General features: G+C 40.2%; 3 protein-coding genes and 1 long non-coding RNA gene across 5 annotated transcripts; 2 read left to right on the top strand and 2 right to left on the bottom strand.

Moving 5' to 3' along the window:
* Positions 1 to 38,446: 38,446 nt before the first annotated feature.
* SP4 (Sp4 transcription factor) lies at positions 38,447 to 120,717 on the top strand. Its single transcript, XM_070369753.1, has 6 exons — positions 38,447 to 38,603; positions 39,012 to 39,127; positions 39,644 to 41,195; positions 81,323 to 81,551; positions 91,525 to 91,724; positions 117,283 to 120,717. The coding sequence occupies exons 1-6, from the start codon at positions 38,597 to 38,599 to the stop codon at positions 117,528 to 117,530; spliced, it is 2,352 nt and encodes a 783-aa protein (XP_070225854.1). The 5' UTR covers positions 38,447 to 38,596; the 3' UTR covers positions 117,531 to 120,717.
* Positions 120,718 to 137,741: 17,024 nt separating this feature from the next.
* Positions 137,742 to 509,077, top strand: DNAH11 (dynein axonemal heavy chain 11). 2 transcript variants are annotated; one of them, XM_070369750.1, is made up of 83 exons: positions 137,742 to 138,332; positions 139,608 to 139,751; positions 148,090 to 148,286; positions 148,502 to 148,700; positions 149,444 to 149,543; positions 152,471 to 152,682; positions 159,660 to 159,893; positions 161,713 to 161,880; positions 175,386 to 175,502; positions 183,618 to 183,755; positions 184,070 to 184,194; positions 184,731 to 184,926; positions 190,354 to 190,458; positions 190,610 to 191,002; positions 198,001 to 198,333; positions 199,185 to 199,439; positions 199,524 to 199,693; positions 199,925 to 200,147; positions 204,718 to 204,834; positions 204,945 to 205,031; positions 211,271 to 211,429; positions 212,319 to 212,402; positions 213,793 to 213,951; positions 216,615 to 216,737; positions 217,444 to 217,566; positions 219,920 to 220,144; positions 223,086 to 223,177; positions 224,806 to 224,932; positions 242,309 to 242,458; positions 245,574 to 245,807; positions 274,380 to 274,511; positions 276,308 to 276,468; positions 280,005 to 280,161; positions 280,278 to 280,423; positions 285,426 to 285,542; positions 291,830 to 291,968; positions 296,845 to 296,937; positions 298,206 to 298,400; positions 299,226 to 299,303; positions 301,945 to 302,077; positions 304,595 to 304,722; positions 305,185 to 305,333; positions 316,722 to 316,872; positions 320,522 to 320,653; positions 328,252 to 328,425; positions 332,401 to 332,605; positions 335,496 to 335,661; positions 336,307 to 336,409; positions 339,514 to 339,753; positions 341,865 to 342,026; positions 342,281 to 342,474; positions 346,995 to 347,157; positions 348,259 to 348,382; positions 348,802 to 348,944; positions 361,926 to 362,087; positions 373,627 to 373,860; positions 377,727 to 377,873; positions 386,423 to 386,536; positions 388,896 to 389,039; positions 389,942 to 390,124; positions 391,663 to 391,764; positions 399,532 to 399,666; positions 404,217 to 404,387; positions 422,650 to 422,885; positions 424,170 to 424,292; positions 424,802 to 424,864; positions 454,654 to 454,858; positions 455,916 to 456,080; positions 459,302 to 459,442; positions 466,308 to 466,478; positions 469,489 to 469,611; positions 471,045 to 471,238; positions 472,414 to 472,562; positions 473,423 to 473,550; positions 479,972 to 480,199; positions 485,382 to 485,573; positions 489,133 to 489,252; positions 497,209 to 497,451; positions 501,628 to 501,810; positions 501,890 to 502,005; positions 507,150 to 507,262; positions 507,739 to 507,879; positions 508,830 to 509,077. In XM_070369750.1, exons 1-83 carry the CDS (start codon positions 137,997 to 137,999, stop codon positions 509,075 to 509,077), a joined length of 13,584 nt encoding a protein of 4,527 aa, XP_070225851.1. In that variant the 5' UTR covers positions 137,742 to 137,996. The 2 variants fall into 2 exon arrangements, with proteins under 2 accessions (XP_070225851.1, XP_070225852.1); XM_070369751.1 differs by lacking the exon at positions 424,802 to 424,864 and having other exon boundaries at positions 137,743 to 138,332.
* LOC138987643 (uncharacterized) lies at positions 280,412 to 291,385 on the bottom strand. Its single transcript, XR_011464031.1, has 3 exons — positions 291,307 to 291,385; positions 290,927 to 291,036; positions 280,412 to 280,518 (listed from the first exon to the last, which is right to left on the bottom strand). It is a non-coding gene; the product is annotated as an uncharacterized lncRNA (long non-coding RNA).
* CDCA7L (cell division cycle associated 7 like) lies at positions 508,767 to 551,780 on the bottom strand. The gene is made up of 10 exons (XM_005901244.3): positions 551,623 to 551,780; positions 522,408 to 522,548; positions 518,291 to 518,422; positions 515,040 to 515,414; positions 513,680 to 513,751; positions 513,371 to 513,532; positions 512,516 to 512,641; positions 511,458 to 511,607; positions 510,495 to 510,631; positions 508,767 to 510,081 (listed from the first exon to the last, which is right to left on the bottom strand). Exons 1-10 carry the CDS (start codon positions 551,644 to 551,646, stop codon positions 510,051 to 510,053), a joined length of 1,350 nt encoding a protein of 449 aa, XP_005901306.2. The 5' UTR covers positions 551,647 to 551,780; the 3' UTR covers positions 508,767 to 510,050.
* Positions 551,781 to 576,716: the final 24,936 nt, after the last annotated feature.

The following is a 576,716-nucleotide window of genomic DNA, read 5'->3' as shown; positions in this document are numbered from 1 at the left end:
TATGATCCAGCATATGTTGGCAATTTGATCTCTTTTTCCTCTGCCTTTTCTAAACCTGCTTGTACATCTGGAAGTCCCTGGTTCACATACTGTTGAAGCCTAGCTTGAAGGATTTTGAGCATTACTTTGCTAGCATGTGAAATGAGTGCTGTGTGCCATTTTTAGAAAATGGCATGGAACAAAGACAGAACAATTAGCAACATGGTAGATTTTAACTTAACTGTGTCAATACTTTACAAGTAAATAGTCTAAACACAGAGAGTGTAGATCAGACAAAAGAAGAAACTCATTTTAAATATAAAGATGTCTGGTTTAAAGACACACCATTCAAATAGTAGTCAAAATATTTTTATTTTTAAACAAAGTTCAGCACCCTTTAGTGGTAAAATTATTTAATGTTTTGGGAATATAGCCTGATTTATGTATATTAAATTAAGAAGTGAAAAAATGTCCCTTAAACATGTAGCTTTCTTTCCAAAGTTATTGTTTAAAGATGCCCTTCACCTTTGTCTTCCTGATACAAGGTAGCACTTCAAAAGAGAGCCAAAGCTAATAATAACTTGGTAGTTTCCTAATGAAAATTGCTCCACATATAGCCCTGGACTCAATCAGTTGGGTTGTCACTTTTCCTTCATGAAAATAGGAATAGGTGACTATTCTTATATTAATGTTAATGCAAATACTTATTTACAAGACTCCATAAAACTGAGTATATTCAACACTTAATATTAAGTTTCTCTGTGTTTCTTGTACAATTTTGCTCCCTGATTATACTGCTGTATGTTCTTATCATCAGCTACCTCTCATCTTTCTTGTAGAATTGAAACTTGCTAATGGGTAATCTGTTTGTTATTCTACAAGCTTTCTTTTTTTTAACTTGTATATATTTCCTATGCAGGGCTCAATAACATAAAGTCAATTTTTAAAACACTTTGATTCTGTCATATCAAGATATTTCCTATAAAATAATTCATCTGAGGATCCTTTCTAAAACATGAAAACCAAACTGCCTCTCCTTTTGAGGAATCTCCAACCACACACAAAAAAATGCCAATTTATTTTTGGCATTTTGGCAATTATCTTCAGAGCTAAAAACTGTGAATTAGAATGTTTAAAATTTAGATTTGAACCCTGATAACATCTCAGGATAGGTAATTTAAGCAACAAAGAAGAGATGGTGCCTCTAATTTATGTTTAATAACTTAAATTGTAACAAATTGAAATATTTGTCTTTGGTAAAGTCCTTGACAATGGAAATCCTGGGTTTAGGGGGAAATATTACAAATCTAGTTAATCTCCTTATTTAATTGCTTTTTCTTAAAGTCATTACTTGTTTTTTTTAAAGGCACACAAATATAAAGCAAACAGATTTCTGTCTGTTTTCATAATCTTAAAGCATAACAAATAATAATCAAAAAGTGAAAGAAGATGAGATGAGTTAAGGATTGCTTACATATAATAAAAATTATGTGAAGAGTGAACTTTAAAAAGCTACTAAGAAAATTAATTGATATCCTGAATTCATTAGTTGAAGTCTTTACAAGCATTTTTAACTGGAGTGGATTCTTTTGCTTATGGAAGGAAGCCTTGTCGGATGAACAGCAGCTCAATGGAGAGGAAACTTGTAACAAGACATGGGACATTTTATTTTTGAGATTGATTTGTCTCATGAAGGCTAATAGTGACCAGACAGCTGCCATCTTATTATTGTGCAGTTGCTTATGGGAAATAGATCAGCATTGTTTAGTTTCTAATAGAAGTATTTTCCATACATCATAAATTGCTAGCCCAGTTAATGCCCTTGTTACAATAAAGTGTTAGTAAATTGAATGCATCTGAGAGTTGTATAGGAGGAGGATCCCTTTAGGGCTGATCCATTTTAAGGTTGCTGTTTTTTGTTATTTTTACAGAGACAGAATTTCATTCCCATTAAAAAATAAGTTCAATAGCAAGGCTTTTGTATACTACTGTTCTTTATCCTGCAGTATCATCATATTCCTTTCTGAGGAAAAATTAACCCTGATTATGCCTTACTAAATGTTTTTTAGGGATGCTGTATAACCTATACTAGAAATTTGAAAGAATGGTATAGATATTTATTTGTAAAAGTTATAAATTTAAATACCATGTTGTCTAAAAATTGATGGATAAATTGAGTGATTAGTCTTTCAAAAAAAAACTTAATAGCTTAATTAAGCACTTACATACATTTGGTCCCTGTCTGTCAGTGCAGATAAACATAAAAAAGTGTAAACAATGCATAACTGAATGAATCAGTGGTATTTTCAGTCGTATTCATATCTGTCCTATCTATAGTCTTCTGTATCTGTCATATCTATAGTCTTCTATACTAAAAAGGAATGATCTTAAAGAGACACTTTACCTTAAAAGCATCTATTTTATGTTTGGGAACTAATCTCACACAAAGGGGTAGACCTGTTGTTTCCAAATTACTTTAAGGCATTAGATTTCACCCTAGGATCTTTATATTGGTTCTTTTGGAAGTTTAAATCACCTAGAATTAACTAGAAGTTATTAGTCATAATGTTTTATCTTGTGAGTGAAAGTCACTCAGTCATGTCTGACTCTTTGCAGCCCTGTGGACTATACAGTCCATGGAATTCTTCAGGCCAGAATACTGCAGTGGGTAGCTGTCCCCTTCTCCAGGGGATCTTCCTGACCCTGGAACTGAACCAAGGTCTCCTGCATTGCATTCTCCTAAAAGTTGCTAATTAGTGTATGTCTTAGACTATGTGACTTCCCTGTTGGCTTAGACGATAAGGAGTCTGCCTGCAATGCAGGAGACCCAGGTTTGATCCCTGGGTTGGGACAATTCCCAGGAGAAGGAAATGGCAACCCACATCAGTATTATTTCCTGGAAAATCCCATGGACTGAGGAGCTTGGCAGGCTACAGTCCATGGGGTCAAAAAGAGTCAGACACAACTGAGTGGCTTCACTTTCACCTAAGCATCTTATGCAGTTAAAGTTAGCAAAATACCTTACAGTTATGATAAACAGGTCCAAGTCAATAACATGACAAATAGTTGGGCTTCCCTGATAGCTCAGCTGGTGAAGAATCTGCCTGCAATGCAGGAGACCCCGGTTTGAATCTTGGATCAGGAAGATCTGCTGGAGAAGGGATAGGCTACCCATTCCAGTATTCTTGGGCTTCCCTGGTGGCTCAGCTGGTAAAGAATCCACCGGCAATGCAGGAAACCTGGGTTCAATCCCTGGGTTGGGAAGATCCCCTGGAGAAGGGAAAGGCTACCCACTCCAGTATTCTGACCTGGAGAATTCTATGGACTGTATAGTCCATGAGGTCACAAAGAGTTGGTCACAACTGAACAACTTTCACTTTTATATTATAGTATTAAATTAATCTTGAAATCTCAGGTTTAGACTTGATATTCACATGGAAGTCTCATCAACTTATTAGCTTATTATCTTTTTGAAATCCAGTAGTTTTAGATACCAATCTCACTGTAACCATTTTTCTGGGTTTTCTGTTAACCTTTTATTTATAGTTTTTGCAATTTTTTTCAATAAACTATATATTTTTTAGATTTTCATGTATTCTTCTGCAGCTTGCTTTTTTGATTGAACATTTTCTTTTTAGGTTCATTCATGACAATTCATGTCACTGTAGTTCAGTTCTTTTCACTGCCATTTAGTGACATTTCATTGTATGAATATTCTCAATTTATCTATTCTGTTATTAAAGAATATTTGAGATGTTTCTAATTTTTGGTCCCTGGAAACAGTTGCTACTATGAATATTTCTATCTGTGTAAGAATTTAAGGTTTAGAAGGGGAATTACTGGGAGGGTAATTGCTAGGAGGGGAATTGCTGATAATGTGTATTGTTTTCTAAAGTGATTCATACCTCTCACCAGCAGTGGATGAGAATTGCTATTACCATCACTTACAGTGTTCCATGTGGATAGGTTTTTAACTCTCATCAGTCTGATTTGTATAAAACTGTATCTTAGAGGTTTCTTGGCCGTTTTCCTGATTTCTTATAAAATTGAACATATTTTCCTAAAAAAAAATGATTTAAAATGTTACGATCAAGTTATATAATTAGTTATGGGGGGAGTATCTAACTGAAATATGGTGGAAGTCGGGGCATCTCGAGGCAGCTGTTTGACTGAGACGTCAGTTTTTACCTGTATCTTGTATAAAGGAATCAGCCGAGGAAAATCAGATTTGGGAGAAAGGCAGAAGGATGCTGGAGGGAATAGTGTGTGCAAAAGCAGTGATGGCATAGAATATCAAGAATCACAGATGTCAGAAGTTCATTATGTTCGTGTTGAGAAAGTGACAAAGAAGTAGACCAAGGCCAGATCATGATGAAACTTCCATGTGGTGTTACGGACTTTGATTTTTCCTGAAAACAGTGTGAAGCTCTTGAAGGACTTTAAGTAGAGATAAGACATAATAATCTTTGCGTTTTAAAAAAGATTGCCCTGTATTCAAAATTGAACATAAATTGGAGAAGAATAAGAAGGCTAGCCCAATATCAAAAGGACTGCAGTACAGCAGGAAATTACACAATCCTAGAAAAGCAGTATCAGTAAGATGGAGAGAAAAGGTCAGGTTCAATATACTTAGAGGATAAACTGACAAATATGGCAGATGATTGTAAGAGAAGTATGAAGGAAAAGGAAGAATTTCTAAGTAATTCTCAATTTTCTGAATAGTTGCCAGAAACAAATCGGCTGAGCATGTTTAGGACATTGAAATTTCTGGTGCAGTTATGAGATTCGTTCACATATCACCATCCAAAAGGAGATGTACAGAAAGATACACTCCTAATCAAGGGAGAGATTGAAATAGATATTTGGAAATTATGACCCCTGAATGGAATTGGAAACTATAGGTCAGATTTTTATCTAGAACAGAGTTTCTTAAAGTGTAATCATGATACCTCTACTTGACTCACATGGTTTGCAACTTGTCTGTCCATATGAAAGGAAAAATAGAAGAAAACTCTATTATGTATAAGGTTAATTATATAAAATATTTATTTATGATATTATCAATATATATAGGAAACCCTGAAGACTCCTCCGCAGAAAAACTATTAGAACTGGTAAATGAATTCAGCAAGAGAGAAGGATACAAGATTAACATATAGAAATCAGTTGTATTTCTTTACACTGACAATGAAAAATCAGGATGGGAATGTCAAAAACAATGCCTTTTAAAATTGAACCGCCCAAAATAAAATATTTAGGGATAAACCTGACCAAGGGGTGAAAGACTTATATGCTGAGAACTATAAAACATTAATAAAACTGAAGGTAATTCAAAGAAATGAAAAGATATCCTGTGCCCTTGGGTTAGAAGAAATAATACTGTCAAAATGGCCATACTACTCAAAGCAGTCTACAGATTTAATGTGAACCCTATCAAATTATCCAGAATACTTTTCACAGAACTAGAACAAATAATCATAAAATTTATATGGAAACATAAAAGCCCAGAATTGCCAAATCAATCCTGAAGAAAAAGAACAAATCAGGAGTCATAACCCTTCCAGACCTCAGACAATACTGAAAATCTACAGTAATCAAAATGGCATGGTATTGGCATAAAGACAGACATATGCATCGATGAAACAGAATAAAGAGCCAAGAGATAAACCCACACATCTACAGTCAGTTAATCCTTGGCCAAAGAGACAAGAATGTACTGTGGGAAAAAGACAATCTCTTCAGCAACTGGTGTCGGGAAAGTTGAATAGCTGCATGAAGTCAGAACACACCTTCCCAACATACAAAAAACAAACTCAAAAACTTAAAAACTTAAACATAAAACATGACTCCTAAACATAAATCTCCTAAAAGAGATTATAGGCAAAACATTCTGTGATGTAAACTGTACCAATAGTTTCTTAAGTTAGTCTCCCAAGGTAATAGAAATAGAAACAAAAATAAACAAATGGGACCTAATCAAACTTACAGGCTTCTGCACAGCAAAGGAAACCACTGACAAAATGGAATGACAGTCTGTGAAAAAACAGTAAATATTGGCAAATGATATGACCGATAAGGGTTTGCTGCTGCTGCTGCTGCTAAGTCGCTTCAGTCGTGTCCGACTCTGTGCGACCCCAGAGACGGCAGCCCACCAGGCTCCCCCGTCCCTGAGATTCTCCAGGTAAGAACACCGGAGTGGGTTGCCATTTCCTTCTCCAGTGCATGAAAGTGAAAAGTGAAAGTGAACTCACTCAGTCATGTCCGACTCTTCTCGACCCCATGGACTGCAGCCTACCAGGCTCCTCCGCCCATGGGATTTTCCAGGCAAGGGTACTGGAGTGGGGTGCCATTGCCTTCTCCAAATAAGGGTTTAACATATAACATATATAAAGAGCTGATACAACTCAGCATCAAAAATAAATAAACAATCCAATGGGGCGGGGGGCGGGGGAGGGGGGAAAGGCAAAAGTCCTGAATAGACAGTTTTTCAAATAATACATACAGATGGCCAAACGGCACGTGAAAAGATGCTCAACATAGTTAATAATCAGAGAAATGGAAATCAAAACCACAATGAGATATCTCCTCACATCTGTCATCAAAGAGGCTACAAATAATAAACATTGGTGAGGATGTGGAGAAAGAGGAACTTTTTAACCCTGTTCTGGGAATGGAAATTACTGCAGCCACTATGGAAAACAGTATTGAGTTTCCTCAAAAAGCTAAAATACAAAAAATTTGATCCAGCAATTCCATTCCTAGTTATTTCTTCAGATGAAGAAAAAGAAAACACAAATTTGAAAAGATACACATACCCTAATGTTCATAGCAGCATTATTTGTATTTGCCAAGATATGGAAGCGACCTAAGTATGCTCCAACAGATGAATTTACAAAGAAGTGGTGTATACGCACACATGCACACACAAATGGAATACTGCTGCTGCTGCTGCTGCTGAGTCGCTTCAGTCGTGTCCGACTCTGTGAGACCCCATAGACGGCAGCCCACCAGGCTCCCCCGTCCCTGGGATTCTCCAGGCAAGAACACTGGAGTGGGTTGCCATTTCCTTCTCCAATGCATGAAAGTGAAAAGTGAAAGTGAAGCTGCTCAGTCGTGTCCGACTCTTAGCGACCCCAGACCCCATAGACGGCAGCCTACCAGGCTCCTCTGCCCATGAGATTTTCCGGGCAAGAGTACTGGAGTGGGTTGCCATTGCCTTCTCAGCAATAAAAAATAGTTAAAATTTGACATTTGCAACAATACAGATGGACTTGGAGGTTATTATGCTTATTGAAGTAATTCAGACAGAGAAAGGCAAATACTGTATGTTATCACTTATATGTGGGACCTATTAAAAAGTAAATGAATGTAACAAAATAGTAACAGACTCACAGCACAAACTAGAGGTTACTGGTGGGGAGAGGGAAGGAGGAACAGGAAAGGGTAAGGTTATGGTAGGGGATTAAGAGGTACAAACTGTGTATATAAAATGATAAGCTACAAAAGTATGTTATATAACACAGAATACAGCCAATGTTTTATAATAATGCTGAATGTAATAAAGTCTATGAAAGTTTAAATCACTATGTGGTAAAGCTGAAACTAATGTAATATTATAAATCAAACCTCCTTAAAAAATTATGCTGTTTATGTTGGACAATATCCATTAGTGTCATTTGGCAAAGATTTTTGCCAAAATTTGTTTTGTTGCTGAGAAAAATGTATATTGTTAATTTTTATGACTAGTTTTACCAGCCTGTTAGGAATAGTATGACTTGTGCCTGTTTTTGCTGTGAAGTCTTCAATGTTGAAGAAGATCTTATTAGTTTTGGTTTAAGTAATATAAATTACCAATTTTATGTTGGAAAATATTATTCAGTTCTGGAGAAACTAAATTGGCTTAATTTTTAGCTTTTGAGGAAAACTGTACTTTTTTTGAATTCAGGAAAACTGAATTCATGTTATTTTTTGACAAGCTTCATTAGAGAGGATGAGGTAAATGGACTGCCTGGACAGTAAAATGCAGCCTTCAGTTATCCATAATGGCACTTGCCATGTGCACTTTTCCTTTGCAGTTCCTTATGTGAAATCAGTCCACTCTATATTCATTTCCTCTGCCCAGAAAGACTCACATTTAGATTTTACTGAAAGGCTGTGTTACTCACCTTTCGTTATTACTTTCTTCTGTGTTGTTGGGATTGTTGTTATTGCCATCTTACTTTTATGCTTCAGTGAGGCACTACTGGCTCATTTTTGAGACTTGGGGGTAAAGCACCATGGCACTAAATAAAATGCAAAACATGTGCTGTGCTATGCTAAATCACTTCAGTCATGTCTGACTCTGTGATCCTATGGACTGTAGCCCACCAGGCTCCTCTGTCCATGGGATTCTCCAAGCAAGGGTACTAGAGTGGCTTGCCATGCCTTCCTCCAAGGGATCTTCCCAATGCAGGGATCAAACCGGGATCTCCTGCACTGCAGGCAGGTTCTTTACCATCTGAGCCAGCAGAGAAGCCCCCAAAATGCAAAATAATAGATATTAAAAACTAACATGAAAATATTTTCAGAGATACACTTACTAATGCAGTTTTTAGAAAATATGCAAAAGCAGCAATTATTAAACAGGTCATGGAATTTCTGTGAGAATAATGCTCAATCTTTAAAGAAATATTTTCTTTTTATTGAAGTATACTTAATTTACAATGTTGTGCTAATTTCTGCTGTATAGCAAAGTGATTCAGTTATACATACATACACATTTTTTAATGTTATTTTCCATTATTTATCATAGGGTACTGAATATAGTTTCCTGTGCTATAGAGTAGGACCTAGTTGTTTACCTATTTTATACATAATAGCTTACGTCTACTAACCCAGCCTCCCTCTCCATTCCTCCCCCAACCCCTCTTCTCCTTGACAACTATAAGCCTGTTCTCTATATCTGTGAGTCTGTTCTCTTTCATAGATAGGTTTATCTGTGTCATATTTTAGATTCCACATTTAAGTGATATCATATGGTATTTGTCTTTCTCTTTCTTACTTGCATCACTTAGTATGATAATCTCTAGTTGCACCCATGGTTTTGTTCTTTATTATGACTGAGTAGTATTTCGTTGTATATGTTCAACACATCTTCTTTATCCGTTCACCTGTCTGTGGACATTGAGATAGCTTCTGTGTCTTGACTATTGTGAGTAGTGCTGCTATGAACATAGGACTCCATATATCTTCTTTCTTTCTTTCTTTTTCTCTGAGCTGAGTCTCCATTGCATTGGGCAGGCTTTCTCTAGCTGGGGCAAGCGGGAGCTACTCTTCTTCGGCTTGCGGGCTTCTCCTTGCAGCGGCTTCTCCTGTGGTGGAGCAGGAGCTCTAGGCATACAGGTGGCGGTAGTTGCAGCACACAGGCTCACTGGTTGTGACTCACAGCACGTGGGCTTGCAGACTGCAGTAGCTGTGGCACGCGGGCTCAGTAGTTGCAGCTCGTGGGCTCTAGAGTGTTGGCTCAGTAGTTGTGGCACACCTGCTTAGTTGCTTCACAGCATGTGGAATCTTCCCAGCCCAGGGATCCAACCCTTGTCCCCTGCGTTGGCAGATGGATTCATATCCATTGCGCTGCCAGGAAAATCCCATGTATCTTTTTGAATTAGAGTTTTTGTCTGGATGTATGCCCAGGAGTGGGATTGCTGGATCATAAAATAATTCTAAATTTTAGTTTTCAGAGGAACCTCCATACTGTTTTCCATAATGGCTGCACCATCTTATATTCCTACCAGTGGTATAGGAGGGTTCCCTTTTCTCCACACCCTCTACAGCATTTGTTATTTGTAGACTTTCTAATGATGGCCATTCTAACAGGTGAGAGGTGATAGCTCATTATTTTAATTTGAATTTCTATAATAATAGTAATGTTGAGCATCTTTTCATGTGTCTATTGGCTATCTGTATGTCTTCTTTGAAGAAATGTCTATTTAAGTCTTCTGCCCATTTTTCAATTGGGTTATTCATTTTTTCCTTGTTGAGTTGTATGAGCTGTTTTTATTTTGGAAATTAAGCTCTTGTTTGTTGTATCATTTGCAAATATTTTCTCCCATTCTGTAGGCTGCCAGATCCCCTAGCTCACAATGCTAATGGAAAAGAGAGCTTTGTTTTGTTTTATTTTAATTATTTATTTGAAAACCATGATATGAATTGGAAAGTGTCATATGTACCCATGACATGTGGAACAAGAAAGGATGTCAGTACATAAATAAAAGGAAGTTCACCCCAAGTGCCAATCCTCCTCAGGCTCCTTTCTCAGTAAAGAAGAGCAGGAAGATAAAAATATGTCTATAGATATTAATTCATAATTTAGGGAAGTTGTGAAAATTGTGAATGGGATCAAAGTATGCTGATCCTATTTTCAGCATGCTGAGCAAAGAGATGAATAGCAATTCAAGGTTCTGATTTTTCACATTTAAGTATACTGGCTTTTGAGAGGACATGAGAAATAAGATAATAACCTTTCCTCATCACTTGACAAAACAAGTATTAGGTTGGTGCAAACATAATGGTGTTTTTAGTGAATTTTAAATCATTATAACTAAGCTCAAACACATCTTCATTAATCAAAATAGGAACCATTACAATCAACACATTTTTGCTAATGTGAAATAAGTTTTTAATCCCTGTAATGTAAAAATCCATGCTTCAGGATTTGACAAACTCTTAGATATTATTTGCTGAATCCTGCTAGTTGTGGAAGCATTTTCCCTGCAACAAGTTATCGAGATGCTTGAAGAAGTGGTAGTTGGTTGGCAAGGGGTCAGGTGAATATGGCATATGAGGCAAAACTTTGTAGCCAAATTTGTTCAACTTTTGAAGCATCGATTGTGTGACCTATGGTTGGGCATTGTCACGAAGAAGAGAATTGCGCCCTTTCTGTTGACCAACGTTGGCTGCAGGCATTGTGGTTTTCAGCGTATCTCATCTGTTTGCTGAACATACTTCTCAGATGTAATGGTCTCACCAGGATTCAGAAAGCTGTAGTTGATCATATGAACAGCAGACCACCAAACAGTGACCATGACCTTTTTTGAGTGCAAGTTTGGCTTAGGGAAGAACTTTGGATCTTCTTCTTAGTCCAGCCACTGAGCTGCTTATTACCGGTTGTTGTATAAAATCTACTTTCCATTGCACGTCACAATCTAATCGCGAGATGTTTTTCTTGTTGCCTAGAATAAAAGAAGACACCACTTAAAAATTTACAGTCAGTCAATGAGGTGCACACTTATCGAACTGTTTCACCTTCGTAGAAGGGTCGATGTTGAGTTCTTCAGAAATTTCTTGTGTGTTTGTAAGAGGATCATCTTCAAGAGTGGCTTTAAATTCATAGTTGTCAACTTCGATGGCTATCCACTGAGCTTCTTATCTTCAAGGGCTCTCACTTCCTTTGCAAAACTTTTGGAACCACTGCTGCACTGTATGTTCTACATACTGCTGTTCTACAGCAGTTTCTAATGTTGCGAGTTGTCTCCCCTGCTTTACTACCCATTTTAAACTTGAATAAGAAAATTGCTAAAATTCGCTTTTGGTCTAATATCATTTCCATAATCTAAAATAAATATAAAATAAACATCAAGTAATAAGTCATTAGCAAAAAAGTGTAAAGCGAGAAGCTCACATTAAAATCATGTATAATATAACCATGGAGAAGGAAACGGCAACCCATTCCAGTATTTTTGCCTGGAAAATCCCACGGACAGAGGAGCCTAGCAGGCTACAGTCCATAGGGTCACAAGAGTTGGGCACAACTTAGTGACTGAACAACCACAACATAATCACATTTATTTAAGAATGTATTCCAATATCAAGGGTTATGGGCTTCCCTGGTAGCTCAGATGATAAAGAATCTACCTGCAATATGGGAGACCTGGGTTCAACCCTTGGCTTGGGAAGGTCCCCTGGAGAAGGGAATGCCAGCCCACTCCAGTATTCTTACCTGGAGAATTCCATGGACAGAGGAACCTGATAGGCTACAGTCTATGAGGCCACAAAGAATCAGATGCAACTAAGCAGCTAACACTTGCAACTTTCCAACGTTAAAATGACAAATTTCAACAATGCGAAACCAAAATTACTTTTGCTCTAATCTAATAAAGCTCATTTCTATGGTTTTGTTCAAGTGGTGGTTGTTCAGTCGCTCAGTAATGTCCAGCTCTATGTGACTCAATGGACTGCAGCATGCCAGGCTTCCCTGCCCTTCACTATCTCCCAGAGTTTGCTCAAACTTCTATCCATTGAGTCAGCGATGCCGTACAGTCATCTCATCCTCTGTCACCCTCTTCTCCTCCTGCCCTCAATCTTTTCCAGCATCAAGAGCTTTTCCAAGAATTGGCTTCTTGCATCAGGTAGCCAAAGTGTTGGAGCTTCAGCTTTAGCATTAGTCCTTCCAACAAATATTCAGGACTGATTTCCTTTAAGATTGACTGGTTTTAGTGTCCAAGGGACTCTCTCAAGAGTCTTCTCTAACACCACAGTTCAAAAACATCAATTCTTTGGCACTCAGCCTTCTTTATGGTCCAGCTCTCACATTCGTACATGACTATAGGAAAAACGATAGCTTTGACTAGACAGGCCTTTGTTGACAAAGTGGTATCTCTGCTTTTTAATACACTGTCTAGGTTTGTCGTAACTTTTCTTCGAAAGAGCAAGCATCTTTTCATTTCATGGCTGCAGTTACTGTCCACAGTGATTTTGGAATCCAAGAAAATAAGGTCTGTAGTTGTTTCCATTTTTTCCCCCATTTATTTGCCATGAAGTGATGCCATGATCTTAGTTTATTGAATGTTGAGTTTTAAGCCAGCTTTTTACTCTCTGTTTTCACCTTCCTCAAGAGGCTCTTTAGTTCCTCTTCACTTTCTGCCATTAGGGTGGTATCATCTGCATATCTGAGGTTTTTTATATTTCTACCAGCAGTCTTGATTCCAGCTTGTGATTCATCCAGCCCTGCATTTCACATAATGTACTCTGCGTATAAGTTAAATAAGCAGGGTGACAGTAAACAGCCTTGATGTACTCCTTTCCCAATTTGGAACCAGTCCGTTGTTCCATGTCTGGTTCTAACTCTTGCTTCTCAACCTGTGTACAGGTTTCTCAGGAGGCAGGTAAGGTGGTCTGATATTCCCATCTCTTTAAGAGTTTTCCACAGTTTGTTGTGATCCACACAGTCAAAGGCCTTAGCATAGTCAATGAAGCAGAAGTAGATGTTTTTCTGGAATTCTCTTGCTTTTTCTATGATCCAGCAGATGTTGGCAATTTGATCTCTGGTTTCTCTGCCTTTTCTAAATTCAGCTTGAACATTTGGTAGTTCTCAGTTCATGTACTGTTGAAGCCCAGCTTGCAGGATTTTAAGCATTACCTTGCTATCATGTGAAATGAGCACAATTGTGTGGTAGTTTGAACATTCTTTGGCATTCCCCTTCTTTGGGATTAGAATGAAAACTGACCCTTTCCAGTCCTGTGGCCAGTGCTGAGTTTTCCAAGTTTGCTGGCATATTGAGTTCAGCACTTTAACAGCATCATCTTTTAGCATTTGAAATAGCTCAGTTAGAATTCTATCACCTCTACTAGCTGTGTTCATAGTAATGCTTCCTAAGGCCCTCTTGATTTTGAATTCCAGGATGTCTGGTTTTAGATGAGTGATCACACCATCGTGATTACCTGGGTCACGAAGACCTTTTTTGTACAATTCTTCTGTGTATTCTTGCCATCTCTACTTATATTCTTCTGCTTCTGTCCTTACCGTTTCTGTCCTTTATTATGCACCTCTTTGCATGAAATGTTCCCTTAGTATCTGTAATTTTCTTGAAGAGATGTCTAGTGGGTCAAGTGATATAACTCTGCAACTTGTTTTCAATTTTTTTTCAACAATACTATTATTATAATTAATTTGAGAAAGCCATCATAGTAAAATATTAACAATTGGTTAATCTAGGTGAAGTAAAATGGTTATTGTACTATACTTGTGACTTTCACATATCTTTTAAGTTTTTAATTTAAAAAGTTAAAAAATAACTCATGAGACCAAAACAATTAGTGTCTGTGAAACATCCCTAATTAAGGTTCTACAATGTTTTATTCTTTGACTTAATCGTGTTTCCATTGAGGGAACTTTGTGTATTAAAACTTGCTAATTTGGTGCACTTTGTGATTGGGAGGTACTGTAGGATGGGGCAGGAACCGCTTACTGTGTACCCTGATTACTTTTTAAGAATGGATCCTGGTTTTAATAGAAAATTATAATTGTACTTTTGTTAGTACAAAAACTATAGATTATTTTTGCCCTTCTTTTCAGAAAACACAAAATTTCAAGCACAGTGTACATAATTAGGTCAAATAAAGTATAGGCAGTTTTTATGAGGCTTGAGGCTTATCTAATTTGTGGAGAGGGGAGGGGCATTTTAGGAAAAGGTTTGCAAATTTATATATGAATGTAAATATTTAGCATGAAAAACTAAATATTACATTACATTACAAATTATATTACAAATTTTATTATGCCAAGGGATAACACAAATATTTCTAAATCTAAAAATATTATAATATTTTGATCAAGTGCTGATCTTAGTTTGCCTGATCTTCATTAAAATACCACAAAGTGGGTAGTTTGTGAAAAGCAGAAATTATTTCTCACAGTTTTAGAGAAGTGGGAAGTCCATAATCAGGTGGGAAGTCCATGATCAAAATATCAGCATGGGGGACTCCTGGTGAGAGCCCTCTTACTGGTTTATAGCCAGCACTTTCTGGTTGTATCCTTACATACTAGACGGGGCTAGAGAACTTTGTAGGGTTTCTTTTTTTTTAGGAATTTTAATCCACACATAGAGGCTCCACCGTCATGACATAATCACCACCCAAAGGTCCCACCTCTTAATACCATGACAGTGGACATTAGGATTTAAATATATGAATTTGGAGGAGATGCAAATATTCAGACTGTACCCAGGGTCTCATACGTTTCTAACTTACATAGATACATACAGAAGTAATTGTCAGCCTTATAAATATATAAACAATGATACACACCAAATGTGTCCCCAACTCAACTTGCTTTTAGCAAGTTCCCCAAAAATGCTCACAACCATTTGAAAAAATACATGATAAAGCAGGAAGTGTGAAGGAGGGAAGTACGGGTGGAAAGAGCCATATTTACCAATTATAATTAAAATAATTTCTAGATATTTATGCAAATGGTTGTTGGGAGCAATTGAATGCCAGTAGTTACATCAATGATAATTCATCCCGTAAGAGAATTTTATAGTGAAAGTAGAATGGAAATAGGAGTTCATAGAAAATAAGAAACAATGTAAAATTTCTGGCTACTAAAGAAAACCTGTTCATGTATTTTAAATGGACAATGATGCTATCAAATCTGTGTGGTGTTTAAATGATCCATAAATGTGCTTTTAAATATGGTGTTAAAGCTTTAATTTTAAAATACCATAGATAAGTATGCTAAAAATTATATCCTTTAAAAATTTTTTAAACTTGTCATAGAAATTCTTAGATATTAGTTTTTAAATGTTTAAAGGGCATATGATTTTTCCAAATTATTTTAGGATGTACATGAATAAAAATGTCTAAGGACCAGTACCCTAGTTTCTCTAAGCTTTTTGCCTGTACAAAACAATTCACTGGTAATCTGTCAACCTGGATAAAACTAATTCCTCCCAAAATTTCCTGGAGCCACAAGTCAACATTTTATGCAGTTCATTAGTGGGATTAAGATTTTAGTGGAATAAAATTGTCCTCACCTTAAGAAACACTTTTGAATGGCTTTTATTATGCCAGTCAAGATCTGATGGACTATATACCTCCCAAGTACAAGGTAGAGAAGTTTGTTCATCTTAATACAGAGGTATGACCCCATAGCACATCACAATTTTATTTTCCACTGGCTCTTCCCAAAGTGCAGGGTCAAATTTAGCACTGAATTTATATAGTTTTCATTATACCGTGTTTCCTAGCACCTAATTGTCTTGTTGGCCACCTCAGTTGTTACTTACATTGCACCTGCTTTATTTATCTTAATGATTTTATGGTTTTATTGTACCTATGAGTGAATGGATTGTTTTCTTTCTTTGACCTTTAACTCACCCACTTGTTAAACACAAAGTACCTTGGATAAATTCAATTTGAACTAAGCAAATCATCAGAGAATCAAAATATTCAGTTTAGATGGTGGTATTATTGACAGCTAGAAATAGTCATAGAGAGAAGGCAATGGCACCCCACTCCAGTACTCTTGCCTGGAAAATCCCATGGATGGAGGAGCCTTGGAAGGCTGCAGTCCATGGGGTCGCTACGAGTCAGACATGACTGAGCGACTTCACTGTCACTTTTCACTTTCATTCATTGGAGAAGGAAATGGCAACCCACTCTAGTGTTCTTGCCTGGAGAATCCCAGGGATGGGGGAGCCTGGTGGGTTGCCGTCTATGGGGTCGGACAGAGTCGGACACAACTGAAGCGACTTAGCAGCAGCAGGAGCAGGAATAGTCATAAGAGTACCAAATTAGCATTGTATTTATTAAATAGAAACTTAAATGACTAAAATCATTGCATTTTTCTTTTCCAATTGATAATTCAATTAATTATTCTTGTTTTGTGGCCCAAAATTAAGGGTTTAGGATTAAGACAAACGGGAAAATTACCAATGTTATCAAAAGGCAAACAGTAGCTACTAGACATATATTATGATTTTTAAATTAATAACAATAAGCCAAAATTATAGTTAGCAGCCCAGTCTTAGTAAATGCAAGAAAAAAAATTACCCAGGAAGTAGCTATATCATAAAATAGCAGATGGTAATGGCAACCCACTCCAGTACTCTTGCCTGGCAAATCCCATGGACGGAGGAGCCCGGTAGGCTGCAGTCCATGGGGTCACTAGGAGTCGGACACGACTGAGCGACTTCACTTTCACTTTTCACTTTCATGCATTGGAGAAGGAAATGGCAACCCACTCCAGTGTTCTTGCCTGGAGAATCCCAGGGACGGGGGAGCCTGGTGAGCTGCTGTCCCTGGGGTCGCACAGAGTCAGACACAACTGAAGCGACTTAGCAGTAGCAGCTTAGCAGCTATATCATAAAATAGCAGATGGTATTAAGTTCTAAAGTATTTTGCAGAGCTACTTAAAATAATTAAATATAATCAGTGTTATATGTACAAAACATCACAGAGGCTCCTTCAGTTAAGGAAGTGAATACTGTTTGTGATAAACCCTTCAAATGTAATACTGCATGTAATGAATTGATTCTTTTATTTAAATTATTTATTTAAATATGTATATGTGAAAGAAAAAGAATTTGCACAATAAACTCTATTGAAATATTTAATAAAGGAAGAAATTAAGTTGAGGGAATACCAGTGATGATTTCATATAGAAATTATCATCCCCATCTATAGTTTACTTGAGAATTTCAATAAGGTCTTAGTGATTCTTTACAATCACAACAATATAACAATCAAACACCACTTTAGTTACTCTTCTGTACCCTCACTGTGGCAACGTGTAAGTAAAAAATATTAAATTTTCTTCTAGAAGGTCCATTTTTATCAATGTCTTAAGTAACTCTCAGTCTAGTGTATAAGATATTTTGGGCTGATCAAGGCATTTCCTGACCTGCTGTAGGGAGTGCTTCTCCTCAGGAATCACACAGTACTTACAGAGAAGTTCCTATTCAGGGGTGTAAATATTCCATTTGATCTTTTGTTTTTAATGAAGTATTCACCATGAAAATTTTTATGCCCTTCTTGCTGCTGCTGCTGCTGCTAAGTCGCTTCGGTCGTGTCCGACTCTGTGGGACCCCATAGATGGCAGCCTACCAGGCTTCCCTGTCCCTGGGATTCTCCAGGCAAGAACACTGGAGTGGGTTGCCGTTTCCTTCTCCAATGCATGAAAGTGAAAAGTGAAAATGAAGTCGCTCAGTCGTGCCCGAGTCTTAGTGAACCCATGGACTGCAGCCTACCAGGCTCCTCGGTCCATGGGATTTTCCAGGCAAGAGTACTGGAGTGGGGTGCCATTGCCTTCTCCCATGCCCTTCTTATTCCCTCGCAAAAATAATTTAAAATGTTAACTGAAAGGAGAGTTCCTTGTAACTTATTTTAGCTCCCTGTGCTGTGCTGTGCTGTGCTTAGTCGCTCAGTCATGTCCAACTCTTTGTGACCCCATGGACTGTAGTCTGCCAGGCTCCTCTGTCCATGGGGATTCTCCAGGCAAGAATACTGGAGTGGGTTGCCATGCCCTCCTCCAAGGGATCTTCCCAACCCAAGGATCAAAACCAGGTATCCTGCATTGCAGGCAGATTCTTTACCATCTGAGCCACCAGGAAGCCCATATACTCAGCCATAATAAAAGAAAAATTTTGCCATTTGTGACAACATGAATGGATCTGGAGGGTATTATGCTAAGTGAAATAAGTCAGACATAGGAACACAAATAGTGTATGCTATCACTTACATGTGGAATCTTATTAAAAATAAAATAAAGTAGTGAATATAACAAAAGAAACAGTCTTACAGATACAGGAATCAAATTGGTGGTTACCAGTCCAGGGAGGGGTAAGATAGGGATAGGGGATTAAAAGTACAAAATTATTATATATGAAATAAATAAGCTACAAAGATACACTCTGCAGCACAGGGAAAATAGCTAATATTTGCTAATAACTACATGGAATATAAGCTTTAAAAATTCTTAAATCACTGTATTATACCCTATACTTATATATATTATATATCGGCTCTATTTCAATTATTTAAAAAAAAGAATTCTGGAATGCTGAACATATGGAAGGTACTGGACAGGTGGTTTGCTTGGATAGACCATAGGAGTTTCATGTCTTGCTAAAAAGAGAATCAGAGCAGGACAGTAAGTTAAAGCAGTAAAATAGATTTTATTCAAAAAACTATTGCATATGTATGTCTTTGTCAATCCCAGTCTCCCAATTTATCACACTACTATGTATAAAATAGATAATAAGAACCTACAGGGCTTCCCTGGTGGCTCAGATGGTAAAGAATCTGCCTGCAGTTCAGGAGACCCAGGTTTGATCCCCAGTTTGCAAAGATATCCTGGAGAAGGAAATGACAACCCACTCCAGTATTCTTACCTAGAAGATTCCATGGACAGAGGAGCCTGGCAGGCTATAGTCCAGAGGGTCTCAAAGAGTCAGACACCACTGAGTGACTAACACTACTACTACTACTACAAACCTACAGTGTAGCACAGGGAACTCTACTCAATACTCTTTTCCTGTATGGGAAAAGAATCTAAAAAAGAGTGGATGTATGTACAGCTGATTCACTGTGCTGTTCAGTAGAAACTAACACAATATTTTAAGTCAACTATACTCCAGTAAAATTAATTTTAAATAAATAATAATAATACATTTTTAAAAAATATTACAGTAGGGACAGAGAGATTACAGAATAGAGCTAGAATCAATTCCAAATACAACCAGAACAAGTATAGATTTATAACCAAGCAGTAAGTTTGGGTGGGATATCAGTAGATGGAAAATTACTACAAGGAGACAAGTCTGGGGAAGTCTGACTGAAATGAGTAACAGGATTCTTGCTGAGGGCAGCCAGGCTGATCAGATACACCTGGGGGGAGGTGGCAAAAATGAGAAGTTTGATGGGATATTAAAGGTGGGAATTCTTGCTAAACTGATTTAGCAGGATTCTTACTGAAACTGGATTCTGCAAGGAAATACAAGGATGGGCCTCGATGGAGAGTTTAGGGGAGCCTGATTGAAATTTGGCCTGGGAAAGCATCTTTTAACCCCTTCCCCTATACTTTGCCCTGTGCATCTCTTGCATCAGGATGTTCATCTGTAGCCTTTGAAGTATCTTTTGTTAAAATAAACAATGGTAAGTACACTGTTTCTCAGAGTTCTGTGGGCCATTCTAGGAAATAATTGAACCTGAAGAGTAGGTCATGGAAACCTCAGAGTTATAGCCAGTCAGAAGGTCAGATGCCCAGATGACAACCTGGCTTTGTGTTTGATATCTAAAGTGGGATTAGAAACAGTATTGTGGGACTAAAGCCATAATCTGTGGGATTTTATGGTATCTCCAGGTAGACAGTGTCAGTTTAATTGTGAGATGGTGTCTGGAGAACCAGAGAATTGCTTAATATGGGAGAGAAATACACATACATTTGGTGAATGGAAGAGTCAAAAGTAAACTATTCCATGATTAGAGCACTGAATTGAGAGTAGAGGAGAAATACCGAATTTTTTTTTTTCCTATAGAGTTGTTAACTTCAGGAATAATGTAATTGGGACTTTTTAGTAATGATAGGAACCTAAATTAAACTAGCTAACTTAAAATAGAAATCTGTCAGCTCAAATAATTGAGAAAGACTAGGATATTTCTGTTATTGGACATGACTTAATCCTTAAACATGTTATCAGGTTCTCTTCTCTTGGTTCTACTTCTCTTTGTATGTATCTCTTTGTATGTTCATGTTGCAGAGATAATACTTTGATTTATACTTTTCCATACTGTGTATCCATATGCAAGATAAACTTGCCCCACAGATTTTTGCTTGAGGTGGTTCTAACAGCAACCCCAAAGCATAACCAAGGGAATTGTCCAAGTCTCACACACACACCTACCTCTGCTGGCAGACTAAAATAAAACCAACTATTGAACGAGGGCAAAAGAAGGACAACTTGCTAGTCACTCAGAATGTTCGTATGATAGGGAACAGAAAGCAAATTATAATCATCATCAAACTCACTGAAATGACTGAATTTAGGAGTGTACATAGTAGACCTGTAACATGAAGAAGGCCTAATTGGGCAGGGGTGGGACACTAATTATTACATGGTCTGTTCTATTAGAGGAGAATAAGTCAAACAAAACCAGCTTGACCAAGCACATAATTAGACTGCAGGAAAATCCTATGGTCTGGACTCAAGAGTTAGCAGGTCCTCCAAGGGCCTGAAGCTTTCCTAGAAATTAGAAAGTGTTATCCCCACCCCAAATCATTGCTACCCTCAACCCCCTGCAGTTTTTCAAATGGTTACATCTTTATGTAGAAGTCCAAAAGATTTTTGAGATGTCTGGAGTGTCATGGGATCTCTAGGGAGCTCCAGTAGAGTTGATGGAATTTGGAAGACCCATGAAATTCCCTGGATTCTGACCAGCTTAGAAATGTAGACTCTATATCCTCGATGCATATTAATTATGTACTGGAACATGTACTCAAAGCATGGAGTCAACCAGCAGCATCAGCAACCTTTAGGCACTTTATAGAACTGGAGCTTCTTAGATCCCACCCCATGATGACTGAGGCAGAAACTCTGGGGAGAGTCCCAGCATCAAGTAATTCTCACACAACTGAAGTTTGAAAACTGCTAATCCAGAGATGACTAGAAATGAAGTTCACTAGCCAGACTCTTGAAATATCCTGTATGATGGTTCATATTATTGATCTGTCAGAAGAAAATGGAATTGTTTCTCAGAGTAATTCCCAAAAGAACTTTAGATAACTCCCAACCAAGTTCATGAAGAATTACCATAGCTTTAGTGTAGATTACACTGTTAACTGGTCATTTATTCTGTGAATAAATAGATTGTATAATTATATGGAAGCAAAGTGTTTTGGTGGATTTTTCCTTTTTCATCTATTCCGTATAAATAGTCTGTTGTTATTATCCAAATTAATAGTTGTAATACATTGTGATTTATATAATGCAATATAAAATTGCCATAATTACATTTTGTGAAAAACACAGCTTGTATGGTAATGCCAAAATGATCAATATAATATGACATCCTGCATAACACAAATATAGGAATGCACCCAAAAGTTAGATCTTAGAAAGTATGAATCACAATTTTAGATAATGGAATGTACATTAAACAGTACAATTGTGATTATATAGTATTAGAAATAAATAACGTGAAAGTCAATTATACCCTTGCTCTAATATAGAAGTGAAGGTAAAAACACAGAAATGTTTTAAGATGTAGGTGAGTAAACACTGAGAAGCTCCCATCAATGGTCTCTAACAGTTAACATTTATAGAGCACTTATAGGTGCCAGACATTATGTTAGGAGCTTGGACAAACACTAATTGATTGGAGCCTAAAAATTTCCTTATGGCATAGATTGCTTTTACCAACTCATTCCACTTTAGGGAAGAGGAAACAAGGCTTGAAAAAGTTGAATACAGTTTACCTAAGGTTAGACAACTGCTAAATGGGAACTCATGGCTCAAATCCAGTGCTTCAGCACTTTAAAGTAGGTGTTCCTAAGTACCAAAATATGATAGTAAAACAACTCATAAGAGAAGACAAGAGTAATCTTCATGACCTCAGATTAGATAATGATTTTTTAAATGTGACATGAAAAGCACAAGCAACCAAAAAAAATAGATAAATTGGACTTTATAGAAATTGAAAAATTTTGTGCTTCAAAGAACATCATCAAGAAAGTGAAAAAAAACAAATGAATGGGAGAAAATATTTTAAAATCATATATCTGATAAAAGGGACATGTATCTTCCAAAGAAGATGTATAGATGGCCAACAAATACATGAAAGATGTTCAATATCATTAATCATCTTAGAAATAAAAATCACAATGAGGTACCTCTTCATGTATACTTTTGTTGTTATTTAGTCGCTAAGTCATATCTGACTCCTTTGTGACCCCATGGACTGTAGCCCACCAGGCTCCTCTGTCCGTGGGATTTTCCAGGCAAGAATACTGGAGTGGGTTCCATTTCATTCTTGAGGGGATCTTTCCGACACAGCAATCAAACTCGCATCTCCTGCATTGCCAGGCAGATTCTTTACAACTGAACCACTTCATCTACCAGGCTTCTCTGTCCATGGGATTCTCCAGGCAAGAATACTAGAGAGGGTTGCCATGCCCTCCTCCAGGGGATCTTCCTGACGCAGAGATTGAACCCTCGTCTCCCCATTAGCAGGTGGCTTCTTTAGAACTAGTGCCACCTGGGAAGCCCACTCATATATACTACGATGTCTAAAATCAAAAAGACAGAAAACAGGAGTTGGCAAGGATATAGAGAACTGGAACCCTCATATCCTATACTGTTGGTGAGAATTTAAGATAGGGCAATCACTTTGACAAATAGTCTGGCAGTTCCTCAAATGATTAAACATGGAGTTAACGAATAACCTTGAAATTCCACTTAGGTATATGCCCAAGAGAAATAAAACACATGTCCACACAAAAGCTTATACACAAATGTTCATGGCAGCATTATTGACAATAGCCAAAAGATAGAAACACCCAAATGTCTATCAGCTGATAAATGGATTTAAAACTGTAGTATGTTCACACAGTGGAGCATTTTTCAGATATATATCTTCATAAAAGGAATCAAGTTCTGATTCCTACTATGAAGTGGATGAATTTTGAAAACATTACACTAAGTGAAAGAAGCCTGTCACAAAACCCACATATTATCTAGTTCCATTTATGTGTAATGTTCCGAACAGGCAAGTTTATAGAGATAGAAAATAGATCATTGGTTTTTTAGGACTGGAGTGCTAGTGAATGGGTTTGTGTGGTGATGGTTCAAGGGTACAGTATTTCTTCTGGGAGTTAGAAAATGTTCTAACATGGATTCTGGTGACAGTTGTACAACTTTGTGAATACATGTTTTTAATATTGAATTATAGCAACCCACTCCAGTATCCTTGCCTGGAGGATCCCAGGGACGGGGGAGCCTGGTGGGCTGCCGTCTATGGGGTCGCACAGAGTTGGACACGACTGAAGCGACTTAGCAGCAGCAGCAGCAGCATACACTTTAAATGGGTGAATTGAATGGTTATATCTCAATAAAGCTGTTGCTCAAAAAAAAAAGAGTGAGAGTAGAGAATGTGAAGAAGGCTGAGCGCTGAAGAATTAATGCTTTTGAACTGAGGTGTTGGAGAAGACTCTTCAGAGTCCCTTGGACTGCAAGGAGATCCAACCAGTCCATTCTGAAGGAGATCAGCCCTGGGATTTCTTTGGAAGGAATGATGCTAAAGCTGAAACTCCAGTACTTTGGCCACCTCATGAGAAGAGTTGACTCATTGGAAAAGACTCTCTGATGCTGGGAGGGATTGGGGGCAGGAGGAGAAGGGGATGACAGAGGATGAGATGGCTGGATGGCATCACTGACTCAATGGATGTGAGTCTGAGTGAACTCCGGGGGTTGGTGATGGACAGAGAGGCCTGGCGTGCTGTGATTCATGGGGTCACAAAGAGTCGGACATGACTGAGCGACTGAACTGAACTGAACTGAGAGAATGATTAGAGTCCTTGGGAAGGTGATGGTTTAGGATAGCTGTTGGAGTAAATATGGTAGCAACTGGCCGAAGATAACAAACCATTTCTGTCAAGTGGTGAAAAGATGATTAAAATTGGATTGTGAGCATATACAGAAGTATAAGCCTACAGGAGCAGAAATCTTCAGCTCAAAGTCTAGAGTGGACAGGCTGGAGGACTTGCACACAAGGACTGAAGATCAGGGTGTAGACCTTGGTCGCCATAGGTTCTTCCTGGGCTTCTTTGTTCTCTGACCATTCCTGCACTGTCTTCTTTCTTTCACCGTCCTTCTTCCATTGTCCGCCCATCAGGTGTCTATGTCCTCAGGTGCTCCACATGCCAGCCCTCTACTCTTCTTGTGCTGCATGCTGTCTCTTGGAGAGTGCACACTCTCTCATGTTTCAGCTGCCATGTAGGTATATTCTGCTGAAACCAAAATACATATTCACAGCTCAGTCCTTGCCTGAGCACCAACCCATTCTTCAGCTGCTCACTGGACATATCTACATAATTGTCCCACACATGTCCCAAACTCAGCTGTCCAACATCATTCCTTCTCCATCCAGCTTATCATCCTCTATCCCTATCTTGGAAAATGAAAAAAAAAAATCCTTTGATAGTTTAATTTTGCATACAGTAGAACAGTGGTTTCCTGGAGCCCAATGAAATGAGAAGGTTTATAAATGCAAAAAGAACTGGGAAATGGAAGAGACTCTTACAAATTACCCTCCTGACCAAGTCACACCTTTGGTTGACAACTTTCAATTATCTTTAGAGTGCAAAGATGAAAACCCAGATTCTACATGCCATTACTCATAATTCAGCTTTCTCTGTAAATTTAATTAAAAAGAGTATATACTGAGAAGTTGTGATATAAACATAGACCTTGACCTCAAATGGTTATGATCTAGCAAAGGGGGCTCATGGGTGAACAAGAAACTTCCAAACATGTGGTAAATGTAAATAAAGATTAAGCACAAGATACTCTGCTGACATGTAGGGCAACTTCTTCAGTAATTTAGGGATAGGAGGTTAGACTGTGTTCAAAATAGCTTTCCTGAGGCCAGAACAGTTTCTGAAACAAACAGGATGAGTAGAAGTGTAGTGGAGACAATAGTATCCCAGGTATGAGTTTGGCCTACCTGTGCCTCTGTAAGGTTGGCTGCAGAGAGACAAGGACTGGAAAGGGAATCTGGTGGATGCAGAGATTTGAGTAAGGTGGAGCCACCTTAAATGATGGCTGAAGAAGTGGACACGAAAAGAGATAGAACACTTTCCCCATAAACTTGGCTGTCAAGAGGGAGAGAAAGACAAGGCAAGACGCTGAGAGGGGGTGTATACTGGGGGAAGTGTATAGGCTTGTTACATGTGTGTGTTTCCAAAATAAGAGAGATGTGAGCAAATTTAAACAGTGAAGGGAAGAAGCCAGAGCCAGGATTGGTTGGAAAGATGAGCTATGGAATTAGATGTCTAATGTGGGAAAGACTGAGAAGGTGAACAAGGTGAAGGTTTTAGCCTCATTCTGTGGGATTAGAAGGAAGAAGAAGCAAAGATGGGTGTGAAGGAGAGGTTGGCAGGAATTTGATGGGTTTCATTTTCAAATTCAATGACAGGGCAAATAGGAGGATAGATGGTTTGCAGATTATAAACAATGTTAGAAATAGCCATAATGACTGTAGAAGGACTGAACAGCAGACAGACTGGTATTTTCCATGAATTTGAGACCAGCTCATTGGGTCGCAAAGAGTCGGACACGACTGAGCAACTGAACTGAACAACTAGGTATAAATAACAAAGTTGTAAAGATAGGAAACTGAGATTTGAGCACAGAATGTGCTATTTTGTGATTTCAGAAGCAAATCAAGCCCAGGTGATGATAAGATTGAGACCTAGCCATGGGACTGAGCGACTAATTAGGAAAATGAAGTTAATTTTACCTTTGAATCAAGGGAGTCAGTGAACTGAGAAGCCAGTGAATGAATGGAGCATCCACGTGTGTACTAAATTCCCCTAGTTGATGCCACGTCTTATGGAGACCATTCAGAAGAACGGAAGATTGCTCTGGAACCTGTCTCCCTGATTCTGTTGTCTATTCTTCACATAATGGCTGGGTTAATTTTTTTTTAATGTATTTCTTATTTTTGTTATTCTCTTCAAAACCCTCCCCTGTCTTCCCACCTCCCTCTGATTAATTCCAGTATTTATACCCTGGTCTTCCCTACCTGGCCTGCCTACCTTTCCGCTTTGAGTCCCTGTCTTGCCACTGAACTGTTTGTTCCCAGCCACACCGGCTCTTGACTGTGCCCAGCATGACCTAACTTGCCCCTGCCTCTGGGTCTTTGCCCTTTGCTTTGCTGTGCCTGGAGAGCTCTTCCCCTGTGGCCTCCCTCATCTTCTTCCAATCTCTGCTTAACCTTCCTCATCTTCTTCTGTGCCTTTTCCTATAGGAGTCCCTGTTCTCCACCTCTGCTTCATTTCTTAAATGGCATTCATCACCATCTAACTATACATATGTTTCCTTTTTCCCCCCTTAGAAATCCCCTCCCAAGAATAGAAGCTACCTGAAGGTAGAATTTTGGGCCATTGCTCACTGCTATATTCTATAGGAGGCATAGGTTAAAAAAAAAAAAAAGTTGTTTTTTTTTTTTTTTGCATGAACGCAGTAGCAGTAGCATAGCAGTGGGTTTTGAGAAAGACCTTGATCGTAACCATGTGGAGCTTGTGAGCAACTGCAGGGAAAGGGAGAGAGAGGGAAGAGTGTGCACAGGTTGAGGAGTTGTTGACAGGCAATGACATTCCAGTGGGCACTCAGAGGTATTGCTGGAACACTAGGCATAGGTCATTGGTAAGAAGCCCAAAACAGTCTGGAGACATGACAGCAAGGGTGGATGATTGAAAGAAGTCACTTTTGGAAGTCTCCAAAGACAATGGCAGGGGTGGGAGGTGTGGTAACATTTGCTGGCTTTAAAGTTTCCAAAAACTTAGAGCTGACATCCCTTGGATTGTACTTTTGGATTTATTATACTTCTGAAGGACTCCCCATGAGAGATAATAGCAGTCATGGGTGTGCAAGGAACACAAAACTTGCTGGAAGCAGTTGCCCATCCTATGGGTGGATGAATGTGCCACACACATGGATCCTTGGATACCGGTCAGTGCTGGGGCACTTTACCTCCAGTTCTCCACAGCAATAGCCCTGAGGGGTGAGGGGCAAGTCCTGTCAGACTTCATGTTTACTGTCTTTGCTCCAAAGGTGCTCTTGCAGCATTTTCTTGCCTCCATACCTACGCTCACACTGTTCCCTCTGCTTGGAATCTGAAATACCCTTCCCTCCCCAGAACTCTTCCTATTTTGGCATTCTTTAAGATCCAGCTATATCCTCCACAAACTTTTCCTTTACAGCCCCAGCCTGGAGGGGTTTTTCCTTGCTTTGAACTCCTATTGCAGTAGTTGACTGTAGATTCACTGCCCTGTTCAGTGACTGCACTGAACTCGTATTTATACCTTCTGGGTTATATATAACATGTGTGTGATGGTGCCTTGCTGTCTCTCTAGCTTCCCTGTAGGCTTCGTGAAGGCAGGGGCAGGCTTGGTTGTCTTTGGAGCTCCCACATTACCTGACACAGACCCTTACCCAGAGAAGCTATTCATATAAATTGATATAGTTTAATTTGTTAATCATTAATATTCTATGCCGACACCCAGATGATAGTTCTGTTTACCTTCTAATGATTATTTAATATAATGAAAGTGCTATAATATTGTATACTTTCCCTTTTCTATTCACAGATTCTTCTAAACACTGATATGTTGGGTTCTCTGTTGAATAATTCAATTTTACTTTTTTAGCAGAGGCCAGAGAAGTTGGTGGATGAACAAACAGCTTCTGGAATCAGATGTCTGGGTTTGGATACAAGCTCTGCCACTTCTAGGAAGTGAATCTGAGTAAGATCTGTAAAAATCTTCCACACTCAGTTTCTTTATCTGCAAAATGGGGATTGTAGTAACCTGCTTCTCACTGATTTGTCGTGGAGACTAAATAAATTATACCATGTGACATTCTTAGGTCAGCTCTGGGTGAATGATAAAGCCCTCAGTGTCTGCTCACTGCTATTTCTGAGTGACCAGAAGTTTCGAGACTTACAGTATGAGGTTTTCAGAACGCTTTTCACTCTACTCCGGTCACTGAGGAACAGAGAGCAAGCAGTGAGGCTACGGCGTTCTGCTACCTATGTCAGGAGACCAGGCTGCAGGCTAAACTCCCCCACTTAGTTTATGTGTTATTTCAGGCAAGACACTCGACTCTTTGGGGCGCTGTAAAGATCAGGGAGTAAGCATCTGTGAAAGCACTTTGTAAACAGCATGCTTGTTTTACCCAAAGCAAGGGGAACTGTGGTTGAGAACAGGAAACAAATGTATTGGCTTGGTTTTGAAAATCTTACCCTTAGAAAATTCACTTCAGGAAAAAGTAACTCTTTGTCTCGCTTTGATTGGATTATCTATTTATCTTATGTGGCCTTTTTTTTTTTTTTTTTTAATTCCTAGTGCTATGGAAAGTCTTCTTGAGCCCAGGATATGCTTCCTTTTCTCATTTGTAAATCTGGTTGGTCTACTAAACAAGCAACCGCAGTCAGACATGATTTTGTGGTTTAAAGTCTGTTGCTGGGCTTTGACAAAGGAGCTCTGTAGGGAGTGGTAATGCGATTAGAAGGGTAACTGGCTGGGGGAGTGGGGACACCCAAGCCAGACACACACCCCTCCCTACAGGGTTCTTGAAGAAATGTGTCAGAGGCAGGTTAAGAGCAACGTCTCTGGTGGGAGTGGCCTGGATACGAACCCCAGCTTTACCACTTATTTTCTGGGCAAATTACTTCCCGGCTCTGAGTGCTGCTGATTCCACATCTGTAAAATAAGAATGGCTATAGTACCTACTTTATAAGGTTACCTGGGGCTTAAATGAGTTGATACATGTAAAATGCTTACACCAAGCATTGTTGTTGTTGTTCAGTCTCCCAGTCATGTCTGGCTCTTTGTGACCCCGTGGACAGCAGCATGCCAGACCTCTCTGTCCCTCACCATCTCCCAAAGTTTGCCCAAGTTCATGTCCATTGCATCGGTGATGCCATCCAGCCATCTCATCCTCTGATGCCCTCTTTTCCTTCTGCCCTCAGTCTTTCCCAGCATCAGGGACTTTTCCAATGAGTCACCTGTTCGCATCAAATGACCAAAATACTGGAGTTTCAGCTTCAGCATCAGTCCTTCCAATGAGTATTCAGGGTTGATTTCCCTTGAGATTGACTGGTTTGATCCCCTTGATTTCCAAGGGACTCTCAGGAGTCTTCTCCAGCACCACAGTTCAAATACATTAATTCTTTGATGCTCCGCCTTCTTTACAGTCCAGCTGTCACAACCATACATGACCACTGGCAAGACCATTGCCTTGACTATATGGACCTTTGTCAGCAGAGTAATGTCTGCTTTTTAACACATTGTCTAGGTTTGTCATAGCTCTCCTGCCAAGAAGCAAATGTCTTCTGATTTCATGGCTGCAGTCACCATCCACAGTGATTTTAGACCCCAAGAGGAAATCTGTCACTACTTCCACCTTTCCTGCCCTCTATTTGCCATGAAGCAGTGGGGCCGGATGCCATGATCTTAGTTTTTAAAATATTATTTTTAAGCCGGCTCTTTGACTCTCCTCCTTCACCCTCATCAAGAGGCTCTTTAGTTCTCCTTCACTTTCTGCCATTCACATATCTGAGGTCATTGATGTTTCTCCTGCCTATCTTGATTCCAGTTTGTAACTCATCCAGTCTGGCACTTCTCATGATGTGCTCAGCATACAGATTACACAAACAGGGTAACAGCAGACAGCCCTGTCATACTCCTTTCTCAATCTTGAGCCAGTCAGTTGTTCCATACTGGGTTCTAACTGTTGTTTCTTGACCCGCATACAGGTTTCTCAGGAGACAGGTAAGATAGTCTGGTATCCCCATCTCTTTAAGAGCTTTTCACAGTTTGTTATGATCCACACAGTCAAAGGCTTTGGCCTAGTTGATGAAACAGAGGTAGATGTCTCTCTGGAATTCCCTAGCTTTCTCTGTGATCCAGCAAATGTTGGCAATTTGAGCTCTGGTTCCTCTTTCTTGTCTAAATCCAGCTTGGACATCTGGAGGTTCTTAGTTTGCATAATGCAGAAGCCTAGCATGCAAGATGTTAAGCATGACCTTACTAGCATGGGAGATGAGAGCAATTGTCTGATGGTTAGCACATTCTTTAGTGCTACCCTTCTTGGGAATCCAGATGAGGATTGACCTTTTTCAGTCCTGTGGCCACTGCTAGGTCTTTCAGATTTGCTTATACAATAAATGCAACGCCTTGATGGCATCATCCTTTAGAGTTTTAAACAGTTCTACTGGAATTCCGTTACATCCACAAGCTTTTTTAACAGCAGTGTTTCCTAAGGCCCACTTTGCTCTCCAGAATGTCTGGCTCTGGGTGGCTGATGACACCATCATAGCAATCCAGTCTAGTCCATTTAGATCTTTTTTATGCAGTTTTTTCCATGTATTCTTTCCATTTCTTCTTTATCTCTTCAATGTCCACTAGGTCTCTACCATTTATATCCTTTATTTTGCCCATCTTTGGGAAAAGTGTTCCCTTGGCATCTCAAATTTTCCTGATGAGATCTCTAGTCTTTCAGAGTGCTAAATAATTACTTTCTATTAATATATGCATAGAATCATTGCCAGCAAAGCCATGTCATTAGGTACTAGATAAACTTCCCAAAAGCCAGTGCATCTCTGAGATGGATGGAGACTCATTTTGTCTAGGCTAGAGATTTAAAAGTAATATAGGCCTAATAGGTTTCTCCTCTTTACCCTTTTCTGTAAGGGCTTCCCTAGTGGCTCACATGGTAAAGAATCTGCCTGCCAATGCAGAAGATGTGGGTTTGATCCCTGGGTCAGGAAGATAGATCCCCTCGAGAAGGGAATTGTAACCTACTTTAGTAATCTTGCCTGGAGAATTCTGCGGACAGTGGAGGTTGGTGGGCTGCAGTCTGTAGGGTCCCAGAGTCAGAAAGAGTCAGACATGACTGAGCAACTAAAACTTTCATTTTTTCAAACTTTCATTTTTTCACTTCAATAGATTTCTCCTCCTCTTTACCCTTTTCTGTAAAGCCACAGTCAAGGCTAGGAAAGGTGGATTCTGAACATACCAATCAGATAGAAAAAAATGCAAAGAGTGAGTCCCAATGCTGGTTGGGCCTGGATCTCCCTAGTGCTAGAGGAGACATTCCCATAGAATTAGCCCCTTGGTGTATTTTGTACATCAAATAGAGAAGAGGGATGGGAAGACAAGGGCAGACAGGAGGAGAAGGGAAGGAGGAGGGAGAGAAGTGGTTTAGAGAGAACTTGGCCTCTCTCTGAAGTGCAATACAACCCCTGGTCCCATCTTTTGTCTTCCACCTCTTAGGAAGAGATGGGGCAGTTGGAGAAAGATGGCCGGACCTTTTGCCAGGTTTAACTTGCCTCAAATTTGAAGTGTCCTCATGAGTTACATGATAGGAAAAGAAGCCAGAGAATGAAAGATCAATGAGAATTAGGTGGACTGGGCCCTCTCTCAAGGAGTAGCAGACAGATCCCTCATTCTTTACCTTTCTCATAAAAGAAAATGCATCCCAAGAGCCCAAAGGAAAGAACCTCAACTGCAGGGCACCATGTGGGAAAGTGAGTTACACTGTAATCTGATCAGCATTTCTCAAGCTTTGCTGTGCATCAAATGACCCAGTAATCTTGTTAAAATACAAGGGTAGGTCTGGGATTCTGCATTTCTAACAAGCTATCTGGCTATCCCATTGCTGCTGGCTAGGACCTCACTTAGAGAAGCAAGAATCTTCTAGATGATTGGTGACCGGGAGTTGTGTGATGCACAGGAATTCTGCTAAGTTACTCCCCTGTCAACCATGTAGTCCATCTCTATACACTTAAACTTGGCCAGTCTGCTTCTTGGAAGTGGGGTGACAAGAAATGTCCTAGTCCTTGATTCTGACCTCAAACTTTGTGTAAGTGAAATGGGGGTTAGGAGGATAAAGGTGTTTATCTTGGTCAGTTAGTTCTATGGGAGACTTTTCCTATCTGTTCATAAGCAAGAAGTGTTTGAAATAAACCTAATGTGAATATTGCAAACATTTCATGAACCTTGTTGCCTTATGCCTTAAATTAGGGATTGTGGAACAACGTCATTTATTATCTTCAGATAATGACAGATAACACCATATGACATTTTAAAAACCTTTTCCTTTTGATTACTCAAATTTTATTAGTCCTTCAAATTAGCTGTCATTAAGTATACAACTTCTGTATACCAGTGCTTTATATACATTTTCATTTAGATTTTCCCTAACAATATAGAGATCATCACCTCCATTTTACAGATGAAGGAATTAGGACTCAAAGAAGTTAAGTAATTTGTCCAAGGTTACCCAGCTATGAAAACAGAGGCTAGCTAGGAACCCATGTGAATCTAATCTCACTTCTCTCTTCCTACTCCCTCCATGTTGTGCCATACATAACAGAATGACCATTTTTAAAATTAGAAAAAGTATTCGTTATTTAAAAACAAATTCAAATCTCACATTTATCTGATATCAACTGACTCCCTTGCCATGTATTTATGACACAGCTAATGAAGCCTAAGTTTTAGAGGATTTCTTATTTATAAATGTGCCTTCCAAAGGCACTCTGATTCATAATTTTGTATTCTTTGTTCTTAAAAGGACCTCCCCAAATTTGAAAACTTTAGGCTTTGCAAAATCTAGATCTGCTTCTGTTGCTTTCAGGTATGTAAACCCTTTTTTCCAATGTTCCCAATGAGGAGTAGTTCAGCCTGTGCTTGAAAATCTCCACTTAAGAAGAGCTCACCACCCCACAGGGAGTTTGTTTCATGTCAGACAGTTCTAATTCTTCAGAAGTTCTTTTTAGACTGTGCCAAAATCTACCTCCTAACAACATGCACTTATTGATTAAAGTTCAGCCCTCTGAAACCGCATAAAGTAAACCTAATCCCTCTTCCTCCAACAGGTCTGAAAGTATTTGAAGGCTGTTACAGGACCTTTTCCCAAATCATCACAATGCTTATGACCATTCCTCAGCTCTTCCATCCTGGATCACCTTCTCCTCTAGTTGTGGATATCCTTCTTAAATAGTATTCCATGTTTGACTTGACTGACAGAGAGCAAAACAACTCATTTGCTCTATTTATTTGTTGAGGACTTTGCATTTATTTATCATTGTGGGAAATGATTGTTGCTATTATATTTAACTCACTGTTGCAGCCTGCCCAATCATATTGTGCTCATATTTTTCCTGCCCCAGACTTCAGTGTCCTGAGAGATGCCCTCTACTCTTCATGTGATGATGTCATGCACATCAAATGATCTGTTAGGAGGTGGATTTGTCAAGACTTAGCAAGAAGGCTTCCTACACATTGCAGACAAGTGCCATAGGAAGACAGCTCATCTGCAGCTATCCTTATATATAACACACCACCATGTCTACACCCCCTGGTGGGCATTACTCCCTCCATGATCACACTCTTAATCTAAGTTTTCTCAAGACACTTAAAACATTTGGAAAAAAATCTTCATGGGAAGAGCTCATTGAACAGGATAATTATTATGTTTTTTCTTTGTTTCATCGCATTTGCTATTTATACTCTTTTCTACATGAATGTCCTCTCAATCCTTTTGCTTTGTCTTTGTTTTCCCTAGTATTCCCTTTGTCCTGTCTAAAAGCTCATCATGTTCTCCAGCAATGTAGAGATAGAGAAACACCCCAAAGCTCATGCCTCTGCTATGCTAAAGGAGCGTATCCCCTTTGGAAAGAAGACAGACAGTGTTTTCCCTGCAGGTTTCAGACTTGTTACTCTCTGTGCCCTGCCTCTCCCCATACTCATCTTCCACATTGCCTTGTATCTACCAAAGAGACCCTCACATCTCCATTATGTCCTTTCCCTGTGTTGGGCAAACTCTTCATTCAGTCCCATAGGTAGTGTGGCGGGGGAGGTACACGCATACTCATACACTCAGTCACTTCAGTTCAGTCACTCAATCGTGTCCAACTCTTTGTGACTCCATGGACTATAGCCTGCCAGGCTCCTCTGCTCATGGGGATGCTCCAGGAAAGAATACTGAAGTGGATTATCATGCTCTCCTCCAGGAGATCTTCCTAACCCAGGGATCGAACCCAGGTCTCCTGCATTGCAAGCAGATTCTTCACCATCTGAGCCAACAGGGAAAACCAAGAATACTGGAGTGGGTAGCCTATCCCTTCTCTAGGGGAACTTCCCGACCCAGGAATCGAACAGGGGTCTCTGGCATTGCAAGTGGATTCTTTACCAGCTGAGATACCAGGGATGCTATAGTTTCATACCAGAGAATGTTCTAGTTTCACTATATTACATGTAGCCGTCCATTTTTCCCAACACCACTTACTGAAGCAAATGTCTTTTCTCCATTGTATATTCTTGTCTCCATTGTTGTAGATTAATTGACCATAAGTGCATGGGTTTATTTCTAGGCTCCCTATCCTGTTCCACTGACCTATGTGTCTGTTTTTGTGCCAGTTTCATAGTGTTTTGATGATGGTAAATTTGTATTATAGTATAGAATAGTCTGAAATCAGGGAATGTAATTCCTCCAGTTCTGTTCTTCTTTCTCAAAATTGTTTTGGCTATTGCTGTCTCCTTTGTTTCCATACAAATTTTAAAGTTTTTTGTTTCAGTTCTATAAAAAATGCCCTTGGTATTTTGATAGGGATTACATTGAATCTGTAGATTGCCGTGGACAGTATGGCCATTTTAACAATATTTATTCTCCCAACCCAAGAACTTGGTTTATACTGTATTTTTAAACTTTGAATTCACTGTTAGATAAACTGGCCATTTGTTCCCCTGAGCCCTGTTTGGCTAGTAGACTCAGGATTTGGTGTTACCACAAAAGAGAGTAGCTTTAGCAGATAATTGCTTCAATATTAGAAAGAAGGAAACTAAATCTAAAAACTAAAATCTTTGGCATTGACAGAAATTCTTAGATATCTGGTTTTGAGTTGATTCATTTAGTTATCTTAAGGTTGTTAGCATGATTGTTTTAAATGTCCAAGGGACCCTTATTGACATTTTGGAACAACGAATGTACAGATTTTTGGAATTTCAGTTAACATTCAGTTAATTAAACTCACAATTTTTTTTCATCAAGCCTTCAAATCCATTTTTCAGATCTCCATGGTCAGTTTTTAATTCTCAAATTATTTGAATATAATAAGAAAATTAATTTTACTTGATCTTTACTCCTTGGAAGGAAAGTTATGACCAACCTAGATAGCATATTCAAAGCAGAGACATTACTTTGCCAACAAAGGTCTATCTAGTCAAGGCTGTGGTTTTTCCTGTGGTCATGTATGGATATCAAAGTTGGACTGTGAAGAAGGCTGAGCACCGAAGAATTGATGCTTTTGAACTGTGTTGTTGGAGAAGATTCTTGAGAGTCCCTTGGACTGCAAGGAGATCCAACCAGTCCATTCTGAAGGAGATCAGCCCTGGGATTTCTTTGGAAGGAATGATGCTAAAGCTGAAACTCCAGTACTTTGGCCACCTCATGCAAAGAGCTGACTGATTGGAAAAGACTCTGATGCTGGGAGGGATTGGGGGCAGGAGGAGAAGGGGACGACAGAGGATGAGATGGCTGGATGGCATCACTGACTCAATGGACGTGAGTCTGAGTGAACTCCAGGAGTTGGTGATGGACAGGGAGGCCTGGCGTGCTGCGATTCATGGGGTCGCAAAGAGTCAGACACGACTGAGCGACTGAACTCAACTGAACTGATCTCACATGTTTACTTGAGGCATACATGTTAATAACAATGTTTTTCTCTTGTTAATCTTTTACTTGGGGCGGGGGTTGTGTTTCAGCTACGAAAACAAGGGTGGGGGAAAATGATTTTTCTTCCCCTACACGACGTTTCATGAATTACCATTACCACTTATCTAATTAGGCACAGAATATTTAGGACACTTTTTAGATCTATACTGAATGGATAAACAATTATTTAACTCATATTTAAAGCCAGTGACATTGCCCCTCTGAGGCAGGTTTTGCAAGGTAAGAAAAACTACCAGGAATGCCCTAATTCATAAGATTACAAAATGTCTTCCTTCATTCATCTCAGTGAATTGGGGGAAAAAAAGACTGAAGGATAGACGATGTATCTGTAAATGCGAGAAGCACTTTTGTGCTTTCTAAATTGTATATGGTGGGGGAAAGGCAGGTGATTTAAGGATCTTAGGCTCATTTTTAGGAAGAGGTAGACAATACTATTTAATTCTTTACTCGAATTCTTTGTCTTGTTGCACTGCTGGCTTTGTCATCAGCCAGTTTTGCAATAACTTTAACAAGCAAAGGAAATGCCAGTCAAGTGAAGCACCTGGGATCTCCTCACTCTTGTGACACGTCAAGCCTCAGGCAGGAGACAAAAATGCTCTAGGCTGTGTGTGAAGCCCAGGTAAAGAGGGAGTGGGTGGCTGTGAGTCTAGGTATGTAAGGGCGCCTAGTCCCAAGGCCAGTGTTTATATTAGCGATTCACTTCCACCTTTGGTACATTTAATCAGGCATTATTCCAATGCATGGCATCATCTTGACTTCAGGACTTTGGAGGAAAGCTGGGTCAGGAGGCTGTTCAAGTTAATTTAACAAGATGCTTTGTGCAGCCAGATACGAATTTCACCTGCCCAGAAGCTTATGCAGAACCGTGACCAGGGCTGACCCAATGAGCTGCGCTTTTCTTCCACTCGAGAATCTTTTGAGACTCACAGAGTGAGAAGTCCGACAACCACGCGTACTATTCGGCAAGACGCAACGCAACCTTAAAGGGAGGGTCTTTGCTTTGCTCCAGCAACCAGCCAGAGACAACAAAATGGAAGATCTTTCTCCGAGGGAAAGCAGGCCTCGGATCTGACTCGCGGGGCCTGAGTTAGGGAGGTGACCAAAGAAAGGAAAGGCGAAGGCGCAGCTCCAAGAAGCCGGGTTCATTCAAACCCGGAGGACAGCAAACCCCGCCTCCCCACGCCGCCGCCCGCTCAATCGCCGAGCGCTCCGGGTGTGAGCTCGCCCCGCGGGGAGCGGCTTGAAGCCGAGGAGGCGGCGGCAGAGGTGGTTTGGGCAGCCCTTCGCGGCGGATAGGCCCAGGCAAACAACACCCCTTCCCCCTCCCCCTCGCTCAGTTCAACTCCCACTCGGCCCCGGCCACGCCCTGCTGCCACCGCCCCCTCGGGCAGCTTTCCGCTCCGCGGCCCGGCCTCAGTCGGGGGCGGGAAGGAAGGCGGTGTCTTGGAGGGGCCGTCGCGGCCACCGGAAACTACAAGGGCCGACAGCCTTTGCGGTAGTGCCCCGCCCCACTTCTCCCACCACTCAGCGCGCGTCACCCAGCCGCTCAACCAATGGGGACCGAGCCAGGGAAAAAGGGCGCCCGGGTCCGGATGCGCCTCAGGAAAGCCATGCTCCCTGCGCGGGGGCAGCGGGCAGTTCACCCGTTGTGCCTAGACTTCGGTGGCTCGCGCGCCCCATTGTCCGCTCTTCTCGCCTTTCTTGAATGAGAGCCTTACTTTTTTTCTTTAGTGACAATTCCGAAGGATGCTGCAGCCGGCTTTTGAGGGGAGGGCGCTGGGAAATGAGTAGGGGGCGGGATATCCTGAGACAACAAGTTTGGCTGTATGAAAGGCCTACCGGCAGTGCGCCTGAGCTAGAACGCCGAGAGAACAAGCACCAGAAGAGCCACGGAAGGAAAAGAAACGCTGCTGAAAGAATAACCCCCAGAAAGGGGGTGGAGAGAAGGCGGCCCCAACGCCCCGGCCCCCGGCAGGTCGGCGGCCAATCCGCTGGGGGAAGGGGTGGAGAGTCGGCGGCTCTGGCAGAGAGAGGCCGAGGGGGGTGGGGAGTCGGCCCTGCTTGCGCCGCCCTGGCCCCGCCCCCGGCCCGCACCGCCGCCCGCGCCGTGCGCCGCCGCTGTCAATCAAGGGCGAGTCAGCAGGGCTCGGGCGGAGAGAGGAGCTGCTACGCCACAGCCCAGCGGCGGCCATTCGCGGAAAAAGAGGCAGAGCCTGTGCCAGCTACAGCCTCCTCCGAGCCACCGCGGGCGGGCGGGACCGGCCTCTCCTCCCGCCTCGCCCCCACCCCCACCCACCTCTATCCCAGTGTCTCCGTCTGAGGGTTTGTCCTGTTAATGCGGGATGAGCGGTACGTATTCTCCACCCCCCTCGGTCTCCTTCACCACCTCCCTCCCTCCCTCCCTCCCCAGACCCTGCTCGGTTCTCCCCCCTCCCCCGGGGCCGCTGAGATGCTTTAAGGGGAGGAGGAGAGGGAGGGAGGGAATCAAGGGGAGGGAAGGAGGGTTGTGTTTTGTCTTAATGTCTAAGAGAGAACAACCTTCTGGGTGTTGCTCTGGAGCCGATGGGTCGGGTTTCAAACCACGTTTTGTGATATCCCCCACCTCCCTTCCCTCCTTCTCCCCCACCCCCTGCCGGTGTGCGTGGATCGCGGGTTTATGGAGATTAATGTTCGGGGGGAGGGGGAGGAGAGGGGAAGGGGAAGACGAATAATAATAATCCTAATAACCTGTTGTCGTGTACGGGGGGTTTGTTGCAGATCAGAAGAAGGAGGAGGAGGAGGAGGCGGCACAGGCAGCGGCGATGGCTACAGAAGGAGGGAAAACCTCTGAGCCAGAGAATAACAATAAAAAACCCAAAACCTCAGGCTCCCAGGTAAAGGCAAACATTAAAAAAAAAAAAAAAGGGCATCACGAAACGTACGGGGAAAGAGGGAGTTATGCCCTTTAAATGCCCAGAAGTGAAGAACAGAACAAAAATGTTTGTCCACTCAAAGCATCTTTCTGAGAGTAAGGAAGTTAAATTGTAGATTCATACGGATTTCACGTGTTTGGGATATCGTGGTTAAAATTCCACCAGGAACTCAGACTATAAGAGAAAGGTGTGTGTTTTCCCAAGGGCGTTTTGAGTTTAGTAAAATAACACTTCAAGAAAGTTTGTTAGAAATTTCTTGTTATTTATAGTTTATATTGTGGGACCTGCTTCCTTATTCCTGTATCTTATTGCTTTTGTTAATATTTAGATTTCTTCCTTTTCCTGAGTAAGTTCTGAAATGTAGAGCTGTCAAAATAAATAAATAAATAAATAAACAAACCCCTCCCAACTACTGGCCTTCACTAAATCCTCCCACTTTTTTTTCCCCTCTCCCTTTTACTATCCCATTTTGGGTAGGACTCTCAGCCCTCTCCTCTGGCTTTACTGGCAGCTACTTGCAGCAAAATAGGGACTCCTGGTGAAAATCAAGCAACTGGACAACAACAAATTATTATAGATCCAAGCCAAGGATTGGTGCAGCTTCAAAATCAACCACAACAGCTAGAACTGGTAACAACACAACTTGCTGGGAATGCTTGGCAACTTGTTGCCTCCACTCCTCCTGCTTCAAAAGAAAATAACATTTCTCAACCAGCTTCTAGTTCATCTAGTTCTTCCACCAGTAATAATGGGAGTGCATCTCCCACAAAAACTAAATCAGGTAATTCTTCTTCCCCTGGTCAGTTTCAAGTCATACAAGTACAAAATCCAAGTGGTAGTGTACAGTACCAAGTGATTCCACAACTTCAAACAGTGGAAGGTCAGCAAATTCAAATCAATCCAACTAGTAGTTCATCTCTACAGGATTTGCAGGGTCAAATTCAGCTTATTTCTGCAGGTAATAATCAAGCTATACTCACAGCTGCTAACAGGACAGCTTCTGGGAATATTCTTGCTCAAAACCTGGCAAATCAGACAGTTCCAGTCCAAATTAGACCTGGTGTTTCAATACCACTGCAGTTACAGACCCTTCCTGGTACTCAGGCTCAAGTTGTAACAACCCTACCAATTAACATTGGAGGAGTGACTTTAGCTTTGCCAGTGATAAACAGTGTGGCTGCTGGAGGAGGAACTGCACAGGTTGGCCAGCCTGCTACTACTACTGAGAGTGGGACTTCCAATGGGAGTCAGTTAACTTCCACACCTACCACCACCACTGCTTCTGCCAGTATGCCGGAATCTCCCTCCTCCTCCACTACCTGTACAACCACTGCATCAACATCTCTGACCAGCAGTGACACGTTAGTAAGTTCAGCAGATACGGGCCAGTATGCAAGCACATCAGCCAGTAGTTCTGAACGCACCATTGAAGATTCTCAGACACCTGCTGCTACAGAGTCTGAAGCCCAGAGCTCCAGTCAGCTTCAGTCTAATGGAATACAGAATACACAGGATCAATCAAATTCTCTTCAGCAGGTGCAAATTGTAGGCCAGCCTATCTTGCAACAGATCCAGATCCAGCAGCCTCAGCAACAGATAATTCAAGCTATTCCACCCCAGTCTTTTCAGCTCCAGTCAGGGCAGACGATTCAGACCATCCAGCAGCAGCCTTTGCAGAATGTTCAACTTCAAGCAGTAAATCCGACTCAGGTGCTTATCAGGGCTCCAACTTTAACACCTTCAGGGCAAATCAGCTGGCAAACTGTACAGGTTCAGAATATTCAGAGTCTTTCAAATTTGCAAGTTCAGAATGCTGGGTTATCCCAGCAATTAACCATCACCCCAGTGTCTTCAAGTGGTGGCACAACCCTTGCTCAGATTGCTCCTGTGGCTGTTGCTGGTGCCCCAATAACTTTGAATACTGCCCAGCTTGCATCAGTGCCTAACCTTCAGACAGTGAGTGTTGCCAACCTGGGTGCTGCGGGCGTTCAAGTGCAAGGAGTTCCAGTTACAATCACCAGTGTGGCAGGTAAGTTACTATACAGTCTTTATCTTTAAAGATCCTCTTATACTGTTTTTAGTAACAAGTTACTGCTTTCCTTTGCTGACTCTTAGATTTGATGTAAACCTGTAAGTAAGCAGATGATCATAAAGAAGCTAAAGTACACAGGAATATTAGACTCACTACCATCAATATGACCCATTTATGTTTACAGTATTTAGCGTTAGGTTTTATGTGTTAAGTTTTCTAAACTTTGTTTTCTGCAGAGCACTTTTGGATAAGATTATCTTTTTTTTTTTTTTGTAATTTAGAGATCAAATTTATGTATACTTGAGCTTTTCTGAAAGAACCCTAGTCAAAGTGATGTTTATGTCTTATTTAAGGGAAAGTTGATTTAAAGCTGAAATAATACAGTGACAGATCTGCTGCAGTTTGAATTCTGTTACTCACGCTTCTGCATCTTGTTGCCCGTGCTTGTGCATTTTATTATACAAAACTAGATGTTCGTGCAGTTGAGAGATATTATTTTGAGTTGCAAATTGTTTCATTAACTTTTTTGTCTACTTTTCTGCAAAAACCAAGATTTGCTCAGGACTTTTAAGTGAATAGTCCCCTATAAAATTACCTTTAAGTAAAATCTACGGTGGTTAAATTATTTATAGGAGTTTTTAGTGTGAAATTGGTGGAAAGCAATTAAAACTATAGACAGTAAAATGTCACTAATTTGAATTTGTTGTAAGGTCATTTTAGAACCAGTTATAAAGTAGTTATTTGTTACATATGTGAATAGAAACTTTTGAAGTAGTTGGAATACCAGTCTTATTAAGTGTTTCAATCTTTTGGGATCAGTCTTTTTCACCTAATGCCTTTTGTTTTCTAGTAATTAAACACTTTTCATTTGATTATGAAAACCTAGTTGTGGTTTTGGTGTCTGATACTTAAGACGTCTTTAGTTAAATTATTTATATTTTGAGAATCAGAAATGAATAAACATACCACTTTTGAATAACTTTTCTTGAAACAAGTTGCAGATAAATTATGCTAGGGTTCTTGTTTTACAGTCACTATCTAAAGTAGAATTATATATTTAAAGTTTAGAAGTTGTCAGATAGGGCTCTCTGATTCAGGAGAATGGAGGTTACATGTTTTATTTAGATACCCTTTAACTCTAAGCCAGAGTTATCCAAGAGAATTTTCTGTAACGAGGGAAATGTTCTATATCTCTTCTATCCAGTATTTAGCCACTAGCCACATATGGCTATTGAGTATTTATATTATGACTAATGCGGTAGAAGAATTTTTAATTTTACTTGACTTTATTTAATTTTAATTTAAGTAGTAACACATGACTAGTGGCTTTTATATTGACAGAACAGTAACTAATCACAGAGTGTTTTGAGTGTGGTATGTTTCCCCCTAAAACTACCACAGCACAATTTCATGCCTGTTTCTGTGGATTACAGTCCTCAGCTTCCTTTGTTTCTACTCTTTTTCTGAACATTGACAATACATTATTTCAGAAAAATGTTTGTTTTGGGTGGGTTGAATAACAATTTGTATTGTCAAAGCAAAGGTTGTTTCAGTTATATTTCATCTTGCCTATTAAGCATATAGTTAGTGAATTATGCTTAATTAAGAGAATTGAATAATTTTTAGTTCTGGCTAGAAATGTTCAGTTTTTCTCTTCCCTCATTGATACCAATTAGGACCCAGAGTTTTTTCTTTGCCTCTTGTGAAGGTAAACCAGCATAACTGAGAGTAGGATCTTCTGACCGCCTCAGATTCACTTGCTGTGCTGTGCTTAGTCACTCAGTCTTGTCTACTCTTTGCAACCCAATGGTCTGTAGCCTACCAGGTTCCTCTATCCATGGGGATTCTCCAGGCAAGAATACTGAAGTGGGTTGCCATGCCCTCTTCCAGGGGATCATTCCCAACCCAGGGATCGAACCCAGGTTTCCTGCATTGCAGGCACATTCTTTACCATCTGAGCCACCAGGGAAGCCCACTTGAATGATACATTATTGTAAATGCAGAATGTGTTTTCTGGAACTGTAATTTTTAGGGAGTATGATCAAGGATTTCAAACAAACTTTCCAGGTGGTTGTAAATCTCATTAAAGTTTGAGAACCAGGGATCAAGTTGTCAGCCGTGAACTACTGATAAGGCAAAATATGGAGGAGATGGGTTTCGAGCCTAGTTCATAAGTGGCTCAGAGAATAGATTTCTGTGGCAAGTACAATTCATAATTTTTATTCCACAAACATTAACTAGCTCTGTGTTGAGCACTCTTAGTAGGTGTGTTTAATCTTGCATTTTCTGGGGTAATTTTTTTATTTAAAGAGTTTATATGATTTGAGGGACATTTATCTGTATGAGAAAATTTGAGCTTTATGTAGTTGGATTTTTTTCTCCTAAAATCAAGTATCTTAAATTTTGTTAATTTTTAATAGTTATGCTGTGTTGTTCTAAGATAGCCATACTATAAAGACCAGAAATGTATGCTGATTTTTAACAAGTCTGTGCAGTTAATCTGAGTCTTGTTTGCAGATTTTGCTTTACTTCCTAGCATAATAGGTGTTTGACAGACGTTTGCTGAATTAAGGTATAAATGGTGATAGAGAAGATAGCAATTTAGAATTGGGAGTGGCACCCTGGAGTGGCTTCATTTTTTATTTTCTTTATAATTTTATTTATTTTTAACTCTGCTGCGTCTTCGTTGCTGCAAGCAGGCCTCTCTGGTGGGGGTGGGAGGTGCTCTCTAGTTAGAGTGCTCTGGCTTCTCATTGCGGTAGCTTCTCTCATGGTGGAGCATGGGCTCTGGGCTCGCAGACTTCAGTAGCGGAGGCCCCTGGGCTCTAGACTGCGGGTGCAGTAGTTGCTCTGTAGCACGTGGGATTCTCCCGGTCCAGGGATTGAACCCGTGTCTCCTACATCGCAGGCGGATTCTTTACTGCTTAACCACTAGGGAAGCCCTGGAGTGGTTTTAATGAAGCTAAGGAATTGGCTGTTTTCATTCGTTTTGACTTGGAGCATTTAAGACATTAAGAGTGGTACACCAGGTACTTTCCTGTCTCTGGAAAGGGGAGAATGAGCAGCAAGAACCTGATATTTCCCCGTCTATAAATGAGTCCTGAAAGTTCAGATTTTTACTTTGTGTTCTCATTTGCTTTTTAGTACTTTTTGATTATTTCATGCCCCTCCCCCCTCCAGTGGTATTGTTTAATTTATGGGAAATTTTTGTTCTTAATATTCATAACAGCTATTACCAGGACTTGAAAAAATGATTTAGCTTTGACAGAATGTATTGGCTAGCTCGAGACAAGGGGCTAAGAGTTCTCCACCATCCATCCTGATGTTCTTCAGAAAGTATAGGAAAGGTTCTGGATGATATGACAGAAAAATTTTAAAAAACATTATTCAAGATAAATCAAATGAAACTAGTATTTGAAGCTGAGGAGCTTCATACTTGATTTTATGAAATAGCAATGTTAATGATACCCTACAGGAGCTTCTTTCCTTGATAATTATTCAGTTTGTGTTTCTGTGATTTGGTCTCAGCTTGAATCCTGAATTCCAGGTTGAGCATCTAGCTAGAATTGCAGTAGGAACTAAATATTTGTGCTCCTACTATGAACCGTATTGTTTCCTTGTTAGAGTTTGGAGTTTGAAGAAGATGAGAAATCCTCTTAAAAAAGTTAAGAGCAAATATAATAACTAATCATGGGATCCTCAGGCTCAATGGTAAAGAATCCGCCTGCCAACACAGGAGACGTGGGTTCAGTCCTTGGGTTGGGAATATCACCTGGAGAAGGAAATGGCAACCCACTCTAGTCTTCTTGCTGGGGGAGTCCCATGAACATAGGAGTCTGGTGGGCTGCAGTCCATGGGATCGCAGAGTGGGACACAGCTTAGCAACTAAAACAACAGTAAGAACTAGTTATGCTGCTGGCTTAAGAATATCCTTTGTTTTAACTAAGTGAGGATAATGGATGATGTTTTCCTCAAAAAAGAACTACCTGCTTTGCAGTGTGTTCTGGTAGCCAAAGTGTCCTGATAAAATGAACTTCAGGAGTTATTTCTCTTTAAGTAATTTAGAACATGTAGGGATCATTGATTTCATTAGTAATTAACTTGCACTGGCCAGCAATTTGATTTATTTTTGGCCCTGATCATACATGGTAATAGATCATGCTTTTGCTTGATAGATGGATATTTCTTTGTCAGTTTTAGTAGAAATTAAAATTTCTGTGCATATTCTTGCATAAAGGGAGTTCAGACAGGAAATGCTGTCACTTCAGGAACTCTCTTTCTTTATCTTCCTTTACTTCTTTGGAGATTTAAAATAAAAAACCTTGGGATTAACAGAACCTGAAATGGAAGAGTCAGTTTTGGTGAAAATAGAGTCATTGTTGGTGAAAATAGAGGCCAAACAAAATAGTTGACATTTATATTTAATTCAAAGACCTAGTTTAATCCAGTAGAATCAACTTCTTACACCAAACCTTTTTCCAGAGCTAGTAAAAGTAGAAAATTGACTAGACATTTAATACAAATATGGTTTTCCTCTGCCATATGATATATTAGTTTGGATTTCCCTAGTAGGCATCTTAAATAATGTATACACATATGTTATGCACATATACACACATATGTATATGTACATATATAAACATATATGTATCTATTTGTATGCATATGTCTCCTGTGTTTAGTTATTTCCTTTTTCAGAGAAGTCATATTTATTCCTGTAATTTTCTTTTTGTAAAATCTTCTAATACTCTTTGTTATAGATTGGCATTCATTAAGAAACTTACATCTTGTGCCCTGTACAAGTGATTTGGATTCTGAACTACCAAGTTGGTTTTACCCATTATAAGATGTATAGCATGACCTTTAAGATCTGTTGATGATGACATAACAATATCGTTGCGTATTTTTAAGTTTTTCATGGAAGATAAAATACTCGTGTAGAGCCACATTAATTTTTTAAAAGGGCATCTTTGGGAGGGATTTCAAGACAATAGAGTGAGGGAAAATAGAGTGTTAATCATCTGCTTTTCAGATCTAAATCAGGGAATATATAACAAGTAATACTTAAATATTGGAGCTGGCATAAAAGCAAGTTGAAGAGAAAGAAAGGAAGCTTGATTAAGCAAAAAGATGGGGAAAAGTTGTACAAATAACACAGATTTGCAAATGATAAACTTTTAGCTTGAAATGGTCTTTAAGATTATTGCTCACCAGCTGCCCTTTCATTTTTGCTGTTAAAGTCTATTTATAAAGGAATTCTGTGTTTTTACTGTTATAAGTGAAAGCAGAAACATGGGTCAGAGATTTTGCAGTGCTATGTTGCATACTTTTAGGGATGACGTAGTAAGAATTGACAGTAAAAGGGGCAACCTGGCCTGATACCAGACCATATCCAGATGTCCATGTGGGCTCTCCTGTACTCTTCTGATCTAGGGATGAGTAAGATTGAATACTCCTTATGCTTGTCATTTTGTTACCTAGTGAATGAGCAAGTTGTGGCAAAGGAAACCTGTTGCTAGTGTAAGTATGTGTGGTGAGATAAAGCCGTACTAAAGCTGTAGTTAACACAGATAACCTAAAGATAACTGAGCGTTCTTCCTCCTCCCGCATCCCCTAGCGGTATTTTAGAACAAAAGAGCCTGAAGTTTAGAAAGCTTAAGTGATTTTCTTGTATTTTGTGGCAAAGTGAGGACTAGAACCTTGGCTTCTGTTTGAGTTGTCTTTCTCCTGTATTTCTGCCTTCTCCTGTATTTCTGCCTTTGTTAACCGAATCTTTTGGTTGCTGCTGCTGCTAAGTCGCTTCAGTCGTGTCTGACTCTGTGCGACCCCATAGACGGAAGCCCACCAGGCTCCCCCGACCCTGGGATTCTCCAGGCAAGAACACTGGAGTGGGTTGCCATTTCCTCCTCCAATGCATGAAAGTGAAAAGTGAAAGGGAAGTTGCTCAGTCGTGTCCGACTCTTAGCGACCCTGTGGACTACAGCCTACCAGGCTCCTCCATCCATGGGATTTTCCAGGCAAGAGTACTGGAGTGGGGTGCCATTGCCTTCTCCAGAATCTTTTGCTTGGTAATGAGTAAATGCAACTGAGGTTTAGGGACCATAAAGGGAGAGTATCCAGCTTGCCTTGTCTTCTTCTACATAGACTGTGTCTATTATCCCTGATATTCAGTGTTAATATATTGAATGCAGCATTGGTGAAAAACACAATTCTCTGTCTCTTTGTTGTTGTTTTTAATGGTGAAACCTCAGTAGTAATTTTTTGTCCCTTCTTGGAAGAGCAATTTCAGAACTAAAGAGATTAGTAAATGCTATATGTAGATAAGAAAGTTCTAACTCTAGTTAGAATTTTTTTTTTTGAAATGAGATTTGAGGAGGGAAACAAACATTGTTTTCCTAGTATGTGATAGATGCTAGGTATTTATATTATATCAGTATATCCCACAGTATTGTTGAGATTATTGTGCTTATTTTACAGATAATCTCATATGGAATCTGAAAGACAGTACAAATGATGTGGAAAAGAAACGTATGGCTACCATGGGGTAAAGTGGGGGAAGGATAAATTGGGAGCTTGGAATTGACATATACATACAGATATATATGAAATAGTATATATAAAAGAGATAACTGATGATAACCTGCTGTGTAGCACACAGTCGTTGCTTGACCAAACTGGTGTAATAAGCAGAGGCAGAGCTTCTCCATCCACCTGGCTTCTGTTAACCAGTGAGGAAAATGCAGTTCCAGTGGAAATGACTAGAGCTGTAAGTCACTCTGAGATATTTATTCAAGGTAAGTGAGGAGATAGGAGACGTTTAGTTTCTCTTTGGAAATCCGTATGATCCAGAGGAATGCTATCCTAAGGTCAGAAGGAACTTTCAGGCTTCATCTCAGGCCATATCAATAACTTAAAAGTTACACATCATGGAAACGTTGAGCATGAATAAGCGCCTCACTTTTTGAAAACACCCCACACAATAGACAGATGAGCTTGATAACTGCCCATAACAGAGTCCTTTAATGAATTATGGAATAGTTGCTTTCTGAATATTGAAAAGAATTCAGAAATCATTGGGAGCCAGTATGGGTTCGCCAAAGAACTAGGTTCACAAATTCGTGCTTTAGGATTTCTGGATGAGTATACAAAGGAAATAACATCAACACAGTGTATCTTGATTTCAGCATTGATAGTCATGATTTCTTTAAAGGCTTGTACCTGATTATTATGTGAAAAAATGTTGGCTGTGTTCCTCAGTAAAGGTCTCTGGTATTGTGGCATAGGATTCTATACTTGATACAGTCCTGTTGAACTTTTTTTTTTCAAATTTCATACCTAAGGATTACTGAATTCAGAGATGAGACCAAGCTAGGGGGTATTGCTAATAATTATGAGAGGGCATAGAATGGAGATGCCAAGTGATCTTCAGATCAGTTCAGTTGCTCAGTTGTGTCCGACTCTTTGCAACCCCATGGACTCCAGCACGCCAGGCTTATCTGTCCATCACCAACACCTGGAGTTTACTCAAACTCATGTCCATTGAGTCAGTGATGCTATCCACTCATCTCATCCTCTGTTGTCCCCTTTTCCTGCCCTCAATCTTTCACAGCATCAGGGTCTTTCCAAATGAGTCAGTTCTTCACATCAGGTGGCCAAAGTATTGGAGTTTCAGCTTCAGCATCAGTCCTTCCAGTGAATATTCAGGACTGATTTCCTTTAAGATGGTGCTCTTACTAGACCAGAATGCTGGACCAGAATGCTGAACCAGAACTAGCAACGAAAATGTAACAGTTCAGTTCAGTCGCTCAGTAGTGTCCGACTCTTTGCGACCCCATGAGTCGCAGCACACCAGGCCTCCCTGTCCATCACCAACCCCCACAGTTCACCCAAACTCATGTCCATTGAGTTGCTGATGCCATCCAGCCATCTCATCATCTGTCGTCCCCTTCTCCTTCTGCCCCCAGTCCCTCCCAGCATCAGGGTCTTTTCCAATTAGAACTCTTCCCATGAGGTGGCCAAAGTACTGGAGTTTCAGCTTCAGCATCAGTCCTTCCAATGAACACCCAGGACTGATCTCCTTTAGGATGGACTGGTTGGATCTCCTTGCAGTCCAAGGGACTCTCAAGAGTCTTCTCCAACACTACAGTTGAAAGCATCAATTCTTCAGCACTCAGCTTTCTTCACAGTCCAACTCTCACATCCGTACATGACCATTGGAACAACCATAGCCTTTACTAGACGGACCTTTGTTGGCAAAGTAATGTCTCTGCTTTTGAATATGCTATCTAGGTTGGTCATGACTTTTCCTTCCAAGGAGTAAGCGTCTTTTAATTGCATGGCTGAAATCACCATCTTTAGTGATTTCGGAGCCCAAAAACATGAAGTCTGACACTGTTTTCCCATCTATTTCCCATGAAGTGATGGGACCAGATGTCATGATCTTAGTTTTCTGAATGCTGAGTTTTAAGCCAACTTTTCCACTCTCCTCTTTCACTCTCATCAAGAGGCTTTTTAGTTCCTCTTCACTTTCTGCCATAAGGGTGGTATCCTCTGCATATCTGAGGTTATTGATATTTCTCCTGGCAATCTTGATTCCAGCTTTGCTTCTTCCAGCCCAGCGTTTCTCATGATGTACTCTGCATAGAAGTGAAATAAGCAGGGTGACAATATACAGCCTAGACGTACTCCTTTTCCTATTTGGAACCAGTCTGTTGTTCCATGTCCAGTTCTAACTGTTGCTTCCTGACCTGCATATAGGTTTCTCAAGAGGCGGGTCAGGTGGTCTGGTGTTCCCATCTCTTGAAGAATTTTCCACAGTTTATTGTGATCCACACAGTCAAAGGCTTTGGCATAGTCAATAAAGCAGAAATAGATGTTTTTCTGGAACGCTTTTTTATGATGATCCAGTAGATGTTGGCAATTTGATCTCTGGTTCCTCTGCCTTTCCTAAAACCAGCTTGAACATCTGGAAGTTCACGATTCACGTGTTGCTGAAGCCTGGCTTGGAGAATTTTGAGCATTGCTTTACTAGCGTGTGAGATGAGTGCAATTGTGCGGTCGTTAGAGCATTCTTTGGCATTGCCTTTTCTTTGGGCTTGGAATGAAAACTGACCTTTTCCAGTCCTATGGCCACTGCTGAGTTTTCCAAATTTGCTGGCATATTGAGTGCAGCACTTTCACAGCATCATCTTTCAAAGAATAGAAAGGAGAGATAAGAAAGCCTTCCTCAGTGATCAATGCAAAGAAATAGAGGAAAACAACAGAATGGGAAAGACTAGAGATCTCGTCAAGAAAATTAGAGATACCAAGGGAACATTTCATGCAAAGTTGGGCTCAATAAAGGACAGAAATGGTAGGGACCTAACAGAAGTAGAAGATATTAAGAAGAGGTGGCAAGAATACACAGAAGAACTGTACAAAAAAGATTTTCACGACCCAGATAATCACTGTGGTGTGATCACTCACCTAGAGCCAGACATTCTGGAATGTGAGTCAAGGGGGCCTTAGAAAGCATCAGTACGAACAAAGCTAGTGGAGATGATGGAATTCCAGTTGAGCTATTTCAAATCCTGAAAGATGATACTGTGAAAGTGCTGCCCTCAATATGCCAGCAAATTTGGAAATGTAACAGTTAGGATCCTCTATTTAAAGTTGACGGGTGGGGGGCATGATTTTATACCTACAAGGTGGAAAAGTGGTGTGGTAGCAGGACATATGGAGATGACTTATCGGCTTACCACAAACTAAGAGTTAGTGAAGCTCCTGTATTTTGTCCTTATCAGACCATATGCGATGTTGGATGTGGCACATTTTAAATGGGACAGTGACAAACTGGCAAGCATATCAAGAAGGTTCCCAGGTTGAAAAGTGTGGAAAGCATTTCATACTAACAATAATCAGAGAGGGAGGATTATTATTAAATGAAAAGAGAAAGTGTGACACCTTCTTTAGATACGTGAAGAGCGTTTTTAATTGTGTTCTGTTATGTTCTGTCCCTGGGACACCAGTAGAATCAGTATATGTATATACACATACCCGCCTGCAGTGCAGGAGACTGGGTTCCATCCCTGGGTTGGGAAGATCCCCTGGAGAAGGGAAATGCTACCCATTTCAGTATACCTGCCTGGAGAATTTCATGGACTGTATAGTCCATGGAGTAACAAACAGTCAGACATGACTGAGTGACTTTCACACATAACACAACCCTGTGTGGTAATGGAATAGTTTGTTTCATGAAGTGGTGATCTTCCTAGTGTTAGAGGCTGGGTGCCCATCTATCAGAGACCCTAAAATATAGAAGAATTTCTTATATTGTATAGAAAGTTTGACTAGATAATCTGTGAGTTTTCTAATTCTAAAATTTAGGATTCTATGAATATTTGAGTACATAGTCTATTCTGGGTACTTAGATCCAGCATGTGGTGAGAGCTCTCTATAAGTCTTGTTAAGCTTACGTGATTGATTAAGTAGGGATTTCGTTGGGGGAGGTAGGGGTTGAGAGTCACGTTTACCATTTTTCTTATTACAAAGGCAGTGTGATTAAGATGATTCCTATTAAGTAATGTAATGCTTTAGTTCATAAATTAATAGTTTTCTGTTCTTCATTATTTGTTAGACTTAATGCTTGTGGCCTTAGATGCCATTTTCCTGTTATTTGTACTTCTGTTAGGTGACCACCAAAGCATTAGGGTTTTAAGCATACACTGACGTGCCCAACATTGAATTTATAGTTAGGATATTTTATCTCAGTACTTTAACCATAGTCATATATCTGATAATGTCACTTTAGTATGAACAGTGGGATTACTTTTTCTTGAGTGGACTTGGAGAGCAGTTGGAAAATCTAGGATCCTGATATAGTTTAAACTGTGGGAAGTACTTAGAACTTCCAGTCTGTTAATGTGCTCTGTGTAGTGAGCAAACCCAGTAGGTCTTTCTTTCTGGCTTAGAATATTTAGCTCAAAGGTGCTTAAAAACCACTTGAGGCCCTAGACCCTTTGGAATAGAAAAAGCAGTAATTGAGATAGATGAAGGTTCTCTTTGCCTTAGGCGTGGTAGTAAAGTTAGGTGTGTTGTTAGTCACTGAGTTGTGTCCGACTCTTTGCATCCCCATGGACTGGTGCCTCTATCCATGGGATTTTCCAGGCAAGAATACTGGAGTGGGTAGCCATTCCCTTCTCTGGGGGAATCTTCCCGAACAAGGGATAGAACCCAGGTCTCCCTCTCTGCAGGCGGTTTCTTTACCAGCTGAGCCACAAGGGAAGCCCAAGAACACTGGAGGGGTAGCCATTCCCTTCTCCAGGGGATCTTCCCAACCAAGTAATAGAACCCAAGTCTTGCATGTTGCAGGCAGACTCTTTACTGTCTGTGCCACCATGGAAGCCCCAATAAAGTTATAAGTGGAGACTATCTGGACTTGATCAGAGGTGTAGTTCAGGTAGTAGGTTTATTGTTACTGCAGATACATGTACTGAGAGGCTTCCTAGATCACAGGTATTTTGTTCTTTTAGGCGATCATCAGTCATTTGCAGCCAGAAGAGGCACAAGAGAGGCCCAGGGAAAAAAGTTTATTATACACACAGGTCCTAGAGAAACAGTCAGTGTGCACTGAGAAAGAGTCACATGGGAGGTGATGTCAAGGAAGCTGGCTCAAACTAGGAGGTGGGGAGCAGAGAGGACAAGAACCCATAGGCAGATGCCTTTATTGGGGGATCAGGGTGTGAGGGGATTTCATTGGTGTGGTTAAATGTTGCTCAGTCACAGGGGAAGGTAGGGGGGAACCACATGGCAGTAGCCACCCTTATCCCATTGGTACACCTGACTGCCTGGGTGCGGTGCTCACAGCCTACTTGTGGGGATGTTCAGGCAGCAGTAGAAAATGATATTTTAAAACATATAATACAACAGAATTGGGAAGTAGAACTTTTTTATTGGTGGGCACTGCTCTCTGTTAGCTGTTCCATCCAGGGCAAACATGTTATAATTGGAGCATTAATCCTTTTTTTCATTTGTAAAATAGTGTAATTAATTCCTTCCCTTTTTACGTCATAGATGTGCAAAGATCAGATCAGATAAAGTGTATAAGAAGGGTTTGGATATTGTAAAGAAAACCGTGTATGGAAGTTGGTAGCCTAGTAAAAAACCAATACATAGCAACTCTCACCCACCAGAAGAATATGAGATAGTAAAGTTGGAAAATAAGTAGTTTTCAATATGGATATTAGCTTGAATTAAAGATTAGAAGTAGATAACCAATGGGAATTTGCTGTATGACTCAGGGACCTCAAACTGGAGCTCTGTAATAAACTAGAGGTGTGGGAATGGACGGGAGGTAGAAGGGAGATTCAAGAGGGAGGGGGCATATGTACACCTATGGCTAATTCATATTGATTTATGACAGAAATCAAACCAATATTATAAAGCAATCTTCAATCAATTAAAAAATATTTTAAAAAGGTCAGAATTAAAAGAGAGATATGTATAAAAGGGGTATCTGAAAGCCATGGTGAAGTGCAACTAAGGATATGGGGAAGGGTGTATGTGCAGGTGGAAAAGAAGCAGTGTATTTCAGTGTAGTAAGAACTAAATGTGTGCTGCATGCTGTCTCTGCAAGCTCTGAAAGTACTTGTCTTAAAGGGTACTTATGTTAGGGAGATAAGGCTTAGATACATGAAACTATTATATGACTGCTGCAGTTGTATATGAGAGTTTACCCTTAACTGCTGGGTTTTGAGGTAAGGGGAACGACTGGGAGAGTTCAGAGACAAGTGAGATTAGAGGTTTGCAGTAAACAAGGAATGCTTTCTGTGGTGAAGATTGGTTTAGGAAGTAAGTATTTGAAACTTCGAGGGTAGAAAGGTGAAGAGAGAGGATGTGTTAAGCCAGCTGAACTTGGAATGAAAAGGGGAAAGTCCTCACAGGGAAGCTTACAGCTAACAGAGAGAGTTGTGTTCTCTCATCTGCGTGCTTCATAGAGGCACAGTGGCCTCCCAGAACAGCTCAGGCACGCCCAGTGCACAGCCTGCCACCCCTGCTGCAGCCAGAGAAGTTCTGTGTGTTTTTGGATTGTGTACTTAACATTTTGTTTGAAGAAGAGATTCTGCCAAAGTAATAATAATTTTGAAAAACATGAACCTAGTGGATAGAAGGCATTGAATGGAAAGTTTTGCAAATGATGCTGTTAGAGCATTTCTCTATAGATAAAAGTGTGGAGAAGTTAGAAATTAGGAGCCTAGAAGAAAGGATGTTATTGGGGTAATTTAACAGTGAATTCACAATGGTGTTGATAAAGGCTATGGCAATGAACTTGCTTAATAGAAAAGATAGTTTGTTGAACCTCTCTTTAATACACAGAATGGTGACATGAAATAAGTGTGAAGGGATTACGTAAAAACATCAGGTTTGCTGGTTTCTTTTTTCTATTTTGTATTAAGTACGGTAATAGACATTGAGACACCAAAGATGAAGTGAGAAATTTGCCTCCCTAACAGTATATTCCCTATTGTGGAACCTTCCGAATCACTTTGTTTCGAAGACGTGATTTTTTTTTTTAACAATTTAACATCTTGGAAATTGAAATGCACCTCATAATCAAAGGCATGTCATAGTTTAATTAGCAAAATTGTTTTTCTTTCTTATCATTTGCATCTCAGACTGAATGGAATATGATGAATATATAGTTTATTAAAGTACAGCGTGGTTTGTAAAGGCTGTCGATGAGGTATTCCGGAAGCCCAGAGGAAGGAAAGACTTGCTTGTATAGTTCTGGGAGTGTTTTCATGGAGAGGGTTAACAACTGAGCAGGACCTTAAAAGGAAAGTTTGCAAGGTTGGGATGAGGACTGTCATTTCAAGTTATGTTGGATTTTTCATGTTGGAAATGCAGTTAAAGAGTCTTCTATAAACAATGCAGAATTTAGGCTTAGCTAAAGGAACATTATTATACATTAAAGTTGAATTGTAAACCTTCTGTAAAAACCACAGGAGCTATGATTTTTTTCTGTTTCACACATCAGGGAACATTGCTCCGTACATACAATCCTGATACTGAACTCAGGGAAGGCATACAGGTGGAGGAAAGCTTTGATTTCATAGAATAATGGGATGGATAGATCCTTGGGATGAGAGTCAGGATGCATACTTGAAAAGGAATGAGTTTATGATTATAAAAGAAAAAGTGCTTAGTAAAACGAAATAAAGAGGAACTTGCATATCTAATTGTTTCATTCATCTAATTCTTTTGAGAGACAGTTGCAGATGAGAATCTTAGTAAGGAAAGTTTTAAGGCCAAGTCAAAGATATTTAAAGTCTCAGGGTTGCTTCTGTCCCTCAGAAGTTATCATGTAGGTGCTTCATAATGTGGCCCGAGAGAGTTTAGTCCAGTTGTGTAAATAATGAGTCAAGTCACCACAGCTTTTTGTTCACAGAAGCGGAGCTGCTTTTGCACAGAAGTATAGGAACCAGATAGTGATCTGTGCTGTGGTAAGTGGGTGCCTCCTGTGCCTGGTGTGGGATTGGGCGGGAGGGTGGGAAATCCTTGTTACAGTTGAGGGTGTCTAGGTCAGGGACCTGAGGGAGAAGAAGAAAGGGGAAGAGATTAGATACATATGATGACATGTACTAACAGAATTTATATAGGATAAACAATTACACTTAAAGTGGTTTATAAATCTTACCCATTTTCCCATATAGTTAAATCTACATTTAAATTTGAAACTCTGACATTTGACGGATATTTGTCATAAATACTATGAACTATGACAGTATGCTTATTGAAGGAATAATTTATTTTATAAATAATCCTATTGATTACTTGTTTTATAGTTTTATAAAGTTAAAGTACATTGTGTTTTTATTTCTAGAATTTCACCTTTTGTCCTCATTGGTAGGATGTCAGTAGTTAAATTGATTTTAATGATAGGGCAGTAAATGGTTTTAGTAACCTCTTGATAGACTTTCATCCATTTCGTGGACTCCCTGCTGGCAGACTGCATCCATAAATTCAGTCAGCAAATATGTAGCCAGTGTCCGTATTATGAGGCTTGATACCTTGCTTATGAGATTGAATGATATATGGGGCTGAACTTCCACTTTTATACTGTTCTAATAGGAAAAGAAATAATTGTTTCCTTTCATGAATGAAACAAGAAGTAAAAGTGTTCTTTAAGCCTTATTGTTTGTTTTATATTTAAACTCACATTTACTGCATGTTTAAGAGTATCCCAGATACTGTATGCAGCACTTGACATATTAACTCATTTATTCTTTAGAACACCCTATAAAGTTAAGTATTGTCAGGTGTAAGAACTGAGGCCTAGAGTGGTAAACAATTTGCTCAAGGTCATCTAATCTCCATACCCATTTTGTCTCTAGAACCCTGGCACTGTAACCATTACACTTGTCTCTCACCACAGACTCCCCATGTACTGTGCAGTGTATTTCCTGTAATCAGTTGTGGAAACAATTCATTGTCTCAAAGTGTCAGATACTGTGCTTAAGCATTATATGTATGTTAACTCATTTGATTTTGGCAGTCCTCTGAAGCAGATAATGATGGTGACCTCAGTTTTTAGCACAGGAAACCAAGGCTATCAGAGGTTAGTGTCTTGGCCAAGGGCATACAGCCAGTATGTTAGGCAGCTAGTGAGTGAAATACTTCGTAAGGCTGTTCTAGGTGAACAGGACTGTCTTTACAGCTAAGCAGTATGATTTTAAGTTATGTTACTGTAATTGTTACAGTATGTTCGATACGCCGCTGATGCCTCTATCTCTAGGTGAGCCCTCTACTGTTTATCGACCTTTGGGGCACAGGAAATATGTGCCATGGAAAGAATTAGAATTTTAAAAAATGTATTGCTTTACGGTATTTGGTGTTGATAGGGAATTTGAAACTAATAAGAACATTTCCTTTAGTAAATATATGTGTACCGTAAACTGATTTTGAATGAATTTTGAAAAACAGATTCTAAGAATATAAGCTATAGAGGAGTCTTATTTCATTTTCATTAATATTTGTAAACTATTACTATTAGTATTTAATATGTTAGTTTTATATTAAGCAATATTATTAAATACGGGTTAGGCCAAAATTTCATTTGGTCTTTTTTATACAGTGTTATTGGAGAAGGTTGGCACCCCACTCCAGTACTCTTGCCTGGAAAATCCCATGGACGGGGGAGCCTGATGGGCTGCCGTCCATGGGGTCGCAAAGAGTCGGACATGACTGAAGCGACTTAGCAGCAGCAGCAGCATACAGTGTTACGGGAAAACTCGAATGAACTTTTTGACCAACCCAATATCAGCATATATTGATAATTAATGTCTGTTATATTAATTTATACACACTGATATTTAATTATATTAATACAAAATTAGTAACAGTTATCAAGCATACTGAAAGGTATACCATAAGGCCTATATTTCATGACTTGCTTCTTGATCAGGATGTGACATGTCAGTATAGATACAAGTTTATCTACTTTCTGAAGTAAGTATCATTAAAAAATAACTTTAAAAAACCCAGAGATCATAGGAATTATATGTATAGAATGTGTATTGTTCAGATAATTCTGCATGTCATTTTTATGTAGCATTAACTCATTTGACAAGAGTGATGCTATAAATTTATTATGGTTGTTTAGTGGATAAATAATAAACAAGATAACTTGGAGTATCTGCCTCCATGTACTGCACGTTGTTCTAGGTGCTGGGGAAACAAAACAGACATATTCTTCTCTTCTGATGGAACCTATACTTTGTGCGACATGAGGTTTGTTTTGTATCAATCTTAGGTTATAGCTTTTTTTAGAGATGAGAAAAATTAAGGCTTAGAAATGGTAAAGAACTTGCCCAGTGTTGCAGAATTAACATGGGGATTTGGGGGAAAGAATTCAGATTCCACCTAGACTCAAAATTACTGTTTGATTGTTAATCATATTTAAGTCCTTAGGGACAAGGAAGCTGTTACCATGAAAAAGTTTTAAAAGTGCCCCCCCACCTCAGTTTTAAAGAAACAAAGTACCAAAGAGAATTAAATGCTAATTTACATTTTATAAGAGTTTGATATACCAGAGTAAATTTGTAGTATATGAGAATGGAGTAAATTTAGTGTGTATTTTCAAAAGATGTGATTGAGTTCATTTTGTCTGTCTTTGAGTTTGTGTATGTACAATTTATATATACACATTTACATAAGGGGATTATATTCTATACCTGTGGACCTGTTCATCACCTTCCTTGTTTCCCTAACTCTACCCTGTAATTAAGGATACCAACCCATTTGGGGGTAATCCTAAAAAATTAGCAGACCTCCTCATACTCCACCCTCAAACCAAGTCACAAAGAAAACTTAATTGTTGAAATGAAAGTATTCAGACAGCTCTCAGTGCTTTTTAAAAGGATTCTTTGGCAGCTATCTGAGCTGGCAGTGATAACTGTGTATAATTTTCAAACTGTAAGGCAAACATGTTTCATCCCATAAGCAGTTTGTGATGAGTAGAGGTAACTATGATATATTTAAGAAATCTTTTTTCCTTTTGTTACAATTAAATATATGTATATATATGTATTTTGTAAAATGAAATATATGAGGTATTTTTGTTTAGTATTAAAATTCTATCATTTTAAACACAAATGTATGGAAACAAATTTGCACTTAAATTTTATTTCAGTGAACCAAGAGGAAAATTCAGGAAAAATATCATTTAACAATATTTCTAGTTTTTAAATCAAATTAATTACTTTTTGGAGTAAAACTCTGAATATGTCAGTATGTCAAAATGTCAGAGTTTGTTCTTGTTTTGGCAAATCTTTGAAATCAAATCTAATATTGAATCTATGCTATTGCCCTTTAAAGAAGGTCATTTATCAAAGTTTGAGTCATTACTAAGGATTTGCAGATTTTTTTTAGAAAATGATTTGCTGCCGTCTTTTTAAATAAGACACATGCCTAGCCATCAGCAACAGCAGAGATGAGGGCCAGGCCCCTAAACCCTGGGGCATTCATACTGCCATCTGGGACCTCCTATGACTACTCAGAATGCCCTTGCTAGTAGATACAGACATTGAAGATGCCTGGTCAGAGACCAGCTGCCCTTTAAGACAGGAAGTGTGCTTGCCTGGACCTGAGCTTCTCAATAGCTGACAAGCAGCAAGATAGCCTTGTGAGAATAAATACTGGTGAGAACCCTCTTAGGTGGTGTTACCTCCTAACCTTTCAGAAACTAGTTCCTGATGTTCAAGCCAGAGATTTTACTGTCGTTTTTGCTCCCTTCCTGATTTCTAACTTTACAGTAACCATCCCGACAGACCTGACTGTTTTATTACCTTAGCACCTCATGCCTTAGGTTTCTAGTCAGCCTGCCCCATGGAAAATAGTGTAAAATCTACAAATTTAAAAGTAGAAGAATTAGGTGGATCTTTTTTGTCTCAGTTTCAAAGGAGAAAATGTCTTACTTCTTATGCTAGAAGGTGAAGAATATGACATCTGATTTGTAGTCCACAAAGAGATCTCACAGGACCACTTGTATTTTCATCTGCTTGAACTTTAGAATTTTCTGCTTGGGATATTAAAGTAGGAAGAACTCCATTTTCAGCCTCACAACTATTGGCAAGTGAGTGAAGTCGCTCAATCGTGTCCGACTCTTCGCGACCCCATGGACTGTAGCCTACCACGCTCCTTTGTCCATGGGATTTTCCAGGCGAGAGTACTAGAGTGGGTTGCCATTTCCTTCTCCAGAGGATCTTCCTAACCCAGGGATCGAACCTGGGTCTTCCCGCATTGTAGGCAGATGCTTTACCGTCTGAGCCACTAGGGTAGTAAAGGGGAGTTTAATTTAGAATCCAGATGCTACCTTGGGAAGAAAGTGCTTCTTTAAATGGTGGGTTGTGCTGATGTCAGGATGCATTTGTAGAATGACTTCTATGAGGGATTTTTAAAATTAAATAATATATAACGAGACAGGATTTTTAAAACAAATGCATTTAAAAAATTTTAATATAATATTTGCTTGGATTTCATTTGGTAAAAAGTTAATTTGAATTTGTAGAAACACTTTTAAAAGTTTATATTCCACATGATTACTGAGAAACTAAAGAGTTGTTTTGGTAATCAGTAATCAAGTCTTTAAAGGTTGTAGAAAGTCTGGCACTCAGCTATTATACCAAAGTTAAAAAAAAAAAAATTGTACCTTTAAATATGACTTAAAAGCACCACTAGTAAAAGATTTATTTATTTATTTATTTATTTTATGTTCTTAAGAATCCTACATGCTTTTCAGTATGTTAGCCCAGTTGTTATAGTAAAGGCCATCGAGCAGTCAATCCTCATTGTTTAGGCATAGTTAACTATTCCTTTCTGCATAAGAATACTATAGGTTTAACTTAAAATGAAGGAGATGTGGTGCAGGTGAAACAGACAGGAGTCAAGACCTGCCCTCAGTACCCTGGTCTGCCAGGTATTGTCTGTGACATGACAATGCTAAAGGATGGCTTTTAGCATTCTTAAGCCATAGTTGTAATCACCTGTAAAATGAAGATAACAAAATGCTTACTACACTGGGTTTTTCTGAGAATTAAATGCAGTAACATGTAAAAATGTTTGGTAAATACCAAAACATTTGTATTTGTCACAAAATATTTGGTAAATACCAAAAATTTGGATGTGAATTATTATTATAAATTTATCCTTAATGCTTTTCTTCTAAATCAATATGTATGTGTTTAGCATTTTGCAGTCTCATTTTCTATTACATGTTCATTTTTGTTTCTGCACCATAAACCACAGTTCTGGTAATACAGTAAGTATTCAATAAATACCCAGTAGAAAGAAGTGACAGAGAAGTCAATGGCACCCCACTCCAGTAGTCTTGCCTGGAGGATACCATAGACCGAGGAGCCTGGTAGGCTGCAGTCCATGGGGTCACTAAGAGTCGGCCACAACTAAGCGACTTCACTTTCACTTTTCACTTTCATGCATTGGAGAAGGAAATGGCAACCCACTCCAATGTTCTTGCCTGGAGAATCCCAGGGACGGGGAAGCCTGGTGGGCTGCCATCTCTGGGATCGCACAGAGTCGGACACGACTGAAGCAACTTAGCAGCAGCCAGAAAGAAGTGAGACTGCTCTGTTAGCTTAAGTGGGTTGTGTAAACTGTGGGTTTTATTTTCTGTTTTTTGATGCTTTGACATCTGGGGCCTCACTGATCCTGAAGGAACTGCCCTTTCCAGGGTTAAGAAGTTCCTGGAGATAGAAAGCAACTCCACCTTGAGTGTGCTTTTCAAATACAAACCACTGCAGAGCCTACTCCCAACCAACCACAATCTTTGTGGCCCTCATGCTTCAGGCTACTGTCTACCTACTCTAGTCACAGGGCCAGGTACCACACAATAAAGGACAGCCCTTATGCCCCAGAGCCATTTGAAATTATTCAAACTGGCCAATCCCAAGCCTGTTCCCCTGCCTCTGTTTCTCCTAACTCACACCTTTTCCTTTTTGTGGAAACCACAATAAAGGCCCTTGTCCACATTTCCTCTCTGTCCCTCTGCCTCCTCACCCACTCTGGGCTTCCCTGTGTGGCCTTCTGGTGCATGGTGTGCCCCTTTCTCTTGGTAACTGAGTAACTGTCTTTTCAATGACAGTCTTCTCGTCTGACTATACCTTGAATTTTCTATTTATAAATTATATTTGAAAATAGTTCTATAAAAATAAACTAATGATTTATTTTTTTTAATTCTTAACGCTACAAGTCTGATTACCAAGAAATAGTATTTAATACAAAGTTTTAAAGTTTTCTTTAGAACTAACTAAAACAGAGATTCGGACTGGTATCAAGATATGTATGTGTGCAGGTGGATATATACATATGTTCATGTGTATAAAAAAATTTTTTTAACCATATTGGAAGATTACAGAAATTCTGATATGTAAGTGACCTTTACAGATCATCTTTTTGTTTATAAGAGGAAAAACTAAGACCCAAAGGGATATGTAAATTTACCCAAATCACATCTTTAGTTACTGGCAAAGTCAGGATAACCCATGTCTAACTCCCTGAGGCTTAAATAGACTAATGCAGGTGTCATAAGCATTTTTATTAGGAAGAAAATTGTTGGCAAGTTTTTCTTGCTTCTTCCCTTTCTCAAAGGAATAAGGTCTTAAAGTTAATTTTATTTTCTCCTGTCCCAAGAGGCAGTGGTTTGGTTGCTAAGTAATAGTTCGAATTGTTACAATTTTTTCATTTAGCAGAACTAAAATTGAATATAGTTATTCAATTTTAGTTCTGCTAAATGAAAAAATTTATAACAGTTTATGAAGTAAAATATCAATTTTACTTCATAAACTGTTTTAAATTCTAGAATCCAGATATTTGTGTCTAAAATTCACTCATTCTGTATCAGAGTTCCTCTTCTCTTGTCTTACTTTTTGTTAAGATCGTCAGACTTAGAAACTTGAAACAGCTGTTGTGCTAGATACATTGTTGTAAACATTTTTCTAAAGTATTTATACTTTTATGACAAATTTGACTGGGCCAAATAATCATTTCATGAACTGAGATAATATGAGGAGAAATTGTGACATCAGTAAATTTATAATGGACAAAAAATGAGTTAGAAGTTTTGGTGAGTGTTCTAAGTCCCACCCCCCACCCCCCGCCACCTTGGCTAACCAGGCAAGAGGTAAATATACAAGATGTGGGGTGAAATAGCTTTCTGCAGTGTTCTGTATTGCTGGGTCTTGATGTAAATATTGAATCAAGTTTGGCTTTTTCACATTTGAAATAGAAAGGAGGTGTTTTTTTTTTAATTTAATTTTTACTTTGTATTAAGAGTATGCTTCATCCACAATGTTGTGTTAGTTTTAGGTGTACAGCAAAGTTATTAGGTTATATACACACATATATCCATTGTTTTTCAGATTCTTTTCCCATGTAGTTTATTATGGAATATTGAATAGAATTCCCTATGTTATACAGTAGGTTCTTGTTATCTATTTTATATATAGTGGTGTGTATATGTTAATGTGAAAGAGAAAAGTATTAGTCACTCAGTTGTGTCTGACACTTTGCAATTCCATGGACAGTAGTTGCCAGGCTCCTCCATCCATGGGATTCTCCAGGCAAGAATACTAGCGTGGGTTGCCATTTCCTTCTCCAGGGGATCTTCCCTACCCAGGGATTGAACCTGGGTCTTCTGCATTGTAGGCATGTTCTTTACCTTCTGAGCCACTAGGGAAGCCTACATATATTAATACCAAACTCCTAATTTATTCCTTCCCCTACCTTTCCCCTTTGGTAATAAGGTTGTTTTTGAAGTCTGTGAGTCTTTTTCTGTTTTGTAAACATGTAAATGATATTTTTTTTTTACTTTGCCTAGTATGATAATTTCCAGGTCCAGCCATGTTGCTGCAAATGGCAAAATTTCATTACTTTTTCTAATATTCCATTGTGTGTGCGTGTGTGTGTGTGTGTGTGTGTGATGTATTTAACCACATCTTTCTTATCCATTCCTCTGTTGATGGACATGTAGGTTTCTTCCATGTTTTGGTTATTGTAATATATATAGTGCTGCAGTGAATATTGAGGTGCATGTATAATTTCAAATTGTGATCTTCTGCAAATATATGCCCAAGAGTGGAATTACTGGATAGTTTTATGTTTAGCTTTGTAAGGAACCACCTCCATAACTGTTTTCCATAATGATGGTACCACTTTTAGATTCTCACCAACAGTGTAGGATGGTTCCCTTTTCTCTGTACCCTCTACAGCATTTACTATTTGTAGACTCTTTAATGATGGGCATTCTGACTGGTGCGAGGTGATAACCTCCTTGTAGTTTTGGTTTGCATCTAACAATTAGCATGTTGAGCATCTTTTCATGTGCCTTTTGGTCATCTGTATGTCTTTTTTGGAAAAATGTCTGTTTAGATCTTCTGCCCATTTTTTTAAAATTTAAATTTATTTGTTTTAATTAGAGGCTAATTACTTTACAATATTGTATTGGTTTTGCCATACATCAACATGAATCCGCCACGGGTGTACACGTGTTCCCAATCCTGAACCCCCCTCCCACCTCCCTCCCCATACCATCCCTATGGGTCATCCCAGTGCACCAGCCCCAAGCATCCTGTATCCTGCATCAAACTTGGACTGGCGATTCTTTTCTTATATGATATTATACATGTTTCAATGCCATTCTCCCAAATCATCCCCCACCTCCACCGAGTCCAAAAGACTGTTCTATACATCTCTTGTCTCTTTTGCTGTCTCACATACAGGGTTATTGTTACCATCTTTCTAAATTCCATATATATGTGTTAGTATACTGTATTGGTGTTTTTCTTTCTGGCTTACTTCACTCTGTATAATAGGCTCCAGTTTGATCCACCTCATTAGAACTGATTCAAATGTATTCTTTTTAATGGCTGAGTAGTACTTCATTGTGTATATGTAACACAGCTTTCTTATCCATTCCTCTGCTGATGGACATCTAGGTTACTTCCACGTCCTGGCTATTAGAAACAGTGCTGCGATGAACATTGGGGTACACGTGTCTCTTTCAATTCTGGTTTCCTCGGTGTGTATGCCCAGCAGTGGGATTGCTGGGTCATATGGCAGTTCCATTTCCAGTTTTTTAAGGAATCTCCACACTGTTCTCCATAGTGGCTATACTAGTTTGCATTCCCACCAGCAGTGTAAGAGGGTTCCCTTTTCTCCACATCCTCTCCAGCATTTATTACTTGTAGACTTTTGGATCGCAGCCATTCTGACTGGTGTGAAATGGTACCTGATTGTGGTTTTGATTTGCATTTCTCTGATAATGAGTGATGTTAAGCATCTTTTCATGTGTTTGTTAGCCATCTGTATGTCTTCTTTGGAGAAATGTCTTAGTTCTTTGGCCCATTTTTTTTGATTGAGTCGTTTATTTTTCTGGAATTGAGCTGTAGGAGTTGCTTGTATATTTTTGAGATTAGTTTTTTGTCAGTTGCTTCATTTACTATTATTTTCTCCCATTCTGAAGCCTGTCTTTTCACCTTGCTTATAGTTTCTTTTGTTGTGCAGAAGCTTTTAAGTTTAATTAGATTCCATTTGTTTATTTTTGCTTTTATTTCCAATATTCTGGGAGGTGGGTCATTAGAGGATCCTGCTGTGATGTATGTTGGAGAGTGTTTTGCCTATGTTCTCCTCTAAGAGTTTTATAGTTTCTGGTCTTATGTTTAGATCTTTAATCCATTTTGAGTTTATTTTGTGTATGGTGTTAGAAAGTGTTCTAGTTTCATTCTTTTACAAGTGGTTGAGCAGTTTTCCCAGCACCACTTGGTAAAGAGATTGTCTTCTCCATTGTATATTCTTGCCTCCTTTGTCAAAGATAAGCTGTCCATAGGTCATGGGTTTATCTCTGGGCTTTCTATTTTGTTCCACTGATCTGTATTTCTGTCTTTGTGCCAGTACCATACTGTCTTGATGACTGTGGCTTTGTAATAGAGCCTGCAGTCAGGCAGGTTGATTTCTCCAGTTCCATTCTTCTTTCTCAAGATTGCTTTGGCTATTCAGGGCTTTTTTGTATTTCCATACCAATTGTGAAATTATTTGTTCTAGCTCTGTGAAAAATACCGTTGGTAGCTTGATAGGGATTGCATTGAATCTGTAGATTGCTTTGGGTAGTATACTTATTTTCACTATATTGATTCTTCTGATCCATGAACATGGTATATTTCTCCATCTATTAGAGTCCTCTTTGATTTCTTTCACCAGTGTTTTATAGTTTTCTATATATAGGTCTTATTGGGCTGTTTGTTTTGTTTTGATATTGAGGTACATGAGCTCTTTGTATATTTTGGAGATTAATCACTTGTTGGTCATTTCATTTGCAAATATTTTCTCCCATTCTGTGGATTGTCTTTTCATTTTGTTTATGGTTTACTTTGCTGTTCAACAGCTTTGAGGTTTAGTTTGGGTCCATTTGCTTATTTTTGTTTTTATTTTCTTTAGGAAGTAAATCCCAAAAGATATTGCTGCAATTGATATCAAAAAGTGTCCTGCCTGTGTTTCCCTCTAAGAGTTTTATAATATCCAGTCTTTAATCGATGTTTGGTTTATTTTTGTGTATGGTGTTAACAGAATGTTCTACTTTCATTCTTTACTTGTAGCTGTCCAGTTTTCCCAGCACCACTTACAGAACAGACTGTCTTTTCTCCCTTTTATAGTCTTGCCTCCTTTGTTGCCGATTAGTTGACTGTTAGTGAATGGGTTTATTTCTGGGTGCTCTATCCTGTTCCATTGATCTCTGTGTGTTTGGTGAAAATATCATACTGTTTTGATGACTGTAGTTTTGTAATATAGTTTGAAGTCCTCCAGCTTTGTTGTTCTTTCTCAGGACTGCTTTAGCTGTTTGGAGTCTTCTGTGTTTCCATACAAATTTTACAATTTTTTGTTTTAGTTCTGTGAAAAAATGCCATTTGATTTGATAGGGATTGCATTGAATCTATAGATTGCCTCAGGTAGTATAGTTTTGACATTTTGACAGTACTGATTCTTCCAATCCAAGAACATGATATGTCATTATCTGTTTGTGGTATCTTCGATTTCTTTCATCAGTGTCTAACAGATTTCAAAGTACAGGTCTTTTGTGTCTTTAGGTAAGTTTATTCCTATGATTTTATTCTTTTTGATGCAGTGTTAAGTGGGGTGGTTTCCTTAATTTCTCTTTTTGATCTCTCATTGTTAGTGTGTAGAAATACAAGCGATTTCTGTGTATTAATTTTATATCCTGCAACCTTACTGAATTAATTGATGAGCTCTAGTAATTCTCTGGTAGTGTCTTTAGGATTAGAAAGGAGAGGTGGCTTTAAGTTGGTCCTCCATACGGACAGTAGTGGTAGTTCTCCATTTCCTCAGTAAACTGAACTAAATGTGATGTAATTAGATTGAAAGGAAAAATTTAGCTTAAACTAAAGAAATGCATTTGTAATAATGTAAATGATTAAATAGGGCACAACTTATTGAGGGAGGATTTAAACCTCTGCCCTTCAGAAGTTTTTATGTATTAACTACCTGTCAGATTGGAGAAGGAAATGGCAAACCATTCACTATTCTTGCCAGGAGAATCCCATGGACAAAGAAACCTGGTGGGCTATATTTCACGGGGTCGCAAAGAGTCGGACACGACTGAAGTGACTTAGCACACACGCACCTGTCAGATTGTTCTAGAATTGCATGTCAGCTGCTCCCCAGGGATCCTATTTTCTAAAGTAAGAAATATTAAATTTTTTGATCATAGAATAAAGCACTTAGCAACATCTATATACTGCAACCTTAAATCATGGAGGAATGATATTGAATAATAACCTGATACATTTGGGGAACTCGTGGACTTAAATTTTTTTCCCACTTCATACCAGATTTCCCATCTCCTTTTTTCTTGCCAGCTCTTGCACCTGATCTGCTAGAGGTTCTGAAACGCTGTTATTGCTGTAGCATTCAGCTTTTGTAATTGAAAATGTGGCTGTAAGTTGGAGCTAAGTAATGGTTCCCTGTACTGCTTCTAACAGTAACCTGGTTATCTTTGCTTCCTCCTCTGTGCATAGACAGTGCCTTGCATATAGTTACAGCCTGAGATGTCCACTTACTGTTAGTCGCTCAGTAGTGTCTGACTGACTCTTTGCAACCCCCAAGTACTGTAGCCTGCCAGGCTCCTCTGTCCATGTGATTTTCCAGGCAAGAAAATTGGAGTAGATAGCCATTTCCTTCTCTAGGGAATCTTCCTGACTGAAGGATCAAACTCATATCTGCTTTGCAGACAGATTCTTTACCATTGAGTCACCAGAGAAGTCCCTGCTTATAGTTGGTGCTTAATAAATATTTGACTCAGTAGATGCAGCTCTGTTTTTTTTTTTAATTGTATTTAAAATACTTGATTCTGTTTTTTATATAGTATGTGGTCATTTTTCAAAATCTGTCAACTGTTTCAAGGACTGATACTCATTTTAACTGTAATAAAAATAAGCTTATAGAAACTTTGGATTTCACCTTTTAGAATGCTTTGCCTTTTTTGTTAACTGAATAAAATACTTTATTATGTCATGGTAGTGTGAAAATCTCATTCTGTATTGCTGTAAAATCTTTTGATTTTATTTAATGACATTCTATATTGAGTTTTGTATTTATTGTAATTGCTAATAAAAGTTACCTTAAACAGTTTTTTCTTGTGTTTTAGTATTATAGTTCCTTTTTGTACTGAAATGTGAGATAAACGTTGGACAGCCATAGTCCAGATAAGATAAATCTGGCCAAATTTTACACTTTGTTGTTTAGGATATTAAATTCACTCATAATTCTTTGTTTATTAATTAAAACTAAAAATTTTAAGTGATACAAAACTACTAGTGGCCTTTGGAAGAATATAACTAAATGCAGTTTTGGTTCCAAGCTGTCTTTGTTTTTAGAGGATTTACTAGGTCTAGAAATAAGAACACTTGCATGTTCCTTTCCTTTTCAAAATCAGAAGTAAGCAGTCAGGAGTATTCCTTAGTAATGAATAGATCATTATCTGCCCAAGCTGATAAAGCACGTTGAATTTTTCCAAGGGACAGCAGAGTAGAAATAGAAAATAATAATTAAACTCCCTAATGTGACAAAGGGGATAGGAATATGAAATCCACTGGGTTTTTTAAAATTAGTTCTTTCTTTAACTTTATATAATTTATTTCATAGTTATTTCTGTATATCATGGTTAAGTGTAGAAATTATCTTGATACACCTTAGCTGTGAATATTTAAATGAAATACAGGTATCTTATAAATTCATGCATGGCCTTTTGGAGCTTTATTGTGGTGAAGAAATTAAAAGGACAATATAAACTTAATTCTTAGAACTATTTTGAAGAGGAAATGTAGAGATCAGTTGTTAAGAATTAGGCTTTGATTATAATTTTACAGTGGAGCTCATTCATTTCCTTGTCTGCACACATCTTTAAATTATTTAAGTTAGTCTCTTCCATCAAATGAGCAAACAGTTCTGTCTTTTAAGGTTTATTTCTGTAAATGAGTTTTCAAGTTAATCATACTCTGAATTTTTATAAGTGAACAGAATCTTTTCTTTGCCTATGTTCTAATTCCCCCACAAATATGCCAAATGTTATTTCAGTTCAAGAAAGTCAATATAGTTTTAAAAATTCTCCCCCTACTCCTCCGAAGGTGTGCTCATATTCATCTCATCTTAATTGGAAGTGAAAAGAGGTGACTAGTACAGAATTGCCCTCAACTGAAGATGGGGCTGGATTACATTTCAGAGGATGTAGGATGGCTCTTACATGGTTAGAATGATCCTCTCTATGGTTTTAGAGAAAATTTGTGGCAGGTTTATGTATACTTGGAAGTAGACAGCTAGTCTTTCCTGGTTGCTCAGTTTCCTATTAGAGATAAATCTTAGAATAGCTGTCTATATGGGATTAGGCTGATTCGTGACAGCCTAACAGTGCTGGCCTAGCCTCTTTTGGCCCTGAACTACACAACTATTTTAAGCCATGAGCCTAGGAACTGACAGAGCATACTGTACCCTCGTAGCACTGAGTGCCACTTCTGTATTTCCCAGCCTGGACAGGTCAACTGTAAACTTCAGTGCATTTAAGGCTCTCATTCAAGGGACTTTCCTAGTAGTACAGTGGCTAAGACTCCATGCTGCCCTCACAGGGGCCTCAGGTTCAATTCATTGTCCAAGAACTGGATCTCACTTGGCACAACTAAGACCTAGCACAGCCAATAAGGAAAAAAAACTTTTTTTTTAAAGACTTGCCATTCTAAAGTTTTAGGAATCCATACCAACTCTACACAGGCTAGTTTGCTTTAACATACCACATTTTATTAAAATACATATCATTGGTGGGGGAAGATAATTAAAATCCAAACCTTATATTTTATTAATACCTGTTTATTGCTTGTTTGGGTAAACTGCCTATAAAACAGAAAAATTCCATAATTTGATGATCATTGTTACAAAATTTTGCTGTGTTCAGATGCCAGTGCATTGAATTGGCACACCAGCGCCAATCCCTGATTCTGTGATTGCCTTTGCACATGTTCTGCACTCTCATGTCAGATTACTTTTTTTTCCTGTTTCCTATCACTGAGTTGTTAGCATTCCTGGTTGTTGATTTCTCTTTTCCTTATTATTATCTCTCAACTACATCTCTTTTGTGTGAGTAGTCCTTAAGTTCCTACTAAGTGTAGCCACAGGGCTAAATTCCTAGAACATCAAAGATGGTAAAAGACATAGTCCCTGCCTTCAGAAAAAGCTTCTGTTTTATGAGGAGACAGAATATTTATTAAAATTATAGATGGTGCATAGAAATAATACATAGTGGCACATAGTAAAAGTAAGCTAAATGATGAGAGGTGTTACATTGAAATTAAAAGTTGGAGGATGTCACTGAGAGACAAGATGGAAATAAAGGTTTTCCAAGGAAAGTTTTCATGCAAAGGTGGGCACAGTAAAGGACAGAAATGGTATGGACCTAACAGAAGCAAAAGATAAGAAGAAGAGGTGGCAAGAATACACAGAAGAACTGTACAAAAAAATCTTCACGACCCAGATAATCACGATGATGTGATCATTCACCTAGAGCCAGACATCCTGGAATGTGAGGTCATGTGGGCCTTAGGAAGCATCACTATGAACAAAGCTAGTGGAGGTGATGGAATTCCAGTTGAGCTATTTCAAATCCTGAAAGATGATGCTGTGAAAGTGCTGCACTCAATATGCCAGCAAATTTGGAAAACAGTAGTGGCCACAGGACTGGAAAAGGTCCGTTTTCATTCCAATCCCAAAGAAAGGCAAAGCCAAAGAATGCTCTAACTCCCACACAATTGCACTCATCTCACACGCTAGTAAAGTAATGCTCAAAATTCTCCAAGCCAGGCTTCAACAATACGTGAACCGTGAACTTCCAGATGTTCGAGCTGGCTTTAGAAAAGGCAGAGGAACCAGAGATCAAATCACCAACATCCACTGGATCATTGAAAAAGCAAGAGAGTTCCAGAAAAACATCTATTTCTGCTTTATTGACTATGCCAAAGCCTTTGAGTGTGTGGATCACCACAAACTGTGGAAAATTCTTCAAGAGATGGGAATACCAGACCACCTGACCTGCCTCTTGAGAAATCTGTATGCAGGTCAGGAAGCAACAGTTAGAACTGGACATGGAACAACAGACTGGTTCCAAATAGGAAAAGGAGTACGTCAAGGCTGTATATTGTTACCCTGCTTATTTAACTTCTGTGCAGAGTACATCATGAGAAACGCTGGGCTGGAAAAAGCACAAGCTGGAATCAAGATTGCCAGGAGAAATATCAATAACCTCAGATATGCAGATGATACCACCCTATGGCAGAAAGTGAAGAAGAACTAAAGAGCCTCTTGATGAAAGTGAAAGTGGAGAGTGAAAAAGTTGGCTTAAAGCTCAACATTCAGAAAACAAAGATCATGGCATCTGGTTCCAGCACTTCATGGCAAATAGATGGGAAAACAGTGGCTGACTTTATTTTGGGGGGCTCCAAAATCACTGCAGATGGTGACTGCAGCCATGAAATTAAAAAACGCTTACTCTTTGGAAGAACAGCTATGACCAACCTAGACAGCATATTAAAAAGCAGAGACTTACTTTGCCAACAAAAGTCTGTCTAGTCAAAGCTATGGCTTTTCCAGTAGTCATGTATGGATGTGAGAGTTGGACTATAAAAAAAGCTGAGCACCAAAGAATTGATGCTTTCAAACTGTGGTACTGGAGTACACTCTTGAGAGTCCCTTGGACTGCAAGGAGATCCAACCAGTCCATCCTAAAGGAGATCAGTCCTGGGTGTTCACTGGAAGGACTGATGTTGAAGCTGAAACTCCAGTACTTCGGCCACGTTATGGGACGAGCTGACTCATCTGAAAAGACCCTGATGCTGGGAATATTTGAAGGCAGGAGAAGAAGGGGACAACCGAGGATGAGATAATTGGATGGCATCACCGACTTAATGAATATGAGTTTGGGTAAACTCCGGAAGTTGATGAAGACAAGGAGGCCTGGTGTGCTGCAGTCCATGGGGTCACAAAGAGTCAGACACAACTGAGCAACTGAACTGAACTGAACTGAAGCCTAGGAACCTTGAACTGTTTCTTGAAGGAAGGGAAAGTCCTCCCAAAAGTGTGAAGTAAGAAGGAATGCATTATTGGCCAAAGAAACATCCGGGGCAGAAGAGAAGAAGTGGAAATGTAATTTACCTATTTAAGACAAAATTGGTAAAGCCTTTTAGTGGAGATTTTGAGGAAAATGGTAGAAGGTGCACTTGGCAGGATTGGTAGAAGTTTGGTTATAGACTGAGAATGTCAGACCAAAGTCTGACTGGGGACAAATCACTGAAACAGTGTGTGAATGTGTTAATTTTTGGAGGGATAGAGGAAGTTTCATTTATGAAGAGTTATTTTAGTTTTATTATCTAGCAGATACTGGAAAAACTGGAAAGCCAATTTTGGGACCATATAGTTAGTTCTGATATCAGTGATGGGAGATCTGAACTTGGGTGTAAAATGTGATTCAAGAGACTTGAAGAGAACAATTGACAGGATGTAATGCATGAATATAGAGAATAAATAATAAGTTTAAGGTAATTCTTAAGAGTTTGAGCCCAGGTGACCATGAAAATGATTGTACCATTAAAAGAAAGTGACGTTGAGAAAAACAAAGTGATGAACTTGAGTTTTGTTAATTGTTAAGGTTGTTAAAAGTACAGTATTCCGTTGGAGATGTCCAGTTTATATTTGGAGGTTGGATCTGAGAAGAGGGATCATAGTTGTCATTCTGAATTTGAGGAGAGTCTTCCACATAGAGATGGTAGTTGAAGTTATGGCAGTATGTGAGATTGATGAGGGAAACAGTTTTGAGTTTGAAGTGCAGTAGAATGAGAACTAGCCTTAGGGTTACACTCAGTCTTCTGGGGACAAAGAAGAGAGTTGAGTCGAGAAGTGAGATCAGTCAGGGAGATAGGAAGAGGACAAGATTGTATGTCAGCAACTAAGAGGAATCTCAGAATGTTGAATATTGAAAAGATGACTTGGAGAGTGAGTGTTGATATAAGTTCATTGGATTTTGTGTTTGAAAGTTTTAAAACTTTTTTATTTTGGCCGTGCTCGGTCTTCATTGCTGCTCATGCTTTTAATTGCGGTGAGCAGGGGCTACTCTTTGTTGCAGTGCTTGGGCTCCTCCTTGCAGTATCTTTTCTTATTGTGGAGCATCCCCTGCAGATAATGTACTGTATAATCCAACGAGAGAATTTGCAAGAAATGTTTCTCAAGGAAGTGATATAGGATGACAAAAAATTAGCCAGGTTAGCAAAGAAAGGATATTCCAGGCAAAAGGTCAGAGTCATGTAATAGCATGATGTGATCAGGAAATCACAGGTGGTTTTTCATGTGTTCATACCAAGAGTTTATGTGCAGTAGTCATGGTGGCAAATTCCAGGACATGGAGATTCTTCCCTTGTCATGATACAGCATTTAAAAGCTTGGAGGAGCTTTCAGGGGACCTTAAGAAGAATATCGTGGTCAAATACACATTTCAGGTTGCACAGTATGGACTTGGATGGGAGAAGACTAATCTGATTTCAAGGAGATTGGTTCACTAGAAATATAGAACTAGTGGAGAGGAAAAGCCTGGAGAGAGAGAAGAGAAGATGATTTCTGAGGCAGTAGAAAACACCAGATTGTTTTCAGAGGTATTTCTGACGGGAATTACCAACAGACATGACAAGTTCGAAGAAGCAAGAGATAATTGGCAAAGGATGCCAAATGAAGCCAGAAGAGGTTGCTGAATTTTCCAGTGTGTTTCCAGTCAGATTACTAGAAAACAAGGTGAAGATGAGGATGAAGTTCACAATTGGGGGAGTGAAAACGGCAGGTTAATTGATGAGAGAAGAGGCATATGGAACTTGACTTGGAAAGCAGTTCTGATTGATGATAGAGTTGGAGCTGAGGTTCTGCTTGTAGGAGATACTTCGAGCATAGAACTGATTTTACTTTCCTGACCTGCTTCCCTCCTTGATTCCTTTATCTCAGTTGATGGGCTCATTCTCTTATTTGTGACCCAGACCAGGATTCTTAAGGACTGACCTGATCTTAGCCAGAGTTTGTAGTGATGTAGTCTGGCTAAAATCACTAAGGTTTGTAGCTTTATGCCTGAACTTTGGAATTAGACAGACTTTGATTCACATTTTGGTTTTACCACCTAGATGCCACTCAAGTGTTTTTCTGGGTATGATGTCCACATCTGTAAAATGGTAATAATCATGTTATTTTAATGAGATAATAAATATAAAGTGGTTTGCACAGCACTTAGAGAGAGCACAGTGCTTAGGCTTCCCTAGTGGCTCAGTTGGTAAAGAGTCTGCCTGCAATGTGGGAGACCTGGGTTCGATCCCTGGCTCGGGAAGATCCCTTGGAGAAGGAAATGGCAGCCCACTCCAATATTCTTGCCTGGAAAATCCCATGGATGGAGGAGTCTGGCAGGATACAGTCCATGGGGTTGCAAAGAGTCGGACACAACTGAGCGACTAACACTTTAGAGCACAGGAGAGTTTTCACTAAGTGATAGCAACCATTTTTTGTTACTATTTTTAATAATATTTTATATTTTGTATATATAAGTTTTTATATTTTATAATTATTTTTCTTATATTGAGTTCTTTCTATGTTCTATTCATTTTCAGGACCTCATCATCTAGAAGGTAAAATAGGTTCTTCTTAACTGGCTTCTCTGCCTCTAGCTTCTCTGTCACATACTTGACATTCCAGAGTTTTCCCGAAACTCAGATTTGATTGTGCATTCTTTTTCCCATCCTCAAAGGTTTCCAATTGCAGGTTTTTCAAGTTATTAAGACTAAAACGTTTTGTTTTCAGGAGGTGAGAGCCTAACGTGGGATAAAGTTAGTGATAGAGATCCTATCAGTTCAGGCCTACCTGTAGTGACTCTGTTACCTCTGAAGAACTGAAAAAAGTTTTACATCTTTAAAAACTATTAACATTCCATATAGAAGTAGTCCAGTTTTCCTTTGACTTTTTCCACCACCCTCTTAAATTAGTATGGTTCAATAAAGAATGAGTGGAATGAGGGAAAATGAGAATTTTTCTTAAAGAAATAGATTCTGTTTAAAGAAAATACTCAGTTCCTTCTGGGGTCAGTTGCTTGCTTACTGGGAAAGGTTTCTACAGCATAAACGTTTCCTTATACAGACAAGGAGTTGAAAGAGTGGTCCTGTTAGTCTAGATAAGGGACAGGATACATAGAAATAACTAACAGTTAAAGACAAATGTATTTATTATTAATGAATTACTGAAGTATGTATATATAATTATTTAAGATGGTTTAGTAGTTTTCCTCTTTTAGGGTAGGACTTCCTAAAGTGTTCTTTGATAGAAAAATAGATCTATGACGTAGCTTATAGCTTTGCAATTTCAGGAGGGTTTTCAGGTTCTGATTCTAGAGAATTTGATGTGTAAACTTAGGATACACAGGAGACTGACTTATAAACTCAAATACTGTTTTGTTTTGGTTTCAAGTATACGCTAAGAGATAAATCTTTCCAGTTACTAGAATACTCTTAATCTTCTTTTCCTGGTGTCAGTTCAGTTTAGTTGCTCAGTTGTGTCCGACTCTTTGCAACCCCATGAACTGCAGCACGCCAGGCCTCCCTGTCCATCACCAACTCCCAGAGTTTACCCAAACCCATGTCCATTGAGTCAGTGATGCCGTCCAGCCATCTCATCCTCTGTTCTCCCCTTCTCCTCCTGCCCTCAAGCTTTCCCAGCATCAGGGTCTTTTCAGATGAGTCAGCTCTTCGCATCAGGTGTTCAAAGTATTGGAGTTTCAGCTTCAACATCAGTCCTTCCAGTGAACACCCAGGACTGATCTCCTTTAGGATGGACTGGTTGGATCTCCTTGCAGTCCAAGGGGCTCTCAAGAGTCTTCTCCAACACCACAGTTCAAAAGCATCAATTCTTTGGTGCTCAGCTTTCTTTATAGTCCAACTCTCACATCCATACATGACCACTGGAAAAACCATAGCCTTGACGAGACAGACCTTTGTTGACAAATCAATGTCTCTGCTTTTTAATATGCTGTCTAGGTTGGTCGTAACTTTTTTTGCTCTTGGCAAAACTCTGTTAGCCTTTGCCCTGCTTCATTTCGTACTCCAAGGCCAAATATGCCTATTACTCCAGGTATCTCTTGACTTCCTGCTTTTGCATTCCAGTCCCCTATGATGAAAAGGACCTTTTTTTGGTGTTCTATAAGGTCTTATAGGTCATCATAGAACCCTTCAACCACTTCAGCCTCTTTGGCATTAGTGGTTGGGGCATAGACTTGGATTACTGTGATACTGTTGGAAACCAACAGATATTATTCTGTTATTTTTGAGATTCCACCCAATTACTGCATTTTGAACTCTTATTGACTGTGAGGACTACTACATTTCTTCTAAGGGATCCTTGCCTACAGTAGTAGATATAATGGTCATCTGAGTTAAATTCGCCCATTCCAGTCCATTTTAGTTTACTGATGCCTAGAATGTTGATGTTCTTTCTTGCCATCTCCTGTTTGACCACTTCCAATTTACCTTGATTCATGGATGTAACACTCCAGGTTCCTAAGCAATATTGTCTTTACTGCACTGGACTTAACTTCCATCATCAATCACATCTACAACTGGGTGTTATTTTCACTTTGGCTCCGTCTCTTCATTCTTTCTGGAATTATTTTTCCACTCTTCTCCAATAGCATAGTGGGCACCTTCCAACCTTCATCTTTCAGTGTCATATCTTTTTGCCTTTTCATACTGTTCATGGGGTTTGCAAGGCAAGAATACTGAAGTGGTTTGCCATTCCCTTCTTCAGTGGACCATATTTTGTCAGAACTCTCCACCATGACCCATCTGTCTTGGGTGGACCTACATGGCATGGCTTATAGTTTTATTGAGTTAGACAAGGCTGTGATCAGTTTAGTTAGTTTTCTGTGATTGTGGTTTTCATTCTGCCTTCTGATGGATAAGGATAAGAGGCATGTTGAAGCTTCCTGATGGGAGAGATATCTAAAAATATCTTTTGACGTTACCAAATATCCCCTGTAAGATAAAAATACCCCCAAGTGAGAATCAACTAGTTTAAAGAGACTTATAACTAACAATATTAGAATTTTTAATTTTTTAACAGCTTTATTGATGTTTGATTCATATATCCTGTAGTACAGCCATCTAAAGTTTACATTCAGTGGCTTTTAGTGTGTGTATTCAAAGAACTACATCCATCACCGTGATATAATTTTAGACATTTTCACAACCTCATAAAGAAACCCTGACACAATAGCAGTCACTTCCCATTTCTTTCTCCATCTCTACCCCACCTCCTCAACCATAGACATACCTGGTTATCTTTTTATGTTTGGGAATGCACAGCCTTGTCTGTTTTATTATTATAAACCCTGTTTCAGAGTGTAGTTGCTGAAAATTATTTGCATCAATGTAAGGAGACATACCTTCTTTCCTTCAGAGGCTTTTGTTTAGATGGACTGTAAGTTTAATTTGTAGAGAAAATAAGCCAAAATAGGCTGATTTAAGAAACCTTTTTGAAGTTATTCAGAACAGTAAGAAGTCCATCTAGCCCTCCACAGCAAGCTTTATAGTACAGAAATCAACAATTTTTATTTTTCCTGATTAATTCTAGTAGCTAATCTTATATCCTAGACTATATGTAAAAACATAGTTATGAGACACATGTATTTAAAATAGTATTTTGAACCTGCTTCATTATTATTAAATTATTGACTGCTATTAAATAGATCATTTTCAGTGTATTGGTAGTTGGGTTAATTTTTTTTACAGATAATTGGGACTTCTTTTATTTTTCAAAAATATAGGTCTATTTTACCTACACAGTAATGTTACCTATCACTCACTGTAAAAAAAAAAACAAAAGTTGACAAATTATTTTTCCCATAAGGAGAAATAAGGACCAGTTAGATTATATTCTCATTTATAAAACAAAAATATTATCTGCCCTCTTTCCCTTGAAGGGGTGGTATGAAATACTAAAAGAATCAAATCAGTACAGTCCAAAGAAATGGGCAATAAGGTTGTACCTCATCTTTTATCATTTCTACATTCCCCCTTGTGTTCCCATTGTGTTTAAATGTTGTGAAGGCATCAGTGATTTTTAAAGTGTCATTTATAGCTGACTTCACAAGGCTTGACCAAGCCTTATGTCCTTTGTTTTTAATGTGTGTGGTTAAATTTTATACATCATAGAAAATATTTTAAGCAAAACAAAGCCTTTATTAAGGAGCTACACAAAAGAAAAAAAACTAAGCCATAGTAGATAAATGGCAAAGGATAGGAACACCCAATTCAGAAAGGATATTCAAATGGCCAATATGTATTTGAAAAACATGTTCAGTTCTATTGGGAATCAAATAAATGCAGATTAAAGCAATAATGAAGTTCCAGATTGGGTCTGTTAATTGCTAGCAGGATTTTTCCTTTTAAAATTAGTCTTTAATATGTTAGAAATATATGGAAACATTTTCTTTGTTTAAAAAAAAGTGCACCTAGTTTAAGTAACACTAGCACTCCTGCTAACTACACTCCAATCTTAGATGCCCTTTTAGAAGTAAGCACTCTTAATCAATTTGTTATATATCCTTTCAGACTTTTCCCAATTTATTTGTGAGTGTAAAAATCAGTGTAGGAAATAAAGAGTCGGATACAACTGAGCAACTGAACTGAATGTAAAAATCAAGTAACTTCCTTTAATTCAGCTATATATTTTAGAGGTTTATTTGGGTTAGTACATAAAGATTTCTTTCATTCTTTTTGACTATTACAGAGTATTCCTATTACAATGAATGGTTCTTCTGGAAACTGTGTTAAGAATGCACTTATAGACGACAGTGGTGGTAAGGAGAGAAATTAGGAAGCTATTGTAATAAGCAAGAGAAAATGGTAGATTGGACCACCATTTTTGTGGGATAATCTGTCTCATTCCTAGAAAGATTGCCTCTGAAAAATCTGGGTGGAAATGTTCCCTGGCAGATAACAAGAAGATTATGATACTCATGAGAGGTATTTGAGCATAAACGTACAGTTTTGGGAGACATCAGCTTGTAGATAGTAGTAAAAGTTATGAAAGTGGGTAAGTAACGAGAGGAGCAAGTTAGAATGAGAAGTCGGAATTATGTGGAAATGGTTAGAGAAGTCGGAGGAACACCAGTGGTGAGTAGAATCAGAGAAGCACGAGGAGAGCATTTCAAAAAGAGGGTGGGATTAGCAGCTGCAGGTGCTCCAGTGGTGAAATAAGAACAAAGGGAAGAGTATTTTGGGGTTTACCGTCAGAGAAATTGTTTGTTCTGTCATCATTTTAGTAGAGCAGTGGGTCAGACACCTAATTTCAGTAGTTTAAGAAGAGAATGGGCAATGAGGAATAAAGGAGTATAGGTAAATCTGATAAGAATGTGATGTCAGTTTAGGTTTAAGTGCTGATAGGGAGAGCTAACAAAGAGGACAAGCTTCTGAGGATGTAGGGACTTAGCTCCAACAGCCAAGTTTTAAGGACGGCGTGGTCAGTGGTGTAATGTGCAGCAGTGCAGTCTTACGTGCATTGAGATGATGCACTTTGGATTTGGCCATTAGGAGGAAATTAGTGAGTCAGGAGCCAAGTCCCTGTGGTAGAGTCCTTTGAATGGCAGACTTTGGTCAGTGGGGAATAAATGAAAGTTTTATTGAGCATGGAAGTGATATGATCACAATGGCATTAAAATGTTTTCTTCTTTTAAACTCTTTTTCGTTAAGCTTATGTTATTGAGTGGCTTATGTTAAATTGACTAGTATTTTGGTCATCTGATGCAAATAGCTGACTCATTGGAAAAGTCCCTGATGCTGGGAAAGATTGAGGGCAGTAGAAGGGGAGGACAGGATGAGATGGCTGGATGGCATCACTGATGGAATAGACAGGAACCTGGGCAAACTCGGGGAGACGGTCAGGGACAGAGAGGCCTGGCGTGCTGCAGTCCATGGGGTCACAAAGAGTCGGACACAACTGGGGGACTGAACAACAACTACAGTTGAGTGGCTGCTGTGTGCTGGGCTCTGTTCTACATCTGAGGATGCAACAGTGAACATAACAGGCAGGATTTCTGTTCCTGTGACCTGTGACATCCAGGAGTGAGGTGAAGACAGAAAAAATAATAAAAGACACAATAATTTAAATAAGACAAAACTTGATGATGAAACAGACTGAGGGGAAACTATTTTAGATGTTGTGGTCAGGAAGGGCATTTTCTAAAGAGGAGAGATTTGAACTATGATCAGACTGTTACTAAGGAGTCAATTGAGCAAAGATCTGGGTGCAGAGGCATCTTGGCCCAGACTGGAGAGTGTGTGCAAAGGCCCTAAGAAGGGAATGAGCTCAATTTGTTTGAGCACCAGAGAAAAACGTCTGTTCTGTGGTTTTAGTGACAGAATCTAATAATCATGCATGGTTTTGCATTTAGTTAATAACTACTTAATAAAATAAAAGACTCATCAATAAAGAATTGTTTGCCTAATTTAAAGTATTTAGGAATGAGAAATGTCCATAAAACTAAATCCTTTGTTCAGTTACTTTTTACTCTTGTGATTTCATGGAGTGAATAAGGTATGTTGCTGACTGTGAAAATGGTAATAATAATACTTTCTATTTATGTAATATCTTTCATCCAAGGATCTTAAATAGTGTCTTCCAGATCCTCACAACAGTTCTGTGAGGTAGGTAAGTTGCAAGGATCATTAGTCTTCATTTTATAGATGGAGAAATTAAGCCCCAAGAGGATTTAATGATTTATGTATGGTCCCATCAACCAGATATGGAGGCAGCCTGAGCTGCTAAGGTTAGAATATTATATTTTAGGGGGATCAACATAGTATAAATCATTAACACTTTTGCTTTTGTACTTTACACAGATTATCTGTTAAAATAAATATCCTAGTTTTTAAGTGTCCATATGGAAGTCTTTTTAATCCTTTTTTTAGGAATATAAAACATTGTAATACTCTTTTTCCCCCTCTCATTTTTAGGTCAGCAGCAAGGACAAGATGGAGTGAAAGTCCAACAAGCTACCATAGCTCCTGTAACTGTAGCAGTTGGAGGAATTGCTAATGCAACGATAGGTGCTGTTAGTCCTGACCAACTCACACAAGTGCATTTGCAGCAAGGCCAGCAGGCTTCTGATCAAGAAGTGCAGCCTGGCAAGAGGCTTCGAAGAGTTGCCTGTTCCTGTCCTAATTGTAGGGAAGGAGAAGGAAGGTAAATGCTCTGTTGCCACCACCCAACTCTGTGCAGGCTAGTATAATAATAATTAACATGTAATGAACAGTTAGATGTAATGAAGGCACATAGGATGTTCATTAAAACCAAGCCATTGGCTGAGAGCTTTGACTGTTGGAACATCACTAGCTTTGTAACCCAAGAGTTGAGATATAATATTGTTATGAAAGGAATTGAACAGAGCTAGTCTAGGAATGGGATTTCGGTGGTTCTTTACCATGTATCTTATACTTTCTCTTAATGGTTTTCTTTTTTCATTTATTTTGTAAAATTTTAAAACAACTATATTGATATAAAACTCACATGCCATACGATTCACTCATTTAAGCTGTACATTTCAGTGGTTTTTAATGTATTCACCGAGTTGTACATCCATCACCACAATTTTAGAACAGTTTTATTCCCCTGAAAACAAATTCTGTATTTTTTAGCCATCACTCCCTCATCCCTCCCAGCTCAAGGCAACCACTGAACTAATTTCTGTCTACAGTTTTGCCTATTCTAGACATTTATATAAAGGGAAGCACATAATATGTGGTTTTTGTGACTAATTTCATCCACTTTGTGTGTTTTCAAAGTTTATCTGTACTATTGCATATGTCAGTATTTCATTCTTTTTACTGAACAAAATAATATTCCATTTTATAGATAATACAGGATTTTACTTATCCATTCATCAGTTGGTGGACATTTGGAATTTTTCCATCTGTTGGCTATTATGCTGCTATAAATATTCTTACATATATATGTTATGTATGGGCTTCCTCAATGGCTCAGCAGCTGTAAAGAATCTGCCTGAAGTACAGGAGACACAGGTTTGATTCCTGGATCAGGAAGATCCCCTGGAGTTATGAAATGGCATCCCACTCCAGTATTCTTGCCTGGAAAATCCCCTGGACAGAGAAGCCTGGCTGGCTACAGTCATTGGGGCCACAAAGAATCAGACACAACTTAGCAACTAAGCATGCACACACACAAATACTTATACAAGTTTTTGTTTTTGATTTGCATTTCCATGATGACAAATAATGTAGCATATGCTTTTGTGTGTGTACTCTTGGCCATCTGTGTGTCTTCTTCAGAGAATTATCTATTAAGATCTCATGCTCATTTTAATTATTTGTGTTTTTATTATTGAATTATAATATGAGTAGTTCTTTATATATTCTTGATACAGGTTCTTTATCAGAGATATGATTTGAAATAATTTTTTTTTCAGTTTGTGAGTTGTCTTTTCACTTTCTTTTTTAGTATCTTTTGAAGCAGAAAAGTGTTTAATTGTGGAGTCCAGTCTTGTTTTTGGATGCTTCTGCTTTTGGTGTCATATCTAAGAATCCATTGCTGTATCTGTTGTCTCAAATCTGATGTTTTCCTAGAAGAGTTTTATAGTTTTTGTTGTTACATTTAGGTCTTTTGTCCATTTGGAGGTTAATTTTTGTAAATGATGTTAGGTAAGGGTTCATCCAACACCATTTGTTAAAAAACTATTCCTTCCCCATTCATTGAATAGTTTTGGCACCCTTGTCAAAAATCAGTTGATCATAGACATGTAGATTTATTTCTAGACTCTCAGTTCTATTTCAGTGAGCTGTATGTCTGTCTCTATACCAATACCACACTGTGTTGATGACTTTGGCTTTGTGGTAACTTTTAACATTTGGGCATATGAGTCTTCCAGCTCACCCAGTATGAAAGCATTTTTGATTGTGTCAGATGCTTTTCTTCATCTGTTGAGATGATCATGTAGTTTTGTTTTTTTATTATATCAGTATATTATATGACATTAACTGATTGTCAGATGTTAAAGTACTTTTGCATTTACAGGATAAATACAACTTGGTCATGCTATGTAATTCTGTTATATGTTCCTGGATTTGGTTTTTCACTATTTTGTTGGGGATTTTTACATCTGTGTCCATGAGTGATATCAGTTTGTGGTTTTCTTATCTTGCCTGGAAAATCCCATGGACAGAGGAGCCTGATAGGCTACAATCCATGGGGTCGCAAAGAGTCGGACTCGACTGAGCAACTCCACTTTATATTGTCTTTGGTTTTGGCAAGGGTATTATTGGCTTCTTGAAATGAGTTGGGAAGTTTTCTTGTCCAGTTTTAATTTTTTAAAGAGTTTGTGGTGATGTTCAGTCACTAAGTCATGTCTGACTCTTTGCGACCCTGTGAACTGCAGCATGCCAGACTCCTCTGTCCTTCACATCTCCTGGAGTTTGCTCAAATTCATGTCCATTGAGCCCGTGATAGTATCTCAACAGAGATCGTCCTCTGCTGCCACCTTCTCCTTTTTGCCTTCAGTCTGTCCCAGTATCAGGGTCTTTCCAAAAGTCAGCTTTTTGCATCCGATGGCCAAAGTTTTGGAGCTTCAGCATCAGTCCTCCCGTTGAATATTCAGAGTTGATTTCCTTGGGGATTGACATGAAGTCAGCCCCAGATATTCATTGGAAGGATATTCACTGGGAAGAATATTCATTGGGAAGTCTTCTCTCCAGTTTGATTTTTTTTGAAAGAGTGTGAAGAACTGGTATTAATTTTTAAAAGTGTTTATGAACCTGTGAAGCTCACTGATCCTGGGCTTTTCTTGTGAATACTTTTTTGACTGCTAATTCATCCTGTTTACTTGTTTTGAATTGTATCTTGTTCTTGAGTCAGCTTTGGTACTTTTTATATTTCTAAGAATTTGTTCATCTGATAGTTTTTAAGTAATTGGCATACACTTGTTCTTGGTATCCCCATATAATCATTTTTATTTCTGTGAGGTTGGTAGTGATGTTCCCTTTTTCATTTCTGATTCTAGTAATTTGAGTCTTCTCTTTTTTTTTTTCTTTGTTAATCTCCTTAACAGCTGTAAGTTTAGTTGACCTTTTCAAAGAATTAGCTTTTGGTTCCATTCGTTTTCTCTTTGCTTACTGTTTTTGTATTCTCTAATTCATTAGTTTCTGCTCTTTTATTATTTTCTTTCTTTTATTATTTTCTTTCTTCTGCTTGCTTTATTTTAGATTTAATTTGCTCTGTTTTCATTGTCTTAAGGTGAAAAGTTAGGTTATTTATGATCTTTTTTCCTTCCAGTTTTGCTGAGATATAATTGACATACAGCACTGTATAAATGTAAAGTGTACAGCATAATAATATGACTTAATATGTCATGAAAAGGTTATCATAAGTTGAGTGAACATCATCTTGTATAGCTGTAAAATTAAATAGGAAGAAAAATTTCCTTGCAATGAGGATTCTTAGGATTTACTGTCTTAACAATTTTCATATATAACATGTAGCAGTGTTAATTATATTTATCATGTATTACATCCCTAGTACTCAGTTATCTTAGAACTGGAAGTTTATACCTTCTGACTGCTTTGATCCATTTCCCCATCCTCTGGTAACCACAAATTTGGTCTCTTTTTTCCTGTGAGTTTGTTAGTTCCTGTTTTACGATATAGTGAATCAAGGTCTGTATAGTCAAAGCTATGGTTTTTCCTGTAGTCATGTTTGGATACGAGAGTTGGACCATAAAGAAGTCCGAGTGCCGAAGAATTGATGCTTTCTAAATGTGGTTGTGCCTTGGACTGCAAGGAGATTAGACCATTCAATCCTAAAGTTAATCAACCCTGAATATTCATTGAAAGGATTGATGCTGGTGCACCAGTACTTTGTCCACCTGATGTGAAGAGCTGACTCACTGGAAAAGACCCTGATGCTGGGAAAAATTGAGGGTAGGAAGAGAAGAGGGTGACAGAGGAGGAGATGGTTGGATGACATCACTGATTGAGTGGACATGAGTTTGAGTAAATTCCGGGTAATGGTGAAGGACAGGGAAGCCTGGTGTGCACAGTCCATAGGGTTGCAGAGAGCCAGACAAGGCTTAGCAACTGAACAGTTTCTGTACGTTTCACAGTAATCACAATTCTATGATATATCACTGTACAAAATTATTGCATAGCTATTGACCATATTCCTCACATTGAATATTTCATCCCCTTGACTCATTTACTTTTTTAACTGGAAGCTTGTGCCTCTCAGTTTCCCTTGCCTTATTTTCCCCTCTCCCACTCTGGCAGCCACCCCTTTGTTCTCTATGACTATGTTTGTATTTCGTTATGTTTGTTAATTTGTTTACTTTTTTTGATTCCACATATAAGTAAAAGCATTCAGTATTTGTCTTTTTCTGACTTGTTTCATTGGAGGTCCATCCGCATTGTCACAAATGGCAAGATTCCATTCCTTTTGATGACTGAGTAATACTATATTGTGTGTGTGTGTATACACACATTCATATATATATGTATATTTTTTTTATCCACTCATTTATTGATGGGCGTTTTGGTGGCTTCTGTATTTTGGCTACTGTGAATAATGATACAGTTAACACAGGGTGTTTGTATCTTTTCTAATTAGTGTTTCATTCTCTTTGGTTAAATACCTAGGAGTGGCATTCCGGGGCTTAGGGTCATTCTATTTTTAAGTTTTTGAGGAGTATCCACACTGTTTTCCATCGCAGCTATACAAATTTACATTCCCAACAACAGTGCATGAAGGCTCCCTTTTCTCCACTTTTGTTATTTGTTATTGTCTTTTGGATGATAGCCATTCTGACATGTTTGAGGTAAGATCTTTTTAAATATAGGTATTTACAGCTATAAGTTTCCCTCTGAGCATCAGTTTATGTGTATGGTCTAAGTTTTGGTATGTTGTGTTTTTGTTTTCCTTCATCTCAGTGTCTTTTGATTTCTTCTTTGACCCACTGATTATTTAGGAGTATACTGTTTAATTTCCAGGTATTTATGAATTTCCCAGTTTACTCCTATATAGTGATTTCTTGTTTCAGTTCATTGTGGTCAGAAAATTTTGTTATTTCTGTCTTTTTAAATTTATTGAAATTTGTTTCACATTGTAGCATCTGATCTATCATGAAGAGTATCCATGTGCACTTGAGAAGAGTGCTCTTATTGGATGAAGTGTTCTCTGGATGTCTGTTAGGTCTAATTCATTTATAGTGTTATTCAGGTCTTTTACTTCCTTACTGATTTTCTTCCTAGTTGTTTTGTGGAAATATTGAAGATAATTGAAACTTGGAATTATTAGCATTGAATTATCTGTTTCTCCTTTCATTTTCTGTCAATTTTTACTTCTCTTTTGGCCCTCTCTTGTTTCTATTGTTTAAGTGAATGTATGTTTATAATAGATAGGGAAACAGTGGAAACAGTGTCAAACTTTATTTTTCTGGGCTCCAAAATCACTACAGATGGTGACTGCAGCCATGAAATTAAAAGACACTTACTCCTTGGGAGGAAAGTTATGACCAACCTAGATAGCATATTGAGAAGCAGAGACATTACTTTGCCAACAAAGGTCCGTCTAGTCAAGGCTATGGTTTTTCCTATGGTCATGTATGGATGTGAGAGTTGGACTGTGAAGAAGGCTGAACGCCAAAGAATTGATGCTTTTGAACTGTGGTGTTGGAGAAGACTCTTGAGAGTCCCTGGGACTGCAAGGAGATCCAACCAGTCCATTCTGAAGGAGATCAGCCCTGGGATTTCTTTGGAAGGAATGATGCTAAAGCTGAAACTCCAGTACTTAGGCCACCTCATGCGAAAAGTTGACTCATTGGAAAAGACTCTGATGCTGGGAGGGATTGGGGGCAGGAGGAGAAGGGGATGACAGAGGATGAGATGGCTGGATGGCATCACTGACTCGATGGACGTGAGTCTGGGTGAACTCCGGGAGTTGGTGATGGACAGGGAGGCCTGGCGTGCTGCGATTCATGGGGTCGCAAAGAGTCAGACACGACTGAGCGACTGATCTGATCTGATCTGATCTGATGTTTATAATTATTATACCTTCCTAGTGGATTAACTCATTTATCCTTAACAAATTTCTCTATTTCTAATAGCGTCTTTTGTTTTAAAGATAACTTTGTCTGATATTAGTATAGTCACTCCAGCTTTCTTGTGGTAGTTGTTTGCATGAGACCTTTTCCACCTTTTTACTTTGAATTTCTTTGTATTTTTGTATCTTTAAATGTAAAGTGTGTCAGCTAGAGACATTGCATAATGGCTCTTGTATTGTTTTAAATGTAATCTGACAGAACCTACCTTTTGATGAGTATATATATAATCCATTCACATTTTATGTTATTGATATAATAAATTTATGCCTGCCATTTTACATTTTGTTTTCTGTCTCATGTCCTTTATCCCTCCTTTACTGCTTTCTTTTGAATTAAATTAATAATATATCATCTTAATTTGTAATACAGCATTTTAATTTCATTAATGATTTTTTTCACTGTCCTTACATATTTATTTAATGGTTGCTGTAGGCCTTACCATGTATAGCTTAATTTATCATAGTCAGTTTTAAGATTTATAGTAACTTAATTCCAGTGAGTTATAGAAATTTTCCCCCTATGTAGATCTGTGCTTCTCTTTGTGGTATTTTTATTATACATAGATATTGCAAGTGTTACATACCCCACAATACATTGTTATAATTATTGATTTATATAAATTTATCTTTTAAAGAAGTCGAGGAAAATGAGCATGTATATATTGCTTTTGCTATGTTAACTTTATCATTTCTGGTTCTCTTTATTTATTCCCTTGAATTTGAGGTCATTTCCTTATAGCTCAATATGGCTTTGCTCCCGCCCACCTCCTTTGTGCTGTGTTTGGCAACTATGTTGCATATGTTGTGTTTCTCAATAGGCTTGACAATACATTTCATATATACTGTTTATTTATAAAATTGCTTTTTAAATCAAGTGAGAAGAAACATACACTTACACTGTCCTTTATAATTACATAATTACCTTTGCTAGAGCACTTTTGTTTCTTTATATATATTTGAATTATTTGTTGGTTTCACTTGCTTTCAGCTTAAGGAACTTTTAATATTTCTTGCAAAGCAAGTCTGTTGGTAACAAATTCTCTTAGTTTTTGGTTTGTCTGGGAATATCTTTATTTCACCTTCATTTTTGAAAGATAACTTTGCTGGATATAGAATTCTAGTTTGAGGCTTTCTGGTTTTATGTGTGTGTTTGTTTTTTGTACTTTGACAATGTTTTCTCACTACCTTCTGACTTCCATTGTTTCTGCTGAGAAGCCAGCATTTAATCTTTCTTGCTGTTCAAGATTTTGTCCTTGTCTTCAGGTTTCAGTGCTTTTAGTGTACAATGTCTATTTGTGGATCTCTACCTTTATCCTACCTGCAGTTTGTTGAGCTTCCTGAAAGTACGCTGCTGCTGCTAAGTCGCTTCAGTCGTGTCCAACTCTGTGCGACCCCAGAGACAGCAGCCCACCAGCCTCCCCATCCCTGGGATTCTCCAGGCAAGAACACTGGAGTGGGTTGCTATTTTCTTCTCCAATGCATGAAAGTGAAAAGTGAAAGAGAAGTCGCTCAGTCGTGTCCGACTCTGAGGGACCCCATGGACTGCAGCCTACCAGGCTCCTCCGTCCATGGGATTTTCCAGGCAAGAGTACTGGAGTGGGGTGCTGTTGCCTTCTCTGTTCTGAAAGTATAGATTAATGTTTTTCATAAGTTTTCAGCTGTTATCTCTTTTAATATTTTTTCTGCTTCATCACCTATTCCACTTTCTCCTCTTCTCTCCTCAAAAAAAATGACATATTTGTCATTCATATGTTGGTGTCTCTCATTTCTCTGACATTGTTTATTCTTTGTTCTGTCTCTTGTCTGTTTTTCAGATTGATTACATAATCCCTATGAACTGCCTTCAGTTTCACTATTTCTTCCTTCTCTTGAGTCCCTCTTGTGAATTTTTCATTTCAGTTTTACCTTTTATCTCAAGAATTTCTCATTGGTTCTTTAAAAAATAGTTTCTAGCTCTTTATTGATATTCTCTGTTTGATGTGAAATTGTCATTATACCTTGCTTTTCTGCTTTAATCGTAATATTCTTTACTTCTTTGAACATACTCATAATGGCTACTTCGAAGTCTTATTAAATTTGGTGTCTCTCACAGGCACTTTCTCTTGCCTGCTTTTTTGCTCATGTAAAGGTCATGTTTTCTTTCTTTGTGACTTTTGGAGTCTCATAATTTTTGTTGGAAACTTAAAGTTGAAATAATATATTGTAGCAACTTTTAGTACTGCCCTCTGTCCTCCTCCTGCCCCTGGCTTGTTATTGTTGTTTGATTGTTTCTTTAGTGACTCGGAGAAGGCAGTGGCACCCCACTCCAGTACTCTTGCCTGAAAATCCATGGACAGAGGAGCCTGGTGGGCTGCAGTCCATGGGGTCGCTAAGAGTCGGACACGACTGAGCGACTTCACTTTCACTTTTCTCTTTCATGCATTGGAGAAGGAAATGGCAACCCACTCCAGTATTCTTGCATGGAGAATCCCAGGGATGGGGGAGCCTGGTGGGCTGCCGTCTATAGGGTCACACAGAGTCGGACACTACTGAAGCAACTTAGCATTAGTGACTAGCTGAATTATTCTTGTGAAACACTCCCCCCCGCAAAATATGAATCATCTTGTTCCTTAGTTACCCTGGAATGACAGCGGTTTGGGTATGGGTCTTTTGGGGTGTCTCCTTCCCTGACCGCACCCAACTGTTCAGCTCCACTGATTGTTGTTTTTAATAATGCCCTGAAGCATATATTGCTACACAGACTGATCCAGTCAAAGTTTAAAAGGGCAAGCATTAGGTCTGTATCTGAAATTTATTTTGATCTGTAGGGCTTCTTCCAGCTACCTCTATTCCTCAGTTTTTCCTGGCAGCATAACAGTCTGCAGTTTAGCTTACTTCACCAACATGCCTATTAGTTTCCTCCCTGTCTTTTCTGTTTTTAAGAGCATCTTTAGACCTTTCCACACTCAGTTGTAAATGAAATCAGTTTCTTGGGAAGAGATTTGGAGCCTGATGTTTTATGGTATGCTCTCCTTCTGGCCAAAATCTGTGTCATGGTTGTTGAACTGCGGTAGTGGGACAGTGGCACATTTCTCCCTATGCATTCCATGCACCAAGAGATGAGCACTTGGGAACAGGGAGATCAGTAGTAGCCTCAGATTTTATATCTTGCCAGGCTTGGAACCTCTGATTTATGAACTACATATGAACTGGGTCTAGTGTAATCTGGACTTCAGTGTTTTCATCGCGCTTTATCCAAGGTCCAGCCTGTGTCTCAGGAATTGAAATTGGGTGGAAGAAGGTTGTTCCTCATCTGTTAGCCACACTCACCTGAAACTTAGCCTCAGCAGCAGGTAGATAGAGGAATACTGATGACCTGCCTGTGTTGAGGTGATAACCCACCAACTGGAAGGTGGGAGCAGAGGGAATAATAGTGTTGTTGATTGCACCGGTCTATAGTGTTTCTCTGTCAAGGCAGGTGGAAGGAGGAGGGAGGGACAGCATGAGTATTGGTTCAGATACAACAGACTCTCACTCTTCTTACCAAATTCTATTTGGTTTTTGTGAATCAATGTTTCTTTATTTGTTGTATACTCATAGGGCCATTTCCAGAGATTGTAAATAGTATTTGCTTTGTTTGTTATCATTTTCACTAGTTTCACTGGGTAATAGGTCCACGGAGCTCTTCACGCTGTTTTTATTGGAAGTGAAACTCTGAACCTACACTTTTAAATGAGGATTACCATATCTTGCTGTTTTAGAGAAGAATGTTCACATGTCTTGAAAAGCTTAAAGATTTTTTCCCAGGGGAGGAAGCTACTCGGAAATGAACAGGAATTCCGTGGCAGAACATAGAATTCTCTAAAATTAACATGTTTTCATTGCACTTTCGAGTTTATTCCACAACCTTTTTTCTTTAATTGAAATTTTTCTGATTTTTAACAGTAGTTGTGACATCGTGATTTAAAAAACCCATTTAGAAAGCATCATTTAATTACCTTGATTCCCTTTTATTTTTCCTTAATTATAAGCATGACATTTGGAAGTGTAATTAATGTTTGTTTTTTGTTTTTGATAGAGGCAGTAATGAACCAGGAAAAAAGAAACAGCATATCTGTCATATTGAAGGATGTGGAAAAGTTTATGGCAAAACCTCTCACCTACGAGCACATCTTCGCTGGCATACTGGAGAAAGACCTTTTATATGCAACTGGATGTTTTGTGGCAAAAGATTCACAAGGAGTGATGAGCTTCAGAGACATAGAAGAACTCATACAGGTTAGTTGGTTTATTTTAGGTCTTGTTACTTCTTTCCTCAATGCTTAGATGAAACTTTTAGTGACAGTGAGCTATGAAATTGAAAATACAAAAATTAAAGAGAGATCATTCATTTTAGTGATTAAATGAAAGATGTTTAAGATCAAAACTTTTTACCTTATTTCTGAGATATATTTTATGCTATTTCTTGTAAGGTTTATCAGGATAATTTAAAGGACTTGGAATTTATTCCATTTATCTTTTTTTTCTTAGTCGAACTGACACATATTACTTATTGTCAGTTTAAATTAAAAGAGAGTTGAATTACCATCTTATTGGTGATCTTAATTAGTTTTTTTATAATCCAGATAATTGAGTGAAGCATCAAGACCCATATGACAAATACCTACTTAAACTCTTTCAAAAGTGACAGCTATTAACATGTTGTTTTTTAACAAAACAAGTCATATAAAGTTAACATCATCTCTGTCCTACCTCCCAAAGACAACAGCTACCATGAATTTAAAGTGTAAGTTTTTAGTATAGTTTTAATACTCTTACGTATTTTGTTCATGGATATATATATATATATATATATATATATGAAATACTGTTTTGTGTGTTCTGTAAAACTTTATGTAAATGATATATTACTGTATCATAATTTCACTTACGTTTTGTAATCTGTCCAAGTTCATATCAAACACAAATACATGTATGTGTTTGAATACATGTCTGTTTGTTTTAACTGCTGTGTAGTATTGTATCACAACTTCACTACACTGTGTAGTCCAGTCCCCACACTCTTTGGATGACTTCGAGTTTGTTTTTTGCTGTCACGGACTTTACTGCTTTGAACATACAGTGGCCATGTACAAGAAGTAGAATTACTGGATCTTAGAGAATGTGTATATTTGATTTTGCTAGATAAACACTGGAGTCTCCAAAGTAGCTATTGCCATCTCTGTTACTCTCTAGGGATTGATCAAGAGTTTTCACTGTGCTGTGTATTCACCAGTACTCAGTAGCTTCAGGTTTTGAAAGCTTTTGAATGATTTTGTATTTTTTATTTATTTATTTTTTTAAATTTTATTTTATTTTTAAACTTTACATAAGCATTTTGATATTTGGCAAAACTGAATGATTTTTTAAATTGGCATTCTTCCTGATTATAGTGAGATGAAGCATCTCTTCATATGTTTATTGGTCATTTATCTTTTGTTTTCTGCTCTTTTTTATTGTTTTCCTTTTTCTTACTGATTTATATTTTGCAAAAGGCTTTCACATACTGCTAGTTATTATCTTGGTGCCATCTTTTGTCATATGAAAGTTTTACATTTTTATTTAGTCAAATATAGCAATATGTAAATGTATCCCTTTTACTTTTTTTATGAAATTTTCTTATATCCCAAGATCATAAAGTTTTTAAAAACATTTTCTTCTTATTGGCTTTAAGGTTTTCTTTTCATAAATTTGATCTTTTATTAGCCTAGAATATTTTTGATGATTTCCTAAAAAGGAAATATAATTCTATTTTTATTCTATGTGGAAAGCCATTTTTTGAATAATTCAGTTCTTTCTTCATTGATTTGTAATGGAATTTCTCTCATATATTGATGTTCCATTTAAGAATGGCTCAGTTTCTGGATCCTCTGTTTTATCTATTTGTCTCTTCCTATAGCAATACTATACTGTTTTAATAGAAGCTTGTATTAAGTCATGATATGTTGGTTAGTTTTCCCTTTTTGGGGGCATGTAACAGTGATATGCTGTATTTAGAACATGTATAGTTTTATTTTTGGGACTCTATTTAATTATTGAAAAAAGCAATGATTTGGTTAGGTTTTTTTCAATTAGATGTTAACAGTTAACTTGAATCAAGGTATATAAAGGACGAAAGGGGAACTGGAACTGACATTTATTGATCAGCTACTGAATATCAAATGTTTCAAAAAAATCATCTCATTTGATTCTAACAAAAGCGTTGTAAGCTAGAAGTTGGCTCTGTTTTATATATCAGAATATAATCTCAGAGAAGAAATAATGATTGCTAGATTTCTTTGAAGTGATAAGTAAAAATTACTTAGTTTGATATGCACACAAGTTAGTAATACAGATGAGTCTTAGTGTAATGGCTCAATCACTGAGTTAGCATTATATTAAAAATAAGACTTTTAATTAAAGTTTTAAAAGCTTTCTGTAGTATATTGCACTGGGGTTTCTAATGCCACCTCACCTTTCATATTGGCAAATGTATTGTGATTAAAAATTTAAACTGATAGCAATATTGATATCTGTATAGAAAAATACTCTGCCAGAATTACTGGATGTAGTATTTCCACCCTGGCTTAGCAATGGGACAGATTAAAGAAGCTGAGAAACTTTGGAACCTTTCACATTGTGATTTCATCATTTTTGAGAAACAAGGATTTTCTCAAGTTCCTTTCTATTGTACATCCATACGCATACAGATTATACAAGATTAATTTATTGAAGAATTTAAATATTTACTTCAAAAGATTTAATGATTTGTAGGCATAATTTCTTTCTTTTTTTTTTTCCTACTTCTTTGGAGGCATAATTTCTTTTTTTAAATGGTTCCTATCATTATCATCTTCTAATAACTTGAACAATTCAGAATTTAATGTACTTAAAGTTTATTTTCAGTATTTCAAACATCTTGAATACATCATTCATGGAATTTTTTATTTAAACATGTTATTTTGAAAAATGTTTGACTTAGCATCAGATACTTACTATTTTTAAGGACATAATATCAGTAATTTTTACTCTGTTTATTAAAGTTGTTGAAAAGAATATGAAACGATATCTTTTGAAATAAATTAGTATTGATTAAGCATTCAACGTGTTAAGCTAAAAACCTTGGTTTTTCATAGCAAGAACAGTGTTTTATTTAATACCCAGCCAGTGCACTAAGTAGAAACTCAGTCATCACCTTACTGTAAATGAATAAATTGAGTTATCTGTTTTCACTGCCGAGAAATAATGAATTTTTTTTTTTGCTTTCTGTAAAATTAAAAATTTTCCAAATGATTCATACATATGGAATTTTAAAAAATCAGATCGTTGGGGTAGAATGGATACGTGTGTATGTATAGCTGAGTCCCTTTGCTGTTCACCTGAAAGTTAATTGGCTATATCAATACAAAAAAAAACCTTGAAAAAAATGGGTTCATGTAGAAAAGCTTCAGTTGTTAATCCAAGTCTCTCCCCACCACCCCATTCTGCTCCCTGGAGTAAATCATGTGTTTTAACTGTTTCTGCATTCTTTTTTATTAATCCTATGATGGCTCAATGTATCTATAAATATGCTTATACTATTATTTATTGATATATCAATATTAAACACTACTGACTTCGTGCAGTGAGAGTTAAGAATTTACCTCACAGATGGCCAGTAGGCACATAAAAAACTGCTCAATGTTGCTGATCATCAGGGAAATGCAAATCAAAACCACCTCACTGTGAGAATGGCTATCATTAAAAAGAACACAAGGAAAAACATGTTGGTGAGGATGTGGAGAAAAGGGAACCCTTTTGTGTACTCTTGGTGGCAATGTAAATTGGTACAGCCACTCTGGAAAATAGCATGGAGGTTTCAAAAAACTAGAAATAGAATTGCCATGCGATTCAGCAATTCCACTCCTGGGTATATATGTTCTGGGGAAAAGAAACAACACTAATTTGAAAAGATGCATGCACCCCAGTGTTCATATCAGCATGATTTACACTTACCTAGAAATGGAAGCAACCTAACTGTCTATCAATACGTGGCGTGAAATAAAGATCAATACTGTATGATATCACTTATAAGTGGAATGTAAAATATACAACAAGTGAATATTTTTTTAAAAAAGAAACAGACTCACAGGTATAGAGAACAAACTAGTGGTTAAGAATAGGGAAAGGGAAGGGGGTAGATACAATTTAGGGGTAGGAGATTAAGAGGTACAAACTATTAGGTATAAAATAAGTTACAGGAATATACCATACAACACAAGAAGTATCACCAATATTTTGTAATAACTATAAATGAAGTGTAACCTTAACAATAGTGAATCACTGTATTATGCTCCTATATAACTTATATAATATTGTACATCAATATACTTCTATTTTAAAAAAGGGACACTAAGTTACAAACTGTCAGAAATCAACACTCCTCCCAAAATAATTTACCTCACCTTATACCATCAGTGACTTTGAATCTTTTCTTCAATTGCGTGTAGGCCAAATGTTGTATCATGACACACCACTCTGTAATAGCGTGTTGCCATGCCTCTCCTTCAGTTTCTGTCTCTTCCACCTTTTAACTTCTCTCACCTAAACTTTTACTCTCTCGTCTTTCTCTTGATGTTAAAATGCTTACATTTTCTTTAATATCCACTGCCTGTTTTATATAGCTTAGTTCTTAACATTGAAAATTAATAATTATGGTTATGTAATGGACTGTGATTATACGGGTTACATGTTGTTTCCTGTGTATTTTTTTTTTTTTGCCAAGATTCACATTGCCTTCTTCCCCCTTGCATTGGTTAACTTTATCACCTCCTCTTGTTATTTTAACTTTTCAAGAGATATCAACTCCATCCAGTTTCTCCTTATTCGTGGAGGTCTCCAACTTTCTGATCAAACACTGATTGATTTCTCTCTAGGACTGCTGCACAGCTATAATCCTGAAACCTTTCTTCCCTGCTCTGTTGGTTTGGATCTAGTATTCTCAAGATCTTACATACTCAGTTTTCTCAGTTTATTCCCTTTGTTCCTGGAAAACATTCTGAAATGCTTCTTATAAAAAAGCATCAGTTCAGTTCAGTTCAGTCACTCAGTCGTGTCCTACTCTTTGTGACCCCATGAATTGCAACACGCCAGGCCTCCCTGTCCGTCACCAACTCCAAGAGTTCACTCAGACTCACGTCCATCGAGTCAGTGATGCCATCCAGCCATGTCATCCTCTGTCGTCCCCTTCTCCTCCTGCCCCCACTCCCTCCCAGCATCAGAGTCTTGAACAATGAGTCAGCTCTTCACGTGAGGTGGCCAAAGTACTGGACTTTCAGCTTCAGGATCATTCCCTCCAAAGAAATCCCAGGGCTGATCTCCTTCAGAATGGACTGGTTGGAGCTCCTTGCGGTCCAAGGGACTCTCAAGAGTCTTCTCCAACACCACAGTTCAAAAGCATCCATTCTTAGGCCCTCAGCCTTCTTCACAATCCAACTCTCACATCCATACATGACCACAGGAAAAACCATAGCCTTGACTAGATGAACCTTTGTTGACAAAGTAATGTCTCTGCTTTTCAATATGTTGTCTAGGTTGGTCATAACTTTCCTCCCAGGGAGTAAGCGTCTTTTAATTTCATGGCTGCAATCACCATCTGCAGTGATTTTGGAGCCCAAAAACATAAAGTCTGACATTGTTTCCACTGTTTCCCCATCTATTTCCCATGAAGTGATGGGACCAGATGCCATGATCTTCGTTTTCTGAATGTTGAGCTTTAAGCCAACTTTTTCACTCTTCACTTTCATCAAGAGGCTCTTTAGTTCGTCTTCACTTTCTGCCATAAGGGTGGTGTCATCTGCATATCTGAGGTTATTGATATTTCTCCCGGCAATCTTGATTCCAGCTTGTGCTTCTTCCAGCCCAGTGTTTCTCATGATGTACTCTGCATAGAAGTTAAATAAGCAGGGTGACAATATACAGCCTTGACATACTCCTTTTCCTATTTGGAACCAGTCTGTTGTTCCATGTCCAGTTCTAACTCTTGCTTCCTGACCTGCATACAGGTTTCTCAAGAGGCAGGTCAGGTGGTCTGGTATTCCCATCTCTTGAAGAATTTTCCACAGTTATTGTGATCCACACAGTCAAAGGCTTTGGCATAGGCAATAAAGCAGAAATAGATGTTCTTCTGGAACTCTCTTGCTTTTTCCATGATTCATCAGATGTTGGCAATTTGATCTCTGGTTCCTCTGCCTTTTCTAAAACCAGCTTGAACATCTGAAAGTTCACAGTTCACATATTGCTGAAGCCTGGCTTGGAGAATTTTGAGCATTGCTTTACTAGCGTGTGAGATGAGTGCATTTATGCGGTAGTTTGAGCATTCTTTGGCATTACCTTTCTTTGGGATTGGAATGAAAACTGACCTTTTCCAGTCCTGTGGCCACTGCTGAGTTTTCCAAATTTGCTGGCATATTGAGGGCAGCACTTTCACGGCATCGTCTTTCAGGATTTGAAATAGCTCAACTGGAATTCCATCACCTCCACTAGCTTTGTTCGTACTGATGTTTTCTAAGGCCCACTTGATTTCACATTCCAGGATGTCTGGCTCTAGGTGAGTGAGCACACCATCGTGATTATCTGAGTTGTGAAGATCTTTTTTGTACAGTTCTTCTGTGTATCCTTGCTACCTCTTCTTAATATCTTCTGCTTCTGTTAGGTCCATACCATTTCTGTCCTTTATCGAGCCCATCTTTGCATGAAATGTTCCCTTGGTATCTCTAATTTTCTTGACAAGATCTCTAGTCTTTCCCATTCTGTTGTTTTCCTCTATTTCTTTGCATTGATCATTGAGGAAGGCTTTCTTATCTCTTCTTGCTATTCTTTGGAACTCTGCATTCATATGCTTATATCTTTCCTTTTCTCCTTTGCTTTTCGCTTCTCTTCTTTTCACAGCTATTTGTAAGGCCTCCTCAGACAGCCATTTTGCTTTTTTGCATTTCTTTTCCATGCAGATGGTCTTGATCCCTGTCTGCTGTACAGTGTTACGAACCTCCGTCCATAGATCATCAGGCACTCTATCTATCAGCTCTAGTCCCTTAAATCTACTTCTCACTTCCACTGTATAATCATAAGGCATTTGATTTAAGTCATACCTGAATGGTCTAGTGGTTTTCCCTACTTTCTTCAATTTTAAGTCTGAATTTGGTAATAAGGAGTTCATGATCTGAACCACAGTCAGCTCCTGGTCTTGTTTTTGTTGACTGTATAGAGTTTCTCCCTCTTTGGCTGCAAAGAATATAATCAATCTGATTTCGGTGTTGACTATCTGGTGATGTCCATGTGTAGAGTCTGGTGATGTCCATGTGTAGAGTCTTCTTTTGTGTTGTTGGAAGAGGGTGTTTGCTATGACCAGTGCATTTTCTTGGCAAAACTCTACTAGTCTTTGCCCTGCTTCATTCCGTATTCCAAGGCCAAATTTGCCTGTTACTCCAGGTATTTCTTGACTTCCTACTTTTGCATTCCAGTCCCCTGTAATGAAAAGGACATCTTTTTTGGGTGTTAGTACTAAAAGGTCTTGTAGGTCTTCATAGAACCATTCAGCTTCAGCTTCTTCAGCATTAGTGGTTGGGGCATAGACTTGGATTACTGTGATTGAATGGTTTGCCTTGGAAATGAACAGAGATCATTCTGTTGTTTTTGAGACTGCATCCAAGTACTGCATTTGGGACTCTTTTGTTGACCATGATGACTACTCCATGGTCTGACACACTGTGGTCCACTGGAGAAGGGAATGGCAAACCACTTTAGTATTCTTGCCTTGAGAACCCCATGAACAGTATGAAAAGGCAAAATGATGGGATACTGAAAGAGGAACTCCCCAGGTCAGTAGGTGCCCAATATGCTTCTGGAAATCAGTGGAGAAATAACTCCAGAAAGAATGAAGGGATGGAACCAAAGCAAAAACAATACCCAGTTGTGGATGTGGCTGGTGATAGAAGCAAAGTCTGATGCTATAAAGAGCAATATTGCATAGGATCCTGGAATGTCATGTCCTTGAATCAAGGCAAATTGGAAGTGGTCAAACAGGAGATGGTAAGAGTGAACGTCGACATTTTAGGAATCAGCGAATAAAATGGACTGGAATGGGTGAGTTTAACTCAGATGACCATTATATCTACTAATGCGGGCAGGAATCCCTTAGAAGAAACAGAGTAGCCATCATGGTCAACAAAAAGGCATAGGGAAGTAAATTTGTTTGAAAATGCCTTTACTTTTGCTTTTCAACTTAATTGATAGTTTGGCTAACACAGAATTCTAGGCTGAAAACTGTATTTTCTTGAAGCATTAATGGCACTGCTGTATTGTCTTCTTGCAACTGTTTTACTAATAATAAGTTACTGTTACTCATATTTTTTGGTAGGTGACCTAATTTTTCCCCACTAGCTTTTAAGAGCTTAAACTTTTTATTTTTAAATAATTCTGTATTTACAGAGGAGTTGCAAAAATAGTAGAGAGAATTCGCAAATACCCTTCATCTCATTTCAGTTCAGTTCAGTTGCTCAGTCATGTCCGACTCTTTGCGACCCCGTGAATTGCATCACGCCAGGCCTCCCTGTCCATCAACAACTCCCGGAGTTCATACAAACTCACGTCCATCGAGTAGGTGATGCCATCCAGCCATCTCATCCTCTGTCGTCGCCTTCTCCTCCTGTCCCCAATCCCTCCCAGCATCAGGGTCTTTTCCAGTGAGTTAACTCTTCGCGTGAGGTGGCCAAAGTATTTAAGTTTCAGCCTCAGCATCATCTAGCTTCCTTTATTGCTAACGCCTACCGTAATACAGTGTTAAGAAATTAACGTTGGTACAGGTCTACCAATTAAACTACAGGCTTCCCCAGAAATATACTTTTTCTCTTGCAGGAGTCAGTCCAGAGTACCACATTGCATTTATTGTCACAGACCTTTACTCCTGAAGTCTGTGAAATTTCTTTTATTTTTCCCCTGGTCTTTTTCTTACCTTGACATTTTAAAGTAAATTGAGGTGTCTTGTAGAATGTCCCTCAATTTGGGTTTGCCTGATATTTTCTCATGATTAGACTGAAGTTATGAATTGTCTGTGCCTAATTGCATCATATTAGGGAATACATGATGTCAATATGTCTTATTATTGGTGATGTTAATATTAATGAGTTAGTTAAGATAGAACTTGCTAGGTATATCCACTGTAAAGTTTTTCTTTTTTCCTTTCCACGTTTTGTTTATTAGAAGCAAGTGACTAAGTCCATTCAGTATTCAGGGGGAAAATCTATTAAGCTCCATAACCTAGAGGGAAGCACATCAAAGAATTTGTGGACTTAACCATAGTAGTTAGTAAATATGTTGGAGACTATTCTTTGAGTCTACACAAATGTCCTGTTTTTTTTTCTTTAAAAAAAAATACTATTTTCACTTTTAGCATTCCTCATTGTATCTTGCCTGAAGATACAATGTAATGTTCTGTGTGATGTTACTGTGATGTGCTAAAGATCATTTTCTATTCCCCTCACTGTTCCTATAATTTTTAGTTGTGCCTCTTGTGTAATGAAAATTTATACTTTCTTCCCCAATGATTTGTTTATTCCATCATTTATTTTTACCACTTTGGTATGGGTGGAAGTTCATGACATTGTACAGGAGACAGGGAGCAAGACCATCCCCAAGAAAAAGAAATGCAAACAAACAAAATGGCTGGCTAAGCAGGCCTTCCAAAATATGTGAAAAGAAGAGAAGCAAAAAGCAAAGGAGAAAAGGAAAGATACATCCATTTGAATGCAAAGTTCCAAAGAATAGTAAGAAGAGATAAGAAAGCCTTCCTCAGTAATCAGTGCAAAGAAATAGAGGAAAACAATAGAATGGGAAAGACTAGAGATCTCTTCAAGGAAATTAAAGATACCAAGGGAACATTTTATGCAGAAATTAAAGATACCAAGGGAACATTTTATGCAAAAATGGGCTCAATAAAGTACAGAAATGGTATGGACCTCACAGAAGCAGAGGATATTAAGAAGAGGTGGGAAGAATACACAGAAGAACTGTACAAAAAAGATCACGGTGGTGTGCTCACTCACCTAGAGCCAGAGATCCTAGAATGTGAAGTCAAATGGGCCTCAGGAACCATCTCTGCGAACAAAGCTAGTGGAGCTGATGGAATTCCAGGTATCCTAAAGATGATGCTGTGAAAGTGCTTCACTCAATATGCCAGCAAATTTGGAAAACTCAGCAGTGGCCACAGGACTGGGAAAGGTCCATTTTCATTCCAATCCCAAAGAAAGGCAATGCCAAAGAATGCTCAAACTACTACACAATTACACTCATTTCACATACTAGTAAAGTAAAATTCTCCATCCAGGCTTCAACAGTATGTGAACAGTGAACTTCCATATGTTCAAGCTGGTTTTAGAAAAGGCAGAAGAACCAGAGATCAAATGGCCAACATCTGCTGGATCATCAAAAAAGCAACAGAGTTCTAGAAAGACATCTATTCTGCTTTGTTGACTATGCCAAAGGCTTTATCTGTGTGGGTCACCACAAACTATGGAAGATTCTCAGAGATGGAAATACCAGGCCCCCTGACCTGCCTCTTGAGAAACCTGTATGCAGGTCAGGAAGCAACAGTTAGAACTGGACATGGAACAACAGACTGGTTCCAAATAGGAAAAGGAGTTCGTCAAGGCTGTATATTGTCACCCTGCTTATTTAACTTCTATGCAGAATCAATCATGAGAACCGCTGGGCTGGAGGAAGCACAAGCTGGAATCAAGATTGCCGGGAGAAATATCAATAACCTCAGATATGCAGATGACACCACCCTTATGGCAGAAAGTGAAGACGAACTAAAGAGCCTCTTGATGAAAGTGAAGAGTGAAAAAGTTGGCTTAAAGCTCAACATTCAGAAAACTAAGATCATGACATCTGGTCCCATCACTTCATGGGAAATTGATGGGCAAACAGTGGAAACAGTGGCTGACTTTATTTTGAGGTGCTCCAAAATCACTGCAGATGGTGACTGCAGCCATGAAATTAAAAGATGCTTACTCCTTGGAAGGAAAGTTACGACCAACCTAGACAGCACATTAAAAAGCAGAGACATTACTTTGCCAACAAATGTCCGTCTAATCAAAGCTTTGGTTTTTCCTGTAGTCATGTATGGATGTGAGAGTTGGACTATAAAGAAAGCTGAGCGTCAAAGAATGGATGCCTTTGAACTGTGGTATTGGAGAAGACTCTTGAGAGTCCCTTGGACTGCAAGGAGATCCAACCAGTCCATCCTAAAGGAAATCAGTCCTGTGTGTTCATTGGAAGGATTGATGTTGAAGTTGAAACTCCAGTCCTTTGGCCACCTGATGCAAAGAGCTGACTCATTTGAAAAGACCCTGATGCTGGGGAAGATTGAGGGCAGGAGGAGAAGGGGACGACAGAGAATGAGTTGGTTGGATGGCATCACCGACTCAATGGACATGGGTTTGGGTCGTCTCCGGGAGTTGGTGATGGACAGGGAGGCCTGGCGTGCTGCAGTTCATGGGGTTGGAAAGAGTCGGACATGGCTGAGCGATTGAACTGATGAAAGTGAAAGAGGAGAGTGAAAAAACTGGCTTAAAGCTCAGCATTCAGAAACTAAGATCATGGCATCTGGTCCCATCACTTCATGGCAAATAGATGGGGAAACAATGAGAGGCCTTATTTTCTTGGGCTCCAAAATTGCTCTTGATAGTGACTGCAGCCATGAAATTAAAAGACGCATACTCCTTGAAAGAAAAGTTACGACCAGCCTAGACAGCATATTAAAAAGCAGTGACGTTACTTTGCCAACAAAGGTCCGTCTCGTCAAGGCTATGGTTTTTTCCAGCAGTCATGTGTGATGTTGGACTATAAAGAAAGCTGAGCGCTGAAGATGATGCTTTTGAACTGTGGTGTTGGTGAAGACTCTTGAGAGTCCCTTGGACTGCAAGGAGATCCAAACAGTCTATCTGAAAGGAAATCAGTCCTGAATATTCATTGGAAGGACTGATGTTGAAACTGAAACTCCCAACACTTTGGCCATCTGATGTGCAGAACTGACTCTTGAAAAGACCCTGATGCTGAGAAAGATTGAAGGCCAGAAGAGGAGGGGACAACAGAGGATGAGATGGTTGGATGGCATCACCAACTCTGGACATGAGTTTGAGTAAACTCCAGGAGTTGGTGATAGACAGGGGGGCCTGGCACACTGCAGTCCATGGGGTCCCAAAGAGTCGAACACAAATGAGCAGCTGAACTGAACTGATGATATTTGTTCATGAATATTTGGTTTTTGAGTTATCATCCAATTACATCATTACAAGCACATCTCAGAGATAGTCCCAGTTTGGTTCCAGACGACCTCAGTGAAGAATGAATATCTCAGTAAAGCCAACCACAGTACTTTTTTGGTCTCGCAGTGCATGTGAAAGTTATGTTTACATAATACTATAGTCTATTTAAGCATACAGAAGTGTTACATCTTGGAGAAGGAAGTGGCAACCCACTTCAGTATTCTTGCCTGGGAAATTATGAACAGAGAAGCATGGTGGGCTATAGTCCCTATAGTTGCAAAATGAGTCAGACACAGCTTAGCAACTGACAACAGCAGCATTCTAAAAAAACAATGTACATACCTTAATTTTAAAATGCTTTATTGCTGGAAAAAAAAAAAACATCAACTGTCATTTGAGCCTTCAGTGAGTTGTGACATCAAAGATCCGTGATCACATATCAGCCTAACAAATATAAAGTAATGCAAAAATGTGAAATATTGCAGTTACCAAAATGTTACTCAAAGATATGAAGTGAGCAGATACTGTTGGAAAAATGGTGCTGATAGACTTGCTGGATACAGGTTATCACTAACATTCAATTTTTTTTAAAAAGTTATTTGCAAAGCACAATAAAGCAAAGTGTGATAAAACCAGGTATTCCTGTGTTCATTATCTTCCTCACTTTGTTCTATTTTTGGCCATTGAAAGTTGTTTCAGATTGACTCCTCTATCCTTTTGATATGCCCTCATCCTGAGCTTTCTTTTAATCTTTAGTATTCTGTTAATTTCATAATTATGTATGTAAGCATAGGTTTTCATTTATGGTATAGTTCTGGATGGAATTTTCAACTCTGGGTCCTCCCCCACCACCCTACATCCACCCATTCACCCTTTTTTATTTTTTGCTCATTTTGAACTCTTAATGGATGTACGTTGGACTCCCTATATTTTTTTTTTTTTTTTTTTTTGCACCTTTTCTTTTACTTGTCTTTTTACCTTTTCTTATATTTTCAATGAAATTCCTTAACTTTAGCTTCAGGTATTTTTGTTGAATTGTTTTTTAATTTCCAAGAGTGATTTTTGTTTCTTTTTTTATTGCATCTTGTTCTTACTGTATAAATACAGTAGCTTACCGGAAGTCTCATGTTTCCTCCAGGGTTATATTTTTTTGTCTGTATTTCGCTTTTTCTGAGGTAGGCTTATGTGCATTGTCCAGTGATCCCAGGCTTTTGTTTAAATAGATGGTGATGATGATCATCATGATGATGATGAAGGTGACTGACAAATATGTTTACGTGAAAGATTGTGAAATCATTGTTAACTGGTGGCCTTCTTTTTAGGAAATTGGGTAGGGCCACTGTGTGTTATATTGAAAGGGACCTAATTATCAACATGTAGTATTACAGTGTGGGACCATATTTCTTTAAATAGAAATTCTCAAATATTTTGCCCCAATTTTTTAACAGTAGGGCTAATATTCCATGTATAGGCTTCAGTTTACTGTTTTATACTCCATATCTCCCTCTCATTATTTTAGTTCCATACTTCTACAGAGCTCTACAAAAGACGAATTGGCTCTTTTCTAGAATATATCCTCTTCCTTGATAATCTCTATTCTTATTTGCAGAAATGTGATCCAGTTAAACTTACATAACAATGCATAATAGAAGCGAGTTTCACAGGACTTGTTTTCTTTTTGTTCTACCAGCTTTGGCCCTGTGGGCCCTGAATAGCAGGTATAAACATCAAACACTGTAGGAGAAACCATGTATATCTGGCAAGAGAACTGAGAAAAGGGGCGCTTGACTCCAAGTCCAGCCTGTTTGTGGGTTGCACTGAAGTACTCTTGCCTGGAAAATCCCATGGACGGAGGCGCCTGCTAGGCTACAGTCCATGGGGCCGCTAAAAGTTGGACACGACTGAGCGACTTCACTTTCACTTTTCACTTTCATGCATTGGAGGAGGAAATGGCAACCCACTCCAGTGTTCTTGCCTGGAGAATCCCAGGGACGGGGGAGCCTGGTGGGCTGCCGTCTCTGGGGTCGCACAGAGCTGGACACGACTGATGGGACTTAGCAGCAGCAGCAGCATTGTCTGCATAAGCAGCTAAAATATTGAGAAAATACCTTTATCTTTTGTTAGAGGAATCAGGAAATATTGGGCCCTTGTTTTTCAGTGAATATGAGGGGAATTACTTTTTCTTTTCTTTGTCATTTCACTCTGAAGGTAATGCCAACCATGATTATGTGCAGGACAATGAAGGAACACCCCCCTCCTCCCCGGATACTGGCTTTCTGGCCACAGAAACCAGAAAAAAAGGACACTTGGGGGTTGGAGAGTATGAGGATAAGTTTGTAGAGATCTGTAAAAGGTGATCCCCTATTTTCTGTACGGAATAAAGTAAGTTCTGGACTCAACTCTGTACTGCACATGCACAGAACAATCCCCAAGAACCATAGCAGAGGCCTCAAAGCCTGAAATAAACCACCACCTAATTTCTGACATGTGCTAGGCATACTCAGAGAGCATAATAAAATCTTTAAATTAATATTGAAATTACTGATCAAAGAAGGCAAGCTGTCACTTTTAGTATGAATCTAAAGGGGTTGTTTTGCTAAAATAGAACTGTTCTCTAGAGGATTCGTAATAGAACCCAGAATCACCATAACATAATATAAAAAATGTCCAGGATGCAATCCAAAATTACTCAGCATACTATGTATCCACCATGTCAAGATGATCCACATGTTAGAATTATTAGATGAAGACTTGCTAAGAATTGTCAAAGGATCTAGACACTTCACTAAAGAGAATATACATGTGACAGATAAGCACATGAAAAGATGTTCAGCATCATCTTTTATTTGGGGGAATGCAAATTAATCCTGCCACAAGATACCTGTCACCTATTAGAATGGCTAAAATAAAAAATAAGAACATCAAAATCCTGACAATTAGAAGTACTGACAAAATTGCAGAGCTGGAACTTCATTGCTGGTGGGAATACAAAATGACACAGCACTTTTGAAAAACATTTTGGAATTTTCTTACAAAAGTTAAACATACACTAAACCATATCCACTCCCAAGTATTCATCCTAGCTTTGAATATACATGACATTTATTTATAATCACCTAAACTGTATACAATCCTAATATCCTTCAGCTGGTAAATGAATGAAATGTTGTGGTATATCCATATGTTGGAGTACTACTCCACAGAGTAGAGGAATGAATTATTAATACACAAAACCACATGGATGAAATTTAGATGCATTATGCTGAGTGAAAGCATCCAGCTTCAAAAAGGCTACCAATTGAATGATTCCATTTACATGATGTAATAGAAAAATCAAAACTGTACAAATGGAGAACAGATCAGTATTTCCTAATGTGTGATGGAGGAGAGTTTGTGAAAAAGCATCAAGAAGAAATTTTTTTAAGTGAAAGCAGTTCTTCTATATTGGAATTTTGGTGATAGCTACGTGACTTAATGTGTTTATCAAAACTCATAGAACTATGTAGAACTGTATGCAAATTGAAACATTTTCAAAAACATGAGACAATACTTAATCTTTGAGAAATTACAGTCTAAAAATTGAGGGAGATTTTCTAGTTAATTTTTATTTTAACAGTCCCAAGGAATTTCTTGCTCAGCTTCACACATATGCCTCATGCAATGTGTCTAGAGCCAAAGGGACTCCTGAAAACAATTTTGTGCAATTCTACCATTTTATAAAGAAAGACTAAACGTAAGTCTTAAGAGGTTAATTGACTTCTTTATCAAGGCTTGAAACTTAGTTCCTTGAAGCAAGTTGAGTTATGTAGTGATGAGTTAGAATGAGCCATGGAAGCAATAAATTCAGACAGGCAGTAACAGTCAGTAGTAGTTAACGTATCTGATCTCCTTCAGTGTGCTGGGTTTCTGAATGCTTTTTAAAATACAGTTTCTCATTTCATCCTTTGAACAGTGATATAAAATAGATATTTCTGCTCTTCCCAGTTAAAAATGAAAAAACAAAATTGGAGAGAGAAGTTGCCAGGAATTACATGATTGGTCGGTGGAGCAGAGTCAGGATTTTTATCTTGAACTAGAAGCTAACTTATACAAGAAGATATGATGTCAGGATATACAAGCAGTTCAGTATTTGGGAACCATGATGTTTGTGACAATAGATTTTTAAAAAGTAGGCAGAGATCAATAGGATGTTACATATATTTGATTTTTTTTTTCCTGCAACTATAGGAAATGAGGAAGCATTGGAAGTTTTTAGCTAATAATCAGATGGTCACTTTTTCATTTTCAACCATTTGATATTTGTATGGAGGACAGATTTCTAGGGAATAATTTTGAGACCAGTTAGCAAAGACAGTAGGAACTTTTGGTAAGATCCTAATAAAACAGAATTTGTAAGGTGTACTTGGGACCAGTTTAAGAGATGTCTGTGTAATAAAATTAACAGTATTTGGTGACTGATTAAATGTGAGAAAAGAGATGAAAGGTATCAATGATGACTACTGCAGTTGAAATGGAGAATTTAGGAAAAGGATTGGTATAGTGTGGAACGTCTGTCTCCCTTCCCTTCTGTTGATTTTGCTTCTTGTGGTTTGGAGCTCTTTTGGTAGGTACTTACATGTTTCTAAGTGTTACAGCTTCTTGGTGGAGTGATACTTTTATTATTATAAAGTACCCTTCCTTATCTCTAGTAGTAATTTTTATCTTACCAGTCTAGTATTAGTATAGCTATTCTAACTCTCTGTTTGCACAGTATATCTGTTTTCCATCCTCTTAGCCTCAAGTCTTTGAATTTAAAGATAGCTCCTCTTAGATTTTTTAAAATCCATTTTTTAAAATCCATCCTGTCAATTTTCTGCCTTTTGGAGACTTCAATTCATATTTAATGCAATTATTGATAAAGACTTCTGCCATTTTAATATTTGTTTTCTATTTGTCTTCATGTCTTCTTTTTTGTTCCTGAGTTTCTCCATTGTTGACATTTTGTGTTAAACACTGCTCATGTGTTATTTTAATTACTTTGTAATTTTTTTGATATATGTAAGTATAGGTATATATACTATATATATTAGTGTGTATATATTAATATATATGTGTAGTTTTCTTAGTGGCTCCTGCTTTGGATATTATAGTTCACATCTTTTAACAGTCTAATTTGGATTAATACCAACTTTATTTCAGTAACATGCAAAAACTTTCTCCTACATAGTTCTGCCTCCACTTATGCTGTTATTTTCACTAATTACATCTTTGTATATGGTGTACCCCTCAACACAGATTTATAAGTATTATGCAGTCTTGTTTGAAACTAGATGGGGGGAAATGAGTAGACAATGCATTTATACTGTCTTTTGTATTTGTCTGTATAGTTACTTCACCTGGCATTCTTTATTTTTTCATATGTATTCTAGTTATCATTTAGTATCTTTTCATTACAGCCTGAAGGACCCCCCCCCCACCCGCCTTTAACAGTTCTTACAGGTGTGACAGATTCCTTCAGTTTTTTATCAGTCTGGAAGCATCTTAGTTTCTCCCTAGTTTTGAAAGATATTTTTGCTGTATATAGAATTCTTGGTTTATAGGTTTTTTCTTTCACCTCATTGAATATATCATCCCATTGCTTTCAGACCTCCATGATCTCTGATGAAAAACAAATCAGCTGATTTTCTTTATAATGATCCTTTGTAGATCATACGGAGAAGGCAATGGCAAGCCACTCCAGTACTCTTGCCTAGAAAATCCCATGGATGGAGGAGCCTGGTAGGCTGCAGGCCATGGGGTCCAACAGAGTTGGACACGACTGAAGTGACTTAGCAGCAGCAGCAGTAGATCATAAGTCACTTCTCTCTTGCTGTTTTCTAGATTCTTTTTTTTTAACTTCAAACAGTTTGATTATTATATGTCTCAGTGTGAATTTCTTTTCATTTAACTTACTTAAAGTTAGTTGCGGTTCTTCCATGTGTATATTAATGTTTTTCATCAAAATTGGGGAATTTTCAGACCATTTAATCTCTCCGTCTTTTCTGAGAGGCTTTGTGTGCATGTTGGGGCACCCTCAGCTCTCAGCCAGACAATGCTCGTTCTCTTTTCTCTTGGGGAGCCTCAAAGGATAGGTAGGCCTTACAAGTGAGAGTTTGGTTCATCTCAACCCTTCTCCTGAGTATGTTCACAGCCCTAAGCATGTATGTGGCTTCTACATTCCAAGGAGTATGTCAGAACTTTATAGAGCCCCTATGGCTATCTCATACCTCTGAGCTTTTTAAGTTTTTTGTTTATCTGTTTATTATTTGGCCCAAGTATTAGTCATTGTTTCAGGTATCCATGAAGTTAAAATACTTGTCTTTAATTGTTTTAGATAAACACATGCTCTTCTCTATTCCTGGAGGAAGACTTTTTGCATTGGAGCACTTCCAAGGAATGTTCACTGCAATATTGTTTTAAGTCCTCCAAAGAAGCAATGATGATTCTTGGGGAAAGAAGTTTTGAAAGGGCTTTCACTCTGTTCTGCTCCCTCTGGTGGCTACCAGGCTGCTGGGAAATGTAAATGGAACTAGCAAGTTAAAACACCACAAAACTTGCTGTTTTTATCAAGATTTAGCCATTTTCCTTATAAAACACTCCCTGAGTTACAGGAACCCTTGATTAATTTACAGTCTAAATGAGTTGATTTGATTGTTTATTTTTCCCCCAGTTTTCTGAGTCTTTTCACAGAGGAGTTAAGTTTTGGTCACTGTCTTTACTAATATTGTCTCTTTCATATTTTGGGGAGGAATTCCCCTTTTATTTCTGAGATATAAGGATAGGAAAGTTAATGAGTTTTTTTTGTGACATCTTGAATGATGCTTTCTATGGCACATCTGGGAGATCAAATTCCTATTTTAGGACTCTGTTTCCTGATGTAGCCATCAATTTATAGATGATAGTTAAAACCATTAGAGTAGATAAGATTGCCTTTTTAAAAAGTATTAATAAGAAAATGACCAAAAGGGCTTCTCTGTTTGAGCTGATAATTGCTGAAGGAGGAAATGAAAAAATTCTCATGATGTAGATTGATGTCTACGAATTTTATGGTCTCAAATCTCAACCAGTCTCTCAGAACAGCCAATCAATCTTACTTTTTTTCAGCTTTCACATTGCCTTAGTAATTATCTAAACCTTCTCGAGTCTTTTTTTTTTTTTAGCACATTATTTAACAGTTTTATTTTAAAAATAAAGTCATTACATTCAGCATCAATAATAATGATAACAGCCATGTGACACATAGTTTTCTTAATATTTTCATTCTCATACTTTAGCACCCTCAAGTCTTCTTATTTCTTGTTACTCCCACTTAACTTTCCTTTATCTGTCTTCTACTTTGAGAAAACTTAAGCCACATAACTTCTCTCAAATTATCATTTCTCCCTCTTTTAATTTACTTTTATCCCCAGGTAATGATAGGGGAGAATTAAGTGTACTCATGAAGAGGTGTCCAGGAGGGACTGATAAGACCATCCCAATAGGCATTGGAGGGATCCAGGGACTACAGGTTTCTAAGTTTGAGTAATTAGGTTTTTAAGAACAAATCAAAATATAATTTCTATAAAGTGAGTTATATATAAAAGTCTGGCAAGAAATTGTATAGATGCTGCAAATGGATGTTTGATTGAAGTTATCCGTTGAGCAAAGGGTGTGTTTTTTGCTTGCCTATAACAAATGCCATACATTTAAAAATGTCCCTGTAGTGGGTTGAATTGTGTCTCCCAGAAAGAGAGACAGTTCCTACTCCATAGAATTTGTGAATGTGACCTTATTGGGAGATAGTTCTTTGCAGATGAGATGCGTTAAGAGGAATTTGTAACTATGCCTGGTGCCTAGCATTTATGATCTAGTGGACGTTAAATCCAATGACGGCAGATGTATAGAACAGTCTTTTGGACTCTGTGGGAGAGGGAGAGGGTGGAATGATTTGGGAGAATGGCATGGAAACATGTGTAATATCATATATGAAACGAATCACCAGTCCAGGTTCAATACGTGATACTGGATGCTTGGGGCTGGTGCGCTGAGATGACCCAGAGGGATGGTATGGGGAGGAAGGTGGGAGAGGGGTTCAGCATGAGGAACACGTGTATACCCATGGTGGATTCATGTTGATGTATGGCAAAACCAGTACAATATTGGAAAGTAAAAAATAAATAAGTCCAGTGACAGATATCCGTATAATAAAGAGATGATACACAGAGGGCAAGGCCATGTGAAGGCAGAGGGAAACATTGGAGAGCTGCACCTACAAGCCAACCAATGCCAAGGATTGCCAGAAGTCACCCGCAGCTAGGAAGAGGCAAGGAAGGATTCTTCTCTAGAGCCTTTGATGGGAGAATTGTGCTGCTGACATCTTGATTTTTGGCATCTAGTTCCATAACTGTGAGAGAGTGAATATCTGTTGTCTTTAAGCCACACAGTTTGTGGATTTTTGTTTTTGTTTTGTTTTCTATAGTAGCCCTTGGAAACTAATAAAATCTCTTAGGTCACTCTGGAAATTATTTTAATTGGTAAATATGCAGATATGTTATCAAATGGCAGGCTTTGAAAAATATTCATAAAATGTGTTTTTTACATTGTATTAGCTTAGGTTTAAGGGTAACATGAAAATGAAATTATAGGTAGGACTCTGACAGCTAGATAATTGGCTCTTGATGGATTGATTACCTCAAATAAATAAAAATTTAAAGATGTTTTATTCCATTCATCCCTTCAAATCTATGATTCCATTTGAAAATCTCAGCTAATTTTTTTCTGAGAGAAACGCTGTTATATCATGTTAGGAAATAATCTGCATAATTTCTAAGTTTGCATCTTCTACTTATATCCTTTTTATATGTGTAAATATATATAGTACATATAAATACTACTATATTTGAATAATCGTGTCATACAGCGTGGCATTTTATTAATAATCTAGATAAAATATGCAGTTTTTTTATATTCAGTTTATTAAACCAAAGTTGTTTTGGTTACATCCTTTAGATTTTCTTAGAGAAAAAAAATTGAAATTTCTTCTTGACATGTTTTTGAAACTTGAAGATATTTTTCAGATCTTGATCCATATTATAGATCACCTGTAATTTACTTTTTGAATTATGCTTTACCTTTTTCAAGATGATATCTTTATTAGTTTGCTACTGCTCCCAAGACAAGTTATCACAAATTTAGCAGCTTAAAACACACTTTTTTATATAGCTATTTAAGTCCGAAGTCTTAGTAGGCTCAGCCTGAGTCCTCTGCTTAACATCTCACAAGTTGAAATCAGGGTGTTGACTGGGTCATGTTCCCACCTGAAGTCTCTGGGGAAGCATCTGCTTCCAGATATATTCACACTGACAATCAAATTCAGTGTTCGCTGTTGTAGGATGTTGGTCCTTGTTTCCTTCCTGTCTGTCAATGGGGGCTAATGTTTGCTCCTGGAGGTGACCCACATTCCTTCTCATACCTTCCATGTGGAAACCACCCCCACTCCCAACCAGCAGCAACAGGTCAAGTTCTTCTCACACTTCTAATTTTTCCTGCTGGATTTTTCTGACTCCAGCTGAAGAAAGCTGTCTGCTTTTAAGAACTCATGTGATTAGATTGGGCCCACCCAGATAATTAAGAACAGTCTGTCTATATTAACCTTTTTAAACTTAGTCACATCCCTTTTGCCATGTGATAAAATGTATACACAATTCCAGGGATTGGGACACAGGCATCTTTGTAGGGGATTCAAGAGGGAGAGGACATATGTATACCTATGGCTGATTCATGTTGAGGTTTGACAGAAAACAACAAAATTCTGTAAAGCAATTATCCTACAATTAAAAAAATAAAAGTACACACAATTCCAGGGGTAGGGACACAGGCATCTTTTTAGGGAGTTGGGGCATTTTGCCCACTGTAAGTATTAATAACTAATATCAACAGTTTTGATAGCTAGTTGCATTAAGTATAAAAAGTGTTAACCCTACTAAAATAATTATTGAAATAATTCTAAATATAAATACAAAAAAAGATACTGTAGGATATATAGTTAGTATAAGAACTCTCTGCCTCCTTATAATTTATATTTTATAAAGTATAATGATAATGTTTGCCAAAGAGGTAGGAAATTAGGAAATTGTCTTCTTACACCACAGAAGACACACTTCTCCGTGGAAAAAGGTTAATGAACTGAAATGTCATTCCCCTAATGATAGTTTAATTGTACAACATAATTTACTTATTTTGCGATTCTAGCCAACTTTTATTGCTTGAAATTAATTGGATAGCCACACCACTTGGGAGTAGACTAGAAAGTCCACACAAAAGCCATGTCCCCATCATTTCTCATTTATCTTAGAGTTTGGTACTGAGTAGCTGGGGACGTGAATTCCTTTCTCTTTTCGTACCAGTAGTTTCATGTGGTTAACAAAGGACTCTCTCAAGATAATGGATGCTTCTTAAAGTCGGAGACTCTGACTTGTTCATTTTTGTATCACCAATACCGGTCATACTGCAGTTGTTCCAAATATTGTGTTGGAGCAACACAAATATTAGGTAGGTACAAACATATTTGTGGTTTCAGACCATGAATTTTAAATCATTATAACTAGGCTCAAACACATCTTTTTTATACAAAATTGGAACCATTACAGTCAACACATTATTGCCAATGAGAAGTAAGTTTGTTTATTCCTGTAGCATAAAAATCCATGCTTCGGGATTTGACAAAAAGTATTGTGCCTCCTGTTGGTTGTGGAGGCATTATCCCTGCAAAAAGTTGTTGAGATGCTTGAAGAAGTATCAGTTGGTGAGCGTTCAGGTGAAAATGGCAGATAAGGCAAAACTTTGTAGCCCAGTTTGCTCAAGTTCTGAAGCATTGTTTGTGCAACATGCAGTCAGTCAGGCATTGTCTTGGAGAAGAATTGGGCCCATTCTGTTGACCAGTTCTGGCTGCAGGCATTGCAGTGTTCAGTGCATCTGACAGATTTGCTGAGCATATTTCTCAGATGTAATGGTTTTGCCGGGATTCAGAAAGCTGTAGTGGGTCAGACTAACAGCAGACCACAAAACAGTGACCATGGCCTTTTTTTGGTGCAGATTTGGCTTTGGGAGATACTTTCGGAGCATCTCAGTCCAGCTTAGTGGACTAAGACCAAAAAAAAAAATCCATTTTTTGTTGCATGTCACAGTCCTATCAAGAAATGGTTCCTTGTTGTTGTGTAAAATAAGAAAAGTAAAGTGAAAGTTATACAGTCCATGGAATTCTCCAGGGTGGAATACTTGAGTGGGTAGCTGTTCCCTTCTCCAGGGGATCTTCCCAACCCAGGGATGGAACCCAGGTCTCCCCCATTGCAAGCAGATTCTTTACCAGCTGAGCCACCAGGGAAGCCCAACAATACTGGAGTGGGTAACCTACCCTTCTCCAGGGGATCTTCTTCACCCAGGAATCAAACCAGGGTCACCTGCATTGCAGGCACTTCAGAGTGACAATTTTTTTCATTTCCTGTTAGCTCATGAAGCACCCACTTATCGAGCTTTTTCCTTTTTCCTTTCCAGTTTGTTTCAAACGTCAACTTTGAGTCCTTTGGCAACTTCTCATGTAGTTGTAAGAGCTTGATGATTACTCTTAATTGGTCGTTGTCAATTTCCGATGGTGGCCACTGCACCCCTCATCTTCAAGGCTCCCTTCTGCTTTACAAAACTTGGAACCACCAATGCACTATGTGTTCATTAGCAGTTCCTGGGCCAGACACGTTGTTAATGTTATGAGTTGTCTCGGATGCTTTACTACCCATTTAAACTAGAATAAGAAAATCGTTCAAATTTGCTTTTTGTCAAACATCATTTGTCTAGTCTAAAATATAAACTGTAAGTAATAAGACATTAGCAAAAAGAAAACAAAGCGAGAAATGCACATTAAAATGATGCATAATGTCACTACGTTTATTTAAGAATGTATTCTAGTATCAAATGGCAACGTTCAACAGTGCAAAACCACAATTACTTTTGCACCAATCTAATACTGAAAAATAACTGAGTTTGTGAATAAATACCACAGCTAACAAATGTTTATTAAACAGCCAGTGTGTACAAGTTGGTCACCCATTGATTCAGTGTTTAGTGAATAAAGCTCATGCCTTCAAGCCATCACTACGTGATATATCTTTCTGATTATTCTTGGTTATCATTGCTATAAAAGAACAGAGATCTCTACTACAGGTGATTTAATACATAATACCTGAATTAGAAATCAGGTGTCTTGAATTCTGCTCTTTTATCAATTAATTGGATAACTGGGGGATTCCCAAGCAAATTAATTTCTGAGGCTCAACTTACCTATAAAATGAAAATGTAAAATAAGATCCTTTAGATTTCTTCCAGCTTTTAAATTTGTACACTTTGAATTTTTCTTTTGAAATAAAATGGGAAGCCTGAAAGATAAAGGAGTTCAAGATTGATCCTAAACATAAACCCTCATCTAATTGTTTTTTTTGTCCTTGCCTCAGTGTTAACATTCATAAAATGCAAGTCATTTTGCCTTAAAACTTAACTGGCTTTATTTATACCTTAAGGATTTTATCCATTCATTTAATTTTTCTATGAAAAGAGGAAATTTCAGTGAATCACATTCAATTCTTTTTTAAATAAAAGCAAACAGATAAAGAAGAGGGGATATCTGACACTTGAACCTATAGATTTTTCTATTAGTCAATCAAAAGGAGGGCCAGGTAAAAGAAGCCAAATTGAATTTTTTTAATTTTCTTAAGTTCTGTTATCAGGAAAATAGTGCTTCTTTCCTCTAAATAATAATTGTAAGGAGAGAAATAAAGCTAATAGTTTATCCATTATAAATGTGATATGTCAATTAACTAAATTTTTATGTGCCCCTGCCTATTATACATAAAAACAAAATCGTTTTTTTCTAAAATAAAGAAGTAGTTACTTCCAATAGAACTATCTTATAAATTAAAGAGAGAATATTTAAGGATCACTCTGTCTACCAGAAACTAACATTCTAATTCTGCAAGATCTAAAAACTATTAAATTTGAAATGTAGTGTTTACCCCACTCTCATTTTTTACCTTGTAAAGAAACTCAATACACTGTAAAATTATTAACTGATTTTATTTGAAGTAGTTTCAAGGTATTTCCTGCCTCTAGTCATTATGTCCAAAATTTTGACAACAGTTTTTACGGAAGAGTGGATATGAGCTTTGATATTATGCAGAGTTATAACTGGAGGAGACTTTTGAGATCATGTGTCAGGAACCTTCTTATTTTGTAGATAGGGAAGCTGAGGAAACAGTTTTATTTTCAGTTTTTAGCAGAATCAGGACTTTAACACAGTTCTTTTATTCCCAGTCACGTGGTGTTTCTCCTATACTGCACTGTGTGTTTGTTGGCATTTTGAAATAGAAACAAAGTATTTTGCAACTGTTGAAAAAGAAGAGAAATTATTTTAAATGATAATTTCATTTAGATAAAGTGAATTGCTGTTTATTTACTATTTTTCTGTTTAGGTGAAAAGAGATTTGAATGTCCAGAATGTTCTAAAAGATTTATGCGGAGTGATCATCTCTCCAAACATGTCAAAACGCACCAGAATAAAAAAGGTGGTGGGACAGCTCTTGCCATTGTTACCTCCGGAGAACTGGACTCATCTGTTACAGAGGTGCTTGGCTCCCCAAGAATTGTCACAGTTGCAGCCATTTCTCAAGATTCAAACCCAGCAACTCCCAATGTTTCAACCAATATGGAAGAATTCTGAAGTTATTTATAATAGAGACCTCTAGTGCTGCACTTAAGTTTACACACCTTTGAAAATCTGGAAATGGGCTGGTCAAGTGGATTACAGAGTAGGAAATCATGTTTTCATTCTTGGCTTCTTTAAGTATTCCAAGATTTTGGGTCAGCACATGAAGTGTTGAATTTTTAAAAATACAAAAGCAAACTGATATACTGGAAACGGATAGAAAAGTATTTCCTCCATATTATGTACGTTGTAGTTATTTGGAGATATATCACATAATCTTTAAACTGAATCTTCCCCTCTCTTAACATCATGTGTTAACATGTTTAAAAAGACAGACCTCAGTAGTTTGCAGACTGGACCTTAATTGGACTTGTTTTCTTTGAAAGTACTTTGTTATAAATTCAGTCAGTAATATTTATGTGGATTTTTCCCCCATTATCACAGAAAACAGATAGTTAACTGATGATAGAGATAATGCTTTATTTCCTTAGCTTGATTTTTGGAAAATCAATTGAAAATAGTTTTGGCCGTCTTTTCTAAATATTAGAAATTCTTCAACAGTTAAATTAGGTAAGTTCCAAAAACAGAATCTGAGAGGCATCTCAGATCTTTATTACCACTACATTGTAGTAGTGGGTATGCAGACAATCAGTGAGATCCAATTACTTTCTCCATTTGGAGACGCAGAAGGAACTTAGAGCTAAACCTTAGGTTAAATTTTAGATTGAAACCGTAGGAAAATACTGGGGGGAAAATGGTTAAAACAAAACTCACAATAGCTTCAGAAAAATAAAATGAGGCAACTTAACAGGTATGGTTTTGAAGTTAGGATTGATTATATTCCTAACACTAGGTTGAACCACAAAGTTCATTTTAAATGTTTATATTGGAAATATTTGCATAGAGTTTAAATCACCCTGTAGTTTCATAGTCTGTAAATATGAGTTATGTTGACAATGTGCAAAATTCTTTATGCTTTGACTTGGTAGCCAAAGAAAGAATTATCACACTTTTTTTAAGGCCAGCAGAAAATTATCTTTTAACTACATTATAATTTCTGTTTTCCTCTTTGCTAAAAATTAGCCAATCCCATTTTATTTCTAGCACTGTTTTAGAGGCTGATTAAGGATTTATAACACAGTAATGTCTTTGTGTTATACCAGAAACTGAATTTTCCTTAAGAAGACATCCTAACAAATGTATAACAGATGTGATGCTATGAAACAAAAAGTATTTTTTAAAAATATCAGTCAGTTATAAGTGATTAAAGAAATAAATGTATTTCATTATTTGTACAAGCATCTTAATAGGAAAGATGGCCAAAAGTTTCCTATAAAAAAATCTGAAGTATGCCAGTAGCTTAAATATTAGTAAGATATTTCATATTTAAAAATATATTTACAGTGAATTATAATGCAGTTGGAATTCACCATTTGAAAACTGAAGTTTTTAACTACTTGGTTAATTAACACCATTAGTTTGGGGACTGTTTGAGTATAGGTGTATGTTATTTTCTTGTACATTCTCTATTATTTCAGGAAAAGTACTACTCATGCGAATTCTCTTCTGAAATTGTGATGTTTCTTGTATTTTTGATGAAGGAGAAATACTGTAATGATCACTGTTTACACTATGTACACTTTAGGCCAGCCCTTTGTAGCGTTATATAAAACTGAAGGTCTTTTGTGCTTTCAGTTTGTATAAAAAAGCTTTGAGATTAAAGGAAAAAAAATTTTTACACTGTGGTTATAAATTTCAAGTTTCTTAAAGCTTTTGTAGACTTGTAACAAAGTCTTTAAATTTTAGTTGGATTTTGTAAATTGTTTTGTATATTTTATTTAATGTACTCTTAACAACTGATGTATCTGGCTTTAAAACATCAGAATCAGTTTGTTGTTTTGTTTGGTACAGAGAAGCATTTGGTAGTGTTAATTTTAATTTTATTATATAGGAGCTGAAACATCAAATATATATTTTATCTATCATTATGCTACACAATCAGTGCTATAAATTTTTTTATGCAAAGAAACTTTCCTAATGTTTGAATCATGTTTCCTCAGAGTGACACTTTTTGTTGTTGTTAATACTGAGTGTGAGCTCTCTGCACCATTATTCTATGAACCATTTTTAATGCATACCTATGTATGCGCCTCAGAAATGGAAGTTATTTTTTAATCAACAATGAGGCCTATTATAAATTTAACAAACTGAATCTGGATAGCTTTATAGCATATAAAGTATATTAATTTGTGTTAGCAGGTGCACATTTCACCACTGAAATTAGAAATATTTTGACAGTCTGTTCTGCAAACCATTCTGAATCCACTCTTCTGTCTTATAAGAATCGTAAATTTCAATGTCCTTTATTTGACTCAGTGGGATATAGCTGTTATAAGTAATAGGGCACAGATGTGCAGTAGAGTCTTGTTTAATGACATTTCACTGTTCATTCCCTTTGCCACTGTTATAAAACTTTTCTTTATTGTAATTATCAGTGCAAAGCTATGTATTTATCATGGTAGAACTCCAGTGTTAGAATAGTTTTTTCTTACAGTATACTTTCTTTGGTTAGGTTTGTGTATGTGTTGCTGATTACATTAGAACTTGATGTTAAGTCATTATTTATCACACTCTCATGAGAGCAGTAATAAAAGTGTGTAATCTAGGAGAAAAAGTTAATTTGTCAAACTTAGATAAGCATGATGTTTAGGTCCTATTTTTCAATTTTATAACTGTTTTATTGCAACAATATTTGTATTTAAGTCTTCATTTTAATGCCTTGTGGTGTTTTTTTATGCATGTCACTAAGTTGTCATCCCACATAAATTGATGTGCAGCATAGGGTATTAAATCTACATAATGATTTTAAAACAGAAATAGTTGATGGTAAAATGTAAATGTTTTGCAAAAATTCCTTATAAAAAGTTTTGTAGTAACATTTCACTTGTAAATTTTTTTTTTTTTTTTTTAAAAAAAAAAAGAAAAAAAAAAAAAAAGATGAATCCAGAAAAGAACTTGTTTCCCATATCCTAGAATTTAGACAATTATTCTGCCAGCAAAGCCTCTGGGGCTGTAATTGACATTTTTACAGTGCTGATTTGTATAAAATTTGTTTTTTGTGGATTTGGAAATAAAATCATGTACAAGTTGTTGCCTGCAATAACAATTGCAAGTAACCTATTAAAAATTCCCTTGAGTTTAACATGTTTCTTCATTTAATTATGTATACTATAAAGCAGCAATAAATTGTTTGAACTATCAACCTTCCTATAACGATGAACACTGGAAAGTAATGTTCTCACTAGAAAATGTATTGGCAGCTCTTCATAATTCCTAGTATTAAGATATGGTCACCATTTCTCTGAAGATATCACCAAAGAACACCAATTCAAATTTCATGTTAATTTGTAGCCATTGCTCTAGACATTTATGGAAATTAAAATTTGATTTAGGTACATTTTTTACTTAGATATTTTTAAGCAGTAAATGTTAGGAAATTGTAGGAAGAGCTGAAAATGAAAACATAATTAAAATATTATTTAAGCTTACAGAAGCAGGAAGAAGCAATGCATGCCATGTAGATGCCACAGTCTAAAAGCAAAAGCTATTTGCTTTTCCTCTTGGGAGACCTCTGCAAATCTCATACAGAACCTTAACTGACATAATAAATGTACTGCTATAACAACTTTAGTTACCAGATTTCCAAACCCAGGCTATATTACATATCATCATGTGAGGAGCAGAGGATTTTAGGCAGCAGGTAAGTAGTAATACTTTGGTCCACAGGATGCCAAAAATTCTTTTTACATCTGTATTAATCAGGGCCTACATTGTGTTTGGGTAGATGCCTTCTATAGTAAAACTGTACAGTAAAGACATGGCTAGTGTAATAATATATGTTCATTAACAGTTCCTGAATCAAAAAACAGGTTTTTTTTTACGCTGCCAAATGACCAGTAAAGAGGTCTTACTAAACTTTTCAAAATATTTGTATCAAACTAGAAATGTATTTCAATTATTTGAAAAATTCACATTTGGAAGCATCAGAATGACATTGTATAAAAGGGATAACACAAGTAGTAAACTTCTTATGAGGTAGTACTAGTTTGATTCTTGGACTTCTAGGAGCTTCAGTCTCATCCAGGAACCAGGAACCTAGACTGAATCAAAGAAAACACCAAAAAAGTGAGGCTTTTTACCTTATCCTACATAAAACTGTTGATAATAATAAGTTAGGAAAGTTGAAGCAGTTCTAAGTGTAACACTGTATAATATGGTATAGTTTATAATGCTATTCATGATAACTTCAAAATATAAAGAAAGAATTGTATAGCTTGCTTTTTTTAATTTAAAACTTCAGATGCTTAAAAGAGTGCAGAGACTTCAGATATGTACAAAACATATGAAATACTTTATTCTTCAGTACATCTGACTTTCGTTTCTGTATTTATTGCCCAAGTGCTAATGTCTAGTTCACACACAGCCAACTTGTAATTATGTAGCAGGGTTTTTTAGACGCCATATTCAATGGCGTCAATCCTAAAAGTTGCTAATTAGTGTATGTCTTAGGCTATATTCTTCTTCCTTGAAGGTCACAATGAATTTATTTTTGGATGCCTGAAGCTGATCTCAAGTGCAAATAGTAAGAAAGGAAGGAAGGAAGATCGTACAAATCTTTGTTTTTGTCTAAGGTAATAGTTTGGCAAATGCTAGGATAATTTCTCCTGGAGGAAAATGTTCCAATTAATAGGGTTTCTGGATTTCAGAATTTTAGTAATCAAGTTTTCCTGTATAAAAAGAAAGGAATCAATATGCTATTTATAGTACTTTAGCCCAGAAAAGCAGTTTATGTGTGTACATATATATAACAGCTTTTACAATAAGCATTTAATTTAGCAAATGAGTTAGCAAATTACATATATTGTATTGGACTGTACTGACATGAAATCTTTTTTTTTTTAACTAGGGAAGGTATTTTCATGATAAATCATGCATCACTGTGCTGCCCACAGCTAGGTACAAATGCCCAAGCCTTAAGTACATTGTACATTCTCTTGTGAATTCAACCAGGAAAATTTGGTGACAGTTAAGCAAAATTTTCAGATGAGCTTGCAGTGTTTGAAACATTTCATTAAAAAATATTGTACCACAGTGAAACAGTAGATGCATTTCCAATTAACAATAATCCCTTTGCATAATTGTGGCATTGTTTAAAATTTTTGTGCAGTGAAAACATAATCCATGGGATTTTTGTTTCCTGTATGCATTTTAATAAAATTAGGTGCACATATAGAGAAAATACAATTTTATACTAATATATAACATTTGGGTTGGGTTAGGAAGTTCAAACTTCCACATAAAACTATTTTGTCTTTAAAGTTGCTGAAAGACTACAAGAAATACAGATAGGCATAAATATACACACATTTCCTAAAATTCTGTATAAAAGATTTGTACCAACAGACTGGTTCCAGATTGGGGAAGGATTACATTAAAGCTGTATATTGTCACCCTGCTTATTTAACTTATATGCAGAAATGCCAGGTTGGATGAAGCACAAGCTGGAAGTAAGGTTGACGGGAGAAATAATAGCCTCAGATGTGCAGATAACACCACCCTTACGGCAGAAAGTGAAGAAGAACTAAAGAGCCTCTTGAAAGAGGAGAGTAAAAAAGCTGGCTTAAAACTCAACATTAAAAAAACTAAGATCATGGCATCTGGTCCCGTCCCTTCATGGCAAATAGATGGAGAAACCGTGGCAACAGTGAGAGACTTTATTTTTGGGGGCTCCCAAGTCTCTGCAGATGGTGACTGCAACCATGAAATTAAAAGATGCTTGCTCCTTGGAAGAAAAGCTATGACCAACCTCGACAGCATATTAAAAAGCAGAGACGTTACTTTGCCCACAAAGGTCCATCTAGTCAAGGCTATGGTTTTTCCAGTAGTCATGTATGGATGTGAGAGTTGGACTATGAAGAAAGCTGAGCACCAAAGAACTGATGCTTTTGAACTGTGGTGTTTTAGAAGACTCTTGAGAGTCCTTTGGACTGCAAGGAGATCCAACCAGTCCATCCTCAAGGAAATCAGTCCTGAATATTTATTGGAAGGACTGATGCTGAAACTGAAGCTCCAGTACTTTAGCCACCTAATGGGAAAAACTGACTTAACTGGAAAGACCCTGATGCTGGGAAAGATTGAAGGCAGGAGGAGAATGGGACAACAGAGGATAAGATGGTTAGATGGCATCACCGACTCAACGGACATGAGTTTGAGCACGCTGTCGGAGTTGGTGATCGACAGGGAACCCTGGCATGCTGCAGTCCATGGGGTCACAAAGAGTTGGACATGACCGAGCAACTGAACTGAACTGAACCAATAGTTTCCATAAAACTACATGTTTATCTAGCTCTCCTACTTCTGGATGTTAATTTGCTTCAGGACTTAATGATAGCCATGAATGATAGGCTTGTATTTTGAGTCTCCACTCATTGGAAGAGTACTGAGGGTCTGTTTTATACCAGGTGCTAATCCGAGTGTCAGACCAAGAATAAGACAAAGAGCCCTATCCCCTGCCTTCGCAGAGTTCACGCACATTTGAAAATGCTAAGGGCAAGGGGGACAAGTAAGCTAGAGGTGAGGCGTGCTGGGGCTGTGATTATAATCAGGGGGTTCAGGAAGCCTCCTGAAGTGATATCTGAGCAAAACAAAGTAAAGAAGCCAGTTTTGCCAGTCAGTATCAGGAGAAACTGAGGGAAGAGGAATCAGTGAAAGGGATGAACCTGACTGGACCAGGGCTGAAGCACACTAGCATGGAGGGACCAAAAACGAGGACTGCAGCAGAGAGGTAAGAGTTGGCGGTGCATCCTTGCCATGGGGGTAAAGGCTTGCTTGCAATGCAGAGGATCAAGCACCCTGATGAAAGCAAAGCTTGTAACACAGAGATATCCACTGGAGGCCGAGAAGTGTGAGCTTGATTCCTGGTTCTGCCACTTACTACACAACCCTGGGCAAATTACCATTTCTGCACCCTCTTTTCGTCTTGTGCAAAATGGAAATAATGTCTCACAGGTCTGTTAAGAGGATTAACTAAGGTAACTCTCAAGCCCCTGACACAATGGTGTTCAATAGATAGAAGTTACTATTAATTTTAGGTTAACCCAAAAGGGGGCAGGGAGGATGGAGAAGTTCCCAGTTGAGGGACCAATAGGTTGAAAAGTTAATGCTCAATATCCCATCAAGAAATTTCAGTGAGAATTTAAGTGTACATTTTTTTTCCCAGACTACCTATGAAGCTGGTTTCTGTCTGAGTATTTTATGATGGTCATCTTTTCCAAATGCTAAGCAAAGTTAAAGTTTCAAATCTTAGTTATTTTCTAATTTTAAAATGTTAATTTTGACTACTTACATACCTAAGTGACAGCAGACAACCAAACAAGAAAGAAACCAACTACTAAACAGAAATGGCTTCTCATGTGTTGTTCAATAACTTTTGGGGGGACATGTGTGTGGATAATTTTATATATCTGAAATCTCCTGTGTTTAGAGATACACTTGGTAAGAGGGAGGGGTCATTTGTTTACCTATGGCCGATGCATGTTGATACACAGCAGAAACCAACACAATATTAAAAAGCAATTATCTTCCAATTAAAAATTTAACAAAAGAGAGATACACTAAAATAAAATGAACCTGAACTTACAGGGCAAAAAGTACTATGTGTTCAGCTCCCTGTAAAGTTGGGGCCATGAACAGAAAATAGTGCATTTTGTGTCCAAAACTTTTCTTATCCTAGACAACTTCTTGTCAGACTTGGTTCAGAAAAGAATAAGGTGCTCTACATTAATGAGCTCTAAGCTACTCTCACTTAACTTTTCAAATTCTTTGTAGAATAAGACATAAACAAACAAATTGTCCAAACTGCCATCATTCCTTTCAAGGCTCAGAGGCCCCTCCACTGGCTTCTGCCCTCCACTTTCAGCACCTCATGCATTTTTTACTGCTTTAACTGGGCTACAGACCCTGTTCTTAATTCTGACTTGCCCCTTTCATTCCCAAGCTAATCTATAGAGCTACTTTTTCCAATTGATTAGTACATTTACCACCCACTGTGTTAACCAGGTTCAGGCACAAGGGTGATGTTCCTCTTTTCTGTAGTAACCCTGCCTCCCTGCATCTCTTCCTTGGCTGGATTTCTTGAGCACCTCAAGACCCCCTTCCCCCACTCCTAAGATGGGCCAGCCAGCACTTGCAGAGATGGGAGTGCAGTAAACCCACATGTATGGGAAAGAGCCAAGGCTCAGATCATGTTGGGCCAGGTTAAGATAAGTCTAAAGATGGAGTCAGAGAGCCAAGAAGTCAGACCCTGGGAGCTAAGATCAGACCAAAGCAAATTGCAGGTTAAGAGGAGGAAGTTAAACTTGAGCAGTTGTCTCATATACTCATTCTTCTTTGAATCATGTCTTTCTAGATGGTTAGCTTGGCTCAAATTGTGTTATTTATTATCTTGCTATGAAATGTGGTTTAATAAATATTTTATTGATGGTAGTATTATTTTTGAGATGTGGAAGCTGTAATAAAGTTATATTTTCTGCTGGCAAAATCGTTCCTAGCTTGTATAATTTTATGTTGGAATTAAACACATCAGTGATTCATGGTGCTATGTAAAGGGCAACATGGCTTTGAAGTATCTGGGTACCATAACAAGTTTGGAAAACCACTGTTGAAGAAAACAGTATAAAGGCAAAGAGGAAGCTAACTGAATAACGATGCTAGTGCAATTCAACAATATTGTAAATAGTTACAGTTTTACCTTTTTTATGTCTTTAAAGCTTTTATGTTAGCTATGCTTTATCAGATTTTTATAGTATATGTGGTGAGTATGTGTGTGCATGTTTGGTGAAGCATCATATTAATATATAATATTTCTAATTACAGTTTATAAGTCAGAATCAAGTTTATAAGTTACTGTGGTTTTGTATTAGAGTTGCTTCCTCTCACTTTCTATAATTATATAGAAAGATAGTATTGTTAGAAAATTAAGCCCTATTCTGATGATGATATATAACCTTTAATTCTCATCTTTATGGAGTAAATCATGATTAGTACAGGTTGTGGGTCCTATGGAAAGAGCTTCAGGTTTTCATTTATTTTCCGGTTTTGTTTTTCAAAATACCAATTTGTATTGGTATTGGTAATACCAATATTGGTACTAATTGTAATTACCAATTACAGTTGGTAATACCAATTGTACTGGGGACATCAGTTTGTATTAAAAATCTTTGTAAGCACTGATCTTTCTTTACATATAGAAATATCAAATTAGTGTGTTGTGCATACAGAACTAACATAGTGTTGTAGGTCATGTATGCTTAAAAATATTTATCAGACAAGCTAATAAAACAAAAGGGGAGCTTCTGGTTCAAGATGGCAGAGTAGAAGGACGTGCACTCATCTCTTCCTGTGAGAACACCAAAACTGCAACTAGCTGTTGAACAATGATTGACAGGAGGATGCTGGAACTCACCAAAAAAAAAAAAAGGTGCCCCATGTCCAAAGACAAGAAGCCGCAGTGAGATGGTAGGAGGGGATGCCATCACGATGAATCAAATCCCATACCCAGCAGGTGGGTGACCTACAGACTGGAGAACAGTAATACCAAAGAAGTTCTCACACTCTTGTGAAGGTTCTGAACCCCACATCAGGCTTCCCAGTCTGTGGATCCAACAAAAGGACTGGAAATTCCCAAGGAATCTGGCTTTGAGGACCAGAAGGATTTGATTATAGGCTTTCCAGAGAAGGAAACTGAGACTCCAGTTTTAGAGGGCACATACAAAATTTTGCACACACCAAGACCCAGAGGAGGGGAGCAGTGACCCCACAGGAGACTGAACCAAAACTACCTGCTAGTGGAGGGCCTGCTGTGGAGGTGTGGGTTGGTGGGGGGCAGGGAGCACTGGAAGGTTTCCCTTGATGTAAACCCTCTTGGAATTCACCATTAATCCTACCATAAAGCTTGTAGACCCCAGGGCTGGGTCACCTCAGGCCAAACAACTACCAGGCAGAGAGTACAACCTCACCCATCAGCAGATAATTGGATTAAAGCTTTACTGAACAAGACTCTGCCCACTAGAGCAAGACTCAATTTTTCCCATCAACAGTCCCATCAGGGGACAGACAAAAGAAACGAGACACAGTCTCACAGTGGTTAAAACAAAAACCATATTACAGAAAGTTAATTAGGATGACAAAGCAGAAAGTTATGTCCCAGATGATGGGACAAGATAAAAATCCAAGAAAAACAACAAAATGAAGTGGAGATAGGCAACCTTCCAGAAAAATAATTCAAAATAATGATAGTGAAAATGTCCCAGAATCATGGGAAAAGAATGGAGGCAAGGATTGAGAAGATGCAAGAAATGTTTACTGAAGACCTAGAAGAACTAAAGAACAAAGAAACAGAGATGAATAATATACTAGAAGGAATCAATAGCAGAATAACTGAGGCAGAAGAACAGCTAAATGACCTGGAGGGCAGAATGGTGGAAATAACTGCCACAAAATAGAATATAGAAAAAAGAATGAAGAGAGCCTAAGAGACCTCTGGAACAACATTAAGCACACCAACATTTGCATTATAGGAGTCCCAGAAGGAGAAGAGAGAAAGGACCTGAGAAAATATTTGAAGAGATAATACCTGAAAACTTCCCAAACATGGGAAAGGAAATAGTCAACCAAGTCCAGGAAGCACAGAGAGTCCCAGGCAGGATAAACCCAAGGAGGAGCACAACAAGACACACAGAAATCAAACCGACAAAAATTAAAGACAGATAAAATATTAAAAGCAACAAGAGAAAAGTGACAAATAACTTACAAGGAAACTCCCATCAGGCTATCAGCTGATTTCTCAACAGAAACTCTATAAGCCAGAGGGGAATGGCATAATATATTTAAAGTGATGAAAGGGAAGGACCTACAACCAAGAATACTCTACCCAGCAAGACTCTCCAGATTTGATGGAGAAATCAAAAGCTTTCCAGACAAGCAGAAGTTAAGAGAATTCAGCACACCAAACAAGCTTTGCAACAAATGCTAAAGGAACTTCTTCAGGCAAGGAACACAAGAAAAGGAAAAGACCTACAGAAAATAAAACAATTAAGAAAACAGTAGTAGGATCATATGTATCTGTCACGCGAGTGTATATTCCTCGGTTCTTTGTCTCGTCACAACAAAGATTTGGAGCGACGGACATTAAAGCCCTCGGCGCTTCACAGCTCTTGGGTCTTGGACAAACTGTGCTACAGCTCTTAGGCAAATCAGTGTTACAGCTCTATTTTACTTAGAAGATAGGAGAGAGAGAGAGAGAAAAGAGCGCACGCACGCAGGAGACAGAGTCCGAGAGAAAGCGCTTTGGCTCATCCTTTTATATGTTTTTTTCCCTCCACCTGGGCCTGCCCTATGCAAATTGGGCTTAGCCAGGAGTGCTGTTTATTCTGTTTGTTCTGCCTGAAGTCTTCACTCTGTCCTTGGACCTTCCTTGTCCTTTAGCCACTGCCATTTTGGACTCCTTTTCTCTATTCTACCTACCTAACATATCCATAGTTACCTTAAATGTAAATGGATTAAATGTACCAACCAAAAGACAGAGACTAACTGGGTGGATGAAAACATGTGCATGTGTGCACTTCCTCTCGTCATATCACTCTGCTTGACCCCCCTAAAATTGTATGTAATTATTTTATATTATTAGTCATGTTCCCACTATGACTTGCAGTTGTAATGATCTTTTGTTTTTTGTCTGGCTATTGATTGTGAAAACTGATAAACATCTTTTACTATTGTGATTAGGTAACTATTACTTAATACCATTGTCTCATGATTGGTCAACAGAAAAATAATAGAACCTCTATACTACCGAAAGTGTTAGTCACTCAGTTGTGTCTGACTCTCTGTGACCCTATGGGCTATCGTAGACCACCAGACCCCTCTGTCCATGGAATTCAGGCAAGAATGGAGTGGGTTGCCATTCCCTTCTCCAGGGGATCTTCCCCACCCAGGAATCAAACCTGGGTTTCCTGAATTTCAGGTGATTTCTTTACCAACTGAAGCACTAGAGAAGCCCAAACTATCAAAATATCACCAATATCAAAATATCACCCAAACCAGGATCTAATAGAAAAACCTGTTATCACTTTTTAAAATCAGATGAATGTCAGAAGTATTTTGAAATGTTTTGAGAACTACAAATGCTCAGATATTGCTTTTTTCCTCCAGAACTCCAGATGTTTCTAATGAGTAGTCATGTTTAAAAACAACTGGACTATATGATAGTCTTGTACTTTATCCAGTTTGGTTCACCCTATTTTATATTCAGTGCTCCCATTCCATTTAGTTTATGTTGTCCAATTTCTCTTTTTTTTTTTTATGTTCTTTCTCAAGCCTTCATCAAGTGTAGTAGAAAAGCTTTTGTATACATATATATATGTATAATATATAAATATTTTAGAAAACATGAATTTTTCCTTAACTAAAAAAAATTATGACATTTTGATCCCACTAGTTTGACTTAGTAGGAATAGAACCCTAGATTTCTAATTAAAAAATAGATATGCAGCAAGCAACAAAGGTTTACTGTATAGCACAGGGAACTAGAGTCAATATCTTGTGATAACTTATGATGGATAATATTTTCAAAAATAATATATGTGTATCTGTATAGCTGAATCATTTTGCTGTGCACCTGAAGCATTTAAGTCAACTATATTTCAATAAAATATATATATTTAAAGTAATAATATAAAGAGGGAAAAAATAGTCTCTGTAAATGTGTCCAATTAGATAAGTAATTGGGAATATTTTTATTCTTGGGTCCAATTGTTATGTAGACTTTGACATAAAATAGGAAAAGAGAAAGGGTGAAACTGCCTAGAGAATTTTATTAAACTGATCATTTTGCACATCTAAGATATATTGTTCTATATTTTTAGGAAAAATATACCTTGTTTACAAAAAGGTTTTAAAATATTTTCTTTTAAGTGTTATCCTTATTAAAATCCATGATTATAACAAATTCTCTGAAGAATTGATGCAGTGAGAAAAGATGTGGTAATCACTAGTGAATACATTTAAATAAAATATCTGCCTTCAATTTATACATTTTGTTCTAATAGAAATACTGATTAGAATTGTGATTTGAATATTTATGCTTCTTACTAAATATAAAATGTCTTTTAACTCTGGCATTGTTCAGAATACCCTCAAAGTAATTGTGGTCTCTCTAAAAATATCAAATAACTCTCTGTTGTTTTTGTTTTTGTTTTCCTTTTTGTTTTGTACGTGAGCTGTCAGTTCAGTTCAGTTCAGTCGCTCAGTCGTGTCTGACTCTTTGCGACCCCATGGACTGTAGCACGCTGGGCCTCCCTGTCCATCACCAACTCCCAGAGCTTGCTCAAACTCACGTCCATCGAGTTGGTGATGCCATCCAACCATCTCATCCTCTGTCATCCCCTTGTCCTCCCACCTTCAATCTTTCCCAGTATCAGGGTCTTTTAAAATGAGGCAGTTCTTTACATCAGGTGACCAAAGTATTGGAGTTTCAGCTTCAGCATCAGTCCTTCCAATGAATATTCAGTATTGATTTCCTTGAGAATGGACTGGTTGGATCTCCATGCAGTCCAAGGCACTCTCAAGAGACTTCTCCAATACGACGTTCAAAAGCATCAGTTCTTCGGTGCTCAGCTTTCTCTATAGTCCAACTCTCACATCCATACATGACTACTGGAAAAACCATAGCTTTGACTAGACGGACCTTTGTTGGCAAAGTAATGTCTCTGCTTTTTAAAATGCTGTTGAAGTTGGTCATAGCTTTTCTTCCAAGGAGCAAGCATCTTTTAATTTCATGGCTGCAGTCACCATCTGCAGTGATTTTGGAGTCCAAAAAAAATAAAGTCAGCCAATGTTTCCATTGTTTCCCCATCTATTCGCCATGAAGTGATGGGGCTGGATGCCATGATCTTCATTTTCTGAATGTTGAGTTTTAAACCAACTTTTTCACTCTCCTCTTTCACTTTTATCAAAAGGCTCTTTAGTTCTTCTTCGCTTTCTGCCATAACGGTGGTATCATCTGCATGTCTGAGGTTATTGATATTTCTCCTGGCAATCTTGATTCCAGCTTGTGCTTCTTCCAGTCCAGCGTTTCTCATGATGTACTCTGCATAGAAGTTAAATAAGCAGGGTGACAATATACAGCCTTGACGTACTCCTTTTCCTATTTGGAACCAGTCTGTTGTTCCATGTCCAGTTCTAACTGTTGCTTCCTGACCTGCATACAGATTTCTCAAGAAGCAGGTCAAGTGGTCTGGTATTCCCATCTCTTGAATTTTCCAGTTTGTTGTGGTCCACAGAGTCAAAGGCTTTGGTGTTGTCAATAAAGCAGAAGTAGATATTTTTCTGGAACCCTCTTGCTTTTTCTTTTTTTTTTTTTTTTTTTTTTTTTTTTTTTTTTTATTTTTTTCTCTAATTTTATTTTATTTTTAAACTTTACATAATTGTATTAGTTTTGCCAAATATCAAAATGAATCCGCCACAGGTATACATGTGTTCCCCATCCCGAACCCTACTCCCTCCTCCCTCCCCATACCATCCCTCTGGGCCGTCCCAGTGCACCAGCCCCAAGCATCCAGCATCATGCATCGAACCTGGACTGGCAACTCGTTTCCTACATGATATTTTACACGTTTCATTGCCATTCTCCCAAATCTTCCCACCCTCTCCCTCTCCCACAGAGTCCATAAGACTGTTCTATACATCAGTGTCTCTTTTGCTGTCTCGTACACCGGGTTATTGTTACCATCTTTCTAAATTCCATATATATGCGTTAGTATACTGTATTTATGTTTTTCCTTCTGGCTTACTTCACTCTGTATAATAGGCTCCAGTTTCATCCACCTCATTAGAACTGATTCAAATGTATTCTTTTTAATGGCTGAGTAATACTCCATTTGATCCAACAGATGTTGGCAATTTGATCTCTGGTTCCTCTGCCTTTTCTAAATCCACCTTGAACATCTGGAAGTTCACAGTCATGTACTATGGAAGCCTGGCTTGGAGAATTTTGAGCATTTCTTTGCTAGCATGTGAGATGAGTGCAATTGTGCAGTAGTTTGAGCATTCTTTGGCATTGCCTTTCTTTGGGATTGGAATGAAATTGACCTTTTCCTGTCCTGTGGCCCCTGCTGGGTTTTCCAAATTTGCTGGCATATTGAGTGCAACAGTTTCACAGCATCATCTTTTAGAATTTGAAACAGCTCAACTGGCATTCCATCACCTCCAACAGCTTTGTTCATAGTGATACCTCCTAAAGCCCGCTTGACTTCACATTCCAGGATGTCTGGCTCTGGGTGAGCTATAACTTGGTCTAAAATACTCCAAGATTGTGAATCCACAGGACATTGCTTTGTTCTCGAGAATCCACAACACCCAATCAAAATTTAGACATATTTAGATATCAAACTAAGAGTTACCCTATTCCAAGTTCAGTTCATTCCACTTAAACAGTGTAAGAATAACTAGTTTCTTATTATTATACAGAGATGACAGTCAGACATTTTAATAACAGACACAGCACAGCACCCATCAGTCAGAAGGGATGCTAGACATAGTATTGGAGGAACATCCCAGAGTCCCTCCTTGTTTCTCCATTCCACACCCCACCCCCCTCCACCCCAACTCCCTGGCATTACCCCTTCAGTTGCTGGATGCTGGGGAGTAGGGGGATGGGAAATCAGAGTGGCTATTTGCCTTCCAGCGTGGAATTGGTATTTTAATAACCAGTGTGGCTATAATGGTGTCCTAACTGGATATGAACACTGGACAGGAAGATTTCTACTGTGACATGAAGAGTATTAAGGACGTAGCATTTCTTCAAAGAATGGTTTCCTGTTATCTCCAGGAATTTCTTCTGTGCTGACAGTATTCCATTGTGCAAGTCTTGTTGCAGATGTATGGGCAATAGTAACAACAACTGATACAGCTTTTGGCAGACACAAATGTAAGATGGACTCCAACTGCGTAGATGTTAAAATGTGGGAAAAGGTGCATCACATAATGTATGAACTACGCTTCAAGATTTGTTTTATTTCCTTTCTGCTTCCATCAATCCCCTCTTTTCCCTAACACCTTGATTTTGCCAATTGTAGTTTTGTTGACCCTTTTAGGACCAAACTGTTGAAGTTCCCAGGAGATGATTTGTATCCTCTGTTTACATGAGAAGCTAAGGGTTTGGATGGCCACAGGTAAAGAACTGTCGGTGTGCATTCGAAGGATGTTTTATTAATTCTAACCTTTCCCAGCCCAAGCAACCACAGAGTGCCCTCTTTGTAAGGGGCTGGGACTGCTGGGAAAGCGGTAGGGGCTTCTTGGTGCTGATAGAATTGGGACATAAAATTAGGGTATGTTAATCTTTGGAAATTTGGGGATAATTACCAGTTATATGTGATATTCTACGTCCTGGAACAACTCACTTCTAGCATATTAGGACTACAGACACGTATTTGGGATGAAAAGCAAGAATGCAAACAGCACTTACTGGTTTAGGAAGAAAGCTTTAGCAGCGTTACAGTGGGTACATCCACAATGTAAATAGAAAAGTTAAGAGGGGGATTTACCTGATATAAACCCACTGTTGTCCTCCTCAAATCTCTCTCCACTAAATATCACCCATAAAAGGGCTTTGTAAACTGTGGAGCACTAGACAAATGTAAGGCTATGTGTGTGCTCCCTCCAAAAGGGAGGGATCACCAACTCTCATTTAATCCCCACCTATGCCCAACTCTGAGCACTTTCTTTGAGCTTTCTCTTCATTTCTGATTTCAAAGAAAGGTTTAACAAACAGGAATAGAAATAATAATGTGTTTGATATGATATAGGAATTATTTAGAAATAATTGTGCTTATACTCCCTCCAACTTAACTCTCATATTCTTTTGTTGAATTTATTTAATCTCTATATCCTCTTCCTTCTAGGGAACTAGGGTTCCCAGAAAACTTCTTTCTTGTTCCTTTAATTAAATGAATCAATGAATCTCTTTTTTTACAAATTCATTTTTCCCTTCTCCCATCAGAGGCTCTCACCTTTTACCTGAGTGAAATTGTTTGGGTTACAGAAGTCCTTCCCTTGCTGGCATTTTATTTTGAAGTGCTTATTTCAATTCAACAAATATTTGAACAATGGAATTGCTGGAGGTTCTATGCTAGACGCTACAGGGGGTAAAATAGATAAATGTCACAGTCCCTGATAGCACCTACCTTCAAAGGGCTTAGTTGCTAATAAGGAAAACTAAGAAAACTGCACAAATAACCATAAGGCAAGGTAGAGTACCTTATGCAGGTACTGGAAGAGATCACACTTCAGTCTGGCAAGAATTTCCTCTCAAGAATGCTCTGTGGTTCTCGTTTGCTTGCTTACTTCTGTCAGTCATTTCTTGTACACCTCAGAATTTTAGATGTTACAAAATTATTCTTTCCTGCAAATCCTCTGGTTTTCTACTACATTTGCCTGTTGAACTCCTAAATTCATGCTTGGACTTTGCAAAGATGCTTTAGGCTTTTTGTTTGTTTGTTTTATTTTTAATTGAAGGATAATTGCTTTACAGTATTGTGTTGGTTTCTACCAAACATCAACATGTATCAGCCATAGGTTAACCCATGTCCCCTCCCACTTGAACATCCCTCCCACCTCCCTCCCTACCCCGCCCTTTTCAATCAAAAGGAACAATGGTAAGAAACTGTAACTTAACTAGTGGGTTGTTTTTTTTTTTTTTTTTTTTTATGTTTTGAATGGCCTTGACCTTATGAGTTGATATTCCTGTCTGTGATTTGCATGTCTCTTCTCTGCCCCCACCCTTGAACATGGCACATATCCGACGGCCTCAACAGCGGCTCCCCGTTATATTTGTCCTTTACTCACCTGTTTCTGTCTTGATATCTCTGAAAATCCAGACAGTAAAATTCCTCAAGTCACATAGTTTTCTCAATTTTTACCCTGTTTTCCTTTATCCCCTTCCAAAATCTCAAGTTGCCCTAAGTCATGGGCTTCTCCTAGAATAAAGTTCTTTTAATGTTTAGCCACAGTTAGGGGGCAAAAAAAAGTAAAGTCTTCATAATTTTTGGGGAATTGTGTTAGTGTAAAGTGATACTTCCAATAATTTATACGTATATAGGGGCATCTGAGGAAAAAAGGACATCCATTCCTGTCTTGGTTGACTACCAAATGGACATTTTTTTTCTCTCTTTCTTCACTAGCAGAATCCAGATTTTGCTCAGGCTCCTCCTAGTGGACATATCCTTAAGAGGAGGCTGGAGGTGGATCTTGATGGGACAAACACAAAGTTTAGATACAGACATAATGAAATACTGGCAAATCAGATGAAAGAGAACATCTTCTGAATGGCTTCAGAAAGTTTTCTTTACTCAAAAATGAAGACGCTCTCTTTTCTTGCATCGTCACCTACAAGGAATGCTAGAAACCATCACTACCACTTAGCATTCGTGACAGGAGAATAACTGGAGACCACAGAAAAGAGAGACAACAGTTTCATCCCAGTCATTTTGTTAACCAACCCATGGCTTTTCTGCAACTAGACTTCTTGGGTGAGGTTATAAATATTTTTATTGTTTGCCACTATTACTTGGGCTTTCTGTTAATCACAGTTAACCACAGATTTTTTTTTCATTACAGATGTAAATTATTTTTGAAATATACAAATTATTTTGTTAAAAGCCTAAGATAAAAGTCATGATTATATTGCTCTGTAGGACAGTAAGGAGTACTGTATCTAATCTAACAACCTTATTTCAACAGTCTCTGCTGCCTGTGAATCTTTTTTTCTTTGATTCTCCTGGAACCAACTTTACCATTTTTTCAATTTTCTCATTAATAAGTTAAGACATCTTTGATGTGTTTTCATTCTGTAAGTTACACTTGTACCTTTTTGAAAAGTGTAGTTAAATAGCATTATGAGTTCAAATTTTCTACTGAATTTTAAAGTGGTTTTCCACTTGAATTTAATTCAACTCTTTTATTTACAGAATTCCTGTTTCCCTGTGGTAGAGGATGCAAAGGTAGAAGAACATAGGGATGAGAGGAAAGACTAAGAAGCATCATACAATATTTTCAGTAATTTCTAGGCTTTCTTAGTAGCTACTGGGTACCCTAAGGATTGCCCTGGCCAGTAGAAAGCAGCTGTGAAGTTTGAAGTCATTGTAAAGACTTTCCAGGAGCCTGTGTGCATTCAAGATTCTGATGATACAACTAGAAAAACCTACAGTGGTTATCAGACACAGCAGATATCCTGAAGAAGAAAAAAAAAAAACCGTTGAGGCACCAAGTCTGGCTGGAAACAACCTATTTATCAATGGATTATTAAGAGCAACATTCACTCATATTTCCTTGGGAAACACGAAGTTTGAAGTTTTTATTTTGAAATGAACAATTAACAAATGGAAAGGACTAAAAAAGGTTTAACTCAAGGACTGCCTCTCAAAATTCTGGCTCCTTCACTCTTAACAAATGTCATTAACAAACTGTACTGAAATCCCATTTCAACATCAGGGAGACTGCTACTAATCTGGAACTTTTCTCCTGTGACCTTTTACTCTTGGACTGAATAATAATTATATATTTCAGAGCACTTTGACATTTCCAAAGAGCGTCATTCATTCTTTCACTGTGTGTATTAACATCCCTGTAAGTGGCAGGTGAAGTTTGGAATCAGGATTTTGAATACCTAGATCTTGGGATTCCCACAACTAAGAAAGCTGAATTGCATGTTGGTTCTTTTCTGGAATCACCTAACCACTGAGGGCAAGGTGAATTTAAAGCCCTGGGCTCAAGACATGAATCCATCATCTCCTTGTTGCTTAGTCACTTTGAGACTTATTTCTTTGCTCATTAGATAAGCTGACCAATTGAAGCCCTGCCTTTCCAGGTATTAAAATAATCAAGAGGATGGACTTAGCATGGTGTTCAGCACACGGCAGCATTGCTCAAAACACAGCAATTAATCAATACTGGACTCCCTCCCTGGGAGCCCCCACGGAGATGTCCTGTATGCCAGGGAGCCAGAAGGCAGCGGAGAGGCCACCGAGTGGCTCACACCGGTGGAGGGCAAGCCCCTCCCCTGCGGAAAGCCGCTCTGCTTGGTGCTCTCTCCGCCCTCAGCGGGCCGGGGCGGGGACGCCGTTCCCTTGGAAACGGGACGCACTGCTAAAGACCCTCCAGAACTCCGTCCCGCTGCGCTGTAGCTCCGAGAGCAGACGCGGGAGGCCAAGTGGGAGCAGGTGTGGGACAAGCGGCCGCGCTCGCAGTGATCGCTGGAGGAGGTGGGCGCCTCCCGGGGCGCGCGTGTGGAGGTGGCCCAGCCTACCCGGGGCTGGGGAGGGACGCGCACGACGAGCCGGCCGGTCCCGCGCCTACTCGACATACTGGATGGCAGCCCAGGTGGCAGCCCGAGAAGCTCCGATTCTTCGCCTCGCCCCGGGCGCCGGCCCGGAGGCGGCGGGCCTGGTGGAATTGGAGGAGGAAGACGAAGACGAGGAGGTGGCGGCGGCCAGGAGAGCGCGGAGTTTTGCCCAGGACGCGCGGGTGCGCTTCGTCGGCTGCCGCCTGGAGCAGTTACTGGGCCTCCCGGAAGAGAAATGGAGCCAGCATTTGGAGAGTGAAGACAACCGGCAGGTTCTGGGGGAGTTTCTGGAGAGCCCCAGCCCAGCCTGCTGCCTTCTGTTCAGCGTCACCACTGAGGGGCAGCTCGAGGCGTCCCAACAGGTAAGTGGTGAGGGGACCCGGCCACACCTCGCGTCCTGCCTGACGGACACCCGGACGGGACTGGCCAGTCGCACCTCCTTGGGTTCCTTCGGGACATGTATTAGGGCTCTTTAAAATAAATAACTTATATCAAGTGCCTGCCCCCGGAGTCCACAGAATCCCCCAGGTGCGTCCACTCTGCTGTTGAGCGGCTGTTGGTTAGTTTTCTAGAAGGTCAGCCTTTGAGCCTGCAAAAACCGCGCGTTCTTTAGCTGCCTGGTTGTTAGGCGCAAGGTGAATTCTCTCTGCCAGATAACTTTACTTTAAATCGTTCTTGGATCACTCTGGAGCCACAAGTGGTGTTTGGTAGAGCCCAAAAAGCTTGTCATGGCTCAGGCTGCCTGTCAACCACACTTCATCTCAGGGAATAATATTGATACTTAGTCTTAAAAAAAAAAAAAAGAATTGCCAGCAGTCTGCGCTCAGGACAGTGCTTCTTTTCCCTATTTCAATTTGACTTCTAGTACACTTGAACGTTAACGAGTTCAGTATTTGTACTTCTACGAATACAGCATTTGTACTTCTAGAGTACAAATTGGAGCCAGATTTATAGTCTTGAGATGCTTTGCTGTTAACGTAATGTGGTACCATCATCGCTAGATGTGGTCGATTATAATGGAATCCCAGAGAAGAAAAAAATAACTGGAGTTTTACCTTAGAGTTTTACGAGTTCCGAATTTTGTTTGTTTTGCTACTCTCCTGGTTTAGTTTTTAAAAGTGTCAGAGTAGACAAAGAGAACGCTGTAGTATTAGGTTAAATAGTCATGATACCTGAAGAAATGACTTGGTAGTCATGAAAATGCTAGAATATCTTGATTAAACACGTCTGTTTTTTTGCTCTGAGGATAGTAATCAAATGTAACCTCTTGGTCTTTATCTCAGTTGGGCTTATTTGTAACAGGAAAAGGTTATACAAAAGAATAACCTTTGCTCAGATGGAAACATTTCTAATTTCTCCCTGTATTTGTTGTTAATTTTGAGACTTTATAGTATATAAGGATCTTCTGAAAGGTGATATTCCACACCAATAATACTGTGAAATTAGCTTTATAAAAGAACAAAGAAAACTGTATACACTTTACAGAGCAGTGGAACAATCTTGTTTATAAAGGTAGGCAGGATGCCAGATTTCTTTCTCATGCTTGCAATCCAGTTACAAGTTAGATGTAGTACATCTTGCTTGTTAACATGGAAACTACATTGTAGACTTAAAATAATTATTTGCTCTTGTTTCAGATTCCAAGAGATGTAAAACATAAACTTGTTTATATTGCCAAGAAGACTACTGAAAACATTGGAGTAAATGACTTCTGTCAGATAGTTTTATTTGGAGAGTTACCTGCCTCATCTCTTGGACACGTAACTGCTTTCCTAGACGAGGTACTGGTCTAGCCTTAATATTTTAATATTTAATTTATCTTCATGACACTTGAAATTAATTCAGGATAACTGGCTATTAAAAAGAATGTAGCAGCTGGTCATCTCATTAGCCAGGTGGATGGAAAATGATAGCATTTAGACTGTTCCTGAAATGAGCTGATACTGATGCTGACATTCAACAGGTGGTAATTTGTAGGATCATCCTTTACCTCTTTCTTTCTAAATAATGAAAGGAAATTAAAAAGCATCTGAAATAGGCTTCTGCACTTAGCTAAAGTATTAAACTTCCTGTTCAGAGTAAAGATAGATATACACTTTGAAAAAGTGTGTTATCAGTTTTTAAGATTCCTGTTTGTTTCTAAGTGCACTCGTGTGAGATAATGGAAAAAAATAACAGAAACAAAGTATTAGGAATGAGTGCCTTGAAATTCCTTTTCTCTCCCCTTCAACCAGAGAACTCCTCTCCAAACCCATGTTACTGGCGCTCTAATGTTCCTAAGAACCATTTAGGGATTTTGGTAAAGGCAAACTGATGCGGTAGGTCTGTAGTGGAGCTGATGCTGTTTGTTCACAAACCAGCTTTGAGGAATAAGATACAAAATGACTGAATTTGGAAGAGCCAGAGCAGTGGTTTTCAAAGTTTGCTGGATTAGCATCACCTGGGGAGCTAATGTAACTCTGCCCAGGTGACACATAATACCAATTAAATAAGAATGTCTTGGGTGGGAGCCAGGCTGCAGTAGTGGTAAAAGATTCTCAGGTGATTCTGTGTCTGTGTGGGGTTGTGTTAATCACTCAGTCGTGTTCAACTCTTTTCGAGCCCCCATGGACTGTAAAAGGCTCCTTTGTCCATGGAATTCTCCAGGCAAGAATATTGGAGTAGGTTGTCATTCCCTTCTCCAGGGGATTTTCCCGACTGAGGAATCCAACCCAGGTTGCCGGCATTGCCGGTGGATTCCGGCGGATTCTTTACCATCTGAGCTACCGGGGAAGTCCAGGTGATTCTAATGCACACCAAACTGGGGGGAAACTGGGTTAGTATCATTAAACTAGGTCTCAGTAATCAAAACAGTCTTGCCAAGACCGATATTTAATGTAGGAGTAATTGCCAACGTACGTATTTATTACTGAAGATTTATCAGCCTCCGTCTTTCACACCTCTTCTACTTCCTGAGGCTCTTCTGCTTTCTTCTTGAGAAGTATTTTCTTTCCGTCTCTGGATTAGCTAGGGCTTCTCTCCCCCAACTTTACTTCTACCATGGTTTCTCTCTATTGAGTTTCTATAGTGTTAGTTGATTTCCAGAAGACACTAGGAAGAGAGTTTTCTATCTTAAGCACTTGAGACAGTTTTTGTTATGTCACAGGTGTTCAGGAGATTTTTACTGAACTGAATCTGATGAAAGGGTTTCACATGGAGTGTAAATAACCTTTGGTCATGGGAATCCAGGCTGCCATCAACTGGACTTAGAAGTGCAAAGCTAAAAAAAAAAAAAAAGTGCAAAGCTGCACTCCTTATTGGAATGCTTTCTCTACCATCTATGACAAAAGATATAAAACCCTTTCCAGTTTCTCTGACCTTTCTCTGCATAGCCCTCTGAGAAGTTCAAGTGAAAGAGTAAACTGTCCGTGAGTATATCTATAGAAAACAAAAAACATTCAGAACCTCATGGGTGTAGCTGGTTTGGGAAGATTCTAATTTATTTAAATATGCTTGAGGATATGAGCATTGGGACGAAAAAAGTGAGGACTTCACACTTGTCCCTTGGGTTTCTTTGTGGACAAAACTTAAATTCGGAATGAAGGGGCCCTAAGGCCTGACCAGAGTCCAAATTCTCTGTGGTCTGACCTCCCTGTGACCTCTCGACTCATTTCAATTGCTAACTCCTGGCCTCCTTGGGGTGGTTCCTTAATTATTTCAGGCACACTGTTGCCCTGGGGCCTTTGCTCTTGCTGTTTCTTCCTCTTCCCCAGAATCCACTCAGCCAACCCATTCATGTCTTAAGTCTTTTTGCTCAAATATCTCTTGTTTATGAAGCCGCCCTCCAGCTAAACAAGGATCTTTGAAGGGCCTGGACCTAGGGTCAGGCAAGTGAGGCCCCCAGCTCAAGAGGAGAACTTCCAGGGAGGTGAGGAGAAACAAAAACAACTCATTAATCAAGATGAATAATAGTTTAAGGCAGTTTTTGTGTGTTTTGTTTTTTTCTTTGGCTGCACCACAAGACTTAAAAAATCTTAGTTCCCTGAGCAGGGATTGAACTCAGGTGCTAGCAGTGAAAGCATGGAGTCTTAACCACTGAGTACCGGGGGATTCCCTAAGGCAATGTTTTAAAAAATCAAAATTAACGCAAGTAAATAACTTTAAAAATAGGATCACTAACAGTGCCGTGCCAAGTCATGTTGGAGCCTAAGGCAAAACGTCAGTAACACTCGTCTTTATTAAAAAATGTCTATTTTGTTTATCAGTTTTGGATTAATTTTTATTTAAAATTTTAAAATATGATTCATCTTATTGAGCTGTTGAGCTTTCCTGGTAACTCAGGGGTGAAGAATCCACCTGGAATGTAGGAGACTAAGGTTCTATCCCTGGGTTGGGAAGATCCCCTGGAGAAGGAAATGGCAACCCTTTCCAGTATTCTTGCCTGGAAAACCCCATGAAAAAGAGGAGGCTGGCAGGCTCTAGTCCATGAGGTCGCAGATTCGGACACAATTTAGTGACTAAACAACAAATCAAGTTGTTGCTGTTTGTGGGGTTCTTTTGTGGCCTCTTATTTTTTGTTCCATGGTGACTGCCTTACTTGCCTTACCCTCATCGCAGCTCTTAATCTTTCCTCACTGTGTGCTTGTGTACTCAGGCATATCTAAGTCTCTGCGAGCCCATGGGCCATAGCCTGCCAGGCTCCTATTCTCCAGGCAAGAATACTGGAGTGGGTTGCCATTTCTTTCTCTAGGGAATCTTCCCAACCCAGGAACTGAACCCACGAGTCTTGTGTCTTCTGTATTGGCAGGCTGGTTCTTTACCAGTTGAGCCACCAGGGATGAGTCCCAAACCCCCAAGTTCTGCTTGACACATAGTAACAGTTAAGTAAGTACTTGCTAAATGAACAAAAGTTAAATAAGGGCTAAAGATATCCTCTTCTAAGAGACAAAACAATGGAGCTTCAAGGTATTTTTATAGAGGAAAAGCATTTGGTGTATGACCTCTGATCAGATCAGATCAGATCGGTCGCTCAGTTGTGTCCGACTCTTTGCAACCCCATGAATCGCAGCACGCCAGGCCTCCCTGTCCATCACCAACTCCCGGAGTTCATGTCCATTGAGTCAGTGATGCCATCCAGCCATCTCATCCTCTGTCGTCCCCTTCTCCTCCTGCCCCCAATCCCTCCCAGCATCAGAGTCTTTTCCAATGAGTCAACTCTTCACATGAGGTGGCCAAAGTACTGGAGTTTCAGCTTTAGCATCATTCCCTCCAAAGAAATCCCAGGGCTGATCTCCTTCAGAATGGACTGGTTGGATCTCCTTGCAGTCCAAGGGACTGTCAAGAGTCTTCTCCAACACCATAGTTCAAAAGCATCAATTCTTCGGCGCTCAGCCTTCTTCACAGTCCAACTCTCACATCCATACATGACCACAGGAAAAACCATAGCCTTGACTAGACGGACCTTTGTTGGCAAAGTAATGTCTCTGCTTTTGAATATGCTATCCAAGTTGGTCATAACTTTCCTTCCAAGGAGTAAGCGTCTTTTAATTTCATGGCTGCAGTCACCATCTGCAATGATTTTGGAGCCCAGAAAAATAAAGTCTGACACTGTTTCCACTGTTTCCCCATCTATTTCCCATGAAGTGATGGGACCGGATGCCATGATCTTTGTTTTCTGAATGTTGAGCTTTAAGCCAACTTTTTCACTCTCCACTTTCACTTTCATCAAGAGGCTTTTGAGTTCCTCTTCACTTTCTGCCATAAGAGTGGTATCATCTCCGTATCTGAGGTTATTGATATTTCTCCTGGCAATCTTGATTCTAGCTTGTGTTTCTTCCAGTCCAGTGTTTCTCATGATGTACTCTGCATATAAGTTAAATAAACAGGAATCTTCCATTTGAATTTTTTTGACATTTATGACAACCGTGGGCCTATTACCATACAAATTCCCAAGTGTCCCTTTGGGCTTTTCACTTGGAATTTGTATGCTAACAAGCCCACAGTTGTCATTTGTTCCTTTAGTCAATACTTGTTTAATATCTACTTGGTACCACTGACAGGACATACCTGGCAGTTAGTGATGACATTTCTGCCCTCAGAAAGCATGCAGTCTAACTAGGGAGGCAGACAGCTGAACAAACAGGGATACAGCGTGGTGGGCATTGTGGTTTCAGCAGGATGCTGCATCATCTTACAGAGTTGTCAGGGAAGGTAGGAAGTCTCAATAGGTTACAGGTCTTGATTTGCCTGAGTTGGTTCCAGTCTCCTCTGTTATAGATCGTATGACATCTGCTAATTCTTATTGTTTTTACTCTCAAAAGCATCCACGGTTGTATGGTAAATTATTTATTGAAGGTAAATCATTGTAAATTATTTGATAAATTGTTTGTTGAAGGACAAGGAGCAGTAACTAGGTATGGAGAAGGGAGGAAGTAAGAAGCAGTGCAAAGGCCCAAAGGTGAGGAAATGGAGATTGCATTTTTAAAAACAAAGTACATTACTGCAGTTAGATTGGGGAAGAGCTGGAGGGTGGTGAGGAATAAAGCTGGAAAGGCTGATTAGAAAACTTAACACCCTGCAACTTTTTCATCCAGGTGTTGCCACCAAGGCCAGTTGTCAAACCCGCATCCATGTATTTATTTTTGAAAGATGATGGTGGTTATGCGTGTTCTCTGAAGGTTTTTATTAGGACAGATTTCATTTAAAAGTTTGAAATCAAATGGGCCATTGCATTCTAAACTAATTAACTACTGTCTTTCTGGGTACTTTCTGGTACACAAGAAGAAAAACATTTAATGAAAGGATTGGTGAATTGGTGACTCAATCAAGGACCAAAGAGGGACTATGTTACTGAAGTAGTGATTGGATTGAAAAGTGTTGAGGGAATTTTCCAGTGTTGTTGTTCTTACACTGGAGTAAAATAAAGGGATGGACCAGGTGTTTAAACAGGAGATGAGAAAAAGTCATTTATGACTTCATATTTATTTTTTTCTCATTTCATGACCTAATATACTCTCATTTATGTTCAATGTTGTATAGTCTTTGAAGTTCGACACAGATATACACTGATAAACAGTAATTTATGTTGATATGCTAGGCTCTCCCAGAATTCTCTTCCCAGCCCTGATCTCTCTCCTGAACTTTAACCTTGGACTTCCACTGCCCACGTTAGATCTGAAATGTCTATTACACTTGCTGTGAAATAGACATCTCAGATCTAATGTGTGCAAAATTTTACTCCTGATCTACTGTTCAATATTATCATGTGTCCCTATATGCTATTATTTTAACTATATTATATAATTTAGCAAAAGTATTAAAAATGTCATGCAGTTATTTCTTTAAGTATTATGTTGACCCATATCTTGAAAGAAACAATAACTGTAAATGTTTCTCAAGCCAGAATGAAAAGTATGATTTGGTTCTTGCAATCAGTATCTGGACCACATTCCTATATATTTCAATTTAAGAAGTCTAGCAGAGGCCTAGGCTTCTGTATTTTGAAATTATTGACCAGGTAATACTCTCTACTGATTTAAGAACTGTTGTTAAAAGGAAGATGCCATGTTTCAAAAAAGGACAAAGTGAGTAAAGAGAATGCTGCTGCTGCTAAGTTGCCTCAGTCGTGTCTGACTCTGTGTGACCCCATAGACGGCAGCCCACCAGGCTCCGCTGTCCTGGGATTCTCCAGGCAAGAACACTGGAGTGGGTTGCCATTTCCTTCTCCAGTACATGAAAGTGAAAAGTGAAAGTGAAGTCGCTCAGTCATGTCCAACTCTTCACTACCCCATGGACTGCAGCCCACCAGGCTCCTCCGTCCATGGGATTTGCCAGGCAAGAGTAAAGGAGTGGGTTGCCATTGAGAATGCCAGCAGAGACTTTTTTACATGTATTGTATATCCGCTAGTAAACACGTCCAAATTATTTTGGTTCAGAGAAAGTTTGGGGATTTTTCTTATAAAGCATAAAACCTAGACAAAAAACTTCCAGCTAAAAACAAAACCCCAGATTAATTGAATTCCTTTGTATATGCTTGTTGCTAACGAGGTTTATTTTCACTACAGAGCACATCCCAGGTCAACTTGTTTGAAATGATGTTCATGGAGATACTCGAGCCCTCTGCTTAACTGCTCTACAAAGCATGTGGCTCAGAATTGCGTAACAGTTTTATCTATAGCTTATGACACAAATACTTAATTTTAAAAGAAGTTGGTCTTGTCACAGAACAGTAAATAGAGTGAAAGTTTGAAACAGTAAACTGGAAATGTTGAAGAACCAGAATTATCCCTATCCCTGACTTTTAGAAAAGCTGTTGATACTGGGAATTTAATCTAGAAAGCAGTTGTTCAGTGGGTCAGTGCATGGGCAGCCCAGCAAGCCTAAGTCTTCAGTCTCGTTTCCAAAGCTCTTCATGCCCCGCCCCTGCTTTCCTCACAGGGCCTCTCCTTAGGGGTGCTGGCTCCAGTTTCAGGCAGGCCAGACTGGAACTTTCTCAGAAGCCATGTACTCCTTTAGCCTTCAGTGGTTTTGCATCCGTGTTCAGCCCTACTCGTTCATCTTTAAGATTTAAACCAAGTATCAACTTTCCTGGCGAGTCTTCCCTAATACCCCTCCCAGTCAGAGATGGGTGTTTTTCCCGTGTTTTCCACACGACAGGAAAATGTGCCTCTCATGGCAGTTCTGACCGACAGAGCTCAACACACTAGTATTTTTTTTGTTTTTATTGAAGTATAGTTGATTTATAGTGTTGTATTAGTTTCTGCTATAGAGCAAATTCAGATATATAGAGAGAGCAAGATTCAGATATATACATTCTTTCCCATTATGGTTTATCTCAGGATATTGAGTGTAGTTCCCTGTGCTGTACAGTAGGACTTAATTGCTTATGCATCCTTTATGTAATAGTTGACATCTGCTGGTCTCTGGCTCCCAGTACCTTCTTCCCCAGCCCTCCTCCCCCTTGGCAACCACAAGTCTGTTCTCTGCCTGGGAGTCTATTTCTGTTTCATACATAAGTTGGTTTGCCTTGTATTTTGGATTCCACATATAAGTAATACTATATGGCATTTGTCTTTCTCTTTCTGACTTAATTCACTTAGTATGATAATCTCTAGGTCCATTCATGTTGCAAATGGCTTTATTTCATTCTTTTCTATGGCTGAGTAGCATTCCATTGTATATACACATCTTCTTTATCCATTCATCTGTGGATGGGCATTTAGATTGTTGCCACTGAAAGACACACTATTTCTTACTAATCTCCTAGCTCAAGAAGTGGTGGGTACAAAGCAGGAAAATATAATACAATTTGGAAATATTTGTTTTATCCCCATTGGAAAATGAAATGAATTTTCAGTTTGTTTGTAGTTAACTAGAAGATTGTGTTCTCAAAATCAACTTTAAAAAGGAAGGGTGTTTTCTAAGCATTTTAGCTAATGGAAAATTTATGGTTAACACTGAAAGTCTAGACAGATTGTGTCAGAAAAAAATGTTTACAATTAGTACATATTGGAAAAGAGTGAGGAAGCAAGAGACTAACTTCACTAACTCAACAAACTATAATTACTTAACATATGCTGTACTTTGGGAACACAAAAAATAATTTTGGAGGTTTCCCACACATATAGTTTCATTGATATTCCCACCTTAATGGTGGAAGGAGTTCCAAAAAAGGTTCATATAATTTAATAAATATCTTTCTATTAAAATTTAATCCACTGGGATGGCCCTCAGAGTTGGACAAGATGAATTTGCTTTTGCCATGTGATTCAAGAAGATTTTTTCCATTAGTACACCTGCCAATGTGTTCAATTTGCATTAAGAAAGCAGTTTACTTACTTGACATGATTTTGCTTATTTCATACAGGATCTGAGTTACTGGGAGCCTCCATAAATGTTTGATAAATATGTAAATGAATGAGCAAGCAGTATAGTACTTCCACTTTGAAAGAATTTGTCTAATTGATTAAGTCTAAATGGTCACTGACTTTGTCATCTGTAGATTTGATGTCACAGGAGGACATTATGAAGTTGAAATTGAGTGGTTTAGTTTCTGATCTTGTGTAACAAGAAAATCTTTGAAGGAATACGTTGTCTGTAAATTAATTAATTTTTCTGCTTAAAATGTTTTTCTTTCTCTAGATTTTAGTGCCAATTATTTCTAATAAGAACAACCATAAATCCTGGTCATGCTTTATTTCACAAGACATGGAACATCATATAGAAGTCTTGAAAAGTAAAATGCATATTTTTAGGGGCAAAATGTTGAGAAGAACTCTTCTACCAATTCCCACTATTGCAGGAAACATTGACCTGGATCAGAAATATTCAGAGACCAAGTACGTAATGATACAGTTTACACAAGATGTCAAAATGGAGACGTGATATACCTACTTAATATCACACCCCTGTAACACCCCCGTGTTAGCAATATTTTTAAAATATTATTGTAATGACAGCATATTTTAAAAATAAAAAAAACATTAAAATACTAAGTCCTGTCCTTAGTCGGATGAAATGATTCATTTTTGTATTATATTATTAATCATTTCAGTGTTTGCAGACTGGAGCCAAATGAAAGGAGAGTACTCCACGCAATTGAATCAGTGGTTATTAAATGGTCACATCAAATCCAAGAAATCATAGAGAAAGATTCAGTGCAGCCTTTGCTAAATGGTCTTCACTCAAATCCTCAAACTGAACTGGATTTCTGGATGATGAGAAGAGAGAACCTATCATGCATTTATGATCAAGTAAGTAGAGAGCCCTAGAAATTGCTTGTCAATTGAATTAGCAAAGTCACTTGTTGAATTTGATGCCCCAAACCAGTGATTTCCAATAACTTTAAAGGTTTAACACACTGTCTTTGAATGACTTACTCAATTCTTACTGCAAAATTCTCTATAGTATGCATTCTTAAAATTAATGGGTATTAAAGGTGAACTTGCCTTTTTGAAAATATTTTGACAGCATGTGAGTAATTGGAAACACTTTGTGGCATAGGAAGTGTAGTTCCCAAGGGAAATGTTGAAGATTTTTGTGATTTAATTAATCTAGTTGATATAATTGATTTGGGAAAGGAGTAGGCTTTGCTTAGTGGAGAGATGCAACTTTGGAAGAACTAACTGGTTCCTCTGCTAGTGTTTGCCTTAGAAGTTTATTCAGTTTAATGTTCTAAAAACTAAGACATTCATTCACTTGTTCACCTATCTCTTAGAGATTTTTTGGAAACAGATTTTATATGAAAATTTATCTTACATATATAATAAAATGTAATTTAGGTTTTTAAAAAAGTCAAAGACCTATAAATGTAAAATAAAATACAAGCTTAAGGAAAAAATGTTAATTTTAAAAATTATTTTCAACGTGAAACCAGGTACATCTTTGAGTATTAAATACTGTGTGTATTGTGCATTAATGGAATATAATTTAAATATTTTTTGCAGAATGCATTTATTTAGTCATTAATCTAGGTATTATATATATTTCAATTTAGCTTCAGACTCCTATTGTCCTCAAAATGGTTAAGATCCTGAAAAATAAGCAAAGCAGCTATTTTCCAACATTGAAAGACATTTTCATGGCTGTGAAAAATGGTAAGACTTGTGTTCCTTGGCCTGGATCAGTGGTCCCTCCTGATCTGACTCCTGCCTGTTTGCTCAGCCTCCTACCCTTAGTATGCTCATGAAATGATTGCACTTGACTCTCCTAATGGTAAATCCATCTTAATCGTCTGCGGTTTATTCTTCAGCTCTTAGTAAACCATTTAAGTACTTACTAAAGAGGATCTAGAGTGAACTTTCAGTGAGAGTGCCTGTGTGGAGGGGAAAGGCTTTTGGTATTTATCAGCAAGTCATTGAATGCCCAGCATGGAGATTTTCTAATCAACAGTTGGGTTGCAATTAGTCCAGTTATTCATCAGTAGAATCTCCGAATTTGCTTAAGTTCCACCATTTATTTAACTCCTAAGAATGCAAAATCATCATTGAAGATTTAACACACAGAGAGGAGGGTTTGTTTGTTGAGTTTCCAACAGATAATACAAGCACATTGTTTAAAGCCAGAAATTAAAAGATGGTATTTATAATTTAAAATATAAAAGTGCAAATTCTCCTTATCTTTTCAGTACCCAGTTTCAGTCTCAACCAGTAACCCTCTCCATAGTTTTTTTTATTTCTGTTCATGTTTCTTTAGGCATGTGTAAGCAAATATGGATATGACCCATGATTCTAAAGTTTTAAATGATAAAATTGTAAGATAGCATGGCTCAATAGCTGGGTTTTGTTTTGTTTTTTTGGCTATGTGCACATCTTGTGGGATGTTAGTTCCCAGACCAGAGACTGAATCCGGACCCCCGGCAGTGAAAGCACAGAGTCCTAACCTCCAGACCACCAGGGAACTCCTGATTTTGTTTCTGACATTAGAAAATTATTTTTAAATTTTTAATGTGTAATACATGGAAGGTTAGAAAATACTTAACATTTACTTTGAGAAAGTTATGCTAACTCTTTAGGCTTTTCTCCATAAACTGTTGTCTTAAGGCCTCTTTTCAAACAGGGAGTTAGATCTGAGTTTCTGCCCCAGATTCACTCAGTACAGCTTTTTGCTGAGTCTCTGGTTTCCATTGGCCAAATTGGCATATTAAAACTTTGTTTGCAAATTGTTGCAAAGATTGAAACACTGTTTTGCAACCTTGTCACCACTGACACTTTGGGGAGGATAATTCTTTGTTGTGGGGAACCGCCCTAAGCATTGCAGCCTATTTAGCAGCATTGCTGGAGTCTACCCACTACCCCCATGCCCATTATGACAAAAAAACGTAAGACATTGCTAGATGACCTTCAGTGGGGAAGACCTCCCCTGGCTGAGAACCACTGGACTGAAGATTTAATACATAGTGTACAAAGTACCAGGCTTCCCTGGTGGCTCAGTGGTAAAGTGTCCGCCTGCCAATGCAGGAAATACAGGGGACATGGGTTCGATTCCTGGTTTGGAAAGATCTCCCGGGAAAGGATATGGCAATCCAGTATTCCTGCCTGGGAGATCCCATGGACAGAGGAGCCTGGGTGGGCTACAGTCCATGGGGCGGTTAAAGAGTCTGACATGACTTAGCAACTAAACAAGTACAAAGTACTAGGCACACAGTAAGTGTACCCTCCATTAATAGAAGCTGCTGCTGGTGTTTTCTGTTAGTAAGATTTAACATTTTCTTTGGATACAAGGTCTGCAGGAATAAATCCCAGGGATCCTTGGAGCCTTATGAGTATACAGCCTAGAGATTCAGGGGAAAAAACACTTTGAGTACAGCAAGTGGCCCAAAGCCATTGTTAGTTAGAGTTAGAAGATTTACTGGAGGCTCTGTAAAGTCACTAGATAGGCTTATCACATTTTAAGGGCACTTTACCTATTACATGCAGTTATTTGATTTTGAAATTAATATTGAAAACACATTCATTTCAGAACATAAGTGCAACTGGGACAAAAATGGTTCCTGGACCCTCTCTTTCTTCCCAGGTCTTTATTATTAGATGGACAGATATATGAGTTACTTGTCAAGTAGAGTAGTACGGGTGGGTAGATATCTGATTCTGACAGCCAAAAAAAAAAAAAAAAAGTGTAGCAGGTTATTTTGTTTTTAATCTCTTACAGGAGTATTTTGTACTGTAAGAAAACAAGAATTTAGTTTCCTTCATATCCTACTTTCATAGGAGATGCCTTTCAGTTAAGCAAAAGTATTTGTAGCCTCAGGAGTAAAATGGAGTCTGATGGAAATCTATTTAGGGCCGTCAGAAGGGCCAGTTTTAAGAGAAAATTTGAATTAGATTAAGCAGTAATTAATAATAGTTAACTATTTAAATTTTTTTCATATAGCTTTAAAAAATATACCTTATTCCTACCATGCTTAACAATTTTTTAAAATTTATTTTTAATTGAAGGATAATTGCTTTACAGTGTTTTGTTGGTTTCTACCAAACATCAATATGATACGTTTAACAATTTTAAATTTGAGATAAAATTCACATAACATTTTTAAAGAGTGCAGTTCAGTGGCATTTAGTGTATTCACAGTATCCTGTAACTATTGCCTCTGTGTCTAGAATATTTTCATCACCCATGCTTAAAAATTTCAATAGTTACATTTTGAATAATAATGTGATAGAAAAATTTTCAGTCCTTGTATAAGTTACTCTCATAGGATAAAAGAATGAAACAATAAATGATTAAATTGTGCTGGTAGCAAGTACCTAGGAGGAATTAACATTCTGCTGATGAAGCTTGTGAGTCTTCAGTCACAATTTACTTGTGCTGTAAGGGTGAATATGCCCGGGCTCTTTTGAAGGGTTCTTACAGCCAGACAATATGTGAAGCTTTTCCTAACCTGTCATGTGTCAATTGTAGGATAAATAATCTAAAAAGAGGCAACATTTAAGTATAACCATGTTGTTTTGCATTGTTGTCTTGAACTTGTGAAGTGAATTTAGATAGAAGAGACTGCCTCACATTAATGGTGGTTTCTTTTCAGCTCTGCTCGAAGCCCAAGATGTGGAACTTTACCTGAGACCCCTGAGGAGACACATTCAGTGTCTGCAGGAGACGGAATTCCCACAGACCGGTGTATTAATTGCCCCGTTATTTCATACCATCTGTCTGATCTGGAGTCATTCCAAGTTTTATAATACCCCTGCTCGGGTCATAGTTTTATTGCAAGAGTTTTGTAATCTCTTCATTGACCAGGTATGTAGCATGAAAAAATAGAGTCAATGAGAATTATTGCCATGTGGTAGGTTTTATTGGGGTTTCTCTGGTGGCTCTCTGCCTGCAATGCAGGAGACCCGGATTTGATCCCTGGGTTGGGAAGATCCCCTGGAGAAGGGAATGGCAACCCACTCCAGTGTTCTTGCCTGGAGAATCCCATGGACAGAGGAGCCTGGCAGGCTATAGTCCATGGGGTTGCAAAGAGTCAGACACAACTGAGCAAAACTATCGCTTTCACTTTTCAAGTTTTATTAGATCAATGAGGAATGAATAAATCCAGTTAGAGATAAATTTATTCCTCTTTTTTCAGAGAGGACTTTTATGGTAACAAAGGCCAGGTGATTTTCTATCCTAAATGGCAAAGGAGCTCTAGAAATAACTTAAATACGATCACAGGACAGGTTGTTAGTGGATTCTGTTTTGTTTAATACCCTCCTTTTCTTCAGAGATTTAAGATAGCTTCTAATACAAGGTGCACATGTGTAGTACTTTCTTTGTATCTTACCTTTTGGTTTCCATGGAAACGCAGGCTGAGGGAGGACTTTTGGAAAGTAGAGAACTGGGTAGAAGCAAGAATGATCCTCAAAAAAAGTAGTCAAATTAAAAAAATAGTAGTCGAATTAAAAATTTGATTCATGGGTAATCTTTAAAAATCTCTTGCTTATAATTGTTTCTCTACTCTTTACATTATAAAATACTTTAAAAAATTAGACTGCTTCCTCATCCAGTGGAAAGTGGTAATTCCTCTTGTGTCCATAGTATCAGAGAGCATTTCGTAATTTCAGAGCTAAAAGATACTAGAAGGGTATATCCTAGTGATTCTCTAAGGGGTGTGTGTGTGTGTGTGTGTGTGTGTGTGTGCGCGCGCGCGCGCGCCTGCTTTAATTGCTATAACAGAATCCCACAGGTTGGGTGGCTTCATTTTCAGAAATTGCTTTCTCACAGTTTTGGGGGCTGGGAGACCAGTCCAGGTTCCTGCATTTGTGTATTCTGGCCAGTGTTCTTTCTGGCTTGCAGATAGCTGCCTTCTCTCTGTGCCCTCATGTGGTGGAGAGAAAGATCTTCCTCCTCCTCTTACAAAACCACAGTCCTATCAGATAGGGGTCCACCCTCCTGTCCTCATTTAACCTGAATTACCTGCTGAAGACTCCATCTCTGGGTAGTCACATTGGTGGTTAGGGCTCCAACACAGGCACTGTTTCAGAGGGGACGGCACAGTTCAGTCCACAGCAGGGTCTGTATCAGGGTGTGGGTCTGAACCCCTAAGGGGTTTTTGTAAAATGGATGCCAGAGAATCAGAATCTGTGCATGTGGCTTAGCCTTTGTGTTGCTAAGACCGCCCCTTATGAGAGTCGCATCACTTCTACCTGTAACTGGCAAACTGGAACAGAAAGAAGGGCCTAAGTTCACATTAACTGGAAAGTCTAAGTGTGCAAAGACTTGGGGATTAGCATTCTCCAGGAGAATCAGATGATAATTTCAAAACTCTACTTTGTTCATGTGTGTTAGATTGACTTGATCCTTAGTCTCTCATCCATGTAAATAAGGTGGCTTTTGGTAGCACTAGAGGGATATTCTGCTACTAGAAGAACTTCCCTGGAAAGAGACTGACTTTGTTTTTAGTTCTGGACCGATGGGTTTTATGATGGACAGGGAATCCTGGCGTGCTGCAGTCCACTGGCTCACAAAGAGCTGGACACGACTGAGTGACTGAACTGAACTGAAAGCATTTTATTTTCTCTCCTGGAGCAATCCTGTGGCCAGGAAGATAGGATATTTTAGACAGATCTGGATCACTAGCTCAGGGAAGGGTGGACAACTATGATTGACCTAAATAAATCCCCAATCTAGTTTAATGCTTCTCACGTCATGACTCATATTGAAAATTAAAAAATTTTGTTGCACAGTGGGGTAAATTGGAGGAAATTGGGAACCCTGAGAATCTGCTCATGGTCAAGGCAAGCAGCTCAGAGCTTCTGCTGCCCCAGGCCCCAGCTCTTTGCTGTCCTAAGCATCCAAGAGAGGGATGTTGTAGGAGAAACTGGCTGGGGAACTGGGTTCCCTTCCAATCGCTGATAACTTTTTCAGATGAATTAACTGAAACTTGAAAGATATCATTTGCTCAATTTCCTTGAGAGTTTAGGGGGACAAATTAAAGTACAGGTCTTCTGACCTGCAGTTTAGAGTTTTGGGAGTATAAGATTGAGTTAGGGGTGTGGGTTCTTCTCTCTGCTTCTGACGAGATAGAATATATGCAAAGTGCTTTGGACTCAGACCAACAAAGATTCAAATTTAATTGAACCATTTTAGAGGAGAAGGGAATGCTACCCATTCCAGTTTTCTTGCCTGGAGAATTCCAGGGACAGAGGAGCCTGGCAGGCTATATAGTCCAGGGGGTCGCAGAAGAGTCAGACATGACTGAGCACACGGTGGAGTTAAATCACTTCTCTGAGCCTCAGTTTCTGCCCTTGTAAGTGCCTAGTTCATGGGCTGTTGTAAGGATCCAAGGAGAGAACCTAAATGAAATGCTCAGTGCAACATGTAATAGAAATCAGTAAAAGTTCCACTAGTTGCAGCTCTTGATTGGAGATGATGGGTCACTTCCTCGCTATATTTTAGTGTCTCCTCTGGCTTCATTCTATTTCTGATTCTCTGTTGTGCAAACTCCGTTTTGCCCTTTTGTTAAGTGAGTGCACTGGGCCCTAATGGACATAGCTCATGTGAAAGGCTTTGATCCCTACTGTGGTTTTAACAACCATGATCACAGCTTCTCCCAAACCCCTTTTGAGGATCCTCATCTCATTTTGAGAATGATCCAAACTTTTACTGCAAAGCCCTGTTAGTGTAGAAACCTCAAAGATTGTCCTTCATTTTTATAGATGGCTTGCAGAGAGCCCTGGTTACCTGTAAGCCTGTTAACCTATTATCCCTGGCCCCTGGTCAGTGTCCGTGGTCAAAGTTTGCCAAACTCCTGAGGAAATAACCTTGCTTCCCTTGTTCCTTAGTTACTCTTCCTGGCTTATGTCCAAAGGTTTAGTTGACCCAATTTCCTAGATTCTCCAAGTAGACTTTGTAGTAAATCTGTCCCAACATGTAAGGAATCAAAAGTGGGCAGTGAGTAAACTTTCATGCCTGGGTTCTCTGAAGAGCTAACCTCTGCAGTGCCCATTACCACCTCCAGTTGTTTGTTGTCCAGCTGATTTTTAATGCCTTTTTAATGCACAGTGTGTATGTGCACAGCCGGTCAGCCGTGTGCGACTTTCTGCAACCCCATGGACTGTAGCCCATAGGCTCCTCTGTCCGCGACATTTCCCAGGCGAGAATACTGGAATGGGTTGCCATTTTCTCCACCAGGGGATCCTCCCAACCCAGGGGTCACACCTGTGTCTCCTGTGACTCTGGCATCGGCAGGTGGACTCTTTACTACTGTACCACCTGGAAAGCCCCAGCAGGCACTGTATAGTTTCTTTTATTTGCCAGAATTCTTCTAAGCCCTTCACAAAAATCTATGAATTTAATCTTCTAGTGGCACTATGATATAGGTACTATTTGTTAGTAGATCCAGCTTATATTTAAAAAAAAAAAATAGTCCAGAAAGTCCAGAGTCCAAAGAAAGTCCAAAGTCCAGAAAGGAGAAATAGCATGCCCAAGGTCATCCAGCTTGTAAGAAAGAGCTCTTACCCATTATGTTATGCTCCACAGTTTAAAATAATTTTTATTTCTAATTAGCATGTGATATGTGTATACTAGTGATATCTGTAAAGTATTGTATGACATTTATAATAATGGAAGTAGTCCTATAATTCCATCCCTCTCAAATTCAGCATTAAAAGAATTTTCCTTCCTCTAAAACTTAATACATTTTATCATATAATTTTTTTACTATCTTCTTGAAAAGTTAATTTATTTTTATTGGATATGTAGATTGCTTCCAGCCACTTGAATTATAAGCAATATGTAGACAACAACTTTATACAAAAATCCTTTTTCCTTAACTTGGCTAATCAGCTTAATATAAATTCCTGATATTGATTAAGGGGTATAATCTTTTCATGACTCTTGAACAATATTTGATATATACAAATTATTTTAAAAGGTTTATGTTAATTGCATTGCTATTATTATGTGTAACAAGTTTTGCTATAATTCACCAGCTTTTAGCATTACCATTTTTTATAAATTTGCTGTTATGTGTGGGTATAGAATTATACCATGTTCTTTTAATTTTGTACTTTGCCCAGTTTGTGTGGTTATACATTTTATGTGTCTTTTATAATCTCCTTACCTAGTTTTTATGTACTTTGTTTCTGTGAATCTATAGACTTCAGTGTGTTTATGAAACATTGGAACCCTTGAACCCTTAGCTTATTATCAGAAGTCATAAGCTGGCATTCTGTTGACTGTGTTTGGCCAGTGGATCAATGCAGTATTTTTATTTTGCATAGCATTTTGGAATTTTTATTTTAAAAAATGTTGCTAATGCTTAATTAGGTCTTGTTTAAATTCCAGCATTCTAGCCTCCACTGAAAAGTCAGGTTTCGCTACATTGCTTCTTCCATCCCCATTGACACAGTCAGCTGCTAGAGCTTCAGCTACCGCCTTTAGATGGGCCATGTGCTGTGCAGGTGACCTTGGTCTCCACCATCCACTGTTGTTCCTGATCTGCTTCACTCATTTTCCTTGTCTGCCTGATCTTTCTAGGCATTCCAGGCAGGGTCAGAAATCCTTTGTTACTTTAAAAGCAAATGTGTTTCTCTTTACTTGTTTTCTAACAGTGACTGTTAACCTAGTCATTTAGGCCAGACATATAAAAAGGCATCATGTGACCACCTTGGATAATGGCACACTTTGGATAATGGCACAGTAATGGTGTCTTATATTAGTGCCTTGCTTTTCTTCCATGGTTACCAAACTGTGCTTCCTGTTCGTTGTGAGTCATTACCACTCTAGGCCCCCCACTCTGTTCTACAGCTTACTTAGTGTCTCTCTTGGGGATATTCTCATTCACAAGATCCTAGATGACAAAGAGTTTAAGTCTCCAAGGTTGAGCTTGGAAAAGGGATGGTAGAATTAAGCAAGAGTCTATAAAGTCACATAAGATGGAAAAGCTGGGAGACAGGCATCAAACTAATACAACATTGTAAATCAACAATACTCCAATGTAAAATAAAAATTAAATTTAAAAAATGCTATCATTGATAAATTCATTAATTGATTGGCTTATTGATAAAATAAACTGGTTAGTCATTTTTTATTTTATAAGGCTTTGGACATGGGACCTGCTGCTGCGTCGCTTCAGTCATGTCCGACTCTGTGTGACCCCGTAGACTGCAGCCCGCCAGGCTCCCCCGTCCCTGGGATTCTCCAGGCAAGAACACTGGAGTGGGTTGCCATTTCCTTCTCCAGTGCATGAAAGTGAAAAGTGAAAGTGAAGTCGCTCAGTCATGTCCAACTCTTAGCGACCCCATGGACTGCAGCCCACCAGGCTCCTCCATCCATGGGATTTGCCAGGCAAGAGAACTGGAGTGGGGTGCCATTGCCTTCTCTGATGGAATCCGTAACCCATACCAATGTGCAGACTCTTACAAAACTCAAATTACTGAGGGATTCCTGGGAATTCTCATCCCTGTTCTGTGCGAAATTTAGCAACCTTTAGGGAGAGGTTAATTTTCCATCCAGCCTGAGTGAGAAATTAGTATAGACTGGGCATCTATAGCCAGAGTTGAAGGAACTTGTCAGTAGGCTTTTTAGGCACTAAGTGAATGATATTCTTACTACTTTAAACATTTATGTCTCAGAGTCTATATTTCTGGTAAAACTGTAGCCACTGCATGTAAAACTATAGCCATTTATAGGAGAAGGAGGATAATACATCTGCATTTGGAAATCATTCCTTCAATTGACTGTGTTGAACCTAATGGCTTTTATTACATTCTCTTTTGAGATCTGTTACAGCTTTCTAAACAACTGTAGAATTAAAGGCATGCAATTTTACCTTTAATTTATATGAGGTGAAGATGCATCAGGATTAGAATTTATAGGTTCTTGAGGTCCCTAAACAGGGATATTGTGAAGATTCATAACAAATAGGGGAAAGGGAAGAACTGAATGATGGTACTATGAGAGCTGCTACATGAATCTGCTGGTTTCTCTTTAATTGTTCTCATCTTTGCATTTCAACTGTTCAAAATCAGTTCAAGTTGCTATATCTCGGCTAGATTTTATGTCCTGTAATGAGCTCCCAGAAGAGAAGTTAGTTAACCTAAAAGAATTGCCGGTGGTATAATCACCTATGTCAGCTCTTCCTCACCTTTGCAAGTGACCCTGTGCTGCCAGGTAACATGACCATATTTTTAAAATACATGATCTCATAGGTTTCCCCTCCTGGCTTCTACATTTCTTTATATGAAAAAAAAAAAATGTGCAGAGTATTTGCTGCCTCAAATAGCCATGCAAATTCTGATTACACAGTTGTTTTATCTTTGAAGCTTAGCAAAAACGCAGTCATGGTTGAATGTTTGATTCCAGTAATTACAGCATCTTCTGTAGATTTCTTTAATGTATACATGTATGTCATTAAAACCTAGTTACCTGAATTTCTAGAATTTGTGTCTTCTGTTTCACAGCATCGCTGGCCCAATTCTAGACATTGTTATTTGAAAATCCCTGGTGGCTCAGACGGTAAAGTGTCTGCCTGCAATGTGGTAGACCCAGGTTTGATCCTTGGGTCGGGAAGATCCCCTGGAGAAGGAAATGGCAACCCACTCCAGTATTCTTGCCTGGAAAATTACATAGACTGAGGAGACTGGTAGGCTACAGTCCATGGGATCGCAAAGAGTCGGACATGACTGAGCGATTTCACTTCACTCACTGAAAAATAAAACATTTCATTGAAATGAATATTTTCAGGCAAACTATTAAACATATTTTCTTATCATTCTTTCTTTGATTTCTAGGCAATAGCTTACCTTTCACCTGAAGATCTCTTGAAAGGGGAAATTGAAGACTGTCTGGAAAAGGTTCAAGTGACCATTAACATCTTAAAGACTTTCAAAAATTGTTTCTTCAACTATAGAAGAGGATTGGCAAGCTATTTTGTGGGAAATAAGGAACTGAAACCATGGGATTTCCAGTCTAATCTGGTGTTTCATAGATTTGACAAATTTCTTGATCGTTTCATGAAAATAGAGGTAATTACTTATTGGCTTCTAATTGATTTATACTATAGGTTAGTTAATTCAAAAGCCCTATATCTTTTAATCTGCTTCAGGGAACAGATTATTTATTCTATTTGAGTAGGAGGTGAGAAGTTTGCTTCCTTGGTGATTTTCATGAGGAGCTTACAAGGCCAGTACTGTCAAGATACAGTGAAAGTTTTAGTTACAGAGCTTTGTTTACATCCAAAGCTTTGGTTTCTTTTTTCAAAACTTCATTAATCTTTATGTATCAGTGACCTTTGTGATACTTGTGATCAAACCAGTCAATCCTAAAGGAAATAAGTCAATATTCATTGGAAGGACTGATGCTGAAGATGAAACTCCAATACTTTGGCCACCTGATGCAAAGAATTGACTCACTGGAAAAGCCCCTGATGCTGGGAAAGTTTCAAAGCAGGAAGAGAAGGGGATGACAGGGAATGAGATGGTAGGATGGCATCACTGACTCAATGGATATGAGTTTGAGCAAACTCTGGGAGTTGGTGATGGACAGGGAAGCCTGGCATGCTGCGGTCCATGCGGTCACAGAGTCGGACACAACTGAGCGACTGATCTGAATTGAATTGACCCTTGCCCTACAACATACTAAATTCCTAGAAGACAGTTGTAAATTGGGAAGCTATAAAATAATTCCTTTTTCCCTTTTACATGTTTGATGTTTTTATTGGGATTCCATACCTGAAAACCTATTTGATCATCTAAATATTATGGTAACTTTTAGTATATAAATATATATGCTATACTATTAAAATATTAAAGCTATCCATGAAAATAGGTGAAAAGAATGTGAAAACATGTGCTCTGTATAAATGTTTTAAATGCCAAAAAGTCAAACATTGAATGAATTGCTGTGTGCCAAGTCACTTCAGTTGTGTCCTACTCTTTTTGACCCTATGGACTGTAGGGTCCATAGGCTGCTCTGTCCATGGATTCTCCAGGCAAGAATGTTGGAGTAGGTTGCCATGCCATTCTCCAGAGGATTTTCTGGACCCAGGGATCGAACCAGGGTGACTTAGTCTTCTGCATTGGCAGGAGGCTTCTTTAGCACCACCTGGAAGCCATGAATGAATGCATACATGTAAACACATTTAAACACCAGTTTCTATGGAGCCAGCTGGCTGCGATTTTTTTTTTTTTTTTTCTTTTCAGGTTTTGAACTGCCTTATTTTCTTTATGAAACTCTTTCTAGCAAGTTTGGGCTTTTTTGTTGTTAGATTTGTCAAATTTCATTCAAAATCAGAGTTTTATGTTTTGAAAATTCTCATCATTTAAGCAGCCCAAATGCCTTTTTATTTTTGGCTGTACCATGCAGTGTGTGTGATCTTAGTTCCCTGACCAGGGATTGAACCCATGCCCCCTGCACTGGGTGCAGAGTCTTAACCCCCGAACCACCAGAGAAGTCCTTCTGAATGACTCTTAAAGTCTGAGTGCCAAATGCATACCACTGGGCGACTTGCACCACGCTTTCTGAACAGCCCATTCACCATAGCGTTGGTGGATCATGCCTGGGCATCTGACTTAGGATCAGAAGGATGTGGAATGAGAGAGTTAAATGTTTAGCTGTGGTTAAGTTAGATGTCACCTATACTGCTCAATAATTTTCAGTCCATGTGAAAATGGGAGTATAATTTTAAAAGTAGGCAGTTGATTTAAGTCATAATAACATTTTCCGTCATGTAAATGTCTATTGACTCACCAATTTTGAATGCTGGGAAATTTCTTTCTTTGAATCTTTAAAATGTTCTTTTCCTACTCAAGAGGGTGGAAAGATCTTTACTGTGTTTTTTCAAAGGATATATTTGTCACCATATTGGAATTTGAAAAGCTGGAAAGACTTGAATTTGGCGGTACCAAGGGAGCAATTTTAAATGGACAGATCTATGAGATGAGTGAAGAATTTATGAAACACTGGAAGATTTTTAAACAGCGCACGTATGACCCATCTGATTACAATAACATGGTAATGCTGTAGCTTTGTGTTTTCATTTCATAGATCTTACTTTAAAGCTGGGAAGGACAGTAGGTCACAGTGATAATAGGTTCTCTCCAGTCCAGCCTCTCTCGGATGAAAGAGGTGAAATGGCTTGCCTGGATTCTCTCATCTATTTCATGATAGAGCAGGGACTAGACTTAGGCCTTTGCATTTTCAGTTGGGAATATTTTAAACTATTTCTGATAAGGTAACAGTGGACCTCCGTCTGGACTTGTTTCTTGTTGGTGTGTATTGAAAACTTACCATATTAACTCATCTTGATCTGATTATCTGGGGTCTGTGTAACTTGCATGTTTTATTTTCGTCTTTTCTTGAACCATTAAGTATATTTTTCATCTACTTGAATATTTAGTTTCACCTCATTTGTTGCATATATTATTAACATTATATAGTCTCCTTTTTGTTGTTCTTAGGAGATAATTGTTAATTTCATATTACTAATCTCAGGGAAAAGAGGGAAGCTTTTCAGGTTTACACTGCTTCTGTTTTCTGTTACTGCCCCAGGTTAGGGGCCGGGAGTTTACACTGTTTCATTATATAGTCTCCTTTTTGTTGTTCTTAGGATATAATTGTTAATTTCATATTACTAATCTCAGGGAAAAGAGGGAAGCTTTTGAGGTTTACACTGCTTCTGTTTTCTGTTACTGCCACAGGTTAGGGACCGGGAGTTTACACTGTTTCATTATACAGTCTCCTTTTTGTTGTTCTTAGGATATAATTGTTAATTTCATATTACTAATCTCAGGGAAAAGAGGGAAGCTTTTCAGGTTTAAACTGCTTCTGTTTTCTGTTACTGCCCCAGGTTAGGGGCCGAGAGTTTCCTGTGAATGCCACTGCAGCTCTGGGATAAAAATAGCTTCATTTTAGTGTTTTGCCATGATAGTGAAGCCCAGGTATCAAAAACAAAAAATAATAATTAGCTCTCATCCTCATTGTTTTTTGTGGAATGTGGATTTATTCACTATTATGTTTATATTTGGTCAAATAATTGACTCTTTGAAATATACAAGTACAGTGTGTTAGCTTTGTAAGGACATGGTCTGCAAGTGAATCCCTCTGAACTGTTGACAGCTTTTGGGAAGTGGAGTTAATAATAAGAATGATATAGCCATTGTGTGTCCTGCTAATTTGTGGAAAAGTAAGAGAAATCCAGATCTGTGGTGATGAATAGCCTGAGCTCTTCCCCAGAGCCTGGTAAGATGCCTGGCACGTGGCAGGCACTCAGGGAATGTGGACAGAATGGGACTCTTGGGGGGACTTGGTTTAGCTCTTCTGAGCAACTGAACAGTGGAGTGTGAGACCCACGTTGTGCAGACCCTCAGGTGCCTTCGAGTTGCAGGAGGGTCTTGATTTATTCACGATTACAAATCCTGGTAGGTTTTCAGCATGCCATTAATATATATACAAATACATATTATATATATATATATATATATATTTCAGATATATATGTCTGGTATTTGTATTTAGTATTTTGAAGCCCCGTTTATTTTGTAATTGAAAAGAACAAGGCTTACCTCTGATCTCCAAAGGTTGGAGACATCTATAGCCTTCCCTTGAAGTTCTCTTTCAACCTCCGGTCTGATTATCTTGACTTTGGTTATTCCATGAAATCAAAATGTGAATTAACTATAAATTCAGTTAATTGGTGTGCTTATATCAAAGATGACCTTTCTTTTTGTTTAATGTGTCTTGGTTATCAGTGTTGCCTCAGAATATTGCAGTGATTATTTCTTTTTGGCTTGACTAAGCTGTTCATGTGTTGAACAGCTGAGTTCATTGTGTTCTGGTTTTGATGATGAAGTGAAGTCGCTCAGTCGTGTCCGACTCTTTGCCCGACCCCATGGACTGCAGCCCACCAGGTTCCTCTGTCCATGGAATTTTCCAGGCAAGAGTACTGGAATGGGTTGCTATTTCCTTCTCCAGGAGATATTCCCGACCCAGGGATCAAACCTGGGTCTCCTGCATTGTATGCAGATGCTCTACTGTTTGAGCCACCAGGGAAGTCAGTGAAATTTGATGATGAAATCAGTTGGTAGTTTTTAGGAGACAATACTGTAGCCAACAAACTGCCTCCAAACTCACATATTCATAGTGGTGTATTCCTTGACACGTGCCCAGCCCATGCCCTTGCTCTCCCGATGCGCACACCTGATGCCCATCGAGCAGTGCGGATGTAGCAGTCTTGTGCGTCATGTCAGCCTTCCTGCCCTTTGGTGTAGAAATGGCTTACATATGTTCCAGTAAATTAAAGAAACAGTGACTGCTAGTTTGTTTTTAGAAATGCTGTTACTGATTTCTCTCTCTTGATTAATCTCAAGCCTATCAGACAGGCTTTGAGCCTTTATTTATCAGAAGTTCTGCCACTGTGGTCTGTTGACAGAAGAGGGGGGCCTCAGGTGTGTCCATTAATGTGTCCTTCAGTTTCTGAATTGTTAATACTGAATTTAAAGGTCACTTTAGGTATTTGCTTTGATTTCTTCCTGTGGGACTATTTGAGATCTAGGCAATTATGGGGAGAGACTTGCTTTCTTAATTAATTAATTGAAACATGGAATATTGTAGATGTTTAAGGTATGCTGCCAAGTCGCTTCAGTCGTGTCCGACTCTGTGCGACCCCATGGACTGCAGCCTACCAGGCTTCTCCGTCCATGGGATTCTCCAGGCAAGAACACTGGAGTGGTTGCCATTTCCTTCTCCAATGCATGAAAGTGGAAAGTGAAAGTGAAGTCGCTCTGTCGTGTCTGACTCTTAGCAACCCCATGGACTGCAGCCTACCAGGCTCCTCCATCCATGGGATTTTCCAGGCAACAGTACTGGAGTGGGGTGCCATTGCCTTCTCCCGTTTAAGGTATATAACATGCTAATTTGAAGCATTTATGTATTTTAAAAGCCATTGTAGTGATAATTAACACCCGTATCATGTTGCATAATTATCATTTCTTTTTAGTGGTGGAAATCATTAAGTTGTAGTCTCTTAGCAAGTTGGATGTTAGGGAGTATACACAGTGATACTGTATTAAATTGAACTTGACAAGAGGAATGCTTTCTTAACTGTTTGTGTTTAACTGATGGGCAGGTGACTTTAGGTTCAACGGTTAGGTTCAACCAACATTCTGAAGTGTGGCTTAATTAAATAAAATTCCCCCAAGCTACGCAAGGATGGTGGATGTTCTTGAAAGTAAGCCCTTGGCTCCACTAGAGTCAGTTATTCGGAGTTTGTTAATATTTACTGAACAAATGTTGGATGCCAGACATCGTGCCAAAGCTTTATACACATTCCTGCTTAATTCTTACTGTAACCCTGAGAGTAACCACAGGTAGTTTACACAGGCAAGTAAACTACCGGAGATTACACAGTTCTCAGGGAGTGAAGCAGAAGTTCCAACTCGGAACTCTCAGCCTAGAGAGAGTTTTTGCTACGTTTTTGCTGTGCCATGTTCGCTCGTTAGTGTTTGTCTCCCTCCTTGCATCCTCATAGAAAAGAAGTCAGTAAGTTCATCTGGGGCAATGGGGGAACTCAGGCTGCAGACCTGTACCCTGAGGTGCAGGGACCCAAGATGCTGTGGCTATGTTCCTTTAGCTACTAGTTTGTAGTAGGAAGGTTGATCCAGATACCTAGCCCGTCATTACTCTAGGATCTAAAATTCACTTTGAAAGTAGTTATTAATCTATACTAGTTTGTGTTCCAGTTTCTACAATTAGTTCTCAGATCTGTTCTAGTCTTCTTAACTCTTTATTCTTTTGCTATTACAGTATATAGTATTTAAAAATTTTAGTTACATAAATTTGTCCTTAGTCATCTACGGGATTTTCATGTCTTGCCTGCTGGTACACTCAGCCATAATAGGAGCTCCTCACAATGACAAATTTCTTATTATACTAAGAACCAGGAAGATCTCAACTGAGCAAAAAGAGACAACTAATAGATGGCAGCATCAAGCTAAGACATGTTAGAATTATCTGACAGGGTTTTATAGAGCCATGCTAAAAATGCTTCAGTAAGCAATTATCAACGTAATGAAACAAATAAAAAATAACCTCAGTGAAGAAATAGAAATTTTCACCAAAGAAATAGAAGATATAAAAAAAATTGGAATTTTAGAACCGAAAAAAAAATAATTCAAAGAATACTGGACATTAATCCCTTATCCCGTGTATGATTTGAAAATGCTTTCTTCCATTCCATGGGTTATTGGATACTGATACCCATGAAACTGTCCTTTCATGCACAAAAGTTTTTAATTTTGATCAAGTCAAATATTTTCTTTTGTTGTCTGTGCTTTTGGTGTCATATCTAAGAAGTGATTACCAAATCCTATGTTCTAAAGATTTTGTCCAATATTTTCTCCTCAGAGGTTTATACTTTTAGCTCTTATATTTAGGTATTTGGTAAATATTGAGTTATTTTTTGTATATCTTGTAAGGTATATGAACAAAACTATATGACCAGCTTTGTTGTTCATAACTAATGTATAGAAGTACAACTGATTTTTGCATGCTGATTTTGCACCCTGCATCTTTGCTGCGTTTTTTATCTTTGGTGCAGAATCTTCAGAGTTTTCTGTATGTCAAATCATGTCATCTATTAACAGAGACAATTTTACCTATCTCTTTTCAGTTTGATTACTTCTTATTTCTTTTTCTCACCTAATTGCTCTAGCTAGTGCTTCCCATGCTTTGTTGAATAGAAGTGGTGGGAGTGAAACATCCTTGTCACGCTTGTGATCCTATGGGGACTGCTTTGCCTTTCACCATCGAGTGTGGTATGAACTGAGGGATCTTCATAGATGGCCTTTATCATGTTGATGACCTGTAGCATTTCTAGTTTGAGCGTTTTTATCATTAAAGGGTGCTGAATTTTGTCATTTTTTCCTGCATCAATTGAGATGATCACGGGGTCTTTTTCCTTCATTCCGTTAATATGGTCTGTTATTGATTTCATTTGCCATCTTTGCATTCTGCAGATAAATCCACTGGGTCATGGTGTGTGGTCCTTTTGACATGCTGCTGGATACTATTTGCTAGCTTTTGTTGAGAGTGTTTATATCAGTATCTATAAGGGATCCCTGTCTGTAATATTCGTGTCATGTCTTTATTTGGCTTTGGTATCAGGGCAGTATATGCTTTATAAGATGAGTTAGGAAGTGTTCCCTCTTCACTTTTTCCGAAGAGGATTTTTGAGGAGGATTGGTGTCAATACTTCTTTAAGTGTTTGGTGGTGGTTACCAGAAAGCTATCTGGTCCTAGGCATTTTTTGTTATTTTTGGAAGTTTTTGATGACTAGTCTCTGTACTAGTTATAGGCCTATTTAGTTTTTCTGTTACTTCATTATTCAGTCATGGTAGGTTGTATATTTCTTTATTTGTCCATTTCATCTGTTACATAATTTGTTATACTGCTGCTGCTGCTAAGTCACTTCAGTCGTGTCCGACTCTGTGCAACCCCATAGACGGCGGCCCACCAGGCTCCCCCGTCCCTGGGATTCTCCAGGCAAGAACACTGGAGTGGGTTGCCATTTCCTTCTCCAATGCATGAAAGTGAAAAGTGAAAGTGAAGTTGCTCAGTCGTGTCCGACTCTTAGCGACCCCATGGACTGCAGCCTACCAGGCTCCTCCGTCCATGGCATTTTCCAGGCAAGAGTACTGGAGTGGGGTGCCATTGCCTTCTCCAAATTTGTTATAAAATTGTTCATAAAACATTTTTATGGTTCTTTTTACTTCTGTAAATTTGGTAGTAATTACTCAGGTTTCATTTTAGTAATTTTGTTTCCCTCTTTTTTCTTTAGTCAGTCTGTCTAAATGTCAATTTCATTTTTTCCCAAAGAATGAAATTTTTGGTTTTGTTGCTTTTTCTGTTTTTCTGTTATTGACTTCATTTATCTCCACTTTGATCTTGATATTTTTCCCTTTCCTCTGCTAGCTTTGGTATTAGTAACGTGTAAAGTTAGGTTATTCAGTTAAGATCCCCCTTTTTTAATGTATATGTTTATAGTGATAATTTTTCCCTTAATACTGTTTCTGATGTATTCCTTAAGTTTGACTTTGTTGGGCTTTTTTTTTTTTCCCCCCATTTATGTCAAGGTGTTCTTAATTTCCCAGGTGATTTCTTGTTTGACTCACTGCTTGTGGGAGGAATGAACTCATACAGAGTACGTTCTTAGATGACAATGGAATCAAACTAGAAATCAGTAATAGAAACATGACAGGGAAAGCTCTAAACACTTAAAAGCCAAAGATCACATTTCTAAGTATTCTGTGAATCGAAGTAGTAGTCTCAAGGGAAATAAAACAGAGGACTGAATGAAAATGAATGAAATGAAAATACAGTATTTCAGAATTTGTAGGAACAGCTTAAAGCAGTTATGAGGGAAATTTATAGCACTAACTGCATACATTAAAAAAGAGGAAAATATCAAATCAGTAATGTTTCTACCCTAAGAACCTAGAAAAAAATGAGAGCAAATAGACACAAATCAGAAAGAAGGGAAAAATCAGAAGGGAAGAGCAGAAATCAATGATGTTGAAAACGAATAATAAAGTCAGTGAAGCTAAGAGTTAGTTCTTTGAAAAGACAAAACTCTACAAAGACTACAAAGAAAAAAAAATTACCAATGTCAGGAGTGAAAAAGAGCTACCATTACATGTTCTGCAGATATCAAAAGAATAATGGGTAATACCAAAAAACAAACAAAAGAATAACCTCTATACATAAATTTGATAACTTTGATTAAATAAAACAATTCCTCAAAAAATTCAAATTACCACAACTCACCCAATATGAAATATTGAAAATTGAGATATAATCGACATGTTACATTATATTAGTTTTAGGTGTACAGCATAATTTGTTACGTGTATATGTTGTGAAATGATTATCACAGTAAGTTTACTTAACATCTGTCATCACAGATACTTTAAAAATTTTTTTTTTCTTGTGAGGGTGAGAAAAATTGGATTTGTATTTAAAAACTTCCCCCAAAGAAAATATTGATACCTGGGGTGTTTCACTGGAGAATTCTACCAAATATTGAAGAATTACAGGCACCCCTCATTTTTCCGTTTGCGCTTGCCAGATCCTGTGGGGTTTTTGTTTTTGTTTTTCTTTTTTTTTTAGTTTTATTTTATTTTTAAACTTTACAATATTGTATTAGTTTTGCCAAATATTGAAATGAATCCGCCACAGGTGTACCCTCGTTCCCCATCGTGAACCCTCCTCCCACCTCCTTCCCCTACCCTCCCTCTGGGTCGTCCCAGTGCACCAGCCCCAAGCATCCAGTACCGTGCATCGAACCTGGACTGGCGACTCGTTTCATACATGATATTATACATGTTTCAATGCTATTCTCCCAAATCTCCCCACCCTCTCCCTCTCCCACAGAGTCCATAAGACTGATCTATACATCGGTATCTCTTTTGCTGTCTCATACACAGGGTTATTGTTACCATCTTTCTAAATTCCATATATATGCGTTAGTATACTGTATTGGTGTTTTTCTTTCTGGCTTACTTCACTCTGTGTAATAGGTTCCAGTTTCATCCATCTCATTAGAACTGATTCAAATGTATTCTTTTTAATGGCTGAGTAATACTCCATTGTGTATATGTACCACAGCTTTCTTATCCATTCATCTGTTTTTGTTTCTTTACAGATTGAAGGTTCGTTGCAACCCTGTACTGATCAGTATCATTTTTGCAGTAACACCTGCTTGCTTTGTGTTGGTCACATTTTAGAAAATTTCACAATATCTCAAACTTCTTTGTTATTACTATATTTGTTATGGTGATCTGTGATCTTTGACATTGTTACTATGACTCATTAAGGCTCAGATGATGGTCAGTATTTTTTAGTGATAAAGTGTATATAGTGTGTGTGTATATATATATGTATATATATTTCAGATTCTTTTCCCGTATAGATTATTACAGAATATTGAGTAGAGTTTCCTCTGCTATACAGTAGGTCCCTATTATCTATTTTACATATAGTCATGTGTATATGTCAATCCTAGTCTCTTAATTTATCACTTCCTGTCATGTTTCCCCTTTGGTAACCACAAGTTTGATTTTGAGATCTCTGAGTCTGTTTTTGAGTTGTAAATAAGTTCATTTGTATCTCTTTTTTTTGGCTGTGCTGCACATGCGGGCTTTCCTGGTAGATCAGCTGGTAAAGAATCCACCTGCAATGCAGGAGACCCCGGTTCAATTCCTGGGTTGGGAAGATCCCCTGGAGGAGAGATAGGCCACCTACTCCAGTGTTCTTGGGCTTCCTTGGTGGCTCAGTCAGTAAAGAATCTGCCTGCAATGCGGGAGATTTGGGTTCGATCCCCCTGGGTGGGAAGATCCCTTGAAGGAGGGCATGGCAATCCACTCCGGTATTCTTGCTTGGAGAATCCCCAAGGACAGAGGAGCCTGGTGGGCTACAGTCCATGGGGTTACAAAGAGTTGAATACCACTGAGTGACTAAGCACATACACAGTATGCCGGATCTTAGTTCCCTAAGATGCTAAGTTGCTAAGTCACTTCAGTCGTGTCCGACTCTGTGCAACCCCATAGACGGCAGCCCACCAGGCTCCCCCGTCCCTGGGATTCTCTAGGCAAGAACACTGGAGTGGGTTGCCATTTCCTTCTCCAATGCATGAAAGTGAAAAGTGAAAGTGAAGTCGCTCAGTTGTGTCCGACTCTTCGAGACCCCATGGACTGCAGCCCACCAGGCTCCTCCGCCCATGGGATTTTCCAGGCAAGAGTACTGGAGTGGGGTGCCATTTGCCTTCTCCGCTTAGTTCCCTGACCAGGGATCAAACTTGTGTCTCCTGCAGTGGAAACATGGAGTCCTAACCACTGGACTGCTAGGGAATTCCCCATTTGTATCATTTCTAAAATTAGATTCCACTTACAAGTGATAGAATATGACTTCTGTGTTTCTCCGTCTGACTTCACTTAGTATGGTGATATCCAGGTCCATCCATGTTGCTGTAAATGGCGTTACTTCATTGTTTATGGCTGAGTGATATTCCATTGTATGTATATGTACCACATCTCTCTTATCCATTCCTCTGTCAATGGACATTTAGGAGAATCCCAGGGACGGGGGAGCCTGGTGGGCTGCCGTCTGTGAGGTCGCACAGAGTTGGACACGACTGAAGCAACTTAGCAGCAGCAGCAGCATGTCTTGGCTGTTATAGTGCTGCATGTATAGGTGTGCATGTATCTTTTCAAATTATGATTTTCTCCAAGTATACACCCAGGAGTGGGAGTGCTGGATCATACTGTGGTTTTAGTTTTAGTTTTTTAAGGATTCTCCATACAGTTCTCCATAATGGTTGTACAAATTTATATTCATACCTACAGTATAAGAGGGTGCCCTTTTCTTCACACCCTTTCCAACATTTATTGTAGATTTTTTGATGATGGACATTCTGACAGGTGTGAGGTGATACCTCATTGCAGTTTTGATTTGCAGTTCTCTGATAATTAGTGATATTGAGCATCTTTTCATGTGCTTTTTGACCATCTGTCTGCCTTCTTTGAAGAAATGTCTGTTTAGATCTTCTGCCCATTTTTTATTGGATTGTTTGGGGGTTTTCTTGATATTGAGCTACATGAACTATTTGTATATTTGGGAGATTAATACCTTGTTGGTCACTTGCAAATATTTTCTCCTATTCTTTGGGTTGTCTTTTCATTTTGTTTATGGTTTCCTCTGCTGTGCAGAAGTTTTTAAGTTTAATTAGGTCCCATGTATTTATTTTTGTTTTTATTTTCATGACTCTCCGAGGTAGATCCAAAAAGATAGAGATATAGATTTATGTCAGAGAATGTTCTCCCTATATTTTCCACTAAGAATTTTATAGTTTCTGGCTTTACATTTAGGTCTTTAATCCATTTTGAGTTTATTCTTCTGTGTGGTGTTAGGGAGTGTTCTGATTGCATTCTTTTACATGTAGCTGTCCAGTTTTCCCAGCACCACATGTTAAAAAGACTGTCTTTTCTCCATGGTATGTTCTTGCCCCCTTTGTAATAGTTTAGCAATTTAAAAACTTTGATGCATTAGGTTTTTGACCATATTCAACATCCATTCATGATGGGGAAAAAAATTCTCAGAAATAGGAATAGCGGGACCTTCCTCAAATTGATAAAGAATAGCTACCAAAAGCCTCAAGGACATTATACATAATGGAAAGGACCTCCTTATATCCCAAACACAAAGCGTATATTTGGCTGCCTACTCAACATCTCCACTTGTATATTTAATAGACATCACCAGCATGCTTTACCTCTCCCCAAGCCTATTCTTCCTTGTATTCTTCAACTCAAAAATACTCCATATAGTATACTGCTTAGTGGAAAATATAGGAGCCATCCATGATCTTACTCTTTTCTCATGATAAGTAAGCATCAGGTTCTGTCATATAAACCCTGAGAATATATCACCCTGAAAATATATACAGATCTCATCTCTGAGCCAGGTTATTGCCTTTGCTCCTAAACCTCTCCTTCAGGCCCTGTATTGGCTCCATCACATCTGTTCTTCACACAGCAACTTGATTGCCTATTAACAGCTAAATTAGACCATGATATTTCTCTACCTAAAACGTCAGAATTTCTCATGTTACTAATAAGGGCAATTTAGGAGTTTCTAGAATATAGAAAAAATGGTTTTGAGTAGCACCAGTATATTGTTTATTCTCTAATAAGATTGAGAAACAGCTATGCGCTGGGAATGTTAAATATTGGTACTGTCCCTGTGAGAAGAAACCTGGGTACATTACTCATAGATTAAAACCCAGTGGGAGAATCCAGGTAGTCAGTTACACAGAGTGCTCAGTGCCAGGGTATGAAAAGTGCTGTGTGCCATGGGAGTATTTGTGAAGGGCCCCTTTCCAGGGGAGGTGAAAGGGAAACTGAGACAATGCCTGAAAGATAAGTAGAACTGGAAAAATAGATAGAAATGAAGCAGGTGAGGAGTAGGTGAAAAGAAAGTGATTAGAGAAAATTGTGTTATACACAGAGCACCAGTGTGACAAGGCAGGCCTGGCTAGATCCGAGAGTGTGAAGAGGGAGAGACGCTGGAATAGTCAGGAGGAGTAAGTAGGGTTCACATCACAAAGGACCTTGTAGATGAGGCTAAGACTGTGAGACTTCACCCTAAAAAGTTAAGGATTCCGTACTGAGACATGGAGAATTACTAGTACGAGAGTGACATATGATTTCTATTTTAGAAAGCTTGTTTAGATTGCAGTTTAGAGAATGATGGGAGAGGTGAGATTAAAGGTAAAGAGAGCTGTTTAAATATGATAAACAGAAGTCTAGCCAAGTGGTAATGGTGATTGAGATGAGGGTGATGCCTGGACGATGGAGAATACATAGGAGAAAAGACAGATAACACTTTGAGCAAGAGAGGAAGAAGTCAAAGAGATTGCCAGAGTTTTTGTTAGGGTTTATAGAATGAGGAGTGTCTTTATAGAGAGGATGAGTTCCCATTTGGCAACTCCATGGACTATAGCCCACCAGGCTCCTTTAGGATTTTCTAGGCAAGAATGTTGGAGTGGGTTGCCATTTCCTACTCCAGGGGATCTGTCCAATCCAGGGGTCGAATCCTGGTCTCCTTCATTGCAGACAGATTCTTTGCCATCTGAGCCACCAGGGAAGCCTTTGTATATAATAAATTTGAGTTATCTGGGGGATTTCCTGAGGGAGATGTCCCCTCAGCAATTCTGAATTCAGGCTGAGCTGACAGGAGAGGTTAGGAGAGAGATCTGTTATGGGAAATAAGTATTTGTTCCTTCCCTAATGGTTGGATGGCATCACTGACTTGATGGACGTGAGTTTGAGCAAGCTCTGGGAGTTGGTGATGGACAGGGAATCCTGGCCTGCTGCAGTCCCTGGGGTTGCAAAGAGTCAGACACGACTGAGCAACTGAACTGAACTGAGATGTTGATTATTTGTTAATTGTTCAAATAATGTTTGAGGATCTTAAGTTGTATGTTCCTTGTTGCCACACTGAGATGAGGGGCAAGGTAGGCTTGTTACAACTTGTTGGGCATTTGTGTCTACTTTTAAAGGTCAGTGATCCTTGAATGAAGAGACTGTTTGGCCTTCATTCAAAAGTAGAGACTTCCTCTTGATGCTAAATAAGATGTTGCTGTGTATGATGCACAGTGCTCTAGAACTGTGCTGTTACACTATTTTCTAGTGTGTATTAAATTTAGCATAAGGTGCATTCCTTCATAGAAACATCCAAAATCATGGTTGGAGTGTGGGCTCTGGAGCCAGGTTCAGATCAGATCAGATCAGTCGCTCAGTCGTGTCCAGCTCTTTGCGACCCCATGAATCGCAGCACGCCAGGCCTCCCTGTCCATCACCAACTCCCGGAGTTCACTGAGACGTCCATCGAGTCAGTGATGCCATCCAGCCATCTCATCCTCTGTCGTCCCCTTCTCCTCTTGCTCCCAATCCCTCCCAGCATCAGAGTCTTTTCCAATGAAGCCAGGTTACCTGGTTTTAAATTCTGGCCCTGCTGTCAACTAGTGGTATGACTGTGGACATAAACTTCTCAGAGTTTATTTTGTTGCCCATAAAATGGGAAAAATATTACCTACATTATATATTGTTAGAATTGAGCTAATAATGTAAAACATTTAAAATAGAACTGAATAAATGTTAGCCGTCGTTATTGTTATTATTCCTGTTAGTATTATTAATAGAAAAGGCTCAGGCTATGGAGGTAACAAAGGGACCCATTAAGTGTGTGGTGCACACTCCTGGGGTGGCTTGACTGGGAAGCCCAAAGTGGTTGTGAATTTCTGGGGCCTCACTGAAGACTGAGTTGGAATGCTATGCAGATGATGGTTATTTTGTCTTTGTTTCACTCTTTGTAATTATGAGAGTGGGTGTTTATGTATTAAGAGGAAACTGGGGGTTGTTAACCGCATGTTGGTAAGAAACTGGGGAAATGAAAAGAGTGTTACGTTATGTCTGTATCTCCAGTGATGTTTTCTTACAGACAGACCTGTGGATTTTAGTTCTCACTTGAAGAAATACTGTTTCCTGGCAGGTTTTCTGCTCCATAAAAAAAACAAAATAAAAACTTAATTTTTAAACTCTAGATGTACTAAATTTATAATGAGGCAAGATTATTTTTTTTCCTTTTTCTTTTCTGTAAAGCTTTGCTTTTTAAATTTATAATCAAAATAGCGTGGAGAAGGGTGGATCAGTAGGCCAAAGTTCTGATGTTGGGGTCTGAGCCAGTGGAAGGCATTGTGGAAACGTGAGCTGATGGTGCTAGATGTTCACTGCTCTATAAATAAGGCTGTCACTGAGCACTTAGTCAGATACAGCTGTTTCTTTCCTAGAATCCTACTATGAAAAATCATTCAGAGAGAAAAAGAGAGAGGTGTCACGCTTTTGTGATTGATATTTTCATTGTTGGATTCTTTCCTGAAAACTAATATTTTATTTTGAATTTTATAGGAGTTTGAAAGTGATTATGTTGTATTTAAGTCCAAAACTCTGGATTTTGACAGAAGGCTTGGGACAGTTCTTTGTGAAGCTTTCTTCAACTGCAATGGTCTAGAAGCTGCATTTAAGGTTAGTTCTAAAGAAGTTATTAAAAAAAAAAGTTTTAGCAATGAATAATGTAAAACTATTAGATGAAAAGAGGGAATACATTCTTTTCTGATTCAGGTGAACTATTAACTAGTCACATTCTTTTCATATTCAGCTCACTGAATTATAAACTTTGAATATCACACTAATGAATAATGACATTGACCTTGGACAAGGTCAGTTTTAGGACATCTGACTGTTGATCTTTGCTTCAATTCATTGTTCTTTCATTACCTTTAGAGCAAGTTTGGGAAGACCTGTGAAGTACTGATTCAGAATTAAGCCACAGTGAAAAGTGAAAAATACCAGTTAATTCAAAAATTTCTTTTCTTTACCATTGTTTATATAGGTTGGGTTCACCTGCCCACTTTATTGATCTGACTGAAATAAATAACAGTTTCAATTCTGTTCAGTCTCTCAGTCGTGTCCGACTCTTTGTGACCCCATGAACCGCGGCACGCCAGGCCTCCCTGTCCATCACCAACTCCCGGAGTTCACTGAGACTCACTTCCATTGAGTCAGTGACGCCATCCAGCCATCTCATCCTCTGTCGTCCCTTTCTCCCCTGCCCCTAATCTCTCCCAGCATCAGACTCTTTTCCAATGAGTCAACTCTTCACATGAGGTGGCCAAAGTACTGGAGTTTCAGGTTCAGCATCATTCCTTCCAAAGAAATCCTTCAGAATGGACTGGTTAGATCTTCTTGCAGTCCAAGGGACTCTCAAGAGTCTTCTCCAACACCACGGTTCAAAAGCATCAATTCTTCAGCGCTGAGCCTTCTTCACAGTCCAACTCTCACAGCCATACATGACCACAGGAAAAACCATAGCCTTGACTAGACGGATCTTTGTTTGCAAAGTAATATCTCTGCTTTTGAATATGCTGTCCAGGTTGGTCATGACTTTCCTTCCAAGGAGTAAGCATCTTTTAATTTCATGGCTGCAGTCACCATCTGCAGTGATTTTGGAGCCCCCCAAAATAAAGTCTGACACTGTTTCCACTGTTTCCCCATCTATTTGCCATGAAGTGATGGGACCAGATGCCATGATCTTCGTTTTCTGAATGTTGAGCTTTAAGCCAACTTTTTCACTCTCCTCTTTCACTTTCATCAAGAGGCTTTTTAGTTCCTCTTCACTTTCTGCCATAAGGGTGGTATCATCTGCATATCTGAGGTTATTGATATTTCTCCTGGCAATCTTGATTCCAGCTTGCGTTTCTTCCAGCCCAGCGTTTCTCATGATGTACTCTGCATATAAGTTAAATAAACAAGGTGACAATATACAGCCTTGATGTATTCCTTTTCCTATTTGGAACCAGTCTGTTGTTCCATGTCCAGTTCTAACTGTTGCTTCCTGACCTGCCATACAGATTTCTCAAGAGGCAGGTTTTTCTTTAAGCATAAGACACCAATTACCAGACATGCCATTGTTTATCAACAAAGGAAAATACTGCCAAAAGATTAGGATGCTGTTGATTATATAACATAATCTAGTTTCAAAGGTGTTAAAACATGAAAGAATGTTTATCATGCTGCTCCTGCTGCTAAGTCGCTTCAGTCGTGTCCGACTCTGTGCAACCCCATAGACGGCAGCCCACCAGGCTCCGCTGTCCCTGGGATTCTCAGGCAAGAACACTGGAGTGGGTTGCCATTTCCTTCTCCAGTGCATGAAAGTGAAAAGTGAAAGTGAAGTCGCTCAGTCGTGTACGACTCCTAGCGACCCCATGGACTGCAGCCTACCAGGCTCCTCGGTCCATGGGATTTTCCAGGCAAGAGTACTGGAGTGGGGTGCCATTGCCTTCTCCGAATGTTTATCATAGAACTGATGAAATACAGTATAGTGTATGAATAGTCGAACTTGCTTGTCAAAGAAGAGAATCTGTAAAGTGTAAACTTAGATGACATCCCTAAAGTGGAATGAGGACTCCGTGTCAGTGGAAACAGCTAGAGAATTGTGGACACAATTCATTGAAGATTGCAGTGCAAAACAAAATAACAGACCCAGACTGTCAGAGATAATTGCTTGATTTTGATCTTAAAATTCAAATAAATTGGTCAGATGGTGGTTAAGCTGCTAGTGTCTTCTAACGCCGTCAACCGTTTTAACACAGGGAAGTCACAGGGCCCAGAGTTCTCTGTTATGAGCCCTTGGATGAAACTGAGATGCCGCCAGCTGAAATATGTAGCCTGTTGTTATAAAATAATACCACCCGTCATGCCATCTCTCAGAAGTTACTGTGGTTTTTAATACTGCCAGACCTTTTCTTTGACTAGGTGTGCATACATATTTCTCTCTGCGAAAAATGACATATTCTGAACTCTGCAATCTTTTTGTAGCCTTTTCAAGAAGCAGTGAATCATAAATATTTTTACTTTAATAACAGATTTCAACAATGCCATTTTTAGTGGCTATGCACTAGTCTATCATATTCTCTGTTACTGGACTTCCTTTCAGACTTTCGGAAATCATGGCAAGAAAGAATGTGGAGGAAAATCTCAATTACAGAGGCTCCTACCTTTTCTCTTTTCTCACAGGCATTCATATGGATTCTGTTTTCACATGCCAATTATTTTTCTTAACAGTTTTATCTCTTCACTGTCATGTATTGTTTCTTTGATTCTCAGCATATTTGTACCTTGTCTACTGAAAAACACAGCATAAGCTGCTGCCCTTATAAGCTCTCCAGGGGTGGGGCATCATCTTAGAGCTTTTGTTATATTTAGATCACCTTTTGCAATCCTTTATATAAAGCAGCCACTTAATAACTGTGACATTAGCAGGGCTGACTGGTTGTCACAGTCCTGCAGTGACACGCAGATGGAGATAAACTGCAGCAAGAGTCGTGGCAGAAGGAAAAAAATGACAGGGTTGTGTATTTAAGGAGAAAATTATTTCTACTATAGGTCCAGGTTGATGAACTCTGCCCAGTTACTGTTGTGTCCTGGGGAGTAAATACCTGCAGACTCTAAAGACCAGGACCCAGCAAAGCCATGAGCAGGAAGGGCCCTGAAAGCCAACAGTATAAAACTGTGGCAGAGTTAGCATTCAATAAACATTAAAACAAAATGCTGATGGAAGGCTTTTTAAAATTTACAGTATCTCTACATGGAGACTGAAGTATGTAAGGTAAGTATTGAGAAAAGTCTTTAGGTGAAATAACAGAACACTAGAAAATTGTGAAGTGTATGTGGTTCATACGGCAATAGATTTAAAAAAATCTGAAAAAGAGACAAATTTAGGAAAAACATAAATATTGCATAATGAAACCGAGAAGTAGAAGAAAATCAAGGTAAACCTTACAGACCTCTAATGGAATATTTAGGAAGGAAGCATGTATTGAGTATCAGTCTTGACTCTTTCGAGATTGATATGAAGGACAGAATCTGTTGTCTTCATAAAAAAGCTCTTAGCGCTGATGTGACAAGGAAACCAGAAGTTCAAATGACCTTTATTCTCATCCTGGAAGATAATTTTTATTTATCTGTGATGTTGAAAAATTAAGGTAATATGTACTGCTTTAAAAGTTAAGACTTTAACTACTAATTTCTGGCTTTACTACCTCCCCCCAAAATATTTTCTCTCTCTTTCCTATTTTACACTTGGAGTTAAGTTCCACTAAGCACGTCAGCTGGGCAAAATGAGATGTGGCTGGGAAGCTTCTAGTATTGTTTCAGTTGTAGTTGACATAAAAAGGGTTTGAAAGAGGACGCTGTGAAATAGGTGTGTTTCCTTACTGTAGTTAGAGTCCAATTCTTTATGAAACCTTTAAGGCCGTTTTTGCTTCAGAATGTTAACATAAAGTCCAAATGTAACAGAACAGTGGTTGTAAGAAGAAAAGTTAATACTTTGCATTTTGCTCAGTGGCAACTAACCAAGCGGAGTTTAAATATTTAGTAGTTTCTACGGTACTTTATATTGAAATATAGTTGATTTACAATGTGTTAGTTACAGGTGGTCAGCAAAGTGGTTTGGTTTTACACATATATACATATATATTCTTTTTAAAATTCTTTTATAGATTATTACAAGATACTGAGTATAGTTTCCTGTGCTAAACAACATGTCGTTGATTATTTTTTTTTAATAATAGCAATGTCAGTATGTTAACCTCAAACTCCTAATTTATCCCTCCCCTCACCGTTTCCCGTTTGGTAACCCTAAGTTTTGTTTTCTATGTACTTGAGTCTGTTTTTTTTTTGTAAGTAAGTTCATTGGTATCATTTGTTAGATTCCACATGTAAGTGATATCACATATTTGTCTTTCTCTAACTAACTTGATTTTGTATGATGATTACATGTTGCTGCAAATAGCATTATTTCATTATTTTTATGGCTGGGTAATATTCCATTATATGCATACAGTATCTTCTTTATCTGTCATCTGTCAATGGACGTTTAGGTTGCTTCCAAGTCTTGGCTATTGTGAATAGTGCTACAGTGAGTACTGGGGCGCATGCATTCTTTTGAGCCATGGTTTTCCCTGGATATATGCCTAGGAGTGGGATTGCTGGATCATATGGTAGCTGTATTTGTAGATTTTTTTTTCTTGTTTTTTTTTTCATTTTATTTTATTTTTATTTTTTTAATTTTATTTTTAAACTTTACAATATTGTATTGGTTTTGCCAAACATCGAAATGAATCCTCCACAGGTATACATGTGTTCCCCATCCTGAACCCTCCTCCCTCCTCCCTCCTCATACCATCCCTCTGGGTCGTCCCAGTGCACCAGCCCCAAGCATCCAGTATTGTGCATCGAATCTGGACTGGTGACTCTTTCTATATATGATATTATACGTATTTCAATGCCATTCTCCCAAACCGTCCCACCCTCTCCCTCTTCCTAAGGAATCTCCACACTTTTATTCATAGCGGCTGCACCAATTTCTTTCCCACCAACAGTTTTACAGTAGTTCTAATTGATATTACCAGAAAAAAGGCCAGCATGTGTTTATTTCAATTGCCTCAAAGATATGGTTAGATCTCCATTTCTGTTTGTATAATTTTTTTCTTTGTGTTGATTTTTTTTATAGTGAGTAGTTTTTAGGAAATCTTTACAAAATGTTTACAGTGATGCTGCTTTTTAACAACAGCAATTTTGGGGATACACCCATTAGTGTAGTTCTGAGAGGAATAACAAAGCTCTATCTTTAGCCATGTCACATCACTAACAGGGCAGGAATCTTGGTATATGGTTTTCTGCCACCTTGATGATACTTAGTTATTTTGAGGAGATACTTCTTTTTATTTCAAAGAAAGTATCTATGGAACAGGCCTAATAACTAACATTTTCTGAAGCCCACACAGAGTAAGTAACTAACAAAAGAACAGTTTTAAGTGGCACCTGGGCTGATGGGAGGCCGCACAAGGTAGCCAAGGCTGCCCCGGCGCCAGACCGCTCAGCGCCAGTGTCAAGTGACGACTCTGTCTTAGCTCTGCCAACTCGGGCAAGTCGTCCCCTGCCCACAACTCAGTTTCTTTTTCTGGAGCATGTGAGAACAGCATTTTTAACTCCCTTAAAATACAGTGCCTGGGCACCTAGTCAGCGTTCTGTAAACATTGCTTTTATAAAAATATGCATTTTTACTACATTATTTTTCTTGCAAAGAAAGCTGTCTCACACTGATGCACAGAAGAATCCCCACAGATTAGAAAAAAAGACAGGAGGACAATAGAAAACCAAAGTTAGCCTCACCAGACCCCTAAGCTTTGTGAAAACTCGTGGTTGGTCAAGATTAGTTTAAAATCTGAGGGCTCCATAACCAATCAACAGGAATTGTGGGCTTACACTCAGCAGCTTGCTGGGTGTGTGATGGTGTTTTGGTTCACATGTCTGCTTTTTCTGTCCCCGTACTCATTGGCTTCCCCTGCTTGCTAGGACAGTTGATCCTTGAACAATGCTGATCCCCTTCATAGTTGAAAATCAGTGTTTAACTTTTGGTTCCCCTCAGACTTAACTAAGAATAGCCTAGTTTTGACCAGAAGCTTTGCAATAATGAGTGGTCAAAGGATACACAGTTCGTGTGTTATATGTATTGTATAATGTATTCCTACAAGAAAGTAAGCTAGAAAAAAGAGTTATTAAGAAAAATCATAAGGAAGAAAAAACACGCTTACAGGACTGTATTCTATTGATTTTTTGAGTGTGTCGTCTCTACAAGATGAATCATCTGTCAATACCTGCATCGGTATTGTGTACCTATATCAATATCGTCTTACATGGTACACACATGTATTACCAACATTAGACATAAAAAAAACTGAAAAGATAATATGAAAAAGAAATTCATATTTCTTTACATGTATAGTGATTCATACATTGATAAAATGAAGCAGCAAAAATGAATTCATGATTGCTGCATTTTATCAGTGATTGAATTATTGCTTCTTTTCTTCAGCATGATTGTTTTCTGGTATCCTAGAGCAGTCGACAGGACTGTCCCACAATAACCTAGCCTATGTACTAATAACTGAATTATGATGAAATTTTTATGGCATAGAGTATTACAGTCATATTCATAATATGATATTGGTAACATTGTTACTTAAAACTGGTGATAGGCTGATAGGCAATTTCTTCAGTTAAGAGAGAGGTATACTGTTTGGTAATGTAATTTTTTGAAAGCAAAGTTATAAAACAGAGGACTACACATTTTTATATTAAATAGATCCTTATATCTCTGTAAGGATAGACTAGTATCTACATATATTTAATGCATTCATGATGTATCTTAAATTTTTGGTATTTTTTGGCAACATGGTTTATCTGAGAGTCTTTTCAAATTGTCTCAAATCTCCATAAAACTTTTCCAGTGTCTTTATTGATAAAATTTTGTGTAACAGTAGATCCATGCAGTTGAAGGTCATTTTGTTCAAGGCTCAACTGTGATTTGTCTTCACTGATAATTTTACTGGCATTGGTTCAACCTGCCATGCCCTAATTCTTTTTCTGAGAAAGAATCTGATTATCTCAAAGCGTAGGTTTCAACGACGACTCTGACACTGAAGGAACCGTCCGCCTGTGGAGTGGGTGTCATTGGAACAGGTCGCTACTGCTGCACCAGCTGCTGCTTTGGGGGGGCCTGGGTCCTGTGGTACAAAACACGCGTGGGCATAGACAGGACAGTCCCTGTGACTGATGCTTGCAGTATAACTATGTATTTAGAATTTATTTTACTGAAGGTATAGTTGATTTACAATGTTGTCAATTTCTGCTGTATAGCAGAGTGTTTCAGTTATACATACATATATATATATATATATATGCACATTCTTTTTTCACGTTCTTTTCCTTCATTGTCTATCACAGGGTAACTGTAATGATTATTATTGTGTGACCTGGAGGTCCTCAGTATGGATATTCTTATTTCAAAGGGTGTATGTGTAGGTTGTGGTTCGGTTGCTAACTCATGTCCAGCTCTTTGCAACCCAATAGACTGCAGTACACCAGCCTCCCCTGTCCTATATTATCTCCTGGAGTTTGCACAGATTCATGTCCATTGAGTTGGGGATGCCATCTAACCATCTCATCCTCTGTTGTCCCTTCTCCTACTGCCCGCAATCTTTCCCAGCATCAGAGTCCTTTCCAGTGAGTCAGTTCTTCACATCAGGTGGCCAAAGGATTGGAGCTTCAGCATCAGTCTTTTCAGTGAATATTCAGGGTTGATTTCCTTTAGGATTGACTGGTTTGATCTCTTTGCAGTCCAGTATGTAGGAGAGAAGAGCAAATAAAAAGTATACAGTCTTGCTTCTGTTCTTAAATCTGCAAAGCATCTTCTACATTTCCTGGTGCCCAACAGGAAGTAATAGTGTCAGCTGTGATCAGGGATTGCAAACAGAGGTTCATTTCTGACTCTTCACTTTCTGGTGAGGAAGGGAAACTGCTTTACATTTAGAATTTGCTTTATTGGATGTGTAGAAATTTTAGTGAGATGCAAAGATGTGTTTTCGATTTGGAGACCTTGCAGGATACTTGCATAGATCTAAATGTTTGCTCTGTATCTAGTCATGGAGGAGGTTTAATGGGGGAAATAGTGAACTGAGTATTTGTATTAACAGCCTATGGTGGTTAACCTTTCTTTCACTTTGATTTTTTTTATAGCTTTTGACCGTATTTGGGAATTTTCTTGAGAAACCAGTTGTCATGGAAATTTTCAGCCCACATTATAGCACACTTGTGCACATGTTCAGTGCAGAGTTGGATATGTGTAAGCAATTGTATAATGAACACATCAGACAGGTGAGTGGGGGGATAAAGTCTGGCACATTCACAGCATCATATTGTGGGTCAGGGTGTCAAGTAGAACTACACTGAGTGATACCTAAAGGTGAGATACAGGCACTGAAGTTGTTATGCTTTTATTTAACTGGTTTCCTATGGATATGAATAATCTGCTTTAGGACCTTAGCTCTTCTACCAACCAAGTTACTTAGCACATGTGCTTTATGTATTTATTCTGTAAAAGTGCCAAAATGAGCAATTGTTCACAAGGTTGGAGTGTACTCTCATTAAATGTTCCCTTTCTTCCTCTTCACCACAATATCAATTTGCAGATTGAACAAGGAAATGTAGTTCTTAACAAGAATATGCCATTTACTTCAGGAAATATCAAATGGGCTAAAGAGGTTCTTGACCGACTTCAGATGTTTTGGTCAAACTTTGCATCTCTCCGTTATCTGTAAGTAGTTAGGCTTTCCTGGTAACACTATCCCTGTGACACAGGCAATTTTGATATGGTGAGCTCTTCATTTTAGTGCTTATTGCCTTATTTAACTCTTGTCATTGTCTGGCTTGTTGAGAGGGATTTATTCCCATGGTTTGGAGTATGCTTAATAGGACTTAGAACTTCCTATATTTCTATGTTTTGGGTCTTTTTTTTCCTTTTCACTTTTCCATTTCATCCAAAATATGCTGATAATTTTTGTTACTGTTTTTCCTTTCTCCAATAACTAGCATTCCTTTTTTTTGCAGACTTTTATATCTTTCTCTTTTCTTTGTAGGGATAGGGATTGACAACCTGTTGCTATTTGATTTAAATGTTTGGCATTCCATTTATTTTATAACTATCTTTTTTAAACAAAGACTGGGAAGAAGCATTGTTTGACCTTTATTGGTTTTCTTCCTGGTTTATAGTGTTACATTTTCTAGTGTGTATTATTATAAAGTAATTAAGCTGAAGCCTCTCTAATATATGGAAAAACCATATTCCTACAGATTCTTGGAAAGTCCTGATGATACCTTGGTTTATCAGAAGTATGTTGAGATGACAACTTTGCTGAACCAATTTGAAGATCATATCTATAATGAATGGAAAAGCAATGTGAATGAAATCTGTGAATTTAATTTGAATCAGCCCTTGGTTAAATTCAGTGCCACAAGTGGTCTTCTCAGTGTCAACTTTGACCCAAAGGTAGGGTTTAATGTTTTTAAAATGTTTTACAAATGCCCTTTTTATTATAAGTGTATGCCTAATACCTCCAGTCATTTATAAATATTTTATTTTGGGAAAATGTCAGAGCTATGAGGACTGTAACTTAAAACAGCTTCTTTATGTCTCCTTTAACGATTTGTTTACCAAATTTTATATCAATTATTTTCTTATTTTGTCTTGTAATTATTTATTTACTACTTCCACTTGACTGGATAATGAGTTACTTGAGAGTCAGGTCCATCGTATTTCATCTTTGTGTTTGTGTGTCTAACATAGTATTTGGCACTTGATAACATTCAATAGATGTCAGTTTAATTGAACAGAATCAATAGTCTTTGATCAGTTTTTTTCTGGCTTATGTTTTCTGGCCCTGTCTCATGGTAGTCCAACTTTATGCCTAGGAGGTGAGAAAATTAGTCTCACTGACTTTATTTTTTATTTATGTATTTTTTTTACTTAAAATGGGTACATTTTATTATATATAAATTATACATAAATATAGTTAATTTAAAAACAAAACATCAGATCAGATCAGTCGCTCAGTCGTGTACAACTCTTTGCGACCCTATGAATTCAGCACGCCAGGCCTCCCTGTCCATCACCAACTCCTGGAGTTCACTCAGACTCACGTCTATCGAGTCAGTGATGCCATCCAGCCATCTCATCCTCTGTCGTCCCCTTCTCCTCCTGCCCCCAATCCCTCCCAGCATCAGAGTCTTTTCCAGTGAGTCAACTCTTCACATGAGGTGGCCAAAGTACTGAGTTTCAGCTTACCATCATTCCTTCCAAAGAAATCCCAGGGCTGATCTCCTTCAGAATGGACTGGTTGGATCTCCTTGCAGTCCAAGGGACTCTCAAGAGTCTTCTCCAACACCACAGTTCAAAAGCATCAATTCTTCGGCGCTCAGCCTTCTTCACAGTCCAACTCTCACATCCATACATGACCACAGGAAAAACCATAGCCTTGGGAGCCAGCACCAGTGTAGGGAAACCTAACCTGTAATCGACAAATTGCTGGAGGCTCAGTGTGGACAAGTCTGAGAGCTGAAAACTTCAGGTGGGAGAGGTAATGCATCACATAGTGATTATGGTCAATAATACCGAGTCATAAACTTCAGAGTTGCCAAGAGACTAGATCATAATTGTTCCCGCCACAAAAAAAAAAAAAAAAAGGAATGATAATTATGTGACATGATACAGCTGTTAGTGAGCACCACAGTGATAGTCACATTGCAACATATAAATGTATTAAATCAACATATAGTACACTTAATTATGACAACTGAAACTTGGTAAGAGAAAGCAAAAACACATCCTAAACTTCAGGGGTGCCCAGTCACTGGAGGTGGAGCTTACGTTTCTGGGAGTTTTTTACTTCCTGGAGCTCCACCAGGTCCTCACTCATCTGCAGTGAATAGTGAAAGTGAAAGTTGCTCAGTCATGTCTGATTCTGTGCGACCCTGTGGACTATACAGTCCTTGGAATTCTCCAGGCCAGAATACTGGAGTGGGTAGCCTTTCCCTTCTCCAGGGAATCTTCCCAGCCCAGGTGTCCCACATTGCAGGTGGATTCTTTACCAGTTGAGCCACAGGGGAAGCCCAAGAATACTGGAGTGGGTAGCCTATCCCTTCTCCAGCAGATCTTTCCCACCCAGAAATCGAACTGGGGTCTCCTGCATTGCAGGTGGATTCTTTACCAACTGAGCTATCAGGGAAGCCCCTCCAGTGAATCCTGGAGGAAAATACTTCTGGCAGGAGGAAAGGAAAGGACCACTTTGAAATGTTAAGAGACTTCTGTTCTTCTCAACAAGGTCTGCTCTGAGGAGAAGCTGTCTTCCCAGGGCCTGGCCTACCTGGGGGAAGGGAAGTGCCAACTCCAGGCCACTCTAGCTATGCTATCCCACCTACGGGTGGGGAGTGAGAACCGAGAAGCACCGGTGAAGGGCATGGTCCACCAGCTCACCAAAAAGTTGAGACCTGATAGCAGGATTATGCAACCCTTCCCTACCCCAAACCTTACTCTCACATCACTAAAGGTCTGTTGACTGCAATGTATCCTGTCTACCTAGTATATCTTGTCTACCTTTCAGTAAAAGTTTACAAGGCATTCTGAAAGGCAAAAACACAGTTTGAGGAGACTAAGCATCAGAACCAGAATCAGATATGGTGGAAATGTTGGAATTATCAGATTATGAATTTAGAAACCTACAACTAATATGTTAAGAGCCTTAATGGGAAAAGTAGACAACATGCGAAACCAGATGATGTAAAGAGAAAGATGGAAATTCTAAGAGAGAATGAAAAAGAAATGCTCGAGATCAAAGCCACTGTAACAGACATGAAGGATGCCTTTGATGGGCTCATTAGTAGACTGGACATGCCGAGGAAAGAGCTTTGAGCTTGAGGATATGATGCTAGAAACTTCCAAAACTGAAAAATAAAGAGAAAAAAGACTGAGGAAAAAATTCCCAGAACAGAACAGGACGGACTATCCAAGAACTGTGGGACAACTACAAAAGTATGGTGGCTATAATGAAAATACCAGAGGAGAAGATAGAAAGGGACAGAAGAAATGTTTGAAGCAATAATGACTGAGAATTTTCCCCGATTAATGTTAGACATCAAAGTACAGATCCAGGAAGCTCAGAGAACACCAAGCAGGATAAATCCCCTCCCCACAATCATATTCAAACTTCAGAAAGTCAAAAATAAAAGAGAAACATTCTGATAGAAGATGGGAGGGGGGGACACCTCATTTATAAAGGAGCAGAGGTAAGAATTGCATCTGACATCTCAGAAACCATGCAAGAAATCAAGAAGAGAGTTCAGTGAAGTGTCTGAAGTGTTAAAGGGAAAAAACAAAAGCAAAGCACCAACTTAGAATTCTGTACCCTGTGAAATTATCCTTCACGAGTGAAAGAGAAATACTTTCTCAAACAAAAATTGAAGGAATTTGTTGCCAGAAATGTTACCTTGCAAGAAATGTTATGAAGTTCTTCAGACAGAAGGAAAACTATATAGGAGTCTCACTGACTTTAATAGTCACAGGCTGTACCCAAGTTCTGATTCATTTTCTGAAATACTACAAAGAATAGCATCACCTAATTTTTCTTATTAACCTCAAGACATGTGTATAAATGTATAACCTGGAGAACTGAGGATTTTCTCTACCTTCTGATTGCATAAAACCAATTTATAAAAAATGAATTTCTGAGATGTTTTGGAGATAATCCCTACAATTCTGCCACAAGGGATTATAAACACACAAAATGTAGTGTACTAGTTAAACCATGGAGTGACAATCTGAGGAAGTCAGTTGGATTACCTTCTAAAGCGTGTTGCGTGGTCTCTTCCTCAGAACCTTGAATTAAGGCTACAGTCAGTTCTGCTCTGACATGACATATGCGTTCCTGAAAATCACTTCACAGTGAAAGACTGCACATAAAAAGTGCAGGACTGAGGGGAATGTGAGGGCCAGGGCACAGTGCTCAAAAGCTTTGTCAGTGATAATCAAAAATAAAGGTCAGACAGAACAACAAATACCGTGTGTGGTATCACTTATATGGGGAATCTAAAAAATATAGCACGTGAGTGAATATAACAAAAGGAAACGGACTCACAGATACAGAAAACAAACTAGTGGTTACTACTGGGGAGAGGGAAGGGGTGGGACAAGCCAGGGGTAAGGGGTTAAAAGATTCGAACTATTAGGTATAACATAAGCTACAAGGATATATGTTGTATAACATGGGGAATACAGCAAATGCTTTACAATAACTACAAATGAAGCGTAACCTTTAAAAAGTGTGAACATACTGTACACCAGTAACTTATATAACATTGCACAGCAACTATACTCTAATAAGAAAAAACAGAAACAAAGCCAGGAGAAAGGGTAGCATACTTTTTTATACATTTTAAATGGCTAGGTAATAGATAAATTCTCCAATGAACTGACACTTTCTCCTGACAAAGACACGAAGTTTGTTCAGAAGTATGTTACGACTTGTGTGTTACTGTGAAGTGGGGGAAGGAGGGTCATTTGAAACCAGACAAAAGTCCTGCCACCAGCAGTGGATGGGTGTGTGTCATCACTCACGTGTAAATGGCAGTGGATGTTTATGAGGTGTGCGTGTGAAAATTTTGTCTTCCTAATAAAACCTTCAGTTTAGTTGGGTGCAGGTTTTAGCATTTATCTAGCATTTCTTGTGGATAAATCTGCAGATAAGCAAAGACAAAACTTGTGGCATACTCAGATTCCTCTCTGGTATATAATGATGTCGCGTTTTCAAAATAAGCATTATAACAGAACTCACAGTGCTGGGAAAAGGTCGAGGTCCATTTATGGCCTTCCATTTCAGACCTTCATGTAGATGTTGCTTGAATTCTTTCTCTGACAGTGAGCCACAACCAGTGATTTCTGCCTATATTATTACTTTTTTAAACTAATTTTGTATTGGTGTATAGCTAATAAACAATGTTGTGATAGTTTCAGATGAACAGCGAAGGGACTTAGCTCTACATATACATGTGTCCATCCTCCTCCAAAACCCCCTCTCATCCAAGATGGTACATAACTGAGTAGAGTTCTGTGTGCTATACAGTAGGCTTATCTATTGTAAATATAGCAGTGGGTACCTGAACTTCCCAAACTCCCTAACTATTCCTTCCCCCTGGCAACCATAAGTTCATTTTCTAAGTCTGTGAGTCTCTTTCTGTTTTGTAAGTAACTTATCTACCTTTATTAGTTATATACTTCTATGTCATATGGAATGTATCATTATTGCTTTGAAAAAGCATAAGAAACAAAAACCTCTCTGCCCTGACAGTTTGAAAATATGATAATCACTGATGAAATTACAAGCATTTTGATGTTAACTTGTGTTAAAATAGAATGGTATCCTTCAGTCAGTTCAGTTCAGTCACTCAGTCATGTCTGACTCTTTGTGACCCCATGGACTGCAGCACCCCAGGCCTCCCTGTCCATCACCAACTCCCAGAGCTTGCTCAAACTCATGTCCATTGAGTCTGATTCCATTCAACCATCTCATCCTCTGTCATCCACTTCTCCTCCTGCCTTCAGTCTTTCCCAGCATCAGGGTCTTTTCCAGTGAATCAGTTCTTCACATCAGGTGGCCAAAGTATTGGAGTTTCAACTTTACCATCAATCCTTCCAATGAATATTCAGGACTGATTTCCTTTAGGATGGACTGGTTGAATCTCTTTGCAGTCCAAGGGACTCTCAAGAGTCTCCTCTAACACTACAGTTCAAAAGCATCAGTTCTTTGGCATTCAGCTTTCTTTAATTTTCAACTTTCAGATCCATACATGACTACTGGAAAAACCATAGCTTTAACTAGATGGATATCCTTAAAATATGTAATAATTCTTGCTTTTCTTTTAATAGCTAGTGGCCGTATTAAGAGAAGTGAAATACCTTTTGATGTTGAAGAAATCAGACATACCAGATTCAGCCTTCGCCATCTTCAAAAAAAGAAACACTCTCTTAAAGGTCTGTGTTTTCAGATATTGGGGCAGATTTTGAAAAGAAATAGTTGGAATTTTAATTATTAACATGTAGACCTATGATACTTTCATGGCTCCAAGAGAAAGCAGCTGTAACATATGTGGTGCTTTTTGTTTCGGGGTTTTCTTTTGCTCAGTACATTGGAAATCTTGAACTTCTTGTGCACGGATATAATAAGCTGAAACAGACTCTTCTGGAAGTTGAATACCCCTTGATTGAGGACGAGCTGAGGACGGTGGATGAGGAACTGCAGGCAGCCACCACATCGCTGACATGGCAGGATGACTGCTGGGAGGATATCAAGAGGGTAAGGATGGCCACCTCAGAGCTGGAGCGCAGAGTGGAGCGTGCGCAGAATAACGTCAGAGTGATCCAGCAGACCCTGCGGGCTTGGGCCGAGTGCCTGCTCCTTCCCAGGAGAGAACACAGGCGGGAGACCACCATGACTTGGGAGGACAAGAGTGAATTATTTACGAAAAAATACAAGCGAATCCGGGAAGACGGCTGCAAGATACACAACTTGGTTGAGGTACTTGCCTTTTTCTTTTTTAATTTCTATTTGTTTATTTGCTGCACCAGGTCTTACTTGCAACATGTAGGATCTTCCCTGTAGCATGTGGGCTTCTCTGGAGTTGTGTTGTGCAGGCACCAGAGCGTGCAGACTCAGTAGTTAGTGTTCAGGCTCGTAGTTGCTGTGTGATGCCTGGGATCTTAGTTCTCTGACCACGGGTGGAGCCTGTGTCCCCTGCATTGGAAAGCGAATCCTTACCCACTGGACCAACAGGAAGTTACCAAGCCCTCAAGCCATACTTGCTTTTAAGGCTCCAAAGTTTATAGCAGCTCCTTTCATTAAGTTTGTTTCTTTTGTTCAGTCACTTAGTCCTTTCCGACTCTGCAACCCCATGGACTGTAGCACACCAGTCTTCCCTCTGTCCTTCACTGTCTCCCAGACTTTGCTCAAAATCATGTGCATTGAGTCAGTGATGCTGTCTAACCATCTCATTCTCTGTAGTCCCCTTCTCCTCCTGCCCTCAATCTTTCCCAGCTTCAGGGTCTTTTCCAGTGAGTCAGCTCTTTGCATCAGGTGGCCAAAGTATTGGAGCTTCAGCATCAGTCCTTCCATTGAATATTCAGGGTTGATTTCCTTTAGGATACACTGGTTGGATCTCCTAGCAGTCCAAGGGACTCTCAAGAGTCTTCTCCAGCACCACAGTTTGAAAGCATCACTTTTTTGGCTCTTAGCTTTCTTTATGGTCCAACTCTCACATCCATACATGACTACTGCAAAAACCAAAGTTTTGACTGTACGGACTTTGTTGGCAAAGTGATGTCTCTGCTTTTTAATACACTGTCTGGGTATGTCTTAGCTTTCCTTCCAGGGAACAAGTGTCTGTGAGTTTCATGGCTATAGTCGCTGTCTGAAGTTATTTTGGGGCCCAAGAAAATAAAAGCTATCACTTCTTCCATTTTCTTCCCCTTCCCTTTGCTGTGAAATGATGGGGCAGATGCCATGATCTTAGTTTTTTGAATGTTGAGTTTTAATCCAGCTTTTTCACGCTTTTCTTTCACCTTCATCAGGACGTTCTTTAGTTCCTTTTCACTTTCTGCCATGAGAGTGGTACCATCTGCATGTCTGAGGTTGTTAATATTTCTCCTGGCAATCCTGATTCCAGCTTGTGATTCACACAGCCTGACATTTCTCATGATGTACTCTGCATATAAGTTAAATAAACAGGGTGACAATATACAGCCTTGTCATTCTCCTTTTCCATTTTGAACCAGTCTGTTGTTCTATGTCTGGTTCTAACTGTTGCTTCTTGACCTGCTTACAGATTTTTCAGGAGATAGGGAAGGTGGTCTGGTATTCCCATCTTTAAGAATTTTCCACAGTTCATTGTGATCCACACAGTCAAAGGCTGTAGCATAGTGAGTGAAACAGAAGTAGTTGCTTTTCTGAAACTGCCTTGCTTTCTCCATGATCTAACAAATGTTGGCAATTTGATCTCTGGTTTGTCTACCTCTTCAAGCCCCAGCTTGTACATCTTATACATTCGCATACTACTGAAGCCTAGCTTGAAGGATTTTGAACGTAACCTGGCTAGCATGTGAAAATGAGCACAATTGTTTGAATATTATTTAGCACTGCCCTTCTTTGGTATTGGAATAAAAACTGACCTTTTCCAGTCCTCGGGCCACTGTTGAGGTTTCCAAATTTGCTGGCGTATTGAGTGCAGCACTTTAACAGCATCATCCTTTAGGATTTGAAATAGTTCAGAAGGGCTCTTTTATTGGACCCAAAAGAGCTTTATGTATGGTTTTACTAAGCATTGAAAGTGGAGGAATTTGTATTACTTGCCTGTCATTTCTTAGACCTTACTGTGCTCATGTCTGAGGGAAGAGATAAGAATATGGGATCTTTTGGTAAAACAGAGAGGCTAGAAATGGGGTTGCTGTCTTGGTCATAGTTATCACCTGTTTTGAATGCTGTCAGTAGCTACTACTGTTGGGCAAATGCTCTGTGTGACATCCATCTTGTTGACATCATCTCATGTAACCCTCTCAACCACCCACTAAGGGTGACACCGGTAGTTACTCTCCTTACAACAAGTACTTGAGCTTTTGAAGCAGTGATAGGCACTATTCCAGAGTTATCAAGGTAGGAGAAGATACAAAATAAAGCAAGAGCAAAGAACAGCAGACAGAAAGCAAAGCAAACGAAAAAAGACTCTTGTTTCTTAAACCATACACCCTTGTCAGGGAATAGAGAAAGAGAAAATAAAAAATATATAATAGTACCTCAGTTGATCATAGGAGCAGGGGTGAAAAATAAACAGAGATGGCAAGAGAGAGAATCAGTGGCAGGCAGGGTGGACGTTGTATTTGAGGTGGTTAGAAGGACCTCTTTACTGAGGTAGCATTTCTGCTGAGAACTGAAAAGGAAAGCACTATGTGGAAAACAAAAGAAGGATGTTCTAGTATCAAAGTACAAAAGCTACAGGAGTATCGGTCGCGTGACAAAGCAATGATAAACCCGGTCAGTGTATTAAAAAGCAAAGACATCACTTTGCCAACAAAGGTCTCATAGTCAAAGCTCTGGTTTTTCCAGTAGTTATATACCGATGTGAGAGTTGGACCATAAACAAAGCTGAGTGCTAAAGAACTGATGTTTTTGAATTGTTATGACCAACCTAGATAGCATATTAAGAAGCAGAGACATTCCTTTACCAACAAAGGTCTGTCTAGTCAAAGCTATGGTTTTTCCAGTAGTCATGTATGGATGAGAGAGTGAGACTATAAAGCAAGCTGAGAACTGAAGAATTGATGCTTTTGAACTGTGGTGTTTGAGAAGACTCTTGAGAGTCCCTTGGACTGCAAGGAGGTCAAACCAGTCAATCCTAAAGGAAATTAACCCCAAATATTTATTGGAAGGACCGATATTGAAGCTGAAGTTCCAATACTTTGGCTACTTGATGTAAAGAGTAGAAAAGGACACTGATGCTGGGATAGATTGGAAGGCAAAAAGAGAAGGGGGTGGCAGAGGATGAGATGGTTGGATACCATCACCGACTCAGTGGACATGAGTTTGAAAACTCTGGGAGATAATGAAGGATACAGGGAAGCCTGCCATGCTGCAGTCCATGGGGTCACAAAGAGTCACATATGACTTAGGGACTGAACAGTAATGGGTAGCATATCTAAGGATCAGTTAGAGAGCCAGCCTGCCTGAAGTGTAATTTCCAAGGGGAATAATTGCACATAATTACGTTTGAAAGGGACTAAGGACAAATCCCTGGTGACTCAGGAAAGAATCTGCCTTCAGTGCAAGAGACATGATATCCATCCTGGGTCAGGAAGATCCCCTGGAGAAGGGAATGACAACCCACTCCAGTATTCTTGCTGGGAAATTCCATGGACAGAGGAACTTGTGGACTATAGTCCTTGGGGTTGCAAAGAGTCAGACATAACTGAGTGCCTGCTTTTAAGGGGCAAATCACACAGGATCAGCAGGCCATTTTGAGAACTTTGGGTTTTGCTCTAAGGGGAAATAGCAGCCAGAGACTCTCTGCTCATAGGCCTTCCCTGTTGAGTGAAATGGGAGACAGGAGATGGTAGAGAGAGAGACCATGAGGGGATGAGTCTACAATCCAGGTGATGATGGCTTAGGTCAGGGTGACAGTGGTAAAGAGTAGTCATGTGCTGGATGTATTTTGAAGGCAGAGCCAAGAATATCTTCTGTGACAAGTCAGGGGACAGAGAAGTCGAAGATGAAATTGAGGTTTTTGGTCTGGGCCACTGGGAAAATAGTTTCCCTTTACTGACATGAGGAGGGCTATGGGAGAGCAAGATGTTGTAGAGAAAAGACAGGATTTGTCTTTGGGCATGTTATTTAGAGATGTCCACCCAAGCGGAGATTTTTGCATAGACTGGCTTTGGAATTCTGTGAAGAAAAGCAGCAAATGCATTCACTAAAAAGTAACGTATGGGACATTTGATATGCTGTACTGAGTGTCACAAAATAGGGGGGAAAAAAGAGAAAAATGCATATGGGTTTCAAAGACTCTGTTCACTTGCAAGTTTGTCTGAAATATCTAAGGAAGTATTAGTTTTCCCTACTGGTAACACTTATAAGGCTTTGCTGACTGCCTGTGTTAGCACTCTTGGGCTGCTAGTAACAGAGTAACAAATTCTGTAACAAAGTACCACAGATGGATGTCTTAGAACAACTGAATTGTATTCTCACACTGACTGGAGGCTAAAAGTGTGAAATCAAGGTGTGGGTAGGGCCATGCTCCCGCTGAAGGCTCTCCCTAAGGCCTGGGTAGCTGGGGCTTCCCGGGTGGCTCAATGGTAAAGAATCTGCCTGCCTATGTAGGAGATGCAGGTTTGATCCCTGGGTCGGGAAGATCCCCAGGGGAAAGAAACGGCAACCCACCCCAATATTCTTGCCTGGGAAATCTCATGGACAGAGGAGTCTGGCGGGCTACAAGTCCATTGGATCTCAAAAGAGTCAGATATGACTTAGTGACTAAACAAGGCTTGAAGGAATCAAAGGGATGTTATGATATGTAAAGAGAAAGTTTTTTCAGCAGTATCTTAACTTACTCATTCTGTTGACTATTCCTAGTTTGCCAAGGTACTGTGAATTATGCTGACTTTCAGGACACACTTACGAGTGTTCATGCCTTAGAATCTGTGTCATGGAGGACAGATGATGGGTTATGATTAGCTTCTTCTATTGTATTTTCTTGATAATAAAAAAGTGGACTCCCCAAACAGTGACTTGGGGGTTTAGACCAGTAAAATTTATGAATCCTGATCAAAATGCATTGAAATTGTTGCCAATATATGACTGGAAATAGTTATAAGCAAGGTTTTGTCGTGTTATTCTCACAGAATAAGTTTGGAGTTTTTCTACTGGTAAGTAAACTCTGCTTTATGCCTTTAAGTAAAAAACTAAGAAGCTTTGAAGTCACCAAGAACTGTGGAGAGCTTCCAGTTTGAGGGAATGCAACTTTAAAATAGAAATGAAGCAATTACTTGTTTCTGTAGTCCGTGTTTTAAATGATTGCCCCACCTCTTATTAGCTCATCATTTTGAGCTTGGTCCTCAGACTTCCAGTGAGGAGTGTGGTTTTGGGAAAGCCAGCAGCAGGTGGGTAAGCTCTGCCTTTTCATGCCATGCCCTTGTGGCTGTCGATTCTCAGTGCATGTCTGTAGTCAGCATCTAAGATGATGAGAAGGGCAGAACCGTGGACGATTGGGTCTGGAAGGGACCCGAGTGATCATTCAGTCACCCAAAGCTCTCCCTTCTGTTTCTCTTCCTCCCTATACTGTAAATTGTTGAAACTACAACAACTTCTTGTAAGTGGCACTATAGTGATATACACTGAGTCTCTTGATATGAGAAAGTAGGAACAGTGAGGAAATCACAGGTGTATTACTGTGACGTGTTGCAAAGAACCCTGCTTTGAGGAGTCAGGAGGCCTGGCTTCTAGTTCTCGTTCCTATTAATGGGATGCTGGATGCATTTTAGGTCTTTGTTTTATACCTTCAAGATGCAGAGCCTGAACTCTTTAAGATAGTCTTTGAGGATTTTTTTCACCCCTTTGACCTCTGTACTTCTCCTTTCTGGTTTCCGCAGTGGAGACAGGACTGTTGTGCACAGCTGTCTGGGGTGTGTACTGCCTGGCTCCAGCGGTGTGGGTCATATACAACACACAGATGTGAATGCTTCCACCTGGGTGGTGAAAAAGACAGCATCCCTGAAAACAGCAGTTCTTAAATTTGTTAGAACGGAAAAAAAAAAAAAAAAAAAAAAACTCAAAAACTTGCTAATTCCTGCCCTGCTTTATCAGGATTGAGACTCACCTCTGTAATTCTGATTCTTGCCTGTAGCACACACCTTTGAATCCTGGATCATATCTCCACAGTGGTGAATAATCAAAGAAGGCATAATCTACCTTATAATCAGCTGTTTTGCTATCATCTTTTCTCTGTGTCCCCCTTGGTAGCTCAGATGGTAAAGAAATCTGCCTGCAATGCTGGAGACCTGGGTTTGATCCTTGGGTCAGGAAGATCCAAGGATGGCAACCCACTGCCGTATTCTTGCCAGGAAAATTCCATGGACAGGCTATCGTCCAGAGGGTCACAAAGAATCGGACACGATTGAGTGGCTAACACACTTTCTCTGTGTCACAGTAGCTTCTGTCTTCTGCATCTATTCTCTGGCCTGTATAGACTTCAGCCTTTGCCACTCAGAAGGTACCCCTGGAACCAGCCTTGTTGCTCACCTGACCTTTTTAAATCTCTGTCCCTCGACCTGCTACACTGTGCCCAACCTCTAGTCTCCTTAACCGTGTCCAGGTCTGGGCTGTTGTGCCCGCTGACCCACCCATGGGGAGATGCAGAAGTTGAATTTGATGTTATTGAAGTACAAAAGGAGGTTGGACTTCCCTAGGTCGGTGTTTCCCAAGTTGAGTTAGTATTATTCCTCCAGCTGCTCATAGGTGGGTGGCCCAAAATAATTTTGTGTTTGAAGACAATCAGTTAAACCAGGTTAATGGACTTTAACATAAGTACAGTGCAAGTCCCCAAAAATGGCCTAGAGCACATCACCCTATGCTGACTTAGTGATCTCTGGTTACCCCAGCACAGTGTTCTCCGGCCGACTGGCTGGATGGGGGAACTTCATTTACAGGAGAGGGCCTGGAAGGTCAAGTCTCAGACCCCATCCATCTAGGATGTTTTGGGAAATAGTGTAGTTTTTGTGTGTATTTGTAGGTAGCAGTCTTCGTAATGATTTCTCCTTTAAAGAATGACTTTTGAATGTATTTTATAGATAAACTAAGTGTTACAAAATCCTGCTTAGGTCATTGCCATCTGGCTTAAGATTCTGCAACTAAGCATTTGAATGTTTCTATGTTGTACCCCCAAATGCAGCCCCTTTAATGTACTATTTAAATGAACAGCTTTCATTTTTATACTCACTGTTGTCTATACTGATCTATTAATACTTGTCTGTTGGTAGGAAAATAGGAAGCTATTCAGAGCCAATCCTGCTCTGGATGCCTGGAAGATTTATGTAGAATTCATTGATGACATCGTGGTGGAAGGCTTTTTTCAAGCAATAATGCATGACTTAGACTTCTTCCTGAAGAACACAGAGAAACAATTGAAACCTGCACCATTTTTTCAAGCACAGATGATCTTAATGCCCCCAGAGATTCTGTTTAAGCCTTCTTTAGAAAGAGAGGCTGGAGATGGCTTCTATGATCTGGTGGAAGAAATGCTGTGCAGTAGTTTCAGAATGTCTGCCCAGATGAAGCGAGTAGCAGCACATCTGGAAACAGAAAACTACCAGGTATGCTCTTTGTAAATAGGTATTATGCTTATTGTTAATTATATGTACATAATAGATTAAGAGCTTATACATGCATTTATTAATAGTGATACTGAATACTGAATGCAGAAAATAGAATACAGAGAGATCAAGGAAACTTAAAAGGAAACAAATTCTTTAAAAAGTTTACATATTTTTAAAAGTTCAACATATTTACATATATTTTATCCAATTTTGCACATATGTTTAGAGTTACAAACAAATGCAAAGCTAATTCCAAAGCTTTTATTCTGAATATACTTCAGTTTTGAGTTCTAGTGTTTTCTGTATTCTGATGTTCACACTTCTTTGCTGTATTTATACCAAGTATGGTTAATTTTATTTGTAACTAACCTAAAAGCAACATCCTGTGAGCTGATCCTGAGGCAGCCAGGAAAATCAGGAATTTTAGAACAGCCTTTTAAAACGGGATAAAGCCACATTAAAGAAAGCACTTCATTCTTGATATATAAATGCAAAAGAGAAAATATTAAGAAACAATATTTCAGATGAAAAGGCAGAAAAGAATATAGAGATTGCAACTTCCCTGAATTCAAAACAAATGTGCTTACTCAACTACCCAGATATTTGAATATGTAATACCCATACAAATATATGTATATTAATGACATTATTATAAAATTAGCTTTTATATTAATGATTCAAAATTAATTGGGATAATGAGCATAAAGAAAGAAGTTGGGAAAGGCAACACAATTTTTTATCTTACTAACTATTCTCCTTTTGAAGACTGGCCTTGGAGAACGTTAGGCTGCACATAATTGAAAGAACATGGTTGAGTTTTGTAAATGCTTGGCTCTCCTGTTGTTTAGAGTGATGTGGACAACATGCTGGGCCTGGCAGAAGGTAGGCAGGAGATCATGAGGAGAGTAGCAGACGTTATCAGCAAAGTCTTGGACTTCAGAAACACCCTGGACACGTATGCTTACCTCTGGGTAGAAGACCGAGCCGAGTTCATGAAGCACTTCCTTCTATATGGCCCTACTGTGTCGGCTGAGGAGATGGAGCCTCATGTGAATGAAGAGGTCTCTGAACAATCACCAACACTTGAGCAGTTCAAAGAACAGGCAAGGAAAACCCTAAGCAGTCAATCTAGTTTCTGGGTTTTGACTGAGTTGTTGCACAGTGACTAATTTTTTTTCTAATTATAGATTGACATTTATGAGGCCCTGTATGTTCAGATGAGCAAGTTTGACGACTTCAGGGTGTTTGATAGTTGGTTCAAGGTGGACATGAAGCCTTTTAAAGTGAGCTTGCTGAACATCATCAGGAAATGGAGCTGGATGTTTCAGGAGCATCTTTTGAGATTTGTCATTGACAGGTAGCCCTTTGTGTTTTGGCATTTGGAATTATAACTTCTTATACCTGACTGCTTCTTAAAACTGATGTATTAATTTTAAGAGCATTAAAATTGCCAGTTTTATAATACAGTTAACAAGCATTTACTTAGGTAAATACTGAAAATAAGAATCAGTCAAAAGCCTTATTCTTCTAAGTTTTAATGAGTTTAATTTGCGTTTGTATATGTGTATGTACATACATGTCTTTATAGCCTGAATGAGCTACAAGAATTTATGAAGGAGACAGATGCTGGACTTCAGAGAGAATTAAGTGAAGGCGATCATGATGGTTTAGTTGACATTATGGAGCATCTTCTGGCTGTAAGAAGCCGACAGAGAGCTACTGATGAACTCTTTGAACCACTGAAAGAAACCATCACACTCTTGGAAATGTATGGCCAGAAGATGCCTGAGCACGTCTATACTCAGCTAAAGGTGAGTGTAGTGGTAAAATAGTCACGATTACCATAAACTGAGCACCTCCTGTACCCACATTCATTCTTCACGTGTACTCTCTTAGGACTCCTCGTAGCAACATATTCTGTAGATATTAATGTTTTCATTTTACAGCTTAGGAATCTGAAGCTGAAAGGGACTTAATAATTTTCTCAGGGCCACTCAAATAATGAAGCCAGGACATACAAATCTAGGGGTATTTCATGCCCAAATCCTTGCTCTGCATGGCTGTGCTTCACCATCTTCACGTTCAGGTAATAAGAGAGTCTCTCAAGGACTTTTTTGGGGTTCTTCTTATATCTTCACTTTCCCATGCGAAATGAACTCCAGCTCTCTTTTTCATCTAAAATTGCCTATCAGTTGAGAACTGTCCTAGTCTTTGGAAACAAATCGTGGACATGTTAATAAAGAATAAATAAAGCCCAATTTGGATGGAGAAATCACTGTTTCCTAAGCAGGGTTTCTGTGTCACCCTGCTCTTTCTATGTTCTGGATTGACTTGGCTGCTGTGTGCCAAATGGTGTACAAAGTCTTTGTGCTTACAACTGAATTCATGAATAAAAGTCTCACCATTGAGATGCTATTCCCATGTTCATGTTGAAGTTCTATAGATAGTTTATGTATTTGCATCATCTACCAGCTTCCAGGATGGCTTTATGTTTGACTGGGTTTCAGTCATGTGATCAGTTTCTGCATTAAGAAAAAAAAACAAAAACTTTTTATTGAATTCTGTCTAGTTCAGTGATTAGAGCATGGAGCTCAAACTAGGATTTCTTTTTTGGAAATCCATCTCATATGTTTGTCTCAGAGCATGCTTCCTCTTCAGTACAATATCCCTCAAGATCCCTCACTTGTAACATTTGTCTATACTGTCTCCAATTCCCCGTTTTTTTAAAAAACTGAGGTGAAATTCACAGTTCATATAACATAAAAGTGACCGCTTCAAAATGTGTGGCATTAGTACATTCACAAGGTTGTGTAACCACTGGCTCTATCTATTATAGTTTCAGAACATTTTCATCGCCTTAAAAGAAACTCCATGTCCATTAGTGGTCGTTCCCCACTACCTGCCCTCAGTCCGAGGCTACTGTCAATCTTTTCCTGTCTTTATGGATTTATTTATTGTAGAAACTTCATATAAGTGGTTTTATACAATATGTGACCTTCTGTGTCTGGCTTTTCTCACTTGGCAGGATGTTTTTGAGATTCATGAACATTGTAGCATATATCACTGCTTCATTCCTGGTTATGGCTGAATGATGTTCAGGTGTGTGTGTGTGTGTTTCATCTTTTGGCTGTTGTGAATAATGTTGCTGTGGACATTAGTGCAAAAGTATTTGAGTACCTGTTTTCATTCCTTTTTTGAAAAAAAATTAAGAGTAGAATTACTGGGTCATGTGGTTTCTAAGTTTAACTTTTTGAGGAACTGCCAAAATGTTTTTCACTTCTGCTGCTCCCTTTTATAGTCCACACTTTGTTTTGTGAAGACTCTGCAACAATGTATTTACAAGTGATCTGTTGGCTACAAAGAATTACTGTATATGAATTATTAAATTTTAAGTAAAATCTGTCTCTAAAAGAAAATCTAGTTTGATTTGGAGTGAAAGGCAATGTGGATAGATAATACATAACAAGAGTGAGAGATTAAATAATTACGGCAGAACACACTGTGCGTCTTTGTTTTTAGGAAGATTGGGATATTCTTTGAGTCAGATCTTGAACCTGAAAATATGTCATATAGAGAAACCAGCCAAAATAGAAGGAACTGATAGGCGATTTGGGTCATGGCCTCCAGAATTTGTATTATAAAAGTTTGGCTCACACTTTGCTAAAGCTAGGTCCCAGTCATTTCTGTTGTCATTTTTAAGTCTTTGACAAATTTTCCTGACACATATGACACCTTAAATACATTGTTCAACAATAAGTTAATGAGAAAAGTATAAGTGGTGATGGAGACATGTTTGATCAAGTCACTTAGTTCTGACTGTTAGTTTTTTTATGAAATGGGGGTTCATATATTTAATTTTAGTGCTGTGGTCTGCTGAAAGATTTAAAATTCTTTTATGCATTTTTTAGCTTACACGCTTTCTAATGGACTCTTATGTTTCCAAGATGAATAAAAGCAAATGTGGTATTCTGCTTTTTTTCCTATAAAAATAAGTTTGACTCACTACTTACAGTTTTGGCAATGTTGAAAATACTAAGCTTTTCAAGATTTCAAAAGTGAACCATACTTTTAGCTCTGTGTGCGTCTCGATGCTGGTAATTCATGCTGATAGGGGAAAATATAAGATTTATAGGCAGTTCAAGTTGCTTGTGGGGGATAACAATGTACCAGATTTGTTTTAATTGAAGCCATTTGTGAGAGTTACTTTTTCTCCTTCATAATCATTAGTGGTCATAACATTTCCCCAAACTTGCCTGTGCTTAGTTTGATGCTTAAAACCCCTGGGCATGGCTGTGTTCTCATACTCTATCTGCAGTATGCTCTGAAGCTGGATTACACCTGTAATCTATAGATTTTTTTTAAGTCCCTTCCCTGTTAAGAAACCTTCATTGACTGCCCCTAGCCTCAGAATTGGAGAAGGCAATGGCACCCCACTCCAGAACTCTTGCCTGGAAAATCCCATGGATGGAGGAGCCTGCTGGGCTGCAGTCCATGGGGTTGCAAAGAGTCGGACACGACCGAGCAACTTCACTTTCACTTTCCACTTTCATGCATTGGAGAAGGAAATGGCAACCCACTCCAGTGTTGTTGTCTGGAGAATCCCGGGGACAGGGGAGCCTGGTGGGTTCATGCATTGGAGAAGGAAATGGCAACCCACTCCAGTGTTGTTGTCTGGAGAATCCCGGGGACAGGGGAGCCTGGTGGGTTGCCGTCTATGGGGTCACATAGAGTCGGACACGACTGAAGCTACTTAGCAGCAGCAGCCTCAGAATCCTGTCCAGTTTCCATAGAGCCCACACCCTCACTTCCATTCTGCACTGGAAATCTTACAAGATATTGAGGATCTCCCCCTCATCTCTCCCTGTTGAAATCCACTCATTGCTGTAAGCCTCTGATGCAGTGTCTCCTCCTTGAGTGAACCAGTATCAGCTAGACTTTGGAGGTCATCTAATCTATTGGTTTTCAATGACAGTTTACTTTTTATCAAGCGGAAGCTTCTTTGGTATCTGCAAGTACAAAGCAGATAGCAGCAGGTCTAGTGTAGCTGAAGAAGGTTAAGAAACCTGAGCTCACTGCTGAGACTTCTTCATGTCTTCTTTCCCATGGCCCTGAAGGGACTCCATGAAACTTTTAGGTTCTGTGGGGTCAGTTGGAATTGCAGAGTGAAACCATGTACAGATGAGGATGCAGAGTTTTGTTGAGAAGGATGGAAAAACAAGACGAAAAACAGGTAGCTTTAGAGCCCAAGTCTCTTAGCTCCTGGTCTGGTTGGGTATTTCTGTCATGACAATTTGTTGCATTTTAATTTCATAACACCTCCTGATGGAAGTTAACACCTTCTGTCATGAAAAAAGTTGTTTGTGTGCCTCTCCTTCACACTGACAGATGATATAACAATATCCGTCTAAAGCATATGTTTTATCTTTGTAGCCCTCCTCCACCACTCAGATACAGTTTATACTTAGCACAGTGCACTTTTCATAATTGACAGTTATTGAATCATTTATCAAATATGTATCAAAGGTTACAGAATAGTCTTTAAAACCTTTGATTTTTGTACTTCAGATACACAAGTAGAGTCCCATCACCGTGGGTGGTTTTGTGTGACAAAATAATTTCAGTGTCCTGGGAGATGACCCAGACAAACAATGCTTTCTTAGTCTGGACACAAGGAATGCTTTTCAACATCAGTTACACAGGAGGCCTCTTCAAAGAAAGTAAGTTGCTGTTGCTGTTTGCATTGTAGTCAGGACAGCAGAGTTGAGTTGCTACCTGAACAATTTATGACTGCTTTATCCTCCATCAACTAGGAATTAACCTTCCCTTCCCTTTGCCTCATCTTACTTTGAAAATCCTTGTCATTTACAATTAACCCAAACGTTCAAACTCTCCATCCAGAGCGAGTAGAAACACAGCTTTGGGAGTCAGAGGAAAATGAAGGACAAGACTGATTTGTATTTTCATCTCTGCCCCACCAGATCCAAAACATCTTTTTTTCACTGGCTAAATGTGGCTCCATTTCTAGGTGTTAGATCAACCAAGTCATTTCCAGAGCCTTAATCTTGTTCCCTCAGTAGCAAAATAATTTGGTAATTTGTGTTTTATTTTGAAAACATTTTGATTTATGCTGAGGTCGGTTTCAGAGGACAGCCTGGTTTGTGTTTGGAAGATGTGACTCCAGAGGTGCAGTGTGTCAGCCTGGGATTCAGCCTGGTTCTGAGCCTTTTAGTCATTTTAATCTTTGGGGTGTAAACTCCATCTCTCATGCAAGAATGAAAGGATGCCATGGGTGAGCGGAGAATGATTAGGATAGTCTAATCCTGTGGAGCTGGTCTGTTTTAGGTGCTGCAGTGATTCCCATTTGCACCTTTGTTTTTGCAGGAATTACCTGAAAGATGGGAAACTACCAAAAAGATTGCAGCAGCTGTCAGACACGAGGTCTCACCTCTCCAAAACGCAGAAGTCTCCCTCATAAGGAAAGCGTGTGTTTTGTTTGATGTAAGCTAGCTAACAAAGATGTTTTGTTGTTGTTTGTTTAAGAAAGGTTTTATAAGACTGGTTGAAGCTCTTTGTTTGAGATTCACTTTGTTTTTTTCTGCCTTCATCAGGAGAAGCAGGCAGAGTTCAGAGAGAGATTCAGATTCTATGCACCCCTTCGTTTTAATGCAGAAAATCCATATACAGTACTCGATAAGGTAATGTGATTGCAGTGATCTTGTGTGTTATAATAGCTGTTTTAAAAAAGAAATTGGGCACTGAGATATTGCTGTATTTTACCTTAGTTTTGCAATTAGTTATGGGTTGAGAATTAGCTCTATAAAACCCAGTTATAAACCATTTTCCCCAAGTAAATTATATTGTGATTTAAATCATGTCTCCCTAGAATGCTGTTATCATAAAAGTACTCATACTAATGAAACTAACAACTACTATTATTTTTTAAACAGTTTATATGTCAAGAACTTTGTTAAGCATGTTACATACGTTATTTATTTCAGTTCTTGCAATATCCCTATGATATAGCTTCTATTCTTTTTTTCAGATAAAAATATAATCATGTATAACTGAGTAACTTGTTGGAGATAACACAGTTAATGACAGAATCAGTGTTAAAATTTTAGCTGTTTATTTTTTTAAAAGATGAGAAATATTGACCAGTGTGCTATTTCCTATGTGATACTTGGTTCATAATTCTTAATCTTAGTAAGAAAAGTCCTTACTCTTACTTACTCTTCCTCCTGCCTCTGATTTATGTCTTTGCCTCATTCTATACTTCTCTTCTTTAGGCTTGATTACATGTCCTCAATCTCACTCCCAACTGCACACTATATATGTCTCCATGCTCACTCCCCAAATATATGTTATGTGGTTTTCTGGAGGTGGCTAATGTTTTAGGGCCTTTCAAGTGAATGCCCATAACTTATTCTTAATTCTGGATACAAATATTATTGAGTCATTCAATCCTAGTTCATAATGAGCTACTTTATCATAGTTGACTATAAGAATGTATGTAACTGGCAGATAATCCAAAATGGTACATAATTCATGAGGCTTAAAAAAACATTTTAAAATTTTATTAGAAAAATTATATCTTTGTTTCTCTAAGAATTCTTAATCTAGCAGCCTAACTGATGACTTTGAAGCTTAGATTCAAGGACCGGGAGTTTTTCTGGGTTCATGTAGGCTGCCATCCTGACTTGACTTCATGCTGGAGATAGTCCTTAGTCCTTTTGTTGTTGTTGAGTCGCTCAGTCATGTCAAATTTTCTGTGACCCCGTGGACTGCAGCACGCCAGGCTTCCCTGTCCTTCACTATCTCCTGGAGTTTGCTTAGACTTATGTCCATTGAGTCAGTGATGTCATCCATCTAGTTCCCTGTTGTCCCCTTCTCCTCCTGCCTTCTATATTTCCCAGCATCAGGGTCTTTTCCAATGAGTCAGTTCTTTGCATCAGATGGCCAAAAAATACTCCTTAGACTCTTGTAAGGCTTGAAGCTGACATGGTTTTTTACTTCTCTTTCCAAATTTTGGTTTGAATTTAGTTTTAACTGCTTTCAACCATTCATTAAACACCATTCTATATAGCATGAGTTCTTTTCTTTCACTTGGCTGAGGGAAAGTTGTTAATACATTCACTGAAAAGGGAGTAGGTTAGAATATTCTAATACTGTTGGTTTTTTTTAAGATTATACCTACATTGCGGGTGGTCTCAGCAGATTGGACGGGGACATGTTTTTCCTTGACTGTGCGCTGTGTGTAAACATTTCCTGCAGTTATCATTTATTGAGTCTTACCATTTTCCTGCTATACTATAACACCATATAGTTACATGTTTAAAAGTTAGATATCTAACTTTGCACCTATAGAATATGTTGAGGATTTATACAAAGTTTTAAATATAGTAGGACTCGGTTACTTTTATCTTGAAGTCATTTTTTTATGTGTTTGTTCAACAAGCGTGCCTAATGTTTATGTAACTAGCTTTAACCCAAGTCAGGTATATGCTTGTTCTGGACTGACATGGTAGGTTCCAGTACTCAAGGCACTTCACTCCAAAAGATGGAAACCATTGACCCACCAGGAACAAGGGGAGTAGTGTGGTACATCTCTCCTTTTATAACCAATTACTGGGAAATTTATATTATGTGCTATTCTTTCTTCATAGCCAAAGATACAGTGAACAATTGAATTAAAATAGTTAGGTTTATATTTCTAGGAATAATTAGTATAACTAATAGGGAAATAATTAAAAATAAATAAAAGGGCTGTTGACTCTGGGGAGTGTGGTTGACTAGCCATTTCAAAAATCCCTCTTTTATAGAACAGATGCTGAAACATGTCCACAAATAAATAATTCTAAATCTATTGCTGAGTTCCCAAGAAAACAAGAGAAATCTTTAAAGGGCAGGAAAATAGAGTAGCTGAAACCAGGATGGAAAGCAGAGGGAAACAAAAGCCTGTGCTGCTGTAGGGCAAATCAAAGTACCAGAAGTCTAGAACTTTGTAATTAGCCCTTTCAAGGCAAAGGAGGAGATCCTTTTGAGAGGGCTTCCCTGGTGGCTCAGCTGATAAAGAATCCACCTGCAATGTGGGAGACCTGGGTTTGATTCCTGGGTTGGGAAAATCCCCGAGAGAAGGGAAAGGCTACCCACTCCAGTATGTTCTGGCCTGGAGAACTCCATGGACTGTATAGTCCATGGGGTTGCCAAGAGTTGGACACAACTGAGCGACTTTCACTTTCACCCTTAATGAGAGGGTGGGCTGGGAAAATCTGCAGCCTGCAGGGAGCCTTTGAGATGACAGTCTTTGCTCAGAATAGGGTGAAAAAACAGAGAAAAGGATCCTCTGGGAATTGGTAAACATGGGCCTGTTCTCCCAAGAATTGTGGTTCAGTTTTGTTCTACTCTGATAGTTAAGGAATTTCCAGGTCAGGAAACTGAGATGGTTACAAATAGTTCTTAGCACACAATAGAAGCAAATCCAGATCTCCTCTGCATAGAAGAGAATAAAGTGATCTTATTCTAATCTGTTCAGGGGCCCAACAGATTAAATTTAGTTAAATTTGAGTTTACGGTAAAATAAACACACCATCATGCATAAGGGCCAGCAGAAAGAGCAAACGACAGATACAGACACATATAAAATGTCATATATTAGAAAACGTTTATTGGGACTACTCTGGTGGTCCAGTGGTTAAGACTGGGCTTCCACTGCAGGGGGCCTGGTTTTGATCCCTGTCAGGGAACAAAGATGCCACATACACATAAAAAACAACTCAACATTTATTATGGAAATAAAAGGTAATATTGAAAAAAATAAGCAAGTTCTCAGTTTTGAGACTATCAAAAATGATCAGCTGAGTTTGAAAAAGGACCAGGGACTTATGGGAGTGAAAAATAAAATTATTTTAAAAGACACAGCTCAGTAGTGGTTAAAGAACTAGTTAAATTGAAAAGAGGATTAGTGAAATGCAAATGACATTGGAAGGAATCACTTAGAAGACAGCACATAGGTGAAAGGAGATAAAAAATACAGAAGAGAGAAGAGATACAGAGTAAGAAGTTAGAATGATGTCTAACTTTTCTACTCAGACTTCCTGGAAGAGAGAATAAGCAGACTATTAGACAAGCAGTGGAGATAGAGTAGCTGGGATTTTTTTTTTTTTTTTAAGAACTGGTCAAAGCATGAATCAACTAATTGATGATATTCACTGATAAAGGTTAAATACAAAGTCAACATCTGGACACATCACAATGAACTACAAAATACCCATGGCAAAGAGAAAACCTTTAAAGCATGCAGATAGAAAAGACAGATTATCTGTTAGAAGTGATACCTGAGGTAAGAGCATATTTGTCACCAGCAACAATGGAAGCTGGGCGATAGATGGTTTTTTCCCAATTCTCCAGTGTAAAATTATATTTCAGTAACGAGTATATTTAAGGTAAACAAAAGCGGAATGCATCAACCATCAACAAATCATTGCTGAAATGACTTCCAGTATGTATATTTCAAGAAAAGAGAGGACAAACAAAGCCAAAATTGATTCTCAGAAAAGACTAATTATATTGACAAATCCCAGGTGGAATTAACAAAGGGAAAAAAGAAAAATCCACAATTCTAGGAATAAATAGGGAATGGCAGTACAGAAAGAGCAAAAATTCAAAAGATCATCAAATATAATCAATAAAATTTAAGCAAAGTGGATACATTTTTGGAAAAACATAACTTACTAAAACTGTCTCAAGAAATAACATACCTGAATAGTCCTATAACTATGAAAAATTAACCAATAGGAAAATAGAAATATAAACCATTAGTTTAAAACAGAATAACAGGCTCCGATGGGATTATAGGTTAATTCAAGGAGCTTTCTGGAAATAAACCTCATTCATATGCTTCCAGAGCCCAGAAGAAGAATGAACACTCAAAAATTGCTCTATGAAGCATGTCTTATTTTTGTGAAAGGACAATATGAGAAAGGAAAAATTACAAGCTGTTCTTTTTTCTGTACACATAGATACAAACAAACTAAACCAAACCTAATCAAATAATCCATATAAATTGGTTGGGTTCATTCCAGGAAAATGTTTAATTTAACATTAGAAAATTAATATAATTCATCATATTAATAGATTAAAAGAAAAGTCATATAATCATCTTAAGAAATGCCAAAAGATCTTTAGGTATCATTCAACATTCACTTATGATAGACACTCTATCCTTTTGACCCATTAAAGGATAGCAAAACTCTATTTATAAAGACATTTTTACCAGAGCACATAAAAATCCTAGTAGCATTAGTGTTAATGGTGAAATACAGAAAGGACTATCAGCAGTAGAATAAATTAATTGTAGTGTATTCACACTGGGTAGTTCTATAAAGTGGTTGAAATGAACTTAATACATACTTTTCATGAATATGTAGAAGTACCTCAAAAATAAAATATATCAAAATTCTTAATATATAGTGTTCATATAAATTTCCAGCCATAAATTCTAAGAGTTTAGCATTTGCAGTACAAACACATGTAGTGAAAATATTATAAAATCAGTGATGTTAAATAAAAATTTAGTGATTTTGTTTATAGTGGGAAAGAGAAGGATAAAATTAAGGTCATTAAAAGTTATTAGTAATAAGTATTTCCTAAGCTGGATGGTGTGTACACCCATAGCCAGACCCCTTTTTATGTGTATGGACTTTTTCCTAACATTTGTAACACTAAGAGAATTGCAGTTAATGTTTATAACATGTTTATAAAGGTATAACGTAAAAATGAAACAACTTACATCATGCAAGAGTGCTAATATTCTAATTTGCGTTGCAAGAAATTAAGAGAGTTGCAAGCTGATAAATGATTAACTGTGGGTATTTAAAGTTAAGAAAAGAAACTCAAAAGACCTAAAGTAATAGAATTGTTGGATATTGAGAGAAGGTTGAGAGAAAATATAAAGTAGAAAAGCAACGTTAAATCCTTTGTTTGCAAACCCAGTAAATCTGTAATGTCCAAACTTGATAAATCAATAAGCACAACCTGTGCAGAGAACTGAGAACTAGAGAAACAGCCTCCAGAAGAATGGGAGTGAGGGCCTTGGGTTTCCAGCTTTTCCTGCATGCATGCTCTTTTGTACTCTTTGCACTTGACCATATTAAGACACTGGTATGTTAATAAAAACTAAAAGTGAGAATTGGCTTATCAAAAAAAAAGAATTGGCTTATTAAGAAAGAAAAGAGTCAGCTTATATTCGGTGTAAAACATAAACTGTTGTACATTGGAAATTTTTCATGGGTGTGCTCCGTCTCATCAGTCATGTCCAACTCTTTGTGACCCAATGGAATGCAGCCCGCCAGGCTCCTCTATCCGTGGAGTTCTCCAGGCAAGAATACTGGAGTGGGTCGTCATGCCCTCCTCCAGGGGATCTTCCCGACCCAGGGATGGAACCTGTGTCTCTTATATCTCCTGCATTGGCAGGCAGGTTCCTTACCACTAATGCCACCTGGGAATATTTTGTGTATTGATAATCTCTAGGACATTCTTTAAATTTGAAGGTTGTTTTTTATTTTTAAGTGATTTATTCTTCAGTGGAAGCTTCTAGCACCACCTCTTTTGCTCCCCAGAAAAGTCCCCAGCTGTATGAGGAAAATAAAGAGGAAAATTTGTATTCATAGCAATTTGATACCAGAGCACATTTTGCTGAAATAGTGTATGGGGAAGGTATTGATATCATTGTTGTATTTACTGATAGTCTACTCTAGCTTTTTGAGTAGCTGTGAGTTTGCTCATCTAAAGCCTTCTTACCAATAATTATACTTCAGATTTCTCTTTCTTTTAAAAATCGAAGTTGTGAATGTTAATAGAACCAGAACACTGTGGCTTCTCTTCTCTGGCAGCTTGTTGGGTATTAAGTGTGTTTGTGTTTCTGCTTTCTCCTCAGGCAAATCAAGAGCTTGAGGCATTAGAAGAAGAGATGCTGCAAATGCAGGAATCTACTCATCTTTTTGAAGTGGCTCTTCCAGAGTACAAACAAATGAAGCAGTGTCGCAAAGAGATAAAATTGCTCAAGGGGCTCTGGGATGTCATTATTTATGTTAGAGTAAGACACTGCTTGTTGAAAACATGCGTGTTTTTTTTTTTTTTTCTTTTAGTATTTCTTTTGTATAAATATACAATTTTTAGTGTCTGCATAATTTTATAATATCTTAAAATATGTGATTGTTAAACTTTGTCCCAGAATTGGAGTTCCTATAACTTGTTAGTTGAAGATTCTTCTCTGAATTATTAGTGGTTTTTGTTTTCAGTTCTCAATGAAACTTGGTATGAGTCTCAAGTCCTTCTAGAGGGTTCTATAGAATATAAATAATGAATATATGTTGCACTCATATGGTCATCTCTGCATACAAACTCACATATACACCCATGCTTGTACTTATATATGTGTGCATATATAAACAGGCCTGGCTAAAAATAATTTGTATATTGCTAGTTAAGTTACAGACTTAAGTATAAAAATAAGTTCTAGGGAACCAGGCATATTGCAATATGTGTTATACAGGATTTTCTTTGAAGTTAGTTGAAAGCCATATAGAAATACATTTATAAGAAACTCACGAGAGTTTTGGCTATAATGGATGAAGGTTTTCTTCCAAAAGCTTATCTTATATGTAGAATTATAAAAATATGATATTTAATGGTAACATTATTTATCAATTCATTCAGACTACTCAGGATTAAATGATAATGATGGTATGTGTATGGAATTTGCCATTGCTTCTAGAAATTAATGTATCACAATGTTTTAGCCTTAAGTTTGGCATGTTCTGATAACTTTTTTGTTTTGGTGTTAGGGAAGCTTTGACAGATGCAGTTAATACTTAAGTAATTGACTTTCCCCTGGATGATGGAGCTGCAGTTTATATATTTTGCTGTGGAGACTTGCTTTCACCAAATGTTGTTGACACTTTTATCTGCTTGTGCGTTTTCAGAGAAGCATTGATAATTGGACTAAAACCCAGTGGAGACAGATTAATGTGGAGCAGATGGAAGTAGAACTCAGAAGGTTTGCCAAGGCAAGTTCCATAACTGTCTGTGATGACGATTTATCTTCCTCTGCACCACCTCCTTCCATCTTCCCTAACCTAGAATCTGCTGTGTTGGGCCGCATGTCCTTATTTACTTCAAACAGGATGATTTGAGACAGGAATTTTTTCCCCACTCTAGCCAGTTGCACTTGTAATCAGGCCTGCCTTTCTGTGAATGAGTGGATAAAAGCATATTAGGGCTAATGAATTGATGAGCAGCGGCTATACTCAGGCACTCTCTGTAGCTGTTTAGAGTAAAAAAGAGGTGAAGAGCAGGGCTGAGGGGTTAGGCGTATGAAACTGTTGAATTCTTTACTTAGCAACTGTAAGTGTATTGTATCTTCAAAGGTACCTTTTGATTGTGGGCTTTGGGGCAGCTCATTGGGGTAACCTGTGGAAATACATGAAATATTATGATCTTTACTCTTACTACCTACTTTGATATCACAGCGGGGCTCAATACAACAGAACTCAGCTTCTTTGAATATTGTGTTTTGGTATCTAATCCCTGCTGTCCTATGCCCGCTAAAGAAAGTAAAGCCTCTTTGAATAAAGCCAAATGCATAGCAGTGAGAGTCTGGGTCTTTTGCTGTCTTCTTGCCCCAGAATGTCCTTGCCCAAATTCATTCCTGTGTTGCACTCCAACCAGCTCTTCCCATCTTTTTCTCCCATTTTCTCCTGGTCCAAGAACCCTAACTAAAATGTCCCATCATTCTTTTGGATAGCATGGGGTCACTGTGCTTCTCATTGCTCACTTTCCTGCCTGTGTCCTTTACCATTGCACGGTCTCACTGCAGACTTATAGTTTAAACCCCACTCCCAGCTGAAACTCTTTTGCTTTTTTTCCTCTAAGTAGCACTGTCCTTTTGTACTGAAATTGTTACTTTATTTTGGGTTTTCTCATTCAAAATTGTTGATATTGTTCCATGAGCCAAGAAGACAGTCAAGTCAAGGACCCTATTTGAATGTCTTAAAGTTATTGAAACAAGTCAGGTCTTTGGAGGAAGGTCTTAGCAATCCAGTAACGATCTCAGTTTCCTGCATGTTTATGTTTCTAGAGGAAACTTTCTTCATTCACATGCTCTGTAGACTCTATTATTTCACTGCATTTAATGACCTGTGGGTTTCCACATGGGACATCCAATTGGAGCCTGTGAATAAGAAGCCAGTGAATCTAGGTGTCTTGTACATAGTGCACTAGTACATGAGTGAGTGGATATTTTTCTTTTTTATCTGGTTTTAGTCCTTAATCTATGAGCTTAAACATGTTTACTCTCTTCCTAATCCAGGAAAAAGTACACATAATTTTTTATAGGAGGCAGATTATAAGGTATATTACTATATGCAAGAGCTGGGTTGTTTTTTCACTTTCCTTTAGGAAATCTGGTCTCTGGAGAAGGAGGTTCGCGTGTGGGATGCCTACTCAGGCCTGGAAGGCACAGTGAAGGACACGATGACCTCTCTGAGAGCCGTTGCTGAGTTACAGAGCCCTGCCCTCAGGGACAGGCATTGGCACCAGCTGATGACGGCCATTGGGGTCAGTGTCCTGGGTTTATTAACTGAATATTTTTGTGACATGTTATTCCTTGGTTCATATCATTCATCTGGGATGAAGTGGGATTTGGGAGAAGGTCTCTGATGAGATGTAAGAGGTCAGTCTCCTTGAGATGTGACAAAGGACTGGACGTGCAGAGTTCCTGGTTTCAGCCTCTGCTGCTATAGACTAACTGTGTCATTCCTTCACACCTGCCCAGCTCATGTGCTGAAGCCTGAATCCCCAGTGTGACAGCATTTGGAGATGGAGTACTTGGGAGATGATTAGGTCATGAGGGTAGAACTCTAGTGAATGAGGTCAGTACTTTTGTAAGGGGACAAAGGCCCCAGAACTTTCTACTCTCTACCATGTGAAAATAAAAGACAGATGTCTGTTAACTAAGAAGGAAGCCTTCACCAAGAACCCAATGAAGCTGGCACCCTGATCTTGGACCTGTAGCCTCTAGAACTGTGAGAAATAAATGTTTGTTGTTTAATCCCCTAGTCTATGGTGTTTCGTTAAAAGCAGACAGAAGTAATTAAGACACCCCCCCCCACTTTTATCTCTTATTGGCTATATGACCTCACACAATACACTTAACCTTTCTGTATTGAGTTTTACTTTTTATTAATAAAATGAGATGGATGCTGTCTACTCTTATACATCATGTGTATCTTGTAAGAATCAAGTAAGATAATGTGAAGGCATTTTATAGAGCAGGACATGGCTGCAGAAAATATTATATTTAGTGGACAGGGTGAAAGACCACAGAAGTGAATTTAGGAGGAGAGAGAATTTGGAAATAGTCATCCCCTCCCACAATTCATTTAATAATAGTGTCGTGTTTTGTTTTGATGGTCTTTTGATGGTCTTGATTTTATTGCAAAATATAGAATTATTTCTCATGTGTCCATGCCGCTTGAGATTATGTTTTCTTTCCCTTCTAAATCTTTTTAAGAGCAAATATACCAACCTTACATTTTATTTTCTGGGGAAGGTGACCTTCATGAATTTAAAATATATTACAGGCAGCCTGATGTGCTTGTTTTCTGCTAGGCACACGTTGTGGAAAAAGGCTCTCATGATTTGAAGACAGAGTTTGCAGAGTGGGGAAATTGAGGAGAAGCTCAGCCTGGTGAAGTGGGGTCGGCCTAGGCTTTATTGGTCCAACCCTAGCACCTCTCTGGGATCCTGGGCCAGTTACTTGCTCTCTGTACCTCAGTTGCCCCTTCCATGAAATACAAGTAATGCTATAGCACTCCTGTGCAGACTTGGTGAACGCACAGGAGATGAGATTACGTATAGACCTAGCATGCAGCAAATCCTCAGTAAATGGTCCCTGAAGCTGTTATTATAGTACTTTCCAGAGAATCTTTTAGACATTGCATATTTAGACTTCATAGTTGATGACTATGTTCTTTGAGAAAATTTTTATTGAGTCTCCCAACATGGTATGTAGACTGCATGTCCCTACTCCCCACCCCCTCCTCACATTTCCTCTAGTGAGCTTTCTCCTCACCACAGGCTCTTACCTGTACTATGCCTTTCTGCAAGCTGGAAAAAGATGTCTTCTTGGCAGACAATTTAGAAAAAGGCATCTTCCTCTAGGCTGCTCTGGGGCATCAGAGCAGCGACTAGATCCAACTTCCGGTTGTCACCTATTCACTTCCAGTTGTCCATATTCACTGTACAAACCATGCAACTAATCAGGGGGCCCTGTGACACATCCCTGCTCGTTCCTCCTGTAAGACAGACCAGACCCCCGTCAGCTCTGGAGTGAGGTCAAACATGATACAGAAGTAACTAACTCATCTGGTTTGCTCAGGACATTTTAGGTTTTAGCCAAGGAAGCACCCAGTCCTGGACACACAGGGCTGTTTAGTCATCTTGTGCAGAGAGGCAGATGGAGATCAGCAGTGTTACAGACTGGGGAGAGCCAGAGAAGACTTCAGCTTCCAAGAGGGAGGGACTGGATGTTAATAGGAGAAGCAGGAGTGGAAACCATGTAGTGGGGTCAGCTCTTCATTTGTGAAGGACATGGGCACAGTTCACAATTGTGAAGGACTTTGGGCACTTAGGAAGAGCTGAGAGCTTCTTAGCGAATACTGGGGTGGGGAACTCACGAGATGATGAGGAAACGGGAATGACTTTTTTCACGTGGTAAATATGAATAATGACAGTATGAGTAAGAATAATTATTTTTTGCCAAGGAACTAAGATTAAATCAATGATAAAACTAGGTTAAATCATGAAAGCAACTGGGAATTATGTTCAGTGAATAGAATACTTAGAAGACAAATGATCTACTACAGGATTCCTGGGATTTCAACTAAATTATAATAAATGAATAATGTGATTCTTTTTAAATTTGGGTTTTGTGGGCAAAGGAGATAACAAATGAGCTGACAAGGGAAGGTTATGAAACAAAAGGAAGTAGTATAGTGTGAACTTGGCCTAAACCTCAGCCCTCGCTTCCGGTGGATGAAGCCTCCGTAACTGTGAGCCAAAAGGCAGTGTCTTTGGTGGTTCACACGTTTCAGAACTTGACATGTACTCAGCTGCTGACTTGAGTATATTTAGCTCTGATTCAGTCCTCTGGCCATTAGGTAAAAGGAACCGTTAATATATATGGAATCAGTCCTACCTTTTTTTTTCTTCCTAATCAGGTCAAATTTTCCATAAACGAAGCCACAACTTTGGCAGATCTGTTAGCCTTGCGGTTACACCAAGTGGAAGAGGCTGTCCGAAGCATCGTGGACAAAGCAGTGAGAGAGCTGGGGACTGAGAAGGTCGTGTCCTTGGGCTGTTTCTTTTTACCCTGGGCTAATTCTGTGACTGGCATGCGAGCAGACTGGGGAGAAGGCCATAGGCCCTGTGTGGGGACACGTCTCCCAGCAGGAAAAAGATTCCTTCTCAGCCATAGTAAATGTGTAAAACAAGAGTTGACCCAGTTGATGATGACAATTATAGCAAAAATCGCTTATGTGTCATTTACTTGGTAGCAAGTAAACCTCTCCATGCTTTATACTAATTCATTTAATTCTCTGAGGATTATGCCTGTTCTACAGGTGTGGAAACTGAAATGTCGAGAAGTGATTAGCTTACCCAGTTTCATCAAGGGAACTGGGATTCACATTCTGGCGCTTAGAGCACTGCCTATCCTGTGCTGGCTAATTTGTACATAATACTTATCAGAACTTGAAGATAACTTTTTAAGCCCCTTCCTGCTCTGGCATTCCACTTCAATAAAGGATATAAAATTCAAATCCAATAAAAATGTGATATTGGTGTGATGCTGTTCTTTTATGTGATTAAATTCATTCTTGAAACCTCAACACTATGAATTATTTGAAGGAAAGAAAATTGAAGCCAAAGATATCCCTCTGTTAGTTTTTTAAAAATTGTAAAAACAGTTTTAAAAATTTCATATGATAGTCAAGGTATTGGTTCTAAATCAAACTTTCGTGCACATAACTAAATGCTGTTGATGTCTAGGTTATTACTGAAATCAGCCGGACCTGGGCAACCATGGAGTTCTCTTACGAAGTTCACTATCGGACAGGCATTCCATTACTGAAGTTTGATGAACTATTGTTTGAAACTCTAGAGCACAACCAAGTAAGATGGATGTTTTTCTTATAGACCTTTCTTTTAAATTATGATTTTAGGCTTTTCCAAAGTTCCAGTATTCCTTCTTCATTCATTAGACATCTGCTTGTACCAGATACTAGGCATAGTACCATTTGGGTTCAAAAGGTATGAACACTTGTTCTCAAGGAACTTGTCCTTGAGTCAGGAGACAGAGAAGGATTCCAAAAAGTCTTGCAAGGTGGTGGTACTTGTGCTAAACCTTGAAGGATGGGCTGGTATTCAAGAATGATGATCAGAGAAGAGTGATATATGCAAAGAGGACAGTGTCCCCTTTTAACGGCCTCTTGGAATGCCAAAAAGTACCTGACATTCAGAGGTAATTTAAAGAATTTGGTTTCCTTAGAATAAAGATTTTCTTGATAAGAATAATGAAAAATAAGGTTGGAGAGACAGACCAGAATGCAGCCTATGTGGTCTTGAGTTTTAAGAGGATGAGTTGGCATCTCTTTGGACATGAGAGATAAGAAAGGTGAAATAATAACAGTGGTGTTACTATTATTAGACATAAGGCACTTAGGAAAGAACCTGGTCTGAGAGATGATGCTCTGTTATTTCTGATGTATTTAAAGTGAGGGACATTGATGTGAAGGTGGAAAGTCAGACCCAGACCTCAGTGCAGAGGTTCAGTCTAGAACTGTATGTTGGGAGGTCATTGTTGGTATCATGAGAATTGATGAGCTAGATAATGAGAGGAAAAGAGGATACACTAGCCAAGAACAGTAGGGAAGGGCTGCATTTGGTCAGTGAGAGAAGGAGACATAAAGGAGGCAGAGAGTGAGAATGATCGGAGACATAGTGGAAAAAGGATACTGCAATATCATAACAATCATGGGATAATATTTTCCACCAAAAAAAGTCAATATTATGGAAACAACCTAAATGTCAATTGATGGATGAATGGATAAAAAAGTGTGTGTGTGTGTGTATGTATGTATATATATATGTGTGTATATATATATGTGTGTGTGTGTGTGTGTGTGTGTATAAAGGGACTGTTCAACTGTTAAAGAGAAATCCTGCTGTTTGTGACCACAGGATGGATGTTGAGGGCATTATGTGAAGTGAGATAACTCAGAAACAACAAATACTGTATGTTCTGTCTTATATGTGGAATATAAAAAAGCCAAACTCATAGAAGCAAACAGTAGAATGGTGATTACCAGGTGCTGGGGCTTTGGGGAAGAGGGAGATGTTGGTTGAAGGGTACAGACCCCTAATAAGTTCTGGACATCTATTATACACTGTGGTTGACTATATTATATCGAAAGTTATTAAGATAGTAGATCTTAACATTAATGTGCTAATGTTAACACACATGCATGCTCACACACAAAAGGTAATTATATGGGGGGACGCGAGCATGCTTAGTCATGTCCGACTCTGTGACACCATGGATTGTAGCCTGACAGGCTCCTCTGTCCATGGGATTTCTCAGGCAAGAATACTGGAGTGGGTTGCCATTCCCTTCTCCAGGGCATCTTCCTGACCTAGGGCTCAAACTAGGGACCCCCGCAACTCCTGCCTTGGCAGGTGGATTCTTTTACTACTGAGCCATGGATAGAGGTATTAACATTATTGTGGTAACCACTTCATAATATATACACACATGTATCAAATCATCACATTGTATGCTTTAAACTTACAGAGCATCTGAGTCTCAACAAAGCCAGGGGTGGGGGGGTATAGAAAGAGTCAAATGTATTAAATACTTAAGAGGTGAAGGAGAATGAGAAGAGGTTGTTCAACTCAGTGACTTCCTGAGATTTCAGTGTCAAAGAATAGGGGGAGTGTTTGAGGATCTGCATGGTATTAAAGCAAGGCTTAATGTTAGGACAGCTGCAAAGTTTGGTAGTAAATTCAAAGGGGAGGAAAACAGAGCCTGAAGGCTTAGCAAGCTAGAGGGAAGTTTGTTTTATATTTTTAATATTGAAGAAAAAAAAAACCCATAACTTTGGAATGATTAGTAGGCAGAGACCATGGGGAGAGTGAAGGAGGATGAAAGAATGAAGTTTAATTCCTAAAACTGCACCGTGGTGCCCAATATATTTTCCTGCCTACAAAGAGATACGTGTTCGTCTTGTAGAAGACGTATTACATGTAGTTGCTTACGTTTATCTTCTTCCTTTTAAAAACAAAACCATATTAGTGTGAATATGCCATTACTTCACTAATTTAGCAAGTGCTTACTGAATGCTTGTTCCACATTTTGCTTGCTTGGTCTTAGGGATCCAGCAATAAAAAGAAGCGATATAGTCCCTCCCTCATGGTGCTCATAGATTACTAATTTAGATGTTATTGCACATTCTTTGCCTTCATTTAGGTTCAGTTACAGACTCTGCTTCAAAGCAAGTATGTGGAATATTTCATTGAGCAAGTCATAAGCTGGCAAAACAAATTAAACACAGCAGACTCGGTCATCTTTACTTGGATCGAAGTCCAGTGCACTTGGTCTCACCTAGAAAGCATCTTTGTTTGTTCAGAAGATATTCGAATCCAACTTGTAAAAGATGCTCAGAGATTCGACAGAGTAGATGCTGAATTTAAGGTTCGTGCAAGACAGGCTATTTTCTATCCTAACAACTTTTTCCAAATAATATAAAAGCCTTGTAAAGAGACATCTTTTTCTAAATAACGTGAAAGCCTTTATAAAAAGAAACATAATTTGGGTTGTTGAACTTATGAAATCTATATATGTAATCAATATTTGCATTTCAGGAGACAAAAGTTAGGAAACTTTTCTGTGTGGCGGGTCAGAATAAATATTTTAGGCTTTGTGGTTGTATATGATCTCAGTCACAACTACTCAGGGCCACCTCTGTCATGCGAAAGAAAACACAGACACAACATAGACACATGCATGTGGCTGGCACCAGTAAAACTTTTATAGACACCAAAACTTGAATTCCATAGTATTTTTGTATGTTACAAAGTATTAGATTCCTTTGATTTTTTTGAACTAAAGATGTAAGCATGAATGGATGTTGTCTTAACTTTGTGCTATACAAAACCAGGCAGCAGACCTGATGTTTCCCACAGACCATGAACTGCCTACCCTGCAGTAAGGCCTAGGAGACAGGTTCACCTTCCTGACGTAGGAGACTAGGGAGGGGAAGCCAGTAACAGAGTTACACTATCAGTTATTGGTTTGTTTCATAAGAGCCACAGAGAATACACGCAAGTGTTAGTCACTCAGTCGTGTCTGACTCTTCGTGACCCCATGGACTGTAGCTGGCCAGGCTCCACTGTCCATGGGATTCTCCAGGCAAGAATACTGGAGTGTATTTTCCTTCTCCAGGGGAGCTTCTGAAATAGGGGTCAAACCCGGGTCTCCTTCATTGCAGGCAGCTTCTTTATTGTCTGAGCTACCAGGGAACCCCCAGAGAATAGACGGTGGGGTAATATAATAATAAATGATTTGAGAGACTTTAAGCAGAGAATACACAGAAGAACTGTACAAGAAAGATCTTCACGTCCCAGATAATCACGATGGTGTGATCACTGACCTAGAGCCAGATATCCTGGAATGTGAAGTCAAGTGGGCCTTAGAAAGAATCACTACGAACAAAGCTAGTGGAGGTGATGGCATTCCAGTTGAGCTCCTTCAAATCCTAAAAGATGATGCTGTGAAAGTGTTGCACTCAGTATGCCAACAAATTTGGAAAACTCAGCAGTGGCCATAGGACTGGAAAAGGTCAGTTTTCATTCCAATCCCAAAGAAAGGCAATGCCAAAGAATGCTCAAACTACTGCACAATTGCACTCATCTCACATGTTAGTAAAGTAATGCTCAAAATTCTCCAAGCCAGGCTTCAGCAATATGTGAACCATGAACTTCCAGATGTTCAAGCTGGCTTTAGAAAAGGCAGAGGAACCAGAGATCAAATTGCCAACATCCGCTGGATCATGGACAAAGCAAGAGAGTTCCAGAAAAACATCTATTTCTGCTTTATTGCCTATGCCAAAGCCTTTGACTGTGTGGATCACAATAAACTGTGGAAAATTCTGAAAGAGATGGGAATACCAGACCACCTGACCTGCCTCTTGAGAAATGTGTATGCAGGTCAGGAAGCAACAGTTAGAACTGGACATGGAACAACAGACTGGTTCCAAATAGGAAAAGGAGTATGTCAAGGCTGTATATTGTCATCCTGCTTATTTAGCTTCTATGCAGAGTACATCATGAGAAACGCTGGGCTGGAAGAAACACAAGCTGGAATCAAGATTGCTGGGAGAAATATCAATAACCTTAGATATGCAGATAACACCACCCTTATGGCAGAAAGTGAAGAGGAACTAAAACGCCTCTTGATGAAAGCGAAAGAGGAGAGTGAAAAAGTTGGCTTAAAGCTCAACATTCAGAAAACGAAGATCATGGCATCTGGTCCCATCACTTCATGGGAAATAGATGGGGAAACAGTGGAAACAGTGTCAGACTTTATTTTTTTGGGCTCCAAGATCACTGCAGATGGTGACTGCAGCCATGAAATTAAAAGACACTTATTCCTTGGAAGGAAAGTTATTTCCAACCTAGATATTCAAAAGCAGAGACATTACTTTGCCAACAAAGGTCCGTCTAATCAAGGCTATGGTTTTTCCTGTGGTCATGTGTGGATGTGAGAGTTGGACTGTGAAGAAGGCTCAGCGCCGAAGAATTGATGCTTTTGAAGTGTTGGAGAAGACTCTTGAAGAGTCCCTTGGACTGCAAGGAGATCCAACCAGTTCATTCTGAAGGAGATCAGCCCTGGGATTTCTTGGGAAGGAATGATGCGAAGCTGAAACTCCAGTATTTTGGCCACCTCATGCGAAGAGTTGACTCATTGGAAAAGACTGATGCTGGGAGGGATTGGGGGCAGGAGGAGAAGGGGACGACAGAGGATGAGATGGCTGGATGGCATCACTGACTCTGTGGACGTGAGTCTGAGTGAACTCCGGGAGTTGGTGATGGACAGGGAGGCCTGGTGTGCTGCGATTCATGGGGTCACAAAGAGTCAGACACGACTGAGCGACTGAACTGAACTGAACTGAAGCAGAGAATAATGGCTTTACCTTTTTATATAGAAATGGGGATGAATTATTTTCTCCTTGCTAGCTAAAGCAGAATACCCGAGGGATTCTATTTTGTTTAACTTTTAAGCAGGAAAGAATAAATAGATTGTATAGTATTCATCTCATTTTTAAATATGAATATATTCTTTAAGATTCTGGTTCTCTGTCTCGGTTTTTTTGTTTGTTTGGTTTAGAAGAGAGAAATTCTTCATGGACCCAGAGTGGTGGTAATGCTTATCAAATTTATATTGATAAAAGCTATGTGATTACACTTTGTTTTTGATGTTCATCTAAAAGTTTAATCGCAGAACAGACATGGTGTTAGTCTCATTAACATTGCTTTCTCATACTTTGTTCTTCACTTTTTAATTCCCCAAAGGGATGAAAAATCTAGAAAAGTAATTTCTAATATCAATGGTTGCATGTTGTACTTTCACACAGGAATTAATGTTCAGAACAGCTAAAATAAAAAATGTTTTAGAGGCAACATGTGAGCTGCATCTCTATGAAAAACTTAAAGATTTACAGTACAGGTAAGAATACAACTACAAAGTGATTAATTTGTTATACTTTTGACATTTCTTTTGAAGATCTAATAGTATTTAATATCATGTTACTGTAGATACAACCTCTACTAATTTAAATTTTTGCTTATAGTTGTCTAGTTGCCTTTTACATATTAGGTGGTGTGTATGTATAGTGATTTAATGCAACTACATCCAAATATATTTCTTTTCCAAGAGGGATATCATAATAGTAAAATAGAATATATTAAGTAGAGAATCAACATGAAAAAAAGAATCGTGATTGATCGATTCTTTTATCAAAGTGTCCTATAAATATTTATTAAGTATCTACTGGATTCTAGAAACTGGGACTGTACTCATATAAGTCTTTTGTTTTGTATATAGTTAAATTATACTAGAAATTATCCTTTGACAGCATGTTAGTACTTTTGAAATCCTTGTCCTAAAGGGCATTTTATTCATATGAAATTATACAACAGCTAGTGGTCACAAGAAACTTCTGACTTTTGATTTAAAACGGGCAGATCAGCTACTAAAAAAGAGCTTTGTGTAGAATAGTGATCACTTTTTATTGCATGGTAGAGGAGCCTCTAGATAAAAATATATTGCATACAATTATTTCATAATCCGGAAGTTTTTTCAAGATAAAGTTGACCATCATTTTAGAAGTGTGGATTTCCACAGAAGTTAATTATTTCTTAGGGATTTTTCAGGGCTTGGTGGCTCTGCCTCTGGGTCTTCTCTGCTCTGCTAAGAACAATAAAGTGGAAATGGTTCAGGGTGTTATGACTTCCCTGAAAACCAGAGAGAATTGAAGCCACTTACATTTTTTGTAGACATTCCTTAGGAAAAAGAAAACCTTAAACCAGTTACATGTTAACTAAGCACTTTGTGCTCAGGGTGAGTGATCCCAAACCCAGTCTTCTCTCCTGCTGTTGAGACATGTCATTAAGATAAGTGACAATATATTGCGCTTGAAAACATGTGGGTTGTTTTCAAATATCTTTTGATATTGATTTCTAACCTAATTCCACATTGACAAGAGAACAGTCTGTATGATTTCAGTACCTTTAGACCATGAAACTTTTGCACTTTGATTTATGTCCTTTGATATGTTTCAATGTCTCCTAGATTATAGCCTATAGAAACTTGAAACAAATTTTTATCCTACTGTTGTGTGAAATTGTATAAATCTTAATTATGTTGAATTGGTTCATGGTGCTTTTCAGTTCTACTATATCCTTCTCCTTTACTATATATTCATTCTATTAATTTTTAAGAGTTTGATATTGAAACTCCAACTAAAAATCTTGATTTGTCTAGTTAAAAAATAATTGTATATTATAGTGGAACTATAAAAAAAATAAGTGACAACAAGTAACACCAACTTAAATTTAATCTGTATTTAGTCTCAACTTTGTGTGTGTGTGTGTGTGTATGTATCTCCTCCTACTTGGCACAACTTGTACATTAGTCACAAACGAGATGATGATGTTATAAGAGAAGGAGATAGGTACCATGTTAAGCAGTGAGCTTATTGAGATGAATGGACAGATTGAGACACTCTGGGTTTTGTTGACATTTTAATAACTGAATGGGCAAAATATGCTTACAGTGATGTTTCATTCATACAGGCTTTCTCTTTGTGAAAAAGCTCTTGCTCAGTACCTGGAAACCAAGCGTTTGGCTTTCCCACGCTTCTATTTCATCTCTTCCACAGACTTACTTGACATTCTCTCAAAGGGAACTCAACCTAAACAGGTAATATTGATTTTGAAAGCCTTATATTGTCCTTTGGTAGCTAAGGAATGTCAGTTTCTCTATCATTGTCTAAATGCTACCTACCATGTCACATGTTCCAAGAGCCGGAAAATATGCAATAAAAATTCTTAATGTAGCAACAGAGAGATGTTGGTGGCAGTGCTAAAGGAACTAGGAAGGAAGACTACCTTATCCTCAGTGAAGGGACACTGTACAAATGTCTAGAAAGGAGAACAAATGTACAAAGCTTGGAGCCCTGCAAGAAGTTAATGGAAGAAACACCAGTTCCAAATCCCCAGAACTGCGGGACAGTACTGGGGCTCCATTGCCTGGTCCGCAGTTTTCTTGGGAAAGACTGGGTCACTGGGAACGAGATCATGGCACGTACCTTCTTTCAAAAACCTTGCCTCTGGGGTAACCCTTATAATTACTAAGCTAGGCTAGGCTTCAGTGCTGTTCAGAAGTGTATTTATATAATTTCAGGCTCATCCTCCACCCTCTAATTTTCTCCTATCCATTCAAAAATAAGGTAGCACCCATGACAGTATGTAAAGCAAATAAAAGAGGCAGTTATCTTTTGTAATCTGAGAGCACAGATCAGAGACAAACTTTGTGCAAATCCCCAAGCTCTCCTTCCCCTAAACATTTAGAGGATATTGCTTTTCATTATATCTGTTCAGTTGTTCAGGATCTTAGAGTTGTTATAACTGACACAGGTAGTTATTCCTGGGCTTGACTGTATGTCACAGATTGTGCTTTACTTTTATAGGTTTGTCTCCATGTTCTTTCTCTAGAAATTTTTATGCCATTTTCTTTGGAATATGTGTCACCTCACTCTACAGTTTCCTGAATTCTGATGTCCTGTGGACACAGCATTTATCTTCATTATTTCTCTCTCATTCATTTGTCTTTTTTTAGTTGGAATATAATTGCTTTACGGTGTTTTAGTTTGTGCTGTACAACAGAGTGAGTCGGCTATAAGTATACATATATCCCCTCCGTCTTGGACCTTCCTCCCGCCCCACCCCCCAATCCACTCATCTCGGTCATCACAGAGCATTGAGCTGGGCTCCCTGTGCTCTGCAGCAGGTTCCCTCTAGCATTTCACGTGTGGTGGTGCATATATGTCAAGCTTAATCTCCTGAGGTCGCACCCTCCCCTTCCCCACCTGTGTCCGCATGGCTGTGCTCTTCATCTGCATCTCTGTTCCTGCCCTGCAGTAGGTTCAATGTACCATTTTTAAAGATTCCACTTATATACATTAATATACAATATATGTCTTTCTCTTTCTTCACTCTGTCTGACAGTCTCTAGGCCCATCCACATATCTACAAATGACTCAGTTCTCTTTCTTTTTCTGACTGAGTAGTATACCATTGTATGTATGTATCACATCTTCTTTATCCATTCATCTGTTGATGGACATTTAGGTTGCTTCCATGTCTTGGCTACTGTCAACAGTGTTTCAGTGTACATTGGCGGGGTCCATGTATCTTTTTGAATTATGATTGTCTCAGTGTACATGCCCAGGAGTGGGATTGCAGGGTTGTATTTTAGTTCTATTTTAGTTTGTAATGGACTAATGTTTTTCGTAGTTGTTGTACCTGTTTACATCCCCACCAACAGTGTAGGAGGGTTGCCTTTTTTCTACACCCTCTCTAGCGTTTGTTTGTAAACTTTTTGATGATGGCCATTCTGACCAGGTGAGGTGATACCTTGTTGTAGTTTTGATTTGCAGTTCTCTCAATGATTATGATGTCGAGCATCTTTTCGTGTGCCTCTTCGCCATCTGTATGTCCTTGCAGAAGTGTTTATTTAGATCTTCTGCCCATTTTTTGATTGGGTTGTTTGTTTTGTTATTGAGCTGCATGAGCTATTTGTATATATTGGAAAAAAAAATCCTTTGTTTGCTTTGTTTTCAAATATTTTCTCCTATTCTTGAGAGTTGTCTTTTTGGCTTGTTTATGGTTTCCTTTTTTCAGAAGCTTTTAAGTTTAACTAGGTTTAAATAAATAGTTTCATTTTTTGTTCATTTCATTTCTCTAGGAGGAGAACCAAGAAAATCTGTGATTTATGTCAAAGAATGTTCTTACTATGTTTTCCTCTAAGAGTTTTATAGTGTCTTGTCTTACACTTAGATCTTTAACCCGTATTGGGTTTATATTTGTGTATGGTATTAGGTAGTGTTGTAATTTCATTCTCTTAGGCGTAGCTGTCCAGGTTTCCCAGCACCACTTACTGGAGAGACTGTTTTTTCCATTGTATGTTCTTGCCACCTTTGTCATAGGTTAGGTGACCATAGGTGGATTTATTTTGGGGCTTTCTACCCTGTACCTCTGATGTCCTAGGGTGATGATATGAGATAAAGGGTGTCATATCCTATTCCAGGTATATGTTCCTGCTGCTGCTGCTGCTAAGTCGCTTCAGTCATGTCCGACTCTGTGCGACCCCATAGATGGCAGCCCACCAGGCTCCCCGTCCCTGGGATTCTCCAGGCAAGAACAGTGGAGTGGGTTGCCATTTCCTTCTCCAATGCATGAAAGTGAAAAGTGAAAGTAAAGTTGCTCAGTCGTGTCCGACTCTTAGTGACCCCATGGACTGCAGGCTCCTCCATCCATGGGATTTTCCAGGCAAGAGTACTGGAGTGGGTGCCATTGCCTTCTCCTAAACACTTGAAAACTTGAAATACTTAGAATTCTGAATTTTAACTCTGTAATTTAGGTGCATAAATCTGTAAGTAAGAGTATGTTTTTTCTTTTATATTCTTTAAGCATAATAAACACATATGTGATGTTTTATTGAACAGTATTACTTACCCAGAATATAGACATGAGACATTTTTATTTTTCTACAATTATTAATCTCAAATGTGCCCTGCTGAATCTCTTTACAGTGAGTAGCAGATCCCTTTATAACACCTTAGATAGGCACTGTAATGCTCCTATCCCTTTTTCTTGTTAATAATCAAAGAAACTGAAAGCAACTCGGCAAGATCTAGTTTAAAATTCCAAGCTCACCTCTGTGTCAGGACCAGTTTTTTGCATGAAGAACCTGGAGGTGAGATCTTTTATTTCTCCTCCCTGCTGATTTATTTTGGGCAGGAGCGGGGAAAGGGTGTCATCTGTCAGTCATCGCCCTTTCTCAATGCATATTCCTGCTTCTCTGGTCAGCAGTGGCTGTTGACCTTGCCCCTTCATGGCCAGTACCCACACCTGGGTGTCTTGTGGAACAGGAGCAAGTCCTCAGGACAGGGAACTTGCCATGGGTATACACGCAGAGCCAAGTCCGTCTCAGTGCTTGTAGGTCTTGGCCTTGGCAGTGTAGTCAGTCATTTGTTACATCTCGTTCCTCCTTTCCACCTAAACAGATGTGCAAAGTAGGGACATGTCACAGATTGACCTGCTGCAGGCACCCATGGATTCTGTGAGTGGTTCTCCAACCCCACTCACTGGACAAATTAAAGGGCAGAGGTTGGGGAAACAGTCCTCCACCTTGAAGCCCCACGAGGAGTGAGGAAAAGTCAGAGCATCCCCTCTGGGCTGATACTCACGGGTGTGAGGATGGTCGTCTCTCTCGCCCCACCTCCCTGCCGTGCTTTCCCAGAAGGGGTGTGTGGAGGCGGATGATGGTAAGTTGTTGAGATGCGTCTTGTCAAGGGACCAGTTGTCCTAATACCTGTCTGCTCTCTTCAGAACATGTGCGTGCCCAGTGCCTCTCTGTCCTTAACTGAAGTCCTAGGTAAGTGCTAGAGGAGCAGATGACTCAACATACACTTGTCACCCGTTCTGTGTCCTTTCAAATAATCAAAAAGTGCTTCGTGCGTTAGACATGCTTGTTGGCTCACAGATATATGCATCCCTGATGCCAGCTACTGTTTTTCCACATCCTTCCTCAATTATAGGATGAGGTTTTGCTTTTTTTAAAAAATAAACTTAAAAGATGTACCTTTAAAATAATTCTATCTTCACAGTATCACTTCAGTGCTTTAGAGAGTTACCTTTCATATTACTGTAATTAGACAAGTCTTCTTGTCTGCTTCATTCACAGCATTTGAATTGTAAGTTCTAAACCCCTGAACCTCAGGTGCATTTCTCAGTGCTAGTAACAGTCTTTAATGTAGGACTAGTAATGCCAGGCATTAAAAAGATCTTAAATTTTAATGTAGCTGAATATTAAAGTCACAGCAGAGGGAGTCTCCAGAATGGCTCACAGCCATGCTAATAAGTACCAGCCGTGGTGCCGTCTATACCATATCAACAAGAGGAGGGCGGATATTTCTGCTTACTAGCTGAATGGGTCTGTCTGACTATGTAGCTCCAGGGTAAATGCAGTTTACAGTTCTCCTGACCTGCCAGCTTTGAAACGATTCGATTTTTGAAACATTTTGAAATTTGAGGTACACTTTTTCAAATTTGCTCAAAATTTGACTTCATTCAGATCTTTCTGTTCCAAGAATTAAACCTTGAACAATTCAATTTCGCATCAAATGTCGTCAAACTTTTAGGAAAGGATCCTTATTAGGGAAAGGTTTTAGCTGCCCCTGAGGTGCGCATACCATCAGGGAGTGACTTGTTGGGGCAGAGGATTGAAAAAGTGCTAAGGATGAGTTGAGTCATCTTGAGCCACAGTCAGCTTCTTTCCCTACAGTGTTTCTGCAAAGTCAAGGTGTGATCTTCAACTCTTGGTCACTTACCGTGGAAGAGTTAATGCTTATGGCTGTTATGCCAAAAGGCCTAGCCTTCCTGCACTCTCTTTCATTATCAGAATCAGTTTCAGGCCACCAGACACAGCTTGTCCGTCTCTGCCTTTTGTGCTAACATCCTGAATGTGCTCCCTGTAGTGTGACAGACATAACGTGGCAACGGCAGCTTACAGGATAACAATGCAGTGGCCCTTTGTGGGCAGATGACTCATGTTGACATCTTGTGAATGACTTGAATTCTTCAGATTCCCCTCCTCCACCCACTACACTCAATTTAAGAGTGTTGGTCCGAGTGAGGGTTTCTGCAGTTGATGTGGAATTTGATCAGCCTGAACACATCAGCTAGGGGAGGGCTGATATTACTACATCCTGCATTCTGTAAGCAGAAATGCCCAATTTAAGGTACTTCAGTTGGAATGTCAGAGTGACGACGTCAGTGCATCTAAAATGCCTTCAGTGGTTTTTTAGCTCTCAGTAAGTTTGGTTAAGGTCAGGTTTTAAAGATTTTCTCCTATAATTCATCCTGACTTCCCAGTCTCATAGATTACCTCAAGGACTGAGATTAGGGCTGTGCCATGTAACTTAAGTGGTCAGAAATTTCTGGCGGTTGCTTGTGGACACACAAGCTTAGAGGTGTCCTTGCAGGGTTAATGGACATGGAGTAGTAATTATGCAGTTGCACGTGATTCAGTATTAACATTCTGTGATTCTTCTCCTGCTTAGAAAAACATCCTTTTGTATTTTTCAAGTAAAGCAAGTAGAGTGGTTAAAGTCAGCCTGGGTAACATCAGTTGCCCTGGGGTGCCCTCCCAGGTTATAATACAGTGTCTAAAAATAGCAGACAACCAGTTTTTAGCCACTGGTTCCTTATGACCTGAAAGATCTTTCTGTCCTGGAAGAGTTGGCATGTTTTCTCTTCCTTCATCTTCTACGTGGTGATGAGTGAAAACTTCCCCGTGTTGGAGCTATACTATAGAAAGACACACTTTCTATGTGATCAGCCTCATTTGTGTTGCATGACGGAGGCAGCCATGGACCACATGTGGCTAATGGGCACTTGAAATGTGACAACTGAGAAACTGAATTTTTAACTACAATGTGTTAGAATTGATCTTTGATTCAGTTATTGGAAAACATAAATTTGAAACAACTTGAGTGTGAATCTACTTTCTCAACTGCGTATCTTATGAAACACAGAGACAGATCGAGTATGTCTGATGAAGAATCCAAACTGCGATAAGCTATAAATGCAAAATATGCACCTGGTTTCAAAGACTTGAAGAATGTAAAATATCTCATTGGTACCTCTTCTATTAATTATATATTGAAGGGACAATACTTTGGATATACTAGGTCAATAAAGCACATTAGAATTAATTTTGCCTGTTTCTTTTTACCTGTTTTAATGTGACTACCAGAAAGCCACTGCTATGGCAGTTGAGGCCACGATTTTCTAAATGACAAGATCAGGAAATGTACATACTCAGAAATGTTGAATGTTTGCATCAAAAATATCCTTCATGGCATAAGACCAAATCTATGTAAGAAGAAATCTGCCAACTTGTCTTTTGAGAAGTCCCCAAATTGCAGTATGAGGCAGATGGCACTCAACTGATACCCTTAATAGTCTGTCAATATTGGCACTTGGACAGGTGCTTGTGAGAAATGGGCTTAGTATTAGGTAATAAAAAGGACTTCTGGATCTTCAAGGGGCAAATGTCTAAAACCCCATATCCTCACAAGCACAGTATATTTCTGGATAATGCTTCCACTTGGTTATCTCTGTGATGGAGTGAAGGTGCCTCAGGATCTGAATCTCAGGAATCAGGGTGATGCAGCTCAACAGTCGCTAATGGTGAGTCACAGCCTTCTTGACAAGGCTTAGTCCTCCTGAGACAGTCAAGAGAGGGACTTTGCTGGCAGTCCAGTGGTTAGGGCTCCACACTTCCACTGCAGGGAGCACAGGTTTGATCTGTGGTTAGGGAACTAAGATCCTCCAAGCCATGTGGCACAGCCAAAAATAACATAAAATAAACTAGTATGTCTTAGACAATCAAGAGTAAAAAGGTTGAAGATGCAAGTAGTTAGCCACATGTAAGAGTGAATGAGTTTTAGCTGAGATAAAAAAGATTCCAACTTTTCTATAGGGAGTAGAAGGTTAGAGGGCTCGTAGGTACCTGCAGTGGAGGGAGGCAGTTGTCCTTGAGTTTAGGTTGGGGCTGAGGATGGAATAAAGGAAGAGGCGGGAAAAGAAAACGGGCACAGAAGATGGTCGTGGTTTTGATTGCCTTGCCATTACCTCTACTTACCTTCAGCTGAACAGCAAGGAATGGAAGCTGTTTGTCTAAGTGTAGTGTATTATAGAAATTGCCAGTGAGAATAGCTCCACTTGGTATGCATGCACGCATGCTTAGTCACTTCAGTCATGTCCAACTCTTTGTGATCCCATGGACTGTAGCCCACCAGGCTCCTCTGACCATGGGGTTTCCCAGGCAAGGATACTGAAGTGGATTGCCAGTGTAACTTAGGACTGTGTCACATTTCAAATGGATGCCTTTGTATAAAGGTGGCCTGGTACTCAGATGACTTAGGCATTTATGTGTGTGACAAGAAAATAGACAATCAGTTTTTAAATAAAATCATAAATTATATATCCAGTAGGGATTATCCTTGATTATACTTGCAAAAGGGTTAACATATGGTTAACTACAGGTTATATAACAACATATGTATTTTTTTTTTTCATTTTATGTATGTTGCCACTGCTTAGCAGAATTCTGTTGGAGCTCTTTTATTGGAATTCCTTCCACAGCCAGTTTATAAATTACACAACAAAATCAGGGTTATTATAATGCAGGATTAAAATACCACTTAATGTAACAAGATAAAAGATTGTCTTATAAATTTGGGCTCCCACTGCTAAAGTCTTAGGCTTTGCTGTGGAATTAAAACGTCTGATCCTGGCTTTTGTTTGCTGTCAGGTTGTTCAGCTCCAACCTAAATTCAGTGGGCAGGGTTTCTGGCTCTAAAACGTTAGCCTTTTTATAAAAATGGAGTGTAATTGCTTTACAATGTTGCATTAGTTTCTACTGTACAGTGAAGTGAATCAGCGGTACATGTACATATACTCCCTCCCTCTTAGATTCTTCTCCCACCCCTCCCCTGTCCCGCCCATCTCGGTCATCACAGAGTGCTGAGCTGGGCTCTCAGGTTGCCACTGTGTGAGTGTGGTGGTGTGTATGTGTCAGTTGTAATCTGCCAGTTTACCCCGCCCTCCCTTTCCCACCTGCATCCACATGTCCATTCTTCGTGTCTGTGTCTCTATTCCTGTCCTGCAAATAGGTTCATCTGCACCATTTCTCCAGATTCTACATACATGCCTTAATATATGATATTTGAGTTTCTTTCTGACTTCACTCTGTAGGCACTTAGGTCCATCCACATTGCTACAAATGACCCAGTTTCATTTCTTTTTATGGCTGCTTAATATTGTGTTGTATATATGTACCGCATCTTCTTTATCCCTTTATCTGTTGGTGGACATTTAGGTTGCTTCCATGTCTTGACTATTGTAAATAGTGTTGCAATGAACACTGGGGGTCCATGTATCTATTTGAATTATGTTTTTCTCAGGGTATGTGCCCAGGAGTGGGGTTGCAGAGTTGTATTGTAATTCTCTGTTTAGTTTTTTTTTTTTTTTTTTTTTTTTTTGCCACTGTACCTCCATACTGTAGCTCTTCATAGTGGTCATACCAACTTACATTCCTACCAACAGTGTAGGAGGGTTCCTTTTTCTCTATACCCTCTCCAGCATTTATTGTTTGTAGAATTTTTGATGATGGCCATTTTGACTGGTATAAAATGATAACTCATTATAGTTTTGATTTGCATTTCTCTAATAATTAGCGATACTGAGCATCTTTTTTTCTTTTAATTTTTTTAAATTTTATTTTATTTTTAAACTTTACAATATTGTATTAGTTTTGCCAAATATCGAAATGAATCCACCACAGGTATACCCACGTTCCCCATCCTGAACCCTCCTCCCTCCTCCCTCCCCATACCCTCCCTCTGGGTCGTCCCAGTGCACCAGCCCCAAGCATCCAGTACCGTGCATCGAACCTGGACTGGCGACTCGTTTCATACATGATATTATACATGTTTCAATGCTATTCTCCCAAATCTCCCCACCCTCTCCCTCTCCCACAGAGTCCATAAGACTGATCTATACATCGGTGTCTCTTTTGCTGTCTCATACACAGGGTTATTGTTACCATCTTTCTAAATTCCATATATATGTGTTAGTATACTGTATTGGTGTTTTTCTTTCTGGCTTACTTCACTCTGTATAATAAGTTCCAGTTTTATCCATCTCATTAGAACTGATTCAAATGTATTCTTTTTAATGGCTGAGTAATACTCCATTGTGTATATGTACCATGCTTTTTGAACGTGTGTCTTCATTGGAAAAATGTCTATTTAGATCTTCTGACCTTTTTTGATTATTTTTTGAACATAAAGCTGCATGAGCTGTTTGTATATTTTGGAGATTAATCCCTTGTGGGTTACCTTGTTTGCCAACATTTTCTCCCATTCTGTGGGTTCTCTTTTTGTTTGGTTGATGGTTTCCTTTACTGTGCAAAAGTCTTTAAGTTTAATTAGGTCTCATTTGTTTATTTTTGTTTTTATTTTTATTACTCTAGCGGGGTGGATCCAAAAAGATATTGTTGCAATTTATGTCAGGGAGTGTTCTGCCTATGTTTTCCTCTAAGAGTTTTATAGTACTAGCCTTACATTTACATCTTTGATCCATTTTAAGTTTACTTTTGTGTATGGTGTTAGAGAATGTTCTAATTTCATTCTTCTACATGCAACTGTACAGTTTTCGCAGCAGCACTTACTGAAGAGACTGTCTTTTCTCCATTGTGTATTCTTGCCTCGTTTGTCATGGATTAGTTGACCATAGGTGCATGGATTTATCTCTGAACTTCCTATTCAGTTCCATTGCTCTTCATTTCTCTTTTTGTGCCAACACTGTACTGTTCTGATTACTGTAGCTTTGCAGTATAGTCTGAAGTCAAGGGCCTATTTCCCCCAGCTCCATTTTTCTTTCTCAGGATTGCTTTGGCTATTCTGTGTCTTACATGTTTCCATACAAATTAAAAACAAAAGGTTGTTCTGGTTCTGTGAAAAGTACCATTGGTAAATTGATAGGGATTGCATTGAATCTGTAGATTGCCATGGGTAGTACAATCATTTTGACAACATTGATTCTTCCAATCCAAGAACATGGTATATCTTTCCATCTGTTTGTGTCATCTTTGATTTCTTTCTTCAGTGTCATATAGTTTTCATAGTAGCGGTCTTTTGCCTCTTTAGGTAGGTTTATTTATAGGTATTTTATTCTCTTTGATGTGGTGGTAAAAAAGGGATTGTTACCTTAATTTCTCTTTCTGATATTTTGTTATTAATATATAGGGATACAAGAGATTTCTGTGTATTAATTCTTTTTTGGCTGCACCATTTGGCTTGCAGGATTTTAGTTCCCCTGCCAGGGTTTGAACCCACACCCTTGGTAGTAAAAGCTGGGAGTCCCCTCTACTGGACCACCACGGGATTCCCTTAATTTTGTATCCTGCACCTTTACTGAATTCGGTGATATATTCTAGTAGTTTTCTGATAGCATCTTTAGGATTTTCTATGTAGAATGTCATGTTTTCTGGCAGTTTTACTTCTTTTCCAGTTTGGATTCCTTTTATTTGTTTATTTTTTTCTTCTCTGACTGCCATAGCTAGGACTTGAAAAGCTATGTGGAATAAAAGTGATGACAGTAGACACCTATTCTTATTCCTGATCGTAGAGGGGATGCTTTCAGCTTTTCACTGTTGAGAATGATATTAGCTGTGAGTTTGTTGTATATGGCCTTTATTATGTAATGTCCATTTTTGAGAGGAGGGACTAGTGACTGACGTGGGCCATGAGGAGTTTTTTGGGTACAGATGTATTCAGTTTCTTAATTGTCTCAGTGTTTACAACAGTTTTTTTCACTTTGCTAAAATTTATTAAGCTGTACACACATGATTTTTTTCACTTTTCTCTGTATACACTTATATTTTAAAAGGTTATTTGAAAACTCAGTTTGTGTTGTCAGCACACTTATGTACATTTATATACACATGCTAAAAATGTTTAGGAAGAAATACAGAATCAGCATTGATAATATAGTTATATCCAAGTTATATTGATAAATGCAAAATCAAATGGCAAAATAGTATATATACTATGATTTTAGTTTTGGTAAAAGCAAACCAGGTAATATCTGATACCTAATATTAGCTATAATGGTTTACAAAATTTATAAAAAACTAATATAATCTTTGCTGGGAAAGATTGAGGGCAAGAGGAGAAGGGTGAAACAGAGAATGAGATGGTTGGATGGCATCACTGACTCAATGGACATGAAGTTGAGCAAACTCTGGGAGATAATGAAGGATGGGGAAGTCTGGAATGCTACAGTTCATGGAGTCACAAAGAGTTGAACATAACTTAGCAACTGAACAACAACAAATACAGTTTTTCTGAATTATATAATTGCATGTTCACTACTGAAAGTTTGAAAAATATAGAAATATAGAAGATCAGAATGTTATTAGCGTACTCCTTGATGCTATATTTGAGTGATTATGGTGGTTTTTTTTTAATGTGTTTGTGTAGGTCAGAACATTATATTTAATAAAAATTGAAATATTCTTCTACAACATGATGTTTAATGTCCGTAGAAGTTATCATTGTATGAAAGTGCTATAGCTGGTTAAACCTATTCCTAAAAGTTTTTTTTGCATATTTAGACTTCAAACAACGATATGTGTCCATGTACTGTATACTGAGTATTATTAAAAATATAAAACACTCCAACAAACTATTCAACATTTTGGCAGGCTTAAATTTTTGTACATGTAAAAGTAATAGACTCATTTTTCTCTTGTTCCAGAGGATAATATTCACAATAGATAAGACTGCTTACATTTTGGACGTTATATACTTCTCACAAATACTATCATGAGTATTACCATCATTATGAATAAATGAGTTAATTACTATGTATGTGTGAACTCTGAGGTGTTCACCATGCCAGGAATGACATTAGAACTTTGTGTCTATTTTATCTCTGTTAATCAGCAGCAGCATCTTTCATAGATGGGCAAATATGCAATGAAATATAAGCAAAAAGCAATGGGGAAAGCTTTGAGAATGTATGATAGCCATACAGAGAAGTTAGTACATAGCAATACATGGAAACTATGCATAGACACATATGTAGAAGCTACATAATTTCATTTTCTTCCCTTTGTTCTCTAGGTGAACATAGAGTAGACTGTTGATCTGATCATTGTATTAGTTTTCATTTTAAATTAAAATTACTGAGATGAGTAGGTTTTTTTTTTTTACTTTGTTTACAGACAGATAAATGAAAGTTCTTGGCAGTTCTCCTTGTGCAGAAATCTTAAAAATATTAATTTCAGTTATCAAGGATTGATTATATAACTCCATTTCCCCCAATAACATGGTTCACATTTCACATACTATGGTGTGTTCACTATGACTGATCTTGAGAAGCACAAACTTAATTGCTGGTTCCTCAGTCCACAAAAATCACCACATGAATGACAGATGTGCATCTTGACACATGATCAGTAATGTCACACTTTTCAAAGTCTGTCTGTGGTTGGCCATCACACATTTGCTGTCCAGTTCTCACGTAGTCAGCAGAAAACATAGTGTGCTACAAATTTGTCCCCAGAGAAGAACCCACCTGATATTTCATAAAAATACACCAGAGGGATGGTATGGGGAGGGAGGTGGGAGGGCAGGGTTCAGGATGGGGAACATATGTACACCCAAGACAGATGCTTGTTGATGTATGGCAAAACCAATACAATATTGTAAAGTAAAAAATAATAATTAAAAAAAATAAAAGAAAAAAAATACACCATCAAAAGAGAGAATTAGTGATGAAGTTGGAAGTGTAGCAAAGAAGTGAAAATTGATAATGCTCATTTGGTATCTTCAGTTATAAGATGAGAAGGAGGAGGCAAGTGCTGTTTGAACTACTCCTGATAAGTTTCCTATAAAGAACTAAAACAATTTTTACTTTTTTAGTATTTTCAGTTAGTGTACTAAATATTTATTTATAGTTTATTTCCCTGTACTTCTGTAACCAAGAGTGAGAGGGATTTTAATATTTTTTTTCTCTTTTTTAAATTTTATTTTATTTTTAAACTTTACAATATTGTATTAGTTTTGCCAAACATCAAAATGAATCTACCACAGGTATATCCGTGCTCCCCATCCTGAACCCTCCTCCCTCCTCCCTCCCCATACCCTCCCTCTTGGTCGTCCCAGTGCACCAGCCCCAAGCATCCAGTATCGTGCATCGAACCTGGACTGGCGACTCGTTTCATACATGATATTATACATGTTTCAATGCCATTCTCCCAAATCTCCCCACCTCTCCCTCTCCCACAGAGTCCATAAGACTGATCTGTACATCAGTGTCTCTTTTGCTGTCCTGTACACAGGGTTATTGTTACCATCTTTCTAAATTCCATATATATGTGTTAGTATACTGTATTGGTGTTTTTCTTTCTGGCTTACTTCACTCTGTATAATAGGCTCCAGTTTCATCCACCTCATTAGAACTGATTCAAATGTATTCTTTTTAATGGCTGAGTAATACTCCATTGTGTATATGTACCACAGCTTTCTTATCCATTCATCTGCTGATGGGCATCTAGGTTGTTTCCACGTCCTGGCTATTATAAACAGTGCTGCGATGAACATTGGGGTACACGTGTCTCTTTCCCTTCTGGTTTCCTCAGTGTGTATGCCCAGCAGTGGGATTGCTGGATCATAAGGCAGTTCCATTTCCAGTTTTTTAAGGAATCTCCACACTGTGTGTGTACTAGTTTGCATTCCCACCAACAGTGTAAGAGGGTTCCCTTTTCTCCACACCCTCTCCAGCATTTATTGCTTGTAGACTTTTGGATCGCAGCCATTCTGACTGGTGTGAAATGGTACCTCATAGTGGTTTTGATTTGCATTTCTCTGGTAATGAGTGATGTTGAGCATCTTTTCATGTGTTTGTTAGCCATCTGTATGTCTTCTTTGGAGAAATGTCTATTTAGTTCTTTGGCCCATTTTTTGATTGGGTCATTTATTTTTCTGGAGTTGAGCTGGAGGAGTTGCTTGTATATTTTTGAGATTAGTTGTTTGTCAGTTCCTTCATTTGCCATTATTTTCTCCCATTCTGAAGGCTGCCTTTTCACCTTGCTAATAGTTTCCTTTGTTGTGCAGAAGCTTTTAAGTTTAATTAGGTCCCAATTGTTTATTTTTGCTTTTATTTCCAATATTCTGGGAGGTGGGTCATAGAGGATCCTGCTGTGATGTATGTCAGAGAGTGTTTTGCCTATGTTCTCCTCTAGGAGTTTTATAGTTTCTGGTCTTACGTTTAGATCTTTAATCCATTTTGAGTTTATTTTTGTGTATGGTGTTAGAAAGTGTTCTAGTTTCATTCTTTTACAAGTGGGGGATTTTAATATTTTAACAACAAGTTTTCAAGGCCAGAGCACAATTGCATGTTTACCCATTGATTGTAGAGGTTGCACAGTTGTTCTTACAATCCTGCACTACTGTTCTAATCAGGACCTGCCTGAATACCTACACCCCAAAGGGTGGATGCACCTGATTTACTCTAAGTCAGTGAAACAACATTTCAGTTTTTGTCACTAACCTTTTAGAAATCTGTTCAAGATATGATCAAATTATTGAATTTCATGACTTGAAATGTTCATATCCATTCTGTTTCTTCTTAGTGAGGTAAAAAGAGGGAGGCATCAGTTTTTTTTTTTTTTAATTGTAAAATTAAAGATCTTTCCAAAGACCCAACTAGCCAAAAGGAATTTAAATTTTGTGTTAACAAGTACAAATAAATGGAACTAATTTGAGGGCAACAGCATGCATGTTAGTTAAGAAAATGGTTGTGTTCTCTCAGAAACTCGAAGTGGAGGGCAGAATAAGAAACTATCTAACTTCCAGCATGCCAGGTATAAGTCACAGGAGAACAGCAAGCTGTGGGGTTTGCATGTCCTGATCACCCACTGAATGACTTCAGGATTAGAGGTTCTTGTGAAACGCTTTCCTGGCCAAAGCAGTGATGTGTGAGGGTGTCTGATAGTTGAGGTCTCATTTATCCTGCAGCTTTGCACCTGAATATTATTTAGGCCCATTATGCAGTAGAAGCCATTAAACATCTGTGCACTTGCTGGCCGCTTCAGCTGTGACAGCGAACTGTGAGATGATTGGAGAGACTGTGTGTAAATGTCCTCTGGGTTATGTGCAGGGATGCGGTAACTGTGATAATCCAAGCAATGATCATCGGCTACCACTCTGTCTACACGGAAAGTGAGAGTCGCAGAAAACTTATCTGTTTTCAACTGGGAAGATTCCTTGTGATATTCTTCGATACTAAAACAGTGAATTCAGCAAAAACATCAAGGCTAAAAGCTTCAGAGATTAAATCACCCTTGAGTTCCTTCCCAATATTGATAGTGGTCTTGTCATGTGGGAAATTTAGGCAGGTTGCCGTTGTTCCTAGGAGCTGCTGCTGGGATAGTTATCAAGTCTGGTTACACTGTATTTCATGAAAATGTCATTACAGAGATGGCTGTAATGCTATGTGCTAGGAAACGTTCTGTGGCTTGAAACCATCTTCTGGTTTTTATTTATTTTTTATTATTTTTATTGAGATGAAATTGAGACAACACAAAATTGGGCATTTTAAAGTGTATGATTCATTGGCATTTTGTACATTCACAGTGTTGTGCATCTGTTACCTCTGCCTATTCCAAATTATTTTATTACCCTGATATAAAGCCCCACACCCATCAAGGAGTCACTACACTCCCTTGCCTGTTCCTCCCGGCCGCCTCCTAATAGCATGACGTTTTCGACAAGCTTCATCCATGTTGTACATGCACCAGCACTTCATTCCTTCCGATGCCTGAGCGGTATTCCATTGCATGGATATGCCCAGTGTGTCTGTCGTCCATCAGTGGACACCTGGGTCCGTTCCACCTTTTGTGAGTAATACTGCTATGAGTATTTTTGTACAGGTATTTTGAGTACTTGTTTTCTGTAGTTTGGGATATATACCTAGTAATGAAATTTCTGAGTCTTATGGCAAGTCTGTGTTAACCTTTATTCTTTTTCTAATTCTATGTATTCATTTTTGTGCTGGAACTTCATTGCTGAATGTGGGCTTTCTCTAGCAGAGGCAAGTGGGGCTTGCTCTCTAGTTGCCGTACATGGGCTGCTTCTTGCGGTGGCTTCTCTTGTGGAGCATGGGCTCAGTCATTGTGGCTCATGGATCCAGTTGCTCTGCAGCCTGTGGGATCTTCCTAGACCAGAAATTGAATCCGTGTCCTCTGCTTTGGCAGACAGCTGCTTAAACACTGGACCACCAGGGAAATCCTTATGTTAACTTTTTGAGGATTCACCAAACTGTTCTCCTTTGCAGCTTTTAGTTGTGCCACATATAAGGAGAGAATACTTGTTCCCACTCCTGATACTTCCTGTGGTTCACGCTGCCCTTTATTCTGTCTACCCCAGAGGAGGTAGAGTGGCTTGCCTGACTGAGAGCCTGCAGAACACGTGTCTTCCTCTCCTTTCCTCCTCGCCAGCCCTTTTAGGTGGAGAGGCCGGTCCCAGTCTGTTCTGATACGACCAGATGGAGAAGGCTTACTGGTTCTAATGTTCTACATGGAGGCCAATTGGGCTTTCATCTCTGAACTGACCTCTAGCAGAACAAAGGCAGATCTTTGTTTTTTAACTTGGTTTGTTTTATATTTCAAGTAGTCTGGACCTGTGCAGGGTTCAGTATGTTATATTATTGGGGATTCTTTTGGGAATCCCACAACTTAGGATCTAAAACGTTATGAGGCCAGAAGAATTTGAACTTTGTAAATGTGGCCTGGACTTGCAGGTTTAAGATCTAACTGCCACTTGTATTTACCAATGTCAACTTGATGAAGTCACCTAATACTTGACTTTCAATTTCTTTGTCAGTGAAAATGGGAGAATCCCATTCACCCTTCTTATGTAACAAATAGGCTATGGGACTCATGTCAGTATCAAAGCAGATGCCTGGTAGCAAACGACCTGACCCAAGGAGAAGGTCTAATTTACATTTTTGTTTCAAATAGTTCAATACTTTTTTTTTTAATAAGGTTTTTATGGTGTAAGTAAAATACCATGTCTGAATTTTAATAACCTGACCACAAAATTTCCAGCAGAATGATTGCTGTAGGAATATGGTACAGACAGAGAAGTTGGTAAGTCTCCAGCCTTTAAGGAGAAAACACATGACCTACCCAGGTAAGCATTCACCTCCCAACACCTGATGATGTGATCCGAGTGCCTGGCTACTTCTCCACCAAGGTCGTTTCAAACTCTGAAATTGAAGAAGTGATTTTTATTTGGAAGGAAAAAAAAGCATTTTAAGGCAACTCTGTGACGATATAAGGACAGTTTTGTGAATTCATTTAGCTACCTCTCTAGATTCCCAGAATTCACCTCCAGTAAGAAGTGCTCTTCTCTCTTCCCGTATCTTGTCTTAGGTTACGCGCCACCTTTCCAAACTCTTCGACAGCATTGCAGATCTGCAGTTTGAAGATGATCAGGATGTCTCTGCACACAGGGCGGCTGGAATGTATAGCAAAGACAAGGAGTACGTCCCATTCCCAGCTGCGTGTGAATGCATAGGCCATGTAAGAGCTGATTATGAGATTCTCTATGCTAGGGGAGGATAGGGCTGTCATTTTTAAAAGTTGAATGGAACCAGAAATTGTTAATTCATGTCAATTGTCAGGCTCTGGTTGGTCTTGTGCTTTGAGATTCCTGTTTACATGTGTCTGGTGTGTCCGAGGAGTCCTCTGCCAGGCTTCCTACTCTGTGCATCAGGCTTCAGCAGCCTGCAGGGGCTTGAAGATGCTCGCAGTTGAGTTGGACAGGAAGGACTGCCACAGGCTGAATGAACAGACCCCAGAAGTCTCCTACAGACAGAATTACTTTCAGCCCTGCTTACCATTCAGGGAAGGATTAGGATGAAGCAGAGCCTTGCAGTGGAGCACATTAGAAAGTAGCTCCGGTTCAGGATTCCAAGGCGGATGTTGTAAACGGCTGCTTGTAAATAACTTTGGTTGAGTCCGCAAAGATGATGTCACGTATACCAATTACTGCATGCACAGACAGTTAACATGTTCTCTTCTCTCACAAACACCTCAAATATATTCTTAACAGTTATCTGTAAGAACAGCTCGTTATGATTTATGGAGGAGCTATTGGTGTTTTCAGATGATTTAGAGGAATTGCATCTTTTTATGGTGATGCTTGTATAACTTAAAAATTAATCCACAGAGTAACAGAGAGAGTAGCCTCTATTACAGAACAGTTTAGTTTGAGGCAGGGGGTTCTTTAAAGGGCCCTTTGCAGAAATCTGATGGCAACTCCTTTTTCTACAGGGGTTTTCTCTGTTGCTTTTTAATATTGTACTAGAAAAATCCTGCCAAATGCAGGGAAAGCAGATGGTAGAATACTTTGATTAAAGTGTATATTTGATCTCTTGGGTTCTTTAGGATATTATTACAATGATTAGAAAAAATCACCATAAACTATCTTGACAAAAGTATGTTGCTGTCTGCCTCTTCCCCAGCAGACTGCTAGCTGACTGGCATAGTGCCTGGAAGGAGGACAGTCCAATTGATAGATGTGGTTATCACTAGCAGAAACCCTTGATATTGGAAGTTTTCACAGTACTCTCATTTATCCTGTATGAGCAACTTATGCTAGAGACTTTTGGGCATGTACTGCATGTACCCTCTAATTGCCTTTCTTTTATTAAAAGATACTTTGCCTTTAGGCCTTCCCCCTTACCCCACACTTTTATGATTGGTTCCTCCCAATTTTGGCTGTTTGCCTTTTATTTGACAAGTGTTTATTGAATACCTACTATGTACCAGCCACTGGGTTTGGCCTTTGAAGATCCAGAAATGAGTAAGACATAGCACCTGTCCTTTGGGACCTCTTGGGCTCATTGAAGGTATAGATGTTCACATAATTAGTGATAACGGGAAGTGATGGTTCTTGTTACAAAGGGTTGGACAGAAGCTGATGAAAGACTAAGATGTGAGAAGGTATCAAGCGAGCACCTCATCAGGGCTTAGTTCTCAGCTTATATTGAGCTGAGTTGCTGTTGGTGGCATAGTCTCTAAACATGGGCTGATGTGTCACCGTGCTTGTAAGTTTGGTCTTCCCAGATGGACTGCAGAGTTCTGAAGGACAGGTGGCCATATTGAGGGCGTGGATCCCAGAGCATCTGGGAGATGCTAAAATGATATATGATGTACTTACTAAAGGAGCCTGTTGCTTGGTGACATTGAGTTGCACTGAGTGACGATAGTAGTGCTTAGATCTCCTGCGCTCGGGCATGGGAACAAAGCCCGGCTAGGAGGCCGGGAGAGAACGCTCCTAGGATATTGGGCCGTAGCGAAGGCCGTGCTTCCTTCTTCCAACAGGGAAGGCTGTCAACTCATTGACTGCATATCACTCCTTCCCAGTTCTCCAGAGAAAGAGGTTGTAGGGGTGAACGCTGCTGCCATCTTCACAGAGGCAGGGAAAGAAAGCAATTATATAATTTCAGGATCTCATACAGTCCTTGGAATTTATTTAGTATAGTCATTTTTATCACTATCGTCAATTATTTTCAAATGGTATAGGTATCCTTTTGTTATATAACATCATCTCAGGGAGACATATATACAGAAAAATGTAACAAAGCATATTTGAATAGAATGGAAAACTGGCTCAAGTATATTTGTGGGAACAAAATACACTTTGAATGAATTTTTTTCAAGATTGATTTTCACAAGTCAGCAGTTGTCGTCTTTCTCGTCTCTCCTGCTGTCTAACTTCTGACAAGTGTGAAGATGAGAGCCAGTAGGGAATATAATTAAGACACTTGCTGAAAACACTGTAAGACTAGGTACTATGGAGATTTTAGGGTAGAATCTTCAGTATATTTAAAAATCATCAAAAATAAATTTAAAAATCAATTTACTAGACTCACAGACACAGAAAGCAAATTTATGGTTACTGAAGGAGAAAAGGGGCAGAGGGATAAATTAGGAGGCTGGGATTAACAGATACACATTACTATGTTTAAAATAGATAAACAGCAAGGACCTATTATAGCACAGGGAACTATGTTCAATATCGTGTAATAACCTATAATGGCAAAAAATCTGAAAAATAATTCATATATATGTATAATTGAATCACTTTGCTGTACACCTGAAACTTAACACAGCACTGTATATCAAGTACACTTAAATCCATATCCTGTGATTTTCAAATCTCTAGAATTTTACTTTAACATACTGGCTGTGATGTTTGGTTTCTCAAAACACTGTGTGTTGCCAGACAGGAGCTTGATCTAGAGCCCTCTGGTCTTCAAATCTGAAAAATGAAGAATGGAGAACACCTTGTCTAGTTAGGGTGTGGAAATTTATGAGACAGCTGGTCGGTGAAATAAGATGAGCAGTATCCTGGCAGAAGACAGTTTTATGTAGGGAAGACTTCATCTGTCAGTAGTTCACGAGCCCCTTTGAGTTACCTTCTAGTACAGGAGTTTAAAACATTGGGTTGGCCAAAAAGTTCATTTGAGTTTTTCCATAAGGTCTTACAGAAACCCTGACCAAACTTTTGGCCAACCCAATAAATCCACCTGAGGCCTTCCTCTCTTTGTAGCCTTCAAGCCTGAGAGAGGATAGCATTATCCCTCTTCCATAGTTAAGCCTGTGTTACTACATTTGTTTGCTTTAAAAGGTGGAAACCTGGCTCCTGCAGCTAGAGCGGACCATGCAAGAGACAGTGCGTCATTCCATCACAGAAGCCATCGCGGTCTATGAAGACAAACCCAGGGAACTGTGGATTTTTGATTTCCCGGCTCAAGTTGCACTAACTAGCTCACAAATCTGGTGGACTACAGATGTAGGAATAGCCTTCAGTAGGCTAGAGGAAGGCTACGAAACGGCCCTAAAGGATTTCCATAAAAAACAGGTATTTTGTACAGTTCATGATTTTGAGATTTTAAGGGACTTGAAGAGGTAAGCTTGCTTCCTTCCTTCATTCTTGTTTATGAAGTGTTTTATGTGTTAAGGGCATGATGCTGGGAAGATTTTAGCAGTCACTTGTTTACCCATTTTTTTGCTTGGTGGTGGTCTTATTTTTTTTACATTGGTTTAAAAAAATCCATCTTTAAACAACAAAGTCCTAATAGCACATGGAACTATATTCAATATCCTGAAATAAGCCATAATGGAAAGAATATAAAAAAGTATTTTATATATATATACACACACACATACACATACATATATAACTGAGTCAGGTGGCTGTACAGCAGAAATTAATGCAGCATTGTAAATCAACTATACATCAATAAAAAATAAAAATCATCCATTCGTATCTATTATTTCTGAAGAATCTAATCTATTACCCACACCTAGATATGGTACCAATTTCTTTCTTCCTAGGTAAGACTCTCCATCTAGACTGACCACATACTTGGTGCACAGTTTGCTTGACTCAGTAAGATAGAGAATTGTTCAAACAAGACAAATGTTTTCATGTATTTTGTTTTTCTGTTCATTATAAATCACAGGTGAGCAACTTGGAAAAGAGTCTATTTTGAACTCTTTTTTTTTTTAATTTAATTTTATTTTATTTTTAAACTTTACATAATTTCATCCTATGACTTCTCCTTAAACTTCCCCTCTTAAGATGTGCTCTTGGCTGTGAAACAATTCAGAGATAGAACCTTTCTCTTGGCTTATAGATTAAGAGAATATGAGGCTTATCTTCTAGGGCCAAGCTGCTCCGTATTTTCCATGTGTCAGCAACATTGGTATCACCAGAGAGCGTGACAAAAATACAAAATCTCAAGGCCTACCCAACACCTACTGTACCAAAGTATGCTTTTTAACAAGATCCCAGAAGATTTGTATGTCACTGAGTTTGAGAAGCATTGTTGTGTATTTTGGAAAAAGCCGTGCTGGTGTGATTGTGCATAAACATTATATATTAGAATAAATATTATTAGTTAATAAAAAGGGAATATTAGACTTTGAAAGGTTTGTTTGTTAATTTTCTGTTTTATATTGCAGTATAGTTGATTAACAGTGTTGTGTTAGTTTCAGGTGTGATTCAGTTACACATATACATGTATCTATTCTTTTTCAAATTCTTTCCCCATTTAAGTTGTTACATAATACTGAGCAGAGTTCCCTGTGCTGTGTAGTAGGTTTTTATTGGTTATCTATTTTAAATATAGCAGTGTGTACCTGTCCATCCCAAACTCCCTATCTGTTTAAGTATTAGTTTGTCTACCCTTCTTGTGTTCAGTGGATAAAGTCTGAATCCAGATTTGTTAAATGACTTTCTGAATGTTATAAAATTTGTAAGTATCACAGGTACAGTCCACCAGCTTGAGAATGCTTTCCACTCCTCTGCATTGCTTCTCTTCTTAGCAGTATTTTAACTAGAGTGCCTTAGAAATCACATAGATTCAGATGATGAATACTTGTGTTGATTCAGTTCAGTTCAGTTGCTCAGTTGTGTCCGACTCTTTGTGACCCCATGGACTGCAGCACGCCAGGCATCCCTGTTCTTCACTAACGTGTGGAGCTTGCTCAAACTCATGTCGATTGAGTTGGTGATGCCATCCAACCATCTCATCCTCTGTCATCCCCTTCTCCTCCTGCCCTCAATCTTTCCCAGCATCAGTGTCATTTCAAATGAGTCAGTTCTTCGCATCAGGTGGCCAAAGTATTGGAGTTTCAACTCCAACATCAGTCCTTCCAATGAATATTCAGGACTGATTTCCTTTAGGATGGACTGGTTGGATCTCCTTGCAGTCCAAGGGACTCTCAAGAATCTTCTCTAACACCATGGTTCAAAAGCATCAATTCTTCGGTGCTCAGCTCTCTTTATGGTCCAACTCTCACATCCATACGTGACTACTGGAAAAATTATTCCTTTTAATTTGACTCTTAAAATCTTGGGTGTGTGTGTGTGCTCAGTCATGTCCAACTCTACAATGCCATGGACTGTAGCCTGCCAGGCTCCTCTGTCCATGAGATTATCCAGGCAAGAATCCTGGGTTGCTATTTCCTTCTCCATTCATCTTGTGTAGAAACCACCTAACTTATTTATGTTTCTGAAGAAGTTTTTGTATCCTTTACTTTTGGAGAACAGTGTATTCTTGATTTTACATCCTTAGGAAAATGGGGTGTGAATTTCTATTTAGTAGGCTCGAAGTTACAGGCTTAGATTGATAGATGTGGCTATTTATTCCCTAGGACAGTATCTCTGCCATTGTAGTCAATGCCACGTGGATGAGAAAGCTAAGTTTTTTCCCATGGATAAAAATAACTGAGATAATTAAATTGAAATAAATTCTATTATCTCATAAAATTAACTTTCTGGTTAGTTGATTTATTGTTATCTATGCTATTATTATAACTGCAGTATTTTTATTATATATTTTAAAATATATATAAGGATACTATAAAATACTTAAATTAATATCCTGTCTTAAATTTCAGGTACTGTTGATCACTCCTCAGTCTTTCAAGAAGTGTATTTCTACTTACTCTATGCTAATATTTTCTCCTCTCTTCATTAAATTCACACTAGACACTGTCGAGTAGCATTCCTTCATGTGGCTATACCAGAATTGATCCTCCTTTCTGTTCTCCTTGCCCCCATTGTTTTTTGTGATAATTAGAATAATGCTTAAAACAGTCGCTATTTTATGGATATTTCTTTTTTATATCAACATTATCATTTTCAGTTTCATGATTTCATTATTATGTATTTATTGTTAAAGATGAAAATTCAGATACAGAAAGGAAAAAAGGCAAATACTTTTTTTCTTTTTTAAAAAATTAAATTATTTCAATTTGAGGATAATTACAGTATTGTGATGGTTTTGCCGTACATCAACATGAATCATCCACAGGTACACATGTGTCCCCCATCCTGAGCCCCTGCCACCTCCCTCCCCACTCTGTGCCTCTGGGTTGTCCCAGAGCACTGGCTTTGGGTGCTCTGCTTCATGCATTGAACTTGCACTGGTCATCCGTTTTACACATGGTAATGTACTTGTTTCAGTGCTATTCTCTCAAATCATCACCTTCTCCCACATAGTCCAAAAGTCTGTTCTTTACATATGTGTCTCTTTTGCTGCCCTGCATGTAGGATTGTCATGACCATCTTTCTACACTCCATATATATGTGTTAATATACAGCATTTGTGTTTCTCTTTCTTACTTCACTCTGTATAACAGGGTCCGGTTTCACCCACCTCATTAAAACTGACTCTCAAAAATACTCATAGATTCACTTCCCACAGAGAAGCATTGACAACTTTTTGGCATATAGATGTCAGAAGTTTTTCCTTATATCTACTGTTTCTTTGGAGAAGGCAATGGCACCCCACTCCAGCACTCTTGCCTGGGAAATCCCATGGATGGAGGAGCCTGGTGGGCTGCAGTCCATGGGGTCGCTAAGAGTCGGAGACGACTGAGCGACTTCACTTTCATTTTTTCACTTTCATGCATTGGAGAAGGAAATGGCAACCCACTCCAGTGTTCTTGCCTGGAGAACCCCAGGGGCAGGAAAGCCTGGTGGGCTGACGTCTATGGGGTCACACAGAGTCGGACACGACTGAAGTGACTTAGCAGCAGCAACTGTTTCTTTCTTTCTGTATAAATGTGTATGTGTTGGTATGTAGCTGTTCCCATGTTGCCATTTCCTTCTCCAGATGATCTTCCCAACCCAGGGATGTGACCTTGGTCACCCACATTACAGGCAGATTCTTTACCATTTGAGCCAGAGGGGAAGCCTGTAACCATAGTTACTCATGTTGATTGTATGTGTATAAATAAGAGAAATGTCTTTTTGTTTTTAACTTCCATGCATTTTGTTACATTTTCCCTTGACACACATAATATCAAATTCACACTAGAAATGGTCAAATAATATTCCTTTATGTGGCTATACCAGGATTGATGCCCTCCCTTCTGCCAAACTCAGGTTGATGCGACAGTCTGACCACTCTTCAGACACTGTTCTAGGCTGTGTGGGTCTGGCTGTGTAGTTCCTGTGCTCATGATGCTTACATTCTGCCTTTAATAGTTCCTGCCTCTTCCTCCTAAAGACCTTAGAGTGCTTTTCTCCATCTCTCCTTCCCCATTTACTTCTTGTTGTCTAATCTTATTTTGTATTAACCCCTGGTTAATTGTGTTGTTATTATTTTAAATCTTACATAGATTTAGCAATATATTTAACAATGACTTTGCTCATTTTTTTAAACGCTGCTGCTTATTTCTAAGTCCAGTTCTTCTTTTAAAGTATATCTTGTAGCTCTTTGCCCAGTGATACATAGGGAGTTTTCTGATCCCTTGTCTTTTTAAACTTCTTTCTTGATAGTTTAAGTAGAGAATTCAAAATTGAGAATTATTGTCGTTTAGAATTTTTAAAATATGATTCCATTATTTGGGGGCTTTTATGGTTGTAAAGTTTTAGATCAGATTGTTTTTCCTTCATAAATAATCTGACTTAGCAGATTATACAATTTTATTTTTCTTTTTGTGTTTCTGATGTTTTATTTTACTCTTGTGTATTTTGCGTGTGTGCGTGTGTGTGTGTGTGTGCTTTTTAAACTTGGTTTGCTGAGGACTGAGTGAGCTTTGGGGATTTTAGTTACACGTCTGTCTTCAACTTGGGCAAATCCTCTTCCATTTTGTCCTTTGATGCCTTGTTTCTGTGGTCTCTGTTTTCTTTCTCTGTGATTTTATCAGCTGTATATTGAAACGTCTTATGTGATCCTCCTTGCCTTGTAACCTTTATTTCATATTTTCAAACTCTGCACCTTTTTGTGTGCAATTTCGATGACTTTTGGAATCTGTCTTCCGGTTCACTAACTTTTTTCCTCTAGTTTATAATGAAGGAAAAGAAGTCCAAGGCCAGATTACATAGATTCAAATCTCAGCTTTGCCTTTTATTAGTTGTATGACTCTGAGCAGGTTGTTTAACCACTCTATGTGCCGCCATTTCATGATCTGTAAAACAGATAATAATGGCATCACAGTATTGTTAGAGGATTAAATTAGTTAATATCAGTAAAAACCTATTTAAAAATGCTTGACGAAATTTAAGTGCTATGTGTTAGCTTTGGTGGATACAATGAAAACAATGATAGCAATAGCAATGTTGTCTAATGTGATGCGTAATTTAAGGAGTTCTTCCCCAACGATTATCATAAAACTTTTCAAATGTATGAAAGAGTTGAAACAATAGTACACTGATGTACAGGCCTGCCACCTAGGTTCTACAATCAACATTTTGTTTTGGTTTCTTACTTTCATACCATATTATGTATGCTTTATCCAACCCTTTCTTATTCCATCTTATTCCATCCTTATATTTATGATTCATTTCAAAGGAAGTTGCAGATGTCAGTCATCTTTACCCCTAAGTCCCTTGGACTGCAAAGATCAAACCAGTCAATTCTTAAGGAAATCAGTCCTGAATGTTCATTGGAAGGACTGATGCTGACAATGAAACTGCAGTACTTTGGCCACTTGATGCAAAGAACTGACTCCTTGGAAAAGACCCTGATGCAGGGCAAGATTGAAGGCAGGAGGAGAAGGGGACGACAGAGGATGAGACGGTTGGATGGCATCACCGACTCGATGGACACGAGTTTGAGCAGGCTCCAGGAGGTGGAGATGGACAGGGAAACCTGGCGTGCTGCAGTCCACGAGGTTGCAGAGTCAGACAAGACTGAGTAACTGAACTGAACCCATTTCATCAGTTTGATTTCAGTTACCCTATCTCAATTTCTCCAAGTTTTTTTTTTTACTTCTGTAAAAATCAGTTTTTTGATGAGTTACCTCTTCATTATGGTTTTTATTTTTCTATCTCATTACTAGTCTTATTTAGATTATTCTACTGATTGTTTTGAGGCTGGTTTTTAAAATTTGAATTTATTTTTTGGTACATTCATTTTCTATTAAATTATCTTTAAATGAAACAATGATAAATATTTTTAATGAGAAAAGGTACAATTCACAAAGAAGATAGACATCATAAACCATTCAACACTTAATGACAAAGAAACAAACATCAGTTCAGTTCAGTTCAGTCGCTCAGTCATGTCCGACTCTTTGCAACCCCATGGACTGCAGCACGCCAGGCCTCCCTGTCCATCATCAACTCCTGCAGCTTGTTCAAACTCATGTGCATCGAGTCGGTGATCCCATCCAGCCATCTCATCCTGTCATCCCCTTTTCCTCCTGCCTTCCATCTTTCCCAGTATCAGGGTCGTTTCAAATGAGTCAGCTCTTTGTATCAGGTGGCCAAAGTATTGGAGTTTCAGCTTCAGCATCAGTCCTTCCAATGAATATTCAGGACTGATCTCCTTTAGGATGGGCTGGTTGGATCTCCTTGCAGTCCAAGGGACTCTCAAGAGTCTTCTCCAACACCACAGTTCAAAAGCATCAATTCTTCGGCGCTCAGCTTTCTTTATAGTCCAACTCTCACAGTCGTTCATGACTACTGGAAAAACCATAGCCTTGACTAGATGGACCTTTGTTGGCAAAGTAATGTCTCTGCTTTTGAATATGCTGTCTAGTTTGGTCATAACTTTTCTTCCAAGGAGTAAGTGATTCTTTATTTCATGGCTGCAGTCACCATCTGCAGTGATTTGGGAGCCCAAGAAGATAAAGTCTGCTACTGTTTCCACCGTTTCTCCATCTGTCTGCCATGAAATGATGGGACCAGATGCCATGATCTTCATTTTCTGAATGTTGAGCTTTAAGCCAACTTTTTCACTCTCCTCTTCCACCTTCATCAAGAGGCTCTTTAGTTCTTCTTCACTTTCTGCCATAAGGGTGCTGTCATCTGCATATCTGAGGTTATTGATATTTCTCCCAGCAATCTTGATGCCAGCTGTGCTTCATCCAGCCCAGCATTTCTCATGATGTACTCTGCATATAAGTTAAATAAGCAGGTTGACAATATATAGGCTTGCTGTACTCCTTTCCCAAAATTTGGAACCAGTCTGATGTTCCATGTCCAGTTCTAACTGTTGCTTCTTGACCTGCATACAGATTTCTCAGGAGGCAGGTCAGGTTGTCTGGTATTCCTATCTCTTTAAGAAACAAACATCCATAAAGCAAAAATCAGAAGAAATGTAAGGGAAAAAAAATATATATATATAATCATAGTGAGATATAGTAACATTTCTTTAAGAATATTTTATCAAGTGCAAAAAAATAAGAATAGGAGTGTCTGGAATTATGTCATTAATTTAAATATAATTTCTATTTGTATTAATTTATATTAATCTTATATCCTGCACAAATATATTAAAATTTTGTATCTCATACATTGTTTTTAGATGTCCATAGGACATTTAGAAAAACTGGCAAAAAGATAAACATTACTGAATTTCAAAAAGTAGAATTCTTTTTTGTGTGTGATTCAGTTATACATGTACACATATATTATTTTTGAACTTGTTTTCCATGATAGGTTATTACAATATATTGACTATAGTTCACTGTGCTATACAGTAAATCTTTTGTACGTTTATTTTTAAAGATTATCTAGGTTTTTTGTTTTGTTTTTTTTCTGAAGGAATTCTGTGTGTCCTACACTGAGCAGATGTCCCTACATGTTTTTTGCCTCCTTTCTTCCGGGTTTCTACAGGTTTTGGGAGTTCTGGATTAATTTTGTGTTTAATTACTCAGTCTGGGATTCCCAGTCATAGAGGCAGGGTCAGCTTGGATGCCATAGCTTCACATGGCAGAAGTGTGAGATTGTGATGTCTTTCGGAGAACTTTTTCCTATCCAAAGCCTATCAAGATGTTTCAAGCTTTCTTCTTGCTTCTCTGAGCTAGTAGGTAGAGTTTTTCTAGAACCTTTTACTGAATTATGTAATACTATGGGGATCTCAGCTTGATGTCCAACTCCCTACCTTGCTCAGGGAGTGTAAGAGGCAGAGACACAGAAATGTTCTGTGGCCACGTGGGCAATTTAAACTTCAGTGTCCAGTGTTTGAGTCTCTACTCAAACCCTCCTTCAGGCTGCATGACATTAGCCTTATAACCTCGTTCTGCTGCTCTGGCATAGATGTACATCTTTGGCATTGGGGACTGTCACCTACTCTTCCCCAGCCCTTTCCCCTTCTTCCTTTCCCATCTGTCTTCCCCCTCTCTTATACTTGGCTGTGTACTGTGAATGTGGATGTGTGGATTTTATTTAAAAGCCCTCTGTGTTAATAAAGGAATTATTCATTCAGTGTAACCCAATATGTTGCAAGATTGCCTATTGTTATTATTACTGCTATTTAATACTGGATGTCTAGTTGTTTTTATTTTTGGTGCTCATTAATAATAGTGTAATAACCAGCCTTGTGTCTACATACCTGTTGCACATATTTTTCTTCATTTATTCAGGATAAATTTCCAGATGTAAAACTGCTAGCTCAAAGAGCAGAACTTTTTAAGCATTTGAAACATCATGCCAAGTTTACCTTCCCAATAACAGTGTGTGAGAATTGTCCATTCCCTCCCCTGCCTTTAGCATTGGGTTGATTCTTTTTATTCTCAGAGCTAAAATTATTCATAGTCTAATAGCTTTATGTTATTCAGCTAGTAAAATTTCGTCTTTTTTTTCTTCTTTAAAGTAATTTAAAACTTTTATGTTAGATGAGAAGTAGACAAATAGGATGCTTTATTAAGACAGCACTTACATGCTAATTATGAAACTCTTCTAGCATGAATTGAAATGTTTGACACACCAGCCAACAGATGCCTTCAATATAGCATTTCAGCATTGCCACTAACTTACACACAAGTGAAGCTAACATTTGAATACTGTTAAATGAATCAAGGCAAATTGGAAGTGGTCAAACAAGAGATGGCAAGAGTGAATGTCGACATTCTAGGAATCAGCAAACTAAAATGGACTGGAATGGGTGAATTTAACTCAGATGACCATTATATCTACTACTGTGGGCAGGAATCCCTCAGAAGAAATGGAGTAGCCATTACGGTCAACAAAAGAGTCCGTAATGCAGTACTTGGATGCAATCTCAAAACAACAGAGTGATCTCTGTTTTGTTTCCAAGGCAAACCATTCAATATCACGGTAATCCAAGTCTATGCCCCAACCAGTAACGCTGAAGAAGCTAAAGTTGAACGGTTCTATGAAGACCTACAAGACCTTTTAGAACTAACACCCAAAAAAGATGTCCATTATAGGGGACTGGAATGCAAAAGTAGGAAGTAAAGAAATACCTGGAGTAACAGGCAAATTTGGCCTTGGAATATGGAATGAAGCAGGGCAAAGACTAATAGAGTTTTGCCAAGAAAATGCACTGGTCATAGCAAACACCCTCTTCCAGCAACACAAGAAAAGACTCTACACATGGACATCAGCAGATAGTCAACACCCAAATCAGATTAATTATGTTCTTTGTAGCCAAAGATGGAGAAGCTCTATACAGTCAACAAAAACAAGACCGAGAGCTGACTGTGGCTCAGATCATGAACTCCTTATTGCCAAATGCAGACTTAAATTGAAGAAAGTAGGAAAAACCACTAGACCATTCAGGTATGACCTAAATCAAATCCCTTATGATTATACAGTGGAAGTGAGAAATAGATTTAAGGGACTAGATCTGATAGATAGAGTGCCTGATGAACTATGGAATGAGGTTCATGACATTGTACAGGAGACAGGGATCAAGACCATCCCCATGGAAAAGAAATGCAAAAAAGCAAAATGGCTGTCTGGGGAGGCCTTACAAATAGCTGTGAAAAGAAGAGAAGTGCAAAGCAAAGGAGAAAAGGAAAGATAAAAGCATCTGAATGCAGAGATCCAAAGAATAGCAAGGAGAGATAAGAAAGCCTTCCTCAGTGATAAATGCAAAGAAATAAGGGAAAACACAGAATGGGAAAGACTAGAGATCTCTTCAAGAAAATTAGAGATACCAAGGAAACATTTCATGCAAAGATGGGCTCGATAAAGGACAGAAATGTTATGGACTTAACAGAAGCAGAAGATATTAAGAAGAGGTGGCAAGAATACACAGAAGAACTGTACAAAAAAGATCTTCATGACCCAGATAATTACGATGATGTGATCACTGACCCAGAGCCAGACATCCTGGAATGTGAAGTCAAGTGGGCCTTAGAAAGCATCACTGTGATCAAAGCTAGTGGAGGTGATGGCATTCCAGTTGAGCTGTTTCAAATCCTGAAAGATGATGCTGTGAAAGTGCTGCACTCAATATGCCAGCAAATTTGGAAAACTCAGCAGTGGCCATAGGACTGGAAAAGGTCTGTTTTCATTCCAATCCCAAAGAAAGGCAATGCCAAAGAATGCTCAAACTACCACACACTTGCACTCATCTCACATGCTGGTAAAGTAATACTCAAAATTCTCCAAGCCAGGCTTCAGCAATATGTGAACCATGAACTTCCAGATGTTCAAGCTGGTTTTTGAAAAGGCAGAGGAACCAGAGATCAAATTGCCAACATCCGCTGGATCATGGAAAAAGCAAGAGAGTTCCAGAAAAACATCTATTTCTGCTTTATTGACTATGCCAAAGCCTTTGACTGTGTGGATCACAATAAACTGTGGAAAATTCTGAAAGAGATGGGAATACCAGACCACCTGACCTGCCTCTTGAGAAATGTGTATGCAGGTCAGGAAGCAACGGTTAGAACTGGACATGGAATAACAGACTGGTTCCAAATAGGAAGAGGAGTATGTCAAGGCTGTATATTGTCACCCTGCTTATTTAACTTATATGCAGAGTACATCATGAGAAACGCTGGGCTGAAAGAAGCATAAGCTGGAATCAAGATTGCCAGGAGAAATATCAATAACCTCAGGTATGCAGATGACACCACCCTTATGGCAGAAAGTGAAGAGGAACTAAAGAGCTTCTTGATTAAAGTGAAAGTGGAGAGTGAAAAAGTTGGCTTAAAGCTCAGCATTCAGAAAACGAAGATCATGGCATCCGGTCCCATCACTTCATGGGAAATAGATGGGGAAACAGTGGAAACAGCGTCAGACTTTATTTTTTTGGGCTCCAAAATCACTGCAGATGGTGACTGCAGCCATGAAATTAAAAGACGCTTACTCCTTGGAAGGAAAGTTATGACAAACCTAGATAGCATATTCAAAAGCAGAGACATCCGTCTAGTCAAGGCTATGGTTTTTCCAGTGGTCATGTATGGATGTGAGAGTTGGACCATAAAGAAGGCTGAGCACTGAAGAATTGATGCTTTTGATTTGCGGTGTTGGAGAAGACTCTTGAGAGTCCCTTGGACTGCAGGGAGATCCAACCAGTCCATTCTGAAGGAGATCAGCCCTGGGTGTTCTTTGGAAGGAATGATGCTGAAGCTGAAACTCTAGTACTTTGGCCACCTAATGCGAAGAGTTGACTCACTGGAGAAGACTCTGATGCTGGGAGGGATTGGGGGCAGGAGGAGAAGGGGATGACAGAGGATGAGATGGCTGGATGGCATAACTGACTCGATGGACGTGAGTCTGAGTGAACTCTGGCAGTTGGTGATGGACAGGGAGGCCTGGCATGCTGCGATTCATGGGGTTGCAAAGAGTCGGACATGACTGAGCAACTGAACTGAACTGAAAGCTGTAGTTTGGTTCATGAGAAGTGTGTGCATCTGAATTGAGACCCCTTAAAAATGGATGTATTATTTGCTAGAATTTGTTTCGTGTTAATATGTGAGCAGCTTGGAAGATGAACTTCAGTCCTTTAAAAATAGTTTAATTTCAAAACTGAAATCAGAGTTGAGTGTAGTAACTGATGATCTTCCTGAACAAGTAATTTCTGTCCTTAGTTCTCTATTCCAAGTTGTAGTAAAATTAACTAAGGTAATTATTTTAAACTCACCCCCACCAATATATGGTAATTGATATTAGCTGATATTGGGATTAAAGGCAAAATAGTGCATTTTGAATATATAGCCCTGCCTTGTGCCAAAATTTGAAGGTAAAACAGATAAAGTTTCTGATTTGAGAGTTCCTTGACAAAAGTATTTTGTTATGTTAGACTTGGAATCTGATAAGAAAGTATTTCCACTCTTCCTTTATTATTACACTATATGAAAATCATCCAAAAAAGCGAAATATTTTGGACTTGAAAATAAAAATAAAAAAGAGTCAATATACAATGAATAATGCAATAAATGAAATTAAAAACACTCTGGAGGCAACAAATAGTAGAATAACAGAGGCAGAAGATAGGATTAGTGAATTAGAAGATAGAATGGTAGAAATAAATGAATCAGAGAGAATAAAAGAAAAACGAATTAAAAGAAATGAGGACAATCTCAGAGACCTCCAGGACAATATTAAACGCTACAACATTGAATCATAGGGGTTCCAGAAGAAGAAGACAAAAAGAAAGACCATGAGAAAATACTTGAGGAGATAATAGTTGAAAACTTCCTAAACTGGGGAAGGAAATAATCACCCAAGTCCAAGAAACCCAGAGTGAAACACCCCAAGACACATATTAATCAAATTAACAAAGATCAAACACAAAGAACAAATATTAAAAGCAGCAAGGGAAAAACAACAAATAACACACAAGGAATTCCCATAAGGATAACAGCTGATCTTTCAATAGAAACTCTTCAAGCCAGGAGGAATGGCAAGACATACTTAAAATGATGAAAGAAAATAACCTACAGCCCAGATTATTGTACCCAGCAAGGATTTCATTCAAGTATGAAGGAGAAATCAAAAGCTTCTCAGATAAGCAAAAGCTGAGAGAATTCTGCACCACCAAACCAGCTCTACAACAAATACTAAAGGATATTCTCTAGACAGGAAACACAAAAATGGTGTATAAATTCAACCCCAAACAATAAAGTAAATGGCAACGGGATCATACTTATCAGTAATTACCTTAAACGTAAATGGGTTGAATGCCCCAACCAAAAGACAAAGACTGGCTGAATGGATACAAAAACAAGACCCTACATATGTTGTCTACAGGAGACCCACCTCAAAACAGGGACACATACAGACTGAAAGTGAAGGGCTGGAAAAAGATTTTCCATGCAAATAGGGACCAAAAGAAAGCAGGAGTAGCAATACTCATATCAGATAAAATAGACTTTAAAACAAAGGCTGTGAAAAGAGACAAAGAAGGTCACTACATAATGATCAAAGGATCAATCCAAGAAGAAGATATAACAATTATAAATATATATGCACCCAACACGGGAGCAGCAGTATGTAAGACAAATGCTAACAAGTATGAAAGGAGAAATTAACAATAACACAATAATAGTGGGAGACTTTAATACCCCACTCACACCTATGGATAGATCAACTAAACAGAAAATTAATAAGGAAACACAAACTTTAAAACGATACAATAGACCAGTTAGACCTAATTGATATCTATAGGACATTTCATCCCAAAACAATGAATTTCACCTTTTTCTCAAGCATGGAATGGAACCTTCCAGGATAGATCACATCCTGGGCCATAAAAGCTAGCCTTGTAAATTCAAAAAATAGAAATCATTCCAAGCATCTTTTTCTGACCACAATGCAGTAAGATTAGATCTCAATTACAGGAGAAAAACTATTAAAAATTCCAACATATGGAGGCTGAACAACACGCTGCTGAATAACAAACAAATCACAGAAGAAATCAAAAAGAAATCAAAATTTGCATAGAAACGAATGAAAATGAAAACACAACAACCCAAAACCTGTGGGACACAGTAAAAGCAGTCCTAAGGGAAAGTTCATAGCAATACAGGCACACCTCAAGAAACAAGAAAAAAGTCAAATAAATAACCTAACTCTACACCTCAAACAACTAGAAAAGGAAGAAATGAAGAACCCCAGGGTTAGTAGAAGGAAAGAAATCTTAAAAATTAGAGCAGAAATAAATGCAAAAAAGAAACAAAAGAGACCATAGCAAAAAATCAACAAAGCCAAAAGCTGGTTCTTTGAAAGGATAAATAAAATTGACAAACCATTAGCCAGACTCATCAAGAAACAAAGGGAGAAAAATCAAATCAATAAAATTAGAAATGACAGTGGAGAGATCACAACAGACAACATAGAAATACAAAGGATCATAAGAGACTATTATCAACAATTATATGCCAATAAAATGGACAACGAGGAAGAAATGGACAAATTCTTAGAAAAGTACAACTTTCCAAAACTCGACCAGGAAGAAATAGAAAACCTTAACAGACCCATCACAAGCATGGAAATTGAAACTGTAATCAAAAATCTTCCAGCAAACAAAAGCCCAGGTCCAGACGGCTTCACAGCTGAATTCTACCAAAAATTTAGAGAAGAGCTAACACCTATCCTGCTCAAACTCTTCCAGAAAATTGCAGAGGAAGGTAAACTTCCAAACTCATTCTATGAGGCCACCATCACCCTAATACCAAAACCTGACAAAGATGCCGCAAAAAAAAAGAAAAACTATAGGCCAGTATCACTGATGAACATAGATGCAAAAATCCTAAACAAAATTCTAGCAATCAGAATCCAACAACACATTAAAAGATCATACACCATGACCAAGTGGGCTTTATCCCAGGGATGCAAGGATTCTTCAATATTTTAAATCAATCAATGTAATACACCACATTAACAAATTGAAAAACAAAAACCATATGATTATCTCAATAGATGCAGAGAAAGCCTTTGACAAAATTCAACACCCATTTATGATAAAAACTCTCCAGAAAGCAGGAATAGAAGGAACATACCTCAACATAATAAAAGCTATATATGACAAACCCACAGCAAACATTATCCTCAATGGTGAAAAATTGAAAGCATTTCCTCTAAAGTCAGGAACAAAACAAGGGTGCCCACTTTCACCATTACTATTCAACATAGTTTTGGAAGTTTTGGCTACAGCAATCAGAGCAGAAAAAGAAATAAAAGGAATCCAAATTGGAAAAGAAGAAGTAAAACTCTCACTATTTGCAGATGACATGATCCTCTACATAGAAAACCCTAAAGACTCCACCAGAAAATTACTAGAACTAATCAATGATTATAGTAAAGTTGCAGGATATAAAATCAACACACAGAAATCCCTTGCATTCCTATACACTAATAATGAGAAAACAGAAAGAGAAATTAAGGAAACAATTCCATTCACCATTGCAACGAAGAGAATAAAATACTTAGGAATATATCTACCTAAAGAAACTAAAGACCTATATATAGAAAACTATAAAACACTGGTGAAAGAAATCAAAGAGGACACTAATAGATGGAGAAATATACCATGTTCATGGATTGGAAGAATCAATATAGTGAAAATGAGTATACTACCCAAAGCAATTTATAGATTCAATGCAATCCCTATCAAGCTACCAACAGTATTCTTCACAGAGCTAGAACAAATAATTTCACAATTTGTATGGAAATACAAAAAACCTCGAATAATTTGATCTTGAGAAAGAAGAATGGAACTGGAGGAATCAACCTACCTGACTTCAGGCTCTACTACAAAGCCACAGTTATCAAGACAGTATGGTACTGGCACAAAGACAGAAATATAGATCAATGGAACAAAATAGAAAGCCCAGAGATAAATCCACGCACATATGGACACCTTATCTTTGACAAAGGAGGCAAGAATATACAGTGGATTAAAGACAATCTCTTTAACAAGTGGTGCTGGGAAATCTGGTCAACCACTTGTAAAAGAATGAAACTAGAACACTTTCTAACAATATACAAAAATAAACTCAAAATGGATTAAAGATCTCAACATAAGACCAGAAACTATAAAACTCCTAGAGGAGAACATAGGCAAAACACTCTCTGACATACATCACAGCAGGATCCTCTATGACCCACCTCCCAGAATATTGGAAATAAAAGCAAAAATAAACAAATGGGACCTAATTAAACTTAAAAGCTTCTGCACATCAAAGGAAACTATTAGCAAGGTGAAAAGACAGCCTTCAGAAATGGGAGAAAATAATAGCAAATGAAGCAACCGACAAACAACTAATCTCAAAAATATACAAGCAACTCCTACAGCTCAACTCCAGAAAAATAAATGACCCAATCAAAAAATGGGCCAAAGATCTAAATAGACATTTCTCCAAAGAAGACATACAGATGGCTAACAAACACTTGAAAAGATGTTCAACATCACTCTTTATCAGAGAAATGCAAATCAAAACCACTATGAGGTACCATTTCACACCAGTCAGAATGGCTGCGATCCAAAAGTCTACAAATAATAAATGCTGGAGAGGGTGTGGAGAAAAGGGAACCCTCTTACACTGTTGGTGGGAATGCAAATTAGTACAGCCACTATGGAGAACAGTGTGGAGATTCCTAAAAAAAAACTGGAAATAGAACTGCCTTATGATCCAGCAATCCCACTGCTGGGCATACACACTGAGGAAACCAGAAGGAAAGAGACACGTGTACCCCAATGTTCATCAAAGCACTGTTTATAATAGCCAGGACATGAAGCAACCTAGATGTCCATCAGCAGATGAATGGATAAGAAAGCTGTGGTACATATACACAATGGAGTATTACTCAGCCATTAAAAAGAATACATTTGAATCAGTTCTAATGAGGTGGATGAAACTGGAGACTATTATACAGAGTGAAGTAAGCCAGAAGGAAAAACATAAATACAGTATACTAACGCATGTATATGGAATTTAGAAAGATGGTAACGATAACCCTGTGTGCGAGACAGCAAAAGAGACACTGATGTATAGAACAGTCTTATGGACTCTGTGGGAGAGGGTGGGAAGATTTGGGAGAATGTCATTGAAACATGTGAAATGTCATGTATGAAAAGATGCCAGTCCAGGTTCAGTGCGATGCTGGATGCTTGGGGCTGGTGCGCTGGGAAGGCCCAGGGGATGGTATGGGGAGGTTGGGAGGGAGGAGGGTTCAGGATGGGGAGCATGTGATTTTTTTTAAAATAAAAAAAAAAAAAAAAAAGAAAGAAAATATTAATTACTAGTGTACTGGTACATTGCCTAGGATACTTTTAATAAGACTCATAGTAAGGAATATAAAGCTTTTCTTATTAACCATTCACCCTTCCTGACCTTAAATATTCTGAAATATTATGTGTATAGAAAGAGACTCTCATTTTTCTACTTAAGGTCAGTTTTTAGTCTCATTTTTAATCACTTAGAAATTCTTTTAAAAACAACTGGATGCTGTGTTGATAGTGTTCTTATCTTGTCCCAACCCTTTGACTCAAAGAAGAAGGCTGCAGCTACCCACTGTGTATTGGACGTGTTAATTTTGTTTGTTTTTGTCTTTATAGAAAAGTGTGATCTGATAGGCTCATGCTTCCCAATATAGCAGGAACCTACCAGATGATGAGTAGAGCACATATTTTCTACCGCCCCTCTCATCTGTTAAAATTTTTCTACAGACAATTTACTGACCTAGTAGGCTTTTATTCAGTGATTCATCAATCAGGCAGCATTCAATCTGCAGATGGAAAGAAGCTATAGAAAGAGCTATAGAAAATGAGAGACTTTTGTAAACCAAAGTGAGCAGGAGCAAGGGAGGAAATTATGCTGGGCATTTACTGATTGTTTAAAGCAGGGTGACTTTGAGAGTAAGGAGCAAAGGGAGGCCTAAGACCCTGGTCAGGTAATGTGTGCTGAACAGGCAGGTACTGATTGGTTGACCTAATCCTTCCTTTTCTGGGAAAGTCCAGTGTAGAAACAGTTAAGTTTTAGGTTGCTGACATGGGGCTTTAGTATGAGCAACTCCATCTTGGGCCCAGCCTGGTTACTTTTAACACATGAAAACTTACATTGAAAGACAAAGTATACAAAATAAAATCATACTGCAACTGGAAAAACTAGACCAGATAATTTGAGGAATGCCTAGAAGTTGACAACAGATGGAATCAAACTGATAGATAACTAAGAGGGACATATGTATACCTGTGGCTGATTCATGTTAATATATCACAAAGGCCAATGCAGTATTGTACAGCAATTATCCTCCAATTAAAAAAAATAATTTTTTTAAATAATTTTTTAAAAAGCTATTGCCATGATAAGCCTATTTTATTCCAATGAAATTCCAGAGGAATTACAAACTGAAATTCAATAAAGGGAAAAAGCATGGGGCTTGTGGTCAGGGAAAAGTACTGAATGTCTAAGAGATAGACATTTGGAACCAGTCTTCCTCTTGTACATCCTGAGAGATTATCAGTGAAAGTGTTTGTCCTGAGGATAAAGCCCTGAGAAATACTTCATAAACGAAGTGAGACGTTTATTGAGGACTTCTGCCATGACTGTGTCTTGACTGTAGATTTTGGGTTGGGCAACTTTTTCTGTGCAGGATGGAATAGTAAATATTTTAGTCTTTATGGGCTTTTTAATCTCTTTCACACCCACTTCTCTCTGCTGTTATAGTGGGAATGAAGACATAGACAATTTTTAAGTGAATGGACAAGACTCAGTTCCAATCGAACGTTATTTATAAAAATAGGTGGTGGGCCATATTTGGCTCATTACCTGTAGTTCACCAACTGTGATTCTAGAGAAAGAAGCAGAACAGATCCTGAAGTAACTCAAGATCCCCACAGTGACAGATGGAGGTAACAGAAAAATGTTACCCATGGAACCCTTGAGTCCAGTCTGACTGATTAACTTAAGAGTTGCTTCTTTGAACAGATCAAACACTGACAAAGATCTGCAGTTCAGAGGAAAAAGCAAACACAACAAAGAGGTGGAAAGAAGCATTCCCCTGTAAGAAGGATTCTTAGAAGACAGGACAGCACTCCATGTGATTTTATAATAATATATAAGTTGAAAATTAAATGGATGATTTTCTATGAACACTGTTTCTTAGATTGATTCAAAGTGAGATATAAAGCTTGAGTAGACCAGTAACCACAGAAATAATTGAAATGGTAATCAAGTTTAAAATTTATATATATATATATATATATCTATCTATCTTATAAACAGAGTACTGTTCCAATGGTTCTGTCAGACATTTTAAAAACAGATTAATACCATGTTATATCAACTGTTCTGGAATATAGAAAAAGATGCAAAGAGTTTTTTTACTCATTTTATAAACTTGTAATAAACTTGGCAGTGATGAAGTACAACAGAAAGTTCTGTTGGCCAGTCTCTCAAATCAGCACCCCTCCCTTTTTGGTCTGTGTTTTCCATTTAGCGCTGTAGGGAGACAGTCCTGTGGGTCTCACATTTTATCCATCTTGTGAGCAGAGGGATTGACTGCCTTCATTCTAGACTGTCTTGACAAACATACTTGTATAGCAGACGTTGCTGTAGAGAATGGTTACAGGATTTGTTTTGAGCAGAGGTCCTTGGGCAGGACATGGATGGACTAACTACTCATTTAATTAACGGTATACTTTGTGAGTAGAATGTTTTAATTCTGATATAGTTTAGTATATCAAGTTTTTACTTTATGATCAATTTTCTTTATGTCACATACAGAAAGTTCTTGCCTTTCTGAAAGTCATAAAAATATTTTCCTGTTTTCCTTCTAGGTGCTGTATAGTTCTGGTTTTTCATTTAGATCTGTGATCCATACATCTCTTCTTTTTCTGTTGAGTTAACTTTGTGCCTTGGTAAAAAGTCAAATGGTTATTTATAAGGGGGCTTATTTCCAGATTCTTCTGTTCCATGGATCTATTTGTCTCTCTATACCACATCCAGTGTTAATTACTGTGGCTTTATATCACCTGGAAATCATGTTATATGTACTCTCCAATTGTATTACTTTTTGTCAAAATTATTTAGGCTCTTCTAAGTTCTTTTCATTTCTTCCTCTTTTTTTGATGCCTCTGTGTGGCTTGTGGTATTTTAGTTCCCTGTGTGAGTGCTCAGTTACTCAGTCGTGTCCAACTCTTTGCGACCCCTTGGCCTGGGATTAAATCCACACCCTTGGCAGTGAAAGTGCAGGGTCCTAACCAATGAACCACCAGGGACACTGGGTCACCAGGAGTCTTTTTTTTTTTTTTTTTTTTTTCATTTCCAAATAAATTTTTCCATCATATTGTTTGTTTTAAAAAGCTTCATTAATCATTTAGTCTAATTAAATTTTAACTGGGATGACACTGAATATAAAAATACTGGAAGGATGAATATCTCAGCAATGATGATTTTTAAAATCCAAGAACATGTTATGTCTCTTGATGTGGATCTTCTTTACTGTTTCTGAGCAATGTTTTCTGAACAATGCTGTGCTGAGTTGCTTCAGTTGTGCCTGACTCTAAACATGTGAATTAATTTTTAAATTTTATTTTCTAATGTTTGTAGCTGGTGTATAGAAATATATTGACATTTTAACATTCACCTTGTGTCTTGAGACTTTTCCAAATTTGTTTACTAGTTTTAGCATGATTTTCTTTTTAATATCGTTTCATAGGCTTTCTATGTGCATGAATATACCGTCTATAAGTAATGGAAGGTTTACTTCTCGTCTTCCATTCTTTTTGTCCTTTATTCCCTTTTCTCAAGTTACTGAATTAAGCTAGGACTTCGAGTGCAGTGTTGAATAGAAGTAATGAGGACAGACGATCCTGGCCTCTTCCCAGTCTTAGGGAAGAACAGTGTCTTAAGTGTAATAGTAGTACTAGATTTTTGTAGACAATCTTTCTCAATTAGAGTAAGATACCTTCCATTACATACCAAGACTTTTATCTTGAAGAGATACTGAAGTTTGTCAAATCTTCTAAGATACTCTCTTGAGGTTTGTCTCTTTTATTCTGTTACTATGGTGAGTTTTTGAACACAAAGGCAGCTCCAGTGGTTTATGATGTATTACCATTTATCGATGTGTATGTATTTTTTGCTGGATTCTATTTGCTAATATTTTGTCCAGGAATTCTGCATTTATGTTCATAAGGGACATTTATCTGTAATTTTCTATTAAAATATCTTTGCCAGTTTGGGGATCAGGATTATGTTCCTTAAAAGGAAGTGAAAAAGTATTGTATTCTCATGTATCATTTGGTGACAGGCAGTGTATGATAGAAATCTCTGGTGATGCTCTCTGGGCCTGGCATTTTGCTTTGTGAAACATCTTTCACTTATACATTGATTTCTTTCATATACATGCTGTTGTGTAGCTTTTTTGTTTGTTTTTTTCTTGTGTCGGCTTTGGGAATTTGTGTTTTTTCAAGGTATTAACCCATTTTTAATCTCTGTCCAGATCTGGCAGATTACAGCCGTCTGACCACATTTGGCCTGCTGTGTATATGTTTGGGTGCTTTCACCCGGCACTGGTCTTGTAAGTGGTGGTGTTCAGTAGAGACCATGTAGCCCTCAAAGCCTGAAACGTTTTCTGTCTGGCCCTTTGCTGAAGAAGGTTCATCCACCCAGAGCTAAGTTTTCAGACTTAACTGATGTGAGTAGGTCGTCCTTTACCACCGTTATCCTTAGCATATCTGGAGGGTCTGGCTTTGTGCCTCTCTTTCACTCCTGGCTGGTAATTTGTGTTTTCTCTCCTTTGTTTGTAATCAGACTTTCTATATGTTTATCAATCTTATTTAAGTTTTCAAAAAACCTGATCTTTGTTGATTTTCTCTATTGTTTGTTTTGTATTTCACTGATTTCTGCTTTATCTTGATGACTTCCTTTCATCTACTTTGAGTGTAATTTGCTCCTCTTTTTCAAGTATCTTAAGGTGGGAGTTTATTTTAGTGATTTTTACATCTTTTTCTTTTCCTATAAAGCATCTGAAAGGAACTTGAAAACTTAATGAAGATGATCAGAAACTTACAGAGAAAATCATGCTTAATGGTGAAATATTAGCATCATTTTCATTAATGTCAGGAATGGGGTGATTATGCTCACTGTCTCTGACATTCGCTGCTCAGTATTGTGCTGGTTTTCGTGATATGGTTGAAGGAGAAGTAAGAAATGAATAGTGCAAAGGAAGGTGATAAACTGGGATTCCACAGACTTGATAGTGTCAGAAAGTGTGGGACCTACTTTCTCTGGCAGTTTTCTTTGTTCTCAGTAAATGAAAATCCATTTTTTTCTGATACTGCTAAACTTAAAACATTGGTGGGTTTCAAGATTAGAGATCCTTATGGCTATTGTTAAGAGACGCAGAGAGTATCGCTTCTGTGTTTGTCCGGCTGGAGGGAGGTTGGAGGGTTCTGGTAGCTGACTCCCAAAGTGCTATAGTTGTTACCTTATAATGTTCACTTCAACTTGCTGAGCTGAGGACTTACAAGCTCCAGATTTTACCGTTTCTACAGAAGGGCACTTCCAGCTTCTTTGCCACTATGACTTGGGTGTGCCTAAATTGAGAAGTCTTCTATTCCCTTGATGCTGGTAAAATTGCAGTGTTTCTTCTGCTGCTACAAGGAAAATGTTCCTCCTGTGTTGCCTTATGTATTTGTCGGTTGTTAAGTCTCTCAGTCGTTCCAACTCTTTGTGACCCCATGGACTGCAGCATGCCGGGCTTTCCTGTCCTTCATCATCTCCTGGAGTTTGCTCAAACTCATGTCCATTGAGTCAGTGATGCCACCAGGGAAGTCTCGCATAATGTTGACAAGCTGTGTTTTTAATCATCTGTCACTTGGCTGAACTTTTGTAAAAAAAGGAGAGATCAATAATGGAGAGATCACAGGAAGGCTCAGACAAGACAGTGCTTCTGAAAGGACTTGAAATTATAAATGTTCTTAAGAGACATAAACTGTTATTTCTGTTGTTATAATCAACACTTTTTAACCAAATTCTGGTACTGGTGTTAGCCTTGGGACTCTTCAGACTGGGTACCTTTGCCGAGATGGGAAAATATCCAGTGCGCAAGTACCACTCTTCTAACCAACGTGTGAGAAATTTTGCTGAGAAACTTACCTGTGTGTACACTCTTGCTCTTCCTTGTCTCATCTACTCAAAGCACCTACTTTCACCACCTAGTTCCCCAGCGGCCCTGGGGACAAAGCTCTTAAGTAGGCAGACACAGACCTTGCCCTTGTGGAGCCTATAAGCAGGGTATGATGAACACTGAATGTGGCAGTCATGACATAACAATCACCTCTGCTTTTCTTACCATGTACCCTGCTTATTTAACTTCTATGCAGAGTACATCATGAGAAACGCTGGGCTGGAAGAAACACAAGCTGGAATCAAGATTGCTGGGAGAAATATTAGTAACCTCAGATATGCAGATGTCACCACCCTTATGGCAGAAAGTGAAGATGAACTCAAAAGCCTCTTGATGAAAGTGAAAGAGGAGAGTGAAAAAGTTGGCTTCAAGCTCAACGTTCAGAAAATGAAGATCATGGCATCAGTCCCATCACTTCATGGGAAATAGATGGGGAAACAGTGTCAGACTTTATTTTTTTGGGCTCCAAAATCACTGCAGATGGTGATTGCAGCCATGAAATTAAAAGACGCTTACTCCTTGGAAGGAAAGTTATAACCAACCTAGATAAAATATTCAAAAGCAGAGACATTACTTTGCCAACAAAGGTCCGTCTAGTGAAGGCTATGGTTTTTCCTGTGATCATGTATGGATGTGAGAGTTGGACTGTGAAGAAAGCTGAGCACTGAAGAATTCATGCTTTTGAACTGTGGTGTTGGAGAAGACTCTTGAGAGTCCCTTGGACTGCAAGGAGACCCAACCAGTCCATTCTGAAGGAGATCAGCCCTGGGATTTCTTTGGAAGGACTGATGCTGAAGCTGAAACTCCAGTACTTTGGCCACCTCATGGGAAGAGTTGACTCATTGGAAAAGACTCTGATGCTGGGAGGGATTGGGGGCAGGAGGAGAAAGGGACGACAGAGGATAAGATTGCTGGATGGCATCACTGACTCAGTGGACGTGGGTTTGGGTGAACTCTGGGAGTTGGTGATGGACAAGGAGGCCTGGTGTGCTGTGATTCATGGGGTCACAAAGAGTCAGACACAACTGAGCGACTGAACTGAACTACATTTTTTGGATGTAGAATATGAAAAGTAGATTAATGCTATAAGGCTGGATGTCTCCAGTACATGTTTTTATTCCTTTGAACCAGCTATTCATTGTGTTTGATTTTAAGTCTGTCTTGAATGCTTTTTGCATAACCACTGCTTTTCCAACTTGAAAGTGGTGGGTGGATTGGTCTTCTGGAGGCTGGTACAAGGAGTCTATGCAATGTGATCAATAAGAACTGAGACTCTGAAGTCAGACAGTCTGGGTTTGAATTCCCCCCCTGCCCTGTTTGGCAGTTGTGGTCAATATACCCATGAGTCAGTTGTCTTTTACCTGCAAAATGAGAATAATAGAGTGTTGTGAAGATTAAATGAGGTAATATAGACAATAACCCTACTTAGTGCCTGGTGCGTGTGCACTCTGATTTAATGTGAATTGTGCGCACTGTGGGTATTCTTTCCCTGCCTGCCTTCTCTATGCATGCTGTACCTATAGAACCTTCTGCCGTTTAGCTGCACAGCAGTCTCAGGGCAATCTGCACTATTTCATGCTTTCTGGAATGTGGTAATAGTACTAAAGGGAATCTGTTTTTGACAGTAAAGGTTTGACAGCCTTTGGTGATATGATATATTCACTTACAACCAATTCCTTCAGGATAAAACAGTTTGTCATTGACTGTCCTTTGCAAAGCTATAAAGGAAAGAGGTCTGGTATTCCCATCTCTTTCAGAATTTTCCACAGTTGATTGTGATCCACACAGTCAAAGGCTTTGGCATAGTCAATAAAGCAGAAATAGATGTTTTTCTGGAACTCTCTTGCTTTGTCCATGATCCACTGGATGTTGGCAATTTGATCTCTGGTTCCTCTGCCTTTCCTAAAACCAGCTTGAACATCTGGAAGTTCACAGTTCACATATTGCTGAAGCCTGGCTTGGAGAATTTTGAGCATTACTTTACTAGCATGTGAGATGAGTGCAATTGTGCAGTAGTTTGAGCATTCTCTGGCATTGCCTTTCTTTGGGATTAGAATGAAAACGGACCTTTTCCAGTCCTGAGGCCACTGCTGAGTTTTCCAAATTTGCTGGCATATTGAGTGCAGCACTTTCACAGCATCATTTTTCAGGATTTGAAATAGCTCAACTGGAATTCCATCACCTCCACCAGCTTTGTTCATAGTGATGCTTTCTAAGGCCTACTTGACTTCACATTCCAGGATGTCTGGCTCTAGGTCAGTGATTACACCATCATGCTTATCTTGGTCATGAAGATCTTTTTTGTACAGTTCTGTGTATTCTTGCCACCTCTTCTTGATGTCTTCTGCTTCTGTTAGGTCCATACCTTTTCTGTCCTTTATCGAGCCTATCTTTGCATGAAATGTTCCTTTGGTATCTCTCATTTTCTTGAAGAGATCTCTAGTCTTTCCCAGTTTGTTGTTTTCCTCTATTTCTTTGCATTGATCGCTGAAGAAGGCTTTCTTATCTCTTCTTGCTATTCTTTGGAACTCTGCATTCAGGTGCTTATTATCTTTCCTTTTCTCCTTTGCTTTTCGCTTCTCTTCTTTTCACAGCTATTTGTAAGGCCTCCCCAGACAGCCATTTTGCTTTTTTGCATTTCTTTTCCATGGGGATGGTCTTGATCCCTGTCTCCTGTACAATGTCACAAACCTCATTCCATAGTTCATCAGGCACTCTATCTATCAGATCCAGTCCCTTAAATCTATTTATCACTTCCACTGTATAATCATAAGGCATTTGATTTAGGTCATACCTGAATGGTCTAGTGGTTTTTCCTACTTTCTTCAATTTAAGTCTGAATTTGGCAATAAGGAGTTCATGATCTGAGCCACAGTCAGCTCTCGGTCTTGTTTTTGCTGACCGTGTAGAGCTTCTCCATCTTTGGCTGCAAAGAATATAATCAGTCTGATTTCGGTGTTGACCATCTGGTGATGTCCATGTATAGTGTTTTCTCTTGTGTTGTTGGAAGAGGGTGTTTTCTATGACCAGTGCATTCTCTTGGCAAAACTCGATTAGCCTTTGCCCTGCTTCATTCCGTATTCCAAGGCCAAATTTGCCTGTTAAATTCTGAAAGAGATGGAACACCTGACCTGCCTTTTGAGAAACCTATATGCAGGTCAGGAAGCAACAGTTAGAGCTGGACATGGAACAACAGACTGGTTCCAAATAGGGAAAGGAGTACATCAAGGCTATATACTGTCACCCTGCTTATTTAATTTATATGCATAGTACATCATGAGGAATGCTAGGCTGGAAGAAGCACAAGCTGGAATCAAGATTGCTGGGAGAAATATCAATAACCTCAGATATGCAGATGACACCCTCCTTATGACAGAAAGTAAAGAGGAACTAAAAAGCCTCTTGATGAAAGTGAAAGAGGAGAGTAAAAAAGTTGGCCTCAAGCTCAACATTCAGAAAATGAAGATCATGGCATCTGGTCCCATCACTTCTTGGGAAATAGATGGGGAAACAGTGTCAGATTTTATTTTTGGGGGCTCCAAAATCATTGCAGATGGTGATTGCAGCCATGAAATTAAAAGATGCTTACTCCTTGGAAGAAAAGTTATGACCAACGTAGACAGCATATTCAAAAGCAGAGACATTACTTTGCCAACAAATGTCCATCTGGTCAAGGCTATGGTTTTTCCAGTGGTCATGTATGGATGTGAGAGTTGGACTGTGAAGAAAGCTGAGTGCTGAAGAATTGATGCTTTTAAACTGTGATGTTGGAGAAGACTCTTGAGAGTCCCTTGGACTGCAAGGAGACCCAACCAATCCTTTCTGAAGGAGATCAGCCCTGGGATTTCTTTGGAAGGACTGATGCTGAAGCTGAAACTCCAGTACTTTGGCCACCTCATGGGAAGAGTTGACTCATTGGAAAAGACTCTGATGCCGGGAGGATTGGGGCAGGAGGAGAAGGGGACGACAGAGAATGAGATGGCTGGATGGCATCACCGATTCGATGGACATGAGTCTGAGTGAACTCTGGGAGTTGGTGATGGACAGGGAGGCCTGGCATGCTGCGATTCATGGGGTCACAAATTGTCGGACATGACTGAGCAACTGAACTGAACTGAAAGTAAAGGGGACAGTATTGTGTTGTAATGTGCTACCCTGGAATGAGGCAGATTTTTGTTGCTGCTGTTGTTAATAAACCTTGAGTAAGACCAGACTGTTGTATGCAAATAAGCATGCTAGCCAAATGACCACCTAAGATAGTATCCATCAAACCTTTCTGACCATGATTAACATTAAGAAAGTTTATATCAGATCTGATTTACACATATCTGTATACACTCCAGTTTGAAACTGAAATAACACTCATAAAGCAGTTCATGTTCTTACTAATATAATGCAGCATCCTTATTTCTTTATATTCCATGTGATTCCATTCCAGTTCTTTCCATTCTAGGAAGAGAGAGCATTAGTTTGAAATATATTGATCTCAGAAATTGCTGGACCAGACAACTCTTATTTAGGCAAACATAGGGATATGAATGTGGCTTCCATGATGACTCAGATGGTAAAAAGTCTGCCTGCAATGCAGGAGACCTGGGTTCAATCCCTGGGTGGGGAAGATCCCCTGGGCAAGAAAATGGTAACCCACTGCAATACTCTTGCCTGGGAAATCCCATGGACAGAGGAGCCCCAGTGGGCTACAGTCCATGGGGTCACAAAGAATCAGACATGACTGAGTGACTAAACCACCGCCATCAGGGATATGAAAGTGAAAAGTGAAAGTCGCTCAGCCTTGTCCAGCTGTTTGTGACCCTGTGGATTATACAGTCCATGGAATTCTCCAGGCCAGAATACTGGAGTGGTAGCTGTTCCCTTCTCCAGGGGATCTTCCCAACCCAGGGATGCAACCCAGGTCTCCTGCATCGAAGGCAGATTCTTTACTAGCTGAGCCACCAGGGAAGCCAAGAATTCTGGAGTGGATAGCCTATCCCTTCTCCAGTGGATCTTCCCGACCCAGGAATCGAACCAGAGTCTTCTACATTGCAGGTGGATTCTTTACTAGCTGAGCTACCAAGGAAGCACCAGGGGTATGAATAAGATTTAAATGCAGCAGTCTTCAGCCATACATTTGAAAGCTTTTCTCAGTAATCACCCTGTATTCCATGCAAAAACACAAAAAACAGAAAACCAACCAATCAAAAAAGCACTTTGTTTTTAATTCTTACTATACTTTGACAGAAGCTAGCTCAGTTTGACCTTTTAAAATTTTATAGTCATTACTATTCCACTGAAGTCATAAACTAGATTATGGTTACGTGGATAGTCAGGTCACTGCAACCAGGAAACCCTGCTTCTTTGTCTGGCTTTGTCATTTCCTACAGGTTGAGTTGTCTTCTCAGAGTCTTAGCTCAGGAGGTAGGGGGATGGGGGCAGTAGTAATATTTATTCTGTATTAATTAATTAATTAAATCCCTTCCTCCCACTCCACTCCTACCCCTACAGTTGTTGGAGGGCCAGCTGGGACAATGTATTTGAAATAATTTTGTAAACTAAAGGGCTTTTTACAATTATAAAGACTGTTGGGCTATAAAATTCTATATTTGTAACTCTTACCTCTAAAAAAATTCCTTCTAGATTTCTCAGTTGAATACACTGATTGCACTTCTGCTGGGAGAACTTTTACCTGGAGACAGGCAGAAGATCATGACAATTTGTACCATCGATGTCCATGCCAGAGACGTGGTGGCAAAACTTATTTCTCAGAAGGCAAGTTGTAGAGATTTCATGTATTTTTTGCTCTTTACTAAAAGTGGTGTTTTTGTCAAAAATATTTCTGAGAAAGCAATTTTTTTAAGTTGGTATTTTTGATTAGTCCTAAGAAATTGGTTGTACTTACTTTGGATTCATTTTATATGGGTTAACAAATATATTATCCTTAAAAGAGTTACCCCAAGTGATATCCCCAGGGATTTGGCCTCGTAAGGCTCCTCTAATTCAGATCATCCAAAAATTAAGCCAGGATGTGGGACCTCCAAGAAGTCATGTGTTCATTTCCCTGCTTTATGTCTTCTCTACACCTAAGCATCTTGCCCATTGCCCTGTGGTGACCACCTCTGTGGCTTATCCCGTCAATAGCAGTAAGATTGTGGGCCACCTCAATCATCTCTGTGTGCCTTTGATTAGTTTCTTTTTGAAGAAAGAGAAATGTTGGCCACCCCTTGTCTTTTCCATTCCAGGCTAAATTACTTGAAAAAAAAAAAAAAATAGTAGTTACTTTCTATTCCTTTCAATGCATTGTTTACCTTCTTTCCTTATCTCTTTAAAAAGTTCATGTATCTCTTTGATACCCCCAGTGTTTAATGTGGAAGGAGAATTACTCATCCTTTTTTCAAAATATACTCCTACTTAAAATGTCAGAAGTACGATCGTCTAGTGAACAAAACTGACATACCATGCCCATAAAACTGCTTTTTCCAAATCTCTCTTTTCTTTTTTTTGTTTTTTTTGAGGGTGGTAATTACCTTCATGGTTTGAGGGTATGCTTATATTGTGACATATTTTCTGTTGTTTTTCTAGTTCATTCTCAATTTATTAAAATCAAAGCGAATTTTAATTCTCTCCACAAAGTGCAAGCAAATGCTTCCTCGTGTGAACATAAAAAGAAACAGTTCTTGATCCAGGCTCAGGACACTTACTGAATAATGTTGTTTAAATCCTAATCTAAAATTTATCCTTGCAAAATACTCTTACCATGTGTTCTCATTTTGATGATGAGCCATTGATATGACCTTGCATATTTTATCATTTTTTTAATCAGTGATGGTTTGCTTGCAGCAACAGTTTTAATTTAAAATATGTTCTTTATTTTGTACTTAAAGAGATAAAGACTTTGTCTAATTCCTGCTCATTTGGTGTGCCTAAATATGCAATGTGGAGACTCAGATAGACATAGACAATGAGCAGATAATACTTTTGGTAACTTCAAGTGATTCCTAGGAAATCCTTGGGTCACATTGGATCTGGAAAGAGACTGGAATTATTTTTCAAACTAGGAAATAATGGATAGAATTGAGTAAAATAAGAAATAATGGCAATGAAAAAATACTGTTGTTTGACCTAATGAAAAATGGAGTGGAAATCTGTAATAAAAGCAAAACAATTTTAGAATGGACTTGGTTGAAAGTGTAGTTTGTTTATACGTCTGACATGCTGAAATAATGGATTATGTGCTTTTTCCATCTGATTCCACTGATATGAATATAAAGTCACAAAAGTGATCCAATCCTCTAGGGTGATTCACAAAAGAGGAAAAAGCATTGCATCAAGAAATTGGTGTTGTTGTACAGTAATAGCCTTCTTAAAACGACTTTTACTACACACATATTTCTGATTAAGTATTCAACCATTTACACGCAATTACAGTTTGCAGGAGCATGCAAGAGATTTCCCTTTTGTGAGATTTTTTAGGAGTAAAATGTGACTCAACAGAGTTAATTAATGGATTACATTTGTGGCCTTAAAACTTTCAGTGTTCGTGTGTATTGATCAGATGACGTTTTCAGGTCGTCACTCCCGAGGCTTTTGCTTGGCTCTCTCAGCTTCGTCACCGGTGGGAGGACACCCAGAAACATTGTCTCGTAAATATCTGCGATGCCCAGTTCCAGTACTTCTATGAATATTTAGGAAACAGCCCTCGACTTGTGATCACTCCTCTGACTGACAGGTAACAATGATAAGTTGAAGTCAGATGGGAAAAGCCGAGTCAAAAGAAGTCCCCTAGCATGGGTAAGATGTCTCAAAATAATTATTTTCGATGGCTGAAAATAAAGGGTTGCAGGAAAATGTGGAACAAATAGGGAAACTCTATGAAAGCAGTATGGAAATGTACTAACTGAGTGGCACAGTGTATGTTGGTGTTAGAGACAAGAGAACCAAATTAGAAAAGCATAATGACAGGTACTGTGTGGTAGAAACATGAAACCACAGGCCATTAATATGGCTCAAGGCAGCGTCTTTGATCTCAGAGTCCATTCTCTCTGGTTATTTATGGCTGACACCCTGATATCAGGATTTCTAACCATTTCTCCCGCCACATCCTTTTGTTGAAAGTGTAAAAAGAAGAATTGCCTATGGTAAGTTCATTTCTGAAGGTTACATATAGTGAAGGAAGAAAAGAGGGAGAACAGGAATGGTTCAGCAGATACAGTACTTCTGAAGCACTGTGCTGAGGACCGTCCCAGGATCAAGCAGGCAGGATTCCTGCTCTTACAAAGCGCACTGTCTAGGGGAGTGTGGCTCGTGAGTGGCTGGGAACAGAGAGGAATGGTAAACAGATGAACAGAGCTGTGTTAGGGGGTAATACTTGCTGTTCACTCGCTAAGTCGTGTCTAACTCCTCGCGACCCCATGGACTGCAGCATGCCAGGACTCCCTGTCCCTCACCATTTCCCAGAGTTCACCCAAGTTCATGTCCATTGAATCAGTGATGCCATCCGACCATCCCATCCTCTGCTGCCCTTTTCTCCTTTTGTCCTCAATCTTTCCCAGCATCAGGGTCTTTTCAAATGAGTCGGTTGTCCATATGCTATGACAAAAATAGTACAGGGTGATATGTTAGAAAGTCTCTTGAAGGAAGAGCCTGCTATAGATTGTGAGAGGACAGTGGAGCCAAGACTCAAATGATAACAGGGAACCAGCGAGGCAGACATCCGGGGCCAGATAGTTACAGGTAAAGACAAGTACAAAGTTTCTAAGATGGAAAGGCGCTTGGCTGCTTCACGGGATAGATACAGAGCCCAGTGTGGCTCAAGAGTATCAAAGGAGCAAGTGGTTCTTAAAAGTTCATTGCCTCCTGACTCCAGGGTAATAGATACACACAGTCAGAATGTTGTAGAGATAAGGATATGTCACCTTGACCTGAAATTCTTTGTTAGTATTCCAACCTGTGCTAAATTATTTGATGGGAGAAAGCATATTTAGTCTTTGTCATTAATGAAAGAGAAATCAGACCTCAAGATCATACTCATGTTCCCAAGTACCCAGTTATCACCATGCCGCATACGTTACTGGGAATGAAAGTGCAAACAGCTTCAAGTCTGTCTGTCGACCTGGGGTCATAATGGTGCCCTGGGAGATTGGTGAAATTCCCTCATTAGCTTTGGGATTGTTCTTAAACGTATTAATCTACTTGTGACTATGTCATTGATAAATCATAAGGCTTCTGTAATTGTTTCTCTAATTCAGTTCTCTTTAACTTGCCTCTCACTAAAGTCAGTGTTCACTATCTAGTTAATTTACGTACTGCTTTCAGCGTGAGAAATTAAAATTTGTAGCCTGACAAAATCACTTGTATCGTCAAAACTGCAAATGCCTAGAATCTGCTGTATCCGTGCCATTGTTAATAGAGAAGGATACAGGGTACAGGACAAAAGGGAAGAGGCGTTTTAAAGTCTATCAATAGTGAGGACCAATAGCATATTAACTTTCCAATTTGAAAATCACTGTAAGGTTTATTTGGAAGTAAAAAGGAAGATTAATATTCCTTTTATAGAGTCAATAGGGCTGTATAAGATGTTCACAGTATGTTCATTTCTCTCCCATTTCATTCTCAGGATTATTTACTAATAGTTTACATTAACACAAAGATACCTTGCAAATACTGCCATTATGTCCTGTTTGGTGTTGACCTTCCCTTGGTGTGGTAGGCTGGAAAAATATCATCTCCTCCCCTATGTGGGCGGGTTCAGAGACCCAGGTCACCCAGTTTGTAACTGAGAGACTTGGGCTGGAACACAGGTGTTTCCTGGGGTGCAGGCTAAGCTGCTGTTACAGAAAGACCCGGAATATAAGGGCTTCAATAGCATGGAAGCTGGGGTCTCAGTTGGGTGACATTCCCAAGGAGTGTGGTTCAGCAGTATTGGCTTCCGGGTGGCCAACATGCTACACATGGCTTGAACACTTACTTCATTTTGTGGAAAAGGGGAAAAACATCTCAAAGGAGGCATCCTAGGGCGTGTATGCTCATTTCGGTGCATTTCACACTGGTTGGAGCTTGGTCACTTGGCTGCTCCTGGCTGGAAGGCAGGGAGAAAATGTAGTCTGTAGCATATAGGTGGTCGTAGATCCAGTGGAACTAGGAACCACAGGGAAAGATTGCTAGGGCATAGTCTGCACTAGAAAAAGTGCTGTAATTCCTAGGCCAGGGATCTTTCAATTCCATATTCATTGTAAGATGCTCTGAAATGTGATGGCTGTAAAAAATAGAAACTCTTGCAATTTCCATAGGTAATTACTTCAATTTGCATAGTACTTTGAATTTTTAAGGCATTCACCTTTGGCTTTCTTAGCCGTCCATTGCTTTCACCACTTGGCCACCTCATTGAGTTGGCTTTCTTAATATAACGCTATAATAAACCTCATTTTATGGAGGAAAAAACTGAGGCAGGTTGATGTCAGAAATGCAGTTTAAGGTTAACATTTGATGGATGGCAGAGTAGACACTGGTCCTGGGTACCCCCACTAGATCCCCTGTCTGTACTAAAATTAAGATAATTCATGAATCTGCAGAAACCCCACGTTAGGTCCTGGCCAGGTATTCGTTTTCCTTCTTTTACAAGTGTTAAATTCTGTCTTAGCATATTTTTCCTTAGGCTAAGAATCTGAATCTTTCCTGCAAAAATAAGTATTATCATAGTCTAAACACACATAACAACACATTTGAAATGAATTCCTGAATACATTTTTAATGTAATAAATTACCTGTGTCATATTTGCTTTGTGTAGTGAAATAGGTATATATTATCTGCGTACTTTATATTTATATATATTTGTACATCTCATCTCTTAATGTATTTATTAAAATATGAAGTGTTTAATTCATCATCCAAGATTCCTATTTTTCTTATATAAACAATATTTTGAAATGTTGTCTGCCATATTAATAGTATGTTTACCTAGAAATATCAGAAATTCAAGAGCATTACAAATTAAGTGTCATTTGTATTCAAATACACAGCTTTTTGGAAATGAGATAAAGCAATGCCTTCTTCTCTACTATTTTTAAACAGCCAACCTGAAATTAAATTTGATACAATATTATTCTGACTTTTACCATGAACAAATCAGAGGTATGTCAACATGTTGTATTACAGCTACATTCTGGACCATAGCTTCTTAAACTTACAAAAATATTGGATTGTCCTTCACTTTTTCTAGGAATCTCATATAAAATTGTAATACTTGTGTTTTCTTTTGCTTAAAGGTGTTACATTACTTTGACTCAGTCCCTTCATCTCACCATGAGCGGGGCTCCAGCTGGCCCGGCTGGAACAGGAAAAACAGAAACCACCAAAGACCTTGGCCGTGCCCTTGGCATGATGGTTTATGTATTCAACTGTTCAGAGCAAATGGACTACAAGGTAAGTTATAAAATGATACAGCCTAATAGTATTATTCCTCATCTGGAGTAATTCAAACTAATACCTTAAAACTCTTTTCTGTTTACAAATTCTTAATGCCTCACTCCATCGTTTAGTCCATAGGAAGTATCTATAAGGGACTGGTGCAGACAGGAGCCTGGGGCTGCTTTGACGAGTTCAATCGAATCTCTGTGGAAGTTCTGTCAGTGGTGTCGGTGCAAGTGAAAATGATACACGATGCCATCAGAAACAGGAAGGAGAGGTGAGTGGCATGTGGCTTCTTCCTGTTGTTCCAAGTAGAAAGAGCACCATGGAGCAATAGAGGAGGCCTTGTCTCCAGTCTCTGACGGCCTCTCCCTGTCCCATGAGATGGATAGAATGAGAGTGGCTGGTTAATTGTGAAGATTTATTTTGAATAACCCCCCATGTCTTTGCAGTGGTGTTTGAGTGTTGAATACAAGAAAGGTGTATCACATTACTTTAATTACTTAAAGAATAAACACCCTCTGCAACACTGAATCCTGTGATCAATTCTCACTCCTGATCTTACTTGACCTTCTGGCAGCGTCTGACACCATCTCTCCCTTCTACATGATACACTTTCTTCACATAGGTTCCAAGATCCCACATCCTCCGAGTTTTCCCTCATCCTCAGGGCTGCTCGTTTGCTGATTTCTTCCTGACTATAAAATGAGGGGAAGCATAGTATCCATCTCACAGATTATCGTGAGAATTACATGCAGAAACCTTGGGCAAGTGCCTGACGCATAGCACCATGTCAGTGTTGTTGCTCAGTTGCTCAGTCACGTCCAACTCTTTGTGACCCCATGGACTGCGCACGCCAGGCTTCCCTGTCCTTCACTATCTCCCAGAGTTTGCTCAAACTCATGTCCATTGCGGAGAAGGCAATGGCACCCCACTCCAGTACTCTTTCCTGGAACCTCCCATGGACGGAGGAGCCTGGTAGGCTGTGGTCCATGGGGTTGCTAAAAGTCGGACACGACTGAGCGACTTCACTTTCACTTTTCACTTTCATGCATTGGAGAAGGAAATGGCAACCCACTCCAGTGTTCTTGCCTGGAGAATCCCAGGGACGGTGGAGCCTGGTGGGCTGCCGTCTATGGGGTTGCACAGAGGCGGACATTACTGAAGCGACTTAGCAGCAGCAGCAGCATGTCCATTGAGTTGGTGATGCCATCCAGTCATCTCATTCTCTATCGCCCCTTTCTCTGCCTACCTTCAATCTTTCTTTGCATCAGGTGGCCAAAGTATTGGAGTTTCAGTATCAGTCCTTCAATAATTACTCAGGGTTGATTTTCCTTTAGGATTGACATTCCTTTAGGATGTCACAATCTTTGGGCCTCTTCTTTTCCCTGTCTCTATTCATTCCTTGATCACCTCATTTAGTCTCATGGCTTTCAATGCCATATCGATGGTGCTGGCTACTGGCTGCCCAGATCTCCTTTCTCTGATATCTAGACTTACATAGACAATGTCAGCAATTGTCTTGGGGCATCTTAGGACTCAATTTGAAGTCTCACTGGCCTGTCGTATTTAATAGATCCAAAGTCAAAATCTTGGTCCTTGAACTAACACCTATATTATTATCTGTCTTGTCCCAGTAGAATACACCCTCACATCTTCCAGTTATTTGGGTCAAATAGATCTAGAACCTAATCACTTCATAACTTGATGCCACACTCTGAGAGACAGAACATGAGTGGGACTTAGGGTTTGATGGATTTGTTTGGGAAATCAGTATTGCAGTACCCAATTATGGTTTTCTTCCTACCATTTGTTTGTATATATTGCCATCTCATGTATCTGGCCTACCCATTGATCCCCATTTTTAGGGTTTTTTGCTCAGCTAGCTGTTTTATCCATAAAAATGTCAGTCTGCCATCAGGGAAGGATCATCCAGTCCCTTGAAACTGTGAACCAATTACAGAACTTTCTAGTTATTTTAGATACATCTGAATATTTCTACCTTCTAGGGAAATTCTCAGTCCTGCCACATGGCTCTGGGAAAACAGCTTCCTGTGTTTACCACGTGTCTGCTGCCTTACCTGCCCCTGACCTAATGGTATGCTACAGAAGTGAGGTTATTCCCCTGTGATTTCCAGACATTTGATTTAGCGTTTAGTCAAAATCTCCTTATTTGATGTAACCCAGATGCCTTTGAGGCCATCCTTTCTTACAGGGAGTGAGATAACTGATCAGTGTAAGGACTTGTGAAAATTCCCAACCAGGGTCTCTGTGTGTGCATATATGTGAACTGATCATCCTCATGCTGGCCCATGTACAGACTGCTAGGTTCCTTCATGATTTCCTGAGTTCTATTACATTCTCTTTTCGTTTGAGGATTTAAGAGATGAGACCACGCCTCAGCCACAAAGCCTTCCAGCATCTTGCTGTGTCCCTCCAGCCCCCCACCCCGAGATCCCTGCCCTTGACACGTGGCTGTCCCTGCTCTGAGTGATGGCAGAGTGCTCAGCCACCCACCTGCCCTGCTGCCATAGCTGCCTGCCAGGCCCGTCTGCCTTCCCCAGCCTGACCCTCTGGGAATGAAGATTTCTCCATTCGTACCTTGACTATACACAGTCCACCTCTTCGTCCTTGTCTAGCATCTAAGAAACAATCCTAAAATTGGCATTCTCTTACCCTCTTGAATTTGATGATGGAGGCCCAGGTCCTTGGCCACTTCAGCCCCTCAGTTTCTCAACAAGAGAAAGCCTTATATGTGTTTAATTTGCTGCTGTTGGTTCTCAGTCGCCCAGTCATGTCTGACTGATTGCGACCCCATGGACTGCAGCACGCCAGACCTCCCTGTCCCTCACCATCTTCCGAAGTTTGCCCAAGTTCATGTCCACTGCACTGGTGATGCCATCCAGCCATCTCATCCTCTGTTGCCCTCTTCCCCTTCTGCTCTCAATCTTTCCCAGCATCAGGAACTTTTCCAGTGAGTCAGCTGTTCGTATCAGGTGACCAAAATACTGGAGCTTCAGCATCAGTCCTTCCAACAAGTATTCAGGGTTGATTTCCCTTAAGATTGACTGGTTGGATCTCCTTGCTGTCCAAGGGACTTGCAGAAGTCTTCTCCAGCACCACAGTTCAAGGGCATCAATTTTTGGTGTTCTGCCTTGTTTATGGTCCAGCTTTCACAGCCGTACGTGACCACTGGGAAGACCATTGCCTTGACTAAACAGACTTTTGTCGGTCCATTTCAGTAATGTCTCTGCTTTCCAACATGCTGTCTAGGTTCATCATAGCTTTTCTGCCAAGAGGCAATCATCTTCTGGTTTCATGGCTGCAGTCACCATCCTCAGTGATTTTAGAGCCCAGAAAGGGGAAATCTGTCACTAATTCACCTTTTCCCTTGTATTTGCCATGAGGTAATGGGGCCAGATGCCATTATCTTCGTTTTTTTAATATTTAGTTTTAAGCCAGCTCTTTCACACTCCTCCTTCAACCTCATGAAGAGGCTCTTTAGTTCCTCTTTGCTTCCTGCCATTAGAGTGGCATCATCCACATATCTGAGGTTGTTGATGTTTCTGTTCATGATGCTCTCACAGCAAGTATACTGGAGTGGGTTGCCATTCCCTCCCCCAGTGGAACTCTATGCATCTATGACCCATGCATCTTGGGTGGCTCTGCATGGCATGGCTCATAGCTTCACTGAGTCACACAAGCCCCTTTGCCACAAGACAGTGCTCCATGAAGGGGGTGTTTCGTTTACCCCCGTGTGAAAGTTCGCTTCTGCTTGTCCTTCCATTTAGTTCCTACAGGCCTTTATGTTCCATCTCCCTGGCCTTCAACAGCCTAATGGTCCTGTTAAAGCTTTCTGAACATAGCCATAGTTATAACTAACATCTGTTGAGTATTTACCATGCTCCAGGCAATGGCACCCCACTCCAGTACTCTTGCCTGGAAAATCCCATGGATGGAGGAGCCTGGAAGGCTGCAGTCCATGGTGTCGCTGAGGGTTGGACACGACTGAGTGACTTCACTTTCACTTTTCACTTTCATGCATTGGAGAAGGAAATGGCAACCCACTCCAGTGTTCTTGCCTGGAGAATCCCAGGGACGGGGCATCCTGGTGGGCTGTCATCTATGGGGTCGCACAGAGTCGGACACAACTGAAGTGACTGAGCAGCAGCAGGCGCTGTACAGTCTCCCCTAGTGGCTCAGTGGTCAGGAATCTGCCTGGCAATGCAGGACACATGGGTTCGATCCCTGGGTCGGGAGGATCCCCTGGAGGAGGAAATGGCAACCTACTCTAGCATTGTTGCCTGGGAAGTCCCATGAACAGAGGAGCCTGGCAGGCTACAGTCTATGAAGTCACCAGGAGTTGGACATGACTGAGCAGCTAAGCAGGCACGCACACACATGCAGACACTGTACTCTTAGCCATTTGTATACATAATCTCTTAATCATCATATAATCCAATAAACTGGATAATATTACTATTATCTTCCCCGCCTTTTGTATTAGATGAGGGAATGGAATATGCCTAAAGTGATATATCTGATCTCTGAATGCTCCCAATCTGGCCCCAGAGCTAGCTAAGCACCACGGTATTCAGTCATGTCTGACTCTGTGTGACCCCATGGACTGTAGCCCTCCACACCTCACTGTCCATGGGATTCTCCAGGCAAGAATACTTGAGTGAGTTGCCATGCCCTCCTCCAGGGGATCTTCCCAACCCAGGTTTCAAACCCACAATCTTTTATGTCTCCTGCTTTGGCAGGTGGGTTCTTTACCACTAGCACCACCTGGGAATCCCACCTCTCAATGGTGGTCAGTAGATATTTGTTGAATAAGTGGGAGGGAAGGAGAGATGGAGGGTGAGCACACGGACAAGGGAACGACTGAAAAAAGTCCCTCTCCTCTCTGAGCTGGACATTCTCTATCTGTACCACATCACATTCAAGAAATTGCAGCCCATGTTGAAGTCCAAGATGGCATCACCTTTCATTAACTGTTGAAGTAGTCAAGTCCTCATTTTTATATTCTAGCACACTGGCCATGCTAAAATACAAAGGAATATTTGCCATACTTGTAATTTCTTTGGGGGAAGGGAGTGTATTTTTAATAAACATGCTTCAAGATATTCAAAATATGTATGCTTATGAATTTTAAAGAAAATTACACAGCATAAACAGCTTCCTAATAATAATTTGCATTTTGCAGTGGTTTGCATTTGTCAATGTGCATTGATATTCAATGAACACATTTAATTCCATCAGCATTCTTCTTCTGGTAGATTTGTATTTCTTGGCGAAGCTATCATACTGAAGCCATCAGTCGGAATATTTATCACTATGAACCCAGGATATGCTGGTCGAACTGAATTACCAGAAAATCTCAAAGCTCTTTTCAGGCAAGTGTTATGCTTTGTGGTTTAGCATCTGGAGCGCTCATGCCACCTAACGTTGCTGGTTTGCACTGTTAAATGATTTGTTTTTACTCAAGAATTTCTATGGAAAACCCCTTATTGTTTCTTTGGGATCCCTTTATAGAGAGAACTTTCACCATGATAAATTAACTCTTGTGAAATATGAAACCAGACCTCAAAATTGTTACATAAAACTTACATGGTACATTGAACATTTAATACTAGCTCTTATTATATTTATAATAAAATGATTTTTATTATAAATATAATTTTGACAAAGTACAGACTATTTGGAAAATATGAAACTGAATAAAGAAAAAAATTACAATTTTATCACCTAGAAATATGATTGTTATATTTTTTCTAGTCTTATAATTCCTGTTTTATGAGTTTAAGTTATTAGATTAGGCATGATTTTCATTTAATTCTCATTTAATGTGTTGACATAAGTAGTTTGTCATATTACTGAAAATTCTTTAGAAATACCATTTCTTTGTAGCTCCAAAATGGTCACTCCCTTGGCTCATCCATAATCTTCTTAACCATTCCCTATTGTCTGACATGGAGGGCTTGTGTTTTTCTTTTCGGTTCTTTATGATCACAAAATAGCAGGCTGTAAACATCCCTTCACATGAAGCATTATCCTTATTTCAGCTTATTATCCAGAATAGATTTCTACATGTAGAATTACTTGGTGAATGGTTCAGGTCTTTACTGACAACCTGCTTTCCACACATACTCTGCCAGTTTATACACTTATGGCAATCTGTCAGAGAACTTGTGCTGTTGCGTCTGAACCCATTCCTTTTAACTCATGTTTTAAATCAGCTTTGTTTCCTGCGATAAAATGCACCCACCTGAGTATCACAAGCTGGAATCAAGATTGCTGGGAGAAATATCAATAACCTCAGGTATGCAGATGACACCACCCTTATGGCAGAAAGTGAAGAGGAACTCACAAGCCTCTTGATGAAAGTGAAAGTGGAAAGTGAAAAAGTTGGCTTAAAGCTTAACATTCAGAAAATGAAGATCATGGCATCCAGTCCCATCACTTCATGGGAAATAGATGGGGAAACAGTGGAAACAGTGTCAGACTTTATTTTTTGGGCTTCAAAATCACTGCAGATGGTGACTGCAGCCATGAAATTAAAAGATGCTTACTCCTTGAAAGGAAAGTTATGACCAACCTAGACAGCATATTCAAAAGCAGAGACATTACTTTGACAACAAAGGTCTGTCTAGTCAAGGCTATGGTTTTTCCTGTGGTCATGTATGGATGTGAGAGTTGGACTGTGAAGAAGGCTGAGCGTGGAAGAATTGATGCTTTTGAAGTATGGTGTTGGAGAAGACTCTTGAGAGTCCCTTGGACTGCAAGGAGATCAAACCAGTCCATTCTGAAGGAGATCAGCCCTGGGATTTCTTTGGAAGGAATGATGCTAAAGCTGAAACTCCAGTACTTTGGCCACCTCATGCAAAGAGTTGACTCATTGGAAAAGACTCTGATGCTAGGAGGGATTGAGGGCAGGAGGAGAAGGGGACAACAGAGGATGAGATGGCTGGATGGCATCACCCACTCAATGGATGTGAGTTTGAGTGAACTCTGGGAGTTGGTGATGGATAGGGAGGCCTGGCATGCTGCGATTCATGGGGTCGCAAAGAGTCGGACACGACTGAGCGACTGATCTGATCTGAAGTAGCCACTTGGTGGAAACATTACCACTGCAGTCAAAATGTGGAATGTTTCCTACACCCCTGGAAGTTCTCTTGTGCCTCTTTGAAGTTAATCCCCCATATCACAATGTCCTTTCTGTGACTAAAGGTTAAATTTGTCTTTCCTAAAGTTGATGGGGTCGATAAGAGTCGGACACGACTGAGCGACTTCACTTTCACTTTTCACTTTCACGCATTGGAGAAGGAAATGGCAACCCACTCCAGTGTTCTTGCCTGGAGAATCCCAGGCACAGGGAGCCTGGTGGGCTGCCGTCTATGGGGTCGCACAAAGTCGGACACGACTGAAGTGACTTAGCAGCAGCAGCAGCAGCAGAGTTGATGTAAATGAAACCATGCTGTATGTACTCATTTGTGTTGCCTTCTTTCCTCGAACATTATGATTTGGAGATTTATCAGAGTTATCCAGTGCATCAGTAGTTTGTTCTTTTTTGTTCCTAATGAGTATTCTATTGGAGAGGCATACTTCAGTTTGTTTATCTAGTCTCTGGTTGATGTATGTCTCCACTTTGGAACGATTATGAATAAAGCTGCTGTGAACATTCATGTACAGTCTTTGTGTGAATACATGTTTCTTTGGGGTAGATATCTATGAATGGAATTGGAAGTCAAATGGCAAATGTATGTTTGAGTTTATTAAAAGCTGCAAATCTGTTTTCTAAGATGGCTGTACCATTTTATACCCTCACCATCGATATAGAACAATTGTTCTACATTCTTGTTAAAACTTGATATTATCAGTCTTTTTAGTTTTAACCAACCTAATAAATAGGTGGTATATCCTTGTGGGTTTAACTTGCATTTCCATGATGGCTAATGATGCTGAGCATTTCTCCATGGACCTTACTGGCCATTCCCTACCCTCTTTGTGAAGTGCTGTATTCTGCACGCAATTTCTTTGTTGAATACACACATTGCAAGTATTTTCCCTCCATTTATGACTTGCTTTTTCATTTCTTAATGGTGTCCATCAAAAATAGAAGTTTTAATTTCAATGAAATATAATTTTTAATTTGTTTCATGGTTTTTAGAAATATCCTAGTTAAAACCATTTGACTCACCACAGGTTGCAAACTTTTTCCACTGTGTTTCTTTTAGATATATTTTTTTTAAGTTTGCATGTAACTCCCTTCTTTTTTGTTGATGTGTCAAACTGTATTCACTGTTCAGATACTACACAGTTATTCAGTGTTGCGTCCCTGAGATAAACTCCACCTGGTCAGGAGATATTATTTTATCTGTGTTATTGGATTCAATTTATCACTATTTTGTTGAGGATTTTAAAATCAATGCCATGAGGGATGTTGGTCTGTAGCATCCTTTCTTGTCATATCTTCATCTGGTTTTGGCACTCAGGTAATGCTGACCCCATGAATGACTTAACATATATTCCCTTCTCTATTTTCTTCAGAGTTTTGTTGGGTTGGTATTATTTATCCCCTATTTGATAGAATAAATCAGTGAGGTCTTACAAATACTTGGGCTTAGATTTTTCTTTGTTGGAATTGTTTTAGTGATCAGTTCAGTTTCTTTAATAGATACAGATTTTTTTTTCTTGAATTGTGATTTGCCCCATTTAAGGGATTTCTCCATGATATCTAAACTGTTGCATTTATTGGCATTAATTTGTCCCTAATAGTCTCTTATTATCTCTGGTGATGTCCTGAAATCCATGTCCGATAAGGGTAATTTGTATCTTATTTCCATTTGTTTCCTTGATGAGCTGGAGGCTTATCAGTTTTAGTTTTTAAAAGTTCTTCCATGGTTGTCAGATGTGTCTTTGTTCACAGTCTGCCTTCAAAATAATATACTACTTCACGCAGAACGGAAGAACCTCTAGTTTTTAGTGTGATTTCTTTGACTCTATCAAGCTTAAAATCTGCTTGTCCATCCATCTAGATGTTTAAGCATATTTCATTTGTATTTTCTTTTAATTTTTGGAGTATGACTTTTTAAATGTACTTCATCTATTAAGGTCTTATTTTGTAGGTAACATGAAATGAGTATTTAAACAGAATTCTTTTCCCTATTATTCAATTTTTCTAATACCCTTTAGTGAATGTCTTTGTTTTCTCATATAGTAGCTTTCTCTCCAGCAATTTTATAATGCAATTTAATGCAATAGCAATTTTATAATGTCTCTTTTTCCTTGAAAAAAAATTCTAGAGCATAACTGTCCTGGAAATAAATGTAATAATTGCAGAGTATTTCCATTTGAAAATTGTAGATCTCTCCAGTTTTTTTACATTTGTATTCCAGTTCATCTTGTACAGGTTTTCATTTGGGTCTTAAAATTTGGAAATCATTTTGTGAATTCTTCATAAATTTGGCTTAAATAAGTGCAGCATCATTTGTGTATGGGACAAGTATTGATCTCAGCAAAGTGTGAAGGACGATTGGGTGATGCCTGTAGTATTCATGAGTGGAGGCAGCATGCCTGAGCCTTAAGTATCGTGGCTCCACTCCTTACCCAGCCTGTGGCCTAAGTCGTGCGCTTGTACTGCTCAGAACCCTAGTTTGCACCTCAGTAAAGTACAGACAAGAACAGTTGAGAGGATTAAGTGAGAAAGTACAGAAAAGCTATAGTGCCCCTTATGGTATGCAAAATACTCATTGAGTATTAGTTGGAAATATTTATGGAAGTACCAGTTAAGCTAATTTGCTAGCCTTTTCTGTCCTATATTTACTTAGAAACGGTGGGGAAAATTGTGGGGCTACTTTAGGTAGAAGTAGTTGATAACATAGATCCAGAGAGACTCGGGAATTTTTAGGATGAAAAATTAGACATGTAACACAGTAGACCATAATAATGCTTATAAAAACAGATGATGGTGGGAATGCAAACTAGTACAGCCACTATGGAGAACAGTGTGGAGATTCCTTAAAAAACTGGAAATAGAACTGCCTTATGATCCAACAATCCCACTGCTGGGCATACACACTGAGGAAACCAGAAGGGAAAGAGACACGTGTACTCCAATGTTCATCGCAGCACTGTTTATAATAGCCAGGACATGGAAGCAACCTAGATGTCCATCAGCAGATGAATGGATAAGAAAGCTGTGGTACATATACCCAATGGAGTATTACTCAGCCATTAAAAAGAATTCATTTGAATCAGTTCTAATGAGATGGATGAAACTGGAGCCTATTATACAGAGTGAAGTAAGCCAGAAAGAAAAACACCAATACAGTATACTAATGCATATATATGGAATTTAGAAAGATGGTAACAATAACCCGGTGTACGAGACAGCAAAAGAGACACAGATGTATAGATCAGTCTTATGGACTCTGTGGGAGAGGGAGAGGGTGGGGAGATTTGGGAGAATGGCATTGAAACCTGTATAATATCATGTATGAAACGAGTCACCAGTCCAGGTTCGATGCACGATACTGGATGCTTGGGGCTGGTGCACTGGGACGACCCAGAGGGATGGTATGGGGAGGGGGGAGGGAGGAGGGTTCAGGATGGGGAACACAGGTATACCTGTGGTGGATTCATTTCGATATTTGGCAAAACTAATACAATATTGTAAAGTTTAAAAATAAAATTAAAAAAAAAACAGATGAGTAAATATGACTGGGATATATGCTATAAAATACATGCTTTAAAAAGTCTAAGATTCAGGCTTACTTACCTATTTACTCTGGCTCCTTCTTGGCATTGAACTTCAGTTGAGTGGAATTTTTTCAAATGTTGCTTTTAATGGCAGTTGTCTTGTGAGGACTTTCTGAAAGTCCCCCCACCCTCAAAAAGAATTTGAAAGTTATTTTTCGGTAAGTTTTCATCTTAAAAATCTAGTCAAGCTGGCCACAAGCAGTGTTGGAAATGACTGGTGTAAGCTTGAGAGAGCTGATGATTAACTTGTCATGAATTTTGTGAGGTGGTTGTTCAGTACAGATACTAATAAAAAGCTAAATTATGTAAACTTTTGACTAACGTCTTTGAAAGACAAAGGTGATAAGCATGCAAATTCATGATTTCCTAATTAGTTTCCTCTGTTTTAGTAACACTTACGCTTTTAGGTCACTTCGTGTCTGTTGTGTGTGTATGGTGGCGTGCAAGCTTGTTTCGTGCTAGCTCCACGTTCAGCGATGCTATGCTGGTAGATGACATCAGCCATGGTGGAAGTACTGATTCCTTGAAAGTCAGCAAGTGCTATTTTTGGATAGACAGTTGTTAACTGTTTACCAGCACAGCACTGGCCACAGATGAAGGCTGACCTCTAGCACAAAACATCACTTACCTTTCTGCAGTGACAACTTACAATGGAAGTGTACTGATGTACCCACAGATTTCCCTTCAACTCCTACACGTGTACTTCTGACATTTTCAGATTTTCCACCTTTGTCTATGTATCCAGTAGCTCCTGGGCATTTTTTAGTTGAAATGAAGGGTCTTGTTAGCCGTGATTGACAGAGGTAATTGTGACCTGCTTGGGAATGGCTAGAATGTGGGTATGCATTAATCACTTGGTTTCAGCAATTTGTACTTATTTCCTTATCACATTTTAAAACAAAATTTCATATTTACTTTGTAGACCCTGTGCCATGGTGGCCCCAGACATCGAGCTAATCTGTGAAATCCTGTTAGTTGCTGAGGGTTTTGTGGATGCACGCTCATTAGCCCGCAAATTTATCACATTGTACACACTCTGCCAGGAGCTCCTGTCCAAGCAGGTGAGGGTCTTTTGTTGCTTTTTCCCGGTTGTTACACCCCATTAAAACAACTTCTGAAGTATGGATGCTGGGTAATTTATCACTGATATTACAGTTAGACATTTAGGAATAATTTTATATTTTCCCTTAAATTTTGAAAATCTATGCTTTACAGTTCTTCATTTAAAAAAAATTAAACACATGAGACAAATTTGAGTTTTACCAATGGGCTTTTATCAATGGGCTTTTTGTGTTATCAAAGTTTTATCAACACAAAAAACAAATGTGATTGTTTTTAAATGTAATCAGAGTTTTATGATGCCTCTCTTTCTTGGTGGGAATGTTATTGTCCAGGGAAAGATGGTGGGAGTGTTCATAAGACCCAGGGAAAGCTGATTTTCTGAAGAACCCTCAAGAAATGTTAGAGTTTCTCATTTTGTTGGTTGTTCTTTCTTTGAAGGTAGAGTTGTTTTTTTGTGTTTATTTTTGCTCTGCAATTCCCTAGTCTCTGAAATGGGCCAAATTAATGTATACTTTATTCTCCAGTCAGTAGCTTCTTGCTGTTTCATTGAATCTGCTGATGGGTTTAAAAAAATGGCATCTATATGAGCATCACCATTTTTAAATTTAGCTTTGTGGTCACCTCTAACTTCAGTCTTTTGGTGACCTTTTGTTAATTCCTAGTGACGTTATTTTGCAGTTTTTTCAGGGTGTAAGTATTAAGTATTAAAATATTTAATATATTAAAATATTAATATATTAAAAAGTAAGTATTAAAATATCACAGTTACAGCCATACACTTACTTATACTGTCAGATACACTCATGTAAAATTACCCATTGTTGGGATGAAATTTAAAATCTGAGAGGCAAATGCGTGTGGAAAATGTTGATGACAGTGTTATATGAAGTGAAGTAGTATACCAAACTGTAGATGTGATCTATAACTCGAGTGTGTTTTATAAGTTATATTGTGTGTTTTACGTATAAAGTGACTGGAAAATACATTGTGACTTTTAACATTTGTTTCTGGGTAATAAGATTGTATTTTAGAATTTTTCCTTATTGTTTGTAATGATATATGTATTTTTTTCAATGAAACCATTTTAGTTTTATAATGGAAAAGCATCAGAAGAAAGCAGTGTTACTGGATCCAGGATACATGTAGTCACAATCATACTGCATTCCCAGTACCATACTTAAACATTTAGTGAGCATTTACTGTACTCAGGTAATGAATTTATTGCTGCTGATGATGAAGGGGGTGAACACAGAACAAATGAAACACTCAGATTTCTGTCTTAAAAAGATCTATTTAGGAGATGTAGTACACATGACATGAAATTTAGAAAGAAATGGAGGATGAAAAAAACGTATCATAGTTTCAAGAAAAAAGGAACCAGTATTTACGGAACAGGGACCGTGTGTTATCTTTATTATCTTGATGAAAACACTATGAGCTTCAGATGAGGAAACTGAGTCAATTCCCTATCTGAAGCTCATGAGTAGTAAGTGGTGGGAACATGATTTGAATTCAGTCCTTTCTATTCCTTTCTAGGACACCAGCAGCCAGTTACAGGAGGAAGATGCTGGGAGTAAAGGCAGAACAGGCAAGGAAAGAGTTTTCCAACTCAGAGAAGCCTCAGGGAGGAAATGAGGGGGAAGAAATTCATCCAGGACAGAAAAGCTGAGTTAGGGACACAGTCCTGATAGTTTTCTAAGCTGTAGGAATGAATTTTAGAAACATCAGTGGACATTTTTGACCAAAGGAATAACATAATGAAAATGGTGAAAATTATTTTAACACTTGTTTGCACTGTTTAAATGTTTAGGCGTTTCATCAAGTCGCCTTTAAAAAAAAAAATTGAAATATAGTTGATTTACAGTGTTGAGTTACTGCTGTACAGAAGTGATTCAGTTATACAGACAAGCACACACACGTGTATATGTAATCTTTTTCATATTTTTTCCATTATAGGTTATTAAAGGATGTTGATTATAGTTGTCTGTACTACAGTAGGACCTTGTTGCTTATCTGTTTGATATGTAGTAATTTGTGTCTGCTAATCTCAACTCCTGATTTACACTTCCCCCTCCACCCCTTTCCCTTTGGTAACTGTAGGTTTGTTTTCTATGTCTGTGAGTCTGTTTCTGCTTTATAAATAAGTTTGTTTGTGTCATATTTTAGATTCAACAGGTAAATGACATCCTGTGAGATTTGTTTTTCTTTGAGTTACTTCACTTAGTATGATAATCTCTAAGACCATACATGTTGCTGCAAATGGCATTATTTCATTATTTTTTATGGCTGAAGTATTCCATTATATAAATGTATGTACACATCTTCTTTATCCACTCTTCTGTCAGTGGATAGTCAGTCTGCTTCCTGTATTTGTTATTGTAAATAGTACTGCTGTGAAGTACTAGTATCTTTGTATCTTTCATACATTCTCTTCTTTAATAGTTTTACTGCAGTGAGTTACCCCCTCCCCAATCTCTTGTGGCCTCCAAATGTTGGCTCTTCCCCCTTCCTTCCCTCCCCAAGCCCTAGTTCTTTCTATATCAGTGGCTTTGAAATGATTTTTGCTGTGACCCACAGTAAGACATACTTTTTTCTGTGGAGACTCAGTATACACATATGCGCATACACACACGCACCCAGATAACAACCGAAAGAGAAATCTTCACCAAGCACTTCGTACCGTTACTGTTTGCAGTGCACTGTGGTATTTTCCATTGCATTATTTTCTATTTTAATACCAACAAAAATGATGGTTAAGACCCACTACAACGATTTTATTATCTACTAATGGATTGAAGGGCATATTTATACTTACATGTGTTGCTCCACTGCTCACAAGGCAATGACTGGTTTTACTTCCAACAACCTTGTAACGTGGGTGAATACTTCCATCTGCCTTTTCATAGATGATGATAGTAAGACTTGGAAAGTTAAATGACTTTACCTCAGGCATAGCCAGGAGACATTAGAGAGAAGGGCTGTTTCTGTGTGGTTGTAGATAGAAGGCCGTTTATACACAACCTCTCAGTTGATGCAGAGTGTCTTCCCTGAGGCCCCTGCTCTGTGCAGTGCACCACGCTAGGGCCTAGAAGGCAAAAAATCAACACGGGGTCTGTGCTCCAGGAGCTCGGAGCCTGTGAAGAAATCTTGGGCAGAGACAATGTAAAAGTTTCAAAGAGGTATCAGTTTAATCATTGAACGTATTTTAAAAATATTTTATTGGGGTAAAGTTGGTTTACAATGTTGTGTTGATTTCAGGTGTACAGCAAAATGAATCTGTTATATCCACTCCTTTTTAGATTCTTTTCCCATATAGGTCATATAGAGTATTGTGTAGAGTTCTCTGGGCTGTACAGTAGGTCCTTATTAGTTATCTGTTTTATATACAGTAGTGTATATGTCTATCTCAGTCTCCCGATTTATCCCTCCTCCCCTCTTTACCTGCAGGTAACATTATATAACTTATATGTGGAATCTAAAAAAGGGTTCAAATGAACTTATCTACAAAATAGAAATAAAGTTACAGATATAGAAAACAAACTTAGAGCTACCAGGGGGTAAGGTGGCTGGATGGATAAATTGGAAGACTGGGATTGACATATATATGCTGCTACTGCTAAGTCGCTTCAGTCGTGTCCAACTCTGTGCAACCCCATAGATGGCAGCCCACCAGGTTCTGCCGTCCCTGGGATTCTCCAGGCAAGAACACTGGAGTGGGTTGCCATTTCCTTCTCCAGTGCATGAAAGTGAAAAGTAAAAGTGAAGTCGCTCAGTCATGTCTGACTCTTTGAGACCCCATGGACTGAAGCCTACCAGGCTCCTCTGTCCATGGGATTTTCCAGGCAAGAGTCCTGGAGTGGGTTGCCATTGCCTTCTCCATATATATGCTGCTGCTGCTGCTGCTGCTAAGTCACTTCAGTCGTGTCCGACTCTGGGCGACCCCATAGACAGCAGCCCACCAGGCTCCCCCGTCCCTGGGATTCTCCAGGCAAGAATACTGGAGTAGGTTGCCATTTCCTTCTCCAATATATATATGCTACTACATATAAAATAGGTACTACATATAAAATAGGTAACTAATAAGGACCTGCTGTGTGTTGTTGTTGTTTAATTGCTGAGTCATGTCCAACTCTTTGTGATCCCATGGAGAGTAGCTCGCCAGGCTCCTCTGTCCATGGGATTTTCCACTGGAGTGAGTCACCATTTCCTTCTTCAGAGGATCTTCCCCACACAGGGATCAAACCTGAGTCTTCTGCACTGCAGGCAGATTCTTTACCACTGAGCCACCAAATAAGTACACACAGGAAACTCTACTCAATACTCTGTAATGATCTATATGGGAAAATAATCTTAAAAAGAGTAGGAACATGTATATGTGTAATTGAGTCATTCTGTTGTATGCTTGAAACTAACACAACATTGTAAATCAACTGTACTCCAATAAAATTTTTTTGTAGAGAGAGAGTAATGAGGGAGATTAGAGATCCAGGGCCAGGAGGAGATAGAATAGCAGGGCTCTAGGTGGACAAGAGGAGTGTGCTTGTGGTTGGAGGTAAAACATGGGAGTAATTGTACCCCTGAGTTGCCAAGTTTATTGAGAGAACAGAGGGAGGCAGGCAAGTGGAGCCTTGGGCGAATACTGCAGCTAAACACCATGGAAAGAAGAGATTTGCTGACAGAGGCAAAGAATCGGGCAAAAGAAGCCGGACAGTGAAGGGACATGATTTTTTAAATTTCAAGGAGGGGATAAAAATATTACTTTACATTGTCAAGACACGTGTTTAAGTGAATTCTTTTAGGCTTAAGCTCTTCTGGAATGGAAATCTGAGTCCCTCATAAAATTTTTGAAAGAATGTATCTGTGTTTTGATTTTAGGATCATTATGATTGGGGACTTCGTGCTATTAAATCTGTCTTGGTTGTAGCTGGCTCCCTGAAACGAGGAGATAAAAATAGACCTGAAGATCAGGTACTGCAGTGCTAATATGATTTTGTTGAGTGAATAACTAAATGGCTTCATACAAAGAAAAGTGTATGTATGGATGGTGGGTTATACATATCACAACTTTAAAAAAGGATCACATCTATTTTTAATACAGGCTATTTTAAGGACTGACATTTCTTGCATTATACAAGACCACAAGAATTTTGGAGTAAAAGGATATGAATCTATGAAAGAAAATGTGATTTTATAAGTGCTTTTGAAATACCAGCCACAAAAAGTATTTGAACAGTCATAAATAATTCAGTAATTGCTGTTTGATTTTCTCTGAGGAGCATTTAGAAAATCTTATTGAGTTGGGATATTAATCCTAAAAATGTCAATGAAGACATAATCTAATGGAAGAAAGTATGTTCATTTCATGGGATGAACAGGAAGAAAGCAACAGGAAGGATGCTTGCCCGACACCAGTGAAATACTTAACTGGTTATTTAGAGAAACAAGGGGATGTTCCAGTCTCCTTCATGGGGAAAAACAATAACATCCACATTGTGCATTTTTCTCTATTAAACAAGTGGTGAGAGTAATTGATATATAGCCTTTGTGTAGATGCAGTATGTCTTGCAATTTTGAAAAAAGGTCTATTCCTTTGAGTTTCTTTTCACGTTAAGGGATATTTATCCTGTGAATTTCTACTTTTTTTTTTTCCAATCTTTCTCTTCCTCTCAGTCACAATTCATGATTGGGTCAAGATTGTCATTTGTTTGTTTTCTTGCTATATTTTTATTTTTGTTGGGACACTTACCTCTTTGTGTGAAAGTCATCCTGATGTTCAAATTACTGCTTTTAATATCTAAAGCTGTCTTTGGTTTTCAACCAATACAGAACGAAAACCCAAGCTAAAAATGGGTGGAATTGATCATTCTGAGATTTTCAGAGTATTTTGAATAAAATGATCTGATGGGACTGGTGAATTTATATCCTGGAGTTTGAGGATTACAGAGAGAAGCATCTCAGACCTTATCTTAAGATCCAGACATTATAAAGGAAGGGACAGGGCCCCTTGGCTGGCTTTAGTCTGAGGTTACCCATGGTATGAGCAGAGTTCTCTCCTGTTCTGATACGTGACCTTGTAAGCAGTTACCCTCCCTGTAGATAGAATGCCATTCTAATAGAGAACAGGATCTATCTCATGAAATAGATATGAAAATTAAAAATAACATCTTTAGCTGTTGATGTGCTTATTAGATCTCGTATCAGCTTTTTTATGAAAACTTTTCTGTCTTCCTTTCTAGGTACTCATGAGAGCATTAAGGGACTTCAATATGCCTAAAATAGTGACTGATGACACCTCTGCGTTTTTGGGCCTCATTGGTGACCTGTTTCCATCCTTGGATGTGCCCCGGAGGAGAGCACCCCACTTTGAACAGATGGTCAGGCAGTCCACTGTGGAGCTCCGCCTGCAGCCTGAGGAAAGCTTCATCCTCAAAGTAAAAGGAGAGTTCCCTTGTCACGCAGCCCTTGGGATATTCAATGCCCATAACTGCAGTGATGTGATACTCAGCCAAAACATCACCTTACATATTCCACTGACCTTAAGATGCTCTTGATACATACTTTACAGCATTCTAATATGGAAGTCTTTAGTAAAGTAAATATAAATATTGTCCCATTTGTGAGAAGGTGAACATATACAGATATGATTAAGTCATGGTTTTCAATATGAACAGACTTTTCATTAGTTTATCTTGATGTGCAGCAAAAATTAATTTTGCTATCTTTTCTCTCCATCTTAAGAAAGGGTAGAAGTAATAAAATCATTAGCACATGTTTATAAGCGGGGAGAAACGTCCATATGTATGACATCATCTGACTTCTCAAAGGCTTGTGCATGTGCTTGCTCATTTGGCATATAGTGAATATACATGAGTGTTAAAATACATAAAGGGCATCTGTTTTCGATGCTTCAGAGGATATGTGATTAGGTATAGATGATATTAGCCGTATACTGTTTCTGGTCACAGTTCATGAATGTTACTGATTTTCAGACTCAGTCCTGCCATGTACCAAGTACTTCTATACGTCACTTCTGCCTGTGCCCGTGACTCATTAACTAATGGTTGTTCTTCATTCTCATCCTCGTATTCTACATTGGGAGATCTGGGAGAAACTATACTTTGCACTTGTTATCTCTGAATTCTCCCGGAATATAATGCTGCTGGTGGGGTCTGGCTTGAGTTGTAAGAAAAGAACTTGGCAAAAATGGGTAGATTTTTTTTTTAAAGGAAACTAGTGTCTGGTTGTTCGGTCTGTAGGTTGTTCAGCTTGAGGAGCTGTTGGCTGTGCGACACTCTGTCTTCGTCGTTGGAAATGCAGGCACAGGGAAGAGTAAGGTATGGTAAACACCTGTGAGCCTTGAACAAAACTGGCATAAGCGTGGGGCCGACATTCAGTCCTACTTGAGAGTTCCCTTCAGTGAATTTGCTCATAATTTGAAGTTAGAATCTGAGACTCTGTATTGCTCTCTGATCAATTGATATTCTTTTTCTTTATAATGAGGACAAGGAAAGAGGAATTAGTAGAACACTGCACTCAAGGAAAGTAAATGAAGGAAGACTGGGCTTTCCACGTGAGATAGCATCCTATTCACACATTTAGATGTATGCCCACCTGTCTTACGCATCTTTCAGTAATATACCTGAATTATTTTATCCAAAGTAGATATATTGAGAGACTCTAGAATAAGATACCCAGATTACAAGATTGGTTTTGCCCTACCCACATTTGTCAAAACTATTTTCTGATCTTTTCCAAGTTATCCTAGTTTCTCCTTTCCATATCACTGAGAAAAACCCAAATAGTTTTCTTCAGTGTCACTCTCTAGAGGCCAAAGCAGAACTTGAAAAGCAACGGAGGAAGCAGAAGCCACGTCTGTGAGGCACCTGTTATGTGCCGTGCCAGGTGCACGATGTGTGGTTTACTCTGTACAATGATGAGAGTCCACGGCTGCTGTTATCCCCATTTCTAGTTCACTGCTTGATTTTGTTTGGTCTTAGAGTCCTGGAAACATACTTTTTTGCTTGGCAGACGGTATAGGCAGAACTGCATGTGTTTTCATTGAGGGTGCTTGGGTAGAAACGTATTTAGTAACGGGAGACTAAAAATAAGTGTCGTGCGCACATGAGGCTTCAGGGCGTGGATGTCTACAGAACTTGCCAATGTTTAGATCAGAACTCAAAGTGGTACGCTTGGAAAGGGAGGCCCGGGATAGGGCTTTTTTCTAGTGAAAAATGTAATATTTGAAATATTAAAGTAGATAACTAACTGATAGACCTGTAATTATTTTGTTAGAGTAAGTTTCAGATATGGGCTATGGTGAAAGGAAGGATAAAATTAAATTCTATCATTTTCAGTAGATTAATGGTTTCTAAAAATAGAAGCTTAATATTCCTAAGACATTCAATTTCTTTCATCCAGTCTTCACTGATTCTGTTTCTGTTCTATTCAACCTTTACTTAAGCTGATAGAACTAGAGCACCAAAACTTGGGGCCATATTATTTAGCAACATAGTATTCTAAGTATTTGGCAATTGTTTGTCAGCCCTTTAAACCCGTGAGCAAAAAGGATAGTTGGCTCAATACTTGGCTTAAGGCATCAGTTCGTTAAACAGATAAGTATTAAGTGCAGATTTTATTTTCTCAGTCTCCAAAATCACTGTGGACAGTGACTGCAGCCGTGAAATTTAAAGATGCTTGCTCCTTGGAAGGAAAACTATGACAAACCTAGGCATATTAAAAAGCAGAGACATCAGTTTGCCAACAAAGGTCCATATAGTCAAAGCTATGGTTTTTCCAGTAGTCATGTATGGATGTGAGAGTTGGACCATGAAGAAGGCTGAGCACCGAAGAATTGATGCTTTTGAACTGTGGTGTTGGAGAAGACACTTGAGAGTCCCTTGGACTTCAAGGAGATCCAACCGTCCATCCTGAAGGAAATCAACCCTGAATATTCATTGGAAAGACTGAAATGCTGAAGCTAAAGCTTCACTACTTTGACCACCTGATACAGAGAGCCAACTCACTGGAAAAGACGCTGATGCTGGGAATGATTGAAGGCTGGAGGAGAAGGGACAACAGAGGATGGGGAAGTTGGATGGCATGACTGAGTCAATGGACATGAGTTTGAGCAAATTCCAGGAGATAGTGAAGGATAGGAAAGCCTGGCATACTGCAGACCATGGGGTTGAAAAGAGTCGGACACTGAGTGACTGAACAGCAAAACGATGTTAAGCATCTATTCTGTGAATTCCTAGCCTCAACGCTTCTTTTCCTCAATTACCTAGATCAGAGTTGCCCAGCTTCAGCACCATTGACATTTGGATCTGCTAAGTCTTTGTCTTGGGGGCCGGCCTGTCATTGCAGAATATTGAGCAGCATCCCTGGCCTCTGCCCACAAGAAGCCCAGCAGCACGTCCTCCTCCCTCAGGTCAAGATAGTCTCCTGTTGAGAACTTACTGCTCTAGGCCACCAGTTCTCACAGTACAGCTAGACAAGCCTCATAGGCATCACCTTGGACCTTGTTAGAACTCAGACCAGGCCTATCTGAGACCTACTAAATTAGAAACTCTGAGACTGGGTCTTTTAGTCTGTTTTAATACCTTTTATGCACTTTGGATGCAGGCTAAATTTTAAGAACCATCTAAATAATATAGGCAGAGCGGATGTTAACATCATGCACAGGAATAACATGTACAGGCCTTTACTTTGCACAGATGGTTAAAAATCTCAGTTGATGATGACTTTCTCTAGTCTACATTGTTGAAAGAATCAGGTGAACTGATCCTCAGGGATTGTAGGATTAAAGTTTCCAAGATGGGAATGAAAACACACACATGAAAATGTTTTCCCATTCTCAGTGCACTCAGGATATATAGGAAGATATAATGCGTAAGGAAAACCCTGCAGAAATCTTTTGCTTTTCATTTGGCTTACATTAGTATTAGTTTTCTTAGCTTTTTTCCTTTTCTCCCCTAGATTTTGAGAACATTACACCGAACATATGTTAACATGAAACAGAAACCCATTTGGAATGACTTAAACCCCAAAGCTGTGACAACAGATGAACTCTTCGGTTTCATACACCATGCTACCCGAGAATGGAAAGACGGCAAGTAGTATTTCCCCTTTTGAAGTGCTAAAAAATTCTTTTTTTTTTTAAATCCAGAAAATCATTTCTTAGTTCAAGCCAATTTTAATCATGGCTGTAGATTTAATGTTTATGGGTTGGCGTTATTGGAAATAGAGCAGCTCACAACAGCATTTATAACCTATAAATTAAACCCAGATTTAATAAGTGGTTGATTAGCATTCAGCAGGTTCATGCACAAAGCTGTGTATTTTATCCCCCATTATTTATGTCTGCGCTCCCTATAAACCGGAAAAGTCAACACAAATACTTCAAGAAATATTTATGCAGTACCTGATGCAAGACACTAAGTTCCAAAGTCCTTGGAACATGTTTCTTGTCCTGAAACCATTTTTGCAGACAAGCAGATTCCTTTTTTTGTTAAGATAAGTTCTTACGTTCTCATTTCCATAAGTGCACTAACCTTGTCATCATCCTTGAGTTCTTTCCCACCATACATTCAACCTCACAGCAAATTCTCTAGGCTTCACCTTTAATGTTATGTGTTGTATTCCAGTACTTCTCACCTCCTCTGCAGCTTCCACATAAGTCCAGACCACCAACAGTGGGTCACACCTCATGGGTCTCCAAAAAGCTCATTTTCCATGCAGTAGACAGAGGCTCTTCAAAATGTTATTTCTCTGCTTGAAGTTTCCAGTGTGTTTCATCAGCATTAGGATCCAGCCTTTATCCAAAGCCTACAGGGTTCTATGTGATGGAGACCCCCTTCCCCATCTGACCTCATTTCTTGTTCTTTGCCTTTTACTTGCACATATGCTCAGGCCTCCTTGCTCTTGCCCCAGATTGCCGAGCATCTTCCCACCATGGGCCTTTGCACTTGCTGTCCACACTGTCTGCAGCAGTGCGGATGCTGCCATGGCTTGCTCCCTTACATTACTGGAATGTCGGGTCACATATCTCATCAAAGAAGACCTTCCTGATGAGCCTATCAAAGAAGCCGACTTCATCATTTTCCTTCCTAATATGTACACACTGCTTCCTTAATTGTGGGACAATCAAAATGTACTGTCTTAAGCTTTCTAGCTTTTTTTAAAGACTGTGGCAGGAAGGGAAAAATAATTTGTTTATTCTGAAAATATCTGGAAGCCTTTCAAATCATTGTCCATTAGAAGCGTTGCTGACATTTTTGTGAATTACAATGGCAGGTTCGGTTTTGACTGTCACTCTTCTTTGCACGAGATACTTCACAGGAAACAAAACCTTCTACATACGTGCCTCAGTACAGTTTTTTTTTTTCACTGTAGTATTATATACTTGAGTTTTGAACACTCAGCAGCTATTAAATATGCCATGTAACATAGCAAGAAAGACTGTGAATTTAAAATGTTTTATCTTTACATCTTGTGAGATAATAGTCTTTCAATGCCAGTGAATGAATCTCTCAAAGAAATGTATCACACTTCTGAATAGTTTATAATGATCTCTCTTGAATAATGGTATAGAAAAACTGATAAAGGTGGAATAAGCTAATATTTGGCCCAAAATAGATACTGAATATATGTGCATGAAAAAAAAAGAATACTGTTTTCACTTGTATAGCATCTGAGTTTCATGTACATTCCCTGCTGTCAGTCAGCCAGTTCAGTCACTCAGTCGTGTCCGACTCTGCGACCCCGTGAACTGCAGCACGCCAGGCCTCCCTGTCCATCACCAACTCCCGGAGTCTACCCAAACCCATGTCCATCCAGTCGGTGATGCCATCCAAACATCTCATCCTCTGTCATCCCCTTCTCCTCCTGCCCTCAATCTTTCCCAGCATCAGGGTATTTTCAAATGAGTCAACTCTTCACATCAGGTGGCCAAAGTATTGGAGTTCAGCTTCAGCATCAGTCCTTCCAGTGAACACTCAGGACTGATCTCCATTAGGATAGACTGGTTGGATCTCCTTGCAGTCCAAAGGACTCTCAAGAGTCTTCTTCAACACCACAGTTCAAAAGCATCAGTTCTTTGGTGCTCAGCTTTCTTTATAGTCCAACTCTCACATCCATACATGACCACTGGAAAAACTATAACCTTGACTAGACAGACCTTTGTTGGCAAAGTAATGTCTCTGCTTTTGAATATGCTGTCTAGGTTGGTCATAACTTTCCTTCCAAGGAGTAAGCGTCTTTTAATATCATGGCTGCAGTCACCATCTGCCGTGATTTTGGAGCCCAAAAAATAAAGTCAGCCACTGTTTCCACGGTTTCCCCATCTATTTGCCATCTCCACAGATGTTCTTCAAAGAAGGCACTTTATTTGATCTTTGGGGCTGCTTAGTGTGAGATGTTAAGCAGCCTTCTCATGGAAGTGAAACTTGCCTAGTGATCTCGAGAGCCCAGGTATGGCTCAAAAAACATTGCTGTTTGCCCACCTGAATAAGGTGCAAACTTACTTACTGAATAAAAGAACTTCCAGTATAGTTAACACAAATTTATTTTAGAAAGGAACAGCAATCAACCCCATTGTACATTAGGATTGTTTACTCTCAACTTACAGGTCTGTTTTCATCCATTCTGCGAGAACAAGCAAATCTTAGGCATGATGGACCAAAATGGATAGTCCTGGATGGTGATATCGATCCCATGTGGATTGAATCACTAAACACTGTCATGGATGATAACAAGGTGAACAGAAATACTGTTTATCGTAAAATGCAGGTCTGAGATCTTTATACTTGCATGAGTTTCAGTAGGACAATTTAAAATTGTGATATTTCAGATTCTAAATACAGTTTATTTTTTATGGTATTCAGGCCTTTTCATGTTAAAACTGTTAAAACGAAAGTCTTAAATTTAGATAATTACCATAGTTGTTTAAAAGTTGGCATGAGTAAGTGCACGTTGATGAGTTTGTTCCTCAGGGGTCAGTGAGCTCCCCTGGGGATGAACTGATATCTTTATTCAGACTGCATTTCTAACTCGGGCAGTGATCATTTCTAACTTGGGCACTGAGCTCATATGTAGCCTTTGGCACTTCTCCTGGGGGCAGGGGCGGGGGGCGGTACTTCTTGCTGTTATGAAAAGTTAGCAGCCTTGCCTTTGCTCCCTAATGAAATGGCCACTTTTGTGCTGTGCTGCTCTGTCCAGGTGCTGACATTGGCCAGCAATGAGCGCATAGCTCTGACTCCCTCTATGAAGCTGCTCTTTGAGATTCATCACTTGAGGACTGCAACCCCAGCTACTGTTTCCAGAGCTGGTATTCTATATGTGAACCCACAAGATTTAGGCTGGAATCCGTGAGTATGGCTTTTTTTTTTTTAAATTGTGGTAAAATATACATGATGTCAAATTTACCATTTTAACCGTTTTAAGTATAGAGTTCAATGGCATAGAGTACATTCACACTGTAGTACAACCATCATCACCATCAGTCTCCAGAACCTTTTTCATCTTCCCAAAATGAAACCCCATAGTCACTAAACAGTACCCCTCCCAGCATCCCCAGCTCCTTTCTACTATCTGTCTCTATGAATTTGAATATTCTAGGTACTTCTTACAAATTGAATCATATAGTAATTTTTGTGATGAGTTTATTTCGCTTAGTAAAATGTCTTCAAAGTTTGTTCATGTTACAGCAGGTGCCAGAATTTCCTTTCTTTTTAAGGCTGAACGGAATATATACCCAATGGAATGTATGTGTGTGTGTGTATGTGTGTATATATATATATATATATATGTATCATACTGTTTATCCATTCATCCTTCTGTAGACACTAGGGCTGCTTCAGCCTTTTGACTGTTGCAAATAATGCTTCTATGAACATGGGCATAATCTCTTTGAGTCCCAGCTTTCAATTGTTTTTGATATGTACCCACACAAGCAGAATGGCTAGAGATCATACAGCAAGTCTATTTCAGATTTTTTGAGGTACCACTATGCTGTCTTCCACTATGGCTGCACCATTTGACGTTCCCATCAGTAGTGCACTAGAGTTTCACTTTCTGCATGACCCCACCACCACCTGTGGTTTTCTCCATATTTTATAATAGAAACATCCTAATAGGTGTGAAGTGGAATTGCATTCCAATTTTGACTTACGTTTCTCTTATGATTAATCATGTTGAACATCTTTTCATGCGTTCATTGGCCATTTGTATATTTTCTGTGGAGATGTGACTATTTCAGCCCTTTGCCTGTTTTTTAATCTAACTATTGGGGTTTTTTGTTGTTTTGTGAACTTTTTATTACTCTTCATAGAATCATTCAACTTCAGCTTCTTTGGCATTAGTGTTTGGGGCATAGAGTTGAATTACTGTGATATGGCTCATAGTTTCATTGAGTTAGACAAGGCTGTGGTCCATGTGATCAGTTTGGTTGGTTTTCTGTGATTGTGGTTTTCTGTTTGCCCTCTGATGAATAAGGATAAAAGGCTTATGGAAGCTTCCTGATGGAAGAAACTGACTGTGGGGGAAACTGGGTCTTATTCTGATGGCCAGGGCCATGCTCAGTTCAGTTCACTTCAGTCGCTCAGTCGTGTCCGACTGTCTGCAACCCCATGGACTGCAGCACACCAGGCCTCCCTGTCCATCACCAACTCCTGAAGTTTACTCAAACTCATGTCCATTGAGTCGGTGATACCATTCAACCACTTCATCCTCTGTCGTCCCCTTCTCCTCCCACCTTCAATATTTCCCAGCATCAGGGTCTTCAAATGAGTCAGTTCTTCGCATCAGTTGGCCAAAATATTGGAGTTTCAGCTTCAACATCAGTTCTTCCAGTGAACACCCAGACTGATCTCCTTAGGGTGGACTGGTTGGATCTCCTTGCAGTCCAAGGGACTCTTAAGAGTCTTCTCCAACATCACAGTTCAAAAGCATCAATTCTTCGGCACTCAGCTTTCTTTATAGTCCAACTCTCACATCCATACATGACTACTGCAAAAACCATAGCCTTGACTAGATAGACCTTTGTTGGCAAAGTAACGTCTCTGCTTTTTAATATGCTGTCTAGGTTGGTCATAACTTTCCTTCCAAGGAGTAAGTGTCTTTTAATTTCATGGCAGTAGACACCATCTGCAGTGATTTTGGAGCCCCCCCCCCCAAAAAAATAAAGTCAGCCACTGTTTCTACTGTTTTCCCATCTATTTGCCATGAAGTGATGGGACCGAATGCCATGATCTTACTTTTCTGAATGTTGAGCTTTAAGCCAGCTTTTTCACTCTCCTCTTTCACTTTCATCAAGAGGCTCTTTAGTTCTTCTTTACTTTCTGCCATAAGGATGGTGTCATCTGCATATCTCAGGTTATTCGTATTTCTCCCAGCAGTCTTGATTCCAGCTTGTGCTTCATCCAGCCCAGCACTTCTCATGATGTACTCTGCATATAAGTTAAATAAACAGGGTGACGATATACAGCCTTGACGTACTCCTTTTCCTATGGGAACGAGTCTGTTGTTCCATGTCCAGTTCTAACTGTTGCTTCCTGACCTGCATACAGATTTTTGAGGAGGCAGGTCAGGTCGTCTGATATTTCCATCTTTTGAAGACTTTTCCATAGTTTGTGGTGATCCACACAGTCAAAGGCTTTGGCATAGGCAATAAAGCAGAAATAGATGTTTTTCTGGAACTCTCTTGCTTTTTTGATGATCCAGCGGATGTTGGCAATTTGAACTCTGGTTCCTCTGCTTTTTCTAAATCCAGCTTGAACATCTGGAAGTCCACAGTTCACATATTGCTGAAGCCTGGCTTGGAGGATTTTGAGCATTTCTTTACTAGTGTGTGTGATGAGTGCAATTGTGCAGTAGTTGGAGCATTCTTTGGCATTGCCTTTCTTTGGAATGGGAATGAATACTGACCTTCTCCAGTCCTGTGGCCACTGCTACATTTTCCAAATTTGCTGGCATATCGAGTGCAGCACTTTCACACAGCATCAGCTTTTAGGATTTGAAATAGCTCAGCTGGAATTCCATCACCTCCACTAGCTTTGTTCCTAGTGATGCTTCCTAAGGCCCACTTGACTTCACATTCCAGGATGTCTGGCTCTAGGTCAGTGATCACACCATCATGATTATCTGGGTCATGAAGATCTTTTTTGTACAGTTTTTCTGTGTATTCTTCCTTCCTCTTCTTAATATCTTCTGCTTCTGTTAGGTCCATACCATTTCTGTCCTTTATTGAGCCCATCTTTGCATGAAATAATCCCTTGGTATCTCTAATTTTCTTGAAGAGATCTCTAGTCTTTCTCATTCTATTGTTTTCCTCTATTTCTTTGCATTGATCACTGAGGAAGACTTTCTTATCTCTCCTTGCTATTCTTGGGAACTCTGCATTCAAATGAGTATAGCTTTCCTTTTCTGCTTTGCTTTTCACTTCTCTTCTTTTCTCAGCTATTTGTAAGGCCTCCTCAGAGAGCCATTTTGCTTTTTTGCATTTCTTTTTCTTGGGGATGGTCTTGATCCCTGTCTCCTGTACAGTGTCATGAACCTCCATCCATAGTTCATCAGGCACTCTATCAGATTCTAGTTCCTTAAATCTTTTTCTCACTTCCACTGTATAATTGTAAGGAATTTGATTTAGGTCATACTTGAATGATCTAGTGGTTTGCCCTACTTTCTTCAGTTTAAGTCTGAATTTGGCAATAAGGAGTTCATGATCTGAGCCACAGTCAGTTCCCATTCTTGTTTTTGTGACTGTATTGAGCTTCTCCATCTTTGGCTACAAAGAATATAATCAGTCTGGTTTCAGTGTTGACCATCTGGTGATGTCCATGTGTAGAGTCTTCTCTTGTGTTGTTGGAAGAGGGTGTTTGGGCCATGCTCAGTAAATCTTTAATCCAATTTTCTGTTGATGGGCGGGGTTGTGTTCCCTCTGTGTTGTTTGGCCTGAGGCCAAACTGTTAACCCACACCTCCACCAGAGACTCCTGAAGGCTCACAGGCAAGTCTGACTCAGTCTGTTGTGGGGACACTGGTCCTTTCTCCTGGCTCCTGGTGCATACAAGGTTTTATTTCTACCCTCCAAGAGTTGTTTCCCTAGTCCTGTGGAAGTTCTGTAATCCAGTCCCACTGGCCTCCAAAGTCAAATTCCCTGGGGATTCTCTGTCCCGTTTGCTGGATCCCCAGGTTGGGAAATCTGTTGTTGGTCCAAGAACTTTCCTAACAGTGCGAGAATTTCTTTGGTATAATTGTTCTGCAGTTTGTGGGTCGTCTTCTCAGCAGCTCTATGGAAAAGACCCTGATACTGGGAAAGATTGAAGGTAGGAGGAGAAGGGGACGACTGAGGATGAGATGGTTGGATGACATCACTGACTCAATGGACATGAGTTTGAGCAAGCTTCGGGAGTTGGTGATGGACAGGGAAGCTCAGCATGCTGCAGTCCATGGGGTCACAAAGCGTCAGACATGACTGAGCAACTGAACAGAACTATTAATCTTAGATATTAAAAAAGCTAAAATTGTATTTGACTATTTGAAGAAAATATTAGTGATTAAATTTAGTGCTAATTAATTAGGCTAACTAAAATAAATTAGCACCTTTATGCAGTTGTCATTTTTAGTTGGACATTGCCTTGTTCATGGCTTGTACATGTAAATACATACATTTGTTGACCAAGTGAATAAATAATAAAAGCTCACGTGGAGCACTTAGGTGTCAGTATATCATTTAGTGAGCATATATGTGTGTGTATATATATTTATATAATATGCATATGTGAACAAAGCGGTGATACTTTGATTTAGAACAAGTTTATTGTGCCCACTTGCTCACTTTTCAGATGCTTACACTTTTCATCATTTATTCTGGTGGTCCCTTGTCACCTTCTCTCGTATTCCCACTCTGTGCTGTGGAAACATCTGCGCTCTGCGCGTGAACAGTGCTGTGACGGTATGCTTCTTGTGTCAGTTATCTTCTCTTTACCCCTCCACCCTGCTCTGTGCACCCAGTGGCTGTCCTGTGTGGACCACATCAGTACGTTCCTTGCCCTCTGGCTTCTGGTTGGTTTGACCAATGGGGAGCACTGACAGGAAATGAGAGGGAGAAAGGAGAGTGAGATCTCTTCATTCCTCCCGCTCCCTCCCCATAGGACTACAACAGGATGACTGTCCTTCATCAGCGTGCGTATGTGTTCCGTCGTGTCCAACTCTTTGCAACCCTATAGACTATAGCCCACCAGGCCCCTCTGTCCATGGGATCCTCTAGGCAAGAATATTAGAGTGGGTTGCTATGCCTTCCTGCAGGGGATCTTCCCAACCCAGGGATGGAACCAGTGTCTCCTGCATCTCCTGCATTGCAGGCAGATTCTTTACCCACTGAGCAACCTGAGAAACTCCTCTTAAATCTCTCCATGAGATTCTTTACTTCCAGGTTCTGGTAGCCCTTTCCTTTCCCAATAGTCCTTTTATTGATCCTTCTCTATTATCCTGATTCAAGGATGACTTCTGTTCCCTGCCAGACTTCTGACTCATGCACTTCTCCAGGCTACTTTTCTGTGTCCTGATTTGTTTACTGAAAGTCTCATCCTCTAACTCAACAGTCAAGTAGAGCCATACTCAGGTTTCTGTGAAGCTAGGGGAAGAACTGATTTTTTAAAGTCTAAGATGGAGAGTTCTTCTTGGACTAACAGCTGCTTTCTCCAGCTAGGATTTTGACTGGCTCCTAGGCCATTTCTGTTGATTGGGGACTGGATGAAGGAGAATCTCCAGTGTCCCTTGACCTTCCCATGCAGAGAGCAGAGGTGGTCCTGGTACCCCATTTCATTCATGAGACCCCTCACCCCCACTGGTGTGGTCTGATTTCAGTAGTAAATCTCACGGTTCCCAAGGTCTCTGTAGTTGTCTCAGTAACATATGGAGTTTGTGCTAACAGAGGCTGTCTAAATCCCCAAAGAAGGACTTTCATCTAGTATGTCAGAGATCATAGGATGGCAGAAGATTCACCCGATTTGCATTCTTGAGAAAGTTAAACCCCTCTTTACCATTAGATTCTGTTTTTATGGAGGTTTGGTTCTAATTAAGATCAATGGGTAGATTTTCATTTTCCTTTGTGTGACTAAAGGGTCTATCCAGGTCATTATCCGTAATAGTGGGCATCCTCTATACAGGATATTTTTACATTTTTACCTCCTACTGCCAGAAAGTTTCAGTGTACTATTAAAAAGTGACTATTTCAGTTGGGAGGGGTATTTTTTTACACCATATTATCAGATACTTTATTACCTTACTTTAATGTCATAATATTAAAAAATATGATAGCTTTACATGTATTGACTCATTTAATCCATAATTATCTCTGAGATCAATATAATCATTAATGTAATTTCCAAAGCCAATATCTAAGGTCTCAGTTTCCCCCAACTCTTTAATTTGAAAGTGTTGAAAAATATTTAAAAAGTTAAAAAGGTGGTAGGTAGTACATTGTATAACCATGCAGTCTTTTCCTGCAGTTATCAATTTTTACAATTTTACCCAATTTACTTTCTCTTTGGCTGTACATACACTCCCTCTCAAAGGCAGAGACAGACATAAATTGTCTACGTTTATTTTTGCTGAATTATCTGAAAATGAGTTGGAGACATTGACAGTTCCTCCCTAAGAACTAGAGTGGGTCCTGCATGAACATAAGTCCAATAAACATACCTAAGAAATTTATCTTTGTTATAATATTATCGAAACAGTGATTTTTCAAAATTTCCCAGCGCCTCTGGGAATTTCCTCTGTAGCTTTTTTTTTTTTTTAATCCAACATCAAAACAAGGACCATGCATTGCAGTTACTTATCTCTGTCTTCTCCTTTAATCTAGAATATCTATCCACCTTTTTATTTCATGATGTTTAGAGCTTTGAAGAGAAGAAGCCAGATATTTCAAAGACTGATAGTTGCAGAGTGGTTGCAAAGTGGGTCCACCTTTCTGTCTCTGTGTATTAAGTGACATTTTTTTAGTAAAAAAGAAACTATTTCTATTCTTCCTTTCTACTCTTTTTCCTCACTTCCTCTCTCCTTTTTCTCTTCCCCCTTCCTTTTTCTTTTTGGGGAGTGTCATTTTCTATTCATGGGTTCTTGTTTATCTTAGTCTAGTGGATTATGAATCATTGCCAACAGTATTCTTTTGCATGCTCAATTTGTCCTAAATTTTGCCAGCAGGAACGCCTTCCATGTTCTTTTATATTTGCTTTCTAGCTGAACCAGATGCTTGGGGCTCATCTGAGACTTTCCTTCCCCTACACTCCATTCGGCCATTTCTCTAAGGAGCCAGGAGTTGTCTAAGGAGTAGTATTTAGAATCCAAGATACCATGCTAGAGAGCTCATTGCCATTGGTATGTCATTGCTTCTAGAACCTTTAGTGTCCAGAGTTAGGAAATATATTTTCTTAATTCATATGTGGAAACTGGTATTTTGGATAGAGGAGATTATGAAATACTATGTTCCAACTGAGGAATAAATAGATTGCTCTTATTACTTAACCTGCTAAGAACATTTTTTGTTAAAATTCACTGAGCTATTTAAATGCATAATTTTATGTCCACATTTTAAAGATAAGTCAAACAACATCCTTAAAATCATATCAGTAAGTGACTAGCTGAATCAAATACTATTTTAATTCTGAGTTCTGAGTAAGTTTACTGAAAGACTCCTACATCTGTTGTGATCTTGAGAGAAATTAGAAGTAAATTTCTAAAAATTATCATCAGTGAGAATTTTTCCTAGTAGAAAGGAATAAAATGCAGAGAAAACCAGAGAACAATTAAATTCATTTATAATTATTTAAAGTAAGCATAACTGAAAATGGGATCTACCAAAATGTGTATTGCATAGCTTGTGCACAACGATAGGAAAAGGCAGGATTATTTCTGAAATTTTGTCTGATTCCTGGAAGATAACTTTTGGGAGCCACAGCTTCAGATCATACTTTTCCCTCTATTACTTTAGTTGAAAATGTTTCTTTTAAAAACTTGATTTTTTTGAAGTACGGTTGATTTATAGTGTTGTGCTAGTTTCAGGTGTACAGCAAAGTGACTCAGTCACACACACACAGATATATAATGGTTTGCACCTGCCAACCCCAAACATTCCTCCCACCCTCCTTCCCCCTTGGCAGCCAGCCCATTCTCTGTGTCTGTGAGTCTGTTTCTGTTTCATAGGTAAGTTCACTTGTGTCCTATTTTAGATTCCACATGTCAGTGATATCATATATTTGTCTTTATCTTTCTGATTTACTTCACTTAGTATAATAACCTCTAAGGTCCATCCATGTTGCCTCAAACGGCCTCCTTTCTTTTTTTTTTTTTTTAACAGTTAAGTACTGTTCATTATGTGTGTGTGTGTGTGTGTGTGTGTGTGTGTGTATTCACACACTGCATCTTCTTTATCCATTCATCTGTGGATGATCTTTTAGCTTGTTTCCATTTCTTATCTATTGTGAATCATGCTGTTATGAACATAGGGGTGCGTGTATTTTTTTTCAAAATTTTGTTTTTTCCTGACATATGCCCAGGAGTGGGATTGATGGATCATATGGCAATTCTATTTTTAGTTTTTTTTGAGGAACCTCCATATTATTTTCCATAGTGGTTGAGCCCATTTGCATTCCCACCAATAATGTAGAAAGATTCCCTTTTCTCCATATCCTTGCCAGCATTTGCTATTTGTAGACTTTTTAATGATGGCCATTCTGAGTGGTGTGAGGTGGTACCTCATTGTACTTCTGATTTGCATTTCTCTAATAATTTAGTTGAAAATATTCTACCTTTGTCTCACTCATTCAGTTACCCATATTGGATGATCTTAGTCTTCTATCCCTACAATCCCATCCTTTCATCTTTGGATTCTGTTTGTACGTGTAAACACACAGATTCAGAAGTCATCGATGTACACTGCTGATCTGTAGGTCCTTTTCAGCTTCTGCTGTTTTCTAGGCCCCCATGAATGATAGAAAACCAAAATCTTGCCACGAGGGGCAAACTAGAGAGAGCTCTGAATTCCTCTTGTGCTGTAGGATGGGATCCCAATGCCAGACTTAGAGTAATAAATAATATCTTCAGAAGCCTGAAAACTTTGGCTGCCTTTATAGTTTCTCAACTGCAGGGCTGTAGACTTCCTGTGATGTTCCTATAGGAGTGATGTACCTATGAGACTTCTGGAGAAGGAGGAGGCGCAACACAGGTGCCTATATGGAACAGATTTGCAGGCACCACGAGCCAAAGATTCTGTTAGTGACCTAGACATTAGCGTTAAGGTGATGCATTAAGGCATCTGTTGCATTAAGGCAGCTATTTCCTGAGGCAGGGGCAGTGACGTGGGTGAACTCATATGTAGGTAAGGAATAAATATATGATGTTTTTACTTGTATGTTGTATGGTAGCAGTGTGTTTCATTTGGCCATATTCAAATCTACAGCATCTTTTAAAAAATAGGGTGGAAGGAATTGCCAATAGCATAGATCTATAGCTTCAGTTTTTCCATTGCTGAAGATAATTTGCTGCCTTTTAATGTTTACTAAATTTAGCAGTAATTTATACATAGTACTTTCAAATGTCCACATTTAACAATATAGACCCTTTTTTTCCTTAACTTCCAGTGCTATATGCTGTGGTTGACTGCTAGCAGAGGTCATTTTGTTTCTTTTTTTGTTTGTTTGCCTCCAATCAGTTTCAACTCTTACCACATCTCCTGGTTTGATTGAATTCACTTTCATTTTTGTGGACATAATTTGTACAACAGCATCATTTACTCTTGGGCCTGGTGGGCTTTCCCTTTGAGACTTTGGCTACTGCCAGTGAGGGTTAATGAAGTAGCTATTACCTAAGTGCAAAGCCCATTTCCCCCTCTGTGGCTTTGTTGAGGCTGCAGCTCCTAGTTAGCCCTGCACAGCCTTCTGCCGCCACAGAGACCAAAGACAGAGGTGGGGAGCTGGGGTAGAATTTCTTAAACCCAACAGAGCGCTGCCTGCCCTGAAGGACACTGCTGCCTTTAGGAGATGCGCAGAGGGGCAAAACCAGGATCTGAACCCAGTTCTCCCAATTACACCAACTCTGTGCTAATGAGTAGCATTGATTGGAAATTTGTTATATGTCAGTTATTAATCTAAGCACTTAATACATGAGAACTCATTTGCTCCTCAGAGCAACCCTAGGAAAAGCATGTCATCATCATCTCCATTGCCAGTTAAGAAACTAGAGGCACAGAGACATTAACTAACCTTCCCAAGGAAACAGAGTTAAAGGAAGGATAAAGATCCGGGCAGTCTGACTCAGAGCCACATCTCCCTAAATAATTCCCCCTGCACCCCACCAAAAAAAGCTCTGGATACTGAGACTTCAGTTCTGCCAGCGTGTGTAGAATAAAAAGAGTAGCTAAGGGGTAGGTGTGGCCTTCATTCTGAGTACCTAGCAACCGTATTCCATTATTCCACTCTTCTGTGGCACCCACTGGATGTAACTCAGAGAGCACCAGAAGTGACCTTTCAGTTACCATCATGCAACTGAACTTCAGCTGAAAATCATTCCTCTTTGACCTGAAAAAGTTGTAATAGTTGATAGTTCATAAATCTAGCAATAGTGTATAGATAGTTGAACATTTAATAAAACCCCATCATGAAGCCCTACGATTATCAGAGGGAGCCTTTGTGAGATAATCATTTTGCCTTAATTTCTTTTGATATTAAAAATATGCAATCTGATTTGCTTAAAATAAGGTATAGCTGTCATTGATCTGGTTGCACTGTCTCTGGTGGCAGCCACATGGATTTGTGACCACTGTTTCTTGTTTGATGAGAACTCTTTGAGCAATTATTTTTCATGTCATATCATACAGTTTCTTTCCAGAGACTACTGTGGGTGCAACTAAGTCATGTTTCATTTTATTGACAAACATTATTTTATTAATGTTAGAAATATGAAGGTAAGTGGTAACATTTTACAAGCTTCAGATTTATGTGCCTGCACCCAAGGGTGAGATGCCATTTTAGAGCCACTCATTGGCTTCCCAGTTGATGCTCGTGATAAAGAATCTGTCTGCCAAGCAGAAGATGAGGGTCTGATCCCTGGGTCAGGAAGATCCCCTAAGTAGGAAATGGCACCCACTGCATTATTCTTGCCTGGAAAATTCCTTGGGCAGAGGAGCCTGGTGGGCTACAGTCCATGGGGCCGTAGACAGTTGGACGCAACTGAGCACACACACAGGAACCACATTGTCAGCTCTCAGGTTAGAGTTATGTTCAGTCCAGTGAGCAGGAGGGACTTGGAAATGGTCCCTATGAAATTTTCGCCTCTTTATTTGTAACTGATTTTTCATTACTAAAAAATCGACGCCAATTTTAATCAAGAAAAACCCCAAGCTGTTTTCATAAATAAAGCCTACCCTCTGAAAATAGTTTCAGTGCTCTAGGAAATGACAAAGTATACTTCCTTATAAATGCTCGGTAATGGCCTACTTATCCTCTATTATGTTGGGTTTCTAAGTGCTGTTAGTAGTTTCTTTTACATTCTTTTCATTTGGGTAAAAGTGGCCATTAAAACAAGTGTATAAAGGGTCATTTTAAAATATTTGCCATTTGAGAAATAGAGTGAACCCACTCTACATGTCCCTGAAGTATTGGACCAAGCTGTGTTGAAGGGGGAAGCTTTTGAGTACGTGAATTTCTGCTTTTCAAGCCTGGTGCTCAATAAAAGCCTTTCTGTGCTCTTTTTCAGGTATGTGGCCAGTTGGATAGACAGAAGGTGGCATCAGTCAGAAAAGGCCAATTTAACGATTCTTTTTGATAAATACGTTCCTGCCTGCTTGGAAAAGCTGAGAACAAGCTTTAAAACCATCACTTCAATTCCAGAGAGCAGCCTGGTGCAGGTTCGTCTTGGGTACCTCTGTTTCACACAGTAGTCCTGATTTGGTTTGATCAAAAAAGAAGTTCTTGTTCAAAATCATGAAGTGGTTTCTGGAAGGATTAGGTTGCCCCACACCCCGCCAGCCCCCACATCCCCCTGTGCTTTTGGCAGCCCTCTATCACATGCCTGTCATGTGCCTTGACCATTCGGGTTTGTGGTCTGTTTCTCTGAGTAGACTGTGAACTAGAGCCCTGGAGCCACCTTTTATCATTTGTATATCTCCAGAGATTTCCATAATGCCAAGCACTCAGTAGGCGCCAAATGTATCATTGCATCATTGTGTTTTTCCCAAATACATTTGCATGAAGTAAGAACAGGGTTGTAACAGCTTCATTTATTTTTCTGTTTCCTAAGCAGCTGGCCCAGAGAAGGTGCTCAGTGTGTTTTTTGAAAACCATAAATTCATGCAATACCTGTGGCGGATTCATTTTGATATTTGGCAAAACTAATACAATTATGTAAAGTTTAAAAATAAAATAAAATTAGAAAAAAATTAAAATTAAAAGGCAAGTGGCAAAAAAAAAAAAAAAAAAAGATTTTGACCAGTGAGTAAGAGAAAGCTACTGAATATCACCTGAAGAACCAACCCCTACCCATCCTGGCCTGACAGACCTCCCATTCTTTCCTCCCTTCCTTTACTCCCCCCTCCCCAGAATAGTCCTCAAGTCCGGGCCAGTCTAGATGAAGAGTTCATAGTATTTCAGGGATAGGTTTTTTTTTCGGATCCTTATTGTCAGACAGCTGCTAAGAGTGAAGAGTATGTATGATACGTTGTCATGACAGCAAATGAAGATAATGCAGGGCACACAGAAATGAAGGTTGTGATCTTAATCTCAGTGTGAGGAAAAACGATCCCCCAGCCTTTACAAGTATAAAACTTCACAGAAGGTTTACAATTAGAAACCTTTATTTGTTTCTCTTTAGGAGCAAAATTGGTTTTGAAGTACTTTGTTACTGTGAAGTTACTATTACAGAATTTGTTTGACGCTAAATTAGAAAGTCACAAGCATAATAAGAAGAGAAAGTTCAGGTTTTTGGATAATTCGCACACCAATTAAGTAAACGATAGTCTTCACCAGTAATTATCTGAGGTATAATTTATTTCTGAAAGCAGGCCTGAATTTATTCATAATGAATTAATTATGTGGTTAGCCTAATTAGACTTCCTTTGGTGTAATACTTGCAAAAAGCAAGTATCGTGTTCTTTCTCAAGTTGACTTATATATTTGTGTTTCTCTGTGGTGTGAACTTTTTCATTTAAGAGTAGTGTGAAAATAGGTCAGTAGGAATTAATATGATTTTTGCTCTCACTTCCTTTTTCTGTAGTATTCAGAAATGGCGTTTTATCCTTAACTCCTTTCTGGCTGCTATTGCATAAAGTCATCTCTTTGCTGTGACTGCTTATAAGGGAAAAAAATAAAGACAAAAATGAGTGTACAAGAGACTTGCTTAGAGAGATTAATTTTACTGTAATTGAGTTGAGGAGGGCATGGCAACCCACTCCAGTGTTCTTGCCTGGAGAATGCCCATGGACAGAGGAGCCTGGCGGGGTTTCCCTGGTGGCTCAGGTGGTAAAGAATCTGTGTGCAATGCAGGGGACCCAGGTTCGATCCCCAGGTTAGGAAGATCCCCTGGAGAAGGAAATGGCAACCCACCCCAGTATTCTTGCCTGGAGAATTCCATGAACAGAGGAGTCTGACAGGCTACAGTCCATGGGGTCTCAAAGAGTCAAACATGACTGAGCAATTAACACATACACACACCCTGTGCTATACATTAGGACCTTGTTGTTCATCCATTCTACATATACCAGCTTGCATCTGCTAATCCTGAACTCCAGTCTATCCCTCCCACTGCGCCCCCTCTTTGGCCACCACAAGTCTGTCCCCTAAGCCCATGAATCTGTCTCCACTTCATAGATAAGTTCATGTGTGTCATACTTTAGATTCCACATGTAAGTGATGCCGTATATGTGCCTTTCTTTGTCTAACTTCACTTAGTACAATAATCTCTAGGTCCATCCATGTAGCTGTAAATGGTATCATTTCATTCTTTTAAAAGGCCACTTTAAGAAATTAATGTACTATGTTTTCCAGTATACGAAACTTTCTTGCTTTGCATTTGTTAAGGTGTTTTAACTCTTTCAGAATATACACCAAGGTGTGATTATATTAATTGCTGGTGCAGAGCTTAAAATGTTTTCCAAGTACTGTGTTTGGGAGAAAATAGAAAACTCGTACGAGTTCTTAGCACGTTGAGGTCAGTGGATGACATCATTTTGACACCTTTTAGTCTTTTTCATTTTGATTTTAACAGTTGCTTAGACCAACATGGCTTCTACTCAGGAATAGCAAAGTCTCAGGGTTTTACATGATTTTTCTTGACAACAAATTGGTGAATTTTATTTGATTAGAAGATTGTTTTAAAGTAGCAAGCACAGCACAATATAAAATAATGGAAATCAAGAGAGAGATTGAGAAAATGACAGGCTGTAAAGCAACTGTCCTCCAATAAAGTTTTTTTTTTCCTAATGAAAATGTGACAGGTGCTCAACTAATTAAATTTTCAAAAACACTTCCAACTTATGCCAGGACCAATTTTCCATATTACCATTTTCCCTGCCTCTCAGGATTGGGAGGGAGACACACACACGTCACTTGCCTTGTTACAGCTTTCCGTGCTGTGTGCATGATATTGATAAACATCTACCACTGCCTCCGAAAGCTGGGGGAAGGGTCTCCTGAGTTTTGAGGGTCTGTGACAGCACTAGTTCATGACAACCATTTTTGTGCGAGCTAAAAAGCGTGTTCGTTATGGTTATTATTTCACATGAGAAAGGCCTTAGCCGCAGCCGTGTTCCCTTTGTTACTGACCTCATTGCCCTGGACATGGAGGGAATTTCAGACCAATGGAGCCCTTTCACACGGAGGATCTGAAGAGCAAGTTCCTGAATAGCATTTCTTCCAGAGTTAGATGTAGTCTCACGTCCAAAAAATGCCACAAGCTAAGGGCAGCCAGTCTGACTTTCTAAATTTATGACAACAGGTGGGGGAAACAGCTGCCAGAGAATGAAGGGAAAGTGAGTTATCTAAATGTCTACTCGAGGGCAGTAGTCACACATCCCTTCCACCTCGTGCCTTCGTTCCCAGTGATGTTGTAGGGCAACACGTGCTGGAGAGAAAAACGCCTTTACTTTGTTTTTAAGTGAGAAAGTGGGTTATAGAGTCCTGCGTATAGAAGGACTCACTATTAAAAAAAGTGATTAAAAAGACAGCACAGCTGTATCCCCCTTGTTTTTTTTTAATGTGTATTTCTCTTTATTATAGTGATTATTAATTGGAGAATTTATGATAATAGGGGTTTTTTTTGATAGTTTGTTGTTACATAGAAGATACGTCTGGTTGAAAGTGGCCAAGGGATTCCACTGCCAACTCAGAAACCCAAGGCAGTCATTTATGCATCTCCCAGGATAGCACATTACAGAGCTGGGGAAAATCATAACATCTCTTAAGGGTACAGAGGATTTATTCCTAAGTCCTATGAATTTTCTTCACTGGTTATTAAAAAAAAAAATTGTTGCCCTGAAAGAATGGCTTTTTCTTTTTCTTTAGACTATTTGTACTCTTCTGGAGTGTTTATTGACTCCTGAAAATGTACCTTCTGACAGCCCAAAGGAAGTTTATGAGGTCTACTTTGTCTTTGCTTGTATCTGGGCGTTCGGAGGCACTCTGCTACAAGATCAGGTATGTGTAGAAATAGTTTACAGAACTAGTTTTATTTGGAGAAAAATATTATTATATGTGATCCCTGTGGGTTTGGGGGTTTTGGGGCATGTAAGTATCATAAAGCTACCTACTAGCCCTATTCACTCCTAAGCTTGTGCATTGTCAGGCAAGCTCATTGAGGCTGGCGGTGCTTTCCTCGGCTGACAAGGCAGGTCCATAGTCTTCCACCAGACCTCTCTTCGGAGCCCCAAGGTTCCAGGTCAACACCAGCAGTGTCCCAGTGTGCCCGAGACAGGGTGCTGCATCTGCCCCTCACCTCTCTGTGCTCTTCCTCTTGCCCCTTTTCCTCAGTGATACATTTCTCCCAGTTGCTCTGGTTAAAAACCTGAGAGACATCATTCTTCCATCTACATCCTGTGGGCATCAGCTCCTTTCAGATAGAAAGTAGCTGTCACGTCTGTCCCCTTGTCTGTATCCCTACAGCCTTAATTCAGGAGTGTATCAGCTTTAGCTTGCTCTGAGCTATCACATTGTTTTGGCTCAGGCTGCTGTAACAAAATATCATGCTCTGGGTGTCTTAAACAGCAGAAATTTACTTTCCCTCAGTTCTGGAGGCTACAAGTCCAAGGTCAAGATGCCAGCATGGTCAAGTTCTGGTGAGGACCTTCTTCGTGCCTTGCAGACAGATGCCTTTTTCTGTGTCTTCACAAGGCAGAAAGAAAGATAAAATGCTTTCTTGAGTCTCTTTGTGTAAAGGCACTAATCCCAACATGAGGGACCCACCCTCAGGCCCTCATCTCAATATAAATACCTCCCAAAGGGCCCATCTCCAAATACTACCACATTGGGGATTAAGGCTGCAGCATGTGATTTTGATGAGGAGACAGTTCAATCCATAGCACATAATAGCCTGCTCATTGGTTTCCAGATCTCTACTCCTCTTACTTCTGCCTAGTCTCACACATTCCTAGGGTGGTCCTCATGAGCTATAATCAACCCCAGGCTGCTTCCTTTCCGCTGTCCTTTCCTTTGGCCTAAAACGAGGCTATCACGCCTATACAACATTCCTAGCATGGTCTGTGACTTCTGATTTCTTTTCGGTAAACACTTAAGAACTTGCATAGACACATGTGCTCATGCCAACACACACACACACACACAAATTGCTTAGACTTGTCAAAGTACAAAGTAGGAGTTTTTCGCCTTTAGAAATTTACATATCTAATCCCTTCTTTGCATGTCTGTGAATAGATTTTCTCCTGTTATCTTTACAGTAATTCAAGGTATCATCACTATCCAGGTAAAGTAAAACTCAGGCAAAGTAACTTAACTGACAGCCGATGACAATATCTGGATTCCCACTCATGTATGTCTGTCTCCAAGGGCTATCTGTAGTGCCTCAGGATCTCTCAGGGCCATAAGTGCTTCTATGGGCACCCCTGAATCTTTGAATTAAAAATAGACGGCATAAGTCTTCCAGGCTTCCCTAAAATATTTCCACATATAAGTATTGTTGTTGTTCAGTTACTCAGTCATTTGACTCTTTGCTACCCCATGGACTGCAGCATGCCAGGCCTCCCTCTCCTTTACCACCTCCCAGAGTCTGCTTAAACTCAGGTCCATTGAGTCGGAGATGCCATGCAACCATCTCATCAGCTGTTACCGCCTGCTTCTCCTGCCTTCAGTCTTTCCCAGCATCAGGGTCTTTTCCAATGAGTTAACATATCCCATCAGGTGGCCAAAGTATTGGAGTTTCAGCTTCAGCATCAGTCCCTCCAATGAATATTCAGAGTTGATTTCCTTTGGGATTGACTGGTTGGATCTCCTTGTAGTCCAAGGAACTCTCAAGAGTCTTCTCTAGCACCAGAGTTCAAAAGAATCCATTCTTTGGCTCTTCGTCTTCTTTATGGTCCAACTGTCACATCCATACGTGACCACTGGAAAAACTATAGCTTTGACTAAAGATGACCTTTGTAGGCAAAGTAATGTCTCTGCTTTTTAATATGCTGTCTTGGTTGTTCATAGCTTTTATTGCAAGGAGCAAATGTCTGTTATGGCTGCAGCCACCATTCACAGTGATTGTGGAGGACAAGAAAATAAAGTTTGTCACGGTTTCATTTTTTCCCCATCTGTTTGCCATGAAGTGATGGGACTGGAGGCCATGATCTTAGCTTTTTGAATGTTGAGTTTTAGCCAGCTTTTTCACTCTCCTCTTTCACCTTCATCAATAGACTCTTTAGTTCTTCTTTGCTTTCTGAAAAGAAACAGATGGATGACATCATAAGGATGTCATAAACAGACATCATAAGGATGATGTCATCCGCATATCTGAGATTATTGATATTTCTCCCAGAAATCTTGATTCCAGCTTGTGCTTCATCCAGCCCAGCATTTTGCATGATGTGCTCTGCATATAAGTTAAATAATCGGGGTGATGATATACAGCCTTGACGTACTCTTTTCCCAATTTTGAACCAGTCTATTGTTCTATGCTTCTTGAGCTGCGTACAGGTTTCTAAGGAGGTAGATATGGTGGTCTGGTATTCCCATAAGAATGTTCCACAGTTGTTGTGATCCACACAGTCAAAGGCTTTAGCATAGTCAATGAAGCAGAAGTAGATGTTTTGCTGAAATTCCCTTGCTTTTTCTAATGATCCAACAGATGTTGGCAATTTAATTTCTGGTTCCTCTGCCTTTTTTAAATCCAGCTTGTACATCTGGAAGTTCTCGGTTCGCATACTGTTGAAGCCTAGCTGTTGTAGGGTTTTGAGCATTACTTTGCTAGCATGTGAAGTGAGTGCAATTGTATGATCGTTTGAACATTCTTTGTCATTGTCCTTCTTTGTGATTGGAATGCAGACTGACCTTTTCCAATCCTGTGGCCACTGCTGGCTTTTCCAAACGTGCTGATATATTGAGGGCAGCACTATAACAGCATCATCTTTTAGAATTTAAAATAGCTCACCTGGAATTCTATCACCTCCACTAACTTTGTTCATAGTGAAGCTTCCTAAGGCCCACTTGACTTCATGCTCCAGGATATCTGGCTCTAGGTGAGTAACCACACCACTGTGGTTATCCAGGTCTGTAAGACCTTTTTTGTACAGTTCTTCTGTGTATTCTTGCCACCTCTTCCTAATGTCTTCTGCTTCTGTTACGTCCATACTGTTTCTGTCCTTTATTGTGCCCATCTTCACATGAAATTTTGCCTTGGTGTCTCTAATTTTCTTAAAGACATCTCTGGTCTTTTCCATTCTGTTGTTTTCCTCTATTTCTTTGCACTGATCCCTGAGGAAGGCTTTCTTATCTGTCCTTGCTGTTCTTTGGAACTCTGCATTCACATGGGTACATCTTGCCTTTTTTCCGTTGCCTTTTGCTTCTCTTCTTTTCTCAGCTATTTGTCAGGTCTCCTCGGACAACCATCTTGCCTTTTTGCATTTCTTTTTCTTGGGGATGGTTTTGATCATCGCCTCCTGTTCAGTGTTATGAACCTCCATGCATAGTTCTTCAGGCACTCTTTGTAAGATCGAATCCCTTGAAAATATTTGTCACTTCCACTGTATAATCATAAGGGATTTGGTTTAGGTCATACCTGAATGGCCTAGTGGTCTGAATTTGGCAATAAGGAGTTCATGATCTGAGCCACAGTCAGCTCCCGGTCTTGTTTTTGCTGACTGTGTAGAGCGTCTCCATGTTCGGCTACAAAGAATATAATCAATCTGATTTCAGTATTGACCATCTGGTGATGTCCATGGTAGAGGCATCCCTTGTGTTGTTGGAAGAGAGTGTTTGCTGTGACCAGTGCGTTCTCTTGGCAAAACTCTATTAGCCTTTGCCCTGCTTCATTTTGTACTCCAAGGCTAAACTTGCCTGTTTTTTTTTTTACAGTTAGTTCTAGAAGGTCTTGTAGATCTTTAGAGAACCGTTCAACTTCATCTTCTTCAGCATTACTGGCCGGGGCATAGACTTGGATTACTGTGATGTTGAATGGTTTGCCTTGGAAACAAACCGAGATTATTCTGTCATTTTTGAGATCACATTTTGGACCATTTTGTTGACTATGAGGGCTACTCCATTTCTTTTAAGGGATTCTGTCCACAGTAGTAGATTCAGTGGTCATCTGAATTAAATTCACCCATTCCTGTCCATTTTATTTCACTGATTCCTAAAATGTCAATGTTCACTCTTGCCATCTGCTGTTTGGCTACTTCCAATTTACCTTGATTCGTGGACCTAACATTCCAGGTTCCTATGCAGTATTGTTCTTTACAATATTTTACTTTCACCTCCAGTCACATCCACAACTGGGCAATGTTTCCTTTTTGCCTCTGCCTCTTCATTTCTTCTGGAGCTGTTTTTCCGCTCTTCTCCAGTAGCATGTTGAACACCTACCAGCCTGGGGAATTCATCTTTCAGTGTCCTATCTTTTTGCATTTTCTTGCTGTTCATGGGGCTCTCAAGGTAAGAATGCTGAAGTGGTTTGCCATTCCCTTCTCCAGTGGACTATGTTTGGGAATTAAAATTGGAAGGTATTACAGCCAAGAGTAACCCAAATTTGTTTGTTTAGTCACAATAGGTTCTAAAATCCATGGTTGCTATGACCTGTGGGCCAGTTCTGCGACTTGTCACTAAGTTACTGTACTTTATATCTGTAAATGAATTTGGCATTTACTTGGCCTCCTAAGTCTCATTTTGACCCTTCTCAGAACCCACATTTCTTCAGTTATCTCCAAGTGCTTTTTCTAAAGAATAATAGCCTTTCTTGCCCAAGTTAAGAGTGTTGTGTGGCTTCACATGGTTTATCTCAAAGGCAGAATTTACACATATGGATTCCTCTCCATGGAGGCCACATGCAGAGTATTCCTGTCTACCCCAAAACCTCATAACTTTGTCTTTTTTCCAATGTTCTCCACAGAGTGTTTCCTTTTCCAGGGCTGTACAACCAAGTAAAATGGCATGAGAAGGATGTTGACAGCTGAGATTTTTCTGTTCCTCATCATGACGGCTCACCTTCCTCCCAACTTGACCCTCTTTTCATCTTTGCAATTTCCAGACTTGGCAGCCTTCCAAGCCAGCTAGTCAGACCAGGAGCTGAGCATCACGTGGTCCCCTTCCTGTCCCAGACACTCTCCCCAATTAGTATTCGACATCAGCATCTTTAAATTTTCAAAACTGCTTTAACTACACAGCATTCAAAAGAGAGATTATGAAGCTGGAAACATGAATGAAGCAGATCCAAGAAACAGTCTTAGGAATAGCCATTTAGTCATCAGATTTGGGTGCCTTCTATGAATATATGTCAGGGAAAGAGTTTAGGGTTTCTAATAGGCTAGCTTATTGAATCTTAAAAAAAAAAAAATTATCCTGTCTGTATAGTTATAGCTATTCTTCTTTTACAAAAAAGGAACTCAAACTTAGATAAGTTGGCCTCCTTGGAGACACGTGGCTAGCTTATGTCTGAGGCAAGTTCAGACTGCAGCTGACTGACTCAGACCTGTGTTCTTAACCCCGGCTGTTGCAGACACCTTCCAAAATTGGTCCCCGTCATCCCTCCCTGAGCCTCCTGTAAACAGCTGCTATCATTCCCCACTTGACTTCTGAAGTAATCTCCTCACTGGTCTTTCTGCTTCTGTACTTGCCCCATCATCCATTATGCACTCAGCAGCCAGAGTGGTTTCTTTAATGTAAATTGGATTATATGATACACTCCAGAATTTACAACACTTTAATGGATTCCTATTGCTTTTAAGATACAATTTTAGAATTTCATTTACAAGGCCTTTGGCTTTGGCCCAGCCTGTCTCTCCCTACTTCTTCCTCAGCCGCTCCCTCCCCTCCAGCTGCACTGGCCAGTTTCTGGAATGCAGGTTCTTTCCTGTGATAAGATCTTTGTACTTGTTGACTTCTTCCTGGAATGTTCTGCTCCCTAATTGGTGCCTGTTCTCAGAGTTGATTCCCTGTACATCCAGTTAAAATAGATGCCCTCATTTCTCTCACTTCCAGCAAAGTTGGCTTTCAAGATACCAGTGTATTTATTTCTGTGTTCATAGACTTCACCTCTGCTTCCACCATACTTCCCCTTCATTTCCCCCATAAGTTCTGTGAGGGCAGAAACCCTGTTTGTTTTCTTCCCCAGTACGGGAACAAATGCATTTTAGTGAGTGAATGAATGATCGAAGACTTGTCATCAAAATGACTCTGCTGACATAGTGGTTAGGTGAAGCAAATTTTATTGTAAAGTAGAAATCTCATGTGCATCCTTCCTACAAAGAATGGTAGCAAATAAGGAATATTTTTTTGAATGAACTTGGTTTCTGAACAACTTTGGTAGGATGATTAAAAAGAAAAAATCCTGTGATGCCAATCTGAAGATAACTAAATATGTAAGTAGTGGTCTATAGGAATGTGAGCTCCGCTTGTTGGGAAGGTTGGTGGGATCAGCTCTCCCTGCTAAGGCTGACCATGCCTCTCAGCCCTAACCACACCCTCCTACCCTCCAGCCATCCTATCTATCTCTACTCATGTGTCTGATCAGTCTCACACAGAAAGTGGGCCATAGTCCATGGACATAAGGACACCAAGGTAAAAGTAACTTGAATTTCCCTGGGGCAAAATGGGAGTTGAAGTTTTAGATACATGTAAGGTTGGTGAATGTGGTGAACACACACAGTGTATTTAGAGAGCTCCGAAGCTTTGTCTGGTCATCCCGTAGGTGCAGGAGGGGCTGTTAGTTGCTAGCACACAGTTGGAATTTCCCCGTCTCCACTTTCTAACCGCTAATCTAACAGCAAAGGGCTTGTACCTGCCATCATAAAAACAAGCGCCTTCTAGCAAGGAGAACCTGTTTCCTACTCCATTATCTTTTCTGGAAGATTCTCTTACGGGACAGGAATCTGTGGAGTTTCAGCTCAACTACTGAGTTGAAAACCAAGTCCGTTCTTTCCCTTCCCTCATGGCAGAGCTTCTCAGATTTCAAATTTCAAAGACCAACAAAATTTCATTAATGATTTGAAGGAATGAAATAGGGTTACCAACTCTTTGTTTTTCTAAATAAGGGCATTTATTTTTAAATGACCATTTATTATCACCACAGCTTTATAAAGGAAGGGATATTTTTAACACCGAAAGTTCTACGAAGGCTATAAGCTCAAATAAAGAACAGTGTCTGAGTCAATAATGTTACTAATTTTTTGAAGTATTCGTTTGTTCCTACTTTCCCCATTTTGCTATCAACTGAGGGAGACATTGGTAGAAATAAACGCTAGTGTTTGCTAACCACTGTCTTAGCAGGGTGACCTGCATGATAGCTTGTTATCAAACTGAATAACGTCAGAGTCATCTAAGGTTCACCTAAACTTACCTTGCTTTTTAAGTTAATAATTACTGCCGAAAATTTGTACCTGATGGACGTACGGCAGTTATAGCTTTCAGCCTCAGTGGTATTGTCACTTATTATAACTTCCTTCTAGTTATTTATTTTTCTTTTGTCAGTTACTCAGTCCTGTTTGTAATTCTGAAGTGTTCGCTGAAAACACTGTGTAATCAGCTGCGGTGGCTTTGTATGTGTTCAGAATTACCTGTAAGTCTGCAATAAGAATTTCTCTTGTTCTCCTTAGCTTTCTGGTTGTCAAGCTGAATTCAGTCAGTGGTGGCATAAAGAGATGAAAGCAGTGAAGTTTCCATCCCAGGGAACAATTTTTGATTATTATCTGGACCACAAAAGTAAGAAGTTTTTGCCTTGGGCTGATAAAATCCCCCAATTTACTATGGATCCAGAAATACCTTTGCAGGTAGGTGTGGGGAACACCGTGATCTTCAACCACATGTTGCTGGCTTGAGCCTCGTTTGTTTTTACGCTGTCTTCCTTTTCCTGCCTGATGGATGGTTTCCTGTTGGTATGGTCAGCATATAGCATATTTCCTTGGAAAGAAGAATCTGTTATAGGAACGGCTAGGAACATGGTTATATTTCTACAGTTTCTTTTTTTATTTCAACTTAATTCTGTGGTAACAGCTTTCTTTAGATTTTCCTAGAAATTGTATGATTTTATAAAAATTGAAGGCATGTTTTTATTAGTTCAGTGAGGTTCGGTGAGTCTTACTTCTGACCTTACTTTACATTTCTTAAGCAGTACTTTTCACATAGAACTTCTTTGCCTTACCCCTGAAGCCATAAAATGAATGTTTCATCTTCCTAGTCAAAGATGTATATCTCAATTTCACAAGGCAAGTCACAAATCTAAATGAATCTTTATTGTTTTTTTAACTGTTTCTTTTTATAAATTGTCCTACATTTTTATATATCAAATTATCTTTTAACCATTTTCTAATTCTTCTTCAGTCTGTTTTGCTTTTCATTATATTTCTTTCTCAAAATTACCTCATATTGATTGTCTTTGGAACTTATTATTTCAAGCCGTGCCCTATAAAATGCATGTAAGTGATTGCCACACTAATTAGGAGGCAGTTATTGTGAAATAAAAGAAAATTCAATGTATGCGTTTCCTGGAACTGAAGTAACAAAGTAACCACAGACGTGGTGGCTTCAACAACAGAAATGTGTTGTCTCACAGTTTTGGAGGCTAGAAGCTGAAAATAGAGGTGTTAACAGGGTTGGTTCCTTCTGAGGGATCTCCTAGATTCTGGAGGTTCACTGGCGGTCTTGGTGTCCTTGCTTTGAGGCGGCATTAGTCACTCACATATATGATGGCATTTTCCCAAGTGTATTCTGTGTATTCACACTTTCCTTTCTACCAGTCACTTTGAATTTGGGGCCCACTCTGCTTGTATCAGCATGCTTAAGACACCCTAACAAACTGCCATAGAATGAGTGGCTTAAACGTCAGAGATGCATTTTTCTCAGGCTAAGATTTGGTTTTCCCTGCGGCCTCTGTCCTTGGCTTGCAGATGGTCTCCTCTTGCTGTGGCCCCCTATGATCCTTTCTGTGTGTACACACATTCCCTGGACACCACCCTGAAGTGTGTTCAAGTTTCCTCCTTGGACAAGAACACCAGTTGGATTGGATTAGGTAGGCCTCACTTAATCATCTCTTTAAAGACCTTATCTCCAAATACTATCACGTTTCTGAGATACTGGGGTTAGAGCTTCAATATTTGAATTTTGAGAGGACACAATTCATCCTATAGCCATGAGAAAACTCATTATTTTGCAAACAAGAAACTCAGAGGTAGGAAGGCCCTGAGACTGATGAGTTCTGTGACTTGGTGATAACACTACAGATTCGCATCTTCCTGCCTTAGCACTGGCCTTGTTTAAAGACTGGTATCTCCTCAATCCAAGATGACTCTAGAGGTCCCAGGAGTTAGAAGGAAGCAAGACATGGAGAAAGAAGGCTTCTGTATTTTTTACTAAGCGGGCAGAAACTTTTTCCAGAAGCCCCAGAGCAGACTGCCTTCTGCATCCATTTCTCCAGGGGCCGTGTGCCGCCCCTACCCTAGTCTCAGGCCCAGGTGATGAGGTTACCTTAATTATGAAGGTCTGCTCTGTCCGCTTTATGGATTTTAACATCTCTGTTTTAGCTCAGCCTGTCTAGACCTCAGCCACCTAACGATATTATCTAGCTGGCTGAGAGCTGAGGACTTGTAGTTAACCAAAAGAAACACACAAAAAGTGATATCACAAGGTTGATGCATCTTATCAGGGATGTATTTTATTCAACAGAGAACCTGTCAGGACCTCCTAGTCTTACTTTATACACAATTGCACCAAATGTGATTTTGATTAAAAGCCTCTTAACATGTTAGAGGAAAACCATATTGAGTCAATAATAATAGCAAATACTAACATGACATTATAATATGGCAGGCCCTTTTCTAAATGCTTTATTTCCATAGATTAATTTAATCCTTTATGACACTCTTCTAATTCTCTGTTAGAAAGGACTGTTACTAGCCTTTTTATATATGGAGAAATGGAGTACTTAGACATCAGCTAATGTGTGTATGGTCCATGCTCTGAAGAGCATTCTGTGCAGTAGGTAAGATAGGACTCAGGCTCTAGACAGATTTGGGTTTAAATCCAAGTACCACCACGTATGCCTCTGGCCAATTTATTAATGTTCTCTAAGCTTTAGCTCCATCATCTCTGAAATGTAAATGATAACAAAACTCTCCTCCTAGGTTTGTTATGAGTATCATATGATGTAACACATGTAAACGGCTCAGCACAGTACCTCTCACATACTCAGCTCTCAGTAGGTATTAATTATCCATATTAATGTGTGGAGAAAAGAGCCAATATTAATAGCCAATTAAATAGCAAATGTGACAACTAGCAACAAGAAAGGAAAAGAAACATGTTACAGAATTCAACGGTGATTTTAAAGTCATCTGGGACTGTTCAGTGTAGCACAAAAGAGTCTGTGTCTTTCAACAGGTCCCGAGAGGAGCACTGAATTCAGGTGAAGTTCTAGAATGAATGCTCTTTATCATGAATTTAATCTTGAATGGTCTATAAAATACTGATCTGTGGTCAGTGTACGTGAACCATGCAGGGAAGAACTTTATCCATTACAGAGTTTGTGTGTTTTTTCTTACGAGCTATATAAATCCTGCAAAGAGTTTTTTGTAGTCCCCTTTTTAATTTGCCCCCCCGCCCCCACCAACTGTAAGACCTTTTCAACTCCCTTTAATCACCGTGCAGGCTTCTCTCTCCAGTGTGTCTACATCTGCTTCCCCTTTCCCTGATTTTACACAGTGTATTCGTTTCTATTCCCTCAGTCAGCTTTTTATTTATTTGTATTCTTTTTATTGTATTTCTGTAAGCCACCTCAATTTTTTCATGAAACAATGTAGTATATGTGAGACAGCAAAAGAGACACAGATGTATAGAACAGTCTTTTGGACTCTGTGGGAGAGGGAGAGGGTGGGATGATTTGGGAGAATGACATTGAAACTTGTATAATATCATATATGAAACGAATCGCCAGTCCAGGTTCGATGCAGGATACAGGATGCTTGGGGCTGGTGCACTGGGATGACCCAGAAGGATGGTATGGGGAAGGAGGTGGGAGGGGGTTCAGGATGGGGAACACGTATATACCCGTGGTGGATTCATGTTGAAGTATGGCAAAACCAATACAATATTGTAAAGTAATTAACCTCCAATTAAAATAAATTTATATTTTAAAAAAATCTAAATAAATAACTAATCTTTACAACAGAAGCATTGCTATAAAAAATTTTAACAGAACAATGTACACTAAGTATCACCGTGCTTTGGACTTGTGACTATTTCGCTTAACGTTTGTTTCTTCCAGGCTGCTCTCTCCTTGCACTAAACTCCTTTAGAGTGAATTGTGTCTAATCATTTTGCACATAAATCATTAATCTTACTGGGTGAAAGAATTGCTACCGATTTTTGTTAATACATATCTTGGCCTTTCGCATGTTTCACCATGTCCTAAAGAGTGGTGGGCAGTTTCTTAAGCGTTCACTGTATTCCTTTATAATACCTAACCAAAGGTTAGGCAGAGTATAGATATTTCCATGATAGGAAGCCTTGGGTGCTAGGTCTTAACTGGAAAAAATAAGTCAGTTCTTTCTGCTATGGCATTTTGACAACACTACACAGTTTCTTTTCTCAAGCTATGATGTCTGAACTGACCATTCAAAATGAAACATTAAGTGGGATCTCTCCTACTGGCTGTCAACTAGAACTAAGAATGCATTTAGTCTCAATTCTAAAATTCTAAAATGACTGTGTGTTGGTGCAGGTACAAAATTTTGTCTGTTTTTCCCCACCAGAGAGCTCTGGTTCACACAACAGAGACAACCCGTCTTCGATATTTTGTGGAGTTGCTGCTTGAGAAAGGACAGCCATTGATGCTGGTAGGAAACGCTGGAGTAGGAAAAACAGTCTTTGTAGGGGACATGCTGGCAGGTCTGTCTGAGGCTTATATAGTATCCCGTGTGCCTTTCAACTACTACACAACATCGGCAGCCCTGCAGCGTAAGTGTTCCTCCTTTTATACTCCAGAAGCAAGGTCAGATACTATCAGAGCCAGGACATGCAGCCCAGAGATGATTCCTTTGTCTTAGACATTTTCCTTAGAATGAATTTTTATTTTTCACCATTCTGGTTGAATATACTTTGTTTAAATATTGTTATTTTGGCTTTTTATATCCCTCCTGGCTTTACTTGGGTTATTATTCTATAGAACAGAAAGAATTGACATCAACAGTTCCATTGCTTTGCCTCTAAACCATTTGGTTAGCTTTAATCAATTTCGTGGAGCCCTAGCAACGAAAGAATATGCTCAAGGAAGAATGTATACTGGTTACCTCTGCAAGCAAGGGATTGATTTAGTGGGGAATTCACTCAGACTGTATTGATGAAATGACAGGCCACCAGTTGTTTGTTAAATCTTAGAACTGTGAGAATAATTTTTAGCTGTTGAATACATGCATCAGTGTAATCAAAAGAACCACATAGATTTGGGGCATTTTGAGTTTGGAAGGGCAGAGGGCAAACAGAGTAGACGTGAGAAGTAGAGAAGAACTACTATAAAGAGCTGAGAGCAGTGTCTCACTGTCCAGCAGAGCAGTGGGGTTGTGTCGTGTGAGGGCAGCAAAAGTTCCTGTTGTTCACTGCTTTATGAAACCTGTTGCCCTGAGCATGGTTTCTTTGCTGTGTGCATTGTTGCTATTTCCTTAGCCCTATCAGTAGAGATTAACAACCTGTTTTCTTATCACTTAAATCATTAACTCACCCAGGAATGATTGTGCTGTAATCTCTTTCTTAATCAAGTTTGTCTTCCTCATCTTTGTGAGTGGAACAGTTAAAAGCTGACCTGGAAGGTTTTCATTCATTTCTTCAGCGAATATGTATCAGTTATCTACTTTATCCCCAGACACTGTGTATAATACATGCTCTTCATTGTGGACACAGAAGAAAGGATCACTTTATCACTTGTAAATGGAAGATGAGGGCTGCAATTCAATAGTTGAACGAAGTTTAGCTTGCTGATTCTTGGAAGGGTTACAAGCATGAATAGATTTAGACATTGCCTATTAGCATGAGGAATAGAAAGAGCTAGTGTACTCTGAAGAAAGGATTTCAGACCTTTGAGATGGGATGGTGTATAGGCAAAAAGGGAACTTAGGCTAGAAGAATCAGATTAAGCAAAGACATGAAAGAGAAATTTGTGGGACACATTCATTTAATTGAATCTCTAAGTTGATCAAAGCATAGTGATCAGGTAGAAAATAGGGCAAAGGCTGGAGTTATAGGTGGAATGCCCAATTGTCTAGTTTGCTGAAGACTGGAAGGTTTCTGAGATAAGGGACTTTTAGTGCTATCACTGGGATCATCCCAGGCAACCAGGGATGGTTGGTCACTGAGACTGTAGCTAACGTGCAAGTGGAAAAGAACATATTTCATATGGTACGGAGCTGTGAGCCATCGATGGGGAGCAAGGAGTTGACAAGATGCAGGCTCTACTTTGGGCTTTCCTGGTGGCTCAGTGGTAAAGAATCTGCCTGCAATGCAGGAGGCCCAGGTTTGATCCCTGGGTTGGGAAGATCCCCTGGAGAAGGAAATGGCAACCCACTCCAATATTCTTGCCTGGAAAACTCCATGGACAGAGGAGTCTGGCAGGCTACAGTCCATGGGTTTGCAAAAGAACTGGACATGACTTAGTGACTAAACCACAACGACAACAGGCTCTATTTTAAGAAAAGTCTATGGTGGAGAGACCAGTCTCCTTGAGCAATGTATTAGCTGAATGAAATGATACCCTGGACTAGAGCTTTAGAAGGAAAGACAAAAGGAGGAGACGTGAGGTACCATTTACAGGCTGTGCTTAAACAAATCAGGGACCAGAAAGGAAAGATTAAATTCAGGCCTTGCATCTGGCTGATTGGGAGAGTGTTAATCCTGTTGGTAGGAGCACAGAAGGCTACAAAGAAGTGATGGGTCATGAGTGGGGAAGAGGTATGTAAAATTGAGTTTGGGAACAGGCACATTTGATGTTGGCCAAACATACAGTTGTCAGTGGCTAACAGGAACTGAAATTTAGCAACCATTTGGAAATGTAGATATGCTGCTTGGAAAAAGGGCTTGTGAATTAACTTTTTATATATTTTTTTTACTTCATTCATTCCTGTTTTCATTTAACAAGTTACTTACTTGCTGTAGGTGTTATGAGGCATACAGAAATGAACACGACAGAGTTCTTGTCCTCAAGCTATTTATAGTTCATTTAGAGAGCAGGCAAGTGACTAGATACTGCATCTCAGGTCCATACTGTCAAGATTTTCTGTATTTGTGATTTCCTCTCAAACATATCAACACAAAGTCAGATAGGCAAGTGAAGAGATATAACTTGAGGTATACACAGGATAATGCCTGCATATAGTATCCTCTTATACTTCTGTACCCCATGGCCCAAGAAGAGAGATGTGAGAAATTCCTGACTGTCCCTAGACTCTAGTACGAGGAAGATAAAGAAGGACTTATTGACGGGTTCTGGGTGGACTGGCAGTGGTTCCTGAATGACGGTAGGTACGGGGGGGAAGGTGTGAAGGTCCGCAGCGAAGGTGTTGTCTCAGATGTGACGGCCAGTGTGCCCAGTGCTGCAGCTGCGGACTCTGGGATCGGAGCCAGGGTGAGCTCCAGGAGAGTATTACATGGCAGGAGATGAACAGAGACGTGTTTCTGGGATTAACCTGCAGAGAGGTGATACTTGAAGCCACAGAGTGGATGAAATGGGCAGGATGAGGAAAAAGAAGAAAAAAAGAACTAATGTTCTGTTTTGTATTTATATATAGATATATTTATATATAAACAGAAGTTTACATTTTTTATTTGATTGGTGGACAGAATTATATATTGGTTTCAGGAATTCTTGAGAAACCTCTAGAGAAGAAAGCTGGTCGTAACTATGGTCCAGGAGGAAATAAAAAGTTGGTTTATTTTATTGACGACATGAATATGCCTGCAGTGGACTCGTACGGCACTGTCCAGCCCCACACTCTGATTCGACAGCATATTGATTATGGACACTGGTAAGCGATTCTGTGTTTCATTTTCTACTGAAATCTAATTATTATTACTATGGATAAAATTTTTTAAATAGAATCACCCCAGTTTCTTCCTCTTCTGAGGAGCATCTTCTGTGATACTTTTTGGGTTTCAGTTTGCTTCCCCTTTTGCTCATCTTAAATGGAGTAGATTTTCTTTGCATCATTGGAAGAATTGGATTGAAAAGTATCTTAGAAACGTAAACTCTCCAGTTAAAGCTTAAGCTCCTTAATATATTAACTCACAGTTACTTAGGAGAAGCTTGACATTTTCTGTAAGATGTAAACATCTGGTAATGTCTGGGCATCACAGTTGACAGTCCCTGATGTTAAGCAGGGGAGAGCCCCTAGTCTTGCTATGGGTATTTTTAACCAGACTAAAGTGAATCAATAAACAGCAATAATACCTATTGATTTAGCTCCACGTGTTGATACTAGCATCAAAGGAGCCACATAGTCTTCAGCTTTCCAAGCTTTAGTTTTTATCTCTCAGATAGGCTAACAAGTTCAACATCACACAGTGATTATAAAGATTAAAGAAAACAATTTATGCTGAAGTCCTTTATGAACTGCTGGGATTTGTTGTTATTTTGAACTTTGGGATTTAAGGTTCTGTTTTCTATCTTGCAGGTATGACAGACAGAAAGTGATGCTTAAAGAAATCCACAGCTGTCAATATGTTGCCTGCATGAATCCGATGGTGGGCAGTTTCACCATCAATCCTAGACTACAGGTAGGGTGTCAATACTCACATTGTTGATCTTGATTCTTAGTGCTTTTGGGGTAAAGATTAGGCTGTATGGTTCTACTGTACATTTGGTGAAGCATGGAAGCTTATTTTAATTAACAGAATTTTTAAGGCAGCTTTTGGTTTACAGAAAAATGAGCTGAAAGTACAGAGAGTTCCCATGTATTCCCTCGCACCCTGTGACTCATCTACAAACACCTTGCATTGGTGTGCTGCCTCGATTACAATTGATGAGCCAATATTTATAAATTATTATTAAGTGAAGTGTAAAGTTGATGTCAGGGTTAGTTTTTTGTGTTACATATCCTGTGACTTTTAGCAAACGTACAATTACAGGTATCAGTTATTAAAGTATCACACAGAGTAGTTCATGTCCTAAAAATACCCTGTGCTCCCCCTAATCAGCCCTCCCTGTCCCCGAATCCCTGGCCACCATTCATCCTTTTCCTGTCTCTATAGTGTTGCCTTTTCCAGCGTGTCCTATAGTTAGAATCATATAGTATTGTAGCCTCTTCAGACTGGCTTCTTTCTCTTAGCTTAAATATGCATTTAAGGTTCCTCCATGGCTTTTCATGTCTTGGTAGCTCATTTATTTTTATCACTGAATAATACTCATTGTCTGGGTGTTCCTAGTTTGTTTATCCATTTACTTATTTAAGGATGCTTTAAGCAGAAGGTATTAAGAAGAGGTGGCAAGAACACATAGAAGAACTGTACCAAAAAAGATCATAATAACCTGGAAACCACAATGGTGTGATCACTCACCTGGAGCCAGACATCCTGGAATGCAAAGTCAGCTGGGCCTTAGGAAGCATAGCTACGAACAAAGCTAGTGGAGATGATGGAATTCCAGCTGAGCTATTTCAAATTCTAAAGTGCTGCATTCAGTATGCCAGCAAATTTGGAAAGCTCAGCAGTGGACACAGGAGTGGAATAGGTCAGTTTTCATTCCAATCCCAAAGAAGGGCAATGCCAAAGAATGTTCAAACTACCGCACAATTGCACTCATTTCACATGCTAGCAAAGTAGTTCTCAAAACTCTCCAAGCTAGGTTTCAACAGTATGTGAACCGAGCAATGTACAAGATGGATTTAGAAAAGGTAGAGGAACCAGAGATCAAATTGCCAACTATTGGATCACATAAAAAGCAAGAGAGTTCCAGAAAAACATCTACTACTGCTTCATTGACTACTCTAAAACCTTTGACTCTGTGGATTACAACAAATTGTGGAAAATTCTTCAAGAGCTGGGAAAAGCAGACCGCCTTACCTGCCTCTTGAGAAACCTGTATGCAGCTCAAGAAGCAACAATTAGAACTGGATATGGAAATACAGACTGATTCCAAATTGGGAAAGGAGTATATCAAGGCTGTATATCGTCACCCTGCTTATTTAACTTATATGCAGAGGACATCATGTGAAATACTGGACTGGATGAAGGACAAGCTGGAATCAAGATTGCTGGGAGAAATATCAATAACCTCAGATATGCAGATGACACCACCCTTATGGCAGAAAGTGAAGAGGAACTAAAGAACCTCTTGATGAAAGTGAAAGAGGAGAGTGAAAAAGCTGGCTTAAAACTCAACATTCAAAAAACTAAGATCATGGCATCTGGTCCCATCACTTCATGACAAATATATGCGGAAACAGTGGAAACAGTGACAGACTTTATTTTCTTCAAAATAAAGAGCTCCAAAATTATGGCTGCAGTGACTGCAGCCATGAAATTAAAAGATGCTTGCCTCTTGGAAGAAAAGCTATGATAAACCTAGGCAGAATATTAAAAATCAGAGACTTTACTTTTACTTTACTTTTTCGACAAATGTCCGTCTAGTCAAAGATGTAGTTTTTCCAGTAGTCATGTCTGGATGTCAGAGTTGGACCATATAAAAGGCTGAGCACTGAAGAATTGATGCTTTTAAACTGTGGTGTTGGAGAAGAATCTTGAGAGTCCCCTGGGCTACAAGGAGATCAAACCAGTCAATCCTAAAGGAGATCAGTCCTGAATACTCATTGGAAGGTCTGATGCTGAAGTTGAAGTTGGCCACCTGATGTGAAGAGTTGACTCATTGGGAAAGACACTGATGCTGGGAAAGATTGAGGGCAAGAGGAGAAGGGGATGACAGAGGATGAGATGGTTGGATGGCATCACCAACTGGACATGAGTTTGAGCAAGCCCTGGGATATGGTGAAGGACAGGGAAGCTTAGTGTGCTCCGGGTCTTGGGGTCACAAAGAGTCAGACACGACTGAGTGAATGAACAACAGCAATGGTTGTGTCCAGATTTTGGCAATTAGGAATAAAGCTACAGTAAATACTTATGTGCAGGTTTTCTGAGTGCATGTAAGTCTTTAAATAATAATCGCTACCACTGCCACTGTACATACAACAGTCTGTGGTTTGCTTGCTTTTGTGTAGTCAGTGGAGACTCAGCTGGGTGACTCTGCTGACCTAACCTGAGCTTGTTCACATGTTGGGCAGTTAATTGTCAGCTACTCAGGGTGGCTTTGGCTGGAGTGATTGTAATTGGGACAACACGGCTCTGTGTCATATGTCTCTCATCCTTGGGTAGGCATGTAGAATTCATTGCAAAGATAGAGCCCTAAGAGAGCTAGTGGAAACACACAAGCCTTTGACAGTGACCGGCACGCTGTTACTTCTATCTCCTTCTGTTGCCTTTATCAAGTCATATGGGCACTCTGAGAGTCAGAGTGGAAGGTACTGCCAAGTTCCATCACAGTGGGTATGGATACAGGAAGAGATGAAAAATAAAGTGCCCCTCCCTGTTTTGGTCATCTACTGGAAAGTAAAGGTGAAAGTGTTAGTTGCTCAGTCATATCTGACTCTTTGTGACTCCATGGACAGTGACCCGCCAGGGTCCTCTGTCCATTGGATTTCCCAGGCAAGAATACTGGAGTGGGTTGCCATGCCCCTCTCTAGGGGATCTTCCCAGCCCAGGGATTGAACCTGGGTCTCCTGCATTGGCAGGTGGATTCTTTACCATCTGAGCCACCAGAGAAGCCCCAATCTACTAGTACCATTACATTTTCTATTTTATGCAGCTCTCATGTTTGTTTTTGTTTTCAGAGACATTTCACAGTGTTTGCATTCAACTTCCCATCGCTGGATGCACTGAACACCATCTACAGCCAGATCCTGAGTTTCCATTTCCAGCAGCAAGCATTTGGTCCCTCAGTTCTCAGGAGTGGCCCCACTTTGATACAGGCAACAATCGCATTCCATCAGATGATGGCACATACATTTTTACCCACGGCCATTAAATTCCACTACCTCTTTAATTTGAGAGACTTGTCAAACGTCTTCCAGGTACCTCGATGACTCTGTGTTATGTGTCTTGAGTGGGGCACTGATTAAAGTAATACCAATGGGGTTCATTCATAGAACTTAGTCTAAAACTATGCTGCATCCTTGAGCATGTATTCTTTCATTTTCTGTAATAAGCTTTATGAAGTATGCAGGTTTATTAATCCCATTTTGTCAATGAAAGTAGCAATTCCCCTTAGGTTGGTAGAGACTTAGCAATAGAAGCTAAGGTAGAAATCTTGGCTCCCTATTTCATTGATTCTGAATATGATTCTGTATAAATATTTGAGTGTCTCATTTTGTGCAAGTAAAAGGGATAATTTTTTTTTTAATATTCAGGTGATAATGATTTTTAAACATACATCAAGAGAAAATATAATTTCTTAAATTCCTATTTTGGTTTGGCATTGACACTTAACTCACTTATCCAGTAAAAGGACAGTGTGAATGTATATGATTTGAAAAGAAAGTTCCAAAGAGAGAATTCAAAACCTTGAAATTTTGAAAATATCCAACTTACATGGCCTATCAGTAGGGTAAAAGTAATTGAAGAATTATTTATGGCTCAAAGTTCATTTGTGACGCAAGTAGTAAACTGGTGGAATATGAAAACTTCATGAGACTTCTCAGTATTTGGTGATTTTTATTTCTTATACTTTTATAGTCCTGCTTTCTAAATCACTCCACAGCTGCCTCACAACTGTAACCACATTAGGCAAAAGCTTTTTCCAAATGTGGACCATTCCTTTTCATGTCGATCTTTCTTGCACCTGCCTGAAAGACTGTGCTCAATTAAACGGTCTTTAAAAGCAGGTTTTTGATCATAGGAGGGAAGGGAGGCCAAGAAGTGAGAGACCTCTCTGCTCACCATTCATATCCAGTCTGTTGACTACACCCAACACCACCCAACAGTTGTTTAACCTTTTACAGCTAATTGTCTATGACTCCCTTGGTGCTGTCCCTAGAGCCCAGCACACGGTGACTCTCCCCATGAGAACTGGGTCTATATGAATCCAAAATATTGAAGAATAGTGTTGCAGGAAAGTGAGAATCAAAATGTTTTGACTACCCACAAAGTGCATTCAGACAGTCGGCTCTGGATCTTATATATTTCATCTGTAAAATGAATGAATTAGATTAAATGACATCACAGGATTTTAGAATAAAATATATTACTGTCCTATGACTTTCATGTTAGCTAGTTTTAGAAACTGATTTTCCTGAAGACAGTAGGTACAAGTTCTAAGATCAGATATTTAGTTCCTGGGCTGACTCTTGAAATACAGCCTTAGCTCATTCCTGGAAATGGGCATAATGGTAGTTAATTCTTTAATAGACTTCCCTGGTGGCTCAGTCGGTAAAGTGTCTGCCTGCAATGCAGGAGACCCAGGTTTGATCCCTGCGTTGGGAAGATCCCCTGGAGAAGGAAATGGCAACCCATTCTTTAATCCTTTTTATTGTATAGTTAATTGTTTAAATGTTGCTTATCAGAGACTACAACTACTGATATGTAATACTATTTATAACCCTTCTTGTAACTCAGTAAATTGCTAAATTCAGCATGCAGTTAAAGAATATGTTAAAAGTTTATTTTTCTGGAGTTGAGCTGTAGGAGTTGCTTGTATATTTTTGAGATTAGTTGTTTGTCGGTTGCTTCATTTGCTATTATTTTCTCCCATTCTGAAGGCTGTCTTTTCACCTTGCTAATAGTTTCCTTTGATGTGCAGAAGCTTTTAAGGTTAATTAGGTCCCATTTGCTTATTTTTGCTTTTATTTCCAATATTCTGGGAGGTGGGTCATAGAGGATCCTGCTGTGATGTATGTCGGAGAGTGTTTTGCCTATGTTCTCCTCTAGGAGTTTTATAGTTTCTGGTCTTACGTTTAGATCTTTAATCCATTTTGAGTTTATTTTTGTGTATGGTGTTAGAACACATGTATACCATGTATACCTGTGGTGGATTCATTTTGATGTTTGGCAAAACTAATACAATTATGTAAAGTTTAAAAATAAAAATAAAAAAAAAAAAAAAAAAAAAGAATATGTTAAAAGAAAGTATTATCTTGGAATGTTATCACCTTCTGAATTTTTAATTTTTTCCCCTCTTGCCTTTTAGGGGATTTTATTCACCTCTCCTGAGTGTTTAAAGTGTCCAAATGATTTAATACGCCTGTGGCTTCATGAATCTTCTCGTGTTTATGGAGACAAACTGATAGACACAAAGGACTGTGATTTGTTTCATAAAAAACTGCTGGAAACTGCTAATAAATACTTTGAAGTAAGCAAATGAATTCCAAAGGTCACTATGTGCTCTGGCATATTGGCTTTTGGGCAGAAATGGGATAAGGATGTGAATGAATTGTATATATGATTACCTTGCTGAAACAGCTGTGATTCCAGATCTGTACAGGGGAAGATGACATCCACCCATGGGTTGATTTACAGGCTTTTCCCTGGACCGGTCACTCTGCCTCCAGATGAATCATTTCTGGAGATTGACATGACCGTATTTTTCACTTCCTCCTCCTGCAGGGTGTAGCTAGCCGTGTGCTGCTTCAGCAGCCCCTCATCTATTGCCATTTTGCTAAGGGCAGCCAAGACCCGTGCTACATGCCGGTGAAGGACTGGGAGGTGCTGAAGACGTTTCTAACGGAAGCACTGGATGACTACAATGAACTCAATGCTGCCATGCACCTCGTTTTATATGAAGATGCCATGCAACATGTGTGAGTTGATGGGCTGTGATGCTTTTGCACAAAGTAAAAATGGCTGAGTGTCCACAGTTGCTGTTATTCAGTAGATCTTACTGAACACTCTGAACTATCAGTTGGTTTTTTTTTTTGTTTGTTTGTTTGTCTTCTGGGATTTTTTTGAACTATCAGTTCCTGTTTGCCATATAGTATAAAACTAAGTTTCTCCATGAAATTTATATAATATTGAAACCCAATGTTACCTCAAAAAATGAAAAGAAAAACTTGATTGAGAACACAAGATAAAAAAGACAAGACACAGCCCTCTTCTAGGATATAAATATGTCACATACCTGTAAGTGCAGCCACTTACCATGTCATAAGCAAAAGGCAACTTGTAGAAGACCTCAAGAATGTACATGTGTAGGAAGGAAATTGAATTCTGTGCTAGAGGAAATTGATAACCTGAGTTAGGTAAGAAAATTATCTTTTGCAAAAAGTCATTCCAATCCCCTTAGCTTCTGTAACTATAAGTGTATGGGCCTGATTCAGAGAATGTCACTAAGCTTGCATTCAACAAATTACAAGAATGTCAAACACAGTTCTTTGTATAATAGATAATTTTTATATAAATGGATAAATAAATGATAATAGGTTTAGGTGTCATGGATCTGTTAAAAGACTATTAAGTGTCTATATGAATTACGTCACAATAATGTCTTACATAGGTATACTATTTTTTGAAGTGCCATGAGAACCATAATTTCATGTTCTTTCACTTGTACCTCTGTTAGGGAAGAGTATGAAGAAAGAGGAAGGTAAGTGACTTGTTCAAAGTTAAAGTTCATAAGTGGCAGAGACAGGACAGACTCACGCTGATTTGCCTTAGTTAAGAATATTTACTGGATTGCTTTTCTGGGTGCCTGATGTCCTCTGCCGGCATTCAGAAGTTGTTTTGTGGAATTTACTCGACGTTTAAATGCTCTTTTGATGAATTTGTGGGGGAGAAAGTGTTCTCCCCGTCCTAAAAAAAAAAAAAGAATATTTACTGGGTGCCAAATGAGTGCCAAACAGGAGCACTGCCAGCCTATCAGTGTGTGTGTATCTGTCACTCAGTTGTGTCTGACTCTGTGACCCCATGGACTGTAGCTCGCCAGGCTCCTCTGTCCGTGGGATTCTCCAGGCAAGAATGCTGGAGTAGGTTGCCATAGCCTTAGGGAAGAATATGAAGAAAGAGGAAGGTAAGTGACTTGTTCAAAATCTTAAAAATTTGTAAGTGGCAGAGACAGGATGGACTCGAGCTAATTTTCCTTGGTTAAGAATGTTCATTGAGTGCCTACTGAGTATCAAACAGAAACATTGCCAGCCTATTCAGTACTTACGTGCAAGTTAAGGAAGAAAAAAGGGAAGGGCATGTTTTCTGGGCAGAAAACTAGAAGAAGGCCCCTTTCCTGATGTAGTATGACTGAACAGGCTCTCACCTCCTAGCTTGGGTGCCTTTGCCGTGCACAGGTTGTGCGACCGTCCGTGACATCTGCTGTCAGACATTGCCCAAGTACTGGGGAGACAGCAGCAAGCAAGATAATCCAGTTATTTCTCTAATTGAGTTCATGTTCTAGTGATCCCATGGGAAGTTTATAAGGATATGAACAAATAAGCAAGTGAGGAACTTGGCAGAAAGTGATACATCCTGCTGAGGAATAAAATCTATTGATCCTGAGCAATAAACATGTGAATTCCCAAAGAGGGACTGGCTGTCTCTGTGAGGAGGTGGCATTTAAGGTGAGACTGAAATGATATGCAGGAGCTCAGCATGGAAAGATCTGGAGGAAGAATGCTTTAGGTGTGGGCAGATTTCATGTGGCCCCATGAATGTCCAAAAGCAAAAAGAGGGTCATGTGGCTGCAGCATGGAGAAGCAGGGAGAGGGGCGTATGGCAAGGTTGGGAGGTGGACACAGGCCTCATGAGTACAGGTGTTTTCTTATAACCAGAGGAAAGGGGGGTTCTTTCTTTCTAAGTGCAGTGAGAAGTTCCGGGTCAGAGCTTAGCATGGGAATGACAGGGTCGGTTGAGTAGTCTAAACAGCTGGCCATTGCTGCTGCTGTGTGGGAAGTCAATGGCATCTTCCCTTCCTGTCCTGCTTCCCCATAACTGTAATTTCTCACTGGCTCTACTGTTGTGCTGGAGCTGCTCTGACAAAATGCTGCAAACTAGGAAGTTTAGAGAAACAGATATTTATTGTCTCACAGTTCGGAAGGCAAGAAGTCTGAAATTGAGATGTCAGAAGGCCATGCTCCCTCAGAGGTGCTGGGGAGAGTCTGCTCCAGAATTCTTTCCTTGCTTCTGGAAGTTCCTTGTCTTGTGACAGCCTGAGTTCAGTCATCATGTGACTTTTTCCCTTTGTGTGTGTGTGTATCCAAATTTCTCCTTTTTATAAGGATACTGGTCATATTGGATATACCCTACTCCCCTATGACCTTATTGTAACCAATGTATTCAATCACTCTATTTCCTAAGTCTATATTTTCAGGTACTGGTGGTTAGGGCTTCAGTATAACCCACTCCAGTGTTCTTGCCTGGAGAATCCCAGGGACAGAGGAGCCTAATGGGCTGCCGTCTGTGGGGTCGCACAGAGTCGGACACGACTGAAGCGACTTAGCAGTAGCAGCAGCAGCAGCAGCAGCAGCATATGCATTTGGGGGAATGCCACTCAGTTAATAATGCTGGCTTTTCTAACAAGTGATATTTGGGCAAAGATTAAAGTAATGAAATAAGTCAAAAGAGAAGGAAGTATGTGAGAAAAGCAATTCAAACAGACCCAAGAAATGTGGAGAATTCGATTTTTAGAAGAGTTACTCCTTAAAATGTTGAGCCCAAGTGCCTAAGAAAAACTTGGGAGGCTTCCCTATCATCATTTATTACAAGCTTCCTACATATTGATTGTTTTATGGATCCCTTTGCAGTGACAGTCCTCTGATTAGCAGACAGAGGACGCTTCCGTTAGAATCTCTGAGCATGGTGATAAGTGAGTTATTAGTAATGCTGTTTCTGGTTGGATTCATGTACGCTGGCCGTCTGTCATGGCTCGTGTGGAAGAGATGTCTTGTTGGCACTGAGGAGTTGTCCCCTGTAATCCTTCAACACAGAGTTCTCAGTGACCTGAAAGGAAAAGCTGCTGCTTTGATTAGGGATTATGAGCTAGAAACTGACTTACTGCACATCAGAGATGATTTCAGTGTGCCCTTGAACATTGTAGAAAGAGACTTTGCCACTTACAGACTGTCGATGCAGACCTCAAAGCACACATTATTGAAATGAAAACCCTGCCTTGTAAGTTGGGGTTTCACTCGTGTTAGAGTAATCTCACAGCTTTGCCAAGGTGGTTTTGTCGTGTGGTCATGTGAAGTAAAATTTAATGAGGTGGCTGAGCTTGGAAAAATAACCTGTCTTTTCAGTTATTGAAGGTTTTCAGGAAATGATCGTGCGTGCTGGTCCTACTATAAGCGATCCCAACTTAATTCTTTCAAAAAGTACTCTTTAAAAAAAATGTGTTAAAGATTGTTTGGATTGTTCAGAGCTTAAATTCATGTCAGGAAAGCAACTGAGAGAAAATACAGCAGTCTTTTCAAAAATTTTTTTGCATTTGGGCTTCCATATGCTTATATTGGGGACTTCCCTGGTGGCTCAGCAGTAAGGAGCCCACCTGCAATGCAGGAGATTAGGTCCCATCCCTGAGTTTGGAAGATCCCCTTGAGGAGGGCATGGCAACCCACTCTAGTATTCTTGCCTAGAGAATCCTGTGGACAGAGAAGCCTGATAGGCTACAGTCCATGGGGTTGCAAAGAGCTGGACACAACTGAAGCAACTGGACACATGCTTACGTTGATCACATTAAAGCCAACTTATTCCTAACGGTGAGATGTAGCAATAATATCAATAGGATAAGCATTCAGAACCTCTTTGATAATACAGGAAAAGGGATTAGTTGACTTTGCTGGAGATTTACCTCTTGGATTCTAACACTTTCCGAGAATGTTTTAGACTGTTCAAGGTATGAGGAAAGCTTTCATGCAAGGGACATAAGGATCATGTAAAAAAGGCAAGTGTTTAAAATGCATGAAGTAAATTGCATGTGAGGTGTTTGTTGGTCTAAACAAACCTGTTCTTCCCAAACTAATTCTATAGCAAAGTTTCTGGCCCAAAGACATTTTCCCTTTGATATCCTTATACGTGGATACTGATGTGCCATTAGGATCTTTCTTGCTAATCAGGAAAACGTGGTGCTTTGATGTAAGTCCTTGTATTCATTTTCTGCCTTCTTTTGGGGGAGAGTAACACAGCAGTGGGAGTCCAGATGTCATTGGCCAGGATGGTTTGTTGGGCAAGTGATAAGGGGGCAGATGCAGGCAGCATCTTTTTGTTTGGGAAACAGAAGAACAAGGACTGAAAGTCTGAAATACAAATCGGAGTTTAGTATCTAAATATCTGAAAAATGAAACCGCATAGCCCTGAGGCTCATTGGATGTCATCTGTTGGGGGTGTTTTCTCTCCGCAGGTGTCGCATCAGCCGCATCCTGCAGTCCCCTCAGGGTTATGCGCTCTTGATCGGAGTGGGTGGCAGTGGCAAGCAGAGCCTGTCCCGCCTGGCAGCTTACATTTGCAGCCTCGAGGTCTTCCAGATCACTCTGACCCAAGGCTTTGGGATCCAGGAACTTCAGGTAAGTCTAGTGATGGGCAGCCCCGTGCTCCTTCTGCCCTAGGATAAAGGTGCTCCAGTCAGGCATGGAGGCGGGTAAGCTCTTCAGAGGATTTTGTTGGCTGTTTCTCCTTCAGGGGCTTCCCTGGTAGCTCAGACAAAGAAACTGCCTGCAGTGCAGGAGACCTCGGTTTGATCCCTGGGTCCGGAAGATCCTCTGGAGGAGGAAATGGCAACCCACTCCAGTATTCTTGCCTGGAGAATCCCCATGGACAAAGAAGCCTGATGGCTACAGTCCATAGGGTCGCAAAGAGTCAAACATGAATGAGGAACTAACACTTAAACTTTCTCCTTCATTGTCGAATTAATAATAGTAAACTGCTACCAACATTTGTATGTGTATAAGCCTATAAGCCTGTCAGATTTGCTCAGAAAACATTTTATTAAATACAAACATGTTTTTCTTTTGTGCTGACCATACCTGAAAATCAGCAGTATTCATACACCAATACAATGGAGGGAGGGGGAGATCCTTTTTTTTTCTTTAACAAGTGCATAGAGATTTTTTCCGCTTTGTATCAGATTGTGAAAATATGATGAGAGTACAGTCGAGAAACACTGACATGTTTTTTAAAATTTTGCTTTTGAATCACAATAGTAGTTACAAAATAGTACTTAGAGTTTGTGGCAAGTGCTATTTTAAAGCAAACAACAAACCACTTGCTTTCAATATTACTAAATAAAACTAGTAAACTCTAAGTCACCAAACAATGAAGTAGATAGTTGTTAAAAGGAGCCAAAAACTTCTTTTTGCTGCATTGCTTAACAAAATCATTACTGAATTCACTTTTGCTTGAATAGAAGGGAGTTGTTTGTCAGGAGCCTGTTTGCATCTTGGGCTCCGTGAAACCATAAACATGACAGTCATCATTATGTGCCAGAAATGGAGCCGATGTCAGAATGTTTGCCCCCATAAGAAGAGAGTCACTGAGAGGAAAGAACGTATAAACGGGGAAAGGATGGCGCCGGCCCTCCCGCTGTAGCGCGTCGGTTCTGCCCACCCCTCGCCGACAGCACACAAGCATGTTAGCACAGTGTGAGTGATGGCCTCTGTTTCTTACAGGTAGACCTTGCCAATCTGTACATCAGAGCCGGAGCCAAGAACATGCCCACCGCGTTCCTGCTGACAGATGCCCAGGTTCTAGATGAGAGCTTTCTCGTGCTGATTAATGACTTGCTGGCATCAGGTGATTAAACCAACACATTCCATGAAAGATCTTCCCCAAAGACAAATGATCTGTGGTTTCAGTGAACTTTAAATAGAGATAATTTGTCTTTGAGATGTTTGTCGGGGCATTCTTTGGGGAGAAACGTATAAACCTGACTAATTTGAAGTGTATCGCTTTCTTAGTCTGCTTACGATGTAAAAGGCCTTACAGAGGCCTTCAGTGAAGTAAATGTTATTCCTGCCTGTGCAAGTTTAGTGGGTGGGTTTGTCATAGCTTGTTGTCACTGTGTTGTGTCTTATAAAAAAAAAAAAAATTGCATTTCTGGTTTCAAACTCTATCATTAAAGCTGAACTTTGTATTAAAAAGCATTTTAAGTCATATCTAAAATATGAATTATAGCAGTCTTTTAATAACTCTACTCATTCCTTTGGGGGCAGGGGTAATTCCTGATCTGTTCAGTGATGAAGATGTAGACAAGATAATTTCTGGAGTTCGTGATGAAGTTCGTGGTCTGGGCATGGTAGACTCCAGAGAAAACTGTTGGAAATTCTTTTTGTCCCGGGTGCGACGACAACTCAAAGTAAGAAGCACTTGCTTTCCTTGCATTTAGTTAAACGTGCTGTTTCAACTCTGATATGGTTCTGTTTGGGAATTCACATGACAAGTTTGAATTCCACTCATACATTTTGTAAGGACATCCAGTCATTTGGTGTAAAACGCCATTTGCATATTTTCTCGAGTGTCTGGAGGGCACCTTCTTCAAGTTTCCTTTGATGCTGGTTCCCTACAAGGCCTTGTTCTAAGCAGGTTGAGCACCCGAGTGAGCTGGACATGGTGTCTATCCTTGAAGAGCTTATGCTGTTACAGGAAACGAGACATCACCAATAAGTGTCGCCATGCTGATCCCAGAGGAGTTCGGCATCCTTTCCAAGGGCAGCAGGCCTCCTGGAGAAGGCGGCGTGCTGTGTGTCAGGTGTGGCTTGGAATTCCTGGGGATGCGCTGGGTTGGGGAAGAGCTTTCAGGGAGAGGAAATAGCATTTGGAAGAGTTAAGAGTGGACTGCATGGTACATATTTGGAGAAACCACAAATAGGACTAAATCAGGGGTCCCCAGCCTCCAGGATCTAATGCCTGATGATCTGAGGTGAACTGATGTAATAATAATGGGGAAAAAGAACACAGTGAATGTAATGCACTTGAATCATCCTGAAACCATCCTCCACTCCCTGGCCCATTGAAAAATTGTCTTCCACAAAACCAGTCCCCGGTGGCAAAAGGATTGGGAACTACCGCTCTAAATGACTGGGACATAGAGTTCTTATTGGAAGAAACAGGTGGATCGGGCTGGGAAAGTTAATTGGGGTGAGGAAAGGGTGGGTCTTCCCTCATAGCTCGGTTGATAAAGAATCCACTTGCAATGCAGGAGACCTGGGTTCAATTCCTGAGTCCAGAAGATCCCCTGGGGAAGGAAATGGCAACCCACTCCAGTATCCTTGCCTGGAGAATCCCATGGACAGAGGAGCCTGGCAGGTTACAGTCCATGGCATCACAGAAGTCAGACATGACTTAGTGACTAAACCACAAGTGTTTTGTAAATCATTAAAGGAGCAGAGGAGGAGTTTGAGTTGAGGAAGTGATACTATATTAGTACTTCAGGGCAAGTAGCTGAGGCTTGTCACTCAGATGATCTGAGATTCAATCCAGAGACAACTCCATGCCATAGTATAGGCACAAGGATATAATGTAACCAAGTAACAGCAGCAGGAAGGATGAAGTATTAGAACAAGAAACCTCACCACACTCATGGCAGAAAGCCAATTGAAAATACTAGTATGGAAAATTTGGAGAAGGCAATGGCACCCCACTCCAGTACTGTTGCCCGGAAAATCCCATAGATGGAGGAGCCTGGTAGGCTGCAGTCCATGGGGTCACTAAGAGTCAGACACGACTGAGTGACTTCACTTTCACTTTCCACTTTCATGCATTGGAGAAGGAAATGGCAGCCCACTCCAGTGTTCTTGTCTGGAGAATCCCATGGATGGAGAAGCTGGTAGCCTGCAGTCCATGGGGTCACACAGAGTTGGACACGACTGAAGTGACTTAGCAGCAGCAGCAGCAGCAGTATGGAAAATTCAGCCTTAGATAGCATATTGAAAAGCAGAGACATTACTTTGCCAACAAAGGTCCATCTAGTCAAGGCTATGGTTTTCCAGTAGTCATGTGTGGATGTGAGAGTTGGACTGTGAAGAAGGCTGAGCGCCGAAGAATTGATGCTTTTGAACTGTGGTGTTGGAGAAGACTCTTGAGAGTCCCTTGGACTGCAAGGAGATCCAACCAGTCCATTCTGAAGGAGATCAGCCCTGGGATTTCTTTGGAAGGAATGATGCTAAAGCTGAAACTCCAGTACTTTGGCCACCTCATGCGAAGAGTTGACTCATTGGAAAGCATCCCTCTGATGCTGGGAGGGATTGGGGGCAGGAGGAGAAGGGGACAACAGAGGATGAGATGGCTGGATGGCATCACTGACTCGATGGACGTGAGTCTGAGTGAACTCCGGGAGTTTGTGATGGACAGGGAGGCCTGGCGTGCTGCGATTCATGGGGTCGCAAAGAGTCAGACACAGCTGAGGGACTGACACTGTGGAGGTTCAGGTATAGAATAGCTGTGATTCTTCTCTACCCTCCTGTTTCAGATTCTACATTGTTCTTACTGAGCATTTTTGGTCTGAGGTTAGAAATCAGAATTTAAGTTTTGGATGCCCAGAGGGTGTTCTGCCCATCAGAAGTGTGACTAAGCATATGTTGGCCAGATTGTAACAAGGCTGGAGATTTCTCCTTGTTCCGTTGTGGTATAGTTGGGTCACATTTTCTTTGTGAAATGGGAAAACGAGTACAACAATGGAATTTGAGATAGTAATGTAATTAATCGGACTTCCCAGGTGGCGCTAGCGGTGAAGTACCCGCCTGCCAGTAAGAGACACAGGTTCAGTCCCTGGGTGGGAAGGTCAGCAGCAACCAAGTCTGTTGTTCAGAGCAGCAGAATCAGCATCACCTAGGAACTTTTCAAAAGTACACATTCTCCAGCCCCACCCCAGAACTCTTGAAATGGAAACTCTGGATAGGACCCAGAAATCTGTGTTTCCACAAACCCTCCAGGTGATTCTGAAGCATGCTGAAATTTGATACCCATTGTTATAAATAACACTAGAATGAGCATCCTTTACAGACGTCTTATACACGTAACTTTGCTTGCTTTTGTAGGATAAATTCTTAGAAGGGAAATTACTGAGTTCAATAGTTACACCTCGTAGTGGTTTTTAAATCATGCCTGCAAATTCTTTGATGTTCTTCTCATTCTCAGGTGGGATCTAGGCCCCTCTTGTTGGCTCTGAGTGAGCTTATCCCTGCTTCAGCTAACAGAGTAGGGTACGGAGCAGCACAAGGATGCTGAGTAACCCCTGAGGCTGGGTCATAAAGGACCCACTTTTCCATTGAATTTCACATGGTTTTGTTTATGAGTTCTATGTATACTTATCGATTAGGTTTATATACGGGTGACAGATATTTTCCCTGTTCTGTTATTTGTCTTCTAAATATATATATATATTTAAAAGACGTGTGTGTGTGTGTGTGTGTGTGTTTGTGAGTGAAAGTGAAAGCCACTCATTCGTGTCCGACTCTTAGCGACCCCATAGACTATACAGTCCATGGAATTCTCCAGGCCAGAATACTGGAGTGGGTAGCCTTTCCATTCTTCAGGGCATCTTCCCAACCCAGGAATCAAACCCAGGTCTCCCACATTGCAGGTGGATTCTTTACCACCTGAGCCACAAGGAAAGCCTGAGAATACTGGATTGGGTAGCCTATCCCTTCTCCACAGATCGTCCCGTCCCAGGAATCAAAGCACAGTTTCCTGCATTGTAAGTGGATTCCTTACCAACTGAACTATCAGGGAAGCCCTATATATGTGGTAGATCTCTGTTGGTTTGTTTATAACTCTGAAAAGTTTTTTAAAGTTTTTACAGTAGACTGATCAGTGTTTGCCTTTGTGGATTTGGGGTTTCTTACATATTTAGGAAAGTATTTTTTTCTGTCAGATTTTAAAACTCGTCACTGGAAGCAGTTAGAACTCATTTGGGCTTACAAATGAAGAGAACCTCCAAGAACAGTTCCGGAAAGCCTCTTCCCACATCAGAGTCCAGACTAGCTCAGTAAGCCCTTTACACGCCCATGCTTTCCTGCCCTTCTTTCCCGCCAGCACCCATCCTGATGCCTCCTGCCTCACGGCCACATGACAAGTGCAGCGAGGTCTGTATTTCCGGCAGGAGAAAGAGAGGCACAGGAGACTTGGGGTTCTCTGAATCAGGAATCCAAAGCTCCCCCAAATCCCTAAGCTGACATCTTACTGATCATAAGTGTGTCCCTTGTCAGCTCCACCTATGAGGGAGTATGTGGAGGTGCATATTTGATCTTGTCACGAGGGCTTTATGGATAAAATTGGACATTGGTTTAGAATAGCAGCAGCAGCAGCCATTCTGGGGTCTGCATGCTTTCATGGTCTACGGTTAAAACTGTGCCACAGCTGGAATACATGTATTGTTATATGTGACACAGCGTGAGCTGAGAGGTTTCAGGGTAATTTTTTTCCCCAAAAAAATATGTTCTTATCTTACTAATTTAAAGTACCACTTTTATTTTGTGCCAGATTGTATATGAACTGGGTCTATTTCCAAATCCTCTATTCCATTTTCTTGATACTACTGCTGATTCTAGCTTTGTGCTGTGTGAGTTATGAAACCCTCATTATACTTTTTTTTAATCTAGTGTCTCATTGCACTTACCTAGTTTTTCTTTGTTGCCCTTAGATATTTTTATGTTTTGTTAAACAGCAGAATCATTTTGTCAAATTCTAAGCACATTCCATTTAAATTTTGGCTGAAATCATGCCAACAACTTTTTAAATATATTTTAGAGAGAATTTAATCTTCATGATAAATAGTCATTTATTCCTTTTGTAGAAGGCCTGTTTCCTTCCTAACGCTTCCTAATGGTATATTGTTTTTATATAGGAGAGCTGTTGATTTTTAATTTTGTAGTCAGCTACCTTACTGCCTCTCTGATGGTTTCTGTTGGTTGGCTGATATATAGCCTGAAGATGATGATAGTTTGTCTTGCCTAATGTTTTATTTATCCATTCTCCTCCCACATTGTATCAAATCGACAGAAGAAAGTGTTTCTGTTGTTCCACTGTTACATTTTGTGTTGGCTTTTAACTCAGGGTGTGTCTTCTTAAGGAAGTATCTGCCTATTGAATTCTTTTGCAGCATCTTTTGAGATAATGATAGGGTTCTCCTTGAACTTAGTAAGATTCATGTAGTTCAGAGACAGTAGGGAAGTTCTGCATTTTCATACTGTTAGGTCCATCAGGACTTGGCTTTGTATTTCCTGTGACTCTGTGCTTCAGCAGGCCTCACTAGAATTGAGACCGTGTTTATGTTTACCTCTGTTCTTGTCTAAGCCTTTTCATCATCACCTTTCTCAGGATGCACCTTGGTACTAGCTAGAATTTATTTTGGAGTTAGATACGGATCATTTTTCCTTGTCACAGGATTACTAATTGGATAATTTATCTCTTCCCTATGAAAATGAGTAGCAGGGTTTTTTAGTTTTTTAAATGCTAAGGAGGAATAAGATCTCTGCCTTGAATATTTCACATCCTTCTTGGCCTTGTCACTTAGTTTGCTACCTCCTGAGAAAGGTTTGTGGTCAGTGCCTTAACCTGAGGGAGAAACAATGTAGTGAAGAAACAGGTCACCTTTCATCTAGAAAACCACAGCTTCCTTCTCTTCATCCCTGTGTACTACCCTCAGATCCTTGGAATTTTTTTTAAGACTAATGGATTTCTCTGTGTCAGTACCATATTAAGTATATTGTGATATTCAGCAGCATGTGCTAAAGACTCAGAATTTCTGATGAGGTGATTATTTCCTTTGCGTATGTTCCTTGCTGGGCAACACAAGAAGCTGGATGTGCAGCAAGGGTTGGTGAGCACGCCTGGCAGGTCAGGCTAAACGACGTGATGTTGCCAGCCCATTGCCCGTGTTCACCACCGCAAGTCACTTCCTATTCACAATGCAGGGGCAGTGAGAACCTGTTGGCATGTGAAACATGACCTCTGACTCCCGCAGGGCAGTGCCCGTTAATGATGACCGGATGTGTGTTCCTGGACGGGCTGAAGCAAACCAGTGAATCAATGTCAGATGCCCCTCTCCTTCACATTTGTGTATATGCGTCTTTTCCCATGTAATTCTCATCTTACACCTGGAGTGGAGTACGCTCATTCTCTTCTGCTAACTTTGCTGCTGCTGCTGCTAAGTTGCTTCAGTCGTGTCCGACTCTGTGCGACCCCATAGACAGCAGCCCACCAGGCTCCCCCGTCCCTGGGATTCTCAAGGCAAGAACACTGGAGTGGGTTGCCATTTTAGTTAACGTGAAAACTCGTCTTTCTTGTCTTCCTTCCTGGCTATCTGATGGCATGGGGAAAAGAACACTTGGTGTATGTAGCTGCCCCTGATTCTTTCACAAGATTTTGGGTATCTGTTCAGTTATTCACTGTCTATGGGTGTGTGTGTGTAGTTTTTACTTTCTCCATATGGTTTTGTATTTTTAAATTATATATATACTTCCCCGATACATGTGTGTGTGTGTGTGTGTATGCATATAAATATAAATATATATATATATATACACACACACACACACACACACACACACACACGTTATGTTGTTACATATACTACCCTGGTGGCTCAGTGGTAAAGAACCTACTGCAATGCAGGAGATGTGGGTTCGATCCCTGGGTCAGGAAGATCCCCTGGAGCCTGGAGAAGGAACTGGCAACCCACTCCAGTATTCTTGCCTAGGGAATCCCATGGACAGAGGAACCTGGTGGGCTGTCATCCATGGGGTCACAGAGAGTCAGACACGACTTAGTGAGTAAACAAAGACAAATATATGTTATGTATATGTGTGTATACATGCATGTATATAGAGAGAAGAGATTCATTTTTTATAAGAAGCATATGTTTGTTATAAAGAATTTTTAAAAAATACAGAACCATATGAAGAAAATAAAAACTATGCTTAGTTATATTATCTAGAGATAATGACTGAAAACCTATTGGTTTATTTTCTTCCAACTTTCTATGTATATAGACACACATACAAAGCATTTATTCAGAACTAATTCTTTTTTTCACATCTCTATTTTCTCTACCTCCCTCTTTGTCATTTTGTTTCAAAATCTCCCACAGGGAAAAAAATATCAAATGATTCTAAGAATTTGGCATACGGGGTGAACTATTTAACTCGAATGCACTTTTATTTTCAATAACTGTTTGAACCCTATATCCAATTATACCCTTTGCCAATTCCCTCTTGGTTTGTTAGAATTTTAATTGATTTATGGGAGCTCTTTATATAATGTAGTGTTAAATATATTTAATTTTTTTCTTCATGGATTTGCTTTTTAGGAAACATTTTCATACTCTGTGGTTATGAAAATATTATTCTGAATTTTCTTTAAATTGATCTGTAGTTTCTTTAATGTTTCGCCCTGGGTTGCTTTTTGCAAAATAAGGTGGCCTTTCTTTTTCTCCCCCAAATTGTCCCAACACCACTTATCATATAATCTTTCATTATAACCTATTTGAATCGCTACCTGTACCATATGTTAAATGCCTAGAAGTGGGGTTTGCCAGCGTCACTGGCACTTGTTCTTACAACTTCCTGTGCACAGAATGTCAGCAAAAGGGGGACCACTCTGCTAACTGAGCAGCTCAGATCACAGGGAGAAACCTTCTGGGTCCTTCAAATATGGACCCATTTAGTGGATGTTCAGGCATCTGCATCTGAGGTTCTGTTTTTAATAACCACCATTATATGAGGTTGTGGGGCTGCAGACCAGCCTGAAGGCAGTGTGTGCAGTGCCAGCCCTACAGACAAGGGATTCGTCCCCTCATGTATACAGGGACAAGTGGGAAGGAAATATAGTGGGGAATAAAATTCCTACTGTCTTTACTCTTCAAGAATGCATTTGCTCTTTGCTCTGTTGGGCTTCCACATACAACTTTGTGAATTGAAGAGGTTTTCAGTTAAGAAAAAAATAAAATAATTAAAACTCTCCAGTGAAAATTTTTTTACCCCTTGTAAAAATCTGTACTGACCAATATTCACAAGTGAAAGGTCATGGAAACCATTTCATTGTGTGTTACCTAGAAAGAAAATAAATATAAATACCTGTAGAATGTGCGCATGCTGTAGATGCTGTTCAACCTCATAAAAATAATTGAAGTTAGATGGTTATTAGGTGAGGGGATGGTACAGAAAAATACATAAAGATGATAGTGATATTAAAACAGTCGAACTGAGGACTCGTTTCTAGGCTAAACCTCCATTCCTATGAGGATTCTCTCAGTAAGATTGAGATTTCATCATTCTTGAAAAACACTAAGACTTTGAGGATAAATGCAAACACAAGTTATGGCTAGAAGCTTCTGAAGTGAACATGTGGGAGGATTACCTCTATATCAGAATAAACATACCAACTGGAAAAAATACAGTGATGGTGGCAATTCAAATTTCTGTCACAAGAGGAAATGGACTGAGGCCTTTAGTGATATACAAATGAATATGTACTTGCATGGGATCTAATCTAAAAGAAATTGAAATATATTACAGAGCACAATGAAAAGGGGGATATTACAAATGAGTCATAACACCTGTGTAGAGGGGAAAGAAGGGAATAGAAAATTCTATGGTATGGATACCAAAAGCAAGTTCCTGACATCCAAATGTTAGAGCTGTAGAAAATATATAGATGGTGATTTCAGGGTTTGCGTTTTACTTGTGAGAACTTGCTTTTAGAAAAGAGCACAGCTGTCTGAGGCATTTTTAACTTTCTTAGCTGACTTTTCTTTCCAGTCCATTGCTGAGAACTAACTTAAGCCAATTTGGTCATTTGCAATTGTGAGAAACTATCTGGGGATGTATTTCAGGAAGTTCAGTACTTGGAAGTAGATGACACCAGTTCAGGGGATGGAGACTGATCCCCCCAAATCTCCCAGTTTAAGGTGTGCTGCAAAGAAAGAAGCCGCAGACTGAACTCTAGTGTATATAGGCTTTGTAGCACATAACTTAAAACAAGTTGTGAAGTCTTAAAATCTGCCCTATAAGCTTGTAATCCCGACTCTGTCCTTTTAGGAACCTGACTAGTCCTCTGGGAACTTTCCTTTGAGGCAGGTATAGAAATATCTCATGGTAGGATTAAGCTAAGATTCTCATTGGTATTGCATAGAAGTACAAAAACTTTCTCCTTTCTATAAGCTATTTACCACAGAACTGGTCAAACCCAAAGTCTAAGGTGTCAAGGGGAGAATTACTGGGATACTTCAAGATGTATTTTCCTATTTTGTATGTCAGTGGAGGTGCAAGTACAGCTCTTTCTGTATTTCTAAGATATCATGAACAATATCATTTCATCATTGAACAATCATATTCAGTATTCATGATGCTAACCAACCAACCACTTACGGTGATAGGAGAAGTTAGCTAAGAGCTCAGGTAGCCAACTTAATAATGCAGCCTTCCATTAGAGTATGTGAAATGCTTGTTAAGCATCCCTAGCCTGTGTAGTCTCTACTGATGTACATCAGAGGATAACCAGATAATGGCTCCAAAGGTATAAAATAAAATGAGTATTAGCATGCATGTTATAGTAGACTGAAGTATTTCATAGGTATATTTTACAGGACCAGATGGCTTCACTGGTGACTTCTACCAAACATTTCAAGAAAAATTAATATCAATCCTTCTCAGTCTCTTCCAAAAATAGAAGGAGTGGAAACTCTCATTTTATAAGGCCAGTGTTACCCTGATACCATGGCCAGATAAGGACACCACAAGAAAAGAAAATTACAGGACAATATCCTTGATACACAGATGCAAAAATTTTCAACAAAATGTTAGCAAGCTGAATTCAACAGTACATTAGAAGTATATCCTACAAAATGATCAAGTGAGATTTATTGCAGAATGCAAGGATGGTTGAACATCCACAAGTCAATCATCCTGATACACCACATTAACAAAATAAAGGCTAAGTATCATATGATCATCTCAGTAGATGGAGAAAAAGCATTTGACCAAAAACACTCTCATACTCATAGCAGCATTTATCCATGGTAGCCAATGTATGGAAACAACTGAAGTGTCCGTAAGGGGATGAACAAATCAAGAAAATGCAAGATACACACACACATATACTACACAGTCACATATGGATACACAAACACAATGGGAATACAGCATGGATGAACCTTGGGGGCATTATCTAAGTGAAATAAGTCAGACAGAGAAAGACGAACACTACACTGTAACAATAATGTGTGGAATAAAAAAAGTAGAACTTAGAGAAGCAGTAGAAAAGTGATTGGTAAGCGGTGAGAGAAATAGGGAGAGAGATTGGTAGAAGGCTATAAACTTTCAGTTACAAGATAAAGAAGGTCTGAGGACCTAGTGATTAACATGGTGACTATAGTTGATAATTGGAGAAGGAAATGGCAACCCACTCCAGTATTCTTGCCTGGAAAATTCCATGGACAGAGGAGCCTGGTGGGCTACAGTCCATGGGGTCGCAAAGAGTCAGACACGATTGAGCAACTAACACCCACACATAGTTGATAATACTGTATTGTATAGTTGAAATTTGCTGAGCTTACATATTCTCACTAAAAAAAGTACACATAGGGGGTGAAGGGTGTGTAACTGACTTAATATGGGGGAATCCTTTAACAATGTCTGTTTATAAATTGTCACATTGTACATATTAAATATCTTACAGTTTTATTTGTCAATTATATGTCAACAGAACTGAAAGGGTAAATTATAGATATTACACCCTTTTTTCTAATCATTTATTTGTCTTATTTCTTATCAGTCCTTTACTATGTTAATCTTTCATGAAATGAGAGAAATATAATAGGATCATTATAGGATGATTTCCTGCCCCCCCACAACAGAGTTCCTTGAGGCAACAACTCAAGTTTACTCGAGCATATCTGAAGTTGTGGAGACTATTTTTAAAAAGAACAAAGCAACCAACAGTTTCCAGACATTCACTTGGGCTCTCGAAAAAACCTGACATAAGACCACTGCCACGGAAGGCTGGATGGGGAGAGAATCTGTGCTAGATTTCTAGCAAAGGTGGAAATTACTGATCTGAGAATCTGGGCAGTCCTCGCACTCCTCCAGGCTGGTAGGACGGAATCCTCTCCCTTCTTAGGAAGTACTTGTGAAAAAGCGTATGTCTCTGATTTTGTTCCCAGCGTCTATTTTATGGGATAAGATGTAGGTTATTAAGGATTATCTGATTTATTTAAAATTCTCTAAATTTTCTATTTCACTCTGTATGTAGATAAAAATTTAGATTCTGTGCATGTTTCACCAACTGCAAAAGCATTAGAAATGTAAATGCTTCATTTAGGTATTCCCACAGAAAATCTCAGATGATTAGGTTATAGCTGTGGGTGTCAGAGTCACCTGGATAGCTTGTTGCAAACACAGTTTGCCAAGCCCCACCCAGAGGCCTGAGTCCTCTGATTCCCAAGTCTGGATTAGATCCAAGAATTTGCACTTCTCACCAACTCTTAACTGTGAAAACTACCAGTCTCCTGTTCCCTGCCCTCCAAGTGAAATTTAAATGGTACTGTGAGCCTCCTTATTTAAGCCACAATAAATAACATAGGGGAAAAAAATATCTTCAACTGTAAAATTGTAGAAAAAGAAATAGTTTTTTTTTTTAATCAGCATTCTATATTATCTTCCAATAAATAAGGCATATCTAGTGATATTTACTCAAAGTATTTTTTCCTGAGGCTAACCAGACATGATTCAGATGCTTTGTTTTCTAACACACTTTTTTTCTTTTCTTTTTTTATTTTCTAACACACTTTTAAGACCTGATAGTATGCCAGTAATAAATGTAGAAATATAGCAAGTGTAGAAGTGATGGAAATATTTAGTAACTCAAATGAGCTTCCCTCTCCTCTGTCTTTGTTAAAATTACATATAAATGAAGTTTCCAAAATTGTCATGAATGAGAGGTAAGTTGGGTGTGAAAAACCAACTTGGAGGACATTAAAGAAAAATATTCTTGTTTAGGGAGTCAAGGCTGAGAGGAGAAATCTAAAATCTCAATTTTAAGTGAAAAATTCTGCATTGTAACTGAGGCTTGTTCCTGAGGACATGCAATTTTAGAGCAGTCATTAGACTTGTAATTAGACTCTTGAATATAAAAAAATAAATGATCAGCCAGCTTATGCATTGTTGGAAATCACTTAAGATCTTGGGATTCATCTCAAGTTGTTGAAGAGCCATAGTATATAAAATTAACAGAGTAAAAGCACCTATTAAATGGGAATATAAGGTTTCACGTATTATTATGGCTTTTATGACATGAAGTTTAAAATGCAATGCGGGAAAAATCATATTTCATGAAAAATGGTTTTGTCAGATGCCTGATCTCAAAATGTGAGAGATTTCATTAAGAGAACTGCAGAGCTTTGTGTATGTCATCAAGTGCAAGCTGTGCCTAGAAAACAGAAATCCAAGTCTCGTCCTCAGATGTTATCCCAGTTGGCACCAGTGCCCCCAGTGCCCTCAAGTCCACAGTGACCTGGGAGAGAAGGCAGAGCACAAAAGGGAGCTTCGTAAGCACCTCCTTTGTGCCAGTACACACACAGAGCGCCACATCTGATGATCCCAGGAGGGATTTCAGACCCGCCCGCCTCCTGACAACCTGCTTGCCTCACTGAGCTCCGGGGACACGTGTCTCAGCCGGAACTCAGGTACTCTTGATAGCAGCAGCCCTGAGTCACTAAAGAGAAGGTGGAAACTTCCCGATTTAAATGAACTCTTAAGTCATTGAATACTTAAATAGAACTTTGCAAACTTATAAATTTCTCATTGGGATCACGTATAAACCGATCTTTTTACTCTTTTAAGAATGTTAAGTATGAACTCAAGTGAATGTATTTTATTTTAAATGGGAACAAAGTATTCAATATGATAAAATGTTGTTTTCTTAAAAGTATCTTATACACAGTTTTAAGGAGCCTGCTGAATTACATAATAGGAGCCAGAAGATGAAAGTCTTGGTATTATCACAGAGATTTGATTTTTAATTTTTTATTTTTTACTGTCATAATGTGACTTGTGTAATAGAAAAGAATGAATTTCTCACTATATATGATGATCATCAAAAATGTTCAGAAGGAGAGGGACTGGTTTTAAGGAAAGCACACAGCAGTACTTCTGTATGTCCAATGGGGTCCTGTGTACTTTGATTAGCAGGGAGGCTAATGTTGCTTTCCACTCTGTGGTGCTTTAGGCTGCTTTAATGTCACGGTTGGCTGCGCTCCTTTCTTTCATTGTCCAGGGTCTCAGTGTAATTCTTTGCTCACTCATCACCCTCCTGGTTCTGCCCTGCCCCCGTGTCTCCACAGATCATTTTGTGTTTCTCTCCGGTTGGTCACACGCTGAGAAGTAGAGCTCGGAAGTTCCCAGCCCTGGTTAACTGCACGGCTGTTGACTGGTTCCATGCTTGGCCCCAGGAGGCTCTGGTCACAGTCAGCAGGAGGTTCATTGAGGAAACCAAGGGAACTGAGGTATGCTGTGTCAGCCTCCAATCTCTCTCTCTCTCAAAACACTCATGTACTCGCACACTCTGACCCAAATCCTCAGTAAATAATTTCCAAAATACACCTTGTAGCAGAAAATTGTCCTTGTTTAAGATGATAATATCATCCTTGTGAGTTTACATTCTATGGAATATAGTGACTGGTCTTTTAGTGTTCAGTCGAGATGTGTACACACACACACAGCATGCGATCAAGTTCTTACTCATCCAGGGACTCACCAAAGGTCAGGATCATCACTTGCTTGAGTCATAACTGGATATGACTTGAGTCATAACTGGGGCTTACTGTATATAAATCCTTTAAATCCACAACTAGAAACCTAAACAAAAAAGTAGCCACTCATAGCTATGCAATGCTTGATCTTAACAAAGTAAGGTGCTTTTATGATTTTTCTCATTTATGGTATTGCTAGGTGAAAAATCAGCCCCCATGGATTTAGTAATCATTAAGTCGTATAATGTATCTGCTTCTTTGTTTTATGGGTCCATGTATATCATTTGCTCATGATGAAATTTCCACCTCCTATTGCATTTTCAAATGGTCACATGAAACAAAACAAACAAAACTTCATTCAGATTCAAAGAGAAAAAGAAATGCGGATATGAGGGAATCATTAGACCTCCTAGAAATTAAGCTGTGTGTGAAGCGAGCATCTTTCTGATTAGGTAGTTTGGAAGGATGGTGATTGTGAACATTTCCTAGGGAGTTTTGTCTTCCAATTCCATGGAGGGTTGAGGAGAAAGGATGCCTAGAATAAGTCAGACAGGAAAAGGGCTTCTCAGAGCCACAAACAAGACTGGGGATACATAAGGAGTGAGGTCCGTTACCGGTTGAAACCATGAGCAGGCAGCCTGCTGTGGCCTCCCTTGCTCCCAGAGGTCTAAGAGCTGTTTTTCCAAAGCCATCCTTTCACATTTTGTTCATAGTACATCTTCTGGTGCCAGATGGTTAGAAATCTGGGCATTTTTACTTGTTTAATGAATTGTTTGTAATACAGCTAGCTTTACTGCATATTTATATTTATATACATAATATATAAAGCTTTATCTTATGTTTTTTTTTCCCTAAAGTTTATTAACTATTTAGTGCCAGATTGCCAAGGAAGAACTGTCATGCAACATATTAAAGACATATATGACAGAATTTAAGATATCCAAATACCTTCTCTCAGTTTCTTGTCTTCACACACACACACTTAAAACATTTCTATAAATAAATGAAAAACCTGGACTCTTCTATTTCACTGTTTTTTTTTCCATAGCCAGAAATTTCTTTCTCTTGCCTGTCTCTATATTCACCCCTAACATTGAACTTACCCAGACCTTTAAAACACCAACAGGATTTGGGGGGTAAAGAGAGAGTAATATTACTGTGTCGTTCTGCTGTTTTAAGTGATAGTCACTGTTTTCCACTGGCCAGGAAGCACTGCAAAGCCCCTCTTACATTGAGGGAAATATATGTCAATTTGTTCTCATGAACAGAGTAGTAGTGTGCCATCACAGGATCGATTGATTTCTGTCTGAAATGCTGTTCTCCCCATGATGTGTCTTCTGAAGAGTCAAAGGAACCCCGCTTAATGGAGACTAACACTTGCGTTCAATCTATCAGAAGTCTTTTATACTTTAAAATCCAGAAGACCATCCTTAAATATGATCACAAAGAATGGTCACAGCTACTAACACAAATGTCTTCAGCTAATGCTAGGTCCACCGCATCCCTGGAATTACATAGGTCACTATTTTGTCTTCTGATAATTACAAGAGGGTTCAGAACACTAAATTACTAGAGGGAGAGAGCCAGCATGTATCCTTTAGTAAGCAAAAATCTGTTTTATCCAGTTCGTTTGACCAGGCTGGTTTGGTAAGGAAGAGTAAAGGAACAGTGTGCTTGGCTTCTTAATGTTCATTTCCCAAACAGGAGGAAACGAGGTTTAACCGAGTGTCTGGACAGTGCGTTAAGGCTCTTGCCTTTGCTGCTCTGATGCAGGTTTTCTCCTGCCCATGAGGGAGACAGCTCTTCCTGAAGGAGCTTGAATACGCCAGTGACCATTGACATCTGCTGGTTGTGGCGGGACTTGCATTGCTTTAAGTCCAGAGGGCTCCTGGCAGGTGCTCAGCTCTATTTGGTGGTATCACGATGCCTCCTATAGGATGCTGAGTGCCAAATAAGAATTCAAAAAGCACTTTCCCATTTCTGTGGCGCCGAATTATGCCTGGAAACAAATTAGCCAGACGATTTCATCCCAGTGCTGCGTGCCTATTTAACTTTCCCACCTTCCTAATTTGTTGCTCAGGAGCAATAATTATAATTCAGAGTGCAACGTGTCCATGTTCTAAAAATGTGTGGGGCCTTTTCAGTAGAGGTCAGAAACAGCTTTTACATTTTTTAAATGAATACTAATTTGATCAATTTCTTAGTTTTAATTTTGATCATTAAGAAGGAGAGTTATCAGCATAATTTAGGCACTTCTTAATTATTGACCTCATTTGCTGACTGTAAGGTACTTACACAAAGGTGACCCTCCCCTGCTTTAGCCACAGAGAAAGGAGTCATTCAAGGCAAGTGGTTTTGTGTGCGTTGACATGTAATTTTCAGTCAGTACACACTCAGAACCCAGGGGTGTGGGCTGATTGCTTCTCAGTAAGTGTTTGTGCTACTTTCCTGTTACCTGGCATTGAACTCAAGTGACAGCTGACAGAATGACCACATAGCTTGACACTTGAGTATCACCAGCTATTTAGCTGATGACTTTGTGTCCATAAACACACCTCACAGGACCCTTGGAAACGGGGACGGGAAGACACAGTGTATGGAGGGAGGGGCGACCCTCTGGCTGTGCCTGGGAATCAGTTTGAAAATGATAATTGGGAGCAGGGCTTATTGAGAAGTCTATGGGTCCCAGTTAGGAAAATTCAGGGGAAAAGGCAAGAGAAACAGGTGTTAAAAGATAAGTGATGCTTTTGGTTTTTTAAGTCAAGATGAATAATTGACACACTTTAAAGCAAGGCTTGATGAAAAGAGAGATTATTGAATGGAAATGAGAAGGTGAGCTCTCTGAGGGGTGAAGTTTGCTCTGAAAGGAGTAGAAAAGAGGATCTCAGCAAGATGGAGATCATCCTTTTCAGGCATATCCTCCAGCTGGCAAGTGAAAATGCTCTGTCCTTTTGCTGAGATACTGCAAAATAGTTACACAAGCTGAGTATCATCAGCATTGTCAAGAAAATGACTTTATTCCACATTCTGGCATCCCTTCCATGTAAAACTTGTTGAAGATTTGGCAACATCAGAATGGCATATTTTCCTGCCATCTCCCAAACTGGTCTGGGAACATGTCCACTCAAGGAGGAAAATACTATGTTCCTTTTGTTGTCGTTCAGTGGCTCAGTCGTGTCCGACTCTTTGCGATGGACTGCAGCACACCAGGCTTAACTGTCCTTCACCATTTCCCGGAGCTTGCTCAAACTCATGTCCATTGACTCAGTGATGCCATCCAACCTCTGTCTCCCCCTTCTTCTCCTGCCTTCAATCTTTCCCAGCATCAGGGTCTTTTCCAACGAGTTGGCTCTTTGCATCAGGTGGCCAAAGTATCGGAGCTTCAGCATCAGTCCTTCCAATGAATATTCAGAGTTGATTTCCTTTAAGATGGACTAGTTTGATTTCCTTGCAGTCTATGGGACTCTCAAGAGTCTTCTCCAACACCACAGTTCAAAAGCATCAATTCTTCAGTGATCAGCTTTCTTAATAGTCCTACTCTCACATCCATACATGACTACTGGAAAAACCATAGCTTTGACTAGGTAGACCTCTGTTGGTAGAGTAATGTCTCTGCTTTTTAATATGATGTCTAGGTTTGTCATAGCTTTGCTTCCAAGGAGAAATTGTCTTTTAATTTCATGGCTGCAGTCACCATCCACAGTGATTTTGGAACCCGAGGAAATAAAGTCTCTCACTGTTTCCATTGTTTCCCCATCTATTTGCCATGAAGTGATGTGACCAGATGCCATGATCTTAGCTATTTTAATGCAAAGTTTTAAGCCAGCTTTTTCACTCTCCTCTTTTACTTTCATCAAGAGGCTCTTTAGTTCCTCTTCACTTTCTGCCATAAGGGTGGTGTCATATGCATATCTGAGGTTATTGATATTTCTCCCAGCAATCTTGACTCCAACTTGTGCTTCATCCAGCCCAGCGTTTCTCATGATGTTCTCTGAATATAAGTTAAATAAGCAGGGTGACAATATACAGCCTTGATGTACTCCTTTCCCAATTTGGATCCAGACTGTTGTTCCATGTCCAGTTCTAACTGTTGCTTCCTGACCTGCAACAGATTTCTCAGGAGGCAGGTCAGGTGGTCTGGTATTCCAATCTCTTGAAGAATTTTCCACAGTTTATTGTGATCCACATAGTCAAAGATGTTAGCATAGTCAGTGAAGCAGAAGTAGATGTTTCTCTGGAATTCTCTTGCATTTTCTTGATCCAACAGATGTTGGCAATTTGGTCTCTGGTTCCTCTACATTTTCTAAATCCAGCTTGTACATCTGGAAGTTCTTGGTTCACGTACTGTTGAAGCCTAGCTTGGAAGATTTTGAGCATGAATTTGCTAGCATGTGAAATGAGCATAATTGTACGGCAGTTTGAACATTCTTTGGCATTGCCCTTCTTTGGGATTAGAATGAAAACTGACCTTTTCCAGGTCTGTGGCCACTGCTGAGTTTTCCAAATTTATTGGCATATTGAGTGAGTCAAGATGGCTGAGTAGAAAGATGTGCACTCATCTTCTGTGAAAACACCAAAATTGCAACTAGCTGCTGAACAACCATCAACAGGAGAATGCTGGATCCCACCAAAAAAGATACCCCATGTCCGAGGGCAAAGGAGAAGCCCCAACAAGATGATAGGAGGGGTGAGGGGCATAATCGCTTTAAAATCAAACCTCATACCAGCCAGAGATGCTTGAAGTGCAGAAATAAAACCTTTTGCACACCAAGACCCAAGGAAAGAAGTAGTGATCTCCACAAGAGACTGAGCCAGATCTGTCTTTGAGTGTCTCCTATGGAGGCAAGACTCAGCACTGTCCCATTCAGGGACAAGAGCTCTGGCTGCAGCAGTCCTGGGAGGCACAGCATGCTGGCATGAGTCTTTTGGAGGAGGTCACCATTACCCTACCATAGTTTGACCTTAGGCCAAACTACAGGGCGAGAACATAGCCCCAACCATCAGCAGAAAATAGGATTAAAGATTTGCTGTACATGGCCTTGTCTACCAGAGCAAGACCCAGTTCTCCCTACAGCCAGTCTCTCCCATCAGGAAGCTTCCACAAATTTCTTATACTCATCCATCAGAGGGGAGACAGAATGAAAAACGCAACCACAGGACACTAACCAAATTGATCACGTGGATCACAGCCTTGTCCAACTCAATGAAACTGTGAGCCATGCCGCGTAGGGACACCCAAGACAGACGGGTCACGGTGGAGAGTTCTGATAAAACATGGTCCACTGGAGAAGGGAATGGCAAACCTCTTCTGTATTCTTGCCTTGAGAACCCCATGAACAGCATGAAAAAACAATAAGGACACTGAAAGAGAGAGGAACTCCCCAGGTTGGAAGGTGCCCAATGTGCTGCTGGAGCTCAGTGGAGAAATAACTCCAGAAGGAATGAAAAGCCTAAGCCAAAGTGGAAACAACGCCCGTTGTTGTGTGGATGTGTCTGGTGGTGAAAGGAAAGTCCGGTGCTGGAAAGAACTATATACCATAGGCACCTCAGTGTTAGGTCCCTGAATCAAGGTACACTGGACGTGGTCAAACAGGAGATGGCAACAATGAACATCGACATTTTAGCAATCAGTGAACGAAAACGGACTGGAATGGGTGGCTTTAACCCAGATGACCATTATATCTACTACTGTGGGCAAGAATCCCTTAGAAGAAATGGAATAGCCCTCATAGTCAACAAAAGAGTCCGAAATGCAGTGTTTGGGTACAATCTCAAGAATAACAGAATGATCTGTTTGTTTCCAAGGCAAACCATTCAATATCATAGTAATTCAAGTCTATTCCCAACAACTAATGCCAAAGAAGCTGAAGTTGAACAGATCTATGAAGATCTACAAGATCTTCTAGAACTAACACCAAAAAAAAAAAGACATCCTTTTCATCATAGGGGACTGGAATGCAAAAGGAGGAAGTCGAGAGATTCCTGAAGTAACAGACAAGTTTAGCCTTGGAGTACAAAATGAAGCAGGGCAAAGGCTAACAGAGTTTTGCCAAGAGAACACACTGGTCATAGCAAACACCCTCTTCCAACAACACAAGGGACACCTCTACACTTGAACATCACCAGATGTCAATAGCGAGATAAGATGGATTATATTCTTTGTACATGAAGATGGAGAAGTTCTATACAATCAGCAAAAACAAGACCAGGAGCTAACTGTGCCTCAGATCATGAACTCCTTATTGCCAAATTCAGACTTAAATTGAAGAAAGTAGGAAAAACCACTAGCCCATTCAGGTATGAACTAAATCAAATCCCTTACGATTGTACAGTATAAGTGACAAATAGCTTCAAAGAATTAGATCTGATAGAGTGCCTGAAGAGCTGTGGAGACAGGTTCATAACATTGTTCAGGAGGCAGTGATCAAGACCATCCCCAAGAAAAAGAAATGGAAAAAGGCAAAATGGTCGCCTGAGGAGGCCTTACAAATAGCTGAGAGAAAGATAGACCCAAAAGGCAAAGGAGAAAGGGAAAGATACACCCATTTTAATGCAGAGTTCCAAAGAATACCAAGGAGAGATAAGAAAGCCTTCTTGAGTGAACATTGCAAATAAATAGAGGAAAACAGTAGAATGGGAAAGACTAGAGATCTCTTTAAGAAAATTAGAGCTACCAAGGGAACATTTCATGCAAAGATAGGCACAATAAAGGACAGAAACAGTATGGACCTAACCAAAGAATAAGATATTAAGAAGAGGTGGCAAGAATACACAGAACTATACAAAAAAAAGATCTTAATGATGCAGATAATCACGATGGTGTGATCACTCACCTAGAACCAGACATCCTGGAGTGTGAAGTCAAATGGGCCTTAGGAAGGATCGGTACGAACAAAGCTAGTGGAGCTGATGGAATTCCAGCTGGGCTATTTCAAATCCTAAAAGACGAAAGTTACTCTACTGCTGTATTTCAAAGACTGACTTTGTGACTGGTTTCTAGCTTCCTTTTAAAATGTTAGACCAAACATAAAGCGTAGTAAATACTATTTTGCTAGTGAGAGGTACGTTAGTAGCATTTCTGTTCATAATTTTTAGCACAGTTCTTCCTTTGAAATAAAGTGAGGATTATTCAGTTGATAACCCTGTGCAAGAAAAATTCTGTGAATTTGTGAAAAATATCCTTTTTCTGAGGAATACTGGTATCATTTTAAAAGATCAAGACAAAAGCAAATGTAACCAAATTCTTACTGAATCTGCCTAAATCTCATACCAGCTTAAGCCTGTGTTCAAACAGATGAGAAAAGGCCCAGGTGGTGGTTAATATACTCCCCATTCTTCAGCCCCCTTCCTCCTTTGCACACGTGCACTAATATACTGCCGACCATACATTTCTTGCTCTGTGCATGTTAATTAAGTTTACAGTAGAATTGCAAAAAGCAATAGAATGCTGTTTTCCAGGGTTTTTGCAAACTTAGAATGAAAACTTAGGAATCCCCTCTACCTGGAAAGGAGGGTCCGATTTTCACAGCTGCCCAGGAACTTGCACTTGCTATTAAGTTGAAAGTTTAGCTGAATCACACAGGAACATCAGTCCCTCCTAGCTATCGTTTTGTGACTTTCCTCTTCACTGGTCTCGCCAGAACCATCTCCTCCCTTGACTTCTTTCTCTGAGAGATGTTTAGCTGGCTTGGCTTCCGTCTTACCTCCTCACACCCTCAGACCTCAATTGCTTCTTTGTTTTAATATTCTGTCAGTGAACCATGGAAGGCTACCTCCAAGGATCAAAAGCTCATCTGGAAGATTACTAGCTTGTGCTGGGCTTCAACTTGCCTTTAACCCAGGCTTGGTCTCTAAACTTAAGACAAAAATGAAAACACGTGCTAACAGTGGAATGGACTATTGCACAAATGTTTGCCTTTTCCAAAGGAGGGCTTGAAAGGAAGAGAAGCAGCAGAGTCAAAAGGAGTGAGGAATGTCTAGCTTTTGATTTTGTGGCAGGAGGAATAACTTGCCCAGTTTGACAGAAGTGAAACTCTCACCAGGTCTCAGGATTCAAACCCCACGTCCCTGACTGCCTCCACAGTATTTTCCCGAGAGTCCATTAGCACCACGAGGAGATCAGCAGAGGAGCTCAAAGATTTTTGTGCCACTTTGTGCATTATTCAATTTTTGTTATTTAATAAACCAGCCTTGCAACCACAGTTTCTAATAGATTGACCAGCTCCCAAAAGAACTAAAAAGTACAAATAATAGCTGTGGAATTACTGAAAATCAATAATTTCACAATTATTAAAAATAAGTTAAATATGTCCAGTTTTTATATATTTATTATACTTCAGTAAAGCTGTGAAAAATTAATATAGAAATATTTTCTGAGGAAAACTATGATAGATATATGACATTATATGTTACAAAATTATCCCAAGTTAAACTTGAAAGGAAAACTTTTTTCCTTTCATCTGCCCTCGTTGGCCCCTCCTAGCTCTGTTGCTGCTACTGCTACTGCTAAGTGGCTTCAGTCGTGTCCAACTCTGTGCGACCCCATAGACGACAGCCCACCAGGCTCCCCCGTCCTGGGATTCTCCAGGCAAGAACACTGGAGTGGGTTGCCATTTCCTTCTCCAATGCATGAGAGTGAAAAGTGAAAGTGAAGTCGTTCAGTCGTGTCCGACTCTTCGCGACCCCATGGACTGCAGCCCACCAGGTTCCTCCATCCATGGGATTTTCCAGGCAAGAGTACGGGAATGGGGTGCCATTGCCTTTTCCCCTAGCTCTGTTACTTGAATGCAATTACTTCTGGAACTGAATTTTAAAGTACTGAATGTAAATAGTCGTCTTTGCTAGTCTTGAGAAGGTGTAAAATCTTACGCAGCACTTACAGGGTTTGATTTCATTCTGGCTTCCAGGTATTGGTTTTCATTCCAATTTTGCAGTCATTTTCAACAGCAGTGATGTGCTGGACATTTGTGGTAAGAGTCAGGTGGCTGGGGTACTTGGTATGGCAGTGATTCCCACTGCCTGAGAACCAGGATACCAAGTAGAAGAGATCTGTGTTTCTGTGTTTACAGAGAGCCAACCAAGAGAGTAGAATTTAAACACTTTTTATTAATATGAGGAAAAAACAGTTTCTTCTTTGCATTTGACTCTGCATTGGATCCAGCATTGTTTTCCAAAGCATCTTAGTGGGGAAACCCTGCATTTATAGTCACTGGATACTGGCACTTAGCTTCTTTTTATTTTTGCCTTCACCGTGATTGGCTGCAAGATGACTGCAAATGAGATCAACCAGTTTTCATTAAGGGGCCATATGTAGCAGGAATGATGTTCTTCGCTCCATCCTGTAAAAGTGAAAAATACAGCATAGCATCACCATTGCTGTAGCTGTACCAGGAGCCCTCTCCTCCCAGCTCCCCCTGCCCCCCAAAAGAAAATTAGAGATAAATGAATGGCAGAATAAATAATTTATGCTAATGAAATTACTGCAATTAGTAGTTCTACAATGACCCTTTTAAAAGCCACAGCTGTTAATGTCAGGAAGTGCTGTCACTACTGACCTTATCATAAGAGAAAGTGACAAATTGAGAATGCAGGGAAGACCAGTCATCAAAGAGGTCTGTTCTGGAACGATTAGAGTTTTCTGAAAAACAGTGTGAATTACAACCAGCTGCTCCCTGGCTCTGCAAGTCTCCCATGCTGTGCCATTTTGTTAAGCCCGATAACAATAGTTATTTTGCCCCATTGAGACAAGTTGTCTCGGGCCTCTTCCAGCTCTACCGGAAACCACTTCTTCCATCTCGGATTTACAAATGAAACTGTTGTTAAAGAGACCTGTTCAGGGCAGCCTAGGAGCCTCCTCATAAGGATCATGGTTGGGTAGAGGCCAGGTTTTTTTTTTTTTTTTCTTTGCTGCAAGGAGGTTGCACTTGGCTGGGGACATATTTATCTATTTTAGAAAGATACATGCTGGCTTTGAGCTTTGTTAAAACAAGACAGGACACGAGTGAATTTCTGCCCATATTTATATTGCAGTCAGATTCTTTAAAAAATGATCCCCGCAGGGATGTGAGTTGTATGGCATTACTTCCTTAAAGATTTATTTTCCGAATTCACTGGTGATACACGTATGTCTCAGATCAAGTGGAAACAAAGAATATTCAGAATTTGTATCCTTCTATATTTAACTTGTGCTTTAAAAACATTTTAGTAACTAGCACAGTGGATTTTTCATATGCAGAACAATCCAGTCTGTACATATTTTAAACCCATTCAGGCGTTTTCCGTGAGGTTGGAAAGTGGAGTGTTTGGACTTTGCTCTGGAGGCGTTCTTCTCCAGCAAGAATCGGCCTGTCTCTCCTCGCACCCCTGGCTGTGATATTAATGGCACAGCTTTGAAACGTTTAACTGCACCACCAGCCACTTGTGCGCAATTTCCCCAAAGATGTCTGAGTGTTATTGACAACACTTTGGTAAATTATGTGTGACTTTCCTAAGAGTTGGTGTAGCTCATTTAATTCATATTAATTGATTTTTAGGCTTCCCTTGATTAATTGAACCTGGTTCATCTTGTACAGAATGCAATAAATAATCATTAAAATGAGGGAGATGTGACTCCACAAATTAAAAAGTTAACTACTTCAGAAGTCGTAGAGGACAAAACGGAAAGAGTGTCTAGTGGGGAGTTCTCCAGGGACTCTTCAAAGGAGAGTCGCTCCTTTTTCGTTTGTTTTGTTTTCCGAATGAGAATGGGTATGTTGTTCTCCCACAAGCAGTGACTTTTATACCTTACCCTCTAGGTTTTTTTGCAACATAAATTCTTCTAAAACGGTGTATTTCTCAGCTTAAGCTGTTTTTTTGTTTGTTTGTTTTTTCCCAGTGACTCCAGAGTTGTTGGTTTTCTCTGGCTAAAGCTTAGCTTAAAAATGACACCAAAAATACTTCCCTGAGTACAGTGTCTCAGCTTCTTTCTTTTCTATTTCACACACTTGATAAAAATCAAGTAGTAAAAAGCAGCGCTTGTGTTGCATCTTGGCTTTTGGGTTTGGTATGTGGAGCACAGGTAAATCCTTTGCCCTGCTTGGCAAGAAGAGGTGACTACACTGAATACTTTCTTGTCCTCTCTCTAAACCTGTGGATATCTCTGCAAGACTTGTTTTCCTAGATCTACTGTAAGTTGTGCTGGCTTTTAGAAAATAAATACTGTATAATTTTGCTGATTTTTCTTCTTTTTTTTAAGTTGGCATTTTTGTTTTCACTTGAGAGAATTTCATACGAATTGCAATGTGTACATTTTCAGCCCCAGGATAAAGACTCTATTAGCCTTTTCATGGCCCACGTTCACACTAGTGTACATGAAATGAGTACCAGGTATTACCAGAATGAGAGAAGACACAACTATACGACCCCAAAGAGTTTTCTGGAACAGATATCACTGTTTAAGAACCTGTTGAAAAAGAAACAAGAAGCGGTGTCCCAGAAGAAAGAGCACTTGGTGAATGGTGTCCAGAAGCTGAGAACCACAGCCTCTCAGGTATGACCAGGGTATGTTGTTACTCAGTGATACCTGTGCTCTTAACATTGAAAAATGTTTACTTTTGAAGCAGCTTTTTAACCCACTTGTGTAAGATACCTGGTCCTAAAATCTATAGATAACGATACAGAGAACACACAGTTCCCGTTCTCCTAAGCCTGGAAAGGTATTGGCCACTTACGCTGTCACAGCTGGTTGGCTGGCCTGGCTCTGTGCTGGGCGGTGTCATGATGGTGAATGGAATGGGCACAGCTGGTTTCCTCTCATCTCCCAGTGCTCTGGGCTTGTTGTCACATTGGTCTCAGATTCTCTACCCCGAGTGAAGGCGTCATTTCTTGGCTGGTGCTATGATAAGGGTTGCTGTGACTGGGATCCCTAAGTACAGCTGTTTCCTGCTTGATCTGCTCCTTTTAGCCACCATTTCTCTTAGATGATAGTATCCAGCTTCATCCCCAGCCACACGTCCTCCACTGCCTTGAAGGGCAGCACCTCTAATCTCCCTTAGTCAATCTGAAGAGACTTAGCACAGGGTGTTAGTTGTGGGTCTGTACACATATCATCTGATTTCATGGTGAAAAACCCAATATTTAAAGTAGGTGTTGCTAATGTGAATTTATACATGAGGCTCAAAGAATTGAAGGCCACAGAGCCCATGAATTCAGAGTTTGAGCCCAGATCTATATAAAGCCCATGGCTCCAAGCTGCCTCTGTTCAGTTCAGTCACTCAGTCATGTCCAACTCTGCAACCCCATGGACTGCAGCACGCCTGGCCTCCCTGTCCATCACCACCTCCCGGAGCCTCACTGTAACTGGTTAAAAATTAGAATGTGAGAAGACAAAGACTTTGGTGATGGGCCAGCCAGGCCCTAGAGCTAGAAGGGGGGAAAAATATACTTCTCACTGGTGCTCACCTCAAAGCAAGAAACTCCAGTGACCTTTACAGAGTATTTTCATTAGATTGCATGCCCATATGCTTTTCAAGAGATTGGGCCAATTTTCTCCCCAAGGATGCTGGTGGACAGTCCGTGCCTAGGCTGGAGATAAGGTAGAACCTGGTTGGGGGAGCGTATGTTGGCGCCTTTCACCCTGAAGGACTCTCGGGCCATGTCCTTCAAACATTCTAAAGGTCAGGCACCCATTGCTTCTTTGCGCCTTCGTTTCATGCACCAAGGTATGGCTCTTCAGTGACAGATGGTGATCGTTTCTGAACAGTGAGTAGACGGACCATGATTGGGAAAGAGAAACCAGAGTGAGGAGGTTCCCAGGACAGTTTCCAAGACTGAGTGACGCAGAGTGTGTGTGTATGTGTGTGCACTCAGTCGTGTCCGACTTTTGTGATGCCGTGGACATTAGCCTGCCAGGCTCCTTTGTCCAGGGGGTTCTCCAGGCGAGAATCCCCGGATCTTCCCGACCCAGGGATTGAACATGCGCCTCCTGCCTTAGTAGTCAGGTTCTGTACCCCCAAGCCACCTGGGATGCCCAATGCAAATAATAGTTGCCAGAAAACTCCCAAAGAACGCATCTTTATTTGTGCATCTTTCTGTCCCTTTAAAGAATGTCTGTCTTTGGTCTCCCTTTTTATATACATTTTATCTTACCTTTTTTTGCCTTCTTTCTCTTTCATTTGTCTTCCCTCTCTCCTCCTGTCTTCCCTGGTGGCTCAGGCATTAAAGCGTCTGTCTACAATGCAGGAGACCTGGGTTCTATCCCTAGGTCGGGAAGATCCCCTGGAGAAGGAAATGGCACCCCACTCCAGTACTCTTGCCTGGAAAATCCCATGCACAGAGGAGCCTGGTAGGCTACAGTCCATGGGGTCACTAGGAGTCAGACAGGACTGGGCGACTTCACTTTCACTTTTCTCCTCCTGTCTAATTCCACCTCACTTGAATCAAGACCCTTTTCCCTAGTAAAGCCTTTGCTAGGAGACCTGTGAAGCTAAACGTGAAGGAGATCTGGGTCCCAGAGCATTTAAATGTCCCATTGAATGTTGAGGAGGCTGTTGAGTTTGCCCCAGGAAATGTAACAGTATTGGCTAAGCTGAACTGTAGTACCAGGCGGGGCTGACGCTGCTCTCAGAGAGTTTATTTCCCTAGTAACAGAGATAAAAGCATGGGAAGTAGCCGCCTGGTTCTTCTCAGTGATGGCAGCATCTCATTCATAGAGAAAAAGAAAAGGAAAGAATCTGTGGTTTCCTAACAGTCGCCTCAGTTGTGTGCTTGTAATTTGGGGGTTGAGGAGAAGAAGAAAGAAAGGGACCAGTGATTCATGGTGACTGCCAAGTTCATGACTGTTTGGAGCCCCCTTATTCCCCTTCAGCTAGAAACAACAGAAAGTCTGAGAAGGAGATACACAGGTCTTAATGGAAGGACTATTAAAGATTCCTTTCCTTCAGGTGTTTGTGCATGTCATGCTCTTAATATCAGAAGAGTGGTTTGAATATTTAATAGCACCTTAGTTAGTGTTGGAGAAGGCAACTCACCCCACTCCAATACTGTTGCCCGGAAAATCCCATGGATGGAGGAGCCTGGTAGGCTGCAGTCCATGGGGTCACACAGACTCGGACACGACTGAAGCGACTCAGTAATAGTAATAGTAGTAGAAGTAGTAGTTAGTATTAGTCGCTTAGTCGTATCTGACTCTTTGCGACCCCATGGACTGTAGCCTGCCAAGCTCCTCTGTCCATGGAATTCTGCAGGCAAGAATACTGGAGTGGGTTGCCATTCCCTTCGCCAGGGGATCTTCCCAACTCAGGGATCGAACCCAGGTCTCCCACATTGCAGGCAGATTCTATACACCTTAAAGAGTTTTTAAAATCAGTTGATTATGGAGAGGAAGCATATTGTCCTCTGTGAATAGCTGGAAAGCCGGATAGTGTAAGATCAGGTTGTGTGCAGGGAGAGAGGTCTTCATGTGGCAGCAGCCCACAGAGCCAGATAGCCATGCCGTCTGACGTACATCCAACCCTTACCACTCTTAATGCATTGCAATAAAGCCCTAAGCCCCTTGATGGCCATGTATGCCCTCTGCAGATTTAGTATAGGTCATAATGGAGAGCTCTGGTCACTTCTCTTCATCAGTAAGACCTTGCCTCCAGGGTTTGAGTGGCTTTGGACATTTCAGACCTAACAGCTTCCTTACAGACTGAAATCAGTGCTTAAAATGATTTTCCTTTAATCTCTCGGATGATGCTTTTGATTATGGCCTGCCACGTGACCAGTTTCACTTGGCTGAAAAGGAGAAAGAAGCAAGCATCACTGTGTGGCACGAGCCTGAGTTCACAGAGAGGCTAAAACATCAGTCTTAGCTTAAACTCTAATAGCACAGGTAACGGTCATAGTACCAGCCATACCTCCAAGGCAGAGTGTAAATAGCCTCTGTTGAAGCAGAGGTTGTAAGGGCCCTTGCATATAGCATTGGAATGGTGCTCACATGATGAAACCCCTGAAGTGTTTTCAGCAATGGAATCAAAATAAATGGCTGTGATTGTTCTTTTTTATGATTAAAAAAAAAAAAGTAATATTTATACCCCGCAGGACCAGAAAAGCAGGGTGCTTGTGTGACTTGTGCTCAGGTGGGGATGGCTGGGGGTGCTTCCTTGACTGTACAGACTGAGTTGAGAAGATAAATGTTTAGTTGGTACTGACATAAATTAATGACATTTTCCACAAAACCATGGAAAACTTACTCTGTTGATTCCTGTGTTTTCTTAAAAAAAATGGGGCTGCATTTTTGCACATGGAATTAAAGTCAAATCAGGATAGAAACAGATGGAAGTTAGAAATTGTTAGGCATCCCTGAATTCACTTAAAATAATAAGCTATATCTGATATTTGCTGTTGTTGACAGAGTCATGACTTTTCCTTTAGGTGGGAGAGCTGAAAGCCAGACTTGCCTCTCAAGAAGCTGAGTTACAACTGAGAAATCAGGATGCTGAAGCTCTGATCGCAAAGATGGGGCTTCAGACAGAGAAACTGAGCCGGGAAAAGGCCATCGCCGACGCCGAGGAGCGAAAGGTCAGGCTAATTCCACCCTTTGGAGTGCAGAGCTATATTTAGCACAAAATAAACCTTTGTAGGTGAACAATTTTGAACAACTTCCCCTCCAGGGAGCGTAAAATCTAAAGAATTATGATAGTTACACATGTAACAGCATTTCACACCATGATTACCACTTGACCTTTCTTTACATTATGAATTTTCCCACCCTTTTAGCTCTTTTAATGACACAAAAGAACAATAAATACTGAGCTCATTCAAGCATATAATGGATGTGGATTTTGAACATCAGGCCTATTTGTAATACAGTAAAGGTCATGAAGTCACCGCAGAGGTTTCTAAAGGTTTTCAGTTTTTAGGCAAATTGAACCACTCAATTGTTAACAAAGCCCATTCCGTCACTCTGCAAGATGGTTTTCAAATTTTGCATTTTAATAATACAACTTGAGGTTATTATTATATCCCAAGCTAAATTTGTCCTTTTCGAGTCCGTGGAGTCCCTGGCATTCTGTATTATGTTTTATTGTTGGAAACAGTTACTTTTAAGATTATATAGATTGGCTTTCTTTGTACTTAGGTTTCCAGTAATTCTGAAATAAATATAACTTATTTTGTCATCTTCTCTTACTGAAACTTCAGCAGCAAGTAGAAGGTATTTCATTTTTGTATATCTCACTTCCCAAGAGAAACAGAATGATTACTAAATGTTTAGTAAATAGCAAACAGAATAATTAGCAATTAGTAAAAAGCAAACAGAATGATTAGTAAATATCTTTAAAAAACTGAATGAATGTATATGTGCAAGTTCTATTTTAAACAAAAGATTATAATCAAGGCTTTCTGACTCTTTGTGACCCCATGGACTATATAGACCATGGACTTCTCCAGGCCAGAACACTGGAGTGGGTGGCCTTTCCCTTCTCCAGGTTATCGACTCAATCCATGTATCGAACCCATGTCTCCCATATTGTAGGCTGATTCTTTACCAGCTGAGCCACCAGGGAACCCCAAGAAAACTGGAGTGGGTAGCCTATCCCTTCTCCAGTAAATCTTCCTGACCCAGGAATCAAATCAGGATCTCCTGCTTTGCAGAAGGATTCTTTACCAGCTGAGCTACCAGGGAAGGCCTATAATCAAGGCTTGCTGCTGCTGCTGCTGCTGTGTCGCTTCAGTCATGTCTGACTCTGTGCGACCCCATAGACGGCAGCCCACTAGGCTCCTCTGTCCCTGGGCTTAGTTAATACAAAATATAAATTATGAATACTCATAGAGCCAGTGATTCTGTCACCATTATGCTATTATTCTGCATTAATCATAGCAGAAAATATTTGAGTTTTTCCAGTGATGTTACCATTCATTCGTAGACAGATGAACTGTTTCCCTTCTGTTCTAATGTGCATTCAGCATATCTGCCTTTAACTTGCGCACTAAAGACTTGAAAAGTGTATAGAATTTTTTTTTTTAAACTTATTTTTGAAGTTAAAGATAAGGCATGTTTGGCTTGGCCAATAAGCATATAATTCCTAATTCTGGTAATAAATATTTCCATTGAGTTTCAGATAAGTGGAGGATATCTTTAAAGGTATATGTTTATATACGTTTAAAGTAACTGGGTATCACACATGGTGTGATGATCATAAGCTAATTTCACCCAGGGGTATTTTTCAGGCACTAACAAATATGTGATGTTCCAGTAGGTACTACTTCATAACTCATGCCCCCCTCCAGGAGATTTTGCAGACCCAGGTATCAAACCCACCTCCCTTATGTCTCCTGCATTGGTGGGCATGTTCTTTACCACTAGTACCACCTGGAAAGCCAAAATCCATTTTTACAGATCTTAAATTATAACAAGTACCGTGGAGGTCTTTTTACCTTTTTGCACGTGAATTTCTAAGGCAAAATTTTCCTCACAACGAGGGGTAAATGTTTTAGCAAATTAGAACTCATCTGACAGGTTGTTTCATGAAGTTCTTCAGACATGGAAAAGATACATGCTATTTTTAAATATCTGATCCATACCAAAAGTAAGAATACTTCAAAATATTTTCATTTTATTCATGAGGCTCAATTTAATTAAAAATAAATTTAAATAAATTAAAAATGTCACAAATGCCATTAATATTAAAAAAAAAATAACAAATATTGTCTGAGCACCAATGTGTTTATTTTTGGCCTGGAACTTTTCTAGGCTCTTAAAGATATATGATAGGCAGGGTTCCTGAATGTTGCTTACATTGTAATAGGAAAGATAGGAGATGAGTGACAGTGTTGATAGACAAGATATTTTATGCTAATGAGAAGGGCTATGATGAAAGTCAAATAGATGCAATAGTGGAAAAAACTATTTTAAATTGGTTATGGAAGAAAGGTCTATTTGTAATTAAATTATGTAGAGTCAGGTATTAATCAAATATATGCCGTGAGCTCACATTGGTTATATGCACAGCAACATACTAGATTCTATGTGGTTCTTATAAAGGGGTGTATATGAACTCTTTGATTCCATGAAATTGAAGTCTCAAGGTTTAATACATAAGAAGTACTTTAAAAGTAACAAAAGCACATTGCAAGATTTAATATGGCTAAACAAATATTGGAGTTGGAAGACCGTCTTCCTGAACATCTTGACAATCCATATAGAGAAGCCAGTTGAAATTGTTGCTTCAAATGTGTAAGATCATCAAGGATTATTCAGATCACAGGTGTTGCTAGCAGTGACTTCAAGTAACAGAAGCACCATTAAGCTTGTGAAAATTAGATCTTCCGTCTTTGATGTATCAGCTCCAGGTTCTAAGAATCCTCTGATCCCTTTGAAATTGCCTTCTTTGTTGAGTGTAAGCCTCATGAGTGAGAATGCCTTCCATATTGCAGAGCTCGTATAATCTCTTGGAAAGATAAACGTCCTCCCTGATTTTGAATGGTCTTCAGGTTTTTAATGTTTCTTTTCTAAAGATGGATGGGATTGAATTTTGGAGGACCATCAGGAATTTCTTATAGCCTAAATGTAAGGGAGTTAACTGGAGCCGCCATAACAAAATATCACAGACTAGGAGGCTTAAACAATGTTGTTCAGTTGCTCAGTCATGTCAGACTCTTTGCAACCCCATGATATGCAGCACGCCAGGCTTCCCTGTCTTTCACCATCACCATCTCCCAGAGCTTGCTCAAACTCATGTCTGTTGAGTCAGTGATGCCATCCAAGCATCTTGTCCTCTGTCATCCCCTTCTCCTCCTGCCTTCAGTCTTTCCCAGCATCAGGGTCTTTTCTAATGATTCCGCTCTTTTCATCAGGTGGCCACAGGTGAAGTGTTGAAGCTTCAGCTTCAGCATCAGTCCTTCCAATGAATACTCAGGGTTGATTTCCTTTAGGATTGGCTGGTTTGATCTCCTTGCAGTCCAAGGGGCTCTCAAGAATCTTCTCCAACTCCAACGTTCAAAAGCATCAATTCTTCAACACTCAGCCTTCTTTATGGTCCAACTCTCACGTCTGTACATGGCTACTGGAAAAACCATAGCTTTGACTAGATGGACCTTTGTTGGCAAAGTAATGTCTCTGCTTTTTAATACACTGTCTAGGTTTGTCATAGTTTTCCTTTCGAGGAGCAAGTGTCTTTTAATTCTATGGCTGCAGTCACTGTACACAGTGATTTTGGAGCCCAAGAAAATAAAGTCTGTCACTGTTTCCATTGTTTCCCCATCTGTTCGCCATGAGGTGACGGCACTGGATCCCATGATCTTAGTTTTCTGAATGTTGAGTTTTAAGCCACCTTTTTCATTCTCCTCTTTCACCTTCTCTGGAGGCTCTCTAGTTCCTCTTCACTTTCTGCCATAAGGGTGGTGTCATCAGCATATCTGAGGTTATTGATATTCCTCCCAGCAGTCTTGATTCCAGCTTGTGCTTCATCTAGCCCAGCATTTTGCATGACGTACTCTGCCTGTAGGTTAAATAAGCAGGGTGACAATATACAGCCTTGACATACTCCTTTTCCAATTGTGAACCAGTCCATTTTTCCATGTCCTTTTCTACCTATTGCTTAGAACTGGCTTAAACAGTAGAGATTTATTTTCTCAGACTTCTGGAGTCTGGTAGTCCCAGGTCAAGCTGTTGGCGGCTTTGGTTTCTCCCGAGGCCTCTCTCCACTGGGTCTGCAGACGGCCACCTTCCCACTTGTCCTCACAAGTTTCTCCTCAGTTCACACACCCTTGCCGACTCATGTGTGTGACTAGATTTCCTCCTGTTACAGAGACACTAGTCAGATTGGATTAAGCCTCACCCTAACAGGCTTAGTTTAATTTAACCATTCTTTAAAGGCTCTCTCTGTAAACACAGTGACATTCAGAGGTCCTGGGTGTAAGGCTTCAACCTGAGAATTTTGAATGGACACAGTTCAGCCCAATACAAGCAGTTATTGTGACTTTATCCTCTTGTGACCACCACTAAATTTCATGAGCCATCTGCAAGGAGCTTTTGATGACTAGAGGGTAGGAGGAGTCTGATGTTCCCATGAATGGGGCTGTCTTCAAATCCGTTTTAACAGACGATAGTAAAGAGAAAGCACACACTCTAAGCTTCCCTGCAGCTCTTCCACCTTCCCCAGGTTGGGCCTCGTTAACCAGTCCCCAGGAGCCTTGTGGGAGGGAGGCAGAGAAAAAGTGCACAGTCAGGCTTACCAAGTCACCGTGATACACAGCAGGTTCACAGCTCCGGTAAGGCTGCGCTTAGGGTGAGAGGCATTGGGAATGAGAAGTCAGTTGACCAGCCTGCAGTATTTTTTTCATTTGCATTTGTGGGGTTTAGTTGTTAAATGTTCTAAATTGCCCTGTTTATCAGATTACCCAAAGGGATAAAACTCCATTAACAGTAAAGGAAGAGAGAGTAGTATGTACGACCCCAGTCTTGTTGAAATAGCATTTAGGAGAAATACTCCCTAGGGTTTCTTCTAAATATTAAAAATCTATGATCCCACGTCCAGTTTTAAGCCAGAAAGAAAAACACCAATACAGTATACTAATGCGTATATATGGAATTTAGAAAGATGGTAACAATAACCCTGTATACGAGACAGCAAAAGAGACACTGATGTATAGAACAGTCTTTTGGACTCTGTGGAAGAGGGAGAGGGTGGGATGATTTGGGAGAATGGCATTGAAACATGTATACTATCATGTATGAAATGAGTCGCCAGTCCAGGTTCGATGCACGATACTGGATGCTTGGGGCTGGTGCAGTGGGACGACCCAGAGGGATGGTATGGGGAGGGAGGAGGGAGGAGGGTTCAGGATGGGGAACACGTGTATACCTGTGGCGGATTCATGTTGATATATGGCAAAACCAATACAATATTGTAAAGTTAAAAAATAAAATAAAATTTTAAAAAATGACACTATTATAAATGGTCACAAAGAGCATGTATAGATTCATTATATCCTTAAGGATAGTAAATAAACCTGATATAATAACTCACTCAAATACAATGTCTGTTTTTTCTATAGCAGAATTCTCTAACACATTGAAAATGTAGTATGCTTGGAGTTTTCATGGTCATTCCTGGCAGGATTGAGGTTTGGGAGCAGTTCTCAGTAAGCATGCAGAGTTTCCCTACAGATGTTAACAGTAACCATACGTATTGGCTGGAGATCACATATCTAGCCTGAACCAGTTACGTTCATAAGAGGTGCAGTACACAGCAAAATAATGGTTAATCAGGAGAAGGGTAATTATTGCTAATAAAGCTGCGGTAGACAAGGTAATTTGTTGTGAGCAGTGTTTAATTTTATGGTGTAGATAAACCTGTTCATCCCAAACACATCTGAAGAAATGCACTTTTGTTCACACATGATGATTCACAGTCCCCATCACCACAGCAACCATCCCCCATGGTGACTGGATTCTGGTGCCCAGCAGCCACAGCTTTGAAACTCCACATTTCTGCTGAGGACAAGAATTTTCTCTTCCTAGACATTCAAGTTCTGTGTTCTTGAATGGGAGGAGGAGGGAGGAGGATCAAAACTCCAAAAGTCCTCATTTTGACCTTGTTCAAGTTTACCAGCATGGCTTCCCTATATCCATATTATTCGGTTGGTGCAAATGTAATTTTGATTTCAGACTGTGAATTTTAAATCATTATAGCTAGGCTTAAATACATCTTTATTAGTCAAAATAAGAACCATTACAGTCACATTTTTGCCAGTGAGAAATAAGTTTGTTTATTCCTGTAGGATAAAAATCCATGCTTCAGGATTCAACAAACTCTTGGAAAACATTTTTGGCCTCTTGCTGGTTGTGGAAGAGTTTTCCCTATAGAAAGTTGTTGAGATACTTGAAGAAGTGGTAGTCAGTTAGCGAGAGGTCAGGTGAATGTGGGAGATAAGGCAAAACTTGATAGCCCAGTTCATTCGACTTTTGAAACATGGGTTGTGTGACGTGGTCGGGCGTTGTCATGGAGAAGCATTGGGCCCTTCTGTTGGCCAGCGCCAGGGGCAGGCATTGCTGCTTTTGGTGCATCGCATCAGTTTGCTGAGCGTACCTCTCAGTGCAGTGGTTCCACCAGGATTCAGAAAGCTGTAGTGGATCAGACGGGCAGTAGACCACCTCACGGTGACCATGACCTTCTTTTGGTGCAAGTTTGGCTTTGGGAAATGCTTTGGAACTTCTTCTCAGTCCAACCACTGAGCTGGTCATCACTGGTTGTCATAAAATCCACTATTCATCGCGTGTCGCAGTCCAATAGAGAAATGCTTCATTGTTGTTGGATAGAATAGGAGAAGATGACACTTCAACAAAATGATTTTTTTTTTTTTAATTTTCAGTCAGCTCATGAGGTACCCACTTATCAATGTTTTTCACTTTTCCAATTTGCTTCAAATGCTGAATGATCTTAGAATGGTTGACACTGAGTTCTTTAGCAACTTCTTGTATAGTTGTAAGAGATTCAGCTTCAATGATCCTTTCAATTGGTAATTGTTAACTTCTGATGGCCAGCCACTACACTCTTCATCTTCCAGACTCTCATATCCTTTGCAAAATTTCTTTTTTTTTTTCCCTTTTTTTAAAAATTTTATTTAACTTTACAATATTGTATTGGTTTTGCCATATATCAAAATGAATCTGCCACAGGTATACACGTGTTCCCCATCCTGAACCCTCCTCCCTCCTCCCTCCCCATACCATCCCTCTGGGTCGTCCCACTGCACCAGCCCCAAGCATCCAGTATCGTATATCGAACCTGGACTGGTGACTCGTTTCATATATGATATTATACATATTTCAATGCCATTCTCCCAAATCATCCCACCCTCTCCCTCTTCCACAGAGTCCAAAAGACTGTTCTGTACATCAGTGTCTCTTTTGCTGTCTCGTATACAGAGTTGAATAACCAATGCACTGTATTTTCATTAGCAATTCCTGGCCAAATGCATTGTTGATGTTGCCAATTGTCTCCACTGCTTCACGACCCATTTTGAACTCAAATAAGAATTTTCTTTTTGTCTAACATCATTTCCCTAGTCTAAAATAAATATAAACAGCAAGTAATAAGTCATTAGCAAAAAAGCAAAGTGAAAAGTGAACATTAAAATGATATATAACATAAGAATGTTTTCAATACCAAGTGGCGAATTTCAGCAATGCAAAAACCGCAATTACTTTTGCACCAACCTAGTATATAGTCTTCATAAAAATTTTATGTACTGATAAACATGCACAGAGTAGAATAATATCTTTTAATCAGTTGAGCAAAAAACCTTCACATTTGTACTCTTTTTCAATTTTATTTATTTATTTTTGCTTTTGCTGTGCTGGGTCTTTCTTGCTGCGCTCTGGCTTTCTCTAGTTTGGCTAGCAGGGGCTACTCTCCAGTTGCAGTGCGTGGGCTTCTCATTGCAGGGGCTTCTCTTGTTGCAGAGCACAGGCTCTAGGCTTGTGGACTTCAGTAGCCGTGGCTCATGGGCTTAGTTGCCCTGCAGCATGTGGGATTTTCCTGGATCAGGGATCAAACCTGTGTGCCCTGCACTGGCAGGCAGATTCTTAACCACTGGACCACCAGGGAAGTCCCTTTACGTTTATTCTTAAAGAATAGTTAACATGGCTTTTAGATGGTGTAAATATAGGTAATTAGATAATGTAGGTAAGGTAAACATAAGCAAAAATTAAGAGAATTTTGGCAAAAATATTTTGTGATCTAGTTTACTGAGTCAGCTTAGATTGTCACTTGTCCAGGACTTGCCGAAAAAGAAAGGAAAAACAAAGGAATTGCTTAATCTTGAAAAACAAAGGAATTGCTTAATCTTGCATTTATTATTAATGGCACCTTAAAACAGTCAAAGCCCTGCTTGGAGCATTTTGATGTTTGAGTCCATTTGTGTTGAGATTTGTGTTGTGTGTTTAGTGCCTATGCAAAGCTTTGTGCATGCCATGTGCTGAAGAGAAATTAGTCTTTATGACAAAATCCTCATCTGTTCAAGATATAGGCAAATTATTGAACAGTGTCTCTGAGGCAGCTTGCATTTTTCAATAGAGATATCTGAGACGATAATTGGTTTGTGTGCTTTTCTTCTTTGATTAGGTGACAGCCATTCAGACTGAAGTGTCCCAGAAACAGAGGGAGTGTGAGGCAGACTTACTGAAAGCTGAGCCCGCGCTGGTGGCTGCGACAGCTGCCCTCAATACACTCAACAGGGTAAGAATGATTCCTGGGCTCAGGGTTTTCTCAGAACAATATTTGAAGGTTATTAGAGTTTGAATAACTGAATTGAGAGTGAAATGCATGCAATCAAAAGGAAAGAAAGTCCCATAAAATGTTACAGTTGAAACAACTATTTAAGGACATCATTGAGGTCATCGTTATAGTTGAGCTGCCTTTCCCATCCGAAAGTCTGTCCCCCTTGACCCCAGCACGTAGTCTCGTTTTGAATACTTGCAATGCCATGCAGTTTATGCTGTCATAAAAGGCAACTCTATTGTTAGCGCTTAGATTTGGCCCAAATCCAGTGGTTCATATTACATGTTGCTTTAAAAACCAAGTGGAAGATTCTTTATTTCCTCTGTTGCTTTAAGAAGTAAATGGGGGATTCTTTATATCTTCTGGATATTTCCTATTATGAATATCTTATAAAAGTAGTATTAATGAGAGACCCTCGGGGACAGAAGAAAAACCTAGAAGCAAAGATACCTAGTTTTGACCCACACCATTTTTCCTAAATTCATGTTATTAGCAAAATCTCATTGAGCATTCCAATTCCCATAAGAGAAAATAAACTGTGGTGGTCAGAAGGACTGTGTAAAGAGAGATGGAATTACGGGCAATGTTATTTTAAAAACTGGCAGCTGGTCTTGCCTTTCGGTTCTGCTAGGCCTCTGGGGAGATTCCCAGGGCATTACTAGGCCTGAGGGTCTTGGATTCACCTTCAAAGAAGAAAGGATCCAGACTTCCACTGCTCTTCAAAGAAATATTCCATTCATTTTTCTCAATATTCTTTTGAAGAAAATAATTTTGACTGTGAACAGAGAGTTATTATCTTCATGGATGTTTCTTTTAGCATTACCATAAAGTTAAACAGTTTAAAAGAACATAAATATACTGTGATGGAAGATTGATTATTCTGCGTTCAAATAACCTGCTACCATTAAAATGAGAATTGTTAAATCCTAGCTAGCAATGTGAAAAAATGTTCATGATCTATTAAGTAAAAAAGGCATAGTATAAAATTGCATATATTCTGACTTTTTTTAATAAGAACATGCTTATACATAGGAAAAGGTAGAAAAAAGCTGAAAGTAACGGATTATCTCTGAGTAATGCATTTTATACTTTCCTCTTTCTGAGCTCTAGAATGTTTATGTTGTTCTTTGTGCTTTATATTGGCAGCTTTTTCTCTGAGTATATTATTATTTACTCAATCAAAATAAATTAATATCACTTAAGTATAAAGCTCAGTATATTTATAAATGATGAAAGGATTTTGGTTACTTAGCTCTCAGCATTAGCATACTTTACTTTTTTTTGCTTTTGTTCTTGTTTTCACACCCTTTCTGTTCTTTGCAGTCATTTCCCAAATGAAAAGGCAGTTTATGGTAATAGAGGAGAATCAGGTTCAACATTTGATGAGATTTTATAAGTAAGAGTATATAATACAGTTCAGGAAATTTCATAGAAAATCCTTTAAAAAAATGTATCATAAACCTACATATACTTCTTACAGATATTAATTCTTACTCCAAAGTATTTGCCCTGATACTTGTAACTTATTACATTAATACTATCTCTTGAGTAAATTAAGATTCTGACCTTCAGAGACTAAGGAGGAATGTAGAAAGAAGGTTCAGCCTCTACGGGCATCTTCCTGGTTGAGTCATTATAGTGTAATAGATGCTTCTTGTACATATAAAGCAGAAAGACAAAACTAAGAGATTCTGAGCTAAAGGACTCTGTTTCTGGGTTGTTACTGTTATTTAGTCGCTAAGTTGTATCTGACTCTTTATGACCCCCGTGGACTATAGCCCACCAGGCTCCTCTGTCCATGGGATTCTCCAGGCAAGAATACTGGAGTGGGTTGCCATTTCATTCTCCAGGGTATCTTCCCTACCCAGGGATCAAACCCTGTGTCTCTTGAATTGGCAGGCAGATCCTTTCCAACTGCACCACCAGGGAAGTCCCTGTTTCTGGAAGGCCTGATTCAAAGGCAGTTATATTACATAGGTTGGATGAACCCATAAATACCCTAAAACCTGTACATTTATGAAATTCCCTGGCCTCAGTGTGCACGACTCTGCAGGTGGTACATCAGGAAGATAAATTTACTTGGAAGCCAAAAAAGGCAGTGATGTTTTCAAAGTATCAGAAAAGTGCCAGAAAGACCTGGACCTACTGGTGTCCCACAGTGGGATCTCTGGGAGGGCTGCAAAAACTGCCAAACCAAGACTGGTGTGAAGAGGAGACGGTGGAAAAGACCAGCCACTGAAGACCAGCTTAGTGACCCAACAGTGGTTGTGAGAGAGCAGAGCGCCCTGGTCTTGAGAGTGTGTGTGCTTTTCTTCAGGTCAACCTCACTGAGCTGAAAGCCTTTCCCAGCCCTCCAAATGCAGTCACCAACGTTACTGCGGCTGTGATGGTCCTTCTGGCTCCCCGGGGCAGAGTGCCGAAAGACCGGAGTTGGAAAGCAGCAAAAGTCTTCATGGGGAAGGTATCAGCCTGGCAGCGTGAAAATTCTGATGATTTCTGTGTTCAGTTCTGTGGCTATACTTGACAGCAGGGACAAGGGACGAATGGACTGGGAGTTTGGGATTAGCAGATGCAAACTATTTTACGCAGAATGGATAAACAGGGTCCTATTGTATAGCACAGGGAACTATATTCAATATCCTCTGATGGACCGTATGAAAAGAATGTGTGTATATATATATTCTCTGTATATGTGTAATTGAATCTCTGTGCTCTACATCAGAAATTAACCCAACATTGTGAATCAACTATACTTCAGTAAAATAAATTTTCTTAAAGTACAGGCAGTTTGAGGAGAAAGAAGAAAGCTATAACATTCCGAACTATTAAAAAGAAGTCATGTTCAGATTTGCTGAGAGTAATCTACTGTGTGTTCTCTGGACCTAGAACTTTTGTTTGCCAAGTTGGAGATTAGCGTGGGGTTGTAGCACACCTAGATCAGCACCAGCAGCAGTTGGAAGGTTGCTAATTATTTTCAAAATTATGAAAGCAGTTAAGTGTAGGAGGGAGAAAATTACATGGATTTCTTCTGTTGGAAAATGTTACTAATGTACAAGAAGGTGAAGCAAAGGGGCTTTGGGGTATGTGTTTTTCTTTTTCTTTTCTGCCTTTCTTTTCTTCAAAATGTGAATGCCTCCTGTGCAAAGACTGAATATTTTACCCTGGGATAAAAGGGATTTTAAAAGTGTCCATTGCTAATTCTAACTTTAGACTGTAAAGACTGAAAAAGTCAAACAGTGGGATAAATGCAGCTTGCCAATTTTGCCTTTGTGATGTGAATCCTAAAAGCTGATTTTAACTTTTGATCTTGGAATTTTCTCTGCAGCACAAATGGCTCATTGCAATGTCTTTTTTGCTTTACAGGTGGATGATTTTTTACAAGCGTTAATTAACTATGACAAAGAGCACATTCCAGAGAATTGTCTAAAAGTGGTGAAGGAACAGTATTTGAGAGACCCTGAGTTCAACCCAAACCTGATTCGGACCAAATCTTTTGCAGCAGCTGGTCTCTGCGCCTGGGTCATCAACATCATGAAATTCTATGAGGTGTATCAGGCATGACCAGATGGTTTATGGGTGTTATTCAGGAAGGGTCGTATATATATTAATTTCTAGGCCAGCAAGAAATGTAAAATAATTTGATATTTAATTATCTGAATAAGATACATTTCTAAGAATAAGACATGAAGGTGTCAGATTAATCAGAATTCTCTAAAGGAGGGTATCTGAAATGTTGGAAGCCATGCTTTTTTAGGGTAGAGTAACTTCTTTAGATCAAATAGCAGCAATTAAATTTGATTAGAAAAAAACATTTGGGTAGAATAATTAAATTTATTTATATTGAAATATTTCAGTTGTTGGCTTGAAACAACTGCAAATCTGAGTTCATGTTTAATTAAATTTCATCCCTGCTCTCAAAGCAGAAATTTACGCCAGCTACAAGTAGACTTAATGAGATGAGAAATAACCTTTGGAGGACTTTCGTATTTTAATGACGAATGCGTTTTTGACTGTGTGAGATCTTTTCTAAAGTTTGTAGTTTTGGGCCAGATAGAGATAGATGATCATCTCAGTTAATCCTTTATTTATCAAGTATTTGTCTGTCAGGTATGCCCCAAACACTTCGCGAAGCACTGGATGTGAGAGGGAACATGCATGGCCCTTTGCCAGGAAGAGCTGACTCATTTCTGTCTTTAAATCTTGTGTGTTATATTCAAAGGTGGAATTGCTGAGGAAATGCCACTGTCATTCCCAGGATGATTTTCAGAAAACTAGGTTCTGTCCTTCACTCTGGGGACCCATGGGAATAGGACCCTGTCCGTCTCTCTTTAGTGGAAGGAAACCCGTATCAGGCAAGACTGCAGACGGATCACAGCTGATGGGCGACCTCGCTCCATAATGGCACGCCTGACCACTGTGCCAGCCTCACACCCTAGGTGGAAAGACAAGCCCAGCACTGGACCATTGCTGTGTTCTGTGTTGTTTTGCTATAAAATAGAAAAGAAAATTTAATTTCCATTCTCCCTTCCCAACAGAATATTTGATCCACTCAAATGCTCAAACCACCCATTCAGATAACCTTTAAGGTGGCCAGAACATAGAGAAAAAAAAAGTGTTAGTGTGGTTAACATTATACTGTGTGAGGGTATCTCACATGTTCCTTTCTGGGTTCAGAGAATTTTCTCCACACCAATTTTCTGCCTTTAAGGCTAGACATGATCCCACGTTTAGCTGTAGTTGCTGTACTCAACAATTTCTGGTGATATGAGGATTGTCTCCAAATTTTACGAAAAACTAATTTTAGTATCTTAATGGTATTTGACCTGCGTAGCATTTTATGCTAGTGCTTGTCACTCTAATGTCCACAACAAGTGAGTGAGTAATGGACAAGCAGAGAGAATTTGGAAGGCTATGTGGAATTTTGATCTGCCATTAGGTGTTACCATGACTAAGAGTAAACACCAAATTTCTAGATGAATTAGAGATTTTAACTGTAAAGCTTCCAGCAAATAGAAGGCCGAATGATTACCTGCCCTCTTTGCATCTTCATTGCCTTGTGAAATAACCCTTACGTGGCTTTTCAGGTCTACTGTGACGTGGAGCCCAAACGCCAAGCATTAGCCCAGGCAAACTTAGAACTGGCTGCAGCTGCTGAGAAATTGGGGGCTATCAGGAAAAAGCTAGCGGTGAGTACGGGCTCCAACACTGAAGAAGGTCCTAAGAGGTGGAACCCCGCCCGCATTCTTAGGATCCCACCTTCAGACAGGGCCGTCTCTGAGACCTACCGCTCAGGAAGGAATTGGACCTTTCATGAATATTTTCATTTATATTCTTCAGTAGACATTCCTTGTCTGCTCGATGCTGACTGAGCTAGAAAAGGGAACTTTTCGTGATTTCTGCACTTAAGGAATTGCCATGGTCTGGCAGTAGAAAGAGGGTAGCATTCAGGGATTTAAAGCAAGGATTCTGGAATCAAAGTGCCTGGATTTACATCCAGACTCCACTATTTACTGTTTCACCCAGCACATGTTAGTTAACCTCTCTGAGCCTCTTTTTTCTCATCTGAGAAATTGGTCTGTAATAATAGGTAGATCATGAAGATTTTTATCCAATTTTTGGATTTTTATCTCATTTTTGAGAGTAATTCATAATGAGAATTTAGCATGGTGCCTGGCATATAGTATGTGATTTAAAAATGCTAACTGTAAATATTATCACCTTGACTATCTCTACAAGTATCTCTACAAGTATCTCTACAAGTGTCGTTTGGTGCTACAAGTATATGTGTGACTATATCCAGAATGCAATAGGAGCGTCGTAGAAGAGCCTAGAGAAATTAGGGAAAGTTTCATATTGAAGGTGTATTTGATATGAGCTGCAAAAATTACTTGGGAGTCACCAAGGATAATAAGATCAGGAGAGGTGTTTGTGATTAAAAAAAAAAAAAAAAAAAGTGAAGAAAAGAGGGAAGAAGCAGTTGGTAGACTTCATGAGTCCTAGTAGGCCAGAACCCTAATGTGAGTGTCTGCGGGACGGTTAGGAATAGTAGGAAGGAATGAAAGATGAAGTTGCAAAACCTTCTCTGCCTTTCATGCTGCAGAATTTAAATCTTACCTGACCTTGGTATTGAGCCTTTGAAAGATTTTAATAGGTTAAAATGCCATGGTCACTTTTCATCAACTGAATGGAAGCTGGGAAAAGAAGAGGCTAGCTGCAGAAAGACAAGTTACAAGTGCCGCTGTGAGTCCTACGAGGGCCTCAGCTAAGGCGGGAGAAGCTACAGTAGAGACAAGAAGCAGCAGTTGGTAGACTTGACAAGTCCATGCATTCAAGGCTGCTGATGACATGGTGGTGGAGGGACACATACAGAATAGAGTTGATGAGCTGGAGGTACCTGACATGGTAGCTTGGAGTGGTTCAGTCAGAGTGGCAAGGCTGGGTAACCCTGGCCACCTAGGAAATCCTCAGAGCTTCAGTTTCTTAACTGTCACTTTGTGAATAACAGCTAATTCTCAAGGTGGGCATCTGTGATGTATTTTGGCTACCAGCATCTAATCTACCTTCTTTGGGTGGTAACAGACTGGTTTATCTTTGGAGAATTACCTTTCCCCATTGGATACACTCAAGTAGGACTTCGATCAGGGGTACCTTCTTCTGTCCTAACTGAAGCCTGGTTATGTGATCCAAGCTTTGCCAGTTTGACTCCCCCAATCTCTAGAATCAAATCAGTAGCCAGAGGATGAGACTGACAATAAAGTCCACATATGGTAGGACAGTGTCCAGAGGAAGCTTTCAAGTATTTCGTTCCTGCCCCCAAGTCTCTCTAGAGCTCCTAGGAGCCTGCGTGTGATTCTGTGCCTTTCTTTTCATTGAAAGAGCTCCCGCATTTTTAGGAGATTCTCTTTAGCTTAATTTGGCTAGAGATGATCTCTAGGAGCAGAAAGCATTGAGGGAAGACCTGAAGGAGCATGCTCCCATCTTGGAGGAAATCCTACCATGGGTCTCTGAGCAGGTGAACTCAGGCATCACTGGACCTGGACTGTGGTGCCCACAGTGGGCAGGCAGCCAGGCCCAGCTTCCTATAGAACAGGACTTGAACTTGGCTTGATTATTGTGGGGACACTGTTATCAACAACAGTAGCTGATTTAGACAGATTTAGAAAAACATATTCATTTTATTAAATTTAACTTCATTTATTGGTCAGTGCTCTCACTGTCAATGTGACTAAAACCTTTAGAAGAATGTGGCCATCTATTATTAATGGCTTTATGTAATTTTTAGAAGCAAGTTAATGTTCATGGAAAAGTAACAAGAATGCTCAAGACAACCATGAAAGTAAAAGTGTTAGTTGCTCAGTCATGTCTGACTCTTTGCAACCCTATGGTCTGTAGCCTGCCAGGCTCCTCTGTCCATGGGATTCTCCAGGCAAGAATACTAGAGACGGTAGCCATTCCCTTCTCCAGGCAATCTTCCCAACCCAGGCATCGAACCCAGTTCTCCTGCATTGCAGGCAGAATCCTTACTATCTTACCAGTTCTAAAGTTGAGACTTTCTATGCTTGTGGATGGCATCACTGACTCGATGGACGTGAGTCTCAGTGAACTCCGGGAGTTGGTGATGGACAGGGAGGCCTGGTGTGCTGTGATTCATGGGGTCACAAAGAGTCGGACATGACTGAGCGACTGATCTGATCTGATCGGATGCTTATGGAATTAGCCCTCTTTTGGGTACAGCCTGCAATGAGCTGAAAAGAACTGCTTACCTTGATTGTTTTCAAAGACCTGCAGTAGAAGCAGAGGTTCGTATATCAATTAACTGCAAATCTAAGTTTCCAGACACAGAGGAAAATAATAGTCACAATGTCTTTATGGAAGTTGGTCTGTTCTATCCCCCTATCAAGAGTGGATTTCCAGAGAGTAGCTATTAATGCAGCAGAATCTTGGTCTGCTGTTTCTACCAACATTCAATTAGATGGTAGTACTGTGTCAGTAATGTCTTGGTTTTTATGGTCATATTGTGGTTGTATGGGAGAATGTCCTTTGTAGGAAATTTGAAGTAAAAAACAATTCTCTGTGAAGACTGGTCAGGCCACAGTCAAAGACAAACTGCATAGTTTCTGTCTGTCGGTACAGAGTCAAGTCAAGGTTTGAGCCCAGGTGTTGTGATAATTTTTGCCAGCTTTGCTTTCATCTCCTTCAGCCTCTGTTTCCTTCTCTCTCGTGGCCTTTCCCGCCTCCTCATCTATGCCTTCTGTTGCCGTCTCGCCTAGAAAAGCAGGGCTGTGTCTACCAGCATTTAGGAAATTCATTCATTAACTAGTATTAGACTTTGTATATTTGTTCTTTCAAAGTCTTTATCTCTAATTTCAGACTAAAAGATGGCCTCATATTGAAGCCTGAGTGGGGAAAAAAAAACAAAACAAACCCGCTTAGGCCATCCTGTCTTTGAAACATACAGGATCTAAGGATGGCCATGAAAATGTGCAAACTCGTCTCTTTAGGGAAATGGTTCTCAGAGTGTGTTCTCTCGACCACAGAAGCGTCGGTGTCACCTGGGAACTCCTTAGAGGTCCAGACTCTCAGATCCACTGAAAGACCAACCCTGGCAGGGAGTTCAGGAATTTGGGTTTGATCAAACCCTCCGGGTGGTTCTGGTACACACTTCAGCTGGAGAACACCGGTTTCAGGGTGTCTGGTGGGCTGGGGTCTTCAGACTAAGTCCTTCCCCCACCTCCCATTTATTTCTAGAACCTGAAAGGCCAGGGCCTGTCTGGAACTGTGAAGCAACCAAGATTCTACCCAGCGCACAGGCTGACAGGTTACCCACCGCTGTTTCACAGATGCTGGGCAGAAGATGTGGGGTATGGGCTGAGTGGGTCAGAGAGCGGAGGGCTTCATTGCCCACAGCACAGCGAGCAGCATGAGCCTCGTGTGGGCCTCAATTCCCCAATCCCCATGGCCGTGACGCCCAGTGGGTCAGCTGAGGCAGTTCACAGTTTTGTGTCATAGCTGAGATATCCCAAGCTTAGGAAACACCCCCTATAAAGAAAGCTGCGAGTAAATCTGCCCAACTTTTGTCCCACAGAGAAACACATCTTTAGTACTCTTGCACAGGAGTACTTCTGTCCATGCCCTGAGAGAAACACTGGCTCTATTTCCGAAGCCTACATGCTCTGCAGATATCTTGCGGAAGATAGTCCAGAGCAAGAGCTGTCAGAACCTCTTCATGAGAGGCAGAGAAACCAAATGCAGGAGCCCATGGTCTCCCAATACCCAGTCCCCACCCAGCTTTACAAAAGGAAAAGGTATATCAGCTTATATCTTAGGTATGTAAATTATTGCTGATGAGTCGTTCAGTCCTATCTGACTCTGTGACCCCATGGACTGCAGCATGCCAGGCTTCCCTGTCCTTCACTGTCTCCTAGAGTTTGTTTAAACTCATGTCTATTGAGTCAGTGATGCCATCCAACCATCTCGTCGCCTCTGTTGCCCCCTGCTCCTCCTACCCTCAATCTTTCCCAGCATCAGAGTCTTTTCCGATGAGTTGGCTCTTTGCATCAGGTGGCAAAGTATTGGAGCTTCAGTATCAGTCCTTCCAATGAATATTCAGAGTTTATTTTCTTTCGGATTGACTGGTTTGATCTCCTTGCAGTCCAAGGGACTCTCAAAAGTCTTCTCCAGGACCATAGTTTGAAAGCATCAATTCTTCAGTGCTCAGCCTTCTTTATGGTCCAACTCTCACATCCATACATGACTACTGGAAAAACCATAGCTCTGACTATAAACCATAGCTTTGACTTTGTCAGCAAGGTAATATCTCTGCTTTTTATTCGGGCTTCTAGGTTTGTCATAGCTTTTCTTCCAAGGAGCAAGCATCTTTTAATTTCATGGCTGAAGTTAGCATCCACAGTGATTTTGGAGCCCAAGAAAATAAAGTCTGTCACTATTTCCATGGTTTCCCCATCTATTTGCCATGAAGTGAAGGCACTGGATGCCATGATCTTAGTTTTTTGAATGCAGAGTTTTATCCCGGCTTTTTCACTCTCCTCTTTCACTTTCATCAGGAGGCTCTTTAGTTCCTATTCACTTTCTGCCATAAGTGTGGTGTCATCTGCATATCTGAGGTTATTGATATTTCTCCCAGCAATCTTGATTCCAGCTTGTGCTTCATCCACCCCAGCATTTTGCATGATGTACTCTGCATTTACATTAAATAAGGAGAATGACAATATACAGCCTTGACGTACTCCCTTCCCAATTTTGAAGCAGTCCATTGTTGCACATTCAGTTCTAACTGTTGCTTCTTAACCTGCATAGCTGTTTCTCAGGAGGCAGGTCAGGTGGTCTGGTATTCCCATCTCTTTAAGAATTTTCCACAGTTTGTTGTGATCTACACAGTCTAAGGCTTTAGCATAGTCAATGAAACAGAAGTAGATGTTTTTCTGGAATTCCCTTGCTTTTTCTGTGATCCAGTGGATGTTGGCAATTTGATCTCTGGTTTCTCTGCCTTTTCTAAATCCAGCTTGTACATCTGAAAGTTCTTGGTTCACATAACTGTTGAAGCCTAGTTTGAAGGATTTTCAGCATTACCTTGCCAACATGTGAAATGAGTGCAATTGTGCAGTAGTATGAACATTCTTTGGCATTGGCCTTCTTTGGAATTGGAATGAAAACTGACCTTTTCCAAGTCCGTGGCCACTGCTAAGTTTTCCAAATTAACAGCATCATCTTTTAGGATTTTAAATAGCTCAGCTGGAATTCCATGAATTCCATTAGCTTTGTTTGTAGTAATCCTTCCTAAGGCCCACTTGACTTTGCACACCAGGATGTCTGGCTCTAGGTGAGTGACCACACCATCATGGTTATCTGGGTCATTAAGACCTTTTTTGTATAGTTCTGTGTATTTCTGCCATGTCTTCTTAGTCTCTTCTTCTGTTAGGTCTGTGTATACCTAGGTCAACCCTATGGAATGGATGACATTATTTCATTTTTCAGATGATGCATGCATGCATGCTAAGTCGCTTCAGTTGTGTACAACTAATGAAACTGAGGCGTAGAGAGCTTAAGTACACAGTCCACCTTGAGGCTGCTTAGCTGATAGCAGAATCCAGATATGAACTCAGGTTCTGATACCAGAGCTAAGATCAGCTTCTGTATTTTATAAAACCATGCACTGTATGTGTGTGTTTGTACTTATGTGCACACACAGTCTTGTCCAACTCTTGTGACCCCATGGAATGTAGCCTGCCAGGCTCCTCTGTCCATAGGATTTTACTGGCAAGAATACTAGAGTGGGTTGCCATTTCCTCCTCCAGGGGATCTTCCTGATTGAACCTGTGCCTCTTGTGTCTCCTGCATTGACAGGAGGGTTCTTTACCACTGTGCCACCTGAAAGTGAAAAGTGAAAGTTGCTCAGTCGTGTCCAACTCTTTGCAACCCCATGGACTATACAGTCCAGGGAATTCTCGAGGCCAGAATACTGGATGGGTAGCCTTTCCCTTCTCCAGGGGATCTTCCCAACCCAGGGATCAAGCCCAGGTCTCCCACACTGCAGGAAGATTCTTTACCAGCTGAGCCACAAGGGAAACCCAAGAATACTGGAGTGGGTAGCCTATCCCTTCTCCACTGGATCTTCCCAACCCAGGAATCAAACCAGGGTCTCCTGCATTACAGGGGTATTCTTTACTAACTGAGCTATCAGGGAACCCACTGTGCCACCTGGGAAGCCCTATAAAAACATAAGTACTTTTAATAAAATATACCTCTAGATATTATTTATTTTAACATGGTTTCTAACTGAAGATGTGCTATATCTCCACCATTTGTCACAAATTTGGCATTATTTCATATGTAAATCTTAAATATGACATATACTTTTTTAAAGAAGTACTACTTCAATGATATAAGTTAAAATAATAATGTAATAATTGAGTCATAGACAAATATTGACACTCTCTATAAATAGGGTATGTTCTACAAATTTGCTTATTAAAATCTCTTGGAATTTTGCACATATTTATAAGCACAGTGTTAAAAATCTCATTTAGGATTATTAGAACTTTTAGGTAGCAAGATGCTATAGTAAAGAGTCTCCCAAGTATTTGCTCCCTTAGTCGAGGCTCCTTTAGCTGTACAAAATAGAAACCCCCTTAGGAAACCTTAAGCCAAAATGGAGACCAGGAATACTCATGGCACTCTGAGGGAAAAAAAACTGTGTGACTTGGTCTCTGGAGGAACAGGATCCAGGAAGTGGGAAGCTGTGAAGAATGTGTTTAGGGCCATGTGACTTCTCCCCTTGCTACCTTTTCATTCTTTCTCTTTCTCTGGACTGGTTTCTCCTGCTTTCCTGTGCCCCTGGTGAAAGATGGTCCCTTTCTAAATGAAGCCCTCCCAAATACACACATCTTCCCAGATCTTATAATGCTGAAGACAGTGGCATGCCTCAGCTTTGCAATCCCAAGTTTCCAGAAGAGAAAATCCGGTTGGCCAAGCCAGGCCAGGGTGCTGAGATCTAAAGGGGCTCAATAATTAACACTCTTCTTCATTGCCTGAATTATGGACCAATGAAAAGTGGAAAGAGAAGTCAGCAGAGAGAACAGAAAGATGACCTTCATCATTAATATAGGGAAGCTGAGGCTTAGGCACGTGTGAGGGAACTGGACACTCAGAGTGTATTTGAGTCAGCAGGGCACGTCCACTTGCCCAGGTAGCTGTCTGCACTCTGCCTAGTGTGGGAGGAAGAGAGGAAGATGCGTGGTTGCCCTGATGCATTTATTATCACCAACCTTTCATCTTCTCCCAAAACGTATGTATTCTCAAGGGGCAAAGGAGGGAAGGACGTTTGTTTCATTTACCTTAAGGTAACAGGTGTTTTAAGATGATTGTAATGTTTGCTTTTTACCTAAAAGTGGCTCAGAAGTTAATTTTGACTCTTTTTTTTTTTTTCTTTAAAGGATTTGGATCGAAATCTGAGCAGACTCACAGATTCATTTGAAAAGGCCGTAGCTGAGAAAGTTCGCTGTCAAGAAGAGGTGAACCAAACTAACAAAACTATTGAACTAGCCAACCGACTTGTGAGGGAGCTGGAGGTGAGTTAACCTTTTCTTCCAGAATTCTAACCAAAATATTAAGAATCAGCTTTTGGGGATTTTATCCTTATTTGCTCTCAACAATGACTGACTAAACATGGAATCAGCAACAAAAAGGGGAATAAGAATCATTTATACTGGACAAGGGGGCAGGAACTTGTGAGTGCCTGCTGATGGGTATGAGCTTCTCTGTTGTGTGAGAGAAACCTTCTCAAATTATTGGGGATGATGGCACGAATATGTGGATATATTAAAACCCACTCAACTGAAGACTTGAAAGGGTGAATTTCATGATATGTGAATCTCAAAGCTCTTATTTTTAAGTGCTACCTAAAAATATAGACTTGCACTACTAGACATGCGTTTAGCTGAAGGCGATAGAAAAGTTGCTTCACAGTGGCTTAAACAAAAAGGAGTTTATTTTTCACAGATTAAAAAAAATTGCAGAGGTAGCCCATTATCAGTGTCATTTCAGGGAATGAGTGATCGGACCCCTGACTTGTCTGCAGCCTTCTGCTGCTGCCAGAGCACATGTCTGTTCACGCTTATACATTTTATAGCCATGTGCCAGATGGATGCTGCTCCTTCAGGTTCAGGCAGGAGAGAGGACTCTGTAGCAACCAGATTTTTCTCCTTTTATAACAAAATCAAGTTTTCTGCTCAGGGCAACCCCTTAAGCAGACTTACCTAAAGCACTTGTTTGTTTAGCCAGAACTAGAGTGACCACGGATAGATGCAAAGAAGGCAGAAACATGGGAAATGGAGTGATCATAATTGACTCAGCCAGTTCATCCCAGGGTACTGGACACAGTAACAGTCTTTTCAGAATCAGAGTTCTCTCACCAAGAAAGGAGAGAGAAATATAAGTTAGGATGGCTGAGGCTGGCCTAATTTCTTATAAGTAGGCTTTTAACAATCTAATTTAAATTTACTACAAATTTAAACCCATTATCCCTCTGAAACTCATAGTTCATTATATGTAAACTCACTCTTCATTCTGCTAGATCCACTCTCTCTGTTCAGTCTCAATAACTGCTGGTCTTGTCTTCTAGTTGTATGGCCTAAAGCTCTAGAATCCCCCTTGACTTACTGCTTCTTCCTCACACCCATATTCAGTGCAGCAGCATTCTGTCCTGGCTCGCCCTTCAGAGTCCATTCAGAATCCCAGCACTCTCAGCCCCTTCACCTCTCCACGCTGGGCCAGGCCTCCAGCATCTCCCCCCGGAGCATCGCGCTAGCCTCCACCACTACCCTCAAGGTCCACAGCCCTTAGAGCCGCTGAGTGATGTTGTTAGAAAAACTAAGTCCGCTCATGTTACCGCTCTCTCAGAATTCTCCAATAACTAGTTGTCTCACTCAAAATATAGTCCAGAGGTTTTGCCAGGCCTGCAGGACCCTCCGTGATCTGGCCCCTGGATCTCTCTGTCCTCCACTGTGCCACCTTCTGCCCTGCTCCATCCTCACCAGCAGCTCGCTCTTCCTCACCCTGCCAGTCTCTCTCCTACCCCACGGCCTTTGCCTCCTCCCTCCATGTGGCTGACACTTTTCCAGGCAATGATATTACTGGGTCCCATACTTCCTTCAGGTATCTGCCAGAAGTTCTCCTTATTACCTGGTATTCTCTGACCTCCCTTTGTTAAAAAGCATGTGCCTTGCCCCTTATACACGTGCATGCACACACACACACACACACAAATACACACATGCATGCACACACCACTCTATAGATCTTTTTTTTTTGCCACTTTATTTTTTAATTGAAGGATAATTGCTTTACAGAATTTTGTGGTTTTCTGTCAACCGTCAAGAATCAGCCATAGCACTCTATAGATGTTTTTGTTTCCTCTGCTTTACTATTTTTTCATAGTATGTATCATCATATGACACACACACTCGTACACATGCATGTGTGAACATACATACTTTTTTTGTGGTCTTTTCCCCCTACCTAGACTGTGAGCTCTCAAAAGAAGGAAACTGCATTTGTCTCCTGCACTGCTTGATCCCAAACATATAGAGTAGTCCCTGGAGGCACCAATAGATATTTGTTGAATGAATGAATGGGTGAGTTTGGGAAGAACTCCTGTGTTGAAAAAAAATTCTGGAGCCCTTTGAAGATTCACTTTTATTAGATCTGTTGAGAAATTATGCAAGCTCCTAGTAGAGTTTATACCTGCTTCCATTTGAAGTGGTAAGATTTAGGCAGTGTGAAGGGTTTACCATTTATAAGGTACCTATGGAAAAGAGGACTGCCAGGTAATTAGACTTACTTGAGGTAGAGAATGTATGAAGGTTTTAACAAGGGAAAAACAGGCCTTGGATCTTGCTACCTTGTATCTCTAGCACACAGTAGTGTCTTCCAAAGGCTTTATTTATTCATGATAATTTAGATTATGATTTAGAAAAGGAAAGGAAAATGCCTGAATAATGTTAACTAACAAAAAATACATATAAGTATGTATATACGTATATTTTTAAAAGATTAATTGAAGATGTCAGACCTTTTCCTTTGAGGATAAATTCTTTCTGACTAGAACAGGAGACAGTTAACTTCTGAAAAACACCAAGACTGATGATTTTGTCTATATAGCATTGACCTGGAAGCTATAGTCTCAACCATTCAGACTAATAAATCAGGCAATTTATATTTAATCATTAACTAACTCCAGAGCTAACAGCTGTTCAAAATTAGAAATGGGTCACCCCAGCCAGGATGACATTACAGGCAATCTATAATGCATTAGAATAAAATTATAGTGATTTTTAACTGTCTAGAAATTTATTACAGGACATGTTCCAATTCTTAAACCCTTGTTAGCCAGTGTCAGTAATGATTTATGTTGCGTGGGTGGTATAGTGAAATTATTGACGATTTCAATCGCCGATAAGTCTACGTTTAGTAAATCTTCAAGTTTCAAAGCTGTTTTTGAGAATGAGGTGGGTGCCCTTTATTGTTTATCATTTACTAACCAAAGACAACAAAGTTGGAGGGAAGGCAAATGAGAGATTCTTCTTCAAAATTAATGGATATATTATCTATAGCTGAGGAAGAAAGTAATGAATTCTATAAAGAAGGCAAGGGAGTTGAAGTTGCCTAGTGTTTAATTATAGAGCTAACTTGGAGTGATCTTTATCGAGCAAAGCAGACTATCTTAAAATAGATTTCATAAGCATTGTCACCTGCTACTTTCATTACCTCAGTGCCAAGGGTATTGTGATGGCTTGCAGGGAGCTAGTATTGCAATTTTCTCTGACATACATTATTTTTGCTTTCTGTGGTCTCCCCTCTTTCATGAGTAAAGCTGAATTCTTCCACAGGGTTCTTCATTGTTTTTACCAACATTTTGCTGGTTTTATTTCTCCAGTTGCTATTAATTTACATATGCTTAGAATGTGGTATTAAATTTTAGCATGCACTGAAACCAAATGAATTAGTGAAGTGTCCTGCAGTTCAGTCAATCCATAGGTATTTATTACAGTTTTATTCAAATCCAATATTAAGGGCTCTACATACTTAACCTGGAAATCAGATTTTCAGTGTCTAGTCATGTAGATAGAAGGAGCTGAGCATACGGTCTTCAAAGCTAGTGACATCCTTCTGGTTTCCATCTTTTTACATGGGCTGTAAGCTCTTCCACTGATTGCGTAATTATATTGCAGAAAGAACCCACATTTAGTAACTACCAGCACTGATCTTTAATTAATAGAATTCTAGTAAGATGGCTCTTTTAAGCTTTATGTTTTAAATAATTAACATAACTAGTGTTTTTCCTGAGAAGGCAATGGCACCCCACTCCAGTACTCTTGCCTGGAAAATCCCATGGATGGAGGAGCCTGGTGGGCTGCAGTCCATGGGGTCGAGAAGAGTCGGACATGACTGAGCGCCTTCACTTTCACTTTTCCCTTTCATGCATTGGAGAAGGAAATGGCAATCCACTCCAGTGTTCTTGCCTGGAGAATCCCAGGGATGGGGGAGCCTGGTGGGCTGCCGTCTATGGGGTCGCACAGAGTCGGACACGACTGAAGTGACTTAGCAGCAGTAGCAGCAGCAGTGTTTGTCACCTTCCTTTTTCTATAACCCGCCCATGGCTGGTATGTTTAAGACGATGTTTGCCGAGGGAGGTATAGTACCATTGCTGAAAAGCAAAAATGATGGTGAACAGCCAAGCTGCCATAAAAATCCTAACATCACTCAGGCTTGGCCACAGCTCTTGGTCCTGTACTTGTAGAGGAACAAGAGAGTGACCGTCAGCCTTTTAAGAAGGACCTCAAGCCTAACTGAAGAGTTAGGGCATCCAACAAAAAGGAGATGTTAAAGATCTAATGTCGCATTACCATAAACTTCACTGACGGGAGAATGAGAGCGCCTTCGTAATAATGGGTTCACGTGACTGAGTGGTCAGCATCGTTATGCCCCCCAGTCATGTTCTCTCCCTCCTCCAGGCTGTGCAGGTGCCCTAGACTTAAACCGAGGTATAAGGCAATTACATTCAATGTTTCTTGAGTTGCTCTTCACTTTGTAGTTACATCAGAATCATCTTATATTTCAGTCAGAGAAGATTCGCTGGGGCCAGTCTATTAAATCCTTCGAAGCGCAAGAGAAGACGCTCTGTGGAGATGTTCTCCTTACAGCAGCATATGTGTCTTATGTTGGATCCTTTACACAACAGTATCGCCAGGAACTGGTGGACTGCATGTGGGTTCCCTTTCTTCAAGAGAAGGTAAGCTCAGTCCCTAACCTGGGCCACATTTGGAAGCGTCACACTGAAATTTTGTTACTTAAATTTAACAAAAACAGTGTATGTTCCAGACATTTTTGTACTTCTGTAATCTCAAATCACTGGAAATTCTAGTATTGAAGGAAGTCTTTCTTGTGTGTTGCAGTTTTCTTGTTGTAACGATAGTTTCAACAAGGAGGTAGAAAATAGAAAAATTATTTGTATGAATGATAGGGGTATAGTTGGAAAATTGCTTTAAATGAAACTGTTAACTGAAACCAAATTTGGAATATCATGTGCAATTACAGGGTGAAATTTTTTGGTATGAATATCACAGGTTACTGAAGATTTTTTTTAATGACTACTTTCAGATGAAAAGTGTAACACTTTGTATGTAAGTATAAAAATAGCTTACTTTGAATTTGAAAATTCACCCATAAGCAAAACGAAAGCCTAGATTGGGGAGATTTCAGATTGTCTAGATTAAGGTTATCCTTTACAAAGGAGAAACAGAGACAGGGAAGTTTAAATGACTTGGTAATGTCATAAAAGATAGGAAACCAGACCACTGCTTTCCAGGCCACTGTTTTCTATGATGCATTCTGTTATCTCCACAGTTTGTTGTGATCCACACAGTCAAAGGCTTTGGCATAGTCAATAAGGCAGAAGTAGATGTTATTCTGGAGCTGTCTTGCTTTTTCGATAATCCACCGATGTTGGCAATTTGATCTCTGGTTCCTCTGCCTTTTCTAAATCCAGCTTGAACATCTGGAAGTTCATGGTTCACATATTGCTGAAGCCTGGCTTGGAGAATTTTGACATTACTTTGCTAGTGTGTGAGATGAGTGCAATTGTGCGGTAGTTTGAGCATTCTTTGGCATTTCCTTTCTTTGGGATTGGAATAAAAACTGACCTTTTCCAGTCCTGTGGCCACTGCTGAGTTTTCCTAATTTGCTGGCATATTGAGCGGCACATAATTTCCTGGCACTTTCACAGTATCATCTCTTAGAATTTGAAATAGCTCAGCTGAAATTCCATCACCTCCACTAGCTTTGTTGGTCGTGATGCTTTCTAAGGCCCACTTGACTTCACATTCCAGGATGTCTGGTTCTAGGTGAGTGATCACACCATCATGATTATCTGGGTCGTGAAGATCTTTTTTGTATTGTTCTTCTGTGTATTCTTGCCATCTCTTCTTAATATCTTCTGCTTCTGTTAGGTCCATAGCATTTCTGTCCTTTATTGAGCCCATCTTTGCATGAAATGTTCCCTTAGTAGCTCTAATTTTCTTGAAGAGATCTCTAGTCTTCCCAGTCTATTGTTTTCCTCTATTTCTTTGCATTGATAGCTGAGGAAGCCTTTCTTTTCTTGCTATTCTTTGGGACTCTGCCTTCAGATGCTTATATATTTCCTTTTCTCCTTTGCTTTTCGCTTCTCTTCTTTTCACAGCTACTTATAAGGCCTCCCCCAACAGCCATTTTGCTTTTTTTGCATTTCTTTTCCATGGGTAGTAGATATAATGGGCATCTGAGTTAAATTCTCCCATTCCAGTCTATTTTAGTTTACTGATTCCTAGAATGTCGACATTCACTCTTGCCATCTCCTGTTTGACCACTTCCAATTTGCCTTGATTCATGGACCTAACATTCCAGGTTCCTATGCAGTATTGATCTTTACAGCATCAGACTTTACTTCCATCACCAGTCACATCCACAACTGGGTGTTGTTTTTGCTTTGGCTCCATCTTTTCATTCTTTCTGGAGTTATTTTTCCACTGATTTCTAGTAGCATATTGGACACCTACCAACCTGGGGAGTTCACCTTTCAGTGTCCTTTTTGTCTTTTCATACTGTTGATGGTGTTCTCAATGCAAGAATACTGAAGTGGTTTGCCATTCCCTTCTCCAGTGGGCCACATTCTGTCAGAACTCTCCACCATGACCTCTCCTTCTAGGGTAGCCCTACATGGCATGGCTCATAGTTTCATTGAGTTGGACAAGGCTGTGGTCTATGTGATCAGATTGGCTGGTTTTCTGCGATTGTGCTTTTCATTCTGTGTGCCCTCTGATGGAGAAGGACAAAAGGCTTATGGAAGTTTCCTGATGGGAAAGATTGACTAAGGGGGAAATTGGGTCTTGTTCTGGTAGGGGGGTGCCATGCTCAGTAAATCTTTAATCCCGTTTTCTGTTGATGGGTGGGGTTGTGTTCCCTCCCTATTATTTGACCTGAGGCCAAACTATGGTGGAAGTAATGAAGATATGAAGGCTTCCTTCAAAAGGTCCCATGCTTGAACTGCTGCACTCAATGCCCCCAACCCTGCAGCAGGCCACCTCCAAGCCACACCCAGAGACTCCTGGATACTCACGGGCAAGTCTGGGTCAGTCTCTTGTGGGGTCACTGCTCCTTTCTCCTGGGTCCTGGTGCAAACAAGATTCTGTTTGTGCCCTCCAAGACATGCCTCCTGAGAAATCTGTATGCAGATCAAGAAGCAACAGTTAGAACTGGACATGGAACAACAGACTGCTTCCAAATTAGGAAAGGAGTACTTCAGGGCTGTATATTGTCACCCTGCTCATTTAACTTATACAGAGTACATCATGAGAAATACTGGACTGGATGAAGCACAAACTGGAATCAAGATTGCTAGGAGAAATAGCAATAACCTCAGATATGCAGATAACACCACCCTGATGGCAGAAAGCGAAGAAGAGCTAAAGAGCCTCTTGATGAAAGTGAAAGAGGAGAGTGAAAAAGTTGGCTTAAAACTCAACATTCAGAAAACCAAGATCATGGCATCTGGTCCCATCACTTCATGGGAAATAGATGGGGAAGCAATGGAAACAGTGAGACTTTATTTTTTGGGCTCCAAAATCACTGCAGATGGTGACTGCAGCCATGAAATTAAAAGACACTTGCTCCTTGGAAGAAAAGTTATGACCAACCTAGACAGCATGTTGAAAAGCAGAGACATTACTTTGCCAACAAAGGTCCGTCTAGTCAAGGCTATGGTTCTTCCAGTGGTCATGTATGGATGTGAGAGTTGGACTGTGAAGAAAGCTGAGCGCCCAAGAATTGATGCTTTTGAACTGTGGTGTTGGAGAAGACTCTTAAGGGTCCCTTGGACTGCAAGGAAATCCAGCCAGTCCATCCTAAAGGAAATCAGTCCTGAATATTCATTGGGAAGACTGATGCTGAAGCTGAAACTCCAATACTTTGACCACATGATGTGAAAAACTGACTCATTGGAAAAGACCCTGATGCTGGGAAAGATTGAAGGCGGGAAGAGAAGGGGACGACAGAGGATAAGATGGTTGGATGGCATCACCGACTCAATGGACATGAGATTGAGTAAGCTTTGGGAGTTGATAATGGACAGGGATGCCTGGCATGCTGTAGTCCATAGGGTCACAAAGATTCGGACACAACTAAGCAATTGAACAGAACTGTGTTATCTCAGTTGATTAAAGCAGGTTCTTCATTTACATATCTAGCCCTTCAGTTCAGTTCAGTTCAGTCACTCAGTCATGTCCGCCTTTGCGACCTCATGGACCACAGCACACCAGGCCTCTCTGACCATCATGACCACTGGAAGAACCATAGCCTTGACTAGACGGACTTTGTTGGCAAAGTAATGTCTCTGCTTTTCAACATGCCATCTAGATTGGTCATAACTTTCCTTCCAAGGGGTAAGCGTCTTTTAATTTCATGGCTGCAGTCACCATCTGCAGTGATTTTAAAGCCCCAAAAAATAAAGTCAGCCACTGTTTCCACTGTTTCTCCATCTATTTGCCATGAAGTGATGGGACTGGATACCATTTCTGAATGTTGAGTTTTAAGCTAACCTTTTCACTCTCCTCTTTCACGTTCATCAAGAGGCTTTTTAATTCCTCTTCACTTTCTGCCATCAGGGTGGTATCATCTGCATATCTTGGTTTATTGATACTTCTCGCAGCAATCTTGATTCCAGCTTGTGCTTCCTCCAGCCCAGCGTTTCTCATGATGTACTCTGCATATAAGTTAAATAAGCAGGGCGACAATATACAGCCTTGACGTACTCCTTTTCCTATTTGGAAGCAGTCTGTTCCATGTCCAGTTCTAACTGTTGCTTCCTGACCTTAGGACATTAAATCCCTCTGTGTATTTGTGTTCTTTGTTGGTAATTATGCCTCAGTTTTCACAATAGCTTTTTCGTGACATAAGGACATGCCAATGGAATTTCTGCAAATTAAATATTTTGGGAAAAGTGTCTCATAATAATTGTAAAAGAAAAATCCTTTTGTACCTAAGCTATTTAATGTGTCTATGGTATCAAGCCATATTTTTATATGGAAGATTTTTTTAAAAGACGATATCTATATTACTCCCTGAATTTCAGAGATTTTCTCTAAGTATTTCTGCCATAAAATAGTCCTGTTTATGTAAGAGGATAAAGCATTCTGCTAATTTTGTCCACCTCGTACTGCGTTGTGAGTTTCAGAAGGTGTCAGCTATCAAATTCTTCTTTTTGTCTCCATCTCATATTCTCCAAACTTCAATCTTCTCAATGGGTATCTTGGTCCGATTCACCCAATGACCAACTTAAGGTGAATGATTATCATCACTTGTGGTCCTCTCTGCATTTTCCATCATGGATAAAATTTTCTCATTCTGTCCAAAATTATAAAGAAATTCACTTCCTGATGTGCAAGCTAGTGAACTTCACGTTGTCTTCTTGTTACAGTTATTCTTCTCTTTGAATCATGTAATAGTATCTATAGCATGAACTTAGGCTATCAGTCACTTTACATTTTTTAAATTGAAAACTTGCCTTCTCAAATCTAAGTTTTAAAATTGATGTTTAATTGCTGGTATAGCATCATTTGGGCTTCCCTGGTGACTCAGTGGTAAAGAATTTGCCTGCCAATTCAGGAGACGTGAGTTTAATCTCTGGGACAGAAAGATCACTGGAGGAGGAAATGGCAACTCACTTCAGTATTCTTGCCTGGGAAATCCCATGGACAGAGGAGCCTGGTGGGCTACGGTCCATGGGGTCACAAAACAGTTGGACACAACTTAGCATCTAAAAACAAGAGCAAATCGCATCATTTAGTGTGTTTCTGGGAAGTTTCCCATCAACTTGTATTTTCCCACTTACTTAAAATTCCAAATATGGAATTCCATGAAGATAAAATTTTGTTGTGAAGAATAAGATTAATTGGCTTATCCAAACTATCTAAACTCTCTAAATGTATAGCCAAAGCAAAAATGATAATTTTCTGATGCTGTACATTAAGAAAACATTGATTTTTAACTACAGGCCTGTGTTTCTCTGTGGGCCCACAACTCTCAGGACTCCGTGTCTATTTTCAGGCATCCCAGCGCTCTCTGCTTGTCTCTTGAGTACACAGGCTCCAGGCCAGCTGAGAAATAGATCCTCAAACATGAGCAGCTTATTCTCACTCATCTCTGGACAGAGCTGTATGCTAAAGGAAGAAAGAGATTTCAAGTTGTATAAATGACATCCTTTTGGAAGAGACTTTTCTGTCTGTAAGACCCCTGGCAGAAAATGCTATATAAAACCTAAAAAACATATGTCCTGTAGAACAGAGGTTTCTAGTTTCTCAGTTCAGTTGCTCAGTCATGTCTGACTCTTTGCGACCCCATGGACTGTAGCATGCCAGGATTCCCTGCCCATCAACAACCCCCAGAGTTTGCTCAAACTCATGTCTATCAAGTCGGTGACGCCATTTGAGCTACGTACTTTATACACCTAGATTCAGTCACAGCAAAGTGGAAGGATAATCACGTCTATATGAACATGTGCCAGGGTTCAAGAGGAGCTGAAATTGTTTATTCGTGTTAATGTTTTTTTGATCAATTTTTCCTCATCAGTGTTGCCTCATCCTGCCTTTCCAAGAAGCATCTCCTCATCCTGCTCCACAGTATACAGGATATTTGCTAGAGCTCCGTACTCTCCTGAGTGTCTCTGGCTTGTCATTTGACTTGGGTATCCTGGGGATTTTGACAGTTTATAAATTAGCCCACCAACAAATGACTATTTGTGTCCTTTTAAAATATCTCTGGGAAAGATTGAGGGCAGGAGGAGAAGGGGACGACAGAGGATGAGATGGTCGGATGGCATCATCAACTCTATGGACATGGGTTTGGGTGGACCCTGGGAGTTGGTGGTGGACAGGGAGGCCTGGTGTGCTGCGGTTCATGGGGTCGCAAAGAGTCGGACACGACTGAGCGACTGAATTGAACTGAAGCTAAGCATGTCATTTATTAACAACCTGTATACATATTCAAGGTAACCTTAGAGAGAACTCTTATAAAATAAGTCCACAATCCTTAATGTGTTCCTAGAAATGAAGACTGTGTATTCTAAATGCATCAAACCTCCAAAATCTAATAAACAAATTTAACTCTAAGTCTGAATTTCAAGAGGAGTTATATTTTAACTTGATCCAGTGATTCTAAAGTTTTCTGGAAGAATATATTTTCAACAACACCAATGTAATTTTGGAATCAAACAGTAAGAGGGCGCTTGGACTTCACAATATTAAAATATATTCTAAAGCTAAAGTAATTACAACAATGTGGTTCTTCAAGGGAAATGAAAACTAGAATAGAGATCAGAGTCATTTAAGGATGCAGAGATATTTGATATGTTTAATATATGATGATGTATAAATGCAACTGCATCTACCACCTCCTAACATTTCTACTAATATACCATCTTCCCTCCTGATACTTCTATTCAAGGCCAACCATTTGGGTTATGTACTAGTTTCCATCCCCTTTCCTTTCCTTGAGGACAATTCAAGACAAATTCTCCCCTTTCCGTCATCATCAATTTTTCTGTCTGGATTCATTACTACATCATTCCCACTAGCACTCAAACATGTAGTTATTTCTCCCATTAAAAACAAATATATCTGGAAATATACATTTCTCTCAACTCTCCCTGCCCCTCATGCTACTCCTTCATTTCTCTGCCCTCATTTACAGTCATCACTTCAGAAGAGGAATGGATATTCACTGTCTCCACATCCTCCCTCCGTATTTCTAAGTCACTCCAGACAGACTGTCATCCCCATCATGCCACCAAAATGCCTATTATCAGATTTTGCCTTCACATTGCTAAGTTGAGAGGTTCGTTCTCATTCTCATCGTACTTGACTGAATTTGATGCAGTGGATCACTCCGTCCTCCCATCAATACTTGATTTTCTTGAATCACCCTCACTTCACCTCCACATAACCCCACTGGTCAGTTTTTCTCAGACTTCTTGATTTTTTCCCTACCCCACCCTGCCCCAGTGGCTCAGACAGTAAAGAATCCACCTGCAATGCGGGAGACCTGGGTTCGACCTCTGGGTTGGAAAGATCCCCTGGAGGAGGGTATTCTTGCTTGGAGAATCCCCATGGACAGAGGAGCCTCTCGGGCTGCAGTCCATGGGGTCACAAAGAGTCAGACACGACTGAGCGACAAAGCACACACACCCGCCCCAATCTCTTAGTGTTGAAATGACCCACACTTCAGTCTTTGAGCTGCTTCTTAACAAGGTTCATGGCTTTAAATGTCCCCTGGACCCCACTAACTCCCAAATGGATACCTGCAGCCAGACAGTGGCATCTTCCCTTCTGTGTCTGAAAGATGTCTCAGATGCAGAACATCCGAACTGAATTCCTGATCTTCCCCGTAAAACTGCTACTCACGTGTTCCCGATTTGTTTAATGGTAGGTCTACCCTTGTGTTAGCTCAGCCTAACAGACTTTGAGTCACTTTGATGTCAGTCTTTTTCTGACACCCACATCCAGTCTATCTAGGAGATTCTGTGGGCTGTACCTTTAAAATATATTCAGAATCTGACCACTTTTCGCCACCTTCACTGCTTGCATCCTGAGCCCCGCCATCAGCTTCCTCTTCAATTACTGTGAAAACTTTCTAACTGGTTTCCTTGCTTCTATATTTGTTGCCTCTCTCCAAATTGGATCTTAACATATCAGCCAGTGTGATATGATGCAAGTCAGATTCACTAATTTTTTTTCTAAAATCCCTCAGTTGACTTCCCACTGCACTTAAAGCAAAAGCTAGAAACCCTGCAGATGCTTATAAAACCCTCAGTGATTTGGCCCCATTACAGTAGTCCCTGACATCCGAACCTTCAAGTTGCAAACGTTCAAAGATGTGAATATACACTTGTTCCATCCACGTCAGGCATGCAGCTGTTGCTGACAGTCCTTCAGCTCTACCGTCTCCCACCTCCTCTCCATCCTGCAGTCAGTAACTCTTCTTTCCTGTTCACTTGATGCCAGCCCCTGTAAGCCAATTGTTGCACTGTACTACTGTACTTTTTCAAGGTACTGTAAGATTAAAAACGTTTTCTTTTGTGTGTTTTTTTTAATGTATCATTTGTGTGAAAAGTATTATAAACCTATTACAGTACAGTGCTACACAGCCACTTGTGTTAGTTGGGTAGATAGGCCAACTTTGTTGGACTTGGGAACCAGTTGGACTAATGAATGTGCTCTAAAAATAGAACTCATTCATGTGTAGGGGACCTACTGTATCTCCCTGTAACTTACTTTCTGTTATTCCTTTCCTCACTCATCTGCTCTGGTCACACTGGGCCATCTTCTGTGAATCTACCACGTATGCTCCAACCTCAGGCCCTTTGCACTAGCTTTTTCCTCTGTCTTGAAGTGTTTTCACTTAGGACATAGTTTTCCCACTCACTTCCATCAACTAGCTCTTTGTTCAAACAGGAAGAAGATAAGGTGTTCTGGTAGTTCCATCTCTTGAAGAATTTTCCACAGTTTCTTGTGATCCACACAGCCAAAGGCTTTAGCATAGTCAATGAAACAGAAGTAGATATTTTTCTGGAATTCCCTTCCTTTTTCTGTTATCCAACGATTGCTGGCAGTTTGATCTCTGGTTCCTCTGCCTTTTCTAAATCCAGCTTGTACATCTGGAAGTTCTTGGTTCATGTACTGTTGAAGCCTAGCTTGAAGGATTTTGAGCGTTATCTTGCTAGCTTGTGAAATGAGTGCAATTGTATAGTAGTTTGAATATGGCATGCCCTTCTTTGAGACTGGAATGAACACTGACCTTTTCCAATCCTGTGGCCACTGCTAAGTATTCCTAATTTGCTGGCATATTGAGTGCAGCACTTTCACATCATCATCTCTTAGGATTTGAAATAGCTCAACTGGAATTCCATCACCTCCACTAGCTTTGTTCATAGTGATGCTTCCTAAGGCCCACTTGACTTTACACTTCAGGATGTCTGGCTTTAAATGAGTGATCACACATTCATGGTAATCTGGGTCTTTAAGACCTATTTTGTATAGTTCTTCTGTGTATTCTTGCCACCTTTTCTTAATCTCTTCTGCTTCTGTTAGGTCCGTACTGTTTCTGTCCTTTAGCGTGCCCATACTTGCATGAAATATTCCCTTGGTATCTCCAACTTTCTTGGAAAGATCTCTAGTCTTTCCCATTCTATTGTTTTCCTCTGTTTCTTTGAATCGTTCACTTAAGAAGGCCTTCTTATCTCTCTTTGCTATTCTCTGAAACTCTGCATTCAGTTGGATATATCTTTCCTTTTCTCCTTTGCCTTTTGTGTCTCTTCTTTTCTCAGCTATATGTAAGACCTCCTCAGACAACCATTTTGCCTTCTTGCATTTCTTTTTCTTGGGGATGGTTTTGGTCACTGCCTCCTATACAATGCTATGAACCTCTGTCTATAGTTCTTCAGGTACTCTGTCTATCAGATCTAATCCCTTGAATCTATTTGTCACTTCCACCATAATCATAAGGGATTTGATTTAGGTCATACCTGAATGGTCTATTGGTTTTCCCTACTTTCTTCAATTTAAGTCTGAATTTGGCAATTAAGGAGTTCATGATCTAAGTCACAGTCAACTCCTGGTCTTGTTTTTGCTGACTGTATAGAGCTTCTCCATCTTTTGCTGCAAAGAATATAATCAATCTGATTTTTGTATTGACCATCTGGTGATGTCCATGTGTAGAGTTATCTCTTATGTTGTTGGAATAGGGTATTTGCTATGACCAGTATGTTCTCTTGGCAAAACTCTATTAGCCTTTGCCGTGCTTCATTTTGTACTCCAATGCCAAATTTGCCTATTACTCCAGGTAATGCTTGACTTTTTATTTTGCATTCCAATCCCCTGTGATGAAAATGACATCTTTTTTGGGTATTAGTTTTAGAAGGTCTTGGAGGTCTTTATAGAACCATTGGACTTCAGCTTCTTCGGCATTAGTAGTTGGGAAATAGAAGTGGGTTACTGTGATTATGAATGGTTTATCTTGGAAACAAACTGAGATTATTTGTCCTTTTTGTTATTGTACCCAAATGCTGATGTGCCTTTGCTGTGACTTTTAAATAATATTTACTATATAAATATTTACTCAGTAAAGAATCCACCTGCAATGCAGGAGATCTGGGTTCAATCCCTGGGTTGGGAATATCCTCTGGAGGAGGAAATGGCAACCCACTCCAGTATTCTTGCCTGGAGAATCCCATAGACAGAGGAGCCTGATGGGCTACAATCCATGGGGTTGCAAAGAGTCGGACATGACTGAGCAACTAAGTACACACTGTTTCAGACTCTCGTTGTTTGCGAGGGCTCCTCCATTCCTTCTAAGGGATCCTTGCCCACAGAAGTAGATATAATTGTCATCTGAATTAAATGTGCCCATTCCCATCCATTTTAGTTCACTGATTGCTAAAATGTCAGTGTTCTCTTCCCAGATTCCTGTGCAGTATTGTTCTTTACAGCATCGGGCACATTACTTTCACCACCAGATACATCCACAACTGGGCATCATTTACACTTCGGCTCAGCCTCTTCATTCTTTTTGGAGTTATTTCTCCACTTTTTCCCAGTAGCATATTGGACACCTACCAACCTGGCACGCTGCTCTTCCGGTGTCATATCTTTTTGCCTTTTCATACTGTTCATGAGTGTCTCGAGGCAAGAATACTACAAATTCCTAGATGTGATTACAACCTTTATCCTTCAGCATGCCTCATTCTACTCTATTTTTTCCACTATAGCATTTATTACTTGCTAATACATTGCTTTGTTATGGTTAACATCTTTCCTCTCCCCCAGAAAAAATGTAAGATCCATGGAAGCAAGTATTTTGTGTATTTTGTTCACTACTCTATCCTAGATGGTGCCTGGAACATTGTAGATGTTCCATGTTTTTTTTCATTGAGAGATAATTTATACACCTTATGATTCACCCATTTAAAGCATACGATTCAGTGGTGTTTAGTGCAGTCACACAGCTGTGCAGCTCTCATCACAGTCCATTCTAGAGCATTTTCACCATTCTCAATGTAAACCCCATACCCATTAGCTGTCACCCACAATCCCCCAGTCCTTACTGGGCATAGATAACCATTAATTTATTTCATGTATCTATAAATTTGCCTGTTCTGAACATTTCATATGCATGAACATATGTGATATTTCATGACTGACTTCTCTCACTTAGCTTGTTTTTAAGATTCATCAATGATATAACCTATATCAGTATTTTATCCCTTTCTATGACTGAATAATATTCCTTATTATTGGAATATAAATGTGGATATATCACATTTCATTTATCCATTCATCCATTGATGGTCATTTGGGTTGTTTCTACTTTTTTTATTATTATGAATAATGTGGCTATAAACAGTTGAATTATTCATGTACAAGTTTTTGTGTGTGGACACATTTTATTTCTCTTTCACATATACCTAGGAGTGGAATTTTCTGAGTTGTATGGTACCTCTATATTTAATCTTTGACAAACTACCAGCCTATCACTACATATTTTAGAATAAATGTATGCTTCAATGTGTATTTCAGATCAGTAGGGGAAGTAATAGATTATGCAGTAAATGCTGAAGCACAACTCACCAAGTGTTTGGGCTGAAATATAGTTAGGGCTCTCCTTTATGGTTTCATGGGAAATAAAAAGAGTTCCAAATGATTTAAGTATTAGAATGTTAAATAACTTAAAATGTAGATGAACTGTACAGTTATAAATCAGAAATTGTAGATAAACATTACAGAATCAGTGAGGGGCCATATTATAACCCCCATGTAACAAGCTGAGAAAAGAAATATGAACTTAATCCTAAGCATGGGCAGTCATTGAAGGATTTTAAGCAGGTCTATGACATGATCAGTATTATCCATTTGAAAAGCTCACACTGGCCACCAAAAAAGCAGTGACTTGGCGGGGAAAGAGACTCTTGTTACCAACTAAGAGTGATAGCCCCGAAGACAATGAACACAGTGATGACAGTGGGTGTGACAAGCAGGAGAGTGATTGCAGAGGAAGCAAGGAAGCAGAGCTGATGAGACAGTGTAAGGGTTGACGGGGAGAAAGTCAATATATGCAGGTGCCAGTCCCTCAGATTAAAATCATTTTAGGAGAAACGATGAGGAGTTTGGTTTTGAAGTGTCTCTAAAACATACAAGTGTCAATAACCAGTAGAGAACTGGACAAGAGCATTACTGGGTGAGAGTGAGATTTGGGAGTCACTGATGTACACATAGTTCTTGAAACTACACGTGGTTAGATCACCTGGAGAAGATGTTTAGAGTGAAGTGAGCCGAGTCAGTGCTGACACGTAAGTACGAAGTTGAGGAAGATGAAGAAGGTGCAGTCAGAGACTGGAGAAGCCCAAGGCAAGAGTGGTATCATAGGAGGTAAGAGTATAAAGACAGGGATGATCAGTGATGCCAAAGCCATAGAGACAAGTGAGAGAGTAGCTAGGAACTGAAAGTGTCGTCAGACTTGGAAGGATGAAAAGTCTTTTCTGACCCCAAGGGCGTAATGAGCCAGAAGCAGACTGCACTGAGTTATACAGGAAGTAGGTGGAAAAGATAGGCTATTCTTGTAGGAATTTGCTTTGAAGAGAAGGGGGTAAACAGAAGCGCCTGGTTGAGACATGAAGGTAAGTGAAGGGTTTTTTTTTTTTTTTTCTTTCTTCGTATGAGTAGGACTAGAACACGTTTCTAGTCTTTCAAAGAAGGAATGGAAAAGGAATTACTGATGGTAAAACAGGGAAGAGGTCTGATCCATCAGGAACTGGGAAGGGATAAGAATAGAGGAAAAGGGAATGACTTTCCAATAGAAGAAGCAAGACTCCTTGAACTTAGTTGGAGGAAAGGGGAACATAGGCAGGCAGAAATGCTGATAGAAAGTTGTAGTTGTAGCTGCTGGTCTCTCTTCTCTTCAGGAAGCAGGAAATTGCAGTGCTAATCAGCCAAAGATAAGAAAATTGAAATGAGGAGAATGTTTGCAAGGAGGGTGGCAAAAACATCAAAAAGTATCCATTGAAGGCAATCAGAGAATAAATATTAAAGCCTTGCCAAGCAACTTGGAGAAGCCAAAGTTGAATTTGGAAAAGATAAATTTGTAGTCACAGTAATAAAGCTTTCATCAGCAATACTCACAGTCTGGGACCAAAAGGAGAGGACAAGAGTTACTTTAGCCAGGGTATACAGGATGATAGGCAGATAAGCCAGAAGGAAAAGAAGGCAGGGAAGTTCATGTGACAGTCAGAAGAACAATTAAGGAATGGAAGGTTCTATCTTAGGTTCGGCAGAGATGTGAGTGGAGTTGAAAGTTAGTGTTTAAATATATGGTACAGTTTCTCTGCATCTATTGAGATAATAGAATTACCATATAATCCAACCTGGCTGGGGAATCTACTAGCCAAAGGAAATAAAAGCAAGGGCTCAGGTAAGTCTACATTTGTTCACAACAGCATTATTCAGAAATAGCCAAAAAGTGGAAGAAATCCAGATGTCCATCAACAGATGGATGGAAAAAGAAAATGTGGCATATACATACAGTGGAATATTATTCAGTCTTAAAAAGGAAGGAAATTCTGACACATTGCAACATGGATGAATCTCGTAGATGTTATGCCAAGGGAAATAAATCAGTCATAAAAGGACGAATATTGTGTGATTCCACTTACATGATGTACCTAGAAAGTCAGTTTCATAGAAAAAGAAAGTATCATGGTAGTTACTAGGGGCTGGGGGGAGTGAATAATGGGAGTTATTGTTTAATGAGTATGGGTTTCAGCTTGGGAAGATGAAAAAATTTTGGAGATGGATTGTAATGGTGATTGCACAACAGTGTGAATGTACTTACTATGACTGAAGGAATATTACTGTAACTGTACACTTCAAAATGGTTAGGATGACAAATTTTATAATACAATTATTTTGCCACAATGAAAAATACATGGTGGATAAAGGACCTGATGTCTTAATACTGTTGATAAGAGCAAACGTTGTATCCAGAGGTGTGAGAAGAAGTATATATAATCATGGTTCAAGAATTGGGTATTAGAAGTTTAGGTTTCAATAATGAAATAATTTCAGATTATTTTAAGGTCTGGAACAGCACCTCTCATCTAAAGAAGGAGATAGGCAGACTTCCCTGGTGGCCCAGTGGTTAAGACGCCAAGTTTCCACCGCAGGGGGCATAGGTTCAGTCCCTAGACAGGGAACCAAGATTCCACATGCTCTGTGACTTGGCCAAAAAAAAATTTAATTAATTTAAAAAAGGAGATAGTATAGTACCCTGCCAAAACATATCAGCATTTTTGAGTGTGGAGGATGTGCAAGGGAGGCGAGGGATGAGGTGTCGTGTGATTGTCACAGCTGGTTCTGGCATCTTCCTCTCCCCCTGCCTCTTCCCCCAGAATGCTAGAGTGGAAAGGAAATGCAGAGTTTTCGCGTGAAGGATGTCAAGGCTGGAGAGTGGATTCGACATGTCTACCAGCACTGAGGTAGTCACAGATTGGCAGCCAAACTTGGAAAGTGGGAAGGACCAGTAGCTAAGGCTTTCGGATGAGGAGGAGTGTATGGCTGGACTCCATGAGCCTCAAATGTGTCGCTTTTTACTTAAGGATAGAAGAGCTCTGGGGTCTTGGATGATGTGCAGGGGAGTAAGAAGAGTGACCACTGTTACCCCCATATGCTTTTTCAGTAGTAGGAATACTAAGAAAATGGAAAATCTACTTGAGAAAGCCCTCAAGGAAAATGAGACCCTAGGGCAGTGATTCTTGGACTCCAGCTTCACATTTAAATCATGTGGGAGTGAACTTTTAAAACATACTGATGCCAGTTGAAGTTGAATCATTAGAGATGGGGTGGTATCGGCAGCTTTGAAAGCTCTCGTGTGATTCTAATATACAGCCTGGGGTTGAGAGGCTATGTCCTAGGAAAGAGCTGAGTTTGGGTTGAGACAAGCAGGTAGAGGGAGAAAGCAAGAGAGTTTGACCCAAATAAGACTAGGAGATCACAAGAGCTGTGGGAACAGTTGTCAGGAAGTGCCGCAATGGGGCCATGAGTTTGGAGGATGGCAAGGGGTGGTAAGTGAAAAGAACAGGGACAGTGGGCATATGTGACCTTGAGGGTACAAATAAAATTGTTACCCAAAATTGTTTCCGTCCGAAGCCATCATCTGCTGGGCAGACAAATGAAGGCATGGCCAAGTTCAAGGAGGCATTTGCACTCCACTCATTACTCTGACCTCGCAGTTTATAGACAGACACATACATGGAATTACTATACATGGAGTCAACCAAGTCTCAGTGTCCTAAGCAAAAAAGAGGGAGGGAGAGACCTACTTTGCAGAACTCCTATAAGAGTTAAGTGAGGCAAGGAACAGAGGAAATGTATATGAGTAAATTTTGTAAACACTTAAAACCTTACAAATATCACTTGTTCTGTTAACTGGGAGTCTTACCTCATCAGGAAGTTCCCTTTTATCCTTTGAAATAGGCCCTGGGATCAGTTCCCAGAGGATTCTGATTGGTATTTGGTGTTAGGATTAGTCTAGTTTGGCTCAGGGCGTGTGCTTCCTTCCAGCCTGCTTCTCTCTAGTAAAAGCTTCTTAAGAAGGGAGCCTCTTTCCTCCTCCTCCTTTTTTAAGCTCCATCTTGACTGACAGCATGTTGCACTATTTAATGAAGCAGTTAGATACTGACTTGCTAGGCTGACTTTGGACTCCCTCTTTGCTCTTGGTTTCTGAACTATTATTCTTTTCTGCATACTCCTTCAAGGAATTCTGCAAAGAAGAGTGGATTAAAAAAATATATATGAATTGAGGCTTATTTTCCCCAGTGTGAACTTAGGTTAAAACTTACTGTGAAAGTGATAACCATGTTGTAACTATTAGATTTTTCTTGATGAAAAACCTTCTGTGTAGTCATACAAATCCCTGCCTATTTGAACATAATACTATAAAGCAAATATCCTAAACTTTGTTTCTAAAATTTTAAGTCTCAAAGTATTTTATAGTATTTATGATATTCTTTAGTGTGAGTTACCTGCTTTGTTTTGCCTACTATTGGACTGGCCAAAAATTTCCTTCAGGTTTTTTGGTAACATCTTGGAAAAACTCAAATGAACTTTCTGGCCAACCCAGTAGGTTAAAGTGGCCATTAAAAAAGGGAAACTCGCTTTCATCCCCTGCACTGTGCTATGTACACAGTAGGTGGGCAAACAATGCAAACTATTGAATTCAGATACAAGATCTGTATGTGTACCTTCTGTTACTCCTTAATGCTTCAAAAATTAACATTATCTTAAGCCTCCAGTTGTTTCAAATTGTATTAATTAGAAGGCAAGAAATAAAAGCCACTGAGCTCTTGCTAACAGGAGAATGCTTGTGTCTTTAAGGAACCTGTGTGTGGAATCAGATACCAAGGTTTGTTGTTCCTGGTACTAGGAGAGAGATTTTGATATATTTATAAGATAACATTGTCAAGAACAATAGGCATTTTATGCGAACTTTTCCTGTACTAACCTCACATTGCATCCCAGCTTCACTGTGGGAATTCTTCCAGCATTCTGTTTGTGGAAGCTCTGTGGCCAACCAAGAAGTCAGACACCTCTACCACTGTTCCAGCCCCCGCTGGCTGCTTCAGCCAGGTCCGGCTCTTACTGCTGTCTCTTGTGGGGCCGTGTTTCCCTGTTGGCCCCCCGATCCAGCCAGGGAACTAGCTCTTTACTCATCTCGCTGACCGTGGAGTCTCAAGATGTATGTAGGAGGTGCTTAGTGAATGTTTGGTGATTGATGACCAAGCGAACAAATTCCATAATAAATTCCATTCTATAATCTTGCTTATTTTTTTTCAAATTGAGTCTATTTTGTAAAGAACTGATCCTTACCTTTAAAATAGATTTTTCCTCCTTTCTCTCTCTTTTAGAAAGGAGACAACTTCCCACTTTCTTTTTTGCTCTATTTTTATTGAAGCATAGTTGATTTACAATATTGTGTTAGTTTAAGGTATACAGCAAAGTGATTCAGTTATGTATTTGTATTTTTTCAGATGATTTTCTGTAGGTTATTATAAGATATTGAATATTATATCCTAGATTATACAGGAAATCCCTGTTGCTTATCTGTTTTACCCTGAACCCCTAATTTATCCCTTCCACCAGCAACTCCCTACTTTTCAATGCTCCTCCTGGTGGCTCAGATGGTAAAGAATCTACCTGCAATGCAAGAGGCCCAGGTTTGATCCCTGGATCAGGAAGATCCCCTGGAGAAGGGAATGGCTACCCACTCCAGTATTCTTGCCTGGAGAATTCCATGGACAGAGCAGGGCTACAGTCCATGGGGTCAAAAAGAATCAAACACGACTGAGCAGCTAACACTTTTACTTTTTTCACTGTCACAGTGGAGACAGTTCCCTCTCAGAGGAGAGGCTGAGTCAAGGCTGCTGGGCAACCGCAGGCTGATGGAGTGCCAGTGGACTGAATACATTCCATGAAGCCACCCCAGACAGAGAAGTCATCTCTCTGTAGTGCTGATCTACAGAAAAAGATGAAATGCCTGAGCAAAAGAGTGCATTTTAGTATTGCTGATGTGGGGTGATTACTCCATTGGGCGAATACATTTCTGTCGTCCTGCCATACTTCCTGGAGTCTAAATTTCTCTCACCTTGTTTGGGTTGCTGTAGGTGTGTGTAGAGGGTGAAGTCCCTTTCACTTGAAGCCAGATAGATGCAGTAGCAAACCAGACGTTGAATGCTGCAGTTGACAGAATTCTGAGAGATAAACCCTAGACTTTCTAGGTTGAGTTGTATTTTGTAATGAGAGTTTTATTTGGCTTTTGAGAGTTATAGGAGAACTCATATGTGTTCTCTTGGCTTTGGTCTATTGTTTTCTTGTCTGTCGTGCTCTGCTACTCTGGCAGTTGATTGCCTGACTCTGATTCTCAAGGTCTCCATCCCAATAACTGAAGGCGTGGACGTGATTGCCATGTTGACGGATGATGCCACCACCGCCACCTGGAATAACGAGGGACTGCCCAGTGACAGGATGTCCACGGAGAACGCCGCCATCCTGACGCACTGTGAGCGCTGGCCCCTGCTGATCGACCCCCAGCAGCAAGGGATCAAGTGGATCAAGAACAAGTATGGGACTGACCTGAAAGTCACACACTTGGGCCAGAAAGGGTATGTGAGATCGGAAGGGTCGATTCTCTGTTGAGCTGCTGGAAGTGGGTTTCTTTTTTACCAAGTCCTGGCATTTCTTAGACCTCTCTGCCACTTTGGAATATAATTTGGTACAACTTGTTTGTCTGCCTACTCACATAAAGGATCTCTGTGGAAACGGTGTTCACGTTGGATGGCGTGCATCACTTACCTGAAGAAGTTTGTTGGAAGGTTAGAACACGCAATGCATGTGAAAGGAAAATTTTCCTATGACCAAGAATGGAAATACGAGGCATTATAATCCTTCTTTAGGACTTTGGCATTTGGTAACCCAAGAATTGTCAACTGCCCCGTGGGCTTAATGAGGTTTCCAGTTACATTGCTAAATATGTACTTTGCCTACAATGGCGCTTTAACACAGCTCAGTTCCCAAGGTTGAGTGCCTGAAGATAATTTTTTTAGTTAAGCTTTGCATATCACTTTTGAGATCTGAATCTGCTCTGAGATTTTCTGTCACTCGGTTGGCATGACAGTGTTTTCTGATAAGTACAGAAATGTCTTGTATGTAGTTGGTCTTCAGTTAATGCCAAATAAGTAATTTTAGACTTACTTATACTTAATTTTACCCCTCCATCATTTTTGACATGTAAAATGAAATAAGGAATGTCTGCAGTTGTGCAGATAAATGGTCTCCTTGCTGATCTGAATACTGGGAGGAAATTATTCTTGAAGGCAAAAGACTATTTGTGGAGAGTGGCAGTGAAATTGAATGGTAGTTCTCTACATGACTGAATCTAACCATTTAAAAAAATGAAAATTTGATAAAACCACAAAGCATTTAATTTGAATTTTTTTTCACAAGAGGACCTGTTGAAATAATTTAAATTTATAATGTTTGGGTGCATGCTAAGTCACTTCAGTCATGTCCGACTCTTTGCGACCCCATGGGCTATAGCCCGCCAGTCTCCTCCATCCATGGGATTCTCCAGGCACGAATACTGGAGTGATTTGTGTTTGGGTAGGTTCTATTTATTTTTACCGTGATTACCGTCAAAAGTAATTTACACATGGGCTTACTAGTTCACACTACTGAATTTCATTTTGGAACATATAACTGAAATTGATCTTAATATAATCTTTAATTTCCATGTATTTTAGTTGAAGAAAATACTACTTTATAAAACAGTTTTCTCTAAATCCCATTTAAAATATTTACATTAAACTAAATATAATTGAGCATAAATAATTTTGAATACTTTCCCTATGCTTATTTACATTTTTTCTTGATTCTGACTGAATTTTAAGGTTTTTGAATGACATTGAAACTGCTTTGGCCTTTGGAGACGTCATCTTAATTGAAAACCTTGAGGAAACAATAGATCCAGTCCTTGATCCATTGCTTGGTAGGAACACGATTAAAAAGGGAAAGTAAGTATTATTGAATAATAATTTTATTATTAAAAATAATCTTAAAGATAATTTTTGATGGTGTGTTTTGCACTACACATGAGTTTGATCATCAGCTTCTATTTCATGGCCTCCTAATGAAATGTAATATATTGAAATATTCTTTTGTAATAATTGTATTTATTTGTTTATGGCTGTGCTGAGTCTTCATTGCTGGGTGGGCTTTTCTCGTTGCAGTGAGCAGGGGCTGCTCTCTAGTTGGGGTGCGCGGGCTTCTCGTTGAGGTGCCTTCTGTTTTTGTGGAGCGTGGACTTTCGGGTGTGTGGGCTCCGTAGCTGCAGGTCCTGGGCTCCAATCATGGACTCAATAGTTGTGGCACACAGGCTTACTTGCTACGCAGCATGTCTGATCCTCCTAGACCAGGGGTTGAACCCATGGCTTCTGCACTGGCAGGCGAATTCTTTACCACTGAACCACCAAGGAAGTCCTGCTGAAATATTCTCGGTGATAGTTCTGAGTTTCCGTTCCAGGGCTCCTACATTCCAAGACCAAAGCAAACTTGACGTGATCCAGATGTTCAGGCTATTTTTTTGGTAGGTTGAGATTCATGTTACCCAATTCCTGATTTATAGACCCCAATAATGCATTGTCACAAATAGGAGAGTATTTGCTCCTTTATTACTTCATACTAGTGTTTTTCTACCCTCAGTACTTTGGAAAACATTTTTAATATATTTGCCTCAAGTGCATATCACTTGTATCCTTATTTTTTTAATATTTTTACTTTTTATTAATTTAGTATTAGCTTCTAATGTACAGCAAAGTGAGTTAGCTTTTATGTGTACATATATCCCCTCTTTTTTGGATTTTCCTCCCATTTAGGTCACCACAGAGCACTGAGTAGAGTTCCCTGAGGTATACAGTAGGCGATTATCTATTTTATACATAGTATCAATAGTGCATATATGTCAATACCAGTCTCCCAATTCATTTCATCCCACCCCCGTTGGTATCCATGTTTGTTCTCTACATCTGTTTCTCTATTTCTGTTTTGCAAATAAAATCATCTATACCATTTTTCTAGATTCCACATATATGCATTAATATACAATATTTGTTTTTCTCTTTCTGACTTACCTCATTCTTTACACCAGTCTCTAGGTCCATCCACAGCTCTGCATCTTTATCCATTCCTCTGTTGATGGACATTTAGATTGCTTCCATGTCCTGGCATTGTGAATAATGCTGCAATGAACATTGAATTGTATGTGTCTTTGCAATTATGCTTTTCTCAGGGTATATGCCCAATAATGGGATTGCTGAGTGATATGATAATTCTGTTTTTAGTTTTTTAAGGAACCTCTGTACTGTGGTCCATAGTGGCTATATCAATTTACATTCCTATCAACAGTACCAGAGGGTTCCCTTTTCTCCACGTCCTCTCTAGCATTATTATTTGTATATATTTTTTTTATGATGGCCATTCTGACCTGTGTGAGGAGATACCTTATTGTAGTTTTGATTTGCATTTGTCTAATGATTGGTGATGTTGGGTATCTTTTCATGTATTTGTTGGCCATCTATATGTTTTCCTTAGAGAGATGTCTATTTAAGTATTCTGTCCATTTTTTGATTGGGTTTGTGTTTTTTTGTTTGTTTGTTTTTTAATTTTATTTTATTTTTTAACTTTACAATATTGTATTGGTTTTGCCATATATCAACATGAATCCTCCACAGGTATATACATTGTTTGTTTGTTATTTTGAGCTACATGAGCTTTTTGTTTATTTTGGAGATTAATCATTTGTCAGTTGTTTCATTTGCAAATATTTTCTCCCATTCTAAGGGTTATCTTTTTGTCTTGTTTATAGTTTCCTTTGCTGTGCAGAAACTTTTAAGTTTAATTAGGTCCCATTTGTTTATTTTTGTTTTTACTTGAATTACTCCAGAGGATGGGTCAAAAAAGATACTGCTGCAATTTGTGCCAGAGAGTTTCCTTTCCTCTAAGAGTTTTAAACTGTCTGGCCTTACATTCAGGTCTGTAATCCATTTTGAGTACACTTAATATTTTTAAAAACCTATTTTAAATTCACTTTTTTTTTTTTTAAAAAACTCAGCCTCACCCCAAGTCATAGCATGTACAAAATCATGTGTTTACTGTGCTAGTTCTCTTTTTTCCTATATGTTAAAAAAAAAAAAAAAAATATATATATATATATATAAAAACCATTAGGATAAAAAAGAATTCACTAGTGGATCCCTAAGAACATCCCATACCAGCAGCAGTGGTAGACTCGGCACACTCTTGCTGAGACCTGCATGATGTTCCAAGTGCTGCTGTTGCCCCAAACACCATCTCTCCATCACATCCTTCCAGGAACAGGGAACCATTACCCAGCAGGCAACATGTCACTCTGTAATTGTGTAAAAGGTCAGATCCAGTAGTTCTGTCTCTAACTGAGCCTGGATGGGCTCACTGGAGATTGTGGCATGTCCAAAGCTCTCTGTGCCTCTTCCCTCAAGAAACCAACATTGCCACGGCTTATTCCACTGAATTTCCTTCTCTTTTTTGTTGTTTTTCTTCACAGAGGTGTAATTTCAGAATTTCCCCAATACTTTTCTTCCTTGGCACCCACTTTCTGCCTCAAAGGTGTCTTTTCTCTCTTTTCATCACTGGATTATTCCTGTCAATTTAAAATGAAAATAGGTCTGCTTAAGGGTGACTAACTTCTATTTTGTAAAAAGTCTCTAACTGATTAGTATTTATTATACAATTCACCAATTAAATCCATTTACAGTGAGTGACAACTTATAATTGTTTAATAAACCAAAATTTACCCATACATGCATTTAGAAGAGTCTAATAAGACATTTGACAAACTGCAGCCCTGACGTAAATAAAATTGTGGCCATATCTGATGTGTTAAAAATACAGTGCAAAATCTTGGATGTCACTAAAGTGTAATCCTTGTTATTAAGATTCTGACTCTATTATAAAGACACAGAATTTTTGTCAGTGAAATACATATTCTCTTAGCTTTAACTTGAACCTTTGGTGACACAATTTAGGTGTAAAAAATTCTGTCTTTCTCTCTTTATATATATATGTATTTTTTTAATGTTTATTTATGTATCTGGCTGTACCCAGTCTAGTTATGGCTAGACTGGGAAACTCTGACCTTGTTGTAGCAGGTGAGATGTGGGATCTTTTAGTTACAGCACTCAAGACCTTTAGTTGTAGAATGCGAACTCTTAGCTGTATCATGTGGGACCTAGTTCCCTGACCAGGGATGGAACTCAGGCCTCCTGCATTGGAAGCATGAGTCTTAGCCACTGACCCACCAGGAAAGTTCCTATATATGTGTGTATATATTGATAATCTAAAACATCCAAAGACTGATAAATTTGAGTCCTGATTTTTTTCTCAGTATGGATATAGTTAAGTAAAAGAATCCCAGAGTATTTTTTATTTGTATTTCAGAAACAAGTTGTTTTATATAGAGCATCAAATTCTTTATCACAAAATATCACACCAGGGCAATTTATTCCAAATTAATAATCTTTCCTGAATATGTGCTAAGAAAAGTTATGACCAACCTAGACTGCATATTAAAAAGCAGAAACATTACTTTGCCAAAAAGGGTCTGTCTAGTTAAGGCTATGGTTTTTCCAGTAGTCACGTATGGATGTGAGAGTTGGGGCTATAAAGAAACCTGAGTGCCGAAGAATTGATGCTTTTGAACTGTAGTGTTGGAAAAGACTCTTGAGAATCCCTTGGGCTGCAAGGAGATCCAACTAGTCCATCCTAAAGGAGATCAGTCCTGAGTGTTCATTGGAAGCTGATGCTGAAGCTGAAACCAATACTTTGGCCACCTGATGTGAAGAGTTGACTCATTTGAAAAGACCCTGATGCTGGGAAAGATTGAAGGAGGGAGGAGAAGGGGACGACAGAGGATGAGGTGGTTGGATGGCATCACCGACTCAATGGACATGAGTTTGAGTAAACTTCCGGAGTTGGCGATAGACAGGGAGGCCTGGTGTGCTGCAGTCCACGAGGTCGCCAAGAGTCGGAAAAGACTGAGTGACTGATCTGAACTGATTAGGCTTTGTAGAATTGATCATGTCATTGTAGCTGTTTTTAAAAGTTGAAGAAAATTTTAAATGATCTGTAAGAATATAATACATGGAGTTTATTGCATGCAGTTGTTACTGTAACACTTCTAACTCCTAAACTCTTTCATAAGAGTGGCAACAACTGCTTTTATGAAGGTAATTTTGTGTACCTTGAGTTTTCTTTAGATGTTTTTAGAGTTTTGTTATTCAGAGAATCTGAGTCCTTGCAAATTGTGTCAGTCACTGAATAAGGCTTCTCTGAGAACTGCCAGAGGCAGGCCCTGTACTGGTGGTCAGTGATTCAGAACCCAAGGTACAGACCCTGCCCTTAAGGAAGCTGCATTTCCTGAGGGGGAAGTCAGACCTATACACAGCACAAGTCATACATGCCATGGGTATGATGACGGAAGTATACACGATAGAGAGTCATCTGCTCCGTGGTTTAGACTTGGAAAGACTTTGTGTTACATTTACATTTAGTGTGAATCTTAAAAGGTCAGTGGGCATTTGTCAGACAAATGGGAGAAGAGAATTCTGGAATGAGAAGACTCATACCAAGTACTAAAACATACTAATCAGCCCAGCAGCTTCGGGGAACTGCGATTAAGATTCAAATATGTGGAGAGCCCCATTTTGGGGGAAAAGGTGTATGAACTGAGAAAGGTGGGACTGGATTGTCAGGCCCCAGAATGTGAGTATCCTTGGGTACCCACAGATGACCCACAGGTTGGCCTTTTCCCTGGTTACAATGCTTTTCCCCCAAGCACATTGAAGGGGCACATTCCTGTCCATAATGCTAGTTGACAGTATCCATGGTTTGTAACCAAGGGACCTTGTCTTCGTGGAGTAACACATCTGGAGTTTCTGTATGTTCACTTGAGAATCATGAGCAGAAGTCAGTGGGAAAGCTAGTGAAGACTCTTAGCATGCTAAGAATAATGCAATCAGATTTATGTTTTTTGAAAGGGCACGTTGGCAGTATGGAGTATTGATTAAAGGCACATGGACCAACAGCCAGGGTCCATCCAATTAGCAAACAATTGCAGTAGTCCAGTTGAGACATAGTATGAGCCTAAACTAAGCCAGCGACAGTAGAGGTGGAAGTTCAGTTCAGATCAGTTGCTCAGTCGTGTCCGACTCTTTGTGACCCATAGACTGCAGCATACCGGGCCTCCCTGTCCATCACCAACTCCCGAAGTTTACCCAAACTCACGTCCATTGAGTTGGTTATGCCATCCAACCATCTCATCCTCTGTCATCCCCTTCTCCTCCCATCTTCAATCTTTCCCAGAATCAGGGTCTTTTCAAATGAGTCAGCTCTTTGCATGAGGTGGCCAAAGTATTGGAGTTTCAGCTTCAACATCAATCCTTCCAATGAACACTCAGGATTGATTTCCTTTAGGATGGACTGGTTGGATCTCCTTGCAGTCCAAGGAACTCTCAAGAGTCTTCTCCAACACCACAGCTCAAAAGCATCAATTCTTCGGCACTCAGCTTTTTTTATAGTCCAACTCTCACATCTATACATAACTACTGGACTAGATGGGCCTTTGTTGGCATGGGTCTCTGCTTTTTAATATGCTGTCTAGGTTGGTCATAACTTTCCTTCCAAGGAGTAAGCGTCTTTTAATTTCATGGCTGCAGTCACCATCTGCACTGATTTTGGAGCACAGAAAATAACGTCTGCCTCTGTTTTGACTGTTCCCCATCTATTTGCCATGAAATGATGGGACCGGATGCCATGATCGTAGTTTTCTGAATGTTGAGCTTTAAGCCAGCTTTTTCCCTTTCCACTTTCACTTTCATCAAGAGGTTCTTTAGTTCTTCTTCACTTTCTGCCATAAGGGTGGCGGCATCTGCATATCTGGGGTTATTATATTTCTCCCGGCCATTTTTATTCCAGCTTGTTCTTCATCCAGCCCAGCATTTTCTCATGATGTACTCTGCATACAAGTTAAATAAGCAGGATAACAATTTACAGCTTTGACATACTCCTTTTCCTATTTGGAACCAGTCTGTTGTTCCATGTCCAGTTCTAACTGTTGCTTCCTGACCTGTATACAGGTTTCTCAAGAGGCAGGTCAGGTGGTCTGGTATTCCCATCTCTTTCAGAATTTTCCACAGGGTGTTGTGATCCACACAGTCAAAGGCTTTGGCATAGTCAGTAAAGCAGAAATAGATGTTTTTCTGGAACTCTCTTGCTTTTTCAATAATCCAATGGATGTTGGCAATTTGATCTCTGGTTCCTCTGCCTTTTCTAAAACCAGCTAGAACATCTGGAAGTTTATGGTTAATGTATTGTTAAGCCTGGCTTGGAGAATTTTGAGCATTAGTTTACTAGCATGTGAGATGAGTGCAATCATGCAGTAGTTTGAACATTCTTTGGCATTGCCTTTCTTTGGAATTGGAATGAAACTGACCTTTTCCAGTCCTGTGGCCACTGCTGAGTTTTCCTAATTTGCTGGCATATTGAGTACAGGACTTTCACAGCATCATCTTTTAGGATTTGAAATAGCTCAACTGGAATTCCATCACCTCCACTAGCTTTGTTCGTAGTGATGCTTCCTAAGGCCCACTTCACTTTGTATTCCAGGATGTCTGGTTCTAGGTGAGTGATCACACCATCGTGATTATCTTGGTCATGAAGATCTTTTTTGTACAGTTCTTCTGTGTATTCTTGCCACCTCTTCTTAATATCTTCTGCTTCGGTTAGGTCCATACCATTTCTGCCCTTTATTGTGCCCGTCTTTGCATGACATATTCCCTTGGTATCTCTAATTTTCTTGAAGAGGTCTCTAGTTTTTCCTATTCTATTGTTAATCCCAACCTCCTTATTTATCCCTCCCACCCTTAAAGAAATGTTGCTTCTCTAAACTTGTATCTTTCCATTTTTTCCACATGATTTGGCAAGGGAAAGAAAGTACATTCAGTGCTCAACCCACTGTCTTGGCTGCTGTGTGTGCATTTTCAAGAGAGACTTTTAGGGCTATGAGGTGGGGCTGGCTTGTGCCCCAGTGTGCTGTTGTTGAAACTAGCATCAGGGCACAAGGAGTAAGATGGATCCTGGGCCGCGTCTTAGGCTGCTGCACTCTAGTTTGTTGTTCGGGTTAAGTTGGTTATCTTGTTTTTCTGTTTCTATTTTCTTACCTAATGAGGAAAATAAAAGCATAGCACATACAGATTTTCAGTATATATGATTTCCCTTGAATCTTTAATGAGTGATAGGTATAGTATGTGGGTGATTGGGAGCATGGACCAGATGCTCAGCCAGACCTCCAGAAGTCAGACCTTGTTTTTCAGACATGGAAAGTGTGGATGAACCATGGGTGGAACCACAAAGCATATCAGCAAAAAGGAGGAGTGGGGAGGGGAGGAGTAGTCATATTTTTTGATGTTTTAAGTTGCCTCCTAAGAGCAGTAGAGGGTTTTGGTTATTTAAATTTTATTATTTAATAATGCATATAAAATACTTAGTATATAAAAGTTATGAATCATAATAATAATAACTTAGATGGGTATCTATCATTCAAATTATGAACATTAAGATGGTCAGTATTCTTCAATCCACCTTCACGAATCCTTTCCCATCCTGTCTCCTCTCCAAAGATGGTCAGTATTTTAAATTTCATCATCGTTTTATTGCTTTATTTAAAATAGTTCTATTATTTGGGAGTTTATAAAAATCCATCATAGCATACATATAGAGTTTAGAGGGACTTGAATTTTTTTACTCAGTATTATACTTCTGTGCCTATGTCTTACTTTTACCTCTAATTTTTTTTTCATTTAACTCTAATCTCATTTTTGTTGCTATAATATTCAATGGTGTGACTCTTTCTCACTTTATTGAATATTTTTACTGAAGGACACTTAGGTGATTTTCCAGTTTTTTGCTATTACAAGACATGCTGCTATTAATATTAGTGTACTGAATACTCAGATACACATGTAAAGGTTCACACAGCAAGGGGTTCTTTAGAGTTTATATTCTGGGGTAGAAGAGTTGGGTTGTAGAGAGTGCACACAATATGCTTTAAAAGAAAATGTGAATTGTTTTCCAAAGTCGTACACATTTACATACTCACTGATGATATTTAATAGTTGTGAAGCCTTCCAGAGCACTGACTTAGAAACTTTCATTCTGCTGTTTTTTTAGTAACACAAAAGATTTGTATATTTAATACTATTAGCCTCTTCCTTTGAGGAACTATTCCAACCAACAACTCTTTTTTTTTGAATGGTAAAAATGTTGTTCGGTCGCAAAGTCATGTCTGACTCTTTGCAACCCCGTGGATTGCAGCGTGCCAGGCTCCCCTGTCCATCGCTGTTTCCCAGAATTTGCTCAAATTCGTGTCCATTGAGTTGGTGATAACTATTTAAACATGTCATCCTCTGCCGTGCTTTTCTCCTTCTGCCTTCAATCCTTCCCAGCATCAGGACCTTTTTCAGTGAGTCAGCTTTTCAATCAGGTGGCCAAAGTATTAAAGCTTGAGTTTCAGCATAAGTCCTTCCAATGAATATTCAGGGTTGATTTCCTTTAGGATTGACTGGTTTGATTTGCTTGCAGTCCAAGGGACTCTCAGGAGTCTTCTCTAGTACCACAATTCAAAAGCATCAGTTCTTCAGCACTCAGCCTTGTTTATGGTCCAACTCTTCACATCCATACACGACTACTGGAAAAACCATAGCTTTAATTCTAAGACCTTTGTTGACCAAAGTGATGTTTCTGCTATTTAGTACACTGTCTAGGTTTGTCATAGCTTTCCTTCCAAGGAGCAAGCATCTTTTAATTTCATGGCTGCAGTCATTATCGGCAGTGATTTTGGAGCCCAAGAAAATAAAGTTTGTCACTGCTTCTTTTTGCTCTATTTGGTGTAAACGGATAAGACCAGATGCCATGATCTTAGTTTTTTGAATATTGAGTTATAAGCCAGCTTTCTCACTCTCCTCTTTCACCATCATCAAGAGGCTCTTTAGTTCCTCTTCACTTTCTGCCGTTAGTGTGGTATCATCCACATACTTGAGGTTGTTGATGGTCCATGTAAGATTCTAACTGTTGCTTCTTGGCCTGCTTACAGGTTTCTCAGGAGGCAGATAAGGTGGTATGGTATTCCCACTTCTTTAAGAATTTTCCACAGTTTGTTGTGATCCACAGAGTCAAAGCTTTAAAGTAGTTGGTGAAGAAGAAGTGGTTATTTTTCTTGAATTTCCTTGCTTTCTCTGTGGTCCAATGAATGTAGGCAATTTGATCTCTGGTTCCTCTGCCTTTTCTAAACCCAGATTGTACATCTGGGACTTCTCAATTCACATACTGCTGAAACTTAGCTTGAAGGATTTTGAGCATAATCTTCAGTTCAGTTCAGTTCAGTAGCTCAGTCGTGTCCGACTCTTTGCGACCCCACGAATTGCAGCACTCCAGGCCTCCCTGTCCATCACCAACTCCCGGAGTTCACCCAGACCCATGTCCATCAAGTCGGTGATGCCATCCAGCCATCTCACCCTCTGTCGTCCCCTTCTCATCCTGCCCTTACTAGCATGCAAAATGAGTGCAATTGTCTGGTAGTTTGAACATTCTTTGGTATTGGCCTTCTTTGGGATTGGAATGAAAATTGTCCTTTTCCAGTCCTGTGGCCAATGCTGAGTTTTTAAAATTTGCTGGCATATTGAGTGGAACACTTTAACAGCAGCATCTTTTAGAATTTGAAGTAGCTCAACTGGAATTCCATCACCTCCACTAGCTTTGTTCATAGTGATGCTTCTTAAGACCTGTTTGACTTCCAGTTCAAGGATGTCTTCCTCTAGGTGAGTGATCACACCATCGTGCTTATCTGGGTCATTAAGATCTTTTTTGTATAATTCTGTGAATTCTTGTCATCTCTTCTTAATCTCTTCTGCTTCTGTTAGGTCCATACCATTTCTGTCCTTTATAGTGTCCATATTTGCATGAAATGTTCCCTTGACATCTCTAATTTTTTAAAGGAGATTTCTAGTATTTCCCATTCTATTGTTTTCCTCTACTTTTTCCATTGTTCATTTAAAAAGGCCTTTTTATCTCTCCTTGCTATTCTCTGGAACTCTGCATTCAGTTAGGTGTATCTTTCCCTGTCTGCCTTGCCTTTCTCCTCTTTCCTCAGCTATTTGTAAAGCCTTCTCAGACAACCACGTTGCCTTCTTGCATTTCTTTTTCTTTGAGATAATTTTGGTCACCACCTCCTATACAATGTTACGAATAATTTCTGTTTCTCTTTCCAAGTACCTGTTGGGTACAAATATGTTTCCCTTTGTATTGTAAAGAGGAAATAGCACTGAAAGCAAGCAAAAGAAGAGACAACCCCCAGGGATTGCGAAGTTGGTGTAGTCGCCCAAAATGGCTTTACTGCTTCATCTTCTTCAAATGCAGGTGGAATAGCCTTTCATATTCCTGAGAGAAAGCCACATTCCTCAACATTTTTGACTACTTACAGTGTTTTTGTTTATTTTAGTTCTGTTTGCTTTGGGACCCTTTTTAAAAAAACAATCATTAGTCTATTCTTCGTAATAATGGATGTCTGAAAAGATACTTGTGATAGATACAGCATAGTCCAAAAGTTGAAGTTCATTAATAATTGGAATGTTGTGCAGTATGAAGTAATGAATACTAATTACTCCTTTCTTGTGTGACAACTCCCTGTGGACCAATCAATCAGCCCAGACTTTCATTTGGCTCTAGTAATGGTTTCATCAATAGCACATTAAATCTGTGTTTGAGAAGATATACAGTTGAACCTGACCCACATAGCAGATAGCACTATCATAAAATGGCCACAGGCTGACACAGCTTGGTAATTACAAATAATTAAATCCAGCAAACTCCAGGCAATCCTAATTTTAAGTAAAATATATTGTATGGTATCAATCGACAGAAAACATATCTGGGGAGATTTATCAACACGTACTTTTTCCAAAGCAAATTTACTGGCTTACATATTAGAGAAGTTGCTGATCTGTGAAGCATTTTCATAAAATTATATCTCTTTAATCTTTTGACTCTCCACAAATATTATTGAAGTGATTTTTGAACTTTAATCTTAGCTAGAGAAGCCTTACTGCAAAATGTATTTCAACCTGCTTCTGAGCATATAAATGTTTTTTAAAGAGTTTATACTTTATTCTATATTTAATTTCATATCATTATTCTTTTAGTAATAGTCTTCAAGTAGCATTCCCTAGAAAGAAACTTAAAACTAATAGAAATATTGGCTCTATAATAGAAATTTCTATTTGTATAGACATAATAAAATGAAAGACAGTATTTTACAAATAGTATTTGTTTTATAATAAGTTTCCTGAAAGTTGTGCTAAAATCAATAAAAAATATTTTAGTTAGCAAGTTCCAGTTTAACTGTTATTATGTTGCTGCTCTTGGAGTTGATGCCATACTATTGTTCTCTAGTTGAGTATAGATGCATTTGAATGAACTCTTGAGTGAAATTTAAAATAGAACCATGTTAAATTAAACCCCACACTGTAGTAGAATGTGCTCTATTGAGCTAGAAACATGCAGTTTTTTAGTAAGCTCTGGAGTTACAAAGTTCTCTAATTATGTTCCCTGTGGGTAAGAATATTTCTATTTTCCAGTAATTCATGCCCTCATACAGTAGACGGAGAAGGCAATGGCACCCCACTCCAGTACTCTTGCCTGGAAAATTCCACGGACAGAGGAGCCTGGTGGGCTGCCGTCTATGGGGTCACACAGAGTCAGACACGACTGAAGCGATTTAGCAGCAGCAGCAGCATACAGTAGAACTCAGCGTTCTAGTCTCTCTCACTTTCTAGTTAATAAAGTTTAATTGCCGAAGGACCTCCAGCAACCTTTCTATTCCTGAGTTCAATCAAGGTTTTTTTTTTTAAGTATAATATTCAGGAGAATTCCATGGACAGAGAAGCCTGGTGGGTTACAGTCCATGGAGTCACAGAGTTGGACATGACTGAACAACTAACACACACACACACACACACACACACACACACACACACATATACATATACATTCAGGACCTACAGATAGTGCATCTGAGAAGAAGTTATCTTGCTGACATTGTTTGACTGTGTATGAACGTAGATACCAAACAGGGCCACAGATTAAGGACCTTTAGATTCTTTTCTTCAAAAAAGCAGTTTTGTAAAATAAAGAACAAATATGAATGGAACTAGAATTTCTTCATTTTTCATGCCACATTATAATGTTTAAATAAGGACATATTGAAATGTGTATAAATATATATAACATGTATACTTTATATACATATGGAACACGTGTGTGTGTGTGTGTGTGTGTGTGTGTATCTCAAAGGGGAAATAACCTACTATGCTCTTTTTAGCTATATTTTCTATTCAGTGGTGTCTGGATTCTTGAGACTTTAATTTTCTTTTTTTTTATTCTAGTCGAAGTTTGCATTTATCTTAGAAGGACATGTTGGTTACATTAACTGCGTGAAGCAATGAGACAATTAACTCATTTCTATTCAGGACTTCCTTTCCTTCTTTTTCTTAAACATCTGGCCAGCTGTGCAGCTTTCAGCCCAATCCTTTCTTCAGGAGCCAGGTTTGACCACCTCGCTCCAGCCTTCCTGCCGAGGTTGCTAAGTAACCCCTTTCCGCTGCCCTCACTGCACCTGACCTTCGGCTGTGCGCGCAGCCAGGGCTATTGGAGCTCACAAGTCTAATCTAGAAGCTTTTCATTTGAAACAGCAGGACATGCAGTAAGGCTTTTAGATGTCCATTGAGAAGGTTTTCTGCTTCTCCTGAGTGTGTGTTTTTTTTCCCCCAGCTCGTGGAACTATTTTATTTACTTATCTCAAAACCCACCTGCTATCTCTTTACTTTGATAAATCAGCTTCACTAAGGCCTGGAGAATGAACTTCCTCCTGTTTAGAGAGTGTATTAGTTCTCTGAATCATCCATCCTAGAGGAACAACCTTCAGTATAATAACACAGTGTCTTTAGAAATTTCTTGCCAGCATTGTGAAAATGGTTTTGCAATAATAAAAAAAACAACAGTGTTTTACTGCAGCCATTCCTAGTAAAGACTTGGATCTGCCTCAGAAGCAAGTCCTTGTTCTAAATTGAATATTGCTACTTTTTCATGTTTGGTTTTACATGGCAATAAAAAAAAAATACTGGTGATGTTTGTTCATGTACTGAGAATATCTGATCACTAGAGAAATTCATGTAAGTTTTTATGATCCAAAACTGATGGCATTTTTAACAGTAGGTACCCTAAATCTTGAGACCAGTGCCAACAGAAGTAAAAGACATTTCCTTAGTTTCTAGACATATTTCTCAGGAATAAGAAATTCACATTGTAGTCTCAGACTTCAGACTCTCATCTTGGCTATTTTGAGATGACGCTGCCTTTCTCAACTCATACAGATTCTGGCTCTCAGGTAAATGTAGGAATTGGGAGAAATATTCCCCAAAGTCTATCACAGAAATGCTGTGAACATTAGCCAAGAAATTATTTTCAAGTATTTTAAATGTAATTGCATATCCATCCTCCACAACAGTAATGACCTTCCATGACTTGAAGAAATTAAATCTTTTCATCCCCATGATAATGTTTGGCTAGGTTGTGAGTAATCTTTGAGAGAATTTTGATACTCCTGAGTACTGGATTAAAAAAAAAAAAAAACCTTTTTATATTATATTGAAGTATAGCTGATTAACAATGTTGTGATAGTTTGTGATAGACTGCAAAAGGACCTAGCCAAACATATACATGTATCCGTTTTCCCCCAAATTCCTCTCCCATCCAGGCTGCCACACAACATTGAGCAGAGTTCCATGTGCTATACAGTAAGTCCATGTTGGAGAAGCCCCAGCAAGATTGTAGGAGGGGAAAAATCACATTTAGAACCAAACCCCATACCCACCAGAAAAGCTCAGAAGGCTCAAAGAAACCTTGTGCACACCAGGACCCAGAGGCCCCACAGAGACTGAGCCAGAACTGTGTTTGAGCGTCTCCTGAGGAGGTAGGAGTCAGCAGTGGACTGCCGCAGGAGCAGGGGCTCTGGGTGCAGCAGACCTGGGTGTGGCAAAAGCCCTCTTAGAGCAGGTCACCATTACCCCACCATAGAGCCGCCAGAACTTACACAGGACAGGGAAACAAACTCGTGGCGGGCAAAAACAGAACCTTGTGCGTACCAGGACCCAGAAGAAAGGAGCAATGACCCCACAAAAGACTGACCCAGACTTGCCTGAAAGTGTCCAGGAATCGCTGGCAGTGGCCTGCTACAGGGCTGGGGGCGCTGCACGTAGCAGTGCATGCATGGGACCTTTTGAAGGAGGTCGTCATTATCTTCATTACCTCCACTGTAGTTTGTCCCTAGGTAAATAACAGGGAGGGAACACAGTTCCACCCATCAACAGAAAATTGGATTAAAGATTTACTGAACATGGCCTTGCCCATCAGAACAAGACCCAGTTTCACCCTCAGTCAGTCTCTCCCATCAGGAAGCTTCTGTAAGCCTCTTACCCTTCTCCTTCAGAGGGCAGATAGAATGAAAACCACAATCAAAGGAAACTAACCAATCTGATCACATGGACCACAGCCTTGTCCAACTCAAGGAAGCTATGAGCCATGCCCAAGCTAGGGCCACCGAAGACGGACGGCTCATGGTGGAGAATTCTGACAAAATGTGGTCCACTGGAGAGGGGAATGGCAAACCACTTCAGTATTCTTGCCTTGAGAACCCCATGAACAGTATGAAAAGGCAAAAGATAGGACACTGAAAGAGGAACTCCCCAGGTTGGTAGGTGCCCAATATGCTACTGGAGAGCAATGAAGAAATAACTCCAGAAAGAATGAAGGGGTGGAGCCAAAGCAAAAACCACACCCAGTTCTAGATGTGACTGGTGATGGAAGTAAAATCCAATGCTATAAAGAGCAGTATTGCATAGGAACCTGGAATGTTAGGTCCATTAATCAAAGCAAATTGGAAGTGGTCAAACAGGAGATGGCAAGAGTGAACATCGACCTTCTAGGAATCAGTGAACTAAAATGGACTGGAATGGGTGAATTGAACTCAGATGACCATTATATCTACTACTGTGGGCAAGAATCCCTTAGAAGAAATGGAGTAGCCATCATAGTCAACATAAGAGTCTGAAATGAAGTACTTGGATGCAATCTCAAAAACGACAGAATGATCTCTGTTCGTTTCCAACACAAGCCATTCAGTATCACAATAATCCAAGTCTATGCACCAACCAGCAATGCTGAAGAAGCTGAAGTTGAACAGTTCTATGAGGACCTACAAGCCCTTTTAGAACTAACACCCAAAAAAGATGTCCTTTTCATTATAGGGGACTGGAATGCAACAGTAGGAAGTCAGGAAACACCTGGAGTAACAGGCAAATGTGGCCTTGGAGTACAGAATGAAGCAGGGCAAAGGCCAATAGAGTTTTGCCAAGAGAACCCACTGGTCCTAGCAAACACCTTCCTCCAACAACACAAGAGAAGTCTCTACACATGGACATCACCAGATGGTCAACACCGAAATAAAATTGATTATATTCTTTGTAGCCAGAGATGGAGAAGCTCTATATAGTCATCAAAAACAAGACCAGGAGCTGACTGTGGCTCAGATCATGAACTCCTTATTGCCAAATTCAGACTTAAATTGAAGAAAGTAGGGAAAACCACTAGACCATTCAGGTATGACCTAAATCAATCTCTTATGATTATACACTGGAAGTAATAAATAGATTCCAGGGATTAGATCTGATAGAGTGCCTGATGAGCTATGGACGGAGGTTTGTGACATTGTGCAGGAGGCAGGGATCAAGACCATCCCCAAGGAAAAGAATTGCAAAAAGGCAAAATGGCTGTCTGAAGAGGCCTTACAAATAGCTGCGAATAGAAGAGAAGTTAAAAGCAGAGAATAAAAGGAAAGGCATACCCATTTGAATGCAGAGTTCCAAAGAATAGCAAGGATATATGATAAGAAAGCCTTCCTTAGCAATCAATGCGAAGAAACAGAGGAAAATGATACAATGGGAAAGTCCAGAGATCTCTTCAAGAAAATTAGAGATACCAAGGGAACATTTCATGCAAAGATGGGCACAATAAAGGACAGAAATGGTAGGGACTTAACAGAAGCAGAAGATATTAAGAAGAAGTGGCAAGAATACACAGAAGAACTATACAAAAGAGATCTTCATGACCCAGATAAGCACGATGGTGTGATCACCAACCTAGAGCCAGACATCCTGGAATGTGAAGTCAAGTGGGCATCATGACGAGCAAAGCTAGTGGAGGTGATGGAATTCCAGTTGAGCTATTTCAGATTCTAAAAGATGATGCTGTGAAAGTGCTGCACTCAATAGGCCAGCAAATATGGAGAACTTAGCAGTGGCCACAGGACTAGAAAAGGTCAGTTTTCATTCCATCCCAAAGAAAGGCAATGCCAAAGAATGATCCAACTACTGCACAATTGCACTCATCTCACACGCTAGTAAAGTAATGCTCAAAATTCTTCAAGCCAGTCTTCAACAGTACATGAACCGTGAACTTCCAGATGTTCAAGCTGGATTTAGAAAAGGCAGCGGAACCAGAGATTAAATTGCCAACATCCATTGGATCATTGAAAAAGCAAGAGAGTTCCAGAAAAACATCTATTTCTGCTTTATTGACTATGCCAAAGCCTTTGACTGTGTGGACCACAACAAACTCTGGAAAATTCTGAAAGAGATGGGAATACCAGACCACCTGACCTGCCTCTTGAGAAACCTATATGCAGGTCAGGAAGCAACAGTTAGAACTGGACATGAAACAACAGACTGGTTCCAAACAGGGAAAGGAGCACATCAAGTCTGTATATTGTCACCCTGCTTATTTAACTTATATGCAGAGTACATCATGAAAAAATGCTGGGCTGGATGAAGCACAAACTGGAATCAAGATTGCCAGGAGAAATATCAATAACCTCAGATATGCAGGTGACACCACCCTTATGGCAGAAAGTGAAGAACTAAAGAGCTTCTTGAAGAAAGTGAAAGAGGTGAGTGAAAAAGTGGGCTTAAAACTCAACGTTCAAAAAAACTAAGATCATGGCATCTGGTCCCATCACTTTATGTCAAATAGATGAGGAAACAGTGGAAACAATGACAGGCTTTATTTATGGGGGCCCAAAATCACTGCAAATAGTGACTTCAGCCATGAAAGTAAAAGATGCTTGCTCCTTGGGAGAAAAGCTGTGACCAACCTAGACAGCATATTAAAAAACAGGGTCATCACTTTGCCAACAAAGGTCCGTCTAGTCAAGGCTATGGTTTTTCCAGTGGTTGTGTATGGATGTGAGAGCTGGACTATAAAGAAAGCTTGAGCACCGAAGAATTGATGCTTTTGAACTGTGGTGTTGGAGAAGACTCTTGAGAGTCCCTTGGATTGCAAGGATATCCAACCAGTCCATCGTAAAGGAAATCAGCCCTAATTATTCATTGGAGGGACTGATGTTGAAGCTAAAACTCCAGTACTTTGGCCACCTGATGCGAAGAACTGACTCATTTGAGAAGACCCTGGTGCTGGGAAAGATTGAAGATGGGAGGAGAAGGGGACGACAGAGGATGAGATGGTTGGATGGCATCATCGACTCAATGGACATGAGTTTGAGTAAACTGCTGGGGTTGGCGATGGAAATGGAGACCTGTCGTGCTGCAGTCCGTGGGGTCGCAAAGAGTTGGACATGACTGAGCGACTGAACTGACTGACTGATGTTGGTTATCCATTTTAAATATAGCAGTGTGTACATGTTGATCCCAAACTCCCTTACTATCCCTTCTGCCCATCCTTTGTCCCTGGTAACCATAAATTTTTGTCTAAGTCTGTGAGTCTGTTTCTGTTTTGTAAATAAATTCATTTGTATTATTTCTTTTCAGATTCTGCATATAAGGGATATCATATATTTCTTTCTCTGTCTGACTTACTTTACTCATTATGACACTCTCTAGGTCCATCTGTGTTGCTGCAAGTGGCATTATGTTATTCTTTTTAATAGCTGAATAATATTCCCTTGTATTTGTGTACCACCTCTTTGTCCATCCCTCTGTTGATTAACATTGAGGTCACTTTCATGTCTTGGCTATTGTAAACAGTGGTGCAGTGAACATTAGGGTGTATGTATACTTTTGGATCATGCTTTTCTCCAAATGTACGCCCAGGAGTGGGATTGCAGGGTCATATGGTCGCTCTATTTTTAGTTTTTTAAGGAACCTCCATAGTGTTCTGCATAGTGGCTATGCCAATATACATTCCCACCAACAGTATAGGAGGGTTCCCTTCTCTCCACACCCTGTCCAGCATTTATTGTTTGTGGATTTTTTGACAGTAGCCATTCTGGCTGGTGTGAAGTGTTATCTCATTATTGTTTTGATTTGCATTTCTTTATTAGCCACGTGGAACATCTTTTCATGTGCCTATTGGCCATCTGTCCTCTTTGGAGAAATGTCAATGATAAGGTCTCCTGCCCAGTTTTTTATAGGGTTTCTTTGTTTTGATGATATTAAGCCTCATGAGTTGTTTGTAAATTTTGGAAACTGTTCCTTATTGGTCACATCATTTGCAAATATTTTCTCCCAATCTGTGGGCTGTTTTTTCATTTCATTTATTGTTTCCTTTGCTGTGCACAAGTGTTTAAGTTCAATTAGATTCCATTTGTTTATTTTTGTTTTTATTTCCATTATTCTGGGAGATGGATCAAAAAAGATACTACTGTGAAATATGTCAGAGAGTATTCTACCTATGTTTTCCTCTAGGAGTTTTACATTATGGAGTAGAAAGTGACAACCCACTCCAGTATTCTTGCCTGGAAAACTCCATAGACAGAGGAGCCTGGGGGCTACAGTCCATAGGGTTGCAAAGAGTATGACATGACAGAGTGAGCACAGTCTCATATTTAGGTCTTTAATCCATTTTGAGCTTACTTTTGTTTCTGGTGTTGACGAATGATCTAATTTCATTTTTACATGTAGCTGTCTTATTGTTATGCCGGCCTTACCCACAGAAAACTAAATTTCTAGTTAATTTCTAGATGATTATCTTTATTGTACAGTAACTCATCCAGAATTATAATACTTCACTCAGCATTTTGGCATACTTCAGTATTTTCTTTTCCTGAAAGCCAGAAAATAGAAAACTTTTCTATACGTTGAGTGATTTATTTTTAAAATTTCATAAATTAGTTTATTTTATAAAAATATCTCCCAGAAATTATAGCTCTTGGATTCAAGCTGGGCACCTCAATAATCAGAGCTATTCTCCTTAATAAACAAGGATAGTATGTCTAACTGATGATCATCAGGGCATGTCCTCTGAGCTGTGTCTTTATTTATTTATTTTTTTGCTAGTGGCCTTTGATTGTTACCGATTCTGTCATATTCTCTTAGTACCCTCTTGTGATTGATGGTTAGACAGGTTGACAGCGGCTGTGGTTAGAAGTTGTCACTATCAAACAGAGCAAATTACCCTGTGATGGGATGCAGTTAAGTGAACTTTATTCCAGGAGTCTAGAGACCCAGGTTCCAGTCCCAGCTCTGCCTCTAAGCTGTGTGACCTTGGACAAGTCATAAACTAGCTCCATAAAAAGGAGACAGTTGAGTGATCTCTAGGGCCCTTCTAAAATCACAACCCTGATAGGTGAGACAGAATGCAGACAGCTCATCCCTGTCCTGTTTCTGCTGCTGCTAAGTCACTTCAGTCATGTCCAGCTCTGTGCGACCCCATAGACGGCAGCCCACCAGGCTCCCCCATCCCTGGGATTCTCCAGGCAAGAACACTGGAGTGGGTTGCCGTTTCCTTCTCCAGTGGACTTCCCTGGTGGCTCAGGCGGTAAAGCATCTGTCTACAATGCGGGAGACCCAGGTTCGAGCCCTGGGTTGGGAAGATCCCCTGGAGAAGGAAATGGCAATCCACTCCAGTGTTCTAAGTGAAAAGTGAAAGTGAAGTCACTCAGTCTTGTCCGACTCCTATCGACCCCATGGACTGCAGCCCACCAGGCTCCTCCGTCCATGGTATTTGCCAGGCAAGAGTACTGGAGTGGGGTGCCATTGCCTTCTCCATCCTCTGTCCTAGCAATTAAATTGTGGTGCTTGTACTGGGAAAAGTCATTTTATTTCAGTTTGTGTAATTAGCCTGTGATGTCCAAACCAGCACTTCTCAGCCAGAGAGAAGAGGGGACAGGAGGAGCTCACACCCTTGGAGGATTGAGTGAAACCCCTCTGGCAGCAACTCCAGCCCATATTCCAAGAGTCCTGCTTTTCCTGCTTCTCCCTGTGATGCAGTGTCAAAGACAAGAGTCCTGTGCCTGGGGTCATGAGGCCAGAGGGTGGGTTAAGAACTACTGCTTTCAGAGAATAGCTGCGAGAGAGAGGAGGTGCAGGGTTCAGGTTACCCTTCCCTCCTGCTGCTGGTTCTCGGCGCTGAAGTTTTGAGTGCTTGGAGCTTCCTGCTGTGTTCCAGAATTACAACCTCTGGACTCCTGTCTTTACAGAAACAACGCAGGATTGTTTGCTTTTCCCACCCCTCTGGTTAACTCCTCTTTTTTTGGATCCTTTGAATCAGGAGAGAGCACTAGCAGTCTGTTTAGTTTTCCCAGATTGGAGATTAACCAAAAATTAACCTAGCAGCAATGATAAAACCCACTGAGTCATTGTGCAGGTTTTGCCTTTCATAGATCATAAAATACTCCAATTGAGGATAATTTACTCTCCCTGGGAAATATAAACCTATAAAATAGTGTTTCAGAGCCAAGTAGAAAACCAGTTTTATAGGCAGACATCCTTCTCTATGCCACCCCCATAGCAAATTCCCAGATTAACTCTGTCTCTTCACAGAGAAAAGTCAGCCCTGTACCTCAAGTAGATGGAGTTCCCTTTCTCAAACTGGGGTGTGTGGGTGCCTCGGGGCATATGTAGGTATGCAAGGGAGGTTTAGAAACATGCATAGTTAGTCTGGGGCACCTCACCAAGTGTGACTTTAACCGAGATACTTGGTTAAATACATATTTGACCAGTTAAAAGCTTTTGTCTCCTGCACCCAGAAGCAGAATTGTCCAAACCTCATGTTCTGTATTGGCTAGTGTCTCACTTTTTCTCTTGGAACCCTAGAGAGGTAAGCGCAGCTAGGTGGATGACTGATTGGAGAAATTGTGACGGGGTGTTACTGGTGCTCCAATGGGATTAACTGCTGCTGTTTTGAGAGGAGATTATGCTGATACCACTGACTGGTAGACCCTCTAGAATGCTGATGGGCAAGCAGCCTGTCTTGATGTGGCCCAAGAGCTGAGGATAGTTTTAGGGTTATAAACAGAAAAGAATATATGATAAAGATGTATGTGGCCGGCCATGCTTGAAACTTAACTCTCTGGCCATTTACAGGAAGAGTCGTCCATCTACAGGGATTTCTCCATGAGATCTGAACACCTTTGACTGTCAGATATGTCTGTCATCTTGCTGGGGGCTTGTTTTGATTGCCATGTACCCTTTCTACCCTTACTCCCCCACAAGCCTCAAAATTAAATTGACTTAGTCCACAGGTCCCATTAGACAACATTAATGAAAATACTGGACTTGATTCATTCAGTGTTCATTTAAATTTACATTTTTAGAGCGGAAAAGTGTTTAAATTCTCTTTTCACCTAGGATTATAGGTTAGTGGTTAAAAAAATAAAGTTTATGAGATATGAACCCAAACCTAGTTACAATTCATAACCATATGAGGAAAAATTCAGTGTGAAATCATGGAAGGTCATGATAAATCTGGCATTTCTCAGAGATACTACAAGGGGAGGAGTGAATTCAAACCGAGCAGTAATTGGAAAATTACAAGACAATGTACTCAAAGGTTTATTTAAAATTTTGGTTTTCTTATTGTGCAAATATAAATGAGTATAAACTTTGGGATCATTTATGTGTTGAGAACCCCAGGTAATTAATTACACGAAACCACCACTCTTGAAATTTCCTCTGAAAGCCAGTCACGGAAGTCTTGAAATCTAGGCCAACAGTAATATAGTGTATTAACAGAAAAATAGAGAATCTCACTAGCAAAGAAAAATTTTCTTCAAGCTATTTGTGAGACCAATTTTGGAAACCTTTGAACAGGAAAACAAGCAATGGGAGAAATTTTGATGATGCTGTTAGTGTAGATATGGTTGAATATGTCTTCAGTCAAAAAGAAGGAGATTGACAAAAATTGTCCTTATCAATTAAGACCATTCTGTAACACACCTTACTATACTCAAAAGTCAAGCATGAACCTCTGATAAACGACAGTTAGCATGATCACTTACTTTTCAGATGGACAGAAGCAAATCTGGGCGATTGACCTTCTATGAGATTGTTGTTCATTGTTGTTCTCTTTTGGTAGCACCATTGCCGCTGCTGCTACGTCGCTTCAGTCGTGTCCGACTCTATGCGATGCCATAGTCGGCAGCCCACCAGGCTCCCCCGTCCCTGGGATTCTCCAGGCAAGAACACTGCAGTGGGTTGCCATTTCCTTCTCCAATGCATGAAAGTGAAAAGTGAAAGTGAAGTCGCTCAGTCATGTCCGACCCTCAGCGACCCCATGAACTGCAGCCCACCAGGCTCCCCTGTCCATGGGATTTTCCAGGCAAGAGTACTGGAGTGGGGTGCCATTGCCTTCTCCGGGTAGCACTATTATTGAGGTGTAATTCACATATCATACAGCATAATCTTTAAAGTGAAGATTTCAATGGTTTTTAGTGTATTCACAGCATTGAGCAGTCATTACTACAGTTTTAGAATTGAAATCCCTAGGCAATCTCTTGGAGAAGGAAATGGCAACCCACTCCAGTGTTCTTTCCTGGAGAATCCCAGGGACGGGGGAGCCTGGTGGGCTGCCGTCTATGGGGTCACACAGAGTCGGACACGACTGAAGTGACTTAGCAGCAGTAGCAGCAGCAGCAGCAGGCAATCTCTAATCTGATTTTTATCACTATTGATTTGTCTATTCTGAACACTTCCTATAAATAGAATCATACAGTATGTGGAGTTCTGTGATGGCTTATTTTTTACTTGTTTTTAAGGTTTATCCATGTTGTATCGTGTATCAGTACTTCTTTCCTTTTTATGGCCGAGTAATAGAAGACTCTTGAGAGTCCCTTGGACTGCAAGGAGATCAGCCCTGAGTGTTCTTTGAAAGGAATGATGCTGAAGCTGAAACTCCAGTACTTTGGCTACCTCATGCGAAGAGTTGACTCACTGGAAAAGACTCTGATGCTGGGAGGGATTGGGGGCAGGAGGAGAAGGGGACGACAGAGGATGAAATGGCTGGATGGCATCACTGACTCGATGGACATGAGTCTGGGTGAACTCAGGAAGTTGATGATGGATAGGGAGGCCTGGCGTGCTGCAATTCACGGGGTTGCAAAGAGTCGGACACGACTGAGAGACTGAACTGAACTGAACTAAACTGAATATTCCATTGTTTGAATATACCACATTTGTTTATCCATCTCTGAGTTTATTGACAGTGGGTTGTTTCCATCTTTTGGCAATTATGAATAATGCTGCTGTGAATATTTGTGTAAAAATTCTACGTGGACATATGCTTCCCATTCCTTGGGACATGTGGCTAGGAGTAGAATTACTGAGCTACGTGGTAACTCTGTGTTTAGGACTGGAAGAACCCGCCGAACTGTTTTCCAGATTGGAGGCACCATTTTACATTTTCACCAACAGTGTATGAGAGTTCTGATGTTTCTATATCCTCGCCAGTCCTTGTTCTTGTTGTTGTTGTTGTTTTTTAATTTTTATAACCATCTAGTGTTTGTGATGAAGAAGGCAATGGCACCCCACTCCAATACTCTTGCCTGGAAAACCTCATGGACCGAGGAGCCTGGTAGGCTGCAGTCCACGGGGTCGCTTAAGAGTCAGACACGACTGAACAACTTCACTTTCACTTTTCACTTTCATGCATTGGAGAAGGAAATGGCGACCCACTCCAGTGTTCTTGCCTGGAGAATCCCAGGGACGGGGGAGCCTGGTGGGCTGCAGTCCATGGGGTCGCACAGAATTGGACACGACTGAAGCGACTTAGCAGCAGCAGCAGCATTTGTGAACTCCCACCTCACTGTGGCTTTGATTCGCATCTCCCTGATGACTAGTACTGTTGAACATCTTTTCAGGTGCTTATTGGATATTTGTAGATCTTTTTTGGAGAGATTGCTATTCAGATCATTTGCCTCTCTTTAAATGAGGCAGATCTTTGATGTTTATATGACTGGACATTGTAGGCACTTGATACATATTTACTTATTGAATTGGATAAGTAAAAGATTGAGTCAGTACATAAACTTTTATATTCTTGTGCTTATTATGAGAAAAAGTAAGTAATAATGTTAGAGAAGAGACCATGTTTGTTGGGTAATGGCTATACGCCCAGTGTCTAGTGGACTCTGACAGCCTGGCACTGTGTAGGTGCTTGTTGAGTGAATGAATGTTGGTTGTAGCATATTTCATGGTAAAAAAAAAAGTAGCTGGAGAAATTATAAAGTCATGATTATGTTAATGAGCATGATATCAACTGGAAGGCATTTGCAAAAGTGTAAACAAATGGTATCCTTTTTAAGACTTGCATAGCAAGGGCTCAGGGCCACTGTGCACATCAGATACACTTGCAGTTACTTCTTGGTTTACTTACAACAGCTGGCTTGTAGTTCATTCATCTCTTGTTGTTCTCAGTGTTTCACTTTTAACAGTGATGTTAATACTTTTTTTTAACTTATTTTTAAAGGAAAATATGGTTTATACATGCATACAGCTTCGAAGAGGATTGTCATCTAAATCTATCTTTTTTCCATCTGGAAAAAAATTAAACAGTGGGAAGTACTAAGGGAAAATAAGCCAAAACTTAATAACATGAATGACTTCACCATTCAACTTAATAAAAAGAATTGAGAGATTTTTGAGTCACTTTTGAGAGATTTTTCGAGCTTAATTTCTGCTGTGAAGCAAAGTGACTCTTCTGTGTATATGTACATATGTAATATGTGTGTATATGTATGTAATGTGTGTGTGTTTATATATATAGTCCTTTTCATAGTCTTTTGCATTATGGTCTATCACAAGGTACTGAATAGGGTTCCCTGTGCTCTACAGTAGGACCTGTTGCTTATCCATCCTGTTATAATTGTTTGCATCTGCTACCCCCAAACTCCTCACCCTTCCCTCTTCTACTTGCCCCTCCTTCTTGGCCACCACAAGTCTGCTCTCTAGGTCCATGAGTTGTGTCTGTTTTGTAGACAGGTTGACTTATCACGTATTTAGAGTCCACATATAAGTGATATCATGTGGTGTTTGTCTTTCTCCTTTGACTTCCTTCACTTAGTATGATAATCTCTAGGTTCATCTGTATTGCTGCAAATGGCATTATTTTATTCTTTTTTATGGCTGAGTAGTATTCAACTGTATATATGTACCACATCTTTCCCCATTTATCTGTCAGTGGGCCTTCCGGCCGTTTCCATGTCTTGGCTGTTGTGAGTAGCACTTCTGTGAACATAGGGGTGTATGTATCTTTTTGAATTACAGTTTTGTCAGGAAACAAACCAAATAAATCATAATGGAAAAGATTATGAAAAAGACTAATACACACACACACACACACACACACAAATGTATAACTGAGTCACTTCACTTTACAGGAGAAATTAACACAACATTGTAAATAAACTATAGTCCAATAAAATTTTTAAGATGCTTTCACAGTTTTTGGTTAAGTTTCTAAGCTTGAAAACCTGCCAAAGTACTTTGGGAGCCATTTTTTATTAAGTTTAAAGGTGAAGTCATTCATGTCGAGTTTTGGTTTGTTTACAGGAGTGGGATTCCTGGATCATGTGATAGTTCTATAGTTTTGGTTTTTTTATAGTTGTTTTTTTTTTTCTGAGGAACCTCCATACTATTTTCCATAGTGGCTGTACCAACTTGCATTCCCGTCGACTGTGTAGGAGGGCTTTGCTGCACACCTCCTCCAGCATTATAGACTTTTAAATGATGACCATTCTGACTGGTATGAGGTGATAACCTCGTTGTAGTTTTAATTTGCATTTCCTTAATAATAAGTGATGTTGAACATCTTTTCATGTGCCTGTTGGCTTGGCCATCTGTGTGTCTTCTTTGGAGAAATGTCCATTAAGGTCTTCTGCCCATTTTTCAGTTGGGTTGTTTGGTTTGTTGTTGAGTTATATGAGCTGTTTGTACATTTTGGAGAGTTAAGCCCTTGACTGTTGAATCATTTGTAAATATTTTCTCCCATCCTTTGGTTGTTTTTTCATTTTTGTTGTTGTCTTTATGGTTTCCTTTGCTGTGCAAAAATTTGTAAGTTTGATTAGGTACCGTTTGTTTATTTTTATTTCTGTTGCCTTAGGAGACTGACCTAAGAAAACATCGCCACAATTTATGTCAGAGAATGTTTTGCCTATGTTCTCTTCTAGGTATTTCATGGCGTCATGGCTTATATTTAAGTCTTTAAACCATTCTGAGTTTATTCGTCTGTACAGCAAGAGGGTGTGTTTTAACTTCATTGGTTTACATGCAGCCGTACGGTTTCCCCAACACCGCTTGTTGCAGAGAATTTCTTTTGCCCATTGTCTATTCTTGTATCCTTTGTCCTTATGTTAATTGTCCTTAGATGTGTGGCAACCTGTGAAAGTTTTTGTTGAAATATAATATCACTACAATGGGGAAAAAAGTGGAGAATTGAATGGAGACAGTATGTTATGAATCTGATCAATCTTTTGAGATTCTTAGCTGTAGTGATTAAAGCTTTAGTGATTGGGTGATTTATTGATTAATGCTTTAGTGATTTAAGAAAACTATGATTATTAACTAATCTTACCCACTTTAAGTATATTATAAAAATTTCCATAGTCAAGAGAGGCCAGGGAATTAGGGGCCTTCTCCTCACCATATGACTCAAAAGTCATATAACCATATGACTTCATCTCAGAGCAAGGCAGTTACGAAATATCCATCAATAGCAGCCCCTAAATATTACCACATTAGGGCGTCTGAGTATCTCTACTCAAGTTTTAAAAAGTTATTGCAAATATTATGGCATTTTAGTAAGGAGGATTCAGCATTGCCTAAATTCTGAACTTATACAGTGTCTCTCTCTCTCTCTTTCTTTTGTAGTATAGCCCCAAGTGTGGTTTTTGTTTAACTTATTTAAGTGGAGGATATTTACTTTGTAGTATTATAATGGTTTTCACCATGTACATCAACATGAATCAGCCACAGGTATATATATGTCCCCTCCCTGTTGAGCTCTCCCTCCCCACCCCCTCCCTCCAGGTGGTCACAGAGCACTGGCTTTGGGTCCCTGTGTCACACATCACACTCCCACTGGCTGTCTGTTTTACGTATGGTAATGTGTATGTTCCAGTGCTATTCTCTCCAGCCATTCCACCCTCCATTCTCCCACTGTGTCCAAAATCTGGTTTTTACGTCTGTGTCTCCTCTGCTGCCCTGCACATAGGATCATCAGAACTGTCTTTCTAGATTCCACGTATGTGTGTTAATACACAACATGTCGTTCTGTTTCTGACTTACTTCACTCTGTAGAATAGGCTCTAGGTTCATCCACCTCATTAGAACTGACTCAAATGTGTTCCTTTATAGCTGAGTAATATTCCATTGTGTATTGTAGCACAACTTCCTTATCCATTCATCTGCTGGTGGACATCTAGGTTGCTTCCATATTCTAACTACTGTAAATAGTGCTGCAGTGAACATTGAGGTACATGTGTCTTTTTCAGTTCTGGTTTCCTCGGGGTCTATGCCACGTAGTGGGATTGCTAGATCATATAGTAGTTTTATTCCTAGTTTTTTAAGGAATCTCCATAGTGGTTGTATCAGTTTGTATTGGGAAACTGGATGAATTCAAAAGAAAGACAGTGTATATTCTATGGTGTCTTTCTTTTGAATTCATCTAGTTTTCCAAAGTTGATAAAGTTAAGGAAGTTTAACACCTCACCCAGAAGTCAGTGAGATGAGTATTCATTTTTGTCCTCATAATTACTTAAAATATTATATTTAAATTAAAAACAATGTGGGCTTTGGGTAACATTCTTATCATCATCATCATGATACCTCTCTGATGAAAATATACACTAAATAGGGAAGAACTCAGAATTCCAGTAAGTAGTTAAAATAAGAGACTGAGAAGATGCTCCTTGCTTCAGCCATGCTTGTAGGCTTCTTGGAGGAATTTCACTTCTCCAAAGCTCAGGCCACTTTGATGGAAGAGTGAGAGTTTCCAGCATTCATGGGTTCTGTCTATCTGGTGCATGAGTAAGAAAAACTTGCCTTTTGCTACAGCCTCATAGCAGGGTCCTGGCAGGAAAAAGACCACAAAGTAGGCTGGAATTGTTTGATAGAATTCACAGAGTGACTGTTTCACAAGAAGAATTTGAAGAGCAAAGGGTAAAGGGAACTCAGTGGAGGTGCTGAGGCTACAGAGGATTTGCAGCAGCGGGAAGCCATTACTACCTCCAGGCCTGAAGGTGTTCCTAGCTGCTCTGAGCAGAGCTGTGGATCTCAAGGCACATAGAGCCCCGAGATGAGCTGTGGATTGCAGCACGTAGCCCTCACTCCACTCTCCCCCATCCCACCCCTCCTATCCCCCCAACAAGCACACCCTGGAAGCAATGAAGGTCTGCCAGACCCCTCTCTCCTATACTGCTCTCTCCTGCCAGTGCTTCCACTGGCCTAGCGCACTCAGAACCCACAGGGCAAGGGAGCCCAGGGAGAATTCCTTAGAAATTAGATGCCAGCATCTGAGGTAGAGAAAAATCAGGCTCTGCCCTCACGGGGTGACTGCATTCCTTCAGAGCTTTGCTTCAATTACAGAAACCACCTCTATCAGGGTGAAGCAAAACAGAGACTATTACAAGGCTGCAAGGTGCCATGGCAACTGAGGGGAAGATGCAGCCGGACTTCAAGAAAGGAGACCTAGAAGCCCATGAAACCCAGAACACGCTCCTTTGTGTTACTGTTTCATCTGAACATTGGTTTAATTATTCTTCCCTGGGAAACCAGGACAGTCCTTCTCTGCTGCTTGGTTCACCAGCAGGACAGAGGGACGTCAGCACGAGCTTAGAGGCTCCAGTTCCAACTCTCCCTTCTCTCTGCCCCAGTCCTGCATCCCAGGAGTTTACTCTGGTTGGAACAGCTCAGATGAAGTACCTACTCCTGGGCCCTGTGGCCAGAGGAACAGGGACACAAAACAGAAGCATGCTTGCTGTCAGCCCACTCCGTGTGAGATGGAGCTGGGAAGAATGCTGTCCATGCATCCCATGCAACAGGCTTCTTAAATTTTACTTCTGAGCCAGACCCCAAAGTACGAAGATTGAGTAAAGTGCCAGGGGAATTTGTATTTATTTCTTTATTGGAAAATACTTTTGCTACTGTTACTCATAGTCACATGACCATTACTCATAGTCATGATGGGCCTTAGAAAAAAGAATCACTTCTGCATCATTTAAAGTGGCTTAAACTAAGCACGTATAAGGAAAAGAATATGTGTATTTTTCATATGTATGAATTTTAAGTGTGTATGTATATACACATATATACACATACACACATACGTATATATATGAAAGTGAAAGTGTTAGTCCCTCAGTCGTGCCCAACTCTTTGTAACCCCACAGACTGTAGTCCACCAGACTCCTCTGTCCATGGAATTCTCCAGGCAAGAATACTGGAGTAGGTTTCCATTGCCTTGTCCAGGGGATCTTCCCAACCCAGGGATCAAACCCAGGTCTCCTGTATTGCAGGCAAGCTCTTTACCATCTCAGCCACCAGGGAAGCTAAAATTTAAAGGCTGGGCTCGTCAGGGATACTCACAAACACATGTATAAGAGCATACCTACTCGTTTTATCCTTAAAGAATATTGATCTTTAAGGTTAATCATAGATAGCATAATAATAGAAGCTTGCATTTGTTGTTATAGGTTCTTTATACGGTTTATTGTGTTGAATTGTAACAGTGACACTATGAAATGAGTACAACTATTATCACCATTTTACATGTAAGGAGACTTAATCATATGGAGGTTTAGTGGACCATTCTTACTCCTCTTATACTTTAGGGAAATGTAGACTAGACAAAAAATCATGACTCACCAAAAGAATACAGGAATGGAATGACACCTTATTATTAGCCATGGTTCATGGGAGTCTCCTGATGTCTGTGTTATGCCCCCTTTAGGTATATCAAGATTGGAGATAAAGAATGTGAATTTAACCACAACTTTCGTCTTATCCTTCACACAAAACTGGTAAATCCTCACTATAAGCCAGAACTGCAGGCTCAGACAACCCTCCTCAATTTCACGGTCACAGAAGATGGTCTGGAAGCCCAGCTGCTGGCAGAGGTTGTCAATATTGAAAGACCAGACTTGGAGAAACTTAAGGTAAAAATTATGAAATTATCCCTCAGCACTTATTCAGTACCTTCTTTGCACAAACGATAGTGCCAGACACAGGAGTGTAAGATGGGATGCCTGCTTCCATGATCTTGCAATCTAATTAAGAAAAATGAGAATATATGTGAACAGTTAGGTAGCAACTCAAGATACTTCTGATTAAGGAAGTAGGATTGTGCCGCAGGAGATGGGCTCGTTGTGGGTCTTGTTTGGTGCATGTGACTCTGGCAGGCACAGAGTTGGAATCATGGAAGCAGGGCTGGAGAAGCAGATACATGCCCTAGAAGGTTGGAAAGAACAGAGGGTAGAGAGGGATCTGCCCTGGGCTTCCTCTCCTAAGAGAGCCCCAAACACTGGGCTCTCAGAAGTTTTTAACTCTCAAGTTCTGCCCCCAGGAATTAGCCAATTACTACTTAAATGTTCTTGAGAAGCTGTGACTGTATTCACCCATCTCTGTACTTTTCAGCATGGCAATTGCCCTGTGACCTCAGTTCTCTGACAGATATAAGAAGGGCTGTGATGTTTAGCTTTTATCCTGTTATGAGGAGGATGCCTTTTCTCTTTAGATGTAAAACAGAAACCAGAAGTTTCTTCCTCTGGGTTCATAATGTTCCATGATTATGATGTATGGTCATGCTCTGGAACCTGGAGTGCAACCAGCTCTTACCATGCCTTCTGAATTTAAAGTTTAAATGCATTGCAAACAAACAATACAAATAAGCAAGAAAATACAAATATTTAAAATTCTGTACTTTAGCAGGTGGTGGAGGAGGCAGAGATGTTTGGCATACAAAAGTGCATTATATTTCTATGAGATGCCAAAATTTCTTATGCAATTATCCCTTGATTATCTCCATCTAGATTTAAAAATAATTTATACCTGACTTTAATTGGGAAAATTTCTGGGCATATTTAACTATGTGTATTGCTTTTAAAGAATTTTTAAAGATTATGATTACTACAATTGTAATGCTAAGTGTTTTGTTTTATATGAAATGATATGAATTTATACACTGTCTCTCACCTTTTGCTTGGTTTGCATTAGCTGGTTCTGACAAAGCACCAAAATGACTTTAAGATAGAGCTGAAGTACCTGGAGGACGACCTCCTTCTGCGTCTCTCTGCGGCAGAAGGGAGCTTTCTAGACGACACCAAACTGGTAGAGAGACTGGAGAGGGCAAAGGCCACTGCAGCTGAGATAGAGTGCAAGGTAGGAAAAGGCAGGCGCTGCCTGGAGGGTTGTTTTTAACTTTTTATCACGGAGTATAGTTGATTAACACTGTTGTGTTTGTTACAGGTGTTCAAAAAAGAGATTCAGTTATACACATACATGTATCTCTTCTTTTCCCAATTAGTTTTTTTTTTTTTTTTTTACAGTATATTGGGCAGCGTTCCCTGTGCTGTACAGTAGGTCCTTGTTGACTATCCATTTTAAATACAGCAGTGTGTACGTGTGTATCGCAAGCTCCCTAACTATCCCCCCGACCTCCCCTCCCCCACCAACCTTAAGTTCATTCTCTAAGTCTGTCTGTTTCTATTTTGTAAACAAGATCATTTTTATCATTGGTTTTAAGATTCCACATATAAGCAAAATCATAGGATTTTTCTCCCTCTGACTTCACTCAGTATGACAACCTCTAGGTCCATCCATGTTTCTGCACATGTCATTATTTCATTCTTTTTTTAATGGCTGAGTAATAGTCCACCGTATATATATGTACCACATCTTCTTTACCCATTCTTCTATCGAACAATTAGGTGCTTCCACGTCTTGGCTATTGTAAATAGTGCTTCAGTGCTCCTTGGACTTCTGGAGGGCTTATTCTGTTTGAATGAAGTGCTTGGGCAGAAGCGTAGTCCCACTTGGTCATTTCTCTAAAAGGACTGACTGTGGAATTCAGGCCTTTTCATAAACTGCCCTTAAAAAGTGAACTCTGGATTTCTGAATGGAGATAGAGATGCTTGAAGCTGTGCTTCTCCTAACTCAACAGAGATTCAGTCGTGCACAGTAGACTCTGTCAGGCTGTTATTTTTTCCTGAGTGACTAAAGTTGAAGGAAATTGGGCCCTGCTGGCTTACGTAGTCTAAAATATTAAAAGGCTTAGCCTTCAGCTTCAGCAAACTGACACCCTGCAGTCTCACCACAGGCTTCCTGGTCTCTCATACATTTTACAGAAACACTTAGAGCTTAAGTTTTGTTTACAGGCCTTCAGTGCTAGGAAACTGAGCAAAGGATGGTCTCCCACTGCACTCAGATGCATTATTTCCCCAGGAAAGTGACGTTTCCTAAAAGCTAGGAAAAAATGTCAGTTAGTAGACTTCCTGCTGAACATCCAACACGTGTCCTAATATGCCTTGTGAATGCATGCTGGACTTTCACACATGGCCACGAGTCTTTAAAACGCTGAGGTTTCGAAATGAGAGGGACCCTTATTTGCTTTCTGGAGTATCCTCATTACTAAGTAATCTATTAATTACCTAGCTAACACTGTGTTGCCACACATCCAATATATTTGTCTTAGTTTAAGTAAGGAAATGGAATCCCAAATTACTCTTTCCTTTTAAGTAAGTGAATTCTAGGTAGCTCCTAAAATGGTAAAGATTAGGGCAATTAAGTAAATTAGGTCTTAGCTTTGAAGTTAACTTCTAATTGTCTCTTAAAATATCTCTGCTATCTTCCTAACATTTTTCCATGTAGGAGCTTCCTTCTTTGCTCTACATTAAAAAAATTTTTTTAATATTTCTATTGGGGTATAATTGATTTACAATGTTGTATTAGTTTCAGGCATACAGCAAAGTGAATTTGTGATACAAATACATATATCCACTCTTTTTTAGATTCTTTTCCTATATACGCCATCACAGAATATTGAGTACAGTTCCCTGTACTATGCAGTAGGTCCTTATTAGGTTTCTGTTTTATTGATAGCTCAGTTCAGTCGCTCAGTTGTGTCCGACTCTTTGCGACCCCATGAATCACAGCACGCCAGGCCTCCCTGTCCAGCACCAACTCTCAGAGTTCACTCAAACTCTTGTCCATCGAGTCGGTGATGCCATCCAGCCATCTCATCCTCTGTCGTCCCCTTCTCCTCCTGCCCCAATCCCTCCCAGCATCAGGGTCTTTTCAATGAGTCAATTCATCGCATGAGGTGACCAAAGTACTGGAGTTTCAGCTTTAGCATCAGTCCTTCCAAAGAACACCCAGGACTGATCTCCTTTAGGATGGACTGGTTGGATCTCCTTGCAGTCCAAGGGACTCTCAAGAGTCTTCTCCAACACCACAGTTCAAAAGCATCAATTCTTCGGTGTTCAGCTTTCTTCACAGTCCAACTTTCACATCCATACATGACCACTGGAAAAACCACAGCCTTGACTAGACGGACCTTTGTTGGCAAAGTAATGTCTCTGCTTTTGAATATGCTATCTAAGTAGTATGTATATATTAACCCCAATCTCCCAAGTTATCCCTCCCTTCCACTTAACCCCTGAGTAACCATTTGAAGTACGTACCAATATGTGCCTCCTGCAAGTACACCATCAAAAAGCTAAATGAATTGTTAGACAGGGCTATTTACAGTTACCCTCTTAGACAAAGGTCTGGGTGTTCCAAACACAATGATTTAAATATTATCCTGTCAGAGGTCCTGCTTTGAGCAGTAATTTATACTACTGGCTTCTGCTGTACATTTTCTTTCTGTCCTTTTATAGACAAGTATGATGAATCAAGTCTGTAAACAAAGGTTGGACAAATATTGTACCTTGTAAAGCTCTGGGACCAACAGCAGTCCCAGATAGAAGAAACTGTGTCTTGAATAAAAACGAGTATGTTGGCTGATGATGGTCTGTGTGTTTAATTACCTCTCTGAATGTACCCAGAGGCTAATATCGTACAAAGATAAACTAAATGGAAATATATGAGCATATGGATGATCTGGTGCAAAGTCAGAATTAGGCAGTCATGAGCATCTTCCTATAAAGGCTTTTTAGTAAGCTTAGTTATTGGATATTTTATTGACCTTGGCTGCATTTGGATACCTTGTTGACTAATTAAGAGATTGGCATTGAATTGACCCAGCAGATTTTTAAGAGCTATCCCTGGGAGGTGATACAGCTGGGTTATTAACCCCTGAAAGAGAGAGGGGAGGCAGGAAGGTGACATTACTCAGAATAAATTCTGTAGAACCAGAAACAATCAAGTTTGTTTAATCTGTAACCATAACACAACTGGAGTTACATCCATTTTCATTTAAAAGTCAGTTTATAAAAAGATGATTTTAAAATATGAACGTTACAGTTTTGTAAAAGGCCACGCGTAGAGATGCCATGCATGTCGTCTATGTCAGTACCACTGGCTTCTCATTTCAGATATGCCCCTTCCGTCACTAGAGACCGTCAAGAGTAAGTTACTTACGCTGTCTGCTCCCACCATAGGTGACTGAAGCTAAAGAAAATGAAAGAAAAATCAACGAGGCCCGAGAATGTTACAGACCAGTGGCAGCAAGAGCATCTCTTCTATATTTTGTGATTAATGACCTCAGAAAAATCAACCCCATCTATCAATTCTCTTTGAAGGTAATGATGAATATGCTAAGAACAATTTAAACTTTAGAAGTTCAACTTGTTTCTGAAAGTTTAGAATTTTTTTTAAGCAATCTAGTGTGTCCAGTAAGGAGTCTCAAGGATCTAGCTAGCAAAATAAAAACAAGGTGAAAGAAATCTTTACTTTCTCAGTAACTTTCATTTCTAATTTTCAATAAGGCTTTGAAATAATTAACTTCCGTGACTCAAAGCACACTGTTTACATTCTTCAATAGGATCTTAAGGAGCTTAATAAATATATTATGTGTATATATATATACACATAAAGGGAATTCTCCTGGAGGCTCCTGTACTTTTTTTGTGAAAGTGTACATGTTATAAAAAAGATTTCCCATTTTATTTTGGTACAGAGGGGAAAAAAGTGGTAATAACTATTGATTAAGCCAGTGTTTCATGCAAGGCACTTTCTTTCTTTGGCTCATTCTTATGCCTAAAACATCTCAATAAAATATGTTATTTTATCCTTATTTTAAAAAACTAATATGTTCAGATTTTTAATTGGCAAAGAATTCACATTTCATAATCGTAAGAGTCAGGATTTGAGCCCATGACTGATTCTGAACCCAATGGTCTGAACCCAAAGATTCATTCCATCTTTCAGTTTTTAAACAAATAGCTATTGTGATCAGTCATAATGCCAGATGTTGTGCTGGTTGCTGAGTGTACAGTTTGGAAAACACAGATAAGAGTGGAGATATGTAGATTGGTGTGTGTATAAAAGTGACAAGTACAACGAGAGAGAACAGTAGAGATGGAGAGGCTGTTTTACTGAGGGCTCAGGGAATACCTCTCAGAGGTTACATAGTGTTTGGAGAATATAACAGACATGTGAGACAGGAAAGAGTTTTCGAGATTTCAGGTGAATGAATCTAAGTGGTTGGAGTGTAATGAATGAGGGAGAAGATGGTGAGACATGAGTCCTGAGAGCTGGGAGTATCTGGATCACATGAGGCCTCTACTGGGGACTTTGGATTATAGTCTGTGGACAGAGAGAGGCCACTGAAAGGCTGTAGGCAGATGAGTCATGTGATGGCAAAAGACTCAAACAGAAGTGTATAGACTTACGATTTGAAGGTACAACAGTCAGCTTGGAGATGGATTGGATACTGGCAATAATAAAGAGGAAGGATCAAGAATAACTAGCAGATGTCTAGTAAGATGGAACAAGTAAAGAAATTCTGAGAAGCACAGGGGGCTTGTGCCAGGGTCCAGCCCCGGTGGATCCAGGGAATTTGAAGGGGAGACGGCTTCGGTGATCAGGATACGATTGAATTAAAGATATGAAGAGTGGTTAAATAGGGATAGCTCAGCGAAGAAATTCAGTGAAGAAAAGAGGCTGAATAACTTGGTTTACGTGGAAAGCCAATAAAACTCCAAGACAAAGAGTTTGCGTCACCTACGTAGGCCGCAGGCATCCTCCCGTTCTCCCGAAGGAGAGAAGACACTAAGGCCTCCCCACTCAGATCTTAGAAGCCCAGGCAAAATTAGTAGGCTTGACGAGCCTCCACACTCCAGATGGGAATTCAGCCAGAAGGTGAGAGAAGAACGACATGGGGAGACCAAGCTTCGGTGAACAAGGCCCGCATTTTATTTTACAAAGTAGTTTTTATACCTTAAGTTGTGCATAGAGGATAATGGGGGAAAGGGTAGAGTCACGCAAGGTCAGCAGTCCTTGATCCTTATCGAAGCCAGGCTTTCTTCCTGCAAACTTATCATATGCAAAAGTTTAGGTGATTTACATCATCTTCTGGCCAGGAGGCCTATTACCATTTTATGACCCTTTCTTCAGAAAATTTATTTTTCTCTAAAGGTGATTATTCTAAAGTCAGGCGTCACCCTCCGAAAGCATTAGATAAAGTTGCATTCCTATAGGGCAAAGGTGTGGTGGGCTATAACAAGAAAAGAATTAACTCAAGGGTCCAAGGTTATAAACATTAAAGCTACTACTTACATTCCTATACACCAACTATATTAATCAATACACTCCTAGGGACACAGTAGGTAAGGGATATGGAAACTTAGCAGCAAACATTGGCCCAATAAATGAAAACCCTTCACCAATATAATTTCTAATCAATCCACTATACCTGTACTAATAATCTTCTAACTGCTCAAAGGAATCTGTATTTAGAAAGTTTAGAACATCTTGTGCCTCTCATGGTTGGGAGGCTGTGAACAATCACATGTGGCCGGAAGAACCTGTTCAGGCAGGCTAGAGAACTTCAAAAGGAGTTTGTGAACTAAAACACTCTTGTCACGCCCAGGAACTTTATTAACTGGAGCTGTAAGTTAACTCTCTTTCAGAGAGAGAGATGGTGGTGGGGGACAGCCCCCTGTAAAGTCAGAGGTATAGGTGAGAGCACAAAGTAGTAAAGTAGTCAGACTCTGGTTTTGGGGGTAGATGCTCGAGAATTTCCAGAGGGACTCCTGAGGCTCAATCCCGCCTTTGCATATGCCGAGACTCCTTCCTCATGACCTTTGCCACGGGCAGAGTTCCTCACGCTGGCTCCCGGCAGGCTTGGATTCCCTGCAGTGTGAAAGGGGAAAATTAATACAGGCCCAGGCCTACCCAGACACCAAAAATAGACTATGGTATTACAAGGAAAGAAAGTTACAGAGCAGCCCCCCTCAGAAACATTGTTGAAAACTACTAAAAAAGATTGGCAAATTGCATCCAGCCACGTATAAAAAGCATTATCTGTTATGAACAATTGGAATTCATGCCAGGAGTGCAAGTTGGTTAAACATTAAAAATCACACAATGTAATTCTTCATATTAATAAAATAAAAAAGAGAAAAAGCCTATAATTCAGAAGATGCAAAGAACTTGACAAAACATTTGGTTAAAAAAAAAATTCTGAGAAAACTGGGATAAAATGGTCACTTTATCATACTCTGTGTGCTGAAGGCATCTGTGAGGATTTTCAGCTAATATTAATGTCGAAAAATGGAATACTTTCCTCTAAGATCCAAACAAAACAAGAATGTCTTCTCTTAACACTTCTATTCAATATTGCACTGGAGGTTATAGCCAGTGAAACAATACAAAAAAAAAAAGAAATTTTAAAGAAGAAATGCCATCTTTTTTCCACAGATGACCTACTACCTTCATGAGAAACTACTAGGATTAAGCAGTGAGTTTTTAGCAAGATCACAGGATATGAAGTCAATATACAGAATTCATTATATTTCTATATATGAGGAATAAACATTTATAAAATAAAATTAATAAATACTATTTATGGTAGATTCCAAGATTCTGAAACTCTTAGGGTTAATTTTAACAAAACAGATACAAGATCTGCATACTGAAGCCTATAAAATATTAATGAGAAAATTAAAGAAGGTTCAACTAAATGGAGAAAAAGACCATGTTTATGACTCAGAACAATCAGTATTATTAAGATTTTAATTCTATCTAAATTAATCTATAGATTTAATTCAGTCTCAGTGAAAGTCCCAGAAGGGCTTTTTTTTTTTTTTTTTTGGTAGAAATTGGCTAACAGATTCTAAAATTTATGTAGAAATGCCAAGGATTTAAAAACAACTAATTTTGAAAAAGAAAAACAAATTTGGAAGACTTACAGTATATGATTTCAAGACTTAACTACACTGATCGGCCTAAATAAAAATACACTGATCAATGAAACAGAATAAAGAGTCCAGAAGCAGACCCATAAATGTATGGTCAACTGATTCTTGGAAGTGAGTGTTAAGACAATTCACTGAGGAGAGAATCGTTTTTGCAACAAATGGTACTGGGACAACTGGATATCCACGTGGAATAAAATGAATCTTAGCTACTACATCACTCTATATAAAATGAGTTAAAAATGAATAAGCTAAGCTGTAAAATTTCCTGGAGAACAATAGAAAGTCTTTGGGCTTTGGTTTAGGCAAAGATTTATCCTTAGAGTATAAGAGAAATAAAAATTTCTTAGAGTATAAGAGAAAGAAAAAAGTTAGCCTCATCAAAAGACATTAAGAAAGTGAAAAACTAAGCCATAGATCAGTAAAAGTTATTTCCAATACATAAACTTCACAAAGAACTTAAATCAGAATATACAACTCAATAGTTAACTCAAAATGGAGGAAAGGCTTGGACTTGTCTACCAAGATATATATTACCCATAAGCATATTTTTAAGATGCTCAACAATCATCAGAGAAATGCAGAGTAAAAGCAGAATGAGATATGACTGTATACCTAATAGAAAAACTAAAATTATACAAGACTGTCATTAATGTAAGTGTTAGCACTGATGTGGTGCTACGCCTCTCTCACTTTACCAGCGGGGATGCAAAGTGCTAACACTATTTTGGAAAACAGTTTGGCAGTTTCTCATAAAGTTACAAAATGATCTAAATGTTTACTCTAGGTCTTTACCCAAAGGGAATCAACTCGAAACAAAGTACTAGAAGTGCACATCTGAAATGAATCTGCCATGAGAGAAACAGCTAGGCAGTGGGCAGGGATGGGGTGGATAATGGTGGGAACGGACTGCAGAGAGGCACATGAGAACTTTTTAGGGTGACATGGATAGCAAGGTTCTACATTTTGACTGCAGTGACTGTTACTGAAGTCGATACATTTATCACTACTCATTGAGCTTTTTATTTAATGGGTGCATTTTATTGTTTATAAATTAAAAATTGATTTTTAAAATGTAAATAGCAAATAAGTACTTTTTTTGAATACCTTCTTACCCATATTTACTGTCAGTTGTTGTAGGGTTTTACTTTCTTTCAAGTATATTAGTCCTTGTCCACCAGTCAGAAAATTTGATATTTTTTATGTTATATCTATTTATAGATATATAGATCTGGATTATAGATGTATAGAGTTGGCTATGTTTAGCTATATATTTAAATATCTATAGATATATGTAAAAATCTATACAGCCCCATTGCTACCAAGACATATGAGTAAAATCAAATATTGAGTGATTTTTTTAAAGAATGAGATAATCAAAGGGGATCACAAAAGTACATGCGTGGAATAACAAAAACAAAAAAATAATCTGTTAGAAAATGAGCAAAGGACTTGAAGAGACATTTCTCCAAAGGAGACATGATCAATAAGACATGACCAATGACCAATAAGCATTTGAAAAGATGTTCAACATCACTAATGTTTAGGAACATGCAAACCAAAATCACAATGAGATACTATTTCATATCTATTAGGATAGCTACAATATTTCAGGGGGAAAAAGAAACAGAAAATAACAAGTGTTGGCAATGATCTGGAGGAATTGTAACCCTTGTGCACTGTTGGAAGGGTTGTAAAACAGTGTCATATCTGTTTTCACATTTTCACATTTGGAAAATGATATGACAGTTTTAAAAATTGCCATGTGATTCAGCAATTCCACTTCTGAACATATACCCAAAAGAATTACAAGATGGTCTCAAAGAGACATTTGTACACCTGTGTTCATAGCATTGTTCATAATAGACCCAAATGTCCAGCCCTGGATGAAAGCAGGCTTGAAACTCAACATTTGAAAACAGATCATGGCATCCAGTCCCATCACTTCATGGCAGATGGAAGGGAGAAAAGTGGTAACGGTGACAGATTTATTTTCTTGGGCTCCAGAATCACTGTGGACAGAGACTGCAGCCATGAAATTAAAAGATGCTTGCTCTTTGGAAGGAAAGCTATGACAAACCTGGACATCGTATTAAAAAGCAGAGATAATCACTTTGCTGACAGAGGTCTGCATAGTCAAAGCTATAGCTTTTCCAGGGATCATGTACAGCCGTGAGAACTGGACCATGAAGAAGGCTGAGTGCTGAAGAATTGATGCTTTTAAATTGTGATTCTTAAGCATCCTTTGGACTGCATGGAGATCAAACCAGTCAATCCTAAAGGAAATCAGTCCTGAATATTTATTGGAAGGACTTGCTGAAGCTGAAGCTGCAATATTTTGGCCACCTGATGTGAAGAGCCAACTCATTGGAAAAGACCCTGATACTGGGAAAGATTGAAGGCAGAAGAAGCGGGCAGCAGAGGATGAGGTGATTGGATAGCATCACTGACTCAATGGACATAAATTTGAGCAAACTCCAGGAGATAGTGGAGAACAGAGGAGCCCGGCATACTGCAGTCCATGGGGTTGCAAAGAGTCAGACAGGACTTAGTGACCGAACAACCACAGCTAATATGCACGTACAGTGAAACAGTATGTAGCCTTAAAAAGGAAGGAAATTCTGACGTATGCTACAACATAGATGAACCTTAATGACATTATACTGAGTGAAACAAGCTTGTCACAATAAGACAAATACTATATAATTCCACTATAGGAAGTACCTAGAGCAGTCAAACTTGTAGAAACAGAATGTAGGATAGTGGTTGTCAAGGAATGGGGAGTTACTGATATAATTAAATGAGTTTTTTAAGTGAGTTGTTGTCTAACACTGTTGCAGTTGTTCAAGAAGAAAACAGTTTGAAAATGGGTTGTACCACAGTGTGAATATGAATATACTTAAAACTAATAAGATGGTAAATTTTACCCTTTGTGTATTTTACCAAAATTAAAAATAAGAATATATATATGTATGTATATTCAATTGCATGGGTAGAAGGACAAAGGACAGTGCAATTCAGTTGGTTAGGAAGAAAACGTGGGTAGATTTTATGAAATAACGTTAAAAATAATAGCAAACTTTCACTGAGGCCTTACCACATGCCAGGAGCTGTTCTAGAGCTCATAGAATCCTTGTAAAACCCATCCTGTTCTCTCTCCCCATCCATACACTATAGCCTCTGGCTTGGGACTAGCTGGACACCTGCCATCAGTTGTCACCCCTTAACGGTGCCTTGAATTCCCCAGGCTTTCAACATGCTGTTCCACAGAGCCATCGAGCAGACTGACAAGGTGGAGGACATGCCGGGGCACATCTCCGCCCTGACCGAGAGCATCACCCATGCCGTCTTCCTCTACACCAGCCAGGCACTGTTTGAGAAGGACAAACTCACCTTCCTGTCCCAGATGGCTTTCCAGGTGAGGAAATCAGTCACTGAAAAGCAGCCCCAGAACCCGAGTCTCGCATCTCTGTGTATTAGCTACTTCACTGCTGCTCGGAAGCCCTTGGTGGCCTAAAGATAGTTTGAGTTTCCCGGAGGGAACCTGGGCATATGTCAGCCTTGTGAGTCAGTCAGCGTGCAGTGGCTTGGGTGGGTTTGCACTTGGGGCAACCACATCGGCCATCACTCTGTGAAACAGGCCCATGAGGCGCTGGCCTCACCTTTCCAGGTCCTGTACAGACCTCCCAGGTATTTATCCTCCTGGGGAGTTTCTTGGAGAGAATCTCAAGGTTAAAGTTCCAAATCTGAGTGGTCCTGGGAGGTTTTCAGAGCCCCGTTAAAAAACAGTCAATGTATGGAAAGAGCTCCAGGTTTCACACTCCAACTTTCAGTAAGACCTCTTTCTCATGTGGACTCTGCAAACGATTTTGTTTAAATACAAGTACCCCTGGTGAGGGAAAAAAAAAAAAAAAACATCAAGGACCTCATTCCTAGATGAAATAAACATGTGTTCCTTTTATTAGTCTGTTTGCTGTATAACTTTTTCGGTCAATTCAAATCTTGATGAAAGATGTCTTGTTTTGTGTCTTCCTAAGTACTTTGCTCAAAGAAGGCATTTTTAAATACTTGCTGTTAATAGTGATAAACTATCACTTCTCTTTCAATAGTTTTGGTGTTAATAGAGTCCTTTGGGTTAAAAAAGAATATATGGGTGGAATCATTTTATAATATATGTGATAAACAGTAATGCATTACAAAATGGAATTTTTCTTTTTAACTTTCTCCCAGTTTTATCAAGACAGAATAGACACATACATTGTATTAGGCCAGCATGTTCAACATAATGATCTTACGTATGTATATATTGTGAAATGATTACAGTATAAGTTTAGTCAATAGCCTTCACCTCATATCGTTACATTTTTTTCTCATGATGAGAACTTTAAGATTTACTCTCTTTTTTTGTTGTTTAGTCCCTAAGTCATGTCTAACTCTATTGGACCCCAATGGACTATAACCTGCCAGGCTCCTCTGTCCATGGGATTTTCCAGGAAAGAATACTGGAGTGGGTTGCCATTTCCTTCTCCAGGGGATCTTCCTGACCCAGGGATGGAACCTGTGTCTCCTGCGTTGGCAGCGAGTTCTTTAGCACTGAGCCAGCAGGGAAGCCTTACTCCTTAGCAACTTCCTAATACCCATAGAGTATTGGTAACTATGATCACCATGCTGTACGTCACATCCCCAGTACTTGTTTATAACTAAAAGTTGATACCTTTTCATACCTTCATCCATTTTTCCACCCCCACCACCTGCCTCTGACAACCACCAACTTGTTCTCTGTATCTGTGAGTTCTGTTTTTGGATTCCACATGAAAGTGAGATTATACAGTGTTTCTCTTTCTCTGTGTGACTCTTTTCCTTAGCATAATGCCCTCAAGGTCCATCTATCTTGTCACAAATGACAGGATTTCCTTCTTTTTGTGACTGAGTAATATTCCATTGTATATGTGAATGTGCATATATAAAAATTATACATACATACATACACACACACCACGTTTTCTTTATCCATTCATCCATATATGGAGGCTTAGGTTGTTTCTGTATGTTGGCTATTGTAAAAAAAAGTGCTGTAATGAACATAGGAATACAGATATCTTTTTGAGATCATGATTTTACTTCTTTGTATACCCAGAAGTGAAATTGCTGAATTCTGTGATAGTTCTAGTTTTAATTTTGGGGGGAATCTCCATATTCTTTTCCATGTAGCTTTACCAGTGTACATTCCCACCAACAGTGTTCAAGGGTTCCTGTCTCATATCCTCACCAGCATTTGTCGTCTCTCGTCTGTTTGCTGATAACCGTCCCAACAGGTGTGAGGTGACATCTCATGTGGGTCTGATTTGAATTTTCCTGATGATTAGTGATGAGTGATGTTGAGCACTTTTTCATGTAACTGTCAGCCATTTGTGTGCCTTCTTTGATACAATGACTATTCAGTTCCTCTGCCCATATTTTAATCGTATTGTTTGTGGGTTTTGCTGACCTTCAGTATGTTTACATGTATTGTTCATGAACAGTAATGGACCGGGGATGGTACCATATGTATACACACATGTGTACATATATTTAAAACTTCTTTTTAGAATATGTATACGGATTATTTATCTGAAATACTATTTACATAAATGTAAGCTTTATATATATGAGGACAACTTTTTGTTTGATGAAATCAAATTGGATTAAGAAAAATTATCCAATAAAATAATATTCTGATACATGTTACCACCTGTAATGCATTTTGGAAATATCTAGAATTTTTAAATAGCACAAACCTCAAACATTTTACCTGTTTACCTTTATAAGGTATTATAGTTTCTATGTGGAAATCAGGAATATTTCATTTGTGTCCCTCCTAAATATTCTATGGGCTGTTTATCAGCTCCGTAACCAACATGCCTAAAGTTCAGTTCATGATGTGTTTGTTGTGTCTGTAAAACAACTTCCAGTTTTTTCTCAACATAATCTCGCGTGTAAGAAAAAGTCTTACGTATCTCATGGTTTATTGACTATAATTTCTATATCAGGACTAACTCACTGTACTAGTTTCACCTTTTGTTTAGTGATTCGGTCCATTTTCATCTGAGGCTTTCTCAGTTTGTATAAAAAGTTTCAAGACAAGTTTGATCTAACAGCAGAAGACTAAATATAGTTTAAAGCATAGTTTAAATATGCTGCTAGTCAGCACAGGTGTTAAAATTGAAATGAACCAGGTTTGGTAATTATTTGCTATTAGATTTTCAATCAAGATTTTGAGTTCATGAGTATAATCTAACGTCCCTTATTTTAACCACAAACTGATATATATCTATAGGAATTCTCAGAAGTCTTAGTTCTGCCTTTTCAGCCATGTCTATTAAGTGGTGACTGCATCCTGGATTTTGATACAGACCACATGACCCTTTTCTGCTTTGTGTCCTCTCAAGATTTTGCTGAGAAAGAAAGAGATAGATCATCTTGAATTGGATTTCCTGCTTCGGTTCACAGTTGAACACACTTACCAGAGTCCTGTTGATTTCCTCACTAATCAATCATGGAGTGCTATTAAGGTATGTTGGGAACGTGATTTTTCAAAAAATATCTAAATCTTACTTCAAATCTCAGTTCTCTAAAATGTAGTTTTAAAAAATATAGGTGATATACACCATTTTAGTTGTAGATACATGCTGTTTTTAATTTTTTGAAGAACTTCCTATACTCTTTTCCATAGTGGCTACACTAATTTACACGTCCACCAACTATATTCTAATTTCCCTTTTTTATTTGAAGGTAAAGGAACTTCTGATCTATTTATGGATGGGAAAGTTGTTAATAAATATGTATAATGTACAGGACCTTTGGTTAAAGTTGAGGAGTATAAGTGATCTTTTTTTCAGTTGACCTGAATTGTTTCTTCATTTGGTTTTTCTTTTTTATAGTATTTCTCCACTTTTTCAAAATAGTTTTGTTAATTTATACAGTGGTATAGTCATGTATTATCATTGTAAAATGTTTAAGCAACACAACCCTAATTGTAAATCCTTATTCCACGTTTCTGTCAGAAGATTCTATTACTAAAAGTTTATTCTCTGACTCGAATTCCTCAGAGATGCTCATCACGTACTAAGCCTCGCCATACTTTTTTTTTTTTTTTTCCCTAAGACAGGAACATTTCTCTGTATTGAAAATATCTATGTTTTTCCTTAGTTTTTTAGTATGTTTAGATTTTATTTTAAAATAGAATTTTTAATTAGATTATTACTTTAGAATTATAACTTCAAGTTCAATTGTGTATCAGGGTCTCAGCAGAAAACAAATGGCAAATTCAAAGTATGATTTTTTAAAAGTTTAACAAAGAGTATATTTTCATTGTATAAGAAGAAAGATGAGGGGATCAGCCAGGGATGGGGAGGGGAAAGGGTGGGAAAGGAACACTTAGTGAAACTCCTGAGAAAGGAAACTATGGGAGGGAGCCAGCTTCTCAGAACTCTGGCATTCCGTAAGGAAACGGAGCCACTACTGAACAGCATCAGCACAGAAAGCACTGGGAAGAGGTACCTTCGCCTCCGTTCACTGGCCCTCCAGCCTCTTGCCAGTGCTTCCTGTTGGTCAGACCCAACCAGGCAGAAAACCAGGACGCTTTGTTCAAGTCATCCTTCACAATCACCGCCTTTGCAGGACAGGGAGCGTCCTGAATAAATCTGAAGAGGCAATGAAGACTGTCCAGCACCAGTTTACCTGCACAGGATCCAATATAGTCACACGTCTTATTTTTTTTGTTTTGTTGCAGGCCCTTCTTTCTTTCTTATTCTTTAATGTTTAGTTTATATTATAGATGAATAACAGTGTTGTAGTTTTTTTAGGTATGAAATAGATAATCACCAAGGACCTACTGCCTAGCACAGGGAGCTCGCCTCAACATTCACAGCTCTTTGTCTCAGACTCCAGGCTGCTCTACACTAGCTGCTATGTTAGTCTCCTCTGCTTCCCCATTTTATCACAGGCGGTCGCCCTCATGGAAGAGTTTCGAGGCCTCGACCGAGATGTGGAAGGATCTGCCAAGCAGTGGAGGAAGTGGGCAGAATCCGAGTGTCCAGAAAAGGAGAAGTTGCCACAAGAGTGGAAGAGGAAGAGTTTAATACAGAAGCTGATTATTTTGAGAGCGATGCGCCCTGACAGAATGGCATATGCTCTCAGGTGGGGACAGTTAGCTCTTATAGAAACTAAGCTAGAGGAAACTTTGTCTCAAAGACTAGAAGTATCTGGTGGAGACTCAATGGTGGAGACGTTATGGTTCGTGTTAATGAAAAGTGATTCTGCCAGCATTTTTATATTATAATCACTACTGTTGCTAAGATTTGCTAAACACTGAACAGTATGCTAGTCTGTCAGTGGACGGAGCGTATTCTTCCTGAAAACCTTAGTTCTGAAATCAGCAGGGGAAACCGGAAACTGATGGAAATATTCTAGGAAGAGAGCTGGCAGAGTTCAGAGGCCAGGCACTTGCATTATCCTAGTGTGAGTCTCTGTCTTTCACTTGGTGGCGGCACTTTGGCTCTGAAGATTTTGCACATCAAACAAAAAATGAATTCCTTTCAGGGATTCACTTACAGTTCTGTAACTCTGCAACCAGAACAATTTAAAAGCAGAACCCTTGTCTGAATCTTGGTTGAAGTGTCCTTTTTTCTTTGCCCTTTTGGCTTCTCAGTGGTAATATGCTGCTTAATTCTAATTTGAATTCACCAGCCAGAGAGTTCTCAAGTTCCTTCCCTATGGAGCTGCTTTTTCTTCAGTAGTATTCACTTGCTGCAGGTTTTTTCCTTTGCTTTGTCTTTTCAGCCAATTTTCCCTTTGCAGAAGCCTCTGTCGCACCCTACTTTACAAGTTAATTCTGCTTAGTAGTACTTACTTTCTGCTAAATCTGATGCTGCTGGCAAATAATCCCTGCTTAATTGAGCTTCCTGTGTTAGAAACACCCCAAAAAGCATTTGTATATTCATGAGAAGCCCAACAGGCTGGAAAATTGCACGGTGGAAAATCTAATGAACTGTTCATAAGTAATGGGGGGTCTGGCAGGGGGTTTGGGGGGACACAACGCCACATGCAGGCAGCTGATGATACTCAGGAGGGTCTCAGTAGCCCCCCCAAAAAGAACGTAGGCTTCTGATTTTCATCGCTTCTAAAGCAGTGAGAGATTTCACTGACTCGACTGCATAAATCTAGTCAGATTCATACTGCCATTATTACAAGACATCATATGTTCTAAACAAGGTTGGCTTCCTTCCTGTGTCTGCAGTTTAAACTGATTCAAGTTGTGGCACTTTTCAAGGTCAAAAGCACCGATCCTATCTTTGGCATTTTTTTTTTTACAGGAATTTCGTGGAGGAGAAACTGGGTGCCAAGTATGTAGAGAGGACCAGATTGGACTTGGTTAAAGCATTTGAGGAGAGCAGCCCCGCCACCCCCATATTCTTCATCCTCTCTCCAGGAGTAGATGCTCTCAAAGACCTGGAGATACTGGGTGAGTGACCAGGAGGTGGCCATCCAGCCCTGACTCTCACCCAGCGCCAACCCAACCTTCCTTTCAGCTCACAGTTATCTTAGTTGGTTTTTTTTTTTTTTTTCTTCCCTTTCTCATCTGTTGGAGATTGAATCTATGGAAAATGTAAGGTTAATAACACTGTAGTCAGAAGAAATGTTTAAATGGAACATTCCTCTGGTTGGCATAATGCAAGTTTCTTTTGTACAATTTTCTACCTTTTGACTAGATGAGGGCTAGAGGGCAATTTTCTCCATGCTCTTGTAATCTTGTGCCCCCGTGACTAAATAATGGTCATTAGAGCAAGTCTATTCGATTGTGCTAGGCACTGTCACTTTGTGCTTTCGATGACTATTCCCCACGGTCTGCACGGAGAACTCGGGTTAATAGAGCTGTGACCTGACTGTGCCGGATTCCAGCACGGCCTCGCAAGGTGAGAGGCTCCTGCGTTTTACCGAACGAGCTGATCCAGTCAAAAAAATGATGTGATACCTACCACATGTTGCTCCTTTTTATGAGGGCAGTGTTCTGCTACTCCTGCAAGAGTTTATAAAGCTTAATAACAATGCTTGCCACCTATCAAAATGTCAAAAGCTTTATTATGATAAAACCAGAGGAACTAATTTCCACAGGCTTTGCAAATGCTTGCAGGGAGGCTGCCATTGACACTGAAAGCTTAAAACGATGCTGTTGAAACAGCAGAGGTTTAGTTTGGATTCTTTAGGAAAGTAACCCAGGAGGTAACAGCGGTTGCCACGGAAGACGTCAGGTAACAGCACGCCGGACCTTTCTCACCCCTCCTTGGTTCACTCTTCCGCTTGCTCTGTCATGCCCTCCCGCAGGCAAAAGACTAGGCTTTACGATCGACTCTGGAAAATTCCACAACGTGTCTTTAGGACAAGGGCAGGAGATGGTGGCAGAAACGGCCCTGGAGAAGGCTTCCAGAGAAGGACACTGGGTCATACTCCAGGTGAGTATCATGTTTTCAGGGGCAGCATGGGGAATGAGCACGATGGGCAGTGCAGAGCCACCCTGCCCAGCGGGCATGAACCTTTCACATAACACATTGTGATCTGCAGAGTCCTGGGGGTGCCCTCAGCAGCAGAGACACCTCCAAGGTGACAAGGAGCTCTACCGACAAGAATACATACCATCTTTTGAGGGATTTTCTAGCCATTGTGGTTAAAACTTTTTAAAAAATTATTTATTCATGACTGCAGTGGGTCTTCGCTGCCGCATGGGGCTTTCTCTAATTGTGGTGAGCGGGGCTTGCTCTCTAGTTGTGGTGGCTTCTCTTGTTATGGAGAATGGGCTCTAGGTGCGTGGGCTTAGTTGCTCTGCAGCATATGAAGTCTTCCCAAACCAGGAATCAAATCCATGTCCCCTGCATCGGCAGGCAGATTCTTATCCACTAGGCCACCAGGGAAATCCTAAAATTTAAAATACTAGAGGGAGCCCATTGTTCTCTTTATGCACAAATATCTGAAACACCCAGTAGGGCTTGAGGACAGACAGACAGACAAGAGTACCAACACTGTTGTCATGACATCTCTCATTTGCATATAGCTTTAAAGTTGACAGAGTATTTTTTCATATCTCATTATATCCTATGACTCTGACTCTGCCCCTAGTTTATTGTGTAGCATTCTCTTTGTAAATTAAAGGATTGAGGATTAGTCCCTTTATCCTTTCCAGGGCTTATATATATATATGGGTCTATGAGTCTGCCAGTCAGTGTTCTCTGGAGTAGTTTCCATGACTCGGGATTCTGGTGTCAACTGAAAAAAAAAAAAAACACACAAAGGAGGTACGAGTTCAGTTTTATCTGGGGACTATAGCCCGGGAGACAGACTCTCAGCTCTGAGAAACTACAGCAGAGAGGGAGCGGGGAGAGGCCAGTGTGTATGTGGTCTTGGCAACCAAGCACACGTCTCAGTAGAGGGTTGCTGCTAGTCACAAGGAGCAGACACCTCTGCTAATGATTTTAGTGATTTTCTAGGTATAAAAAGATACAAGAAAGAGATTCATAAGATATTTTCTCCTGAAAATACCTAACTATGAAGGTCTTTTCTACCAGGTTTTCCCAGTGTATAGAGTGCCTTATTCCCGACCTCCACCCCGAACACTTTTCAGGCTGTGTTGAATGCCAGTGCTTGCAGTGGCTGATGATGTCATCCTTATAGAAAGAGATGGAAAGCAGCGTTTTTTAGTTTGCAACAGCAAGAACCTAAAACCCATGGAGGCCAGGCCAGCTTCAGGTGGCACCTAGGGGCCAAGCAGACTCCTAATTCAGCAGGGCATGCCAGCTGTCTTGGGGGGTCTGGCCTTTTGATTTGGAGCACAAAGGTTCTCTTTTATATGCCAGACTCTCTACTAGGCAATTCATTCCTGGGATACATTGTCGCTAATCATCACAGCAAAGCTGCAAGGGGAGGTATGACCATCCCATTGTAAAGATAAGAAAATTGAGCCTCCGAGTAGTCTGGAGGGCCTCAGGGCCACCCAGTGGGAAAGGACAGAATCTGTTTGGCAGCAGACGATGTGTTTTCAGCTAGCCCACACTGCCACCTCACGCTGTCAGGATGCTGGCCTTCCCTAACATCTCCAGTGTCCAGGGCTGATGCTGTTTGCATTTGTGCTGAAAATAAAATTGGATGCACAAAGACGCTGCCCATTATCCACACAGAATATAACCTTCTGGGAGAATAGAACCTACTGCTTAAACCGTGAGCCTTCAGTATGGGGACTTGGGATGACGTGTCCCTTTCTGAGCCTCACAGAGTCAAATGGCTGACAGTGGAGGGTTTGTTTTTCTAAAACCAGCAGGTGTTGCTTGGACAGTCGTGTGGACCCTGGGATCTTCCCACAGAAGAAAGAGTCCTTTGCAAATCCTCACATCCAGAGGCTCAGACTGCATGAGACTGGGAGGCTGCAGCTATCTCCTAAGAGAGGACAGCACCCACAGCAAAATGTTTCTGTCGGTTCTATGTCTGTGCTGAGCTACCAGTTGTCCCCTCCCCCAAAAAATGCAAGTAGTGAGTTTTCCCATTTAAAAAAAAAAAAAGCCTTGAAAGACTGTACTTTGTGAAGGGTCTCCTTTTGTGTATCTATTCTAGACTTTTGTTCCTAGTGATAAGCCAGAAACTTAGAATGTAACTTTTTTGCTATTTTTCACCACACTCTGCAGTCTCCGAAGATTTGTGGTATCCCTTTGATTGGCAGTTAAAAGAAGAGCAGGACTTTGAAGCATGACAAGACCAGCATAATCAGAACTTGTTATATTATTTGTATTTTACATTCAGTTTTGTTGGCGTGGGCAAAGGATACGTATGCACATGGTAATAAGTTCTTATCCAGACTCCACCATAGTCAATTACTATGATCAGAAATAGCCCCCCTCAAGATGTTTAGGCAGCTACTAGCATTTTGTCAGAAAACCCACATTCCACAGAAAACTATAACTAAGGTAGCAGGCTGGCGCTGTCTTTATCTCATGCACACCAGATGATTTGTGAATTAAAATAATGGAATTAAAAACCATTTTTCATGGGCAAAGTGGGTCGTTTTCAACATATGTGTATTGACTAAAAACGTTGCACAAACACTGCTGCCCTTGGACAAATGGCCACGGATATCTAGCCAGTCTCAAAGCTGGTATCCTCAAGAATGGTCCCCAGGCTGGATTCCAAAGTGTGACTGTGTACAGTGATGGTGCGCTTGGAGATTTTTCTGTTCCCTGACTCCAAAGTCACCACCTAGAGATATTTTTACATTTGTTTCACATAAACTTTCCAAGCAAGGCATTGTCATGGTCCTTGAGGTAGAGAATTAGAACACATTTGAGCATGCAAAACAGATTTTTATTATAGATTTTGCTCCTGCTTACTTGTATGAGTGCACAGTTAGATGTGAGAAGCACTCTCCTTATCATCTAGTAGCAAGTAAGTGAGAAAACTTAGAGAGCCCTTACCTACTGTAAAAGTTTTCTAGGGTTGCCATACCAAAGTATCATGGATTGGATCATTTGAGCAATAGGAATTTAATTTCTTATTGATCTAGGGGCTAGAAGTCTGAGATGAAGGTGTCAGCAGAGTTGGTTTTAACTGAGGTCCTTCTCCTTGGCTTATAGATGGTTATAGTCTCCCTGTTTCTTGACATGGCCTTCCTTCTATGTGTGTCTGTCTGTCTATCTACTAATCTCTTCTTCTTATAAGGACACCAGTCATATTGGATTAAGGTCCACTTTAATGTCTGCTGTGCTTGCTGTGCTTAGTCACTTAGTCATGTCTGTCTCCTTGCAAACCCATGGACTGTAGTCCGCCAGGCCCCTCTGTCCATGGGGATTCCCCAGGCAAGAATATTGCAGTGGGTTGGTATGCTCTCCTCTTTAATGACTGCATTTAGCCTTAATTACCTCTTTTAAGAACCTGTTCCAAATATAGCTGCATTCTGAGGAACCGAGGGCTCAGTTCAGTTCAGTCACTCAGTTGTGTCCGACTCTTTGCGACCCCATGAACTGCAGCACGCCGTGCCTCCCTGTCCATCACCAACTTCCAGAGCCTACCCAAACTCATGTCTATTGAGTCAGTGATTCCATCCAACCGTCTCATCCTCTGTCATCCCCTTTTCCTCCTGCCCTCAATCTTTCCCAGCATCAGGGTCTTTTCAAATGAGTCAGCTCTTCACATCAGGTGGCCAAAGTATTGGAGTTTCAGCTTCAACATCAGTCCTTCCAATGAACACCCAGGACCGATCTCCTTTAGGATTGACTGGTTGGATCTCCTTGCAGTCCAAGGGACTCTCAAGAGTCTTCTCCAACACCATAGTTCAAAAGCATCCATTCTTCAGTGCTCATCTTTCTTTATAGTCCAACTCTCATATCCATACACGACTACTGGAAAAACCATAACCTTGACTAGACGGATCTTTGTTGACAAAGTAATGTTTCTGCTTTTTAAAATGCTGTCTAGGTTGGTCATAACTTTCCTTCCAAGGAGTAAGCATCTTTTAATTTCATGGCTGCAGTCACCATCTGCAATGATTTTGGAGCCCCTGAAAATAAAATCAGCCACTGTTTCCCCATCTATTTGCCATGAAGTGATGGGACCAGATGCCATGATCTTTGTTTTCTGAATGTTGAGCTTTAGGCCAACTATTTCACTCTCCTCTTTTCACTTTCATCAAGAGGTGCTTTAGTTCCTCTTCACTTTCTGCCATAAGGGTGGTGTCATCTGCATATCTAAGGTTATTGATATTTCTCCCGGCAATCTTGATTCCAGCTTGTGCTTCTTCCAGCCCACTGTTTCTCATGATGTACTCTGCATAGAAGTTAAATGAGCAGGGTGACAATATACAGCCTTGACGTACTCCTTTTCCTATTTGGAACCAGTCTGTTGTTCCATGTCCAGTTCTAACTGTTGCTTCCTGACCTGCATACAGGTTTCTCAAGAGGCAGGTCAGGTGGTCTGGTATGCCCATCTCTTTCAGAATTTTCCATAGTTTGTTGTGATCCACACAGTCAAAGGCTTTGGCATAGTCAATAAAGCAGAAATAGATGTTTTTCTGGAACTCTCTTGCTTTTTCGCTGAGGGTTAGGACTCAACATATGTACTTGGATGGACACGATTCAGGCCCTGACACCTTCCAATGTTCAGTATTCTCCTAGGAGGAGAAAAGCCTAATAATGTCAACCACTGGATTGGCGTAGGTCTTTTTACAACAAAACTGTTTTGAAGAAAGATATCTACATTACTGTTCTGTTATCAAATTCAGATTTGGCCACTTGCTGCTCCAAAAGCCAATTCTGGAGAGGTAAGTGCTGGTAGGAACAGAAAGATTGCCAGATTCAGAAATCTGGCAACCTGGGGAGAAGGCAGACTTAGCTCCCAGAACCAACTCCAAAGGTTTGGCTCAGCGATAAAAGGTTTTAAAGGGAAAGGAAAAAAAGTAATCTCAGCTCATCATTGAGGTAGGGGGTTCAGATCTATTGGCATCCCCCTTTGCGAGCTTCCCTAATAGCTCAGTCAGTAAAGAATCTGCCTGCAATTCAGGAGACCTGGGTTCAATTTCTGGGTCAGGAAGATCCCCTGGAGTAGGAAATGGCAACCCAGTCCAGTATTCTTGCCTGGAGAATCCCATGGACAGAGGAGCCTGGCAGGCTACAGTCCATGGGGTCGCAAGAGTTGGACACCACTTAGCTACCGAACCACCACCAGCAATGCACGCAGGCTTGTTAGCACCTTGTGGTCATTCTTCAGATGTTAATTGTTTACACAGTCTGCTCGCCTGATTACTAAAGGGGAGGATGGGAAAAGATCTAGTCATCTGCTAAGGACTTACTTTCCATTTCTGCTGCTTTGATCTAAGGGAAGAATCAACAGGTTAGGTAAGGCAATGTGTGATCAAAAGATCTGAGAGGGGTTCTAGGACCAGAGATGAGTAGGACATGGGGGCACCTAGGTCAAAGTTAGCTACGATACAGCTTTGTTAATGTGACAAGACAGGCGGGTATCCTGCAGGGAGCTGCTTCCTGCAACAGAGCTGCCTGCAAAACAGCTGCCTACATTCCCTTCCCTGTTTGCCATCATTCTATTTCTTTAGCCATTATAATCGTAAATGTGTTTCTTTGTTGGAAATAATGATGTATTCCTGGGGATGATATTTTCAGTCTCTATAGCAAGGGCCAGAGATTATGTGAGGTATCTTTATACATCTCTCATAGCACCAACTACCAAGCTGAAATGGTGGGTGTTTAGAATGGGAGGAGCCTATTTGTAAATTGTAAAACTGAAAATCGAAGAGTGATGGTGGTGACATTTGTTTCTTACCCGATTTCTGACAGCCCTGGGGTTTAAGTTAAATAATGTTAGGAATACACAACGCATCTTAACAAAGAGTGATTGCTTGCTTTCTCAGCTGGTCTTTGATCCCTCATTTCCATGTTAGAGTTCATACACCAATGAGTAGAAGTTGGAGTAGAGGAGATTTCCATCAGTAACAATGAAGTGGCTGATCAGGTGCATTTCTGGCCCTTAGTTCTTATACTTGGTCAAACTAACCCAGATTAGTCTCAGTTATTGAGTGTGAACTGTAACAAAGCAAAGTATCAAGACCTCCATCTCAGAAGTGATTGGTGGATGTTGGAAGTAGGTGCGTGTTGGAAGGAGATTTTGGTTTACAAAGACAACCTGTAGTGATTTGGAGCACTTAATGTGTTCAGTGCTCAATTCTGTCGTGGTTTTTTCTTCCCCCTAACGTGTTAATAAAGGAAACTTTAAATCATGGTTCTCTGTGTTTTCAAGACATTTCTGTAAGGGAAAATGTTGTAATCTTGTAATTTAAGTAACGTACTTCAGTATTTCACAGCAGTCATAAACCATGCTTTTTTTCAGAATGTCCATTTGGTAGCCAAGTGGCTGAGAACCTTGGAGAAACTGCTTGAAAGATTCAGCCAGGGAAGCCACCGAGATTACAGGGTTTTCATGAGTGCTGAGTCTGCATCTACACCCAGCGAGCATGTCATCCCTCAGGGGCTCCTGGAGAATTCCATCAAGATCACTAACGAGCCCCCCACAGGGATGCTGGCCAATCTGCATGCTGCTCTCTACAATTTTGATCAGGTAAGAAAGCAGAAGCCCAAAGCCAGGGTCTTCTCACAAGACTGTGAGACCTAAAACCACAGCCATATATATAAAGAGAATGAACAATCACGTGCCTCTTTGAGAAACTTGCTTATTAAAGACAAACATGGCAGACTAGTATTTCCAACCAAAGAAAGAGGAAAAGCCATTGCTCTTATTGATGTTGTTGAGAAGGATGATGACGATGATGTAGCGAGTTTTGGTATAATGTTTAATATTTTTAGGTATGATTTTGATATCATTAAATTTAAAGCCCTTCTTTTTAGATTATATCCATACTGCCTTCAAATTTACATTTTCACCTCCTTTCAAAATAAAACAAATTCATACATTTATAAATTAATGATAATTCTATTACCATTAGTGTCTTTGTTCAGATGACCACATCTGTCTCTGCTATAATCAAGTCCGTCAGTTTCCTTGTTGCCATTTCTGTGAGCTCCCATTCCTTCCTCTAATTTCTTGGAAATCCTCAGTAAAAAACATTCTTATTAGGAGAAGTAGAATAAGCCCTAAAGAGAAAACACATATAATTTGGTGATAAGTATTCAGCCTCCTGTTAGAAACATTATTACACTCCGAAAATATGCCTACATGCTTATTAACTTTTTATCTAGTACCCTCTGGACATATAAATGACCATTATAAAGGCATTAAAATAATTGGCCACCTAAGAATATAGTTTTGAAGAATACAGTTAATTGCCTAATTCAATAATTGAGTAGTTTGTAGCCTGTTTACATGATGGGCTGTATAAACAAAAGGCACTCAGAAACTCTTGTTGAATCTGTTACATATTTGAATTATCCTTTTGTGTGAACTAAGGCAGGCATGTATCTTATTATCCCTTGACTTATGTCATAATTCCTGCCATTTATGACATTCCTGAGCTTTTTGCCAAAGAGACAAAGGAGTAGTTTGACATATTCAAATGGGATTTATCCAACTCCCCAGAACAGCTGTCTTTGTTTGTAAAAGTAAGCATTTCATAGGCTGCAGCCCAGTTGCCCTTCAGCTTTTTTTTTTGGTAAGCAGCACTCTGATAATCAGGTAAAACTACAGACACTCTCCCCAGGGAAATGTACATTGTTGCATACGCCACAGGAATGTTCAGATCCCCGGAGCTTGTGCGTGAATTCCTTCTCCAGTGAGAACAGCATGTTCTAGTTTGTGAAAGTATCAGTTCTTTTGACTGCTCCTTGAAAAACCACTTATATTAACTGAAGATTGCATTTATTGGAGAGACTTTTAAGAACTTTAAGGGACAATATTTTTTATCTACTGGAAAGGCTCCTCTGAAATATTAAGACTAAATATAGTCATAAGTAGTGAAAGCAAAGATATTTAATGTGATTCACTAAATAAACTTTGCATCAAATCTAGCAAAAACCACCCAAATAGATATTCTAAAGAATATCTAAAAATTTTTTAAGAGGTTTTTATGAAATGCTGAATTGTTGTCATGTTAGAAAAAATGTAGTTTTTATTCAGATTATATATTTAAAGGGTAGTAGTCTGTGCTCCCTGACTCTCTGTGTATAGATTCCTAGCATTGTTTATCAGTTAGAATTATGGCTGGCTATTTATGAAGGAAGTACAAAACAACAGTGGCCTGAACAAGGTTATAAAGGTATTTCTATCACACGAGAATCGGGAGCCAGGTCATTCAGAGCGCCTCTGTCACCACAGACTTGTCATCGCCCAGTGTGCTTACCACGCTTCTAGGATGGGCTGCCTTGGTCCCAGGTGGCAGTGAGAGTGGCCGCTCCCGTTTCTGTTTTCCAGAAAGTAGGATGAAAGAAGGAACAGAGAAGATGATGAAGGGAACATGTTTGTTTTCTTGTAAAGATGCATTCTTCAAGTTAGTACATACTACTTCTTTCAACTCATCGGTCAGACTTACTCACACTGCATTACCTAGCTGCAAGAGAGGTGGGGAAAGTAACTCTATGTTGGACAGTAAAAGTCAGCACGAAGGCACTTTGGGGCTGGCAGTTAGTGGTGTCCCTCATAGACACCTCCTCTCCCAAGCGTACCATCCCGGATGTTGTATGTTGTGGCTGTCATCCTATCTGCTAAAGCTTGTGACAAGGATGCTAACCGCCCTCTAGCTTGGTTCCCCTTTGGGTGAGCTGAATGAGTCCTAGTGGCTCCTGTTGCCTGGGTGTCCTTAGATGAGAAAAGCACCCAAGGAATCTAAACACATCAACTGTTCTGTTTGGGTAGTTTGTTTTACGTGCTTTGATTTTCAAATCAAATATAATCTGTATTCTTAATCTTCTCCCCAAATCAGGATGTATCCTCAAATCTTGACATGTGTACTCATAGTGAACAAAGTTCATTTAGTATTGTTCCTTTACTACCTTGAACATTCTAGAATATGTAAATATAATCACTAAGTGACGATTATTTACATGTATGTATGTATGTAAAGAACCATATCTTTAGGATGCCACCTACCTCCTCCTCTTCTGGCTCAATAGCACTGCCTCTTGGAGATGTCATAAATGCTTGAGCTCCTTTCATCTGCAGATAACCAGATTTTTAAAGTAAAAATGTAAATTTCTTTTTCTGTAAGATTTGCAGTAGAATCAAATAATTGGTAATTGTGCATATTAAATTAGTATCTGTGTGCATGCAACATACTTATGTGTGAGTGCCTGTTCTCTCTTTACAATGTCATTTGTATATTTCCTGATATGAACACTTGATCACTTGTCCTGGAATATGGACTGTTAGGTGGACTTACACTTTTTCTTGGAAAGCCCAGTTCATGTTTTCTCCTAACATCATTTATGTTATCAGAGCATAGTGCAATGGGCACTGACTTGTGATTTTCTTTAGCACTGAGGCTAAAACCAGGTTATATGAAGTATAGATGGAAACAATGTGCTGACTGTAGTACTTTGGGTTTTCTGGGGACTGTATGTAATTCATGGAGGAGTTAGGTGAGTAGTTAGATATTCCTTAAGTAAAATCATGTCACTTCTATTTGGTCTCCTAGAAATTTCTTACTTGTAAAAGCAATGAATTTTTATATCCTTCAACATTGAAAATGTTGGTTGCTCAGTCATATCCAACTTTTTGCAGCCCCACGGACTGTAGCCTGCCAGGGTGCTCTGTCCATGGGATTTCCCAGACAAGAATATTGGAGTGAGTTGACGTTTCTTTCTCCATGGGATCTTCCCAACTCAGGGATCAAACCCATGTTTCCTCTGTCTCCTTCATTGGCAGGCAGATTCTTTACTGTCAACATTAATTCCAATTATATGATTTCTCTCCTTTCACAAGCTTGCCTTTTACTTGATGTATAGTGGAAAAATTATTTGTAATGGTCATATACTTTCAAGTCCCACAAATATCCTAGAAATGACCTAGTGATTTAGTTGGGCCTATACTGTCTGGCGCCTGGCCAATTCTAGAACTGTATTTGGTGGTAACCTGGGATTCTGATGAAAGCAACACAGAAAGGAACTAAAAAACTCTTCTAGTCTTGGACCAAGAGAACAAATTTAGGCTGGGTGTAGACTTTTACTGAAAGGCCCTGGGAGGCCAGATCCGAACTCCCACCCAGAACAGGCTAAAAAGATTTTGCAGATGCCCACATTGTCCGATCCATTTAAATGTCTAGACTGTGTGTAATCTGACCACTTTAAAGGATAGAAGGTGCTGATATGGCCTCATCGTCCTCTGCTGCCCAGCATCAGCTGAAGAGATAGTCTTCAACTTTTCCTCATTTGCCTCACAGAACTGAGAATGGCTCAGTACTACCTTTAAGCCCCAGACAGCCATTTTTCATTTTTTAATTGTATGGCTTTGGGAGCCAGAACCGTATCAGTGTGGCATGCCAGGTTTCCCTCTGCATTTTCAAAAAACATCTTACACATCTCCTATACAGGGCATATGTTTTCCACTCTTCTATATGCCAGTCTATCATCCCAACAATGAATTTTATTTCCAGTTCATTGGAAGAAAACCAGTTGTCATGGTGGTGGTTATATTAGTTGTATTAGTCAAGGGGCAGTACAGAATTACAGTGATTCAAAGAAGATAATTTCTTGTCGCTGTTCAGTCACTCAGTCGTGTCTGACTCTTTGTGACCCCATGGACTGTAACACACCAGGCTTCCCTGTCCTTCACCATCTCCCACAGTTTGTTTAATCTCATGTCCATTGAGTCAGTGATGCCATCCGACCATCTCATCCTCTGTCATCCCCTTCTCCTCCTGCCTTCAGTCTTTCCCAGCATCAGGGTCTTTTCCAATGAGTAGACTCTTTGCATCAAGTGGCTAAAGTATTGGAGCTTCAGCATCAGTCCTTCCAATGAATATTCAGGACTGATTTCCTTTAGGATTGGCTGATTTGATCTCCTTGCAGTCTGGGGGATTTTCAAAGAGTCTTATCCAACACCACAGTTCAAAAGCATCAATTCTTCGGCACTCAGCCTTCTTTATGGTCCAACTTAATTTCTGTTGCACCTAAGTGGCAGCTCTAGTCTGTGGAATCAACCACACACCCAGCTGGTTGGTGCCTCCGCCATATACCTAACTCATGGCTTCCGAGTCACCCAATCAGTGTCGTTTCTAGCTCACAGGAAGGGGGAAGAATGACAAGCAGAGCAAGCAATTTCCTTTTAAGAAGTGATATGAAAGTTGCACACATCACTTCTGCTCAAATTCTGTTGGAAAAGACCTTATGATGTGGCACATCCAGCTTCAAGAGAGGCTGGGAAATTATTTTGCGATGAGTGGCCGTGTGCTCAGATCATCTGTATTACCATGGAACTGGGAGGAATGGAGAGCTGGCATTCACTTATATTCTGTTACACTGATGAAATTAAGATGATGGCCTTTTGTCATCCAGATTGTACAAGGAAATTTTTGCAGGGGAAAATGACGTCACACAGTATTGCCACTGGTCAGAATGAATGGTCTCATTCTCTAGAGGAACAAAGGTATAACTGAAGCAGAATAAAACCATTCCTCTTAAAGCAACAGATTAGCAAGTGCCAAACAGTCTCCTCTTATGCTCTCCCAGCTTAAAGCTGCATGTCACCTCTGTCCTAGGTCTCTCTGAGTCCTCTACAAGATAATTGAAACCTCAGACCCTTGCCCTTGGAAACCATACAGGTAGATGATCACTCCTTTTTTCTTTTCTCCCAGGATACACTTGAAGTGTGCTCCAAGGAGCAGGAGTTTAAAAGCATCCTCTTCTCTCTGTGCTACTTCCATGCCTGTGTTGCCGGGAGGCTGAGGTTTGGCCCCCAGGGCTGGAGCCACCGCTACCCGTTCAGTCCCGGGGACCTCACCATCTGTGCCAGCGTCCTCTACAACTACTTAGAGGCAAACCCTAACGTAAGTGTGCATGGTCGGATAACCTCTCCAGGGAGTGTGTGGAAGCTGTCAGTCTTTGGGCACTGTCAAATGGACCATAATTTCTCTTTTGAAGCTATTATTGAAATAGCTGACACTATATATGCATCTTCTGCCCAGTGTGAAAATAAACCAGATCAAAGGTTTTACAACAGTGGATGCTCGGACTTGAGAAGATAGGTCAAACCAGTTCTACATCAGCAGCTTAGTACCAAAAAAAATTGTCCTTCATTATGTTAACAAAAACAGTGGTTTACATGTGCATATATGCCAGATTCATTAGGCAGGTAATGAAGCATTTGCACAAATGTAATTACGTACAGCAATTCTGACAGTTCATAACACTGCATTAATAATCACTACAATTAGTTCTGATGATGGAAGCAATTTACAGCGCGTCACATGTATAAATAATGGTGCATTTCCTGCATATGTCATTATTATGTATTAAGGATGCCACCTTGTTGTGACTTTCTCAGTAATGTTCCCCTTGATTTGAAGTTAAAGGTAGATGAATGATTTTATTCCATAGCTAAAATGTGTTCTACAGATGGGAATGGGAATGCTTCATCAAGAACATTTGTGTAAACTCTTACAAACTCCGTGATTGGATTTCAAAAAGGATGAACCGTTTGTAAGGATTTTAGTCCTCATAAGGGGAACTTTTTCCATTAAGTTTCAATCTGTTAAAAGTGAGATGTGTTTGTCTGAATCAACCAGGCATTAGGCTCTAGGTCACACTTTCTATAAAAGGCCTTTAAAACCATTCAACCAATGTTTCTATGTATAAATATTTTGTTGTTGCTGTTCTTTTGGTAACTATTGTTATAATTTTTGTTGTCAAATTTTTCTTAAGCTTTCAGGATGGTTTGACCACTATCAGAATATGTACACTTTGTACGTAGTAACATGGATGTGTTCTGTCAAGGAACACATGTTGAATAGGTTGTATTCAAGATAAATTACTTCTGTATGGTATGTGATAGTCGCTATCATTTTTTAAATTTTTGAAGTTCACTTTGAGCATATTTTGACCAGTTTAATAAACAGCATTGTGTGTTGATCTTAGCACGTTTTGTTTAAAATGTTGCAGGTAACAATGATTATTGTCATAGTTCTGGGTGGAAAACGAAATAGACCACTTAATACTTTCATTTAAGTCCTTCATTCCTGTCCCAGGAGGCCAGGACCAGGCATATTACCGTATTTCAGCCGCATCCTGTGCACAGTCGAGGTAGGAATGAAGCGGGGTAGGAGAGGAGCTGCTGCGTGTCTCCCGGTCACGTCCTGGGCTTGGCAGCACTAGTTGAGCAGTTGACTCCTGCTGTGTCCTGCTCCTTCTCCCACGGGGGTCCCAGGATCAGCACAGCTTCCGGTTTTAAACACTCCGTCTTGTCTCTCAGATGTCTTGACCCAAGTCATTCACCACATACCATGAAGCGAGTTACTTGGGTTTGGGAATTAAGTTGACTTGCCCACATAGTTTCCTTGTACACGATGCCCTTTTCAAGAAGGTATCCGTATAAACTTGGAAGTAGGCATTTGATAGATGATCTTTCAAGTTATGTGGTTAGATGAGATCACCAAGGGTACAGAGTGTGATGGAGAGATTTAAAGATTAAGTCTTAGGGAATGCCAACATTTAAATTTTTTTAATCAATTAATTTATTTATGGTTATTCTGGGTCTTTGTTGCTGTGCAGGGTTTTCTCTAGTTGCAGAGAGCAGGGGCTACTCTAGTTGCCCAGTGCAGGCTTCTCATTGTGGTGGCTTCTCTTGTTGCGGGGCACAAGCTTTAGGACACACAGGCTTCAGGAGTTGCAGCACATGGGCTCAGGAGTTGCAGCTCCCGGGCTTTAGAGCGCAGGCTCAGTAGTGGTGGCACACAGGCTTAGTTGCTCTGCGACACGTGGGATCTTCTTGAATCAGGGATCTGTGTCTCCTGCATTGGCACCAGATTCTTTACCACTGGGCCTCCAGGGAAGGCCCCCCCATGGTTTAACTCTTATAAGAACTTTGATGTTCTTCCATATAAATTTTATAAGTCTCACCATAGAGAAATTCTTGAATGTCAAGGTTGGAAGACTTTAATTGAAAATATCACTTGATTGCATTTAAGGTTGGGAATCGAGCTATGTAACTTCTGACTTTGGTTTTAAAAAGCCTCAAGGAAGTAGGAAGAAAAATTGTTACTCTGTAACAGTACCTTTCTCCCATTCCAACCTGCTCAAGAGGCCCTCTATTGAATAACAAAAGTTCCCTTGTTTTTTTTCAGGGTGTATCACCATGCCAAGGGAAGGATGCCAGAAAAATGTATATGTAGAAAACAAAAATCAAGATTTGGGGGAAGAAAATCAATTATTAAGCAGAACAGATCTGTAGCTGATTAAAATCTTGAGGGGGCCATGTATCAAATCATAATATATAGAAGGCATTAATTAAACGTGATCACAGAAATCAAGTTAAGAAATCTTATTTCCCATCCCTTTCTGCTCTCTGGAAGTAGTCCATGGCATGGTGGAGGGAGCATGGTGCCTTGTAGCCACTTTTCTTTTTCATTCACATCGCGGTGACTTAAAGACATATTTGAGGTTCATTTATTCAAATTCTAATAAACCTGTAGCAAGTGCATTGGAATAGTTGAGGCAATTTTACTTGTTCTGTCACATCATGCAACAATTCAAAGGCTATAATTAAGTTTTTACTTGAACTGCTGGGAAGCAATATACTGCCCCCGAGGATATAAAGGTTTCTGTCTAGAAAGGCTCCATCACAAGCTGGCATGTTTTGCAAACCCAGAGGAAGCTAAAGGGTAGCAAAGAAGGGGCTTCAAACCCTGTGAAGCCCGGTAAAGAGGAGATGCCGTGATTTCCGTGCTAAAACACAGTACAGCCTTTAGCTGCAGCCCTTAGGGTAGTCCTGGAGCCCGGCCACACCATAAACCGAGCCCTCAGTCCGTGACAAACTCAATTGGTTTGCCTGGATTTCTGGAAGGTGATGGAATTCTCAGTATACCCCAAATTCAAACTGCAGTTTTTCTTTCTTTTCCTGAATCAGATCATAAAAACCTGATACAGATCAGATCGTAAAAGTAGGTCATCCCTCAAAAGCCATATCAACCAACATAGGGCGGGCTTCTCCTGGTTTTTAGATGAGGTTTTGAATGTATAAACATGTTCTGGGAATAACTCAAGTTTGCTTTAAAGTCTTCATTAAAAGCTCAGTGTTGGGACTTCCCTGGCAGCAGTTAAAGTTTGCACTTCCACTGCAGGGGGCGCGGGTTCAATCCCTGGTTGGGGAACAAAGATCCCACATGCCACGCAGTGTGGCCACAAAAAAAAAAATTAAGAATAAAGCTCTGTGTTAGTGAATTTTTACTGAATGTATTAACACACACACTGAAAATAATTCTCAGCCAGTTCAATTCTAATTTTTGGACCTCTTTTAAACGCTTCTGTTGGTGGGGGCTGGAGGACTTGCTGTCAGTCGACTGAGGCCTTTGCCCTGGCGCCGGGAGTGAACGTTTGCCTGATCCCCACCAGGTCCCGTGGGAAGACCTCCGCTACCTCTTTGGTGAGATCATGTATGGGGGCCACATCACAGATGACTGGGACCGCAAACTGTGCTGTACGTATTTAGAAGAATTCATGAATCCCTCTCTGGTAAGACATTTTTAAAAAATCATTTCTTAGAGAAAGAACTTCTAGTATGAATTTTGTTTTGCCTTTTTATTTCAGATGGGATAATAGTTGAATAACAATGTTGTGTTAGTTTCGGGCGTACAGCCAAGTAATTCAGTTATACATGTACCTGTGTCTATTCTTTCACAAATTCTTTTTCCCATTTAGGTTTTTCCATAACAATGGGCAGAGTTCCCTGTGCCATACAGTAGGTCTTTGTTGGTTATCCATTTTATTTATTTATTTTTTGGCTTGCTTTGGTTATCCATTTTAAATTTAGCAATGTGTACATATCCATCCCAAACTCCCTAACTATCCCTTCTTCCCGTCCTTCCCCCTGGCAACCAGAAGTTCGTTATCTAAGTCTGTGAGTCTCCTTCTACAAAGAAGTTCGTTTGTACCATATCTTTTAGATTCCATGTATAAGGGGCATCATATGTTTGTCTTTCTCTAAGAATTTTTAAAACTGATGTCACTATGTTAATAGTCCTTGAATGTTACTGAAGATTCTTGGCCTTTTGTGAATATACTCTGGCCCACCTTCCTGGGAGTCGAAATTTGCTAGAAATGCAGGATCTTGGGCCCCATCTCAGACCCATAAGATGAGAATCAGTTTTAACAAGATCCATCCCACACACACACACATGCACACACTTACACACACAGGTGGTTTCTCTGCCCATAGGGAGCACTGTTACATGCACAGCCCCACTGCATTACTGAAATAACTCTGTAAGTTACGCAGAACTGATATTGTCACCCTGTTTTAGAGATGGTGGCAGGGGCATGGTGATTTGTCCCAGGCCACTCAGTTATCACCGGCAGGGGCCCCAGCTATGGGTATCTATTTCTAGGCAGATGTATTGATTTCAATTCAGGGGCTCTGATGTAAGTGAAATCTATAGTTTGTTCTCTGTTGCAGAAGCCATCAGTTCAGTTCAGTTGCTCAGTCGTGTCTGACTCTTTGTGACCCCATGAATCACAGCACGCCAGGCCTCCCTGTCCATCACCAGCTCTCGGAGTCCACCCAAACCCATGTCCATCGAGTCAGTGATGCCATCCAGCCATCTCATCCTCTATCGTCCCCTTCTCCTCCTTCCCTCAATCTTTCCCAGCATCAGATCTTTTCAAATGAGTCAGCTCTTCGCATCAGGTGGCCAAAGTATTGGAGTGTCAGCTTCAACATCAGTTGAAGCCATGGAGTATTCTAAATTTTGATCACTATGTCCTAACTAACTATGTGCTCAATAAAACTGCAGTGATTTAAAAGGACAGTTCTTCCTTCTGTGGGGAAGGGGCAGAGCCCCCTGCTCTAGAATATAAAGAAACCAGGTACCCTTTTTTCCCATCTCTTATCTTACCAGCCCTTTGTCTGTGTAGACCAGATACCCACATGGTTTGTGCCTGGGGCTGGGTTTCCTGGAAAAAGTATTCGGTTCTTGTGTTCCATACGGAAGTAGCTGAAAGTGGTAGCAGGTTCATGGCCATTGCTTGGTTATTTCTTAGAAATGCCAGAACACCCTCCACCATGCCATTTCTTCTCCCACTTGGGCAAGACACCAGCTGTGTGTAAAGCAGTGCCGTGTGTTTTTTAAAATAGTTTGAGCAGCCTCCTATTTATAATTTATTGAGAACTTCATGTCATAAAAGCATGACACCTTCCTCAAAAGTCCATTCTAAGAAGAAATATGATCGTGTGTTAGAAAACATGGTGTACTGTAGTCTCATATAGGAAACTGAGGACAGATTGGTTTTTTTTTTTTTCTTTGCTGCTTTTAATAATGTGGAACAATTTGGGGATGGGGCAGGGAAAATATACTTTCCTGCCATGTGACCGTAACTTGTTTCTTTTGATTGTGAGTCTCCTGGTCTTTTCCTTAGTTCTAATGAACTGGGTTTCACAGGTCAGAAAGACACTTTCAGTTCAGCACAATCGGAAGTCGTTCCTCAGAGGTCTGGGAGCAGGTTACCATGGAGATGGGAAAGATAAACAGGGTCGGGCCTGCCACCTTTACCTGCCACCTCCGAGTGATAGTGGAGGTCAAGGGGCAGAGCGAGCAGCTCTCTGGTCCTGGCCTGAGGATGAGGAGCGGTCACTGTTGCCAGCTGAGGTGGTCCATGAACCTGCACAAGGCTGAACTCCCATTCACGCAACTGGAAAAGAAATGTCGAGGGTGCAACCTGAGGGGCATCACTGGTGTAGGTGTTAGCCCTTTAGAAATACAGGTAGCCGCCCTTCCTGGACAATCTGGTGAGGTTTTCAGAATGAAGATGCTTGTTTGCCATCTTCCCTGCTCACCAGACGGCGCTGCCTCTTCCACTCACCAGAGGAAGGGAAAGCTCTGACTGGTTTGGTGGCAGAGGCTGCAAAATCCCAGTTATTTCATTCTCATGCAGATGTGTCCCGCTCACGCTGTTTACGTCATGAGAGACTTAAGCTGACACTGCAGCATCTGCAGGATGTCTTTTTGCCATTTCTCACGTTGGTTAACATACTTGGCGATTAGTATCTTTGGTTGCATGGACACCTGATTGAAGAGTTACCCATGGGTGGGTGCTCTGAGGTTTCAAGTTCCACCACTCACAATGTTTTCAGTGACTTTGTCCTGTTAGGGAAGATGGATGAGTTTCTTGTTGGGTAAATGAGGTGGCATTTAGAGAGGGTTCCCCCATGGCATGTGCTTCAGAAGGTTCCTGGCTTTAAAAAAAAAAAAAAAAGAAGTTGTTCCTGGCCAAAGTTAGGGAATTAGAATAACATGGTTCTCTTATGTGAGGTGCGTACTTGGCAATGCTAAACAAGTAGTAAATTACTTTTGGAAAATAAGGTATCGGGTCACCCGAAAGTTGTCATATATTAACAATCATGAAGTTGGGCTTTGAAGTAAAAACCAAAACAAAACTCGGGTTCAGATTCAGTTCTTTCTTGAGTCTCCTGTGCAGTTGTGGCCACATCACTGAACCTGAGCCTCTGTTTCATCGTCTGTGGAACAAGAATGGCCCAACTCATGGCTTCACTCTCAGGCTTCAAGACTGTTAGAACAAAATGCCTAATAAATGGGAGACATCTTTACTATTACAGACTGTAAATTTTCATAGTGTATATTTTTCACTTGACTGTACTTTATATAATCAGCAGCTAGAACCACGGAAGCCATTTGTTAAATTTCATCAAGCCCCGCTCTGTGCCAGAGGCCTGTGTTACACGCTTCATGTGCACTGTCTCTTCTCATTGCAGTCCTGCGAAGCAGATATTATCCCAGTCATCACAGAGGAGACCCAGATTCAGAGAGCTCAAACAGTTGCACAAGTAGCTAAATCAGGATTTGAATTCGCACTCAGGCTCCAGATTCTCTGCAGCCCCCTGGCTGGCATGCTGACGTCAGTAGTCATGGGCTCATGTCACAGATGGACCTCCACGTGTCCTGTGCACGCTAGGTGGCATAGGGTGGCTACTGGGAGAATAACCTTGGGCAGTCCTGGAGACCCAAACCCTAGTCCTGGTTCTGCCACTAACTTACTGTCCAGCTTTGTGCCAGCCCATCCTGTGCCTCAGTATATTCATTTGTGAAATGAGAGTATTGTCTCGAAAATCACTAATGGACCCTAAAGGCAGAAAACAGGATTCAACCTTGAGCAATTTCCCTCCCAGACTTTGGCGACAGGGCATTTTGTTGTTGTTCTTTTTACTCAAAAGTCCACAAGCATATACACTCGTTTAGACTCACAGTGAATTGGGAGCTTCTTGTCATAAACAGGGCTCCTCGGAGAGGCAGTGGAGGAAGTGAGCCTTTCCTTAATTACCAGGAAGGAGAAGGTGAAAAGGATGACAATCAAACAGACTCAACAGAATGGCAGGATCCTGGCTTTCCCAGTTCCTAACGATTCTACCTGCAGCATGCCCTGCGCTGATTTCTGCAGAGATGGCTGGAATTCTTGATGATTTTTCATAATGTGGAGGCTCATTCTCCCTGAGCACAGTTCCATTGATTCTTTCTGTTAAAATACTTTATTGAGATATAATTCACATCCCATAAAATTGACCAGTTTCAGTTGGACAGTCCAAAGGTTTTTCGTGTGCACTCAGTTATGCAGCCATTGCCGCAGTCTGTTTTAGAACATCTCTCTCACCCCCAGAAGATATCTGGACTCATGAGTAGTCACCTCAGCATCCTGTCCTCAACATCCCCCACTCCCCAGCCCCAGGCGATCGCTAATCTTTGTCTCGAGATTTGCCTATTCTGGACATTTCATGTAAGTGGAATCAGACAATATCTGGTCTTTTGTGTCTGACTTCTTTCACTTAGCATAATGTTTTCAAGGTTTATCCATGTTATAGCATATATCAGTACTTTATTCCTTTTAGGGGCCAAATAATATTCCCGTGTATCAATACACTCCATTTTATGTATCTGTTCATCAGTTGATGAATATTTGGGTTGTTTTGGCCTTGGGGCTATCATGAATAATGGTAGAATAAATATTCCTGGGTGTTTGCATGGACATACATTTCCACTTCTTTTGGGTATATATATAGAAATGAAATTATTGGATCACATGGTAACTTTATGTTTAATATTTTGAGGAACCAACAAACTATTTCCCAAAGTGGCTGCACCGTTTTATATTCCCACTGGCAAATATGAGAGTCCTCTCCACATCCTCACGGCGGGTGTGAGGTGGCATAACACTGTGGTTGTGATTGGCGCTTCCCTGAAGACTAACGATGTTGAGCATCTTTTCCTGTGCTTATTGGCCATTTGTGTGTCTTCTTTGGAGACACGTTAATTTAGAACAACTGATTCTCTGAGGTGTAACAATAACCTTATCAAACAGCTCTTCCCCCAAAGGCAAGACAGGTGGCCACTATGCAGAGTTAGAGTCCCATCAGGAGAAGCAGCTTTTCACAAAAGCCCTTACATGGGATGGGAGAAGGCTTAGATGCAGAATCAGGATTCCTAGCGCTCCTTGAGAATGTTCACATCTTCACAGCTTTCTTGAAGGAGAACACAAGTCCCTGTGTGAATTAAGCCTCACTTATGCTGCACTTGTTTGACATCACAGTAGGGAACTACAGTAGAACATCCTCAGGTTTTGTTTTTCCTTCTAGAAAATTAGTGTGTACTTGAGATAATCATGTCTCTTTCTAGGGTGCAGGAAAAACCAAAACTAACATTTGTAAAAGGCTGCTCTGTGCCTAGCAATTGTGTGCCTGTGTGCAAAGTTGCCTCAGTCATGTTTAACTCTGTGTGACCCCATGGACTGTGGCCCGCCAGGCTCCTCTGGCCATGGGATTCTCCAGGCAAGAGTACTGGAATGGGTTGCCATGCCCTCCTCCAGGGAGCTTCCTCCCTGGCAGGGGTGGAGCCTGCCTCTCTCTTTTGTCTCCTGCACAGGCAGGCAGGTTCTTTACCATTAGCACCACTTGGGAAGCCCAGCTATTTGTATACTTGTCATTAAATTCTCATAGCCACGATCATTAGGTTGATGTTATGAACCCTACCTTACTGATAAGATTGAAACTCAGATAAACGGTCATTTTTTTAAGGCCACCAAAGCACTCAAAGATGGGAACTGAACCAGATCTAGCTGGCTATAAACTTAGTCCTTCCCTTTGATTTTGCTGTTTTCCTTTGCTTCGCTTCTTGCCCACTATAGAGAAGGCCCTCTTCACACACTAGTAAACAGACTGCCTAATCATTTGCATTCCTAACCACATTATATGAATATGCAGTCACACACATGTCCAGGCCCCAGGCATTTTGAAAGTTCCAAATGATTCCACGGTTTGGTTACTTTCTCTCCTTGAAACTGTTTAACTTTTGGCTGTACTGAAAGATAATTTAGCTGTTGCTCTTAAAATTTCTTGTAACTAGTGAACACTAATAGGGAAAACCAAGTCCTTGTTTGTAAGGAATAAATTCTGGCTTGGATATATTTAGTTTAACATTTGGTTTTTATATTCATATTTTATGCCCATATTTTAATTTTGGCTAACTTATCTATCAAGTAATGGTGAGTTTAAATCTGCTTCATGATTTTGTTTCGGTCATGGTGAATTGGGTGAAATTTAAATGTTGATTATTTTGATATATAAATATGAAATGGTAGAAAATCTGAATAAGTGAATAAAACAAACCAAATGAATGGATATAGTTAATGGAGATAGTCCACAATGCTCCTTTTCATATTTATTGGGTCAAGGTCTGTTTCTGGCAAGATGAAATACTGGATAATTTCAAAATTCTCTTGGTACAAAATAAAAACAAAAATGCTAACTTTAATATTTTAAAAGGCCTTTGGAATTCAGGAAAGCAGTTGTGCACCACCACCCCTAAGGACATGGGCTCCCCAGGCAGTGTGGGGCTGCGGGCTTGAGAAGGCAGGGACAAAATGCTGCTACTCACTGATGACAGGACTGTGTAGAAAATCACACTTATTTCGTCTCCATTAGACTGTGAGTTCCTTAAGAACTACATTGTATGAATCTCTTGTACCTCCAGAGCTTATTTGGGTACACTAGGTAATCCGTTCAAATGATGGAATGAATTAATGAATAGCCACTCTGTCTCCAGCCGATAGTGAGACCAGAAATTGCAGACACAATTGCAGAGATAAACCCCATTTTCTGAAAACAAAATAATAACAAATTTTTTTTTAATCTAGGCATAAAATAACTACATTAGGTGATGGTCTTTAAAAACTAGTATCCCCTGTGCGTTTAAGTGCATTTAGACAGAATTTACAGCAAGAGAGGTTGGGAAAAGTAAAACAGAAGTATCCTGGTCCCCTGGGAACTAAAGAACAATCAGGGAAAGATATCAGAGCATATACTGAGTTAACGAGAAAAGTATAAGGGCTTGATTGACTCTATTTATAGCTGGTTAGAGATGGAAACCCATAAATCCTTTTTAAATTTTTTAAACTGGGGTATAGCTGCTTTACAGTATTGGTCGGTTTTTGCTGTACAAGGAGGTGAATCAGCTCTCTGTGTACATATGCTCCCTCCCTCTTGGACTGCCTTCCCATCCCCCTCCATCCCACCCATCTAGGTCATCACAGCTGCGCTTACATTTTGAAACACTGCTTTCTAACATTTAGACGTTCTGGTATTGCTGGTCACCTCGTGTTGGTTGAGAACATAGAACATTCTTCCGGGTAAAACATACACCCTTGGCCCAGCCTGAATGAAGGGGTGGGCGTGATTAATGCCTGAGGACTCCAGCCTCTTATTAGGCAACTGTAGATAGGGTACCAGTATGTGCCTCAGGTCTGCACATCCTGAGATGAGCTACAGACTGCCCTGAGCAGCCTGAGTCATGGGGAAGTCACAGTCATTTGAATCATAGTGCATACTACCCTATAACATGTTCATTACACACGCTCATACACATTTTTTAAGATATGCACATATAATCATGCATGCTTACAAAATCCACATGTATGATACATAAAATAATTTGTAGTATTGTAGAAAGTACTATGAAGTCATACTAAAATGAGTTTAGAATTAAGATTAACATCAAACAAATGCCTGGGCAAGTTACTCTGAATCTCGATTTTCTCTCTGCAAAATGGGATATATGGGGAGAATTTTCTCTCTGCAAAATGGGGATATATGGGGAGAATCAGTGACTGCAAACATGTAACAGGGCGACCAGAACTCAGTAGATGACTCAGCATGTCCGTTCCCTTTGCGTGCATGTATCTTGTTACCCCTTCTAAGGGACAGATTCACAAGTGTTCCACAGAGGTCAGCCAGGTACCATCCACGGAGCAAAGTGATTGATGACCAGAGGGTTGTGAGATATTGTGGAGAGTGTGCCCTCTAGCTAGCACTGTGCTGGGACCATCTTACCAGAGTGTTCCCTGGGTGTTTAGGAAGGGAAGACTGATGTCCACTTCGATTTGGAATAACTGACTTTTCCTCTGGGCTTGAAGATTGATGATGAGCTGATGCTGGCACCAGGATTTGCAGCCCCACCCAGCCTGGACTGCTCAGGCTACCACCAGTACATAGAAGAGACGCTTCCTCCAGAGAGCCCAGTGCTGTATGGCCTCCACCCGAACGCTGAAATCGAATTTCTGACGGTCACATCCAACATGCTGTTCAGAACCTTGCTGGAGATGCAGCCCAGGAATGCAGTGAGCAGCGAGGAGCTGGGACAGTCCACAGAAGACAAGGTAGCAGGTCGCTTTTTCTTTTCTGTTGTGCATCATACATACACCAATGCACACCAATCCTGAGTGCCCAGCTCAGTGATTTTACCTCTGTGTACACACATAAGCACTACCTCCCACACTCCAGGATGCTTCCCTGGTGGCTCAGCTGCTAAAGAATACGCCTGCAATGCAGGAGACCCTGGTTTGATTCCTGGGTCGGGAAGATCCCCTGGAGAAGGAATAGGTGACCCACTCCAGTATTCTTGGGCTTTCCTGGTAGCTCAGACAATAAAGAACTCACCTGCAGTGAGGGAGACCAGGGTTCAATCCCTGGGTTGGGAAGATCCCCTGGAGCAGGCCAAAGATACCCTCCTTACCTCTGTCACCACAGATTAGCTTTCCCAGCATTTAAACTTCAAATACATGTGCTCAGCATGTACTAGCTGACTCATGGCCACTCCTTTCACTGCTCATTTGTGAGATTCATCCACGTTATTGCATGGACTGATGGTTAATTTTTGTTTAGTATTCTACTATGGTGCTGGTGATAGTTTACTCACTAAGCCATGACCTACTCTTTGCAATCCCATGGACCATAGCCCACCAGGCTTCTCTGCATGGGATTTCCCAGGTAAGAATACTGGAGTGGGTTTCCATTTCCTTCTCCAGATCTACCCAACCCAGGGATCAAACGCACATCTCCTGCACTGCAGGTGAATTCTTTACCATCTGAGCCAACAAGAAGCCCAGTACTCTACTATGTAAATATATAATGCTTTATTTATTCCTTCCATGGCCAATGGGTATTGGGGTTTTTCCCAGCTTTTTGCTATTATGACTATCACAGCCATGAACACTCCTGTATAGTCTTTTGTCTGAAGACAAAGGTAATTCCCAAAAGTATCTTCGCATAATACTCATTCCTTTATACCCAGAGGTAGAACTGTTGGCTCAAGGGAGTAATGTTCAGCTTTAGTAGATACTCCCAAACCTTTTTCCAAAGTAATTGTACTGTAAGTTCCAGTTGTTCCTGCTCCTTGGGGGTCTTCTAAATAATATTTCATTGTGGTTTTAACTTTGCATTCCCTCAGTTAACGAATAATATTGGGCATTTTTCCTATATGTTTATGGCCATTTGGATATACCTTCGTGTGAAGTATTTGTTCCATCTGCTTGTCAAATTCTAATTTGGTTATCAATGTTTATCTTACTGATTCATATGAACTCTGTATTCTAGATATGTGTCATTAAGAATATGTATTGCAAATTTCTTCTCTGTATGTGTGGCTAGTCTTTCAAACAGTATGTTTTTGGCTCTGTCATTTTATGAGTGTTTTTTCACCTTTTCTTGGGAGACCAGCATTATTCTTTTGAAGGTATTTATTGCTGTAGAATAGAAAAGGCAATGGCACGCAACTCCAGTACTGTTGCCCAAAAAATCCCATGGATGGAGGAGCCTGGAAGGCTGCAGTCCATGGGGTCGCTGAGGGTCAGACACGACTGAGTGACTTCACTTTCACTTTCCACTTTCATGCATTGGAGAAGGAAATGGCAACCCACTCCAGTGTTCTTGCCTGGAGAATCCCATGGATGGAGAAGCCTGGTGGGCTGCAGTCCATGGGGTCGCACAGAGTTGGACACGACTGAAGTGACTTAGTAGTAGTAGTAGTAGTATTGCTGTAGAATAATGGGGATGAGAAATGGACATCAAATAATTTTTTTACCTTTAAAATCTTGTTTCTCATTAATTAAAAACCTGAATTTTTTAAAAATTTTCCCCAGTAAATTAACCTTTTTTCTTTCAAAATTACCAATCAAGGATTCAGTTTGTGGGAACACAGTAATCAGATCTAATTATAGAGAGGTCCCAGGAACTTTCTATATTATTTCTTGAAATTTTTCAGTTATTTCTTGAAATAAGGCCATTCATTGAGACATTTTATAATTTAGATATTTTGAAAAGAGATGCATGGAGAAAATTCATCTATTTGGGAAGATCTATAATGTTAACAGGGACTTCCCAGGTGGCCCAGTGGTAAAGAACCCACCTGCTAATGCAGGAGATGTAAGAGATACAGTTTGATCCCTGGATTGGGAAGGAGAGCAGGGCAACCCACTCCAGTATTCTTGCCTGGAGAATTCCCATCGTCAGAAGAGCTTGGCTGGCTGTAGTCCATTGGGTCACAAAGAGTTGGACATGACTTTCCTGACTTAGCATGCACACCCAGCGTTAATAGAACCAGAGAGCATGTGAGGTCATCATCTAGTTCTGAGAGGGCTTCAATCTTTCCAATAAGGAAGCTGACCATTAAATCAAAAAATACAGAACAAATAAGGTAAAGCTACCTCAGCATTTCCTACAGACAAACCAGCAGCCATCTCCCAGATACAGTTTTTGTGTATCTAATAGGTGCTATATAGAAAGTGCTTTACAAACACGCCGTTTGATCCTCTGAAACTCTGAGTGGTATTGATGTGTGTGCGCTCAGTTGCTGTCATGTCCGACTCTCTGCAGCCCCATGGACTGTAGCCCACCAGGCTCCTCTGTCCATAGCATTTCCCAGGTAAGAATATTGGAGCGGGTTGCCATTTCCTTCTCCAGGGGATCTTCCTGACCCAGGGATCAAACCTGTGTCTCCTACATTGGCTGGTGGATTCTTTACCACTGAGCCACCTGGGAAGCACTGAGTAGTACTAATACCAGGATCTCTATTTCAGAGATAAACTTCGGTGACTCGCTGTGGTCATACAGCTTAAAAGAGCCACTGAAGGAAACCAGATTCTAGCGGAGTCCCAAAGCCATTCTTGCACCTAACTTCTCAATTGTACTGTTTCATACTCTCTGCCGCTGCTGTAAATGAGCTCAAGATTTCAGGATCTGGTGAATTATCTGCCAGGGCACTAAAGCAGTTTGCAAGCATCACATCAGAGCCCCAGGCCATAATCCAAGAAATCAAGGAGAAGGAGAAGCTGCCTGAGGCTTGAGGACAGGGAGTATCTTCCAGTCTTTTCAGGTGTTTGTTGGTTTTCCCAGGTCTGCAAAACTGCATCATTAGAATAACTACCCACATCAGAGTACTATGTACATATGCACGTCCTCAAGGGAACAAATCCTTCATTTCTTTAGGGCAACAGCTGTAGAAGATAGGAGCTTCCTTCTTGTTGAAAATACTGATCCAAACTGCCTCCCAAATTTTTGGATGTGTCAGCCACAAGGGCAGCGTAGCAGAGTCACCAGAATTAGCTCAAGTTTAAGTGGCCCTTTGGTTCATTTGACTTTTCAAATAATTTGTTTTTAATTAGCAGATTGCAAAAATGGGCTACCCAAATAGTGAGGTTCTCCATGTTCTGATCAAAGAAATGTAGTTATGAGACTTCTTTTGTTCCCTAAATGCTAACAGTAAGTAAACTACCAATAGTAACACCTCCCTGACTATACTGTGGGTGTTCAAGAGGGGAGGGGGCTGCATTGTTTGAGAGCAACCTGAGGGGGTTGGTGATGGTGCTGAATAGAAATGCAGAGACGGATTGGGGCAATGTAGGAGAAGCAGCTTTTACTGCTTTACCAGGCAAAGGGGCTGCAGCAGGGTGATGCCCTCAAGTCTGTGTGTCCCTCCTGGATGGGTCGAGGAGTCTTACAGTGTTCACAGAGCAGGCCTCAATCAGCTTGTGGACAATTCTTGCATCGGTTGGCATCAAGGTGGAGTTTCAAGCATCATCAACCTTCTGGTTTCAACCAGTCTGGGGTCTGTGTTTTTGTGGTCAGTAGTTGTCTTCTGGAGGGGGCGTCTGCTTCCTATAAAAACAACTTAGGAATATATGTCAGGCGTTTATCCATATCTTTCAGAGAACTGTGAATTCAGTGATTCGGCCATGTGGCAGATTTATAGTCTGAACTGTTACCAGTTCCCCAGTCCAACAGCTATTATTTGTTCACATTTCCCAACCATTACATTAGCTCTTGAGTCAGTATTTCACTTCAGAAGACAAGGACCCAGAGGCTTGTATGTGGTTTCATTGGCAGTGCCATTCTGCCCACCTCCTGGGAGTTAGTAGTCATCTTTTAAACTCATTAGCAAGCATCTTTGGGAGTTGTAGTATGTATTCTTAGACGTAAAAAGTAAGAGGATATACCATCATCATGATCGAAAATGAAACGGAAAGAAGCTAAATCTTTGTGTTTGTTAACAATTTAAGGTTAAGCATGTCTTGGATGATATTTTGGAGAAACTTCCAGAAGAGTTCAACATGACAGAGATAATGCAAAAAAAAACAAACAGAAGCCCCTATGCCCTTGTTTGCTTCCAAGAATGTGAGAGGATGAACATTCTCCTTCGGGAAATCCGTGTGTCACTTCAACAACTGGAGCTTGGATTGAAGGTAAGTTTAAAAGCGGAACTAGAGCAGGCTTCTCCACATGAAAACATATTTACTCTGCAGTCGTCTTCTTCCCTGCCAGGGGGAGCTGACGCTGTCTCCTGACATGGAAGGCCAGCAGTCTGCCTTGAGTTTCGACGCAGTACCAGAAACCTGGAGCAAACTGGCTTATCCATCCACGTACGGCCTGGCCCAGTGGTAAGCACCCACACTCCAGCTTGGCACCGGTTTGATTTTCTGAATTATGCCTCATAGGAACCCTAAAGATTGTGCTTTGCTGAGTACATCCAGCCGTAACTGTGCACACCACCACCAGTTTCATTTGAGTTTCCTCGGTATGTTGCTTCAAAGGCAAAAACCAAGTGAGGGTCATAGCAGGAATCGAATTCTGCTTCTCATTGAGTGGCTGTCTGATCTTGGCCAAAATACCTGATCTCTCTGTTTCAGTTTATCACCTGAAAAATGATAAAAGGATTTCCTCAGTGAGTTGTCAGGATTTAAATGGCTGGGGGAGGCACCCTTAAGTTTACCCTCACCTCATCTTATACCTGTATTTCTGAAGCCAGTGCTAACTAATGGCATTTCACAGTGAACTTTTACCCCGGGAAGCAGTAGGTAACACCGCCTTCGCTGTGTGGATAGGACTGTGTAGACATGCCACAGTCAGGGGCAGAAATTTACAGCTCCCTGAGGGCTGCAGCCAAGCACAGCTCGGCCTTGCGAGTCAGCACAGCGTTTCATGAGGCTGTCTCTACGCCTGGTTTTTTTTACGTGGACATTTGTTGTCTTCACTTTCCTAAGTTTTTCTTGCATTAAGCAGAATGCTACTCCAATCCTTGAATTGGAAGGCCCCATTAGAATTCCCAGTGGCTGCACATTGGAACTCCCCCCAGGCACCCAGCTGTTCGCTGGGGCGGGGGTGCAGACACAGAGGAAGGCGCCCTGTGGACCTGCCGGATGACAGGAAAGCATTGTGGCAGAGTCACTGGGTTTCTGTTAATGCTTTGAATATCTAAAGGCAGACTTTATACTTCTAGTCAAAAAGAATTTACATTTACACTTAAATTTTACAACAGTGATAACTTTAGACTTATTTCACCCAGTCTTACCTTTTGATTCCTAATTTCTATATATTTTTCTTAGCCTCTTTTTTCCACTCTTCTAGCTTCTGCGAGTTTACCATTTCGATTATTTTAGGAAGACTTGACACTGTAACATACACACTTTTGATTTTTCTGACGCACTGTAACACCATTACTTTTTTCTTTTGGCATTTTACCCTCCTTCCAGTCTGGAATTAAACTTTAAACCACCATAATTTTATTTTTGTTTTGTTCATGGTCAGGAATTATTTTTCCTTAATAGCATGTGTTGATTTCTTTGCTGCTTTTTTCCGGTGCTTTAATTTTCAAATAAACACTCCTAATCCTTATGACTTAGGAAGAACTACTACTAACATCTCTACAGACAACTGAGACATGTTTATCCCAAGACAACCCAAGTTTTAATTCTTTTATAGAAGTGGGTTATAGGTAAGTAATTTGTAAACATGATAAATACAGGAAAAACCATTCAAGCTTCTGTCATGAGGTTCTATCATTTTAAGACAAAAAGACCTTGCAAGACTTATTTTTGCTATTGACAGACTGGGAGCTTTTTAGGATACTTTGACAAAGTAAAGTCATCTGAAAAAAACGGTCTGTGGTTAAGTTTGACATATGTTTGAGAAAATGTAGTTGTAAAACTGCAGTGGTATGGAATATAGACCATTCAGAAAAATGTTAGAAGTTTATAACATTATATCTTCCCCACATCACCTGTAAAGAGTTGTCATAATTCAGCTACTACACACTTTTGAAAATACTGTCAGATGACTAACTGGAAAGCCCAGCCACCTATTTGTTCCCGTCCCCACGAAGGGCATATCCGGAGGCCCTGCCGTCAGCACACACACAGTAAGAACTGCCCTGCTGGACTCTAGTCCCCAAAGAGAGATTCCTGAGAGATCGGGTTTGCAAAACTTAAGGTATTTCTGCTTGTTTTCCTTCCTCATCTTTTACATCTTTGGCACAGGGTCCTATATTTTTTTTAATCCTAAAACTGAGCCCCTCTCCAGTTGGCATAAATTCAGGACACAGTGGCCATAGTGGGGCCACGTGGTCAGCACTGCAAAAGGTGGAAAGGAAAAAAACTGGGCTTGAGATTCTCTGAGCTGCTGAATAAGCTCGACTTCAGTCAGACTTTCTCTGGAACCTTCAGTCACAGAAGGCAGAAATGCCATTCCTCATCTGAAACCACAGCGGCGCAGCAGTAGGGGTCCCCTCTTCACCGAGCTGAAGGATGAGGCACACAGCAGGCTCTCAGGGTATGTGGCAGGGAGGAGATGGTACTGCGTCTGAATTCTCTTTACTACGCTCTCACTCTCGATGAATAGTTTACCTGGAAGTAGAATTCTAGATAACATTTTCTCTCCAAATGTCACTGTTACATAACTGCATTGTCTTCTGGCACTTACTATGGCTGGTGAGTCTGTTCATAAAAACTTGTCATTCCTCCACAGCTAAGTTACTCTCTCTGGGAAGTTTTTAAGATTTTTTTTCTTAACTCTTAATGTATTAATGTTCTGTCATTTTTACTGATGTGTTTAGGTGTGGTCTCTTAAAAAGGCATCCTACTTGATACTGTGTGCTGTTAAAAATCTGAGTCCACAACTCTTTCCACCCTTTAAAATTCTTAGCCCTGCTTTTTTGAAAGAAGAAATTATTGTGGCAAGTCATGTAATATAAAACATACTATATTAACCAAATTTAACTGTACATTTCAGTGGCACTAAGTACATTCACATTGCTGTCCAACTCTCACCATCATTCATCACCTTCCTAAACTGACTCTGTCCCCATTAAACTCTAAGTGCCCATCCCCACCCCACCATCTACAAGTGTACTTTGACTCTGTGGATTTGACTATTCTAGGTACCTGGTATATGTAGAATCAAACAGTACTTGTCTGCACCAAGTATGTATTGGAATGCATTTTTAAGCTTTGTATGTCCTACAGATCATATCTGCCCCCACCAAGATATACAGCAGGCTTTCACCAGCCATCTATTCATATACAGTAGTGTACATACGTCATACACACCCACCTTGGCGTCCGCGTGTTTTCCCTACGTCATCTGTCTCTGTTTCTTAGCCCTTCTTCCTTCAAATAGTGCCTTATCTACTCCTGCCTGGACTCTCCTCTGTCAATGTGTATGTCTCTGTGTTCTGGTTGGTTGTCATTTCTGGCCGATCGTCATTGTATCTTTGTCTCCTATTCTCTTGTCTACTGTTTCTCTCCTGAATTAAAAAAAATATAAAAAAAAAAAATCACTGTCCAAAATCCATTTTTGGTTTCACATTGTGTATTCTGAAGGGAGGGAAAACTACCTGACCTAGTTTTCTGAAGTTTAAACATACACATTAAAAGTCCTGATTTTTAAGATTCTTCTTTTTTATTTTTGGGTTCCCTTCCTTCTGGTTGATTGGATTTGTGGGTGGTTTTTCATGCCATATAATCAGTTATCTTTAGACTCAAGTTACAGTTTGGCTGATTATAAAAGTAATTTAACCCATTTGTTGTCAGAGGACTTCATAGGTGTGATTCTATTGATCAAATGCTGCCTGAAGCTAACATAATTTTTTCCCTTTATAAAAAGACTTCATGTTTTTCCCTGGCTTTCCAGGGGATTCTCTATCTCCACAGTCTGTATCTTAGTAAGTATTGTGTGTCACATTTTCTTACAACATATGTCCCTGATTATGATGATTCAAATTTGTAACTTAGGAAAACTCAAATTTTCTAGAATTGTATTAGCAAATATGTTTCAACATTCATCTTATTTTCACTCCAACTGTAACTCATTTCTATTTCATTTTGCTTTCCTTATTATTCTGCCTTATGCTGTTTAACTTTTTGCTTTCATTTTTATAACTGTCTTTTTGAGATTGTTTCCAACTTAATTTCCTCACTTTTTCTTACCTTACCAGTTTTAACTCATAGGCTCAGAAGGTAAATTTTAGTGTCTGCCTACAATGCAGGAGACCCAGGTTCGATTCCTGGGTTGGGAAGATCCTCTGGGGAAGGAAATGGCAACCCACTCCAGTACTCTTGCCTGGAAGATCCCACGGACAGAGAAGTCCATGGGGTCACAAAGAGTCAGAGACGACTGAGCGACTTCACTTTCACTCGTTACATACACGCTTCATGAGAAAAACTGGTTGCTGCAGAGTTTATCCTCTTTCACATCTCAAGATAGTTTTTTTCTACCTTTGCTTTTCCTGTTCCTTGCCTTTATTCTTTGTGGGATCTATCTATAAGTATGTTTTCCCTAAACCAGCTATTTGGAAGAATTTAATATGGGCAGGGCCCAGAGCCAAGTTCTAAGCGCATAGGAATTTTCTGTGTGAGCCAAGTTCGAGTGTGAGCATTTCACCTTTCTTCCGGGTGGTAGTCTGTGGGCATGAGGTCCTCACTCGGCCTGCTGCCTTTGCAACCGTGAACCCAACCAGGCCCCGGGATGTGGCCACGCTGGCAGGGAGCGACTTCAGCCTAGAGAGCTGCCCCACAGGCGTTTACGTGGGGCTTTCTGCTCTGTGCTCCATCTCCCCCTCCCGTTTTCAGCAGCCCTTTAAAAGCTACCTATCAAGGCTTCTCCTATTTTTATGGAAGTTCATTTTTCCTTAGCCTCTGTGAGCTGGCTTCCTCTCAGGTATGTTTTAGATGTTTGCTCCCTCGGGTAACTGTTGTGCTGATGGAGTAAGAGGACATGTTGTAAACACAGCGGCTTCTCAAACTACAGGCTCACGATGGACGGAAGGTGGCTGGTCCCCTTGATAACTTCTTCCTTCCGCTCTTTCAGGTAATTACAGCTTGTGCAGAGGCCGCTATCACATGTTCTGCTGCCCTTGCTGTTCCTGGGAACTCCGACTGTACAACAGTCATCAGAGCCTTCCCCTGCCCATCCTCAGACACACAGGGATGCGTCTCTGTGCACCCCGTCAGCCCAGATCACATACAGCTACCCACGTAGAGTCACCACATGTCACTGGGGGGTCACTTGGAGGATCTAAGTGAAACAGTGGTTGAATGAATGGAGTTTTCCACACTTCTCAGTGTTTCTAACACTTTAAGGGGACAGACGATTCTATTACCTGGTCATCAGGTAACAGTTTCACAGGTTACCAGTTCTGGACCTCTCTACCACCACCCACCCCAGCACCCCTTCATCCCCAGAATCTAATCTTACTGGAAAGATTTAGTACTGAGAGCACGTTCGTTTCTTCCTACCTTCTATTCCCCAGGTTTAACGACCTCCTCCTGCGATGCCGGGAACTGGACACCTGGACACAAGATCTCGCCCTTCCAGCTGTGGTGTGGCTTTCTGGCTTCTTCAACCCTCAGGCCTTCTTAACAGGTAAGAGCTGGGGTAGGGCAGCCCCTGATGCTGATGGAGCCATGCCACGAGCAGAACCCCAGCCTCATGTCCCTGGAGCTGCTCCCCTGCCCTGGTGACCCGTCCTCACGCGGCGGCCACTGCCAAGGAAAAAGGACACCAGGCAGGACGGGAGCAGCCAGGTGGGTGGAGTGTGGGTCACCCAGAACACGTTCTCCATCGGGGCCCACAGTCTCACGCGGCTGTGCTTGGCCGCGGTAGTTAGTGCAGAAGCAAACCAACCAGCCAGCGGCACTCGGGCATGGCTATTCCACTCAAGCGCCATCCACAAAACTGGCCTTTGTTCCACCCCTTCTCTAGTGCAGCCTGGCAGGTAATGCCCCGAACACCCCATGGGACCACAGCTCACTTTGGGTGGACACTGCTCAATGGGGGCTCCAGGGAATCTTATGTATATGACTTCCTCCTGCTCACACCTGTCCCTCCTCCTCCAAAAGCGATCATGCAGACCACGGCTCGAAAGAACGAGTGGCCACTGGACAAAATGTGCCTGACTGTTGACGTTACCAAAAAAACAAAGGAGGACTACGGGCATCCCCCTAGGGAAGGCGCTTACCTCCACGGGCTCCTCATGGAAGGTAAGATGCCCCCAGGAGCACATGCAGGGTTATCACACTTAGAACCTTTCTCACTTGGGTGCAAGTTGGTATTTGTCCTTTGCTTATTAAGCCTGGTGGGCTACAGCCCAGGGGCTCATAGTCAGACACAACTGAGCAACTAACACACTACTCCATTTCTCACTCACACTAGTGCTTACTTACCTCACTTCTGGCTTTCAGATAATTTAAATGGTAGGATGTGTGTCCAGTGGGAGCCAAATCTGAATGAAGGTAAGGATTGCGATTGCTTATAGACTTATATTAAATCTACTTCTTATGAATCTGGGGGACGGGGTAGAAGACGGAACATTTTCCACTCACCCATGCATTCATCTTATCTTGTAAACATTTCCTCTTCTCCTGAAAGGCTCTTGGAGAAAGCGTTTCCAAGTCTCTGCCAAGATGCTCCTTATCACTTTACAGACCCGAACTTGAATTAAGAAGGTGCAGTAGGAAGGGAACGTGGTGAACTGCAGATTTCTTACACTGTCCACTAGCATGCAGATTCACCATTTTTTAAAAGGAAGGACAAACTAACTTGCTTTATTGGGTCTGGATTCTCACAGAACCTGTTTTCATGTAAGTTTTACAAACCTTTTGAATTCAAATGATTTAGTTTTGTTCACAGGAAAGTTCGGGGGTAGCTCGGGAGCATGAGCCTATGCTTTTGAGGAGGGAATGGCAGCCCACTCCAGGATCCTTGCCTGGAGGATCCATGGACTGAGGAGCCGAGTGGGCTACAGTCCATGGGTTGCAAAGAGTCGGACACGACAACAAATCTTGCTTACAGTGTCTGCGTGGCTCCCAGTCACCAGGTGATGAACCCTCCTCCCATCTTGCCAAGGAAGCCACTGACACGCAGCAAAGTGACAAAACCAGAACATTTATTGCCTACACCAGCACGCTTGTAACCCGTGTCTCTCCTGCAGGAGCCAGATGGGACAGCCAGTCAGGAACCATCGTGGAAGCCCGCCTCAAGGAGTTAAGGTCCGCGATGCCAGTCATCTTTGCGAAAGCCATACCAGTGGACAGACAGGAAACCACACACACGTACGAGTGCCCTGTGTACAAAACCAAAAGGAGAGGCCCCCACTACGTCTGGACCTTCAGGCTAAAGAGCAAAGAAAAGGCGGCCAAGTGGGTCCTGGCGGGCGTGGCTCTGCTTTTGGAGGCCTGACGTGGCCCTGAGTCCCCCTGGCTTGGCCGGAACACAAGCAGCGCCTGTCGTTGCTCCTGGGCGTGGTAACGTATCCCACTGGGAGGCATAACATATTCTGGCTTATGTAACTTTTGAGAAAATTAAATGTGCATTAATTTTTTTAAACACCGTCCTTGTAGAGAAGGGGGACAAAAAGAAGCAAATGTAGAAAAAACATGGGAAAGGGACATATTTTCAATAGGTTTCCCCAGTACCCCTCTACTGCCCCATCCTGCAACAAGATTAGTGCAGCTCACGGTTTCATCAAAATCCCACTGTAACTCAAAAAGCAATTTGGCTGGAGTGTCCTGGTCCCACATGGGATTGTAGTTTTTATAGATATTAAACAAAAATCTCTAAATTAAATTTGCCTTTATATATTCTTTTAAAATACAGAAGCCATGGGCCCCAGGCAGCCGCCTCCAAGGCCTCCAGTGTCAGTAATGTGACAGTCTACTTTTGGTTCAAGTTTTAACAAAAACAAAACTCTAGTTGCATGGTTAATTGCACTTTGTAATTTAGAGGAGCATTCTTCAATATAAACATCCAACAACCCAGAGCAGCTTAAACTATGGGGTTTGAACTATGGCCACTCATGATAAACTCAAGGGGGTGTAACCCCTGTAACGACCTGGCCTCCAGTTACTGTCTGGGAGATAAAGAGCTGCAATGCTGCGTTTCCTCCAGGACTTACCTGGAACTTTACTCTTTTAAACTGTGATTTTTAATCATCTGCAGATACTTTTAATAACTCAACATACAAACAGGCCTGTGTATAATATATGTATACAGATTCCTCTCTCATCTTCCTGAGAAATCTTTTGAAGCGTATAAAAACAATCTTTAAAAAAAATAAGCATTTAGCTCTACAAAGAATTTCTGTATAAAAAGAAATCTTAGGCACAAATGGCATGTCTTGGAGTGCTCCACAGTGAGCGGGCTGGTTCTTCTCTTAATTGTCTTCCACCAGCTGCTTTTGTAAGCTGAGAAGAAAGAGGAAGCATTAGGGGCACAGAGGCAGAGACACAGCAGCATCCCCCAGGGCACCACAGCCAAACTGCTCTCCCGACACAAGGTCAGTCTTCACTCCGGTCACTGCAGGCAGGCTCACCTCAGCCCCACATCCCTAAACCCATCTCCTCATCCCAGCGCACAAGCCTCCTCTCTCTGTCCCAGAGGGTTAGAAGAGCTCTTTGGTCTTCACAGCTTTCCCTGCCCGCCTTGTAGGCTCTATGACTGTTTGTGACATTCCCGACACACACAGATCCCGCACAGCCGGCACTCGAGGTGGCTTCTAAGAGTCAGGCTGAGATGAGGCACCCCGGGCCCACCTACACAGTCTTCCCCTCTCCTGCTCCCAGGACTCTCACCCTCCGTTCTGATTTGCGAGGCTTACCTCTCCAGGTACTCCTTCACGTTGTTATAACCATAAAACTTGGCCAGGTGAATGAGGATGCCTGTGGCACAGCGGCCGTCGCGCCTCCGGCAGTAACTGCAGTTGCAAATGCCCCGGCAGGGAGGGCACACCCAGTCCTGGGGGAGCAGAGGGGCCGCAATGTCCCGTCAGCGACAGGCCAAGATGACGCCCTGACCAAGCCCGGCTCGTCGGGCCTCACCCCCAGTCAGCTCGTCCTTCACCTTATGACGTGTACTACCGTCTCCTTCCTCTTGCCTGTTTCAAAAAGGCCCAGAAAGGTGGACCACTCCGGATCACATGCCTGGGAAGTCAGCCCTGCTTTTCAGAGTACAGGCCTTCTCAGCTCACCTATGCAGAGCTGCAGTTCACGTTCAGCTGCAAACTGGGGACAGTCTACTTAGCCCTGGTCCAGCAGTGCAGTGGTTATGAGCACAGACTCTGCAGCCAGGTGCCCAGCTTCAAGGGCACACACGCTAACCAGCGTACTATGTATTATTTTACAGAGGGAACCAAGCTGTGGGGAGGTGTATGTACCTACCTCACAAGGTTAGAAGAGTAACAATGTACGTGAACTGCACTGACATGAAATCTCAGAGCCGTGGGGACACAGCGCCCTACAGGGCAATACCCCTGGCCTGGCCTGGCCCTGGGTAAATCCAAGCTAAGTGCCAGTGCCAGAGGAGAGGGGCACGCCTTCCCCTGTACAAACCATGACTCCAAGAAAGCTGGGCTCTGACCGTGGAAAATGAAACACACTCTTTTACCGTCCTGTGTGTTCTTTCTAGAAGGAAAGTCTCTTTTGCATTTCTGCCAGTCTCAAGAAGCAGGAGGAGAGGAGAGTGGTAAGGGGGCTACAGGTCCCTGCCCAAGGGCCCCAGAGCCCCGGCCTCAGCTCGTTCCCTTCACAACATGGCTCGGGACGAAGGCGCACACCGTCCCTACCGGGTCCAGCAGCGCCGACCTCACGTCCTCCCCGTAGCGGTTCCGCAGGCACGGCCCGCAGAACTGCCCTCGCACGCCGCCGCAGCTCTGGTTCCGACACACTGTCTTGGTGTCGATGGTCTTCTGCCGACACTGATGGCAAGTGTTACCCTGCGGGCGAAGACAGAGACTGGTGAGCATGGGGTTCAGAGGGGGCGCCCGGGGCCACGTGCATGAAGCTGCCCTGCCTCTCCTCTAGAATCGGGCACGGCTGTGTCTCTGGCCCAAACCCTGGTGCCCTCCGGGAGGCTGTGAGCACTCAGCTCTGGGGCCAGAGAATCCCAAGGACAGCCCGAGTCAGGAGCCTGGGAGAAACGAAATGATCAGGTGGGCAGAAACGGTGGGGGTGACTGAGTGATGACGGCGAACCCCCAGAGTATCACACGGCTCCAGCCCAGCTCCCAGCAACCTGGCTCCATTCAGGGTAAGACCTCCTGGTTTTAAAATGTTGGCAATTACATTGAAAACCTTTTAATACTATTTAAGACACTGTCCCATTATCTAAAAATGATGCAAAATACCACAAGCCATCCTCTACATCACCATTTAACAAACATTTAAAACATCTCCTACCTACAGAAGATATTCTGTCAAACTTCAGTTTCTGTTGGTTATATAAATACGTATGTTATTTATCTATTCCAATATTTCAATATATTACTATATGGTAAATATATTAACACAGTGTAAATATATTTCTATTGGTTATAAAAGCATTATTTTTTTCAGTGTTTAAAGCATAAAAACTACTTAAAATACAACGATAAATGTGATTTTCCAGACTATACCCTGCTTGCTACCCCCCAGAGAGCCCTCTCTCCTGACGAGGATACTGCACTAAGCCGTCTCCCCTTGCCCAGTTACAGCTGCTCCCGTTCAGAGCCCACCTCCGAGCCCTGGGGAGACAGATGCACAAGGGTCTAAGCCCAGACAGTTTACAAGCAGGCAGTTCAGGTACCAGTGCCTGGGAGTCCCCGTAAGAGTCACAGTGATGTCAATCAGCTGTTAGATTACTTTACCAGAACTTTATCATAGATTTTATCCCGAACAGTGATGGCCACGTTCTCCAAGTCCTCTTCAGTAATGTCCTCCACTGGCCGAAAAGAAGACACGCAGCGACGTCGGCGGTGCCCCTGGCATTTCCCCTGCAGAAACAGCCAAAGCAGAACTGCACATTAGATGCTCTGAGTGGTTAAAAAAAAATAGTAATAAAGTTTTAAACTCCTCAGAGCTCTAGGACCATTAGTATTAACTCGGTCCTTCTTTTATCTCCCTGAAATCCTTCGTGCATTTAGCCATTCATTGAGCTCCTATCCTTAGTGTCAAGCTTCCTGGATGGCAAGGTGACAAAGAATGACCAGAAACTCAGGGTCCCAGCCCTGGATGATAGTCACCAGCTATAAACTCTGCGGACTGGGCAATGACCCACACTGAACAGCCACAAATAGGGTCCAGAGTTTTTTGTTCCAGGCAGAAAGCTCTCAAACTCCCCATTCCTAACAAAAAGACTGAGATTCATCCTGTACGTTCCCAAAAGCAAAACCTTGAAGCCACCCGGAGCCATCATCACCTCCACTAGAGATGAACCTGGGGTCCTAACCACTGAGCTGCTCGGTTTAGGCACAGGACAGCCCTAATGGCTTAGAGCTTAGACCAAGTACAAGCTCAAATCCAGGGGTCCTTACCCAGGTGTGGCCACAGGAGCACCCAGGGCATCAGGGAGCTTGGCTGTCTCAGCTCCTGCAGACCTCCCGGGTCAGCCCCTCGGCGCCCTCACCAAGCCCCAGAAGACCATGATGAACACTCCCGCATGAGGACCACTGGCTTAGACAAAGCAGCATTGGTTCGTTATAGTCATAAAATACCCCACTCACTGTCTTCCTTCTTCTGAAACTGTAAAACTCTTCTGCGAACTTGGCGGCTGACACAGTGAAGTTTTCCAGGGCGAACTTCTCAGGGGGCCGCGCGCTCCGGGCCGGGTTGGTCCTCCGCGTGACCTGTCCCTCTGAGAAGGCCCGCCTTGTGGTCTTCTTCTTCTGCAAGGAGAGCACAGACACAGGCATGCAACTGTCTGCTTGCCAGAATGAAGGCCGTCTGGCCATGGAGTGAGTGAGTGTGTGAGTGTGTGTGTGTGTGTGTGTGTGTAAATACTGGAGACAGTACATACAAGGAGTTCCACTTACAGAAGCTGAGTTCGGGGTTCGGACCGGGAAGAAATCAGGCATCGAGTTCAATTCCGCCAGTAACTGAGCAAGCTGAATTCAGAAAAAATAGAGTCTTGCATAAATATTACTAAGTCTACTTCAGCCAACAGGTTATCACAAGTCTTTGGAGTTTGTAGCCATGAAAAACCTGAGTAGTTTACGTAAGATCTGACGAGTCGTTATATTTTTAACCTCACATGTAATGATTCTTATCTCCTGGGTGAGATGCTGAAATTATCAGAGGAATAAAATCTATGTCTGTTCCCTGTGTATAAGGACCAGACACAATGAAAACTGTCCTGGAAGGATCAAGGCCTGGAGCACAGGGTTAGACTCAGGACTGCGCCACTAATTCGTAGTATGACCGTGGAACCTACCACTCTGCCCACCCGAATCAAGTGTCATCATGTTCAAAACAGAAAATGCCCAATTAGACCATTCTGACAGTTACTGAGAGCTCCAAACACTGATTCTTCAGGCTGGTTAATTTCTCATCAATGAAAATTTATGAAAATATTCCTAAAAATACCAAAACAACAAGCATTAAGTGCCAATCAAATAGATGTATGGGTGTCACTAACAAAATCATGAAGAACACAGTTCTCATGCGGAGATGCGGAGAAATACAATCCTAAAACTTTTCCTTAGCTAAAGACTACTATGCCTCTAGATAAACTTTACCCAAAAGTAAAATTTATATTAAAATTTGTATTTCCTTAAGTAACTTATTAGACATATTCTAAGACTGCACATACAGCATCATTATGCTTTTTTAAAAGAAAATAAAAAGTATACCAAAATACTAAAAGTGTTTGATAGAATTATTTTTTAAATTCTGTATATATAAAAATTATGAAGCAAACTAGTTACTGACCATATATAGAAAAACTGAATACACATGTATGGATTTATAAAGTGATTCAGAACTCCGTGGGTGTTTTAATGCCTAGACCCCTTTCGTTCCTCCCCTGGTATCTCCGAAGTGCAACAGCTAGGCTGAAAGCCGCCTGCCTGCCCGCACAAGTAGCTGTTCCGCGGGCTTCACGACACCCTATTTACACGTTGCTCCCTTCTGCTGGGACAGGCTTTTTTGTCTCTAAACCACTGTACATTTGCAACATAATCTGATCAACAGTAACTAGTGTGAGTCCAGGGCACCGTGGAAGGTCCTGGGAGTCTCTTCCCAACCCAGAGCTAGTCAGGCAATGACCGCTGCAAGTCCAGGAAAAGAGGAAGAACCCGCAAAACCCAGAGTAGGCTTCCTGGCAGAAGCTGCAGCAGCTGTGGAGGGGCGCAGCTCCGGGAGCCCGGCGGCGGCGGCCAGGACGCACAGACTCACCATGGCTTTGTTCTCCTTGATGTTCATGGTCCTCTTCAGCAGAGCATCCGAGCTCTCCTGGCCCTCATCCCGGGAGTCGTCCTCAGACTCAGAGGCAGAGTCCTCACTTTCCTTCTCCTGCCTGCAGCTGGTCTTCCTTCCAAGAATCATTTTTTTATTGTCCTGTAAACGTGACCCAGGAAACAGGGGCTCTGCAGAACCGTTCTTATCAGCTTTTTTTGCCAGTTTCTTGGTGGGGAACTGAAAGGCTACTCGAAGACCAATACTGCTTCTTCTAGGCCTGCTTCTTCGAGCTGTAGCCTTTTCTTCATTGTCATCTTCTTCCCCACTCACGAAAGATTCTTTACTGTCGTCACTCAAATCTGACTCCACAAGCTAATGAAAATGAGAGAAAGAACAAAGTGTCTATGGCAAACCTTCGCAAAGACACACTTAAAACCACTCTATTTTAGGAAAACAGTGAATATTTGAGTGCTGCTGCTGCTGCTAAGTCACTTCAGTCGTGTCCGATTCCCTGCAACCCCATAGATGGCAGCCCACCAGGCTCCTCTGTCCCTGGGATTCTCCAGGCAAGAGTACTGGAGTGGGTCACCATTTCCTTCTCTACTTGAGTGCTCCCCCTTCCTATTGGTCACTCCCGCTGAACTCTTCAGTTAAACACGTAAGTAGTTTGTTGGGACAAAAATCAAATAGCAGGCTGAAGACTTCACACTGTGGCCCAGACACACACACTGGCTGTGTTCTCTTCAGAGCATCAGGCTGGAAGCAAAACGCTGACCCACCAAGTGGGCACATCTGGGAGCCCAGCAATGTGGGAACAGTCAAAGAACAGGGTGTGCATGACCTAGGAGGTGTGTTCAGACAGAATAAGAGTGCTAAGTGAAAAACAAAATATCATCCTGCCCTAAATGCTGCGAGAGGATTCATGAAAAAGAGAAACAGAGGATAACGACTTCATTTTAGTGAAGTGACCAAGGAGCAGGTGGATAATCCACCATCGGGGGCAGTGGGGGAACCTTGTCCCCAGGACACGCTGGGTCCTTTTTCTAGGGCAGCCCGTCTTTCTGTAACCTGCAGGGCCAGGGGGTGCAATCGGGCAGACAGCTCTGCAGGGCCGCAGCTGCAGGCACCGCCCAGTCAGCTTAAGAAACTCACAGTCCCAATTTCAGTCTCCACTCAGTGTGGGTCTCCAGTATGAAATCATAACTTGGTTTTACACGGGAAAACACAGTAAGAATGGAAAGCAAGGTGACATCTCAGACGCAGAAGACTCAACAACAGCAGATGGGTTTCGATATTAAGACCCAGGTCATGGCCTGAGCATCTTTCCTTGACCACGGGCTGGACAGTGTAGCTTGGGGAACCTCTGTCAGGGGTTCCTGTAGTGAGGAGAACTTGAGAACAGCACCAGGAGGAGGCCCGGGATTCAGTACATGACTCTGCTTGCTCCTCAGTGTCCAACCCCACTCCACATTCCAGCTGGACTCAAAAAATAAGGCCACAGGAGGCGGCAAAAAGAGATGACATCCAAACCATGGGGTATGTATCAACGCACAACAAACCAAGCAGACTTAAGATTACACTGATCTGTTTCATATCCTGCAGTTCCCACGCTAGTAGCTGTGGAATTGAGAATGGTGAGCTGGATGAAGACACTGTTGGATGACTTCACAGAAGTGTCTTCCCAACTGGCTTTATTCATTTATCGTAATCGTCACTTAACCCACCTCCACGTCTCTACCAAGGATATGGAGCAGGTTACTACAAAGAACGGAAGCAGGGAAAGCGCGCACTGAACACCAGCCGGGACTCTGGCCTGAGGGCTGATGCCATAGCTGTGGAGGGGTCGCGTGTGGCCAGCTGACCCCTAGACACCAACACAGAGTCATACCCTCAAAAGGTGGTCTCACCACTCCTTACCAGGGCGGGAAGGGGGCTGGGCAGGGAGGCAACAATGCTTGTTTTCTCACTGAATTTTAAAATATGCAGGTGGACCTGCCCTGAGCTGTGAGTTATATCAGAGTCAACATAAACTGTCACAATTCACTCCCCAGATGGATAGATTCTGGAGAGGGGAGAGACAAAAAATGGACTTTGGGGCTAATTCACATTCCCATGCTGGAAACAACTTCTTTGAACACCCCGACATTACTTAGCTGAAGACCCAAGGTAATCATCTACTCTTAGTGATGTGTTTAAATTTGGAAGGACCGCGGTGTCTTGCTGGCAAGGAACTGCAGGCTTGCTGGCCAGCACACACATAACCTCTGTAAAGAAACCCTCGGGGCAGGGGGCTGGGGCCCACAGGCTGGCACCACTCTGTGCTGCTATTCACAGCAAAACCACCATCAGGGCTTTCGGGCTAAGGGCCCCCCTGGGAAAAGACAAAGGCCAAAACCACCCTTCTGATCACAGCATATTTGACCCTCTGCACAGGTTCCACGTGGGAGTGCTTCCCTGGGGACTCCTTAACATGACAAGCCTAAACTCCCTCTCCTTGACCTTGATACCACAGAAGGAAGTGGTGTGTTGATTTTCTGAGCTAAATGTATGCTGCTACTTTTCAGTTAGGAGAAAACACTTATGCCTTAAAAATCCAAAGGCCGTTCTTCAAAATTACCCTGACATTCAAATGCTGGTTGGCAGCAAACTGGCCTGAACATAGGGAATAAGAGGAAGAGATCAGCCATCAAGTCTCTTGATGGCAAAGTGCTGAGGGGTTCCCTTCGGAAGCAGGCAGGCCCAGGGTATCAGTATCAGTAAAAACCACAGCGTGATCCAAATCAAGGATGCACAGAGAGAACCCTCATGTTTGTACCACAGCTAAATTTCTGCCAAAGTAACTCCAAACCCAAGAACATTACTTACTGCACAACAAGAAATGACTTTCAGGAACTTGCTACTCTCGGACAGACCCTCCTCTTTTCAGAGAGAAGAGGTGCAAAACATCTGAACTAAATTCTCCGATAAGGACAGTAAGGGACGCCTGAGACACACACCCCCAAACTCCGAAAGTACCTGGGAAAGATAACTAGATTTCCCCTAAGAGCAGAATGGATCACTGGACCAGGAATTCACCCTGGAATAGCCAATTTTTACATTTTGCTAACTGGCTTAGAAGATGAACATGTAAGAAAAAGTAAAACCTTTTCATGTGTGAAGAGACTTCTTACAAGTAACAGTACAATTCAGAAACAGGACTAAAAATACTACAACCCACACTCCCTCACGTGGATAATTATTCCCATTACCTCTGGGTTACTATTAACATTGAGATCAGTCTGCGTAAATCCTTCAAAATCTTCCATCTCTGAGTCAGTGTCCTCTATAAAAATTCTTCTGAGCTCTTCTGTGAAGTATTTGGAATGGAAACGCACATCCTGCTAAATTGAAAACACACATACGTGTCATGGAAAAAAGGAAAAACAGAGGCCGGGGGCAATGGGAGTGACTGTTTAATGGGTACAGAGTTTCTGTCTGAGATGATGGAAACATTCTGGAAACAGACCATGGCGGAGGCCACGAGACACTGTGAAGGTGCTCAGGGCCGCTCAAGGGTCTTGCAGGCAGGACACTGGGGACTCGCCTGCACTTAAAAATGGTAAATCTTATGTATATTTTAACACAATAAACACACAGACACACACAAAATTTAGACCCACCAATTGAACAATTTCCAAAAATCAGAATGGCCACAGCCCGTGTCAGCTGGGTGACCAGTAAGGATAGATGGAATTCAGTTTTTCCCTCCAGCACGGGCCATTAGAAACGTCCACTTTCACACAGAACGGGAAATGTACTAGAGGAGATGACAGGAGAAAACCCAGCTTCCCCACACGCTGGCTTTCCCTGTCTAACAGGACCCTTCGGCTCCTCCGAGGGGAGACGACCCTTCACACAGAGCAGGCTTCCCGGCAGGGACAGGCTTCCACATCCCTCCCCGCCCACCGCTGAGTGGGCACAGTGGCTTCATCACCCACCACCACAGGGGACTGACGGATGAGCGCCAGCCCTCCCACCCCCAGAAGGCCCCTCTCTCGTGGGAGCTGAGAGGCGCCGCCACCCCCAGACAGCAAGTGAGCCCCAGGGAAGATGGCTCAGAAAGGACATTTAACTTTTTCTATCTTTTGAACTCACAGAAGTAAGTCGCAAACTTGAAAGAAAGGAGGGGGAAAGAATGAATCTCGGGACAGAACGGGGACCCACAAACCAGCCTCCTCCAAGCCGGCAGCCAAGCCTGGAGCCCGCGTCCCCAGCTGCCACTGGCGTCGCTCCCTCCCACACCCAATATAGCAGTGACCCCTCGTCACACCACTCTCGGCTGGAGAATCTCTCCCCCCACCGCCTTCTCCCTGACTTTAATTACATACTTATCTGAGCTCAGATAATCTCTGGAGAAAAATAGATATAATAGATGAGTGGAAAAAACTTCCAGGGGGACAGAGAAAGAAATGCCTATATCCAGCATGTTTTTTTAAGCTTAAAAATGTCTCCTATGAATTATTATGGGTAATTGGAGTGAGTGTGCTGAGCTAAATTATTTTGTTCCTTTGTTGATAGCTGTGGTGCAGCTGCTTAAAAAAAAAAAAAATCACCACAAAAGAGAAGTTTCTTTAAAGTGAAATTCAAATTGTGTTTCGGGGAGACCAGCATCAGAACTCACTGCACGGACTGTGTGCAAGCTCACGGGGCTTCTCTCTGGGGGACAGAATGGGATCGGGAGCCCATGCGGTGGGGGCAGGGAAGCACAGGCCAGGGTTTATCATGAAGGAAGAACGGTGCTTGTGGTGGGCTCCCAAGGAAACCCACCACCTCCGAGGGCAGGAAACACCTGGCCCGAGAGCCCCGGGCTGCTGCACAGGCTCCCGAGGGCTATGGGGCCCTGTGCATATTCACTGCCTCCCAAACATCCCTGCTGGGCCCAAGCGGGTCACGCCTGGGGACAGCAGTTCCCACCCACAGTCCTCTGGCTCCTCCAGTGCTGTGAACTAGTCTCACAGGCAGCGGTCAGCCAGGGCGAGGTCAGGACTTTGGTGGCCAGTTCTGATGGAGAAAACCAGCTCGGCCGCAGTCCTAAACCAAGGCTCCTGCTTTCACAGGGTGTGAAACCTGTCTTCAGCAAGGGTCTGTACGACGTAGCAAACAACCACTCCACACAGCCTCCTGCGTTGCTGGTTACAACCTTTACACAGCTCTCTGCTCTCCGAAAACTGGCTGTTATCTTTTAAAATCAGTACCAGGCAATATGTTATGGGCCTGGCTGACCTATATCTACCATGATAAAAACGTAAGCAAACGACAGATCAGAAGAGGAACTAACAGAACGGTGATGTTTTCCTCTTCTGAAGCTCACAGAACATGAAGAAACAGACTGGAAAGTGATGGCAGCTGAGCCGGTCAGACATGGAGCATGGAGACCAGGATCCTTCGTCCATGGGTGCTGCGTGCAGGAAACCAGAGGAAGGATCTGATCTAGCGAAGCTGGAAAGACGGTTCAAATGTGAGCCTCTTCCATCAAGGAGCTTACCACTTGGTAAGGGAGCTAGACAAGTCCCCAGGTCACCATGGCGAGGATCAGCGTTGTAAGGGAGACACAGCACCATGGTGCAGAGAAAGTAAGAAAATCCACTGAGACTTCACAGACGCTTCACAGCAGCGTCTGACCTGGATCTGAACTGGGGTCAAGGCTAGAAAAGCGCTGGGAGCGCAGAGGCAGGATGAGGAGCCCGGGGAATGCATGGGGGTAGGAGGGTGCATGCGGAGGGGCGGCTACTGCAGCTGAGCCTGAGGGTAAGAGATGGGGAAGCCTCAGGTTGAGAAGTGGGGCTCTGAGACAGGAGACATCGCAGCCCAGTCACTTCCCAGATGTGGGGACTTGTCCATTCTCACCTCCCCACGCTTTAGCTTCATCATCTGTGAAACTGGAACAGTACCTGCACGTTCCCAGGGAGGCACATGAATTTAGTGTACTTGACATGAAAAGCGTGTCGTCCTGGGCCACAGAAGGCGTGAGGAGAGGGTGGGCTTGGGGGCGGGGGGGCCCTGGGGCAGGCATGACGGAAGCAGGAGCAGCCGCTCTGTTCCTTGATGCCCGCTGCCCACCACCCTCACGCTCACACCGTCCACGTGTCCCCCACTGCTCGGGGGGCGGGGGTGGACCCAACAGGCCGCCCTCACTGCCCGAGCACACTCAAACGGAGGGACTGGTGAGTTCTGAATGAGGGAGCATGGTGACCGGAGCTCAGCTGAAGGAGGACCACAACGGCTGAAGAGAACAGAGCAGGGAAGGGATGAGGTGAGGAACGCGGAAGACGTTCAACGCCCTGACGAGATGGGCGAGCAGCGGGAGGGGTCAAGAGCTCCAAAGACAGACAACCAGCGCAGCAGGAAATGCTAAGTTTCCTATTTCCCTCGAACAATGAAGATGGATCCTAGCGGCTATCAGAAGTACATCTGGGGCTGGAGAGAAAAGCTACACCATGAACAACAGGAGGCAACGGCTGAGACCAGGCCAAAGTGGAAGGTCTGAAGACGAAACTGTGGAGAACAGCCACATGTGGGGACAGGAAGTGGAAGGGAGGCCCACCAAGAAGAGAAGGTGTAGGAGAGAGAGACCCAGGGCAGTGGAAGCAGGCGCTGAGGGGGCCACACGCTGCAGAGGCATCAAGTAAGCTGAGGGCCCCACAAACGGCCACGACACGGGCGCTTCACTTATATAATTAACTGCCTCCCTCTGCTATCGCCCAGTAGAAGCTGGGGGGGTTTAACTCACTGCCTGTGAGAAGAGGCTGTGGTCCAGGGAGGATGAGGAATTCTGAGTGCCGTTTTGAATTCAGAACAAGGCTGCATACTCCGGCCACACTCTTACTAAGTCACAACACAAACCTTCAGGAATCTACCTCTCTGAGAACTGTAATCTGTGTCAACCACAGATCAAAGGAATTAATGAAGAATCATGCTTTTGCCAGCAATTCCATGAGTGAGGTGCAGATGGAGCCCCACGGCAGGGGCACCAGGCGCACGGTCAGCACACACTCCCACGGGATCCGCCTGCCCCCACCAGCTGGGTGGGAGCACTCCCAGTACAGCCTCACCACGGGCTGCGCCCCAAAGGGGCGAAGAGAGCGGATCTGATCGTGTGAGGCCTTCACTGGGGAAAAAGAATCTTGTACATAGAAAGGATTCAAACAGCAAAATTGAGCGAGGCACCCTCACCAGATTCTTAAAACGTGAAGGCACGAACGATAAAATAAGATGCTCAACAATTAACTGATACCACCAATTTAAGACCATGTTCATATAAAACATTATCCAAACCAAGATCCAGGCTTCCAGACAAATGCATGCCTTGGAAGGACCCACCCATACCTGCTTCCCTGACTCCAGCGAGTCAAAACTATCACAGCTCTCCTCGGATGAGAGGGTTTCCATGGGAACATCATCTCGGAAACCAACGAACTCTTCGTCATCACTGGGGGCGTTAAAGATGTCAGCCACTTCCTTAGGGATCTGTTTTGAATTGGGAAAAAAAAGGAGAACAAAATCAGGGACTGTTATATTCACTTAGGGAAATTTTCTCAAGGAGCAGGAATTACCATCCCATGACTTCATCCATCTGCCATGGCTGCTCATAAGACCCCAATAACCATGAGCAAAATGTGCCTCAACTGACACCTCATGGCAACCAGGGAAGGGGTAGAAGAGAAGAGTTTTTCTCTTCAAATTCTAGAGCTATATCCTATCTTACAAGGAATGTCAAGGCCATACATATTTAGATAACAGGCATTTTTCTCTAGACAAAAAATAAGAACATTCTTCCCTACAGTGGATTTGTCTTTAAATGTCATGCATGTAAAAAAATTATATTCCTTATCACTAAGCTCCTCTTTTCTTAGTTTCCACCTATAGTTATTTTTTCTTTTCTTTGTCATATGAAAGCTCATATAATGAAATAAAGATTTCTTTTCTATATTCTGAATCAATTTAAGTAGTTTAGAATTAATTCTATTAAACACTATTACAGGCAATTATTCCCAGAGAGAATGTTGTTAGCACACTTAATCTAACAAACATGTATTTGCTGAGAGTTCATTTTTATATGTTGACTACCTATTTGTTCCCAACTATGTTGAAAAAGTTCAAACACACAGAAAGGTCAAAGAATAGCACAAACATTTGTATGTGCTTCACCTGGAACCCCCAGTTGCTTTTTTTCTCTTTCTCTCAACAAATATTAGATTGAACCTTAGGCATCTGCTGATATTTGAATGTTTCCAACCTAGGAAAACAGTGATTTAATATGAGGCAACCTAATCCACATATGCAGATAACACCACCCTTATGGCAGAAAGTGAAGAGGAACTCAAAAGCCTCTTGATGAAAGTGAAAGTGGAGAGTGAAAAAGTTGGCTTCAAGCTCAACATTCAGAAAACGAAGATTATGGCATCTAGTCCCATCACTTCATGGCAAATAGATGGGGAAACAGTGTCAGACTTTATTCTTCTGGGCTCTAAAATCACTGCAGATGGTGACTGCAGCCATGAAATTAAAAGATGCTTACTCCTTGGAAGGAAAGTTATGACCAACCTAGGTAGCATATTCAAAAGCAGAGACATTACTTTGCCAACAAAGGTCTGTCTAGTCAAGGCTATGGTTTTTCCTGTGGTCATGTATGGATGTGAGAGTTGGACTGTGAAGAAAGCTGAGCGCCAAAGAATTGATGCTTTTGAACTGTGGTGTTGGAGAAGACTCTTGAGAGTCCCTTGGACTGCAAGGAGATCCAAGTAGTCCATTCTGAAGGAGATGAGCCCTGGGATTTCTTTGGAAGGAATGATGCTGAAGCTGAAAGTCCAGTACTTTGGCCACCTCATGCGAAGAGTTGACTCATTGGAAAAGACTCTGATGCTGGGAGGGATTGGGGGCAGGAGGAGAAGGGGACGACAGAGGATGAGATGGCTGGATGGCATCACTGACTCAATGGATGTGAGTCTGAGTGAACTCCGGGAGTTGGTGATGGACAGGGAGGCCTGGCGTGCTGCGATTCATGGGGTCGCAAAGAGTCGGACATGACTGAGTGACTTAACTGAACTGAATCCACATATGTTTCAAGTAATTTGCAGACACCATACAATTCACCCTAAAATACTTTAGTACACATCTCCCAAGAATAAGGACATTCTCCTACAGAATCACATAACTATAATCTTACCCAAAATAATACTTATTCAATAATATAATTTATTATTTTCAGTTATGTCTTTCATAACTTTTTAAGGGCAAAAGGGATCCACTCAAACAAGGATCACTCATTGCATTTGATGGTCCTCTTATGACACTATTTTTTGTTGCATTTTGTAACACTGACGTTTTTTAAACAACCCAAGAAAACTGCCTTGTAGAATCACACATTCTGAGCTGATCTGATTGTTTTCTGATAGATTCAAGTTAAATATTACTGGCGCCAGTTCTATACAGAGGACATGTGTTTCTCAATGCTTTGTATTGAGAGGTGCAAAACGTCAAGCTGCTGCTGCTGCTGCTGCTAAGTCACTTCAGTCGTGTCCGACTCTGTGCGACCCCATAGGCGTCAGCCCACCAGGCTCCCCTGTCGCTGGGATTCTCCAGGCAAGAACACTGGAGTGGGTTGCCATTTCCTTCTCTAATGCATGAAAGTGAAAAGTGAAAGTGAAGTTGCTCAGTCGTGTCCGACCCTCAGCGACCCCATGGACTGCAGCCTTCCTATTAATTAGCAGTATCTTTAATTATAAAACTGTCATATATAAAAATATATGGAATATATACTTAGGAATATAAAACTATATATATATAAAATATATAAAAATATATTCCTAAGTATATGGAATAGTATCATGAACACACATGGGAATACCCTAGTAATGATTCATCTATAGCTAGTCTTGTTCCATCTGTATCCATACCCAACTGCCCTCCTTCCAATTTTAAAACTGTAAATATACTGTAATTTCACCCTGTGTTAGCAGCAAATATAGAGTCTGTGTCCAGAATTATTAACTTATTTTTTTCTACTCCCAAATGTATTTGTATCAGGATCCAAATAAGGTCCATACGTTGGTCAGTACATCTCAAGTCCTTTCTCATGTCTCCTTCGTGTTGTCTTCTCACAACTCATCTTTGAAGAAACTGGTTCTTCTGACTGTAGAGTTTGCCTGAGTCTAGAGGTGTTTGGTTTTCTGGTTTTTGCAGCCCCAGGATGGTATTTAACAGACTCTTCGGTCCCTTTGGATTTCCTATAATTTGGTGGTTAGATCTAGAGGCACAGTCAGACTCAAGATTGCTTCTTTTGGGCCAGACTACTTTGTGGGCAGTGCTGTGTTCTGCAGGTAACCCAAGACACCTGGTTTTGCCTTTAGTGCTGATGTTATTTGACCATCAGGTTAAAATGGGGTCTGCCAGGTATCTTTTTAGCAAAAGCATCTTTATAGCCCTTGGTACTTAATAACTAGGGTGACATTTGACATTCTGGATAGACATTTGACTATCCATTCTCTCTGAGAGCAGTTTCAGTTGTTAACTTTCATCTGAATCAATTACCACTTCAAGGGTTACAAAATGATTTTCAAATATTAATACTATTCCTCTTTCATATACTAGGTGGTATTCTCCTGCAATGTAATATTCTCTCTCTTCCGGTCTGTCCCTCTCTCCCTCCCTCCCAGGTAGTTTCGTGGACTTCTTTAAAGTCTACTCCTACTACTAAGTCACTTCAGTCGTGTCCGACTCTGTGCGACCCCATAGACGGCAGCCCACCAGGCTCCCCCGTCCTGGGATTCTCTGGGCAAGAACGCTGGAGTGGGCTGCCATTTCCTTCTCCAATGCATGAGAGTGAAAAGTGAAAGTGAAGTCGCTCAGTCGTGTCCGACTCTTCGCGACCCCATGGACTGCAGCCCACCAGGCTCCCCCGTCCATGGGATTTTCCAGGCAAGAGTACTGGAGTGGGGTGCCATTGCCTTCTCCAGGGGAATCTTCCCCACCCAGAGATCAAAGCCGGGTCTCCTGTGTTGCACGCAGATTATTTACCAAATGAGCCATCAGGGAAGGTAGGACAGAGCAAAGGTGTCATAAATACGTTCCATCTAAGTTCAGTGTGACATCTTGAATTCATACCCAGCATGACAGGATTCTCGCTCATTTCCCTCAGTAGTATCTCCCTCCCCGCAATGAAAACCCCAATTTCCGGTACTTCTCATAGACCTACCCACTTGCTCTATCCACAATACACACTAAACAGTTTCAGACATCCCACCAACACAGCTCCCAACACCACTGACAACAGCAATCATTCCAGCTCAAGACTTCTTTGGAATGCGTGCTATCCTCGGGACAGTCCTGCTAGGACCCAGGTCTCCTCCCTGAGATAACCGGCCCAGGGCTGTACTTGGGCACGAAAGGCACTTCACGTGTGCCCCACATGTCATCATGTGCTACGTAAGAGAGGCGCCCTCAGGGTCGGGGTTTAATAAACTAATTTTTACTGCTACAAGGAGACACGCTTACGTGAAACACAGTTTCTTTTAACACTGGTGGCATGGGGATGAAGAAAGAGATGGCCATTAACTAGTACAGTTTGAAGCCACTGCCTTTATTCATGCTAAGGATAAGCAGTTTCCCCTGCCTTTGCTTTTGCAGCATCAGTGCAAACACTGACATGGCAAACAAGGGCAAAAAGTGTCTTAATATTATCATGACAATAACTTTGTCCTCATGGAACCCTGAAAGGATTTCAGGGTTTCCCCACACCTCCCTTTCAGTAACAGCTGCACTAGCATACACAGAGATGTGTATTCGAAAGCTTCCTGAATTCTTTGGATACTTGTTTTCTGTGCATTGAATTAGTTTAACAGTCAGGCTCATCTGAGAGATCACTAATCCCTAACTGCTCACTTTTATCATGATTTTAATGATTCCTGTGTAACAATGATTAGATGGCCAATGGTTCAACCAAAGGAAGTTTAACACTTGGCTTCCAGAGAACACAAATCCAAACTCTGAATACAAGATTAATGATGTGAGACAGTTAATTACAAACCATCTAATGAAATCATTTCAAGAGACAAGCAGACACTTACAGAATTAGAGTTCCACTAACAATAGGAAAAATACTGTTAACATGTATGCTAAGATGCTCCTAAAAAAAAAAAAAGCCTAAATCTGAGACGGTTCTTGGGAGAAAAATTAAAACTCTTCCTCCTTTAAGAAGGTGAATTTAACAGTGTTTAGCTCCTTTGTCTTTTCAAAGACATGTTTTACTGTTGTTTAGTCATCAGAACCAATACAACCAAGAAAATACTCTTAGCAGAGAAACACAGATGATACTTATGGAAGTACGTTAGACTTTACGTAACAGCCGTTGAGTTCAGTCCCTTAAGTGGCACTTTTTGACTTATCATTCTATGAATCAAAAATCCCCGCTGGCCCAGAAGCCTGCTTTGACATAAAGAGTTAATGAAGAAGGAGCACCCAATGCCTTACGGGAGGCATGTGTAAGGAGTGGAGATGCTGCTGATGCAAACTAACTGCATCCCGGTCAATCGCATTAGCCCTGGGGCCAGCGTCACAGCCGCCACTGCGGGGAGCTGTGTCTGCCCTGCTCCTCCTCCTGCGTCTGCTCCAGGGGTGCCCAGAGCAAGGCTGTGATTACCCATCAGGGCCAGAAGCAAAGAACGCACTTTCTAAAGAGCAGAGCGCTACACACTCTTGGGGCATGCAGGGCTCTTCGTTTCTTGCTGCCCAACTTCAAAAGGCATTGAGAGAAGCATTTCAGACAGTCATAAGCCCCGGGATTTAACAAAAGTCTGTAAAATATCCACATGTCTTCAGTGCAACAAACTAACAGAGGCAACCAAGGCGGCAAGGATCACGTGCGAGGGACCCAAAGGAAGTGACGAAGGAGGATCCTCAGGGACATGCTTCTAATGTGAGACCAGCTACACAGGTCGACACTGTAGGCCCCAGGACTTGTCACTTCCCCGTTCCACTCAGCAGTGATCCATTCAACAGCTATTATGTGGCCTGGACAGAGCACACAGACCTTTCCCCAAAGCTTATGTTCCACCTGATTACAATGCCAATCAAAGAGACATCAAAACAAACCAAAAACATAAAAGCAAAAAACTGAAAACATTAAATATTCCCAACTAGTGCATTATACTTACAGTGGTTGACCTTGCATAGTATTAGGATAAATGCAGTCTAGCCAACCAGAAAGGAATCAAAATTCTCTTCGAAAGTGAAAAGACTTATATTCACAGCTATGTGACCTGGAATAGGTTGTGTGACTCTACTGAGCCTCAGAAGTCTCAACTGTAAAGAGTAACAAAAGGCGCTATTCTGCGTACTTATGGTTCAGATGGTAGAGAATCCACCCGCCAGTGCAGGAGACCTAGGTTCCATCCCCGGGTTGGAAAGATCCCCTGGAGAAGGGAATGGCAACCCACTCCAGTATTTCTGCTTGGAGAATTCCTATGGATAGAGGACCCTGGAGGGCTATAGTCCATGGGGTGGCAGAGAGTCAAACATGACTGAGCGATTAAGCAACAAAATTTTTTAAAAACAGCCATTTTTTCCCTTATCCTTTCATATACACTGTATGTATCTTTTCACTCTGTCCTTGTTGGGATAACAGTGTATCCTCAAAGGTCAACTGGGAGCCCCTAGATTCAATTCTGTGACCGGAACAAAGACACTAGGATGGAGTTCTCAGCACCTGACATGGGCCTGGCCTAAAGCAGGTCATCAATAAATCCTTGCAAGCATCTGGTCTTGTAGGCATTTCCCCAGGGAACGTGTGTTTCCTAGGAAAGGTGCATGGGGTCAAAAGATGCAAGCTGTCACCTTTCTCTCCAAGAGGACTTTCTCCCAGAATTTCTGAGCACCTATATGCAAAGTAGTCACATTCACTGCACCTCTTCAGAAACGACTGCAGACTTCACTTACTTGCCCTGCAAACCACCTTGGGGCTCATGTCTGGGACCAAAGAACTCAAACTCAACAGGCTTTGGAACCAAGCGGGCGGGAATGACCGCAGCAGCTCAGGGAAAGGCTGCGTGGCACAGTGCTGACTCAAGTCCAGGCAGGATGGTCACTCCCGCATCCCAGCAGCGCAAAGCCACCAAGTCGTGGGGCTCCAGTATGCTCAACCTTCAACCTCCCCAGAGAACTGAGGAATCTTTAGTCTTGGTGAGAAATCTCTCAGTTATAAAATGTCAGCTTCCAATTCTAAGGACCAAAGATTTACAGGCTGGATCTAAACTCATTCAGGGAAGGCACGTGGCAGAACCCATGGTGCTTTGCGGAACACCAAGGACATCTTAAAAGTCAAAATTTCAAATGTTACTGACAATCTCTCTAACTAGTGCCTGGCAGTGGAAGTACTGGACACCCAAGTGTTAAGAAAATTAAAAGAAAAACTTTAAATTCAAAATAACCACTGGACCACCAAGGAAGTCCCAGGAAGGGCTATGCGGGAAACACAGGTTCCATCTCTGGTCCAGGAAGATCCCATGTCGAGGAGCAACTAAGCCTGTACACCCTAGAGTCAATGCTCCAGAACAAGAGAAGCCACTGCAATGAGAAGCCCACACACCACAATCAGAGAGAAGTCCCTGCTCATCACCACTGGAGAAAGCCTGTGAGCAACAGCGAGGACCCAGTGCAGCCAAAAATTAATGTAAAAACGTTGTAGAGAAAAATGACCCTTCCCTTGTTCATAGTACTATTCGCAAAGCTACAAAGCAGAGGCAATCCAAGTGTCCATCAACAGATGAATGGATAAACAAGACGTCATAAACACACACAGTGGAATAAACAAGACGTCATAAACTCACAGTGGAATGTTGTAAAGTCTTACAAATACTGAATCACTGCCCTGCACCCTTTAAAAGTAACACTGTTATAGGTCAATTAAACCTCAGTAAAATTTTAAAAAAACACAACGAAAAGCACACCAGAGGCCTGGTATTCTGCGTTTCCAACAAGCTCCCATACTCTGGTTTGCAGAACATGCTTTTAGTATAAAAGGTCCAGTTCATTTTCTGTTCCTGTCTTAAGGGATGTGACTTTTCCTATTTCACAGTAGCTACTCTTGTATGAATCTTAACCTCCTTCCTACAGGCAGGTAATTCTCATGGCACACTCTGGATCTCACTGGCATCTGTCTTTCTCACCCTGCCCAACTCCAGCAGCAAGAATAGAGTTGTGCATACTCAGAGGTCCTCAATAAATACGAGTAACTGATAAGCAGCATCAACAAATTCATAGAAATAAAGAAATTTTCAAATCAGGTAAAAATTTCCAAATCAAGACTTTTCTGTATCTCAAAGATATTTAAATTTATTCCTTCTAGATTAAAACAAAACAAAACAGCACCCAGTCAGGAGGAACATATTTATCATCTATTAGTTTTTGAAGGAGAAGAAACTGAGATTCTCTTTAAAGCCAATTTATTGGAGAGCTGATTTTTATGAAGCGTCAGGAACTGTTTCTTTTTCTAGGAACACTAGTGTGTATTTCACCTGGAAACAAGATTCATTTTAAGCCCGAAGGAGCAGTACAAAAGAAACGTGTGTATGCTACTACAGTCTCCTTATTCTGAAAAACTGTTCTGAAAGTAATTTTGACAGCAAGGACAGCAGAATTTGCAGGGTCTACTGTCTTGGATCTGTGTAAGGAGATCCTTTACACAAGGAAAAGCATTCCTTCAACCCTCCACAAAGGGTGCTGTTTCATATCATTTTCTCCATAAACAATGCCATTTCCTTACATCTCTTATGATTAAATCAGTTTGTTCATAAGAAATGCACACGCTGTGCACTACTTACACAACTCAAAGTGGATCAGACCTAAACATAACACCTAAAACAGTAACACTTGTATTGTTTCACAAAGGAGAAAATCTTTGTGACCTTGGGTTCTTTACAGATTTTCTAAATGTATAAACTAGACAATTAAAATTAAGAGTGCCTACTCTTCAGTAAACACTCTGAAGGGAACGAAAAGCCAACAGGAAAAAATACCTGCAAATCATTCATCTGATAAAGGACCTATACCCAGAATATATATAGAACTCTCAAGAACTTAACAATATAAACAAATAACTCAATTTAAAAACACACAAAAGAGGTGAGCAGACATTTCACCAAAGATAAATGGACGGCAGATAAGCACAAGAAAAGACACTCACAGTTGGACATCAAGTCATTACAAAAATGCAAATTAAAACTACAGTGAGATATAACTATCTACCTACAGTTCAGTCAGTCATGTCTGACTCTTTGCAACCCCATGGACTGCAACACGCCAGGCTTTCCTGTCCATCATCAACTCCTGGAGCTGGCTCAAACTCATGTTCATCCAGTCAGTGATGCCATCCAACCATCTCAACCTGCTGTTCCCTTCTCCTTCTGCCTTCAATCTTTCCCAGCATCAGGGTCTTTTCCAATGAGTCAGCTCTTTGCATCAGCTGGCCAAAGTATTAGAGCTTCAGCTTCAGCATCAGTCCTTCCAATGAATATTCAGGACTGATTTCCTTTAGGATGGACTGGTTGGATCTCCTTGCAGTCCAGGGGACTCTCAAGAGACTTCTTCAACACCACAGTTCAAAAGCATCAATTCTTGGGCCCTCAGTTTTCTTTATGGTCCAACTCTCACATCCATTCATGACCACTGGAAAAACCAGAGCTTTGAACACCTAACAATACCAAGAGCTGACAAGGATGTGGAGTGACTGGCACTTTCATAAACTGTTGGTAGAAATGCAAAATCATATAGCCACTTTGGAAAACAATTTGGAAGTTTCTTATCAAGTTAAATATACACTCAGCACATGATCCACCAACCCTGCTCCTAGGTGTCACCCAAGTAAAATCAAAGTTATGTTCACACAAAACTTGCAGTTAGCAGTTTTATTCTGAAACCAACAAACAATCCAAGTCAACTAGAGAATGGATAAACAAACCGTGGAAAAATCACACCACAGGATTTAACTCAGCAATAAAAAAAAAGTGATAAACACAACAACAACATGAATGAATCTCATTACTATGCCAAGTGGAAAAGACTATACACTGTCTGAATACACCTAAGTAACATTTGGAAAAGGCAAAAATATAGAGGGAAAAAAACGTATCAGGAGTCAAGATGGTGGGGGAGTAGGAGGACGTGGGGTCCATCTCTGCACACAAGGCATCAAGCACACCTACAAATGGAGCAGCTCTCACAGAACACCAGCTGAACACCAGCGGAGGCCTCGGACACCTAAAATGACAAAAAAGGTCCCCATGTAAATCACAAATTGATAGCCCCACAACTGGGTGACCTGCAAACTGGCTTCATAAACTCAGCACCTACAGAACATCTAAAAGGACAATAAATGCTCCCATAGCCAAGATGGGTCTAGCTTTAGCAGCTGTAGACTCTGCGGGCATGTACACGTGGGGGTTGAGCCAGACCAGAGTCTGAGCTGCTCTCACAGAGCCCACAGTGGGTCCAGATCTGTGATCACTGCTCCAAATCCAGGAACCTGACTTCAGTGGATCTGTGCCATGGCCTAGTGAAAACAACGTCTGAAAGACACCAGGGCCAATTACAAGCATGCCCATAGTTAAGGTGGGGCTGAGAGCAGGGCCAACAACAGTGTAATCGAAAGCTCATGCAACAGGTAAACAGCTCCAGATGAGGGATACTCAGTAGCTTTCCTTCCAGTGGGCGTGCTCCAATCTTGCCTACCTCAGGCTGAGGATCAGAAACACAGACAAGAAACAGATCTGGGGATTTCCACTCCAACATCTAGGGAGCAGACCCACCTCTGACAGGGCAGTGACAACCATAGCAAAGGGGAGGCCAGTTCAGGCCTGGTCACCACAACGTTGGTCACACCTCCTACCGAGGGCATAATGGCTCAAACACAAACCAAAAATAAGAAAAGGGCAATAGAAACATACATATTGATATTTACCTTCAATTAAATGGATTAAATGCTTCAACCAAAAGACACAGACTGGTTGAATGGATACAAACACACAAGACTGTACATTCGCTGTCTACAAGACTCACTTCAGACCTAGGGACACATACAGACTTAAAAGAAAGGGGATGGAAACAGATATTCCATGCATATGGAAATCAAAATAAAGCTGGAGTAGCAATACTCGTATCAGACAAAACAGACTTTAAAATATGGATTGTTACAAGACACGAGGAAGAACATTACATATGATCAATGGATCAATCCAAGAAGATACAACACTTGTAAATATACATGTACCCAGGATAAGAGCACTGGAGAAGGAAATGGCACCCGACTCCAGGGTTCTTGCCTGGAGAATCCCAGGGACAGGGGAGCCTAGTGGGCTGCCGTCTATGGGGTCACACAGAGTCAGACACGACTGAAGCGACTTAGCAGCAGCAGCAGCAAGATAAGAGCACTTCAATATACAAAACAAATACTAACAGCCATTAAAGGAGAATTCAACAGTAGCACAACAAAAGTGAGGGACTTTTAACTCCTCACCGTTAGTCCTCATCAATGGACTAATCATCTACACAGAAAAACCAACAGGGAAACACAGGCCTTAAATGACACAAAAGACCAGATGGACTTCACTGATATTTACAGAGCACTCCATCCCCAAACAGCAGAATATACACTGTTTTCAAGTGCACCTGGAACATTCTCCAGGATTGATCGCATGGTGGGGCACAAAGCAAGTCTTGCCAAACTTGAGAAAAGTTAAATCACATCAAGCATCTTTTCCAACCACAATGCTACAAGATTAGAAATTAAGAGAAGAAAAAACCAAAAGCACAAACATTCGTGGAGGCAGAAAAAATCGATGGATCACTGAAGAAATCAAAAAGGAAATTTTAAAAAAGCACCTAGAAACAAATGACAACAAAACATAATCCAAAACCTATGGATACAACAAAAGCAGTTCTAAGAAGGAAGTTTATAGCAATGAAATCTTACCTCAGGAAACAAGAAAAATCTCAAACAACCTAACCTTACACCCTAGAGCAACCAGAGAAAAAAGAACTAACAAAGTCCCAAGTCAGTAGAAAGAAAGAAGTCTTAAAGATCAGAGCAGAAATAAATGAAATAGAGATGAAGAAAACAATAGAAAAGACCAATGAAACCAAAACTTGGTTCTCTGAAAACATAATATCGATAAACCTTTAGCCAGACTCATCAAAAAAAAAGGGAGAAGGCTAAAATCAATAAAATTAGAATGAAAAGAGATGTTACAACGGACATCACAAAAATAGATTCATAACAGACTAACACAAGCAACTATATGCCAATGCAATGGACAACCTAAGAGAAATGGACAAATTCTCAGAAAGGTTCCATCTCTCCAAAATGAACCAGGAAGAAATAGCAAATATGAACAGACCTATCACAAGAACTGAAATTGAAACTGTGATTTAAAAGACTCAACAAAAAAAATGTAGAACCTGATGGTTTCACAGGCAAATTCTATCAAACACTCATTTAGACAAGAGTGGACACCTATCCTTCTAAAACTATTCCAAAAAATTGCAGAGGAAGAAACACTCCCAAACTCATTCCATCACCCTGATACCAAAACCAAAGATACCATAAAAAGAGAAAAATTACAGGCCAATATCACTGATGATCATAGATATAAATATCCTCAACAAAATACTAGCAAACTGAATTCAACAACACATTAAAAGGATCATGCACCATGATCAAGTAGGGCTTACCCCAGGAATGCAAGGGTTTTTCAACATTCACCAATCGGTGCGATATACTGCATTAACAAATTGCTGAATAAAAATCACATGTATAAAAATAAAAATCACATGTATGCTGAATAAAAATCAGATGTAGAACACGCTTTTGACAAAATACAACACCCGTTCATAAAAACTTTCCAGAAAGGGGGCATAGAAAGAACCTACCTCAACATAATAAAGGCCATATATAACAAACCTACAACTAACATCATTTTCAATGCTGAAAAGCTGAAAGCATTTCCTCTAAGACCAGAAACAAAACAAGAATGTCCACTCTCACCACTTTCATTCAACATAGTTTTGGAAGTCCTAGCCTTGGCAATCAGAGAAGAAATAAAAGAAATCCAAATTAGAAATGAAGAAGCAAAATTGTCACTGTTTCCAGATGATATGATATTACACATAGAAAATCCTAACAATGCTACAGAAAACACCAGAGCTCATCAATGAATTAGGTAAAACTGTAGGATACAAGATTAATACATAGAATCTATTACATTTCTATATAATAACAACAAAAGATCAGAAAGAGAAATTGAATAAACAACCCCATGTACCATCACATAAAAAGAATAAAATACCTACAAATAAACTTACTTAAGGAAGCAAGAAACCTATACCTCGAAACCTATAAGATGCTGATGGAAGAAATCGAAGATAACACAGATAGAAAGATACACCATGTCCTTGGATTAGAAGAATCAACACTCTCCAAATGACTATACAACCCAAGGCAATCTACAGACTCAGTGCAATACCTATCAACTTACCAATGGCATTTTTCATAGAACCAGAACAAAAAAAAAAATTAAATTTCTATGGAGACACAAAAGACACCAAATAGCCAAAGCAATCTTAAGAAAAACGGAACTGAGGGAATCAGGATCCCTGACTTCAGGCTATACTACAAAGCTACAGTAATCAAAACAATATGATTACTGGTACAGAAAAAGAAATCCAAACCAATGTAACAGGATGGAAAGCCCAGGAAAAAAACCATACACCAATGGTCAGTGAATCTTCAACAAAGTGGGCAAGAATATACAATGGAGAAAAGATAGTCTCTTCAATAAGTGATGCTGGAAAATCTGGACAGCTACATGTAAAAAAAAAAAATAGAATATTCTTCAACATCATACACAAAAATAAACTCAAAATGGATTAAAGACCTAAATGTAAGACTGGATACTAAAAATATCTTAGAGGAAAACATAGAATATTCTTTGACATAAACTGCAGCAGTCTCTTTTTGGATCCATTAGAATAATGGAAATAAAAACAGAAATAAATGGGGTCTAATTAAACCGATAAGCTTTTGCACAGCAAAGGAAATGATTTTAAAAAAAGGAAAAGACAACCTATGGAATGGGAGAAAGTAGTTGCAAATGATGCAACCGACAAGGGCTTAAACAAAATATACAAACAGCTTTTACAACTCAGAAACAACAAAAACCAAACAACCCAACTGAAAATGGGCAGAAGGTCTTAATAGACATTTCCCCAAAGAAGACATACAGATGGTCAATAGGCACATGAAAAGATGTTCATGACTATTAGGGAAATGTAAAAATCAAAACTACAATGAGACATCACCTCAGACCGGTCAGAACAGCCATCATTAAAAAGTCTACAAATAACAAATGCTGGAGAGGGCGTGTAGAAAAGGAAAACCTCCCACAGTGCTGGTGGGAAGGTAAGCTGATGCAGTCACAATGGAGAACAGCACAGAGGTTCCTCAGAAAAACTAGCAATAGAATTACCATATGACCCAGCAATCCCACTCCTGGGCACGTACCCAGACAACACTATGACAAATAATAATTATAAACAATAATTATAAATATGTATGAAACATCAGAGCTTCAATACCTACAAAGAAAACACTGACGGAATTGGAAAAAAAGGCTCTTCTACAATAATAGTTGGAGACCTCAATACCGTACTTTCAATAATGGATAGAAACACCAGAGAGAAGATCAGCAGGGAAAAACAGGAATTGAACATTATAAACCAACTAGAACTAACACACATAGATAGAACAACAGCAGAATGTACGTTTTCCTCCCAACACAACACCCAATAACAGCAGAATATGCATTTTCCTCAAGAGCAAATGGAAAACTCCCCAAGACAGACTGTATGTGACACTAGAAAACATGTGAGTATAAATTTAAAAGATTAAAATCACATAAACTATCTTTGTAATAATGATAAAAGAAAACTAGAAATCAGTAACAGAAGAAAAACTGGAAAATTCACAAATAAGTAGAAATTAAACAACACTCTTAAACAACCAGTGGTCAAAGAAGAAAACACGAGGGAAATTAGAAAATATTTTCAAAGAAGTGAAAGCAAAATATACTAAAACCTATGTGATGCAGAGAAAGCAATACTAAGAAAAAATATATAGCTATAAACATTTATATTAAAAATGATCTCAAACCAACAAACTAATTTTATATTATTAGGGACTAGAAGTACAGTAACTAAACCCAAAGGTTACAGAAGGAAGGAAACAAAAATTACAGCAGAGATAAAGAACAGAAAACCAATAGAGAAAAATCGTAAAACCAAAAATTAGTTCTATGACAATAACAGAACTGACAAACTTTTAGGCAGACTGTTTAAGGAAAAAAGAAAATCCAAATTGCTGAAATAAAGCAGAGGCATTACTACTAGTTTTACAGAAGTAACAAAGATAACAAAAACAGTACTTTATATATATTTAGGGGCTTCTCTGGTAGCTCAGTGGTAAAGAATCCACCTGCCAATGTAGGAGACACGGGTTCAATCCTTGATCCAGGGAGATCCCACACGCCGTGCAGCAACCAAGCCCATGTATCACAGCTACTGAGCCTGTGCTCGAAAGCCCGGGAGCCACAACTACAGAGCTTGTGCACTGCAACTTCTAAGCCCCGTGCTTCCTAGGGCCCGAGCGCCACAAGAGAAGCCACTGCAATGAGGAGCCTGTGCACTGCAGCTGGAGAGGAGCCCCTCAGTGAAACCAGAGAAAAGCCCACGCAGCTACCGAGACCCAGCCAAGCAAAAAGCAAGTAAATAATATTTTTTAAAAAAGAGTATTATGATCAATTGTATGTCAAAAAACTAGCTAGATGAAATGGGTAAAACACACAACCTTCCAAGACTGATTCCTCAAAAACAAAAAACCTAAGGAGATTTCTAACTAGTAAGAATTTGAATCAATAATGAAAAACCTCCCAACAAAGTAAATCCCAGGACCAGAAAAATTAACACCAATCCTTCTCAAATTCTTTAAAAAAAAAAAAAGTGAAGGGGAGAAAACATTTCTTACCTCATTCTATGAGACTGGTTACTATTCTGACAGCAAAGCCAGACAAAGAACCTACAGGAAAAGTACAGAGCAATAGCCCTTACGGTGCAAAATTCCTCAAAAAAAAGGCTGGCAAACCGAATTCAGCAGCTCAGATTATACAAGATGACCAAGTGGGATATATTCTAGCATACAGTATGGTTCAACATATGAAAACCAATCAATGTAATGCAAACACATAATCATCTCAACTGATGCAGAAAAAGCATTTGACAAAATTCAGTATCTTTTCATGGTTTTAAAAAGTTCCACAAAGAATGGAAGGAATCATTATCAACCTAATAAAGGCCATATACGAAAAGCCCACAGCTAATATACTCAATATTGGAAGACTTAACACTTTCTCCTATGATCAGGAACAAAACATCTACCTTCACCACTTCTATTCAACATAGTATTTGAGCAATTATCCAATGAAAATAAAAGGCATCCAAATTGGAAAGAAAGCATTGAAACTGTTTGCAGGTGATATAACTATGTAGAACATCTAAAGATCCCATAGAAACTGTCATCACTATTTAACAAATTCAAGTCAAATCAGTAGCATTGCTATACACTAACAAGGAACAATCTGCAAAAATTCCATTTATCAGAGCATCAAAAAAAAAAAAAAAACTCTTAGGGATTAACTTGGGCCATGAGGCTAAAGACTTACACAATGAAAACTATAAAAGACCACTGAATGAAATTAATGAAGACATAAATAAATAGAAAGATATTACATACTCATAAATTGGAAGACTTAATATTGTTGAGATGACAACACTACCCAAAGCTATCTATATACCCAACGCAATCCTCATCAGAATCAGGGTAACACTTTTCTGCAAAAACAAAAAAGCCCTTCTTAAAATTCATGTGGAATCTCAAGAGGCCCTGAAAAATCAAAACAATCTTGAAAATGAAGAACCTCACTGGAATAGTCACACTTAACTGATTTCAATACTTACTACAAAACTACACTAATCCAAACAGTAGAGTCCTAGCACAAAGATGGACTTTTAGATCAATGCAGTAAAACACAGCACCCCAAAACAAACCCTTGACTAGATGGTCAAATGACTTTTGACAAGGATCCTAAGACTGTTCAATGGGGAAAGGATAGTCTTCGACCAATGATGCTGGAAAAACTGAATTTCCACATGCAAAGAATGAAGCTGAAACCTTATCTTACACCATCTAGAAAAAACTAGAAATGCAAAGAATCTAAATGTTAAAAGCTAGAACTATAAAAACTCTTTCCTTCTTGGAAGAAAAGATAGACGGAAAAATTTATGACTTGGCTATGGCACCAAATGCACAGACAATAATAGGAAAAGAATATAGATAAATTGGACTTCATCAAAATTAAAAAATTTTCTGCACTAAAGGATACTACCAAAAGAATGAAAAATACAACTAGAGAATGGGAGAAAATATTTGCAAATCATGTATTGATACAGGGTTAATATCCAGAAAATACAAAGAACTCTTACAGCACAACCAAACACCAATTTAAATATTAGCAAAAGGCTTAAGCAGATATTTCTCCAAATATATGCTGATGGCCAATAAGCAACTGAAAAGATGCTCAACATCACGAATCATTAGGGAAATGCAAATCAAGACCACAATGAGATATCACGTCACACCCATTAGGATGGCTATTATCAAAAAAATAGAAAATAAGTGTTTCTGAGTAAGCAGAGAAATTGGAACATTTAAGTACTGCTCAGTCAGTTCAGTTCAGTCGCTCATCGTGTCCGACTCTTTGCGACCCCATGCATCACAGCACACCAGGCCTCCCTGTCCATCACCAACTCCTGGAGTTCACTCAAACTCATGCCCATCAAGTCAGTGATGCCATCCAGCCATCTCATCCTCTGTCGTCCCCTTCTCCTCCTGCCCCCAATCCCTCCCAGCATTAGAGTCTTTTCCAATGAGTCAACTCTTCGCATGAGGTGGCCAAAGTACTGGAGTTTCAGCTTCAACATCAGTCCTTCCAATGAACACCCAGGACTGAGCTCCTTTAGAATGGGTTGGTTGGATCTCCTTGCAGTCCAAGGGACTCTCAAGAGTCTTCTCCAACACCACAGTTCAAAAGCATCAATTCTTTGGCGCTCAGCTTTCTTCACAGTCCAACTCTCACATCCATACATGACCACAGGAAAAACCATAGCCTTGACTAGACGAACCTTTGTTGGCAAAGTAATGTCTCTGTTTTTCAATAAGCTATCTAGGTTGGTCATAACTTTCCTTCCAAGGAGTAAGCGTCTTTTAATTTCATGGCTGCGGTCACCATCTGCAGTGATCTGGAGCCCAGAAAAATAAAGTCTGACACTGTTTCCACTGTTTCCCCATCTATTTCCCATGAAGTGGTGGGACCGGATGCCATGATCTTCGTTTTCTGAATGTTGAGCTTTAAGCCAACTTTTTCACTCTCTACTTTCACTTCATCAAGAGGCTTTTTAGTTCCTCTTCACTTTCTGCCATAAGGTTAGTGGTTACGAAAAAGTGTGCAGCCACTGTGGCAAACAATATGATAGTTCCCCCCAAAATAAACACAATTATCATACAATCCAGTCATTTCACTTTTAGGTATACATTCATAAGTATTAAAAGCAGGGATTCAAACTGATATTTTACACCAATGTTTATAGCAGCATTATTAAAGATGGCCAAAAGGTAGGAACAGCCCAAACGTCCATGCATGCATGAATGGATAATATATAAAATGTAGCATATGCATACAAAGGGTTATTATTCAGACTGTAAGAACAGGTATCTTTGAACCTTGAAAATACACTAAATGAAATACATCAGACATGAAACAACAAATACTGTATGCTTCCAGTGAAATTCACAGAAACACAAAGTGTTTCTGGGTGATTACTATGGACTGGAGGGAAGGAGAAGGAATGAAGAGAATTGTTTAAAGGGTACAGTTTCAGTTCAGGATGATGAAGAGGTTCTGGGTATGAACAGTGGTAATGGTTACAACAACAACGTGACTGAACTAGATGCCACTGAGTTATACATTTGAAAATGGTTAACATAGTAAAATTTATGTTATGTATATTCTGCCATCATAAAAAAAAAAGGCAGAAGAAAAAAAAATCAATGCTATTTTTAAAAGAAAACGTAAGTGGGAGGAAACTAACAGACGTGTCTGTATCTAGGGTTTCGAATAGCTGTTCAGAAGAGTAGCCTACGAACCAAACAAAGTTTTGGCAGATGTCCTGGGAGGGAATGGAGCCAAATCACTTGGGAAGTTCTGGGTAATTTCCTTTTCCAAAGGGTCAGCAGACAGGAAATGTGAAGCCAATGTTAAGACTTCAATGTACTCTAAAAGACTGATGATCAAATCAAACTAGTCTGCTCTCAGTGGTTTTCAACAAGCTGCTATTGACATTTTGGTGGCTTCTCCCTCTGGGACATTTCTGCCCTGCCTGATACAGGGCACTGACATCCCTGACCTCTGAAGCCCTGGCAACAGGCACATTCCCCGACTTTGGACAAGCCGAAAGTAGCCCACTTCTGTTACACCCATGACACCAGTTCACTCAGATGAGAACCACAGATTCCAAACTGAAACACACGCCTCTGCGTCTGTCAGACAAGACAGATTACAAAGCAGCAGCAAACGATCCCACATCTGAATGATCTAAAGCAAGAAAGCCTTCTTTCTCGTGCACAGGACGTGTCGGTCCTGGGCCAGCCAGGTGGGCCACTGCACACGGTCCTCACACAGGATCCAGGCTGACAGTTTCCACCGTCAGGAGCATGGGCACAGGGAGCATAATGAGGTAGATGAGATTGTCACCTGGACGTGACACACTAGACTTCTGCTCACATTTCATTAGCCAGAGCACATCTAAGTCTTGCCTGTTTCGGGGGCCAGGAAAATGCATTCCTCCCATTTATCGAAAGGACAAGAATATTTGTATAGAGCTCTGATGGCTACCAAACTATGACTGGAAAGCGTTCCGTGAAGTAGAAGACGCTGTGTCAATGTTCATTATTAAAAGTGATTGCAGAGTGTAATTGTACCAACGTGTGCTAAAGGACCCACGAGCAATGAGTCACAGGGGCAGGGTGACATGGGCACTCTACAGTCAGTGTCAGTGAGGTGCAGTAAATGCAAACGGGGAGGTCAGCCCAGGAGGGCACCTGACCCAGTCACAGCGTGATTACCAAAGAATTCCAGGGGCCACGAGGTCAGCCACGTCCACACAGTCAGCCCAGAGGACATGCAGGAAATCCACAGGTGGACGCAGGAGTCTGGAGTACACGCGGGCAGGGGGGCACTGTCTTGGTAAGCCACTGTCCCTGTGCTCAAGGCAGACAAGCACTGACCAGACCTGCACACCCCTGCACACCCCACAGCCCAGCCCTGCACACTTTATAGAGGGAGCCTCTTGACACACTTCTGCCCTGCTAGGGGAAAACACGCTGAACAATCCCTGGGATGCCGGCCTGTGCAGGCAGCTGACACCACTTGGCTCCTGGCTTTGTGCCACGGTGAATGTACACACTCCCTAAGAGCGCATCCTTTCTCAGCTCCCAATTACAGCTGGGAAAGAGGCTCACTTAGCACAATAACGATCACAAGGACAACTAGATGCTCTTTCCAGTGAATTTCTGAAGCTATCAGTGTGGGAAAAGAGAACAAGGCAGTTTTATACTTTTAAGTCAGGTAAGGAAAACCTTCTGTAAGAGGTCATGTGCATGTATGAGAAAGGCTGGATGAGGCCCCACCAGCTTTTAACTATTAAAAAAAAAAAACAACTCCCCAAATAAATCGGTGTGTGTGCATGCTCAGTATGACTCTTTGTGACCCCATGAACTGTAGCCTGTTAGGTTCCTCTGTCCATGGGGATTCTCCAGGCAAGAATACCCGAGTGGGTTGCCATGCCTTCCTCCAGGGGATCTTCCCAACACAGGGATCGGACCCTGCATTGTCTGGCGAATTCTTTATCACTGCCCCACCTGGGAAGCCCCACCCTCCCCCAACTGGGACCAACTGTTAGTAAAAAAACAGAGAATTAAGAATAAACATGATTTTTAACAGTTTAGTATTGGCACAAAAACAGAAATATGGATCAGTGGAAAAGAACAGAGAGCCCAGAAATAAATTCACACACCTATGGCCAATTAATCTTCAGCAAAGGAAGCAAGAATATACAATGGAGAAAAGAGAGTCTCTTCAGCAAGTGGTACTGGGAGAGGTGGACAGCCACCTGTAAGCCAGTGAAGTTAGAACACACCATCATACCATACAAGAAAACAAACTCAACGTGGCTTAAAGACTTAAGTTCAAGACACAAGACCATACAACTCCCAGAAGAGAAAACAGGCAAAACATTCTCTGACATAAATCACAGCGATGCTTTCTCATGTCAGTTTCCCAAACAACAGAAATAAAAGCAAAAATAAACAAATGGGACTTAATCGAACTTAAATGCTTTTGCACAGCAAATAAGCCATAAACAAAATGAAAAGGCAACTTACAAAATGGGAGAAAATATTTGCAAATGATGTTACCAAAGGTTTAATTCCCAAAATATACAACCCACCCACATTGCTCAATAAAAAAGAAAAAAACACAATTAAAAAATGTGCAGAAGACCTAAGTAGACATTTCTCCAAAGAAGGCATACAGACGGGCAACAGGCACATGAAAACATGCTCAACATGGCGAATTCTTAGAGAAATGCGAATCGAAACTATACAATGGGGCTGTCACCTCACACGAGTCAGAAGAGACACCTTTAAAAGTCTACAAATAATAAATCCTGGACAAAGTGTAGAGAAAAAGGAATCCCCCATACACTGTGGGTGGGAATGTAAATTGGTGCAGACATTTGGAAAACAGTATGGAAGTTTTCAAAAAACTGAAAATCCTGGCCATGTATCAGGAAAAGATGAAAATGCTAATTAAAAAAAAATAGAACATTGCACCCCAATGTTCACAGAGCACTGTTTACCACTGCCAAGACATGGAAGCACCTAAATGCCCACTGACACATGAATGGATAAAGAAGATGCGCTGTGTACACACACACAAATATTAGCCATAAATAATACTAAAGCAATGCCATTTGCAGCAACATGGATAAACCTTGAGATTATCATATTAAGTGAAGTTAGAAAAATAAAGACAAATACCATATGATATCATTTATATGTGAAATCTAAAATATGATGTAAATACACTTATTTATAAAACGGAAACAGACTCACAGACACAGAAAACAAACTGATGGTTACCAAAGGGGAAGGAGGTGGGGGAGGGATAAATCAAGAGTTTGGGATTTGCAAATATTGTGATTTTACATATATATAATAGAATTTATATAAAATAAACAAGGTCCTACTGAACAACACAGGGGACTACATTCAACATCCTAAAATAAACCATAATCAAAAGGATATGAAAAGGAATATACATCTGTATAACTAAATCACTCTGCTACAGCAAAGAAGAAACAACACTGCAAATCAACTATATGCCAATAAAAAGTAAAAATTAAAAAATTAATGATTCTTCAACGCACTTTTATTTTTAACTTTCTATTTTAAACCAATGTTACTGGAGAACAAAATAAAGGGCACTAAGCATTTTGCATTAAAAAAATATTCTGAGAGATTTCAATATCAATGATAGCCCCCCTTGCCCCGCTGCCCTCCACTTAACCACCCTCAGAGTCATGGAGCTTTAAGTAAAAGGATGGAGTAGGTTGGGGAGTGGGCAGTAGATATGTATTTCAGGGCTTATTAAAGGTACAAGTTCTAAATTTTATACTTGGCAGTTCCGTGCTGCTTAAGCTGGGGAGCTCAGTGACAGCCAGAGGGCTTTCAGGACCACAGGAGTGAACGGGGAGAGGAAGTTTTTTTCCCCAGAAGAATATTTTAAAATAGCATTCTTGATACAAACAAATAAAAACATATCATGGAATAGGCATGACTTTTAAAGACAAAACAAGATTAATAGGAACATCTCCTGCACAGGCAGAGTGAGACTGCACACCTCCAGGCCACTGGGGCAGGCACAAACGCCTCCACCATGAATTAGGCCAACAAAAATTTCCAGAAGCTCTGCTCCAGCCTGTCATAACTCATGCCTGCACTCACCATACACTGACAATCCTAAACTAACTTTCTTTAAAAAAAAATTCAACAAATATTTAACAGCTATGATTTGCCAGGGGCTTCCCAGGTGGCACCAGTGTTGAAGAATCCACCTGCCAATGAAGGAGACTCAGGAGACAGGTTCGATCCCTAGGTCAGGAAGATCCCCTGGAGTGCAAAATGGCAACCTGCTCCAATATTCTTGCCTGGAAAATTCCATGGACTTAAAAGGCTGGCAGTCTGCAGTCTGTGGGGCCCCAAAGAGTCAGATGTGACTGAGCACACATATGCCAGGCCCTTCACTCACTGGGTAAGTACCATTTTGGCCTGCCGCATGATTTGGGGTGATCAGCCATCACCCTGGGGTAAATCCAGGGGGATGGATTTGGGCTCTCCAAGGGGAGGAGGTGTCCACCAGCGGGCAGCCAAGGGAGGGCCAGGTCTTGTGCCAAAAAGACGCAAAGGCACTTGCCAGGTACACAGGATCCTCAGAAGCAGAGCTTTAAACATGGGCGGGGGGCTGCCCACAAGCAGCGCTGCGGCTATGCAGGGTTGGGGGGAACAGGAGAGGGGGTCTTCGGGGAGGGATCCCTGGACTACGCCCAGCCCTGAGGATACCAGTTCAACTGGCAGGACAACCTGCGAAAGGTGTCACCACACACCTGATGGCCCATATTATACCGTTTTATGTGCAACATGCAACCAGAAAATGTCTAGATCTTAAGCGTACAGAGTGGTGACACTTTACAAACTGCACCATCTATTATCACCAGCACATCAAGAAAAACCTTTGTTTTTTAAGCTCTCAGAAAGAGCTTTACACTGAGTGAACCTACTGTTTGATCTCTAGACATCCACAACATCAAGGAAAACACATTTTCGGGAATGCCACCTAGAAGACAATTTACAGCCAAAATAAGCAAGACCAAAGAAGGCTTAGCTTGGGGGCTCTAAGTTCAGGATGAAAACAGTCATTATTCCAGGCCAGTTATCATGAGCCCTGATTCTAACTTGAGCACAAAGTACTTTCTATCAGCTAATACAACGAAAGGAGAAATGCCTTAGGAAGACAGTATGTGAGAGGTTCTCATCTACCGGCAATCAGGCCTGTTCTACCAAATAGTAAGTACATGATTAGGACAGCAATTAAGAACAGCGTTGTCTTCAACACAGGGCATATAGTATGTACCACCCCAAGACAGTCATTGCAAAGTTTCTTAAATGTATTTGTTAATAAATAAACATTTTTCAACAGAAAATACATAAAACACTCATCTGAATGAAAATGAAAACCGTAAAGACCTCCAAGCTACTCAGAAAAATAGTATGGACAGTGCTAAAGAAAGCAGGATTCAAACAACAATCGTACTATAAAATTCAACAGCATACATAGAAGCTAAGCAAAAACGGTGACTGGACACAGGCAAACAGGGAAGGAAAAATAACGAGAAAATGATACCCAGGGAGAAGTGAGGTAGAGCAACAGTTCAGTTTCCTTTTCAGCTTCTGTGAACAGGGTGTTATTTGTACAACACAAAATTCATCTAAGTCAATCCTGTGTAAAAACTTTGTGGATCTTCTTCGTATTCCCAAGCCAACTTTTACAGCCAGCGCCCAAGAAATCCTGCTCAAAGCATAACTTGCCCAGTTCCTTAAAAAGAACTAGATGAGCTGCTGTTAATACCCCAGCTCTTCTCTTTAGAAGGAGGGACAAAGGTATGAGAAAACCCCACACCGCTGACACCTCCTTCTATTTACACAGTTTAAACTCCGTGTGTCCTTGATCATGTCTAGCAGCAAGAGTCAGCCCCGTGCTCTGCAGACCGAGTTCTGATTCAGCTCTTTCACACTAGGCTCCTCCAAGCACATCAGTCTATTAGCCTTATCTTTAAAATGCAGATAATGCAACCTACTTCACATCACCACAGTGAGGATGAAATCTGTTAATGTTAAGTACCTAGCACAGCACGACCTTCCTTAGAGGGTGGGGAGAAAGATGACTCTTAAGGTCTTCTCCTACCCCCCAAACTGAAGGCCGCCAAGGTCTCCCAGCTCAGAGCAGGAGCCAGCTGAACTCTGTCCAAGAGCCAAGGAGCTCCAGAGTGATCTCTGACCGGGTCCTGGGAAAGAAGACTGTTTTATGTGTCTCTGTTTCTTCCACCAGAAGTGACGTAATGCTTAGCACCCAGCAGCCACTAAAAGAACTAAGCCAGTCAGGGGGACTTCGCTCATCCGCTGATGTTTATGATGGCAGAAAACCATCAACTACTTGAACCAAAATTCTGGCCTCTTTCACTGTGGGACTTCACAACCTACTTCTCTGCTCTCTACATAGGGCATTTACTACAATAGAAGAAAACTATCCTGGCATGTTAACTTCAGTTATATGCCAAGTATGCCTCTGAATGGTCCTATCTAAAAACTCCTACAGACCACTGCTTTTCAAAAAGAAAAAGAAAACGATCCCACAAATATTTTATCTCTATTCCTCCCCAGGGCTTCCCTGGTGGCTTGAATGGTAAAGAATCCACCTGCAAAGTGGGAGACTTGGGTTCAATCCCTGGGCAGGGAAGATCCCCTGGAGGAGGACATGGCAACCCACTCTAGTATTCTTGCCTGGAGAATTCTTATGGACAGAGGAGCCTGGCGGGCTACAGTCCATGGAGTTGCAAAGAGTTGGACATGACCGAGCAACTAAGCACAGCACATTCTTCCCCGAGCAGCCTGTCTCAATTCCATTTTGATGCATAAAGCTATGTCCTTCACAAATCAAAACTGTATCTTGGAGGTAAAAATTCTATACTGTGGTTCACAGAGTAATAAGAGAATGCTTAAGGGCAGTTTAAAATCAGCATGCCTACGCGACTCTATCTGAATGACCTTTCCTTACTTTACTGCACTGTTCCTGAACTGTTTTAAGTCACACAAGTATCTTTCGGTCTTCTGTCCCATACACCTGACCGAATTGAAACTGCTGTGCTGAGGTTTCTCCCAACCACTGAGAATTCAGCTCTTTTGTTGAGGGGAGGTCAGCAGTACATCGAAAGGAAGAACAAGTGGCCTTTTAAACACGGGATTATTAAAATGACAGATTATTGTGCAGGTCTTCTAAGACGTCATAAATGACCGCCCTCTGTGACCAGCTTCCGGGGCTCTGGGCACATGTTTTAAGTCAGAGGATCAGATGAGTACACTTTGTGGCTGTGAGATCACCATCAGAAAAATTCCTGTGGGGAGGGAGGTGGGAGGGGACACATATGTCTATGGCCGATTCATACTGATGTATGGCAAAAAACCATTCAGATCAGATCAGATCAGTCGCTCAGTCGTGTCCGACTCTTTGCGACCCCATGAATCGCAGCACGCCAGGCTTCCCTGTCCATCACCAACTCCCGGAGTTCACTCAGACTCACATCCATCGAGTCAGTGATGCCATCCAGCCATCTCATCCTCTGTCTTCCCCTTCTCCTCCTGCCCCCAATCCCTCCCAGCATCAGAGTCTTTTCCAATGAGTCAACTCTTCCCATGAGGTGGCCAAAGTACTGGAGTTTCAGCTTTAGCATCATTCCTTTCAAAGAAATCCCAGGGCTGATCTCCATGATAGTATAATTATCCTCCTTAAAATGAATACATAAATTTTTAAAAAAGATAAATTCCTTTCCTCATCCAGACAGCATGCTCATGCAATACATAAGAACATTTAGAATTATTTCCTTCTCTAAGGATCCCACAGGCACCCCAGTGCTAGAAGAGAGCAAAAAGATCACACCAACATTCAGGACCTCCCAGTCAGTTCAGTCACTCAGTCGTGTCCGACTCTTTGCGACCCCATGGACTGCAGCATGCCAGGCTTCCCTGTCCATCACCAACTCCCAGAGACTACTCAAACTCATGACCATCGCGTCGGTGATGCCATCCAACCATTTCATCCTCTGTTGTCCCCTTCTCCTCCTGCCTTCAATCTTACCCAGCATCAGGGTCTTTTCCAATGAGTCAGTTCTTTGACTCCCAGGCTTTCTGCAAGAAAGCCGAGGCGGTCCCACCCTCCAGCTCCTGCCAGCTTCTCTGCTGAGTGCTCTCAGTAAGGGACCATCCCCTAGGCTTTACTGGGCATCATTCCCATCACTCAATACAAAAGCACAAAGACACAGTGGTCAGCCCAACAAGGACTAGGTGTGATCACTGTCAAAGGACATCAAATCTGACACACTGGTGAAGTCGCAGAAAAGCAGAGGCTAGAAGGGGTCCACAGACTTTAAACAAATGTCTTGTCTCCTCCCTGCCTACTTCCCTTTACTCAGAACACTGGGCCTAAGCTGCTTTCTTTACTGAAGCCCCTTCCAGCTCTGCACTTTGCAAGGGATGGAAATTATCTGCTGTACATGTGGGATTAAAACCCACTGCACACTGGGCTGAGCCTCCCTTCAGGGTGTGCTGGAGTGCCCACCTTGCTCCTCTGTGCAAGAGGTGGGGGTACAGGGAAGAGCCACATGAATTCAACACCTTGCTGGGCCTGAAATGTCCATTAAGTGCTTTTATTCGCAGTCACCTGGCCACCCGGTAGAATCATTCTCCACTCAGATAAGACTATAATATGCTCACACTTAAACTATGATGAACACTTCCACTGAAAAATATCCTAACACATCTTAATTTGCACTGCCAATTAGGAGGTCTTCTGAGATGGAGGGGAAAAAAAAAACAAACTTGATCATATTACAAAAAGTAACTTGCCCTAATGGGTGCATAACAGCTCTGATATAATTGGTGGCTTACCTCCACCTGTACACGTGGTTAAATAGTATTAACACTATGGAAAATTAGCCTCATTATTTGACAGTAAACTGTTCATTTCCAAGTACACATTCTGGGACATTTAAAATTTCCTAAGCAGGAATTGTTATGTTGCACCACCAGAACAACAGGTCTTAGGAAGGATACACCATCAAGATACATTTTCTGACGAAATTCACAAGGGGCTGGAAGCGCCTTACAGAAGGGCTTAAATCCTGGAGAAACCCAAACCTCCTAAAAGCCTAGGATACTAATTGTATAGTGAGGGCCAGCGGTAAACATAAAAACATTAACTAAGCCTGTCCCACCCCCTCTTGAGTTAGTTTTCCTTGTTTTTAATACCTCCCTTCATTGGAGAAGTTTAAAAATACTCCTCAAAAACGTTCACATCAGTAGATTTTTCTCAAGTGTCCACTTTCAGGAAGCCTTTCAGAAATCATCAAATGGCCATAGTGACCACCGGTGGCGCGACTGTGCGGCCAGACCCAGGCAGGTGGCAGCGTCAGGGCTCAGGTACCACCTTCCACGTCAGGTCTGCCAATTCTAGGAGAGGCCCAGTCCCCAGGTGGAGAAAGGAAGTGAACACCAGCCCAAGGTAAGGAGGAAGCAGTGAAAGAGGTGTTCACAAAGGCAAGAAAACCCCCAAGCCTCACACAAAGCATCTTTCGGGATCTCAGGAGCTACTTCCTTCCCTTTCTAAAACTTTTATTTTTAGTACATTTGAAAAAATTTTTGCTGCTTACCTCTGAATAAAATCTGTGTATTCGTTACTAGAAAGTAGAGAGAAGCGTTTTTTGCAAAGTCAAAAAGAAAACTGAAGCGAAGGCTACTTTGCCACCACCCATTGTAACACTTGGAACCTTGATAATGAAAATTTTAAGAAAGACCTAGTTAAAACCACGATGGGTAACTAGGGTGTTGCTGTATATATGATTTGGATCTTGGGGCTTTTTGTTTTTGAACCTGGACTAATGACGGTGCCAGTTCCCCCAAACAGTTAACAAGTTCCTTGAAAACAATTACAAAAATTCTAGAACAAATACAAAAGCCATTCCTTACAAACTCCATTATCCAAGTTGAACTGCCTAATCCTCGACTGCTTTTTTTGTTTTAGAAAATTACACTTAAACTTACTTAACTCCGTACCAATCCCAGAGAGTGGGGTGCGCGCACAGAAAAAGCTTCCCCCTCCCCGTCCCACGAGCACTGCAAATGCAGTCGCGGAGTCCCTGCGGCCTCGCAGCCGGCACTGCCCTCCAGTGCGTCCACTCCGGGGGCTCCCGGCCGCAGCAGCACGGCCTGCGACCCCGGAGGTCCCACCCGAGACGGCGGTGAGCGCCCGCGTGGGGCGCACCCGGCCTCTCCGTGCCCCGAGAACACCCGTCACCCACCGCACACACCTGCGGGGCACGCCCGCTCCACAACCAGGCAGCCGAGGGCCACGTTTCCAGCCCAAGGCGGGGAGCAGAGCCAGGCGCAAAGACAAGGCAGACGTGGGCGCGTCCGGACTGCGGCGGGCGGCCAGACCCTCACCTGCGAGCGAGTCGCCAACGCCATCCTTCCCCACGGGACTCCGGCCTCCTCCCAGCACGCGGCCACGGGAACCTGGCTCTCCAGGGGCCCGGCGCACGGAGAACGCCCGCGGCCGCGTTGCACGCTCGCCCCGCCCGGAGCTCCGGCGGGCCGGGGGAGGGGCGCACTCGGCGCCCGGGACAGGGGGAGCGCCCCGCGCCGCTCACTCGCCCCGCCGCGCCCGCCCGCGAGCTTCCGCTTACACAACCCAAACTTCGCGACCGACGGATTTCGCGTCTCAGGCGGCGCAAGAAGGGCTGCAGCCGGGGGCCACCCGAGGTGGCTGCCAATCTGGGGGCGCCGGGCTCCCCCCTGCAGCGGAGGGAGGGAGTGGAGCCGTCCGGCCGGGTTTCGCGCGGGAGAAATGAGAGGGGGCAGTCCCGGCGCAGCCTCCAGCTGGCACGCCCGACTGCGGCGCCCGCCAGATCTTTGCACGGTTTATTCCAGGTAGTACCCTGGAGCGCAGAGCCTCTGAAGCAACGAGTGTCTCAGAGCAGGGAAAGCATTTTAGGGCTGCCTCAGAACTTGTTTTGTTTCGTAGTTGTAAAGGGGCGGGGTTCCGACTCCTCTCAAAACATTGGCTTCAGGGCTCACTTCACAAGACCGGTAACCCAGGCCCCTGAGGGTCGGCAACTGCAAGCCTCCCTGGAACTTCAGACGGCCCGTTCTATACCACTGTACCTGTAGGCCTTGCTGCCCCACTAGACACTTTTACAGGTCAGGAAGACTGACAGATATTGCCTGAGCAGTTACTACTGTGTGTCAGGCGCTGTGTACACAAGCTGGGACAAAAAACAGGCCCCTGCTCTGTTGGAGTTTACAGGCAGGGAGCCAGCCACTGACCGTGATATAAATGTAGTAATGATGTAATTATAATTTGATTAATAATGAATCCACTTTAGTGATTATTAACCTTTACTTAATAATAATGGTGATAATTTCAATAATAGTGATGCAAATAAATGTAAATGTGTTGTTACAATAGATGCCAGAAGTGAAAGGTAAGTGGTTCTATGGTCGTGTAAAATAGGGGGACTTAATTTGGCTAAGGTCAGGGAAGACTAGAGTTGAAGTATGAAGAGAGAAGAATTAAGCTGGTAGATGTTTTGGAAACCTTGAAACAGGTATTAGGGAAGGTGGTAGATAAATTTTCCTGAAGTCATAGCAGGTTTTACCACAAAGCTTCTCTAAATAGTTGACTCTACAGATGTTTTGTTTTAATGTGTATTTTTTGACCTTCCTACACTGTTGGTGGGAATGTAAATTGGTGCAGTCACTACAAAAGGTGGTATGAAGGTTCCTTTGAAAACTAAAAATAGAATAACTGTATGATCCAGCAGTCCCATTCCTGGACATATATCTGGAGAAAATTCTAATTCAAAGAGATACATGCTCCCCAGTGTTCACTGAAGCAGTATTTACAATAGTCAAGACATGTAAGTAACCTAAATGTTCCTTGACAGATGAATGGATAATGTAGTATTTATATACAATGGAACAATACTAAGCCATAAAAAGAACAAAATAATGCCATTTGCAGCAACATGGATGGACCTAGAGATGATCATACTAAGTGAAGTCAGAGACAAACATCATGTTATCATTTATATGTGGAATCTTAAAAAATAAAACAAATGAACTTATGTACAAAACAAACGGATTCACAGACAGAAAAACTTACAGTTACCAAAGGGGAAAGGGGGGGTAAATTGGTAGGAATTTAACAGATACACACTCAGTTCAGTTCAGTCACTCAGTCGTGTCCAACTCTTTGTGACCCCATGAAGCGCAGCACGCCAGGCGTCCCTGTCCATCACCAACTCCGGAGTTCACTCAGACTCACGTCCATCGAGTCAGTGATGCCATCCAGCCATCTCATCCTCTGTCGTCCCCTTCTCCTCCTGCCCCCAATCCCTCCCAGCATCAGAGTCTTTTCCATTGAGTCAACTCTTCACATGAGATGGCCAAAGTACTGGAGTTTCAGCTTTAGCATCTTTCCTTCCAAAGAAATCCCAGGGCTGATCTTCAGAATGGCCAGGTTGGATCTCCTTGCAGTCCAAGGGACTCTCAAAGAGTCTTCTCCAACACCACAGTTCAAAAGCATCCATTCTTCGGCGCTCAGCCTTCTTCACAGTCCAAATCTCACATCCATACATGACCACAGGAAAAACCATAGCCTTCACTAGACAGACCTTTGTTAGCAAAGTAATGTCTCTGCTTTCGAATATGCTGTCTAGGTTGGTCATAACTTTCCTTCCAAGGAGTAAGCGTCTTTTCATTTCATGGCTGCAATCACCATCTGCAGTGATTTTGGAGCCCCAAAAAATAAAGTTTGACACTGTTTCCACTGTTTGCCCATCTATTTCCCATGAAGTGATGGGACCGGATGCCATGATCTTTGTTTTCTGAATGTTGAGCTTTAAGCCAACTTTTTCACTCTCCACCTTCACTTTCATCAAGAGGCTTTTGAGTTCCTCTTCACTTTCTGCCATAAGGGTGATGTCATCTGCATATCTGAGGTTACTGATATTTCTCCTGGCAATGATACACACTACTACATAAAAAATAGATAACCAACAAGGACCTACTGTATAGCACTGGGAACTGTATCCAATACCTTGTAATACCCTATAATGAAAAGATATGTAGACAGATTTATATATGGATATACCTGAATCATTTTGCCTACACCTGAGACTAACACATCATAAATCAACTATACTTCAGTTTTTAATAAGGAAGGAAAAAATACTGTATTTGGAGGGGAAAAAACCCCACAACTCCCCAGACTGTAGAAACCCCAAAGTTGTTACTTTGGGATTTATCCTTTTTTACTTGGAATAATCAAGTTTTTATATACTAGTGCTAAGACTAAATCACATTTGTGATAGCAGAAAATCTATGGACTTGAGGCAGCTACAGGTCTGTTGAGTCCATTAAGTTTCCAGGTGATTCTAATGAACAGGTATATTTGAGAACCATTGCTCTAGTCTAGCTTGGCCTTTGCACAGTGAGGGCTTAAGATCAACAGTATCAGTATCACCTGAGCTCTGGCAAAGAAATCCAAATTAGTGGGCCTCACCTCATTACTGTATTGCAAACTCTGGGGGTGGGGCCCAGCAATCTGAGTTATGCTCACGTTCAGTTGATTCTGATCCTTATTTAAAGAACCACAATGGTTATAATCTAAGTCAACTGCTGGGTGACTTTAGAACTAATCATTGAGCTTCCTTTTTTTTAATCTGTAAAATGGGGATACTGCATATCTGCCCAATCCATGCAACAGTATTTCTACAAAAATGAATACATGTAGTATCAGATGTGATCGTATTTTGAAAAGGCTAGGGTGGTGGACAGTTGTGAAGAGTATCAGTAGTGATAATCCTGCCATTTATTGAATACCACGTTCTAGGAACTATTTATGCCATATTTCACTCAGTCATCGCTACAAACATCTGATGTACATAATCCTATCCTCATTTTTCAAATGAGAAAACAGGCTTTGAGGGTTTAAAAAACCTTGCTCAAGGTGACCTAGCAGAGCCGAGTTAGAACTCGGATGAGCTTTATATGCCTCTCTTTGCCTTTATTCGGGTAGCCTGGTGCTCTGGAGAGGGTGAGTAATGGCAATAAAACAAATTTACATTTGAATTAAGGAAATAGGAATGAGGTTCCTTACGTACTATCATCCCAATCTACTGATTTACTGTGCCTGTGACTCTGGTTTACTCTCCCCATTTGTTTCTGAAATTTTTTTTTTCATTGAAAGGTCACTTTTAGTAAGTTTTAGCAAAAATAATCAATGAGCAATCACTAATAAGAATTGGAGTTTTATTTGAGTCAAACTGAAAGACTACAGCCTGGAAGCTCGTTTCCTAGATTACTCTGAGAAATTGCTCTGGAGAAGCAGGGGTTTTTTAGTCAGTTTTAAATTTTGTCAGAACAAAGAACAAACTTTAAGTCAATCAGGAATACACCTCTCCAAGGTTTCAAATAAACCAGACCAGCACGCACACATATACAGCACGCACAGAATGGCCTTGGCACCTAAGAAGGAAGTCTCTATCAAGTGAGTCCTAGCATTGGCATTCCAGGATGAAGGGCGTTTAATCCTTATTTTTAACATGGGTGTTCTTTACTTCAGGTCAAGGTATCCTTTTCATTGATAAGTTAAACAGTTACAATCTATGTTTGATAGGCCACAAACAGGCTATTTTAGTTAGCATAAAATTCAAGTTAACTCATTTATAAGCCAGAATGACTTCCCCATACCTCAATATGTGAAATTTTCTTTCATCACATATACTCCTGCACTCTTTACAAGAGTCTTCTTCCCCTCACCCCACCCCACCCCCTTGTCTCTCTGTTCCAAAGTCCACACATGGTCAGGACATTAACATGGCTAAATTGTCCCATGTGGTAACTCTCAGCTGATAATCTGATCACCTTGTCTTTCATGGCTTTTGACAGTGACCTACTTATCACATCTGGATTCTTCTACAACTGTTGAGTGCAAATGAGTTCCTGACCTTGCTAACTGGAGCCCAGCCCTGGAAAATTTCTGACAGCATAAAATTCAAGGTCTCATCTTAAGACTTAAATAATGAAAACAATAACCACAAATTCCCAGTTGGGTTCAGGAGACAGACTACAGCACAACCTTTCTGACAGTTACTTCCAAAGTAAATCCCAACTGTCTATGAAATGGTCAAGAGGCCACCTACTCTGAAAGCAGGTTGAATACGGCTTGTTAACAGAATGTCATTTTGCAGGCATAGCCTTACCACACTCCTCTACTGAACACAAGATGCACTGTTTCAATCAGACTCTGACCAAAGAAGCTAAATGTTATATTTTGAGGCAAGTTTTTTGTTTGTTTTTTAAGAAAAGCAACATACCAGCCCCCTTGTCTCTTTTCTACAATTGTTCCCTCTCCATCCCTCCTCTCCACTTTCTTCCTAAACTCTCCAAATTGTCAGGCACTTTATCTACCAGAGCTTACAGTTCTCCACAGGGCTCAAGAAAGGCTGAGAGGATTTCTTACGTAAAGAGAAATCATTTTTGCAATTCCTTAGCAAAGTTCAAAGATGTGATGGCCAGAAGCTACTATACTTGATTCTCGAAATACACTTACCCCATTGTTGGAAGAAAAGCGAAGCAATCAAACAGAAACCAAGATAACAATAATAATAAACTGTGGAGGTCTACTTTCTCAGAAACTGCTCATGTTCTATAGGCTATTAGTGCCTGAAATGTACTCATGGCCTAAAAACCATGTTCTAAGAAAAGGTAAAAAAGTGTCTATATTACACCAAAAAGGGAATTCAGCCACAAGGTAGAAACTGAAGAGGAAGGCAATCCAAGCAGACCATTTACTTGGTATCATAAATTTATCTTTTGCTTTCTTCTACTCCCATTAAAGGGAAAAAAGGAATCTGCTGTATGACCCAGGGCTCAAACCGGGGTTGATAACAACCTAGAGGGGTGGAATGGTGAGGGAGGTGGGAGGGATGTTCAAGCGGGAGGGAACATGGGTAAAGTTATAGCTGATTCATGTTGACAGAAACCAATGCAGTACCGTAAAGCAATTATCCTTCACTTAAAAATCAAAAAGAAAAAAGGGCGGGACAAACTAAACTACTGAAATGCATTAGGCAAAAGTCACAGGCTAAAATCAGCAGTTCTGAAGTTTAACTTCTGAGTAAAACTGTAAGTGCTTGAAAGTGTTTAAGTGTCTTTAACCCTCATCAGATCTTTTAACTAAAACCCTGGAATTGAGCCAAGTCCTTTGTGGTAATAGCCCCTGCTCCAGCATCTTGATTGCCCAACATGGCTGCTGAGCAACCCCATTCCAGATCTCAGCAGGCATCTGGTCACTGGAGATCTCTAACAACCACTCCCTCTCCCACTTAGAGCTTCAAATAAACACTGAGATTATTATAGGCTCACATTGACGGGGTTCACAACAGAACATCCCAAATATGTCACTTAGGCATATTGATTATTTTGAATTAAAGTTATTTGAGAAAAAGCCAGTCCAAGAAGAACAAGCTGACCCTCCTTTGTTCCCCTGAGAGCAGAAAACAAAACTCCCACAGGAAGGAGTCCTCCCCACTCAAAGGAGGGAGGGCATCTTACACAGAGATAGGGAAAGGGCAGAGGAAGCTGTGTAAACAAACTCTTGTTACTTCTTCATTAGTCTGCTACTCTAAGCCCAAACCCTTTTGTCAAATCTTCATAACTGATTCTTCACCTAAAAAGGTATATAATTGCCTGCTTCAGTCACTTCTGCCGTGCCATACCCATGAGACCTACATACATAAAAAATTAAGTTTGGGTTTTTGTTGTCCTGTTAATTTGTCTTGTGTCAATTTAATGATTATACCAGCCAAAAGAACCAAAAGCAACAGAAGAGAAATTTTCCTTCCCTGCAACATGCAGTTGTAAGAAATAATTCAGAGAGATTCTATGTACCTTTTGCCCAATTTCTCCTAACAGTAACATTTTGAGAAACTATAGTACACTGTCCCATCCCAGATACAGTTCACTAATCCAACTCCGATTTCCCCAGCTTGACCTGCACCCTGTGTGTGTGTGTTTAGACCTATACAGTTTTATAACACGTACAGATTTGTGCATCCGCCACCACCACAGTCAAAATACTGAGCACTTCTAACACCACAAAGATCTGTCATGTGGCCCTTTTATAACCAGGTCCTCCTCATATCTACCTATCCCCCACCCATACCCTGACTTCCTTCCCCTGATAACCACTAATCTATTCGCCATTTCTAAAATGTTATAATTTCAAAAATGTTACATAACCTTTTGGAGAACAGTATGTCAGCTTTTGCAATTAGCTTGTCAAATTCAGCACAATTCTCTGGGGATTAATCCAAACAGTCAGATCAGATCAGATCAGATCAGTCGCTCTGTCGTGTCCGACTCTTTGCGACCCCATGAATCGCAGCACGCCAGGCCTCCCTGTCCATCACCAACTCCCGGAGTTCACTCAGACTCACGTCCATCGAGTCAGTGATGCCATCCAGCCATCTCATCCTCTGTCATCCCCTTCTCCTCTTGCCCCCAATCCCTCCCAGCATCAGAGTCTTTTCCAATGAGTCAACTCTTCGCATGAGGTGGCCAAAGTACTGGAGTTTCAGCTTTAGCATCATTCCTTCCAAAGAAATCCCAGGGCTGATCTCCTTCAGAATGGACTGGTTGGATCTCCTTACAGTCCAAGAGACTCTCAAGAGTCTTCTCCAACACCACAGTTCAAAAGCATCAATACTTCGGCGCTCAGCCTTCTTCACAGTCCAACTCTCACATCCATACATGACCAGAGGAAAAACCATAGCCTTGACTAGACGGACCTTTGTTGGCAAAGTAATGTGTCTGCTTTTGAATATGCTATCTAGGTTGGTCATAACTTTCCTTCCAAGGAGTAAGCGTCTTTTAATTTCATGGCTGCAGTCACCATCTGCAGTGATTTTGGAGCCCAGAAAAATAAAGTCTGACACTCTTTCCACTGTTTCCCCATGTATTTCCCATGAAGTGATGGGACCGGATGCCATGGTCTTCGTTTTCTGAATGTTGAGCTTTAAGCCAACATTTTCACTCTCCACCTTCACTTTCATCAAGAGGCTTTTGAGTTCCTCTTCACTTTCTGCCATAAGGGTGGTGTCATCTGCATATCTGAGGTTATTGATATTTCTCCCGGCAATCTTGATTCCAGCTTGTGCTTCTTCCAGTCCAGCGTTTCTCATGATGTACTCTGCATATAAGTTAAATAAACAGGGTTACAATATACAGCCTTGACATACTCTTTTTCCTATTTGGAACCAGTCTGTTGTTCCGTGTCCAGTTCTAACTGTTGCTTCCTGACCTGCATGCAAATTTCTCAAGAGGCAGATCAGGTGGTCTGGTATTCCCATCTCTTTCAGAATTTTCCACAGTTTATTGTGATCCACACAGTCAAAGGCTTTGGCATAGTCAATAAAGCAGAAATAGATGTTTTTCTGGAACTCTCTTGCTTTTTCAATGATCCAGCAGATGTTGGCGATTTGATCTCTGGTTCCTCTGCCTTTTCTAAAACCAGCTTGAACATCAGGAAGTTCACGGTTCACATATTGCTGAAGCCTGGCTTGGAGAATTTTGAGCATTACTTTACTAGCGTGTGAGATGAGTGTAATTGTGCGGTAGTTTGAGCATTCTTTGGCATTGCCTTTCTTCGGGATTGGAATGACAACTGACCTTTTCCAGTCCTGTGGCCACTGCTGAGTTTTCCAAATTTGCTGGCATATTGAGTGCAGCACTTTCACAGCATCATCTTTCAGGATTTGGAATAGCTCAACTGGAATTCTATCACCTCCGCTAGCTTTGTTCATAGTGATGCTTTCTAAGGCCCACTTGACTTCACGTTCCAGGATGTCTGGCTCTAGGTCAGTGATCACACCATCGTGATTATCTGTATTGTGAAGCTATCAAACAGTCTGCTTCTTTTTATTTCTGAGTAGTAGTCCATGGTATGTACATACCACAGGTTTTAACCATTCACCTGTGGAAAGACATCTGGGCTGACTTTAGTTTGGAGGTATTGCAGATAAGGCTGCTATGAACATTTATGTGAACGCAGTTTTCATTTCTCTGAAATAAATGCCCAGGAGTACTCTCACTGGGTCCTGTGGTACCTACAAGTTTAGTTCTACATGAAACTGACAGACATTTCCAGACCAGCTGTACCACTTCACACTCCTGCCAGGACTGGGTGAGTGATCCAATTTCCTCTCCAGGATCCGATACTCTGTTCCAAATGCATCTTCTGCATTTGGTGTTGTCATTTTTTTTTTTTTTTAAACCATTCTGAGAGGTGTATAGTGATGTCTCAGTGTGGTTTTAATTTGCATTTCCCTGATGGCTAATGATATTGAACATGTTTTATGTACTTATTTGTCATCTTTATATCCTCTTTGATAGTGTCAGTTTGTGTCTTTTGCCCATTCTCTAGACTGTTTTTCTTACTGTTGCATTGTGAGATTCATTTTATGTTTTAGATACTAGTCTTTTATCAGATATGTGGTGTGCAAATATTTTCTGCCAGTCTTTATTTTTCCATTCTCTTCACATATGATTTCACAGAGCAAAAGTTTTTTGTTTTGATGAGATTTATCACATTTTTTCTAAAACATTCATAATTCTTCATTTTGCATGTCAGTCTGCAATACATTTTGCATTCATTTTTGTATAAGGTGTGGGATTTAGGTCAAGGTTCATCTTTATCCTCCTATAATACCCAATGGCTTAAGCACAAGTTGATAAAAAGGCTATCCCTCTTCCACTGAATAGCTTTTGCATCTTTGTCAAAAGTCAGTTGAGCATGCGTGTGTCAGTCTATTTCTGGGTCTTTATTCCATTGAGATCTCTCTACCAGTATCACACTATATACTCAAGCATATAGTAAAGGCCTTAGTATGAAGAGTGATTCCTCCCATTGTATTTATCTTTGTCAAGATTGTTTTAACTATTCTAAGGTCTGTGCCTTTCCATATAAATTTTAAAATAAGCTTACCTATATCAACATAAAGTGTTGCTAGAATTTTGATAGGAAATGCACTAAGCCTACAGATTCATTAGGGGAGAGTTGATATGGCGACCAAGCAGTCTGGCTTAAGAGTTAAGGATTAGGAAACATGAAGATGTAGAAACAAAGACTAACTGTTGAGCAGGGGAAATGGCAACAATTTATACTATAAACCAGTCACACAACGGAGTCACCACACTCCCAGTTCCCTGGAAGATAACGGATAAAGATCAGATACACATTCCTAAGCTGTTTTTACAGCAATCGGGAAGCAGACCTCCACAAATGAAAACTGCTGACCACATGCACAGAGACTGGTGATGCTCGAGACTTCACCTTGATGCCGGCCAATCTGAGGATTATGCATGAGGTCACTGCCTTTAAAATCTCCGTCTCCCAGTTGGCAACTTGGAGATGGTCTTGGACATTAGTCCACCATCTCCCCAGGTTGCTGGCCTCCTGAATACAGCAACTTCTCCTTTTCCACCAACACTTGTCTCTTGAGTATTGGCCTTGAGCAGTGAGCAGCTGAGCTTGGCTTCATTACCAGCCTCATCCAATTACAGCATCTTCAATATGTTGGCTCTTTCTGTCCATGATCAAGTTTCATCTCTCCATTTACTTGTCTTCTTTTGATTTCCTCCATCAGCATTTTGTAATTTTCAGCATATAGATCCTGTACATATTTTTAAGTGTACACCTAAGTATTTTCTTTGTAGCAACTGTAAATAGTATTTATAAGTGGTTTTTAATTTCAGCTTCCATATGTTCACTTCTACCAATAGAAATGCAATTGATTTTTGTATGTTGCTCTGTTATTTCTGTTGTTTAAAACTACCCAGGCTATAGTATTTCACAATGGCAGCCTGAGCTGACTAACACTGGATATGTGCCAGGGACACTCTAGGAGGGACAGGCTTCTACTACACATGGCCAGCCCACACCACCATGAAAAATCAATGGTGGTACATCTTGTTCTAAGGACCAAAAAAAGAAATCAAAAGAAGTGTGATTCACTTTTTATATGCTCAAGATCGTACTATCAGCAGCTGGAGTGATTTCCAGCCAGGATTTCCATAACACGCCATGACAAGAAAGTGAGACACTCTTTCTTGATCAGAGAATGCCACCCAATAGGAGGCAGTGTGAAGCCCAGAAGGAAAGAGGTTTACCTAGACCATCAGGCCTGGAGATACCCAGGGTGTTAATTTTCACGTTAGTGTGCCTAAGAACCACCTGAGACACTTATTCAAAAGGCAGACGTCAGCCCTGCCCTTTAAGATTTAGATTCAGTAGGTCTGGCGTTAGGCTGACCGACCACCCCCGATTTGTCCAGGACTATCCTGGTTTTAACATTAAAATCATACTATTTGGGACACCTCTCAGTTTTGGGTCTCCCTTCTTGTGTAGACCAGGGATCTGCATATTTAACAAGAATTCTAGTAGCTTTCGTACAGAAAACCCACAGACTATACTTTGAGAAACTCTGACCTAATTTTTACCAGGTAGGAGAAGATGTCGTTAAAGTGTACCTATGGCCATAAAATGATTGAAATAATGTCATCTGTAGAGATTATCCTATTAAGTGAAGTCTGTCAGAAAGAGAAAGACAAGTATCACATCACTTACACGTGGAATCTAAAAAATGTTACAAATGAACCTACCTACAAAACAGAAATAGACTCAGGAACATAGAACAGAAATGTATGATAGCCAAAGAGGAATAAATTAGGAGTTTTGGATTAACATACATACACCATTATATATAAAATAAACAACAAGGACCTACTACATAGGACAGGAAACTATACTCAATATCTAGTAGTATCTATAATGGAAAAGAATCTTTAAAAGAATGTATATTATATATGTGTGTGTATATAATATATACATAACTGAATTACTTTGTTTATACAACACCTGAAATCAACACAACACTGTAAATCAACTATATTTCAATAATTCTTTTTTAAATTTTAAAAAATAAAGTGACCTGTGAAAAGAATTTGCTGGATTTTAAATACACTTTTGAGCCTAAACCGTGGAGAGTAAGATATCAAATTAAACATTTAAGTATAAAAAATCCAGCAGACTTCAGTCCCCGATGCCCCTCTTTCTGCAGTGTTCCATCCCTCACGTTCACTGGTTACTTTCACATCTGCCTTCTTTCACTTCTGGAGACCACTGCCTTGCTCTCCACCCTTATTCCTACCACCATTCTTGCTGACATCAACATCCAAGTATTCTGCTCCTTCACATCCCCACATCCTGTGTCAGTCAGAGTCTGGTCAGGAAATGGGAACCATGCCAGTTATTTGACAGAGAGAATTCAATATTTAGAGTTGTTAGCTAAGTGTAGAATTTTTAACAAGGAAACTGGAAAGGAGACAAGAGAATACTAAGGTATCACAGAGACCTCAATTGCAGGAGGCAGCTACCATCCCTAGGTCAGGGTGAAGACAAGGGAGGGGCTAGGACTGTAAGAGATTAGGCCCAAAGAGGAGGGCCTCAAGAGTTGAAGCCACATCTCTGAAGAGCAGTGTTGCCTGGCTGACGCTGGTGTCTCTGAGATGCACTCAATGAAGCCGGTTCTGCAAGTGCAGGAAACACTCAAACTGAACTCTACTACTATGGGAAGGAACTGCTGCCTGGGTGAAGAAACACTGTTGCCATAAGAGTGATGTAAACAGGAAGAAGCAAGCCTCTCATTCCTCCCCGAGCCTTACTCACTCTCTCTAGACTCCTCTCATGGCAGAATGTTCAGTTCAATTCAGTCACTCAGTCGTGTCTGACTCTTTGTACCCCCATGGACTGCAGCACGCCAGGCCTCCCTGTCCATCACCAACTCCCAGAGTTTACTCAAAGTCATGTCCATTGAGTTGGTGATACCATCCAGCCATCTCATCCTCCATCGTCCCCTTCTCCTCCCACCTTCAATCTTTCCCAGCATCAGGGTCTTTTCCAGTGAGTCAGTTCTTCGTATCAGGTGGCCAAAGTATTGAAGTTTCAGCTTTAGCATCAGGCCTTCCAATGAATATTCAGGACTGATCTCCTTTAGGATTGACTGATTGGATCTCCTTGCAGTCCAAGGGACTCTCAAAGAGTCTTCTCCAACACCACAATTCAAAAGCATCAATTCTCAGCTTTCTTTATAGTCCAACTCTCACATCCATACATGACTACTGGAAAAACCATAGCCTTGACTAGATGGACCTTTGTTGGCAAAGTAATGTCTCTGCTTTTTAATATGCTGTCGAGGTTGGTCATAACTTTTCTTCCAAGAAGTGTCGTTTAATTTCATGGCTGCAGTCACCATCTGCAGTGATTCTGGAGCCCAGAAAAATACAGTCTGTCACTGTTTCCACTGTTTCCCCATCCATTTGCCATGAAGTGATGGGACGAGATGCCTGATCTTAGTTTTCTGAATGTTGAGCTTTAAGCTAACTTTTTCACTCTCCTCTTTCACTTTCATCAAGAGGCTCTTTAGTTCTTCTTCACTTTCTGCCGTAAGGGTGGTGTCATCTGCATATCAGAGAAGGAAATGGCAACCTACTCAAGTATACTTTCCTAGAGAATTCTGTGCAAAGAGGAGCCTGGTGGGCTGCTGTCCATAGGGTGGCATAGAGTTAGACACGACTGAAGTGACTTAGCATGCATGCATGCATGCATTGGAGAAGGAAGTGGCAACCCACTCCAGTATTCTTGCCTGGAGAATCCCAGGGATGGAGGAGCCTGGTGGGGTCGCACAGAGTCGGACACAACTGAAGCGACTTAGCAGCAGCAGCATCTGCATAGCTAAGGTTATTGATATTTGTCCTGGCAATCTTGATTACAGCTTGTGCTTCTTCCAGCCCAGCGTTTCTCATGATGTACTCTGCATATAAGTTAAATACGTAGGGTGACAATATACAGCCTTGACATACTCCTTTCCCTATTTGGAACCAGTCTGTTGTTCCATGTCCAGTTCTAACTGTTGGCAGCATGTAACAGGGAGCTATTTGGCAAAGCAAAAAATGATTTGCAAAGTCCCAGCCCTAGCATCCCAGGGAAAGTATGTAAGGTGAGTCTGGAGCTAAGAGGCAGTGGCTTAATAACTGTGCATCTCCGTGACACTTCCTTCCACCTCACCTTGGTCACTCTTTCCCACAATCATACACTTGAGCTTGTCATCACAAATACCGGCATCACCTCTGAAGTAATAATTCCAAGCATTTCACCCTCTGACAGTTACCTCCAACACCTAGAGCTCACCAGCTCTAATACTCCTTTCTCAGCATCACTCTGGCCTCTTTCAACCTTCACTCTATTGGCCCTGATAGGGCTGTCACATCCATCTTCCTATGTGCTCATTTTCCTCCTTAGACAGCCTGGATTCCACGACACATTAGTCACCCCCTTAACTTTGACTTCCGGGATTTTCTCTCCTGTGTCCCACTTGCCCATCAAAGTGTCATCTCTAATAATGTGCAAACATTCCACTACGTCATGCCTGCATGAAAGTAGCTGAATATTATCTAGTTTCACTTGAATTCCAAAACCATAGATTTCAAACAGGCTCTCAATATTCCTCAACCATCTGGTCATATCTTCCGTGTGTGTTTACTTCCCTCCCTTCCCAAATACTAGTTCACACTTAGAAGTTCTCTTTCTCCTGCAATCTCATTCACACTATGCCCCTATCACTGTCAGCTAATGACCTTTTTTCACATTTAATGGCAAAAAATAGATAAACAATCTTATGAGAGCTCCCACAAGATAGACCAGCCTAGTGTATCAGAGCCTAAAGTGTGAGACATGACCCTGATTCTATCAAAGATCAGCCCCTCTGCTTGGGCCCTGGCGTTCATCTCTTCTCTTCCTCCCCAGGACTCTATTTCTATGATTCTCCCCTCCTCATCTCCAATTATCAATTGCTCTCTAGAATCTAAGTGGACTGAAACAGCCACGTAACTGCAACAAAGAGGGAAGGGAGGGAAAGACAGAAGGAAGGGAGGGAGGGGAAAAGACAGAGGGAGAAAGGATGGATATAGGGAGGGAGGGAGAGAAAAAGAAAGGAAGGATGGCAGGCAGGCAGGAAAACCTTCCGTGAGCCCACAGTCCCCTACCAGACCCTATTCGTCCTTGACAACAAAACCTTCAGTCAGGGTTGCCTGGAGTAGCTAGACCTAGTCCTGCTCAGTCAGGAACCCAGACTAATTGGGCTTCAGTCAACATTAACAAGGTTATCCATGTTGTCAATAACATCGTCATTTCTTGTCTTTATCATTCACGGCCTCTCAAAAGCAGTGGGCTCAACTGGCCACATCTCCTCTCTCTTTTCTGAAATTCCCTCTTCTCTGGTTCTTTATCTACTTGGCAACTCCTGCTCAGCCTCCTTTGCTGTCTCTGCTTCTCCTGTTTGACCTCTAAACCCTGGATGCCCACAGTTGAACCCTGGAACCACTTTCCTGACTGATTTAATCTCTTTCTCTAATCAACCTTGTCCACTGGCTCCTAATTTATATATTCAATCATCTGGTTTTTCATCTCACCTTGGATTTTTTTCAAATTTCATTTCCCAATTGTCTCTTGCTAGTTATACAGAAGTGCAAATGATTTTTGTATATTGACTCTACCCTGCAATCTTGTTAAACACACTAGTTGTAGGAATTTTTGTAAAATGTTGTTAGCTTTTCTATCTGTGTAATCATGGCATCTATAGATGACCACACATTTGTTCTTTCTTACTAATCTTTATGATATACGTGATAAGTAATAACCAAATGGAAGCTGATGCTAAGTCGCTTCAGTTGTGTCCGACTCTGTGCGACCCCATGGACAACAGCCCACCAGGCTCCTCTGTCCACAGGATTCTCCAGGCAAGAATACTGGAGTGGGTTGCCATTTCCTTCTCCAATGGAAGCTAATATAGCATTATTATAAAGGATAAAAAGCACTGCATTAATTTGTGTCCACAACAAAATACAATAGACTGGGTGACAAACAGCAGAAAGTCATTTCCTCACAGTTCTGGAGGCTAAAAGTCCATGACTAAGCTGTCCACGGAAAAGGCAACCCACTCCAGTACTCTTGCCTGGAAAATCCCATGTATGGAGAAGCCTGGTAGGCTACAGTCCATAGGGTCGCAAAGAGTCGGACATGACTGAGCGACTTCACTTACACTTTTCAAGCTGTCCACAGGCTGGGATTCTCCTGAGACCTCTCTCTCAGATTTGCAGATGACCGCCTGCTCGCTGCGTCTCACACGGTCTTCCTCTGTGCACGGACGTGTCTGCCTCCCAAACTCCTCGTTTTATAAGGGTACCAGTCCTGGTAGATTAGGACCCACCCATATAACCACATTTTACCTCAATTAACTTTTTAAAGGCCCTACCTCCAGACGGTTATATTTTGAGGTACTGTGGATTCAGATTTCAATAGATGGGCACAATTCAGTGCATAACAAGTACTGCAGGGATTAAGAGAGATTGTATACTCTTGAGAATTTATAATAATCATGTGCTTTTGTGTATCTGTCAAAATAATCTTAAATATATACAAAAATGTTAAGAATTACAAAGATAAATTAACAAATCCTTACTGACACTGATAGGCAATAATGAAACGTGGTATTTGCAGGGTCAAAATCACATCTATCATCTTCTCTAATCTCAATGCAAAAACAAAGTAGAAATCAACAATAGAAAGATAAAGAAACCAAAAATAGAAAAATTTATTTTGAACTTGTGAGTTCAAAAGAAAGAGAATGTAAAGTATGAAATACCAATAAAAATATCCAGAGCACTGTCGATCACAACTCCGGGGATGCAACTAAAGACAAATTTGGTGAATGCGTACAGCCTAAAAATGCATTAGAATTCAAGACATATTGAACACAGATGAGCTAAGAATTCAAGTTTCAAAAAGAGAAAACAAGAGAGTGAATTCAAGAATTCAAATAGAAGGAAGGAAATAATAAAATAACGAATAAAGTGAACAACAAAGGCAATATAGAAACATCAAGCTGATTCCTGGAAAAGACACATAACTTACACAAGCCTCCACAAGACTGATGCCAACAAGAGAGAAAAGGCACTAATGAACACTGCATACAAAAAAGAAATGGATTTTCCTGAGCCCGACATTTTAAAGTATTTCCTTAAATAGAAGCAGCAAACCGTGAATTTGAGCACGTTTTTCCTGAAGAGCACTGTGGAAAGGTCAGCAGAGAGGCACAAAATTAGACTTCTCGGTTGCCCTGGACTGTCATCAGTGTCTCTCATCCTCCACAAATTCTTCCAGGAGCTCCAGGATTAGGGGAAGGTGCTCTAAGATTGACTGTATCTGCTCTTGTCCTATCTGATCACTTTCTTTTGGCTAGGATTTTGGAATTAAATTGATAAATTATTCTCTCTGTGTGTCTTTGTGTACGGTGTGTGTCTATGTGTGTGTATGATGTGTATCTGTGTGTACAGTGTGTCTCTGTGTGTATGGTGCGGGTGTCTGTGTATACAGTGTGTGTGTGTGGTACGTCTGTGTGTACTGGGTGTGTATCTGTGTGTATGGCGTGGGTCCGTGTGTGTGGTGTGTGTCTATGGTGTGTGTGTCTGTGTGTATGGTGTGCATGTCTGTGTGTATGGTGTGTGTGTGTGTGTGTGGTGTGTGTCTGTGTGTATGGTATGTGTGTGTGCTGTGTGTGTCTGTGTGTACGGTGTGCGTTGGTATGTGCGATGTGTGTGTCTATGGTGTGTGTGATGTGTGTGTATGGTGTGTGTGCGGTGTGTGTCAGTGTGTACGGTGTGTGTCTGTGTGTATGGTGAGTGTGTGTACAGTGTGTGTCTGTGTGAAGGGTGTGTGTGTCTGTGTGAAGGGCGTGTGTGTGTGAAGGGTGTGTGTGTTTGTGTATATGGTGTGTGTCTGTGTGTGCGGTGTGTGTCTATGGTGCGTGTGTCTGTGTGTATGGTGTCTGTGTGTGTGGTGTCTGTCGGTATGTACGGTGTGTGTGTCTGTGTGTATAGTGTGTGTGTATATGGTGTGTGTGTCTGTGTGTATGGTGTGTGTTCTGTGTGCGGTGTGTGTTAGTGTGTATGGTGTGTGTATGCTGAGTGTGTGTACAGTGTGTGTCTGTGTGAAGGGTGTGTGTGTGTGTGTGGTGTGTGTCTGTGTGTGTGGTATGTCTTGGTGTGTATGGTGTGTGTGTCTGTGTATGCTGAGTGTGTGTACAGTGTGTGTCTGTGTGAAGGGTGTGTGTCTGTGTTTTGGGTGTATGTTTCCCCTTGGTCTGCAGTTCAGGAAATCTGGTATCCTGCCTGGGACTGGTCTCACTCCCATCCCTCACTTCACCTCGGTTACATTTAGAACCAAAGCAGAGAATGCTGAGGACTCTTGAGAGACAGAACAGCCTTGGTGCCCACAGGGAGTGTTGTGTTAATGTTTTCCCCTAACTCCCAACTGTCTCTGCCCGGTGATTAAAGAGATCTGAGCTGAGGGCAAGGTGACCTCAGACGTGGTTCCCTGGTTTCTCAGAAACACACAGCTGAGGCGGTCTGGGTAACCAAGATCTCTGAAGTCAGTGAAGGACTAAAGTTTGGGCCGGGGACCAGTGGTCTTGACCAGTGTCCGACACCTGAAGCCAAACCAGAAAGAAAAACTGAGGGACCCAGGGCTCCTCAAGCCCCACCAGACTTCTGATTGGAGACGGCCAGGCAGACATTGGATCATGCCTGATAGGTTTTTACAAGGTGAAAGTGAAAGTGAAGTCACTCAGTCATGTCCCGACTCTTTGCGACCCCGTGGACCATAGCCTACCAGGATTCTCTATCCAAGGGATTCTCCAGGCAAGAGTACTGGAGGGGGTTGCCATTTTCTTCTCCAGGGGATCTTCCCAACCCAGGGATTGAACCCTGGTCTCTTGCATTGCAGGCAGATGCTTTAATCTCTGAGCCACGAGGGAAGCCCTACCTTTTACAAGGTAGGGGGTGCAAATGGATCTGAGAGATGTTTTAATGGATGTGACTCTACATACATAATCAATTTTAAATAACAGGGGTAGATTACAAAGAAAGAATAAAATTTTTTGACTACTGTATTTTTCCTTAAAAAATTAATCACATATATAATACACAAATACACTCTCCTGAAAAACTCAAACTATACAGACATAAAGAGAGTCAAACCTTAATGTTCCTCTTCAGTCCTGTTACCCCAGCACATATCAACTCCCAAAGGGGATCTTGAGCCAGTGGTGTGTGTCTGCCTTGTTCTTTTTAGTGCATTTACATATGTGGTACATGATTACTTTTAGGTAGAGTTCCTGTTTTAATGTTTGTGCCTCAACTTCCTGTCCTTTTCAGATTAGAACCTCTGTGCATGTGTATTAGTTGCTCAGTCATTTCCAGCTCTTTGCCACCCCCAGGACTGAGCTCACCTGGCTCCTCTGTCCATGGGATTCGCCAGGGAAGAATACTAGAGTGGGTTGGCATTCCCTTCTCCAGGAGATCTTCCCAACTCAGGGATCAAACCCAGGTCTTCAGCCCTGCAGACAGATTCTTGACCGTCTGAGCCACCAGGGAAGTGCCCAACCACCAGGGAAGACCCTAGCCATCTGTCCTCTTCAGATTAGAGCCACTAGCTTCAGAAAAAAGGGGAGCACCCTTGGAACTGTGTGACTTGGTGAAGCTGCTGGTGTTGTTCAGTTGCTAAGTCGTGTCTGACTCTTTGTGACCCCATGAACTGCGGCATGCCAGGCTTGCCTCTCCTTCGCTGTCTCCCAGAGCTTGCTCAAACTCAAGTCTACCGAGTCGGTGATGCCATCCAACCATCTCATCCTTTGTTGACCCCTTCTCATCCTGCCCTCAATTTTTCCCAGAATCAGGGTATTTTCCAATGAGTCAACTCTTCGCATGAGGTGGCCAAAGTACTGGAGTTTCAGCCTTAGCATCAGTCCTTCCAAAGAACACCCAGGGCTGATCTCCTTCAGAATGGACTGGTTGGATCTCCCTGCAGTCCAAGGTACTCTCAAGAGTCTTCTCCAGCACCACAGTTTGAAAGCATCAATTCTTTGGTGCTCAGCCTTTTTTATGATCCAACTCTCACATCTGTACGTGACTACTTGAAAAACTATAGCTCTGACTCTACGGACCTTTGTTGGCAAAGTGACATCTCTGCTTTTTAATATGTTGTCCAGGTTTGTCATAGCTTTTCTTCCAAGTTGTGTCCTTTAATTTCATGGCTACAGTGATTTTGGAGCCCAAGAAAAGAAAATCTGTCACTGTTTCCACTTTTTTCCCATCTATTTGCCATGAAGAGATGGGTCTGGATGCCATGATGGTGAAGCTGATTGAGGCTTATAAACAGACCTCAAGGGGACAAAGTTTCTGAAGCACTTCTCTATTTGGAAGAGGTGCCTGCTTTCTCAGGGGAAGATTAAAAATTCAGTACTGTTTTGGCAACTTCCTGTGAGTCTTTACTTCAAATCATGAAAAATAATACTACTTTTTAAAAGCCAGCATGTGGTTCAACATATTTCCTTTTCCCTGGCTCTGCAATCATGGAAGTGCATGTGAAGATGGAATTTCCATCAGCCTTGTAACTGTGATGAGCAGAACTCTATGCCCACCCACAAGAGATCTGTAGCATATGTGAAAAATATGACTCACTGGGGTAAGCAAAACACAACAAAAGCAACAACAAACAAAGAGACTGTGGCTTCCCTCACGGCCTCTCTCTTCCGGATCACTCACTCTGAGGGGAGCTTCCTCACTTTCTGAGGACACTTAGGCAGCTTATGAAGAGGCACTATGGTGAAGTGTGTGGCCAACAGCCTGCGTGGGACAGAGACCCGCCAGCAGCCACAAGGGTGAGCCAGGAGCGGCTTCCCGGAGCTAAGCCTCCAGGTCCCGGCAGCCTTAGCAGAGTGCTAGGGCCTCAGCAACCTCCCAGCTGAGCCACTCCCAGCTTCCTGACCCTCAGAAATGGCATGAGGGAATACATGTTTGCTAAAGACACAAAAGTGGGAGTGACTTGGTATGCAGCAAAACGTAACTGACACAATAAAGCTCTTGGAGGAAAACACAGGCAGAACACTCTTGGACACAAATAACAGAAAGGCCCTTTCTGACCCACCTCCTAGAGTAATGAAAATCAAAACAAAAACGCACAAATGGAACCTGACTAAACTCAGAAGCTTTTGCACAGCAAAGGGAACCGTGAACAAGACAAGCCCTCGCATGGGAGAGAATATTTGCAAACAAAGCAACGGATAGGGGTTTAATCTCCAAAATATACAGGCAGCTCAGGCAGCTCAATATATTTTAAAAAGTCCGATCAAAAAAAAAAATGGGCATAAGAGCTAAATAGACATTTCTCCAAAGAAGACATACAGATGGCCAAACACACACATGAAAAGAGGCTCAACATCATTACCTCAAACCCTCTTGCACTACCGATGGAAATGTAAATCGGTACAGCCGCTATAGAGAAGAGTATGGAGAATCCTAAAAAGCTAGAAACAACCAGCACATGACTCAGCAATATATTGTGCATTTACCACTGCTGCACATATACCCTGAGAAAACCACCATTCAAAAAGATACACCCATCCCAACGTATATTGCAGTAATATTGTCAATAGCCAGGACATGGAAGCAACCTGAAATGTCTATGGACAGATGAATGGATAAAGAATTGGTACCTATACACAATGGAGTATTACTCAGACATAAAAAGGAATGAAATTGGGGCATTTACAGTGATGTGGATGAATCTAGAGTCTGTCATACAGGGTGAAGCAAGTCAGAAAGAGAAAAACAAATGTAATATATTAACGTATATATATGGAATCTAGAATAATGGTACAGATGAACCTATCTGCAGGGCAGGAATAGACTCAGACATAGAGAAGGGACATGTGGGCTCTGAGAGAGGAGAGGAGAGGGTGGGATGAGTCGGGAGGGTACCACTGACATACACACTGCCATGTGTAAACAGCTAGTGGGAAGCTGCTGTAGAGCACGGGAGCTCAGCTCGGGGCTCTGTGATGACCTGGAGGGACGGGACGGGGGTTGGGAGGGGCTCAAGAGGGAGGAGATATACGTATATGTATAGCTGATTCACTTTGCTGTACAGAGAAACTAACAACACTGTAAAGCAATTACACTCTAATTTACAAAAAAAGTTTCACAACAAATCCAACCCCACTGCCCAAAAAGCATAATACACACAAGCCCCTAACTAATAAACACTAGGGCCCCTATGACTTTTTAAATTAAGTTGTAATCTTTTTTAAGTTAATATTTATTGGTGTATAGCTGCTTTACAATGTTGTGCTAGTTTCTGTTGTACTGCAGACTGAATCACCTCTATGTATACTATAAGTCCCTTCTTTTTTGGGTTTCCATCCCATTTAGGGGAGCCCCTATGACTTTGGACATAATGGTACTTTTGCCTTTTGAGGGGCCTATCTCCGAATATTAAGAATTCTATTTGTGACTCAGTTCAGTTCAGTTCAGTCACTCAGTCGTGTCCAACTCTTTGAGACCCCGTGAATCACAGCACGCCAGGCCTCCCTGTCCATCACCAACTCCCAGAGTTCACTCAGACTCACGTCTATTGAGTCAGTGATGCCATCCAGCCATCTCATCCTCTGTCGTCCCCTTCTTCTCCTGCCCCCAATCCCTCCCAGCATCAGAGTCTTTGCCAATGAGTCAGCTCTTCGCATGAGGTGGCCAAAGTACTGGAGTTTCAGCTTCAGCATCATTCCTTCCAAAGAAATCCCAGGGCTGATCTCCTTGCAGTCCAAGGGACTCTCAAGAGTCTTCTCCAACACCACAGTTCAAAAGCATCCATTCTTCGGTGCTCAGCCTTCTTCACAGTCCAACTCTCAAACATCCATACATGACCACTGGAAAAACCATAGCCTTGACTAGACAGACCTTTGTTGACAAAGTAATATCTCTGCTTTTTAATATGCTGTCTAGGTTGGTCATAACTTTCCTTCCAAGGAGTAAGCGTCTTTTAATTTCATGGCTGAAATCATGATCTGCAGTGATTCTGGAGCCCAGAAAAATAAAGTCAGCCACTGTTTCCCCATCTATTTACCATGAAGTGATGGGACCAGATGCCACGATCTTAGTTGATCAAGTAAGGAGGCCAATACCTGGTGGAACTATTCAGATTTGGGCAAAATCCTATACCACGTGTGTAGATCACATTAGATTCTACATTTCAGGAAACAAGGAAGAAGACCCACTGACTGAATGGGGCACAAGCCGCTCTAAGTTACTCTGAAAAGGCAATGACAGGAGCTGTGCGGTGGAGTCCAAACCACACAGGACCCCATGAAATTTGACAGGTCGACTGTGATCACTCAGACTAACAGTGGGCTGTGTGACACTGGGTTCTGGACCCAATGTCTTTCTTAAACTGTCTGATACTATTTGAATTAAATCTGGAGGCACTAAAGTGCTTTGATTCACAAACACAGGTGCCAGCTGGCTAGAGTTTGAATCCTATCTTTGCTACTTTCCGGCTGTGTTACTTTTGGAAAGTTTTTTAACCTCTCTGTGTCTCAATTTTATGACCTGTATAGTGAGAACAGTGAAAAAAACCTACCTCATAGGGTAGTTTCTGAGGATTATGTGATTTAACACATATAAAGCACACAATAGTACCTGGCATAGAACGAATAAGCTATCAATATTATTATTATTATTATTGTCACTATTATTATTGTTATTATTGAACTTCACTTGAGCTCACCTTAACTACCATGGCATTTTATTACTCTCCTCTCAGAGTCTGCAGTTATGTCTTAGGCATGTCAGAGCAATCTTTCCATAAAGCAGCTGCCCAGAAGTGTCCTTCATTAAGAGAAGGCAGTAGTCAGGGACGTGTCAAATGGGAGGCCCAGGTGGAGAGAACCAGGTTCTTGAATAAGACCAGCAGAGCACCAAGATAACTCTACTGCCCTCTGATGAACAATCTCCTCTGTGGCTCCATGGGCTCTACTTCTGAGATCCTCCCCAAATAGTGACAAGACACAGCTTGGTTTACCAAAATTATACGACAATGGTTACTGGTAAACTGCTATTCTGTGGCCTAAGCTTCAAATAAGTAAGTGGGAAGAACAAAAAACAATCAGTCTATTATGTCAAAGCTTGGCAGACCATGACTGTGAATATCTGGCATATGTTCAGACCAGTTCCTGGCTAACTGCTAGAAGTCCAATGAGGCCAAGTACCATGGACAGCTGGATTGTGTAAGGCAGTCCAGGTTTGGGCTCAACAGCTGCTGAAAAAAAATTGGACCTACCAAGGTCAAGTTTGAGTGTTACATACTAAAAAGAGCTTTATTAAATAATCTATAGAACATCAGGGGGTACCCAGGTGGCAGTAGTGGTAAGCAATCGGCCTGCCAATGCAAAAAACATAAGAGACACGGGTTCGATCCTTGAGTTGGGAAGATCCCCTAGAGGAGGGCATGGCAACCCACTCCAGTATTCTTGCCTGGAGAATCTCATGGACAGAGGAACCTGGAGGGTTACGTCCATGGGGCCACAAAGAGTCGGACAAGACTACTTACCACACATGCATAGAACAAGTGGGCTCACGGGGTGTAAGGGTGTGGGAGGCTGCAGTGGGTCTTACTGAGGGGGGCCTCTGTGTATACCAAAATGTTGTTGCAGAACGGAGACAAAGTGAATTCACCCAGGTACAATCTCGAGTGCACACACATTACCTGCTGTGGGCACAGGGACCACACAGGGCAAGAGGGGCCTGCTGTACACCGAAAGAAGTGACATTTGTACTTGGAATCTGTGTTCCTTACCCCAGAGACTTTGGCAACTGGCACCATACCAAGGCAAAAACTTCACCAATTAGGACATTAAGCCTGAAGCTCCTCTGTCCAGGCTATACATTCTACCAGTCAACCATATAAAACATGGCTCAAAAGAATGGCAACCCATGATATCACACAGGCTACCTTCAAAGTCAAGAAAGTTGGAATGGGTGATGAGACTGTTCCACCTGGTGAAATAATTACAAATATGACGTCTATCACTGGGAAGAAGAAAATTCTATCACTGAGAGATACAACACAAGGTCTGAATAAAGGACCAAATACATTGTGTTGTTGCATAACAACACCCTTCTCTATAATGTAATACATAAATTAGTCGTTATTAGAAGGTTAACAGAATTTTTGAACAATTGAGACACTTCAGCTTCTGAAATTGATATGTAAGAAGAGGCATCAAGAATATTAAAGACAAAGTGCAGCCAATACAAGAAACAGTATGGCTGTTCCTTAAAAAAACTAAAACTAAGAGTTGCCATGTGATCCAACAGTCCCATTCCTGGGCATATATCTGGGAAAAGAAACGATAATTCAAAACCTATGAAGCCCTATATTCACAGAAGCACTATTCACAATAGTCAAAACACAGAAACAACCCAAGTGCCCATCGATAAACAGTTGGCTTAAGAAGATGTGGAGA

Source organism: Bos mutus, chromosome 4, assembly GCF_027580195.1.
Source record: "Bos mutus isolate GX-2022 chromosome 4, NWIPB_WYAK_1.1, whole genome shotgun sequence".
Lineage (NCBI taxonomy): Eukaryota > Metazoa > Chordata > Mammalia > Artiodactyla > Bovidae > Bos > Bos mutus.
This window is presented reverse-complemented; position numbering and strand designations above follow the sequence as displayed.

What these genes read in the sequence shown, in the direction of transcription:
- CDCA7L (XM_005901244.3), bottom strand. Translation starts at nt 551,646, where the DNA reads ATGGCGTTGGCGACTCGCTCGCAG. An exon ending in TCAAGGAGAACAAAGCCATG is followed by an intron (nt 513,752 to 515,039) that starts GTGAGTCTGTGC and finishes TTCTGAATTCAG; the next exon opens with CTTGCTCAGTTACTGGCGGA. An exon ending in GAACCCCGAACTCAGCTTCT is followed by an intron (nt 513,533 to 513,679) that starts GTAAGTGGAACT and finishes CTCTCCTTGCAG; the next exon opens with AAGAAGAAGACCACAAGGCG.
- SP4 (XM_070369753.1), top strand. An exon ending in TACAATCACCAGTGTGGCAG is followed by an intron (nt 41,196 to 81,322) that starts GTAAGTTACTAT and finishes TCTCATTTTTAG; the next exon opens with GTCAGCAGCAAGGACAAGAT. An exon ending in ACATAGAAGAACTCATACAG is followed by an intron (nt 91,725 to 117,282) that starts GTTAGTTGGTTT and finishes TTTTCTGTTTAG; the next exon opens with GTGAAAAGAGATTTGAATGT.
- DNAH11 (XM_070369750.1), top strand. Translation starts at nt 137,997, where the DNA reads ATGGCAGCCCAGGTGGCAGCCCGAGAAGCTCCGATTCTTCGCCTCGCC. An exon ending in CGTGTGAATGCATAGGCCAT is followed by an intron (nt 242,459 to 245,573) that starts GTAAGAGCTGAT and finishes TTGCTTTAAAAG; the next exon opens with GTGGAAACCTGGCTCCTGCA. An exon ending in AACATCGGCAGCCCTGCAGC is followed by an intron (nt 332,606 to 335,495) that starts GTAAGTGTTCCT and finishes TATTGGTTTCAG; the next exon opens with GAATTCTTGAGAAACCTCTA.